The 543,943-nt window shown below is 36.3% G+C and overlaps 10 protein-coding genes and 1 pseudogene across 21 annotated transcripts; 5 read left to right on the forward strand and 6 right to left on the reverse strand.

Moving 5' to 3' along the window:
• The first annotated feature begins 6,123 nt into the window (after positions 1-6,123).
• Positions 6,124-28,414, forward strand: LOC121319802 (pendrin-like). Of its 4 annotated transcripts, none has more exons than XM_041257637.1 (22): positions 6,124-6,195; positions 6,379-6,518; positions 6,987-7,126; positions 7,637-7,747; positions 8,123-8,304; positions 9,475-9,639; positions 9,858-10,010; positions 10,344-10,426; positions 10,763-10,910; positions 11,252-11,365; positions 11,792-11,869; positions 11,981-12,076; positions 12,165-12,271; positions 12,507-12,576; positions 12,787-12,879; positions 12,969-13,064; positions 13,289-13,525; positions 14,164-14,218; positions 14,605-14,750; positions 15,087-15,158; positions 25,454-25,517; positions 28,329-28,414. In XM_041257637.1, the coding sequence occupies exons 2-21, from the start codon at positions 6,388-6,390 to the stop codon at positions 25,490-25,492; spliced, it is 2,316 nt and encodes a 771-aa protein (XP_041113571.1). In that variant the 5' UTR covers positions 6,124-6,195; positions 6,379-6,387; the 3' UTR covers positions 25,493-25,517; positions 28,329-28,414. The 4 variants fall into 4 exon arrangements, with proteins under 4 accessions (XP_041113571.1, XP_041113569.1, XP_041113572.1 ...); XM_041257635.1 differs by having other exon boundaries at positions 6,135-6,195; positions 6,352-6,518; XM_041257636.1 differs by having other exon boundaries at positions 6,153-6,195; positions 6,387-6,518.
• LOC121319122 (chloride anion exchanger-like) lies at positions 28,384-38,053 on the forward strand. Its single transcript, XM_041256307.1, has 20 exons — positions 28,384-28,514; positions 29,192-29,331; positions 29,864-29,974; positions 30,209-30,366; positions 30,495-30,659; positions 31,298-31,450; positions 31,879-31,961; positions 32,091-32,238; positions 32,697-32,810; positions 33,228-33,305; positions 33,713-33,808; positions 34,328-34,434; positions 34,595-34,664; positions 35,421-35,486; positions 35,945-36,040; positions 36,582-36,758; positions 37,019-37,073; positions 37,341-37,483; positions 37,881-37,940; positions 38,027-38,053. Exons 1-20 carry the CDS (start codon positions 28,384-28,386, stop codon positions 38,051-38,053), a joined length of 2,178 nt encoding a protein of 725 aa, XP_041112241.1.
• Positions 38,054-41,411: 3,358 nt separating this feature from the next.
• On the reverse strand, positions 41,412-47,896 carry LOC121319805 (E3 ubiquitin-protein ligase Hakai-like). 3 transcript variants are annotated; one of them, XM_041257643.1, is made up of 6 exons: positions 47,838-47,896; positions 46,652-46,819; positions 45,064-45,164; positions 44,841-44,924; positions 43,780-43,853; positions 41,412-43,322 (listed from the first exon to the last, which is right to left on the reverse strand). In XM_041257643.1, exons 1-6 carry the CDS (start codon positions 47,887-47,889, stop codon positions 42,248-42,250), a joined length of 1,554 nt encoding a protein of 517 aa, XP_041113577.1. In that variant the 5' UTR covers positions 47,890-47,896; the 3' UTR covers positions 41,412-42,247. The 3 variants fall into 3 exon arrangements, with proteins under 3 accessions (XP_041113577.1, XP_041113576.1, XP_041113578.1); XM_041257642.1 differs by having other exon boundaries at positions 41,412-43,337; XM_041257644.1 differs by lacking the exon at positions 45,064-45,164 and having other exon boundaries at positions 41,413-43,337.
• Positions 47,897-52,345: 4,449 nt separating this feature from the next.
• Positions 52,346-76,062, forward strand: LOC121319123 (annotated as a pseudogene).
• Positions 76,063-78,039: 1,977 nt separating this feature from the next.
• LOC121319806 (protein FAM3C-like) lies at positions 78,040-94,808 on the forward strand. The gene is made up of 10 exons (XM_041257645.1): positions 78,040-78,191; positions 83,862-83,921; positions 84,805-84,909; positions 85,833-85,859; positions 86,211-86,334; positions 89,388-89,446; positions 90,022-90,072; positions 90,187-90,271; positions 90,716-90,842; positions 93,851-94,808. Exons 2-10 carry the CDS (start codon positions 83,909-83,911, stop codon positions 93,938-93,940), a joined length of 681 nt encoding a protein of 226 aa, XP_041113579.1. The 5' UTR covers positions 78,040-78,191; positions 83,862-83,908; the 3' UTR covers positions 93,941-94,808.
• A 3,194-nt stretch (positions 94,809-98,002) lies between these two features.
• On the reverse strand, positions 98,003-106,975 carry LOC121319809 (protein Wnt-16-like). The gene is made up of 4 exons (XM_041257647.1): positions 106,682-106,975; positions 106,207-106,433; positions 103,099-103,385; positions 98,003-101,643 (listed from the first exon to the last, which is right to left on the reverse strand). Exons 1-4 carry the CDS (start codon positions 106,771-106,773, stop codon positions 101,179-101,181), a joined length of 1,071 nt encoding a protein of 356 aa, XP_041113581.1. The 5' UTR covers positions 106,774-106,975; the 3' UTR covers positions 98,003-101,178.
• A 4,289-nt stretch (positions 106,976-111,264) lies between these two features.
• On the reverse strand, positions 111,265-194,380 carry LOC121319807 (cadherin-like and PC-esterase domain-containing protein 1). Its single transcript, XM_041257646.1, has 21 exons — positions 193,814-194,380; positions 177,776-177,962; positions 173,364-173,461; positions 171,205-171,280; positions 169,088-169,172; positions 167,694-167,853; positions 166,480-166,622; positions 165,983-166,055; positions 164,041-164,208; positions 162,732-162,836; positions 160,839-161,005; positions 160,241-160,308; positions 158,313-158,499; positions 156,735-156,903; positions 123,748-123,865; positions 122,264-122,400; positions 117,930-118,150; positions 117,488-117,589; positions 116,984-117,071; positions 115,518-115,664; positions 111,265-112,710 (listed from the first exon to the last, which is right to left on the reverse strand). The coding sequence occupies exons 1-21, from the start codon at positions 194,087-194,089 to the stop codon at positions 112,489-112,491; spliced, it is 2,997 nt and encodes a 998-aa protein (XP_041113580.1). The 5' UTR covers positions 194,090-194,380; the 3' UTR covers positions 111,265-112,488.
• Positions 194,381-197,891: 3,511 nt separating this feature from the next.
• On the reverse strand, positions 197,892-206,883 carry LOC121319810 (inhibitor of growth protein 3-like). The gene is made up of 12 exons (XM_041257648.1): positions 206,761-206,883; positions 206,559-206,630; positions 205,631-205,731; positions 204,869-204,934; positions 204,478-204,574; positions 201,945-202,016; positions 201,739-201,855; positions 200,884-201,047; positions 199,912-200,099; positions 199,262-199,454; positions 198,907-198,945; positions 197,892-198,629 (listed from the first exon to the last, which is right to left on the reverse strand). The coding sequence occupies exons 1-12, from the start codon at positions 206,786-206,788 to the stop codon at positions 198,513-198,515; spliced, it is 1,254 nt and encodes a 417-aa protein (XP_041113582.1). The 5' UTR covers positions 206,789-206,883; the 3' UTR covers positions 197,892-198,512.
• Positions 206,884-210,589: 3,706 nt separating this feature from the next.
• Positions 210,590-221,397, forward strand: LOC121319811 (tetraspanin-12-like). The gene is made up of 8 exons (XM_041257649.1): positions 210,590-210,817; positions 211,095-211,238; positions 212,651-212,733; positions 213,341-213,476; positions 216,650-216,721; positions 217,447-217,554; positions 217,796-217,939; positions 220,629-221,397. The coding sequence occupies exons 2-8, from the start codon at positions 211,173-211,175 to the stop codon at positions 220,932-220,934; spliced, it is 915 nt and encodes a 304-aa protein (XP_041113583.1). The 5' UTR covers positions 210,590-210,817; positions 211,095-211,172; the 3' UTR covers positions 220,935-221,397.
• Positions 221,398-238,141: 16,744 nt separating this feature from the next.
• Positions 238,142-334,733, reverse strand: kcnd2 (potassium voltage-gated channel, Shal-related subfamily, member 2). Of its 3 annotated transcripts, XR_005950752.1 has the most exons (7): positions 333,547-334,733; positions 248,714-248,876; positions 246,174-246,272; positions 245,755-245,850; positions 242,855-243,096; positions 242,274-242,370; positions 238,922-238,996 (listed from the first exon to the last, which is right to left on the reverse strand). XR_005950752.1 is itself a non-coding variant. In XM_041257651.1 (6 exons), exons 1-6 carry the CDS (start codon positions 334,656-334,658, stop codon positions 238,819-238,821), a joined length of 1,890 nt encoding a protein of 629 aa, XP_041113585.1. In that variant the 5' UTR covers positions 334,659-334,733; the 3' UTR covers positions 238,142-238,818. The 3 variants fall into 3 exon arrangements, 2 of the variants coding, with proteins under 2 accessions (XP_041113585.1, XP_041113586.1); XM_041257651.1 differs by lacking the exon at positions 242,274-242,370 and having other exon boundaries at positions 238,142-238,996; XM_041257652.1 differs by lacking the exons at positions 242,274-242,370; positions 246,174-246,272 and having other exon boundaries at positions 238,142-238,996.
• Positions 334,734-481,713: 146,980 nt separating this feature from the next.
• On the reverse strand, positions 481,714-532,659 carry LOC121319813 (filamin-C). 5 transcript variants are annotated; one of them, XM_041257653.1, is made up of 49 exons: positions 531,797-532,657; positions 516,202-516,450; positions 512,262-512,359; positions 510,730-510,880; positions 510,269-510,387; positions 510,021-510,098; positions 509,624-509,786; positions 509,272-509,472; positions 508,466-508,591; positions 507,005-507,142; positions 506,571-506,697; positions 505,906-506,042; positions 504,488-504,681; positions 504,249-504,362; positions 504,015-504,158; positions 503,513-503,636; positions 503,241-503,401; positions 502,985-503,075; positions 502,357-502,526; positions 501,988-502,105; positions 501,590-501,852; positions 500,256-500,853; positions 498,359-498,532; positions 497,606-497,768; positions 496,938-497,098; positions 496,562-496,729; positions 496,345-496,468; positions 495,611-495,767; positions 493,898-494,087; positions 493,640-493,663; positions 493,245-493,492; positions 492,626-492,718; positions 491,387-491,486; positions 490,791-490,931; positions 490,378-490,506; positions 490,023-490,196; positions 489,536-489,697; positions 488,967-489,170; positions 488,716-488,868; positions 488,470-488,592; positions 487,658-487,897; positions 486,674-486,943; positions 486,262-486,399; positions 485,831-485,946; positions 485,053-485,185; positions 484,013-484,189; positions 483,636-483,854; positions 483,206-483,409; positions 481,714-482,831 (listed from the first exon to the last, which is right to left on the reverse strand). In XM_041257653.1, exons 1-49 carry the CDS (start codon positions 532,167-532,169, stop codon positions 482,644-482,646), a joined length of 8,310 nt encoding a protein of 2,769 aa, XP_041113587.1. In that variant the 5' UTR covers positions 532,170-532,657; the 3' UTR covers positions 481,714-482,643. The 5 variants fall into 5 exon arrangements, with proteins under 5 accessions (XP_041113587.1, XP_041113591.1, XP_041113589.1 ...); XM_041257657.1 differs by lacking the exon at positions 487,658-487,897 and having other exon boundaries at positions 531,797-532,659; XM_041257655.1 differs by lacking the exon at positions 508,466-508,591 and having other exon boundaries at positions 531,797-532,658.
• Between the last annotated feature and the right edge of the window lie 11,284 nt (positions 532,660-543,943).

Here is a 543,943-nt window from a genome sequence, read left to right on the forward strand (position 1 = left end):
TGGGGAAGATCCATCCCTAGTCCTACGTCAGAGGTATCAGTCTGCTAGATAAAATGAATGAATCATGGTCAATTTAAGTATTCATTTATTTCAGTTTTAGAGCCAATTTAAAAACCTGTCCAGTCTCAAATGTGCACAGTATTCCTCTTTACATTTTAGAAACTTTCCTTTTGAATTAGGGGTTGGAATTTTACTTTTAATAAAGGCAGGTAAAGGTAAATGTGTGCAATGCAAGAGGCTGAAGACAATTCAAACGTGGGTGTCTGCAACCAGCAAGAAGGGATTAAGTCTATAGCATTTGTTCTCTCTCTTTATAACTAAACAAAAGTTTAAAGCAAAAAATAAGTAAAGGACAGTGAGAAAAGTTATTCCCATTTTTGTTAAACTAGATTGTTTTGTTCTCTTGAATGCAGTGTTACTACTGGTCCGTAGAAGTAATCTTTGAACACGTTTGGAAAACTAAACATTGTTTTTGTTTTGCTATAAATATAATTATGGTGCTATTGTATATATAATAGCTGCTGGAATTTCTGGTGAACTAATAAAATCACTGACTCATTAACTCCAGTGAATGTCATATTAGACATTTGCAAATGCTTTTGTACTTTACCACCTGGGACTGAATCTGTTTTTTATGCCTGTGATCCATTGCATCATTTTCTGTTGTATGTTCCTATAGATGTTTGAATATAAATTAAAATTATCATTAATAACAGTGAGTTCTTATTGTCACTCGCATGTGATTTCTGTTGTATGGTACAAGGCAATAAAGATATACACAGTTTAACAAGCCTCATACCTTGAGAATACTGGCTGTTGTGGAAGAGCGTGTAGGTGGCCCCCAAAATATGGCTTGGTATAGGTCCCCAACTCAGGGCCAGATTAACCAATATGCCAATAACACCATTCACCATAATATGCATAGGGCCCCCACAATGTGGGTATACTTTATTGTTCTTGATGCTTTCCCTGTCTTATTTTAGGAGCCTTGTGTATGTATAAAAAAAAATGTATCAGCCAAATAAATAATTATTATTATTATAATTAGGCGAGAGCACCATAGTGACATCTACAATTTGTCTGCTAATTAAAAAAAAAAAAAAACGACCAGTACTTTTGCTTCTAATTAATTATTAAATAGGGCATGACACTTGGGAAATACCAAACGCAGCCATCTCAATTTTGATCCCGCAATTCTGGCCAAATTACCGCTGCATAGTAAATTAGGTCCTAAAATGGTTAAAAGTATTATTATTAAAGTAAAAGTATATAAAACATATGAACTATTTTTCAAATAAAAACAAGGGCTGCGTTGTTTTTTAAAGATGTGAGTTGTGTGACTAATGGATATTAAAATGTGTCCAGTCATGCTCTTCTTTGAGTGAAGAAAGGTACTTCTGTCTGAGTTTTCATTTTCAAAAAAACAAAGACAAGAGTTACCCTGTTCAGGAGGCAGGTAGTTGAGACAAGGTTCTGCTGATAGTAAACATAAGAATATTTAGAAACAAGAGGAGGACATTTGGCCCATCTAAGCTCATCCAGTTCCTAGTAGCTGATTGATCTCAGAACTTTGTTAAGTTCAGTCTTAAAGGATACAAGTGATTCTACCTCAATAACATGACTGTAGCCCATTCCACACCCACATTCTGGAACCTAAACTATATGGATACTGTGACAGAGAACAAATGAATCCTCATCTACAATCTCCCTCCAGACCGGTGAGGACACTGTAAAACCGGAACAGATTGTCCCGGAATGGATGGTTTGGCAGTTCATTCCAGGGTCATTCGGATGCCAGACATTCAGGAAGGGGACAGGGTCACAATATCAGAAATCAGTGCCTTAATGCAGTAGGCGATGTGTCAGTCACGGATTGGAGGAGACGTGATTGGTGGCGCCACCGAAAGAGGGCATGACGGAGGGTATTTAGGGGAAGTGGCCCCAGCGATCTGTTCCCTGGTTTATGGTTAAACTACAAGGACCAGCGAGACAGAATTAAAAGTACCATGAGTTTTTCGTGTTTTGTGTGTTTGTCAGCTAATTGTCATTGTTTGTTTCACCAGACGGCTAATATGAACCGGGAGCTATCGCTACACGCCAGCACCAAATCCTGGACTACACTGCACCGTTGTTACATCTACCTTTGTTTTTTCACTGAGCACCTGAACTAGAGCACCCACTGTCAGGAGACGCGTCTGTGTTTGTGTTGTGTGTAATTGAAGTGTTTTATTATTTCAGGACTGTAACCCTCCTTGTGCACGGCACAATACACGTATAGAGTCCGTGCTTATTCTTTAAAGTGTTGTTGATACACAACCCAGCAGGAAATTAAGAGCTGTTAATTGTGAACTGTCTTGTACTTGTCTGTTCCGGAGCACTGCACCATCACTACACCTGTGCACTATAAGCCACTCGTTTGCAGATACCCAGGTATTTGCAGGTATGATTGTGTGCCATTCTAAGAAATGGCATGCGAGTCCAAGGTAAGCTGATTCATGATGTGTGGGGAAAGATTATAGCTCTGTGTTGCACAACGGTTTGTAGAAATGAATAAGGAATTAAAACAACAACACATTCATTAATGTTCTTTTTTCCTCTGTGCATCCGTGGTATAAAATGATTATGATTCCGAACTCAACAAAGATATTTTACTATATACAGTACCGCATCTGGGTATTCTACTTTCCTTAAGCACAAGTCATAATAGAATCAAAGATCGATAACATGCTTGTAATAATATAGCCTCCAATATGACATTACCTCTTTCCTCTTAACCATAAAAGACAATTACACACTGATGCAAGTTTTGCAAGCCTCCTATCAACCAATAATATCATTTACCACATGGGTCCCACTTTTCTAAGTTAACACATCTTCAATGGATCAGCTATTTTGAATTACCATTAAATGACACTTAATCAATCACTACAGCAACTATGACAGATGAAGGCAGTAATACACACGTGAATAAAGTATTAAAAACATATCCACATTTTTTTTTGTTGTTTTAAACTTTTTTGATACCAAAGCTTTTTTGTTTTGGTATCTTACCATGTACTGTATGTAATATGTAAATGACTAGGGTATGGTAATCAATATTAACCTTTTTAAATGACTAAGGCTCTTTATCCTATATTTACAGTAGTTGTTATCAAAGTTTAATACAAGAATGTAAAATGAACAGTTTTAATTTCATGCTTTAACAGTGCTGTGTTACATTTATGCTGATATGTACTGTACAGTAGCTCATAAACAAGAACATTAGTTTCAGAGACTAATCTTAAGATTGTGTTATTAAATGCATTTAGCAAGAAAGATTTCTGTTTCCAAGATAATAGGAGACCATGGTATAACTCTAAACTGCTTTTCCTTATTTGTGAAATAGGCAAGTGCTTTGCCTAATTTGTAAAATAGGTAGCTTATACTGCTCATTTAGGCAGACCAATTGCCTATTTTACATAACAGCAAACACAGTCAATCCACGTATTGTACAAAATATCTATCTGGATCTGAATGTTTAACACGATAAACCCACAACCTAGGCTCAAAAACATGCTCAGCAAAACCCAGGATTATTTTGTAACTCAAAGGACACCACTATTCTCTTTTCACTCAAACGGTCAACAGAAAACAGTATTAGGGATCAGTATTAGGTCCTCTGCTATTCCTAATCTACATTAATGATTTAGATTCTGGTATAGTAAGCAAACTTGTTAAATTTGCAGACGACACAAAAGTAGAAGGAGTGGCAAACATTGTTGTAGCAGCAAAGGTCATTCAAAATGATCTAGACAAGATTCAGAACTGGGCAGACACATGGCAAATGACATTTAATAGAGAAAAGTGTAAGGTACTGCACGCAGGAAATAAAAATGTACATTATAAATATCATATGGGAGATACTGAAATTGGAGAAGGAATCTATGAAAAAGACCTAAGAGTTTTTGTTGACTCAGAAATGTCTTCATCTAGACAATGTGGGGAAGCTGTAAAAAAGGCTAACAAGATGCTTGGATACATTGTGAAAAGTGTCAAATTTAAATCAAGGGAAGTAATGTTAAAACTGTACAATGCACTAGTAAGACCTCATCTTGAATATTGTGTGCAGTTCTGGTCACCTCGCTATAAAAAAGATATTACTGCTCTAGAAAGAGTGCAAAGAAGAGCGACCAGAATTATTCCGGGCTTAAAAGGCATGTCATGCGCAGACAGGCTAAAATAATTGAATCTGTTCAGTCTTGAACAAAGAAGACTACGTGGCGACCTAATTCAAGCATTCAAAATTCTAAAAGGTATTGACAGTGTCGACCCAAGGGACTTTTTCAGCCTGAAAAAAGAAACAAGGACCAGGGGTCACAAATGGAGATTAGACAAAGGGGCATTCAGAACAGAAAACAGGAGGCACTTTTTTACACAGAGAATTGTGAGGGTCTGGAATCAACTCCCCAGTAATGTTGTTGAAGCTGACACCCTGGGATCCTTCAAGAAGCTGCTTGATGAGATTCTGGGATCAATAAGCTACTAACAACCAAACGAGCAAGATGGGCCGAATGGCCTCCTCTCGTTTGTAAACTTTCTTATGTTCTTAAAACAGGACTGGGTGAAGGACGAATGGGTTTTTCACCATTTAATTATGTCATTGCAGAATTTCAGCAGGTATAAAATAGGAATTGAGGACCAGTTTTGTAACAAATTGTGAACGGGAGAAAAGGAACTGCAAATCTACCTCCTGACCAGGAAGGGCGCTAAGTAAGGTTGGTGGTACGCCTTCCCAGGGATGGGCCAACTTGACGGTAGGATCGAACAGGAAGTCAGCCATCTTTGAAAAAAAGCTGAAGCTGTAAGATTGCTGAACAACTCTATTGTGATCAGCTGTGTTGCGTGCAGTGATTGGATAGAGCCGACGCCCCACTGATCACTGATGAGTTTGGTTGTACAAAGCTGACACAGCTACGTGATTACGGCCCTGTGACAGGAAATGGCGTTGCGGTGATGTCAGGCCAGAATGAGGAAGAACAACATACAGGCGTTGTGCGCCATTTATTTTCAAACACAAGTAAAATAAATAAAATATTTGAACAAAAACCAAACACTGCTCACAGAGCGAAAATAAAAGTTTTAAATACAACAAATCACAAACACAAAATAATAACTAACACTAAGGTCAGGCTGGGCAACTACCTTCAATGATCCTTAGTATTATTTTAAATTTCTCACTCGCTCCTTGCTGTCGTTCCGCCTCTCGTACACTCCACCCAGAGGGAAGAGAGCTGCAGGCTTTTATACAGGTGACCATCTCCCGATTAGCAACAAATTAATCACTTGATTCGGGAGATGGCCATCTTCTGCACCAGCTTTCAAATTAGCAACTAGAGGGCCTGCCGATCTCGTCTCTGCCAGAACAAATAAAACAAAACAGTAACAAAACAAACACACAGCAACGCCGTCATAAATACAATAACTAAAACACATGCTTTCGTTGAGATTTATACAACTACATAATAAACAAAAATAATTTGTAATTCAAAACACAAAATAAACTGCACAGGGGAGGAGGGGAAAACCCTGTTCTAAAAATAATCACAACATGTCCCCTCACTGGAGCACCTACCCCTGCACATCATCACAACACATCCCTGCACTGGAGAACCTACCCCTGCACATCATCACAACACGTTCCTGCACTGGCCATTTTATTTATTTATTATTTGTTTTGTAATTCCCGTTGTTGGTAGCGGGGATCATTTAAATGAAAAATAAAATGGGATGAAGAGAGCATTGTTTGGACATTTGATTCTTCTCCACAGCACCCATATCCTGACACAAAGCTTTATTTTCCTTTCAACAAAGTGGTGCACACTTGACATCTTTCCCTTCTACTCTTCTCTGGGAGTGAAAAAGAACAGAGGGTTATGGGGGGGGGGGGGGGGGGGGCTGAGGAGCAAAAGGGACTTTAAGAAAAAAATAATTAATCAAAAATATGCCCTGCTCCTAAAAGTGGAACCAAAATGCAATGCTAAATCAGCATTGGTCAGTTATGGGGGAGGGTTGGCATTTGAAACAATTCTCCCTCAAACTAGTGCCAGATGACTTTTGTTTTCACAAAACCAGCCGTCGCATAGAAACCTATATAAATCCCTGAAAAGGTTTTAACTGCAGGGGACAGCTTCAATTTTATCCTCCCTGCAAGTCAAGGTACCAGAATTTTATTTAATATACGTAAGGATTCAAACAACAGAAAAGCATTAGTGTTCGTGTTAAAACTATTTACTGTATCATTTAAAACAATGTATGTTCCAAAAAGAGGATAGAATTTAATATATTGTTTTGTCTAATTTGTCTATTTTGTAGAATAACTTATTTTTCTTGCAATTTGAGTGAATCAGGATGGATTTGCCTCCTGATCAGAATTACTGTGTTGCTCGACCAGTTTATTCCAAACCTTCGTTTGAAGAGGACAATGAAACAAAGGCGAGGGTTCCTAAAACCATTCGGGAACGATTTACAAAATCATGCAGGTAAGCAACCTTGTATTTTCATGACTACAAAGTGTTTTTGTATTTCATGCCATACACCCAACCTAAATTGGATGAAGAAAAAAGGCAAGTCTACCATGGCATTTGCAAGTTAAGCAGGGGTGTATAGTGAAGGGGTATTCCACAGCAAGTTTAAAAGTATAATCAACATTTTAATTCCTATAGCACCTGGTGAGCGGTTCATTGGTTGGCTCAGTTTAATAATTAAGAACTGCATAAAAAGTCCAGTCTTTAATCAGTGAATTGTCTAGTGTGGAATATCCTTCATACATCAGAGTTGTAAACCCTTGTCTTCACTAAACAGTTCACTGTTCTGTTTCTGTTTCTGTTTCTGCGCAGATTTAATTTTCACACATAAATGTTCATATCAAAATTGAAATATGAGAATCCCAGTAAACTAACTGCCAGAGTCCTGATTTACTAATACATTGCATGTCTGTTTATCTTAAGCTGTTCAGCCAAAAGGGCCAAGGACATAACAAAGGGTTTGCTGCCCATTTTAGACTGGCTACCAAAATACAAAATAAAGGAATGGCTGCCGAAAGACATCGTCTCAGGAATCAGTACTGGACTTGTAGCTACTTTACAGGGTAAATAGCATATCTTTTGTTTATACAGTTGCATTTTAATAATATTGTCTTTTTTTTTTTTTTACAACAGAATATGCAATTTGTAAAGCACCTTGTATTCCAAGCCATGCACAGATAATTATTTTAAACAAGCACATTTAGCCTAGCTTTTTAAAAGTTCAAGAACCATTCTGGAAGCTTACTGTATTTCAAATGTCTTTTTCCCTCTGACCTTGGTAACCTCCCTTTATACCACTGTATAGTTTACCTTGCTTTTACGATGCCTATATCATATATTGATTATGCTTTCACTACGGTACGCAGCAGTAAACCTTTATAAAGGTTACATTGGTAAAATCAGACAGCCCAGTGAAGAATAATTGCAATTAAATAGGGGATTAAGCTTTGCGTTAATCTTATTTTCCTCTTTCACGACTGTTGAACGTTAATTGATTTCATTGATAAGTATCATTATGGAGATGTTGTTTGAATGACAGCAGTTGGTGTATTAACCTGTGTTGTGTTGCACAGGTTTGGCCTATGCATTGCTGGTTTCAATCCCACCTATATATGGTCTTTACGCATCCTTCTTCCAGTTTCTGACATATTTTTTCATGGGAACATCGAGACATCTTTCTATTGGTAAGTAGTTTACAGTCTATACAAGGTAGAATGCACATTGTAGGCAGAGAGCAAAGACAGGCAGGCAGCTTAATACAGAGCACCACTATAGAATGGCATTCAGGAGCCATGGTTTAAACTGTGCACTGTACGTGTTTATGAGAATGCAAGTGAAATGGCAAATACACAAACACTTCATGGGAATTCGATAGGGAAATAATTTGCATTATAAATGCTGTTTCAATTCTTGCTAGTGATACCATTATTGCATAAATTAACATGATATACTATTTCAATATATACTGTAATAAATGCAATGGTGAGAAACTACAGTATATCACCCAGGTAAGTGTTTTTGTTTTTTCACAATGCAAACCATTTCTTTAATTTTTACAGGTCCCTTTCCTGTAACCAGTCTGATGGTTGGATCAATAGTCCTGGCCATGGCTCCAGAAGAGAATTTCAAGATTAAGGGGAACAGCACAGGGCTCAATGGAACAACACTGGATGTTGCAGCCATGAATGAATATAGAGTTCTTGTGTCCAACACCGCGACAGTTCTCATGGGAATTCTTCTGGTAATGTACCATGTATCTATTATACTGTATGTGTAGGAGCAATTGAGTAGCATCCAATCTGAAATATTATTTAAATTCAGAGAGATCGAGGACTTACTATGAACATCCACACTAGGCTCAAGGACTTTTCAATTAATAGCAGCGGTTTACTGACTACAGAAGAGCAGAAATCTTAAAGTCTTAAACATGAACTATGTATCAAAAGTTAATCAACAACATCAAACCTTTAATCTAATTTATCTAAATATACTTGTCTACCAATAGCAAGATTACTTAAAAGTTCTTCAAATAATTAAATTAGGTAATATTCCTTTCAGTTAATTATCTAGGTTCAATAAAAGCTACTTTTCGCATATTTTGTTATTTTAGTTAATTACTCTAATTAGGTTTCATTTGGGGAATGTAACATTATACTCCACAGTCCCAGGCAACACTGACTCATTTGTCATCTGGTTGTGGAACTTGGCTTGTTGAATTGCACTGTGAAGTCCTCTCAGTGCTGATTCTTCAATTCCCAACAGGATCAACACAGTCCTTATGCGTTGTCTTCTTCTTTAATTCTTCAACCACAAACATGGTCCAACACAGTCTTTTGGATCTTTTGTTATCCAGTAGACTAAGGTTCGTCCAAACAGTCCTTTTTAATACACAGTGTGTATATTTCTCACCTTGTCGCAGTCTCACAGCTTCTCTCCCCACAGTCCTCAGTCTCTCAGGGTGGGCTAATATAGTATTTTACAAATAGCGATCTGTGGTGCCCTCTCCATAAAAGGCAATAAGTCAAGCTATAGTGATTTTAGCCTTTGTGAGTTTAACAGCCAAGTTCCATAAATGTCCTTAACGGATTTTCAGAAATAAGAAGCCTTTTCATCATATTTTTTGTGGTTAGAAACTTTACCTTCACTTCTTCAAGAAGGTTCAGGACCATTGCTGTCCTTTCTGTGACCTCTTCTACTTGCAGCAAACAAACTCCTAACTGGTGTAACACTGGCACAATGGTTGCATTATAGAGCCACTTTGCCCATACATATTCCTATTTAATGAATTATTCAAGCTGCCAATAATCAGTTTACTGTGACATACCTCCTAAGTGTATATGTTATTATCAGGATCTTCTTTTGAGCAGTGTATTGTGGTTCAGTTTATTATTATTAATTTTTCTTTTTTCAGCTTATCATGGGAATACTTCAGATTGGTTTTTTGGTGCGGTACCTTTCAGATCCATTGGTAGGAGGATTCACCACCGCAGCTGCTTTCCACGTGGTTGTCTCTCAGGTGAAATTGGTATTGTCTGTACCAACAAAGAACTACAATGGAGTTCTATCTGTTATATATGTGAGTACTGTTTTTAATTATATATACTTGTCCCAGTTTGGAAAGTTTCCTCACATATTTTACCTGAATGGATAAAAGAAAAATTGCAAAACTAACATGAAACAACTTGAAAATTCTTACATGAATTTCCTTACAGGTATAAGGTGTTCAGTTATTGTTATTGTTTTTAGTTTAAGGTTAAAATGTTAAATGCAAAATTGTATCCCTTTTCTCCACAGACAATCATAGACATATTTAGAAACATTGGTAAAACCAACATTGCAGATCTGATTGCGGGATTGCTGACTCTAATCATCGTGATGTCAGTAAAAGAAGTCAATGATCGATTCAAACATAAGATTCCAGTTCCTATTCCCATTGAACTGTTTGTGGTAAGATCTGAGAAAACTGCATGTTGCACAGGTAGCGTTTGCAGTCAAGCAACATAGACACAATGTCCAGTGTAGTAAAAAAGAACAAACACTCTTCACTGATTTATACACTGCATGTAATTTCCCTGTGTTTAAAATGCGTATTTTGCTTCTATATCGTAAGATTTTAAATATTATTAAACTAAAACCCCAAACTTAGCATATGTATTTAAACTGAGATTTGAATGAAGAACCATATTACCCTGGTATAAAAGTTCAGAATGAATGTATGTAAGAATATTTGTACTTGCTTGTAGTGACAGCTCCAGTATCATACTATGTTTTCTATTACAGACTATTGTAGCTACAGGGATCTCATATGCTGTGGATCTTGAGACAAAATACCATGCTGCCATTGTCAAGGACATCCCAAAAGGGTATGTAATGTTTTGATTGTTTCTTTTTTGTTTTGTTTAATTGTGTTTAACTAAAGGATGTACTACTTATTTGCTGATCTGCAAAATGTTGATGTTTAAAAACAAGAATGAAACAACGTAAGCTCATGTTGGATTTGTTTATAGTGGGGGAAAGCAATGCTAGACAAAGAGAAGCCTACATTTACCACTGTGCATACATTGCATTTGTAGCTCTTGAAGAAAAAAAAAAACACAACAAAACAGCGTACTGTAATGACCAGGTACTGAAGCTATAACTACTGTAGCTAGTTTGTAAATTTGACAATTATATTACTAATGTGTCTTTTCCTTTACTAGGTTTTTACCCCCTCAACCTCCTGATGTATCAATGTTTGCTGACATAATAGGCTCGTGTTTCTCTACAGCTGTGGTGGGGTATGCTGTGGCTGTTTCAGTGGCAAAGGTGTATTCTATAAAACATGACTATCAAATTGATGGCAATCAGGTGAGTCTAGAGTCTATGAATACAATAGAGGCATTAAATGGTCTTAATGGACTTGGAATTTCATGAAATTTAAGAAGTAGGATAAGATTTTAACTTTCTTTTTAAAACAGATTAAAAAGAACAGTATACTTTTTACCCCAAAAAATCTCATTAGGTGATCATGCTTTTTAATGTGCTATTGTAATTTAGCATTCTTAGAAATTATGCAAAGTTCAGTATAACTGTAGCTATTTGAGTTACATTTTTAGCTAAAACATTAGCAAACCTAATGCATGATTCGTTCAGTGAGTAGAGGAAATTTCCAGTATGCAAAGGAGCAAATTTACTGTTTCATTTTACAGGAGCTTGTTGCCTTTGGTGTCAGCAACATATTTGGAGGAGCTTTCTCTGGCTTTTTTGGCTGCACAGCATTGTCGCGAACTGCTGTCCAAGAGAGCACTGGTGGACAGACTCAAGTAATATCTGCATCATTACGTTGTCTGAAGCTCTGTTAAACTGGATTAGTTTTTCCCTTTAATTCTGCACTAATATGCATAGGATGTTTGGATTTGTTTTGTGTTGTAGTCGCTCATTACCTGTGCTATTGGGAGAATTCAACAAACTACACTTCCAGCCAACAAATAAGAAACACCATCAAATGACTGTTTTGTTATTTTTTTCTTTAACATTACAGCATATATTTTGTATTCAGTAAATAGCACACATGTAGCAGTCAAGGTTAACATCAATATTTACACTCCAAACTCTCTTAGGATTTACTATTTGTATATAAACATAATATGTAATCCCAACCTTTTTAAGTAAATAATTAAAAAGAGTAAATCATAAACTTCCTAAAATCTATACATATTTAAAAAATAACACATGCTTTTCTTCTGCAGATTGCTGGATTTCTCTCTGCCTTGATAGTATTTATTGTAATTGTCGCTCTGGGGAACCTGTTGGAGCCTCTGCAGAAGGTACCCTTCAATTATTTCAGATTGCTTGCTATTAAAATCATATCATTGAATTACAGTACCAAACCCAACACCTTGCTGTGCATCTGACATTCATGCTAACTTGTTTTGCAGTCTGTACTGGCAGCCATCGTCATTGCCAACCTTAAAGGAATGTTCATGCAGGTCCTTGACGTCCCGCGCCTCTGGAGGCAGAACAAGACTGACTCTGTGAGTTATACAGAAATCTCACTTGCATTCTTTTACACTAGTATATTCTACCATTCACAAGATAATTTGCATTTTGTTTCTTTTCTAGATTATTTGGGTCGTGACGTGTGCTGCATCCATAATTCTGGGTCTTGATCTCGGGCTGTTGGCAGGTCTTGTCTTTGAGCTCGCCACAGTTGTGATCAGAACACAGTTGTAAGTCACTTTTATGCTGTTATGTGATCAAATCTGTTAATGATTTTCCATATGATCTAAAACTGAGACGTGACATATCAAGGGCCTAATTCAATGAACATTTAACTGAAAAAAAACATACTTTTGTTTTTAAACAAACCCCACTCCAGAGGTGCATTGTGTTTGATATTTCACGGATGACCTTTAACCCAGGAATTTGAGTTTTTTTTGTTGTTGTTTTTTTTCACTACCCCAGCCCCACATGTGCTGCTCTTGGGAATGTTCCAGGCACTGACATTTACAAGAATATAAAGGACTACAAGAATGTAAGGAAAGTGTATTGCTGAAGCAATATGTCCTGTTTCTTCTGTTGAAATAAATACATGTACACACTAGCATCTTTGAAGCAGACATTTGATCACAACATTGTAGATGGTGGGGATTGTTTTAAGTAATTGTAGTACTACAATACACATGATGTTACAGTGTATATAGTATACTATTAAGTGCTCAGCAACTCATTCTTATTTTCACAGATTGAAGAACTATCTGGAATTAAGATCTTCAGATGCAATGCACCAATCTACTTTGCCAACATGGATTTTTTTAAAGATCGTCTGAAAGCAATTGTAAGTTTTTAAGCCACTTAAAAATGTCAACACCTTAAAATGTATAAATCTAGTTGAAATTGATTTGTAAAATTGCTTAAACCTTTCAGGTGGGATTTGATGCAGTCAGAGTGTTTAGAAAGAGAAATAAAGCACTGAAGATGATTCAGAAGCTTATCAAAAAGGGAAAGTTAAGATCCACAAAGGTGCAGTACAATTTCGTAAACATGATTCTTCATTTACTGTATGTAATTATGCATTTATTACAAATTGTGTGTTTTCCTTTTTCTGTGCTATTTAAAACATGTTTTAGGGGTATGTAGTACTGAACTGTACCTTTAGCATAAATTGTTTGTGACCTTTACTAGATGATGTGTTTAGTGGTTAAAGTAGCCAAGCCCTAGAAATGGATTATTTTTCTCAATGGTAGAATGGCGTGCTGACAGATCTGGGTGTGGATAACAAAGCTTTTGAAAGTGATCCAGAGCAGGATCCAGAGGAGGCAGAAGATGTTGAAGTGCCCACGAAGGAGGTGGAAATCCAAGTGGACTGGAACTCTGACCTTCCACTGAAAGTGATCGTGCCCAAAGTTACCATTCACAGCCTCATCATCGATTTTGGTGCAGTCTCCTTCCTTGATGTGGTATCAGTCAAGGGCTTGAAATTGGTATGTAAATCATTCATGGTTTGATACACTTGAGTTTGCGCAACTAAGATTCACTGCTACCAAAATCTTATAGCCAGCTGATTATGGGTTTTAAGCAACCAATGTACAGTTTGATAAATGAATGTATGCAGAATACAGATGTCAGAAATAATAAAAAAAACATATCAATATACCAGAGGGAAAGGGCTTCAAGACCTGATGCATCCTACATATCTAAATTATCACAATAATTGGCTGTAGAGTTCGCTTGTCACAATACCTAAAACATGCTGATCTGGCCAATCATTACGTAATTATAGTAAAATTATTCAACACAGATTTCACTGAAGACATTGAGAAAGACTTCCAGTTGAAATGTTTGTCATAGAATTGTAAAGTAAAAGTTTATTTTACAATTAGTACATATACCACCATTGAGTAAGTTATAGTTGTGGATGAAATACCTGAACAAGTACTGTATTATGAAGTATGCAAAACATCCCATGATGACACCCAAGATTAAACACTGTGAAATAAGGGGCTGTTTGGAAAGGAATATGAGTGTATAGTTGTTCCTGTCTCACAGGAGGCAGACAGCTCTTCCTATTGAGCAAATATAAAAGACTAAATCATGTTTTGTTTTTCTTCCAATATTGCAGATTGTGAAAGAATTCATGCGGATAGATGTAAATGTGTACATAGCAGGATATGATGGTATGTACCAAAAGATACCACCAGGTGAACTTTTTACAAAAGGTTATACCAAAAAAGATAAACTATAAACAAAACAGCTAACAAAAAACAGATAAGCATGTTCAGCTTTTTGTCATGTTTACTGGTCCTTGTTTTTTATATATTGTGTATTTTTTTTGCTCATCCTCTGACCCTGACCCAGGACTCTGTATGACCCTGTGATCTACCAACAGAGTAAACAATAATACAAGTGCATTACCAGCGCTAATCATTTATACTGTTCTTTTATGATCATTGCAAATCTGATTTTTTAATTATTATTATTCAGTTGATCGGCACTGGCTATGTACTGAAAAAAAGGAAAACATATATTCCATGTTGATGACAGTACATCTTCTCTTTTATAGATGAAATTATCCAGAAAATGGAAGCATGTGGCTTTTTTGATGACACCGTAAAGAAAGACATTCTGTTCCTGACTATTCATGATGCTGTCCTCTTCATTCAGATGAAAGCTTCGTATGGCAACGTTCAAGATCCAATATTTGAGAAGGTAGGGTTCTTACCAGTCTTGATCACTCAGTTGGCAGAATAATTGCCTGTGATTCAGAAGATTACTGGTGGGAATTTCCTCATATTATTTTTATTTGCCCAGTCTATGCTTAAAAATAATTAAGCTAGTAGTTCCTGTTTGTATGCTCTACACAGTGAGTGAGAAGCTTGGGCAAGTATTTGCTTACTTTAAAATGGGTAAACTTCCCTAAGCATGGGACCATATTAGAAAAATACCAAATTTACCAAACACATCAAATGTAGAGTTTTGTTGTAACACAAAGATAAGCACACACTGTTTTACATGTATACTTATACGACCAATTATTCCTTGCAGATTTCTCTGATGAAGGAGTCCAAAGAACCTTTTTCATTTCCTGAAAATGATGAATTAGAGGATCATCAAGGGGTAATTCAGATATTTATTTTTTCAATACTGTCAGTTAATATGTTGTGTGTAAGGTGTTTCTTGTTTTATACTTTAAGAGAAGTCATCTTGTGCAGTTTGGTTTCCAACTCTACCCAATATAAATTATAATAGAAGACACTGAAAAAACTTATTATTAATCACTAAACATATATAATACTCAGGCAATACTAATAAACGCACCACTAATTCAAATACTTTATTCAAGAATTGAACAATAGAAAACAAGAGGAAGTGCACACAACATAGATTCACTGATTCTAATTTCCTGTAACTAGGCAATAGTTTGGTCAATTGCAGGGTTATTATAGAGAACTTCAAGTTAATACGTTTAGTTAAACTGTTTGCTGATATAAGTCATTAAAGTAACTTTAGCTCATTTACCAACACTTTTTTTTCTCTGTTTTTATTTAAGGCTATCTATAAACTGGCTTCCTAAACTGATGAAGTTGTTTTATTTGCAAAATATATGGGACTAATAACCTTCAAAAGAGAAGAATCATTCTTATATTTTGAAAAACCCAGATCACACTAAGAAGCCCCTAAAATGAATCCTTCCTGAAAGTTATTTTAGAATGAAACTGTGTTTTAGATTTGCATACAATTTACCAGAAACTGACTGGGATATATTAAGATGGCCAAGATAATCAAGCAGTCTTCAAAGGATTGTTCAATATTTTCCTATGCATACATAATGTCCTGATGAAGAATTAATACAGAACAAATGGTATGATCACTAAGAGTCTGCATTTAGACTTATATAGACTAGTTTAGTAGATTTTTAATAGAAGTTTATGCTCAACATAAAACCTACAATTATATATTCAGATTTACTCACTTAAAATAGGTTTTAAATAAAAAAATAATAACACTTTATAGCTGAAGTTATAGCTTTGTGGACCAATTTTAATAAATGTCTCAAATGTATTGTGTTTATATATATATATATATATATATATATATATATATATATATATATATATATATATATATATATATATATATATATATATATATATATATATATATATATATATATATATATATATATATATATATATATATATATATATATATAATATAATGTCAGAAGGTAAATCCATTCAAGCTGTTTGTTGTGTGCTGTGAGTTAACCACTGTTGATAGAGTTGGTTATGAATCAAGGCCTGTACAGTGTCACACTAAGCTTTAAACAGCAAATGCTACATATCAAAATACTGTATTTATAAGAAGAGCTGGTAACAGGAATCCATCCTACTGTGTGTTTCCTTTAGCCGTTCATCTTAAATGATTTATTAGAAGCTTTGTCAGATCAAGAAGCTTCATTCCAGGGCACAAACACATAACAGATGACTGAGGAATAGTCATAGAATATCTAGCTATAATAAAAGGAAAAGGGTAAATAAACAGGTAAACAAATATACAATTTAAAGATAAAGTTTAAAATAACAATAAAGGAACCTATTTACAATTGTTTAATCCCAATAAAGCACTGAGTACACTGTGTAACAAAAAAATAATAATTTTTGTTCCTGGGTAGTAAGTGTTATTTCCTAATTGCTTATGCCTCAAAAGTATAGAACATGGCTATTATTCCCCACAAACTTTGCTTTTGTGACCAGGACAGTGATATTTCAAAATATCACTATTTCCAATGGGAAAATGGGCAAATGTGTGTCTTTTCGTTCACATAAAGTCAGAAAAAAACAACATATGAATCCAAATTAACATGTATTTATACTAAAGTAATACAAAGATGACTACAAAAGATTTAGAAGTGAGTAGTTTTTCGAGATTTACAATTATACTGTATTTACAAATACAAAAATTGTGTTACATAGTGGTATCAATGAACTATAAAACTATAAACTATAAATTATAAAATGCACTTTAATCAGGTTTGTGTTATCTAAATTTGAACCAATCCATATTTATTGCAGACTCTAGTCATTTACTATCAGGACCGTTCATTTATACTCTAATTTCAGATTGGTAACCAAATTTCTATGTTGTTGTGAATTTTATCATTTTATTTAAATGTTTTAATTCATCAATGTTATTTTGGAAATATAGCAATAGGTTTTAAATGAAAAATGAGCACATTATACCTCAAGTTATAGGTTTGTGGAACAATTTTAATAAATGGCTCAAATGTATCATGTTAATTGTACATCTGAATCATGCTGATTGCTGTGAAATCTTATGAGCTGCATTTGCAGTTACAAATAAACTAGAAATTGGGACATATTTGAGTATGTTATTTGTCTGTGTTATTACACTTATAAATTGTATTAAAATTAACAGGGAGTGTTTGATTGAGGACACATGATTTGTGTTAAATGTAACTGTGGCAGGCTGGTGAGTGGATAGAGGCCCAGAGACAGTCTGTAGTTCAAAAAAATAATTATTTTAATATAAATACACAAAAATAAAAGTGCACAAGGGCAAAATTAAGGGATTTAAACAAAAATAAAGCAAGACAAAAAGCAAAAATAACACAAATAACAATTTCCAGCCTGGGCAATGCCTTCACTGGATGTAGAATTCACAAATCACAAAAACCATAAACACCAACCTGCTTCCTCAGCTCCCTCCTCCCAAATGAGAAGCAGAGGTGTCCTTTTATGTCAGGTGGCTGGGCGCTGATTGATCGTTAATTAAGTTAATCATTTAATCAACTAATCAACCCCAGCCACCTGAACATAATAAACCCAGGCAGGTAGGGGAAATTAACTCCATCCCTGCTAATTTAAAAAGGGCAGAGCTTGGCTCTGCCACAGTAACGTTGAATATAAAAAACCCCAGTCTGAAACAAGATGTTCATCCCATTGAATTCCTGGTTAAATAAATAAATAAATAATAAGAAAGCATGAGGTTGCACTTTCACAAGAACTCCTCCCCTTCATAACCAAATGATCACTCTGGCCTCTCCTAGGTGTTGAAGTGGTGAAAAGAGAGCTTTGCATAAATTCCAAACCACGTTCACATTCAAGTGTGTAGTTCAGAATATAGAATTGGTGCAGTTTGGGAATAAAATAATCTCAATCAAGAGGGACACACAAAGCAGCTTGGAGCTTAAACACAAGGTAATAAAATGTTATTACCTTGTTATCTCTCTAGATACCTGCCTATCTGTATTATTATTATTATAATGTGCTACTAATAAGTGTGTGTTGCATTATATTAGTATAGTGTACTATCATACGTATCTGATTTGGTCCTCTAATTCACCTTTTAAGGTGTGTGTGTGTATGTGCGTGTGCGTATGCTTGTATGTGTGTTGCGGATATGTCTTGCTTCGTGAACGGCACTAGTAGTGAGCTGCCCTGTCTATGCTGTGATTTAATTGAAACCGCCTGGTCTCCAAACACGGTACTGTTAACACACCTTGAGACACTTAGTAAAGGTACTGCGCATAAGTGAATATTTTTAGTATAACAAACACCTCTCCTATGGTCTAAGGGGAAGCAATTTAAATACATTTCCATAGATTAACATTATTTATTGTATTTTGACACCCACGTGGTACCTTTTTCCATGCGATTCATTGTGAGCCTGCCACTCCCTAGTGAATACAGCAGGTGTACAAAGCACACAGAAAAGGAGCTTAATGTTTGTTTAGTGCATGAGGCCCTATGTCGGTAGAACCTGGTGAATGTATGTGGAGTAACCCAGCACCGAGGTGCCAAGGATCTGGAGCACCGAAGATGCCGAAGCACAGATGTACTGAGGCTCCGAGACAGCTATGCACTGAGGGCACCGATGCTGGGAGTGTATAAGCACCAAGGCTTTGGAGCACTGAGGGCAATGAAGCCTAAAGGCATCAAGCTCTAAGGCACCGAACACGCCGAGTGCACCAAAAGCACAAAGGTGGCGAGTGTCAAGCACCGACAAACTCAGGCACCAAGGCCCGATGGTACAAAGGGCACTGAAGGCACCAAGCACCAGGGGCGAAAGCAGGGCTGGTGTCTAGTCTGGACTGCTTCTCTTAGATCATCATCCCTGGGTGATAGCAGTAAACCTGGAAGAGACATATTAAACAAAGAGTGATACCAAAATTCCTGCCAATCGACATCAATCCTGGCACCTGCCTGCCATCCCTCACCCTCACTGGTTCAACCTGCCCTTCGGCTGAACCCTAAAATGTACAGGGACTAAGGAGGTTCATATTCAAAACCCTCTCGACACCCCCACCCCCCTTTGGTCTCACTATGTACACTGGGATGTCAGGATTAGGTTATTTCACAACAATATAAGGTGAACTTTCCCAATGATCATGAACCTTTCTGTACACCCTAACATGCTTATTGTGTACTGTGGCCCTCTGTTCTGGCAATAAGTGTTCATCCTTAAACCTTACAATCAAACCCCTGCTTCTGTAATTGGGTTGCATGTTCTACCTGATGTTTTGCCTTACCATAAGCATAGACAAATATTCGGGCCCAGAGTGAGATCAATAGGTAATTGGGCATGGTGCCCAAATATAAGATAAAAGGGGGTCAGTAGAGTAGAAGCATGGGGGATATTGCTGTAAGCATGAACCACTTTAGCTAGGTAATCTGTCCAACAACTCTTCTGTTCTTGCGACAAAGTTCCCAACGTGTCCAATAAAGTCCTGTTCAGGCACTCACATTGGCCATTCCAGGACAGAGGATAAGGAGTAGTATGAGTCTTGCTTACCTCATACCGCTGACATAACTCCCCTATTACTCAAAATTTGCACCTTGATCTGCATGCAATTGGGCAGGGCAACCGAAATGCAGCATAAAATGCTGCCATAAGGCCTGAGCAGTAGTAACAGCAGTCTGGTCTAATGTTGGCATGACCACAGCATAACGCGTAAAGTGGTCTGTAAGAACCATCAGGTTCCAGTGACTCTCCTTGCTGATTCAAATGTCAAATAGTCGATAGATACTCTTTGTAAAGTCATGGAGGCTTGAATTGGCACTAATGAGGCATGCAATCTTTAACCTGGAGTCTTCTGCAGTGCTTACAGTTCACATTGTCGGCACCAGAGATCAACCTCCTTTGCCATGCCAGTCCAAAAGAATCTGTAGTGGACAGGTCCGAGAGTCTTTTCCACCCAGAGATGCCCAGCTCGGTTGTGCAGCTGCTCCAAAATGACCTTCATATAACCATTGGGCACCACTGTCTGTTGGATCGGCTCTAGAGTCTTGGGGTCTTGAAACTCGCAGATCAGTAACCCTTGTACAACCCGCAGGCTCGCCCACAGTCAGAGCAATGGCAACAGCCTCTGGTGTTGCCTACCTCTTGGGGGATGAACCTAACCACCACTGGCAGCAACAAGACGCATTACCTGGCCAACCAGTGGATCTTCTGTTTGAGCGTGATGCCACTCTTATCGGGTACAGAGGTTCAGGGGCTGGGCACTAGGGTCCTCCCTTGATGGCTCCACTCTCTGCTCTTTCACAAACACCTGGATGGATGCCAACAATACTTCCCGTGGGACTGCAGCCATGGTGGGGACTTCAGGGACATCATTTTCCATTGCTTCCGAACCCCATCTCTCCAAAGGCCACCTGGAAAGGGCATTCACATTACCATTGGCTCTTTCCAAGCGGTACTTTACCTGAAACTGGAAACTGGAGAGTTGAGCAGTCCAGCACTGTTCCAATGCACCTAGCTTGGCTGTATTTAGATGAGAAAGGGGGTTATTATCAGTGTAGACAACAAAGGGAACGGAGGTGAGGTATTCTTTAAATTTTTCAACAACAGCCCACTTCAATGTTAAAAACTCTAACTTGAATGAGCTGTAATTGTCTTCATTCCACTCAGTAGGGCGCAGACTACTACTAGCAAAAGTTACAACTCGTTCTTGTCCCTCTTACACCTGGGACAAAACTGCACCAAGCCCCACTGTGCTAGCATTAGTATGTAAAATAAATGGTTGAAGAGTAATCCGCATATGCCAAGATTGGAGCTTAGGTAAGTGTAGCTTTTAATATCCTAAAAGATTTTTTTTGCAGCTCAGTCCAGTGGCACTTATCTTTCCTTCTCCTTGATCAGACTGAGATTTAAAGGTCCCCTAAAGCAATTTATGCAATGGAGCAGCGATCTTTGCAAAGTCCTTTATAAAATAAGCAATAATAGCCCACAAGCCCCAAAAAGGATCTAACCTTCCGCACATTGACAGGTGACTTCTACTGTTCCACAGCCTGCACTTTCTCTGGGTTGGGAGAGATGCCCCCTTCAAAAAAGAAACACGACACATGAAACAAAGCACTTCTAACAAAACATAAACAAACACCTAGTTGTCTAGGAACCAATACATAATCAGAGTAGCCCTGTTACATTAAAAACAGCACCAGCTTCAGACCAACAATCCAGTCTGCAAATGTGTCCATGTATGACTATAAGAAGTAAACTATAAGAAGTAAACTATAAGAACTAAATAAGACCTAAAGAAATGTAAGTACACAACTAGATTATCTAATAATGTACTTTTATCTATTGTTTCTGTTTGTTTTTTAAATGATGTCAGTAAAAAAGGCCACTGTAAATCTGTATGTCAGTTGGCAACCCTGATTTGAGCAGGTGTGTTGGTTTATTTAATGTATATTTTTGTGGACTATGGGGACCTACAGTTAGTGGACAAAAATGTTTGCACCTTCCTATTTCTTTTTTTTTTAAATTGGATAGCAATCAACATGTTACTCTTGTCCATCTTTGAACTGTTGTATTTTTATTCAGTAAATCATGAAAGGTGATCAAGCTCTGCTATAGGACTTTGCATAGGCTTCAGGTTTTTCCGAATTTATTTTGAAATGTATTTAGCCTTCAATTGAACTGTTTCTGGCAGGTTCAGTCAGTCATTCAGTTCAGAGCAGTGCTTGAAATTTTCATCATACTTAAGTAGTAGAATTCGGCATAATTGACCGTTTCTGACCAAAACCATGTATAATAACTTAAAAACAAAAATGACACATTTTGCAAATTGGTGGAGCATAAGCTAATATATACAGTATATTTTTGTTATTCATATAAGAAGATAAGGGCCCAGAAGTTTATGTTTGCCTAGGGCCCTGTGATGGGTTAATCCGGCCCTGTCTGTGGCAGGCATATCCCAAAAGTAGTGATTGGTGGTCATCTTCAAATTGAAAGGGAACTTATTACAATACAATGAGACCTGATGACTAAAGGGAAGGTTGGACCACCAGTAGCATTAAAAAGCATCTGTACAGCACTGTGCAAACTTGGAGAATAACCGAGAATCAGAGAATTACAGGTGATTTGATCCGCTGACTGTTGCTAACGAACTGGTGGCTATCCTCGTCTGAATCCTCACTCTCGCTGCCTGAAGAGGTTAGACTACGGTAGTCTAACATTAATGGTTCATAAGGTTCCACTGTATTGTGTTGGCATTATTCTCTTCATCCATTAAATTTGTATATATTTGCATGCAAACTATTTTGCTTCATGGGTGGCAATTGTGGAAATCAAAGCTGTCATGCCACATCACTGTACAATGTTTACATACAGTACAATGCAGTGCACAGAAGCTTGTGGTGGTTTGAACATTTTGTGCAACAAAACAGCCCACCACAACAATAGGAGGGGCTGTAAAAAAGTGACAAAAGTATTTGGAAACATATTTTCTATTGAATTCAATCTAGATTCACTTTCAGCACAGGGACCCTGTAAGAAATGTATTGTAATGTTGTGTGGAAAGGATGGCAGACTCACACAGGTTTTTCAGGTTCTCAGATACAGCAGTTTATTAATTCTGGACTACACTTAACAGGTAAAGAGTGCTGCTTTACCAGACAGTTGTATAACTACAACTGAGCAGCGTAGTGCTACTCAGACTGTGACAAATAATAGGAGAAAAAAAAAGAAAGGCCAAAGCACACTGTTTTGGCTGTGTGCTACAGCCAACTGTGAAGTCTCTGGTTTCTTTTTTTGGTTCGCTTAGTCCCGCTTCTCTCTGGCTCTCTTGCTGTTTCTTCTCCAATTCTCTCTCTGTTCTTCAATTCTCTTTCATCTTACACCACCTCGTTCATCTCAGCAGCCCGCTACTTTTCCCCTCATCCAGGCCACCCCGATGCACCAACCAAGAATCTCAAGCATGCGTGTCGCCCTGCTCTCGATCCCTTGATTGTTGAAACATCTTATCCCGACTTGTGACAACAATGTTGCAACCGGGTCCCAGCTCACACGATGGCAAGTCTCCCATCTTTGAGCACCTGCTGCACTTGAACCTTTGACTCTGGGTCACAGAACCTTCCTGAACAAGATTACAGCAGACCTAGGGTCGTTACAGTATGTTAGCGAATAATACAAAATAATGTCTTAACTCGTTCGTTTCACATTTCCGAAGGTCATGTTATACTTTTTTTTTTTATTTCTTTAACTATACATTATGTTGTTTTTAGCAATAGTTAAATACAATAGTTTCAGGTCTCCATGTTCCAATTTAATTTTGTTAAAAATGTAGTTACATTGATAGTCGAGTACTGTATATTGTACAACAGTATTTTAAAACAATACAAAAAGAATCACATCCTCATTTAATTTTACATTTCTTCTTTAAAAATATCTAAGTAAGCTGCTTTAGAGGCAAGATACATCTTTTTAATTTGGTGACTCCTTAGTTTTATTTATGTGTTAAATGTATTATAGAAGTAGTATCTTATCTTGCAAAGTTTAAATAAAAAATAGAGACAACTGAGTACTCAAATTTAAGATAAATGGTATCTGTAACACAACTGTGATAGTATTTCACTTTATCACAGCTATTAGATTAATAGAAGAAAAACAGATAAAAGTATGTTTTTCCTTCAGCAAAAGAGACAAAGGCCAAGGGTCAAATTATGAATCAATTTTTATTTTATATAGTGCCTTCCATAGTGGACCACCATCACATAGTGCTTTGCTGGGGGGGGTCGATCCCTTTAAGTTTCTCCAAATAGTTTAATTTCCAAATGCCCTTTTTAACATGTTTTAAGTCCGTTGGTATCACTTAAAACAGAAAGGAACCTGTTACAAACATGTCATGCCTGGCCTACGCAGTAAATCATGCAGTTTGTCAGTACCAATCAATCAGTGATAATGAGAACGCATCTCCTGTCAATATGAAATTATCCGTGCATTTTACATATTAATTAACATATTATATTAAGGAAGATTAAATAGTATTCCTTTTGTAAGTAAAGAAGTGACAACATTTCATTTGATCAGAAGAGGAATACAATTTAAATCTAATTAGAGCTTGATCCATGTCTCAGCCTATACTGTTGGCTAAAAAAAAAAAAAAAAACAAGACTAAAGAAATTAGTCTTTGTAAAATGCTTAGTTATTTAATTCCGATTGTCAGATGCTTTCTCACGATCATTGATTAGTAATGAAAAACTGCGTAGATTGAAAAGATAGGCAGGACTTTTCATCATGCAATGAACATGTTTTTAAATAGGCTCCTTTTCATTTAAACTGATACCTTACAGCATGCTAAAGGGGGAATTTAGAAATACAACTATTCAGAGAAACGTAGGGTTTGCCTACCTGGATTACTATTTGGCAGACTTAACTACTTCAGAAGGAAATTCCTGTCTCAATAATCAGGACCGCTTCTAAACAAGACTCAGAAAAGCTGACTGTCTGTGAAAAGATGAGGAAGCTTATGGGGTGATGCATTGGGATTAATTTATTGAAGAGTCAAAAGATAGGATATTTAACACGTTTCATCACCTTTAGGCTTTCCACCACATAATCTAAAACCTAAGAGTCTTGTTTAATGGTAGAAAGTGGATGAATTTTTTTCCTCCCCTAGTATCTATTAATCCAAGCAGACACGGAAATAGGGAAAAATATATAAACACAACAAATACCATGGCACATTAAATGGTAAATTACATGTTTTGAAAAGATAGGTTCTATGAAGTAACCATTTAATAAATAGAAATATTGAGAAACAAAACACTGCTCAGCCAAAAAAAAAAAAAACAAACAAAAAAATCTAATGGGGTTTCCAGCTCCCTTTTCATAGCATGATGCTGTTCCCAATTATTTAATTTGGGAACAGCCACATTCTGGCATGTATTTGGCAGGATAGAAATTAACCCCTTCGCTGCCAACCACCATGGCACAAACACACTATTTACAAGCACCACCGCCAATAAATACTGTGTTGTGAGGAAAATTGTGTGCATCACGTGCTTTAATGCATAAAACTGGTAGGGTGCTGATCAAGTGACAATAAACCAAACACTGCTAACTGTGTACAAACATTAACCCTGCCGCTCTCCACTCTCTCTCTACAGGTTTTGGGATTCGATGACACCAGCCCCGACCCCCACTAATGAACATCCAAGGACCACAATACAGGTAAGTAAGCTTCAATTTGTATTGCAATGTATGGCCACAATAATCTTTATCCAAATCACAATAAAATACCATCCCAACTAAAGCTATAAATATCTATCTAAAATGGCAATTCTTACTAAAACAATTGGAATTTGGTTAACACTATCTAAAAACAAATTCAATTGTACAAATAGGCAGGGAGGGTCCCGGTGCTTCTCAACCACAAGAAGGGAGGCTGTAGCACAGAAAGATACAACCTTGTATCCCTTGGGTCCTGGTTTGTAGTATCAGTCGAGGCCAAAAATGGCCCTTGTCCTCTTCGCTATAAATTAGGCCCACAAGCAGGCCCTGTGAAAACCCAAGGCTGGCTTCTCCCCGTCACAAATGCTATCCCACTGGTCACTCTCCAACAGGAAGACAGCCCAAAACCCTGGGCCCAGGTACCTGTTTTAACAAGCAAAAAGAACAAGCAACAAACAAAAGCCACCACCAGTGCAGTTGCATTGCTACATATTGTATCACAATTTTAAGTTTCTAACGATGCTCCAGCAGGTTGTTTTATATACAGACCACCACAATAATTATGTACCATCAGTATAATGCTATTTGACACACTTCATAGTTTTCTTCAGCTGAACACTAGCAAATCTGAACTCCTTCTAGTAGGATCTAAAACTCAACTTAAGAATCTAAGTATAGCTGCCTTGAACCTCGGAAACTGTCTGCTGGTGTTCTTCTTGACAGCAACCTCTCCTTTGATGCCCACATCTCCTACATAGTCAAACCTTCCTTCTACCATCTTTGAAACATCATTTGAAACATTGTATATTTCCAATGAAATGCAGCAATACCGGTTTGGAGCCTGGGGTCATTTTGCTAGAGATCGGCATTACCTTTTACCTTTTATGAATTTCATTATTTGTATGTCAAAATAAATTCTATAATTGGACCATTCTGGCATGGCTTGCTTGTGTTCTGTGTCAGTTCTCAGAGATGAAGGTTATGCCTTGGTCCCCACTATAAATGTTGCTTGTACAGGCAGTAATTTTGAATTCTTATAGGGACAACTCTATACCAACCATTTAGAGTGAAGTATGTCTAAGGGGGGGCGTTCCATGGTCAGTTTCTGGCTCACTTCCCCTTCTTTTTGCTTGGACAACTGCACCCCCAGTGTAATTCCCTGTTTCCACTTGCCACTAAAATTCAGTTGATAGCGATTTTAAAGTGGCCGTTCTTTAACATGATTTACAGGTGTCAGTCTGATACAAATTTGGATTGCGTGTTGAGATATACAATACCAATTTGATATTGGAAAGAGATTGAGTTTTACAGCATGCTACGTATGGAAACATGGCATAAAGTCTGGCTTTAATTGGGACATTTTTTATATTACTGTATATGTATTCAGTACAGGTATATAGGGCTGTAATTTGAATAAGTAACTTTTTCAGTCCTTTGTATTGACATGACTCACTGTGGGTGCCTTGATACAGTGTAACAGGCACAGGCATGATGCCTAATGTACCTGCTAACTGCACAGTGGGTGGAACTTTTTCCCACTGTATCCCCTGGTCTTTAATGTTTAATGAAAATTTCATCTGCAAGATGTTATACCTAACCAAAACCTTATCTATAAGATCAATGGTCAAAGATAAAGATTCTTGTAAAGAAACAATTGCTGTTAATAATTAAAGATGAGATAGGGCACACAAAAACATTTATAGATGGGTGCAATCATAAGGGAATCAGATTTCTATTGGGTTTTATTTAGAGTATACCTGAAAGGAAAATCACTTCAGGACTCTGGAAGTTGTTTTGCTTGTTACAGCCACAGGTGAGGATTGTTTCACGGATCTATACATGCTTGCATGCAACTTGAATTGTTATATAGATGCAACAATTATTTTTCTAAACAATTTTTTTTTTCTACCACAGACAGTGACCATGTTCTGGTATTTAATTTTACTAAAATATTTTGACATTATGAAAAGATTTTAAAGAAGACAGTCTTGGTGATAGATGTAAAGTACACATAGATTTTAAATTATTGCTTGATCAAAAAAAAAATAATAATAACACAGGATAAAGGATGTATTGAAATATATTCAAGTACTGAAGCACATGACAGATTGCTTGGAACTGAATTGTTACAGAATTGTTAAGTCTTTGAAATGTGATTATATAAATTGTGGGTCCAATAGCATTGCCAATTATATTATAATATACATGTGTTTTGGTAGACCAAAATCTTTGAATGATCTGTTCATGTTGACATACTGTAATAGTATTGATTCAGGACTTTATCAGTGTATACAGTAGTTTTATGCAATGTGCAGTTTTGATAACATAAATAAAACAGGAACTATTACAAAACTAAGTTGAGTTAGTTTTCAAGGTCATTTTTCCCAATTAGATTTTTCACATTTTACTGCCACAACTCTTTAGGTTTGTAAATGATGTAAATGACTCTTGTGTTGGTTTGATAGAAATAGCCTATTTGATCTATTACTCAAGCTCATTGATCTGTTCATCACCCATGTATTGTTAACCTTGGAGCCTGCATGAAGCTTTTTACCAAGGTCATAAGTGATGATTCTTTCACACAATACATAGGATAATAATATGTAGGACCAGAATTGATCCAAAATAATTTAAACCCTTAAAATAAAGTATATTGCTGACAACAATATTCTGAAATCAGTGAAAAAAAACTATTTTAAATGTAGTTCTGAATTTAAGGGGTTTTCTATACCTGTCATACTTACTAAAGAGGTTTTTCTTATGTCTTCTTGTAGTACAGTATCTTTAACAGACTATTTTTTTCCATTGCAGAGCGCTCTCTACAGAGGTATTTCAGTAGAAAAAATCACCAACTTAACACTCTACAATGAGGGGGCATGAAGTGAATCAATATGTAGTGACCAGGCCACTCTACTCAGAAGACTCTTTCAAGAAAGACAATGTGAAAGTGCATCGATACCACAAGTCTATGTTGGACCATGTGAAGCTTTACTTCAGGCAAGATTTGTTTTAAATAAAACAAGTGTCAAATTATCTGAGTTTTCAAAACCCGACAAAGGCTGTTCCATAATATTTATAAACCGACAATCTTTTCACCAGAAGCTTATTGGAATATCATTGCACAGCAAACCCATAAGTAATTTGGACATTTTGTTTGTGTAAGCACAGGGCAGGCAACCTTAGCCCTGTCCAGGTTTTTGTTCCAACTGTCTTTAATTGTAGTCCACTGTCTGAAATCTGGTCCACAACCAGAGTACCCATCCTTGTTTTAAAGCCTTCGTTTCGCCTTGAGGTGTGAAAATGAAGTCTGAAACTTGTCAAAAAAGAAATGTTGGACAGATTAGTAGATGAATTAAGCATAACCTGTACAGTACAGTAAGGTTAGGTTAGGCCAGTCATGTTTCTAATTTCCTAACTAGGGATACTTGAAATACCGTATTACAGTAGTGTCATTTACTATTAACTGATTCATTTTCTTTTAGTGGCTTTTCATCATCACAGATTTTAACTACCTTACTCAAAAAAACAACAATTTTACTTCATTTAATCACTAAGATGTCATTTGGACCACATAAAAAAAAAATCAAGAATTATTAGTTTTGTTGTGACAAATTACCTGTAATTAAAAATCGAAGACAAAATATAAATCTGTTTATTATATTTTTATATTTCAGTTGTTCCAAACAAAAAGTAAAAAATGCAGCATTGACGCTATTTCCGATAGCATCTTGGATCCGGGCTTACCGAGTAAAGGAGTGTTTATTCGGTGACATTGTCTCTGGGGTCAGCACTGGACTTGTGGCTGTTCTACAAGGTAATGTGTAATGATTGTGAAAGCTACTGCACAATAAATTTGCTAAGCAAAATGTGATTTTCTGTACATAAACACAAAAGGTTAACATGTTCAGGGCAAAACAATGTGCTTAATAAGGTAATTATTACAAATGTAGTATTCCAGATAATACCAGATATTACAGTAGATGTATCCTTTATCCAGGGAAAAATTAAATTTACAATCAGTTACAATCACTTACAGCAGTAAGTTACTGTGTGCAATCTTCAGTAACCTAGGCTTGAATTACATCAAAGTTAAGGATCTAGCACTGCCATAATATTTTTTTTACATTCTTAAATGTCTGCTGTAAATTATTGCACATGTCCACAGAATAATACCCAAGAAAGTTACAAGTTCTCTCTCCCAGGCACTGACAACAGATTTATGTCTTTGTTTGCCTGACAGATCCCAGTCTTTGCCTTATCCTTTAAGTGTAGTGTATTAAGAGGTAGCTGTTAATTACCTCATGAACCTGTACAATTCCTAAAGCTAGCTTTCTGTGCCTGTCTAGGTCTTGCCTTTGCATTGCTGGCTTCAGTTCCCCCTGGTTATGGATTATATTCAGCGTTTTTCCCAATTTTAATCTACTTCTTTTTGGGCACTTCAAGGCATATATCAGTGGGTAAGTGTTAGTATATTAAAGCAGAACTGCATTCTGTAGCACAATTAGGTATTTGCAAACGAAAGTTACTAAACGCTGTTGATCCTGAAGATGGGTACGTGAGGTACACTTTTGAGGTCAAGTACAGAATCAAATCCTGAATATATTTAAATAAATAGGAACCAACATTATTTTACTGGAAGAACTTGTTTCTAAGATGGGCATCATTTTCATGGTGTGATGCTTGCTGTACAGGTCCGTTTCCAGTGCTGAGTTTGATGGTTGGCTCAGTAGTTACCAAGTTAGTCCCGGATGCTGCAGGACCAAGTGTAAATTCAACTGAGGAGATGTCTATAGAGGAAAAACGGGTCATCGTAGCTGCATCTATATCTTTTCTGGTTGGGCTTTTTCAGGTAAAACTAAATGCTAAATGTCTGTTCTCACACTTTGTTGAAAGTAGTAATAGCAATATGCTAAAATGGTAGGTTCATAATCTGCTTTTTGCTTATAGTTTTTAAAATAATGATGTTCTTCTTTTCAGCTTGGTTTAGGGTTACTGCAGGTAGGGTTTATAGTCATCTACCTGTCAGAGACACTGATTTCTGGCTTCACAACTGCAGCGGCCATTCATATCCTGGTCTCACAAATGAAATTCATACTTGGATTGCAAGTCCCTGGATTTGGCGGACCCTTTGCAATTATTTCTGTGAGTACAATTGCAGTGCAGGTTATGCCATTTCTCTCATCAGATTATATCTTTCTCTCTTACTCCAGTATCCAAGAGGAAAAAGCATATATTTGTGAAAATGAAAGTAAAATTAGAAACTTTGAAATCTACCCGGGACAAACTATATACACACACACACACACACACACACACACACACACACACACACACACACACATATATACTGTATATATATATATATATATATATATATATATATATATATATATATATATATATATATATATATATATATATATATTTTATTTTCAAAAATATTATGCAGTCATATAATGCTATACTTATTGAGCAAAACATTTATGGCATTGACCGAGATAGCTTATATTTTATTTCTCAGTATATCACGCCATCAGTGCCAAGCAGGAGAGGTTCCTTCTATGTCCGTATTTGAAAACGTTGTGGCAGTCTATACTACTGGAGTACTTGTGGAGTACCTTTTCACATGATACATCCATCTACTCCCTCTGTAGCGTTTCCTAAACTTTTAAGACGCTTTAGTTTTTATTGAAATGTTTACCTAATGCTAGGAGCATAAAATACTTGGAAAAAGGATCCATGGCATTAGTCTGATTGCTTTGCTTCCTAATTTTTTGCAGACACTGAAAAGTATTTTCACACAGATCACAGACTCGAACGTAGCAGATATTGTTACTTCAATTATTATCATAGTTACCGTGTTCCTTGTGAAGGAATTCAATGAGCGGTGTAAAGCACGCCTCCCGGTCCCCATACCCATCGAAGTGATCATGGTGAGTGCACTTTTTGTTTGTTTTTAGCTATTTGCTTTGACAGGAGTTTTTGATGGCCCCTAACAGTGGCATCAATAAGAATATCAAATATACATATTTGCTAAACTACTGTATGTATGTGTGCATGGACAAAATAGGGTATCTGCCAAATGTGTTGAACATTAAACAAATAAAAAATTTCAATGATAGAACAACTCCAACCAATGTCCATTTTCCCATTTTATTCCATATTAAACTTTCCTTAATAAACGTTTCACTATCCCTGTATTATTAGAATTTTATATACACACAGAAGATGAGCCATCTGTTCCATTCATTTATCAAGATATTTGCATGCAATATCATTGCTGATATAATAATGCACCTGCTCGAGCTTTGTTTTGGAGGAGGAAAAAATAATGTATGTTTCTAACACTTTTATATCACAGACCATCATAGCATGTGGAGTATCCTATGGGTTTGATTTCAAAACAAGGTATAAAGTAGATGTTGTTGGAGAAATAACAACGGGGTAAGCAGTTGCATTCAAAGATTTATTATACATATTTCAGATACAAATCATATACTGTACAAATAATTAGCCTGATGGGCCACCGAAAATTATTTAATTATATTTTATGGTGCATTTCCTTTTTTTCAGATATCAGATGCCAGTGGCACCCAGTTTAGAAGTTTTCCAGAGCAGTGTGATGGATGGCTTTTCCATGGCTATTGTTGGATTTGCTGTAGCCTTTTCTGTTGCCAAAGTATATTCTATTAAACATGACTATGTCATTGATGGCAATCAGGTAAGCTTTGAAATATGTGCTAAATATTATAGTGTGATTTACATTCAGTATACTTATTTGACTAATATGACTGTGTCTTTATTGCCTGTTTAAGCCATTAAACTATTATATTAGGCAATATACTTTGAAGTCTTGCAGTATGTATCAGGCCATTGGTATGCAGGGACTAAACTAATTATTTTAGTGGCTCAGAGTTAATCTTTTATACAACAAAACATGCTAGAGCCAAGTTTTCTGCATTTATATTTGATGTGCAAGTTGAAACAAATCTAAATAAAACAGTAAATAGACACCATGATTATTGTGGTTTCCCATCGTTACAAAGTATGAAATAATGATAAATCATGTGTTAAAAACTTTATTGTACATAGTTTGGAAATCATGTAAAGGGGCAGCTGTGTGCCTTTATACTATAATCTGACTGGCACATCAACCACATGTTTGTTTTTTTGATACAGGAGTTAATAGCTTTTGGTGTGAGCAATATATTTTGTTCATCTTTCAAAGGATTTGCAGTTAGTACTTCCCTTTCAAGGAGCGCTGTGCAGGAAAGCACAGGGGGGAAAACACAGGTAAACTAAATTGTTTTTTTGTTTTTGTTTTTACATATGTTTCACAAATATAAACATCAACTATTCATAAACAAAACCCTACTTTCAATAATTACATAGTTTCAGTACCCAATACTAAGTCTTAAAATAAATGTTTGATATGGGACATGAGCTCTACTGTATTGGGATTTTCTTTCATAGACTGTGGTAACAGTTATTTTTGTAATGTGTTGTCAGTTGAAAACCAATAGTGAAGTTGTTAATACAGTAACCATGACTATAATCTCACCAGTAGGATGTGTTTTAGTTAACTGTTTCTGTACAATAAGAAAAGATGCATGGTTTTGACTAAAATAACAGCCGAGATCACCTTCACATGCTATACACCAAATAATACAAATATATACACTATAGTGAACCGAAGTCATGTTTTTGCAGATTGCTGGTGCGATTTCAGCTTTCTTGGCAATGATAACCACAGTGGCAATTGGATTCCTTTTAGAACCACTTCAAAAGGTAAAGTTACAGTATTTTGATTTGTTTACTTCCTGGCTTTTTGGTCCAGGAAATGTGTTGTTATATTTTAAGAAAGTTGCAATGCTGAAATTGATCAGCTATCTCACCATTATACCCCTGATTAGCTTTGAATGGTTCAAGTAGAATAATGTGAGCATTAGCATGTTAAAGATGAAAGGTATAACACATGATGGAGTTGCTTCATGTTTCATCCTGCTTGTATACTACTCTATAGAATACTGCACACTTTGAACAGGAAGCAATTTGTAAAATTGTACACAATATATTCTGAAAATGACACTACTTCCTAAAAGACCAGTCATGTTGCTGGTTGTCAAGCATTCATTTTATTATTTAAATCCTCTGAATTTAGCTCTGTATAATGACTCTAAATGATCTCTTTGCAGTCTGTTCTTGGTGCTTTGGTGGTGGTAAATTTGAAGGGGATGTTGATGCAAATGAGGGAGATCCCATATCTCTGGAGAAAGGACAGACCTGATTGTGTAAGTAGGGTGCTAGTGGCAACATGAAACTAGTACCTTCTGCAACCCAGATGCAGTCATACATTTACAAATTGCTCTATTTAAGAACACGTTTTAAATAATATTTATATAGAGTAGATGGCTACACCACAGTTTAACAACCGACCCACTGTCCAAAGCTGGGGCCGTTGTCATTCAATAATTTAAAGAGTTTATACTGAATATATGCAGAGTAACTCAAAGACAAGTATAGCTGTGTCTCATTGTATGAAATACATATGTACACTTAAATGTAGGGAATACGATGTACTGTAATGCAATATGTGCCTACATGTTTTCTACGGCCTTTATTTTTTAGTAATCTGTATCTGACATTTATTACTTTTCTGGGAGTGTTACATACTTATATGAGTGTACTAAAATATATTTTTGACAAGATATTACTGTCATTGAGGAATTATGGGCTTTGTACCTGTGTTTTCTGAACTACAACACAAAATGGAAACACTCAAAAATCAAAAATGTGTTTCTTTCTCTCAGGTGGTCTGGGTGGGGACTTTCATTGCTGCAGTGTTTCTTGGACTTGACCTGGGATTGGCAGCTGGTTTAGGAATTGAACTTGTGACAGTTGTATTTAGAACTCAATTGTAAGTAAAAATTTAAACAGGGGATTAAGGATGTGTCTGTTTTGAGGTAATATAAGAAAACAGATGACAATTTTGTTGAGAAGTTAGGTTAACCCTATGTTTGTGGTAAGTGATAAAGAAAATAATCATGCAATAGAATCTGCTAATTGAATGTTTTCAGCCCACGCTGTTCTGTTCTGGCCAACATCAAGGGGACGGATGTTTACAGGGACAGAAAAGATTATGTCAGTGTAAGTAACTATCTATTTATCTATCTATCTATTACAACAACTGCTTTGTTTTTACTGGAACTCCCCTGCAACCCGAGCTGCTGTATAGTCAGGGTAACGTGTACAGTGTAGAAATAAACAAAGTACAAAATGACTATACAGTCTGCCACAAGACCAGTCCTGTGTGTTGTCCAAATCACTGGCATACTTTACCTTTAAAATAAGCCAGTTATTTGGTATGTACATGGTATTTATGTAGCTTAGAATCTCCAAGGAGACAGGGAAAATAAAGTAATAAACAGCACACTAAGCATGTCAAGGAACAATAGCTCAATGGACAATGAGCAAGCGCACTTGGTCTGTGAAGTATTTTTAAGCCACCCCTCTAATATATATGTATCAATTCTTCCTTAAAGTACTTATTCAGACTTGCATTCATATATTTTGTATATACAGATATTTCTAATTTATATAAGTCTGAATAAGTTTTATATCTATCTATCTATCTATCTATCTATCTATCTATCTATCTATATATATATATATATATATATATATATATATATATATATAGAGAGAGAGAGAGAGAGAGAGAGAGAGAGAGAGAGAGAGAGAGAGGGAGGAATATATATAAACTGTATGTGTGTATGTATATGTGTATATATATATATATTATTATATAATATACATATATATCTATATATATATATTCTTTATATATATAATAATTTATTCTAAGATAGAGGATCTAGATACTCGGGACTTCCTCATTTCTAGATCTTTACGGGTAGTGGTAATTTTTTTGCAAACATTGAATTCTTCAGAGAAAAGCTAATTGCTGCCGTAAGCTACTTTCCTTATTGGGGTGTTTTATTTATTCATGTTTTTACATTTCTCTTTTTTTAAAAGACAATGGCTACTAACCAGACCAGTTTTGCCATAATAAAGCCTCCATCTTGAAAACAGTCATGATTGCTTGTACAGTGTTACCTACAGTGACACTTGCTGGTAATGTTGGGTACTGCTTGGTTTACTTTATAAGGGCATCAAACACATATTATGAAAAAGTATCTTGCATGTAATTTCTTGTATGTGTTATTTATTGCTGGCTTGGAAGTAGTATGTTTGTGTACTCGCAAATCAAACACACTAAAGCTTAATTTATCAAGAACCAGAATAGAATCAGAGCATGGGATTTGATTAAGTGTGAAACAATGTTCATACTCACTGGCCTGGTAAAGCAATGTACTGCACCATAGCATTTTCCAAAAGACAAAGGATTTGCTTTTATATCGATTCAGGTGGGATTTAATCCAATGAGAGTCTTACGAAAGCGTAACAAGGCCTTGAGGAAAATCAAGAAGCTTTTAAAGAAAGGAGAGCTGCAGATAACATCAGTAAGTCCTACATAGCACTTTTTATGAACTTTGAACTCTGTTAAAGTGACTGTAAAATGTATTTAAAATAGAAGTTCTTATCCATGCCATTTGGTTTTGAGGAAATTAAATTATAAAACAGCTAGAAGGGAGATAATTTAGATTTTATTCTCAAAAACCATAAAAGCATATAAACTAAAGTGGCAATGACAGTATGTTAAACCTTGACTAAGCAAATGGTTAGTAATTTAAATTTCCCCGATGTTGAATTTTCTAAACTTTGAAAGCTATATAATTTTTTTATAGTAGTAGATCACGATGGATAACATTGTTTCCCTTGTTGACCTTGATACTTCAATTTTTTAACTACATGGCGTACGTTAATAATTCATTGAATAAATTGTGTCACATAGAGAGTAGTGGTAAATGCATTGACAGTATTGTACAATGATGCTTTCTTAACTTAAGTGAAGATAATCTGTTTTCTTGAATTGTGTTTCCTCCTGAACAGAAAGGTTTCTTCTGCGTAGGTCCTGGAGCTGGTGATGTTTCTGAGGATGAGGGGAACATCGAGGAACTGGACCAGCCCACTAACTTTGAGGATTTCCCTGTTCAGATCAATTGGAATGCTGAACTCCCAGCCTTCATTCAGGTCCCCAAGATTGATTTGCATAGCATCATCCTTGACTTTGGAGCTGTATCGTTCATGGACATTTCAGCCTTGAAGGGGCTTAAAGCGGTAATATACATTTCCATATTTCTCATTTCCAATTAATGATTGGTTTAGAATAACCGCTTTGTAATTTAGGAAACTAATGAATGTTTTGTTTAATTTTTTGAGGTTTAGGGGAAACCATACTGCCTGTATATTATGGTAACTGCCCATATTAACACTTGTCTACACTGCTTGTCAAAGTACAGTATCATTCAAAAACTTTGTTTTTACAACTATAAAATGGTTTCTATATCATATTGGCTACAAAATTGTGTATTTTACAGTTATTGAAAGAATTAATCAGGATCGATGTGGAGGTCTACATTGTTGGCTGTGACTGTAAGTACCATTACTTTGAGTTATACAGCAATCCATAAAAGAAGCTAAGAGTCTTATTCAGAACACTTACATTGATATATCATTTAGACGTGTTATTGTGTTATATATTACCACAACTCCAAGTTATTTACCGTCTGATAAGGCATTGTTAGCATACATTCAGATGTTCAAGTTTATTTTTTATGGGGGGGAGGGTGTAGGTGATCTATGTAATAGAAGTGAACTGGTGAAATGTATAAGCATTTAAAAGACCCTTATTTATTGCAGGTAATGTTCTTGAAAAACTTGAACAATGTTCATTCTTTGATGATGAAATAAAGACCTCCATCTTTTACCTGACCCATCATGATGCCATGCTGCACATTTTACAGAAACACCCTGACTACCACGGGGAGTTAAAGCAAGCAAAGGTGTATATCTTCACCAATCTTGTTACAGCACACTGCATTTAGATACAACACAAAATTGAATCTGAAAATGATAATATGGGAAAGTTTGACTCTTTGTTGTCTAACATAAGCAATGGATAGTGGGGACCGAAGTAGAGATAACACAAAGGTGTTACAAAGAGGTCAACATTATATTATGGATACCTCTAGTTGAATCATCGCAATGTGAATTTGCTTAGGTGTATCTGCACCATATTAACAAAGCATTCATGTCTGTGCTATTTATTAGTTTGCTTTAGTCATTTAATATTAATAATTGTATTGCCTTTGTAATTACATAGGTGTCAGATAATTTATGAAATCCTGTCATACAGTAACTTTTGTAGACACTGAATAAACAGCAAATGTTTCATTGCAGGCTGATGACCGCACGATTCAACATGCTAGCTATGGAAGACTGAGAAACAGGGAGAATGCGGTAAGTTATTCAAGTGGCCCAGTACAGTTTTGAGACGTGATTATTTTTTGCTTCAGTTATTGATGATGTTTTGATTGCATTTACAGGTTCCAAATTCTGAGACCAAATTTTAAACGTCTGAAGAAAATCTGGGGTGTTCCTCAACCTGAAAATGTTGAAAACCTGAAAATGTATCTGAAACAAAACAAAAACAAAAAACAAATAATGGTAACAGGGTTAGCTATGTTGTGTAAATATTTTGATTCCTAGCTCAAGCATGTTTTTATTTGTTGATTCAATTAGATGTCCATTGGTTGAGACATAAGAGGGGCTCCTATTTTAAGTGACTCAGCAGCAGCAGTTATTGATGCATAGTTTGGATAAAAGCATCTGGTAAATGACTAAATAATAATAATAATGCATTCCTATGCAAAACCTTTTTTGTTTTATCCATTTCAGTAATTAAGTACCAGTTTGATCAAATCTTGATAAATGTTCCAATAAATGTGTGTGTGTGTGTGTGTGTGTGGTGTATATATATATATATATATATATATATATATATATATATATATATATATATATATATGATACCATAATATATATACTTACTTAAGAACGAAGTTTGTTGCTTCTTGTTGCACTCTATAACTGTATAGTATAGACTTCCTCACACTAACAGGTCTGTTTAAATAAGAAACATTGACAACAGTAGTGCAGTTACCCTATGTGGATTTTATTTATTTTTTGAAATCAAAATCAAATAAACAAACAAAACCTAACCCTTTCTTGGGTCCTAAACTAAACACTTATTTTTCCCTCCAAACTAAACAGGGGCAGGCTAATTCTGCTTACCCTGAAACAAACTTTCCATTCAGCTTTAAAATCCTCTGTTACCTCAACGTTTGGTCTCTTCTCTTCTCCCCCCATCTCAACTTTACCAGCTTTAACTGCTAGATAATTAACTAATTAAACAATTAAGACCAACTGATGATCACTCCTCACATAAGTATGCTCCCCAGGGTCTTAAAGCCTTCATATATCCTTTCTAACATAATACCTTATTTTCAACAAAACATAACATAAATCCAAGTCTGTGATTTAACCCAATACATACATCTGTGGGAACCAATTTACATTAATTTATTAACTATAATTTTACTTTTAAACACATTAAATTATTTGTTTGTTTACTACCCAGTTGGTTTATGTTGTCTTCACATTTTATTATTTTAGTTTTTTTGGAAACCATCACCGCAACCTTTACCCAGATGGAGTGTGTATTCTTTACAGCCATGGCCTCAGTTTTGCTCCGGAATGTACACTCCATCACAATTATATATATATATATATATAATATATATATATATATATATATATATATATATATATATATATATATATATCAATCAATCAATCATTGGGCCTGTCCTATGTATCCATACATTTTGTCTTTTCGTTTATACATCCAAACAGTCTATTAAACTTATTGGGACGACTTAGAGTTATATTTAAAAGGAGTACACTATATTTTACTTTGTCGGAAATTATATAAAAAAACACACATATATATATATATATATATATATATATATATATATATCTATATATATATATATATAGAAGTCCATGACGGAATTAAAAGATTTTGTAGATGAAATTGTACTGTTATACATACGTAGAGTCAGTTGCGACAAACATGTTGCAACCTAAAGGTTTACACTACTACCGTTTTCTAATGGGTGCCATCATTATGATTCTCATATTGTAATAAATCAAATATTATTTTGTATCGACAAGTTCATTGATCAGAAGTTCAGGAATTGTCTGTAATGTAAACCAGATCACTACAGCTATATGGTGCTGACCCTTACTTTTAGAAATACACATATATCTATGGCAAGTGACTAGAAAGGAACTGAACTAACAGAGTATCTGATTAATTGCCATAAATGGATGTGGGTCACAACGATGCATTTGTAATGATCATCTCTTACTTTGTACTTGCAGCATCACATGGGAGATTTCTTTATCTTGTTTTCAAAGTTAATGGATATTTAACATTTGACAGTGTCACTGGTTTTAATGTTACAACTGAAAAATAACTGCTATAGAAAAAACAGATAAACAACATTCGACCACAAATAGTTTCAGATGTTAATATTAAACTTAACTAATCTTAAGATCATACGTGGCATGTCCTTGAATCTGACTGCTGACATTCTAATCAGTAACTTTAAATTCCTTCCTCGATCAATGACTTGAAACCAACACATTGTCCTAAATATTTTATTTTATTGGGGAAAATAAAAAACAAAGGCAAAACAACGGATACTCATTTTTACAGTATATAAAAAGGGTGATCATGCTTAAAAGCTGAATTCACAAATGTAAGTGCAACCCTCCATCCATCTGGACCTACACACACCCTATTCACATGAAAACATATTGACACTACTGCCTGCCTCTCTATACTCCCATATTGTGATGATGTAGTCATATCCAAATCATACCATGCGATCTGGTCATAGAAGGTAACTAAACAAAGGTCAAGGAAAAATATAGTTGTTACATTTTGCGGGAGGAGTTTCCACAACAATAGTAAATCATGAAGTCAGCATTTGAAATGGTTAGGAGATAATAGCAGTAGAAAGTGCGGTACATTGCCAAGCACATACAAGATCCCCTCATGTGGATGTATATTGATTTTACATGTGTTTCATAAGCGTATAAATACAAATAGTTTTGTTAAATCCTGGCATTATCCTTCAACAATTTCAAAATCACCTCAACGTCAGTGAAAAGGTCCCAATATGCTTTTTTTCTTTTCTTTGGTGTTTAAACATATTGCTTTTGGCAGGAGCTGTCAGGCAGGTTTATAGGGATTAGAGAATGCTTTTAAAGGAAAATTGCATTTTCTATTAATTGAGATGCAATTTAAAAAATGTCAAATATTCCACACACGCATCCATTTCATTGAAACAATGATTTGCTTTCACAGACCAAATTACACTTTCTCCTATTCATTTTCCTCTGAAATGTAAAATTAATGGTCTTAAGTTTTGTTCTTACATTGTGACAATAAATTAGAACTATCATATCACCAAGACAGCACACACATTCAAGTGCAAATAGCTGAAACAAAACCACACAATCCTGCTGCAGTTAGCGCAAACAAAAAATACTCAAAAAGAAATTCTGAAGGTATCGTCTGCATTATAAATCGCATCCACTCATTGCTGCTGAATTAATACTAAAAAAGCTAAATGTTTCAACTAGAAGCATTTCAATGTCTTTACTACAAATAGCAACAAAAAAAAAGGTCTTGATTCAATAATTTAAATACTCTTCTGTATGTGAAACCTGACACACATTAATAAACCAGAAAAACACAATCTTGTAACCAGACAGATCCATATTAGTTACTAAACAATGTAGTCATGCTTCAAATCCAGTATATTAGGAAGTCCATAAATGTTGCTTTTATTCAGTATCTTAATAAAAATAAGAAGGCCAGAAATTAGACATACCTCGAGGATGAAGAGAATACAAGCTTTGCATATTACCTAGTCATTCCAGATTTTTATTAGCCATGTTAGCTGCATTGTACAATTAAACTCTAGACAGTGGTAATAATGGTATGGTACAAAGTGTGACAATGAAAACCTTGGTAACTTTCAACAGCAACATTCAACACGAATGCCTAACCCTCAATAAAATAAATATTTCCTTCTTAAATATTTACATTGTTTGGTTAACTTTGAAATCCACCTTTAAGTACTTGAGTGAAAGTATTCATAAAAGGTCAATACACGCACGCAAACACATACATAAAGGGCGATTAGAATGTAAGTTTACCACATAAACATAACATTGAAGTGGTACTTTTTAATCACGCTGTATAGAGAAGAAAAAAAAACAAAAAAACAAAAAACAGCATCAGCACCATATGTTAACATTTTCAAATTTATTATTACAGGATAACAAAACAATCTTCCGATGAAACTTAATCTTGAACACCACATGTAAGAAAATTCAGTACAGTATGTGTTATATTCTAGGAGGTAATATTCACAATGCGACGTCTGGGATACAATCTGCCTGCTGAAAAGGGTATTTATCAAAATGAGACCAAATGTTTTAGGCATTACGCATGCAGTCAGACACAGCAATTTCAAGAGTTATGGTAGTCGTAACAGCTAATTAACCTTTGTTTAGACTTACAATATAAAAAAAAAAAAAATTAAAAGCTGTTCTTAACAATGTTCAACCAATTATGACTGAACGGCTCACACATAGCCACCTATATTCTTCTACTTATTCCTCTATTACTGGTAGTATGGCCGGTATCTTGACTGATCTGGGTGATGTGGTCCAGGTATTTGACCCTGAGGAGGCGGGCCCTGCATTCTAGAAGGGGGAGGTCCCCGGGGAGCAGGCCATATGCCTGGACTCAGTCCTCCCGGTTGGGTGAAAGGAGGGCTAAGAGTTCCTTGGTCATCAGAGAACTGCTGCATGGAGCTGGGGTTGTAATGGTGTGGGGGAGGCGCGTTGACAGGTGGGCCGCCATGTTGGGGAGGTGGTGGGCCGGGCGGGGGGTGGTTCATGTATGGAGGCATCTGGTTGATTATGTGTCCTGGGGGTGGGGTAATGGGTGGCGGTGCAGATGACATGGGTGGTGGTGGAGCTTGGCTGTAGACCATGTGAGGAGTCCCCGAGGCCTGGGGTGGGTGCTGCATGGGGTGGTTAATGGGTGGAGGAGGAGGTGGGGGTGGGCCATAGTGCTGCTGCGGGGCTATCATGTGATGAGGGTGTGACACAACCGGCTGACCCTGATACTCGTTGGGGTGGTGATGCTGAGCTGGGCCTGGGACGGGAGGTGGGGGCTCGCGGCCACCAGAACCGGCAGAGTCATCCTGAATGGGGACGGTGATGAGGTTGCTGTGTTTACGAGTGGTGACGGTGGAGATGCGGAAGGTCTCCTGGCCCACGGAGCGCGGGGGCCCCAGGGCAGCCATGTCTGAGGAAGAGGGAGGAGGTTGCACCCCTCGCAGGTCCTCGTGAGGCTGGCTGTAGTGCTCATGACTCACATGCTGCATCAGGGGTGGTGGGATCAGGACATGCGGCTTGGGGCCCCCCAGGTGGGGGAGGTGATGCTTGTCTGGTGGCAGCAGGAATCGCTCATTCATCTCTGAGGGCGGAGGCCCTGCTAAGGCTGGGAGGTGCATGGGGTCCCCCTGGGGGCGTCCTGCCACTGGCTTCCCTCCTCTCATATGCCGGTGGTTGATGTGTGCCTGCAGGTCCCTCTGAGACAGGTAGGTTCGTTTGCAGCCCTGCACGATGCTGCACATGAAGAGAGATCCTCGCAGGCACTGCTCAATACGCTGGACTGGGTCATTGCAGCTGTAAAGAGATAAACTGTCCTTAGGATTTAGTGAGGGATATTAACAACATCCAAATTATTACATTGTCTTTAACTTTCTGGTTAAGCTACACACCTGGTTTAAGAGATATTGATCTTTGTCTGTTGCTGCAAACACCAATTTCATCTATGTTATAGATGGTTATCAGTTTGAATTGACAAAATTTGGCAAAACACCAAAAACATTTGTTTTCATAAATGCTTATTAAAAACAGATCAATTAACCAATTAATAAATTTCATCTGGAGTAAATAAACACACATCTGATGTTGTACCAGGTTTCTTTTACTACTAAAATACTTTACTGTAAATGTTACCGTATGGTATAAATTCTCATTTGTTTTACAGCTCATTCAACAAAAACACGTTTGTCCCAGGAATAATCCTAATGATCAATTATTGATATAAAACATAAATTTGAATACTCCAGTCACTCACCCAGGGCACATTTTGTCACACTTCTTCTCGTAGATAACAGCACATTCATAACAGAAAACGTGTTTACATGGAATCTGTGAATACAAACATGCAAAAAGAACTTTCTAGTAGATTTCTACTTAAACCTTCGTCCACGACCAGCGATTTTAAAATTAACATCTCATGACTCTTTGAAGATCATAGAATTTCCTTATATGCGAGTAAACTTTAATCCCTTACTTTTATTTGGATACCAAGAACATCCCTTCTCCTCTGGAAACAGGAGAAATCCTTCTTTAAAGTGCATGTGGTATTTTTTTGGGGTGCATTTGAGCCCCTTTCCACCTTTAGAGGGTGGCGAAAAGTATGTCTTTCATATTCTCAGTAACACAGTATCAACGCAAGCTAGTGCTGGCAGACAAAACCAATATTATAATTTAACAATGATAAAAGCATCAAACTGTGTCTAGGTTTGTACATAAGTTTCAAGGACTGTGTGAGATAGGAGAGAGAGAGACTAAGGGCGGAGGCAAGATAGGAGGGCTATCTTTATTTTAGCTTTTTAGGACAGGGGGACGAGAGGCAACTGCTAGTCTGCTAGGGACCAGGTAAGAGGGGTAGACAGTTTATCGTTCACTGCAAAACAGCTTTTATTAAAAAAAGACAGTATATTTTATACTGAGCCGGCTAAGGCGCCTTCATATTCAGGCACGCACTACTGTTGTTGACAAGTTGTTTCGTTATTTATTTCTCATTTTTGTAGGGTTTTTTTTTTGTATACAATAGCGAGCAAGTGGCACTTACTGCAGAATAGAAAGTGTTTAACAACAAAATGTAAATTTAAAAATAATTCCTGCAGTTCAAAATTGTGTTTGGTAAATATTTTTATTTAATTTTTTTTATAAAAGCTAGATTTTTTTTCTTTAAATTTAAGATAACCACATGTGTGTGTGTGGGGTGCATTTGTGCCGCATTCTGTCTTCCATGTGAGCTCAATGTTTGCCGCTGACAAAGGCTTAAGTCCTTATAATATACAGTACGTTCCATTCATCAGAGGAGTTTGGGTGTAATAATTGACTTACCATGCGTCCATATATCTTTATAGGAAGACCGCATTTGTCACAGAAATGAACAGGTGTGTCATCTTTTTCTCCAATCAAATTTATCTACAAAGAACAAAATGAATTCAGTTTAATTAAAGCGCACAACATACTGCATTCCTACTAATAGCATTGCAGGACTTGAACAGTTTTGTGTTCAAGCTTTGTAAGAAATTAATTACTATGGGCAGTTAATAAACTGTACCTTACAATCCCAGAATATCTGAATAGGAAATCTTCTTTTTCCTCCAAACACTTCTCCACCTTTGCACTCATACCGCTCTTCCTCATTGTAACCAAAACCTTCTGTAAGAATAAGAAACGGGATGCCTGCTTCAGTGGTTGCTATAGAACTCCTCCCGTTGCTATATGACGTGCGCAGGAGAAGGGAAGTGGAACAGAAACTACATGGCTACACAGGGAGCTAGCAAGCGTTTGCAAAAAAAACCTATTGTTAAACTATACTTATTTAACAGTGATATGTTTGAGAAGTTTATTGAACATTCATTCATCGTAGCGAGTACTAGTAATGATTGCAAATACATCCTATACGATAGATTTCAATAATACATACATTGCATCCATATCAAGTAACAAATTATTGGGGACCCTTACCTCAGCTATGTTAAGCTCTCAGTTTTCCACAATAAAAAAAAAATTCTCAGATGACAAAAAAAAAAAAAATAACCTGTGTTATTCCTCAATTAAAATACCAACTACACAAATGTATCACTATTTACTGATCTCGGGATTTGCTTAATTCAAAGAATTCTGAACCGATAAGACACCCAACAACCTGAGAATGGGTCCTGAATGTTGAGTAAGCAACACTAATCTGTACAGCCAGGCAACACTATGGAGCACCATTTGTGCCAAAACTATCTAGCCGTTAGTTTGTCAATTTGTTTGTCAATTCATGAATTGGTCAATTTGTCCAGCAATTCATCCATAAATTTGTCAATTCATACAGTAATTCATAAACGTATTTGTTAATTTATCTAATAATTCATTAATTAATTTGTCAAATCATTAATACAAAAGGCTGTATGGCCCTGCTGTATGGACCTATGAAAGCCAGCAACATTTCGTATGCCTGCGTTGACTCCCCACAGAATTTTTGTCTAACTCTCTATATACCACAATGCTTTGTGCGCAGTTAGACAGAAGTCTCCAATGAAAATCAGCAGTCAAGTATCTTGTTAAATTGAATATCTTTTGAAAAACCCTTCTAAATATTATTGGTTGAAGCAGTTTTAAGCAAGGCTGGATTTTCATTGATTAAAATACTGGTGTGTGCTCCCACTGGCTAGAAAGGTTGCAGTGTTTTCGGCACAGTGCGAGATTGACAGTTGGAAGTTTGTCTGGTAGATTGGAAATTTGCAGGTCCGTACAGCCTTTCGTGTTAACGAATTGACAAATCAATGAATTAACAAATATGTTTATGAATTACTATATGAATTGACAAATTTATGGACTAACTGCAGGACAAATTGACCAATTCACAAATTGGCAAACAAATTGAGAAACTAATGGCTGGACAGTTTTGGCACAAATGGCTTTCCATGCAACATATTAATAATGTTAAAACTAACTATCTAGCAAAGCGGATACAGTGATATTAGCTAAAAATTCATCAACAAAAATGCCTCTTCAGCATTAAAATTCTGTCCCGGTGACTTCCATTACTATTATAAACACTACCTCATGACAGTTTGAAGAACATGTTATTTTACTGTTTAAATGTTTTCTGATCAGTGGTATCTGAAAGGAGCACCCAAGAACAGTTCTCTTACCTTCATCCACATTCTGTGGTTTGGGCGGTATTCGGTTCATATTTCTTGGAGGCCGGGAGGTGGGTTTGTTTCTGATGACTTGCTTGGAGATCAGCTTTAAAGGAATTCGCCTGCGCACGTCAGGGCCACCCAAAGATCCAGACCCATCTGTACCTTGCAAATCATTGTCTGCAAAAAAAAAAAAATAAATAAAAAAAACCTTGTCAGGACTAGTCTCATGAAATAAATTAATTTTATAAAAGGCAAAAGCATCATCAATATCAAGTAACAGTACAAAGACCAAACCATGGGTTGTCAATAAAATGTAGAGTTAGAAAACAAACCCACAGTAATATGGCTTATTTTAAAAATCAAAAGCTGCATTTACAGCTTTCAGTAACTGACATGTATTATATCACGTTCAAAAAATACAAGACATTGTAAAATCCAGAAAACTAAGTGTCATTGTTCTCATTTGAGGTCAGGCTGTTTTGTAATTTTCTTTTAATTCTCCATCTATATTGTTATGAAAATTCACTCCAATTGTATTAACTAAAATAATGCATCAAATTACATAAAATACAGCGTGTGCTTTTAAAGCCTGTCATTTGGTACTTAATGGGTTAAAGATAGAAACAGAACAATAACAGATACATTCCTAGCCTGTGTAAACTGCATTCGAATCATAAAAGTCAGAATGAGTCAATTATTCTCTTATCACATAAAAGCAAATCCACATGATCATGGAAAAAATGTTGTGACAATATACCAAATGAAACCAGATAAGTGACTTAAACTTTGCCACCCATAACAATAATGTTGTTAACGGCTGTAAAACACAATAATGACTGCAGCATTCTCTACAAATCAACAACTACTACAGCCGTCTGCGCATAGTTGAAAAATAATATCGCCATGACTTGTATATGGTCTTACTAGAGAAAGAAAAACACAACATAATACATGCACTTAACAAGCAAATCTGCCCTTCCTCCTTTTCTAATTCAGTATGAGGATGTGTTGCGGGAGACTACACACAAGGCCGCAACAGTTCAAGGTAATATTTATGCAGCGTTGCGCCTAGATTCGATGTTGTTTGCTGTATCTGGGCTCTACGCAAAAATTATATGTATTAGTTTGTTTTGCTAATATGTATTATTTTAGCAATAAACACATGTTTAAAAAACGGAAAGGGCTCCCTCCTTACCATTCTGGTCCATGACTTGGAGCACTGCACTTTGGGAGCGGAAATGAAGCATTTAGGTGTGGCTATCACAGGAAGTGTACAATGACATGGGTTAAAATATACTTCAACGGGTGTCTGTGTAGAATAGAGCAGGGATCTCTCTCTCTCTCTCTCAAAATTAAGGCTAAGACAAGCAATCCCACGATTCAGTGCGTGTACTCACGGTGCCATTGTTGGAACCGAAGAAGAAACGGACTTTTCTCTAATGTCTAATTTTGTAAGATAATTTAAGAGCCAATCTATGATTATGTAATTCTGTCATGTTATTTATATGTGTTTCCTGAATTTGTTTAACGTTTTACATCTTAATGTTTAATAAACAGACCTCTAAGTTCTGTTTGATCGTACTATAATCAGTACTGATTCCATAGGTTATTTAGGTACTTATGACATTATGGGTCTGATTTTCAGAAGGGGCGTTTTAATAGAGTAAATAGAGGTGGTCAATGCATTTTAAACCTGCAAGTTGATTTCTACTCGTAAAGACCCGATCCCTGCTTATGACTGATTTAATTGAAACGACAATTATTTATTTTTATAAATGGGATGTATTTTAAAGGTACTATCAGTTAGGATCAGTTATACAGGCTCAGATAATGACAGATGGATTAATATTATAGATGTTCTATATTGTAGCAACAGAACTCAGAACCACTCAGCAACTGACTGAAGGATTTAGAGCAGGGCTTCTTAAACTCTGTGGCTGCTGGTTTTCATTCCAACCAAGCTCTCAATTACTTAACTAGACCCTTAATTGAAGCAAAGTAGCAGTTCAATTGAGAGCTTGGTTGGAATGAAAACCAGCAGCCACAGGGGGTCCCCAGGACCGAGTTTGAGAAGCCCTGATCTGGAGGAATGAAACTCAATGTGTATCCTCTGTTCAAGAGTTCAAGCCAATTACCTCTTAGGGTGACTTTTAGAGTAGTAAAATGATAATGATCAACTAACCAACTGAAGACACAAATAAATGCCTTCCTGGGTGAGATTTGGACTACTTATGATGCAGATACCTCTTAACACCATGCTGGGTTTTACCAAAGTTATGAAAGATTGCCTTTATATTGCTACCTTTACCTCTTACTGAATATCTTGGGATCATTGAATAGATAATCATTAAAATATTTGAATGAGAAGGGGACTTGCAACTGCAGCCATTCCCATTTGTGAGATGGTCTTCTCATGAAAATCTTTAGTGGTATTGTAAATAGGAGACAATTAGTATTTAGAAGATATTATTTATTCAATATCTTGGTATCCCTGAATAGGTAATTGTCCTATCTTCAAAACTAATGAGACCCTGAATGTTATCAATTTACTATGCAGAATAACTGGCTTGATGATGTGTCACAGTATGTTTAAGCAGGCTGTCAGCTCAGTTAATGATAGCTTTTGACTGTTCAGTTCATTTCGTCTATAGTTTTAAAGTTAAAGGAACAAATGTCAAATTTGTTTTCTCATTGTGCAATTTAATGTGATTCACAGTAGTTACACACTTGGGAATTCTTTTTTTATAAGATAACATTACTTAACAATGCAGTTAATTTTCAAGGAAATGTATTCTTTTATTGTCATTGACCTATGGATGACTACAGCTGGTTAACGTTAATAATCCTACATATGTCAAAAGTATTATATAAACTTTTATATGCAGGAAATACCTGAACAACAGCAAAAATAAAAGGCTACTTTTGAGCCAATCTATCCATGCTGCAACACTCCAATCACTGCAGCAAAACCTCTGACTTCCAAACAAATAGAATCAGGGGGGTCTTAAATGAATTTGTTTGGAAAATCAAATTTTTGCCATAAAATTATTAACGTGAAGCAATCAATAAACCTCTAGAAATATTTTCAGAATTTCTGTTTCTCTCCTGTTTATTAAAAAGTTCTTATATATATATAATAACTTTTTAATAAATGAGATGAGACCAAGATAGAGCTTTTTGGCCAAAACTCAAAGCGCTATGTGTGGCGCAAACCTAACACTGCCCATGCCTCAAGACACACCATCCTTACAGTGAAGTATGGTGGTGGCAGCATCATGCTGTGGGGATGCTTCTCATCAGCAGGGTCTGGGCATCTTGTTACAATTGAAGGAAGAATGGATGGAGCAAAATACAGGAAAATACTGCAAGAGAATCTGCTTCAGTTTGCTAAAAAACTGAAGGAAATTCACCTTTCAGCAGGACAATGATCACAAGCACAAGGCCAAAGCAACATTGGAGTAGCTCAAGAACAAAAAGGTGAATGTCCTACAGTGGCCCAGTCAAAGTCCTGATCTAAATCCCATTGAGAATCTGTGGCACTATTTGAAAATTGCGGTCCACAAGCATCGTCCAACCAACCTGAACAACCTGGAGCAAATCTGTCAAGAAGAATGGGCCAAAATCACTCCAACACTGTGTGCAAAGCTGGTACATACTTACCCCAAAAGACTTAAAGCTGTTATTGCAGCGAAAGGTGGCTCTACCAAATATTAATGTGTGGGGGTTGAATACTTATGCAAGCAAGATATTTCAGTTTTTTTATTTTTCTTAAAAATATTTCCCAACATAAAACCAATGTCACTTTACAATTATTGATTTTGAGTTTAAGTGTTTTAAAATAAAATATCAAACAGAACGAAATTCAATGTACAATTTGTAATTCAGTAATATGAGAGAATTGGTCAGGAGTCTGAATACTTTTGCAAGCCACTGTGTGTGTGTGTGTGTGTGTGTGTATATATATATATATATATATATATATATATATATATATATATATATATGTGTGTGTGTGTGTGTGTGTGTGTGTGTGTGTGTGTGTGTGTGTGTGTACACAGCAAATTGGTCTGCACAATAGTAAACCCTCAACTGTTATGGTGTTCCATGACCATGTGAAGTTTGGAATCCTAAATCTACACAATAGCTGTTAGTACAAAGTCTTTCAAAACCCTTTTACCAGAATAAAGAAATGCTTTTAATAATTTAGCTACATTTTTATTGACATAGGGTATAAGATATTAAGTAATCACATAGCAGTGCTTTGCCAATGTATGTATAATCACGCAAGGATATTTGATGTTAAAGCAATATGATGACTTGGAATGTTTCCAGTCTTGACCACTTTCAGTTGCCTTCAATGTCCATTATTGCAGAGAACAATCACATCATCACCATAAATTCATAGAGAAAGTTATTGTGGGGGCTATTCATTTCCAATATAACAGACACACCTGGTTCAATAGTACTGTACAAAGTTGAGGATAGCCAGTGAATAATGTATTCACTACCCAAGGATGCCATCTAGTGGACAAACTTAATAGTACATAACAGTATTTCTGGTTTAATTGGATATGTTTTGTTCATGCCATTTATGGATACAACAAAACTTAATACTGTGAGGAATATTCCTTCCGTTATACATATTTATATATATATATATATATATATATATATATATATATATATATATATATATATAGTATAATATGTGTTGATATTTGTCATAAAAGTGTAACCCTTCTCCACCCTTTATATCCCTTTATGATTTAGCAGCTCTATATACCTGCTCTTTTTCATGTTCTTTATTATTTCGTTTTTTTACATGACTGTTCATGACTGTGGAGAACCAGGCCAGTTGTATTTAAAACCACCAGTGTTTAGATTATTGAAATTCAGCGCAATATCTGTACTGTATTTCCTGATATGCAGTGTTGTTGAACACTTAAATCAACATTAGTTTCACTTTTTTGGAATATGTGCTTTTATTTTGAAAAATGAGGCAATCCGACCTGTACGATAGGAGGTTTCAGTCTGAAAGGCTGTTTCTCCTTATAGTATAGTGACTAAATTAATCAGCAGAACTACCAATAATAATATGTTTTTTTAAAAATTATACATTTGAACATAGACCTTAGAACCTATAACACCGAAACCAACAGTGCTTTAAAACAGAAATTATTCTTTTTCTAAATGATTATGAATATGTCATTCCAACAGTATTATAAATTATAAATACTGTGGCATTTTTAGTAGAAAATATCTTTCTCTACCCTAAACTCTCTAAACTAGCCCGTTTGCAACTATCTAGGATTGGAAAATAATAATCAGATGTAAATCATGAGAATATTAATTAGCTTGTTACAAAACTGTAAAATGTTATTAATAACAATTACTAAATAAATAAATAAATAAATAAATAAACTATAGTCTGTAAATAACATAAGAGTAAACACATTTCCTAAAGTTGCAGTAAACATGATACCGTATCAAAAAAGTCGCTTATTTACTTTCCCCAAATGTAAGGCTGCAGGAAACAAGCATGATTCCTCCCACATTTACTTTTTTTTTTCCCACACTTCCTCGACACACTAGCTGCTGTAGTGCAGTGGGTGGGTGGTGGTTTCACTGCAGCCAATGCTGCTTCGGAACACGGTCTCGTCACATCTCAGAAACTATGAAGGATTGGGCATAGTTAGTACGTGAATGGGCAGCCTCCATGGAAAATCAAGTGTTACAGACAGTGATCCTGATGGGTATATAGGGGCATCTAGATTAAAGAATGCCAGGGCATAGTTCTAGAGGGTGTACAGGGTGTGCTGTCCTGAAAGATTTAGGAGGAGACATTTAACAGAGATCGCGTCTCTGTGGACATTGTAATATTTTAAAAAAGAGCAGGAGTGTTCACCCACAGATACTGTAAATCCAAACGATTTTGTCAAAGCTCAAAATTAGGGATTGTAGCGATTGGCTAATCTATGAATTAATTTTATTTTTGTATTCATATTTTTTAATTGATTCTATGAATTGTTATTTCGAATGTGGAGTTGCCACAAAAAATAAATAAAATACTAATCCCTTTCTGCAGATCACATTTATAAATTGCCTGTGAGATGCTTTGCGTTGGTAGTACTGTATACGAACTGTATACAAATGGTTAACAAACTCTGACACTGAAATGAACTGGTTTAAAAAAAAAAAAAAAAAAAAAAGCAGACTACAATCAGATAGTTAATTCGCCTCTGCCCTCCTCCCAAGCGGAAAGTGCGACGCTCGCTGGTTAATGGCAACCACTACCGCGTAGGTTTAGAAAGCAGTTTTTACTTGCTCCTCAGAACAGGTGCAAATTAATTTTAACTTGTTGATTCTAACTTTTTGCTTAAGGATTACTGCGTGTCTTGCTATAGAATCCACAGGCTCCGTAACAGACAGAAGCAGAACATTTATCAGGAAGGAGGTAAAACAACAATTTAACCCCAGAGTGAAAAGATAAGTCAGCTCTACTAGTTCGTCAGCCGAGATTTCCCATTGCGTCTCACCTGTTTCAATACAAGACTTCAATAAACTGAAACAAAACACCCACCAGGTAAACATCTTCTATTCATTGTTTTAAGAATATATTCTGATGTTTCACAGTGCATATTCACACTGCTAGACGAGACCTATTTGATTCGTTTTTACATAAAATCCCCAATACATTAATTGGGAAGTTAATAATATGCAAAGCAATCGCTATAGTTTACATTTTACAAATTTCTATGCGGTATGGAATTGATGAGGACTAGAACATTCCAGCTTTAGAGTTTTTATTAGCATTATTATTTTTATTTTTAAGATAAATAAAAACATAAATAAGTGCCATTTTCACTACATCCTCAAAATAATGACCTATTTTTTAAACGTATTACTGTATTATAAATACCTACCTGTGGTAAAAATGTCAGCGCCACAGGTGTTTACTGTAAGTATACAGTTATGATCATGACAACAACACCATTTGAAAATACAGTAGGAGATCCCCTAGTTCTGTTGTTTACAACGTGTGCTCATACTGTTTACATTCAGTATAGTGACTGATGGACAAAGACAAGGTTAAAGCCGTGTGCACAGAAACTATTGCAAACAGTGAACTGGGGGAAAAGAGAACAAGGCAAACCCTAAAATAATTACGGCAGCTGTATTTGGTCTAAAACAGAGTGAGCTGGATTTGCCTTTCACTTACAATGGGTGGTAAGGTTGTCCCAAATTATTATTTTAAAACTTGACCAGCAAACACAGTACAGTACATAGGGAAGATAAGTAAATACTGTTTTTTTTTTTTAATTAAGAATTGGACTTCATTAATAGAACATAATATCTAAATCTATTGTGTATGTGTTTACATCTTAGTAGATCTGATTACTTTTTATTGTACAAATCCCTGATGTAGGTGGTTTCTGTGTGCAAGTATACTAATCGAGATTTTATAATCTGCATTTCTTCTTTAATTTTCAGCATGCTTTTATTGATGATGAAGGGTCCAGCGTTGTGCTGTCCTGGGTTGGTGAAGGATCAGGAGTAAGTTATCTTTGTAATAGTCCTAAGGGTAAATGAAGCCTAATATAAGCCCTATAGATTTTGTGACTGTTTTTTATTCTTTGATCAGGGGTACACATATATTTCAGGTACACAGATAAGAAGTGACTGTCATTTCCTGCACTGTAAACAATAGAATAGGTACCTGGAAGAAAGTCTTCAAATTATGTAGTTGTATTGGAAAAGTCTATAAATATTTTCATCGCTGTGAAATGGGGATCATTTATAAGGTTGAATACACTGATTAAAAAAAGAACAGCGAGATCCAGCTGTTTATATATTTTAATAATATTATTTTTCTTGTCACCACACAGAAGTGTGAAATCATATTTCTTTCATTGGAATCAGCACATTTTTTTTATCATACTTGACATATTTGTTGCATATTTTATTGTACAGAAATGACAACCTCTTTATTGGCTTTTCAAGATGCAGGCTTGAAGATTAACCTCAGCAAATGTGTGAACTGTGGTTGCTGCTGATCCTCAATTTCTCCTTTTATTTTGTTTCTCAGCATTCTTTGGTTTGACACTTTTGTTTGGAAGCTGGCAGCAGTTCTGCCTTTTTGATACCTTTATATTTTCGAGTGACAGCAAGGCTGTTAGATTACAACATGAAACCTTGTAAGATAGTACATATAGAAATAAATTAAAGACTGTAGGGCTTGTTAACGGTATCAGTTATGATATTGGATGAACAAATTCTAGATAAAACAAGAAGCTATATAACCACTCAGATCTGTGGTACCCCAATTCAGTAGAAAACATTTACATTTCAAAGCAAACATGCAGTAAGTTATGGAATGCAGTTTGACTAGATTTTCATTCTGTGGTATCGACAGCTCATATTAAAAAAAAAAAAAAAAAAAAAATGTAACAGTGCATTAAACTTACACTGTCTGCTTGTTTTCAGATCATTCTGGTCTTGACTATCTTCAATGTACCAGTTACTTGGTTTTTTGACCAGGGTTCTTCACGTCTATATAGAAGGTGAGAAAGTCAGCACTGTTTTTTTTGTTTTTTAATTTTTTTTTATACAAAATCAGGCGACTGAAATATGCCCTAACATAATTACTACAATAGTCATCATATTTTGGTAGCGAACAAAAATACTACACATTTCTTTAAAGAGCGTACTGAGGGTTAGGCAACCTTGGCTCATCTAGCACATATGAAGGACAAGCCATGCCCCATGTTATATGGGTATAAAATAATTATTTAATTTTTACGCTCAACACCACTCTCTTTGTTATGGGTGTTTAACAGCTCTTAGGGATGATACAAAATGTCATTGCTGACAAGTACCGGTAGTTCATTGTCAATTTTCCACTGCAGCGAGGACTCTGGGAAAACCTTTGAAGATATCTCCAATGTCATCAAGAACACCTACATAAGGAAAGAATTTGGAATCAATGTGGGGCCAAGTAATTCACAAAGGGTAAATAAGTTATTTTCTTCTTCTTCTTCTTCTTCTTCTTCTTCTTCTTCTTCTTCTTCTTCTTCTTCTTCTTCTTCTTCTTCTAATATCTATGTGCATCACTGGATGTCACACTTACATTTCTACATACAGTATATCTAGAGAAGTGCATATTGAGTACTGATGAAACTTGGTCTGCACATACTTTAGCACAAGCTCAGTTAATGTGATCCTGGATAGAAATGGATTAGTCACCACTGTGCTGCGTGCACCTCCAATTGATCGAATACATACATGGAAGTATGCAGTGCCAACAACAGAGGCAGCATACGTTAGACAGCAGCGGTTGGTGCAGGATAGGTAATTGAAAAAAAATAAAAGGTCTTCCTATACTGCTTTCGCTGTTATATTTATTATCTACATATGTATTGGCTGTGGAGGCACAACTCTCTCATAGCCTGATGACAGACACAGTTATGCAGAGGATACATGAGAAATCATCAGGGACACTGGTTAGCCAATCACAAAGGTAAAGCTCGTTTTTATAGTTCACTGAAATGCTTGTGGCAGCACTGTAGAGAATTGATCACAGACACACACCTATACATGTCACAATTCTCTTTACAACCACACACACACACACACACACACACACACACACACACACACACACACACACACACACACACACACACACACACAAAACACTTTAGGAGGCTGTCTGAGAGTGTGTAGTGTGGATGTAGTGGTGGTGCTGGGGGGTGGAGGGCTTTATTTAAATTTTTTATATTTAATTTTATTTTTTGGAAATTTTTCAGTGTTCATCTAAAATAAATGAAACCTCCAAATTTTTTCATTATTTTTTAAGAGAGGAACAGGTTTTGTTTTCTGACCGGGAGCCTGTGCAGTAGCATTGTAGCCAAACCGTTCTGTTCTGTAAAAACTTAAAAACTGAGACTAAAGGGCTTTGTACATATTGTAATGAGCCAAGCAATGGCCAGTATTTAGCAACATGCACAAATGCAAAAGAAACATTTTCTGAAAGGTATAAAATGAGTTGCAGCTAAAATAGTTTTATTGTTTTCAAACAATATGCCAATAAGTTTTGTGTGATTTAAGTCAAACAACTAACAATTTTCTAAGCTTTCATATCTTTAACAATATGGTAACCCTTAACCACTACGAATTCACCCTGACCAGCATAAGTCCAATTGAAATCTTTGACTCACCTGTTGTATTGTGGGTGTTTACACACCCTTGGTGCTGTTCTGTAATCCTGCAAGTAATTCTCACCGCTGATGTAGCATTGACTCGTGAGCAAGGAGGCCAAATATTTACATCGCTTGATTCTGGGAAATCATTTGATTTTGTAGATCTTCCATTCCATCCTGGCCAACCAATTGTCTACCACTCTTCAAACCCAGACTACCTGCTTGTCTCCAGCATAGACGTGAGTGGGAAAATACAGTGAAACGTTAGTTTATGCATTTAGAGCAAGTTATCTTAACTAATATATACTTCCCATTGTATAGATTCACTTTGTGCATATATTTTTTTCTGTCATTACATCCTGGTGACTTGTCAGAACATAGTTTAAAACACCCCAGTGGCCTCAATATTTCTTACTGAAGTATTCTGTACTTGCATCTATAGAGTCAGAGTGTTGCAGGGGGTGGATGTGGTAATGGTGTAACTCTTTCATGCATGACAAATGGGCACATAATAACAATTTATTTATTTATTTTTTGTTTTAAATGTTTTTCCTTTATATGGGGGGAAAAATGACATCCTCATTTGAGGTCATGCATTTGTGTCTTCCATGCACCCCCATATAAAAACTAAGAGAGAATTTGTAACCGTTGACAAGCATTAAAAGGTTAATATGATGTACAAGATTGAAAACAACAAGATTGTAGTAGTTAAGTTAACCCTGATATGTCATACCCATGTGTGGCAAGCTGGCCTGAGCGGTGACGTCAGACCCGGAAGAAACACACGAGGCACTGCGAGCGAAATGGTGAATGCGCTTGCTGGTGCCGGTTTATTGTATAATAAAAAGTTTAAATAAAACAAACGCTCAAAGTAAACGGCGCAGTGGTCAAACAAACAGACAGGCACAACAGTGGACGAGCAGCCAAGTAAGTACCGTGCTGGTCCTCCAGTACGAAGTAGCATTTGCTATTATTCACTTACTTTTTATTTCTCCTCTCCACACCGTTCTTCACTCACTGAACACACAACCCTGAGTGAGTGTTTCATGCCTCAATATATACAGTTGTGCCAGGATTCAATTACTAATGAATTATTCCCTTGAATCCCAGCACGTGAACTAATTTGTGCAATCCCTGTGCTCACATACTACAATACGTGAAGTGATTGTGCAATCCCTGTGCCTAAATACAACTATATATTTTAAAACACTCGTGCTACACAGACCAGGTCCCATGCACCAATACCTATACACCAATATTAACACACCACACGCCTCATATAACACAAAAATATGCACAGGGGTGGGACGGCGATGTGGCACACTTCAGCAGTGGAAAGGCTGCCAACGGCTAGATGCTCGTGCTCCCACTTGCGGGCGCTGGACATTTGTCCTCCCTCCTTCCGTGCTCTGGACACTCGTTCTCCCCCCTTCTGGGTGCTGGAGACCTCTTGCACTGGAGACCCTGCCTCTGGGCTGTAGTTCTCTTTATTGCTGCCTCCAGGTATCAGAGGACCAATTCCACACCTTCCTCCAAGGTGTTCCCTCTCATAGGCCTGCCATCACTCCCTGTCCATCAGCCACAGGGCTCGAATGGCTATGGGCATGGACTGGGCCTCCAGCCCAGCATTGTCCATAATTCAGTCCCGCAGTTTGATGGTGTCTTCTGCCATGTCATTTTTTTTCCTCCAAAAATTCAGACACAACAAAAACAAAAACAAAAAAGTTCTTCAAATATATTCACCTGCAGTACTTTTCCTGGCCTGCGCCTGTGGAAGCGCTGTTATCCCATGTTCTAAATTTTAAGTCACTCGTGCTGCACAGGCTTATTTATATCTTGTGCACCAATACCTATACACCAACGTTAACACACAACACAAAAATACGCACAGGGGCTGGGCAGTTTGCCACACCTTTTTAGTTTGCTGTGTGACGTATATGTTGGCACGGATTCATCATGGACAGATTACAATTGTATATACCATACTTGATGGCTCATCACAATTTTGTGTTTTGTAGAATGTGCACTTTTTTTTTTACCTTAACTACTGAATGTCAGAAATTTGAGGAAGGTGACAATGTTGGCACATTTAGTAGAGATTGCTACCTCCGTTACTGGAATGTCTTGTTCACTTTGAACTGGGTGGTCCATTTATCCTGTCACAAAACTGTAGTTTCACTCCCTGTGCAGTTGACATCAGTCCGATGTGCAGCAAAAGGAGTTTAGTGTTTCAGGGGAGTTTCCAAATACCTGTTGCACATGGCTTGTACCTACAGTGTCTTAACAGATGGAATGGACTTCACCAGAGTGAAAATAAGGACGTTGAGAAACTAAGCGATCTGCAGGAGAATGATAAGGGACTTGCAGGAGGGGTTTGTGACAGGCTGGTGAGTGGATAGAGGCCCAGACAGACTGCAGTTCAAAAATAATACTTTTATTAACAAATAAACACAAAATAAAAGGGCACAAGGGCGAAAACAAAGGTATTTAAACACAAATAACAAAACACAAAGCAAAACTTAAAAAATAAAGGTTTCACTGGACCAGAAAATACAACATAAATAAATAAATAAATAAACACAAACAAACAAACAAACAAATAAATAAATAAATAAAAGCAAACCAAAAAACAGCAAGCGCAAACATCAGCTTGCTTCCCCAGCTCCCTTCTCTCCCTAAGAAGAAGATGAGGCCTTTTATGTCAGATGGCTGGGTGCTGATTGATCATTAATTACTCCAATCAATCCCCAGCCACCTGAACACAATAAACCCTGGCAGGTAGGGGAATTTAACCCCATCCCTGCCAATCTATACAGGGCAGAGCTATGCTCTGCCACACGTCTCCCCCCACATACAAAGTACGCAGGCCACAATCGGCCAACTCTCCCCTCCTTTAAACCCAAGCCTGGCAGTGGTGGCTGTGGCCATTCTAGCGGCCTTTGAGGCAGGGCTGGTATGTCTTGCCCTTGGGTGGGCTGTTTCGGTGGGCAGTGGTTGGTGGGGTTGATGTCGGAGCCCCCATACCTTCTTTGGTTGAGGGGGGCCCAGACCTCCAAAGAAGTAAGGCAATGCTGTCATGGGACCTGGAGCTTCCAGCAGATGCAGCGCTGGCCATGGCTGCAATCTCATAAATGAACGCTGGGTGGTGCTGTTTCTCCCAATTGTCCCACCTCCACCCATCTCTATAGCACAAGGTGTCGATTGCTGTGGGGAGGTCCATGTGGAGGTCCCCTTCTGGGTGCACCAGCCAGTCCCAGATCGCCCGGGATGGAGGTGAACCCCGTGGCAGTGGTGGTAGAAGGGCGGCTGCCAGTGTCTGCGGTCGCTCCTCTTCCTGGGCCTGGGCATAGGGGCATCCTGCCCAGTTGTGGCCATCCAGCTCACAACATTCACACCAGTCAGCTGGTGGACCCTCTGGGCAGGATCTCCAGCGGTGGTCCTCCTTCCCGCACCAGGAACACCAGGGGAAGACTCTGTCACAAGGTTTTATACTGTTGCTGCTGAGAAGTAAGAACGTGTTTTAAAAAAAAACTGTTGTCCATTTGAGTGCAGCCAGATGTTCCTAACTCATTTCATGGCTCAATCATTAGGCAAATTGCTTTACAATGTACTACTTTTCCACTACAAAATATGTATTCCAACTATCTAAATATCTTTTTTCAATTTTAGAACGTTTTGTGGCTATCAGTGAATTTTGGAAAAAACTGGACTAAAATACATGAAAATATGCAGGTTTTTTCTTGGTAAGAAAATATGTTAACAATATTGTTATACGTCAGCTTAGCTGAAAATAATACAATAGTACCCTTTTCAATAAGCCACTGCAAATGCACTGTTTTTACTGAACTAACAAATTTGTAAAAGAAAATTCAGTGAGATTATATTTTTTTAATTGCAGAAATTATATTGGTTCATTTTAATGGGTGCATGTGGGTTTTGCTGCACATTGTAGCTAAGTAGTTGAGGCCATAGTGTTCAAGCACCACCAAAGGCTCTCTGAATGACTGAAGGTTTCAAGAATCACCACAGACATTTAGGTGTTGTCTGATAACAGTAACATGTAACTGAAAGAGTCCTATTGTAATGCACTAATGCATAAGATGATGCAGTGTTTGCTCACGTTCAGATCATTACAATAAGGTCAACAGTTTCTTTTTCTGTTTTATCAATGTTGAGACCTGTTTTTTTACTGCTTCATATTGTTTATTCTTGTTACTCACAATTAATTTTTCCTTATAGTTGCTTATACTATAAGTGTTGTATTATCTGAGTCAAAACCTTAAAATTTTATTTTTGCAGGGGGCAGGGGATCACATTTTCCACATGCTTCTTTCATTAAGGGACATACCTTAATAAAGGATCCATGACATGGTTCATATGCATTTACTCTTTCCTCTGCAGTGGATACTGACCAAAGGGGAAGTTGCTGTTGAAAAGAACAGAAGACTTGGGAAAACATTTAGTACTGTGTCCAGCAACTTGTTCTCATTTGGATATATTGGGCGGTTTCTCTTTACGTCTATTGTGAAAAAACAGGTAGGCAACTCTAATTAAAGCAGCATAAGTATTATATTATAAAACACATAACAGAAAATGTTATACATGTTACAAATTGAGTAACATTGTCAGCTGAATCTGGAATTTATTAAACAAATCAAGAGATTACAACAATGTGTAAAAAGTCTGACATGTATAAAAATACACTGTTTTAGTAATATATACCTTATATTTTTTTTTTACCTATGGTTTATCCTTTCAACAGTCTATTTTCAGCTGTTATAGGTGTTTACATGTTTTATAAGTTGGTCTATTTAATACAGTGACACCTGCATCTTTGCTTCAGCTTCATAGAAACATTGTCACATTCCATTAATGGACAAGCCTTTACAGGCCTAATTCCTGCCGGAGCTACTGAGTAAAAATGACACAGACACAGTACATTTGAAGAGTGAACCAAGGTGTCCAGAAGAGCAACTTATAAAACATATAAACACTGTTTTATCTGTGTGATGCCATGTATTTAAAGTTTTTTTTTTTTTAAGGGTGAACCCAGAGCTTTATATGTTTCTTCAGACCAGAGAGACACCTTCAATCAAGCACAGTTACCCTTGGCAACAAAAGAACAGGTATTATTTTGTACACTCCTCAAAATGGTTTCTTAGTGTAATCTTAAGTTCCTGCTTCCATTTAAAAAAAAAAAAAAAAACCTTTTCCTTTGTATTTCCCTTTCTCCTTCAACAAAAACTGAACTTAGCAGCGTAGTGTTGTCGGTTTTATGCATTGATCAAAACACAGAAACAGTCTTCTTTCTCAGGATGATAGTTACTTTACACTAGATTGCAATTGTTGGGTGTTAGCACATTTAAAAAAATGATACACTTTGGGATAAAGATTTGTCTTGAAATACTTAAATAATATTTCTATTTTCTGTATGTTATTTTGTTCAAGCAAACCTTTTCTATTGATACCCCCATGAGCGAGTAACTATGGATGGAAAACACTACACACTTTTATATGCCATTAGTTTCTGCGGTTTATTTGAGACAATTTTTAAATGTGTGTAGGATCTTTATCTATACTTATAGCTCAGCTGTGACCAAACGTTATTCAATTCGAATGTTGGTAACCATGGTTTTGTTGCATGTTGAATATGATAAAGGGGTTTCGCTAAATGAGACGTTTCTCAATGGTATAAAAAAGTCTGTTTTTTAAATCATAACGGTCACTCACCCATTCTCTGCTTGAATAGAAAATAAAGATAAAAGAATGGTAAATTCTTAAATCAAAGTTAATCAAACAAAACAAGTGTGATATTACATGTATGGAATGAAAGTGTATCTTGCGATAAAGCTGTTATCAGAATATGCAATGGTAATGTAAGCCTATAGAAAATGTACAATTTTATATGAGTTTTTGTTTCAATATGGTCCGTATTCATAAAGCATTTCAAACAAAATCAAAAATAAACATTTGAACTGATTGTAGGGACTGTTAAATCAGCACATGAAAGATTTATTTGACACTACAGCTTCTTTGTGTTGTTTTCTAATAAGGAAAAAAGGTAAATGCTTCATAAATATGGCTTTACAGTATGTTTTCCTCAAGATAGTTTAATCTAAAAAATTAAATGTAGCTTTTGTAAATTGTTAAATAAAAATCAAGCTGAAATAAACAGCCTGCTTTTTACTAGCATACAGAAACTATTTTGTATTAGTGTGTGGAGGGCTGTACAGCAAGACTTGGCTAGTAAATAGTAATCTCTGATCAATGCATGTTTGTGGTTGGCTATCCTAAGGAGTGTACTGTGAAGAGGTGTCGAGCCTGGCATTACCCAAGTTATTTTTACCTTGACAGATTTCAAGGTCATCACCACTCTGTTAACTGAAATAATAAATAAATAATAACTATCATTATATTTAGTTAACTGTAATAATAACTATAACTAAAATTAAACTAATAACTATAACTAACTGTAACTGAAATAAAAAAATAATAACTATACACTGGTTTCTGCTGAACTAATTTGTTTACAACAATTGGAAGGTCTCTGCTGGTGGTTATTTCCCACATGCAGTGGTGCTCAAATGTGTCAACTCAAATCATCAGCTGTTTAAATGCATACATTACTTTCAATGACGTAAGTTTCATTTGAATTCCTATTTTACTACTATTATTAGTCCAAATAATACAATTTGATAAGACCTTGCCTGGATTGATCACAGCTTCTGGGCACCTTTTTTTATAGCAGGTATGGTACAGGCTTGATTGTCTTCTTTTTACCAGTCTCTGCAGCTTCATCCAGTAATACTCAGTTTGATTTAGAAATGGGATGTAGATCAAGAGGCTTGATGTATCCACCCTAGTTTTAAAACATGTAATAAAAATCATTGTATTCTAGGGGTATAATAATGGGATATAATAGCTGGTGAGCATTTTTTTCAATGGGCTGATCCTGTAATCCACAGCTGGTTAATGCAGAAACACAGGCTCATTAAAACCAGCAACAGAGCGTGACCGGCTGTCAATCTGAAAGGAATTCCAACCATACCTCACATAGCTGCTGTTGCTTCTCAACTGGGGACAAAAATTGCTCACCAGAGATTGTAAAAAATACTGCATGGGGTAGTGTGTGATAAATGAGAATGGAATGCCCAAACCAACCTCAGGGTGGGATGTATACAGAGTGTTTTATTTAAAGGTTACCCAATACTAAATTTGACAAATTAAATTAGAAACTTAAGTATAATTCAGAAATTAAGAAAAATACACCTTTTAAAAAATGTAAACGCATCTACAGTCAGTGTTGAAAGTGTACACCATTGGCATTTAAACACTGCTGACATTAATTTAAATAATTATCTGTACATTTTGTTTCAGTACATGTTTCAAACAAAAAAACACATTGCTTGATGTTTAACACCATATCTATTCACTTAACAGTAAAAAAAAAAATCAGACAAAAAACATACTCACTCTTTTGCAGCTCACATTCAACTGATGTGATTCACCTTATCACAGCTCCCAATATGGCAGTCAAGGTCAGAGTGTCACAGGACTATTGTTAGATTCCCCTCTATCCATATACAATAGAAACATATTTTTTTTCCCTGAAGTTAACTGAAAGCACCAATCTAAGTGACCTTTAGAAAAAGTTGCCCTTTAAAAATATTATTATATTTTAGAGCATAGCATTAATAATGCATTGGAAAACATGGTTGGGAAAACAAGGTAAAACATTCCGTTTAACTGCTAAATTACCACAGTAAACTTGTATATCGATTGCTATCACCAACAGTAAAATGTGTCTGAAATAATTAAAGCATAAATTGATGGTTTTCCTTTTTTTCTAGTTTTATTCAGTGCTTGAAACAGATGAGGATATGATTTTTATGCATGTGGCTGAACCAGGGGGTAGGTATTGCTTGCACTGATTCAAGTTTAAGGATTTTATTTTCTAAATGCAACCAATATGGTGTTAAATGGCGCTATTGCTTCAGAGATTTGTTATTTTGAATACCAAAATGTAGATGCAAGATGTGCATTAGTGTGAAGAAAGTAGATTTTGAGACTGGTGAATGGTGAATGATTTACTGATGCATGCCCGTAATTTACATACGGATTGTTCAAAAAGTAAATATACTATAGCATCCCATAGTGCCCCATGAAGCTGACAGCTTTTTCTAAATTATTAATTTGCAATCAAAAAGCTGTTCTTCTCATAAACTGTCTTTATTTGTTTTTTCACTGTTGAAGACACTGATTTTGGCATGGTTTACACATCGGATGACCGTGGTGTCCTTTACTCAAAGTCACTTGTTTGCAGCCAGCGGAAAAAGTGACTTTACCAACGTAACCTCACTTCGTGGCGTTTATCTTACCAACGTCCTCGATGAAGGTATGGAACTCTGAGCTTTTCACAACATTCGGCATGTAATTCATATGATTTATTGATTTAAATATGCAATATCAGTTGTTTTCATTTGTATACTGTGTGTCACATAATATATGCAGATTATTTGTGAAATTGTACATTTTATATGATCACATTAGACCAAAAATATTCATTGTTGAGTATCTTTCTTTTCTACCTCTTGATAACTACAGTTAATAGTATGTGGCTTAAATACTATCATTTTCTATCTATGTCTTGTGTGTAGTTTTGAAAGAAGCACATGTCACAGCAAACATGTATTTTACCATAGAGTTAAAACAAACCTTCTTGTGCATGCTTTGCTTTCAAGTAGTCTTATACTGTACATGTTTGCTTCTTTCAAAACTGCCCGTACTCTCTTAGATCTACATAGCAAAAAGATTTGTACATTAATTACTGTTTTATCTATAAGCAATTGATGATATAAGATTTTCTGTTTGTTGTCACTTTAGGAGCTCCATGGTCTGCATGCCTGTGTATTAATGTATAAACTGCTAACAAGCAGCAGCTCTCACATGCAGGGCAGGACTACCTGTTGTTCTAGTTTTGCATAGTTTAAAATAAACACAGCTAGCTAGTTTCTCTGTGCTTTAAGTCAGGTTGTAATTTGAACACAATGCAACACAGAAAGCCTCCAGTAGTTTGTTGATTTAAAATGAATATTACTTACCCTTCCATGACAGACATGTATGACTTTAGACGGATCATTTTACAGGCCATTAAACTAAAAAGAAAATTACAATAACTTACAATAATCTATTTTTAAATATCTTAGCAACCACCCTAAGGGTGTAAAGTTATTTTATTTAGAAGATATTTCTATTTTCCAGCTGCCAAGATTTTTCAACACAATAATGACCCCCAAAAAATAGCTACCTTTTATGAACAACAATGAGTCATTTTTGTTTTTATATTTGTATGTGTACTGAATTAAGTAGTACTTTTAGGTTTTACTTGTTTAGCACAGTATAAAGTTTTTGTTGTCAAGAAGTACAAAGGCAAATCACAAGCTAAGTGACCTGACTTTGTTTGTCCTATTGTTCCAGATGGTAGCATTCGGTCTGTTATAACCTACGACGGGAGGAGAGTGGAATCCCTTAAACAAGCCAGCTGATGTTAAATGTGCATCAGATAACAAGAGCGTTAGTAGTATATTGGGATACTATGCAATAACCTTCAGTTCGTATAAAGTGCTCTGTGGCCACATCTAATCATGCTCAAAGTGGTTTCTCACACTACCCTTGTGGTTGTTGGCCTATGAGCAAAGCCATCACTTTGAAGACTGTTTTGATGACTGAATTGTTTATTTTTCTGCCTTACATGCCTTATACAGAATAGCACAACATGACCAAACACTGACAATCAAAACAATAATAAATTAATAGTAGTTTTTTAGAATACTGCAACAGATGTGGGGCAGTGTCCAAATAAATGTCAAAGGGTGGTGTGTAAGCTTTACTGTAACTTTGTACTCAGTTAAATAAAATATAGGACTGTGCACCTTTAAGATTATCACTGTATCTAGGGGATTTCTCAAAGATACAATAATGTTTTTGTCATTTAAAGTTTACAAAATGAATAGATAAGAAATTAATTAAATAACAGTTATAAATGCGTGAAGTAGTAGGATGTAAAACACTGAGAACATTTTTTAAAAATCTAGATTCGGTCCTATTAAATGATGTCCACCTAGTAGAAGCGAATGGTGTGCTAACAAGAGAAGAGTCTTGATGGGCTACATGACCTCTTCTCATTCCCAAACCTTTCATATGTTCTAATACTGTAAATGGAAAAAATCTTTACTGAGATAAAAACAATTACTTACAACTGCAACTGATAAATATGAATATTATTCATTTTTCACTTTAGTGCAGCCTTCACATACATGGGGAGTATAGCATATCAAAGCAGTTGGCTCCCATGCGTCCACTTTCTGATCCAAGCGCTGTTGGTTTGCACATGGTGAGTTATAGTGACAGTTAATAATTATTTTAAACAAGTTTAGAAGGACTTCTTCAAAGCGCTTACATTTGTAAGGTGTTTTGCTTGTGTAGGTAGTGTTGGAGACTCCATCACAGCAGTAAAACCCGATGTTTACATCTCTGATGATGGTGGGTATAGCTGGATGAAGACTCTGGAGGGCCCTCACCACTACACCCTTCTAGACTCTGGAGGTCTCATTGTAGCAGTGGAATATATAAGTACCTATCAAAACAGTCAAGTAAGATGTTTTAGATTTGTTTTATTGCCTTTAAAATTCTCTAAATATACCTTACCAGGGTTTGCAACTAGGATAGTATGCAACTTTTGCTTACAATGCTAGAAACAACTGTTGGAGTCTATTTAAATTATATGAACAGTGGTGGATGTTACTAATGTTACCCTAAAATGTTTAAACCTGTTCTTTGATGGAACTCATTCCTTTGTATTTGTGTTGCATTTAGAATAAAATAAACCAACCGACTATTTTTCAAAACTTTTTTTTTTTTTTTTTTTTGAAAAGTCGTTTTAAAATGTTTGAATTCATATAGAAGTAAAGCTCCATTACTGGTAGACTTCAGACACTGGATGCAACTTTATTTCGTCTTCTCATTGGTATATATTCAGGTTTTCAACTGACAAAGGACAGTGTTGGCAGTATAATTTCACAGATAAACCAATTATCATTGCTGGTCTGGCATCAGAACCAGGGACCAAGACAATGAACATCAGCATCTGGGGTTACATGCCAGAGGCTGGTTACAAAGCCACAAGGGTTTCAGTCACCATCGACTTTGAGGAGCTCGTGACAAGAGAATGTAAGTCCGTGCTCAAGAACAAAGAAATACCAGTAGGGTAAAACTTCTAAAATATACTTGCCTGTTCTGTACAGACCCCATTTTGCAGGTTAGCTCTCACATGACCGTTGCTGCACTCATTAAAACAATGGGATGGCTGGTGAGGGCTGCTGTTATATGGCAATGTAAGAGATGGGTTGGTTCTTAGCTACTCAGCACCTTTTGTATTACCCTTTATGTGCTACACCACAAACCGCATTGTATTATGCATGAGGAAACTTGTCTGCCTTGTCATCCACAAGCCTAAAAATAAACACCATAGAGAGTATATTGAAGGCAACATCCTGCAGGATTCGAAGGATGTTCTCCTGGCAAAAGCTGTGATACAAACCCCCAGTGATTCCATGCCCAGGTGTCGTCTTCCCTTACGATACTAAACAGATCATGTGTTTTCCTGCACTGGCTATATAATCCACAGATGTCAGGCTTAAACTTGTGGCAAACTATTGTGACAGGGGTCTTTATGTATAGTGTTGGTATACTATGAGATTGTAAAAAGAAAGGTCAATATGTATGATTATTCCTAGTTGTTATTTCATGCATTTATACTATGTTACTTTGCCCAGGTGAAGATGATGACTATGTAAATTGGTTAGCCCACTCCACAGATGAAGGGGATGTAGCGAATGATGGGTGTGTTCTTGGGTACAAAGAAACTTTCAGGAGGCTTAAGAAAAAATCTGTCTGCATAAATGGAAGGGATTACATTGTAGAGAAAGATGAGAACTCCTGTCTGTGCACCAGACTAGACTACATGTGGTAAGTGCCAAACAAAGATATCCTAATAATGCATAATAACCATATTTCTCTCATACTCACTATCATTGGCCTACAGCTTTAAAGAAACAATTTATCAGCTCATAAACTAAACATGGATCTCTGGTTTTTAGGACTGATAGGTTTATAGTTTACTGTGGAGACATGGAATAAGCAAACATGGTATCCATCTATTATAACTGGCTTGTTTGTGAAAAAGTAAATAGAATTACTACAGTAGTCCCACATTTCTGTAATTGTGAAACCAATGTACTTATTCTGCTTGTGTGTAATGATACGGTATCATAGTTGCTTTTGTTAGAGGCAGTTTGTTATGTGTACATCAGTATGGCACACTTTTGCCAGTATATCTGGGGGAATGTTTCTTATGCAGCATTGGCTTATCAAATAGTAAACCCTTATTTTTTGTAAATGTAAAAAACATGTTGTTTTTTTTCCCCCAGTGATTATGGGTACTCTCGTCAAGAGAACAGTTCAGAGTGTGTTGAACAACCAGATTTAAAAGATCGTCAACTTGAATTCTGTTTACTGGGAACCGAAGTCCTGCTCATGACAACAGGGTAATGTAATCAGGTGGGGAAACTAAAAGTGAACAAACAACTGCGGTAGCAATGCCTTTATTATAACATGCTTTCAAACTGCTTCACACAAGAGCAATGCAAATCTGAAAACATTGTAATGTTTTACCTGTCACATAACCCCCAAACTGCTATAGACATTGCCACTAAAGAAAATGAAGAAAGCCGAGAATCTTTATGAGGACATTACACAGTGGTGCAAAGATAAAAGTTTACTGGATATCCAGGGTGCAACAGATGTATTCTTAAAGACCCACCTTTACTGTGGGGACAGTAGGCTAAATATCACCATACAAATTTAAAAAAAGAACAAACCTGGCATTTTACATATATTTAAGACAAAATACAATAAAGAGATTCAGACACACACATTATAATGATTTAATCAGTGGCAGTATTTAGTTCAATTAAATAGACTCCAGTATCTAGATACTCAGTACTTAATTTCCTTAACAAAATACTATACAGATTCTATAATTTACTCTAGTTTTTAATTAATGTTAATGTTAGCTGTGAAATAAACAACCAAGACTGTCAGTTTGTTTCTAGCTTTGTAAAATTAACAGCTTTTTTTAAATGGTTAAATATATATATATATATATATATATATATATATATATATATATATATATATATATATATATATAATATATATATATATATATATATATATATATATATATTATTGCTTATTCTTAACTTCATTGGTTTCTCCTAACTGTACATACCGTATGCTTGTGCATGACACTTGACTGGATCATGTCTTGACAGTATGTAACAGGCAGCGCTGATTCTCTTCAAACAACCAGTATAATTCATAATTACAACAAACACATCTGCAGCCTCTACCCTTGTGTTATTTGGGATTGTGCAATCATTCATGCAAAGCCTGCTAATTTTTTGGTTTAGTTTTTTTAAAGACTTCCTGCTCTCAGTTTGTGGTTATGAATTGAATGCAACCTTTATTGTAAAAAAACAAAACGAAAAAACAAAACAAAAAAAAAATACAACAACAAAACCACTGTTTGTAGAATTGTACAATTACAATAAATTTTGATAGGGAATGTGAATACAGTCCTTTTTTTTGTAATACATCTAAATGTACCATGTTGCTTATGAAATATTTTAGATTGAAGTTCATTGCTTTTGAAGGCACTGCATTGCATATTGAACGCTATGAACACAGAGGCACCTCCCTGAGAGGCATGAGACCCAGTTTAGCACCACCCTGTACTGTTTGCAAATACCTCTCCTTTTAGGCTACTTTAAACTGCATGATATGTTGCCAATAGAAACCTGGTGACGACATTTTTTTTTCATACAGCAAGCAGCAGATCCAAATCCAGTATAATGGTTTAAGCTTACAATAGCAGTACTTCAGACCGCAGTTTAACTGTACAAAGTCTTTTCTTTGAGATGCACTATCCAGCAGACGGAACATACAGGAACTGCTGAATTTATCCTGAAATCATGTGAATCACTACAACTTAACACAAGTGGAGGCCACTTAACATGGTGTGCGATTTTGAAGGCGATTGGTTACACCGGAGCTAAATAATAATAATAATAATAATAATAATAATAATAATAATAATAATAATAATAATAATAATAATATCTCTGTCTTAAATATAGTTATTAACGTTAAATGTGCTTCATGCTGCGGGATTCTGCTGTTGTTGTTAACATGGCTGTTATGTTCAGATTTAAAACTAATGCAGAAGTACAGCGCTGCTATTATGTTATGGGCTGTCACAATAGCTACCGTAAATTGAGCCAGCTGGGTTTTGACGGCAGTCACAAAAGAGTGAGTGGGACATGTGCTTTTCTTTGGTTGTAATAATAAAGTGTAATTTCTGATCACTAAATTATGTCTTATGAATCCCTAACAATCATGGGGTTTCCATGCATGTCAATTTACATGTGAAATGCCGATGCACCTGACGTTTGGGAGAATTACTCGGGTAAATCAGGGTCAATAGGGTCAATCTCATTTACTTGTGTAAATAATGAAACACACAGGAAAATCCACACCCGGTTTCACATGGAAACCCTCATTTCATGTCTAAATGTTAATGAGCGTGCTTATTCTTAACTATAAATATTGCAAGGGAGCAGGTCAGTTGTTACTGTGGATTCCAAGATGGCAAAAAGTAGTGGCTGATGGGCGGTTTTATGGTTAGCAGTGGTGTAGTTCACCTTAATGATAATGCAGGTGGCTTTTTTATTGTTTTTTGCTGTGTCTGGTCTGTCATGTTGTATATCTCATGTGGGTTTACAGTTCTGTATAAAACCACTTACCATGAACTGCAGCTGTTTGAGAACACCCCTGCAGGATACAGCAGGTAATGGCAATTTTGGGAGTGAACTAATGCTGCACTTCAGTCCGTTTCAGCAGTATCCGCCACCTCCCTTTCAAGTGCCCACTACCCTTATTTGCCCAAGCGTGGTGTTGAATGCTTCCTCAACAGCGGTCAGTCGTCCGGACGGTAGGGTTTCTAAATCAAAGCCAGGGTAGTACACACAGCATCACCTGATCCCCTGCTGAATTGGCTGAATTAAAGGGAAGGATAATAAATATTATATATATATATATATATATATATATATATATATATATATATATATATATATATATATATATATATATATATATATATATATATATATATACAGCTCTGGAAAGAATTAAGAGACCACTGCAAAATTATCAGTTTCTCTGGTTTTACTATTTATAGGTATGTGTTTGGGTAAAATGAACATTTTTGTTTTATTCTATAAACTACTGACAACATTTCTCCCAAATTCCAAATAAAAATATTGTCATTTAGAGCATTTATCTGCAGAAAATGACAACTGGTCAAAAAAGATGCAGTGTTGTCAGACCTCGAATAATGCAAAGAAAATAAGTTCATATTCATTTTTAAACAACACAATACTAATGTTTTAACTTAGGAAGAGTTCAGAAATCAATATTTGGTGGAATAACCCTGATTTTCAAGCACAGCTTTCATGCGTCTTGGCATGCTCTCCACCAGTCTTTCTCATTGATGTTGGGTGACTTTATGCCACTCCTGGTGCAAAAATTCAAAAAGCTCGGCTTTGTTTGATGGCTTATGACCATCCATCTTCCTCTTGATCACATTCCAGAGGTATTCAATGGGGTTCAGGTCTGGAGATTGGGCTGGCCATGACAGGGTCTTGATCTGGTGGTCCTCCATCCACACTTTAATTGACCTGGCTGTGTGGCATGGAGCATTGTCCTGCTGGAAAAAGCAATCCTCAGAGTTGGGGAACATTGTCAGAGCAGAAGGAAGCAAGTTTTCTTCCAGGACAACCTTGTACTTGGCTTGATTCATGCCAAAGCTGCCCGATTCCAGCCTTGCTGAAGCACCCTAGATCATCACCGATCCTCCACCACATTTCACAGTGGGTGTGAGACACTGGGGCTTGTAAATCTCTCCAGGTCTGCGTCTAACCATTAGACGACCAGGTGGTGGGCAAAGCTGAAATTGGACTCATCTGGGGGTGCTTCAGCAAAGTTGGAATCGGGCAAATTTGTCTTTGTGAAGGGCGCATGAATATCCTGCCAGTTAAGAAAAGGCTTAATGCAAAGCTTGTTTTAATGTTGTCTGTATTACGCCAGCCAGAGACCTGTGCTTACAACTGCATTGCCATATTTTCTACATTTTCTTTAAATTCTCAAATTAATAAATCGATACCCGGGTATTGTTGGATAATTTAAAACCCGAAGGGTACCCGGGTTTTCGGGTACCTGTGCCGACCCCATATTTTAGGGTTTTACCTGATTATAGACAAATATAATCCTCAAAATACATTTTTAAATACGTTTTCACCCTCCTAAAAAATGCAGAAAAACTATTAACTTAACAAATTCCTTCAATATTATTTCTGAGCTATACTAATCAATAACATGTTACTTTAATCTATGATATTATGCAGAAAACGTTTTTTGATTGATTTATTCAGCAGTGCACATGTTTCTGCGGTGCAGAACAGTAAAACACATGTTTTATTTTTTAACCGGAGAGAAAAACTGAAGTTACCACCATAAAGTCTGATAACATACCACCACCAGTTTGTGCCCTGCATACTTTTGTATGTGAGGTCTGTGACACGGGATAAAAAAAATCTAAAGCTTGTCATTTGGAATCATCTATTATCTGTTAGTTTTGGAATTATATGGGTATACTTGTATTATTGGTTTTGTAAACAAGACAAGGATGTGTCTACTAATAGATTCTAATGTATTGTTAATACTGAAATGCTTTTTTTTTTAATGCTGCAGGTATCGAAAGATTCCTGGTGATAAGTGTGCTGGTGGGTTTACACCTAAGAGGACCGAGGAGCAGATGAATAAAAGACGTGGAACAGCAGAACAAATTCAAGCTTCAAAATCTGTGAGTAAACTCATGCAGTGATCAATCACGTGACTTATTTTTTTCTACTGTACTGGAAATGTAATAAAGTGACTCTTGTTCATCTTTTCAGAAAGAGACAACCATTGTGCTTGCTGTCAGTGCTGTGATTATGATGACAGCATTAGTCACAGGGGTGTTTCTAATTGTCAGAAAGTATGCATGTGGAAGAAGGCAAGTAAATGATCTGAAATATCAAGTGCAAAATACTTTAGATTTTTTCTTTTTTTTTTACATGCTGATCTTAATTCACGTTGGCCATATCACAATAATTGTATTTTTTGCCTGGTTAATTCTTACATTCCACAGTATTCCACAGTGCACTTTTCTGCTTGTATTCTTCCCTCCATGGCGTTATATAATATTGCCCGCTCTCACTCGTGCATCTCTCAATCTTGTGTTAAGATTGTGTTAAGCACATATAGATTCTCATGTTGCATTTTAATTTGCGTTTGTTTTATACACAACATGGGTGGTGTAATAAAACATGTACAAGTACTACAAGACTTTTTTAAATAACAAAAACAAAACACACTAGTGTTACATTTTGTACATTAGTGTGAATTACACAAAAATTATTCTAAAATTAGTTCTCATCCTTTTTTGTAGGATTTTAGCATATCGCTATTCTTCTCTACAAGAAGACAATGATCGCTGTATTGTTGGTGAACTGGTGGCTAATGAAACCAATCCTGGAAGAGGGTTTCATGATGACTCGGATGAAGTGAGAGCTTTGATCTATTTTATTATTCATTTCCTTAATTTATTAGGAGAGAATTTTTTTAACACATTGTTATTATAAAAACTCTCTTTTGTCTGTATAAGAGTGAAGTAGGCCTAGCAGTCAGACATTTGGGTTTCTTCAACCATGTTAGCTCGTCGTTCTTGAAGTAAGTAACTTGATCATTTAAAGAAACTAAGCCTCTAGGCTTTTGTACTTCCTGTTAGGATCCACATTTCTAGTTAACCCTATATATTATTCTGAAACATACCACATTGAGTACCAGACTTAATATGTCTGTAACAAATCTTCTGTTTCTGTTTGTTTGTATGTAGGATCTCATTGAATGACTGTCTAAAACCATGGAGTAAAGGGTCTGAAGAAGTTCTCCAGAGACTTTAAGCTGAAGCAAAACTTAAAGATTTTCTTCTAAGTCAGTGTGCCTTAAAGTTTTCTGTCTCAGGTTGTACTTTGTAATGTGACTTATTTTATATGCGATTGTTGCTTTTATTTACAGTGTATTTGTTGTTGTTGTTTTTTTTCATGCTTAATATAATATAAAAACAGGTAAAGGGGTGAAGTTATGTTTTAAAACTTTTTCGCTGAAAAATAACCTTCAACAGTACATATATATGCATAGCATAAACTAGTCAGAACAGTAATTCAAGTTCTCCTTCCTGAGTTGTTATACAGTTTTTTTCCACCAAAAAGTTGACATTGCCTATGATTTAAAATCGGTTTTGCTGTGCCTTTTATGAAGTACATATTACTTACAAAGATGCTAAAGTGCATTACTTATTTTTTTTTTATTATGTATAATTTTAACTGTAAATGTGCTTAATGCAAAACAGCAACTGAATTCTATAAACCAAAACTGTTTTAAAGTCATCACTGGTATCACAGTGAAGCTGGTATATTGCAGTGCTTTTAGAAGCATTTTCTGTTTATTTCAATATGTACTTAAATGTAAAATGTATAAAATGTTGTGAATAATGTGCTTAAGCATAGTATAAGTTAGGCACAGAATTGGAACTATGCATCATACATGGCAATTTGCCTCTACTTTATTAAGCATTAAGACTTATTGCACACAGCTTTACTTTTCACAATATTTGCACTTTTTTTTGTATTGCCGGACAATGTTGATAAAACCATTGTTTGCAAATGAATCTTAAAATATCTGCAAAATACAGAGCAAAGCTTCTTTTTTTAGTGTGAAATAAGTTGCATTTTGGATGTACTTTGAATTTGTTGTAAAGATGTATCACGTAACAGTTTTAAGATACATGTTCCTTAATTCACAGGAAATTATGTTAATTGATTCACAAATAAAACATCAACACATCATTAATATACAGGAATATTTTAACACAGACCCAATCAGTCACAATTTAGATTAGAAAATGGATCAGAGATTTCCTTTAATCTGATTGGTCAATACGAGGGCCTTAATCTCTGGTAAAGGACTTTGAATGTTATCTTTCAAATTATGTTTAATCACTGTTCCAAATCAATTTGCCAGAAAATACGTAAATACAGTATCTGTATTGTTTTTTTTTTTCTGCTTGATGAAAGAAAATATTGGTTCTTGCACATGGCATCTGAATGTTGACTGTCAATGTAAACTATAAGGGCCGGACCAAATCAAAGTTTGAACTTAGCGAAAGCATTCACAGTAACAAAACACAAGAAAAAATCCAAACAAAAACTCACAGGACCAAAACAAGCCCCCTTCGCTCTTCAAAAAGCAGCTATCGCTTGTTAACTACAAGTGGGTTGAGAAGGGGGAGTGGTTTGCTATCGCCCGATCAAATCTACTCAATTCCAGCTATAAATCACATCACAAGACTTTCGCAGGACCGGATTTTATAGTCAACCTTGAACTTGTCGAAAGCTATCGTGTATTAAGCAAATAGCAAAAAAAAAAAAAAAACACTAAACATCCTGATATTTGCGGGAAAAAAAAAAAAAAAAAAACAGTACATGCCTCAGAACACTTGCACACAACACTGAATAATTTGAAATTAATAATTAACATCATCATTTATGTTGTTTGTTGCACCCTTAAATGAAACACGCACAATCTATTTAAATTTAGTATAGCAAAGTAAAAAACAAACAAACAAAAAAAACAGCACAATATAGCCACTAGTCTCAGGTTTGAAAGACAAGCTGTAGAAATCAAACAACTGGATGCAGTCTGATTACTTTCAGCAACTTTTCACTGTGCTTGTGTCAATGATGACACAAGCACAGTGCTCTCTTCTCTGACAAAGCTAGGAAGAGGCTTTGAATAAACTTTGTGAACACACTGTGGACTAGTTACTGAACAAACAGCACAAACAGAATTAACACATATACTAGACAGACTTACTTTTGCGTACAAAGCTCTTTATGTAATTTTGATCCTACAATGTCCTTTTCCAGTGTCCTGGGTTGAAGCGGGTTCTTTCCTCCTGTTCTATGTAGCAGCTTTGGAATTCCTTGCAGGAATGCCAGTGCTGGACACATTTTATTTCTCCACTAGTATCGAAAAGCCTTTTCTTTGCTGCATAATTCCTGGTCTGATTGCAATTTAAACTGTCATGCAGACTATCGTTAGTACTGTCCTCTGTACTAACCACAGGATCATCTCAAGTTAGTATGCTACTTCTAGGTCATTGAAATTGACTAATTGTATTTGCCTACGTAGTGACTCACCTGGTTCTGTCTCACCCCTTGAGGGAGCTTATAGTATATGCACTTGTCAATATTTCAGTATCTCCATAACCATTTGAGATGCTGCATTTATATTTTCAGTGTCACAGAAAACCCTAAGATGGCTGTTATACTGTGGTCATATGACTTTTTGGTTTTTTGAGGTAATGACTTCATATTGCTGGGTTATCTACACAATGGATGTTAATTGTATTGCTGATCATGACATAGACCTCAGATCTTATATGACAGCCATATTGAGGTGAGGTGGCTTTTAAGTTTAGTCTTAAAACGGGTAAGGAGATAGAATACTTTGTTTAATATTTGGTACACAGCTGTGTTATGTTTTTATTAATTAATGTAAATTCCATTACTGGCACTGTCCAGCAAGAATGGTTTCACTGCCACATTTTTTTAGCCTCTGACCCATAGCAGTGATAAAACCTTTTCATATATACATAATTAATGTTCACAAACCATTAGATCAGATATGCCATTTCACGCTTTTTTAGGGCCCTGAGATGCTTTGCTTTTGTTCACAAAAACTTCCATTTATAATGCAAACAATAAGTTAACTGTACAGTTAAGGGACGTGAAATGTATGTGTTTAGTACTACTGGGATTTCCAAAATCACGACTGGTATGGTGTGTTTTCAGACAATGCACTGAGTCCTCCAAGACAGGGGGCAGTAGTGTTGGGAAAAACGTCATCGTAAATTTTGCAGTTGTTACTAATCTGCTCTTGGGTTGGACTAAGGAGCCTCTATTTTTAAAATAATATCTTAGATTAACGATTAATGCATTTCCTGGTTTTCTGGTATCCAGATTAATCATAGGTAACGTAGTACCTGTCTCTGTGGCACTGACCAGGTAAGAGCAGCTGGACTTTACAGAATCATTTTTTGGAACAATAAGTGCTGTCATATTTGATGTTTTAAAACAACAACAAATAACCGCATTGTTTTGAATGTGCTTGCAAAATGACTGTACTCTCAGCAGTAGCCTAGCCTATGTCATGTGATAACATTGCATTATTTATAATTTAAATGAAATTAAATCACTTGTGAATTTATTTGTACATACATTCGATATTGAATTTTGTATTTACTAAAAAAAAAAAAAAAAAAAAAAAAAAAAGACAATATTATGATTTAAAAAATGACGATTTAAAAAAAAAAAAAAGATTCTGTATAACCCAGACCAGAGTGTGATGGACTGGTGATTTTCTCGATAAGATACGGTAGTTTAGTAACTTGTGTTTCTAATTATGGAACACCGAACAACGCCTGAGCTGTATGAGTAAGTTGTAGCACCTGGTCATTCCTATTCTATACTGCTTCTCTCCTGCCAGGCTGTATTTAGTGGTGGTGTACCTTGTGTTCAGAACGCGATGTATTTATTTATAATGGTCTGTGCCCTGCTACCCCTGCTGCTTGTTCTAAAGGAGAACGTATGTTACAGTTAACACTACGAAATGTTCAGACACAAGGAGGGGTTATACGAAAGATTCAGCAGTGTATAACAGGTATATCATGCACACTGTTTACTTTCTTAGGCATATTCGTTTTCATTGTAACTAAGTCTTCGGCACCAAGTGGTCAGGCAAAAAAAAATTAAGTAGCTGTTCAAATAGTAATTTTCTTTAACACTTTTATTTAACAAAACAACTGATATCATCCCACTGGCGCTGCTTCCTCCGCCCGGCCCTAGTCCTTTAGGGTCAATTGCAACGATCTGTAAAGCAGTGTACTGATCCCGTGGTTAGTACGGAGCTATGTGCTGAACTAATACGCAAGTTAATACCAATTGCAACGAATATGGCAGATTAAGATAGAACCCGGCTGCGTACTAAAAATTGCAACGAACCCCAAATAACTGCTGCTGCCCTCTAGAGGCTAAGTACGATACTAAGTTAGTCTTGCCCTTTCTATAGACTGACGATGTGAAAAAACTCAACATGTATTGACAACTTTTGTAACTGAACAATTCATAATCACAAATCCATACCGTGTACCTATATTATACATATTTATTTATTTTTATTTATTTATATAATTTCTAAAGCGCATCAGACCACAGAGTGATTTCAGAGCGCTGCACAATGTCCTAAACCCAGTCTTGCGTATCAGTCGGTCTAGAATCTTTGCAACACATATAAAAGTAAATATTAAATAAAATAAGCACAGACCCTACGCACAACAAACATAAAGATATTGAAATAGAACTTAATAGACTTCCAGATTTAGCACAATTTACTAAACAAAAATGTTTTTATTTATTTATTTATTTTTTTGAATGGAATAATCTCTGAGGTGAGGCGAGTTCAGCTGGAAGAGCATTCCAGATCCTTGGACCAATGACTGAGAATGCTCGAGCACCAAACAGTTTTAATTTAAAACGTGGTTGGCACAAGATCATAGTATTTGAAGACCTCCGATTCCTATTTGGGTTGTAAATCAGCAGTTTTTCAGCCAGATATTTTGGCCCTTGTTGGTAGAGAGCTTTGTAATTAGACAGAGTAAATTAAACTGGGCTCATTGTTTGATTGGGAGCCAATGTAAATTAAGCAATATGTGGGAAGTATGGCCTTGATGATACAGACCACTTAAGAGTCTGGCTGAGGCATTCTGGATGCTGTGGAGCAGCCTAGTCCTGCACCCCGGTAAGCCTACATACAGAGCACTGCCATAGTCAAGATGAGCTGTCGCCAGAGCATTCAGGACAGTAGCACAGTCTCTGACAGACAAAAATGGTTTGATGTTTTTTATTATCCGCAGATGAAAAAAGCAGGTTTAAATTTCCTGGCTTAAAGTACAGTTGTTTTTCCTTCTCAAGAAATGCTTCTGATGGAAACAGATATGGTTTGAAATTGGTCCAGGTGACCGATGAAATTGGCAAGAAACCAGTCTATAAACTTCAATCTCATTATTTTCTAATATAAAACGGGAACAGCACTTCTTTTTCAGCAAACCGATGTTACACAAAGGTACAATTGACACTTATAAATTAGGTCACCTCATCCTGATGAAGTGATGTTTGGATTGCCAAAGTTTAGCAAACATTGAACTTGTGCCTAGTACATAACTAAATATATGTGATAAGCTCATTACTTAATCCAAGTAAACAAGACTCCCAAAACTAAAGACCGTATCTACCAGAATATTCTGGTTACCCTAGGCTGCAGCCAAAAATGCACTTCCATATAAGTGAGCATTCTGACAGGAAATGATATTCAGAACCGTGCCAAGGGAATGCATGTCGCCACAATATAGCTGTTCAAGTTACATCACAATACTCACACTTTGATGGTTTTTGTATTATTTCCCCTTATAAAAAAACAACCATTTAAAAAAATCAAGCAATTTGAAATGGGTAAAAATGTAATTAAGTGTACAGTAACTGAAGACATACCATGTGCATTATTTAATTTTCAGTAAGGTAGAGCTTTAAAAAAATCTGATTATCTCTATGAGGATGGTGGGATAGCATTCTTAAAGTTTTTCTGTAATTTGTGTGATCATGTACGAGTCAATGCCATTAAATATCATAATGCTAGTCATAAACATGTAGAGAACAAGGAAGCAAATAAGATAGCAACAATGACAAAACACTGCATTCTTCTATGCTGAAAAAGTAAGACCTGAGGTACTTCGATCAAGGCGGCGCTTTCCCGAAGTAAGTAAGCTAAACTAATTGCTTATTTCATTATTGTTTAGTAAATTTTTTTCCACGCTACCTACCTTTTAATAAAGCTATAATTAGCAATTTTAAACAATGGGTGTTTCTTAATTGAATTATATTTTCTGATGATGAAGAAATGCGCTCAAAACTATTTTTATAGCCATACAATCCTTAAAGGAAATGTGTCGCTTTACTGTGTGAAGGGTGTAGTTACTACACTACACACTTGGTTTCATAAAGACATTCTGTCTGGAGACACGCCTCTTGTTAAATCTCGCAAATAACACTGCAATTAGGAAAGAAACAATTGAGAGGATTAATTATGCGCTTACATTAAAAGGGATGCTATTTAAATTACAGTCTGGTAATAGCAGTGAACCTGTTTTAGAGCAACTAGTCAGTACACGCCTTTATCGGTGTTTCATATTTTATCCTGGTTATTATTATTATTATTATAATACCAGTAAAATGCTAAACTTAATTTGGAGTACTGTTTTACATAGGATTACTCTCACATAACATTGCTGGTCTGTTACCAAACTGTTTCATATTTTTAATTGTTTTTGTAAATGCCAGCAATAATCTAAACCAGGTATTTTTATACTGTTATAATTCTTAGGTTTTCCTGCTTATTTTAATGCCAGCAAAGAGTCAAGTGATGTCTATAAACATTGACGGGTTTGAAGTGTCTTCAGGTGCTTTACTTACTATTACAGCAACAAGAGTGTTTGAAAAAAAAATTAATTGTGGTAATATTTATTAATTTACTTGTATTAAATAGCAACCTTATTTATATTCAAATGCCATATTTAATTAATACGTTGATAAAAAGTGGGAACACATGGAATTGGACATTTTTGAAAAACGGAATGTGGTAGTCCCAAGAATGAAACAATTAGTAGCCCTAAAGACGGTTATAATTGAAGGCAGTGCAGATCCCAGTGTTTTATGCAGTAGTATAAGCAATTTTATACAGGCCACCAGTTAAGCATGCAGTCTATATCTATGATAACAACCGACAGGGCTGCATAGGATCAGAGGATGATTAAAAATCAGAGGCAGAGCCACAATAAATGTCTTGTTTAAATTTAAAGTAAATTGTGACGTTGTTGAGATACTTGTGTTCGAATATTGTTTCAAAATTGTATAATGCAACAAAAATATATTAAAAGGGTTAATGCGAGGCCAGAGGCTTCTCACAGATAAGTTACACTCTCAGTCAAAGTGGCAAGTTTCTCAGTATCTAAAAAGCTTAGAGGGAACCCTGTGCATGACAGTAACTTTCATATATTGTATCACCGTTGCCAATAACCAAATGTTCCATTTCAAGCCTATTGCACAAATTCCTGTTCAGATATTGGCAGTAGTGAATGTGGCGACTCCCACGTCGATGGATTTTTGAGATCCAAAGGTTAAGTGAACTCAACACTCCCCTACAACATAACCTGAGCGGTACTGTCATGAAAGGTTGTTATTTTTACTTTTTGCTGCTGAATGGCTTTGCTTTTCATTCATACTCTATTACTGTAGCTTTGTAAGATATGCCTTAAAAGATTAATGATCAAACTCTTGTTTGTGTATGGGGTTGAGGTTGACATACTGTATCTGAACTGTAGAAATACAGTAATAAAACGTTTTTTAAATGTACAATGTGGGGGTGTGACTGGGTACCCCCTGCCCCTGGGTGTATTTTGTTTATTTTGTATTGTCCATTGGTGTTTTATGTATGTATTGGTTCCCGGGGTATAGCTTGGGTTGTGTAGCACGGGTGATTTAAAATGTATATTTGTATTTGGGCATGGAGATTTCACAACCACTTCACGTACAGATTAAAGTGGGTATTTCTATGGGGGCACAGAGATTCCACAAATGAGTTCACGTGCAGACTGTGCTGGGATTCAAGTGAACGATTGAATAAGCAAGCGAGTCCTGGCACAGCTGCATAAAGTCAGTTTTGAGGAACACAGAGTTAGCGTGTTCAGAGGTGGAGAACGGGAGAGGAGAAAAAGCTTAAAATAAATAACAATTGCTACTTGTGCTGGAAGGATCAGCACGGTACTTGTTTTGGGTTGTCCACTGTTTTGTTTGTCTATTTATTCTCGGCCATTGTGCCATTTTGTTTTTTCTGTGTTTTTTATTTTGTTAAATCTTTTGATTTATAATTAAACTTGAGCACCAGTGCATTCAACACCAGTACTGTTGTCTGTGTAACTTCCTGGTCTGACATCACCACTTGGCATCCTGGTCACAGGGGGTAGTGGACGGTTTTTGATCAAAAAATTTAATTCTTATGTAGCTTGAAATACTCACATACCTATAGTCCCCAGAGATGTAATTTCTGTCAAAGTTCGTAATATTTTACTTTTGTTGAGAGAAGTATGGTTTGTGGTTTGTCATTGAATTTACAAAGTTTCACTTAGTATTTCTAAATTAACCATTTGTAAGTGTTTTATAGGTTTGTATGCAAATGAAACGGAACAAAATTGTATAATAATATTAAAGAAGGGTATACGTAGTTTTAATGAACAATTCTAAATGTATTGTACATCTACTGTAAGTATGATAATGGTGTAACCTATAAAAAAAGTAAATGGCAAGACATGTAGGTTGTTATTTTCACAAAGATGTAGCATGTTCTGTAGAACTGTGTATCTATATGAGCTCCTTGCATTCTTGCTGAGTTGAATTAAATACATTCCCATGTGACAACCTGATCTATTGAAATTGTCTATTTTTGAATGTCCAGTTTCTTGATTATGATCTAATATTATTGAACACAAATCAATACTTCATTAACTGTGTACAGTATAGATATTAGATTTAAGTGCTTTTTCATAAATTTCTCTTTGTCATACAAAGGTATCCAGAATCCCTCCACTGGAGCAGCAAAGAAACAATCTGAAAGAATGAGAGTAGCCGGTAAGCAAGACGTTATGAAAGTATTGTGCAACAGCATTGTTCTTGGATTCACCAAATGCAGTTACGTGTGTCTTGGTTATTAATCCAGCATTACTGAAAGGGAGATTTTTTAATTCGCTTTTGTTTGTTTTTGTGAAGTTTTTATTGTCGGTATTATTATCTCCATACATAATTGCACATACAAAAAAATCGATAAACATTAGCAGGTTTTAACATTACAGTAGAGTCAATTATTCAACCATAATGTCTAATCAACCGGATGCACATGTAATCACATGATGAATTACGTGTGGTGTATAGCAATTATTCAGACCACCAAAACCTTGAGCATTGTGTGCTTTTAAATTGTTGCAGTTAAGCAAATTAAAACCGTCACCTCGTTCTTGATTTTTCTTCTTTTTCGTAAGTAAGGGCTTGTGGCAGGATGGCTTTGTGGTGACATACCCAGACCACGAGGTTGATACAGACGCATGATCTGGGTTGATGCGCTGCTGCGCATATTTATTAAACAAAAAATAAATAAAAATGCAGACAAAAGACACAGCTCACATAGCCCCAAATAAACAGTTGTAACAAACGAAATCTCTAACACAAAATTAGAGAATCTATTCTAATTTGATAGAATAGGTTATTAACTATGTATCATCAGTAAGTACTTGTGTATGTTAACTTTATTCTATACATTATTAATGGTACAGTAATTGTTAATACCTGTTCGATTATCCATACAAATCGATTATACGAACTAGTATCAGTCCCAATTAGTTTGAATAATTGACTCTTCTGTACTTGTATTTACAGTATTCCGTGAGGACACTTACTTCCTAATTATTGGTTGCAATTGATTTTGTTCTGTAGAAATTGATCCTTGTTTCTTTTACAGGGTTTGTAAAGTTTTCTGTGGTGGTTGTAGGATTTGTATTGGCCTTGTATGTTGCTTCTCAAGTTTTTGAATTCAAAATGGATACCAATTTAGGAAATATCTTTGGTAAGTTTTTCATTGTCTTTTTTTTTATTTGACAGGGTAAGTCAGTTGAGAACAGATTCAAATTTTTTTATTGACAACCTAGTAAAGAGGCTCCCAAAACTACAGCAAAGTTTCAAGCATTGTAAGTGTGTGTGTTATTTCATCATAAAATAGGTTTTACTGAAACTTCAGCTACTGAAAATGCTAATTAAGAGCAATTGATTTCTGTGAAAATATTATATACAGTGTATTTATATCTTAATGTAGACCAACAAAAGGCAGACTCATATAATATGCAGCAGAGTGCTTAACTTGAGAGTTTCTTTCAGCCCCATACCAGTTGTAATCGAAGGTATGCTCATTCACTATTGAAGTCTGATTAGCTTGCAGTGTTAGCCATGCATAGTTTGTGGATTTAATAAAACCACAAATGGAGCACTATGCCTTCTTGACCTGGAGTCTTGGGAGAACCTTGACATGTACAACAAATTACTTTGCCCAAAGCGCATGTATTTTAAAGATACAGTACATATACAAATAACATGTTAAGCCAGGTGGTAAAGAAATTGGGGGATGCATCATTCTTATCGAGAATAAAAGACCTTTTCAGCTTCATCGACAAATCTAAAATATTTGCATAGAGCAAGTTTTCTCATCTGTTTCTCAGGTTTTCCCTGCTTTTCTTTTTCCTAATCTTGCTTTGTGTTCACACTTGTACTGGGATAACTAGGTCTTAAACAACCAAGTCATTTATTAGGGACTTCAAATAAAGTTACAGAAAGAAAAGGCAGGGACACTTTGCATTAACAGAACTAAGTGCTGTGTCCTAGCACTCTACGAAAAGCGAACCTATATTTCTGAAGAGAGGTTCAGACCATTTAAAAGCATTGCTTAACTTTTCTGATAATGTTTGTGTTTTTTTTGTTTGTTTATTTTTTTAACAGCAAGGTCAGCTGTGTCTCATTCACATTGTAAGTTATTTAATTTATTTTGCTTAGCACTGTGTTATAGTAAAGTCTTTATCACATTTGAGATATAAATTTCATACATTGCTCATTGTAATATATTTGTTATATTGAAGAGTATTGTCTTTCAAAACACTTCTAGCTGCTGACATGTCAAATTGACCAATCATACATGATCCAGTATGCTGAATGTTACTGAAAAATTGCACCATTTTTCTAAGCGTCTACTTTAATCAGATATAAAACAAACATTTTAATGACTTCACTTGCATTTCCCTTTAAGCTGAAATAAGTCTTCGCTGTGGATAACATTTTCTAGTTGAATGACATTTGAATTCATCTGCCTTTTTCATTCAGCTACAAAACCTCCGAGGTATAAATGTGGACTTTCAAAACCCTGTCCGGAGAAGCATTTTGCATTCAAAATGGCAAGTGGGGCAGCAAGTGTTGTTGGGCCAAAGATGTGCTTGGAAGATAATGTGTAAGTATATATTTTCTGTTTTTCCAGTTTTACAGAAATACAGGAGTAACCATAGAATGGTTACTGTTGCCTTGTGTATATGTTAAATTGTTAATGTAGACTGGGTCTTTTTCATCTAGTTGACATCAAGAAAACTGTCTCGCACTCCATCAGTTCATTAGATGTTCTTGCTCAACATGACATGAAATTGAATCAAAGGGGATATAATGAAGAGACCCTTAGATTTTTGGCAATATTTTGATGTCTGTTATCCAAATGCCTTCATTTATTATATGGGACTGGCAGGGTTTAGCTTGTCGGTGGTATCCAGCTCTATGTTATCAAGGGGAATAGGGATGGTTGGTATACCGGTTTTGCAGTATACAGCGGTTTAGATACAATTACGGTATTTATACTGTTCCTTTTATTCTACACCGCAATTATAGTAATTCCTTTATACAACGGTTAAGCGTTTTTGAACTGCAAACACGCTTTGGTACAATCAAGCGATGGTACTTGCAGCCTTAGCAAAGTGTCTGAGGAAGATTTTTTTGTGAACTGATACTGTATTTTGATAATGGTTTTGAAGGAAATGGTCAACGACACAGAATACACATTTCCATGCTGTGTTCTCTTACCCAGAGTTTGCTGCGCCAGCTGCTCTTGGCTGCTGTCTTTCTGACGTCACACGTAGCTTTTAGAGAAACGCCTTGTCCAAACCTTGCAGCACAGAACACATTTTCAACGTGCTATATTTACGTTTGTCTGGATTATCAGTAGTCAGTTTAATGTAATTGATTAACATTAACTTTAGTAAAATTATACATCACTTGTCACGGATTTAGTGCAGTATGTTTGTTTAAATAATTGATTTATTTATTTAATATAGTGTTGACAAGGCTGTTAATGATAAAATGTCATTGGTCTCTGCTAACAAGGTGGCGGCAGTAGTTTTAGTGGTTATTTACGATTAGCAGGTAACTCGTGATCTTTGCATCGTGCCTTTGGTTCACAGAGGTAGCCATCCTCCGATAGTAACATTTCAAAGCTGCGCTGGGATGTGCAAAATCTGCACATATTTCTCTGGGTGTTGAGTGATGTCTACAGCGATTCTGTGCAGCACTGTGGAAATCTGCGCTATAAGAACACGACCAATTTCTCGATTAAAACTAGCACAGACCCGCGACTGCAGCAGAATAGCCTACTTATTACCAACATAGTTTAGCCTACTTTGGAGATTTGCAATTTAGTTTTTCAGCTTAAAAATTGAGCACTACATGGCAATGCCTAGAAGTTGGAATAATGGCAAGATGCACCATTTCTCCACTGGCTTTTACTATGGCAATGGAAGTCATTATTAGGGTATCTAAATGGGTAGTGGGAGGAGAGTGCTTGGCTTCTGGAATGTGACTACAACCAATTCGCCCATACATGGATGACATGACAACCATGACTACAACAGTAGCCTGCACTAATTGGTTATTGGGCAAATTAACCAGTAAAGTGAATGGAATGAAATTCAAGTCTGCTAAATCAAGGAGAGTCTCTATACTTAAAGGCAAAGTAGTGGATAAAAGGTTCTGCATTAATCGTGAGGCAATATCAGCGGTGTCTGAGAAGCCAATGAAAAGTCTTGGGAGATGGTATGAAGAGGACCAAATGGACACAGCTTGTGTGGGAAGTGAGACAACAAGCAGTAGAAGGGTTGCAGAGCATATAAAGCAGCGCTTTACCGGGCAAACTGAAACTCTGGTGCTTTCAGTTTGGTCTACTGCCAAGGCTGCTGTGGCCACTGGTGCTAGAACGAAGTGTCTCCATCGAGCCCTGTGATGGCCGGCTTACCAACCAGACCCGCTTGTGTTCTTTTCCCTTCTCAAATCACGGACAACACACAAGATTGAAAGAAAAATACCACTGATGCGCACCTTTTAATTACAACAAAAACAAAACAAACACCTAGCTCCTTCGGAGCACTGACTAAACATTCGTTGCAGATTCCTGACTAGCTCGCAGGACGGATACGCCGTTTACCTGCCACAAACCCACACAAAACTCAAACTCACACAAGTTTCACACGATACCTTCCTCAGAAAACGACTGCTCACACACACACACAGTCGGGCTCCTCACTCAGCAGCAGCCCGAGCAGACTGGCTGCCTCTCTTAAATACCCTGCACCTGGCTCTAATTTACAATTACCACCAGGTGCAGGGGATAACAAAACAATAAAACAATTACCCAATTAAACAATTAAACCTTTAGTCCATTCACCCAAACGTGCATTCTCACATTTTTTTTTAGCAGGGAGGATTTTAACCCCCTCCCTGCTATCTCACAAGCCCTCTTGAGGTGTTGTGGGCTAGTCGACGAAACACCCAAGAATGGAAGCTGCCCACTTGAAGACCCCAGAGATGTACCCTACTCAGCTCAATCCAGACGGCTGGGATGCTGAGGCGCTGGGGAGGCCGTACTGTGGTTGATCCCCGGAGCCAACATCGCAGCCGTTGTGTGTGCTGATGCTCCAGGGAGGCAAAATAAGGTGATCCCTGGAGCCAGCATTACACTTTAGCCATCAACACCAGGCAGAAGGATATCTAGATCATCAGATGGATGAAAATGCAAATGGATGGAAATGCAGATAGATCACATTAGTTTACTGTAAAGCTGTGTGTTAGTTGGTGCTTATCTTGGCGAGAGCCGAGACTAAAATCAGCATGAAGTTTTAACATCTACTCGTAATGGAAATCATGATAAACAAAAATATTACAATTCAGCCAACACATGCAACAAACCACATTTCTATCCACAATTGTAAGCTGGTTTAGTGATTTCTAAAGTAAAATAACAATTGGATATAACATGTAATAAGTGATTTTTGTTGTAGACTAGTTGAAGTGTAGCGTGGGTTTCAAATGATCCCATATTTATAAAGATACAATGTTGACAGTGTGATAATTACTAGTGTTGCTGAAAATACTAAAGGTTCAAATAACTGCAAAATCATTTGTAATTATATTATGAAATGTAATGGCCTGTTGTAAATCGCAGTGTGTAACTGTTCTTTTCTTTTACAGGTTGATGAGTGGTGTTAAGAACAATGTTGGAAGAGGATTGAATATAGCTTTAGTAAATGGTAAATTAGTTTCAGTGATTGGGGTCCTCATTTTAACATAGCTGCACACTTTCGTGGATCTCATTTCTGTCCTTAACATTTTGATGTTTGCAACCATTCTTTACTCAAATATTGGGTTTGGTATCCCAAATGTAGCAGAGACTGGATCATACAAAGTGTATGTGCAGTAGAATTATAGGAATCAGCACCATCTAGTGAACAACTATTGTAAAATTGTTTTTGTGTTTTTAACTGGCAATACACTGTGAACTCAAGTCAAAGCGCCATAACAAAATGGTTTGAGTTATTGTATAAAGTATCATTGCAAACTTCATACAAGTGTAAAGTTCTCATTCTGGGAAAATTAATATGTCTGTACATATATGAAAAATGTAATTTATCCATTAGTGGAAAAAAAAGTGATTGCCCAATTGCTCTCTTGTGGGCATAGGTGATAATGCAAGAGTAGTTTTAGTTCAACAAAGACAGAATGCTATACTGATCCAATTTAAAATAGTTACAAATTACAGTGGAAAGATAGATTTCTTTTGGACAACAGTTTTTCATTAATTAAGCACTGTTTTGTTTATATACAGGTAGAACTGGAGAATTAATGGATACAAAGTTTTTTGACATGTGGGATGGAGGTAAGTTCTTGACTGGTTGCTTTTAACGTTTTTTTGTTTTTTTTCCCCCCAAAATAAAGCTTGCCCTTTTATTTTAAGTGTGTCCTACTTAATGTTGACTTCTTTGCTTTCCAGATGTGAAGCCTTTAATCGAGTTTCTCAAGACCATCCAGGATGGGACAGTTGTGTTAATTGCCACCTTTGATGATGGTGCAACTAAGTAAGTTTATATTGTGTGTTCCTTCCTTTTGTGACAGACCATATTTACTGTGTTATGGAAACTCTAACGGCACCCTTAAGTTAGACCTGTTACCGAAGATGGCTTTTTTTTCAGATTAGAAAAACACTGAGATATTGACTTTGTACTTGGTAGACTGCTCTGTTCTGAGTAGTCCAGTAGAATTGTTTTAACCTCTGGAAATATGACAGATTTTTCACAAATCCTTTTTACTTTTATATAAACCATTGCATCTGGAATGACATTTGCTTATTAAATCAGTAATGCTCTCTTTTCTAGTTTTGCCGTTATAAATATAACGCTTTTCTATGCTCATGTTGATAAGGAGTATGATTGTGTGTTACCTTGTTTTAATCTTTTTGACCAGTGAAATTGCATGAAGTGATATGCAGTACTTTTTAATATTTTGGGGTTTTTGTTTGGCAGACTTAATGATGAAGCACGGAATCTTCTCGGTGAATTAGGAAGTACAAATATTGCCACCCTTGGCTTTCGGGATAACTGGATATTTGTTGGAGGAAAAGGAATTAAAACAAAGAGCCCATTTGAACAGGTACAATATGTTTAAATGCCTTGCTTGATTGCCTTGCATTTACAGTATTGACTTGCCTTGGCCCACAAAAGAACATGTAATCAATATTGTGCTGCTTAAGTTTTAGTTGAAAGCAGAATCTCATATGGCTATAAACTCTGGAAATACATCTGACGTGACATGCCTTTAAATTTATTTTCAGCTGATTTCAGTTTCCTAATTAAACTCGGAAAAAGCTGTTAATTGCGAAACAGTGTCACTTGTCAATCATTGTCAGTCTTGTAGGGAAACGCCACACACTAATTTATTTAATTAATTGGTGTTTAGATACCAAACAGTATTTGCATGCTGCATTAAGCATTATTGGCCCTTTGTTCAGTATTATTTTGAGAGATGCACATTCATTGTATTTTGTCCGCTATTATTATCTTTGGAACTCTCTCCCAGCTTTGGTACGTGATGCTCCCACCGTCGCTCGCTTTAAATCAATTCACCAAAACCCACCTGTTCTCTTTTGCTTTCCATGCTCTTTAAGCCTGATATCTACTATTAGCTGTTGTGTTGTTGCTACCATTTCATGTGTTATGCATTTCTCTTTATTGTCTTGTTGTTACTGCATCTTATAAAGGGCTTTGTGATGGTGGTCCACTATGAAAGGTGCTATATAAAATAAAGATTGATTTTAGGGCAGTATTAGGAAATTCACAGGTTTGTTCACTAGCCAGGAATTTGAAAATTGTTTTAAACTTTTGAAGGTTTGTCAGACACCATTCACGCACTGTGTTTTTTTTTGGTTTTTTTTGGTTTTATTTTTTTTCTGTTAACAGAAGTCGTTTGACAATGTCTGAATATTATAAATCACACATTAAAATGTCATGCAAAATTCGATCTTTTGATTTGTATAATGCATATTAAACAAAAGTTTTATTATAATCCACTACCAAATCGTTAATCGTTATGTGTGAAGCAGGGTATATTATTATGCCAAAACATTGGGGGGGGTACCTGTAGCAGTTGTAGTGTTTTGAGTAAAATATGTACTGAATACCCAGTGTACAAGACAGTGTAAGAGATGTTTGAGTTTGTTTCATTGATCTACACAACATCTACACTTTCAACGTGAAAGAACAATTATAGAAATATTCAAAAAGTAATTCAAAATAATTTTTTTTTTAAAAAGTCCTGATTGCATAAGTCTTCACACCCTTTGTCATAGCAAACCCAAATTAGCTCAGGTACAAGAAATTGGCTTAACAAGGCACATAATTTAAATAGAGCCCACCTGTGTCCAATCACAGTAGTTCAACTAATTTGAATACTCCTGGATGAAGAATCAAGCTGTTTCTGTTGTATGAAGTGAATTTGAAGTAAATGGCAAAACATGCCATACATGGAGCTGCCAAAAGAACTCCGGGATAAAGTTACTGAAAGGTACAGATTGGGGGAAGGCTATAAGAAACTTTCAATATCTTTGAATATCCCTTGGGGCACTGTCAGGTCCATCATTGGAAAGTGGAAAGAGTTTGGCACCACCAAGACACTGCCTCGATCAGAATGTCCCTCCAAAGTCAGTAGCTGTGGCTTAAGGAAACTGCTGAGGGAGGTCACTGTGAGGCGTAAGATTACTTTAAAAGAACTACAGAGGTCTATCGCTGAGATTGGAGAAAATGTTGACTGTTCCCCCAATCTCAAGAGTACTCCACAAACATGGCCTGTATGGGAGGGTGGCAAGAAGGAAGCCACTGCTGAAAAAAAGCCATATGATGTGCCGCATAGCTTTTGCAAAGAAACACTTAGGGGACACTGCACGCATGTGGGAGAAGGTTTTGTGATCTGATGAGACCAAAGTGGAACTTTTTGGTCTCAATGCTAAGCGATATGTGTGGCGTAAGCCAAACACGGCACATCACCCTGCTAACACCATCCCTACTGTAAAGCATGGTGGTGGCAGCATTATGTTTTGGGGATGATTTGCGGCAGCAGGGACAGGGAGGCTTGTGAAGATCGAGGGAAAGATAGATGGTGCAGAGTACAAGCAGATCCTGGAGGAAAACCTGTTTCAGTCTGCCAGAAACCTGGGACTGGGGAGAATATTCTCCTAAGCACAAAGCAAAAGCAACAATGGAGTGGCTCAGCAAAAAGAAAGTGAATGTCTTTGAGTGGCCTAGTCAAAGCCCAGACCTGAATCCTATAGAAAATCTGTGGCAAGACTTGAAGACTGCAGTCTACAGATGATCCCCAGCCAATTTGAAATAGCTTGAGCTATTCTGCCAAGAAGAATGGGTAAAAACTGCACCATCTGTGTGCTGTGTAAGGTGGTAGACACTTATCCAAAACGACTCAAGTGAAGACTTATGCAATTTAATTTTTTTTTACTTTTTGAATATTTCAATAATTGTTCTTTCATGTTGAAAGTGTAGATTATATTGTGTAGATCAGTGAAACTAACTCTTTAATGCATTTTGCATTTTGAATTGTATTTTTAGGCAGTAGAATGTGAAAAATGTTCAAGGGTGTGAAGACTTTTTCAAGGCAGTGTGTGTGTGTATAATATATATAGTGTGTGTGTGTGTGTGTGTGTGTGTGTGTGTGTGTGTATATATATGTATATATATATATATATATATATATATATATATATATATATATATATATATATATATATGTGTGTGTGTGTGTGTCTGTGTATATATTGTATACACACACTGTATATATGTATTTGATCTTGCAATTGTTATATTTTTCTGTTTTGAAAGACTTCGATATCATCTATTGAAATGCGTGCACAATCAGTACAGTTTTCATATAATTGCCCACCACTGCTACATACTGAACAGATACCATTGTATACCAAAGTTATTCAAAGTGTGATATTTCAACATTTTTTGTATGATCTATAGGTAGATATAATTAGATAGATAATGTGCTTACTGTTGAAGCATTGTTGTTATTCAGTTGTCATTAGCTATACGAAATGTATAGGAGGCTCTGGTTTTTCCTGCTAATGGTATGATTCTTGTCATTTGCAGCACATCAAGAATAACAAGGATACCAATAAATATGAAGGCTGGCCTGAGGTCTTGGAAATGGAAGGATGCATCCCCGAGAAATCTGATTAAATTAAGAATATAAGATAATATCTTTTTGTTGTACATTTGTATATTTATATAGACTGGGTATGGGTTTAGATATTATTAGTGCTAGCAGCAGTCTTTACTGCAAGGGTTTTAACCAAATGCATGAACGTTGCTGTGACAATTCTGAGCGTCTTTCTGTGTAGGACCCGAAATAATGAAGACCTTAATCCAATCCAGCTGCATGCCTTTGTATCTAACTTTTTAATTGTGTTTTTATTTTAATTCTCTTTACAGCTCCCCTTTTAATTGCCATAAAATGCTAAACTTTGTGAAAATGTGCAGCAATCTTGCTTTAGCCAAATTTTTGTTTTAAGTTAAATATGTAACTTTAAAGCAATGCATAAGTATATCATAACTATAGAGTTAGGGTAAACATTTCACAATATTTATCAGTTATGTTAAAGATGGAGCAAAACTAACACCCTTAATATGTTCCATCTTATGCTTTTTTAATACTGTGTGTTTTGTATTGTTTATTTAACAGTTTAGGACAATCATGGTAGCCCAGTCTGTAGAATATGTTTGATTTGTTTGTTGTATTTCGCTCAGTCATCCACTGATGCTCCACTGGGAAAGGAGTAAGTCTCTTCTTGCATGTTACATTAGCCACCTACAAACTGATTGTTTGATTAGGCTTGCATTGTGGAAAACCTGTAGGGATTAAACTGCATTTTTTGAGGTGCTGGAAGAGAAGGAAGACCCCTAAAAGCACATTATTTTGACTTGTTTTGTCCGTACTATTCATGAAATATTTTCCAAATATTTAAACCTTATCGTAATTCTATTGTTTATTAAAACAGACAGGGTGTGAATTGGAGTTTACTGGAATAAAACCATGTTAATAATGCCATTTTTAATTTATTTTCACTTGATTTGTTTTCATGCTTTATGAATGTGGAAAAATGCAATCACTTAGTTTGCTGAATGTAGTCCTTTTTTATTTAACGTTACAGATGAAGTTCCACCAAAATATTAATGTTATGTTCATGTATTATAGTATTACCTGGTTTCAGGTCAGCCTGGAGGTAGGGGGCTGCTGCTTCGATTCCCGTCCGTCAACTCAGCAGCGACGATGGGGCAAAGGAGGGAGGCGTCACCATTGTAAATTACATATGTGGCTAACTTTTCAGTTCCTTTCATGCATCAATTACCATGAAACCCCATGAATTCCCCAAAAATGCATCCATTCCTTGGTAACTGATACCAGAAGCTCAAATCAGTATTGCTGTATAACAGTGGTCCTCAAAATTGTGCCCACGAAGCCAGGCCATCATGCCCGCGGCAGCTTCTTAAATTATGGATGGTGAACACTTTCTGGTGGGTCGTAGCGTGGGAAAATAAAGAAAACTTTAAACAAGTTTTCCAACAAAAGCACCACAGCAGTCTGACAGCGCTGCTCGCTTATGCTGTGCTTGTATGTACTTGACATTTTTTTTGTTTTGTTTGTTTTTTTTTTTAATGGCTTTTGCCATATTATTAACCAAATGAATATCTGCATTGTCTCTGCAGTAGCCCAATCATAAGTTAACTGGTTGGGACATAAACTGTGTTTCAGGTGCATGTACCGACTGTAAGTTTAACCAATAGGATTATCAAATATCTGCCAAGTTTTAGCCAGCTGGCCAATCCTAGGCAAGTAGAGGCTGTTCACAGTATTCTGCATGAAAATGGAAGGCATTCGTGAGCAGAGGCAGGTGTTTGCGAGTAAGCGCTGAATTTCTCCGACTGTTATTGAGAAAAATAATACATTTCATTATTTAGAATTTAATGTTTTTATCTGTATTTTTTATTTTTTTATTTCACCAGACAAGGGAAACACCGTAGTATATTTAGTTACGAATCCACTTTCTCGGAATAATTGTACTAGATGAGCGATCTTTAAAACAGAGTAGTGTTGACAAGTTTGTCAAATTGAAACAAAGCGAGACCCCATCTACACTCTGGTTCACGGTTATCTGTGTAAACATGCTATTTACAAGTATTTGCATTGAGTATTTTTTATAAATTATTTTAAAAATAAGCGCAGCACGCACCATTACTTCCTGAGACTTGGCCTTATCAGAGTGAGCCAGTGTTGTATATGTCGCGAGAAGGCAGTGTGTAAGAGAAGAACCTATGCAATAGTTAGCGTGCGCGCAAACAGCCAAGTAAGATCAATTTATGCCCCTGCCCAAATTACTTTGAGGACCACTGCTCTATAATATAACTAGGCATTTCCCCTACAGTATTTGCATTTCTACAAAAAGAATGAATGATTCCCATTGCCATGTTTGTTATATTTATTTGTGGTACATTGTGTTGCTTAAATAAAGAACATGACCAAATATAGGCTACATGGCCCTATTCACCAAATCTGGTTTTATGAATAAAATGCAGTGATATTCTGTTTGATAAATGTTCCAGACTACTTTTAGATTAAACTGCAGCTTAGAGCAGTTTTGTCAATATTAAACCGATACTAATAAATCAGGTTTTGAGAATAGGAGAACATGGTATACTATTAAAGATATTTTATTGTGTGTATGTGTTTAATTAAAATGTTACATATATATATATATATATATATATATATATATATATATATATATATATATATATATATATATTATAATTAGTCACTAAATGCAACAGAATGCATTGTTCTGCCCTGCTGTATTTCGCTGCCTTATATATAAATAAAATGTGTGTTTGTGTTTTATGCACTTGGTACACAGAACAACCATTGACATTATTATTGATATATATGTTTAATGCCTGGCACCCCCTTTACCCAGTAATTAACGCTCAGCTGTAACCATTGCTTTGAATGTGAATTATTTGAGTTTATTTGCGGGTTGTTGGGATCAATTTATAGTGGTGCATAGTAGAATGCTAATTAAGTTTCCGTTGAAGTATATACAGTAAAATACCAAACTATGACAGTGTAATACAGTATGTTACTGCCTAGTTCTGGGAATATGGTCTCTGGTCTTAGTCTCTAGGCGAGTGTTTTATATGGTATAGTGCTTCCTGTGGATTTTCTGTTTTATACTGCATTATGCTTTTTATTATGAACTTATTTATTATCTACTGATTATATCAGAAATTGTGTCAAACTTGTAATTGACATTCAAGCATTACTATATCCGTCTTTAGCATTCAGTGGAATATTTTAATAATTCATACTCGCGCCTTATTAAATATGCCACGACTGAAGATACATTTTCTGTATATACCAAGAAATGCTTAGTCCGACTATAGTATATGGTATGCTGGAATTTATATAAGAATGTGAATTGTGTTTTCTCCCCCTTCACGTTGTCAACAGTGTTGCCAGATTTCCCAGGCTTTTTAAAGTTTATGGTTTGGAACTGTTGCTAATATTTACTGCCAGCACACAATGTGATTCCAATAAAATGCCATTCCATTTCCTTTACAACTCCTATGGGTAATATTTTCCTGAACGTAGACCAGTATTGATAATTCACATTCTAAATATATTAAGTCAAAATGTATTTATGTTTGTTTAAATGCAAGAGTGTGCTGCTTGACTGTATACAATTTAGCAAGCTACAAAGACAAGTACCATATTGCTTTCCAGAGTAGGGAAATTATACATTAGTCACTAAATGCAGCAGAATGCATTGTTCTGCCCTGGTGTGTTTCGCTGCCTTTCCAGATAATGTAACAAACATCAGCCTTGTGGAAGAGAGTAACTCTAAACCACATCCACTGCTGCTCATACCTGATTTAAGACCACAAGACCACCGGTTGACTAGAGACCCAAAAGCAATTTTATTGAAAAGAAAAGCAACTTTAACCCTTACAGACTGAGCCCATCTCATCTTTGAATCTAGAGGCAGTTGAATGATGGAAAAATTACATTGTAAGCATCAGTTTATCGGCAATAGTACTTTTTGTAAATAGTATGATATTACATTTTTATGTATTTATTTGAGCTGTCCCATGTTTCTTGTGTATGGAGATACATAAATCAATTATATATATATATATATATATATATATATATATATATATATATATATATATATATTTTTTTTTTTTTTTTAGATATCGCCCCATATACATAATAAAATGTCTCGAGGTACTTCACAAAATCTACTTAAAAACAAGAAAATGTCTAATTATAAGCCTGGTTGAACAAAAAAAGCCTTCATTCTAATTTTAAACAAAGATTGTGGGAACCCTCCTGCTGTTTCTGGGAAGAGAGTTCCAAAGTAGGAGCGAGACATCGAAAGGAGCATAAATTTGCACAGTAATGCTTTTCCCATACTTCCTGCAGTGAAGAGTACCTAATTATGAAAATGTTTTTGATTTTCATAATTGAATTTAATAAGTAACTTTGCAAAAGGATAATCCATACTATTCAGTGTCTAAAGTGGAAAAAAAATATATATACGTGGGGCATTTAATATTCACAGACATGAGCATGTTCCAAGCACTGCAGGCATTGCAACAGGTAAGGAGTTAGATGAATTGGGATTTCATCTGTGTTTTACAGATGGATTCTCATTGCCTCACCATTGATAGAATGGATTCCCTTTAAAACAAATGTTGTAAATAGTGGGATTCCTTTCTAAGTTATGTCCTTTTATATTACTAAATTACTGAAAGCTAAAGTACTTTACAGTAAGAATGTTACAGTTAATTTAACATATAATACAAACAATAGCACACGTGAAGGTTTGCAGTTAAGGCAAACACAAACCTTTTCCTTTTCCATCTCGCATCCAAGAAAGTTTAATACTGACTGGTTCTGATTTTAACAAAATTAATCACTACTTGAAGAAGCTTGTTTCAGCAATTTAATACTAGAACATTGTAATTAGATGAGAATCTACTTCTGAATCCTATATGATTCCTTTGATTCTGCAAAAAAAAAAAAAAAAAAAAAAAAAAAAAAACTTTCTTGCTGTGTTATTTCTTGGTGTGCCCATTCCCCAGCATTTTTGCTTTTTATAAATTACTTTTTCAATTAGTACATAAGGTTGTAATATTTTAGATGCTTCATTAATAAAATAATTGTTTCTAATATGTAGAATATGTATGTATTAATACATTTTTAACACATTTAATTACTTACAAACTATAAAACTAAAGCATTACTGCTTTTCGCTTGCTTTAATGGGGAAAAAACAGTAATGCTATGCATAATAATTGCCACTATATTTTAAATTCACTATTAAAAGTAACACAAAACAAACAAGTCTTTACTACTAAATATGTTGCATTCCATTAGCAGCTATTATCTAATAAAGATTTGCAGCAAAGAAATAACTATTTTTATGCCCCCTTTTTTTCATTTGACTGCAAACTAAACAAAAACAGTCTGCAGTTGAATTTTCATTGCATGATTTAGAACTCTTGGGCATTATAAAAAAAATAATAATAATGTTTTCTAACCTTTTTTACAGGTCTTTCTTAGAAAGGAGACTTTGTTCAAATTTTTGTAACCAAACTTTTTATCATTCTGTTAAATGATATTGTTGTTTTTTTTTTTCTTCATGTTTGTCTACTCTTAAACCTAATAAATCCTTTCCTGCTTTAAAGCCCCGGTGTCTTTGAAACTTAGGGTCAAAGTTAACCTTAAACCCTCTTTTAAAGACTGGACTTGTAGTATTTTTCACAGGTTTGTCACATTTCTCACATCACTGCTCCACACTCACAGAGAAGATACAGATTTGTGCAACGTGACTGAGGAAGTGCTTTTGTTTTCATTATTTTTTTTTTTTTTTTATAAAACAAACATACTTTTAACGGTTAGTTATACAATAAAATATTCTTTTTTTTTGTCCCCTAAAAAAAGGTTGGAGAACGTTATATGGCATAAGACTGCTTGAATGTTTTTCTCACTTCTGAAAAAAATAAGGTCTGTACAATCACGAAAAAAAAAATCACATAATTAGAAACAAATCAAATAAAAGAAACAATGATCACATACATACACTGTGTAAAGTAAGACAGCTCCACTGTCATTCAATATTTAAATAAAGAACAGAGCTATGTAATAGGAAAGATATAGAAACAGTGATTCCTGTGATTTAAAGCGTGCTCAATGCTCGTAACGACTGGAAACCTTTTTAAAAATGTTGCACAATTTAAACATTTACAAAATTTAAACAATGTGTTTACTCAGAAAATACTACTTCCATTTTTACACACAGAACCATTCTTTCATATTTATTTTTTTGAAGAAATAAAGTCAAATCCTGATGAACCTTCTTTCTGAATAGTTCCTGACAGAAGTTCAAACATTTATTATTTAAACAAAACCTGTCTCATTATGTAAAAATGTAACCATTTACAGTTTTAAAAAAATACATTTTCCCTGTTCCATATGCATGTTGTATCAAGGCGTGACAATGAAATTTATTTTATTATTATTTTTTTTTAAATCCCTATCTTAATTTGTGTTTGTTTTGGCTAGTTAATTCTATTATCATGCAGTTTGAAATGTAATTTTCTGCAAGTCTTGAATAAATTGGCATTCGTCTTCTTTTAATAATGAAAATCTAACTACATTTCTTATGGCAATGCATTCTTTTTATATATTTTTTAAAATATATACTCTGAGTTACAATTAAAACAAATACTTTTTTAAATATAATAATTAAGATATTTTCTATAATATAGTGAAGTATTGTAGTATGGACTTTTATACTCTTTAAAAACACTTGTCTTCTTTCTATTTGGATATTCTTGCTTTTGCCCAATGGTTGGTTTTGTTTTACAAAACCTTTTTTTTTTTTTAAATCTCTTTGCTCTACTGTGGGTCCACATTCCCTTTGCACCCCTGTCTGTGTAACTTCAGTGAATAATAATACTTAATGCATGTTGAAATTACATTTTTATATTTGTGTAATTCTTTTGTGCTTATTCTCTTTTGGAGGCTGGGGTGATGTTTGCAGGAGGCATATGTAGTCAGCCATTTTCTTTTCAACAAACTGTCAGTCTTGATTCCTTGCGGGTTGTTTTATGTAAACGTTCTTTGCGTTGGATACCTCTTGTGGCTGCGGTGGTCCGTTAACTCTGCAGACCATAGTGCTGTTTTATTTAGGAGTGTTTCCTTGTCTTAGGCCTCTCTGCATCTTTTGCAAACGGTTGCTAATTTTCCTGAGTTTACATCAGAAAGCCTCATGACCTTCTTTTTTTATCCTTTTTATTGTTCCGTCCCCATGTTTGGTTCTAATAGTTAATAATTGTGCCTGGGTGTCAGGCCACTATTTGCAGGTGTGCACATCAGTTATGCTTTCGCATCGTCTGCAGCGCACGTAGCAACACCACACAAATTTGCACTCGCACCTCTCCACGTGTCTGACCACGTGAGTATTGTAACCCTGGCCACAGCACAGCAGATTACACCCACCTGGCCCTGTGGAGGTCCGGTTACACTCTCTGCCACGAGTCCCAGCAATTCCTAGCTTCTTGTCTTCAAGACAGTAGTTCGGGGACTTGTTCACATAGATCAGCTCTTCCTTGCTGATGGGTACTCTGCGGTGGTCCTTCTCTTTCCTCCGCACCTTCTTTTTCGACCTGTCGAGGACCTGAATGCTGTTTTCATATCTGTCCTTCAGGAAACGACCAACCCTCTCAAAAGGAGACATGGTTTTCCAACAGGTCTTCACTGCACAAGACCCAGACACTCCATGGCAGCGACAGTCAGTAGACATCATCTTCCCAATGGCCTGAGGAAGGAGAGAAGTCTTTTAATAGGGGGGGGATTTCTATGTAACAGGATAAATGCTTGTGCTTATCAAATCCACAACAAAAGCCAATCCCAATAATGATTAACTTATTATTATTATTATTATTATTATTATTATTATTATTATTTATTATTATTATTATTATGTAATCAGTGCCTGCAAATGCAGAAATGTTTTTAGGACTGTCAGAATCTATATGTATAATATGTATATCTATATTTTGATGTTTGTGTTGTATTTTGTTTTCTGTCACATCTACAGCTTTAAAGGAGGTTATTGCTTATTCCACTGACTCCAAAAAATAGCATGTACCCCACTAAGCAAGAAAGCTCCCATAGAATGCATGCTGTGTGAATCCAGTGTGGAAAACTAGTATGCCTGTGCAATAGTGCATGAACACTGATAGACACTAAAGCTGACTTATTTTTTCTTGTCCCGCCGCTGCTGTTATCTTGTTAGGTTTTAACTGTATTGTAAACTAAACCTAGCGTTCACTCTCCCCTGACTCAGACGTGAGATTTGCTTTAGGAAGACCTATTGGAGTTTCTGTCACATTAGTGTCACTTTGTGTCAAGATGCCGTGTGTATTTTCCACAGAAGTTATTAGACAGACTGTGAGGCTCTTTTCACAAAACTTACCTTAAAATTAGAGGGTTATTTTAAGACTGCATGATAATAGTGCAACAGGGTGAATCAGCTGGCTAAACCATTATACTACAAACTTTTAAGAAATATTTGACCTAAACCTTGACTGCAGAACTTATTTCAAATCAGACAGATACTAATAGAATACTGACTGCTCACTGAGCTCTACTTCATATAATAGCTGTGCCTATAATATCCCAGGTCATGAGCATCTTTGAGAGCTACAAAAACATCTGTTTTAACAGAATATTTTAAAACAAACAGGAAGGTCAAATGGGCCTGTAGCATACTAATAAGTTACATGGAGTGTTATAAGAAGATAGCCTTAGTGAAACTACTCTGTCGACCAGTGTGATATGGGAACTGTTTATATACTTTGAGAAACTGTGAAATATAAGAAAAGAAAAATTAAACATTTACAATGAGTTAAGGTGCTCCTGTCTAGTGTCTTCTTTTTCAATATTCCAATAATTTGAATCTACACCTTAGGCAAATATAAAATAGACTATACAATTCACAGAATATTCTGTAGTCTATTTGTGGTTTTTCAGTGACACATACAAACCAGTTACATAGTTCCTGGATTAAGATCTATGTAAAAAGGTATTACATTTACATTTAAACAAATTAGCATGGATTTCAATTAAATCCTTGGAATTTCTTATCTGTGTGTTTTTTGTTCTTTCTTTTTATTATTATTGCTGTGTATAACATATACTGGTTGCTATAGTTCACTACTTACAACATTTCTCATTACTATTACAGGATGTATTAAAAAACATAACTTACCTGCCGGCCAGCCTCGCTGTTGTGTAGATTCATGGTTAAAAGGGCACCTCCCCCTTTGACAGAGATGTTCTTCACCGCGTTGTCAATAAACTTCCTGCTAAACCCCATTCCATACTGGATGTGATCGGAGCAGCCCCCCCAGTGCCAGCCCTCACTGGGCGAGCCCCCTCCTTGCAGGCTGGTATCACACGAGCACTCGGTCATATTTCCTGCACTGCATGAGCGGGTCACAGCATGCACCAAGCCTGCTGCAGTCACTGCATATATAAATGCAGACTCCTTTGTTCCTGGAAATTATTCAAAGAGAATAGTTTTGAATAATCGCACGCACTGGCGACTGTATCTCTCTCCACTGACAGTAAGTCAGTGATAGATGCCCTTTGTCTGCTTTCAGACAGTTCAGTTTTTTATTTCACCAGTGTAAGCAATCCAACTTTCACAGCCATTATTTTATTGAGACTGGTTGAAACAAATCAGTAATGGGAAACGCTATAAAAAGTGCATTACTTTTGTTTAACAACATTTCTAAATTAGTTATGCTCATAAAAGTTCTATCAACGTTTACCCTTAAAACAAAGTCAACTGTAAATATATATATATATATATATATATATATATATATATATATATATATATATATATATATATTATAACTACAGCACAGTGGAAAATAGAGCCCCTGGTTTCATGCCAAAACTGTGAAATGTATACAGTATGTATAATCTCAAATGGCATTTCTTCCTTTTAATCATTATAGCTATCATTTTGTTTTAATGACTGATTGTGCACCAGCGTAATTGTCTTATGTTTTTTAACTATTAGCTTAAAATATGCTGGCAACAATTAATCATGGATTACACTTACGTCCATATAGATCACAAACAATATATAATTGTCATCCGGTTTCTGAATTAAGTTTTGTTTTGAAGTGTTGAATTGAGTAGTTCCAAACTGCAGTCTGAATACACCCCAAGTGGTGCCAGAAAAAAAAAAAAAAAAACTACTTAATCTGTAAACCCTGTAATATCTAAAGCAACAGACATTGGTACTGTTGTTAGGAGGATGAATACACCTGCTTCATTGCCATGCTGGTGTAATAGGGCAAGTCCATAAACATCTACTGTAGGTGGTCCACAACCTGTAAAAAGCTTGGGATCCATTGCTATAGCAAAACAGTAAAATTAAACCATCTTTGAAATTACAGTATACAGGAAAATAAACTATTCTCTGTGAATTTTGGCACAATTCTTATCTTTCGGATCTATCCCAAAATTGTCTTCCCTCTCAGCCGTTTATTGTTTTATTATTTTTTTCACATTTTTATTGATACCTATTATTACTCTAGCATTGTATGCATTAAATTGTATAATGTAGCTAGTGTTCAAATAAACTAAAATAGTAAATCAAATTAGTAAATGGGGTAAACAAAAAAAAAAAATCTTTACATCTAATTAAAAAAAAAATTATTAAGGACATGCAAGGTACTGTTATTTATACATATACAGTAGGTATATTTGATATATCATGCTATAATACAAACTGCAATGTTCCCGAAATTATTTGTTATTTGAACATTTGAACATCTACTATTTATCTGTTTTTTTTTTATTTTTTTTTATTTCCAGAAGATAACTCATATAGTTAATTACAATATATAAAACGCAATTTACTTGTGGTACAAATGAATTTACTTACATATATATATATATATATATATATAGAATATATATAGTATATATATATATATATATATATATATATATATATATATATATATATATATATATATAGTAACGATAATTCATTGTGCGTTTGACGTGGTCAAACCCATTGATTCAGCCAAAATTCAGACTTTGAAAGAAATAAAGTTTGAGGCTTGCACCACTGATAAAACATGACAACAGTCACGTCAATGTATGCTACCAATCAAATGTTCCTACCTTGCTATTGCGCATGCCCAGACTATTTTCACCGGGCATTGTGCATGGGGAGATTTTATATTTTCCTTAAGACTGAGGCCGGTCTTCAAAAACTGCTACCTATTTTTTTTTGGATGAAAAAGTACGTGTTTTGCAAAGTTACATTTGACTCCACGTGTAATAATTAATTTAATATTAAATATAGACAGCTGATGGTACTATAGATACATAACTACACGCAAATAACTACACGCTAACTGCAAATGTTGTGAATTGGAGCGTAGTGTTTACTTGACACTGTAAATAACCCTTAAGTACACCTTTGTAAAATTGTTTATTATTATTATTATTATTATTATTATTATTATTATTATTATTATTATTATTATTATTATTAAGATATTTCCTGGTGTGAATTCCGATCATGTTGTTGATATTAGTTTAAAAATAAGTTATGTTAATTATATTACATTATTTTAGTTTTGCTATATCATTTTGAGTCTTTTCAAACTATAGTTTTAACTTTAACTAAAAATAAAATAAAATAAAATAACCTTTAAAACTACAGATTACATTTTTGTACAGGTAGATTTTGACAAAGTAGCAAAAATTGAAGTTACACCGGTAAATAGTGTAACAAACACCGACTGCAGACACCCGCGTCTATCAGGTTATTTATGCCTTAGATCACAATGTAAAAATGTTGAATTTAGCAATACAAAGAAATTATAAAATCTTAACACTATAGGGGCTATACATGCACATCGTAAACGACTATAATTGTAAATTTAAAATATGATCGCGGAACCCTTCTTCAAAGCAGATACTTGATCACAGCAAGCTGGTTTGCATGCAGTGATAGTAAAATCAAAGCAGATGTGAACATTCTCAATAGACAACACAACGAGGATTCCACAGCTGTCCTCTAAATTAAAAATCAGTATAACTCCTAAAGAGAAAATGTAGTTCAATTACTGAAGTTACAGAATAAATCGGACAAGTAAGTAGAAAACTCCCTGGGCTACAGTAGCCTAATAATTTACTAGGCTACTACTAAAATCTGAAGTGTTTTCAAAACACTATTTGCTGCATACATGTATAGGCTACTGCATCCAAATGCTGTTTACATTCAATGATGGTTATTTCCCACACTATCTTAATTTATACGTTGAAATGTAGAATGACTTACCGCTGGTAAGCTCGTATCCGAATACCGACCGATCTGATGTCGTGGAGCAGTTCCACCTCTCGTTTTTGAACTGATTCTGGCACTCGTGTATCGCCAGCCGAGCTCCCTCTTTGATGCTGGGCAAAAGATACGGTTTTCTTTTGCAAAGATCTTTTTGTTTATTTGTCAGAGGTAGATTTGCACATCCCATCTTTTCAGGGATTCCTAAGGATGTAATTCCCAGCCACCTGTAGTATATGTGCACATACAAATTGACGTTTAAACACATGTTTGAGATATAAAAGAAAATGTTTATTATTATTATTATTATTATTATTATTATTATTATTATTATTTTATTTATTTTTTATTTATTTATTTATTTAAAAAAAAGAGAAAACAATAGCACTTTAGGAAAGATCTATATTTTCTATTATGTTAAAAGTTTAAATATTATGTTAAAACTTCTGGTACGAATGAATCACGCTGTACTTACGCCCAGCTTCCTTTGGAATAGGGAAAAGCAGATAAAATCAAAATCAAGAGAACGCAAAGTCGATGTAATCCAAAAGCAGTTTTTTTCTCCATGGCCAAAACATTTATGATTCAACATCAAAGTTTAGAGTGTACGAGTCTAAAACCTGTTACAGAATACAACTAGCAGCCTGAGGCTGCTTTAGTCCAGAAATGTGACAGGCATCTTGTGAATACCCCTTGAAACGCAAATAAAATCAGTGAACCCTAACAGATTTCAAAACTGCATGAGAGGAGATGAGCAGTACGATTCAGTTTTATTTTACTTTATTGATATCCTTTAGATTAGAAACATTCAGTTTAATCTTCACCTTCCCGTGTCTGACAGAGCTTTCCTACAATCTATACCACACCCAGATTCTGATTGGCCAGGCTAGATATTATACAACTGAAATTAATTGGCTAGGAGCTCAGGACTTTGTTTTAAAGGTGGCACAGCAGTGGACGGGTGGAATATCCCTGTCAATATTACTGAAACAATTGCCTATTTTTAACCGGTACAAGAAGTTTAGCAGATTAAATCGTGCGTTGTTATTATTCACCAACATTTTACAGAAAATGTGTAATCTCAGAGCATCAGTACCGTACTAAAATTAAACAGCAAGTTTACAAAGAGTTCTGACTGGCAGAATTATGTATTTCTATTTTACAATATGGAAATACCACTTTGTATGTACTCTAGTGCCTTTTCCGAGCACATTTACTATAGTCTTTAGCGCCAATTATAACCACCTGGTTATCTGTTAGATTTGTATTTGGTCAATTCTAATATATCATTCTAATATATTATATATAATATTATATATATTATATATATATATAATAATATATAATACCTGGTATATATATATGGACCATAAAAGAACTGTATTACTATGTATAGGTTTATACTTTAGACCCGCTTAATGAAAGAAATAAAAGTAAGTTCCCTGTTAAGTGGGACTAACTATCATGAAAAAAACGAAATATTTACCACCAAGCGTTATATGCAATTTCGTAGATAATTATAAATGACACAACAAAAATGTAAGTTCCCTTTACACAGTCTAACTATATGTAAACATTTTAAACACACAAGCAATCACGTTTCGAAAACACCTTTTCTAATTAGCCTTGTTGCGTATGCACAATTTCAGTACTGTTTGGATTTCTAAATGTACAGCAGGTCTGGTCTTTTTTGTAAAGTTTTCTGAATAAAGTCGTTCTGCTTTTATAACTGATGAATATGCATATTCACACTTTAATATAATATATTTAGGAATGCTGTTATTAAATTACTGACTCTTGTAATGTGAACACAGAAAAGTGTAGTTTTCAAAAAACGAACATAACGATTTTTTTGTTTTGTTTTGTTGTTTTCTTCAGAAAAACGACACTTTTTTTTTTTTCTAAACATGATTATAAAATAAAAATCGTCCGCATTCACTCAGAAAACAACAAACATTTTTGGACACAGTGATTTTATATGATGAGTCTGGGTTCATTTTGGTGAAAGTTTTTAGATGTCACGAGGAGTCCTTGAAAGCACTGATCTAGCCTTGTGGCGTGCGTTGAGAGCTTTCTTAACCCTACGCCCGCCTCTCTAAAGGAAATTCAGGTAAGACCTCTACAGTAGACAGTAGAACACGTCTGATAATTGGTGGAGATGAAGCACAGAAGACAATTTCCCACTTTGAAATGCTGTTGATCTTGAGACCAGTCATTGGAGTTGGGGAGCATGTTCTATTAATCCATGGGATGACACAAATGTGTGACTGAGATAAAGTTGGGATGCTTATGACATCATTGCTCTGATATACTGTTAACAGAAATACAATAATAGTATTTTTTAAAAAAAAAAAAAAACACATGAAAGACACATTTAATACTGTCTGTTTTTCGGACTGCACATCAATCCTTTAAATTAAAACTCCACTTTAAATTGTGAATATAACTAGTGTTTCTTTTTATAAATATGTTATCAAACTGAGCATCTGCAATAATTAGGTAGTTTGCAGATATTAAGGATAGCATTACATCAACTCTCCCAGATGCGTCCTACATCTCAACAAGCACCAGTATTTATTTATCAGCAATTTGCCAAACTACCAATAATTAATGTTACAGGTGTTTCAGGAAAGGTTGGTTTGAGTCTTACACATCCGATCTGATTGAGATTAGTTAATTAAATGAGACGTTAACAAGCAAAAATCAGCCCATAGGAACGGGCCAGTAGGTACCTAGTAGCCTACTAACCCCTAAATATACCCCTAACCCTAAACCTAATGTCTTCAACTAACCTAATCTCGACTACACCTAAATCTAATTAATTAAAAATTAAAGTCATTTTTACTATTATTTCAACACCGCTTTTTAGCGCCCTCTAGCGTCTACTACATCCGATATCCATTAAAGCGCTTGATCCGGACTGGTCACAATCAGATTGACTGGGAGGTGAATGCATCCTATACATTTTTTTTTTTTTTTCAGAAATCTTTTAATAAGCCCTATTTGTTATGCTTCTGATATTAAAGTAGTGTTCAATTTTGAATGAATTCTAGAAAACGTTCCCTTCCGCTTAACATCACAGCAATACGTGAATGTATGCATACCTGTAATACATATTGGCCAACACAAGTCTGTTGGGAACTGATCATACTCTTTGTTGAGCAGTTAAACCATCAAATGAACAGCAAATGTGCACTTAGCACCCTTTTACTATGTATTCACAATACTGTATATATTGATATGTATTTTCAGGGCTGTTCCAAGTCCTGTGAGTGCCTTTCTTTGTTCAGCTTCTTTGTTGATGACAAGCTCAGGTTTGGTTATGTTTTGAGAATATGCCTCCAAGAGAACATTATAAAATTGTATCTGCATCAAACTGGGAGGTGGCTCTCCTGAGCAAAAGAGTAGCAAGCTCTAGATATTCTTTTCTGAACTATTGCAACACAGAATACCACCCAATATGCAATCCTGCCACAAAAAACCCTACCCAGTGTAGATCAGGCAATTCTGAGTTACTGTCTCTTTAGATAGTGGAACCTTTAATGTATGAAAACAAATTGGACAAGCCAGTCATTTTATTTTTTTTTATTATTATTTTAGAATTCATAGAAATGCAATCTTACCAGGAAGCAGACACTATAACTAATTCAGTTTTGTTGTGTGTTTCAATTTGATAAACTACTTATTTCGAGCCAGTCCAAGTCGATTCTAATAATTTTAATAGACGTGCGACTCTTATTCAGGTCAGCAAAGGATCACAACACGTGTGCCTTTGGATAAAGCCAAATACATTGATTTATTTTTCAAACATGAGGTATTTGATGTATTATGTCATTACAATAATAACATGCAGCGGGATTAGTTCAAAGTTAGCAATCTGCCAAAGTAAAAAATAACATAAAGGGTCTTATAAATCGACCATAGCTTGCTCCAAAATATTTAAAACATTTTGCTCGGATTATACTGTGTGTGATTGAAAATCTTATCCTGATTCACATGATAGCTGAATTGTCTTATACGCATTTACTTTGAGTTAAAGGTTTAACACAGTGTAGTTCATGTGCCTGTATTTTGAAGTATAACCCTAATGTCTATAGCGTGATATTATTATCCCCTAAATGAATTGATGACTGTGTATTGTGTTTTATTGCTACTGTTGATGACAATATTTTTTGAAAATGTCATTATATGTCATATATATATATATATATATATATATATATGTGTGTGTGTGTGTGTGTGTGTGTGTGTGTGTGTGTGTGTAGTGGACAAAAAAATGGAAACACCTGGGTAAATGAGGGACACATGCTTAGGGTTATGTATTAAAATGCTGAACAGCCCTGGCTGCCTATAATTATGGCTAGCATGGCTGCAAGAGGAGACCTCAGTGACTTTGAAAGAGTGGTGATTGTTGGGGGGCGTTTGGCAGGAGCTTCATTGACCAAGACAGCTCAACTTGTTGATGTTTCACAAGCAGCGTTGTCTAAGGTGATGTTGGCATGGAACTCCGAGGGAAAGACATCATGACAAAGTGAAAAAAAGGACATTACAGTATGTCCCCTTTCCTTTTTGTAACAATAGACATGTTTTCTTATCTTGTATGTCTCTTGATGTGGCTTCTCTCACAGATAGAAGAGATCTCAGCTACTATGAATAGTTTTCTTTAGGAGGTTAAGCTTGTTTGACTGTAGTCCATATAAATCTGATCATCATATTTCACAAACTAAGAGAACATATTTAAGATATTTAAGGCTACTACATGTACTTTTACTTTAATAGATTCTGGGATAGAGTGCTTGCCATGGTGCAAGCTTTAAAATTGGAGACAACAACAAATGGCGTAGTTCTTAAACACATTTATATAATTCAAAAGCATTCAGAAATCTGTGAGGAAGAACAGCACAATTTATGTTACACATTTTTAAACCACAAACTGTGTTATCCTTAAACAGATTCAGAGGAGTATATTCAATTGAACTAAGCAACAGGAAAATAAACATCTATTGAACAGACCACATTGTTTTGACTGAGTGTATTTAAAAGAAAAAACTTTGACTATTTATAAAGTACTTTATTTCAAAACAATTTTGAGTGCAGATCCTAAAGAATATACTAAAATGTATTTTATATAGCACATTTATTTTCTCAAAAAAAAGGTGTAGCAATATAAAAATACAATATTGAACAAGTGCTATGGGTGACAAACTTCAAATTTAGAAATTAAGGCTTTTCAAGTGTTTCAATGCAAGAATGTGATACATATTATTGCTTCAGATATAAATCTTCTAGTTACAATGTATCAGAAATATTTGAAATGTAAAACATAGAATGATGATTTAAATTATAAATGAAACAACAATTTCCCTCTCAATATAATGTAACAAAAATATAAAAACAGGGCAAATACTTGAAGATTACAAAATGGTCTAGCTTATCAGCAACTTTTCAGTTGGTCTCTAGTTTCTTATCTAACTATCAAGAAGTGTAGAAATCTTGGAAAACCTTGGCATTAAATGCATTTATTATATTACCAAAAATTAATTTTAACAACATACAAAATATATACTTCAATGGCCCAAAAATACGAGCTTTGAAATATCTCATCTCAAGAAAAAATCTGTATAAAAAAAATATAACACTTCTGTTGCACACTTACCAAATAAGATGGGTGGATTAAAAAAAACATTATGCTTTTGGCATAATAATTTGTCTTGAAATTAGAAAGTAAATGTATACACTCAGTGAGGTACAGTATAGAAACATTAGCAGAAATGTTACCTCTTTTGCTGCACCTTTTAAACCATCAACAGATTAGCTTATCAGAATGTCATTGCCCTGATTACTGAAAGCTGTAACAGTCCTTAAACGTCACGTACTTTACAAGGCATATCAAGTCATTCATGGGGCTCTTAAATAGAAAATACACCTCCTTTTATAACCACCTAAAAAGGTTCTCATAGCAGCTTTATATGGGTCATCAAATCTATCACTGTCTACATCACTTTATGTGAAATATTTTGCTTTGTCTACAGCTGTTTTATTCAGTTTTGGCAAGACATCAAGTCGCGTTGGTTTTCTGTCTCTCTCCATCTGCCATTCTAAAACCACAGATCTACAGGGGCACATCTTGATCTCATAAAGCCAAGGAATGTGTCACATATCTTTGGTTGTGCTGCTTGAGGCCAATCACAGTTGAATGGATCAGAGTCAATGTGGTTCTTGGACTGATCTCGAGGGAAACAGGGAGTCTTAGTCTTTGCAGTAGACTTTATCTTACTGGGGTTATGTGCTGGTACGCCTCCTTTTATTCAAGCAGATCCTGCTAAGAAGGATTTCAGAATAAACTTGATTTATTGGACCTTTGACATGATAAGGCGAGTTAGAAATGGACAAAAAGTCTTGCAGTCCTGGTAGCTTGCTGTTACTACTGAAACCTTCCCCAGAGTGTCTGGAGAGCTTCATTTTTCTGTGAATAGTCGCTTTAGGAAATGTAAGCTTCCCTACCTGCAAAAAAAAAAAAAAAAAAAAAAAAAAAAAATACAAAAAAATAACAGTGATATGAAATGTGCTTTGGTCAATGAACATTAATAGATTTGGACTTAAAAAAAAAAAAAAAAATGCATCATAGACTTGGACAAGGTTAGGTTTTACAGATTATGTGTAAAATACTGCATATGCATACCAAAAACTCAAAATAAGAATAACAAAGCAGTTACCAAGTTTTCACAATTCTTTAGCTATGTCTTTATGATTTTACCATGCATACTGTATTATTTATCTTTATAAAATGGCTTGGATAAATTAAGTGCTGTGATTGGCTTAACAAAATCACATGACCGTGTGGTAAGAATTATCTTACCGCACGGCTATGACATCATAGACCAACTTACTTACCTGATCTATTAATATTACTGCACCTTAATAGTAGCAATTACCTAAACAGTGTTTCTGTAGGTAAACATGTCAATATACAATTGAAGTAGCACTTAAAATCACCTAATCAGATTTTTTAATTCTCTGTCACTAAGAATTACAGAAAAAATGGCAAATATGCTGTGGTATTTAGTCAGAGAACAGAACAAAGAAAACTCTGAGCAGGTAAGCAGTTGCAGCAACACCATTCAAAAGCAAAGTGAGAAATCACCACACAAGTCAGAATTTAATATATTGTATATGGGTTACCCTGTTATATATATATATATTAGTCCCTGAATACATACATTTTGTACTTTTTTATTTGCCATAAACATTACATTGAACATTCCCATTTATAGTAAAATTTTCAAGATAAAATGACATTTGGGAATTGAAAGCAGACTGACTTCCCACATCTCAGGGAGGATTCACGGAGAAACCAAACACTGCACTGCACTGGCACTCGAGGGAGGGTTTCCGAGTGTTTTTTTTTTTTGTGTGTGTGTGTGTAGGAAATGATCCTACTCAAGTTTTGCGGTCTTCAAGAGAAGTTGACCAATAATTTCAGAGGCTGTTTTCACACCAATGGCCGGTTATGGGTATAATTTCCCTAGACTGTAAACCAGCATTAGATGATATGTGGACTAAAGGATTTCCATGTCAGTCTGCTCAGTCCTTCCCGTCCGCAGCGGACACAATAGAATTCTATGCCAAATCAGACCCTGTTTGAAAGTCCAACGTGTCAGAAGAGAGCAGGAGAGATTTTAATTTTGTTTTAAATATCTTTCTGAAATCAGAGGGTAGTGATGACATGTATCCAATATTTATATATATATATATATATATATATATATATATATATATATATATATATATATATATATATATATATATATATATAGAGAGAGAGAGAGAGAGAGAGAGAGAGAGAGAGAGAGAGAGAGAGAGAGAGAGAGAGAGAGACATGCAGCAGCGGCATCTACTTATTAAACTAAATATCGCCTTATAAAACTGACTCACAAGAATTGTCTTACCGCACACCTTGTCGTGAGTTATTTCTTACATAACTTTTAAGCACTCAATTGTGATGAATTTAGATATACTAAAAGAAACATATTAAATGACAAATGTTTCGACTAGAAGTCTTTATCATTATTATATTATTATTGTTATAGTTATTAGTAGCAGCAGTAGCAGTAGGCAACAGCTTGCACTTAACCTGCTATACAACAAATTGAAATGTGATGGATACAGTTCCTATATTGAAATTACTATCCAAGTATACCAAAATCAATATATGTATTTAAAAAAAAAAAATTATTATTATTATTATTATTTATTATTATTATTATTATTATTATTATTATTATTATTATTATTATTAACAATGTTGAATTATGCAGTGCAACAGAACAGATATACAGTTGTTTCACTTTTAATCTGCTTACTGTCTTTGTACAAAAATGTTAATAATTCTGATTGTGATTATTTTTCAAAGTTCTGTCGGATTTACCTCTGATTTCACTATAATCCGAGTTGACTTTTGTCCAGTTTGACTTCTAAATAATTTAAGTCCGATCCTTTACCCTGCACTTTGGTATGCTTTTACCATGGAATATTGTAGCAATCATTATAAGGCGGTACAGTCAGGCTAATGCCTTTCACCTCTAGAGGCCTGAGGTCACAAGTAAAAAAAACAATTCCTTTCACACTTGATCCTGGACACCTTGCTTTCTTGCAATTGTACACTTTTCTTAAGCATGAAAGAAATATAAATAAATTACAAAACAGAATGTTTAAAATACAAGCCAAAACAGACAACAGCTTCTATTTCAAATCTCCTCATTAGAAACAAGCAGAAGCACTTTAACAGCTTTCAAATATTTTAACAGTTTCCAGTGTTCTGAATCAGATGGGAGCAAAGAAACAAGCGGGCTACTTCTTTCCAGATCAATTAGCCACAGTTAAGCTACGATGAATGTTTTTGCTTGCCAGTGGTATCTAACCAGTTATTATAGTTTAATGTTTCTGAGATCAAATCACTATAGGCATAGAACGTTCAGAGAAAACATCTGCTACCAACATGCAGTTACCTCATAATGTTCAGCGTACAAATCTTTGCTAATTACTGATTAAGTAAGACTTTTGTTGTATAATTAGTGTTTTATAATTATGAAAGAGCATTTGAAGCCCAGAGCTGGTAGAAATATACAAATTAGACAAAGGATCCTCCTGGTTTTGTCAGTGCAGCTGAATATCAGCAAGATATTCCAGCTGCAGTCAGAATGAGATTAATACTTGTTATCTTATATAGTACCTCACTTTCAAAGCTACTGATTAAACCTGTCTCTTTAATCTATTGATTAAACCTGTTGCATGAAGAAAGTGTTGCTTACCTCGTGAAAATGGCAGGCACACCTCCCCTGAAGGAACTCCTTGTAGCGGCCCATTGTAATACTGAAGGTATCAATGACTTCATAGCCATACTTCTTTGCAGCAGTGAGGATTTGGGTATTTTCAGTATAAAGATCCTTAACACCATTCTGAAATCAAAACCGGTCACATTGTCAGTGCTACTTGTTTATATAAAGTAGTGCTTGACAAAAAGATATTTTCAGAAAAAATGTTCAAAAGATAAGCAGGAATATCTAAACTGTTGTTATTCATATAATTGTATTAATACTTTATTAAGATATTATAATCAATTTTAAATTATTATAGTATAAAAAGAGAGCTGCAAGAAGGTTTATTTTCTTAATGTATGCACACTGCATAGGGCTTTTCATAATAGAAACAGCTAAAAAAGCATTATATTTACAGTCCAGGGAAAAACATACAGCATAGAGTATAATATGGCAAGACAGGTATTGACCCAAGACACTAGTGCAACCATAGACATAAAAGGTGCAACATAACAAATGCCACTAATGAAATGTATCAAATGCATACACAGCTGTGTATATAATATTAAAGCCTTTATGTATTATATGTTATTAAACCTAAAACACATCTGCAAGCTTTATATTAAATTAAATATATAATATCATAAACTTATGTGCACACAGAAAAACCATTCGCTCCACCACAGATACAGTTCAGAATGTATTACCTGTCGTATGTTTTTTGTTTAATATCTTTTCTTTCTTATTTTGTTATACACGGGTTTAGCTTTACATTGTCCATTTGTAAATTCTATAATGCTAAAGGTCAAACATGATTGGGATTGCAGCTTTTTATTTACGTGCATTAAAAGAAATATTTTTTTGCATCATTGTTCTCTAAAGCTTAATGCATTTAACACATTCATGCGGACAAACTGTCTAATCATTATCATATATCATATTAGTTTCTTCTTTCATTTTTTTCTTTTGATATTCAGCACTAACGCCTTCAGACACTAGTTTTTCAGAGTCCAAGAACACTGGGAAATTATACATTTGTACAGTAAATGGAGTAAATGTGGAGAATTATTGTTATTATTATTATTATGATTCGATAAACATGACATCAAAGATGAGTTCATTCAGTACAAATTAATAATGAACCACAATTTACTATGTTTTTTTTTACAGAAATTGCAGCTGCTTTTTATATATATATTTTTTTGTTACAGTAGTTGCAGGTAAATCTTCATGCCATTTCCTGCCAAGTAGTTATTCATTTTCTAACAAATGTCTCAGCTGAATGTTATAACAAAGAATTGCTATATAGCTCATTATTATTTTCAACTCTAATAATGTTTATAACCTGCTTTATCACACTCAATCACCAGGTGCATTACGGATTGTTCTTAAAGGATCCGTAAGCTAAATTGTTTCCAATAAATGGGAAAAAAAGCCCTGAGTAAACAAAGTGTACACACCAGAGAAAGAGATCGGATCCCATCTGCTGGGAGATGAAATCCCATTCCTAATGACTTCATCACAACAAGGATGCTTGAAAGATTCTCTCTGAGGATGAAACACCAATACAATTAGAAATCATCTTAAAACATATTTATTTTATAAAGGCATAGGCAGATGTAGACAAAATATAGATAAAACATCCACTGCAGGCAAATAACTAAAATAATAATTTATACACGCCTGAAATACAAAGGGCAAGATCTTTAACACAACGCTACAGTACTTAAAAAAAAAAGCTTTATACATACTACACCTACCAAATCTGGTGGCTGTTTTATATATATATATATATATATATATATATATATATATATAGAGAGAGAGAGAGAGAGAGAGAGAGAGAGAGAGAGAGAGAGAGAGAGAGAGAGACACACACTGTATAGGTCTTACAGTGTTTTTATATTTCCCATATGTAATAACTCAGTGTTAGGGCAGGTATTATTCTCCTTTTCCTCAGTTACCTTTTCAAGACCTTCTGTATAATTTGCAGGTGATTGGTATTAAGCCACTGAACACCTCCTACAACGAGCACGGTTTGGTCTGTGTTTTCTAGAGGTTGGGATCTAAGAGACAGCAGGAGGAACACATGTAATTCTGGGGGAGAACAGATGGCAAACATTTCTATTAGCTGTACATTTAATCCCAGTCCATCACTTCTGGCACAATGTTCAGAGAAACTGTTTTCCATTTTCTACTCTTGTCTTGCCACATGTATCCGTCTTTGTGGCTTCAGATACTGTTTATTGTAATTAGAAACATGAACTTGTTAAATAAATCTTTAAGACATTGCATAAAACCATTTTAACCACAAGAGCAAAAAATAATATGTGTCTTTCAAGAGCAAATGGACATCCATTTAAGTGTGCTATTACAGGAAAAAAAAAGTGTTACTAGAAAAGTTACCTTTGTATAAGCTGCTCTAAAGCCTTTTCAAATGTTGGTCTTTGGTCTTTGCTGAGCCAGAACTGAGGGTAATAAGAATAGCTGAGTGGAGTGTTTTCACTGTTGACATTGTGATAAAGTTTAGTGTCATGAGCCTTGTCCCATTCCTCGAGAGTCTCGTTCACACGCTCCATGAGGTAGTACATCATACCTCTGTTTGTTGAATCACCGATAAAGATAACCTTATCAATGAAAAGAAAAAAAAAATACATTGTACATAAGCAACATATAGTATCATTTCTTCCTATTATTATTCTAACACTGCTGCTAAAAACTGTAATAATCATTACAGTACCTTGTAGATGGCTCCCAGTTAATTATGACAAAAAACACTATCTTTAAAAATCTTACATTTTTTAGGACTGATTTAAAGAGATACAGTAAAACACAGACACGCGTGCGCACACACACACACACACACACACACACACACACACACACACACACACACACACACACACACACACAGGTACCTTTGTAGCACTTTGTCATGTAAATACACTTTGATGAAACTGCTGTACAATACCTTGAATAAACCTTCTGTTTCTAACTATTAAAAAGCTGCTCAGCAGACAGACCTAAAAAAGCACAAAAAAGCCAATCCAATCCAAAAGGGTCACCATTGCCTCAGGTGTTGGAGAGGAACACTGGGTTGGAGTTCAAGTGCACTACATTAAAGTAATAAAGACACCTTTTTTACATTATTGCCTCAGTGGGACACCCAAACATGTAAGGAAACAAAGTCTTTTTTCCAGCACTGCCTTTAGGTTCTCCCATGAGTTGATTGATTAAGTGGATCAGCAGTAAACAGTGGATGATAGCCCTTTACGCTACTTGGCACACAGATGTTAGAAGAATTGGAATGTTTTTCAAAATGTAAATTTACCCTTGCATAACTTCTGTACCTTAACTTTTGTATCACAATGTCAGCGGCTCACCCTCTGCCTCTTGCGCTCTTTCTACAGGCATCCCCCAAGGCTCAGTTCTGGGACTCCTCCTTACTCCCTGCCTCCACTCATCCCCTCCCATGGCTTCTCGTACCATTTCTATGCTGATAATGCCCAGATCTTCCTATCCTTCCCACCTCTGACTCCCACATCTTCTGTATCTCTACCTGTCTCTCGGCCATCTCCTCCTCAACCTCTCCAAATCAGACTTAATTTTCTTACACCCCTCTTCCTCCCCCACTGATAAACTCTATCTCTATTCTCTTGAATCGACAACCATTTGCTCTTAAAGGTAACTGTACTCATGTTTTTTTGTAATTGCTCTTATTTAAAATCGTTCTTATCCATTTATTGTACATACTACCAGCTTTTAATGGAATTCACTCTTATAAGCAAATACCTTTACTACAAGTTTAACTGCTCTAAGTTAAATTCGCTCTGAAACGTAATTTAGTGTACGCTTTGTTTTGCTCTTATTTGAATTTGCTCTCATTTTCTACTGACTATCGTATTGTATAACTGCGGTAATGTGCTATTTTGCATTACGAAATTTTGTAACAACCTTAAGTCGCTCTGGATAAGGGCATCTGCTAGAAATAAATAATAATAATTAACTTGCTTAACTAATAATTGTTCAGCATTTTAGTTTTTTTTCAGTATTTTCTCAATAATTGCACTCTGTCTATTTTGTTCATGGCTTCTCTGTCTGCCTTATAAATCTGGGAAAGTAATTTTCACGAGGCAGGAGCCAGGCCTGCGTAAAGGGAACACTAGAATATAGAGGCTAAGTGCTTATGACTTTAGCAACAGAATAGGGGTTTCCCCTTCACTACTCGGAGAACTGCCTGCACCCACCTCCAAGGCCGGGAATCAAGGTAACTTCCCCCAAGGGGAAACTAAGAAGGGATAAAGGATGAACTAAGGTCTCCCTGGCTTACTGAGACGTCTAATTGAGAGAGATCAGACACTATGAGACTGCATGGAGAGCCTCACAATCTTTTCAGGGAGAACAAAAGTTCTGGAAAAGAGAATAAAGAAATAAACACAAAGAGGGCCAGGGGTTGGGAGCAAGCTTTGCTCTCCGGAGGGTGAGACTGGCACAGGTGCAAATGAATAGATTTAAGTGAGAAAAGTAAGGGGGACTGTTGGTGACACAGCAAAGTGTAGGAGAATAGGAGGATTGAGGAAACTGAAAAGCAAGACGAGAATTAGGGAGTTGGCTAGAGTTTAACTAGGGTGACTGACAGGTCATTTTAGCGGGATGACACAAAGGGAGAAGCTCTAGCTCTAGCTTCCCGAACTACAAGGGCTACAAGTTACTGGATCAAACATTATGTTAAAATGCTGTGCCTAGTCAATAGCCACCTTACTGAATCTGCCACCCTTAAGACAATTCTCCTGATCCACAGAATAAATAAAACCCTAAACATGCTAATCAAGTTTTCTACACCGCAATTACTGTTTTACAATTGTTTTCAATTAGTTTTTTAATTTTTTTTTTTTTTTTAAAGAAAACCTATTCATATACATTTTTAACTTTAATCAGAGCTATGATATTTTATTGCATTTTAGGCCAACCAAAACCACAATTCTCAGTGACAGACAGTCACACTTTATTGAGTTTATGTTTAACTCCTAAGTACTACAAACAGGATGCTTGTCTACCTTTACTTTATGTCTTGTAAGGCAATTACAAGTTTCTGGCTTATTGGCTCCCAGTCCTAATACACTGCATGAAACCCTTAGGGTATCAGGAACAAAATCTACCAAAACAGTACTTAGAAATTTGAGTTTAGAAGCTGTATCTTTGTATTAGATTACCCTTTTCTGTAGTTAAATTATACACTTCAAAATTTCATCCACTAACCTAACATTTCTCACATGGTAGCGGAATGCTGGAACATTCAGTCGCAATCTTTTCCTTTAGTTAAAATAACTGATAATACACCTGAGTGTGTTTTTTAAGTAGTTACCATCTGTAATCACTGACATCAATATTGTTTTTTCACCCAACTGCAGATACAGTAGGAAGTTTAGAAAAAAGCAGGCATCAAGACTTTGTTTGGGAAGAGCTCTGCACTCACTTTATATGCTTTAATACGAACTGCAGTAAAACTAAAAGAAACATATCCTTTTCTATGACAAATATTTTGACTAAAAGTATTTCTCAATGTCTTTTTTTTTTTTGAAAGTCATAGTTTACATAATCGCAGTAAAACGGGCATTACTTTGGAAGCAGACCCTGTTTGGTAACTGAACTGAACACTGTCAAATACCAGACGGTAATACATTCTAATCAGAGTTCTATTGCTTTATTAAATTTCCACATTAAAGACATGACACTGAATGTAATCCAATGCTTTGAAATGCCAATACTCATAACTGAAGTGGGATGCATATTTATCTTTATTATGCTGAGCATTTGAAACCCTGGATAATTTAACTATTTTCATATAAATTATAAAATTCCTACAGTATATTGCTTTGACTTGAGGCCAATTTCTTTTTTCATTGTTGTTTTGCTGATAATACTGAAACAGAAAAAGGAGCAGTGTACACAGATGACAATGTCCAATTCTGTAAATGATTTGAGACCAAATTTGAACATTTCAGTTGTTTCAAAGCCTATACATACATTAAGCTTACATTAGGAATAAGGGACCAGATATAAACAATACAAACTTACTCCACCTTCTTAATATAACAGATGTTATTTTTTTCGGTTAATATGGGACCGAAGAATAAGCTATTCCTTAGCCATTCAAATAAAATGAATGTTTTCCTCCTTAACCCTTAACTCGAGGTATAGAGAACTGCACTTTCGCAAAACCTAGGAATAAAAAGGAAGCTTTAGTTCGATTCACAACCTCCTGTCTTGCCATTTATGAACTCATTAGTCGATTCACGTCAAGCCAACTCTCATTTAAATGCTACCTGGCCTGGATTTGAAATACCTTATTCTACAAAGGCACAGAGATCTTGATAATGCCTAAAACTAAATGATCTCCAATTCACACTTTATTGATATTACAGTCAGATGCACAGAATACATTTCTGTGATTGCAAAGAAACAGGTTAATGGTTACACTGGGTGTACTGGTTAGAGTCACAGTAAACAGAACAGGCGTTAATGGCTTTTGCGTTTAGTTAGCTGTTAGCTAATTATTAGCTGATTGGTTTGACACAGAATAAAAGACAGGTGCAGTTGAATGAGTGGTTTCAGTTCCTGGTATATATACCTTAGCTGGCTTTAAAAATATCACATTTACAGAAAATGATCACATTTTTCAGTGAGGCATGTGCAATAGAAATTACTTAATTCATTGTGCAATGTTACACAATGGTTACCTTTTTTCCTGCCATGCATGTTTGGAGCTGAGACCTGTTTAACACCGGATGGTAACAGTTTTCTGGTTGCCAAGATACCTCTCTCCAGTCACAGGTTCTGTTATCAGCGCAGCTCAGACATGGAACAATCCAACGGCCTTTGGAAAACACATAAAAATGAAAAATAAGGGTAAAGGTATATAAAATATGCATTGGGAAAGGTTGGTAAATTACTATGCATTTACCATAAGTGAAAAGAGAACATGTTATTGTTTTTATGTAAAGAAAATATAATGTAGGCATTATTAGGTCTTTGGAGACAGTTGAAGTGAAACAGGAAATAACTTGATTTCACCCTTTTGAGCAGAGAGTATATATCAACAGATGAAACAATACACCTCAATATACCCCCGGTCTGCACCTCATAGCAACTACAGTACAAGGCTCCATACAAACCTTTCTCTACTGACTCCATGGCTTGATAAATAAGTCTCAGATACAGTACAATACATCTGTATCCTGTACAGATGGGGGAAAAAAAAACAAACAAAAAAAAACAAAACAGCAAGAGTCTTCTCTTTACTACAGTTTGTCAGCATGTTGCCCAGCAACAGCCTACACCCTAAGATGAAAGATATTGAAATTAAGACTGAATCTGCTGTCAATTATTGTACTGTTTGTTATTTGGACTGTAAATTGGAACCATAACAGCCTAGAGATGTGGGACATTTTCTCAATTTTAGGGTGCTACATTTTTTTCATTGTAAATATAGATTATGATTGGTGAGGCAGTATTATCAACAGTCTGACATCCTTGTATTAACAGTGTATATTATCACTGAAATGAATCAATTATATTCCAAACTTCTCTTGTGCATGACATTCCAGTTTGATAACCTAAGACAATGAAAATGTCACTATGGGGCTGCTTTACTACATGAAAGCCCATGAATAGTTATGGATTATACTAGGACAGAAAATGCCTATTAGTATAGGCATTTTATCAGGGAACATAAGAGTATAGATTACTGATTTTAAGCAATCATTTCTGTGAGCTGACTTGTTTTCAGTTTCAATTGTAACTGTGCGTTTTACACTAGAAGAATGAAGCTGAGATTGCACTGTACCAGCAATCCACTAATGCTTTCCATTTGTCATTCAACATTTATACTGTCTGTAAGATGCTATAATTGCTCCTTCCTTCCTCAGGATATGAACAATGTTGAGTAGATTTCTTTGTATTATGTATACCCCTGCTAGGAAAAAATTCTGTGCACCCAGTAGCAATATTAAAATACTGTCAAACTGTGACAAAATCGCCAGAACTGGACATATCTGTCTTCTTATACTGGAAGTGATCTTAGTTAACCTGACAGTTATTGCATTACCATCATACATCAAGGCCTTTCCTATGGGATGCCAACTCTTTCAGAGACAGCACACAGAGGAACATTAGGAAACACTTGACTGCACCGTAGCTGTAAGTGTGGGTGTAAAGGACTAACCTTTGGCATCTCCAGAGTTGCAGGCCTGTACCTGACCCTGGGAACCCAGAGAGAGGTGGCTGCTGGGGAGAGACTCCAAGCCACAGGGCTCCTCAGGCTGAATTATCAAACCGCAGTCCTGCACGAACACACACACACAAAAAAATGAAAATGAAATGAAAGTTCAACGCAGGATGATAGATGATATGTCAAAACACTATACAAAACCGAGCCCAAGATTTTTTTTTTAATCCTAAAACTGAATGCAATATAGAGGTTGTTGTTTTTATTTTAAATAGATACAGAACACAGTGCTTGTGTGCCAACATTATAGGATTCAGAAAAGTGTAAGTTATAGTATTATTAATTTCATCTGAAGTAGAGCAACTCTGTGGTTCTCTTTAGCTGTCAGCACTTATTTATGGAAGCTGCTCTGTAATGTGGGTGTTTCGTGGTTTGATGTCACCTCTTCAGGTTATAAATTCCTTTATGCTTAAATTATGCTTACATCTACCAACAGGACTGGTACAGGATAAAAATAAAATCACAGTCAGCTTTAATGTGATGTCCTAACTCAGACTGACATCTGAAAAGTTAAAACTGTTTCATACTTCAGATCATTTAATTTAGTCCTACTTTTTTACACTTGAGGTTTTGCTGTACGCGTGTAGGAATATTCAAAATGAACATGTGGAATTCTAAATGGAAGCATAATGGACCTGCAGGCAAAAAAAAAAAAAAAAAAGATAGAAAGCTTTAACCTTAAAAAAAAAGAAGTGTGTACAAAATTAAAACCAGCCTTTAAAATGTGGAACAGAGACTGGGGCTGTTTAAAAAGCAAAACAGCAAAAAAAAAAAAAAAAAAAAACCCTACCCATTTAACAGTGTCTTGTTATGTATTCAAAACTTTCACTGTGGAGTGTTTTTTACATTGTAAACCAGAACAACAGCTTTTGAAAACCTATTCCTGTCAATGTGGTTCCGAAGCACTACACAACAGGTGTTTCCTAGAGCTTTCAAACTCTCCTGCAGTACTTTTTAACAGGAGTTGAGGGTATTGAGGAATGCTTTACCTTAGTCATTACAAAATTGCCAACAATGTACATTCACAAAGAGAATTGTCACATTCCTTTTCCAGGGTTCTTCAGAAACTGAATCAGAAAACCTTTGAACTGCAAACTCTCTCGACTGTTTCTCCAAGACTTCCACTGATTCATATGTGTTTAACAGGTATCAAAGTGTCTCCCTGGCACCAGGCCCTCTCGGCATAGCCTTAGTTGTACAGGTCAGACAAATATAACAAGATGAATGACACTGAGAATCTCTAGTGTCAAACTGCAATGTCCACTTGGAGCCTTAGGGTCTGGACATACTGTGGAACTATTTGGCGGCATTACTGAAACTAACACCAAAATCAGAAAGCCCCTGCCTTACAGCACAACAATTTGCACAGGGCTTCACGCAGCAGCACCAAATTCCTGAATGATACGCGACTGCTGTCAACAAAGTGCAACAAGACAACTTAACAGGGATTTTCTTGTTCATACTTGTGCACAGAGTATGTGGATAAACACAGCATCCCTTTTGATTTTGAGAATAGAAATAAATGAGCTCTAACCAAACAGAAATGCTTTGGCTGATACTATATATATATATATATATATATATATATATATATATATATATATATATATATATATATATATATATATATAAACCTGGCTTCAAAATGCGATTTTAAGAACACATCAGCTTAAGTATAATCACCTTATAGTAATTTTTTTTTTTTTTTTGTCGCTGATGAAATGGTAATGGTATGAAATGAAAATATCTTTTAATCCATGGGAAAAAAATAGATTTCTTAACTACTGGTTGCAGAGATTAAACCATTTATTCATAAAATAATTCTGAAGGTAACCAAGACCTAATGTGAAGCCAGATTCTCTGGGTTAAAACAAAATTTGAATGGTTTCAAGAATATACTTTTACAGCAATGTATTTGTTTTATTCCAATAAAATAAAAAAAATAAAAAAACTGTAGGAAACTTATGAGTTTCTACACAACCATTGGTGTCTAGATGTGCTGCTTCCATATTTATCCATCTTATATTAACACAGTTATAATCTTTTTTGATCAAAGAGAACACTAACTTATCATGTTAAAAGCCTAACTGAAAAAGCTATCAAGAAAGGTCAGGGAGCCTCATTTACAGTTCCACAGACACAGTGGGGTTTCTTAGCTGCTGGTAGTCCTGTAAAGGATCTAAGTTGCCTGGCCTTAGCTTTCCTAAATACTGTATGTTTACAAATTATCAGTGACTTTGGACATTAAAGGCCAAGTTAAGTAAATTGATGTAATCATTTTCCTCCTCAATGACACATATTATACATTTATACTGTATATAATAAAAACTGTAGTCTGCTAAGCTAGCACACAAGCGCATATAAAAAAGTACTGATGTCACAACTGCAAGATGGAATACCTGCCAACTCTATAGCTTGAGGTCAGACTATGACATTACCACTTTCTTTCCATTGGGCTTCTTTCCCAAGTAAGTGTCTCTGATTTAGGGAATCTACTCTATCTCATTATTTATTGGTTTCATTTTAGTTCTATATGTTTTTTTTTTTCTTTTTAAACTGTATTCTGGACTACTGTATAGAGCATTACATTATATTTCTATTACAGCATGTTTTGAAGAGCCATTTTGTTTCACTGTATAAATTATTGAAGATGTTCATCATGGTAAGTTATTATTAGTTTCAAATACTGAGATGTTTATTATTAGTTTCACATACTGAGATGTTTCTTGATTGTCATCAAAATTCACGGCATTTTATTTCCAAAATGTTGGCAGTCGTGAGATGTTGATCACATGGGTATATTACTTTAGTATAACCATAATATTTCATGTATGGTTACACTAAATGTTATATTATAATATATATATATATATATATATATATATAGAGATATATATATATATATATATATATATATATATATATTAGGTTTTGGTTTACATTTTCTGAAATGTAATTGCATGGCTTAATTAACTGTATGTCAATGGGAGGAAACATGGAATGTGGACTAGACTGGGTGAACCTGGCGGGTAGCACAATACATACTCAAAACTCAAAGCAGGAGTATATAGTGTAAATACAGAGGATGCCTTTCGGAATGATGAAATGCTTAGTGTAATGAAACCTACACATACCAGACTAACTGACCAGAACAACCTCTTACCTTAACAGCTCAGCACTTAACTTCAAATCAGTTTTATTGCATCATATAGCATTTGTTCACAAAGCCAGAAAGTAGTAATGGAACAACTTTATCCATAAAGTAACTAAAACTGAAAGACAAACTTTACAACAAATGCCTTGTGTCTTCTCTTCTTTTCCTAATATTGCCCCAGTCCTTTTATTTTAAAACACCAATTTACTGTACACCTGATTTAACCGTTTCTCACATGCACCAAACAGAGTCTTTAGCCTGTTTTATTGTGCTGTGAATTTATGATACTGTACTGTTAAGAATGCTCCATGACGTACCCTTTCCTCAACTTGCTATGCTATCGTGAATAGTTCAATTAAGGTCTTGCTACTTTATAGATTTACTTTGGCAACACTCCATGTGGCAATGAAAAGTACGAAGGACTGAAACTCATAATCCTTTTACTCATTAGCCTGTTAAATTAGTAGGTCTAAAGTTCACAGACCAAAAGGAATGCTATCAGCACCAAAAATGTATGCGTGAATATAAATATACTTCCCAACAGACTACAAAAAGCACAGTACGGTACATCGGAGTATTTTGCAATGCCTCTTGGAAATGGTGGTTTTGTACAATATACACATTCATTTAATTGAATAATATATGTATTTTTGTAACCATGTGTTGCAGAAATCAAATTGAAATCTGGCAGGAAAATGAAAATGATTGTGAAAGTAGGAATTACAGTACAGCACTGTTTTAAATCTGTTCGACCAAGGGAAAAGGGTGCAGCAATCTACAAGTTGATGAATAATAAGCAAACGCTCAAGCTGTGTTGTCTAACTCATTCCTACAGTAAGTGTTTTACTTAGTATTGATTTCAATGTAAAACATGATTATAGTAATGTAGGCATTTTATATGTATCCTTTTAGCAGAACAGTGCGCTACCTTTCCATTGTGCACTGTGTGTCACTCCAAGAAGGGGGGTTAAAGGCTGTTTTAGCTTCATAAAAAGTGTACTGTACCATTGCCACAAAGATGGCTGGAGTGGGGGACGTCAGACCAGAAACAGGAACCAGGAAATAAACAAAGAGGTGGAGTTTTGGGGAAGCTGAGCACTTCCTTGCGCTCAGCGTTTAATAAATTAACAGACAGTCAGAAAATAAATGTTTGCAAGACAAACAAAAACACACAGGACACGGCACTTTCGCCAAAACAAAAAGACAAACAAAACAGACTATACTAAACAAACACGGTGAGCTGATATTTTTTAACTATTATTATTATTATTATTATTATCTCCGTCTCCAATCCCGTTCTCCACTCACCGAACACACAACCTAGAGTGGGTGAAAACATACAACTTTTACGCAGCTGTACCAAGACTCGATTGCTAATCAATCATTCAATTTGAGTTGCGGTACAACTGCACGTGAATTAATAAAGTGCAATTCCCCCTGCTCATACTTATTACTTTTTACTTGCACGTGAAGTGCTGTGCAATCCTCGTGCCTAAATACAAATATACATTTTAAACACTCGTGTTACACAGACCCGTTTATATCCTGTGCACCAATGACTATACGCCAACATTAACACACAACATACAACACAAAATACACACAGGGGCGGGCACTTTGCCACAACCATTCACTTTGTCATATGGTAGGTACAACTTGAAAATGTAATTAATATTTAGTTTATTTAAAGAATCACTGCTCCTTGGCGTAACAGTACCATGATTTCATTAAACTGAGCTTGCAAACAATTTAAGGTAATTATGTTCTGATGTCTTTATTCTTCTCCATGATGTGAAAATGCTTAAAATGTATCAGTAAGATGTTGCCAGAGAGTTTTATGAACAGGATCTCAACCAGTGTCTTGAAATGTAATCTCCCAGACGTAAAGCCCTAATTTAGTACAATATAACAGAATGTACCCGCAAATGAAAGTTAACCCTTTTTCAGTTGGCACACTGTTTTTTGTAGATCTGCCACCAGGGATAAACAAGGCCTAAAACGTAGTATTCAGAGAGTGATAGCAACCACATTATCCCCAGTCCACTGCTGGAGATTATATACAAGTAAGTACTGTAACAAGTAGGGTGGCAAGTGCCCCATATTCCTGGATTATTGATAGCACTATAGCCTTTGTCACAAAAGTCAAAAGCACACGTCTGGTAAATAAAGTACAACAGCGCTTGAGCAAAACATAATTTCTGTTGCCATGGTTATGTCAAAAGATATTAGAAGAACACCCTGTGTTTTCTATTCAGCATTTTCTAAAGCAACCACAGCAATCAGAATTACAGTATACAGATGATTGCTACGGTAGGAGTATTAGTATTTTGAGGACCCTACTTGGTCAAAGATAGCCATGCAATGCAATGGTATCAATTACAATTTGTAATGTTCAATTTATTTTGCCTACATTAAACAGTACACCAATCATTACTACCATTATTCCTTTAGATACATAAGAACAGTCGTTCCTGCTCAGTGCATGGTAGTCTTGCATGAAACTTTTTATAGCCAAACTAATTTACTCAATTTGATTATAGCAGGACCTTGAGGTTTTGAATGTGGAACTTGAAACTGGGCTTAATTTTAGTTTCTCGTGTGCATAAAAATAGCACAGGGAAGATAACCGTGACAACAGCACACAGGAAACAAGATAAAACTACTGGAAACCCTGAGACAACTGGAAGTCATTCCTTTGTAAATAAATACATAAATAAGTGGATAAAATCCTTATAGCTTTGTTTTCCACACATGTATATAAATGTAAACACATTTGTCGCACATTTGAAAGGCTACTGGGGGGGGGGCGGACATCACCTGAAAATGATTAATCGTGATTCCTTTCAAAAGGTACTGATTAAAGGTTTGCCTAAGAGCCCAGAGCAGACTAAAAGCGGCCCTTTTCCAGCTTGATGGCAGACTGCAGGCTGCCTCAACACTTGGACAGAAACAGCAGTTTGCAAGTAGACCGTGCCAACAGAACAGACTAAAGCTAGAAGACACAAGCCCCCCAAAACCCTGTCAGACAGCACACAGACCATGATCCCTTAGCATTTTCAGTTCTCACACAAAGTACTTGAGCTGCAAATAGCTGCACCATTCCAACATCACAAAGGAGACAAATCTTTCTTAAAAGCTGACTAATGCGATTGTTGAAAGAAACTATTATACCAGGGACCGTACCATTCGATCTTATTTCAGTGTGCTTATAGAAAGTGCTTATGACCTGATACCCTAAATATCACCACTACATTGAGTTGAAATAAACATGTGCGTAAACCATTGGGCTTAGAGAGTCTTTCTCTTACAAAGCAATAAGAAAACACCACTAAACTAAATTACTTGTATCCACACTTTAAAAGAACAGAAAAACTGAAAATCAACAACATCTTGCCAACACATTCAAGGAACATTTTCTGTTAGAGGATTTCCAGATGGCATTATTAAAATATTTATTACTCCAAAATGAATAGGTCTCACTTAAATATATCTCACTACTCTGTGCTTGGCTGCCTATGTTCACAGCAACAGAAACAAGGTAAGGGTGAACAACTACATATACAGTGATGTATCTGATCTGTCATGCAAGAGCAAGAATCTACAAGTATAGCACAAAACCATTCATTAATTTGTTTCCATAATAGCCGTTTATATCAGGGCATATTTTCAGCTCAATCAACCTGTTTACATAAAGCATCTCAGTACAGCAGCACATAATGGGAATGTGACCTGTCATTAACATTTTGTTCTTCCAGGATTTACTTCTTAATTTAAATCAGTTGTCTTGGTAGCAAGAAAACTTGGATGCAAGATCAACCCAATTGATACAGTAAAATAGTATTTTTAATGTTTAAAACAGCAAGTGGCACATTAACAGTGGTCTTTGGGTGAGATACTCCTTTTCTTTTAATTTTCAAGTTTAAAAATGAGGACATGAAGAAGTTTATTTTTTTTAATTCCATTTCCTGTGCTGGGGTGCTCAGGAGTTTGAATGCTTAGCATTTTTTGTACATGTGAATGAAGGTTCTTAGCAAGGTCCTTGACAGCAAAATGAGTTAATTCTCTGAGCTGTCGATTTCAGTAACACAAAGCAGGTTGGAAAAGACCCCCTTCTAAACCACAGAGCAATAAGGATCACAGGGAGGTTTGTTTGTAATTGACAGATGATAGTTTCTGATCTGCTTTGTACTATATCTGTGCCAAAGCAGGGGATCTAAGCAATTCATTCCATGCCATGTAAAAAATAAAGGTAACCATTTTTGTTCTGTTGGCTGTCGATTTACACAAGTGAGCAAAAAGTAAATCAACAGATTTGAGATATTGGATTTAAATAGAACAGAAAGGCAGTGATTCCTGGCCGAAACCAGCCAGGGAGGGGTTATTCCAAAGTAACTGGATTGGAGAAAACATGTATTTCTGTAGTGCAGCAGCCGTTAACAATGTATAGAGCTGTAGTGCCAACCGAGGAATGGGACCATTGCAATGATTTTCAATCTGCCACATGAAAGAAAGATTAAAAGGAAACCAGTTAAATGGCTGATTCTTCAGCACTTAACACTCAAAATTAGTAAATTAAAAAAAAAATACTGCATTCTTAGCTGGTGGACCTTTTGCAACAGAATTTACTTTTTATTTCTTCTTTGGTAAATATGCTTAAATCCTTGCATGCCCTCTATCATTCCTTGAACATTAAGAAGCCATGTTTCCCTTTTGTATTTATGTCAGGGTTGTTGTAAACACAGTGGGTACATTAAGAGACTATCAGATGACCAAAGTAGCATCTTTTGCTCAAGCAATGAGGTTTTAGTTTTTGATGCAGGAGGTATCAGGGAACATCTTTGTTTGCCAACAGAGGAAAATGAGATGCTTCTTCTCAACCTCCCTCCACTCCATTTCAAAGAGGGGGAGATTATCTCATTTATTTATTTATTTATTTTTAAATTTGGAATCGCCAATTGTTTTTTACCCCATTTTCTCCCCAATTTGAAATGCCCAAATCACTGCTGCAACCCCCGTGCTGACTTGGGAGTGACGAAGACAAACACATGCGTCCTCTGGAACATGTCGTCAGCCGCCCGCTTCTTTTCACTCTAAAGGCCCGCCATGCAGCTTCCTCAGAGCTACAGCATCGGAGGACTACGCACCTCTGTGCCACTTGCAGGTAGGCCTGCAGGCACCCAGCCAGTCTACAGAGGTCGTTGGTGTGTGGTGAGTGGAGAACACCCTGAACAACCTAAGCCCTCTCCACCCCAGGCAGCACTCTGCCAAATGTGTGCCGCCCCCTGGGAACTCCCATCCACGGCGGCAGTGGAATAGCCTGGACCCGAACCGGCGACCTCCAGGCTATAGGGTGCATCTTGCACTCCACGCGGAGTGCCTTTACTGGATGCGCCACTTGGCAGAATCTTATTGATCTTAACTGCATTACGCACAGTCACACTGAGAGCAGTAGGTGTCCAGTGCCACTGCTGGTAAGTGCTGCAGCGCTATTGTGCAAAGATGTTCTCTAAAAAATAAATGGGCCTGTTTCTTATCTCTTATGATTCTGCACTACTGTCATCTGTCTTTATCATTTACCTCAAGGTCAGTTTTATTATTAAATTTCTTTCATGTTTTTTTTATAAAGTTTATAATTTTTTTTTTTTTCCTACTTAATTTTTTATTGGTTATTACATTTTGGGTTACCTAAACCACAGTTTTTTTCTAGAGTGCAACTTATTTGCTTATGCCCTCTTAGCTGACCAGTTATTTAAAATGTCTGAAGCTTTCAATAAGGTAGAAAGGGGCAAAAAGGCCGTAAACTGACAATGAAAATAATGAATTGATTTATTCAATACCTGCTGATAAATACTTCTTAAAGATAATCATGAAGACGAGTAAAGTATCAGCACACCTCTATTTTGAACCATGTTCTTTAAAAAACAATTTGGTTACTTGAGAAAAGTCACTTACGAATCATTCAAATGCTCTACCTCACTTTCACAGAAATAAAAGGGTTACATCCACAACTACAAATTGGTATTTACCCCCTGATCAAAAGCTGAGAGAAGATTATTTATTTACTTATTTATTTATTTGATTATCTGCAGTACCTGGAAATCCACCAGAGCCTTGTAACCAACTTAACTGTTATTATAAAAACATATAATTATGGGAACTTTGCAATCTTACAGATTTACAAAAAGAAACATGAGGTATATAAATTGGCCAAAAAGATAAATGCACGTACATAGCAACAATTACATGAAACTCCTAAGTTACTTATTACCAGTAGAGATGACAATTTAGATTATGTGATTGTATTGTTCAGTTACCTCCGGTTTGAGTGGTTGTGGTGGGTTTGATCTGTGGCCAAGGTTTCTGAATTCAGCCAAGACATTAAGTCTGACATCTGAGCTCACAATGCCAATCTGCTCACCTATTAGTGCATCATAATACTGACATGGACAGGGTGCTCACCACACTGAGAAGTAAAGTAAAATGGTACTGAAAATGTAACACAGGTACTTTCTTGTCTCCATCCTACAACTTTTTCTAGCCAGTTTTTAATCAACTATTTTTAGGGTATAGTTTTACACCCAAGATTTCCCTGTGTTAAGAGGTAAAGAAACAACATCAAAATAGCCTTGAGCAACATTTTGATAATTGCTTAAAAATGCAAAACTCAGCTAGTTAGTTTAGCTTTTCACCTAAGCCTGTCAAATAATGAATAAAAAATAAATAAAAAATTAAATATCCTAGATGTGGGGAAGATGACCTGGAAACTAAAACACTGCACTTCAGTGAGTCTATCAAAATCACATATTTATTTAAAAAAAAGAATAAAGAAATTTGACTTGCATGTCTAATTAAACCCACAAAAAGGGACTGATGCTGATTGATTTTGAATGTTGTGGCATGTGTTGTTTACTGTTAAAAGATAAGCCCGTTTTTAATAAAACAATAGTTATCACCTTGGCATCATTCTTGATTTCTGATGTATCAGTTTCAAGCCTCTACAGACATGAAATGTCTGCTTTTTGTGGCAGGAAATGTAGGATCATTAAAACTGGAGGAGCCTAGGCTCTTTTCTTTATGTGTTTGGCTTAGCCCACTTTTAACCCTGGAGTGAATGTTCAATGGCAAAGTGACTTTGTGGTTTTTTTTCTTTTTCTCATTTCTGTTTAAGGCAACAGAAATGGTTCACAAACTGTGAAAATATGTTTCATGCATGTTATGTTGCTGTTTCCTTTGAAGGCAAAAAAGTAAACAAGTGTGACGCAGCTGATGGTTAACGAAGAAAATACTTAATATACTTTCCCATTTTTGTTTTAAACAGATGTTTTGCCCTTTCTCTCTCTGGATCCCAGCCACTTCCTATAACATTATGTAGCAGGAAATGGGCTCACAGCTGTGGCTGAACTTATTGCAGAAAAAGAAAGGTATGGTACCACACAAATTATGGTAACTTTCTGCACGGATTACTAGGGAGGAAAATCTAATTTCAGATTGTTTAATGCCTAGTCCTTAAAACACAAGTTTGAAGAGATCAATCGCTATCTAGCAGTTCATCTTGACATTGGAACATGAGAGTACCATTTTATTTCCTTATTTGACAGATACTGTGACACATGGGCTTTCTGAAGATGCAGACTGTACTGCAATGATTCTGTCTCAGTCCCTGCTGGATCCAATCAGCTAAGATGCCTGCAAAATCTTTACTCTATAGTCTTTGCCAGTAGAGTATACCACTATCTTGCACTCCCAACACACACTCTCACACACTGACACAAAACAAAAACACATCCTATTATCCATAAGAAAATATTTTCTAACTGTATTTGGTCACATGAAGTCTTATAATCAGGCTGTAACCAAGGACATACTGAATACAATAAGTAGTTTATTTTGAAAAATGACCAAGCTTAATTACTTTGCTTTATTAGAAATCCTGTATAGCTTAGTGTGCTCTATGAAAATCAACTTCCAGGAATCAGACAATAACTGAATTACTAGCTTTACTTGCAAAGAATTGAATCCAGTCTTCATTTTTAAAGGAGAAAGTTATTATTAAGTTTGTTGTCTGTTACAGCTTGAAAAAATTCTCCCAGACGCACAGGGGGAAAAGTTAGAATTCTGTCAGATTTGCCATACTAGTAAATATAATCCCTACAGATTCTTCTCTTGACTACTTCTAAGCATCATTATAGTGATTGAGGTGCCATTTTGAAACATACCAGACCTCCCTTCCTAATACCACCTGTGTAACTTTCTATTATGGTATGTCAGTAAATCATTGCTCATTTTATTTTAAGTGTTTAAAGTATTGACTCTATGCACATATCAAAGGCTAATGACTTGTACAAGGCCTTATCTCAACATCATGCTATGTAGAATTTTCTGTTTCATCTCTTACTTCTCTAAACCACATGCTGGGTATCAAACCTATAGCCCATAAAGACACAACACCTGTTTTGTTTCAAACACATACTGGAATACTTTTACAGCAAGAGGACAAAGCATCCAGCAATGGAATTAAACATTAATAATACAAAAAAACTATTGAAAAGAAAATCTGCTGCAGTAATTAGGTTTGCATGGAGATAGCAGTAAGTAATGGTTTTCTTTACACTGTCTTGAGGCTTGCAGGGTGGCAAGCGTGTGTTTTCATTTTAAACAGCAGTTTTGTAGCAGGGAGACAGATCAGGATTCATAAACATTGACACGCAACAGCTGTTTCAGCTGCAATTCAATATGATGTTCACTCATGAGCTCAACAACAACAATTAGGCAGGAATTTATTTGTACAGCTATGGTAAAAAAGTTTTTCATCAACCTATAGAATTAACTCATTTTGCTTTATAAAGTATTAAACCTGGTGAATAATGTTATGTTAACATATTGAATTACATACTGCTTTGTAGTTTTCCATATACTTAACAAAGAACTGACAAAAACGTGACATTTAGAAATCTAACATGCGATACTGTACTACTATTATGGCTTCCCATAGACTTTTCCCATATCATTTTGTAATTTCTTTAATTACATGATGTTAAATAAAATATCTAAATTATGTTCATTTTTTATTATTATTATGTCTCAATCCTAAAATTCAAAGCCATAGCTGTAGTATAAAAAAAAAAATTAAAAAACAAAGATTTTGCTGTTGTCACTAAATATTTTTTTTTTATTCATTCAAATCCTTTTTTGTAATGAAATGTTGGAAGAAACTGTCTCAATGTTGGAGACAAACAAGCATCAAATCTGTATCTATATGAGGGATGCAATCAGCTATCAATTGACATTATTATTTTATATATAAAGGTCCTAAACAGACCTTATGGGCATGTTGCATTTTATAATAAATTGTTAATTAAAATAACCTATCTAGGAAAAAAAAACAAAAAAAAAAAACAAAGAAACATATGACTCCTTGTTTGATGTGAGTTAGGGATTCGATTTGTCCAGTGTCCAGCATTAAAGTCTCTTTTCACCAAACAAATATACGTAACCTACTGCAGACTTTTGTTTGAATGGATTGAACATTAGCCAAGATCATGGTTTGTAAGAGAATTATACAATCATTATGGAATTCAGCTGTGCAACAGCGTTGTCAGGGTGCATCATGCAGACACATCTTGACCATCTTCATGGGCTGCTTTTCCACAGAACATAAGCATCAGAAGCCCTCAGATTGTTGAGATAGATTTAAAATATGTGCAACTGAAGGGTAAAACTATACAGTTGGATGAGTGGTTCTCAAGATATATCTAAGAGTGACGAATACACAGATACCTCGACTATAACCCTGTTGGGAGATAACAAAGGATTACAATATACACACAAGTAGCATTTTAAACAAGGCCAAGATAACCATCATATTATTGGTCAAGAAGGTAAAAAGCACAAGAACAGCATCTTACCCAATTAGTCAGGCATGGTCTGATAAAGTCAACCTAACAGAACAATAATTACTGACAGTAATCCCAGTATATACAGTCTTTCAGTCCATATGCAATGCAGAATCTATCAAGTTTGAAATAAACGTCTATGCTGTGTGGCCTGTCAATGTGTTTCTACGTGCTCACAGAGAAGGGGGCCAAGCTGCAGACAGAAGACATCGAACCCAACTTACAAATCTATGCTGGTGCCAACTTTAAATACACTGTGGTGCCAGGCACCTGGAGCCAATGTTGGCACCATAGTGTATAACTGTACTGTACGAGCTCTTGAAATGAGATATCTAGTGAGCCTTAGCTTGGATCCTGTACACAGTGTGTAAACCAAGGCTTAAAAAGTCAAATCCAGGACACAAACAGGTTATCACTGAAATGACTTCTTTATATATGATATTCACAGACAGAATACATGACTGTTTATGTCCCTTTCAAATCTGACATGAAGATTTATTTATTTATTTATTTTATTTTTTACTTGAAAATATTCCCATAAATACAGGATGAAAACATCCGCAAAAATATGAAGAGTACTCGGACAGATGAAGCTGACTCTTCATTACAGTTGGGGGTGGAAACCATACCTTCATGGTGCCGAAGCCAAGATTTCCCACATTTAAGCCAACACAAAACCTGGTTCTTAATCCAGTGGAGGTACTATGATATTAACATGACTGATGTCTCTCTGGGAAAGAAACTATGATATTTTGACAGGATAGCATAGTACCAAAGAGCAGAAAATAATTTTTCTATCATAAATATTATCAAAGACATGATACCTGCTACCACACGTTTTTGGAATACAAAAATTGAAAGTTATGATTCTTTGCTAGAGTTCTACCCTTCAAGAATGGTAAACATGCTGAGAGTCAGGCAAAGCTTCTGAAAGAAAAAATAAAAAGGAGGAAGCCCTACCTAATACCAGTATATCATTGATCACAAATGCATTTGTTGAAATGGTGAAGTCTCAACTGTAAACTTGCATGCTCAGCACAACTTCTGAATAGTATTTCCCAACAAATGAAAGTCAAACTGGTCATGCAGAGATCAGATTCTGACAAGAAAAGACCTACGACTAATTGACTGTAGGTAAGTTATGCAAAGGTATGTCAATGGCTCCATAAGTTAGACTACAAGGTCTGATTAGCCTTCTTCTGAAACCCAGGCCCGACCCCCTGCCAGTGCTTAAACATCTATTCATGCATTCCAATCACCGCTTTTCATAATGAATCCCATCCTTGCACTGCAGATCGAGTTTGAACTGGTAAACAGTTCCATTACAAGGTTAATACAAACCAATTATGAAAATAAAGTGTGTGTGTGGGGTGGGGGGGTGGGGGGGGGGGGGGGGTGATTAATATGGCTACACCGAGCTTCGAAGGGGACCCTTCTAGTGTCACAGGTCTGAGAAAATTTTTCAAAACAAATGGGAATCATACCCTTAGTACTGTGTCTTAGATTAATGCGAGAATGCAGTCATACTGTCACTATGACCATGAAGTTTTCAATTTGTCACAGTGTAGTCACACAGGTTGTGGTATAGGGACCAAAAAGGATACACTTACCCCCCCCCCAAGATAACAGTTAAAAAAAACAAAATTTGTAGTAGAACGGAGTAGATCCCCATGCCACTGTATTTGTATTATATTAATGAATACTTACTGGGGCTTGCTTATAGACTGTGTATCAAGGGAGTGTTGGGGATTTGTGGCACACTCTGTAACCCGGTTTCTCAGAGACGTTGGGTTCAGTGGTCAAGATATGCATTGCACAGTGAAGAAATTATCTGAAGCAGCAGAAAGAAGCAACAACCGGCTGTGGGTGAGATGGAAATATTCAGGCTGGGGATCTCAAGCACAATAGAAAGAAAGCAACGCTGATGTACGGGCAAGTAAGCTGATCTGAGTTGTTGGGGATGGAGGGGGGTGATGCTGGGACGCCAGAATCACTGTCGAGCCCTCTTGAGGTGTTGTGGGCTAGTCGACAAAACACAGAAGACGGAAGGTGCCCCCTTGAAGACCCCAGAGATGTATCCTACTTAGCTACAGTGCCAAGAAAAAGTTTGTGAAACTCAATGATAATTATGGAAATTCCATAGTTTTACCATGATAGCCTTCTTGAATCAAAACTGTCTTTTCTTAAATATCAAATAGGATTTATATTAACCAACTCCATGTCTTTGGAAACAAAATGATGTATGAGTTAGACAAACAATGAGTAATTAAGATTCAGGGTATGTGCAAAAGTAAGTGAACCTCTGGTTTTATCAGCTCAATTAAGGGGATAATTAGAATCAGGTGTTTCAATAATTAGGTAGATCTTCAGGGGTGAGTTTGGGAGCCCCCAACCTACATAAAGATCACAAACTTTGTAAATTTGGTCTTCACCATACAAGTGTGTGGAAACACGTCATGCCACGATCAAAAGAAATCTCTGAGGACCGCAGAAAAATATTATTGATGCTTTTCAGTCTAGAAAGGGTTACAAAACCATTTCTAAGGATTTGGGGCTCCACCAATCCACTGTCAGACAGATAGTGTAAATGGAGAAAGTTCAAGACCACAATCACTCTACCCAGGAGCGGTCGTCCTACCAAAATCTCTCCAAGAACGAACCAGAAAATCATCAAGGAAGTCAAAAAGAACCCCAGAGTAACATCCAAGGATCTGCAGGACACTGGCCTAATGTGTGTTTATGACTCAACTACCAGAAAAAGGCTGAACAAGAATGGTGTTCATGGAAGGATAGCCAGGAGGAAACCACTGCTCTCTAAAAAGAATATTGTTCCCCATCTGAAGTTCGCCAAAGAGTACACAGATGATCCCCAAGACTTCTGGAATAATGTTCTCTGGACAGACAAGTCAATGGTAGAACTTTTTGACCTCAATGAGAAATGTTACGTTTGACGAAAACCAAACACAGATTTCGAACAGAAGAACCTCATCCCAACCGTCAAGCATGGTGGTGGGAGTGGGATGAACCGAAAGTGGGTCATGCAGTAAGACAATGATCCTAAACATACAAGCAGATCTACAAAAGAATGGCTGCAGAAGAAAAAAAAATCTGCATCTTAGAATGGCCTCGTCAAAGTTCGGACCTAAACCCCATTGAAATGTTGTGGCAGGACCTAAAGCGAGCTGTTCATGCAAGGAAGCCCTTTAATGTACAGAAAAATGGGCCAAAATTCCTCAAAACCGATGTGAGAGACTGACCAATTGAATGCTGAATCATTTGTGTATAAATAAATGTTGAAAAAGTATCATGTTTTTGTGTCATTTGTTTAATCAGGTTATCTTTATCTATTATTAGGACTTAGATTAAGATCTAATGACATTTTAGGTTTGAAATATGTGAAAATCCTAAGTGGTTTACAAACTTTTTCTCAGCACTGTAAATCCAGGCAGTTGTCATGCTGATGCGCTGGGGAGACCGCACTGTGGTTGTTCCCTGGAGCCAGCATTGCAGCCTTTGTGTATGCTGATGCGCTGGGGAGGCAAAATAAGATGATCCCTGGAGCCAGCATTACACTTCAGCAATCAACACCAGGCAGAAGGATATCTACATCATCAGATGGAAAGAAACGCAAATGGATGGAGATGCAGATGGATCACATTAGTTTACTGTAAAGCTACATCTTAGTTGGTGTTTATCTTGGCGAGAGCCGAGTGCAAATCAGCCTGAAGTTTTAACATCTACTCTCATGTAATGGAAATCATGAGAAAATTAGAAAAAAACAAATGGGATCATACATTCACACTGTGTCTTGGATTAATGACAGAATGCAGTCATACTGGTACATGAAAAGTTAAAATGTGTCATTGGTAAGTGTAGTCAACACCAGTATAGGCCTGGTTTTCCTATGTGAATTGGGTGGGGGTGGGGGTGGGGGTGTCAGTAAGGGTACTATTGCAATGGTTTAAACAGCAATGGAGTAAATCGTCATGCCATTGGCACTTGTATTATATTAAGGAATACTTTATTTTCTGTGTGCTTAATCATCATGTTTTACTGTTTCAAGCTATTCGCCATGTTTAATAAAGTTACCAGACATTTAACCTTTGGAACTGTCTCTGAGGAAAGCTGAGCAAGGTCTCATTTCTGTAAAGAGGCCAGTATAGACTATATAGAAAATGTTTTCAATTCCAAATCTTTCACCTTACTGGGGCTTGCTATAGACTGTCCAAAGAAAAATAGATAAAAACAAATAAATTATATATTACTGAGGAAACTGTGATAAAGGATGATAGTTAATATTGAAGGATAATAAAGAAGTATTATAGTAAATTATTCCTTTAATAAAGGTAACTCAGTCCTGTATTTTTTTGATGAACCATTCTTAACTTAGTCTAGCGGCTAAATCCACCCATCTTTCTTACCGAAGGACCTTTAAAAAAGCAATATATTAAGCATACATGAAGACTGAAAGGTCACATTCCAAGTACTGGATCATGCATGTTCATGACCAACAACTTTATAATAAAGTCTTGAAGTTATAACTGAAGCCCTAAAGGGGCCACACTACACCAAAAGGAACTAACATTCTATAAAGAGCCACCTTACATCAAAAGGAACTAAGAGTATATAAAGGGCCACACTACACCAAAAGGAACTAACATTCTTTTCTTCTTTAATATAAAATTATTCATTTTTTATCACCTTTAAAACAGATTAATATTGAAATTTGTTTTGCATATATAATGGCAGTACAGGAAATGAAGTTTTCTTTCTTTGTAACACATTTTTACAGGATAATGTCAGAAGCAGCAGAACAATTTGAATGCAATTATAGCGAGATACCATCAATACTTTACATTATCAGTGCATATTATTGTATGATGTTAGAAGAATGAGCATATTGAAACTGGTGCCCTGTTGCTTCATGTAACTCGCAAATAAACTGCTAATCATGCCTTAGCATGCTGGCCTTACTGTCTACCCCCCCCCCCCCCCCCCCCCCCCCCCCCCCCCCCCCCCACACACACACACACACCCACCCCCACCCCCCCCCCACACCCACCCACACACCCACACACACACACACACACACACACACACACACACACACACACACACACACACACACACACACACACACACACACACACACACACACACACACACACACACACACCACACACACACCATATAATTGTGTTATTATCTGGCTATTGGATCCAGCTGTTGTCCATACCCAACTGGATGAGCAGCAACATTTGTGTCTCTACTTTTATTTCTGCTTCTCTTTATCCCCCCCACCCCACTGTAACTGTATCCATCAACACAGTCTCCCTATCATGACTTTGAGCTGATCAAAACACAAGCAGAGAGAAAACGGTCCCAATGCTATTTTGTCATCTCTCACTCTTCTCTGATTTCATGACCTCAAAGTTAATCCTTCTATTCTTCCTATTAGCAAGTCTAAGCAGGCAGACTTCAAACAGTTTTTGCTGGGTCACAAGGTTTAACAGTCAGGGAGATAATCATCTAAATTACATTTTTAGGTCTGATGTCCCAGACAGGCCAACAAGAGTTATTTTACCATCATTTGTTGCTAATCAGAGGGGTCTGTGTGCTGCGGTATCGGCTGTTGCCCCCCCCCCCCCAGACCCCCTCCCCTGAGACCAGTCCTACACTGACGGAAAAGGGAGAGCAGCTGTACAGCTTTCTAGCTTCCACAACGTGTGCTGTAGAGGACTGGGAGACATGAAAGGCAATCGTGGATCAATCTCCCAGCAGCAACATTTTTTCATCTTCAGCACCCATTGAGGGTGGAAGTCAACATAAATGTTGCTGCCAATTTCTGCAAGCTGTGAATGGATAGTTTGAGGGAGGGGGCTACTGTAAGTAAATGACCTTTTTATGCACTGTTATTAAAGTCCATCCTCTTGAGAAAACGTTAATTGAACACTCTGCTTCTACATACTATTAGGCCAATAAATGACAATCATAACTTTAACAATAAAAAAAAAATAGAAAGAAAATGTTTTTATGACTAGATGAGAGAACTGGAACTAACAAATAACAATATTTACCAAAAAAAAAAAAAAATATCCTAGGTGAGATAATTATTATTTTGGTAATTATTGGCAATTGCCTTACATCTATTTTTACAACCCTGTTTGAGTGTAACACCTTTGATTTTTGTTCACTGCCTGGACTCGCTAAAAGCCATTTGTTCATTGGACCAAGGCTATACATGAAAACACAGCTAAGAGTAAGAACAGATATATACAGTAGTGCTTAAGAAAAAGCCAACGTGGTGCCAAACGCTTGTTTAGTAGCAGTGGTGGCTCCTCCCATGAGGCACTGCTTCACAAAGAATTTTCAATAGGTCAAATCAATGTTAAAAATCAGGAATTTGCCAAACTTGTACAAAATCTATATTAACAGTATATTTTCTTACAGTAACTTTCTTACAGTACAGCAGCATTACAGCCTTCTATCAAGTAAGTTCAAAGTAACAGGTATTGACTCTGAGGCAAGGTATTGTAGGATTCGCCTCAGAGAGCTCACTTTTGCACTGTGCACTAAGAATGACAAGAACTTCCAGCTTGCCAGTTAGCAAACAGACCAAGTTTGGCAGACCTATTGAATGTATGAAAAACAATGTATTAGCAATATGTTCTATAATAAACTACTGTACAGTTAAAGGGCTCATATTGTAGATACATATACATATATAATTATTTTTCATGATTCTTACTGGAGTTTGGGGGCATGCCCTACATTAAATAAATACAACTTTTTGCAGAACTTAGAGTAGTTGTAAGACTGCACTCTTCAGTCACAGGCCCATTAAAGTTACTAAACACAAAAACAATACCAAGCAAATTTAAGAGCATTTAGGTGTTTTTAAGTTGTTTCTTACCAACAGGTGTTTTCAGAACAAAATGGTGAAAATGAATGGACCAGTAAACCAAAGCTTTCTGTCATAGTATGCTGGCATTCTCTAATATTTTTTCTGCGAGTTTGACTCCCAGCAGGGGCCTTCAACTCGTGATAAGAATACTGTGAATTTTCCAAATCCTGATCACGCTTCAGCAATGCCCCATGCTGGCTAAGAAAGCATGCGCTGAACCAGAAACCCGGACAGTGACAGGCACCAGGTGTTGGGAAACCCCTGTCTACTATTGTTCAGGCTTACCTTGCATATGCCATCACTATAGCCTCTCTAAGGATGCTGCACTAAGGATCACCTGCAATTTACCAGTGTTTACCAAAACATTCCGTTATACTACTAGTCAGTGGTCAGGTCTGGCAATAATTTGTTTGGGGTTTTTAAATACCTTAGTTAATTAATATGTTTTGATATTTTAATATATGTTATGCAGACAGCTCAAATAGAAATAGAAGGTCTATAGTGTATCTAACATTTATTAAAGAGATGGACAAAGAACAAAATGTTCAAGTAAGATTCTTATTATATTTGCATGGGTGTGGAAATTTTGAACAAAAGTAGCATATTGTTTACATGCAAAACCTGCTGTGAGCCGACTGCTGTTATGAAAACTGACCTGGGAAAGGTTTATGTGGCTCTTTTAAAAACAAGCACAGCAGTGTCTTTTACACTGTTATTACAGACTATTATCCCATAAACTTTTATCTGCACATGTTTTCAGTAGTGTTTGTAATTGAAGGTGGTCAAGAAAGATATAATATTATTCTTTTTTATATATTGTTGTATTTTTTTTGTATGAGTGCAGTATATGGAAGGTGTTTGATTTAATTTTATTTACAGACCTGCTGCATTATGTCTGTTTAACGTGAGGTGCCCTTTGCTTTATACATATTATGGCTTTTTGGTCTTGAAACCCTTTGAGTCATTATACTGTACATTTCTATAACATTGTAACAGTTTAAATATTTTTTAGATCAACCTTAAGTTTTGATTCAGGGAAATTTATATAGAAGCATTCATCCATCGCTCAAAATTATTTGGTTCCTAAAATGTATTAAGTACTCAGTTAACTGTGGCTATTCCAGAACTAAGGAAATTGGCTGCGTCCACAGCCCAATTTGAAAAGTTAGCAGTGGTTGAAGTCAATGCTACGTAACTACGCTTCATTCCTTGCAGCATATTTAATAATGTTTAATAAAGTCCACCATGGCTCTCACTGGCTCTGGAAGCTCTTAGTCACTTAACCACCACCCATCCCTTCTCATCAACATAAATTAAAAGCTAGTGTTTCTTTATTGCACTACTTGGAGTAATGTGGGTAAAAAAAAACAAAAAAACATGCAATGTCAGGAAAGATAAAAATAACTTTATCCTCCGTGTAAGTGTGCTACACTTTAAATTTTATATGTCTGAAGAACCACTTATACAGTTGCCATGGTTATTATGTACATACTGTTGATATATGTCAGGTTAATTATATTTATTATCATACCGTGGTGTGGCGGGAGATGTATGCTACTGACATACTTGTTTTCATTGCAACAGCCTTCACAGAGTCAAGTGCACAAGAGCCCCCAGACAGCTCCCCAGCCCAGGGTTAATACTCTTGCACGCTTTCATTAATCTGATGTCTGATTTGTGAATGGTCAGCCAGCTTCAGAAACATCCAGTTGTACTGCTACAGTTAACACAATCAGATGATTTCTCTGCAGGATGTTTGTGCTTTCCACTGAATAAGTCTCAGTATGCTGCAAAACTACAGTATGCTGCCAGATATTAAAACTGTTTTTATAAGGTACATTATCAGTTAAATACCAGATCATACCAGGTAATATGACAGTGTTTTGAAGCCTGTTTTGATTAATTGAGTTTGGTATTCAAAAATCTTGATTATACTTCAAAACACCTTCAAAGCAAATGTTAAAATCACTTACATTTATTGACCATTGTACTGTTACTTTAGTAGAGAAAAGGCTTTACATTCTTACTATTATGAGGGTGTGTTTGGGGCCCTGGCGCCCAAACTCCTACAGAAGCCCTGGGCAGGCTCTTTTTATTAAGTGTACAGTGTTAGGTTGTCAGATATCAGATTATCTTCCCATTTACTTCGTCATCATCACAATCTTTACCTGATAAGTAAGGTCTAGAATGTTAATAACTAGCTTGAACCTTTTATAACGTTCCAATGTGAAAATGAATCGAAACAAATATATTTCCACAAAACAAAACTATAAAATACAAACAAAACAAAAAAATAATAGTTGGCTTTGCTCTATTATGTGTACTGGATTGTGTGGTTTTACAAAAATTGCTGTGTTTATGGCGTATTGTGAAACTCGTACAACTGATTTTTGGAGAAAATAATATTGGACTGAATCCTTTTAGTTTTTTTTTCTTATTCTAAAAGATTTTAATTTAGTTGTTCATACGTGGCTTTGTATGAGTGCATGCGTTTTTGTCTTAAATTAATCAAGTTTGTGTTAAATAATAAAAAATACTGTAGTGCACTGAGGGACTATAGAGGACGCTGCGCCCTGAAGGGACTATTCTATGTTGCATGTATTGTCCAGGATGGAACCATGCTGGTCGGGGGGGTTAGAATAGGGGGTGAGAAGAAGTAGCTAGGTGAGGATTAGTAAAGGGGGAAGGGAGTGTGTGTGTGTGTGTGTGTGTGTGTGTGTGTGTGTGTGTGTGTCTCTGTGGGGAAAGTTTGTGAGTTTATAGCAGTCCAGTCGGATCACCCCCCAGTGAGGAATGGTGCAGCTCACGTGGTTGCCAGGCAGCCGGGGAGAGTGATGTGCTGCAGTGATTGGTGAGAGAGTGGGTCGGTGGTGGCCTTAGGCTGGAGGGTATAAGGCAGGGGAATACGTTAAAGCAGGAGAGTGATAGATGAGAACGATTAAGAGCAGACAGAAAAGTACAATTGCAGTAAAGAAGCCTATGAGAGTTAGCCAGAACGAGATCTGGGTAGCGGCTGTGTGAACGACTGGAGTAGGAACGAGAACAGAGGGAGTAGGTACTGTCAGTCTATAGAGATAAATTATATAAGAAAGGAGTTTACTGTTTTGGCGTGTTATCGAGTGTTAAAGAGAATAAAAAGCAGATATTCAATTTGCACCTGCAATCCCTAAGTCTGTCCATTTATTCTATTCAAAAGAAACCAAGTGACCCCATGTCACCACAATACATATAACTGCAAATTAATTAATAGTTTTTTCATGTTCAAATTATATTTAAAAATGTAAATAAATATTCAAATATACTTTCATTTTCATTTACTCTACAGGCTAATTAGTGCTATATTACAATAAATAAATCTCTCAGGAGTAAATAGACCAAATACCTTCTGATACATACGTTTCATTACAGGAATGAACATGAACATTTTTGCCTATGTGTACATTTCAGCAGAGTTTTAATTGTGGGGAAGTAGAATTAGTTTGGAAAGTATAAATACAAATACTAAAAGTTATGCTGTGTTCAAAAATGGACTTACAGCCTTCATTTATAAATTGCATTAATCCAAAATACATGCAAAAGAAGTAGTTTCTAAGTTCTAAAGGTACCTGCATCCAATCCTATTTACAATGGCTACCTTATTTACGACAGACTGCCACAGTGATTGATTTTACTGTAAAATTATCAGTGTGGTCTTTGAACTTTGAGAAGGAAAAATAGCCCATCTATGGATTCAGATAATTGGCCTGTCTTTGTACCTCTTTTTACAAAATAATAATAAAAAAAAAACAAACACAAACAGATGTTAAAGTAGCACCTTTTCACAACGTAAGAGGAAGTGTTCTTGTCAGGGCCATAGAATAATCAAATGTGCTAGTTAAACATAATGCATTGTTTCATTTCTAAGCACATTGTACAACTGCAATGGTCTGAATACACAATCCTAAGTCATCCTTTATTACCCCTCCAAAAAAGTTAGTCAATTCTTTCAGTGATTTCCTCCTGTCATTCACACTAAAAGTTAAATGTTTGAGGCTTTTCACAAATCCCTGTCAGTAATAAAGACAATAAAAAGGAAACCACATCCTTCAGATATGCAAAAAACCTATTCCCGATCGAATGCCTTCAGCTACCTGCATACTGTTATCATACCTTAATGAGACCCAAATAATGAATCGGATATGATGGACTTTGCTGTTAAGTATTTGCTTTTAAAAAAAGTAAGCACTGGAACTGTTTGAATGGAAATAATTATTTCCTATGATGACATTCCCACACAACCAGCTCCGAAGGGTGTAGTTACTACATTAAAAACAAGAACATCACAATTTCACTGCTCCCCTTATCACTTTAATTGAGAAACACTGACTGGCAAATAGGGCTGTGGTGATAAGTTAGTGGGACCTTAAATGAATTCATTATTAAACACGGTCTTTGCGTATATTTCTTATTTTTACATGATGGTGATGCAGTCTCAGATAGGTTACTAGAGACTAACAACTTATTAGGTTTGCGACTTTAAAACATACAGAGCAGCACCCTCTCTTCAGAAGCAAACACACACTGTAGAGGCAAACAACGCAGGGTCTGAACATTCACAATTTTCTTGCAAAAATACACAATAATTGTATACTAGCGGGATGGTTACAAAATCCAAAATGACACTTTTGAGTCCACAAATTAATCTTCTCATGTTACTAATTTTGGAGAAAAAAAAATCCCCCTCAAAAAAACATATGGAAAGAATTTTTTGCATGTTAAGGACCATAGTCTCTATAGTACAGTTTACAGTAATCGACAGAGACTTTTGAAGAAAATGTATTAGTATGAGCAAGCCAATCACCACCACTACTCCCACCCCTAAACCACTGCAATATATTTGCCAGCATGAACTGCTCAACTTTCTGTTTAGTTCTGTTCTCATTATTAAAACATAAAAGCATTAAAACCCCCTTACCCTAATGTACTTCTGAAAGGGGTGGGGGCTAAAGTCTTCTAATGCCTCCTTTAGGTAATCGGTGAGTCACTGCTGAGTTTACAGTCTGCTTTGAGATAATGTACATGTTTAAATGTGATAGCTGAGATTATGAAAGTTTAAAAGTAAGTCAAACACCAACTTCAGAACAGAAATAAAGTAAAAAAAGATTTTAGATCTCCCACACTACCACTAATGACAGCAGAAAGAGTCTGTGGAGGAGCAGGTTAGAGTCAAATCAAAGTATTTTTTTTAGAACAGGCAATGCAAGATGGAGGAGTAGACTGAGTACACTACCTGAACCTTACAATTTACTACAAAATGTTAAAATGTTCCACCGTTTTCTTCTGAGCATCTTTTGTTTTGAATAAATAACATTTTCAATAGGGTTGAGGTTAATTGATTCTGGCCTCCAATTTGAAATAAAAACATAGCAGCCACTTCCTAAAACAAAGATGCATGGTCCTGAATTTGTGCTCAGTGTCCACTTCTTCAAATTAATAGTATTCTTTATTTTCCATTGTTTGCCAAAGTGGTTTATTACTTAGAAAAGAAATGTAACAGGCCACAGTCTAAGTGCTCTGCACGTTATATGGTTAAAGCACATATATAGTTACTGGTTCCATGATTCCCTTCCTTCCCCTACTTTAGAAGAAGAAAAATGTACATTATAATAGCCCTCACATAATATCTTAGTCCTGCAGTATGTCAATGGCAGGTTTCAATATTATGTTCCCCCCAGGGGTGATTATAGTGCTACAAGACTTTGGAAAGACATCTGCTTTAGAGCATTAATAGCATGTCAGTATTGAGATACAACACTGTTTAGATTAATAAAATAGTCACCACATGCAATTATTATTTTAGGTTTTACCGGATACAGTGTACTGATCAAGGCACTATTTGGAATACATCAGATAAAACACTAATGAAGGCTTCAAGTGAAACATTTGTCTTAGTTGACTTAATACATTTTTACCTTATGATTGTTTTTTTTTAAGAATGATGAATTAATTCCTTAATACATTATGTCCTAAAAACACAGTAATAATACCAAGGTGAATACTTATTTAGTGTTAACTGTCTCTTGCTGTGTTTTAGTTTATTCTTTGTACCTGAGCTGTTCTCAGCAGCAAAACTCAGTCCAGTCCATCAGTTATCAGTCCATAAACCAAACCTCAATATCTCCATCGTAGACAATCAGCAAATATGTATACATTTAATATAAGGGATAATAATATTCAAAACGCTGGATCAAGGTACAATAATTTGACAGTTCCAGCTTCAAAGAAGAAAAATAGGTCTTACACACTGCAAATGAACACCACTTATTTTCCTTACATTCTTGCTTTGCCTTTTGAGGCCTGTTTATGAGGGACTATAACTTTAAATGAATGACTCACTCAATACATTCTCCCGAGCCCATCTATAAGTTTGCCCCATACGCTCCAAGGGCACATACTCTTGTGATTAAGAGATGTGCATGACCCATTCTTTAATGAATATGTATTTTGAAAAGACTTCCTGGGGTTATATAAACTTTTTCTTACTAATCAAATGAGATGTGTATGTGTCTTTCAAAACATATTTCTTTGAAGACCCAAACTGACGGTTTCCTTATTCAACAATATGACAAGCATTCATAACACAGGCTTAGATGAAGGAAGCAAGGATTGTTTTTGTTCCCAAATACATTAGTTGTTCCAAATTTAGAGGCCAATCAAATTGCATAGTTATAAACAAGCAATGTAAAATAATTCAACAACTAACAGTTAAACATGTTTGACTTGTACAGTTAATATCTCAAAATGTACAATATGAAGTATTTTAGACACTTAAGCTATCTTTGGTTTTAAAGTCTAGTAGTGGGGAAGGCTGTAAAGACTTGCTGTATGTTGTTGTGGAGGTGCAAAAGTAGATCTGGAATCACACAGGCAAGCACTTTACCAACTGTGCTAAACAGCTAGGCTCCTTCTGGGGCATTACCAGCCCAACGTTCACAAACACCATTACTTAATAAGAACATGCTCAGTATTTATTTAATGGAGTTATTTCAAATTTAAGCCCTTGGTACAGAACTAGCATTACATTTTCTTCCGACTCCCCTTTGCATCTTATTGCCTGTTACTAGAGCACCCAGGTGTGCCAATTACAGGTCTCCATAAACTCAAATGCGTTACTCAACACCTGTCCTGATTTAAAGTTTGAGACACACATTTTTTTCCTATTGTTCAAGATCGTTGATACTAAGTCTATGGTATTTCCATCTGATCTTCCCACAACAATGACAATACTTAAAGGATCCTTTTGCAGCACATACTTTCCAGACTACAACAGAAATATGGGAAATATAACATGTTCTGTGTGTATAACACCCACCCTGACTATAACATGCATGACTGTGCTGCCTTGGGTAACATTCCTCATACAATGATCGCTTGTATACAACATTATCAAAAATAATATACTGTACTCTATAGAATACTAGTACTCATGTATACCTGTGGCAAGCTGGCCTGTGCGGTGACATCAGACCCAGAAGAAACACAGCACTGCAAGGTGATATGGTGAGTGAAAGGAAGGGAAATCATCATCAGATTGGTAATGAATACGCTGTGGAGCTTTTATTAGATAAACAGCTGGTGAACAAAATAAAAGGTTTGAACAAACGAAAAACACTGTAGACAAAACAAAACGGCACTTTGGCCAAAACAGACAGACACTAACAAACAGGAAACAAGCACTAAACAGGTATCATGTTGGCCCTCCAGCAAGATAGCAATTGTTATTTTACTTTTTTAGTTTCTCCTCTCTCTCCCATTCTATCTCCCTGAGCACCCAAACCAAAGTGAGTGAAACATTCACCCTCTTATGCAGCTGTACCGAGATTGGATTGCTAATCAATCATTCAATTGGAATCTCGGTACATCTGCACGTGAACTACTTTGTGCACTTCCTGTGGTTCCTTTTACTCTGCACGTGAAGTGATTGTGCCATCCTCACATCTAAATACAAATATACATTTTATAACACTCGTGCTACATAACCCCACATTATATCCCATGCACCAATACATATACACCAACAATAACACACCACAAGCAACTGACAGAGAGAGGAAGAATTTGAACTGTAAATCTCCCTCCCGACCAGAAAGTGCGCTGTGTAAGGTTGGTGGTATGCCTCCTAGATGGGCAGCCTTGACAGTAGGTGGAAACTGGAAGGTGACCATATTAGGGGAGCACATAGTTGCAGGTACCCGGAAGGACTCCATTGCAATCAGCTGCAGGGTGGCCCTCTATTGGAGAAACCATGGCAACGGGTTGATTGCAGGGAGGAGTTTTTGGGTACAAAGGGGAAGCAGCTATGTCAGTATTGGCCCTTGCACTGAAAGCTTAATACAGCCGGAGCTTGTATTTTGTTATTGTTTTTGTTGTATTTTGTAGAGGAGGAGTAAAAGTTGGGAGCTGCAGCCATGGAGCCAGCACCAGACTCGGAGCACGTCCCTCACAGCACAGGACATCACCAGCACCAGCACGCACTAAGATCCGGGGAAAAGAAGCACATTTTCGTGCATGGAGGATTGTGGTTTAGGAGTGTGTTATTTTTGTTTAGAACAGGACTGTAACCTGCTGTGTTCTCCCTGATACCACTGCTGGTAAAGGGGTGGATTATTTTATTATTATTATCCATCCATCCATCCATTATCATTAACTAATTAATCCTTTACAGGGTTGCGGTGAGCCGGAGCCTAACCCGGCAGACACAGGGCGCAAGGCGGGACTACATCCTTGATGGGACGCCAGTCTATTGCAGGGCACCACACACTCACTCACTCACACACAGGGCAATTTAGAGTGAACAGTTAACCTGAACAGCATGTCTTTGGGCTATGGGAGAAAACCGGAGCACCCGGAGAAAACCCACGCAGACACGGGGAGAACATGCAAACTCCTAGGCTAGAATCGAACCTAAGACTCTGGTGCTGTGAGGCAGCAGTGCTAACCACCACGCCACCCTGCCGCCCATTATTATTATTATTATTATTATTATTATTATTATTATTATTATTATTATTATTATTATTATTATTATTATTATTATTATTATTATTATTATTATTATTATTATTATTAGCCCCATTTAAAATAAACAGACGTTTTGGGGGAGTATTTTTGCCTGGACATTCCATTGTTTACTGCACCACTCACATCTTGATCACAGCAACATATAAACTGCACTCAGGGGCAGGGCACACTGCCACAATACTGCACACCTATTTGATAAGAAAAAGTTTCTTAAAAAATGTCCTTCACTGACTACATACCTCCTCCTCCCCACATCCCACTTCTTCCTCTTCCATGGTATCAGTTTTCAATGAAACCTGAATATCCAAATGGTATTAAACATGAAAGTTGGAAAAAAGTTCCCTGGATTAGAATCTAGAGCGAGCCCACTGTGAGGGAAGGCCACATCACTGTCGACAACCTTGTCTTCTCATGGAAGTCAACAGTTGTGCATAGTCAAGTGTCCAGAGAAGCATGTTTCCTTTCATCCTGTGTTTATGTTGCTGTTACTGAAACAGGTGACCGCTTTGAGCCAGAACAGGCATGAAAGTTGCGAATCACTTCCCATTCTCTGCACCCTCCTTCTGCTGCGTTCCTTCAGACAGGAGAATGAAAACTGATATATTTTTAAAGCGGAGGGTACAGTTGATCAGAACCAGAATCCTGCATGTTGCAGCAGGAACGTTGGTCGTGGATCTCATTTGTGTGCAACAAACATGTCATTTTTTGGTTTCAGAACATCAGTACTAACAATAAAACTTATTTAGACATGTGCAACTGTAAAAAACGTGTTTCATAAACACTTCTAAAGACTTCAATAGAACATACAGCTTTCTAGTACCCTTTGTGTAATCCCCAAAAACACATTACATTTTTCATAACAACCAGATTTTCTGTTTCATATTTGGGATTCTGTTTCAAACTATGAGTGTGTTCTTTCTGTTGTAATTCCGGGATTTTGGAAGATTAACCTCTATTTATGCTTTGCTTGGAAGAAATTATAAAATGTATAAAATAATACAGATTTCTGTTTGAAATTCTCATCTCTTACTAATTTATATATATATATATATTAATATATATATATATTATATATATATATATATAATATATATATATCAGCTCTAAAAATTTAAGAGACCACTGCAAAGTTTTGCTTAAATCAGCATCTCTACATGTATGGCAGCCATTCCATTCCAGTGTCTGTTGAATTCCAACACAGGCACACCTCATTCTACTGAATGAGGTACTGATTAGGGGATCACCTGAACCAAATCTTATTTAACGAGGAAAAGTATAAAAACCACTCCTGTGGTCATCACTATCCTCTTGCAACAGGACCAGCTGGATGGTAAAACAGTGGTAGTAGTACCTCAAAAGTAATTGGAATCAAAAAATAACTATTGACCATGCCCAAAGAGTTGAAAAGGAAAGTTTTGAGTGAGGAAAAGAAGGGTTCAATTCTGGCTTTACTGGCAGAGGGATACAGTTAGCGTCGGGTTGCTTCCATCCTTAAAATTTCAAAGACGGCGGTTCATAAGAACAAGGTCAAGCAGTACACATTGGGGACAACAAAGCTACAGACCGGCAGAGGGTGAAAACTACTCTCCACTGACCTGGATGACTGCCAATTCATTCGAGTTTCACTCAGCAGCCGTAGGATGACATCAAGTGACCTACAAAAAGAATGGCAAATGGCAGCTGGGGTGAAGTGCACGGCGAGGACGGTTCGAAACAGGCTCCTAGGGGCAGGGCTGAAGGTCATCTTCTCTGATGAGTCCAATTTTCAGCTTTGCCCAACACCTGGTCGTCTAATGGTTAGACGGAGACCTGTAGAGGCCTACAAGCCACAGTGTCTCGCACCCACTGTGAAATGTGGTGGAGGATCGGTGATGATCTGGGGGGTGCTTTAGCAAGGCTGGAATCGGGCAGCTTTGGCATGAATCATGCCAAGTACAAGGTTGTCCGGGAAGAAAACTTGCTTCCTTCTGCTCTGACAATGTTCCCCAACTCTGAGGATTGGTTTTTCCAGCAGAACAATGCTCCATGCCACACAGCCAGGTCAATCAAGGTGTGGATGGAGGACCACCAGATCAAGACCCTGTCATGGCCAGCCCAATCTCCAGAACTGAACCCCACTGAAAACCTCTGGAATGTGATCAAGAGGAAGATGAATGGTCATAAGCCATCAAACAAAGCCAAGCTGCTTGAATTTTTGCGCCAGGAGTGGCATAAAGTCATCCAACATCTCAACATAACCCATCTCATTAAAGTATTAAAATATCAGATATATAACAGTGGGTATGCAGCGTTAGTAGCTTGGTATATTGTGGCAGATCGTTAACAAAGTATGTAAGTGATAAACATGATATAAAGAGTCGTACATTACAAGAGTTAGTATTGATAAAATAGATCACCATTAACTAGATCCACTTCATGCAGAATCACCCATATGACCATCCAGTTTGATCCAAAACTTTTTAAAGTTATAGCTTGGCACTACACAGTACATAGATTTTGCTGCCCTCACACTCAGAAAGCAGAGAAACAAGGCACACTACATGCTAAGTAGAATTCTTCAGATGTAGGCGGTATTCAAAGTTTTATCCAACCATATTTTTTTCAGGAGTATTGGACAATATTAGCCATAAAATAACTTAAAAATAAAAAAAAATATCAAGCACATTCATTTTAACACCCCGTAGTAAAAATGTAATGGTGCAGTAAAAGGTGCAAAAGGAACAGATGCAATTAATAAAACAATTATATATATATATATATATATATATAATATATATATATATATATATATATATATATATATATATATATATAGCAATACAGTGACATATACAGTATGCAACATATGACATTAGCTCTAGCTAGTTAAGTGCACATCATCATAAAGTATTAATAATAGTGTTTAATATAGTACCATGTACTTTGGGACTATAATAAAATACCAAAAGTGCCCCATCTCCAAAGCCCATACTGGCTCTTCCAGAAACCAATGGCAACCAACCATCTTGCAACCAATTTTTAATGTCATACAAGAGAGGTAAACAAAGTTCACATGCCTTGGACATCACTGACTACCCGCACACTCAGAGCTCTTTCCAGCAGTACACAGCCTGGCTTTCCCTGTGTGATTTAACACTGAGATCCTAATTCCTGACCCCCTCCAACTAAGATTTTCCTATGTGGTGAAATGCATTATATTTGAGTTCAGGCAGGAAAGATTTGGCTGCATGGATACTCTGTCCACTGCAAAATCCTCACATTGATGCTAGAGTTTAAATATAGATATTACAGAAATGTCAAAAAGAAATATACAGACCCTTTTCAAACATTTGCGTTTCTGTATACTGTTAGGGATCAAGAAATTAGACTCTGGCTTGTCAAAAACACTGCATAAAAAAAAAAAAACCTAAATTACTACTGGCAGTATAAAAAAGCTGCTAAATGAAAATCAAAGAGATCAAGAAAGCATTTTTGTTTAACTACTAACATTTGTGAGATTGTAAAACACAGACTTACACCAGTCTTGTAAACCTACAGTAAATAACTGAAACAGGATGAGATCTAGTGTTACAAGATCAGGTTCGGAAACTGATTTTTTTTAAGCCAACGTAGCATTGGATATAAAAAACAGGACATTTATCTGACAAAAATCCCTATAGAAAATACACCAAAACACTGCAAATATTTTTTTGTAATTCTTTCACTGATTTTTTTCAGAAATTTGAGATCAAACACCATATTTTTTAAGCCATGAAACAATTGTAAAATATACAGTAAAAAAAAAAAAAAGTAGTAAAGAAACAAACAAACAAACAAACAAAAATGTTTATGTACTGAGGAAACAAAAAAACAAAACTGTTCATATAAAAACTTCCACATTTGTCGTAAATTGGAAAAATAAAATTGAAAATACCTGTAGAAATCCGCACATCATATATTCATCAAATATGGGCAGGCTGGGCCTGTTTTCTCTGTAAATGTTGATGGCATATATTGTCACGACAACAGGCTCTGGCTGAGATTCGTCCACCACCAAGATATTGATTCTGCTGTTGCCAAGGCCGACTGGGTAATTAGCCGTTCTGTGGAATGCATAACCCCAATTATTTTTTTAATTTAAATTTATTTGATTACTGAAAACAGGTTCCATAGATAACTAACTACCTACAAGTTTTTTTTTTTTTGTTTTTTTTTTTTACTAGACTAGAGACGACAATATGATTACAGATTCAAGGTTTCAAACATGATAGGTATATTACCAGTTTATGTTTTATTTAATATAAAATGAATACATTTGTATGAAATAACATGTTGGTTCATATAGTGAAAACTTACTTTAACAGAAGATAAAAAAAGCACTAGCCTTAATACATCTAAAACATGTATCATAATATGTAGTAAATTGTAATTATTTCTTAGTTTTTAAATACTACTGTAGTTGATTCCCAGCTGAAAATTTCTTAGCTAAACCTTGCATGAAGTGTTGCAGTCTTGGAACTTGGATGACTGGATTCTGAAGCCGAATTACTACAATAGCTTTTAGGCAGCATTTTCTATTAATCACACATTTTCTTTGGTTTACGCTTCAATAGCTAAATAAGTAGTAAGTTTAAATGTGTCGTACATCATTTCATGTAAATATTATCTTTTTCTCCAGCTGGGCAACTGAAAAGGGTTTTGGCAGGATGAACAGAACTGAAGAATTGTTTTACAGTAACCAACAATTGTTCACATTTTCTATGTGTGTTTTGACAGAAACAAAAACCGTGTCCCCATCATCTGTTGACAGGGCTGACTTAAGGAACCCATTCCCACTAATATTGAGCAGTTTCAAACTTTACTGGGGTGAACAAAACAACACAACCAGGAATTGAAGAGCCATCAATATGAAAGACTTTGCAAAAACATTTAGAAATAGCCTTTTGTGTTTGTTTTAAATTGCAGCATAAAAAATAAAGTATTATGCAGTTTGCCAGCAACAGCTTAATTGATTAAGGTGGTGTGTCCTTTTGTACTACAATATGACTTTTACAGCATATGGGCATATTTAAATGGAGCTTGAATGTATGTTGTGTCTGTTTTCAGTGAATTTATAACCCTCTGACACACCTGTGAAAGACATGGCACTTAGATAGTGATTTAATTGAATGAATTACATAGGCAGTAGCTGTATTATAGAGGAGGCTATATGCTTTATTTACTTTAGAGAAATATTCTTAGCATTAATACTACTAGTAGTAATACTGTAGTAAGAATTGACACATAGGACAGTAGGATTAAGTCGTAAATTGGGAAGTCTATATGTGAGGTGTTTATGGAAGCAGGGTGTAGTAGCAGGGAAATTACTGTTGAACACCTTAGCTATCCCTTCACACTTTGCATTTACAGAGTTTTAAAAAGTAATTTTAAACCATCTGGCTGGTGAATTCTGTAGCTTGGGTAGGTGTTGTGTGTTGAGTATTAGGGCTCATGTGAAGAAGGTTTGGTCTACCTGGGTCCCTTCCTATCATCCAGGTGCACCTGGCAGTGACAGTCAACAGGCTCTGCTCTTATCTTCACTGTCACCACATCGAAAGGCACTTCGCAGTAGTAATCTTTAATCTTGGGACTAAACGGGGGCGTTAGCTCCAGTGGGGGGTCGGTGTAGATCTGTCTGATGTGGGGGAGCGCACACTTCTCTGTGGACCACAGCAGAACAAAAAAGTGAATAACCTCCCAAAGAAACACATGCAATGCATATTGGGACATTGCCCCACCTGCTGATTGCTCAGTGTAAAAAGAGAAATCCTCATTAGGGTTCAGAAATAAGGACCTATACATCTGTGTCTCCTCCCAGCCAAGTAGAACTCGCACATATTCATTCATGTGGTGATTTTGCGCTGGGAGGTTTGCTCTTTTTGTTTTCTGAGTGTGATAATCCATTTAAAAGGAAGCCTCCATAGCCTCCATAGCCTCCATAGGAAATCAATGCAGTGGCAAAGACTAGCTACATCTGGAATGTACAGACGTTCATGGCATTTCCCTTTCTTTAGTTAACAGTTTCTATATAACGCTGTTAAAAACCAATTCATCTCACATCTGGCTGCTCATCACATTTGCTACTAATAATGCACTTTATTTAATTTATCACAGTACATAATAAACATCAAAACATACAAACCTATTGTTCTCATTAGTATTATCCTTTTGTGTGGGTTTAATGAAAGCAAACAAAGATTCCTGCTTAAAAGAGACTTGATGATAAGTAATAATGGGTTACAGAGGGGTTTCCTGGAAGAACTGGATATCCCACAATGTTTCAGATTACTACTTTTGCTTAATACAGTATTACTGTCAAAAACAATTTTCTGCAAAATGAAAAAAAGATGTGGTAAAAAAAACTCCTCAACCAATATGTATTTCAGTTTTCATTATATTAAGAAATATAAACTGTGGGTTATCAAGTTTTTCCAAGACATCCCCCTTTTGTTATTCAAGGAAAGTTTAGGAATTCATCTTACCATACAGGCAATCTGTGTGTTGGAATTCACATGTAAAACAAAGAGTAAATGCTGCTTGTGTTTTTTTAAAAAAAATACTGTTATTTTGGAATGCATTCTAGAAGGATTAGCAACCAAGGGTATGACAACAGGTGGCAGACTTGGCACTCTCATTTAAAATCAACACACTGTCGTTCTGGTGTAAAACAAGTATTAAATGTGCATCTAGCTAGTGGGATTGCAGGCCAGCTAACCCGGGACTGGTAGGAGCCCTTTGGGTATGTTATAAAGATAGCCACTGCACCATCAAATTAACACCAGACCCACACTCGTCCAGGGAGTAGTGGGCACAAGTGCGCACATGTTTTGGGAGAGCCCAGCTTTGACAGTTTTTTGGGCTTGTCTTTAGTTTGTCAGCTGTTTCTAACTATGCTATTACTGGCTGGCCTTACAGCAGCCAAAAGTGCATATTACCGTCTTGGTTATCTGCTGCCCCCCCCCCCCCCCCCCCCGCTGTACGCCTCTGGTGGAATCTTGATTATTGAAATTGAGGTGGCCCCAGCAAGGGTCATTAAAACACGTCCCAACACACTGCAAGGCAGCTGGATGAACTCACTTTAATCCCTTAAGACCCAAGAGAGCTCATTTCGTTGCTATTGTTTTTATCAATGTGTTCTTATTTTTTAAAAGATACCTCCACATTCACTGTGAATAAATGTTTGTTTTTGTTCATTTGTATATTGTTCTTGTATTTTTTTTTTTTTTAAAGACTCACTGAAGATATATTCACCAGAAGAAAAGACAGCCGCTGGTCAATCAACCTAACCATTACCGTACACATAACCACAACTGCATTACCGGTATAAGGTGGGAGACAAAAAGCACTGTATTTGAACTATGACACCCCACTGAAAATATAAAGCAATGGCCTGTTTCTTACCAAGTTGTTGTTTGGTCTTTTCAAAAACACCAAATGGCACTCTTCTGAGATTATCAGGGTCTGTGGTCCTTTGAAAAATTGAAAGACTAAGATCAGCAATAATCCCATTAGGCAGCTATTGTAATTGTTAATTATTTTTAAAAAATGAAGCCATATGATATAATAAATAGAACAATTTAGAGACAGCATAATAAACCATAGTTCTTTCAATTTTAAAGCTACGTACACTGTAAGTGTTGGCCACTGAACTACACAAAACCAACGAGGCAGTTAGGGAACAATAATAAACTCTTAATCAGCTCCCACAAAATGTCTGTGATATTCAAAAGCTAAACTATTTTGGGTAAGAGTTTAACTCAGGGTACTGACTGCCTCTATCGATCAAAAAGATAGAGTATGCAGGAAGAAAAATACAAACAGACAGACAGACGAGGGATTAGGAGGCTCCAAAACTAAAGCTCCAATCAGCAAACCAACATCAGCAATTTCCACAGCACTGAATACCTTATATGCACTACAAACGTAATCGTAAGCTGTTTGGGCTAAAGTTAACTGAATCCACATTCTTGGTACCTTAAAGCAATTAATGATGTCTTACCATGAAGAGTTTATAATGCTGCTTTGCAAGTTGACTGTGTAGAGTGTTTGTAGTAACTCTGTGAGGAAGACATTTGTTTGAATGACAGAAGTTTCTACTTTTTGGTGAAATCTCTTGACGATATCCTTCAACAGTCTTTGGAGTTTGGGAGAAGCCGACGGATAAAGCTGTAAACCGGACACCCATAATTAGTTCTACTGTTTTTTTTTTCTTTATCCCTTTCAGTTTCTCTTAATCCATCTCCAGATACTTTATACCTTTTTCACTTACTGCAAGCTAGAACCTTGTTTTGTCAGTAAACACTTCAAGGGGGTTAGATATCCCATAGCACTGAGACTAATGCAATATTCACAAAATAGTATGAAAACTGTCTAGCACTGAATGCATGGGAACTCCAATTAAAATATCAGTATAGGTATTTCAGTGTTATGCATTCTGCCCTGTTTTTTTCTTCCCAATTTAAAATGCCCAATTTGAATACTGCATCATCGATGCAATCCCCTTAAAGATCAATACTGTCGAGCCCCTCTGTAAAACCAATCTCTTATCACCTGCCAAACCTAATCATCGGATGGTACCAAGATACTGAGCCTGGGAAGTGGTGGCTGACCAGTACCAAGTTAAGGCAAGCCAGCCCAGTAGTGTGAACAGGTTCCTAGTCTCATCTGATGTTCCCACCTAACCCTGAAGGAGTGTAAAAGCTAAAGCAGAGCTCCATGTTGGTTTCCAGCCAGAACTGTCACTTGCCACCAGCAGGGAATCACGCTTATATGGCTTGCCCTGTCCTACAAACAGCACTCCTTTTACTAGGTGATTATGAGGTCAGCTGGCCCACTTTACAGCACTGCTGTGGAAACATTTATACCGATTGGAAAGCTACCATGCATGAAAAGGTGTTGTGTGTTCCAGTGAAAATTATGCATTGTCTTGCTCACAGAACCCCTCTTTAAGAAAAATGGTGACATATTAGGCAATGAATCCAATAGGCAGTAGTTCTGACAATACACTTGTGATAATACTGTGGTAACCTACCAAGTTTCATTTTTCACAGCAGCATTACAAAGTGGATACTTTATAATCAACTTCTATTATCTCCAGATTCTACATTTGATATGCACACATTCTAAACTGTTACATAAAATCAAAATTAAAATATAGTGCAACATTCCTTTCATAAAAACTTGTAGTGAATTTCAGTACAGTGGGGCTAAGGAAGGAATTATATATAAGGAATGGTTAAAACACAGATAAATAAAATTCAATGTTAAAATTCAATATGAAATATTGTACTAAACAAAATGTATAATAAACAGCATTGTTATCCTACATCCTGGAATTGCCAACTGTAATTGACACACATTTAACATAAAGAAGAGCACAGAGAGACTCCTGACAACCTTAAAGGATGGTCCCTTTTGAAAATAATTTACTTATTAGTAATACATCAATACAAGCAGTGCTAAAATGTAACCAGTTAATGTAAGTGTAACTATAATTGCTGTGATTTTTTTCCTTCTTTCTGATATAACAAACATATATATGTTTTCTATGTTCATATGTCTAAACTATTGTATATGTAGTTAGAACATTTGTTAGTATGACTATCTTAAACTGTTTTGCAATGTATTATGTATTATTGTTTAAACATTATATTACAGGAGTTTTGTATTTTGTTTAAAGGGTTCACAATTTGAATTTACCTGAATGACCACACATATAACTAATATACACAAAATGGCTCTTATTTAACTTACAGTTGTGTGGTATTATTACTAGTACGTTATTCACACCTGTGTGATAAAAGTTGGTATCACATTCTGAACCATGGGGTACATTACTATGAATGTGCATTAATTATAAAGAAAAATGAAAAACAAACAGAAAAACACATACCAATTCAAAAGCTCCTGGGCTTTTCAGTTTCCTTAGAAACTGAATAATTAATGCAAAGTCCTCAGAAGTAAGACACAGGCCTTGAATTTGGATGCATCCTTCATCCTTTAAAAAAAAAAAAAAGAATTAAAGGCATATTAAAAATCCAACGTGAATTTAGTTTTAAAAGAAACATTTGCTTTTTGATACCATGCACAACAGCTCTCCAAGCTCTCATTGTATTTCATGGAGCTGTTTCCTCATAAAAAAAGCAATGGCTAGTGCTGAGTGACTTTGGAAAAGCTTGCATGTTGTACATTTCAACAAGGTGATTGAAGAACCTAGACTTCTGCTAGAGTTACAGCATTGTCAGTGATGCTTCACAGCACAATATAGAACACTTCAAAGTGCTTGGGTGTGTGTGCCCACATTCTTCATATGCCAGCATTAGAATGGATATCACATGTCTCTAAACTGGATAAATTAAATTCAGGTCATTTACAGAACTTTTAAGGCAATTATTAAAAAATAGTCTTCTCTACATGATCCCCTTAAGGAGCAGCTAAACTGCAAGTATTTGATTGATGCATATTATTTTTTGTTTTAATCATCACATCTTGGAGACTTAATAAAACTTAAAGAACCCTAGTACATATCTTCTCTCTAAGTACAACTGGTATACCAGAGTGTAACCATTAACCTGCCCCCCTGCAACACTGCCCCAACTGGAAGAAAAAAATTACCATTAAACTGTACATATAATTAACATACTATGTACAACCAATTAGAAAAGATTACCATGGTAAAATTACAGGGTTATTTAGCAGTTTTCCATTTTATAAGATGTAGGGGTTTGCTATGTTTTTATTTATTTATATTCTGTACCATACACCCCTATGCTTTATTACGGTTGTCTTTGCTTTTTACTATTGCCAGCTTTTAAAAGGGAACACATTTGGTATTTCTTGCATCCAGTGGAAGCAGAGAGTTGCAGGGAGGCAGACTTAGGGTTATACTCAAGTGTACTGACAGGGTGTGGATGACTGAAACAGAAAATGATACACAAAGTGATTCTAATAGACACAAAGAACACATTGGCTGGGGCTATTTCACAACCATGCCAAGTTGATCCATAGGCATTTTCAGTAAAATCGAATCACTGTAACAAAAACACCATTTAAGAAAGGGCAGTTTTCTTCATTGGTTCATTGGAAAGATATTTTTGATAAAAGTGAACATGAATAGACACTGCAGCATCCTGTACATATTAAACCAGGGAGGTGGTGTAAGCAGATAGATGTCATAACATTTGTAATCAAAAAGCATTTACCTTTGCACCTAATTCCGTGCTCCTGTTTTGGAAGGCTTCCTGTAGTCTGTCGATTTCACTGTAGCTGGGTAATACAAAGTTTAATGTATCTTCAAGGATAATTTCTTTTGTGATTTGACCATCAAAACCCGGATCTTCTAGATCTTCCAAGTCCAATTCATCCTGTACCTGAAAAGATAAAACCTTTAAGTAAAAATACCAGCTGATATTGAATACACTGTATGTAATACCCTTTCTAAATCTGTCATTCCACACTACATCTTCCCATCAATTTATACTGGAGGGTAGGTGATGATATGGTGCCCTCTAGTGGTAATGAAACTAATGATATTTTGGAAAATAAATCTTTTTTTGTTTTTGTTCTATAATGCTTTAACAAATACAGCTAAAACAGTAATGCAAATGACTATTTTTTTTAGATATTTTATATAAATCAATATTTTTTTACTGTCCAGAGGAGAATGGGAAACACCTTTACGAGTGCAATAGAAATAATGAGTCAGCGGGGAAAAAAAAATAAAAAAATGTAAATGTCATGTCATTTCAAAACAATAATATGATTACTAATTTAATGCATATTCCGCTCTCTTTAGTGTCTGGTGATACAGATCAAAACTACTAGTTTTCTTAGCATCATATTTATATTGGCTTATGCAATTGCCTTTGACCACACAGTAAAAAAAAAAGAAAAAAAAGAATTACCAATGTAATCTATTTTGTCAAATCTTTTATATCTATCAGCTGATACTACTAAGAAAAAAAGTCATGAAAGTTCTAAGCCCAGACCAGTTTAATACTGGCATTCTGAATGGTCGATTACAAAGAACTGCACTGTGGGCCATCACCGACACACACATCAGTAAAATATCTGGGCACTATCAATCTTCTATAGGGAATATACCATATTCACAGTTATTATAGACATTAGTAAAGGGCTTTCTCACATTCTTTTAAATAGCCTGTAATACATTCTTAATACAGCATGCAGATGTCAGTTGTTTCAAAGTATGAAGTTAGGTTTACTGAGATGTTTCTGCAGTGCAAAGTCTGCAAATCCTTTTTTTTTCTGATAGAAAAATAAGATAATATGAGCCCTACATTAATAATCTGGGTTTAATCAGACCTGTGTACATTTTAAAACACTGAAGAAAGATAGGGTACAAAAACATAATTGTGCTCCATGTCCATGATATCCAGTTTAAAATAAACCTGTCAAAAAAAGCATAAAAAGAGCAAACTTGTAAAAAAAAGAACAAAGCAATGACCATCACTGTAACCAATCAGAAATATATCAGGAATGTTAAGGGAGGGATCTGGTCAAAATGTCTTACAAATGCTTACATTATAATCCATCTGCTTGATAGTAGATTTGGTAAGGGTTCTGTGTTGTACAGTAATTTATTGTTTAGAAGTGTGGATGATTGTTTAAAATGATAGCTAATGTTCACCTTGTTAATAAGGATGACCCTCTAAATGACCCTGGATCCCAAGAAGAGAGAGGTAGGGGTTACCATGGATATTTTATTTAGACAAGCAATGTATGATATACTGTACTGTCTTTCTTATCCACATATGGAGAGAACATCTTTCCACCACTGACAGGGGACAGGACAGAGTCTGTAATGGCAGTGTATCACACAACACTGCCTGTTACAATATCATTAATATGGCTCAGTTTCCCTCGCAATTAAAAGTTTCTTTAATTTTAACGGGAAGCCCACAATGCATTTTGTTGTAAAATAACGACTGCTTTGCCTCTACTCTGGACTAGAGTTTGTTTAGGGCTCTAAAATAGAATTCCTGCCACCTAGTGGGCATATTTTGTAACATTAACTGGAAGAAAGAGAAGTCTGAATAAGAAGTCAAATCGAACATTCAGTATTTGAGCAATTACATAATCATAGAGGCAGGGTTAAACATGTCCAGAATTATAAAGACTTACCTTAAGAAATGTGGGGACTAAGGAAGAATTAAACCCAAGGGTGAAGGTCAGCAGCTGAAAACATAATCTACATCTAGAAAAAAAAAATTACAAGCAACACATTATTACAAAACATAATTATCTCCAAAATCCTCATAAGTGTGTTAACCCAAGTGTAACTGCTAAATCGATTACCATGCAGTACAACTCAGGAATGTGTTGTTTCATTTTGATACGTCTTGGAACTTTTCCAGTGTACACTAATAATCAGCTAGGAGCATTTCCTTGACAGTTCACAACAATAGATTACAGCAGCAGTTCTAAGACATACAGCTTTGAAAGACAGCACCTCTGTCAGCTGTAGGCAATCAATGTCAGTAGATGAAATATGCTTACAAAGGCAGGATCTTAACCTTTGACCTGCTGACCCATAGGCAGTCGTGCTGCCTAGTTAGTTTCCAATAACCTGACTTTGCCTATGTAAATAAGACTGATGCTAACAAAGTCCCAACACTGACCTCTTCAATGTCTTTGGTCCCGTGGTTGACATTTCACTCAATATATCTGCTGCCATTAAAAGCTTGCCTAAGGTCTCCTTCACGTTTTCCAAAGCCTGCAGTGAGGCATCTGTTCCAAGGTATTTCTCAAAAAACGTATGCAGCTGTTAAAGATTTTACACCTTGTTAGTTTCAGAAATAACATTATTTCACTTGAAACCTATCAGTTAGTCTCAGAGATTAACACACAAGTGCTGACCAAAATAAAGACTGTACTTAATATGAAGGAAATTATGTTAGCTCTCATCACATTACTGGTTGACAACATTACATAAAAAAGGTGCTGTACTGCACTATTCAAGAAAGCCACAAGGGGGCTTTGTGATCACTTGGACTCGAAAGCAATTCTCCAGTTTACAGTTTTGAAATGACACTCAAACTACTGGCATGGGAATTTTATTTGACTGCTGCCATGGAAGTAAACAAGTACACTACACTGGTCATTTTGTTTTGCATTGCATTTTAGTTAATCAATGCATTTTGTTTTGCTTTTCACCTCCATAATGAATTAACAAAAAAAAAAAAAAAATTCTGACATAATCTCGAGTTTTTTTTCATGAATGCGGACATCCAAAATGCTACCAGTTTATTGAATCCTGTGAGGTCGACGCACCTGATTTGTAGAGCTTGAGAACAGGTTTACACTCTAAATTAAGCGCAAGGCTCTACTGCATATGGAAATAATCAATGCATTAGCAATGATAATAAACTTGGCACATGTTTAATGAGCTTTTGCTCTGTTGATAATGTTGCGACACAGAACCACTTTAGCAGGGCATAATACACACTCCATTGTACGTGTCACAGCAATATATTTTTCAACATAACCCTGATTGTATTTTTTTTTTTTTCAATCATAACAAACTGTTTATAAAATGCATAAACACTGAAGTGTTCATGAACCCTTCAGGCATCTGAAAAGTGTTCTGTTGGGGCAGTAACCTGAAGTAAAGCTTGTATAAGATAAAACACAGTAACAGTGGAATGATATATTAACAAACATATCTATCTATCTATCTATCTATCTATCTATCTATCTATCTATCTATCTATCTATCCATCTATCTATAACTAGGATTCTGTGAGTACAGTAAACACGCTGTAAGTATTAAAATATGTTAAATATTACTCGCCATCTGCTTTTTGTTCACACTTGGCTAATGAGGCTAATGTACCTTTGTTGCATAGCTGTTTTTAACAAGGCCACTCTTAGCCAGTCCAGTTGAATGAAGGAACGCTGTCAGAGGTGTTACAGATGTAACGAGCACATACACTTTGACGATGGCAGAAACACTGTGTCCCATTATAGGCCTCAGAGGAGCATTTGTCTGGAACCTGGAATGGTGAGATACAAAACAAATGATGAATGGCTGCAGTGACAAATACAAAACATATGAAATGGTGAAGAGCGCCAGGAGGGAGCAAAACTGAGTTCTTAATTAAATACAGAACCATAAAAGCACTGCCATTAAATACCTTATAAGAGGATAACAGACGTAACCTTCTGTGCACGCTTTGCAACAGCGGTACCCTAATTAATGACAAAACCACTAGGAGGAACAGAAGCTGACATTCTACCCAGTAACAAAGAAATTAAAAAAATTCCAGCTTACTTACAAATTATCTGGGTTTTGTCTGTGAAATATAGTGGAATGAGTTATATGAAAGAGCAAGTTAGAATACAGTATCTCAGTACAGTGGTATTAAAATATATAAGGGGGCTGAGAGGTAAAGTGGGGACAGCTTAACTTTCCAAAATTCCTAATTAACCACTGCTAGTCCGAAATAACTTTATTGGTGGAATGGAAAATATGTTATGTTTCATTGGACCATAAAATATGATTTCTGAATCAAGCTGCTTTCATGAATCATGTGCAACACATGAGTACATGAGCATTGCAGTTACAGCAATATATCAAAACAACAAAGATATGATACTTGGTAGGGAGATTTAATATATTCCTGGGCATGGGGTAATGCCTGGTGTGTGACAGAGAGGTTTTAGGAGCTCCTAGGGGCCTCACTCTATTCAAACAGTCTCCTTCATGAGGTTGAAAGGTTATACGGTTAGGACAAAACAGAAATGTGTTGGCAATATACAGATATAGTGTGTTTTGTTATATGATATGACATGCAGGTAAAAAGTGCTGTATGATAATAAGATTTTTGCCTCTAAACACACATTACAATTTGTGTGACACACTCATACATCTAATATGCAGTTTTAAGAGTAAACCATTAAAGGAAGTAGAATTAAAATATGCACTGTAATTGTCTTCAACTCAGTGTTCATTACAAACAGTCTTGTGATATTTCCAAATATGGAAACATTTTGACAACTTTCCCAGCAGGGAGTTGTACAGGAATGAACACATTAAGTTTTTACAGGTAGTCTAAGGCTCATACAGGTTTTTGATGGTGGTTTGTTTACATTTCATAAACAAGCGAACCCACTAAGGTGGTAGTAAACAGATATAACAGGATTTCTTTTTCTCTTAGCAGAGCATGCCTGAGGCGATTGCATTGTTGATGCTTAAAATAAAGGCTGCTTTCATTAGTAAACGCTGACCTCCCAGCCTTGGCAGTCCTGCTGGTATCTGCTGGCTGAACACTGTGATCCCCGCAAACAGAGGAAGCAACTGGAATCTGCAGCTCTGAAACACAATGTACGGCAAGCTCAATAGATACATAGTTGTCATCCAAAATATGGGTTAGGGTTAGGGTTAGGGTTAGGTCCCCCCATTTTCCTGGATGCCTCCCACATCACACGTGAGGTGACTTTTGTTCCTCATTGCCAGCACACCAAATAAGATAAAGCATCATACACTAGATTTACTTCGAAGCAATACAGGACCAAAGTACACTGCTTTTGCACACTGACTGGCATTGCAGTTTATTAAGCATTCAGAATCCCTTAGTAATAATAAATGACATTCACAGCGCTTTCAATTTGCATTACAGACTCTTGTATACTGAAACGATCTTTTATCATTGAGCAGGCTTTGGCATCTCCTTCTAGGCCTTCACAGCATATAAAATGTCATGTAAACCATGCCAGTCTTTTTTTATTTTTTATTCTTGAACCCACAAGAACAGTATAATTAAAATTGTCTCTTGACCATGGTTAGATTGAAAACAATTACCTATCAAAACATATACATGCTATTCTAAAAAAAGTGCTCCAACAATTATAAACACATAATGTTGTTAAGCTTTCTACTGCTCTCTGTAAAACATAAGTGTAAACCAGATTATAAAGAAGCATGCATCAAACACACAAAGAAACACCATAAATGTAAACAATATTCTGCAGTATATGAATTATCAAACACAGGTGAACTCTAAATCATGAATATTTAAATTAATTAAAAACATTTTGGGCCATCAGCAAACTTGTGTATTTCTACAGACAGCTATAGGGATGATGTTAGTTTGGCATGTCTGGTTGTTTACATTTCAGAATTTGTCAGTCAGTTAGCTACTGTAAAGCACTTCCCGGTGGGGAAAGCAATCTGAATCTTGATGCCCGGTGCACTGCCTGTATGGCATGGGCCCATTGTAGTGTGCAGCGCTGTGAGCATGACGGGGAGGTGCCTGGGGATGTGATTGCAGAGCTGTATAGAACAAGTGACTTCCATTTCTGTTAAAATTGACATGATATTGCATAGGTACATATAATGTAGAAAAATCATTAAGTTACAGGGGCTTTAAATTAATATCTACGTTAAAATAATAAGTAACACAAAAATCTAATTTTGAAACATTTTTTTTTTTCTTCTAAGAATAAAATTGGATCCAACTTTGCACTTGAACTCAGAAACAATAGAGGTTTAGCATGGGTGGAGCAGGATGTAATACTGGACATTCAGCCAAGGGTTCAGGATTGAAAGTGAAAATAAACACTTTTTGGGATAAGATTCAAAATGAACAGTACAAGGGTGAAATCCAAGAGAATTAAGTGAGGATCTAGCCCCGTTTTATCTCCAAAATCTAATCAGCACACATTTATAAGAAGGGTGATCACTCAATAAAATCTGAACAAAATGTATTCAACTCTTTTTGTGCATATTGCTTAGATGTTTTCCAAACAGCTATACTGCATATGTCAAAGTCAAGATCATGCTACAAATCTCCTTTTGGGAGTTGTTATACCTTCTACATAGTTTCAATCTCATCTCAAGTTTGGCTTTTCTTTTTTTAAAACCTTTCTTGTGCTGGATGCTGCTTTCCTGTTGCTGTCTCTCCTACTAGGTTTTTGAAAAGAAACTTATCAAATGAATGCGTGACAGCATAATGTAACCTTTTGAACTTTAAACTAGAATGAAACACACTGGGCATATGAAACAGGGTAGAGGCTGGGCATGACCTGGCATCCCTGTGCATTAACCCCAATGCAAAGGGGTTAATGCACAGGAGCTCATCTGTATTCACGGTTTAGAGCTTTTCACCTCCTCTCATCTCACCCGCAGGGGACAGAATGCGAAACGGCAGGGCGTCACACAACACTGCTCATTACACATAGAAACTGAGATCAAATAAAATATGAAATACATCACACATTTAATATACAGTACATTTGTATAAAGTTGTTAAGCAGGTTTGCCTTTCATTGCCAAATTTAAAAAAAAGAAAGATAATTTATGAACCATCTATTTACAGTACAATATTTGAAGTGTTCATGATTACCTGCCAATCTGTCAAGCAGGTGACATACTCCATCATTACCAAAGAATGCGTGTTTAATCCAAGGAATGGTGTTTACCTAGAGAAAACATGCAGCACAAATGGGATCAACAAGTAAAAAAAACATATCACTCCCCTGCTATGAAGAGCATATCCTTTTAGTCAACATCATACTGTGCGCCGCTCATTATTCCAGAGGTTTTACTTAATAAGGCAACATGGTACGAAATGTTCCTATTTTCATTTCTAAAAAAATTTTAAATACCAAAATGTATTGTCTAAATGTACTGAATAAATAACTTTATACTGCACAGATCTAGTGGTAAATCCTGTATATCTTATGATTCGTGACATTTTGTTCTCAGGTACGGTAGCGTAGCTTTAATACATTAGAAACGTAGCACAACACTGCTATATTCAGCAATTTTATTTCAAAACAGAAAGAAAAAACGCCCTGCCTACAGCTGGTCCCTGTCATGAACTGCTCTTAGTTTTGACATATTCCACCCAGCAGTTTATCCCAGTCTGTTGTGCTGATGCTTCAACCATCTAGCATGTGTGTCTTTGATGTTTTTATAGGGACTGAACACCAGGGGGCCGAGGCTGTTTTACAGTGTAATTTACTCTGAGGCCATCTGTTGTCCAGATTTTAAAAAGTGCTCCTCTTTAGTCTGCCATGGCTCTCGTGTCATACATGTTTAAGATAACAGAATGCACATCTGCGTATTTCTTGTGTGTATCTAGTGCCTATAAAGTATTTTGGGTGTTTAAATGGTGCTAGAGAAAAAAAAAAAAAAAAAAAAAAAAAAAAAAAAGCAAATCAGATATAAAACGAAATGTCCATGGCCATGTTTGGAAGTCAGTTAGCAATCACCTCATGGAACAACCTTGAGATCAAATCTCTGTATTCAATACAAATAATAAAAAACAGACTTTTTTTTTTTTTTTTAAATCAGTCAATACTGCATATTCTTATTGAAACCATGTTGTACAAAGTACTGATATTTTAGGACAACATCTATTGCTGGTTAAAAAAAAGTAATGATTTGTGACTGGAGGTCAGAAAAAGTGTCAGAGGACGTCACTGTCAGAGACATAGAACTTCTTGCTGTGCTATCCAATGCTACAGGCACAATTCTATTTAAGGGTTCTCTTGAGAATTAGCATTTTGTTCTGTCCTTCACAGACATGCACATTTTGTTTGTGTCAAACTTTATTGTTTTATGTAAGGCTGTGAATCTATGTTTAACAGATTGAACGTCTAAAACATCTGGGTCAATGTAGCTTTCAATTAGCAATGCAAAGACAAAATACACAGTAACAATCATTTTCATTTCTCATTGAAACACTTGAGCCTTTACAGTCTTGCTTTTATGAAAAAAAGCATTTTGATTTTCAAATGTATGAAACAGGAACAGTGGGGACTGTGCTATACTTTTAATAAATAACTGATGAATAATACATTCTAGTGAATAAATGACAGAATGCACATTTGGCACATTCAGACAAATTTAAACCATATGGATTACATAACAGTACATAAAGAGCTTTCAACCTTAATATAAAAGAAATTTGTCATTAATGAAATGCGGAAAGCTATCATAATGGTCACTAACAATGAATGTGTCTCAGTATTCAAGTAACTAAGAATAATGAGGCATGGAGCTTAAATCCAACCACTGTTCAACTGCTCAGATATCTCATTATTCCTGTCACTGAAAGGGTTTGTTATGTTCTGTGAGGCAGTGTAACAAAAACAGCTGTTTGGATTCAGAGGGACTGGGAGGTGTCAAGGTGAATTATTCCAGGACTTTCATGACTACAAATTCAATTATACTTTTAAAAATATAGATTTTTGTACCTCATGGTAAGCTAAAATAAGAGATTTGTGTGTGTGTGTGCAATATATATACACACACACACACACACACACACACACACACACACACACATACACACACACACACACGCGCGCACGCTTAACATGAATATATATTAACAGCCAGCAGGTTAATCTTTGTTGGCCAAAGATACAAAACTCTGAGGCATATTATATTGCCGTTTTATACATTAAAAAAAAAAAAAAAAATCACATTTTAAATTCTGGCTTTATGTTTGTGGGAGACTAGTGTATGCCAATGCTGTAGAATGCTTTTTCTTACCTTCTGATGAGGTTTTAGTTTGTCAAAGTATTTGCTTTTAGGACAGTTTGTTTCAGAACTTTGTAAACAAATTAAGATATCCCGGGTAATAACGCCATCTATGGGAGGAATGAAATGAAAATGAGTCAACATACATTTAAAACATACAACGTGACACACTTTTTATTCAAACAAACGCTTCTTATGAGTCTTAATAAAGTTATATAAAGCATCTAATAAACTATTTATAACATGAGGTCATATTGCCAGTTCCTCTCTGCGAAGATCATATTTAAGGATATGTTACTTCATCTATCAGTTGAAGAGAGGTGGTGAGAAATATTTTACCAGCCCACATTCCTACCTTTCAGCAAGCAGCAAGAATAGCTAAAAATGTAACAAACCAAATTAAACATAATTATTGCTTTCTAGCTTCAGAATCGTGGAAATATATTCTGTAAACTTAAAATTCTGAATATTGTGGAGAAAGATATACAATAGCAGAGATTTATTATAATAATACATATATTAAATGCTGATCTTGCAACCCCTGAAAAATGTTTAATAACACTATGTAACAAAATTTTTGTTCCTGGGTAGTAAGTGTTATTTCCTAATTGCTTATGCCTCAAAAGTATAGAAAATGGCTATTATTCCCCACAAACTTTGCTTTTGTGACCAGGACAGTGATATTTTGAAATTTACCTATTTCCAATGAGAAAACGATCTTTTCGTTCACATAAAGTCAGAAAAAAACAACATATGAATCCAAATTAACATGTATTTATACTAAAGTAATACAAAAATGACTACAAAAGATTTAGAAGTGAGTAGTTTTTCAGGATTTACGATTATACTGTAAATCACTTTCACGAATCAGCCCCCAAATGTAGTCTCCCATCATGTTCTCGTTATACTGTCCTTGATAGCGGCGTTCAAAGTCCAATACATCCTGTTGGAAGCGCTCGCCTTGCTCCTCCGAGGACGCTCCCATGTTCTCCTTGAATTTATCAAGATGAGCATCAAGGATATGGACTTTGAGGGACATCCTACAGCCCATTGTGCCATAGTTCTTCACCAGAGTGTCAACCAGCTCCACATAGTTTTCGGCCATGTGATTGCCCAGGAAACCCCGAACCACTGCGACAAAGCTGTTCTAAGCCACTTTCTCCTTACTAGTGAGCTTCTTGGGGAATTCATTGCACTCCAGGATCTTCTTTATCTGTAGTCCGATGAAGACACCGGCTTTGACCTTTGCCTCAGACAGCTTAGGGAAGAAGTCTTGAAGGTACTTGAAGGCTGCCGACTCTTTATCTAGAGCTCTGACAAATTGTTTCATAAGGCCCAATTTGATGTGCAGTGGTGGCATCAGCACCTTCCGGGGGAACACCAGTGGCTCCCACTTGACGTTGTTCCTCCCCACAGAGAACTCAGTCCGCTGTGGCCAGTCCCGCCTGTGGTAGTGCACCTTGGTGTCCTTGCTGTCCCAAAGGCAAAGATAGCAGGGAAACGTGGTAAAACTGCCTTGGAGACCCATCAGGAATGCCACCATTGCAGCCTCTTTATCAGAAAAATGCAGATATGTATCCATTTAGGCAGCTGGAACTAAATTGAACTGGTGGGCTTAAGGCCCCTGTATTTATACTACTATTTATATTACTGGAAAGTTCTAGAAAGTTCTAGAAGTTACTCCAAGTTTACTCAGCACTGAATCTATCTGGAATGTTCTGGAAAATAGGTAAATTTCAAAATAGCACTGTCCTGGTCACAAAAGCAAAGTCTGTGGGGAATAATAGCCATTTTCTATACTTTTGAGGCATAAGCAATTAGGAAATAACACTTACTACCCTGGAACCAAAAAATAAATTAAAAAATTTGTTACACGGTGTAATAATAATAATAATAATAATAATAATAATAATAATAATAATAATAATAATAATAATAATAATAATAATAATATCTTTATTTTTATATAGCACCTTTTATAGTGGACCACCAAATGTATTTTATTTTATTTTAAAAACTGGTCCTGGAAAAAGATTGATTGCATTCATCCCATAAGTCTTACAAACACTCAAGGGCAGTGAGCCAATTGTATGAAACATCTGGTTGCTATTCTGCTACAGCCACCAAAGGAAACAGTTTAGTTTCTTTGGAACAGAAACCAGACATTGGGTTTCTTGTGCAGTTGTGTAATGAATGCAATGAAATGAATGTAAGGTTGACCAGTGAGTGTTATTTGCTTATTAGGTATATTAGAAAAGCAGGGTAAAGTGAACTGAGATCCATCTCATTGCTAGCAATTGAAACATTTCCACTGCTCTGTAAATGTGTCCAATGGTGCCAATTAATATAAGCTGTGTTACTCAAGCATAAAACACACATAAATCAGATGCTCTAGGAAATGCAAAATAATGCTATTATCCATGCATTGGAGGGTTTCTGCAGTTTGTAAATAATGTAAAATCCTCAGAAATACTATATGTTCTGTGATTAACCACTTTTGTGTAAAGTTTTAGCACTGCCAAGATATAAAACAAAAGCTCAGTATGGAGTCACCTGACATAATGTTGGAATACACAAAAACAACAGGCCATTCTGGTAAATGACTGTGGCTATAGCTGCAACAATAAATTATGTTATTCACATTCAACTTAAAGTGCGGGGCTTTGTTTATACTGGGAATGGAATACCTTTGAAGCAAGAACACGTGTTGCCCACTTTGAAATGTTTCTTTTCCCTCAGGGAGGGTATGTGATGATATACTTTTCAAAGGCAAATTGAAAGGGGGAGTTTGAAAGGGGCACACAAAGACATGCTGCTGGCACTGTAAAACAAAATGCATAGCCAGACATTTTTTATGCAAGTCAGTGATAAACTCCAGTTAAGGGCCTCAGATATATGTTTACAAAACTAAATGGACAGTCTTTGACAGATAAGTATCCATTCCATGTAACAGATGCAACTTTTATATGACTGCCACTATTAAGTCTGGCAACATCTTGTTAACCAGGCCATCCTTTTAACATGTAGCTTTTCAGGAAAAGAACTGCTGTACACAATATCAAGTAGCTTTTTCTATTCCTAATCATTCTATTTAGTCAAGAAAATAAACACGTAGAACTAAGTTTTTGTTAAGATTGCTACAATTTATGAAGGATAATGTTATGTATTTTTTCTAGATCTGCAACTTCACTTATTGGTTAATTTACGTGGACCATAAAAGAAATGGCCAATTCTCTCTATAGTGCTTTAAACACGACTTGCAAGAACTATACTGCTAATTGAGACAAACAAGGAGCCGAAATAATAAACCATAGTCAAAGGTAATACATCTGGAGAATAGTGGGTAAAGCTGAGAACAAATCATTTCAGAAGATGCTGGAATTTTTTCTAAATACAGTCTGGTAAGCAGCAATAGTAATATTGTATACTGTAACTGATTAAAGCACAGCTGGAGAACCATTTTAACCTAATATACTACAGTTACTATTCATGGAGGAGTTTAGTACATGATGAGAAAAACGAAACGTTCATAACCTAACCAGGGCACTCAATGCAGCCTCTTGATCTAAAATCGCAGATTGGTATAAAATAAATAAATAGATCTGTGCGTTGTTAGATGGCAAAGTTGATCACAATAGGTACTGCCAGATATTAGAAGATGGCTACTTTATGAAAAACTGAAGGGCAGGGCCTATGACATTCACAGCTGTACCACCACTTTTAAGACAAGAAATTCTAAAAACTCATGTTTGAATATAAACTAAATAAAAAAAAAAAAAACTTGTGTGAACATAACACAGTGCTAATTATCTATGTATAGACACATGCTACACAGCAGCACATGTCATTCTGGAATCTGAAAAGTTACATTGCAAATGCTTTTATTACATTTTTAGATTGTGACTTGTGGCAAAGAGGTTACACTTCTCCAATAGAAATACTTGTTCAGTGAACTCGGATGTTTCATGTTACTGGCATAACATATATTTATAGATATATTTATATTTAAGCAGAGGTAAGGTCCAGTTAACACCAATAGTTACAACTCATATTAAGCTACTGTTAGGAGCATCAAATACCCAATAACAACAGTATTGTTCTATTAGTACCGTGTGGTGGTGGTGGTGGTATTAGTACTAGTACTGGTAGTACTAATGTAGTCATACATCATTTCTGCCACAGAAAATCAGTTTCAGTCAGTGTACATTATATTATAGGAATCCATTCAGAAAAATAAGCCATTTCTAAGATTCTTTAAATGATTTTCTTATTAACACAAAGAGGCTTATAAACAGTCTCCTTTTCATTTTAATGAAAATATGTTGACTGCTTGCATGTTTGTTTGTTTTTTCATATTAAGTTGCAATACAAAGATCTACCATTCTACTTATAATCCACACCCAGCAAAAGCTTTATTTTCTTACTTTGCTCATTGGTTTCTTGTTTGAAGATGTGGCTCTTCTCAGCAAATCTCGATACACTGACCAAATACCCATGCTGTGAAAAGACACGTCGATAGAGCTGGATCTCTGTTTCGCTCGTTGAGTGCTGCCCAGGTAACAGAACTGCTTTCCTCAGGACTCCAGCCTGCATACTATGAAAATATTCAACCTGGTCAGAGGAGAGAGAAACCAATGTTGTTAGGAGAGTGTTCTAAGTGGATGCAGTCTAGGAAATCGGATGTTTTTATAGTCCACATCTTATCTGTCTGTCCTTGTCAAAGGTCCTGGATTGTATTAAAAGAAGCAATCTGTTATGTTCTGCTTCCACTCGGACTTCAATCAAATCGGCTTGGCAACAGGCTGCTGTTGCTATGCTGTCAATAGACTGACCCACTGTGAAGTTTGTTCAAAACTATATGTTACCGCAGCATAACAGAAGTTGAAATCTCAATGAAAGTCAATGGCCAGAGATATATGAATGGATAAATAGGTCATACTACTTGGTCTGCTTGAAACACCACCCCACTGGCTGTTTTAAGGGGCAGGTGATTTGCCCTTTCCTTTACTGTGTTCACGTCACAATCTTAGGATGCACATTGACCCGGGTTTGTCATGTTTTTATATTCATTCTTGTCGAGCTGTCAAACAATGTGTGTTTTTCTCCAAAAAACGATGCTTGCTAATGAAATTTCCCAACACTCTCTGACCCCCTCCAAAATACAAAAAAAAAGCCTGACAAAGTATCTAATTTCTCAAAGGAAAAACAACCATAACTGAATTACTTCATACAGATCAATAAAGAGATTGCATGCAAGGGTGATCTTGAAGGTTCAGATGAATCACTTGTGACTTAATATCTTGTTCCCCCATAGAATAATTTCCTTTCATGTTCCCTGTACAAGTGTTACAGGGTCATGATGTCTGTTGCTATCCATACTGGCAAGAGCACAGAAAAAGCAAACTGCAGTTGGAAACATTTATTGCTGCTGTCTCTCTGGCTCCATTTCTGAAGGGAAATTAGACACTACAGCACAACCCCTTCTGGTGGGAGGTTGTGTGGAAGAGGGAGGGCTGATAACAAAGTACATCTATTGCAAACTTTGTGTGAGTGAACCATTCAAGTTCTGCAGTGTATTGTTTTAACGGCTGATAATTCAGAAACTAATGTAACATTCTTCTCTGTGTACGAATGTAACATAACCAATATGCTGAAACATAATACTCCAAATGTATTCAATAAGTAAATTCTGAATTTCATTTAATGTTTTTTGACACTTCCTAGATGTAATTTATGTAAAGAAAGGCAAGCAACCAGATAACACTTAAAGCATAGTAAGTATGTCAGAACAGTAATGGAATCACAAACCTCTACGTAATCATACTCCGTTAGAATAGCGGAGTCTACTATGATCCTGAACTATGCTTGCCCTGTGTGATCACTCCTGTCTACTTGTGACATGTGAAGGCAGCTAATTTGTTTACACTGCATGTTATTTACATAATTCAATGCCTCAAATTTATAGAACAGCAATTTAGACAATGCATTAGCTAAGACAGTTCCATATCCTCGACTGCTATGGTGACATTCCTAAATCCGGATGCTTACAAAACATGTCATGACCCCTCCCAGCCTGGCAGTTCAGTGAGCATACTGACACAGTTCAGAGAATCTTCTGCTGACAGAAAACAGCTGCAACAGTACCATGATTATCACATTGTAGTTCACCTCTCCAATGGCAGGATTGACAATAGCTTTGGTGAGCAAAATATGCTTAGCTTGTAGAAAATACCCTACAAAACTAATGCTGTTCGATCTGTATTTTATACGTGGTAACCAACACAATATGGAATAATTTCATGCAGACAACATTTCAATTATTATTCCAATGAGGAGGTCAGTTTTTAAATAAAAATCTGAAAATAAATTCAACATTAGGTTTAATTTCTATTTCTTCTCACACAAACTTTGCACAAGTCTTTCTGTTAATTCCTTAGAAGTATGAAACAAAGTTTGATCTTAAGCCAAATGTTTTCTATTCCCATTTAATATTATTTAAAGCCAATACAAAAGCGAAAACATAATCATAATCCATAAAAAACATACTACTGTACTTTATAGTCTACATTCTTGCTAATGTATCAGTATTTTAAATCCTTCCTGAAAGGAAGTACTTTCGTAACAAATTAATCATTCAAGAAATGCAATAAACAAGTGCAGCTGACAAGACATTTTCTGCTTTAAAATTGTGTTTACTTTTTGCTTGTTTTAATAACATTCCCTGCTACTGTTGCATTATCTTTATTAAAACTAAAACACATGTTTGTGCATGACTTCAGTACTTGGTATGACTTGGTACAATTTTCTAAGTATAAATAAATGTTGCCATGTGTGTAACACACCACATCAAACAAAACAGCATCAAATCCCAAAACAACAATTCCTTCTGGCTCCAGCTCTCAGACATGTCATTTTTCATACCTAGTCATTTGATTTGACTGTTAAGAACTTGAAAAAAAAAGCACTGTATCAAAAATAAACACCAGCCATGGCTATATAATGTTACCTTACAATAATAATGATATGTAAATACAAAAAAAAAAAAAAAAAAAAAAAAACACATTCCAGGATATCTCTATAAAAAATAAGTGGACTGCAATCTAGTCCCACTGGTAGTTCTACAAAACAAAACCAGTATTGCATGAAAATAGATTATGTGATTAGCAAGCATATTTACTGTAACTATATATTTTGGTGTTTTACATCAGGTATTATGCATTGATTGCTTTATAAACATAACTTAAAACAATAAAAACCCAATGAAAAGAGATGTGAGATCGAACTGGTTTTAGAGTGACAGGATGAAGATCTTCCAGTTTTTTTAAAATCAATATAGAGGCTGCTGTATGTTTTTGGGCCCCATTTCCATAAATTGTTTTTAGAAAGGAATTAAAAGTTATAAAAGTTGAACAACTAATAAGAAAACAACTTTGGTGCAAGTACTGTAGGTGCAATTAAACTGCAAAAGGAATAGGGGAATTTTCACTAGACCAAACAAAATGCAAATTTGGCTCATTTTCAATATAAATACTGGGATAACTGAGAGGGTGTATTGATTGAAGTTGTACATGCAAGTGTTTCATTTTCTTTCTGCCCATGTAGTGGCATATTAATAAAGCAAACTATTTAAGCTTTTTTTTTTTTTTTTTTTTTTTTTTTTTTTAAATCACTGCAACATGTTCTCTAGTGTAAAAAACAAAACAAAAACAAGAACACATTTATTGTTACACAGGGATTTGGCTGCCTGTGCTGATTTTGTTGTGATAATGGTAAAATGTATTGAGTTTACACGGAACCATTCCAACCATCAAACTTGACTGAGATAATCATATGATACAGCCAAGTATAAAATGTTAAGCCATCTTCAAAAATTCTAAACAGACACATGACCAATATGACAGCCATTTTAGGTTGAAGGTCATGGCCAAGATAATCGGGAAATGTCACCCAAGGCGTTTGTTTAAATGGTATAACCCTGAAAAATATGAAGTATCCATCTGTGATCTGTTGTCTCATACAGTAAGTGTGGTGGATTTATTTAAATATGTTTAAATATAAAAAAAATTGCACCTGATAATTTGCAGCTGATTTGGTATTTAATAGAAAGAAGAAAAAAAAAACATTGTGTCTAAGGAAATCACACTTGAGCTTAGGCTATGTATTTCTATAATAAGATTGTCCAGTCAGTTGACAGTAAGCATTATGTACAGATTCGTTAATTTACAGTAGTTTACTGTGTGTTGATATTTGTTTATTGCACTCCCTTTGGGCCTGTGCATTGTATTTACTGTATTCATTTCACTTGTAGGTCAGAAATAAGGGTTGCAAATACCGTATGTTAATAAGAAAAATGATTCCAGAAACAAGCAGCCTTCAGTACAGTGTGGCGCTTGGACTAATTAGTGCTGTGTGAGTGTTTCATAGTATCGTGCAGTAACAGTATTTATTTATTTGTTTATTTGTTTGTTTATTTGTGGTCATAGTGAAGTGTAATAGTGGTGAATGCAAGCTATTTGACTACACACATATTTTAAGAAATATAAAGTTTATTAAATATTTGTCCCTTTGTGCTATTAGTCTATTGCAATTACGCACAGTTAGTCTCTTAACATGATTTGGGCAATTACATGTTATTAAATCCTGAAGATTCTCAGCCATTTGCTATAAATAAACCTCCAATCTCAAAGATATCTCTTCTCTCTGTCTCTCCTTGCACTATACATCCTGCCACTGGCAGTCTATTTAAGCAAGCTCTTAGCCTGTACATAATTTTAAACAAAGGAAACAGGTTTTATTATGCATAACTTTTTTTTTTTTACTGCTCACCTTCCTGTTCTTCTTTACCTTGTCAAAAAAGCTAAACTTTTTTTTTTTTTTCTTAAGTGGAGCACGCACTTTGTCTCAGTCATGTATCCCTTAATATGCACTGTTTATTTCTGGACTACATCCATGGCATGGGTGTGGGGTAATCTGTTTTGAGTTTCATTCTTGCATTTGCCAGCTAATTTTAACTAAATATATGCTAACGGATTCAGATCTGATGAGTGAGGGTACAAGTCCCTTCATAGTTGTGTAATTATTATGCTTTCTAAAAATAACACGCTGCACATTTTTCTTAATGTTGTTGTAGAAAGACAGAGACAAATCAAACTCAGCAGTATGTAGAGCAGTTTCCTCCTCTGGCACAGGATGTGGCTTTCTGTTACAGCAGTATCCAAGAATAAAATGACTTGCTTGTACAAGATTGTGGCAAACTGCCCACCCCTGTGTGTATTTTGTGTTGTGTGTTAATGTTGGTGTATAGTCATTGGTACACAGGATATAAACGGGTCTGTGTAACATGAGTGTTTAAAATGTATATTTGTATTTAGGCACAAGGATTGCACAGCACTTCACATGTAAATAAAATGTAATAATATGTGAGCACGCGAAATTGCACTTTATTAATTCACATGTAGTTGTACCGCGACTCCAATTGAATGACTGATTGATAATCGAGTCTCGGTACAGCTGCATAAAAGCTGCATGTTTTCACCCACTCTGGGTTGTGTGTTTGGTGAGTGGAGAACAGGTTGGAGACGGAGGTAAAGATAATAATAATAATAAGAAGAATCGCTAAAAAGATGCTCATCATGTTTTGTCTGTATAGTCTGTTTTGTTTGTCTGTTTATTTTGGCTACCAGTGCCATGTCCTGTGTTTTTGTTTGTCTTACAACTGTTTATTTTCTGGCTGTCTGTTCATGTTTGTCTGTTTATTAAATGCTGAGCGAAACCACTCACTCAGCTCCACCAAACTCCACCTCTCTTGTTGTTTATTTCCTGTTTCTGGTCTGACGTCACCCACTCTGGCCGTCTTTGTGACACGTGGTGTTAGAGTGGGATTACCAGTGCCCCCTAGACACAGACCAGAGCAGGAACCGCAATTTCTTGTTTAAAGAAAAACAAAAAAAAAAACAAAAAAAAAAAAAAAACGGGGGGACCATGGGGATCTAAAGCCCGAAAGGGAGCTGTTCCCATCTCCACCAGCAGAGGGTGAGTGCCTGCTGGTATCACTCCCCTTACCATCACCACCTACAGGACAGGAGCAAGTGCTTCCTCTGCCTCCATCACCTTCCCCTGCAAGTGAGGGAGAGCCGCACCAGTCCCCTGCAATTGAGGGAGCACCACACCATTCCCCTGTAATAAGGGTAGACTACACGCCGCTCCCACTTCCGCTGCCAGGAGACTACACACCTCCGCTACCTCCATCAGCAGGAGCAGAGCAGCAGGAACTGCCTCTGCCTCCGCCACCTCCACCTCCACCGCCAGGAGCAGAGCAGCAGGAGCTGCCTCTGCCTCTGCCACCTCCACCAGCAGACGATGAATGCCTGCTGGGTCCCTGTCCACCAGCTGAGGGTGAATGCCTGCTGGGTCCCTATCCACCAGCAGAGGGTGAATGCCTGCTGGGTTCCCGTCCACCACCAGATGATGAATACCTGCTGGTATCACTTCCCCCACCAGCAGAGGATGAATGCCTGCTGGTATCACTTCCCCCACCAACAGAGGATGAATGCCTGCTGGTATCACTTCCCCCACCAACAGAGGATGAATGCCTTTTGGTATCACTTCCCTCACCATCACGAGGAGAGGAGCTGGAGCTGCCTCTGCCTCTATCACCATCAGGGGGAGAGGAGCAGGAGCTGCCTCTTGCTTCACCAGGACCAGGACTAAATGCTGGTGGTCCTCAGCAGCCTGTACATAGGCTGCTGAGGGAAGCACAGGGAAGAACCGCCCAGCCGCAGTGGCCAAGAAGAGGGCCAACACCCGCACCCCAGCTTGTCCTGACTCCCTGCCTCGCCATACCCAAGGATGCCTGCCTCGCTTCGCCCAAGGATGCCTGCCTTGCTTTGCCTGGGGTTGCCAGCCGTTCCGCATCGCCTGGGGTTGCCTGTTGCTCCGCATCGCCTAGGGTTGCCTTTTGCTCCGCATCACCTGGGGTTGCCTGTTGCTCCGCATTGCCTGAGGTTGCCAGCCACCCCGCATCGCCTGGGGTTGCCTGTTGCTCCGCATTGCCTGGGGTTGCCAGCCGCTCTGCATCGCCTGGGGTTGCCAGCCACTCTGCATCGCCTGGGGTCGCTGGAACTGCTTTGTCAGGGGTTGCAGTCAGCTCTGCTTGGCCGCAGGGGTCAGTGTGGCCGGAGCCCCATAGGAGGGAGCTGCCGGCTATGAAAAAGGAGGAAGAGGTCAGGAGACCACCCTTTCCCACAGAAATTTCACTGCAGGAGTTCTGGGGGCTGGAGTCCCCCCAGAGGGAGCTGCCGGCTATAAAGGGGGAAGAGGTCAGGAGACCACCTTCCCCCGCAGCAGTTTCGCTGCCGAAGATCTTGCGGGAGGTCTGGAGACCACCAACCCCAGCAGCTTTTCCTCTGCTGGAATTGCACTTTATTAATTCACATGCAGTTGTACCGCGACTCCAATTGAATGATTGATTGATAATTGAGTCTCGGTACAGCTGCATAAAAGCGGCATGTTTTCACCCACTCTGGCTTGTGTGTTCTGTGAGTGGAGAACGGGATTGGAGATGGAGGTAAAGATAATAATAAGAAGAAGAAGAATCGCTAAAAAGAAGCTCACTGTGTTTTGTCTGTATAGTCCGTTTTGTTTGTCTGTTTATTTTGGCTACCATTGCTGTGTCCTGTGTTAAAGTGTTAAAATTAACAAACTTTGCAAGCCTAGGCTATCAAAAAAACTTAAAAATGTATTTCCTATATGCTTCTTGTGGTCTTATCTGAGTTAGATCCTGGGATATGTTCAACTGGATCACAGCACAGGAATAAATCCCAATCCAATCTTAACAAGAGGGATTATGTTACATAACCTTACAGTACCCCCTTCCTGTCCTCCTAATATTTCTAACACTTGCATAGCTGTTTACAGTTGTGTTTTATTTACACTTAATTTAATGGACTGGGAGTCAAACTTTGACAAAAACTGTGCTGGATATCCCTATTATAGTCTACAACGAATATGTGTTCAGAATTTCCCTGTGAGCGACAATCTTATTTTCACATAGAGTACTCTTACATGTCACTACCATTTAATGCTACAACAGGAACACTTGCAACACATTTTCCCATGGCAATACTATGCATTTACCATACATAGTTGATAATATGTTGCCATGTTTTTTTTTTACATATATATATATATATATATATATATATAATATATATATATATATATATATATATATATATATATATATTCTTTACGATACCTCTCTGGCAGGAGTGCAACTTGTTTTGAAAATTAGCGCTAAACTCTTTTGAAAGTTTAGCACCAGAGAGCCTACTGATCCTAAATTATCAAAACCTGTCCTAAGCAAGCTCCTCTCACAACTTCCCACATGACACAAACCTCTCCTGTGTTCGTGGATGTGTGGGTGGGTCGTGTGAATAGTCCAGACACAGTGAAAAGCTCTCATTATCTATGGTTGCTAAGGAATAAAAAAAAATGAAATAAAAAATACACAATTTAAAATAATGAAACATGTCTACTACTGGCAATCAAATCTGCACCCCTGCTCTGGGCTTTCAATTTGCTTTATGTTATGTTGCCATGCTTTTACTACGGGAACCTTTTATAAGGGTGTTCACTTGTTTTGGTATTTTTCTTTTCAGACAGCTATTCACAAACACATACAATGCTTGCTATAGTTTGTATTCACCTGTGGCAAAGTGCCCTGTCCCTGGGCTATTTATTTGTGTTGTATGTTACGTGTAGTGTGTTAAAGTTGGTGTACAGTCATAGGTACACAGGATATGAATGGGTCTGTGTAACACAAGTGGTTTAAAATGTACATATGTATTTAGGCACAAGGATTGCACAGCACTTCACGTGTAGGTCAAATGTAATAATATGAGAGCACAGGGAATTGCACTTTATTAATTCACATGCAGTTGTACCAACATTCCAATTGAATGATTGATTAGCAGTCGAGTCTCGGTACAACTGCATAAAATCAGCATGTTTTCACTCACTCGGGGTTGCGTGAGTAGTGGAGAGGGGAACGTAAAATAGTTAAAATAAATAACTGATTGGTCAGTCTGGAGAGGCCAAGCTCTTTCTCACAGTGCAGTCCTGCTCTAGGGGGACGGGCTGTGTCTCAGCTGCTTCACTTTCATTTACCTTTTTCCACATTTTTTGGGGGTAGGTGAGTGTTAATTCCTATCTGCGGCACTAGGGTGCATGATATTGTTCGTGTTTTCCTAGCTGGCCTCGCACATGTACTGTAGCTGTTGAGCACCCATGGACAAGGTCTCCGGACAAATTTCATCATTAAATTGTCTGTTGAATTGCAAATTAATAAATCATCACAATCCGGATTCTCTGTTATGAATAACAGATGTAGGGGCCCTACGCTAACCTATATTTTGGGGGCCTTATGTATTATTGTGGGGAATGGTGTTATTGGCATATTGGCTAATCTGGTCCTGCATTGGGGAAAGAAAGTGTGAGCGAGCCAATACAGAGTGGGGGAGGGGAGCAGGGCACGGAGCAGACATTTCCAGCCCGCTCCTTCACAGCACTGAGAAGAAATGAGCACAATTGTATTTTTCTTAAATACATGTTTGCCCATGGAGTTTGCACAAAAAATTAAAAAAAGGTGACAAATACAGATATAGTATTTTCCATCATGCCTGTGCATGCACCATTAATTTTCCAGTTTCAAAACAAAATTAGGCACTTTTATGTTTTGCAGTACTGCATTTAAAAAAAAAACAATAAAAAAAAAGATAAAGCTTTTATATTCAATGTGACTGGAGTTGCACTTTATAATTCTTTAGGGAAGGAAAAATATACATTCTCCTGATTGTGGATCTGCCATATAAAAATGTGAGAAACGTCATCAGTGTGTCTCCCTGTCTGCAGTTATTACATGCCTATATTGTTCTTATACAGATCTACGGTTATGTCCCAATACAGTGTTGTGAACACGGTTTATATTTTCTTCACTCCTAAGGATAGTTCATACATTACAGGGTGGTCCGTCAGCCTCGTTGAGACTCGCTCATGTGTCTTCATGGGTTGCTTTGAGCTCCCTATGAGATATTTGGATACAAACAAGCCCAGCAAAAAGATAATTTGATACAAATGATATGCAAAATTTGAAACAGGTGAGTACACCGTACACGACATCATAGGAACCTGTTAACTGCAGATGATATTTCCTAACCGTACACATTTTTTCAGTACCAATCAATAACAATGAGGAAGCATCTTCAAATTGAATTATTTGAACACTTTATGTAGGCTTTTATCTTTGCAGATCATAGCTGGACATGAGGTTTGTTAAACTGTGTATGTCTTTATTGCCTTGTACCATACGACAGAAATCACATGTGAGTGTAATAATTAAATCTCACTGTTGTTAATGATCATTTTAATTAAAATTCAAACATCTCTGGGAACATAGAACACAAACTGATGCAGTATGGATCACAGACCAAAAAAACCTTCAGTCCCAGGCAGTAAAGTACAAAAGCATTAGCAAGTGCATAATATAACATCCACTGAGGTTAATGGGTCCATGGTTCCCTTTCAATTCGAAAACAAACAACAATACTTTTGGGATATGCCAGGTATTTACTGAGCATTTTATGTCAGAGGTGCCGATAGGCCCCTCCGGGAAGTGATGTCCTCGGTCCCGCCTGCGGGATTAGGTAGTCACTCCGCGGAGATCACGTTCTCTTTTGCATCAAACCCGCGAATGCGAGTGATTCGACCTCGCAAGAAGATGGCCAACAACAATACTTTTGGGAAAGTATATCAAAGCTGTCTCGAGGGAGCGTGAGTGGATAGCAGATGAGGGACGTCTCGCTACCACCAAACTAATCTTTGTGGTGTGAGCATGCAACCTCAAGGACCCTTGTGCCTAATTTTAGGATCTAACACATCGAGTCGGTAGAACCTGGTCAATGTATGTGGAGTAGCCCAGCTTGCCGCAGTACAGATATCAATGAGACAGAGCTGGTCAAACTGATGCAGCGCTCTCATAAAGGCAAACTGGAGATATTTCCTGTGCGTGGGAAGAATAGGGATGTGAAAATATGAGTCCTTTAAGTCCACAGTGGGAAACCACCTGGACAGACTGGATGATGTGGCGATGTATGACTATCTTGAACCTCCTCTCACTCAAGAACCCATTGAGGTGTCTCAGGTCTAGGATGGGATGAAGGCCCCTGTTTTTTTTTACCTAGAGTAGAACCCCTCTTCTTGATAGGTGCATTCTATGAGGCGGATGGCTTGCTTGAGAAGTAATGCTTTTACTTATTGTTCGAGGGCAAAGACCTGGAGATGGTCGCTCATGGATTTAACCATCGAAGGCAGGTGGAGGAGGGGGGGAGGATGGGGCTCCCAACTCTGTGAGCCTCCTGCACAAGGTCCAAGGCTGAGATACGTGCTGCATCCGCAAGCACCTGACACACAGGAAGTGTTTGTCCTGTGGGGGAAGCATCCCTCCACAGGATGTGCAAGGGTGAAACTTCGACATTGCGATGCACAGATCGTCTGGGCACTAGGGGTGCCTAAGAACCGATGCACCAAGGTCCAGGTGCACTGAGGGCCCTGAAGCACCGAGCCACCAAGGCTCTGAGGCACCGAGGTACTGAGGGTACTGAGGGTATTGATGCAGGGAGCATCTGAGCACCGAAATACGCGAAGCACCGAGGTACTGAGGGCACTGAGGGTATCGATGCAGGGAGCGTCTGAGCACTGAAATACGCGAAGCACCGAGGTACTGAGGGCACTGAGGGTATCGATGCAGGGAGCGTCTGAGCACCGAAATACGCGAAGCACCGAGGTACTGAGGGCACTGAGGGTATCGATGCAGGGAGCGTCTGAGCACTGAAATACGCGAAGCACCGAGGTACTGAGGGCACTGAGGGTATCGATGCAGGGAGCGTCTGAGCACCGAAATACGCGAAGCACCGAGGTACTGAGGGCACTGAGGGTATCGATGCAGGGAGCGTCTGAACACTGAAATACGCGAAGCACCGAGGTACTGAGGGTACTGAGGGCACTGAGGGTATCGATGCAGGGAGCGTCTGAGCACCGAAATACGCGAAGCACCGAGGTACTGAGGGCACTGAGGGTATCGATGCAGAGAGCGTCTGAGCACCGAAATACGCGAAGCACCGAGGTACTGAGGGCACTGAGGGTATCGATGCAGGGAGCGTCTGAGCACCTAAATACGCGAAGCACCGAGGTACTAAGGGTACTGAGGGCACTGAGGGTATCGATGCAGGGAGCGTCTGAGCACCGAAATACGCGAAGCACCGAGGTACTGAGGGCACTGAGGGTATCGATGCAGGGAGCGTCTGAGCACCGAAATACGCGAAGCACCGAGGTACTGAGGGCACAGAGGGTATCGATGCAGGGAGCGTCTGAGCACCGAAATACGCGAAGCACCGAGGAGTTGAGGCTCTGGAGCACCAAGGGTGTAGAAGCAACAATGTGCCGAGGCTCCGTGGTACTCATGCACAGAGGGCACCAATGCAGGGAGAGTCCAAACAGCAAGGCACCGAGGCTCTGGAGCACCGAGGGGGCCGAGTGCACTGAAAGCACCGATGGAGGGAGCATCTAAGCACAGAAGCCGCTGTGGAAATGCTTTTTTAATGAAAACAGTGTCGAACTTGTGACTGAGGCAACATAATTTCCTCTTCTATCATGTAACTGTTTATGGGATAATAACCATGAAAGTCAAAAGACAGATAAGCTGACAAAGAGTGGATTGTACTGTAGTTGTAGAAAATGTAACAAAATATTAACTTCATGTTATTATATGATACTGACGAAGAAAGGTATACCACACTAGATGAAGCCAAACTAGTTTTCTTATTTAATAATACTTAAATGTTTAAATTAATGTCATTGATACATATTTTACAGAAACTATACTGTACATAAAAATGGCCTAGGGGGCTGTCCAATTTTCAGTAGTTTACATTAAAGTTAATGTTGATAGGTATGAAAGTTTACTTTTGTTGTGCTTATCTTTGTTTTTCACCTTTTCTTGCATGTAATGTTTATTCTTTTACTTGCCGTTTCTACATTAAAATCATTATATATCTCCCTTGCATACAGACAAGCTAGTTTTATTTACCATTCATAACAAACTTTGCAGTATACTGCAGTTTTTCTTCTGATGTAATTTCCTGCTCCACAATAAAAAGGTCCCTTGAAAAACTGTTCTTCTCAGAGTAAAGCGTGTTTCATCCAGACCAGAGTGACATGCAGAGCTCTGCAAGAACACATCCTGTTTGATTACAAATACAAGCACTAATATAATTGTTTTTATTTTTGACTGCATTTTGATGTAATATGTTTTATTTGCTATATTGTGTCATTTTAAGGTCATTATTATGGAGAGTATTAGCTAGGCATGCAAGTAGATTTGATTTTTATTATATTAGGTTGTAGAGTTTTTTGTTCCTCAAACACAAACTAAACAAGTGTTTCAATTTATTTGTAAAATACACTGTGGTCTATGACCTACGTAGCCTACACCTTATTTATCCTGTTTCTTCAAGTGGTTTATTGTATGAATATTTTCATTTAAAATAAATTCCTATTTGCAGTATAGATATCATACAGATAAAGTATCATACAGTATCATACAGATAAATCATATAGACAAGAGAGACACTTTGTTTTAGTGCCCCATCTGGTCAGTTTTGACTTGGTTGGGAAGCATTTCAATGTATTAAAGAATATAAAAACTCATATAACGATACTTATTTTTAATATGTAGACTATAGAGACAGAGTAAACATTGCCAGTACAGGTATGTTTCAATCACAATGTTACAGTTACCCCTAGCAGTTCAAATTGCCCTTCCTGTTGGACATATCTGGTTTTTAGGCATCATTGTTCTCATTATAACATAGGCGAATATATAAAAATTGCTGATGTTGAAATGATTTTACAACTAGTTTTATGTTGGTGTGGGTAATATGTCATTTGTATTGGCCCTGCCCAGTCTTCCAAGTTCTGAAATATGTTTCCTTTGCATGAGCAGGGTAATGTATTAATGTTTTAATGTTCAAACTGTTTCCAAAAAGCAGTGCAATGCAGTTCAGAGCAGGAACTGACAAAGAGTAATGGAGTGGCAGGTTGTCGAAGCCTCTGGGGTGAAAATGTTTTATTGTATTGTAGTGAGCCGGGGGAATCACTTCACATTCATGATATAAGAAATGCTCAGTTCATACACTCATACAAATAATCTGGATAGTGTTATACTGTGTGGTAGGAAAAAAAAAGGCCATTGAAATGAGACATATTCGGGAACATGGTTACAATCTAATCATTTGTAATTATTTTTATTGATTATTTCACTTTATACTAGGTTATCCCTTTAAGAGCTAGTAATGTTAGCACTGTCTTGTTTTAAACCTTACAGAATTAAATAGCCACCCAGTGGTGCACTCTGGGTACAGTAGATAAGATATGATAACATTAAATGGTCAAATCAAGTCTCAAATTATAAAATAAAATCTATATGCATAAAAGAAAGTCTAGAGAATATAATGTTTGCACTATGACTATGAGAATAAATGTGATCATGCCCCACAATACACAGCTGGTTGCTGCTCAAAACATTGTTATCACTAATTAATCTTGGAAAAAACAGAGCAGATATGTATTCCTGTCTGAAGTGCAATTTCTGATTACTGCGTGGCCCTTAAACATGCTTCTTTTTAGGGAAACCTCTTGAATTTAATTGTCAGTGACAGCTGCAGTAAACCACCTGTCATTCTCCTTGGGGTTAACCTTATTAACAGATGGATTAAAAGAAGAGCAAACCTTTTAAAGTGATGGACTGCATAAATGTCTTTTAAAAGGATTCACTGTACAAGCAGTGCTATGAAAAATGAATTGAGGATTTTTCCATCGCTGCGGACCATACTGTGAACAGCTAGCACCATGGACCCAAACAGAAACAACGGATTGTAAAATAGCTGTTGTGATCTTACCCTGTACCCATCACCATGATCCTTAAAACCTGACATGAATGTTTTATTACGTATCAAAGAAGAGTTTATGTTTTCCTTTGTGTATTTAACCGTTCACATTTCATAAACCAACTTCACATTTTCAGTGTTATGGAAAGTGACAAAATGTAGCAGTACCTCCGTCTTTGACCTGTAACCTTACAGAGGGACCATATTGTGGTTGTGTGCCTTTTTGGTTTCCGGATCTAGTGCAGTCAAGTGCGGTTATGGGTATTTTGTCCAATTAAAATTGACTTGTTTATGGCAGTATTTTTACAAAGCTCTAGCCCCAGCACTGGGAAACCTCACAGGCACTGTGGTACTGTTTTCATATGCTTGCATAGTTATAAATAAACACTGCAAGATGTATGTATCAGTAACTTTGTCATTAACCTGTCACTACGACTGCCACATTGAAGTAAAATGACCTTTTAGGTTTCCTTGTGATAGATACAGCATACTTGTGGATACTGCTGGATATATTGGCTATGTTACATGAAATAAATGTCTTCACCTCGACCTTGACCTTGATGAGTATGAATTTTGATCTCAAAGCGCAACTGTCCCAACGTTTCTTAATTCTCAAAGTAACGAATTCCACATTAATTGACATTCTATTGCACCCACTTGCACACTGCATTCAAGTTTGTTACAAAAGAATTGTATCCTGCAGCCAGTTACATTGACATTGTGTGAAATGACAACACCTTGACAACAGTGTGACAATACTTTTTTTTGTGGCCATTATCACCTGTGAGACACCATTTTAAAGAATAGTTGATGTTACAATAAGTAATTTTGTGCACAAGGTTTCTTGAACCCAGGGACTAGCAATTATATTGTGCACAATTGTGGTATTGCTTTGCCCACGGTTAACTTCTTTCTCAATAAACGACACTTAACTGGACACTGATACTCGTTTCCTGAACACTTTTAATTAATTAATAAAAATTTTTACCCTGCCTGACCATTTCTGTGACTCCTTGTTTCAAAACATAGCTGGTAACATCAAAGCAATAAGTGTTTTATAAACCTATTTTAAAGTGTATTAGTGCAGGAATATTCCTAGAGCTGTAATCTAAAAGTATACACCCATTTAACAAACATCAAGTAATGACCTGTGTGATTTGGCTCAAGTTCATATTAATCAGCAAAATCAGGATCTTGCTAATTAATGTTTGACAGCATTTGTGGAATAACAACTGTGTTCTAATTAATTTCTCTCCTGCCCTCACCTCACCACACTCCAAAATAACTATGTGACCAAATATTGTGGGCTTTTAACTAGTGGTTGTAAATGAAATAAAATACAAACAGTTATACTTTGGTATTCATTAAAATGCTCAACTTATGTCGTGGTCAAGTTAACCTGTAGTCATTAGAATAAGTTCCAGTATATACTACATAAATAGGCATGCATGTCATACTCACGTCTGTTAAGTTCTTTAAAGTATCCAGCAAAGCAAATAGACTCTGTTGATTCCTTGGGAGTATTTCGTTGAATTGACCCTCTGGTGTCCCGTTACTGTTAGTAGTAGTGGATTTAAACCGTTCCTTTGCTATCATTAAGGTTTGATAAAGACAGATTGCTACCCCTAAAAGTAGCACAGGACGTGAACAGCGACGGCGACACACCAGGAGCCGAGGAAAAAACATTTCCACTGCTTTCAAAACTCCAGAAGCAGGGAATAAGACACACACACACATTCATCCATTTCTGTATCCAAAATGTACAGTATACACCCAATATTCAAAAGTGAGTCATCATTGTTTTCTGTGAAATGGCACTTGGAAAATGAACTTTGAAGAGACGAAATACCTTTAAGTTTCCAAAACACCAGTTGTACTTTTGTAGATGTCTTAAACAGACGGACATACTGTAATACTTTTATTCTGAATAAACGCCTTGTAGTACAAGCATGTATGGTCGTGGTTTATTGTGTGTGTGTGTGTGTATATATATATATATATATATATATATATATATATATATATATATATATATATATATATATATAAATCTTCAATTCAGAAAAGTGACCAATAGGAGACTGGAAGGATCCTCCTTGTGTTTTTTTTTTTTTTTTAACTGTCGCACTCTGTTCAACTTGATAAAATAAATCCACTGGCGAAATCAGTTGTATCTGCGACACAGTTTATTATATTAGTAGCTACATTTATCCATACCAGTCACGTAGGCGACACAGTTTATTATATTAGTAGCAGGAAAAAAAGTTTTTTTTTTTTTTATTTTTTTCCACTGCAGAGAAACGAGTCTCTGATGGGTTGCTGATTAAATCCACCCAGAGCAGCTCTGCCTCATGACTCCGGCTAATCACTCGCCTTCCCTGCGTGGATTTGACAGGACCAGTTTGCGTGGATCCGTTACTTTTAACTCCTCAACAAAGTAGAAAAAAAACGTTTCTTTTATCAGAATAATATGTTTATATTTAGTTTTTTATCCATACATAGATATGAATGTGTCCCTCTGTCTTGTGAAGTCCAAATGCGTAGACTCGAAATGTGCAAAACCCACTGATCCACCTGGTTTGAATTAGTCCCTATAATGTAAACAGTTACTTCCTCTCAGTGCTGTGACAGTCAGTCTGACGAGGAGGAAAACGCTGCTGTTGTACTCCAAGAAAGTGATTCTACTGTATATGTTGCTAAACTGGCAGTGCATGCACTTAAGAAGTTTGCTGAGTCTGAGCACAGAGATTCGAAATTCTAAAAAAAAAAAAAAAAAAAAAACGAGATCACTGCTATTATAAAGTGTAGTGTTATTTTGGAGAACAGCACGGCATCGTGGTACACCCGCTGGTATTTTTTTTTTTTTTTTTTTTTTTTTTTAACTATGCAAAACACAATTAAGAAAACTATTTATAGCTGGTATTTAAAAATAAAAGAAAAATTGCACATTGTTCATGAATTACTGTTGTAGTTAAATAAATAAATAAAAATCCGTAAATTGTCGTTTTACTTTTGACTCGTGGATCTAATATGTGCAGCTCTAGAAAGGCAACGTTATTTTCAGTATTGGATTGATTGTTAAAGATACCAGCAGCTCTGTAAGTGTTCTCTATAAAATGTACTTAGTATACAAAAACGCATGCTTAAGAAAAATGTTTCTTGCTGCCTGTGCGAGAACAGGGCTTGATTTATTTATTTATTTTTTTTGGTTCCTGGATAGTGTTATTTTCTAATTGCTTATGCCTCAAAGGTATAGAAAATGGCAATTATTCCCCACAAACTTTGCTTTTGTGACCAGGACAGTGATATTTTGAAATTTACCTATTTTCCAGAACATTCCAGATAGATTCAGTGCTGAGTAAACTTGGAGTAACTTCTAGAACTTTCCATTAATATAAATAGTAGTATAAATACAGGGGCCTTAAGCTCACCAATTCAGTTTAGTTCCAGCTGCCTAAGTGGATATATATCTGCATTTTTCTGGGAGGTCATAGGAGACTTCAAAATGGTGGCATTCCTGATGGGTCTCCAAGGCGGTTTTACCAAGTTTCCCTGCTATCTTTGCCTTTCACAGCAGGGACACCAAGGCGCACTACCACAGGCGGGACTGGCCACAGCGAACTGAGTTCTCTGTGGGGAGGAACAACGTCAAGTGGGAGCCACTGGTGGACCCCCGGAAAGTGCTGATGCCACCACTGCACATCAAATTGGGCCTTATGAAACAATTTGTCAGAGCTCTAGATAAAGAGTCGGCAGCTTTCAAGTACATTCAAGACTTCTTCCCTAAGCTGTCTGAGGCAAAGGTCAAAGCCGGTGTCTTCATCGGACTACAGATAAAGAAGATCCTGGAGTGCAATGAATTCCCCAAGAAGCTCACTAGTAAGGAGAAAGCGGCTTGGAACAGCTTTGTCGCAGTGGTTCGGGGCTTCCTGGGCAATCACATGGCCGAAAACTATGTGGAGCTGGTTGAGACTCTGGTGAAGAACTACAGCACAATGGGCTGTAGGATGTCCCTCAAAGTCCATATCCTTGATGCTCATCTTGATAAATTCAAGGAGAACATGGGAGCGTTCTCGGAGGAGCAAGGCGAGCGCTTCCACCAGGATATACTGGACTTTGAACGCCGCTACCAAGGACAGTATAACGAGAACATGATGGGAGACTACATTTGGGGGCTGATTCGTGAAAGTGATTTACAGCATAATTGTAAATCTCGAAAAACTACTCATTTCTAAATCTTTTGTAGTCACTTTTGTATTACTTTAGTATAAATACATGTTAATTTGGATTCATATGTTGTTTTCTCATTGGAAATAGGTAAATTTCAAAATATCACTGTCCTGGTCACAAAAGCAAAGTTTGTGGGGAATAATAACCATTTTCTATACTTCTGAGGCATAAGCAATTAGGAAATAACACTTACTACCCAGGAACAAAAATTATGTTACATAGTGTAATGCCAACATAGCCTATTGCATCAGGAACATATTCATTTGTATATCATCGTGACATGTAGGGGCAGGCAGGATGAAACTATTTTTTGAGAATTAACAAGTGTGTACAACAGAAGGTGTGTACACACACACAAAGGGTTATATTTGAGTGTAAACTACAATCTAATGGCGAAAAACTGTAGCAATTATTACTGGTCTTAATTATATGCATTTTGTGTATGTCATGTATGTCTTTTTTCATAAATACTGTCAATATTTACTTACACATACAAGCCTAAATGATCCTGTATATTAATATTAATAATAATAATAATAATAATAATAATAACAACAACAACAACATTATTTTATACTCGCTTGTGCAATGTTATTGTTATACTGGCAAAAAAAGAAAAAAAAAACAAAAAACTTTTGGTTTTCATTTTTTAATTTAACATTACAACTTCCCAGAGTGTGGTGCACTGAAATGAATCAAACATAAATTGGAAATGTGACAGCAGAAAAATAATGGGACAAATAAGACATACTGATAGGGTTAAGGTCAGTGTGAGAGTGAGGGCTTGCATACTAATGAGCCGATTCACACTGAATAAATCACTGCGCACCACTAAATTCTAAATGCCATGACAAACTGCCATTTTATTTGTTGTTAGTTACAAAACCACTGCCAGAAATGCATGACATCCCACCTATTTCCTTTAATATATTTGGGGATGAAACTCCAGATAACTGGTACAACACCAACTTTCCGATTGAAGACAGCAGTCCACCTGATTTTTTTTTTTTTTTTTGAGTGCACCAGCAAGTATCAAGAATAGACACATCACAGTAGATGATGAACTGCTAAATGACATAGAAAAAAACAAAAATTGAAACAAAAAACAAAAGAACTACAGCACGGGCTGTTAATGTACTTAAAAGATTCCGGTTCCGATGATAGATACCTTGGCTTATGCCTCGGGCCTTATCACGGTCCGTCGTGGTTTATACCTTACACAACCAATGCATTTTGTAATGTAATGCTATCATAGAATTATGTTGCTCATATGAAAATGTTAGCATATATAATAAACTTGACAGTATCAAAAGATTGATAATTGTATTGTTTGTTTTTTTTTACATTTCTCAAACATCATGCACCATATTTGGTGCAAAACAACACAAACAGATGTACATACTACAGAACTGTGAACTTTATTCATATACTGTACAGTGGTAGCCTTTGGAGAAAGCTTTTTTTGCTTCAGCCTGCTGACGTGTTCACTTGCTCTTTGCAAGAAAGGCATCCTCTGAATATTTTGGAAGTTTTTCAGCATTCCCCATAAATATTCTTCCAAAATTACAAAAAAAAACACAACCAGCAAATTACTGCATTGGATTTTACTTTCTGCGAGACATTTCTGAATCACTTTAGAATTAATTTTTAACTTTGCAAAATAACCATAACAAGCATCCCATGCTGCCAAGTGTTTGTCTTATTGATATAACTACGCTGAACAAAACGGAATGTGTTGTATGTCATTTGAGGACTATAAACATCTGCAGCAGTGAAAATATTTACTTTAGAACGTTACTTATTACATCTACGGGATCCTTAACACAAGGGCATTTTAAAGAAATGTTGCATGTATAAAAAAGTGAGAAATTACATTTGTTAAGTAATTTTTTCAAAGATTCTTCTTCCTCAGTCACCTGACCAACATGATCTACTTATGACGGCTTCCTCTCCTTTTCATAGCAGCAGTGCACTGGGGGCAGTACCACTTTCCTTTTGGAGCTTCTGTTAATCCAACACACCCATAATGGAACCACTCTATGGGACACTGCAAAAAATATATTTCATATAAAACACACGTGTAGTGTTGTTACTAATTAATCTGTATGCTAAATAAGAATAATACAACAAGTAGATGCCTTCAGAGTCACAATGCTATAAATTACACTGGTCGTAGGAATTACTTGGAGAGGCATCCTTACATTTTTTTTTTTATCATCTAGCAAAACAAAGTTTGATATCCAATCTACAATAACAAAATGTGTTTAATTTCATGGTACCCTCCCCCCCCCCCACATTGAGTAAATGCAATATAATATACTTACATCTTGATTATCACAACCAACCATTTCTCCGTAAGACACCTGGATACATAAAAATACAATTTAAATCAAACAGTATTTAATAAATAATGATCACCACATCCATCGGTGTACAGCCTGTTAAATATTGATACATTTATTGCAAAATAATAACTTTTCTTATGCATTACTTTTTAATCCAACCCTTCAACCATAACTATCTAACATAATTTATTTAGTTTATTCAATGTATTCAATGGGATCCATGCATGGCGTGTAAAACAGATTGATTAAACAGAAGGTAATATTCTAATTTACACAAGAGAATAAAATGAAGAATTCCAGTAGATGTTTCAGCCACACAAACCACAAAACCTACCTGATTGCAAATACAATAGCGTGGCTCATTCGGATCATATGCCCAGTCAACCTGATTGTTTGAGTCCGATTCTGGAAGTACAGAGGCTTGCTGAGAAAGTTCCTGTGCCAGAGCTGATGACGATGAACAGGAAGACAGGGATGACGATGAAGAGGAGGATGAAGACTGATGGTTTGAAGACTTGGTATTGCTTCTGGAAAACAATGTAAAACCACTTGTTTACATGGGTGTGTAAACTATCAAAATTACCATCAAGGATGCATAACTCGTCAAAATTAAAAATTTACTGTTTTGGTAAAATGGAAAAATCAAAACTAAAAACTGTGACGTGCCCTTTGCGTTATACCCTTTATTCACAGTACTATATTATGTTTCATACTACAAAAATATTGTTATTACATGTTTGGGCAATATGAAATCTTAACCCCAGCCCTCCTTCATCTTTGCATGGAAAACAAACACATGCGTTAATGACATAGTCAAGAACAAGTAGTACACGGACACAGCAGGGACTAACAATCACTTTTAATTATTCAAATCACAAATGTTTTGTTTTGCTTTAAATTTATCCCCAAACAAAAAAGCCACAATATTACTTTTTACCAAAAAAGTTATAAAAATAAATATATAAACTAAGAAATGTAACTTGCTTGGTTTTACGACCAGTCCGCGAGTCAGAGGATGAAGTCAGTGCTTGAGTCAGGGTAGATGCCAAAGCCGACGACGAAGACCCGGTGGACTCTCTTGATAAAGAAAACTCCCTTGTAAGTTGGAAGTCATTATTTTTAATAGCTTCATAGCTAGCCTTTAAACTAGATGTTCTTCTGCCTTCTTTCATCTGAAAAACACATGGATGTTATATTTTAACAAATTTATTTTTATTCCAGTATTTCAAGCATTTTTTACTCCTGCATGTGTCAGTGGTTTATATTAAAACGTTACTTTTTGAAAATGATTACCCAGTAGATAAGAGTCCCTATAGGCAAATAAACACTAATCTTATATAAAATGCTGAAGCTTGCTAAAGTAATCTACTAAAGGAATACACCCTTAATCTGTAAAACAAGGTATGTGTTTCCATCTCAAGGTTTGAGGACACTGAGCTATGCTCTCACCTCTAATGGTCTATCCTTTGATGGAAACATTCTGTTATTGTTCATGGTTAGCCATTCACTATTCTATATATTGTTGAAGTATACATAGTTAAGTGGGATTTTGAAATATTTGCATATTAACAAGTACACAGCCATTTACAGCTGGTTTCACAGATCTTTGACTACTAAAGGTGCTTAAGTAAGAGTCCAAGACTAGTGCTAATCATGGTGCAATAGGCAACCTAATTACCTTGGCTAACTTATGTTTGAACATGACTAATAAACAAAAAATGCAAGTTTACAATTTACATTGACTGAATCAATGGACAGTGTTGTAGAAAGGTACACCATCTTAAAAAAAAAAATTATATATACACACACACACACACACACATTTTGCATTAGATTTACATTTCACTCAGCAACACCACGCACCCCTCCTAGAATACCATGTTGTCTTTCAACAGCAGTAATAAAACCAGTTATGTAAGCCTCACCACAGCAGCACAGTAAACATTGCATTGTTACCTGTGCTGTTGCTTGTACTGCCTGGGCAGCTGCCATGGTGATGGCACCAGCACCAGCTCCAGCTCCTGAAGGTAATGAGCTCAGATTGTAAGCCGTAAGGGGCTGAGATGAGTTAACACTATAAACGTTGTTTGAAGAGGATGATAAACCACTGATGCGACAACCTATAAAGAAAATAAGAAAAACTGTTAAAACAAGAAAGTGTACTCTATGGCCCATTAATAACACCACAAGTGATTAATGTAAAACAGATAAAAGCACGATATGACAACACATTCATTATTTATTTAGTGTGGCCAATTACTTTACCGCCAAATTTTTTCCCCCAATTTGGAATGTCTAATTATTTTTTCTCCTCACTGCAATTCCTCCAAACAGATCAGGAGATCTGACAGATCAGTAGGCATCCCATGACCAAGCCAGCATCCTCTTTTACACCCAGGAACTCGAGAGCGGATGTCAGCAAGCTACCGGCCTCTGGAGGACAAAGGCCAGCCCCACAGGTGTCCACTCTGAGCTCAATGGGCACCTGGCCAGCAGGGTTCACTATAGTGCAACAAGGAGAAACAGTCCCTGCCAGTTTTGCCTACCAAACCCATAGGATGGGCAGAGCCAACGTGACGTTCTGGGAATTCATGAGGGAAGACAGACGACTCCACACAGCCAGGACGCAAACCTGAGCTATATGACTCTCCCATCACACCATGTTGCTGTGCTTTACCAGGTGTGCAGCTCGGGACTCATTACATTTAAGATAATCAAAGTTGCATAAAATACACTTCTATTGTGTAAGGAAAAAATCTGAGTACATAAATGTTCTGTGGTGTTATCACGAGAAAAAGAAAGCTCTATTACCTGGCGTATTTTCTTTTGAAGCATCTGAAGTGAGTGTAGATAAAAGAGCTTCCGATTTAAATTTCTTTTCAGGAATATGCTCTGTGGTATGATGAGTAGGAGTAGTATATTTTCTTTCTGCCAACAAAAAAGTTGCATTTAGATTACCACTGAAACAAACATACTAAAACTTCAAAAAACAGTAGTGAGCTGAAATAACTGCTTACTTTCTACAGAAGTGTGCAAGTGGGCATGGTGGTTGTTTACTGGCTGTGATGGACTATCCAGTTCTAGGGAGCCTGTGAGACATCAAAGATATACACATAAGCTGGAATGTTGCTATTATATTTCTTGTGAAAAACATGTATTAGGGAAGAAAAACATGCTGTAATTATGTAGCAGTCTATGATCAGAACAGTGGCAGATCTAAATACCACCGTGTATTCCTCCAAGGTGTAACTGACTGGCTCATTTATTAACATTAGTGAAGACAAATATAGCAGAATGGACTCGTTTATAATGGATTTTATACATTTTAAAGATTAAGTACAGTATTAAGATCTACCAAGGTTTAGCTCATTCAGGTTAAGACCCCATGGCGTCATAGAATGCCATTAAGAAGTCATGCAAGAACAGCTGAAGAAGCATACTGTGATGACGATTACCAAGTTCTCCACATTTCACTAACAGCTCCCTTTGCTACAGGGGTTGACGTAAATCATTACCATAATGAACGGTCCAAAAATGCTAATCATTCATTTCTTTAATCAAGCCAATAACTTGTGTAACAGACTTTGTGTCAGTTAAAAAAAAAAAGAGTTTGGTTTCAAAGAAAAGAATCACACTTTTACAATAAAACTTAAATACTGCTGTACATGAACTTGATTTAAGTTTAAAAAAACGTGACTGGTTGGCACCAGAGTACCTTCAGTTGAAATATAACTGGCATTAAATACTGTAAACAATGTCTGATATTTAGTTCATAAAGTGTAACAGTTTTTTAAACACCTCAGGCATATCAAACCTACACAGTAACAACACACAGAACATGAAAAACATCACAAGCAAAAAAATAAATAAAAAATAAAGAGAGGCTTGGAGGGATATCTGATAATTAGTTTTTCCAAGCTGATTAAAATAATATTACCAGTAAAGCATACAGTACAATGCTCTTTTGAAAAACACATACAAGTCAACTCATATTTGTGTTACTGTTGGTACTCCTGACTCAGGGAAAGCACACAATATGGTACCATACTACTACTTGTGTGTACGAAACTTCACTTTGGAAACAATAGTAGCGCAAAACCCCGGCCACGACAGATATCACATCATTCTATGGTCCACCAAAATGTGCAAAGCTTCGCAATGAGTATGCTTTTGTATTGGCGATTAAAATTGTCCAATTCTGCGATCCAAGTCTTACAACACATGCAGTTAAAATGTTTCCTGTCTTAAGTATCTGCAGATTATGTGTGCGGATATTCGTTCTCCAAGACAAACGTTATTAATATTAATATCAGTGTTCTACTCCGACTAACTCATATTGTTGCGTGTCTCTGTATTGCTCTTACTGAGCTCACCTGTAACTCAAGACCCTTGAGGACCTGCTACTTTTCCCACTTACTGTGAGTATTTGGCAATTATAAATGTACTGAATGTAAAATTACTGTATTTATTATTTTTAAGTTGTTTTTATTGTTAATTCACTTGAAAGAGAAAGCACATTAATTTTTCAGTCCATTTTCTTTCTTCTTTTCAGTTTTGTTTGCTAGTTTGCTTTCTTGCAGTAACAAGTCAGTAAAGGAGGCAGACTAGTAAAAATTGGAGTTTTGATTCCCCCAAAAACTCCTTTAAGCCTGCTGAAGAACTCTCAGACCAACATACGTCAAAACTACATCTGTGTATCTCTGTGTTTGTTTGAAAATGTGCTGTAACTGCAAATTTTGGACCTTCACTAAAATAATCGATTACTCCTGCCCTACTGTATACAATTGTAATGTCTTTGGTCTGTGGTACCACATTTGAGAAGAAGGGTGAAAGAGAGATTTTTGAGACGTTATAGTAATAAAATAATGACTTGGATCGAATTATTGAGGAGTTTGGTGATAAAACAAGTGATCAGGAGAGGATTTATCAGTATGCATGTCTATAAAGAGGTATGTGAAAAATACAGCGAACAAGGGGTGGGGCTTGGCTGGAGATACAGCACTTAGTGTCCTTTTGCAATTCAATGCCTTTTAAAACTGTTTTACTCGGAAAAAAAATGTTTTAAACAGCGTGTGTAAAATAAACAGCGCGTGTGAAAATAAATTGGACCTAATGCGCCTGACAAAGGCCGAATAGACTGCAAAGGGTTAAGGAGGCTGTGTGGTCCAGTGGTTAAAGGAATGGGCTTATAACCAGGAGGTCCCTGGTTCAAATCTCACTCACTGTTTGAGCCTGAGCAAGTCACTTAATCTCCTTGGCTCTGTCTTTTGGGTGAGACGTTCTTGTAAGTGACTCTGCAGCTGATGCATAGTTCACACATTCACACACCCTAGTCTCACACCGTGTAAATCGCTTTGTGATGGTGGTCCACTATGAAAGGCATTATATAAAACTAAATTATTAAAAAATAGATATATTTTATATATTAGATATAGATACAATATAATTATTACTAATTAATTGTTTCAGGTTGGTTTGTATTCCAGCATGCAAACTGTAATTACTTACAATTTTAGGTTACTGTTTATATGAAGAATGATAAAAACTCACGTCTTTCTAATATTTCTGTAATTCCAGCATTATCTGCTTCCAGTTCCATTTTGAACTTTGCAAGTTCTTGGTCCAGCTTTCTCAGATGTCGGTCAACCTGTTTTGATAACATAACAGAATCACCTGATAACACACCAAAAAATGATCCCAGTGTGCATGAAACCTATTTATACACAGTGAGTTTAATAGTATTCTCCAGATCTGAAATGCACACATTAGTTTTTTTTTTTTTTTTAAACTTTATTCTGACAACTTGGGATCATTTTGGTAGATGAAAACAAAGCTTTAGATTGACATCTAATGGTACTAACTGTACACTGCAGTTTTTCAATCTACTATATGTTTTAGTAAAATAAATCTGGATTTAAAGATTATTTAAGTAAATACTTACCAAGTCATATATCTGATTTGCTAACTGAACTTTTTCATCTGCATCTTCCAAAGCTTTATAATAATCCTTCAAAACAAACAATTAAATTAATTTGGTCATATTTAAAAAAAAAAATATATGGTACCTGTCACATGAAAAAAAAAAAAAAAAAAAAAAAAAAAAAAAATATATATATATATATCATGCCTGTGTGTGTATATATATTATATATAGGCAAATTTTGATTGAATAACTACTCATTTCAGCTTTATCAGTTACATATATGTCCATCTTTATTTAATTTTGAATACAGTAAAATGAGAACATTTCACGAGCAAGAAATGTTTGCTAATTTCGCATTTATTAAAAATCTGCAAAATTAATGTTGTGAAATGTTAATACACGTGCCATACATTAAAAGGAAAAAGAAGCGCAAACATTTATTCAGCAAAAAAGGACCTTGAAGGCCATTAGCGAAATTAAGTTGCTGCAAAAAAATCCTGTTTTACAGTAATTACAATAGAAGTCAAGGGGATGCCATGTCTGCATAGCCAGGTCTTCAAATTTAAAAGTGGACGTTGCAGGTGGACAGCTCATCTCAGAAAAATCTAGTTTATCTTTAAAACTTAGCAGTACAGATGTATAGGTGGGCATATTTTCTTGTTCACTACGAGGCACCAAGAATACTGATGTTTACCTTTCTGTACAGATAATAATGTTAAAAATGTTAAAACAGGTAGGCCTAATCCTACCAAATAACTGTTTTGGGAAGAAAAATTGTACCTTTTTGATTGTTTCCATTTGCTCCTCTTTCCATTCAGGCTTGTTGTTCTTCGCATTAATAAAAAATTCATTCACTCTGTGTTCTAGTTGATCCATGGCATCTGCAGCACAAGAAACATTATCTTACCACATCACACACAAGTTGTTTACCATGCCAAACCTTTTTAATCAGCATTCCAAATATGATATTTCTGTATGTACATATTTCAGAGGGTGACATAATGACAAGTAACTTTAAGATAGATGTAACCTTAAATCTATACTGTAAATAATGTACTTGTGAAAAACCTGAAAGTCAACAACAACTGTTTCTAATGGAATGGAGTGTACAGAAGTCTAAATAATGAAATAACAAGACATTCATCATATTGTAGTGTTTACATTTGTACTAGACATTGTGGGTTCTAGTTTTACCCTTCTTTGATGCCTTTTTTTTTTTTTAGAAAATTGAAAACAGTATAATTCTGTTACAGCACTTTGTGTTATATCTAGTCAAGAATAGTGGGCCTGAGGTTATGTATTTTCTTAAATATTTAAAATGCCTTAAAATGCTACAATAGGAACACATTCACATACCCATCTACTAACATGCTTTTTTTTAATGCCATCCCTTTCTTTGCTATTTTCTCTAAATGTTGTACACACTCAAGAACAACGATTCTAATAAACCAATGGCATTATTTGGGTAATGTATTTAGTGTTTTAGCCAACTCGATCTGTAACATTTTCATACATTTTTGTAACACTATTAAACTTCCTCCCAGAAGTCTGCCTCGCTTGTTTAAGGCTTGTTTTCAAACATTGGCTTTTTCAAGTTTGTAATTTTAAAGCACGGGTAGTTTAAAAAAAACAAAAGCAACATATTATGATTATTATTATTATAGACCACGGCTATGTTTTTAAAGTGTCACGTTGCAGCAATGCGTACTCTGAACTTGCAGGTCCATTTCTCTCATTTCCGTAAACCTGTCGCGCAGATCCATGGGAAGCTGTTCGATCACTGCCAAAACAGAGGGAAAAAAAATCAAAGAGAATAGTCACTCCGACAACAACAAGCACAGATAAACGGCGAATATTCCCTGACTAACCCACACTTTGCCACTATTAAATGTCTAAAACGTAATACTCACTCTCCAAGTAGTCTTCTAGGTACAGCATGTTGGTCAAATTGACGTTTTTACAGTTTTATTAAAATAATGTATATCTTCCAATATGGCGCCGTCTTCTGCTACAGCTTCAGAAAAAAAAGTGTTGGTCTCCAGTTGAGGTCAACCTGGCCGACGCGCGTTATCGTGCGCATTAGGATTGGTAGGATTCAGCAGTGACGCCTTCGCACCGGTTCCTGCGCAAGGGTTTATAGTAGTTGAAGTTTTAAACCTTGCAATTATGCACCAGAGTGATATGAAAATAAACTAAAAGGTCCAGAATCCTTTGTAAATACGTGTTGTTGACTGTCGGTATAATAGGAAAAAGATAGAGGGCGGCGATCTACACAACATTCAGCTAATAAACCGATATCAATCATAACAGTTTATACCTTGATAAAATACACGGTTTGTAGTTTTATCTAAATTATTAAACGAGTTATTTCGCCTCTCAGAAGTCTAGATTACAGAAGAATTTAGTCTTAAACAGTCATCCAAGAATCGTAAAAGTTGAAAATAATTGAATAATTGTGGGGCACATAATTTTAATGTCTTCTTAATTTCATTGGCCTACCAGTTTGTCAAATAACAATGAAACCATGAACACGTTTTTACAAATGTACCCCATTTCACTGCTAACATCGAGAGCACCAAAAGAAAAAAAATTGAAGTGTTCTGAAAATGGGCCACACGTTTCTCGTACATGCATTGCATCTTTAAAGCAGAAGCCTGGAATTGTGTTTGTGCATGTATGAAATCCTTTCTTTTCTAAGAACATGTGTTGTACCTGCTGTAAACTTTATGGTCCTGCATATCTTATATGAACAAAGCATGATCCTTTTTTTTTTTTGTATGAGCTTGGATAGAGGAGAAGAACGTTCAGAATCAACTGATAATTGAATTTCTTAATGGGAAAGGAGCAGCAACATGAGACAAACACTGTATACAAATATAGTTCGAGATAAGGCAGCATTAGCTATATATAAAGTAACCACAAGTGGGAGCTCTACTCATCCAGCAGAGAAGAGTACTGCTGAGTGACAGAAATAGTGGTTTACAATCGGCTTTACTGTACTTAGTCAGCCCTGCTGTTCCATTAGTCTTGTAGTAAATGCGACTATATGACACAAACTGGACATGTATGACAATCATAACAGCATGCAGTGATTTAATACCAGGTGCTGTGGTACCATGCATATGATATCCTTCAGTTTGCTAGTCCTGTGAAGTGAGAAATAATGCTACACAGGTAGAAATTAATGTCTAGTTAATAAAATAGTTTTTAAAGTAATTTTGACATGCTGTTTTGATAAATAAAATTATTTATTTTGGAGCTTATTTAGTGTGTGGGCATTTAAGTTCTTTATTCTTGTTTAATTAAATGGAAATGTTAACTTTTGAACATGAAGGCAGTTCAAGTTTGAAAACAAAACCATTTTTGTACATGTGTTTGTTGATCTTCATGAGATGTTTTGAAATGCTCTATTTTATATTAAGAAGAACCACAGAGAGAGATTCAAGGAAAAGTGTATTATCATTATCTTGCTATTGTTAGTTTTGGTGATGCATTACATTCTATATAAATTACAAAACCAAGAAAGTTAATGTAGTGTTTCCAACTTTAATGCATTTGTATTTTTATTTCAAACAAGCACATTAAAAAATACATCTTTATTTTGTCATTGGTATATTTTTTGCAGAAAACTTTAAAACAGTACTTTCCTTCAGACTTTAAGAATATACATAAAACTGGCTCTGCTAGCATGTTACAAACCTGTTTTGTAGGAAACTCACCACAAATTTTCCATATAATTAATTAATTAAATCATGTCCACTTTCTTTTGAAAATGATGCTGCAATCATAATTCCTCAGTGTTGCATACTATCCACTAAAACACTGAACTCTATGTAACAAATTAACTGCTGTTAATAAATCCATACATAAATGCATATGACTGCATACATATGTCAATGTGTTTAGTGTAAATAGAAATACAGCAATAATAATTACAATTAAGGTTTCTTAGGTTCTGTGTTACAGGCAGTCTTCCAATAATTAACACTGATCTTGGACTACTATACCTCAATTAAAATTAGTGCTAATCAGGGGTCTGTGAAACCAGACAATTAAGTTTTTTTTAATTTTTTTTTATTGTTTGTTTTTAACATACAAAGCGTATTGTATTGTAACATTTCAGTTCCCTCTCCTGGGGAAAGATTGCAATACCTTTTCCGAGCACAGTATTGAGTGATACTGGTTTAGCCAGAAGGAGGGGGGGATGGATCACGCTGATGTATGACATACTGCATAAGGCACCATTGAATGGTGGCAGCCCATTGGTTTGTAATGACTTTGGGAAATGGGTGCCTTTGTACCGAGGCATGAAGGCTGCCTCCCACTCCTCTGCATGTCGACATTATGGGCAACATTGATTGTTAGATGATCTGCAAAAAAAAGTAGATCAAATTGGGTTTCAAGTTTTGACGGGAAGTGGCAGTTTTTGATTTAGAAAAGTCAACATGGCACCTTAGGAGATACCAAGAAGGCTATTATATCTTGTAAGATGGAGTGAAATCGGTTTTCTACTTTGCATGTAATTGCTTGTTGGCCCTCGTGGGTCCAGTGAAGATGTTTTCTCTTAAACTGTAAATGTGTCTTACTGTTAATGTATTTAGTTATTAATAATCCTAATGTCTGAACCTCAGTATCAAAAATTAAAGGATATTAGCCATACTTTTGATAAACTTTTAATCAAATGACAAGATTAATTAAAATCTTACACAGGAAAAAAATGAAAAATTGTAATGGAGATATTTTGTTATTTTGGCACTGCCTTAGAAGTAACGAGTCTTGCAGAAATTATTGGGCAGATTATTGATTAATTGTGCTACAGTTCAACAATGGTTGCCAAGAATGCACACACACGCACACACGCACGCGCACACACGCACACGCACACACATATATATAATGCACATCTATATATAACTATTAAACATTCAATACTGCTGAGTTTAGAATTACTAAAATAATTTTAAATTCAATGGCAAACATCTAAACTAGCAGGTATTCTAGTAAAATAAATAAATAAACAATAAATTTCCGTCAGGGTTTGCAAACCTCAGCCCTTAGGAATTCCTAATATCCTCTGTTTCACAATTGTATTTTTTGTACTCTCTGAATATGGGGGTTCCTGATTTCTAGTGGCCTCTCAAACATAACCTCTTTGTTGAGTTGTACTACCTTTAAGAGGCTGTGTGCTGCGATAATGTTATGCCCGTGAACATGTACATTGTGTATAATGCGTGCACAGCCCCACTATATTGGTGATGTTATACCTCTAGCTCTAGGACCCAGAGGAACGCTGGATACTGTCATGTAGCAGGAGCGTGCGCATTTGTGCTGAGAAAATGCAGTGAGTGAAGTCTTAAGTATTGACAGCAGAAGACAGTTTGAAGAGCTGGGAGTTTTGAACTCATTAATGGCAGTGGCAAACAAGGAGGGGAACAGATTGCCTTGAAAATAATTCACATGCCTTGTATTTCAGATTGACTGTATTTAAGAATTTATATTTTTTTACTTTAATAGTTTACAAATGTTCCTGTTTTCTTATTTTGAACATAACGTATAGATTAACATCATCGGGCATCGTTTATAATAACCCTAATATGATTATAAAGACAAGTCCCCGTATAATATTATATAATTACTATATATATATCATATATATATCATATATATATATATATATATATATATATATATATATATATATATATATATATATATATTGTATTGATGTTTTTTTAAAGAGTCATTGGTTTTCTGTAAAGTGCAGTGCAATACACAATATAAATCCATCATTCTAGCTAAAAAGAAAAAGAAAGAAAGAAAACAAATGTTCAGATGACTGCAAATCTTCCCACTAAGGAATAACTTTAAACTAGTGTCAACTCGCTGGATTTTACTAAACTTTATCGAACAATAACATAGGCTATTCAAGAAGGTCGTTAAACCACATTTGCTGATGAAGTTAAGACGGTATGTGTATTATTATTATTATTATTTATTATTTATTATTATTATTATTATTATTATTATTATTATTATGATGCTTTCATTTGTCTAAAAAACACCTTCAATATATCGTATGCACTGTTGATAATGGATTATGCAAATAAATTACAACTCACTTGTATTATTATTTTGCTTTAATTTGTCTTGAAAAACTCATTCAGTATGCAGGGACAGGTGGTAATGGATTATACAAGATTATGCATTATATGAAGTTTTGTTCATTATGTGCTTGCTTTTTCAGCTGTTTGTGTAGATAAGGTTTGGTTTGGAGGAGTATTAAAATGATGAGACCTGCCCAGCAGTACCAGCAACGTTCAGAATGTCCAGGGAAGACTCAGTGAAGTGCCTGCGCTGCCTGCTCTACGCTCTCAATTTACTCTTCTGGGTAAGAGAAGTCAAGCACCAAGCAGGTGGCAATGTCTCTGCTCACATTACAAACTAACAAGACACGCTTTACTTTGAACGGATTCGCGTAACTACTCTGAAAAGGGTTTACAGGTTACTGTTTCTGTGGATTAAATATCCTGAATTACTTTATTTATTTATTTATTTATTTATTTTCCTGTGTATCTGGAAGGTACATTTAAAGTGAACTTGGTCAGCATAAAAACCTGTACAGATTTAGTATAGGCTACAACATTGAAAGTTCACATTGTTCTTGTGCATAGCAGTGGCGTAGCTAAGGGGTAGTTTTTGGGATTTGAAATTAATTATTCAACTACATGGGACAATAAAAAATATCAGCCATGTCGGTTTTAGAGCAAAAATCTCCCCCCCCCCCCCCCCCCCCCCCCCGGGAAATTCCCCCCCCCCCCCCCCCCCCCCCCACCCCCCCCCAACCCCCCCCCCCCCCCCCCCCCCCCACCCCCCCCACCCTGGAAACACCCCCTCACCCCCCTCCCGGTGTATCGTGTCTGTATATTGTAACGTTTCTTTGTTAAAGCAGGCAGGCACATCACACAGGGCGAGAGCAATCCACACACAGATGGAGGGCGAACACGAACCCGGGACCTCTCACACTGAAGCATAGCATCGATACCGCTGTACAAAAGAGCCGGCTCCTTTGCAAGGAGCGTATATCGAGCTTATGTCTTTGTATGTGATGTTACCTACCAGCCTTGCTGCTGCCTTGTCCCATGCATGCTACACTCTCCCCAGCCAGGCTCAAGTCCGCCCTGGACTTGCTCACCAGGCTACAGTCCAACAAGTGTGTGCTGGAGTACCTGCATCCACTGCTGACACCAATGTAACGTTCTAAGTTAACGCAGGCAGACACAGCACACAGGGCAAGGCAATCCATATGCAGGCCAAGCGCGAACCCGGGACCTCTTGCACTAAACCATAGCTCTGATACCTCTGTACAAAAGAGCCGGCTCCTTTGCAAGGAGTGTATATCGGGCTTATCAGTTCTAGTAGTGTTTTTCTTTCAATCCTGTAATGTATATTGTGTGTAGCAATGATACTCATTCAACCATAAAATATGAGTAATCTCTGGATAGCTATGTAAGTCCACATAGGAGATGTAGCTTTCCTGATTACAAAATTCTCTTTAGAAGAGAAGTGGAAATTGAAGACAATAAACTGAAAATTGATTTTTTTTTTCTCAGTGTGAGAGGAATTTTATTTCCCTTCAATATCCACTTCTTACTGTGCATTTTCTTGCTGATCCTATTAATAAATCACAAAAAAACCCTTTCTTCACATATTTCTGACCACATCAATAAGTAATTAAAGATAACTTATTTCCTTTTCAAATTCCGATTCATTAATGTAGTATGTTTCTGCATTCCCTGCCAGTTGATGTCAGTCTGTGTTTTGGGTGTGTCTGCCTGGATGAGGGATTACCTGAACAATGTGTTTATTTTAACCGCTGACACCAGGTAGGTTAATCTAATGTTTTAAAACTCAACCTTTACGGATCTCTATCTTTTTTAAACAGCTATATGACAGTGGCATGACGTTTATAATGTAGATTGTATTTTAAAATCACTGCAACTGAAAATGTACAAACTGTAAATATGCTTATGCTACTGTAATACAAAACCTCCTAAAATGTGATACAGTGAGTTTTATTTTGTAATCAGTTTGAAACCTTTTTAGTGCTTTATTTTAAATTTTAAAAAGGCATAACATTGTACACTATAGTGGAACATTTACAGATATTTTAATTGACACTCCTTTCCACATACTCAGTATTATTCAGGGCTTGTAAACTACAATCATTATTACAAAATGTTGAGTTGCACTGTAAATGTCAGTATTACAGTTCATGTTCATAACCTGGCCTTTGTGAGCATTTAAAATTTGTGGGTAAAATCTTGGAAGGACACAGTTACATTTTAGTACTCCAACTTTTTATAATCAAGATTTACTTTTTCCAAAACTGTTAATAACTAACTACTGCTGTGAGTAAGGAGAAATCTTCTGGGTAAAAAAAAAAAAAAAAAAACCCAAAAGTTTCCAAACAGAGTTATTGTTTGTTTACAGGCTGGAGGAAGCAGTGCTTCGGACCTATTCCCCAGTGGTGCATCCAGTGATGATTGCTGTGTGCTGTTTTCTAATCATAGTGGGGATGCTTGGTTATTGTGGAACAGTGAAGGGCAATCCACTGCTACTTTCCTGGGTATGTGTGTGTATTTCAAAGCAATTGAGTTGCTGTGGGATTTTGTGATCTGATGTACAGAGCAGTAATAGCCTTGTGTCTATTTTTATTTTCCTCCAGGTGGTAGGGAATGTTTAATCACACCAGCACCTGTTTTGATATTTATGAGATTTGCAGTTAATAATGGATAACTTGATTGAATTAAGAGAATACAGAGGGCCAGAAAAAAATATAGCAGTAGGGCCAGTAAAAAATAAAATCCTGTCGTAAACAATATGGCTTTTATGGGAATATACTGTAATTATGTTAAAATATAAACCATAGTAACACCTCAAGACAAAACAGTTGTCTGGACTGTCCCTCATGTAATTGATTCATTTGTTATTAAAAATGCATTCCTTGCTTGTATTCTGAAACAATGAAAAACTGCCTGTCTCTGTCACTATGGGCAAAACAGTAGCTCTGGCACACTTTGATAGAGGGCTGATAGAATCTCAGCTGGCAGGAGCTTCAGTATCTAAGATTGCACAAAGTACCAATGTTTCACAAGGAGCAGTCTCAAATGTGATGACTGTGTGAGACATTATGGAGAACTGACTTTATTGCAAATTTCCATCCCCAACATTTTTGTCCAACCATAGTATTTATTGAGTGTTAAACTTAAATGTTCAATAATGCTTGCAATAAAAATAAATAAATAAATAAAACTGTTTCCGTCCAGCCCTCGAGTGTGTAAATATATTATTTATATTATGGTCAGCCAATGAAATTGCATTACATCACACAAATAAGTGAATATCTATGCATTTCACTGTCTGCAGCTGTAAAAAAGTAATCAAGCACTGTGCTGATGAGAAGCTGTAAAAGGAATCATTCCAAACCTGCCATGCTATGTGAATAATTTCAGTGTAAATGATTTATGGCTGCACTACTTTGAATTACAAACCTGAGTCAACACATTTGTCAAACTTCTGAGGGTGACGAGCATTAATCAGTGGTAAGGTGTGGTTAGCCTGTTCAATCATTTACAGTACACAGCAGACTTTACAGTGACTGGAGTAATCTTTCTTTACATGAAATATGTCTTAAAGATAAAGAAAACCAACTCCTTAGTTTTGCTGGAAAACAATGGACGTTTTTGTTTTTTACAGGGAGTTGTACATGGGTTTGCAAAGTATTATTCCCGCCAAAACCCTGCTGATTCCCAAGCTTTTCCCAGGCAGGGACCAAACCTGGGGTTTAGGGATTTTACCAGAAAAACATAACCTGCAAGGGACCAAAAGCATACATATTTACACTAAAATATGAAGTGTTGTATCTGCAGCTTTGCCTCATGGCATTGGGTTGTGAGAGGATTCATCCAGTGTATAGGACACCTGGCATTATTGTTGTTGAGACTAGTACACTCATATATCATTTTAAAACTACAAAAAACTTTTCTATTGAGCAAAAATGTACTTCAAGAAGGATTTTGTGAGACGCTTTGTTATGTGTAGCACAACAGTGGTTTTGATGTGGAGATACAGTTGCAGACAAGATTATTGGCACCCTGCGCTTATTATACCATAACTCAAGGTAACAGATTAAAGACAAGCATTTTATAATCTTTAACCACTTTTGCAATAAAACATAAAGCAAAATACCTAATGTCTATCTAGTAATTTAACAAATAATCTTGATCAAAAAAAACTAAAAACCGATTTTATTTAAAGTATTCGTTTATGTCAAAAATATAGGCACCCCTACTTTAGTAATTTGTGTGTCCTCCTCTTGCTTTTATTACAGCTTTCAGAAGTTTATGATAATTCTTAACCAGTATGTTACATCTTGGTGGTGAAATCTGGGCCCATTCTATCTTGCATATTTCCTTTAGCACAGACAGATTGGATACAAAATGCTTGGCTACAGGTTTTTTCAGATCAGTCCAAAGCATTTCTATTGCATTGAAGGCAAAGGCCATTGCAGAACTTTATCTTTATTTTCTCAAGAACTGCAGAGTTGATTTAGCTGTGTGTTTTGGATCGTTGTCGTGATGGAAGGTAAACTGTCTGCCAATCAGCCTATGAGCAGATGGTATCATTATACTCTGCAGAATGTTTTGATACATGGCTGCATTCATTTGATCATCAATCACATGAATGTCTCCAGTCCCTGAACTGCTAAAACACCCCAATATCAAACCATCTCTGGTACAAGGTTTTCTTCTGAATGCTTTCCCTTTTTTTCTCTTAACAAGCTATGGTCCATTTTTGGGGAAAAGTTCTATTTTAGTCTCATTGGACCAGAGGCTTGTTGAAGAATGCTTCAGATTTCTGTTCATATTTCTTGGCAAATTGTAGACTGTTTTACGAATTTTCTTTAAGTGTTTTTCAGCGAGGTCTGGTCTGTGTCCAGGTTCTTTTGTGCAGTTCTTCTGTGCACTATTATGCCTGATGCTTTTAACTTTGTTTAAGTCCTTGGCTGTTAATCTTGAATGTGTTTTACCTCGTTGTACGATGATCCTACCTGCTACGCCCATAAATGGACGTCCAATTCTTTCAAGCATTTCAGTTGAATTTGTTGCTGTCTGTTTACGTGCTAACTAGGCAACAAGGAGGTCAAGAGGCTAAAAGACAGTAGCTTCTCCACCCTAGCACAATAGTTTTAAGGTTAGTTCTGCTATTATTTGGGACAGTGCTCTAAATTGATTGTGGTATCAACAGAGTAATAGCTGCTTCATTTGTCTTGCACAAATATTTGGAGTTTTCAGATAAACATTCCAAGTCTTTGCCATTTTGGTACAGTTAAAAGCTAACCTAATGGAAAACTTGACTAAACATTTATCTTAATAGGTAGATGGCTGTGGCTTCAGTTTAGTTTATCATGTAAGAAGGGTGCTGTTTACAGCTGTTTTACATAGATTACAGTAACAACAATGCACAGTTCTTGCATGTGTTATAAGACATGGGTTCATTTTAAAACTAGTTCAGAAGCAAAACAACCAAATAGTTGACCAGTCAGGTAGTTTTATAGAAAATACAAAAGTTATTTAAGTTAAAATAACAAAACCCCTAACTGTTTAAAACTCAGAATTGCAGGTTGCGTACCAATCTGAAAATCTTCTAGACATGAAAAAATTAGAAATCCGCTACAAATACAGCATTTTCAGGGATTTAGCAGAGAATTCTTCTAATCTAATGATCTTCCTTTGGCAGTACTTTGGAAGTTTATTGGTGATATTTTGTGTGGAGTTGGCCAGTGGTGTGTGGACCTACGAAGAAAAAATGGTAAGTTAAAATTAATTAGACTACACCCCCCACAGTGGGGGGGTGGGGGTGGTCCCACCCCCAAGATCAGTTAATGTATTTGGCCAATAAGAAAAATACAGTTAAATCTGCATTAACAGTCATCTTTGTGGCCAATAAACTGATATTACCTTAAAATTAGCAGAACAAAAGTCCTGTGAAATCTGTTTTGAGTGCTGACACTGTTAATTGTCTAACATCTTTACAGCAGTAACTTATATTGCTGATAACAAGAGAGTTGCAGCTTCACCTGAAGCTTTGATCCATTCTATTGACAGGTGTAGGAGTATGGCTACAGGGTTATGCACTCAGCAAAACTATGAGGTTACTAGCAGATGAATGTAAATTCTGTTCTTAGAACTAATCCCATTAGAAAATGGGATTAGTTCTAAGAACAGAATTTACACACTGTTGTACTGGTATAATAGAAGGTATCATATTTTTCAAAGCATTTCCTCCATTCTTTATTTGCCTTCTGTTATGAGACTGAATATTTTGTTGTTCTGTTTTAACAGGTGTTGTATAATTATAATTTTTTCCAGAAAAAAAGTTAATAAATGTAGTGAAAACTTCTGGGTTTTTATATTCTAATTTTGTACATTGTACAGTACTTTTTTTTTTCTTTCAAAATAACCTGTGAATCTCTGAATTTGCTATATCCTGTCAAAGTTGAAAATTTAATGTACTTACTCTATTTTCTATTCCAGATCCCTGTTCAAAGCTCTGATATGATCAGTTTGAAATCTAGAATGCCCAATTATGGGTTGTCAAGGTTCCAGTGGCTAACCCATGCCTGGAACTTCTTTCAGAAAGAGGTCAGTGTTTTATATTTGAATGCTTGGTGGAACAAAGAACTATGTTAGACTTGGGTATAAACATCTACCTACCCTGATGGTGGTAGACAGATATCACTACATAAATACTTGGTAGGCAGCTCAGCATTGAAAGAGACAATAGAATAGGTACTGTGGGAAGGTGTCTGTACTTTTAACATTGTTAAAATAAAGGCTGTGAATTTTAGATTATTCCATAGAAGCTCATATCAGGTCTTTTTAGTTCAAGTGCTGTGGTGTGATGTACTTCACTGACTGGCTGGAAATGACAGAGATGGAGTGGCCCCCTGACTCATGCTGTGTTCAAGAGTTCCCTGGATGTGCCAGGCAGGCGCACTATGAAGATCTGAGCGACCTCTACCAAGAGGTAGGACTTCTTGGTTATCCACTGGGAATCATACCCAAGCTGTTGTATTTGGAAACCTGTCTGTAATTGTTAAAAAGTCAGGCTGTGTTTTTATCATAATGAAGAAGCAGTTTAGTATTGAGTAAAACATCGAGAAATTACAACCATTTTCTCCACTAGATAGCATATAGTATTTTATGAAGCAGAAAAATAACTGTTTAATATACTTGCAAGAATGTAGAAAAATAGATGTTTGCATTTTTACAGTACTGTATTTAGATTTAATTTAACACAGTGTTCTATAAGTTATTTACACCAACTCAGCACTAATTACCATTAGGAAAAAGAGAAGGAGATGTGATACCTTTTATTGGGCTAAGTAAACAATAATTGTTTAGTTAAGCCCCTTTCACACTAGCGTGAACTTCCCTGGTCAGAACCTACCCAGGCAGGACCCGGTGTCTTGTGGGTCGGGTACTCTATTTCACACTGCTTTTGATAGATCAGGATGGACCTGGATGACAGACGCAAGTAAACAATATGTGTATCAATGCCCCGGAAGCAGCTTGTTACTGACGCTTCTATCCAAGCTTCTCTGGATTGAACCATCGCCCCAAATGCTGATTAGAGCAAATGTTTCTTCAATACTGCTGCAATATGGCTCATGGTGTGTCTCTAACAACAAAAATGTGGCTAAACAGAATAAACAGAAATGTTCCTTGCGGAAGTGAAACTTTCATGCAGGCGTGGCTGTTTGTTATTTCATCGGCTCAGAACAGCCGTCAAGCATTTTGTCTTGCTCAGCCCGGGTCAAAGCTTGTCAACCCACATCCTGAGGTGGGTCACTGGGACCCGGGCTAACCCAGCCTATCTGAAAACAGTTCTTACTTATAGGGTAATGTCTTACAGTTTGTGTTTCACATATGCATTCTGTAGTCTCATATCATGAGATTCAGGAAGCTGTAGCTTGGGGCACTTTTGCTTTTCTATTTATTCCTGTATGCTGACCTAAATTCTTAAAAATTACATACCAGTGTTGTATCAAATCAATGTATTGAAAATGCTGCATGTACTTTACACAATGAGCTGCTATACAGCTGTGTTAATAATTTCAGTGGAGTCTGTGTTTCTGTTAAAGGTGTTTACAGATATTCCTGTTAATTTACTGTGACAGTTTTTTTTATAATTTATTTCTGGATCATTTCTGTAACCCTTACTAATATAATATATGTTGCATGGTGTTTGGAAAAAAAATGTCAAACAAGCATTATACATACTGCCCAAGATTTCCAAATAATTTTCTTTCAGGGATGTTAAATTAGTTTGTAGTTTTAAATTAATTCAACTCTTCTTAAAGTTTAATAACATTTAGGTGTTAATTAAATTGCATTGAAAACTACAAACACAAAAAACAACATCACTATTTTGTATCCATGTGTCTGAAAATTGATACATTTTCACATTCTTACAAACTGTATTCCCACAGTTATTTTAATCAAAGCATGTGCTATGACTACTATGAGTACTTCTACTACTATGACTGTGACCATCACTACTGTTACTAGTAGCAAATCACTACCATACAGCAAAATGCTGTTACCTGTCAGTAACCCGCTGATAGGATTAGTTTTTAATGACAGATGCTCTTTGAATAAGCAGCCACACATGGTCAGTTATTGGTGAGGTATAGTTTCTAAGAACATTATAAATTCCAATTTTTTTTTTTTTTTTGTGTAAATTCCATTCCGTAAAGCCATGCAGACTATTATCTGTGAATCACGTCCTGTCAAGAAGTCCCTGACCTTAGCCTCAGAGGAAACCATTAGCATGAACGTGAGATTCACTGGAGCTGGAGTTGTCTTTTTGACAAAAGGAAGAGCATACTTATACATGTGTATTGAATGTAGTGCTTTGTGGATAACAACAGTCCCAAGAAGTTCCCCACACTGCCTCACCAAAGTGCTGTATCCAAGCTGTGCTTAGGAATATTTTGGCCTGTGTACTTGAAACGGGGGGAAAAAAAATATTTTGCCAAATTTGTTTCTAAGCATGTGATTTGTTATATTACAGTAGTTCAGATAAATCATACTGTTTCCTAAAGAATACCAGTGTGCTTATCACAAAATTAATGATGTTACAATGTGCTGCGAAACTGTAAAAATGGACAAATTCTGCCATTCCAGCCAGTGCTGGCTAAAGTCAGTAGCATTTTGTCCAAGGCTTTTCTCGCTGATTGGGACTATAATTTATAATGTTTCTATAACCACAAATATAAGCAGAAATTCCATTTTGTTATTCAGCAAGAAGAAGCAATTAAGAAGATGCCTGCAGAGAGTCAAATAATTATTTCTTTTAAGAGGGGGCAGCTGTGGATGCCAATAGAGGATTCATAGGCATGTCACACTCAACAGTGAAGAGCTGTCTGCCAGGAAATAATGAATTGCCCTTTTACATTTCCATTTCTGTTCAAAACAGTTCCCTAGTTAGGTCACATCGTACATATTCTTGCATTCACGTACCAAATGTTGAAAATTCCAACCGCAGGATTTTAAGACACATTTTATATGGGTTTAAGCCTCTGGTATATTTAATGTCTTTAAGTGGGGTGGTAAATACAGGTATATTTTTCAGGCTGGGGGTCAAATCTTATTTAATTTTATACATGTTTAAATTTGTATAATAAAAATGATTTATTTGATTTATTTTGCAGGGTTGTGGTCCAAAAATGTATAGTTTCATAAGAGGCACAAAACAGCTCCAAGTCCTGAGGTTCCTGGGTGTTTCTATAGGAGTTTCTCAGATCCTCGCCATGATTCTTACAGTTACTTTGCTGTGGGCCCTCTACTATGACAGAAGAGCTCCGAGGCCTGATCAGATGATGACCTTGAATAATGACACCTCCCAGCACCTGCCATGTCATTCAGGGGAAGTGCTGAAATCCAGCTCAACCAGGACCTTTGAACATAGGACTACAGCTAACAATGTCAACACAGAGTTTGAGATGGAACAGTTTTAACTGTCCAACAACTGAAAATGATATTATTGCTGCAAAAGTCTTATATATCTTATATATATATATATATATATATATATATATATATATATATATATATATATATATATATATATATATATAGACAAAGGAATAAGTAACTTTAATTGAGTCTTAACCTGACTCCCACTTGTGGCAAGATGGCTGGCAGGGGATGTCAGACCCGAGAGGAGACACAGTACTGGGGTATGGAAGCGCTGATGCTCAAGTTTTAATAATAAATAAAATATTTAAACAAAAACAAAACACTTAACAAGCAAAACAGCATGGTAGCCAAAACAAAACAGGCTAAACAGACACGGAACAAGCAAGCATCGTGCTGGTGTTGAACCAGCACGGGTAGCAATTCTTATTTGGATTTTAGCTTTTCTTTTTATCTCACGACTCACGTCTTGTTCCGCCTCTGAACACACTAACCAAGTTCAGCCAAAGCTGCTTGTTTTTATATCGTGGCCGGGGATTAACTGGCTATTAATTACCTAGTTTATCCCTGTGCCACATTCGCCACTGGCTTTCTCATATGCATTGTCAATAATCAGTTGCTGTTGACCACGCATTCTCACGATTTTATCTGGATGGGGCATTTTAACGCCATCCAGGCTGTAAACAATAATAACAGAGCATTCAGTTTTTTAACAGTAAAACAATAGTAATACAAATAAATACAAAATACTCACAGGGGCATGGTGCACCCCATCACACCATGAAAAGAAGAATATTGCACAGGATAGTTAGGCTACCATCATGCTGCTGAAATCAAATCCAGCTGTATTATCCCAATTAACATGCACAGAAAAAGGTATTGGGATACACATAAATAGCATCTTGTCTTCTGACTAGTGGAATAGACACATTGTACTGTAACGTACTGCAAGAGTTGATGGGCATAACTCATGGGTTAAAGAAAGACTGTTTTCTTTTTAACAGCAGTCAGATTTTCATTTCTTCATAAAAACAGACTTTGAAAAAAATATGTTTAAAGAACTTAAAATGTTTTGTATGGGGCCGAGTGTTTATAGATTGCAATGAAAATGCTTTTATTTAATGGAAGTGCAAAACCTTTTTGTTAATGTTACTTTTCACAGATACTGACATTTTCTTCAATATGATCTTAATCTTTTTTTTTTTTTTGTACATTGGTGCGTGTTTAAATGAGGGTTCTTTTATGAAAAATTGATTTGCAACAGTAATTGACCCTACTCAACTATTGAAAGTATTAGCAATATATTTACATGGTTGCATTTTTGAAATACTGCATATTTATGTATTCTTCCATTGATGTCTGTGTATTTGAGTTCATTTGCCAGTTTCAGCTGTTGAGTCTTGGTACATTTTAAAGTTGTATAACAGTGTTAGGGAAAATACACACAGCCCCATTTGAATTTGACATAAGTTGAATGATATTTAGTCTCGCTTCATTACTGCTCTTTGAATATCTAGTGTGGTCGTCATAACAAGTTAGCAGTGTTTAGTTGGTTAGACTGCAATCTTTACTAGATGGTTAATATGCTTTTTATAAATACTACTTAGTGGAAAATTAGATGGAAGCTGGGCAGCTTCCCAGTGTACCTGACAGATTGCATTGCATATCCAACACGCTGGATCCAATTTCAGATGAAAACCTTCAATAACATCTGAAGGTCATATGCAACATGGAAGACTTGCAGAGAATTACACCAAGTGAAACTCCATACACACATAGGAGACAACTGCATCTCAATTTAATACAAATAAAATAATTACATTACTTGGTAACAGATTTTAACAATAATATATTTTTAAGAATTAAATTTAGGTTAAGTATATAAAGCGTATCCCTGTAGATTATGTTTAATATCCAACAAGTCTGGAATGAGTGTCTGTTTACTGTATATCCATACAAAGTTGATTCTGCTTGTAAAATCGAACTTATATGGTTCTATTTTTGCATTAGTTCTTCATTCTGCTTTTTCAACCCTGACCTGGTGCTTTTCAGATATCAGTAATGCTTGCAGTAATGTTAGTAAGCCACTGTTAGGAGGCTGCTAGGGAAGGGGAAAAACTAACCATTCATTCTAAATCTCTGTCTGATCCGAACATTAAGTAGTGTAGTCCTTTGGGAATGTTACTGCCTGATAGCTTCTGCATTTGAAGTCAAGCCGGAATTCTTTGATCTTGTCAGAACTGAAGATTCTAGCAGGTTCTTTACTGTCAATTGTATTGGTTTTCAAGGGGAAAAGACACATAAACATTTCAGAAAGGGGCAGATTAATATAGAGATATTTTGCAGGTAAGCATTTTGGTTTAAATTCAAAGAACAACAAACAAAGCCTTAATATGTATGTGATGCTGGATTATGGACCAGAAAAGTAAAAAATAAAACAAAAAAAAACATCTATATATGTAAAGCCATAGATATTAATATTAAGCTAAATAGTCTTACATTATTAACTATTTTAACTGATTGGTTGAACATGTTTTACCTAATGTAAGCATGATGTATAAACCACATCCATTTAACATGGGATTAACTGCCATATGCAGAAGAGGGAAAGTCTGAAATAAAATCTTGAAAATAATTACACTGAGCTGATGTGTTTTTGAAAGGTATTGAATTGGCACGAAATACATTATCAATTTTAACATGGATCCTGGCACGAATCTGAAGTAACTGTACCATATTATATTAAAATTGATTGATATTCCAGTTGGAGAATAGAGTGAATTTGAAAATTAATGATAAATTGCAGCCAAATCGGTGATTTGAGGCACGTCCTGATTCTAATAAATCATATATAAATGTATGTGTTCACTGTGACAAAAGCTTTTGTAAAGCACAGGTTATTATTAACTTCCACTGGAGAAAACAAATACTGTATATATTTTAAAAGCATACAAACATGAGAAATATATATTTTTTAAAATTAACTTAATAATATCCCACAAATGTTTTAATTTAAGTGTGAGATACTTACTAGTTTTATGCACAAGATCATGTAACATTATTGAAGTGCGTGACATACAATGTAACATAATAGGTTGATGTTTATTGCCGAGTGAAGTGAAAATGCTAGGGGTCGAGACACCCCAGTTTAAGGTTTGTACTGCTTATAAGAGGATTCAGAGGTACTGCTTTATAACATCCCTTTAATACAAAGCAATGACGAGTTTAAAGGTAACATAGTAAATAGGTCAATTAAGTCAATAACATTTTAAAATAATAACTTTTTTAAAAAAAATTCTACTTTAATATAGACAAATTATAGAACAAAATCATAGTTTTCTTTATACAAATACAACTGATCAAAATGCTTAACATTTTTCACCTGTTAAACAAGGTAGTCTAAAATACCATTTTCAGATTGCAGTCTCGTTTGAAGGTGTGAATTGCATCCCAAGTTGTTCTTTTAAACATTTAAAACATACAAGTTAATTATTAAAACAACTGCAACAAAGTACCAGGCTGTGTGTGTTAGAGAACTGTACACTTTTCAGTCAGTTCAAATTGTAGCATTAAAGGAGAGACTATATACCTTTGGTGTCAAGATCTTCTTTATGCTCCCTCTCCTTGCAAACTCCTTTTTCCATGTAACAACTAAGCTCTGACATAACTCAATGGCTGAAACTGAGTTAATGGTGGACCATTACGATTCAGGAAGAGAAGATGACTGATTCTTGGGATACTAAGATTGTTCCTAATTGGTGTGAGAATGTTATTCATTGAGCTGAAGCCTCTCTCACACTCATCTGTGGAAACTGCTACAGACTCTAGTGTTTTGATGAGCCCTACCATGTCTGCTGGGACTTTCCTTCCTCCACTGTCCTTGTATTCTCCGAATCCTCCAACAATCTGTTTTTCTGGCAGATGAAATCTCCTGCATAGTGAGATCACCTCACTTTCACTGCACAGAATGTCAAGGTCATCTGGCCAGTATCAGGGGTATACAGTCGTGCAAGCTGCAAGCAGCTCCTCATATTCAGAAACATTTTCAAGTGATGTTGAATAAACATGAGATGGTGATGTTGTCATTAGTCTGCTCTTCGGTAAGATTGCCAATTTTAAAAAGCATTTTTTGCTGCTGATTTCCACATCTACGTTTCTGTGAAGAGCAACGCCCTGAAATTCCTTTTTTTTTTTTACTGCTTCAGTAGCAAGTCTTGTGAATTCTGCTTCTCTTCCACTGTCCAGTGCTTCAAAAACTTTGATATTGCAACACACCAATGTATGAGTATGACAGAGCGTGATGAAGACATCCTGGAATTTCAGTGACTGTTTAGCCAACTCACTAAAGACATCTCTCATCAATTCTAAGCTTTGCATTGAGTTGCTCGATAAGACCTCTGTATTTGCTATTGTCTTTGCTGCCTCTGCTTTAGTCTGTTGCTACTGCATTGAAGTGGGCATGCAAGGCAGGATAAAGCAGCCAAACAGCTTTGACAGTGCGATCACTGGATGCAACCTACCGGATGCCAAGAACTCCACCAATTGTCAAGAAGATGATTGCCAAGTCTTCTACCCAGAAATGCAATTCACGTTGTTTTTTTTGGTGAAGTGTAATAAAGAGCATACCACTTGTCCATTAAGCTTTGAAAATGATTTATTCCAAACATCTCTTTTATAGTGTCGCCCACAGCAAGCTCCACTCTATGATTACAGCAGTGCCACACCACAAGATCAGGGTACAATTCTGCTCCTCTTAGTGGTGTTGCAACTCCAGAGACACGGCCTGTCATTGTGGATGCTCCGTCGGTAGTAAAATATATCCAGTTCCTTTTTAAAAACTCATCAGGAAAGTAGTGAAGGAGACATTTTGACTGCATTGGAAGTAGTGTTTTCTAATTCTACCAAATCAAAAAATACCGTAGTTGGTTTTTCATTAAATGCACATCTAACACGTACAATTAACACTGACTGACGACTAACTGTTGTACATTCATCAACAAGCACACTAAATCTTTCTCTATTATATGTTTTGCTAATTTTGTCCAATAAAATCACAGCTCTCTGCACATGACTTCATTAACTGGAGCACTCTTCCCAAGTCAATTCCTTAGCTATTCTGGAGCCATACTTACATTGATGAAAACCCAGCCTCCTTACACTACTGTGTCCAAGTTCCACCCTTGCACTTCCTTTAGAGGGATGCTTCCCCACAGGACATGCACCTCTTATGTGTCAAGCGTTTGTGGATGCAGCACGCCTCCTCTGCCTTAGGAGACGAGACATTCTGCTCGATCTGTGCAGCATCCCAGCCTCGGACCTTGCGTAGGAGGCTTGCGGAGTTCACAAGAGCAGCTTCCTCAGCCAGCACAGCTGAGCCCTCTGCAGCATTGGGAGCCCCATCCTCCCCCCTCCTCCACCTTCCTTCCAGCCCATACGCTGTGCACAGGCTTCAGCCCACCAAGCCCTCTGCTGCTCAGTCTCCCTCAAGGAGCAGTAAGCGAGCAAGGCACAGTAGGCAGGCAAAGAACATCTTGGACCTGAAGAGCCACATGGCCCAGGTCCTCGAGAACCTTGTCAAGAAGCAGGCTCTGCCCCCTGAGCCTGACCCAGCTCCGCCTCCTGCAACTGCCCTGGTACTGATCCCACCCTTTCAGGCTTCCAGGGGCAAGCCCTAGGTAGAAGCCTGGCGGGACCTGTAGTGGTGCGCAGTCAGCTTTGGCTGTCACAGGCCAGGGTCCCGGATGCGAACAAGTTGGCCCTGTCGGACGTGCCTATCTCATCCTGGTCATACCTTTGGACCACCAGTAGAGGAGATACTTCAACGCTACCATAGGGAGTGGGAGGCATATCGACACTTGGCTGCGATGCTCCCTTCCCATGCTGCAGTACGGGACAGGATGAATCGCTGGAGTCCGGCAGTGACTACGGTAACCCATATAGTCCCAATCCCCTCTGCACCGCATGGTGACCTGAGGCAAAATATACAAAGGTAAATACATTTGAATTTATGTTGTACTTTCTTACCTTTACCAAAGTTATTTTTTGTCAATTGCATTTAAATCATCTAAGTTTAAATTTGCTTGAAGTTTCTTACAATGTGAATGCCCAAGTGTGAATATCTTTTTCTAGCTTTGTTTTATGTGTGATGGTGCAGACCACTTAAGTTGAAAATGTTTTTACAACCGTTTCTTTTTTTTTTCTGTTCATAGTTATATTCTCTGGAGGCTCTGTGGTCCAATGGTTAAAGAGAAGATTTGGAACCAGGAGGTTCCTGACTTTAAATCCACGCACAGCCACTAACACACTGTGTAACCTTGAGCAAGTCACTTCACCTCCTTGTGCTCTGTCTTTAGGCTGAGGTGTGAAACTAAGGTCCTATTCTAATGACCCTGCAACAGTGATTGTTGTTACATAGTTCACAGCTTAACCTCTGTAAGTTGTCTTGGATAAAGGTGCCTGCTAAATAAATAAATTATAATATTATTATATACTGCTAATACAGTTATTCATGCTTAAATTTAAACTGAGTTTAATTAAATAGCTTGCAGCTGGCCATTTACAAGATTGTAATACTGTAACTCTAGTTAAGTGTGTTAGTGCGTCTGCTCTGGTGCCACACAAACCTGTGCATGACGACTATCATAGTGTCATGCAGTTTAAGTTTGTGTTGTTTGTTTGTTTTAAATAGTTCAGTTAGGTTGGAGCAGTGTGTTTAATATGCACTTCATTACTGCAATATGTCAGCAGGGGGCATGTTTTGTATTGTAGTTTACACTTACTGCTCTGCTTGGTTGTGGTTGTTTTTCTTTGCAACTGATTTTTATAATTGTTGCAAGCATTGCTGATAAAGCACACTGTATGACTGCTTTTTTCAACTTTTATTTCTACACTTTCCTGTGTGGTTAAAATAATTCTGTAGATGTGGAGACTAAAGTGTGTTCTTAAATTCCCCTTACTGTGCAGCACAGTCTGTGCTCTTGAATTAAATAAATGCAACCTGAAAATGACAAGGAGCTCTGCTGCCATCCGGACCTGTGCCAGTTTAAGTCTGAGTTGTAAACGTAAATGAGGCTTAGAAGTGTAATAATTATTATGTGATACAAAAGCACGTTACCCTGACTAGTTTTAAACACCTTGCACGCCCCTAGAATTTATTCTGCGGACATAAATACCCTGTTTCAACAGGGATCCACAGTACAACTGGTGTTGTGTCAGAAATTACTGGGTCTGGTGGCCGTAGCTTCATCAGCCTTCCAAATGGGGTTACTACACATGCGCCCGGTCCAAGCGTTGCTCAGTGCCTTCCGGCTGCACCCCAAACCCGACAGACACTGTCAGCTGACAATGCCAACCGCTTCGCATGGATCTCCTCAGTCAGAGGAGAGGCACCCTCTGAAACCCAGAACTGGGCAGACTCCAACTGTGGGTCTGGCCCCTGAACAGAACCGCTTGTCTGCCTTAGGGCTCTCAGTCATGGTCGTCAGTATAAGGCACAGCTAGGGCCTCCTCCACAAGGGCACTGTATCCCAGCAAATGGAGGTAATTCAAAAGTGGTGTACGACTAGAGGTCACAATCCCATCTATTGCCCTATAGCAACTATTTTACAGTTTCTGCAAGGTCTGCTGGAGGCGGGCAGGTTCTCCTCTATGCTGAAAGTGTACCTAGCAGCTATATCTGCATGCCAAGTCCCCATTGACTCAGTTTCCCTCGGTGCTCATATTCTGGTAACCCGTCAGACCAGGCAGGGCGGTCAGCGGCTACATCCTACTAGAAAGGACTTCTTCCCCGAGTGGATACTAGACGTGGTATTGGAGGCTCTCACCAAGGCCAGGTTTGAGCCTATACATTTCATAGAGCTGAAATATCGCTCTATGAAGACAGCCTTTTAGCCATCACCTCCGCTAAGCAGGTTAGTGAGCTACAGGCTCTGTCAATGCACAGTTCCTGTATGTGTGTTTGGGATGATGGAAACACGGTGTCGTTGCACATGAACCCCGCTTTCCTTCCTCAGGTGGTTACGGCTTTCCACTTGAATCAATCAGTGGAAACAGAGGATTTCCATCCCCCAGCTTTTTCTTCGGGAGAGGGTTAGGGTTAGGGTCAGGGTTAGAGTTAGAGTTAGCGTCTGTCATGATGAAAGAACCCTTGGTCAAGCCATCTCAAAGCAACGACTGTCCCACTAATGCCGGCCTACCCCCACCTGGGAGGGTGGCAGCACACTTTACCAAAGGAGTGGCTATGTCATGGGCCCTCTTTAGAGTTGCCTCTTTGACTGATATCTGTACTGCGGCTAGCTGGGCTACTCTGCATACATTCACCAGGTTCTATTGACTCAATGTGGTAGATCCCTCCATGCCTTCATTAGGCACAAGAGTGCTTGTGGTTGCACGCTCACACCACAAAGATTAATTCAGTAGTAGCGAGATGTTCCTCATCTGCTGTCTGCTCACACTCCCTCGTGACGGCTTTGATATACTTTCCTAAAAGTATTGGTTGTTGGTCATCTTTGAATTAAAAGGGAACGATAGGTTACGGATGTAACCCCAGTTCCCTGAAAGAGAAGACAACCAAAAAACCTTGCCTGGTCACATCACTCGCATTCGCGGGTTTGATGCAAAAGAGAACGTGGTCTCTGTGAAAAAACTGCAAACTAAGACATGGTTTTATGAAAGCCTGATTCCCATTGTGCTTATCTTAGAAAGGTTTTTTTTTTAAGAAAATATTTTAGAATGAGGGGCATCTGTCCAGCTTATTGAGCAGTGTTGAAGATTTGTTCTGCAATTATTGATTTCTTATGTTAATGATTATTTTATGATAACAAATTTCCTGTATAAATATTATTAACTAAAGAAAATGGACCAACATCATTATTATAGATGTATTCTTCTAGAGAGATTGATATATTAGATCTCTATAATATATATATAATATAAATATATATATATATATATATATATATATATATATATATATATATATATATATATATTTTTTTTTTTTTTTTTTTTTTTGTATGCCTTTCTGAATAGGGTAGTGGATTCAGTATTTTGATTTGTTCATTTGTTCATCATCTTTGCTGGGATCTAAAGCAATTGTATGTTTCAGCATAGATAGGAGATAGGTATCTCGATAGTAAGCCATGCGCACAAGATCTCTTTTTTTTTCTTCTTTTATGTCTCCTCCCGGGCTCTGTAACTGTCAGCATATCAACAAAATATAAAGGCAAGGCTCAATAATTAAATGCAAAAATGAACTTGCCTAAATTATCCAGGGGGAGTTGTTGCTGAGTGTCCTGAAACAGTTGCTGGCTGTCTATCAGGAATCCCACTATTAACTTTCTTGCCTCGAGTCTCAGATACCAATTTCCGACTAGTATCAGACACACTTTTGTTTATCCAGTTTCTAATATCCATCATTGTAGCTTTTATGATATATATTTAAAATACCGGTATGTATACTTCTTTCAACCACTCAATTCGCACTGTACAAGCCATGCCCCTGTTTATTGAATGTACAGCGGTTATCTTTGTGGAAAGGGGGAATAATCAGGAGTGGACATCCTGGGCATTGCAAAGGGAAAATACATGCATAAATATTTGAAGCAGACGCACACATCATAGCAGAAATACAAAGTTGACCAAAACATACTAAAAAGCTATGCAATTTGTACTGTAAATTCATGATTTATTAAGGGTGCTGGTAAGAATAGACTGGATGGGCACAAGGTTGAAACTGGCCAGGCAATGCTCCCTAGTGCCCACCTGTGGCGCAGGCCCGACACAGTTTCCACAGTTACAGTGAGTTAGCTAGCATGGTAAATAAGCTCATGTTCACATTGGGTTTGTTACAAACAGTTTCAGTTCAGTTACTTTAATTTAAAACAATACACTAATTTGCTTGCTGTTGACACTTACTTGGATGCTCTGAGTTGGGGTGTGTAATGGAGTTTCTTTTTAGGTTAATTCTGTTTTTCTTTTTAAGATTAGTGAACCAGATGTTTGTCTGTAATGCATGTTGGTAACTTTTTAAGTAAATAACATGGCAGCGATTATTTACTTTTTTTTTTTTTGTATCACTATTGAAGCTAGTAGAGCACTGGAGGAGAAGTACAGGAGAGCATTCTCTTTGTCAAGTTCTGCCTGAATTCTGGTGTCCAACCACATTTATTTATTTATTTTTAAAGATTGTAGATACAGAGTAATAGTTTTTGAATTACATCAACTGTAAATAATATACAATAAACTATTGAAAGTTTCAAATTACATTTTTTAAAGAAGGATGAATCAGAGTGCTGGTGTAAATATTTGCATGATACTTGGAAATCTATAGTTTCCACAGCAACAATTACATTCCACATTCTACTCATACAGTTTCTGCACTGTACCCAACATACATCCTGTGGAAATAATGAATACAAGCCACAGAAAAAGTACATTCTGAGTGGGTCTTATTGCAATATATATATATATATATATATATATATATATATATATATATATATATATATAGATAGAGAGAGAGAGAGAGAGAGAGAGAGAGAGAGAGAGAGAGAGAGAGAGAGAGAGAGAGAGAGAGAGTGTGTTAAAATGCTTTGCCTATGCTTTCCAGAGCTACTCTTCAGTTCTAATGGGCTAGATCAGCTAGTAAGTCTCTCTATTTGTAAGTGCCAGCCCCATCTAGTGCACAGCAGTGAAATAACAGGAAACTTGATCCAAAGTGGCAGATCGTTAAATACCGCTGGATCTTGCTGATTTTAAGATACTTTGGCTGATCTTGTTGCAAAAATCTATGGAAGGTCACTAACTGAAAATCTCTCCAACTCAGGCAAAAGCCCCTTACCACAGGCGTATCAAAACAAACAAAACACAATAAACAGTATTTGAGTAATTGCATTTATGAAACATTCAGAATGATCGCATCATAATAAGGTAAGAGGACAGTCAAACTGCAGTCATCATTATTGCATACTTTAGTAAATAGGCCTTGCATTCTGCATTGCATTCTGTAAGAAATATAGATTTATTTTTTCTCAAGTAATTTGTCATTGCATCTGTTGACAAAAAAAAAAAAAAAAAAAAAAAAAAAAAAAAAAATCTATCTTTTGTTAAGGTTCACAAAATTTGGAAGAAACAGGAAGATTTGATTCCTACTGTAGGTCTGTAAATCCTGCATGCAGTGCTTGATGAATACAGTTTCAATATGTTTTAAAAAAGAATGTACATTTTGTGTGTTTTTTTTTTTTCAAACTATTTCCGTTCCTATAACAAACAGATTTTATTTGCATAAAAAAAGGATTAAGCCTTTATACACAGATCATTTTTTTATTTTTTTTTTATTTATGGAGACTTCAATTTCAGCAAACAAACTTCAACAATTTAATATTTTTGCATTCCGTTAGACATTGTATCCCATGTAAGAATTTTAATTGCTTCTCATTATAGTAAAACACAATATGGAGGGATGAACACTCAAGCCTTAAAAAGACAGTGAATGCAAATCATTGAAAACTGTTAGTGCATATAACGTACAAAAACTACAGTCACAATAGATTCAGGATAGCATCAAAGCTGCAGTACTTAAAAATTTCATATTTAAAGCATCATATTTTTAGATGTACTGTAAGTTGAACAATGAATGTCCTTGTTGTAATGTGCAGCAGTGTAATCTTCTGAATATTGTTTGCTTTATTGTCAGTGTTATTTATATCTATCTATCTATCTATCTATCTATCTATCTATATATATATATATATATATATATATATATATATATATATATATATATATATATATATATACACACACACACACACACACACACACACACACACTCACACACAGTGGTTTGCAGAAGCATTCACCCCCCCCCCCCCCCCCCAAAATTTTCTTGTTTAGAAACCGTAGAATCACATGAGGTGTTGCGACGCCTCTCAAATTAGACTTTACATGTAGAATCTACACAAACTACTCCACATTGATAAAGTTAAAAAAAATGCATATAGAATATAAATAAGTTTTACAGAGAAAAACAGCTTAATCTCAGTTGCATAAGTATTCAACCCCTTTGCTACTGTAGCCCTAAATCAGCTCAGGTGCAAATTATTTGTTTGAAAGGTCACATAATTAGTGAAATGGTTTCAGCCTGTTTGTACGAAAAGTGATTAAACTTGTAGATAATTTCCCTCGTGTATATAAAGAACATAAGAACATAAGAAAGTTTACAAACGAGAGGAGGCCATTCGGCCCATCTTGCTCGTTTGGTTGTTAGTAGCTTATTAATCCCAGTATCTCATCAAGCAGCTTCTTGAAGGATTCCAGGGTGTCAGCTTCAACAACATTACTGGGGAGTTGGTTCCAAACCCCCACGATTCTCTGTGTAAAAAAGTGCTTCCTATTTTCTGTTCTGAATGCCCCTTTGTCTAATCTCCATTTGTGACCCCTGGTCTTTGTTTCTTTTTTCAAGTCAAAAAGTCCCTTGGGTCAACATGGTCAATACCTTTTAGAATTTTGAATGTTTGAATTAGGTCGCCACGTAGTCTTCTTTGTTCAAGACTGAATAGATTCAGATCTTTTAGCCTGTCTGCATATGACATGCCTTTTAAACCCGGAATAATTCTGGTTGCTCTGATTTGCACTCTTTCTAGAGCATCAACATCCTTTTTGTAGTGACGTGACAAGAACTGAACACAATATTCAAGATGAGGTCTTACTAATGCATTGTACAGTTTTAACATTACTTCCCCTGATTTAAATTCAACACTTTTCACAATGTATCCGAGCATCTTGTTGGCCTTTTTTATAGCTTCCCCACATTGTCTAGATGAAGACATTTCTGAGTCAACAAAAACTCCTAGGTCTTTTTCATAGATTCCTTTTTCAATTTCAGTATCTCCCATATGATATTTATAATGCACATTTTTATTTCCTGCATGCAGTACCTTACACTTTTCCCTATTAAATGTCATTTGCCATGTGTCTGCCCAGTTCTGAATCTTGTCTAGATCATTTTGAATGACCTTTGCTGCTGCAACAGTGTTTGCCACTTTGTGTTTGTGTTTGCTATTTTTGTGTCGTCTGCAAATTTAACAAGTTTGCTTACTATACCAGAATCTAAATCATTAATGTAGATTAGAAATTGCAGAGGACCTAATACTGGTCCCTGTGGTACACCACTGGTTACCTTGTTCCATTTTGAGGTTTCTCCTCTAATCAGTACATGTTAACCACTCCCAAATCCATGTGCATGCATTTCCTTGAATCCCTACTGCATTCAGTTTTAGAATTCATCTTTTATGCGGGACTTTGTAAAAGCTTTCTGAAAATCTAAATAAACCATGTCATACGCTTTGCAATTATCCATTATCGATGTTGCATCCTCAAAAAAAATCAAGCAGATTAGTTAGACACGATCTCCCTTTCCTAAAACCATGTTGACTGTCTCCCAGGATACTGTTACCATATAGATCATTTTCCATTTTGGATCTTATTATAGTTTCCATAAGTTTGCATATAATAGAAGTCAGGCTTATTGGTCTGTAGTTACCTGGTTCAGTTTTGTTTCCCTTTTTGTGGATTGGTATTACGTTTGCAATTTTCCAGTCTCTCTGAAATTTGTCTATTTTAAGAGCTCCCAGTCCCTTTAACACCTCTGCCTCAGTTATGCTAAAGTGATTTAAAACTGGATAGGAACAGGCTGAGATGTGGGGCATGTTGTCTGTATCCTCCTTTGTAAAAACTTGAAATGAAAAGTATTCATTTAATATATTTGCTATTTTTTTTTTCTTTGTCTATGATTTTGCCATTTGTAACTCTTAGACATTTAACCTCCTCTTTGAATGTTCTCTTGCTGTTGTAATATTGGAAAAACATTTTGGAATTGGTTTTAGCTCCTTTAGCAATGTTTATTTCTATTTCTCTTTAACTTCCTTTTTGACTTGAGTTTGCAGTTCCGTGTACTCTTTCTGTGTACTTTGTTTTTGATCCCTTTTAATAGCTCTGTAAAGTGTCTTTTTTTGCTGAATATTTTTTTTTTATTTGATCTATTAAACCATTTTGGCAATTTAGTTTTACATTTAGATTTGTCTACTTTAGGGATATAATTGTTTTGCACCTCCAATACTACATTTTTGAAGATCTACTTCTGTTAATCTCTGTTTCATACCTTCATAGTTTGCTTCTCTAAAATTGTAAACCTTAGCTTTAGTCATTACTTTGGGGTTTTTAAAAAGCATTTCAAATAAGACCATGTTGTGGTCTGAGCTTGTCAGTGGTTCTCTGACCTCTGTTTTAATTATTCTGTCTTCGTTATTTGAAAAGACTGTTTCCAGTTGGTGCCTTGACAAATTGCGTTAGGAAGCAGTCATTTGTCATTTCCACCATTTCAATTTCATCCGTCGTGTTCCCCACTGGTTTTTCCCATTTTATATGGGGGAAGTTGAAATCCCTCATTAGTATGGCTTCTCCTTTGATACATGCATTTCTAATGTCATTGTATAACGGATTATTTTGCTCGCCATCTGAATCTGGTGGTCTATAGCATGCTCCTATTATTATGCCCTTTGAATTTTTGTCCGTTATTTCTTTGTCCAGGTTTAACACCTGGGCTTCAAGACTGTTTCTTATGTATAGCGCTACCCCTCCACCTCTTATGTCCTGCCTGTCTTTCCTATATAGTGTATACTCACTAATATTATATTCATCCTCATCACTCTCAGACCAGTTTCTGTAGCGCCTATCACATCATAGTTACTTGTTAGTGCAGTAGCTTCAAGTTCTAAAATTTTTCAAGCTGCAACTCACACAGTGATCCAACAAAGCAACCATGAAGACCAAGGTGCTTTTGAAACAAGTCAGGGATAAAGTGGTAGAGAGGCACAGATCAGGAGAAGGGTACAATCAAATTTCAAAGGTGCTGATTATCCCTCTCAGCTTAGTGAAGTCCATCATTAAGAAATGGAAGATGCATCATGCCACCCAGACACTACCCAGATCACGTCGCCTCCCAAACTGAACAGCAGTGCAATCAGGAAATGTTCAGGATGTCAATCTGACCTTGAGAGATCTGCAAACTTCTGTGTCTGAGATGGAAGTCAGTGTTCACACATCAACAATAAGCTGGTCCCTACACAAAGCTGGTCTGGACGGGTGGCAAGAAAGAAACCATTACTCAAAAAGCCTCACCTTAAAGCATGTATGGAGTTTGAAAAAAAAACATGTAGATGATACTGCAGATATGTGGAAAAAGGTATTATGGTCAGACAAGACAAAATTTGAACTTTTTGATCCAAATTCCAAGCGTTGCGTCTTGTGCAAGCCCAATACTGCACATCACCCATTCAACACCATCCCAACTGTCAAGTATGCTGGTGACAGCATCCTGTTATGGGGATGCTTCTTTTCAGCAGGGACTATGAAGCTTGTCAGAATAGAGAGAGGAAATTTGCATTTCAGCAGGACAATGATCCAAAGCACAAAACCAAAGCCACACTGGAGTGATTAAACAAGAAGAGAATTAATGTTCTTGAGTGGCCCAGTCAAAGTCCTGACTTGATTCCAATCAAAAATGTATGGCGAGATTGAAGATTGCAGTCCATTGACAATCCCCAACAAACTTATCAGAACTGCAGCACTTTTTCCATGAAGAATAGGCAAAGATATTACCATCGTACTGTGCAAAGCTAGTAGAGACCTATACAAAAATACTCATAACAGTAATTGCTGCAAAATGTGCTTCTACCAAGTACTGACTTAAGGGGCTGAATACTTATGCAACCAGTAAATTAAATTTTGTACATTTTCTTTGCAAGTTTTGCTCCTCATATAACAGTGTTCAGTTTAACCACTACAGCTTTGAATAAAAACATTTGTTTGAAAAACTGTGCATATATTATTTGTAATTCAACAAAATGTGACATTATCAGTAGGGGGTGAATACTTCTGCAATATATATATATATATATATATATATATATATATATATATATATATATATATATATATATATATATATATATATATATATATGCAGATTATTTTGTTTTAGTTCAATCAATTTTTGGCTATATTTTCATCTTGTCATTGTTGGAGGGAAGAGCAACTTTTTACATTTTTTTTATTTTTTTTATGTTTTTTTTCTACATGAAACAATATAGGAAAATATAGGTTCAGCTACACAAACATAGAGTAACCTGCTGTATAATAGAATTAACTAAGAAAGGAAAGAAACATTACAACCTGCATCAAATTTTTCACCCTCCCCAAATAATAATAAAAAAAGATCTACAGGCATTTGTTTTCCATCATATTTTAAGCTATTGAGCCAACCTACCATTATTCTACATTGTTAAAGCAGTCTCCCTACATTTCAGGAATTGTTAGATTTGAAGCCGCGTACAGCTACACATACAGAGAAACAACCTGAAAAGCTGTTCAATTCAGCAGCTTCTCAGAATGCACAAGCCGCCTTAGTTTTAGATTGAATCTTCTCCCTAGTCCCAAATAATTAACTCTTTTTATTTTGGAGCAGTAAGTATAGTTTACAAGAAATTATCAAATAAATGACATTGCAGAAGAGCCTTTAATTTAAATGCTGAACTGCATTCTAGTGTATCTGAAGGAAAGATTTTTTTTTTATCTTAAAACACATTTGACCACACAGCACAATTCATTTAGGTTCAGAACATTTTTTATGTATATTTAAAAAATGTGTCTCTTCACAAAATAGCACAACTCATGTTATTTGTGGTGATTTTAGGAGAAGCGTGATGTTTTAAATTTCATTACATATTTAAAATGTACACTTTAGACTTATATACTTCAACACTTTCATTTCATGAAACATTTCATACCACAATATACAGTCCCTACTAAAAAATCTGTTCGTCTTAAATGAAGAAGTTTATATTTTACAAGGGACAAAGTCACCACTATGCTCTAGATGTATTAAAATGCACAGAAAGGCCCATGAAATCCCATTTAAAAGTGGAGAGTTCATGTTTATCTATGGGCTCCGACACACAACAAATGAGAAAATATACAAAGACTAGTTTGAGTCCGTTGTGATCTATGAATGACATCACCTTTGCATTTCCATATCAAAGTTCTCAGTCATATTACTCTTATAAATATTTATATATATATATATATATATATATATATATATATATATATATATATATATATATATATATATATATATATATATATATATATAAAACCAATATCACAGAAATTTCTTTTGCCACTGATTTGCTAAACAGTGTTTTAGTGTAAAATACTGAATATATGGAAAACAGTATGTACAGTAAAGTATTCAGCAACCATTGCAGTAACCATCTTGAGAGCCACATATATTGGCACAGATTGGCTTCTGGACAAACCACAAGTGTTCATGCCTATTAAGAAAAGTTTACTGTTGAGTTACAGCTGCAGATACTCTGTATAGCACATGCGCTAGGACTGTGGTGTTGCACCATGTTCAATGTATTCAGTAGGGATCCTCCCACCTCCATATCATTTTAAACAAATTGAAAGTTTTACTTGATGAGCCCAGAGTTGCTGTTGATATTTTCTTTCAAGTCATAGACCAGGTATTAAAACACACACACACAATTTCTAATGAAAGAAGCATCAACACCTAAAGTCTCATTGTGCTCATCTGATTTCACTCTCAGAATATTTGTCACCATCTCAGTTTCACCTAGGAAGGTCCAACCTCTTTGATATACACAAAATACAAAGTGTAAAGGGTTAATCATTTGATTCCCTCAAAAACTGTACACACTGCCTCAACTATCACTCAGGAAAATAAAAGCCCTGAATTTCTTTCTTTCTTTCTTCCTAGCCAGACCTATCACAAAAAAACTGGACAGAACCAGAACATGTGCTTTTGAGGCCTTTTTTAGTGTCCAGAAAAAAAAAAAAAGTTTATAATGCTGAAACTTTCACTATGTTGCGCTGAGAGTAGTCCGGAGAGTCTGACGTGTTGTTCCCTTCAGGTGATGTGACAGGTGGAGTCCGGATGCTTATTATTGCTGCAGTGACATACGGATGCTCAGAGTTCCGTTGGACTGTGTCTTCCATCTTGGCATTTAAACTGGAACGACTGCAAGAAAAAAAAAAAAAAGAATATATAGTTACTGTTGGTAATTACTGCAGAAATGATCCAGCCAGCTCATTTAGGGTCACCTGCTGCTGTCTCACGACTCTCCTAGCAAGAGCCTATAGAGCAAAGGATTCTGCAGACACTTTACCATCTGGAATTTAGGAGGTGGAGACAATGGCTTCACAGTACAGACTTCACTACCAGGAATTATGTGACAAAGCATTTATCAGAAGAGAAAAAAAAAATCTTATGATATTGTTTTTCTAGTAATCTTTCCAGCATTCTAGTTGACATATTCTTTTTAAAAACAGGTAAAATTGGAACCTCATGCCTTCTTGTGTTGCTACAGAGACATAAACACGTATAACTGGTTATAGGTGAACACTTGCTACTGCCGAACCTGAAAGCTTATTGCATTGCGGTTATATAGACTTACAAGATGCATTTTAATTCTTTAAAGAGATACATAGTAAAAACCTGCCTAATCCTACCCTCTACATACTGGGCTTTTGTATCTGCATAATTTTGGGGTCCCAACCAGATCCCTATTAAATATAATGGTGTGATTCAATCTACAATCATAAGTTGTGGGATGTATTGAATGTGCTGTTAGCAGATGGGGGATATGTTTTTGAGAAGTAAAATGCAGTGTCACTCAGACGCACCCCTAGTTAGATAGCTGCAATTGAGTTACATGTGCTTTTATTTTGTGCTCCAGTTATTAGAATAGACAAGTTAAACAATGCTCATTTTCCTACATGATAATTACAAAAATTAACAGACAAGAACATAAAAAGTTGTAAGTCCTTTCTGTCTAACACCAAATTTAAATTGATTGTGCAGTCTGACGTGCACACATATCCTGTGAGTATGGTACATCTGCAATAAGACGCTTGTCTACATAAAGGAGAAAGTAACATTTCAATTAATACAACCCTTGGGTATTACAAAGCTTACCATTCCCTCCCAGTTTTTTTCCCCTACATTTTTTAAACTAAACTCCCATCACATTTTCTTCTCAGAACATACATCCACCTCAGCTTTAGATTGAATCTACCCCCAAGTGGGACTGTTAAATAACACCTATTTTTATTAATATCCTATCTTTGGCTAGAGGTTGGTAAAAATGACTCTTAGACATAGGTGCCTAACCCCATGGGGCAGAAGGGGCATGTGCCCCCCACACACACACTTTGAATATTTTGGCCATCCACGTTTTTCATTCATTATTTATGTATTATACCTTGCTGTGTTTGGCATTGGAGTGCTTTAAAATCTTTAAAATAAAATGGAAAAGTATTCAGAGGATGGGCCACATTTATAAACAATCACAATAAATTCTCCCTATACGAACTTATTGGTTTGACCCAAGGTCTGCACCGTGGCTAACGTTAGCAAACAGTAAGAAAAAACTTTGTTAAGTGATTGTGAACTCGGCAGGCGGTCAGGAGAGACGACTGTATGAAATATTAATAATTAAATATAAGCATATATTTTGTATTTATTATTCGCAAAGATATCTGAACAAAGAGAAGAGTATAAGACTATTATTAAAAGAAAAAAAGGTAAGGAAGAGAGAATATCAGACCATTATTAAAAATTTAATAATGCTGGGTTTTAGAATAAAAAATTAGGTTAATGTTACCGCAGGGCCATGAACAAATTCAAGTTCAATTCCCACCAGCATCTTTTATTTTTAACTTAGATTAAGCAATAGTAAATATTTTTTAAAAAGTGACACTTCAAAATCACACAAGCCTGCTTTTACTTTAGTGAAAACGTTGGCTACGATTGTTTTTTCATATAAAAACGTGTAACTTAGTTGTTCTTTGTGGATATTAATGTTCAGCTTTCATATCCAAACTTACTAATAGATACTCTTAGATTTCAGTATATCATTGACTCCATTGGTCTGGGGCAGGTAAGTTTCACATACTTGGTGCATCAGGTTTTATGTATTTATTTATTTTGGTGCCTAAGGATGGGGGAAGTGGGAGTGCTTTCGGTGTGGCCCAACACAGCTGTACTCTTGTTAACATATGAGCAGCACTGCCTGTAAGTTTGTCATGAATCGGCTGTGTGAGGACTGGCATTTAATGTTTCAACCAATTAGCACTAAGCATTGCAAAGTGAGGGCTTATTATTTTAGTCCATCAGCACCAAGCACTGCCCTGTTATAGAGTGTTTACTTTCTGAAAGTCTCGTAGCATCTGGTTTCGCTGTGATAACTGAGCTCAGCAATGTCTGATGACAAAACGTGAAAAACACTCTCTAGCTTCCTGCACTACATTTTAAAACAAAGCCAAACAAGGAATATTTGAACTGTTAACATATATATCTCAACAAACATGTTGTACATGTTATTATTTGTGTTTGTGTAGCATGTCCCTTTAATAAGCAGCATGTTGGAGTTATAGGTACTGTACAGCATTGTGCAGATATGCCACTGGAACCGGTTCTGCCATTTAGTGCTACTTGTGTTTGTACTTAATAGTTAGTAAATAGTCTATATTTTATGCTGAAACACCTGTCCAATTTTATGGGTTTACTATTACAAAAATAGGAACTTGAAAAAGATTCAACAATAAAAATTTGGTTTACCACAGCTTCTTAGAAACAAATTCGCCTCGTTATGCTCGGCAGTTCTTCTTTACCTTTGCCACCCCACTATTAAACAAAGTTAGGCGCTCCTGCTCTGATATATCAATCACATTTTTGGACAGGGCAAATGGTGAATACTGCAGGTACAATGGAATGGAAAAATACAGTTGTGAAATAAACTGTAACTGATTTATAGCAGTGCTAGATCATTTGACTAATTGTCAACAACTAAAGACATGTGTGTGTGTGTGTGTATATGTGTGTATATATATATATATTTTATTTTGCTACCTGAAATTGGTATGATGAAATTAAGGCTGTAAGCGGAGATCAAGAGAACTGGTAACTTTCACAATTCATAATGACTTTCTGGCATGAAAAAATTATACTTGTAGCAATAAAGTACAAATTTACATTGTGGGATTGTCGTAACATTAGCTTAACGATATGGGGTACATATTTCTTTAGTGCAACCAGATTCAGTAATCGTACTTGTAATTAAATGTTTTAATATCTTCTGAATAATCAAATAGAGACAGGAACTAATTAAATGGATTTAAAGTAATGTGGTAATAGTCATTATCCTCACATCCAGACTGCATGAGGTCAGTTAGCACTATTATAATATAACCAATAGAGGTGATCACACAGAATGGATGTTCAGGCTGGGGCTGACCCTGTTTCTGCTGCCTCTGAATCTGCTGCTGTTCCTGTTGTTGAGGCTGCTGTTGATGATCCTGGATCATTAGGGGGTGATGGTCAGACAACTCCTGCTGAGACAACGAACAGGAAGCCTAACTTCAACCACAAGGAAACAGAAACTGTTTGGAGCGTTGGAGAACCTCAGGCCACCTTGCCATTAAAGTCTGCTTTGATGATTTTTCAAAATATATAGTTTACTGGGAATTTGGCAAGCAAGTTGACACTGTACTATACAGGATATTACATCTGAATCTGAATGATTTTTTTTTTAAATCTACTTTGTTGTCTATAGTGATTTAGTATTTAGGCTTCTGTAAAACGATTTCTTTTTTTTTTTTTTTTTTTTAATTATCAGGTTAAGAAGATGAAAATGTTTTGAGAGCTTCAGCAGGTGTATATTAGTAATTACTGGTCATGATTGGATGGACACTTGCTGGTAGACCTGACTGGTAAAGGACACCACCTGGTATCAACTATATTTCTTAAAAATGAATGCGTCACTCTGAATGTTGTTGTAATAAACCAAGGACCTCTTTTGCTATGTTCAGGAAGTACCTGTTAGATATCACTGGTCTCTCCTGGATTTGTATCGTGCTGAGCTCCTGCAAACTCCCTGCATGGCTGCCTGACATGTTGGAGTTGGGGAGGCGGAAGGTCTTCTTGTTCCGTTTAGAGCAGCAAGTGGAGGTGAGCCCATGCTGAGAGGAGATGGATGAACAGCGAGAGCCTGGAGGGTTAACCGATGAGACTTCCATGCAGTTCTTCTCATAGGTCTCTTCATCCACAAACTCGTGATTCTAATTACAAAAAAAAAAGGAAAGGAGAGGAGAATAAGAGCTAGGGTTCCTGTAGACTTAGGTCTGTATTTTACTTGTTCTGTTTATAGACTAATCTTCCAAATAATTATTAAACATTAAACTCCATTGTATACCAGTGATACAAATAATAACCTTGCCTAAAGTGTCCCCCTCCTTAAATCTCAAGGTAGAGTTAAATCTCAAGGTAGACTTAAATTCTTCAACTCATTGCTAAACTGTCATTACTACAACTTGTGTAACTTAGTGGCATAATATTTGGGTATAATATAAGAGGCACTGCTGGTCAACTAAAAAAACAAAGATATAGGGTCAAGAGTGAAAAGAAAAACACGACAATCAGAAGCAGCTTTTTCACTCATTGACTTGCTAATAAAAACATTTTTTTTTCAATTCCAATGAGTATTTACAGAGGTGAATCTAAATCTACATACTACATAATCTCTTTAGTGATTATATTTATAAACACATGGAACAGCAAGAGGGTCCTACTACACTGTAAAGAACTGAACAGCAGTAGTATTTTTGATCAACCTGCCTTTAGAGCTATTGAACAGACACAATGCGTACTGTATTTGCCCCAGACACTATAGCATTAGTGAGTGATTCACCAACTGTCTCTACCAATAAATGACCTACATTTCCAGAATGTAGCTGCTATAACTGTAGCGTTAAGGGATACTTAATAGAATGTGTAAACTGAACAATCGATCGTATTCATATGTACGGCGCCCAGGAATTAAAGTCCTTTACATTATAAAAAGTTGCTGAGTGAGCACCTCATACTGTAGGCTAGGCTCAGTTTATGCAGTATCCATATGATTTAGTTGTGTTTGTTTATATATTTATTAAAAAAAAAAGAATATGGAACAAATCAGGCAACAAGGTGGAGAAGTGGAGTGCTGCTTTAGGGTGTAGCCGGGAGGAGGCAGATTTAAGGGCAAAATACACGAGGAAAGGGGCTGATGTATGGGTGATGCATCTACGATGAGGTGAGTCACTGTTCTCTTGAACTAACCAATCAGGCGCTATTTTAAAAGCAGTCATGCCAGCATATGCCAATGTAAGTGCACAGCTGTTATGCAGAAGTCCATGTGGCTTTAATAATGTGGAATAAGTTATTGCCATTTAACATGGCCAAAGCTTTCTGTATGATCAGATATAACCATTCAATTCAAAGAAACAACACAACATAAAAAAAAAAAAAATGAAATGCATCTAAATCATACTCACTGATAAACATACACACACACACACACACACACACACACACACACACACACACACACACACACACACACACACACACACACAACCACAGAGCAGACAAACAACCAGTAACTGTCACAGTGGCCACTATTATAATACACAACTTAAAAAGGAAACAATACTGCTTCAGCTACATTGAATGAAAACACTTGAATAGTACCTTTATGAGCGATGAAGAAGAAATTGATAAGAGGGGATAATCCACATGATAGGATAATCCCTACATGATAACACGACAACAGGGGAATAAAAAAACCTCAATGACAACTCCAGATCATGTGATAAGCAATTACTGCATAAGCATGAGAGATGAAAGAGTATGATGCATTTTGAGGTAACATATATGCACTATTGTATCTGTACCTAATAAAGTCCCTAGTGCACTGTGCTTTTCTTGTTAACTACATTTGCAGACACAAGTCTGTATTATAGCTCTCACTTAGTTACTTTTCTAAATACCCTATTACAACCCTGTGCACATTATACCGTACATTGTTTTACATTGTTTATTACTGTTTCCTAAGATGTAAGAGTAGGTTACTTTGGGTTTCTAGTATCAATAGACATCTTTTCGGTTGCTGGAGGATATAAATACACCTTTTGTAAATTGGGAAACATGTTCAAACTTGTCACGATACATGTTTAATTACTCATCAGCTGTGACTCATTTCAGTGCTTGTTGTATAAACACAATTTAAAAAGGGCATGCTAAATCAAACTATGTAGAAGAATGCAATATCTCACTGTCAACCTGTATTGTGTCTTTTTTTTATAGCACCCATGCCTTTATAGTACAGTAAGCTACACATTACGTGTTGATGGGTGGCATTTCTCGATAGTTACAAAACAATCAGGTAGTGCTTAACTCTCTTAAATCTAGGAATGTGTAGTATATGAGAAATGATGAATATAACTATTGAGAAAAGAATGTTTCATTCCTATTCTACATTTTTATCAGTGTTGGGCTTGAACTAGTCATCTTATACAGACTTTTGCAAATCTGCACCCTGCAAGTCCAAACTGACCTGTAATGTGAAACATGCTACCGGTGTGCTACCGTGTTATATATATATATATATATATATATATATATATATATATATATATATATATATATATATATATATATATATATATATATATATATATATATATTGTAAGGCTAACTGAATATTTTTCCTGTATTATATTCAGTAACACTACAAACAAACATGTTACAATTTGATGTCCAAAATATCATTTGGATGTGCATTTTAGCACAAAAAATAAAAAGTCAATCAAGAAATGTAATGCATTTTTAAAATCTCTACTTACTTTCCCATAACATTTGAATCGGATAGGTATATATTTTTGAATAGCTGGATTTCTTACCGTGGTTTTCTCTAGGCAGTGCAGTAAGTGATGATGCTCTTTTTCAAACGATAAGTTGGTTTTATTAAGGAAGGCCTGTCCTGCTTCTTTTGAGGCCTTAAAACATATAAAGAAATATTACATACAAGAATATTTGCACATCATTTTCTTGATATCTGAATGAAAGGAAATAAAGTCACATCATTGTAAATAAGTTTCCCATAAACCCTGACATGGGCATTGCTTTCTTTATGATCAGATATAACCTTAAGTTCAGTCTCCATTATAATTTGCAAACATACGATCTTACTGAAATTGTTACCAGCTATGCTAAGAAAGGTATTATTGTGTTGACCTAATTGATCATGGTTCAACTAAAATGAACTTATAATGGATTTATCCCATACCTTAGGCACTACTCTATCAGTTATGACCATTACCTGCTCAGGTGTATCGGTCAGCAAGCCATTGTGTTTGCTCTGCATATAAGCATTAGCGCTCCCGCTCTTCGCCATTCGAATTCTAGCAAGTCTCGCTTTCTGTTTGGAAAACACACGCCATTTAGCTTTCTATACCGACTGTCTATTTATCAGTCTTTATCGTTTACCTTATAAAAGTTCTAATTAAAGTGAAGAACAAAAACACATGGTGAGAATGAAGCTCTCTCTCAAAGTTGCACAGGAGAAAGGAAGACACTGGCATTAGCCGTTTCCATCTCATTTGCCTCAACAGTTTTAATATTTCTAAATTTGATTGAACAGCCGAGTGCACTATTAAAAGCTGAAACATGGTTTCAAAACAAACAAAAGAAAAAAAAAAAAGGCATTTGTACTTTTCAGTCAAGTAAACCATATGATGAATTCAGTAATTTCCTTATGTTTAATCTTTTGAATCATGGCTAGAAAAAGCCTTTATGTCATTTTAAGACAGGGGAAACAGGGAAATAATTCATTCTGAGAAAAGATGTGCCTTCATGAATCTTCTTTAGTTATATTTAGTTAAGATATTTTAATGAACACTTACGAACACTAATGATATTTACTATATTTGTCTTTATCTTATAAAAGCACCCTCATAATATATATATATATATATATATATATATATATATATATATATATATATATATATATATTTTTTTTTTTTTTTTTTTTTTTCCATGTAAATCTCCTATACAGATTATCATTTTACATGGTAAACTTTCACTGAGTTCATTAGAATAATGAGGAGGTTTATTTATGTACTGTATCAACAACTTTGCATAGGGTTATGACACAATTATCAGTCATATAGATATCAAAAAACTGAGAATGTTTAGCCTTACTCCTAAAATCAAGATTGCTAAAAAAAAATTAAAAAAGAGGACAATTTTACATTAATGGTCAGGGTTTTGGTTTTTGGCCCTTATGTTAAATTCTGAAGTGGCCTAATTCCTTTGGAGACTTGGTTAACTTGAAAAGCAGACTGTTGTTTTTGGGAATGCTTTTCCACTGGTTTTGCATTTCTGTCCTTGGATACTGGCAGGAATAAACTTATTTTTCTCAAGGGCCTCTTGTGTAAAGTATTGACTAACTGTTCTAAATTAAGAGCAGAGAGCAAACAGTGAGCTATCATGTGATATTGTATGGTTCAAAAATACATTCTTGGAGGTCTCTGAGGAATGGATGGGAAAAATAAGTACTTACTAAAATGAATCATTGTTGTACAGTATAGTCAACTAAATATTTATCGTGCACACAGGTTAAATTAAAATAAACTGCAGCTAGACATAAATATATCCCTTAACCTAATTTGAGACATGCAATATAGCTAAAAGATTAATTGTACAAAAAAAGATGAACTACATTGAATAGTTTACAATAGACTTTTCTATCAACCAGTTATCATTTCATATGTGATACAAATTAGACTTTATTGAACAAAGTATAAACTGTATTTATATGACCAAATGGAGTCCAAACTTTGATCAGAAGAACTGGGATTTTGTTGTAATGAGAGGTATTTATATTTTGAAGGGCAGTTCATTAAAATATGTGTCAATGGCTGCAGTGGCAAAGTTGGTATGCCTGCATTTTCATTAGCCACATACTGCATCTTAATATTTTTGGGTCAGTTATACTTCATAATAAGCAGGTGCCACACAAAGAGCCAGTCTAAAAAACACAAAGGCAAAAATTGTTTGCCATTTCATTACTGTACAGTATCTTTCAGTGTCTTCTTTTTTTTTGTTTTAATTAGGAAAATTAATCTTAAGAGGCAGGTACTTTGAATGAAGAGTCCATGCTTGTAAACTGGTAACTGTTCTACCACCGGCCCTTTTTTGATGTTCAATGATTCAAATTAGCTTTGAAAGTTGACATTTGTTTTTGTCAACGTGCCCACCGCAATGCATTTGAAAACTGTATATAAATGTCCAATATTACAGATTTTTTTAAACAAAAGTGGCTATGAAAAATTCTAAATAAGTGAATTATGCTTGGTGTGCATATCCATATCTGCACGATAATAGTGGTATGATTTTCTGCAAAGCTTAAAAAAGGCTCAATACAGTGTTTATTACTCCTGAGTCTGTAGCAGTCAGGGCTTGTTTTATCCTTTTTTTAAAGCATGCTTTTTAAAAAGTAAAATAAAACTGGCAATGGTACATTGAATGTGAGAGTACTTAATATAATAGAATAAACACATGACAGGGCTCTATATGAATAGTGTTAAGAACTGCTTAAGAGGGGTTAAACAATGCTTTGAAAACCCATAAACTAATAAACCCTCTCTTCAGCATTAAAATGGTTTAACTGGACCCCAAACATTATGTATTTAACTACTGACTTTAAAAAACAATCCTTCTGAAAGTCCTTAAAGTTTTGGGCATAGCAGTCTAGATGTCTATTGCAGTACATGAGAAAATATCTTGAAACTTTAACATGACAGCGCAAGTAATAACTGTACCAGCTCTATACCTTTATTAAATGAAACAACGTACCTTCTGAGCTCTGCGCTTGTCAGCTCTCTGATTCTGGTGATATATTCTGCTGAAGTTGGAGACAATCACAGGAACAGGCAGAGCAATAACTAGCACTCCACTCAGGGAGCACACTGAGCCAACAATCTTCCCTACAATCGTCTTGGGAACCATGTCGCCATATCTGAAGTGAAAGAAGTAAAATGGGTTAGTGTTGCTTGTACACCCTCTTAGCATCTTAACCTTATCACATGTAGAGTGTTCTTTATTCGTGATTTATTACTGTGCAAACTGACCTCTCAGTATCATTCTTCAAGTCACATCACACTTCTGTCAATTGATTCAATTGATGTATAAGGGGCTATAATCAATGGTGTTTGTATAACTTGTATACATTAAATACAAGTTATATATATATATATATATATATATATATATATATATATATATATATATATATATATATATATATATAGAATATATACATTGGATAAGCTAGACCTATTCGACATTTTTTTTAATATTATTGTATTTTTAGTGATGTACAGATACGTAAATGATCACAAGGTTACGAAATGTACACTGGGATTTACAGTTATAAAATTTTTTGTCCACAACAGATGAGACATTTATCAGGGATTCCTCTTTTTAATTTTAATTTTTTTTTTTTTAAAGTGCCCATTAGAGGGTACAAGGCTGCTACTACAAATACATTAGATAAGAAAATGAAAAAAAAAAACACTATTTCCCTCTTTGTTTTATTGACTACGTTGCTATGGTATTTTAGTGTCTCTACCTCACTGGTTGGTGGCAAAGCTAAAAAGGAATAATCATAGCATATTAAGAGCTAATATTAAATAATTTGTTTATTATTATACATGCTTGCTGTGAGTCACACCCAGAGTCCAACAAATGCATCTCCTGGAAAGCTTGGACTGGTAACATGAATACACACAAAACATCTTTATCACCTTTTTTTATAGTACTAATTAATTTGGCATTTATTAAATGTATGGCTGTACTGATACATGTAATGTATGTTCATAAGTAGCATATCTTAGTTTTCAGGTTGAGAGTGTATTGCTTGCGCACTCTTTGCTTTGTCAGGCATACAAAGAGTGCAAGAGAAAGTACACTCTCAACCTGATTAGAGGTAACCATCAAACACTTCTAAACATATTGTAAGTCATTAAATAAAAAATGGATAACAATCTGATGTTAACGCACTTAAACAATTAGAAGTGTAGTTGCTGCTAATAGATGTGTGGCAAAGCAAGAGCTATGCCTGTAAACAGTGTGGGTGTTTTGGTGTGTTTTTGTGGTGGTTGGCAGGGATGGGGTTAGTTCCTGTCCTTGCCAAAAATATGTGAGAATGTAGCTGCTCCCAAATAGAATCATTGGTGATAATTTGGAGCAGCCACATCCTATAAAAGCAGAGCCCAGAGCTCCATTAGGGAGACGACCAGGGAGCAGGGAACAAGAGAGGTTTGCTGCCACAGGAAGAGACATAAATGTTCTTGTATTTTTATTTAAAAACTCACTGCGATAGTGCATTGGGTGAGGGATTTTTGGTTTCATGTTGTATTTATGACTTATTTATGTTTAACATTTTTATTATGTCTCACATTCTGTATCGGCAGTTCATCACACAACACTGCCCTACACGTCTCCCTTTGATATTGGTTATCTACAGAAATCTAGCATAGTCACTGAGCTCTCTGCATTCATGGTAATAGCACTTAAACAATGAAATGGTTCAAAGTTACCATCACATCAGTTAAAATGGTTGTCTTTTAGTAATTTTTAGCGTATATCAAAAGCACTGTAGATACCATGAAAATGTGTTTAAAAGTTACTATATAGGAAAAGCTGTTCTCTTGGTCACTATTCAAGATTAGACTCTCTGGATATGTTCAATGAAAGGGAGTCTATTTATACATACAACAGCTGCCCATAGTGCTTCAGCTACTTCCCTTCATGAATGGAAATTCAACGATTATAATAGTCTATATCTTAATTAAACTGACTTTTCTACTATTCTACATCCCTCAGGTCAATTGTAATACACTTCAGCTTTATACAGTGTCAAATATGGTAGCATTAATTGAACGGTCAGTGGTGCTTTGACAAGGAAAGCCCACATTTTATACAGTTAAACCCTGTCAGGATTACTATGTTTACCTTTAATAACCTTGCGAGTATGTATGCTGTGTTGTTTACAGAGGGGGGTGTTATAATTTTAACTGTATGTGTGTGTGTTTATGGGCATACAGTTATTTCTTATAGGACTTTTTCAGTTGGAGACTCTAGAGTGTACAAATCCTAAATATAGTTTATTTTTTTTATTTTTTTTTTTTTTTAGTAGAATGCCCCAGTGATTTTTTACCAAGCTAAGAAGCAGCTGGATCTGTGGAGTGTATTCTCTTCAGCCACAACATTGATTGATAACTAATGCACAGTTGTACATGACGTGACAGGGGGGGGATATGGGGGGTGTATATGGGGGGGGGGGGGGGGGGGGGGGGGGGGGGGGGGGGGGGGGGGGTGTATATGGTGTGTGTGTGTGTGTGTGTGTGTGTGGGGGGGGGGGGGGGGGGGGGGGGGTGGGGGGGTTAATGGTGATTTAGAATAACTGTCATTACTCATGGAATTACATTCCCTCATTTTCATTCATTTAAATTTTTTTATCTTTGAATTTACCTTTTTCATCCCTGATTATTGTATCTGTCATTTCTTTGTTTTTAAGCATAAGCAGGTATAAGCAGGTTTTGCAGCTGTTCCTTTATGCATTCGGACCTCGCAGGAGCCAGTGCAACCAAACTTTGCATGGCCTCCTCTTTCATCCAAAAATGATAAAAACCAAAAAAATTAATAAAGTTAGGAAAATGGGTTTGAGTGTATTGTACGACACCCAAGATTGGTGACTTATAGGAAACAGTCAGGCTACCATTCTCCAATTTGCCATGCTTGAAATATTAAAATATAGAATTTCCATGGGCAACGCCAGGTACTTCAGTTAGTAATCTATAAACCTCCAAACCTCAGAAGTGCAGTGCTACTTGTTACTCTGATATGTATTTGTCTTTTGATTGTTGGCTGTTTTTTTAAAATACATTTTGTTGTATTTCCTTTAGAATGGTACTGCAGACAATGTCACAATCTATAACAGGACATGTAGATGTTGGTGTATAACCAAGATGGGCTTGATCTTATTGATGTACAGTCCAGTACATATGGGGTAGCCATTTCAGATAGATACAAAATAATAAGATGTTGCTTCATTTGTTTTAGATCTGTGTTTTTTAGATTTAGTAGGATGATGACCAAACTGAAAATCTACAAACAGCTAACCATCATTCTGGCTATATGCTGCAGCCACAATAGAATTTTAGAATTGATCAGCTCGTATAAAAACCTAACAATGACTCCCAATAAATTAACTTGGAATGGACATGTATACACTGTAGCTGGAACACCCACACAATCCACTGCAAGGATCAATACTGCTAGCTTCCATTTTACCGGATGCTGGTTTGTTTTAAAATTGGCTGTAATGGGGGTGGCAGCAAATATGCATAACTGCTACAAACTTTTATAAGATTTTAAAGCAGATTAATACTACCACAATATATGAAATGACATTTAAAATGAACAGTGTTCCCCCAGTATATAAAATTCATCCACTTTGGCAGAAAACAACATTTAAAACAACAATTTAAAACTCAACAAATCATGATGTGTCCTAAACCTAATACATGGTCAGCAAAGGACAGAACCATTATGTCAATATACCAGATGAAGAGAATGATGGAAACCATGTCTACACAAATAAAATACAAAGATATATGTATACTTCTATTTCTCATTTGTTCCAACAAAAATAGCCAAATATTAAAATTATTATGGTGCTGCTCGATCTCTCTACTGTTTAGTGGGGTCCCATGCAGCTTGCCTCTCACGGAATGTGCAATAAACCACTTTGAAGCAGCTGAGTGCACTAATGAACCTAAAATATATACTTCAGGTCAATTATAATTTTGCTTTTGCTGTTCATTCAATACAGTATGGACTGTCATCAAGGTTGTGTATATCCTGAAATGCCTTAACTGCTCAGGAAACTGCTGAAATACAAAATGAGTTTAGGCAGTTTGTGTTACATTAAATTATGTACCTTGAAGAGTGTACTTGTTTTATAACCATTGAAATACTGGAACAAGCAGTAAAGTTAAATGTGGGGTTTCCAGATAAAACATAAAACGTATGTTTTGGCTAGTGACAAAATTGAATCTTACAATATTTTAATGTATTTATGTAGAGATGTTTATCAGTAAATAAATAAAACATTTTAAGGGTATATTTATCATAATAACCTAAAGTATCAATTTTAGCTTTCACTTTCGACATCCTTCTCTAATTGTATTTGACAAAGCATGAATAAATCAATTTAAAACAGAATGGACTCTTACTCATTTATCAGCATCCTTTTAAATATCCTTTTTACTTATACTTCTTGTTTAATCATTTTGTGGGGATGTTTATAATCATGCTTCATTGCTTTAATTCACAGGTTTGCTGATATCATATTGCTCTTTGAACCCATTTCCCATTGTCAGACAGTGCAAGTTGATTTTTCCTTGATAACATTTTGAGATACACAGAAATTACTTTTAAATGGGATTTGTGCATTGCGTCATTAGTAGAGTTTTCTGCACGATAAATAGTACAATCATTTAAAAAATATGTATCTAGACAATCTAGATCAATTATGATTATCAATACTCTAACTTAAGAATACATTAATAGACCATGTGCCACTTGCTCATATCAAGGGACTGCTCTAAAAAATATTGTTCCATTCCAGCTTTTCAACAGCAGACATTTTTTTTTTTTTAATTAGCTACTAGAACATTAAGCAATCATTGACTTGCATGCTCCAAATCCACAATGTTCAAACTCTCTCTCCCCCTACCCTCCCCAAATGTATGCTTAATAAATAGACCAGATAGAATTTGCATATCTTTATGGAATCATTTGCAAACAAGCTTCTAAAATATAATGCACTAGAAAAGACATTAGGGAAATACAGAATTATAATGCATCAATGATCTGTACCACCAAATTTTCAATTGCATGGTCCATATAATCTCTGTTTAAAATGTATACAACTATCTTGTGAAAGACTGAAGAAAGGAACATAGATAACATTCTACAATGAAGACTGACATACTGGGTGTTTAATCTATAGGTTTCTGTTACTGAAACCACAGTAACGGCATTTTATTTAAGGTTTTCACAATTATTGAAGCAACTTAACCCTTTGAAGCGTTTAGTGTGATTCAAGCATGAATTCAGTATCCTTAGTAGATTTACTAAAACCCCATAATTCTAGTGATATTTTTCTAACTGATTTAGTTTACATCAAAGGCATGTAGCGTTGGAGTCCTGTTCCAGACAGCTTAACATTCTAATTCATGTTTCTTTTTTCCCCCTTGTGGTATTTTAAAAAAGACCTTATTCATATTACACATTTAAACACCTTCAAGCCCTTGTCACATCTGGAACAATAACAATAACAATAACCATTTTAAAAAATCGTTCCAGTTCAAATGAATGGAGGTGGTCACACCACAACGTTAACGATCATTGTAAATGATAACGATAGCTTTCAGAGTGATTTTTCCTGCTACAATGATAATGATAAATGTTCCTGGTCAATCAGGACTCTATTAAATGTGAAATCATCACATACCTGGTGTTATTATATATATTATTTTAAACACAATAAACAGTAAATACAGGCATTGCAATGATTTACTACAAAGAAGACTGCCATCCACTGTTCGACCTAAGAACAGCACGATGGAAAACTGGTTCTAGTATACATCAAGGAATCTTTTTTTTCTCTTTTCTTCTCTCTGTCCTATGCCTTCTGTTGGTCTAATACAATAAGAGTATTTCTTAATGTTCCTCATCACTGTCCCTCACCTTGCTGGAAATAAAAGTGGGCATGTACTAAAAGTTGATTGGCATTTGCTATACAATAAGTCATAGCCCTTTTTCGCTCTGTTGTGACTGCTCCATAAATGATTTATGGTTATCGTTATCATTATCGTTATTGTTATCATTCCAGGCGTGACCGGGGCTTTAGGTTGCATTGGAAGTGTTTCAAGCTATCATGTTGGGCGCCATCAATTTTCAATTTCAATTTTCAATATTGCCTGAAGTCCTTTACATTCAACACAAGAGACTCAAAGGCATCCAAAAAGTTGTGTTTTGTAATTGTCAACATCCTTCAGGGGCTGCTGAGTTTTTTTTTATTTTTTAAATGAGCTGGCAATGTGTCACAACATCATTTACGTGGTTATTTTTAATGGGTTTCATGATAAACTGAAGAGTGGTTTGACAATACTTGTTGTATTAAATATGCTTAAGGTGGTAATTATGAATATTTAAACAAATGTGACCAACACAACCATAGTAAACTTTCTGTAAATGTTACTTGCACATACAGTAGTCATGACCTGGTACAGAACAGTATACCTATGGGTACTTTGCACACAGTAAACACAGTGTACTCCATAACACTCCAAAGGCCCAGCTAGGCCAAATTACTGTCCTTTTTTTGCTTTTGGAGCTTAGCAGGCCTGTCTACAGGGAGCCTGTTAATATAATTCACTTGATGTCTTTACCACATTTAAACGTGGGTGAGAATGCTACAAAAAACAGCAATATAATTGAAATTTAAAACAACATGCATAAAAGTCAAGATGCAGACAGACTGGCGTAACAATTAAGACTAGTCTACACTGCAATAGCAGTTACAGTCAAAGGTGGAATATCTCCAAATGCAATGTGTGGGCTTCAAACAGCAACATGTGCAGCAAGACAGTCTCGCAGTGGTCTCTGGAATGGCACTGTTTGCAGAAAAACACCACCAGAATGCATTACTCATGGATCAAGTTGGTCATAATGGATTCAGCCCACAGATGTTGTTGTTGTATAGTATTAGGACAGGCAGCAGTGGCCTGTATCAAAGGAACCTCTAATACTGGAGACACACTCAATGCGCTGGAAGTTACGTTGTCCTACTCATTATCAAGACTACTGTCTAAGCCATTTAGAACAACACAACCAATCTAATACTGTTAATCATTTGAACCAATGGAATGTGGGTGACTTGTCTTGCTTTTACATTTTATTAGAGATCAATAAGAACACATCACTGAAAAGAAACAATATCAGAAATAACATGAACTGTATTTATTAGAAAAAAAATCATACGATTGATTCTTTAAAGTTAGGGATGAAAAAACAATAGTCTACAATTTAACCAAATCTATCTGTTCTACCATGCTAGATTCCTCAAACTGTAAAATTAAAACCCAGTGATAGACTGTTAAAAGAAGAGAAAAAAACAAGAAGTAAACTATATTTCTAGCAACAGGCTTCATACTAGGCCACATGTGGTTGGAGATGACGATGAATTTAAATTTTCTCCCATCTGCAAAGATGGCAAACACTAACTCTATTACCTTGTATTAAAAGTATTTTAAAAGTGAACTCCTCTGGCAGCAGCACTTTAGTTCAGTTTGTCTGTTTTATGTCTCCCTCTCTAAAGATATTTGCATCTTGTTTCTTATTGAAAAATAAACTAACCATAAAACTGTAGAATACCGAGGTAAAATGTAAAGGTTTGTTTCAGGTGATGGCAAAGTATGCAAGGATACTACAGCAAATCCAATATCTGTAAACTGAAATTCAGTTTATGTTTGCTGAAATGAGAAGCTACTTGGGAATATAACAGTGACAACTGAAATTTAGGAGGAGAGTTTAATACTGCACTATAACATCCTTAATAAATTGAGTTAACCCTTTGAGGTCTTATGTCTAACCAGGTCCGACATTACAATTTTCCCTTTCCAGTCCGATGTCGAACCCTGTCCAACATCATCAAAAAGATGTCAAGCAGAGGTCTCTAGTCATTTTTTCTCCAGAAAAAGCATAGAAAACCTTTCAATGGGCGAGTGAGACCGAATGAAGCCGTAAAAAAAGGGGGGCGTATCTGAACAATACACAATCCGCATCCAGCGCTCAAAGAATATCACAGCCATTTGCAGAGCTTTTTGAGATGTTATAGTAATAAAATAATGACTTGGATCGCATTATTGAGGAGTTTGGTGTTAAAACGAGTGATCAGGAGAGGATTTATCAGTATGCATGACTATGAAGAGGTATATGAAAAATACAGCGAGCAAGGGGTGGGACTTGGCTGGAGATGCAATACTGATGTCCTTTTGTCCTTTTAAACATGTTTTACTCTGAAAAAATATATTTTAAACAGTGTGTGTGAAAATAAATTGGACCTGATAAATAAATGGACCACTAAGGGTTAATGGTCTTTCTTTCTTTCTGTGGTTTATTCTATCAGCGTTATTATAACTGTGTTTTTTGCTTTTTCACTAACACTGCAATTTTACCTCACAGCCTTGTATAAAAGAAAAGGTGATTGTGTGACTACCTGTACTATTAATAACATAATTTCTAAATGAGCTATCACTTAGACAATAGGTTTCTGAAAAATAAAGTGTTATACGTCCCCATGTGTTGCTACAACTGTTTAAATAACGTACCTGTAATTTTTCTTTTCATTGTTAACATTCTGACAACTTTTTACATTTATAGCTTTAAAGTCTGTTTCAAAGCTATTTTGAAAATGGTTGCACTAGTGCACTGGGGTTTGAGATCTGTCCTCTCTCTTATGGAAAAAACATATATTTTTAATATATGGTAGAAAAGTATGATCCTTATATTTTTCATATATATCAATCGGCCCATTTTATATATATATTTAAAATATATTAATTTATTTTATATAGATTACAGACTAATAAAAATATATGGTGCACCATATATTTTCAACATATAAAATAAATATATGGATTACAGACTAAAATATTTTTTAAATATATTCCATATATTTTAAATATATATAAAAAGGGGCCAATTTCTATATATGAAAAATATAAGGGTCATATTTTTCTACCATATATTAAAAATATATGTTTTTTCCATAAAGGCTAAATCATGGCAGGAAGAGTGACTAAAAAAAAAAAAGCTCTAGTGCGGCCATTTTGAAAAGAGCTTTGAAACAGACTTTAAGGTGTAAAAAGTTGTCAGGATGTTAACAATGAAAAGAAAAAAATACAGGGACGTTATTTAGTTGTAGCAACACGTGGGGACTTGTAACGCTATATTTTTCAGGAGATGTCTCCAACAGCGGCTAATGCAATGTTGCCACTTTATACTCTACCTCCTCTTTACCCTAGCACTATCAAGAATGACATATAGAATTATATAGAAAGAGAAAAAGATGTAGAAAAACTCTCAAAGCATTCAGCAATGTGACCAACAGGGAAAATAGTGAAGATTAGAACAACAAAGGTCAGTAATTTGAGTTACTATTAAAGGAAATTAGCAGAGTCCTTTTTTTCCCAGTATGAATAAAAGTTGCCTCATTCATTTGCAACTGTCGTAGCCAGCCAGTGTACCTTTTTATTACTGTGGCGTGTTCCGCACCTTTGTATTTATTTGTTTATTATTATTTGTATTATGATTTTTGTAAATATATGATGGCGAAAAGCCAATGTATTATTTGTATATTATTATTATGTGGCAGGACGAGACAGGTGTTGTCCGCCATGTTATTGTTATTGTTTTGTATCGTTTTAGGATACCTCGTGAAGCTGCGTGACTGATCAGCTACTGAGTATTTAATTAGCTGACAGTCACACATCATTATTAAACTCGTGCAGACTATGGCCGAGGGGTAATAAGATAATTACTAGCTAGTTAACCCCTTGGCCATAACATTAAAGACCTGCAGTTTGGCTGCACAGGTGTGTGGGAGCGTGTTCAGAGTGGAGAATGGAGATAGAGAGAGAGAGAGAGAGAGAGAGAGAGAGAGAGAGAGAGAGAGAGAGAGAGGAGGAAGAGGTAATTAAAACATGGAACGTAAACAATTGCTATTCGCGCTGGTTTGCACCAGTGTGCTACTTGTTTGTTATACTAGTTATTATGTGTTTATTCTTTTGGCCAACATGCCCTTTTGTTTTGAAAGTGTTTTGTTTAAATATGTATTTTTATTTGTTTAAGAAAACAGTGAGCGCTGTAGCGTCTCTGTTTGCTCCCCATTCCTTGTTTTGGTTTCATTTTCCTGGGCTGAGGTCACCCCTGCAGCCAGTCTGTTCACAATTATATATATCAATTTTTTAAAATGTTTTTAATTTTTTTGATAAGTATGTGTCAAGGTGCTTTCCCTTGTTTTAGGTGGTCTACAGTTCTAGGTGCCTGCTGTTGAGATATAATGATGTACTTGCAATAAGAACCACTACGAATGATTGCATACATCAGGCAACAAAACGTTTCTTGCTCTTAAATATTATAATTACAAACACTTTAATAATCACTTGGCAAAAATGTTCTGTAAAGATACAAAGTTAAACAACACCTAGAAAGGGCCAACAGATTGAAGATGCACTCAGCTAAAACATTCCAAAAAAGGTGGGCTATACCGCATTGGGATTTTGAACATATCTTTATATGGCTGACCCTTTTTGAAACTTGTATCTTTTTGTTGATTTCACATGTTTCTAGAAAATATCCTTTATTCTGTGTGAGCTGAGCTCCATTTTTTATGCTAAGGTACACATCCGCAGACCTCTTTGTAAAATCAACCCCTTTGTAGAGGTCTATTACTCATTCTTTTTCTTCAGGTATTCACAAACAAAAGAGACAAAAAAGGCTGCAGGGGAACATAAGGAAAGGCCTGGTTTCCATGGCCACTGCATGCACCAGCATTCTCAAAAGGGGGTTAATTTATTGTTCATAATAGGGCTATTTCCATGCATTAATACAAAGCAATATGAGGTCTAATGTAACAGGGAAAGAGTAGCTTTAGAATACATAAATATCAATATAATTTATGAGTAAATTGTGCTTTAAATAAAGAATGACAATTCTCAGTGGAAGGGGATTTAAACAAATATATTGCCATGAAACTGCTCAAAGCAGCTATCGAGCATTTTATACTTACCGTCCCCTGCAAGAAAAGCAAACCCTGGCAACATGGGTATAATGCAGGTGGATGTACACACACCACACTTCAGAGATCTGCACGTACTGTATCCAATTGTGATGAAACGTGCTGAACTTAAGCACAAGTTATATCAGAATCTAGGATTATAGTAAGGCATCTGTCCGTCTGTCTCTATGTGTATTCACATTTCTGAATGTCCATGCAGTGGATGTAGGTCATGCTGGTCAACCTTTTCTGATGTTTCCCCTACATCCCTTTCTTTGGTATCCTTAGTAATGCGGGTGAAAGCTAAGACAACATACATAGATAATGGTTGAAATCAGCAGGGGTTCGAGGTAAGGCGCTCTGTCACCTGTCAGGATACAATGTGAGAAAAAAAAATACCACATTGATGTTCCATGCATTATAGGTGACCTTCAATGTGCTTAGAACTGACCTTTGAGCAAATTGTTCCATTCCCAAGCACTATAAATAATTACTATTACAACTCTAAATAAAGTCCTGGAACTCATAACCACATATTCCTCTTATGAATGGCAGGGCTGCATGTTACTCAAGGTTCTTTGTATTAACAAAAGAGTAAAACAGCTTCAGTCTCCAGTGACAGCTCTTTCCCTACCGAGTAAAATTATTTTAACCACCTTAATTTTAAACCCCACTGTGGAAGTCAGGAGTCAAATTACAGTCTTTTTGGAATTTAAGCATGCCATGACATGTACATCAGTCCAGTAATTACTGTTTCACTAAAGTAATTAGAAATGTAATGGTGATGTATTGTATTGTTCCTGCAGCAAATATAAACAGGACAATAAATACTACAAATGTATATGTTTTATCTTGTCATTTTGCTTTCCATTGAGACACATTATTGTTTTTTTGACTAAGCAACAATCCAGTAATCCTATATATAGCCACAAAGCATTCAGGAATCATCCCCATTAATGGGTAGAATCCTTTGATGCAGCATTTCATACATTGAATACGACACAATCAAATTAGCCTTTGGCACTGTAGCCGCCTGATAAGAATAGGGCACAGGCAATGTCCCTAAGTGTCACCTGTTACTGCCAGTGGACAAATAAAAACACTTGATTAGAGTGGGAATGTCTATGTAATCCTTACCTTGGGTTACTGTAACTAGACTATAATGCTGAATTTGTTTACTGATTGGATTTAAAATGAGACTTGCCTGGATCGTCACGAGGCTGAGGATGCTCATCACTATAGCGACCTATCAGACTCAATGGCTGGATATGATGGCTGGCACACATTCCTATTGGTTTACTGCCTTCACTGATGCCATTAACTGGATCGGTTTCTTTATCAGCATTTATGGAACATGTTAATTTACATTTCTTATTGTACCTAGCACACCACATCTACAGTTGTCATTATCAAAATCATTTTGTTAAAAAAAAAAAAAAAAAAAGACAGGGATGGAATGGATCCTGTTCATAGGATGTTGTTTGACTTTAAGGACAAAAATAAAGTTAATGTCTCACACACACTGCTAGAGATGTTGATTAAAAAGTATTTAAACGATTTCAGTATTTAGAGATGCCATCATTTGAATATAGCATATTTCTTTTATAACCATCATCCCAAGGATTCCTCTTGTCCACTAACCACACAAAGGCCTTAACCCCTGATGTCTTCTGTAATAACAAAGCCAACAAAATGAAACTCAACTAGTAAGTGTTCCCCCATCAGTCTCAGATCAATCAAATCAAATCATCCTTTCTACTGTATCTATAACATTTTGTAAAAAGACTAGAGACATTTAAACACCCACAAGAGGGCACTCTTTCACAAGAGAGTTATGACAGACATGACTGAAAACTGACGCTTTTAAAACTCAAAAAAAAAAAATAAATAAATAAAAATCCTTATAGGCCCATAAAACAGAATTCCTAATACAAGATTATTTTTTCATACATCATGTTTCCATTTGGCCAAATATCAGATTCTGTTTTACACTGTGGAAGACACAGCTGCTTCTTATGATACAGAGACAGAATGCCAATACAAATGACATGCTGGTGTTGTCATTATATTGTGATCTCATTTTTGTGTTTTTTTTTATATAATCTAAAGTTTATAAAGTTTGGCAAGCCTTATGTTTTTATTCTGATTTAAAGAGTATATAGACTTTTTTGCTTTTATTTTGTTACATGTTCCCATGTGTTGCTACAACTGTTTAAGTAAGGTGTGTATATTGTTTTAATTATCATTATTTTTACATCTTGACCACTTTTTTCACTTTTAAATTATAGTGCTCTCTGGCTGTTTCTATTATAGCTCCAAGATGGTCTTGCATGTATTTCTCAGAACTACATTTCCCATCATCCTCCTGCTCACTGGTAAATCCATCTCAGTTACATATGTGAGCAGGAGGATGATGGGAAATGTAGTTTGAGTGGTCTATGCAGGTCCATGTGAAGCCATCTTGGAGGCAGTGAAATGCAATTTAAAAGTTTAAAAAGTTAGTCAAAAAGTCAAAAATAAAAAAATAAATAAAATACACACACCTTACTTAAACAGTTGTAGCAACACATGTTATTTATGTTCGCAAAGTCACAACACTTGTGGTGAAAACAAGCTGTAAGACTTACTATTCATGATTTGTAATGCTGTTTGATCCCCATGTGTAGCAGAACCAACATTGTCTTTCTCGAATATTTGTGTTACATTACTTTTAGGGTAAAATTCTCACATTTAAAACACTCAAATATAAGATATTGTCTACAACACTATTAAAAGGAAACATTTAATAAGTCTTTGCAAATGCCATTGAAAAAGTCTAGCCGTCAAAAGGTGTGTCTGTGAGTTAATTACTGAAAATCTTTCACCCTAACAATGTACAAGGGATGGGACAGCTGGGATGATATACCGCTTAGGGAACCTGGTCCAAAGAGTTGTACCCAATATCCCAAAAACAGCTCTGCTGCTGGACTATACTCCTGCCTTGGCTGCCTTATTTAACATTGCACTCTCCGCTGACTCTGCAGCCTCCTTAGATCTGTGGTGTCTTTGTTGCTTGATGTGTGCTTTGTATTTGGTTTTTAGCTCTCCATCAACTTAGAATCCTTGCTTCCACCCAGGAGTTCACTGTGCTCCTTTCTGTGCTTGCCCTAAGGGGTTCTTTGCCTGCTTTTTATATGTTTCTACCTCTTCTGTCTTTCAGGACTAAGCTGCCAATGATCTTGTCAGTCCGGAGGCTAAAACACTTCTTAAGCTTCCCCTGGCAACATGGAAGATGCAGCCGCTCTAACAATCCAGATTTACTATAGTAATAGTTCATCTATGACTTTTCACACTCTGCATTTCATTACTTCTCTGCACTCCCTGATCAGTCACTGAATTGCAGCATGCGAGTGGGTTCATTGTTTGTTAAATATAGCTTGAGCCAAGAGAGCCACCGAACCTTTGGCCAGACTTATTGAAAAGAGGCTTGCATGATTTATAAAAAGGAGAAATATTATACACCATCTGACTTGAAAACAATGCCATGTATTTGTTATTCCAACCTTCGGTTATGGCATATAACATATGTAAATTGCTTTAATCTGTTTAAAACATTTTAACACTTCAGAGCTCAGGCTCTTTTATTTAGAGAAAAACTTCTATAACCAAATATAGAATCTACAGAAGTCAAGCTTTCACCAGTTAGGGTGAATTTAAATACACAATTATTCAGTTTGACAACACAGAATAATTAACTGAATTGCTTTTAGTTGAGCTATTCAAGAAAAATATATCTCCTTGTTGTGCACAAATACACAGTACATGCAAATAGTAAGGTGAAGGTTTAAACTCAATGATTGAAATTACAATATTGAAATTTAAAATGACAAAATCAATCAGATTAATGTGAGATATTTATTAACAGTCCTCAAATGATGCAATTCAGGTGTCCTAGCTCTGAGAAGGAGTGATAATGACAGCCTTCGAAATGGAGATATTGAGCTAGACCAGTACTGGGAGGCGTAAGGGAATTGGTGCTGCTAGAACTGAAGTAATGCAAATGTATTCCACGCTGTCATGCATTAATCAGAGCTTAAAATAGCTGAGAAACGTTTTACTTTCTACAGTGTGCCTGATACTGTACATACACAATGTATGTGATTATATATGACTTTCAATACTCACTTACCATTTCAAGTAATTACATGGTTTTATTGTACAACTTGAACAGGTTTATATGCAGCAATGATTGTGAAATGCAGAACCCATTCTCTTGCACTTGATGTGATTTCATTTATCTGAAATTAACATTTGAGTTGGTCACATTCACAATAAAATGTAATCAAGTGTTGTGTTGAGCACTTAAGGAGAAAAACAAACTAATTAAAGCAGTGCAAGCTTTTAGGATTCCAAATCACATTTCAATTTCTTTTATGTATTTTTATTATTATTATTATTATTATTATTATTATTATTATTATTATTATTATTATTATTATTATTATTAATAATGTCTTCTGCATTCGGGCTAAATCTGAATAGGCACATACTGTATATGAATAAATGCAGTTGTCTGTGATTCAAATGCAACAGAGTAGAACTACCGCCTATGATGGTAAGCTGATTTACCTATTAGCTACAAAATAACTACAAAATAAAACTTGATTGGAACGTAGAAATGGCTCCATATACAGTCTGTGTGTGTGTGTGTGTGTGTGTGTGTGTGTGTGTGTGTGTGTGTGAGAGAGAGAGAGAGAGAGAGAGAGAGAGAGAGAGAGAGAGAGAGAGAGAGAGAGAGAGAGAGAGAGAGAGAGAGAGAGAGAGAGAGAGAGAAGGGAGATGGATAGAAGTCATCAAAAGTTTGCATACCCAAATGTGTGGAAATACAGATAAGTTGGGGATGTAAACTGCTGATGACAACTTTGTTGTCAACACTGTGCTTAAGCATTTGTTTCTGTCTTTCTAAATAAAACCAGACTTCTACCTGAATATTTATTCTTTCTTGATTATATATAAAAAAAATCCACCCGATTTATAATAATAATCTTTATATAGCGCCTTTCACAGTGGACCACCATCACAAAGGGTGTATGAACTATGCATCAGTTGCAGTCACTTACAACAACGTCTCACCTGAAAGACTTAGCACAAGCAGGTTAAGTGACTTGCTCAGGGTCACACAGTGAGTCAATGGTTGTGCTGGCATTTGAATCAGGGACCCTCCTGGTTACAAACCCATTTCTTTAACCATTGGACCACACAACCTCCTAACCTCTGATTTCACCTGATTTTTTCATTAAATAGTTCTACCCAATTTTTAAAGAAGCATTCACCTGAATTTGGAATAAAATTTCACCTGAAAATCAGACATAAATATAAACTATATGTAACAAATTTGAAACAAAGTGATTTAATAAAGCTGTATATTTTGCTTTAAAAACAATGAGACAAAGGCCTTAGATTGTTTACAATGCAATGCAACATGATACATTTTGTGTTTTGTCAAACATAAACCCTAACTAGCATAAGTAAGTTCCATCAATTACAAAAAATGCATAGATGTGATTATTAATTCAAATGATTTTAGCATTTGTTTTCTTCTTGCCTTACTTAACCATTGCTTAATATTTTTATAACTTCAAAACATTCAATTCAAAATATAAGGTTAAACTTAACCAAATTAAGTTGACAAACATTTAGGTGGGACTGTTTATTTATCAATGATTTTGACTCACTCACTTCAGAGATTTCCAAGTTGTTTTATTCTACGATAGCATCTCAGTACTAAATGTTTCTGTAGAGATCAGCCTCTAACTCTTCTGATGTATGTAATCCTAACCCAATCACCACCCCTCTAAAAATCCCCATAATATGCCTAAAGTGACAATCAAAACAACCCAATAAAACAATACTAATTTTGAACAGGAATGCTTCCAATAATCAATGTGACTGTGTTCTCCCAGGCTGATTGATGTATTCCTACTCCAATCAATCCAGACAACCCAGTAGCCAGACAAATGAAGTAAAAGCAGTAACAGAATTCTTAGAAGGTAAGACAAACAAACATGTGTTTTCTTCAAAAACTATACATTGTAGGCAATGTTAAGTTATTTTGTAAGCTCTAGTGGCTTAAAATACAATATTAAGTTTTCACTGATTATCAATTAAATTCTATTTATGTCACGCAACATGAAGCATTGAGAACGCAATACTTAATGTTCAACCCTTGAAAAAAAGAATAGACATTTGACATAAGAATGTTGTACAGCATTTGTAATTGCTTTGTTTGGCATTCAGCTTGAATACGATTGATAGCTAAGAACTACCTGAAAGGTATATGGGATTTAACTCCATGGTCCTATCTCTGTAGTGACTTGTTGACAGTTGCTACGATTTTTCTAACTGTCAAGTAAAATCTCTTCAGGTGTATTTAGAGAATTTCCTTCCTGGAAATTCACATGGTTTATATTTACAATGCCCAGAGAGTCATTCAAACTCTTTCTGGACAAAACATGTTTAGATATCATACAAACTTGAAGCACAAATTGGTACCTGTAACCTGTAAGACATTGATATTTAATTAAACTGAATAAACACTAATAATAAATTATTATTATTTATTTCTTAGCAGACTGTTTTAAAAAAAAAAGCAAGAAATAACTGAAATGTAATACATTACAAAGAAGCCATTTGATGATACTGTACTGCATACATGAAATGAACAGCTACATGCAATTCTACTTGTATTCACACTCTCGTCTCATTAACTTACTCCAACAGTTTATCATTCATTTTGATTGTCCTTTCACTATAACAAACTTCTCAATATAATGAACAAAAGGCTTGGACTCTAACAGGTCCGTTATAGGAAGGGTGTAATGTATTCCAGTGTGAGATCAGGAAAAAAAAAAAATTCAGAATGAAATTCATAAAGTAGCTTTTACAGCTATGGGCCACATAATTCTCTAATAAGAAAATATATGCAAATAAGCCCCTTATTATTCCAGTCCTGATTTAAACAGCTTCACATAGCTGCAAGACAAAAAATTGTTCTTGCAAACCCTGGATCTGGGATTCAAGTTCTGCGTTAATTATGTTGTACTTTTTAATTGAAATAAATGAACTTGTAAACACAACGTTTCCCTCTATTTTCCTTAGAGAGAGAAAATCTGTTCAAAAATACTAGTTTCTAATCTTCAATTTCTTTGGTACTGATAAATTGAGAAAGTTCCTGTAGTACTATTGCTTTTACAACAACTGCATACTATAGGGGACTGAATTAAAGCAAAGTTTATATTTCATAATGGCTATGAAGCTGCCATAATTTTAATGAGTTGTGGCTTGAATCACGCCAATGGGTTTACATGAAGCAAAGCTAAAACACGATCAAAAACTTACATGATCGATAATAAGCAACAAACAACCTACTGTCCAATTTTATTATAGCCAGCATCTGTTTAGTTAGTTAATTAAAATACTAATTACATGGTCCACCGGTTAATGAATGCAGAACAAAATAGTTATTCATGTTTATGATTATCCAGTCAAAAACAATTAGCAGTAATTTTATACATTATTGTGGTCTATCTAGTTTAGTGTCCTTTACATTTCTTCAGCAAATAACAAGCCCAGGATTGGGGTCTTTTCACCATTTTTGTTTTATCACTTTTTATTGAACATATTTTATTTGAACTGGCTATATTTGAATACATTTTACAATAACAGCATGCAACAAGGGTGGTCTGTTACTATGTGAGTATCTGCTGAGAAACGAGAGAGACAGAGGGTTTGACGTTGAAACGCAGCACAGGGGTCTAGCTTTTATTAAATCACAGGCAATCAGGTGCAGTGGTTGGTTGATGGTTGCCAAACAAAAGAACAAACAAAGAAGAAAAAAGGACTGGCTTTCCAGACCCCTTTTAAAGGCAGGTGACAAGGGTTCATTTATTGTCAATTCTTCAACTGACACCTGGCCTGCTGCACACTCCTTTCAATTAGACAGGGATGGGAGTCTAATCTCCCAGCCCTGCCATATCTAATCAAACAAAAAGACATTCCTATGTGCAAACCAAACAAAAACATATTCTTTACATGGGCAGGCCTTACCCCTGCCATACCCCGTGAGATATGTCTCTGCTGCAAAAGAACACATGGTTATTAAATTGAGACTATACGGGAATACGGTTTATGTTTTAAAAACCTTGTGAGGACGCGTGACTGATCAGCTACTGATTGTGTGTGATTGAGAGGTGAAAAGTGTGATCGAGAGGTGAAAAGTAAACCTTGAAGAGAAGTAAACAATTGCTACGTGTGTAGGTTTCACAACCAGCATACTACTTGATACTGTTTGTTTGTTTGGTTCTTGTGCCCTTTTTGTTTGGTTTTTTGTTTAAATATTTTGTTATTTATTGTGAGGGTCTGGAACCAACTCCCCAGTAATGTTGTTGAAGCTGACACCCTGGGATCCTTCAAGAAGCTGCTTGATGAGATTCTGGGATCAATAAGCTACTAACGACCAAATGAGCAAGATGGGCCGAATGGCCTCCTCTTGTTTGTAAGTGTTCTTATGTTCTTATGTTCTTATTTAGTAAAGGCTGAGCACCGTCTCAGTTTCCCTCGCCAGTACTGTCTGTGTGTGTTCCTTTCTGGTATGACGTCACCCCTGCAAAGCCATCCTGTCAAGGATGCTTTTCACAAATCTGCAGCAAAATCAAATAACCTAGGCAAAACTCAGGAGAGAGAATGCACAATTAGATTACATATTTCACCATTCTATACTTTCAAATAACTAATGCAAAGTTACAGTTAATTCAAAGAGACAGTGATTCTAGTTCCTGAGGGGTAGGCCAGTATTTTTACTCATTAAAAAAAAAAAAAAAAAAAACCAACAAAAAACATATTGCTATACACTTTGACTTTGAAACATTACTTCAAACCACATTGTTGATTCTTAGTTGAGGAAAAGAAAATAAACTATTTAGCAAATATGTGTGTAGCCGCGTTTGCTCAGGCAAAAATGACAGTGTTAGTGAAACACCGCAATAGCACACGAAAACATGATTTAGAAGTCAGGTCTCATGCATTGGCTAAGTCACATCAAATAGAGAATCATGCAACCATCCAGATAAAGCACAATGGGGGGCAGTAAATTACAACCAATAAGGATTCAACTGTTCCTTTAAGTGCATCTGCGATAGCGAACGGGTGCGATTTTGAAACAAAAAAAGTAATGTAGCATCTGCATCCTCCACCACTGGGGCTTCAGGTTGAACATCTACTTCCCTCAAACCCTGTAATCATTCCTCCTCAAGTTCAACATCACATTCATTACAGAGAGTTATGTTATAAAAAACACAACAAGCCAGGATGATATTGCTAACCTTCTGAGAAGTGCACTGTAGTGTTCCCCAGAGACATCCAAACATCGGAAATCACATTTTGATGATTCCAAATGTTTGCTCATTACAGTACGAGCACATGTAAAGGTATGGTTATACCTCTGTTGGACAGGGGTTGTGGGGTTGAGCAGCGGTGTCAGTAGTCATTGCTTCAGTGGATACCTGTTAGCTCTTATCAACCAGCCTCTCATCCCACTGAAACACAGCTGCCACCTGTGAATTAGCGAGGATAAACAAGTCATGAGTGGAGCCAGGATATTTTGCATACACATTTGTGATGTAGTTGGCATCACACACTACTTCCACATTGACAGAATAAGTCCCCTTACAATATAACCCACAGTGGAACGAGCCAGTGGCATAAAATGTTAGTGCAGTGAATACCCTTAGTGCTACAGGCAAACAGTGTGCTCTCTGCATGTCTCCTTTCAGGCCAGCCTGAAGCAGTTGGCGGATGTCAGTGATAGTTTGTCTGTTGAGGCAAAATTGCTGCATACATTGTGTGTCAGACAGGCTCAGAAGAAAGATGACTTCTGACTATCTGGGGATGTCTCGTCCTCCTCCTCCTCCTCTCTCTTTGTCTGGCCATGTAGATTTTGGTGTGCTAACTGTCTGCAAAAGTGTTTTGCGATTGCCTTAGGGGTTTGCGAACGTTACTAAATAAGGCCCAAAGACTTTTAAAATGTGTATGAAATCAATATTTTATCAAGGACCTACTAATCTGCAGATCCTTAGTATGAGAACATTGAGGAGTTTTGAAAATTTCTGCTGCAGTAAAGTAATTAGGCCTAACGCCTTCTGTGTAAATCCTGTTTTTTCCCCCTTTCTATAGCCTTCCCCCCATCTGCAGAAGGGAAAGACCATCAGCTTAATGGCAGGTTGTTTACTATTTAAAAATTCAAACAGATAAATAAAGTCATTTCAATTATAAATATTTTACCATGCAAAAGTTATCCATATGCCTTTAAACCAAAGCTATTCCTGGAAAATAAAAATGTGATACAATAATTTTTCTATTAAAGCGAACAGAGCATTTTTGATTTCCATCCATGGAATTGGAAATTTGGATGCAAAAAAAAAAAAAAAAAAACATGACTCTTGGTTGAAGTGTGAAGATTAGTCTAAAGTATGAGAACACAGGTTTCAGTGTGGCAGTTTGATAGCAGCCTTGGCCCACGTAAAGTGATAACAAGTTAATATTTACTGAGTACTAGCTCCTGAAGTTTGTGGCCAAGTAAGCACCTATTTATGTTTTCTATCAGTTAAGGGGTTTATCACCCCAGTAAAATCTAGAAAGGTTGTCAGCAGATATGAAGAATAGGTTGCCAGTTTAGGTGTCTGCAATTTAAGAGGATTAAAAGTAATGTTCTTTAATGCACACTTTATTAAATGAATCTCTAAAACTCATCTTGTTACAATATGAAACTGGGGCTGAAGCCAGTTCTTTCTGCAGCCTGCAATTTGCAACCGGACAGAACATGAAGTTCAGGCTGTATAATTCCCCTTGACATAGATTTTACTGTTGGTGTTTTACATTGACAGACACATGTGTAGACTAATTAGCGACAGACACAGGAGCTGTTACTTTTGTAAGTGGGGGAAAAAAAAAAACGATGGCTCATGTGTATCAAATGGTCTCTTACAATTAGCTTTCACACTGGTATGCCTTTGTAGTAGAGCAGAAGTGTGCTAGAAATTTATTATTTTGTGTATGTTTAAAGGTGTCAGTGAGTACAGTTTCCTACACCATCAAAAGGCACTTGGAAACTGGAGGAAACTCTGACAGGAAGAGGTCTGGCAGACCCAAAGCCACAACAGAATCAGAAGACAAGTTTCTGAGAGTCAACAGCTTGCGTGATAGGCGGCTCACAGGACAACAGCTTCAAGCACAGCTTAACACTGGTAGAAGTCTCAGTTTCAACTGTGAAGAGAAGACTTCGAGCTGCAGGTTTGACAGGTCGAGTGGCAGTAAGAAAGCCATTGCTAAGATGGCAAAATAAGAAAAAGAGGCTTGCCTGGGCCATAAAGCACTGCCAGTGGACTACTGAAGACTGGAAGAAGGTCTTATGGACCGATGAATCAAAATTTGAACTCTTAGGTTCATCACGAAGGGTTTTTGTATGCCATTGAGTAGGCAAAAGGATGGTTCCTCAGTGTGTGACACCAACTGTCAAACATGGAGGAGGAAGCGTGATGGTCTGGGGCTCTTTTGCTGGATCCAGAGTCGGCGACTTGCACAGAGTGAGTGGCACCCTGAACCAAAACGGCTGTAATACCCTCTGGTATACGTCTAGTTGGTCAGGGGTTCATCCTACAGCAAGATAATGACCCAAAACATACCTCCAGGCTATGTCAGAACTACCTTAGAAGAAACGAATAAGACGGTAGGCTTCAAATCATGGAATGGCCAGCACAGTCTCCAGACTTAAACCCCATCAAGCTGGTTTGGGATGAACTGGACAGAAGGTTGAAAGCAAAACAATCTACAAGTGCAACATGTTTGTGGGAACTTCTGCAACAGTGTTGGGAAGAACTTTCCGAACAATATTTGATTTCCACTGTAGAAAGAATGCCACGAGTGTGTTCGGCTGTTATATCTGCAAAAGGTGGCTACTTTGATGAGTCAAAAATTTTGATTAAATTTTGTTAAACAAAACGATTCCATGATTTATTTTTTATCTCCAATTGTTTATTTGTTCTATGCTTTAATTTCAGAGTACATTGAGACATTAAACTATGTAAATGTCAATAAAAACTGGAAAAATTGAGGTGTTCTAAAACTTTTGACCAGTAGTGTAAATAAAAAGTGTTTTTTCTACATATTATTGTGTCCATTTTATAAGCAGGATAGCACACTCCAGGGCTTGTGGTTGTATTGCAACATACGACTTTGTTGCATGCTTCCAACCCAACCAAATGTTAATGCAGCACAACCCCATGCCCTGTCGTGAGTTATCCCTTACATAACAAATGTCTCTGCAAAGCATTCTATAACCAAGCAGAGGCCAGAATCCACGCAATCATGTATGTGACAAAAACTGTAGGCCTCCACTGCATCTTGACATCAGGATTATTCATCACATGTGATGGATAATACTGAAATAGCATTAAGATCAATGGAAAAAAAGATATATTTTTAAACTAAAACTCTTCCTGGCAGCTATTCCCATTCCATCTAGTGGCATTTTTGCACTAATTTAATACATGTCTAAATTTAGATATGAACACCCTTATCTGGGAGACTAATATGAATATCGTTTGATATGTAGAACCTAAAGTGTTTTACCAAAGTCTGCAGGGTGGTACTCAGTGTCTGAAATTGTAAATCCTGGATGTATCTAAGTATAATTTTAATTATCCTTTAAGTGTAGGAACAGATTTTTGGCACCTGCTTTTGTGTGGACCGATTTAACTAAATGTTTAAAGCATGGCTACAGTACGTCAGCTCCAGCCACCTGCAGATAATATGCAGTTTCATAAGAACACCTGTCATCTTCTCTAATTTATATTAACCATGGCAGGATCTCACACTGGCTGAAAGAATGCCAGTTCGATGATCGTTAATCATGGGCTATAGCACCCCATGGTGCTTATTTAAATGGAGTACTTTTGGTGGCTTCTGAAAGCTGGATTTGGGCCAGTCGAAATTTGCTGCAAGAAGGGTAATCATTAGCTTCAGAGTGAAATGTATTGTTCATTTAACAAACTTTACTACTGATAAGTCTTTCTGAACTTTGGGAGGTTTATCTTGCCTTAACTCAGAGATCGTTTTGTGGCAAGGAGACAGAAAGTGTTGATGGCAATAGTCATGCAATTTAAGTTTAAACACCTTCACCTTCCACCTCCTACTCACCAAATTAAATGAATAATGCTAAACTATGCACAGCTGTATGATATGGTCCATTATCATTTTAAAATCTCTGACACATACTGAATATTGTTTTTTCCGCATTGGTTGTTTGCTTGCATATCCTGATTAACCGTTACATTTGCTGTATTCTTTTACATACAAACACAAGTGTATTTAAGTCAGCTTAGAATTGCAACTAGGCAGCTCCTATGTGAAAGTGCATGAGTGTGGAAACTGCAGGAGTCTTGGTTCAATATGAGTGATATCTGTTGTGATTGTATTACAACACCTTAAATGGGACCCCTTTTATATAATGCTCTTTGACCTAAAATAAGTAACACCCAGTAATTCTACATTGGTTATATACTCTGGGATGCCAAGCTATTTAGCAAGGGAACTATAATGGCCCAATTGTTGGGAATGTCATAAACAAATTCGCTTCTATGAAACAATGAAAAAAGGCCCTTTAGTTGTTAACATACAGACTTGTATTTTCTTTTTTAATATTTTTCTCTAGGGATCATTTATTTGTGGACAATAAACTGAACTCATTTTGCATGCCTACAACATGTAAGAGAGGGGAGTTGAGAACTGAAGAGCTGGAAAACGTCATCCAAAAGGCGTGGTGAGTTATATATTCATTTTACTGTTACTCTCATCTTTGTTGTAAAAGAAATACCATGACAACGTGTGACACTTTGGGTTTTAGTTTGCTACCATAATGGCACAATATTTATTATGCACATCGGTATTCAACTATACATAAATTCAGTTAGTGTGGATTTCCCTCTGTGTAAACCAGCAAATTAAACAACTCTTATCAGTGGGGCCCCCCAGAGTAAGATTTTTCCATCCAACCCCCATGGCATGAAAAGCTAGCTCGGCCACTGCTCAGTACCCTCAAAAGTCGAGAGGGAGATTTACAACCAAGGTTCATTGTATTTCTGTCACAGCATCCCTAGCATGATTAATAAAGAAATAAGACTATAATTAATTGTATCTATTAAAATAACGTTGTACAGCCTGTAACATATCAGTCTGGAAAGGGTAAATATCCCACCCCGGTGAACAGCCTATCACCAGGGGTGGCCAAAGTTGCCCCCTCCATTCTGGTCTAAATAATTTAATTCAACCAATTAAAACTTCATCCAGACCCTGAAGTAATGCATTCTAGCATTTTATCTGTTAAACCTGAACTGGAATGGCCTTCCAGGACTAAGACTGGACACTCCTGCCCTATCACCATCATAGAGAATGACAAAAGAGGGGTGTTCATTTTGGAGAGTACCATTTCCATCCTCTCTGGTTTGACAATGGCTAAAATGGATGACAATGGCTTTCATAAATGACTCACTAACCCTGCAATTTTTTATGCAAATCCTTTATCCTCAAGTTATCCTAAAGTTATCATACAGGACAACAGAAAAAAGAAAAAAAAACATAAGTAGTAAGTACCAGCTATCGACATTCATTTTCTGACAGCAAAGCACTCAGCAGTTATTTTCCTCCTAGATTTTATACCATAATCTCAGCTGTGGCTAATCCCCTTGTTAAATGATTACTATACAAACCTAAACAGACACATTGGATTTAACAAATTACTGTCAGCTACAAAATACCTACAATACATAGACTTTTTCCTAAAGAGTTGACAGGGAACTCTTTACCCTGTCACAATATATCCTACAGCAGATTATACAAATGGGACACAGTATTTGTCAAATAATTCACTCAGATCTTTTACAGTAGTTGAATCCTGATCTCCACATTGCAATTCTTAAAGTTAAACGGCATGTCTGGTAGCTCAGACAAGCCTCACACGCAGGTTTCACATTTTATCTCAATACCATCAAATACTGTGAAGGTTAATTTTAAACAAACTACAACAAGCTATGGATATAGATATATAATATAGATTTAAAATATGGTAAGAGGCTTACAATAACATGAATACACTGACAGAATGAGCTTAGGGTGTAACCTGTCTGCTGTTCAGTCTATTTTTTTCCTCAAATAATGTCAGTACATTTGAGTGAAAATTATCTTAGGGACAACAGAGTTAAAAATAAATAAATAAATAAAGGTATTGATTTAAATTATGATGAAGTGAATGATGCAAAATCTTAATTATGTATATACAGGCTTACATTTAATTTTTTTCTTTTGTTCAATTTGCTTCTGGTGTGCATTGGTCCTTAAGTGTTTATTACTTGCACCATTCTCTTGATCTGGATGTTAATTGTTGTGCATTTGAATGAATGATTAACCAAACTCAATCATAATATGTGTTCCAAAAATACAAAAATCAAAAGGTATAACTTGCTTGATGAACAAATTCCAGAGTAGATTTTATTCATTTACAATATCTTATATCGCACACAGTGCTTGTCTTTTCTCTTCTTATAGAACGCATATACCTAAGCATTCAGAAGAAAATTCAGTACTATTAAGCATAAATCAGTTTTCCACAGGTATTCTAGATATGATTTAACCCCCTTTTTTCCTTATGGTTCCCTGAAAGAGAAAACAACCACCAAAACATTACTTATGGGATATGCCTCCTATTGGTAGGTATTCACTGAGCTCTATATATCATAGCTGCCGATAGGCCCCTTCCTGGGGTGACATCCTCGTTCTATGAAGACATAAAGAGATACTTCAACTCTATGGAGTGTATGGGCTCAAACGGGGCCTTTCTGAGAGCCTCTAGTACAATATTAAGGCTCCATTTGGGGAGAACAACCCTCCTTGGAGGGCGTAATCGCTGAGCACTCTTGAGAAACCGGGTTGCCAAGAAATGCACACCCGGAGATACAGTATCAACAGGGCCATGGCAGGCAGAAATGGCCGCCACGTACACCTTCAGTGTAGAAGGTGACCTACCAGCACTGTGCAGTTCTTGCAGAAACTGCAAAATAACTGGCATAGGGCAAGAGACTGGGTCATGACCCTTAGTCAGACAACAGTTCTGAAAATATCTCCATTTGTAGTCGTATAACATCCTAGTGGAGCCTGCCCTAGTGTTCTGCAACATACCCACGACCGTGTCAGTAACCCTAGGGATGACCAGTGGTCCCATTCAGGGGCCAGACCCATAATTGGAACCTGGCCAGTTCCGGATGCCAGAGAGTGCCTCTCGTCTGACTGAGGAGATCCAGGATCTCCCAAGGTTGGCCTTGTAAGAGCTGGCACAGGGTCAAAAAACAGATTCTCCTGGGCCACCGGGGGGTCACCTGGATAATTGTTGCCTTCTCTAAGCGGACCTTCTCTAGGATGGCCAGGAGCAACGGCATTGGCAGGAATGTGTAAAGGAGCATCCTGGGCCACTCATGGGCTAGGGCATCGATACCAAGTGGACTACCGAAGTAGTGGAGGGAGTACCACAGGGGGCAATGTGTAGTCTCCACCGAGGCGAAGAGATCAACCTGCACCTTCCTGAACCGTTCCCAAATGCACTCCACCACCTGAGGGTGGAGCCGCCACTTCGACGGACGCGCACCCACCCTTTGGGTCAGCATTTGCAACCTCCTCTCCTTCAAAAACCCATTGAGTCGTCTTAGGTCTAGGATGGTGCAAAAGCTGGCATCCTTCTTGGTTACCAGAACGTATCTTGAGTAGAACTCCTCTCCGCAGGAGGTGGGATCTACAAGACGAATGGCTTGCTTGCACAGCGAGCCATGTGCAAGTGATACTCCACTTTCTTCTGGAGTAACGAGACCTGAAGAGGATCTGTCCCAGCTTCTCCACGCCTTCCAGGGAAGCAAAATGTGAGACTTGCTTCAGCAAGCTTGGCGCTGAGTCCAGACGATCCCAAGAGGAGCGCATCTCCGCCATTAAGTCTGGGAAAGCTGGGAAAGGCTGCGGGAGGGGAGCCACGGCCTGTATCAGGAACATAGACTTACTCAGCCGCTGTCATCCAGGGGACCTGCAAAAAGGCTGCGGCACGTCCCATCAGTGCCGATATAGAGCTTGAAAGCAGGGGCACACTAGCTTCTGAGGCAACCTCAGAACTAGGCTCCACTTCAATAGAGAGTGAAGGCTCCTCTCCTTCCTCCACCTCAGCGGGGAAGGAGCCCTCACTCCAAGGCAGCTATAGATATCGCGTCCTCCTCTACAATCAGAGATGGCACTTCCCGCTCACCCTGAGTTGCCCTGGGGGAGACAGGGTCTGGTAATGGGGGCGGAGATGGCAGAGCTGTGGCTGCGGCTGGAGCCGCAGGTGCCTGCTGCCTCGGTAAATGCTCTAGGACTTGGGCGATCTGTGCCTTGAGGTGCATTATTTCCCTTGCCTGTTTCAAGTGCTTAACCCATCTCACTTGTGGAGATAGGGAGTGGCTACAAGGGGTCGACACCTGAGCCTGCACGTAGTGATATACTGCGAGGGGCTCTGGGACAAGGTCTGACAGTTCGGTTGCAGATGTCGCAAAAAGTCTTGTCCCCGAAGGCCAAAGTGACATGCTGGATATTCAGGTACTGCGCACATAGGGTATGCCCATTCTCCTGGGGCATGTTTGTGCTATAAGATGTGCAAGCATGGAACCAGGACATCCTTCCCATAACTCCATTAATACCGCCTGGTATATGAGCCTCAGGCACTGAGCAACACGCCTGCACAAAGTGTAAGGCACGGGAGTGCTTAAGCACCTCGTGCACCAAGGTAGCGAAGCACAGAGGGCACCGAGTGCACCAGGCTATGCGTGCACCGAGGTATAAGTACCATGGGGTGCACCAGTGCACCATGCACACCGAGCACCGTGTGCACTGAGTGTATGGATTGCCATGTGCACCGAGTGCACCAAGCACCAAGGGCGTTATGCGCACCAAGGTATCAAACACTGTGCGCACCGGGGACCGTGAACACCACGTGCACCGAGTACCATTGACACCGAGCACAAAGGTACTATGTGCACTGAGCACCGTGCACACCGAGGCACCGAAATACCAAGGGCTGAGCGTGCACTGAGGTACCGAAGCATCGGGGGCCAGCTAAAGCAACAGTTGCTGCTCTGACTCTCACACACCTGGTCAGTGCGTAACATATACCATGGAGACACACAGGCTAAAGGGTGAATTGAAAAACAACAGGGGGAGAAACACACTTTTTTTTTGAAGGCCCAACACAGTTTTTTTAGTTAAAAACGCAGCCCCGGTGGAGGAAATACACGACTGGCTGGCTGTTGTTGCTTTTAACACTGCACTGCAGCTAAATCCAAAGCATAATGCAGACAAGATGGGTTGTGCGACACAACAACAACAGTACAATTTTATTAATTTATATTTTGCACAACTGCTCACGGCAGCTGGCGGAATCACTAAACGGCATGGGTACAGCAAGGCCCAGCCCCGGTGAAAGAACTGCACTCTCCCCAAGAGTGTAGGACTGAAAATACACACACACTTCCACACATGCTGGGAGAGGAGCCCCAAACCCACCTGCCTTCTACTTGGGATTTCTAGGCTCCTACTTTAAATGAAAATGAAAAGACTGCGCAATTATCAAATAAACTTGTTTTATAATGATATTTTTATAAATAACAAATAGGTAGGAAATTTATTCTCAATTTTATTCCAAGAAATAAAGACTGGTACTAATTTGTGGATTAATAAGAGTATTAGTAAACTAATAAGAGCGATTACTGCAGTATAAAGCAGTGTGTTTGTTATTTAAATGTTCTTATTTAAATCTGAGTTTGCCAGAAATATACGTTGTGCTTAACATGGTATAAACGATGCCTTTGTTATTGAAAATGTGAACGGCAAACGGCAAACGCTATGTGTCCGATATGAACGGCTGCCCGAAATAACCCTGTATGCTGTAAGTGGTAGAGACTGTACCACATTTAACATCTTGTAGTTCAGGATGGTGAATTTTAAGGGCTGTTTATCTATTTGCATTTTCTTATTAATTCTTACTTGTTGTCTACCCTGTCATAATGTTTTGGTTTACCTTTATTACATAGGTGTTTAATGAGTGTTATGAAACGTGCATTTACATTTTAGACTGTAAATAAACGATTATAGTAGTGCTGGTCCTGAAGGCTGCAGGAGCAAATGAATAAATAAACAATCCTGCACACTGTAGGGGAAGCGAACAACATAAATAGGCCATAATAAAGTACTGGCGATGCCATGTTGTTGATTTGTGTAGAACCAGGTTCGTGGTCGTTGACCGTTGCTAAGGAAGTGACACATTCCCCTTTCTAGTGCAGAGGCACGTGAAATCTTCAGACCATGTAATTTGGGGGGCTGAAAGCTGACAATTGAAAACAAGTAAGAACCACAAAACAAAATTTTTACTCGAATGGCAATGCATTTCAATCATTTCAGCTGTCCTGCCTAGTTGCAGCTCTGGTCACATTACACAAGAGTTATTACTATTCTGATGCCCTGGTAAATTAACTTTTCCCTTTTCACAGCACACAAGCACTGGAACAGGTCATCAAATGACAATGACAACAATGTGCTCATGAGATTATCTGTCATTAGGAACCAATAAAGTTGGTAAATCATTTAAGACTTAATGTGCTTTTGAAATGTTCTAGAGGATCAAGCCATCAAAGACTGGAATGTATCCAGGTAGATGAACATCTATAATTAGATTAGAATTAAATTAAATCCACTGATGTCAGTGTAGTTAATTTATCACACCCCAGTGTAATTCGATATTTTGTATAGAGGTCAGCATAAAAGACCACTCAGGAATATGTGTTCATACTGAGCTGTTCTGAAGGACATCACAATCTGAATCAATATTATTTATCTGCTCTCTTGTGTTATCACCAACTGCTAGACCCATTGACCTCTGTACTGCCTACATTTTATGAAAGTTTTATGAAAGTTTAATGGATATGGAGACAAGTAATGCATAGACCAACTAGGCACCTGCCTAGGGCACAAAGTCATGTGGGGGCCCAAAATGTAAAAAAAAAAAAAAAATAGATAGGGAATTGCACGCATGCTGGAAGAACTTCACTCACTGGCATTTCAACCAAGGCACTTGTGTTCACATAAAATCAAACTGCTTGACCTGGAACTTAAAATGTTGCTTACTTTTGTACGGCGACACAAGTAAAATCCAGCTCAGTGAGTTTGATTTTGCTTGAATACAGCAAACGATGTCTCTTTCATGGGCAGCAAAGCATAAACACAAGAAACGTGAAGAAGAAGAATGCAAGCGGCAAAGAGGGGCGTTAGAAATATTACAAATCTGCTGAAAGCCCCGAACCGCCGAAAACATTATCCCGACCCTGGAGAAAGAGCGTTTTCTTTAACAAAGCGAGTCAAAAAAACACCTCTGATCAACAATAAAGCAAGAAAAGCTCACTGCCGTCGCTGTGTTGGAGATTGAGAAAGAAGTAAACCATGTTAAACTGCATGTGACGTAAGGTTGCCAACTGTCCATTAAGACCAGTCAGTAAAAAAAAGTCACATTTTAGCACTAAAGATTAAATAAATAAATAAAGTCTGTTATTTTGAATCAAAATAAATATGCTATATTTTGTATTGCTTGTGGCTTTCCCAATCAGCTCGAATTACATATACCTACAACTTGTGATGGCAGGGAAAAGTATCAAAAGAAGAATAGCAATTAACAATGCTGTGCTGAAATTAGTACACGCATTCTTCAACCAAGTAAACAAAGCATAGTGAGCTCAGGAGACATCGTCCAACTTGCAATGCTTTTGTGTTATTGGAAATATGCTGGATAGCCTAGACTGAATTTCTGCAATAACGAGTGACTGACTGAATTGACGGATCTTAGACGTGATCTGGCAGCTGATGAAAACTGGCACACAACTGCACTCTTGTATATACCTAGTGGGGAGACATGTTTCCTACACTTGCCAAGGTTGCCATTAATATGTTGACTTTGCCACACAGTACTGCAGAATTAGAACAATGTTTTTTTTTTTTTTTCTCAGATGAATCTTATAAAAACAGACGTAAGAAATCAATTGTCTACATCTCCCAGCTTTGGTGTATGATGCTCCCACCATCGCTCGCTTTAAATCAACTCTCATGATCCACCTGCTCTCTTTTGTTTCCCATGCTTTTTAAGCCTGACATCTGCTATTAGCGGCTGTGTTGCTGCTACTATTTCATGTATTATGTTACAATCATGTATTATGCATTTCTCTGTCTTTAAAGTACTATGGATTTTCTTGTTGTTACTGCATCTTGTAAAGCGCTTTGTGATGGTGGTCCACTATGACAGGTGATATATAAAATAAAGATTGATTGATTGATGAAGTCTGCTGATAAAAACAGCACCAGCTTTAGACCAACTATCCACTCTGTAAATGTGTCCATGTATGACCATAAGACGTAAATAAGACCTAAAGAAATGAATGTATTTTTATTTATTGTTTCTAAAATGCCACTGTAAATCTGTATGTCAGTAAAAACAAAATGATAAGGTTGGCAACCTTGCTTTGACTACACGACAAAGTGCAGGTGTGTTTGTATATTTAATATATATATTTCTGGACTATGGGGGACCTACAGTTTAGCGGACAAAAATTAGAGCACCCTCTTTTATAGAAGTATCCTTTTTTTTAATTGGGTAACAGTCAACATGGTACTCTTGTCCATATTTGAACTGTTTTCAGTTGAAGTTTTTATTCAGTAAATCATGAAAGGTGATCAAGCTCTGCTATGGGATTTGACGTAGGCTTCAGGTTTGTCCGAATTTATTTTGAAATGTATTTAGCACACTGATGTACAGGTAAGTAAGCTGGGCTGAGCTGAGTGGGGGATGGAGGGGGGTGATGCTGGGATGCCAGAATCACTGTTGAGCCCTCTTGAGTTGTCGTGGGCTAGTCAACGAAACACCAAGGATGGAAGGTGCCCACTTGAAGACCCCAGAGATGTACCCTACTTAGCTCAATCCAGGCGTTTGTCATGCTGATGCGCTGGGGAGACCACACTGGGTTGATCCCCGAAGGCAGCATCGCAGCCATTGTGTGTGCTGATGCGCTGGGGAGGCAAAATGAGCTGATCCCTGGAGCCAGCATTACACTTCAGTCATAAACACCAGACAGAAGGATATCTACATCATCAGATGGAAAACAACGCAAATATATGGAGATGCAGATGGATCACACTAGTTTACTGCAAAGCTACGTCTTAGTTGATGCTTATCTTGGCGAGAGCCAAGTTCAAATCAGCACGATGTTCAACATATACTCTCATATAATGGAAATCATTAATCATATATATATATATATATATATATATATATATATATATATATATATATATATATATATATATATATATATTTAAATGGACGAGTCAAAAATTTGTTTTAATGAAAAAAATAATATATATACGTATATTGCATATGCAGTATATCATGAAACCATCTCGTAGTACCCCTTGTCCTCAATGCTGTCAGGATTCATGTGTGGGTTGAAGGTATTGATGGACATTGCTCCCTGTGCAATCGTACACATGTGGAGTAGAGGCTTGGAGCATCTCAGAGGAATGCTTGCAGCCTCATGCCAATGATATCCTTGAGTTCTTCTAGATTGGTAGTGGCTGACTGGAAGAGTTCAGCTCAGATTAGGGATCCCTTGTTTACCAAATACTGTTGCAACCCATGCAGCATGTGAAGGATGCCATTTTGCTGCAAGATGACCTACAGCACAGGCATAACAACCTGGTTCAGGAGTGTTTGGTATTGTTTGGATATCTACTTAGTTCACATTGGTGCAACCATTTGTAATCAAACCCTTTAGCCTGCATAATGTCTGCAATTGTTTTGTTCTGGGACTTTCCATTTGGAAATTGCACCCCAATGATTCAACACTTTTCTTATAATGACTGTGTATTTCCTAATAATAGTAGACAAATATATCAGTTTAATAATGACCACAATATATGGCAAAAAATCTTAAGAATTATTTGTAAATTGTTATTGGTTTAGAAATAGTAATGCCTTCCGTTATATTTTAAACAGCAAGTCCTTCCTGGAAGGTGTGTACAAGTAAGATTATTATAGTTTAATTGTCACACAAGTTGCTCTCATCATTACAGTCAACCATCACTATACGATTTGGGGTATTATCATAGTTTAATTGTAACTTAGATTTAGGGTTTTATGCTATCATACTCAAGGCTAAAGCCACTCATGATCCTAGCCTTTCATAAGTCTTTTTTTTTTTTTACGTCACTGTAGCTTTTTACATTATAGACAACATTTTCTTACATGATCTATCTGTTGCTTTAATGAGCTGCTAAATATTTTGCATTAATGCAACTTTAAAAATTATGTAATACAGAAGCCTAAAGCAGGGTAACAAAATCTCTAGACAATTAGTTTTCTGTTTGTATCAATTACATTGCTGGTCTATCTTTCAAGAGCTGTTCAGATTACATTTCCAGGGACATATAAAGGACTGACTGGAAAAGCTATGCATGGAAAAAATAATGACTTTAAAAAGCAAAGAAAGAAATAAGTGCTTACAAAATTAAAGCTTATAATATTCACCATGACCTGGAAGGCAGAGGGTCACCACAACGGCCCAGGACTGTTATGCTGACTGTTGCATTGTTCAAGCCAACCAGTGGGGTGGTGGAAGTGTGATTATGTTGGGAGGAGTCTCCTTTAACACAAGAATGCCTTTGGTGCAGATTGAGGGCAACATTACTGCTTAGCAATACATTGACGAAGTTCTTGAGGCAAGAGTTGTTCTGTTCCTTCAAGCCAGTCCGGAGGTGTCGATTTTCCAGCAGGACAGTGCAAGACCACACAATGCTAAGATTACAGTTGCACGACTTTAAGAAAACAATGTCAAGGTCTTTCCATAGCTTTTTCTCCTAACCTGAGTCCAACAGAACATCTGTGGGGCCAAATAGCCAGTGCCATCCACAGGAGACAACCACGACCAGCCAACCTTCTGCAGCTGGCAGGAAGAGTGGCAGAACATCCCACAGCAGTCTATCCAGAGGCTGATCAGGTCTATCCAGGATTGTGCTAATGCTCAGAGACATCATACATGATACTAACTTTGTAATGTTTTCATTTTGACAGTGTGTCATGTTTCATACTGAAAACTTATCATGATCTGTATTTTTATTTTTTTTTACATTTTCCGTGATTTTGTTTGATATCTGTTTAAAATATTTGATTAAATCTACTGGACCTGAGTGTTGCATTTCTTTTATGCATCAGTATACATTGTTGCTAGGATCAACTGTGTTCCGAAAGTAATTCTTTGGTTTTACTCTTTGTTATACTTGCCCCTTATTTGGCTCCTTATTTGCTGATTGTGCCAGTCTGTCAGCCTGTCTGTCTGTTACAGATCTTCACCAAACTTTTATCATCCACTCCTAGCCTCCTATAGACATTTTATATTGCAATTGGCTGTAATCTAATAAACTTGATTTTATACAAATATGTGAAACCTTTTGTATACTGTGCGATTGTTTCGCGGTTATGAGGACGCACTGTATGTGCATGCACTGGTCTAAAAATATTCTGTATGTGTACATTTCCAATTACAGCTGCTAGCCCTACAAAATGTCAGAGGGCTCATCACAGCTAAAAAAAAGCATCCCAGCAATACTGCTCCCGAGTCAGACCCTCTCTGCCCAGATTGCTGAAAATCTTTACTTAACACAAGGTAATTCAGTAGCCATTATTGCAAGCATTTATTGCATAGTGTAAATATAGTGCTCCTGCTTTATTTTGCTATCTGATTTACACATTTAAAAAAAAAAGAACACATAAATAGTAAAGATAATAAATAGGTTAAGGGCCATTGTACAATTTATTGTCAACATGGCCTAACTGTGAATTAATCGAGTTCGTTAATTATTGAATTGAGGATTAACGAGGGACACCGTACAATATATGGTCAGAGCTAAAAATGAAACCTGACATTGCATGTTATCTACACTAAACATATTTCCAGGGAATTGATAGTGTGGGAATCACCAGTACTTATGTTAGAGCACATTTAATCCAAAACTAGGAATACATTAACTTAACCTTTCCTTGTATCCCGTAAATGCATTGATAATCATCTCTCTTATTCATAATGAAAGAAACTAAATCTGCCTCAGTAAATATTAATGTCTAGTTACAGCCCTGGAATTCATAATGCATTTCTTTGCTTGTAGGTCCTCCAGTACCATCTTGGCAATTGTTTAAACACTGGTATTGGTAAGGTATCATAAGGGTTAAAACCATCTAATGTGCACACAATGGTAGACATAATATAGCACTGTAAAGTCAATTCTGTTTTAAAGACACCCCCACCCTGCATAGAAAGATCACTGTATATAGTCTGATGTTTCCACAGTGCAGAGCCTACACTCTGATATCTGTCACCCACTGTTATATGTTTGAGTGCTGGTTAAATGAGTGTGACAAAGCGCTGTGCAGTAATACAGCTAGAAAACTACAACATAAAGACACATTATTTTGGAAGTGTTTACTCGTGTGGATAGGAATGTAGACGTAATTACAGGTTCTTACTGGTATCAGGTATTAAAGTATCATTGTAAGTGTTGCCTTGTAACCTAAGAAATCATCTGCAGCTCTTCTCACAATGTGTTAGACACACTTTTTTTAAAGAGCTAGTGAGAACACTAACTTGGTAAAAAATGTAAACCAAAATAATTTGTTTGTTCTTTTGGACACCACTGGCATATACATGTCCGAAGATATTGGGACGGGCAATTTTCAGCAGCAGTTTATTTATTTATTTATTTATTTATTTATAAATTAACTTGTTGACTGTAGACTATAGAATCTATTCTTAACCCTTTAGGGTCCAACCTATTTCCACCTGGGTTTTTTTTTTTTGTTTGTTTGTTTTTTTTGTTTTTTTTTTCTGTTGTTAAGATTTTTTTTACTTCTAGTGTAGAAGTACTGATTACAACCAATTTCACTTTTGTCATTTATTTGATCCTAATGGAATTTGACATTATACTCCGGGCTATGGTGTCATACAAAAATGCCTTTCAATACTCTGTGTCCTTTGAACTTAAACTGGGGCTTTAGGGTTGACAGCACACAGAATAACATGAACAAAGGCAAACTAAACTATTGATGTATTCCAAAGCTCCATTTAAGATGATGCATACATTTACATTTCTTCAGGTACAATGTACTTTAACTTGCTGGAGTGTTTACAACCATCCAGTGTATCGGTTGTCAGGCTCTATTGGGAATCTTGTGCCCTGTCTCCACTGCCTGGCACTCCCAGCTACGGCTGCCCACGGCAACAAAACAGGGTGTTTCCACTGTTTGCCCAGCTGGCTGAGCGTGGCTGTCTGGTCAGGTTTGTATCTCACACTCGATGTAGCCAAACTGCCTACCAAGGAAGTGCGTCATCACATAGCCAGGAGATGTGGGTAGAGAAGAAGCCGACAGGGAAATTGCTAACATTGTGACTGATTTTCTTTCCTATAGGTAAAGCATGCATATGACTTTTTCTTTATTGTTTTTCTTTAAGCTTTATTGTGTTCACCAAAAGAAGAGAACCTTGTTTAATTGAACAATGTTCATCCTGCTTTGGCACATGCGACAAGTCTGAAATCGCGTTGGCGAGATAATCAAGCTGCAGTTGACCAGAGACTTTGATGTGAGTGAACAGTGCACAGAGGACTATTATAATATGCAGTTTCTACCACTCGGGGTTGTTTAGAAGTTATTTCACTCAGAGGAAATCCATGGCACACTTCAGAAAGGATGGATTTATCAAACAATTTCATCTTTTGGCAGAAGAGGCATATTTTTTACCAATAAGGAAAAGCATACAAAATAAATAAACAAGGAACACATTTTTGTCTGATTAATTTCCAGGAAGAATAACAGCAGTATTTGTCACAAAGCAACTACATTTAAATTATTAACACATTCAGCATTATATATATAAGATATTCTTAGGTACTCATCAAAATACCAGAGAAAAAATATAAACTTAAGATTTTTATAATTATAAAAAGTTAACTTTTAACCTCTTTTTACATGAATGCAAGTAATTCTCAACATTTAACTGCAAATATAGTTTGTCCTCTGTCATAACTCTACAGGCTGAATTAATTACTTGACTGCATCACTTTGACCTCGGCCCACTTTAATAGAACACGGTTTTGTTCTGGTTCATTGTTGATGATCTGTTTATAATGAATGTTACCATGGAAATGGAATGCTATATTAAAGTGCATCTGAACAGGCTCTATGATTTTAAACAACACACTGCTTTCCCCAGCTTTCTGCTTTGTTATGCCTATTCCTGCAATATTTTTTTCAACATAATCACAGTTGTCTTGATATTTTTATTAACATATCCCTAAATCAGTTTCACCTACTTGTTTTTGTTTCATATTAGTTATGCAATTGGGTCTTCTCGTCAAAATATCTTCTAAAATCACAACATCGGTGGCTTCATGGCTTCTCTATTCTTATATCATATATTTAAAACATGTAACAAATTAAATGATACAACAAAACAGGATACAGTATGGGACTTTTTTAGTTTTAAACATCATACAAACTTGTAATGTTTAATACCTGCAGACTAAGTTTAAATTATTAATGATTTTTTTTTTTTTTTCACACTCCATAGTGAAGATTACTTGACAGCAACACTAGAACATCATACAGCATACCGCAGTTGTGTTCTTTTTTGTATGTTATAATTTTAAATGTTACTCTCATAGGACCCAGATTTATTGGCCTTGCTTTGGTGTCCTTCAGTTTACCTGGCTTATGATATACTTCTACCTACTAATTTTAGGGCAGAGACATTATTCACACATGGATAAATACTGCTCTTTCTCTACTATTTTCAGTAGAATGGTTGATTGCAGATGGCATAATACATTTAAAAAAGCTATCTCATTAGTATACATAAGAAGTACAATTAAGGCTTTGTTGATGCCAGACAATTCTGTATGATCTTGCAGGTGATCCATCAAATGATTATAGCAATACGCTGTATTTATAACAAGGGTCACTTAAAGAACAACTTGATACATGTATGAAATGTCACAATGATCTTAATTAACATGTTTTCTTCTTTTGATTCAATTATCTTTTTTTTTTTATTTTAGTCATCACATCCTAGTACAAACGACAGCAAGATTTATATTCAGAAGTGAAATTAAGATCACAAACAACTCAGATATGTACTGTTTGTTACTAGTTTTTGTAACATTAACACCTGGATAAAAAAAGGTGCACATTGTACACTGAAGACCTTAAAAAATAAGGCCCACAGTGCTAACCTGCAACTATATGAAATAAAAATCACATTTGCAAGCACCTTCAGTAATTGCAAGCTTTACCTATCCGCCACAAAATAAAACTTTCCATGTATACACACCCACATAACATACGTATGGTCTTACATTCATTGCAACCTTTCCCTTTCAAAAATGAAGAGTACATTGGAAAATGGAGATACATCCTTTTTATTTTATTTTTTACAGTGTAATTGCATTTTTGTAGTATTACGTGAGAATGCAGCAGTGAAAAGCAGTGAAGTTAAGGCATTGCAATAGTGATACTACCGTAAATGGATAATCAACAAGTACAGTTGTTTGTCATAACTGCCTTGCATACAGTATTTAGTGCTGTTAATCTTGTCCCTTGAAAGGATCGCTTCCTCATAATACAATTTCTTACACTGATGCACTTTATTTTTCCCATTGTCTTAGTAGTTTACATTACACTCATTGAAACAAAGCTTATCACTGAGGGACTATACTTCATAAACAGTTCCTAGTGCCTGGCAGGAAGCTTTGCATGGAAGTTCTAAAGGTTCCAGTACTGCTGCACTTACTGGTACCACTTGGTTCCACATTTTCTGCAGTGTCTGCCATGTGGGTGGGTTGGCAGGCAGTATGTGAACAACTCGTATTCAGTCATTGGAAACTACACAACTATAGTTTAAATCAAAAGTTAAAAGAATAAATGCCGAGGTTCTTAGCGTGATATAATATAATGTTAACCTTAACAGCTGACAGACTGCATTTGGTACAGCGCCACTGAACTAAAGTAAAACAAACCGTCTCACTTGTAAAGTTTGTTGTAACAATATTGGAAGCCATCTTAGGCAAGTAATGCAGATTATCTAAATGTATTTTTAATCTAAAACTTAAGTGCAAAATATATTTGCATATAATTGAAAAAACAAAACTGCAAATAACGATAATGGCTCGCAAAATAGAAAAACACACATTGTCATGTACTGTATCTAGAGATTGATTATCTTACTACTATCTTACTACAGAATTGGCACAGAACTGGTGGTTACTGAATCTTCCATTGTGTTACATTAGTCAGTAACCCTAAAGGACTTTTGTAATCAGAAAGTCAACACTTGAATAGGTTAACTAATGGTCCTGATTGTACTTTATAATAAAAGGTCCTTGGCATTATATCATATTGCATGCCAACTAATATTCTACATGCTCTTTTAGCAAAACCATACTGAGAACTAATCAACACTGTTTATTTCAAATCTGTATTTTATGGTCAGCATAGACATCAATTTGAACTCACAGCCATAGAAATAAAACTCTGCTTGTATTTTATTGCAGAGTTAAATAATACTCTGCTTGGATTTTATAGCATAGTTCATTTCAATATATTTCTCTTAATGCAGACTAAAATGAATGTATTTTTAAATATTCTAGACTATTGCTGTTCATAATCTGGGTAATAATGGGTAAGAATTAAAGATGACCAATTTCTGATGAAAGCAAATTTAGCAGCAGTACAAACATCTTTTTTTGGTGATTATGTTAATTGGAGATTTATATTCATAACAGTTTAGTTGCCAACATTATTATTTCCCCTAACATTAGCTATGATTATGCAGGCACAAGAGATAACTGTTCTAGCCAAAATTAGCATGCATGGTTATTACAAAAAAACTGAATGTATTGCAGGGAATTAAACTAATGTACTTAATGTACATAACAATGTAACTGCATGTGTTAATGACTCTGTGAAGCAATTCACAACATAAGAGATGAGTTCCACTATTTCACCAGGGTTTAATAAGACTAGCTGCAAAGGTATGAGACACATGCCCCCTTTTTTATCTATCAACTGCTTTCAATCAAATAGCCTGAAAGCCTTTTCAGGATTTTCTACTTTTAAAGCCCAGAATTATTTTGTCAAACATGCTGTAATGCAATGCACTACATATATTACTTGAGAGCCTTGGTGGATATCCTGAAGAGCTGTACATAACGCAGATAGTCATTGAAAACATTATCTCTACTTCGGATGGCACTTTCATCTTCTAACTTACTAACATGCTCTTCCTGTTCAAGAGCAACAGAGATGTGAACAGTGGGTCTTTAATGGGCATATGTATTGTGAGAAACACAGTGAATTCAGTGAATTCTTCATCCTTATATATAATATTTATGTTTGCCTTTAGCTTAGTGATGAACTCAAACATATTGGTTTAACAATAAGCAAGGCACAATAAAAGATTTTGAGTAAAGAAACAAAACGTATAAAGGGTTTAACAAATATATATATATATATTATATATATATATATATATATATATATATATATATATATATATATATATATATATATATATATATATAAACAGTTCAACTTTAATGGGAAAAGCAATTTCGATTCTGTCTGTTTCCCTGCATCTGTTAGGTTTGAATGATGGCTCGATTTAGAAACACAATTAGTGCAGCTGTGTGTGTTCAGGCACTGATCAGACACATCTTTTCAATTAAGCCAGTATATAAAAGAAGAATAACTAGTGAAATTGAGGTATTGTGCTAGTGGATGTAATACTGGTCATTATGATACCCCACATCAAGCAATATAAGGTCTTGCTTTTATTTGGCAGCCAGTTGGACTTTTGAAAGGAATTAAAGAGTACTGCATCTTGAACTAAAACAAAAAAAACCTACAAGCTACACATTATCAGATTACAAGAACATTGTTCAATTTGCCAGTGGGGACATTTTTGCATAAATCAATCTGTTTTATCCAGATGACTCATTAAGAAACAACTGCTGCATCATGACAATAAAAAAATGACATGAGTCCAGCAGCGAAAAGAAGACACTAGACTTTTGTGAAACTTCTGGGTTTCAAGACACAGATTCCCCACATGTGGTAATTGAAGCAGTTTTTTTTTTCTATGTGCTTCGAGGCTTTCAGGAAACGAAAAACATATTCACGGTATGAATGTGCAAGTCACTTTTGATTTGAAATGTCACATCACACTCATCTCTCTCAGACTCAGGACATGACACCCGCATAAAACCTTTGCTTTCTGAAATACTGGATTGAATAAGAGAGTTTTGCATTGTTATCCCTTTTCATTTTATCAAAGCATTTTGGATTGATTGTTTCTTTGGAAATCCCCTCATAAAACCTATGCTCAAGCATTCTGGTACAATCAAACATACCCTTGTTTCTAGGGCAGACATGGGAGTGAGGTAATCCTACTTATGGTGATATGAATCGGCAGAGCATTCATTTTCTTCTTACCCTCTTAAAATCATGCCTTGTTATAACTCAAAAGTCAAAAAGATCTCTCAAGGACAAATGTCAACATCAACCAGGCCTGCCACACAGCAGCCGCCCTAGCAGACTGACTGCTTTCCTTTCATATCCTGCATCTGGCTCTAATTTTTAATAATTGCCAGGTGCAGGTGATAATTAAACAAAATAATTACCTTGGCAGGGAGGCTTTAACTCTGTCCCTGCCATAAACAAACCATTTTTCGGTTTGCAGGCCTCCTGTCTTGCTACATCCTATATATATATATATATATATATATACACACACACACACACACACACACACACACACACACACACACACACACACACACACACACACACACACACACACACACACACACACACATATATACAGTACTGTGCAAAAGTTTTAGGCAGGTGTGAAAAAATGCTGTAAAGTAAGAATGCTTTCAAAAATAGATATGTTAATAGATTATATTTATCAATTAACGAAATGCAAAGTGAGTGAACAGAAGAAAAATCTAAATCAAATCCATATTTGGTGTGACCACCCTTTGCCTTCAAAACAGCATAAATTCTTCTAGGTACACTTGCACAAAGACAGGGATTTTGTCTTCCTTTTTTCAGAAATTCCTTTATAGACTTTCCAGAATGCTTAGAGTCATTATTATGTTAGAATACAAACTTCCATGCAATAAATCACCTACATTGGCTAACAAATAAGAGTGCAACATTCCTTGATATTTTGCAGCGTTCATTGATCCTGCTACAATACAAAGGTCGCCAGTGTGTTAGAAAGAAAAACAAGCCTATACCATCACACAACCTCAACCATGGGCATTTAAATGTTCTATAAATTCTTCTCCTCTCTTCCGCCAAACATATTGTTGCTTTCTTGCAGGAAAAAGTTATATTTTGGATTAATCTGACCATAAAATTTGGTTGAAGAAATCTTCAGGCTTCTTCAAGTATTCAATGGAAAACTGCAATCGCTTTCTTTTGTGTATTGTTTTTAACAAAGGTTTGCATCTTTGTTTTCGCCCATGGACATTCATCTTGTTGTATCATTGATTTGTTCGAGCATGAATTTTTTGACCTTATTCTTGCATATTTTTGTGTCAAATCTTTTGCAGTGATCCAATGACTTGCCACGCTGCTCGAACGATTCTTCTTCCAGATTTTGCAGAAATCTTTCTTGGTCTTCCACACCTGGAGCTAGTTTCAGTAGTTCCTGTTCTCCTGTTTGTAAATAATAGCCCACAGAGTGATTTTCGGTCTTTTTGGTGGGACAGAGTCTTCCTGCTATTTTTCTGGTAGTTTCTCCTTTTTCGTTTAGTTGTATCACTGCCATTTTGAGATCGTTGCTGTACTCTTTAGTTTTAACCATTTTTGTTGCTTTTTTTAATCACAAATTTCCAATTTATTTTTCAGAACTTGATGATTATGTGTTTATTTATTCTATAATTATCATCAGGTGTTTGATTTCAATCATGATAATTGTCAATAATTAGCAACGAATGGGTTTCATATGAAATATGTTGATTGCCCAAATACTTGTCAAAGTATGAAATTAGTTTTTGCAGGTTATTTTTCATGTTATGCATATTATGTAATACTTTGTTGTTTTACAATAAAGCTGAATCTCTACTTTAATTGATATCTTTTGATAGAACATTTTAAAATGATAGAAACCACTTCCTTTGTGTTTTTTCAAAAAATGTTTAACTGCCCAAATACTTTGTCGGAGACTGTACATACATATATACACACATTATATATACAGTGGCTTGCAAAAGTATTCAGACCCCTGACCAATTCTCTCATATTGATGAATTACAAATGGTACATTGAAATTTCGTTCTGTTTGATATTTTATTTTAAAACACTTAAACTCAAACTCAATTATTGTAAGGTGACATTGGTTTTATGTTGGGAAATATTTTCAAGAAAAATAAAAAACTGAAATATCTTGCTTGCATAAGTATTCAACCCCTGTGCTGTGGAAGCTCCCAGTTTGCACGGATGAAAGAAATTGCCCTAACGAGGACACAATTACCTTACCATTGGCCTCCACCTGTGAACCATTAAAGTTGCTGTCACATTTTCTGGATAAAACCCCACTGTTGAAGGATCATTGGTAAGGCTGTGAATCTGAAAGAAAATGAAGACCAAAGAGCATTCTACTGAAGTTAGAGATAAAGTAATACAAATGCATAGATTAGGGCAAAGGTACAAAATAATATCCAAGTGTCTGGATATCCCAGTGAGCACAGTTGGATCAATAATCAGGAAGTGGAAGCTGCATCACACCACCCAAGCACTGCCAAGAAAAGGCCGTCCCTCAAAACTCAGCGCTCAGACAAGAAGGAGACTTGTGGGAGAAGCCACAGAGAGGCCAACAATCACTTTGAAGGAGCTACAGAGTTCAGTGGCTGGGAGTGGAGTAATGGTGCACCAGTCAACCATATCAAGTGCTCTGCATAACACTGGCCTGTATGGGAGGGTGGCAAGAAGCCGTTACTCAAAAAGTACCATCTGAAAGCACATCTGGAGTTTGCAAGAAAGCATGAGAGTGACCCAGCTGCGATGTGGGAAAAGGTTTTGTGGTCAGATGAGACCAAGATAGAGCTAAAAATTAAAGCTCTATGTGTGGCGCAAACCTAACACTGCCCATGCCTCAAGACATACCATCCCTACAGTGAACTATGGTGGTGGCAGCATCATGCTGTGGGGATGCTTCACATCAGCAGGGACCGGGCAACTTATTACAATTAAAGGAAGAATGGATGGAGCAAAATACAGGAAAATACTGCAAGAGAATCTGCTTCAGTCCGCTAAAAAACTGAAGCTTGGGAGGAAATTTACCTTTCAGCAGGACAATGATCCCAAGCACAAGGCCAAAGCAACATTGGAGTGGCTCAAGAACAAAAAGGTGAATGTCCTACATTGGCCCAGTCAAAGTCCTGATCTCAATCCCACTGAGAATCTGTGGCACTATTTGAACATTGCAGTCCACAAGTGTCGTCCAACCAACCTAAATAACCTGGAGCAAATCTGCCAAGAAGAATGGGCCAAAATCATTCCGACACTGTGTGCAAAGCTGGTACATACTTACCCCAAAAGACTTAAAGCTGTTATTGCAGTGAAAGGTGGCTCTACCAAATATTAATGTGTGGGGGTTGAACACTTATGCAAGCAAGATATTTCAGTTTTTTATTTTTCTTAAAAATACTTCCCAACATAAAACCAATGTCACCTTACAATAATTGATTCTGAGTTTCAGTGAAGAGAATTGGTCAGGGGTCTGAATACTTTTGCAAGGCACTGTATGTATATATATATATATATATATATATATATATATATATATATATATATATATATATATATATATATATATATATATATTACATTACCCTACAGTATCTAGAACTGTTTAATGATTAACTGTTACATTACCCTAGCTTGTCTCGTTCACTTTGTTTTGGCTGCATTGTCGTCTGTGTAACTGCACAATATAAGACAGACTGATTAGGCATTAGAGAGATTTTTTTTTTTTTTTGAACGCAGGCTGTGACAGATATTCAGATAAATTGTAACATTGAAGAGATGGGCTTCGTATCAGAAACCTGGTGACGGAATCGGAAATCGCATTTGATGGGTAAGTGCATTAATTTGTTACATATGGAGATTGATTTGATTCTTAATACAAGGGTAGTAAAACGCAACTGACGTGTATCTGGGTAATGGATAACCGAGTGCTGACTCTGTGTGTGTGTGTGTTGTGTGTGTGTGTGTGTTTGTGTGAGTATGTATGTATGTATGTATGTATCTATCTATCTATCTATCTATCTATCTATCTATATATATATATATATATATATATATATATATATATATATATATATATATATATCAGTATTTATCATAATAGTCTCAGGATTTGATAGTCGTTGTACCAAGGAAGTTTAATTATAATTGTACCCTGCCAATTGGTAGATTCCTAATGCTTTTTTTTAATATGCTGCAAACCCTAAATTTATGAAGACTATCTTTGCCAGCTGTCTTTCAGCTGTATCTGTTGAAGCTGTCGATTTGCCCTCTGACAATAAGTATTGTAACGTGGTGTGGTATATCCATGTAATAAACACCAGCAGGATATTTCAATTGCAGTACAACACCACTCGTGGTGTTCTTTATTCACTTCACAGCCGTCGTATAACACAAAATAAACAAAACAAACAGCCTGCCTTCTTTAAAAGTGATTATCTATACTGGATCACTTGGTCCTAACTAAACACAGGCTGGCTAAGCCATGTACCTGTAACAAAACCTCAAATCATCGAAGTTCACTCAGAACATAAACAGTTCCCCAGACTATCTGTAACTTCTTTAAGATTGTGTTTTTACACACACACACACACACTCTCTCTCTCTCTCTCTCTCTCTCTCTCTCTCTCTCTCTCTCTCTCTCTCTGTCTCCATGTACTCTCCTTCTGTACCCCTTCCAGCTGGGTTCACCCTGTCCTCTGCATTTTCAGGCTTACATAGTAGCCCTGACTGACTTTATTACAGTATGTTATTGGGGGGTGGCATTTGTTGCTTTAGGAAAAAAACTTTTAGAAACAAATATTTAGCTGTTACTCTTTTACTTAATCTTTAACTAATTCAACATAAATGTTAAATACAATACAGTATGAACAAGACGTCTGATGAGGTGATGATGTGGGTTCAAGACAGTTAAATATGTATGTCATTCACAGCAGCTGTACATAAAAAGAACCACCCTAAAATGTGAAAAATGTAGTTGAATCACAAGATCAAAACACTGCTTATGTAACTGCATAATAAAATCACAAGGCTGTCTGTTTGAGTATTCAATAATTATGTGTCTTTACTTTGTTTAAACATGTTTTTAAAAAACACAAATACTGTATATAAGGCCTTATAAGGTCTTGCCAAACACATTTTGGCGCGCAAAGGTTTAAGCACATTAATATTGTAAATTAAATTAACTCTTTTTTCCTCACAGCCTGTCTTAGTTAATAGGCATTTTAAACTGAGCTTTATTGATATAATTAAAGGACATTTCCTGTCTTCAAGGCATCTAAGACAGTCCTGGAGAGTGAGAAAACATCAAACATGGCTATGGATAATTCAATTGTTTGTTGCGATAAGATACAATTATGAGGAATTTGAAGAAACCAGTTTTAAAATGAAAGCTATCTCCCAAAAAATCATCTTAAAATGTAGTTTTAAATGTAAATTCCTTACTTTATTTTTTTACAGGCCTCTTGTTGTTTTTACAAAGGTTACAATTGTTATGAGTGGTTCTTATTGTAATTATTCCAATCGTGTGTGTGTGTGTGTGTGTGTGTGTGTGTGTGTGTGTGTGTGTGTGTGTGTTTCTGTTGTTGCTGATAAGTCAGTGTTATGGTGCTTTCAGGAGCTGATCTGCCACTTCCCTTTTGCAGACAGCTCAAGTTTATGAGATTGATTTCAGGGAGACCCAACAATACCAAGCCTAAGATTCTTTTTTCTTCCTGTGATGATGAAACACATCTGCATATGTTCTCTGTATTTGCTGAATTACAGACAGGCATCTCTACAAAGCTGACAATGACTTGATCTTTCTTTTCATCGAAGTACCTTGCAAGGAGAGCACACTCTTTTTCACACATGCAGCATGATTTTCAAAAGGGGCAAAATAAGAACAAGGTCTTCAAGGATTTTTAAAAGCTGATTTGGGTTGCCAAGTATATGGCTTTCAAATGGTTTAAATGAAATGTTGACCCTTTAAAAATATACATTAAGTGATGTGGTTACATTAAATTAGGCTTTAAAAATCATTTTGCGACCTAGTACCTATTTTACTCCTTCTGAAATTCATGTTGACAATTTCAATACTCTCATCTATCATTAGACTATATGGCCTTTTCTCTGACAGAATATGCTGAAACAGGTTCGAGGAACACTGGTTCAAGTGCATTATTTACAATGGACAATGTTTTTGTGTAACAACATGCATAATGCTTTGATGTGCTCAACTAAAAATCCTGTAAACTGCACCTCACCATTGATATCCTTATCCTGAAGAGTTACATTTTGCACCTGGTATACAAAAGATGACGATGAATGTCCCAAGAAAATGAAAAAGTAATTTAGAGAAATGAGCTCTTCACAGTATAATAGTGTAAAATGAGTCTTTCAAACTGGTAGCATAATCCTGTTACTCCTACTTATAGTAAAGTAAGATACATGTACTTCTAAATTACGAATGAGGTCAGGAATTTCCATTAAATAGACAAATGACTTTTTGCTATCCTTGTGAATACTTTATGTTTGATGGACAGGTTACTGACCAATCAACTTGAACTACCTTGTACCTACGCATCAACCAACATGCTCCTTGTTTAGAAAAGCTAGCAGTTTGGCTTTCGCGCCTGATATATTTGATATAAAACTTAGCAAAGGGACAGTGCGTTTAGCCATACTTGCGGGAGGTTTTCAATTATTTTCGGGGGGGGGGGTGGTTGGGGGGGGGGGGGGGGGGGGGTTATGCAGATGCTTTTGTTTCATTGCCAGTACACTGCTGTGCACTAGATGATGCTGGCAATAATATTATAATCTTTAGTGGGCAGTTAAGGTCCTTTTCATCCCATTGTATAATATCTAGTCTGTACTCTAGTCAGCATTTACGGAGTAACTTCGAAACTGTGGCCAACAGAGACGGTCCAACAACGCCCTCTGCTGAGCCCCACCAGCACCCGAGGCAGTGCTTCAGTGTTGCAAGTTCTGACCTGGCCCAGACTTGCTGAACTGAGAGCTTTGCTGAGATCATTCTCCAAATTGGTAGGTCATTAAAAATGTACAATCTATAAAGCCATTATCTAAATAAACAGAACGATTAAGGCTTTTTATAGACTGAAATCTATAAAAGCTAAACTAGTAATACAACATCAAAATGCGTCAGAATTTGTTTACCGCCTGTTTAGTGAGAGTCTTACAGTTTCTGCATCCTACAATTAGTAGCGCAATGAGTAGTTTAGCGAAAAAAAATCAACCCTTTTGTGTTCAATCATAATAGCTACTTAATGCTACTTAAATCTCCATATTTGAAGCAGACATTAGGCTTGTTTCCTGCCATTTGGGATTGTTTCTAATGTGAAATGATAAGGCTCTGGTAGTGCATGCTCTTTTTTTTTTTTTTTTGGCTTATTAACCCTGTTTTTATAATCATTTCCTGGAATGGATGACTTTAATTGGAGCAAAACCTCCAAAGTGCAATCCAAAATAAGGTTTATCCTTCTGTTCTAGAAGGGGAACTTCTCACAACTATGTTAGATGTTACCCAACTAGAACCATCGAAAAACTTTAAGAGGTCATGAAGATCTACTGCAAACAAATGTTCAAAAACACCAAATGGGTATGCACAGTATAATCATATTGTAGAAGCTAGCCAAATATATACAGTAAACAAAATTATTGAAAGCCATGTTTTTCAGGAGGTACCAGTTATTAACATTTCTGGAGTTAAGTATTAAATAAGTTCAGAGGGTTTTTTTGTTTTTTGTTTTTTTTTTTTTTTCAATTGTAGTTGTAACTGGAAACAATGAATACCTTTATCGTGAACCCAGTCTTTCCTATTTGGTAAATGGTTCTTGTTTTGTTTTGTTTTTTTTTCTGTTCTGCTCCATTGCCTTTCGTCACAAAAGACATCACTGGGGCTTGACTTTTTTTTTATTTAAAACATCTCACAGTCCATCTGCTACATGACCATAATTTTCCAATGCTTGCACTGAAAGTGTTGGCTGGAGGTGTTTACATAACTACACAGCAGTGTAAAAAGGAATTGCATAAATATTCATGATTCACATTGCTTTCAGCCAGCTAGGAAACATTCATCAAAGTCAAATCCCAATAATGAAAGCCAGATTACTTTTTAAGTATCTTTTTAAAATGGTCCCATGCGTTTGTTCCACTTTTTGAGTTAGTGCTCAATAAGGGGGGACTTGTTGCTTATTCCTTTATTTGAATGACAATTGAATCATCGTGTCCCTTTGCATGGCATGATGCCTGGAAATTGTTTCAGTAAATTACATGGCAAGCCAATCTACTGCTTGAACTGTCTCCAGAACAAACTCTGTGATGTATAATTAAAATCAACCCACAATTAACTCCCAGCAAATGTAACATGGAATGACTTTCTCCGTGGGTACAAGCTATTCACATGAAGAAAGAGAGAAAGCAAACAAGAAAGACAATACTACCAGCCCAAACCTAGGCATCAGTGATGTGCTTCCACCTAAATACTTTTATTACAGGTGAATAAAACAATAAGCCCTTCCTTTGCATACAGAGAGATGTGAATAAAGAAATAAATAAACATTTGACTTGTTTTAAAATATCCACCAGCAGCAATTAGGCAGAGGCACTGTACGGCAGCCTTCCGCTGGTTTCAGAAGGTAAATTTATAACCATGTAGTAATTAATTATGCGTGCATGCGTGTGTGCGTGCATGTGTGCGTCAGTGTGTGCGTGCGTGCGTGTTACGGCCAATGTCCGAAGTCGGCCAGTGATGTCAATGGCCAGGCTTTGTTTTCAGTGCCCAAGAGCAGTGGTCAATGATAGCATTGACCGAGCCCTGATGTCATTGCCCAATTTTGTCAGTCAACGTTGTTATTAAGACCTAAATAACAACATTGACCAGGTAATGACGACATTGCCCAGTACTAGGTGGTCAATGTTGAAACAAGGTAAAAAAAAAAGAAACTACTGACTATTAATTTATAACAAACAGCTCTATAAATCAAATACATTCTCAACTATTATTTCTGAATAAGAGAAGAACAGAGATACAATATACACATCACTGAAGACAGAAAAACAACTTAATAGCAAATATGAAAAGGGAAAATGCATCAAACTCAAAAGATTTATGTACACAATATTTGCAATGCTCAGAATAAAAAGAATGAGAAAAGTAACAAAACCAGTAAAACGGTAATAACAAACAGATTACTATCAGATGAGTCAATTGGGGAAAATAAATAAATATATAATAATAATAATAATAATAATAATAATAATAATAATAATAATAATAATCCCAAAAATCTAAATGCTGTATAAACTGTATAAACCTTTGTTGAAACATCCCAAAATATCCAGTCCCCCCAAAAAATATTTTTAATCCCAAAAATAACTGGGGGGAAAAAAACCCAATGCAAAATGAAGAATCTCTGTCTCACCAGTAATCCAAATCGAGAAGGAAGATTCTTCAGAGATAATATTCTTGCTGATCATGGCTTAGGAATGCAGATCCAGAGCAGGGCAGCCGTACACAGTAATAGCACAGCTGCATTGTAGTTGTATGGTTGTTATTTGTAGCTTTCCATAAGCTATTCTGACTGAACTACAATGGATTACAAACTTTACAAGCAACTCCATTTCAAAAAGTCTGAGCAAGACCCAGGACATCTTTTTTAAAGGGATCCTAATAGAAAACCAAACAATGGATTCATTTTGTTTTCTTTCTGCGTACCTTTTTCTTATAAAAATAGTGTTGCCTGGCCAGGCTTACTGCTGCTAAATATAAGAGACAGTAGGTGGAATGCTTATCGTCCCACATTATGATGTATTTGCTACAGATTCGCATATTACACATATTGCTCGAGACTCACTGGGCATTGTAGACAATGGCCGCCAAATGACCGAAGTACTCTACATTTCTGTTATGAAAATAACATCACCCAAAATTAGCGGCCAATGACGTCAATGGCCGGGCTTTATTGTCAGTGGAGAAGAGCAGCGGCCAGTGACAGAATTTACTGAGCATTGATGTCATCGGCCGAGTTTCGAACATTGGCCGTAACATATATATATATAAATGTAAGAAAAACAATGCTTAGAAATGCACTGTTAGCTTTTGTTTTGTGACATAAATACAGGTTGGTTTGATTAATACAGTTGTTACAAGAAAATTGTAACAGCAATCTTTTAATCTTTTCTGAAGTGACATTTATGTTGTTGGAAAAACAAGTAAACAGCTGGCAAAACACAGTCCTATAAATTAAGGGATGGATCCTTCTGCCAGCTTTCAAGATGTCTGTCTTGCTACGCCAATTTCAAAACTCATAAAGACGCATCAAATATGGTACACAGAATGAAAGATCCCTTGTCATTAGTGCTATGCAGTTTGTGCTTGTTAATTATAGGATATATTGGGCCATCATTATTTTTTTTGCCTTATTTGTATTGCTGGCATAAATTTCAGGGAAACGCAACTATTTTTAATTTTCTTCTAACTCTCTTACCATGAACAAAAACGTTCAATCAAATTGTTGTTAAACTTGACTGTTGGCACTCAACACATTGTTTCTAACTTATCTCTGAGTCATCAGAAACACCAGGGAGAAAAGATGGTGTGTTTTAACAATAGCAATATGGCTGCATCCATATACAACTTGCAGGGGGTTTGCAGTAGTGGCTATTAGTGATCATATTTATATAATACAGTATATTTAATGACAAGTCTTCTTTAGAAATTGCATAATTGCATTCAGTTACCCAGTGAGCTACAAACCATAAAGGAGTCTTTGACAAAACCAACATATATAACAGTGTGCTTGAGTCTCTTAAGTATTTTTGTCTTTGAAAGTAAGTAAAATATAATATAAATTAGAATTGGAGGTTTAATTCTAATTTAATATCAACAGTAGAGATAGTTAGATCCGCCACTTTTTAGCATAACTGAATATAACCCATAAAATATTTTGGTACCATGAAGCAGAAGCAACTTTAAAAAACGATTAATCTACACTATATTTTCATTTTCTATTTTGGTCCAATTAAAGTTATTATTAACTTCAACAACAGCTTGGTTTACATGCAGTTTAAAAACTCCAAATTCTCTCTCCATTTTTGTCAAAATTTGACGTAGCACCCACATTCCTCAAGCAACAGCAAGTACGCAGCCAAAACATGGTATGGATAGAAAGAGTGAGCAGATCGTCTTCTTCAGCAGTAACCTCACGCAACTTTGTACTATAACTAAAGGCTGCACTAAGCAACTCTTTTTTTAAACAACTGAGATCTGCAGAAAATAGCCCTGGCAAGCTTCTTTTACCAAAGAGAAAAAAAGCAAAAAAAAAAAACATACAGTATGAGGGGTTTAGAGATCTCTTCATTCAGTATGTTTTTTTTTAATATGTGACACTATTTATTCAACTTTTTAAATGATAGCCATTTGCTAGTGACTCCGAAAATGATAGTGCTTTTTATTTTAGCTGTTCTATAAGCACAGTTATAAAAAAATATTAAAGCAACTACAAAGAAAAAAAAACTGAGCCCTTTGCAAAATAAATAAATCAATCAATTATGAAGCCCTTTGCAAATCATGGAAAGATTTTTTTTTTTTTTATCCTTTACACTTCTGTTACTTTCATGTTTGGTGAACGGAGAACAGAAAGATAAGATAGATTTCGTGTTACACTAGCCTTAGGTAACATTTATCATGGGTACCTCCCAAGAACAAAACAGTGACTTTTGTATCCCAAAAGGTATTAAATTAGCTTGGAATAGCTGATAATTTGTGTCAGTAGTCTCCTACTGTACAATACTGTTGTGACCTACCCACGTCAGCACGAGACTTGAGCGACTGTATAGAGCTGAAGTAAAATCTTTTGAACCTAACTAATAGGGCAAGATTTGTTTCACCAGAACAAAAATATAAAAAAAGAAAAACAAACAACAAAAATGTTAGTTCCTGTGACAGGGAGACCCTGTCTCTGGTTCTTAGGTGCATGTGTGCTTTTATGGAAGCAGCTGGAACGCGCAACCGGAGACGCGTTGCTAAGGAACTCATTGAGCAGGTAGGATTGCCTGGCGCTGAGTTGATCGGGACGTCCTGATTGGCTGCAGGGCATGCCTGGGGAAACTGTGCAGCACTCAAAAAGCATCTGTGCTACAGCTCAAGGCTACTGCATGGCCATAGCCATGCAGACCGGAGCTGAGAGAAAGATTGCTGTGTTTACATCGAGGAGGACAGCGTCCGCTCTGCACGAACTACTACACAAAACTCTTCCACTCCGAGACGGTGCTCTTGAAGGCATTGCCCAGCCGAGGCCTTGTGTAAAGGCCATTTGAAGAGGCTGGAATCAGCATGAGAATGTCATAACTCCGGGATCCTAGAAGTAGGTCAGTTTAAGGGATGTTGATCACAAGCAGTGTATAGAGAGGGTTTGTGTAGAGCAGTAGGTTCCTGTAGCAGGACATTCCTTTTAGAGGGACAAGCGCTCGCCTTGTGTGATAAACCTTTATTTTTTTGCTTTGTTTTCTTTATTAAATGTGGCACTTGGGCTACCAATGCTGGTGCCATAGTGTCAGAATTTGTGTTTATTAGATCTGTGCGCCTGTACAGCGTGTCAGCAGCCAATGCTCTGTGTCTACCTCAGCATTATTCAGTGACCACCCAAACACATAACAAACCCCCTTTAATAGTTCCACAGATGTACCCTGCTGTATTATGTTTCTTATCACTGAAACTATCTTTTGTTCATGGAGACACAATAACAGTCTGTATTGGTTTTAATAAAAAATATATTGCAAAAGAGATTTGCATTGTTCTGAAGATACTTTGGTACATTCTATTATATATGAACGCTGCATCAGAGAAGGAGCTGTGACTCTGTACTGCAGTAGAAATACAACCTTAAACAAAGAAATGTAAGCCCTGTATTGCACTTTAAAGCTGTATTATATACATTGCTGATTAAATTTGTTTTCCTCTGGATTTCAACATTATATAAGCAGAGAGACTTTGCAAAGTACTTTAGTTTTAATCAAAAGCCTTTACTTGGTTATGGGTTGGATTAACTAGTGTCACTGCAGATTGTAATCTTTGTAAGGGGTGAACGTTCAAAGTTAATTTGAATTGCTGCCAGATTTCCTGTAACAGTGAAGAAAGGTGTATTAAATATTTAACGTGAACAGGTACATTTGGTTGCAGGAGACAGTTCCACAAAAATCAAACATCCAGGGAGACCAAAATTGAAAGGCTTTAAAAGATTACAAGCCCATGGAGTATTTTTTACATAAATTGACAGTGTATTTGTGTGTGTATGTATGTGAGGAAACTCCTTTTGATTAGATTCATATAGTAAATTTATCGGTGTAATTGTCACCAGGCCATTACAATCGTAGTATGTCGTACCAACTACACCAGCATGGTAGTTACCCATACAGACAACTAAATGCAGAAACCAAATAACACCTATGCTTTCTCTATAGGCATTCCTCACTTTAAAGCTTACACAAGTTTGCTAGTGTTTCATTTAAGGGAGCCACACCAACCAAGATCCATCAACAGCCAGGATTGAGAACACAAACCACAGATAACTATTTAACAGTTCTTTATTTCAATTTAGGTATACATACAATAAAAATTCAAAGTGTGCAGGGTTCACAATTAAAACAATGTAGTTGGAAATTTTCCGGGTTCACAATAATTGAAACAATGTACATTTGCCTCTAGTGCCACCGTCTGGGATGTACAGGCAACCATGCATGCAACCACTCGTTTCCCACAATTTACTAAAATTCCACAATAGCCAAACCCATTGAAATTGTAAAGCCAATTAACATCCTCACCCACGAATGCTGCTCACCCAGCCAAACCCTGTACTTCTCAACTCTGATTACCGCACTTGCAAGAGGCCTCAGGTCCACTCTCCTTCTGTTCCCACACAAGTCCAACAATAGTGCTCAAATTATCATAAAACAAACGTGATACAAAAAAAAGATAACAAACAAAACAAATCTTCAGTGCACAAAAATAAATAAAAGTGTTTGGCAGCAAGCACAACTGTGATATAATTTCACTGACACTCACACCTCACCGCTGCAAGCAGTGTGAGGAACAGGACCATATATGGCTCACACAATTACATAGCGACGCAGGGTTCAACAGAGGGTATTTTAGCCGCTACAGCTACAATTCAAATAAGTTTGAGGAAAGTCAGTAAACTATATCAAAGAAGTTATTTGTGTAAAGGGCAAAGAAGACTGAAAACAAGTAGTAAAGAGAAAGAATGATATGCTTAGTTATAGTTTTTGGACATTTCAGTATAACATTTATAAATCCTAGTGACAGAAAAAATTGCCAAACAGAACCAAGTGATGATCCAAAACCTGCTTAATATGTAATCTATATAGAGTCATGTTAATTAGCACCAATAAAATATTGAAATATTTGCTTGATTTAATAAAAGAAGGTTACTTCCCATTGCATATTTTGTGGTGACCCCATTTTGACCCCATGCTGCATCAGACTTTGAATGACGTGATAAACCTTTTATTACCAAACACTGCTGTACTGGGTCTACCTCCCTTCCAGGGACAAAATTTTAATATTGAAGCATGTTTGGCAGAAAGTAGTCATGGTTTTGTTTGTCCTTCAATGTCATAGAGTGGAATGGAATCAAGATGGTATCTTTATGAATAAACTCCACTGCATGTTTACCGTTAAATGCTTAACAGCAAGGTAATCATGTTCTTGAGTAATACATAATGGCATATGAATCACATAATTTATGTATTTTTATTTTAAAATGTGGAAAAAAAATATCAAAGAAAAATCATTTATGCACATTGTACAATGTTTAAATTACTCTTTGTTGCTACAAGGAAGATCATCCTGTTACGATAATGAGGTGTACTTATTCCAGGTACCACTGTTTCAATCTCATATGGCTGCCTTTTTTCCAGTTAATGTATCACATTGTATTAAAGAAAAGGTAGTATGGGAAACTAAAAAAGGTTACCACCATTAAGAAGTCAGAAAATGGTACGATGGCAGGGCCACTTTTGGCATCTAGAGGACAACTCAACCTAGATAATTATACAGATCGACATACAAGACATGTCTGCAAGTTTATTTTTTTTCCATTCTTAAGTTGCACACTTATATAACAGTTACAAACTAAGTACATTTGACCTTTTTGTTCAATGAATAAATAATGGCACACTTTGCTCAACTGCTGAATATGAACCAGATACAAAAACACTGAAGGTAAGAAAAGTGTGGTGTTTTTATACAAGTGCTAAAAGATGTATTGCTGAATAGCATTCACTGCAGAGTAAATTTTTCTTTTTTTTTTTTTACCTTATCTCAATTAAACTGTAGAATGATGGGGTCATTTGCACTGTTCAAAATTACGCCCTGTTGCTATGCAGATGTGGTACTTAATTTAACAGGTCTCATAGAAATACAATATAAAATAAAATTACATTAAAAAACAAAGGTATCAAATAAGGTCACCAAACAAGATGTTGAGAGCACAGTGGATCACTGGTTTAAATAGACATTATTTTCCATACATTGTACTGGTTATATAAACAGAAAACATTTGTGCCATTCATGGAGCTATCAGTTATTTGAAGAAAAACCACTCCATAAACATCCATGAAGTACTGTATCCTTAATTTCTTTGAGTTATATAAAAGATAAAATATTATCACATACATTGCTGAGCTGTACTGAGAAAGGATTAATAGAAAATATTTTTCACACCACAGTTTTAGAGGACATTCTGCAGCTAATGAGGGTACAAGCTCATCAATCAAAATGTCCTAGAAATTATAATAATGCAGTGCACATCAGAATTAAACCAATACATCTCACCATTTGAGAAGGGTACAGATTAGGGGCTTTTCTGTTGGTTATGGTACGCTTGTAGCATTTTAGCCAATACAATCAAACATCACAAACTCTATTTTTTCTACAGCTGGTATGGAAAATAATCTTAATAAAGCAGGGCCAGTTATATAATATTTGTTTGCACTGTATGTCTCAGGATACATTAAACTACATTGAATGCAGAAGCCATCTGCCATTAAAACAGCTGTTTTTTTTTTAAGCATGTGAATGCTGGGCTTGGCTTTTCAAATAGTCAAACTTGAGCACCAGTCAACAACAGTGGTAGAGTGTTTCCATGGGGACAGAGAATATGCCTGGAAATACAAAGTACCTGTAAATAGAAATGTTTATGCTTTCTACAGTCGTTAAACATGTACCAACCAGTTACACCCTTCCTGGCAATTTTACTTTAAAATGCTTTTGATTTATGTTAAATAATTACTGGCCATTAATGTCTAATGTTCAGCGTTTGATCTAGAATTCATTCGCCACATATTGATATAAGTCAATCACCATGTATTTGTATGTCCACTAACATCAAACAGTGGTATCTTGCTGTAAATCTTGCCTGGATGAAATAAATGATGTCCCCTAACTGAAATGACAGATGGCTGACAGAAGATAACAAACTGAGGTCCCTTGCTAATCTGTGAATGAAGCTAATTAAGGAGCAGAAGATAATTCATCACTTACACCGATAAAGTACTGGTAGTGGGTTCATATGGCCATTGGATGTTCTTCACAGAATAATCAGCAACATGAACGATTGAACACTGGCTGGCTCTTATCAAGAAGCTTTGTTTTAAACAGGGTGATAAATGAATATGCTGAAGCCTGTTTCACCTGAGAACTTAACTATGACAGAGGCAGAAAACAGTCGGACATCAGTCAAATGAAAATAAATAATTAGTTACAATTTAATTACATTTTGTGTAGTGGCAGCTTTCTTATATGCATTAATTATAACTGTGCTCTAATTTTAAAATGTTAACTGAGAATTGATTGCATTTTCTTCTCTTAATAACCAGTGTTACACAGCATGTAACTGCTGTCATCTCAGACATCCACTGAAATACCTCCTTACATGAAGAATATCTCTGTATAACATTTTATAGAAATGACAAAATGGAGTTCAAATAACATAAGCTCCCAGTTTTTTTCTCTTTGTGGATGTATCATTTTCATTACCTGCTGTATGCACTGTACATGGTTTTTATTAAAGAACATCTGTTACAATTTTACAGATAGGTTATTATATAAGAAAGAAAACACTGTGACATCTGAACATTCATATGACTTTAAGGACTGTTTTCTTTGGTTAAACTGCTTTGAAATATGTGAATAAACTAATAAATATTCTAAAACAGTTGAAAAACATTTCATGAAAAGCAAACTTTACATAATAAATAATAATATATAATAAATCTGAAAATGTTTTATGATAAAGCCTTAAACAGTCCTTTCTTTTACCACTACAGCTGTTAGTTAGCTATTGTTTTTCCCCTGTACTGAGTGAACTCTCAAAATAAATGTGTTCCACATAAAATGGTACATCAGTATTACTGTGTTTGATTTAAATTGGTTGCTGACAGGGTCCATCAATTTTCACCAGTTCAGAAACCCCAAATATGAGAGATGCAATGTCTTAATGTGCTTTGTTTGACATACTGTAAACCTGTCAAGTCCAAATAATGTCCAACATTGACTCTTTAGGGAACAGTACTGTTATTGGTCTGATTCAGTTCTTTTTTTTTTTTTTTACAGGGTTGCTAGTCATTCGTTAATATTTAACCGATTGGAATCATTTAAAGGACAATGTTCTTGGTCAGACAGCAATCTAAAACCATCATGCATATCAATATATCTCAAGGAAGAAAAACTTGCATCACTTTTTAAACCCTTTCTGTTTTCAACACCGTCAGTCTTGCAGAACCAGCTGACACCTAAAGCTGGACAGCAATCCTGCACCTTCTCGTGCAAGAAATCTCATAAACAAACAGCTATCAATACCACATGTGCTGTTTAGAATATGTCCGTGTTTGTTGAGCAATGGTAGCTATTAATAGATAATGCACATTACTCATAAAGGTTTCTGCAATTACCAATATCATTGATACCAAAACAAGTAATAATATATTCTTGTAATACTGAAAATATACTATTTAGTTAAAATCAGGAAACATAATATGAACACAGGCAAATACTGCATAAATGGAATGCGAATTACATATAAAACTATGTAAAGGCTGCAGTGTAATTTGATTAATGCATAAAGTGATTTAAGTGACAAGTGCTTTGGTAAGTATTATTATCCGCAGGCAAGCGTACAGCAGGTGCAAACTACCAGATTTAAAGCAGTATGAGATGGTATTAATATATGAACATTGTCCCTCTTCTTCAATGATAAAGAGTGAAAGCAGAGGACACGTTCTAAGGAGTTGTGGGCCATATAAATATGCGATAGAACATCAATCACCTGCCACAGCTATAATTTCTGAAAAATCTGCTGTCATAATTTCAATAAAAAAATGAACTGGCCTTTTTAATAGAGCTAAGTGACCATATTTGTTCATGCCAGTCATGAACAACACCAGTCCAGAATTTGTATTTGCAGATTTAAAAATGCACTGCCTTTTTGTCTGTTTCTTGTGACAGTAACTAGCCAGATTGCTCAGGTATGTCATGTCTGTTCATTTAGGCTTTTTGTATGTATTCATTGTTAAAATAATGACATTAAAATATTGTTTGTATTCCCACTGATAATTGCAATTTTATAACTAGCCCACTTAAGCGGATCAGTTGAACTGGTTGGGCAGCTGGATAAAAAGATGGTAATGCTGTTTCATGACAAAATATAAAATAAACAGTCGATTCATGGTTGAAATGTATTGTTAACTTTTGAAACAACCAGCAACCCCCCCCCCCCCCCCCCCAAAAAAAAACAAAAAACAAAACAAAACAAACAAACTAAACGTTATTTTAAAATAGTGTTTAAAACACTTCTGAAACTTAAAAGTTACGTTACAACACATGTTTACAGCTACTGTACATGACAGTTTAAGAGACATTATCTTCATGGCTTCACATAGTTGTCAGAAGTGATGAGTTCAGGTTGTTAAAAATCCTCTCCACATGTCAACTGTCAAGGCCCATGAATGAAGGGATGTGTTTTGAATGCCAGAAATAAGCTCTGTCTGGTATTTTCTTTAAGTATCTAAAGATGGTGACATTTTATTTTTCAGCATTAAGCGTTCTGGGACATTAGCTGGGGCAGCCTTGCAGAAAGGGTATAATTTGCTTTGGGATTTAGGGGACTTCACAAGGACTGTGTAAATTATGAACTCTCAGTTTATATAAAAAAAAATACATTTGACATAGCCAATACAGGATTCCACAGTGGGAGATATATCCCAAACATATTATATATAAAACAACAAATGAACCCAGGAAAGCTTCAACAGCAATATGAGACCAAAGCTGTAAATTAAAAATTAGAACTATCAGTACAGTAGTCTCTGCATATAGGAACACCTCCTAAGAACACTTCTCCTTAGAGAACACCCTTGTGGTGAAACCAATTTTTCCCATTGTAAATGCTTTGCCTAAAGTAACAGGAACTTTGCTTAAAAGAACACCTTTTTGGCACCAATAGCGATTCATTCACAACTGATACAGTACTGTTTTATAACTGATAACTCATCATCATCAAACTTAAATTCAAATAATTTATTTGATCTTTTCATATGTGACTTGTCTTTCCAGATATGCTGTCATATCATTGTCTCTTTTTGTGTTCTGACTTCCACGAGTGCATCTCATTGCTACAAAATGGAATGTAAGCAAACAGTGAAATACACCGCTGTTTCACTTGTTACAAAAAGTTGGAAATTGTTCTTGCACCTGAAAAAAACCTCTGTCCTGGTCACAAAAGCAAAGTTTGTGGGGAATAATAACCATTTTCTATACTTTTGAGGCATAAGCAATTAGGAAATAACACTTACTACCCAGGAACCAAAAAAAAAAAAAAAAAAAATTGTTACACAGTGTAATTTGTGTTGGCCCCACGAGTCTTCCAAGGTTCCGAGGCTGAAAATGCTTTGCAAGAGCAAGGTGATTTATTATCTTTTTAATGTTCACTGCACCCAAAAAGCAGTGCAATACATTGGCATATTGGAAAACTTGCACACAATGATATTTAAAAAAAAAAATGTAAACTGTTAGATCTATAAATATTTCCTTTAACTCAGGCTCTTTAACTCCAACTTCTTACAGAACAAAGGAGAGGAATGAGAAATAAAAACATTGTCTTTGAATATGTATTCCTTGAAGACAAATAGAAAAAGGAGGTGCTTTTGCGTTTGCATTTTCCAGTATGCAAACGCATGTTACAAACAGGTAAAAATTCCCCAAATGTATCACATATGTGTACTGTATAAGTGCCATTTATAAACGTATTCACTTAATGTCAATATTTTCCTGATATTAAAATTAATCGATAGTCCTCTGTTTGGTCTCTTTAGTTTTTTTTCCTCTCTCCGTATTTTGTGTTTTAACTCCTGCTTGCTTTCTTTATCAATGATTTTTTTCTAGAGTGAACTGGAGAGACCCATTTCTGTCATCCAGTCAATAAAAGAGTTAGTTCCATTATACTGTATCAATTCAGTTGTAAACATAGTTATTAAGGGTGCCTGGAAATAATTTGGAGTAGTTATAACTTGCAATACAATAGTGCAATATACGGAGGGAATGTTGACCAATAGATATATATTTTTAAAATAACACATTACTGAATACAAATCAGTAGTACAATAGCAAGGCTGTTATCTGCAGCCAAAAATAAAACATACACAAATTACTCTTACTGGGCCATTGATAGATCATTAACATTTTATCAATTTATCAATATATCACTGTCCCAAAGACGGCCGGAGTGGGGGACGGCAGACCAGAAACAGGAACCAGGAAATAAACAGAGAGAGAGAGGTGGAGTTTGATGGAGCTGAGCGAATGGTTTTGCTCAGCATTTAATAAATGAACAGACAGCCAGAAAATAAACAGTTGTAAAAAGCACAAAAACACAGGACACGGCACATTCGCCAAAACAAAAGAGACAAACAAAACGAACTAACACTACACAAAACATGGTGAGCAGATATTTTAACTTTATGTTATTATTTTATTATTTATTACCTCCGTCTCCAATCCCGTTCTCCACTCACCGAACACACAACCCACAGTGAGTGAAAACATGCAGCTGTACCAAGACTCGACTACTAATCAATCATTCAATTGGAGTCTCGGTACAACTGCATGTGAATTAATAAAGTGCAATTCCTCATGCTCACATATTATTACTTTTTACTTGCACATGAAGTGCTGTGCAATCCTCGTGCCTAAATACAAATATACATTTTAAACACTTGTGTTACACAGACCCGTTTATATCCCGTGTACCAATGACTATACACCAACATTAACACGCAACATATAACAGAAAATACACACAAGGGCGGGCACTTTGTCAGAATCACCCAGTGATATAATTATGTGAATCCAAACTCATTTTAAGATTCAGTATATTGAGAAAGACTTCTTACCAAAACATTTGTGATTGAATTAATTTTCAGTTGCTGTTTGTCTTTCATTTTGCCTGACTGAGTTGTTTAAAATACACAGACTGCTGTATAGTCACTGCTATATAAGACCTTATTTGTTTTAGTAATAAAGATAGTAAATAGTAATTAATCTTTTACTTATCTTACATCAATAATTTTGTTTTCATTAGAAAAAAATAATACCAAACAAGTATCCAGGTGTCACATCATGTTGTTTGACCTACTTTAATTCTGCCATGAATTGGAGTTATCTTAGCTCTTGCTTTTTTCTGTCTGGTTATAAAGAGGTGGCCTATACATCCCTGGAACAGAACCTTGCTCCCATTGTGTATCTGTGGAACATTGGCTACTCTCCAAGCTGTAAAGTACTGTACCTTTGATGAATGGAAGATAAATAGGTCAGCAGTCAGTGATGAAATCACCTTGCTTACTGTTTTGATGAGACCAAAATTTAAACCATCTGGTTGCTAAGTTAAGACTTACTGGGATATACTGCTTCAAAATGAAAGAAGATTTTAGATTAAATTAGGTACTGGACTGGAATCAGCTTACCACAGTGACAAGGTATATATGTAATTCAGTTGTATTGCTGCTCACCTTTCCGAAAGTTCTTCAAATGGTCACCCTGCGTCCTTGGCTTTCATTGAAGATATTCAAAATATGGCACTCGATGATGTCATCATTACTAAACAACATCACCTCCTCTTAGGCTTACAAAGTACGCATGCTCACACTTCTGTCCTGAGAGAACTACCCCCTGCTGTTTTATGCACATGTAAGCGCGCTGTTTCGGAATATTTTCTACCGGAATCGTATCGGAAGGGTTCCGGAATGACAGTGTAAACACACCTAATATTAACAATGTAGAAGGCTGTGTGGTACAGTGGCTTGTAACCAGCAGGTCCCCAGTTCACATCCTGGCTCATTAACTGACTCACTGTGTGACTCTGAGCAAGTCACTTAACCTCCTTGTGCACTGTCTTTCAGGTGAGAGTTGATGTAAGTGAGCAGCTGATGCATAGTTCACACACCCTAATCTCTGTAAGTTGCCTTGGATAAAGGTGTATGCTAAATAAACAATAATAATGTGTTCATATGGCATAGATGTCATAACCTACACACTTGGACATCTAAAGTCCATATTCACTTAGTATATTACATCCATTCATATAAAAAACAACTATTTAATCAGTTTACACAGGACAACCAGTGGAACAAACATATCACTGCTTATTCTGATAAGTGTCATTTCTCTGCCATTCACTTTCATTATAATTCAAAATCCTGTTGTCTTAACAGGACACTGTACAGTTTCAATAAACAAACAACAATGTCTATAATTCGCAGCACAGCAAAACCTACCATTGAGTGAACAATTCTGACCCAGAGCAGAAGCATCACGTTAAACTGAATTTTGTTTTTATTTTTAATTTACAACCTTAAAAGTAGAAAATAAATACAAAAATAGAGGATGCATCAAGGAGGAAACAATCATCTTGAATTGTATCCATTTGGAAAATGAGCCCTTTAGTTATTGCTCAAATACTCAGGATTCTCAAATGGGTTTTTTGTTTGTATTGTATGTTAATTTATTTATTTATTTTTTTTCTGTTACAAACCCCGACATTCAAGCCAGATCCCATCATGGCAGCAAAAGCAAATGTTTCAGTGAATATTAATTTGCTTAACATATGCTTAACATTAATGCCCGGGTTTCCTCCTCGCTCCAGTGATTTTGAGAGGAGGGCAGACACTCGTTGACTTTGGACATACTGTACCTGGGATCAAAAGCAAGGGAATTCAGTTACAGACATTTAGTAAGCCGCTCACTTGCTCTTCGTGTTTATCTTTAGCATAGTTTTTACAGCAAGGGTATTCTCAAACAGCTGCTATAATACTACAACAAGAGCATAACACAGTTCATGGTAAGTGGTTTTATACAGAACTGTAAACCCACAAGAGATATATAACATGCCAAGACAGACACAGCAAAAAACAATAATAAAAAAGCTGCCTATATTAGATGCTCCACAAAGTGTCAAGCTATTTATAGGTTGCAATAAAAACTACTGCCACCGTGCACTGGAATGAAGCGCTGCAATCATTTTATATTCAAGGCTTCTCAGACAAGGTAATTCACAAAGGATTACAAAAATATATTTAGGATGATTACTTTGGTGTTAATTCAAAACAGACGTAAAACCATCTTGACGTTTACATTATAAAACCTATACACACTTTCAATGTAATGTATTACACAAAAAATGATTATATTGTCTTTGGTTCTCTGAGAACTAACTTGAAATATTAAAAAACACCATCTGTAAACTGCTTGTGTGTCAATCACAATGACAATGTTCACAGCTTGTGTGTTTGTGATTTTTGCATCTCGCTTGTGATGGTTGCACAGCCTGACACATTGATTCTCTAAGGGCTGGTATTTGTGTCATGTTGATCTTATCACTCATTGTTAAGATCTTTTTTTTTCCTGTTGACAGGCAAGCTGCCACGAGAGTTCTGATAAACTGTCAGGACAAGGGAGGCAAAAGTACCATGTAACAATTTTCAGAATCAGAGTTTTCATTACGCTTAATTCAGGTAATTACAGCTCGGTGCCTCATATTGCTAATTAGAAACACACTTGAGATAGACGCTAAAATCTTTTAGAGAGCACACCATAATGAATATATAAATATGCATACTGAAAAAAAAAAAAAAACTATGAAATTAGCGAATATAACTCTGTAGAGCTGTAGGCAGAGAAACTATGTACCAGGATATCTCTATGAAGCCAAACATTTGTTGCTTTAAAAGAAAAGGAACTTACTGAATTTATGGAAAGCTGTTGAGTTTTTTTTAAATGACAGAAATGCATTTCACAAATAACAAAATATAATATATCAAGGAGGAAAACCCTGATGGCCTGAAAACGTGAAATTATGTAATGCATGTGATGAATGTAAGGCTAGTTTATTGAATTTTGGCGACTCAAAGTTCTGTGAATGACATGAAATGTCTATTTTCATATTTCATACTTTCTTACACTAAATTTATCTTAATATTGACATGCTAATAATGATGGTCCTTTAATAATACCGAAATATACACTAGAATTAATCTACACATACAATTTTATTAAGTCAATACTAAGGTAAATTTACAGTAACAAGATAGTATTTTTTTACAGTGTATTTCACCCATCTTCTTTCATCTAAAAAATTCCGTATGGCAACTGGAGTACAATTGGAAGCAAGTTTCTTTACAAAATGTCCGTGTCCTAATTGGCTTTTATAACACAAGTTAATTGCCTTTGATTAGTACTTTGAGGGAAGGACAGCTCGTTTTGTTTTGAAATCAACATGTTAATTAATCTATTTACTGAATACCTCCTGAAAAAGCCATTTAGTGTATGAATAATGAGTTACAGCACAACCGTAATTACAAGTATATGTGAATTTTTGGGGGGTCTTTATCAACTATTCGAAGGGTTATTCAAATTTATTTATTTATTTTTTTTGGACAATTCCTGCTGCCATTAGTGGTGGTGATGTAAACAAAATAACTTTTAAATACTCAGAATGCTTTAGGTTGTTAACATTATGAATTTGTAATGTAATCAGAGTTGTGCAAATATGAAAATTAGACACACTGCTAAATCCAGAATATTAAATTTAACAGCATAATTTGTGCCAAGCATTGTTATTTTAAATTACCGCCTACTTAATGTTATAATTGAAGTACATGGTTAGCTGCTTTGACAATAAGATGTCAGTTTAAACACAGCTGTATTACAATGTTTCTCACTAAAAACATATACAGGAGGAAATTCTACTAGGATTCTAAATTGCTAATCATTTATGAAAGTTACAGTAGGCACATCAGAGCTTTCATTTGTATTGTATTCCTTCCCTGATGTTGTATTGCCAATATGTTTAATAAAAAATAGTTTTTGAAATGTGCTTTTTATATGCACAGCTCCTGGGTATGGAAAATAGATCTGGGCATTTAGCAGATATTACCATGGTAACAGCTGATCTTCTACATGATCTACAGTGGTGTAAATTTTCCCAGATGCTCTTGTCATGCTATTGCTATGAGTTTAGTGTTTTCATTTTTTTTTTTTAGCAGAAACATTAAATAATGACCCCTGGGTCTCACCACTTCAGCAATCATAATATTTTCCCGAACACCATTTATACGTGACAATCAGATTCTAAATTTACTATCAGTGGGTCGCTAATCTGATAACCCATAAATAAATGATTTAAAAAAAAAAAATACATCAAAGTTAAAGACAGTTCATCTCAGCAAGATACATTTGGGAAATAAAAAGTAATTTTTTTTTTTTTTTCCAGCTGGTCATTTACATTTCAACTGCTGCAAGTTTGTAATCTGCTGTTAAAAAGCACAGCTATCAATTATTTGTAGTTAGTTTTAAAACAATGGGGCAAAAAGCCACTGGAAACAAACACATCGTACTGATGAGATCATATGTATTGTTGAGGTTTTGGTTTTATGATACCCTTAAAGAGACTATGCTTCCCTTGTGTGTAGTTACTGTTCACTGGCACTTTATTTGAAATATCAATAGCAAATTGATTGTGAGTCTGATGATCTGCTCAGCTAAAGTGTATTTCTTTTCTTCTGTAAGGAGATTATTGGCTCTTCTGTCCATCGAGATAACAACTACATTACAACCAATGATTCAGTACAAGAACACAGAGTTTCCCATTTTCATTACTAAGAAAAGCTGATGATTAATTGCATGCTTGGAAGACTACACTTTCCCATTTGGAGAAACATATACTTTAATTTCCTTTGAGAACAATGTACATTATTTCCTTAATTAGATATAAAGCCTTACTTTACAGCATTTCTAGATTTTAGATAGAATGTAAATTGGATTTTATGAAACCATTAATACACAATCTTGCAACAGAATCTTGCAATACATTAGGAGGCAGCATGGTCCAGTGGTTAAAGTCCAGGGCTTGTAACCAGAAGGCCAAATCTCAACTCTGCCACTGACTTACTCACTACGTGACCTTGCGCAAGTCACTTACCCTCCTTATGCTCCACCCTGCCGATGAGATGAGATACTAACTCACGTTCAGCTCTTACACATTTTCACTGTCAAGCACTGAGCCATAATGAAACAATCAGGGGCAGCAATGGCAATGTACTGTAGTTTACTGAATGTCTTGAGATGATTCCACCATCAACCTTTGTCAAAAATAGTAAGATTTTTTTTCAAGACCTGGTTCTAGGGTTTAAATCCAAACCAGAATCTGATTATCAAACTACAGGACGTGGCTTTCTGGCACTAGCTGGTAAAGTGCTCCAGTAGAAAGATGACCAGAAGCAATACAGGTGTGTTTGGAAAGTAAGCTTGCATTAGCCAGTATCAGCCTCAAATGCACACGTGTTTGTGCTTTTAAACAAGTGTATTCAAATTACACATCCCCTCACCCCCCAGACCCAGGACTGTGAGCAAAATACATTAACATATCACATAAGAGCCAGAAAGAGGCTTTTTGTCTACTTTGGTGAATAAGAGTGTATCATAACAATGATTGCTAAAAATAAAGTGACAGATGTTTCAGAGTGCAATTTGAATGGAATGGGTTCTGTTGATTTATGAGAAGGGCCATGTATGATGGCATTAACATTAGATTACTCTTAACAATAAAAAAACAAAAAAAGATAACAAACCTTCATTAATACCATATTGTATTTAAATAATAGGTTCTACAGTAAACTGACATGGCTAACTGAAAGGGAAACCTAATTAAAACATCTAGACTGAAATATAATTAAATACACTAAGTTTAATTAGCTTAAAACCAATTCCTATGTGGATAAATTAAATATTTTTTGAACACATGACTTACTTTACCATAACTGTGGCTTAGAACATTAGAATTCTGATTTATGTTTTGGAAACCATATACTACACAAAAAATAAATAAATAAATAAAGTCTATAATATTCTTCAGCTAACCAGCAAAAGTAATGCAACAGCTTTGGGGTATTAGGGGTAAAGGTAGAGGCTAAAAGACATGAAAGACACCAACATTAAGCTTATTTGATCTGAACATCAGATACACAAAGTTCAGTTTTTACATTAGAGTCTGCAGTTGTAAAAAGGGACTATCCCAGCCTGCAGAAAAATGTCCATCCACATTTTAAAATGCAGAATTTACAACAGGCATGTCTGTATTTTTACCTGATTTAAAGATGTAAATGCAGATGACTACAGCTGTGGTGCACAGAGCATTAAATAACACTCCACATTTGTTTTCCAACTGATTGGTTGGTTCCATGAGGCACACTCATTATTGACTGTTTGTCACTGTTCGGTATTTTTCTTAAGTTTTATCCTCTAAAGTGCAAGCTTAACTGTTGAAACAGGGCAACATTTGCAGCATTGAGGTGAAAGTTATATAGTTTTGTTTAAAACATACCAACTACTTACCTACTGCCCTTTACTTTGATTGTAAACAGTATGGTATCCTGCTTTTGAAGGCAATCTTCTCTAATATGAAACTCTCTATTCTTATATCATACATTTTAAACATGTAACAAATGAAATACAAAAACATAACACAAGTGTAAATTAAATATGATTTTCTTTACACTTCATAGTGATAATGTCTTCAGTAGCCCTATAGCCAGTGATATGAGCCCTTAGTAATAAACGTATTTATACAAAGGTATATATCAAAAATTATGTTAAATGTACAATGTAGACTATAACAGTTGCCCTGTTTTTATAAATGTTTTTATTTTTAAATTAGATTTGCTTTCTTTCAGGTTTGTGAAACGTATATACCCTCTGGGTTCAATTATCTTCTAAGAAAGACAATATTGCATACTGACATCTGTGCTGTCTGAAAAAGGTACAAGCTGGTTTTGATGTGTGAAATATGTTAAACAGTTTTCTTTTTCAAAGTGACAATAACATTTGCAATTTTTCATCAGCCTCTGAGGATATTATTTTTTTCTTTGTTTCATACTGTAGGTTTGTAGACTGTTTCTTGGGAGCAGAAATAAAATTGGTCATGTAAATCCAAATGCTGTTATCTTGCAGAAACAATATCTTTATTGGTGACTGGTAAAATATTCAATGTGATTGTTGACTTTGCACTCACCAGTGCAGAAGAACAAATAACCCACTTCTGAATTGGTAGTAAATGGATAACATATGGAATGCCCCAAAACTTGTGGCAACTCTGGCTTATCAGAATGAGTTAAAACAGACAACAAATGCCCTGAACCCAAGGACAAAACATGAAGATTGGCTACTATTCTTCTAAAACCATCCTATATATTTGTTATCCATATCTCATGCAAATGCAAGTGACACGGAAGCCTGTGATCTGACCATCACCAACATCTTCTTCAAGAAGCGAGAATCACACCTCATCTCCTACTACAGCGGCGGTAGAACATCTCAGATTGACTATTGGACGGTGAGACGACGAGATCTCAAAATGGTCACCGACACCAAAGTGATCCCATACGACAGCATCGCCCCAAAACATCGACTACTGGTGTTGGATGCCAAAGTATGCGTATTCCAAACTCCGCCGCGACCAGCCACCAGGATTGAATGCATCAAGTGGTGGAAATTACCAGAACATCAAGCTGTCGTGAAGGCAACACTAGGACCATTGGTGCCCAATCCAAGATCAACAGTCAGCGAAGATTGGAAAGACCTGGCTGAACGCGTCAAGACATGCGCCGCAACCACTCTGGGAACCACAAAACCAAACCTGCACTTTATCGACAAACAGACCTGGTGGTGGAACGACGATATGCAGCATACAACCAAGGCAAAAAAGGACGCCTACAGGACCTGGCAGAAGACAAAATTCCCAGACGATCTTGTACGATACCAAGCACTGAAATCCACCGCTAAGCAAACCATGGCAACCGCAAAGGCGGCGCACTACCAGGACCTCTATGACCAACTGGATACACCTGGTGGGGCAAACGAGATCTACAAAATCACCCGCGCACTCGACCGTGCCACACAAGACCTAGGACACATCATCAACATCAAAGATGAAAATGGGCAGCACTGGAAGGACTACTTCAAGAAAATATGCAATGAGGAATTCCCGCATCCTCCACTACCAGCAGGCGATACCATCTCCGGCCCATTAGTCACCATCACAATTGCGGAAGTAACCACCGCCATCAACAACATGAAAAGTGGCAAAGCAACTGGCCCAGACGACATCCCAGCCAAAGTATGGAAGCTCCTTGGAGCACAAGGAGCAGCATGGCTCACGGACCTCTTCAACAAGATCATCGAGGAAAAGGCACCCCCAGAAACGTGGCAAACCAGCATCACAGTGCCAGTTTGGAAAGGCAAAGGCGAAGTTAATGACTGCTCCAATTACAGGCCGATCCGGCTGCTGTGCCATACAATGAAGATTTTCGAGCCTATACTGGATGCACAACTAAGAACCATCATCAATATCATGCCAAACCAATGCGGCTTTGTGAAAAACTATGGAACAACAGACGCCATACACGCAGCCCACCTACTGAAGGAAAGGCACCACGAGAAGCGTAAAACGATCCACATGGCATTTCTCGACCTGGAAAAGACATTCGACAGGGTACCACACGATCTCATCTGGCTGGCGCTGCGACAGCACCACGTCTCCGAAGACTATGTCAGCTGGACAAAGCTCCGGTACCAAAAGGCCACTAGCTCAGTACATTGCGCAGCTGGAACCTCAGACACCTTCCTGATCAATGTTGGCATCCACCAAGGCTCAGCCTTGTCTCCTCTGCTCTTCATACTTTGCATGGATACGGTGACCAAAGATATCCAAATGAGACATCCATGGACGTTTTTGTATGCCGACAATGTTATGATAGCAAGCGAAACGTGACTCGGCCTCGAACAGCAAGTACTGGAGTGGAAGACGCGCCTTGAACGATTCGGGATGGAACTGAACATCAAGAAGACGGAGTACCTAGAATGTGGTGATCAAACTGATGGCACAATCGCAGCTGGTGGGGTCCAACTAAACAAAGTGACCCAGTTCAAGTACCTAGGCTCATGTGTCAACTCCGACTGCACTACCCTCCAAGATGCCAAGACGTGAGTCAGCGCCGCTTGGATGAAAAGGCGGCAGGTCACTGGAGTACTGTGCGACAAGAAGATCCCTTTGCGCCTAAAATCCAAAGTCTACCGCTCAGTGGTCAGACCAGTGGCCCTATATGGAACTGAATGCTGGCCAACGACAAAAAAACATGAACAGGCACTCCATACAATGGAAATGAAGATGCTACGATGGACCCTCGGCTTGACAAGACTAGACCATGTCGAGAATGAAGAGGTGCGAAAAACACTCAAAGTCGCCCCAATCACTGAGAAAATGAGGGAATCGCGCCTACGATGGTATGGACAGGTGCTCCGCAGCAATGACACAACAATGGCAAAGACCGCCCTCGAATTGAATGTGGAAGGCCGCTGGCCCTGTAGATGACCATTTACGCGCTGGCTGGATCGGCTGAAAGGCGACATGCACCTCGCAAAAGTTACCAGCCGAGACACCGCAGATCTTATGAAGTGGAGAAATCTGTGAAAACAAGCAGACCCCATATAAGTGGGAAAGAATGCGAAGAAGATAGATATATATACACACACACACACACACACACACACACACACACACACACACACACACACACACTGAGTGTACAAAACATTAGGAACACCTGCTCTTCCCATGAAATAGACTGACTATGTGAATCCAGGTGAAAGCTATGATCCCTTATTGATGTAACCTGTTAAATCCACTTCAATCAGTGTAGATGAAGGGGAAACAGGTTAAAGAAGGATTTTTAAGCCTTGACAAAATTGAGACATGGATTGTGAATGTGTACCATTGAGAGGGTAAATGGGCAAGACAAAATATTTAAGTGCCTTTGAACGGGGTATGATAGTAGTGCCAGTTTGAGTGTTTCAAGAACTGCAACGCTGCTGGGTTTTTCACACTCAACAGTTTCCCATTTGTATCAAGGATGGTCCACCACCCAAAGGACATCCTGCCAATGGCAGGCCAGTGGTCGAAAACAGCTCATTGTCGAAAGAGGCCAAAGGAGGCTGACATGAATTGTGCAGAGCACAACAGACGGGCTACAGTTAGTCAACTGACAGTCCAGTACAACATTGGTACAGAAAGATCCATAAAAGAATGCACAACTCGTTGTACCTTCACACGAATGGGGTATGGCAGTTGATGACCTAACAGAGTTCCACTTCTTTCAGCAAAACACAAGAAACTGCCCTTGCAGTGGGCTAAGGAACAAAAACACTGGACACTGGAGGATTTGAGGCTGTTCAGAAGGCAAAAGGGGGTGCAACTCAATATTAGGAAGGTGTTCCTAATGTTTTGTACACTAAGTGTGTGTGTGTGTGTGTGTGCATGTGTATATATATATATATATATATATATATATATATATATATATATATATATATATATATATTATATATAATGCATGAGATACTTATTTCCCCATATCCTTGCCCTTTCCCCCAGTAAACCCCCTATTTGCTTTGATGTGGCTATGCCTCCAGATTTGGTAAAAGGTAAGAACCCTGCAAAGGTATATGACATTTAAACATACAACAGGAAACAACAAGAATAATCAAATATTATATGAATTAACAAGCTTTGCAGTATGTGTTACTGGAACACTCTTATAGTAGCAGGTCTTTTTACAGGTTTACCAAGAATGTATTACTGCAGTGCAGCAATCATTCATTGCAATTGCTCTATTAAAACAACAGAATAAGTTCTATCAATCTCTTAAAATGTAACTGTAGTGTTCACAGTTTTTTGTGTTTTATGTTTTGTAGTGCACTGGTCAAGAGTTTTTTCAAGAATACATTATGTGCGCTCAGAAAAAAAAAAAAAAAAAGGTTTTAATTGCAACCATTAAATGTCAAACAAGGTCGCCTTTATATCCATTAATGTGAATCTGAATGCAGATTCAGCTGCCCACTTGAAACTCACGTAAAGTCAGAAAATAACAGGAGTCCGATGTGAACCAGCTATGAAGGAATGAGGGAAAGATGGCTTGAGCAAGCTAGTGTAGTAAACATTATTGCCACATGCAGGGAACCACAATAAAAAAATGTTTATGAATCACTGTAACTGCATCTGGTCACTTTACCATGGAAGAGTAGGTTAATTGCCCCTTTACTTTTGTGACAGAATAACTATTTCCCTTATGGGTTTTAAGGCTGCAGGCCTTTTTCAACAACAAAAACAAATTATATAATCTAATATACTTTATTTAAAGATAAGACCCTTGGAATATCCTGTTTTGATTTTATTTTATATTGTAATGCAGTATATAGTATGTTATTTGATTTTAATTATGTAACACTAGCAAACAAAATGACTGTACCGCACAATTGCTTGGTATAAAAGCAAAAATTAGATCTTCCAATGCTGAGCCTGGTGTGGGATATCACAACTAAATGTGTTACAAGTGACTGCTTATCAAATGTTTTTCATTTAATATATTTAACATTTAATTTAACATATTTTTTTATATGACATTTCTTGTTTTTCCTTCTTTATTTGGGTACATTAATGAAGGTGTTTATTACTGAATAAGTCTTTCTTATCATTTAAGTACATTAAAGTTTGTCAGTAAGGAATTCAACCTCTTTGTTTGTACGTGTGCCATGGAATTCATCAAAAGATAATAATAGGCCATCAAAAACATAGCTAAAATACGAAAACAGAAGCATCGACTGCCATCATTAAAACCACGGGCTTATTAATTAATACAACAAATAAAGATGCCTGTTAAAGAACAATGCTTTTGTCAGGCATTTGATTAACTGCAATGGGAGACTAATTAATACAGGACTACCTGAGCAGTAGACACCAAAGTTAATAAACGGAAAATAAACACCTGTTTTTAGGCACCTGTGCACAGTATATCTCATTTGAGGCCCAATGATTGTTACAGTAAAGCTTTTGGGTGCTGTGCTTAGCAGCCCATATATAAAGCAGGCAGATTTTAATTGTCTAAAATGCACAATTTGCTACAGTTTAAAGTAATGCTTTATTGAAGATCAAAACCCCACGGTTTGTCAAGCATGGTGGCCATTTCCTCTGCCTTAAGTCAAATGTTCTGATAAGTGTATTAACCTCTGAATTACCTGAATTGTTTGTCATCTGTACTGTTTATATAATACAGGAAACTGGAAAACAGCCCAGAAAAGCAGCTACAAATGTTCTGCACAATGAGCAAGCCGAATGTTAATTGCTTTTACATCCACAATCACATTTTGTAATTCAAATGTATTTAAAATGAGTAGAGTACTGTGCATCTACAAGAAATTAGATTTGCATCCTGAAATTCTGAAACAATAGCATTATCACTGAAAACCTAATCAGTAATCATACCCCATATCAGCAATTCTAGGGGGTATCTGAGTGGGAAAAATACTTAACTCACAAGAAGAATAAACAATAAGGACCTGTCGGTATGGATTTTTCTGACAAACTGGCTCTACAGAATGAGCATCGCTTATTTTATGTTCTTTTAGTAGGGTTGCCAAGGATTTGGTGATTGTGGCACTGTAAATAAAATACCTTTAACTATACAGAATGTTTTACATTTTACAATTTAAGATAATTTTAAAGACGACTTGAGTATGTTTTTGGGTAATCATTCGTTATTTACATTGCTTTGATAAATCTTGGTATAAGTAAGGAAATGGTAGGAAGTGTTTGTGCTTTTTTGTATAGTTTTATTATACATGGACAACTTCCATGGTGGTTGAATGTTGTTTGCTGTCTTCAAAGACATTTGTTATGTTTTACAAAGCTGCTTTGTGCAACCACCTATGAAAATAACATAGATGGGAACTACTTAATGTAAGCCACTGAGCAAGGATCCTTTCTATATCCCTAATACATTAAACATGAAATGCATTTACATCAGTTGCACATGCTTTTGTTATTGTTAAGCACTGTGGCACGTTGTCTCAATTGCATTAATTTTAACCAGAAACCCAGACAGAAGACAGCCAACACTCAGGGGAGTAGTACTGTAAATCTTTTTCCCTCATATGTTTATCTGGTAAAAAATGTTTTTTTTATTCCATTTTGCTCACATTTAAGTGATCAATCTATTGACTATATGAAAGGGCAAGTTATACCCAAAAATGTCTACCAACATCCATTAGCTTATGAGGTGAAACACAAAAGTAGATCTGCTTCAGTCATGAATCAATAATAATAATAACATATGCCTGAAGTGGGCTTCATGCTGTTCACCTTAAAGTTACATTTTCTAAGCAACTTGGCTTCCTACTGATTAGTACACGCTCGTTCTGTGTAATTTGATTTCTGTATTAAGCATTCATTTTACATTTCTTTTAAAATCTAAGGAAACCCATCACATTTTTAGACAACAATTATTAATACCTAATATAAAACAAGCTTACACAAAGCTCTTTGACTAAACAACCCTGTAAAGCATATTATGTTGTGTAAGATATTATTCAATTTCACTAATTCAATAAAGAATGATCTTTCTTTGAAATGTTTGTCAAATAATGTTTGCAATTTTGCCTTATTCAAATTGTCTTGCTGTTTATTTTGTTTCAAATATATTATAATGGCAAGAAAATCTTGTAGCTGGGAAAGGGGCCAAGCTAGTATTATGTATATACTGAAGTCTATTCTGGCTTGCATAGATGCGCCACCTTTGTTGGGGGCAAGATTGCATATGAACTGAGGAAATAAATCAAGATTATTTTTTATGCTACCTAAATCTTTCCTCACACACAGAGACAAATAAAAAGCACATTGTATAAAATAAATCACCCAACAGTCCTGTTATTTAGAAAACACATGAATACATGAATACTAGATATGGTACAAATATTATAAAAATAAGTTATATGTTGGTGACAGATATCCAAAAAACCTATTTATTGGATATCAGGAGATAAAACTTTGTGGTCTTTGTTTTTTGTTTATATTTCTTAAGCTATTTGTGAAAAAACATCAGCTGATATAAACAATATATTTAAGTTTTCAACATTATCTAGACATACAGAAACCAAACACCCTGCAAAAGCCAGTAATCTAACCTAAAAGAGCAGGAAATATGGCACGCACATCCTGCTTTGGTGGCAATTTCAATTAATAAAACATTTATACATAATTTAATACTGAAATAAATGTGTATATTTAATCCTGGATTAATGAGAAAAACAACAAATGTCTTTCAGTTGTATTATAGCTTTGGGATTTCCCAAATCCTTGTTTTAAGAGTGTGGCATGTGTAAGTGAACAAGACGTCTATGTGAGCTAAGCAGTACATCTTGAAATGAAAAGAAACACGGTACACAAGTTTAGACTGGTTAAGGACAAAATAGTTTCTAATATTAGCAAAAGACACATTGAACAAAGTGTTCAGGATTGCCATTGTTGCCTTGTAGAGTCAGTCAGAGGTCTATGGACTATTCCGTCAGTTCCACTGCCACTTGCAAAAATACAGCTGTGAAATGGGATTCTATAGCTGACGCAAATTTAGAGAAGTGCTTTGAATAAAAGGTAGGGTGTGGGGTCAGGTTGCATCACATGGTCTACCCTGTGGACTCCTAATCAGTAGGTGCTATTATAATAATATTGGTATTTACTGTCCATTTATTAGGTGAAGATGACTGTTACATGAACTGGTAACTAACCCTACAGCTTCCAGGCACCTGTTGTAGTCAACAGTCCATAAAGGGAGCTCTGTATAAGTGGTACAGTGTTTCCCCTTTATAACGGTATAGCTGGGATCCATAGTTACGAGACTGTGCTATTTGTGATCCGCATTATAACGAGAATGAAAGTTCTAGTGCAATGGGAGCCACGGTCAAGCTGAATTATAGCTCACTCTGCAGTATAAAGGGGTTCCTTAAGTTATAAAGGGGGAGAACTGCAACTCCCATATGGCACTTACAGACACTAGAGATCAGCAAATACAAACTGCACTTTGCCTGTATTGTTCAGTAGTTATATTTTAATTCACAGTGAAATAATACAACAAAGGAGCAATAGTGAACTCTTCCAGGAGACGTAAACATAGCCCGCTGCTTCTTTGTCTCAGATTCCTAATGGCTTATCCATTCTCACATTTTGTAGTAACTTGTTTACATTTAAATAGCTCTGAAATTAACAAAGACTCATGTATTCATATCCGACTGAGCTCTTTAACATGCAATTACAGTACTATCAGTGAGTACAGAGACATTTACAAACACATTTAACACTGCCAAGAAACTATATTCACACCCACTCAACCTTTACTTCCCTTTTAAACACTCCATTGTTTCCCAGGTGACTTTTGATAACATATGTATTTAATAAAAGTATTCTACAATTTGCATACATAATATTAACTTGGCACTGAGTCACTACTGTATTATGTAGTTAATGCCTTTTAGCTTTGATTTAGTATGTTTTTTACTCTCTCACAGGCTTGGGGTGGGGGGTTGGGGGTTTATCATTGAATATTAAGAAAATCTGAGGTTTCTGACACTTAGGGATAAAATATGTGATGCAGAGTGGTAAATAAGATCAAATTAGAAAACCTACTGTAAAAGCTGTACATAGAAGAAAGTGCAAATGATCACAATGAAATGATTTTTTTTAAAGGTTTTGTGTTATGAACTGATAATAAAACAACAATGTGTTGATTAACATACAGAAAAGTGATTTTTTTTCTTATTAGAATGCTTAGGGCTACTGTATGAAAGAGAAAAAATAGTTTTTGTCAAAACATTTCATTTCGAATTGAAGATTTAAATGGGCCCAGTCACTTGCACCTAATTAAAATTTCAAATGTGCATCATCACTCACTCTTATTATTTTATAGAATAAATATTCTATTTCACTATCTTTAATTCATAGGATTCATGGTGCCATTATGTCCCAGGAGAGATTTCATTCAGTACTGTACATGTAGTACTGTCAAATTGGAATTCTTCTATTCTTTGCAAGATACCACAGGTTTTAATAATTAAAGAAAACATGTTTAACAACTTTTTTTTTAAACGGACTACTATAATTAAAATGGTCTCTACCCATTGGTTTTGATTAAAGGATTGTTCACCGTGACATTATCCCCTTTTCTTTCCACATTGTTGACTTACAGGATAGATAATATGGTTTTGGTGCTTTAGCTAACTTTATCAATTTACATTTGTTTGATTATTCTGCACCAAAAGTTTCTGTTGTAAAATTCCAGCTAACTTAATACATAACAACTTTTAAAATAAAATCATATTTTTGCACATATTACAGGTCTTCAGAGACAGCAACTTTGTAAATGTTGTGTGAACTAAATGTGTAACCTCAGTAAAGCCCATTACTTCAAGGTTCACAAGACGAGTCCAGTATGCTTGCCAATGACAGTCCTTGTTGCATCTCCATGTGTCACAATATGAATGCCAATAAGCCAATTAAAACACTGATGATTAAATTGGCCAGGGCACTTCAATGGCAGAAAATGAGCCAACTAAGTAAGTCTGGGGGTGATGGTAGGGTTAACCATGCATACAGCACTGATTCTAGTTCAGATATCACAACCTCTATTCATTTAATTGGTCTATTTCGGTGTGCCAGCTGGCTATTTTATAAAAATAGCCCCCCCCCCCCAAACAAAAATAAATATCAGGTAAGTCTTTTTAGGTTTAATATTAAAAGGTAGCATTGTACTGTGTTAACCCAAATATATATATATTAAAAAAAAAAAGATAACTCTGCAATCGGACCTGGCATAAAAGCAATGAGACATAATAAATAACATGGACATTTAAAAAAATGACGATATTCAATTTATTAGAGTGCTTTCTTGGAGATCACAGCAAATGTGTCACAGTTATCTCTCTATAACTGTTCTACTGGACAGAAACAACAATTGTGTCTGGCTCTGCATAGTTCATAAGGGTAAAACTGTATAAATAGGAGTGAGAATAGATTTCTGTATGAGATAAGTTACAGTGCACAATATCTATTGCTAAAGGGAGCTCCAATAGCCATATTAACTCATTTAATTCTCAGGTTTTTTTCATATTAGTTAGTTTCATATTGCATATCATTTAGCACATCCTTAGCGTGCTGGATTAGTTGATGGAAACTCTCCTTGCATGGCTTCCAACCCTGTTGTCCACACTTGCTTTCTACTTCTGCTTAAGATGCCAAGTTGTTAGCAATACCATATTTTTCAGTAATAATAATAATAATAATAATAATAATAATAAGAAGAAGAAGAAGAAGAAGAAGAAGAAGAAGAAGAAGAAGAAGAAGAAGAAGAAGAAGAAGAATATAAGAATACAAGGTTATAGGTTCATATTGTATAGAATTAAAGAAAACAATACACATTAATTACGAAATGGGAAACTTAAAGAATGGTTATGCTATGAGGCCTTGAGAATTATATTACTTAGGTGTTTGATTCTAGTTCTGTAAAATGAACAGGTGTTTTCACCTTTTTAAAAAGTGTTAAAGACCCATGTATGTGCCCAATTATTTCCTTGTGTACAATATTCTGTCACTTAATTATATAGTCTAAATTATTTTAGCAGAACTGCAAAAGATTTTTTTCAAAATTTAATTAAATAGCAAACCTTGTCAGTGGATGCTAATATTTAGGACTTTCAAAGTATTAAAATGAAAAAAAAAACACACACACACAGAAATCCTTTGTAAATTCGGCCTTTTGGGATTAATTAAACTTGTCATCAGCATAGGAAGAATTGGCTAACTCAAACACCTGGGTTTATACAACTTAAGGCAAATGATGCAATTCAGTTTTTCTCGAGTATTCTTGATTTCTATTAGGAATGTTCAAAAATATTTATCAATATGACCAAACATTTGTTCTACTGTATCAAGTGAAGAATAGCATAATTTATTCATACAATTTTGAATTTTGTCCCTCCCAGGGAATGGCCCTGGCAGCATACAGTAGGTGCACAACACAGTATTTATACTAATTTGCTTGCTTCCTTAATATGACAGCAATAGCCTTTTTTTTTTCTTGAAGGATTGAGCAATCGAATGGGCCCAGTATGTAATAATTACCCACAGTCTATTGAATGTACAGGTGTCTCTATGGCATTTACACACAGTTGTAAACAACCATAGGCAAGGTTCATATATTGAGCCATGAAGGGGCTGTCAAACAGGCACATTTGAAAACAGACTTTAACTGTACAAAACTAGCAAGAGATTACTTACAACAATATACTACTAGTGTAAGATTATATTGCTAGTGTTAGAACGTCCAGTATTGCCAGTATTACTAGTGTCAACATGCTATAACATTTGTTGCTGGTTTAATGTAAATACCATAGTAAAGGTGTTATACAAATCAACAATAGCCCCTTCAATTATAAAAATGCACACATTTTGTTATATTTGGTAATGTTTTTTTTTCCTTATTACTGATAATAATGGAATGAATAACTATTATTTTATTTATAAATATTTATTTTTATAAAATAATTGAGAGTAGTGTCCATTATTGCTTATAAAGACCCTGAGAATAAATGTGTATTATGTCATTGCAATCACTCAGGTGAAACAATGTCTTGTAATTTGCAAAACAAAACTTTGTTTCAAAGTCCTTAAACATTCTCATATGCAGACGTACTTATGTATTTTTAAAGATTTTAAAAAAAAAAAATAAAAAAAAAAAAAAATATATATATATATATATATATATATATATATATATATATATATATATATATATATATATATATATATATATATATAGACACTTTGTAAAAAGTGAAACATTTATATGGTTTCTGAAGTACTTTATAATGTTTCCCACAGTGTTTTGAAAAAAAGGACAACATTTCCAAGATGCAACTGTAAAAAATAGATTTTTAGTGAATGTTTATAGGACGAGAGGCAACTACAGCCAAAAAACATCTGGTCCTGGGGGAGCATCCCTCTGAAAAATGCTTGGTCTTGAAAGTCACATTTCAGTACACTTAATTGTCCTTTATGAGTTATTTTGTATTATCTCTTCAATGAATAAGCAAAGTGGTGCATGCTGTAAACCAACAACTCATTAATGAAATGCCGTACAGAATTGTTAAGGTACCTATCCTCAGAACCTTGCACAGCTTCTATCTATTTGTTCTCTTTTGAGTGTCACAGAATAATTGCAATTTCATATTGATATTCTCTAGCCTGACAGCCTAGGCACATTTGTAGGCATATAGCAGTATTTGTTTGTGGTCCAGAATAGATAAAATATAATTATACTTTTAAGTAATACTTGTTGCATTTTTTTAAAAATCCATTTTGTTATTCAGAGCATGGCTGAAAGAACATGCCATGGATAACCCAGCAAAATACTATTGTGAAACTGACTAAAACAGAGTCTGTATTGGAACATTTAATCTATCTATCAGTTTTGATCAACTAGTGTTCACTGTCTGACTTTTAAATGCAACAATATAAACATATTTTAGCTTTAAATCTGCACGTAGACACATTAACTTCTGGTTGGAAAAACACATAAGTGGCAGGGTCAAAGTTCAACCACTTCAGTTATGTTCAAACACCGGATATCTTGTGTTTTCAATTTCAGAACCTTGGACAGCTCAACCAGTTTATCGGACCATTGTAAGATTAGAACGAAGCAGAGTGAGATTTCTGAAAACCGGGATGTTAAATTATGAATTCCCCTGTCTTTGAATCATAACAAACTATGGAATTGCTATGATAAACTTTCATTAAAATAAAGATAAATACAATACACTGTGTTCATACCTGCTTGTATCATAAATCACTTTCATTTAAAAACAATCTTCAATTCCAGCTTTTACTTAGACAACTTGTCACTACCAGTAGGATTGTTAAAGGCATGAAGGAATCTCATTGTGCTGCTGCTAGTAGCTGCACAAAACAAAAGACCAATTTCCCTTTTTTTAAAATTAAGGCCATCAAAAACATAAATATGTATCTTTCTTCATCCCTCTTGATAAACCACTCGTTAAAAAAGTCAATATCAGCAACTATAAACATGTAATTCAACAGTTTGTTACCTATTTCATTTTGCTTTCATGCATTTGCACCTGTGACCCAACCCTTGAATATCCTAGTCAGTGATGCAATAAAAATACTCTAAAAGTATTTTAGAAAAATATTTCTCTTTTGGGGGTTTCAGCTCCCAGTGGATACTATCACTGAAATGGGGCACAATTTTAAGTCATTTTAAACTAATGAGTTCATTAAATTACCTACTTAATTTACATAGGGATTCCCAATATTTAGGCATTTGACATAGTTAATGGTGAAATGGTTGTCCCTGCTCTTCCAACCCAATGGTTTCATTTTAAATAGCCTACTAATTTAGCTGTTACAATGGTAGATACCATGTGTAAGTAACTATTATAAAATCTAACATTTAAGTGTACATTTATATATATATATATATATATATATATATATATATATATATATATATATATATATATATATATATATATATATATATATATATATATATATATATATATGCATGTTTAATGTTTTAAACGTTTCTTCTTTTTTGCCAGTGTGTGTGTGGGGGGGGGGGGGGGGGGGGGGGGGGTCGTTTAATTGGAAAAAAAAACATGGAAAAAAATTAAATAAAAGGACAAGCAAAGAAAAAAACTACACCTACCCAAGTGTAGTCATGGTAACGATAGTATACCAGAAAGCTGCAGGAATACTTGTGAACTTGCTGGCTGTGGAGCCTTTCTCTGCGTAGAACATCACTGTGGCAAAGATGATAATGGCCATGGTCAGCGAGAAAAGCAAGAATCCTAGCTCAGATGCACAACTCTTCAACGTGTAACCCAAGATACGCAGTCCCTGTGAATGGCGTGAAAATTTAAAAATGCGAAAGACCCTGAAAACCCTTAGGGTTACAAAGGCCCCACTCACGTCCTCATTGTTGGCCATGACCAACCCAATATAATAGGGCATGATGGCGACCACATCAATGATGCTCATCACACTTCGGACAAATCTGTAACGACTGGGTGCTGCAATTAAGCGAAGTAGATATTCAACTGTAAATATCATAACACATGCAGTATCGAGACAAAAAAATGCCAAGGCATAGCGCTCCCCACAGGGTAAATCCTTAATCATGCCTGGTGAAGCCCTACATGGTACAGTTTCCACCACGTTGGCTATGACTGAAACAGCGATGAAAAAGCCAGTGACATAATAAAATACAAGAGCTAAAGTGCTGGTGTGTGGGTTTTCAAATGCCCGCCACATTGACTGGCGTAGGGTCATATCTGGCAAAACTCCCTCTTTGTTATTCTCATCGTCAGCGTCGTCTTGTATTCGCTCTGCATTCTCTCGCCTGCGATCCTTATATTCTTCATAACAACAGTCACCAATAATCTCAGGGATTATGCCAAAAAAGGCTAGCTCCTCGTCGTATGCAGAAATACATTCATGCCGTGGGTAGTGCAATTTACCAGTGCGGTAAAAATTAAGTATGTGCCTGAAAATGTCCGGGTCTCGGTCAAAGAAATACTCATTAATGTCCTCATTAAAAAAGAAGTCCTTCTCAGTGCTTCCGAGTAAGGTGTCCGGGTACCTCTCCAAAGTACTCCTCCATGTTTGAAACTTGGTCCCACTTACGTTAAGGATAATAAAGCCATCATGTGTTCTTCTTTTTTCTTTGGGTGCTAATGGCATAGGGGCACTGGCTACTGGCATCCATCCTATTGCCGCTGCTCGGGCAAAGGGAAGCCACGCTGCTACTCCCGCTGCCATTTCAACCTGTTTGCTAAACTCCAATGAAGGCAAACAACTGATTCTCACTGGGGAATTACAGAAGCACAGAGTCGATGAAAGGACATCTAAAAAAAGTGGATAAAACTAGATATTAAAAAAGTCAAATTAGCAACTATAAAATATACAAAAAATAGACAACTTATCAGTGTAATTCAACAGTTTTTCTTTATTGAATATTTATTTTGCTACGCATTTCATACTGCTTTATGCATTTGCACCTGTGACCCAACCCTTGAATATCCTAGTCAGTAACTCAATAAAGCTACTCTAAAAGTATTTTAGAAAAATAGTATAATCGAGTACTTTGCAGTTATATAGAATGCCATTCCTAGCGATGTGGTTAGAAACAGGCGTACTAGGCGTACTTACTTCAGGTGCATTTTAACACTTATCTAATACAAGTACGTTTTATTTCAAATGTATTTTCCTATTTTAATTGCTGCATAAATTAATAAAATACTCACCTCTACAGAAAGTCTATTAATTTGAAGAAAAAAAAAATGAAGAGTTTTGAAATTATAGTTCTTCTATATGTTTCTTATCGTTGTTTTCCTTATGTCGGTTAGGAGAGCTGCATTGTATCCCAAGCACCAGGCACTGGATAATCCCTTCTTCACAAAGGTTTCAACAGAGCAGCAACAAGTTCAAGGGACACGTAATCACGCTTGATGGTTTACCACTCATTACGTATTGTCAACAACGATCCAACCTAACCATTTTGATTATTAGTGACATCACAAAGTAACACGGCAGATCGTTATCGTATGTCTAATATTCCACTTGAAGGAAAGCGCTGTAGAGCTGCATTCGTTGAATCAGGACCACCTCTCCTGCGTCTGTGCTGTGCGAAATGGAGAGAAAAAAAAGCCTTCTGGGATGTCACTGAAGTCAATATCTGGAAGCAAGACAAATCGATGCAAAATCCAGGGAATCAAGAAAACAAATGATCAAAGTATTTCAGGCAAGTTCAAGTGATCGCTTGTTCTTCTATACTTTATCTAACCAGGGCGAGCAAGAATACTGTGCTTCAGTTGTGCTGTGCTCTGGATACGGGGGCGTGTCATTTGCTGCCTGCAAGCATCAATTAACTGTCGTTGCTACATGGTTATAATTTCGATTCCAAATACTCCATTTTCAAGTGATCCCTACAAACATCCAGTACCAAGGACAGCAGAGCATAAATACAGAATCATGATACTTATTGTGTATTCTTAAAACCCGCAAAACTGCACATAAAAAACAGGTTGGTGTTGTTGGTCTTGTTGTTTTAAGATGTGTTTTTTATTTATTTATTTATTTTAACAATCAATTACGACATATATAACCAATATATCACCTACATACTTATGTGTAGTTTTATATTAATCTTTTTTTTTTTAAATACCACTAGGAGGAGACACGTTTTAATTAAGACAAGGTTTCCTGTAAACATTCAAAGCAGGTACTCAAACATTAAGAGTAAAGAATAGTGTTGATGACCCAAATAATATGACAAAAGGTATTAACATTTTAATCACAGGATACTAATGACAGTTCCTACAACTAAACAACAACAACACCAACAAAAACAACAACAACAATAATAATAATAATAATAATAATAATAATAATAATAATAATAATAATAATAATAATAATAATAATAATAGGAAACAAGTGTTAATTCATATGTATCACTAATACATATTGATCACTCAAAACAAACGAAATCAATACAAAAAAAATTGATTTCTCCCAAGAGTGTTAAGTCCTTCAGTTAAATTCCTGAAAACTGGTATTTTTCCCTCCTGTTTTAAATGGAGTATAAAGACAAAAAGGAATTGACGAAAAATTGAAATCATGCATAAACAATACGATTTGTTGCTCCCTTCATCCTCCACTTCACAACTGTCATCTGTGTTTCCCCCAGGGGGCATTGAACCCCCTCCCCCCCACACACACACACATAGAAATAGATCTGCTTTGGGACAGAGGGGACCCGCAGATCCAAACACTACTGCACTCCATGTGCCACAAGCAGCCACTGCTCCAGCCTAGCCAAGGACAGGTTCTGTCTTGCAAGCTTCAGCTCAGTGGTAAATATCAAAATCAGTGTGGAATTACACCGAATGCAACAAGATCAATGAAAGGTATGGACATGTTTTAATCACAGGGCACTAATTACCAGCTGTTCTATAATAATAATAATAATAATAATAATAATAATAATAATAATAATAATAATAATAATAATAATAATAATGCAGTGTTTGCAGGGAAATTAAGTAGGCTCAAACAGGATTTGCGGGTTCTCGAATTCACGGTTTATTAAGCCGGGCATGCTGCTTTGCCAGCTAGTGGTACAACCTCAGCTGAGCAGCATAGTGCTACTCAGACTGTGACAAATAATAAAAGAAAAGAAAAGCATGTCCAAAAAACACACTGTTTGCAGTCTCTGGTTCCTTGTTTCTGTAGTCCTGCTTCTCTTCTGCTCTCCTTGGCTATTTCTGTTGCACTCTTGCTCACTCCAGCTCGTCTCTCTATCTCAGCAGCAGCTCAGCAGCAGCAGCAGCCCGCTACATATCCCCATGTCCCAGACAGGCTCCTGATACACCAGCCACGGCTTCTCGCTCTCGATCCCATCATGGTCGCAACATCTCAGCCCTTGGTTTGTGCCAACAATGTTGCAACTGGGTACCACTCGCATGGCAAGCCAAGCCTCTGATTGGTGGCAATTCTCCTGTTTCTTACATCCCTGAACACATGGTTGTTCAAATAAATAAATAAATAAATAAAAGATAATAATAATAATAATAATAATAATAATAATAATAATAATAATAATAATAATAATAATAATAATAATAATAATAATAATATATTTATTGGGTGAAAATTCTCCAGTGAATCTAGTTACCATAACATTCTATTACAGAGAAGAAGAAAAAAGTACAGAGTGTTAAATATTATGTACTCCAACTTTTCTTTTTTGAAAGGACAGTTTTTATTTATTTATTTATTTATTTATTTATTGGTAAGTGTTTTTCGTCTATAAAAATATGAACTAATTAAAGACTGGAGTAAACAACATTATCCCTTCCTTTCCTTTCAAAAATCATTTAACAGTATTGTTCAATACAGAATATAGTCCTACAATTGGTTAAATATTTTTACAGTATGCTCATACTTCACTGACACATGCGCACACAAGTGAAGACTCAGGTTCTCCATGGTTACTACATTAAACCATCTTGCATAAGGTATGTGGTGTTGTTTAGAATCAATCAAAAACACGTAGGCTATAATTATACAGTGTTTAAATATAGACAGTATAATACAAGTTCTGCAAATCAACTGGTTGAAAAAATCTTTTTTTTTTTAAACAGTCTGTTGTAAAAGTAATGTTTTTTGCATACAATTTAGAATATATAGTATATCTAAACAGGTATCATACTGGATAAAGAATATTTGCAGGGTTTAGGTGTGAATCGTATTCACTTCAACACGTACAGCTGTCTTAAACAGGGCAGCACTGGTCGAAAATTAAATTCATTGGTATGCTTCAGTAGGACAAAATACATGTTTTTGAATGTTACATCTTATAAAATAGGTGTTTTTAACTACTACAGTTTAGAAATGTAGTTCAAGGTCTATGAACTCAAGTTGTATATTTCTCTTTTATGTGAAGACTAAAGTTTTGAAAATATGACCCTAATGCCTTTTCTCGCTAGGTTACCGTTAACCAAGGTTTTAAAATACATTAACTTTATTACCATTAGTACTGTCTCCTTTTATTGTAATGACAATCTTTTAATTCAGGATATCCACATGTTGCAAATACATTGCTATACCTAAACTGATGAATCCTGGTAGCTTTGCTGTAGGTCACGTGGTTTGATTGAACTATGTGTCCTTACCTTCCATTCTCCTAACTACTGAATAATAAAACATTTTGAGGTTTGCCAGTACAGTTTTAAAAACAATACCATTAATTGTGAAGAAGCTTTACAATATCTCTTGCATGATCACCCATTTGGATGAATAATTAATTCAAACCAATCTATTACTTATGTTATATGCTTTCTCCAGCAGGCCATGAATTGCCACTGGTCTCAGTAAGATGTACTGCAGGTTTGATATTGTAAGTTCAACCCCCGGTCCATGGAGATTTGCAATACACTGCCAAGTAAGCCGGTTTCTGTGTCTGTTTTCTTTCATTTTTGTTAAATTAAAGTACAAACTTTACATGCTTTACTCTAGTGGTCTAGAATAGAGACAAGTTCAAGACTATTCATAAACATTGCATTTTTAATCACATTTTCATTCATTTTTTGTATGTTGCCTAATCAAATAATAAACCAATATTGATTCAGAGAACCCTTGTTAATATCCCTTGCTGATGAAATAGTCTGCCGTCTCTTTCAGGTATATATCTCAAAGAGATCTATCTGTGTCTGGTGAGTACTTAAAATAGTGAGGCTTCTGCATATGTTAATAATATTTTAGTTTTATTATGTGCCAAATTGACTAAAATATAACTTTTGGAGCCGAAGCTTCCGTGTGTTCCATAAGAAGGGTCGACGTGTTTGACCAGAACTCTCATTGTTGATTTCACCTTATGAACTAGTGTTCTTCAGCCTTGTGAAAATCATACAGCTATAACCTTCACAGTTTTAGGCAGTGTGCCCAGGTGCATATGCCCCAAGCGGGCTGTGACATATTTTCTATTACACAAGGGCACACACAACCTTGCTATTTAAAATATGTGTTGGATTGTTCTCCTTCTTCTTGACCCATTACTGTCTGGGCTTTAGTCAGCTTTAAAAAGTCACAACATATTATAGTAGTTTGGGAAAAAAGAAAATAAAATTGCAATCAAAAATGTCTTTGAAAGACGCTTTCTTGGTACAGTACACTACAGCTGCATGTTATACTGGCTTACATACATTTTAATATACACAAGCTGAAAACACATTCATAATGTACAGCCTGTCCATCATGCTTGTTTTTCTGTCAATCAATTTTCTGTCTGATACTGTCTGATTATTTTTTCAACAATGTCCTATTGTTCATGAGAAGATGTCACAAAACAAAACTACGCTGTTCTTGACTGCAAATACCACTGTTGTAACAATATCTCCAAATCCAAAAGATTGACTGTGTCAGGGGCGGCTACAGAAATAATTCCTAGGAGGGGCTTAGCCAGTGGGGAGTGGAGCCAAGGAGAACATATTGGGGTCAATAAGCTCTGATATCCAACAGCAACCTCATGTTTGCCTCTGTAGCAGTTGTTATCTCTGAAGTCATTAACATGACTGATCGATAATATAAATACTCACATTGCTAATGTACATTTCACTTTTGCCCAGGGTCTTTTGAAGAAAACAACAACATTGACAGATTATGACAGTATGTTGTGTGGTTACTGTATTCTTGAAAAAATGTTTATTTTGCAAATTAATAAAGAAAATAACCAAATATATGAGCATAATATCTTTGAGATAGCTTCAAAAGTTTACTCAGCTTCACCTTTCTGAATGGTATGCTGATAGGAGAATATGGTGTACAGTATGTGTTGTCTGTGCTGTTACTCTGTATTTCTGAGCATGCCTCACAATTGGATTGTGCTCAGAAAATAGCATATTAATTATCATAATTATCAGCATTAACTATCATAATGTGTTAATGCTGCCATTTTCCTCAAGAGACCTTGGGCAAAAGTGAAATGTACTTCAAAAGTTTGATGCATTTTATTTTTAACATTTCAAAAATTATAGCATTGAAACATGTCCCTTCGCGCAGGATAACCTGATTCCTTATGCACTGAAATATATCCCTTTGTGTAGCATAACATGACCCCTCCCTCATCAAAATATGACCCATTGCACCGTAAGTTTATTCTTTGGGCATTGAAACATGACCCTTCACTCGTTATATTTTACATACACTTGTCTGAAATGGCTCCTCATGCAGATTAGGCAAAAATGAGTTGATGATATGATTTTCATCTGGATTGTGCCAGCTACCTACACAATCTGCATGATGGGCTTTGTAAGGCTTATGGCAGAACCACCTCTGTTTACAGTAATTGAATAAAAAGGAGATCCTTAACCATTATTTGTTAGTTAATATTATCTGAGGGACAAAAATATGACTCCTCTAGTCAAAATACAGTAACAAAATGAAATTAGGTGTGTGTGTGTGTGTGTGTGTGTGTGTGTGTGTGTGTGTGTGTGTGTATATATATATATATATATATATATATATATATATATATATATAAAATAATAATAATAATAATAATAATAATAATAATAATAATAATAATAATAATAATAATAAAATGCTGTGCTGTTGGGAAGTAGCTTGAATGAGAGTTATCTACAATGGCAAGACTGACAATGTGTCACACAGTTATGTTTATTCAGTAAGGTGAAATGTTAGACACATCAACCATGTATATACTGTAAATTATGAAGGGTAAAACACATTACTTAAAATTACACACCAGGTAGAAGGTTATCTAACAAGCCTTTTCTGTATCTTGCATATCTCACAGTCATGTAGAGACCTATTTTAGAGCAATATTTTAATATTAAATTCCAATTAGAATTTAAAATGCAACATATTTGACCATGTATGTTGATAAATATATTACAGTATGTGTTCACAGAAAATAACAACAGAAATTAAATGTATGGTGATGCCAAGACAAAGTATATGTTTATATGAATTGCCTACATATTTATATTTAAATACTTTTACATTCAAACTAATAATGCAAAACCTAAATGGCATGTTACGAATTCAAAAACAAATGTATCCTTAAAAACAAACAAAAACAGATACTACATTGTATATGAATCAGCAATTTTAGTAGAGATCATGTTCAGCCATGACTCCAAGAGAAATCATTAAACCTACTGAAATGTCAATATTCAAATAATGAAACCTAATTGTGAAAATACTGGCATTTGTCTGAATGCCCCACATATTTATAATGTGAGTATTACGAATTAAATATCATTAACATTTGGTACAAAATATCATTTTAAAGTTGTAAAAAATAAAGAAACAATAAAAAAAAAAAAAAAAAAAAAAAAAAAAATACCTTAATTGTACTGGAGAATGAAAAAGTGGAAAGTGATTGCAAAAGCAGTAGAGAAATCTGCCTGGGAGTTCAAAAGAAGCTTTATATATGCAAAACAGTTCTTCAATACATCCCTCTGGCTTTATTTTCAGGGGAATGGTTTTTATCACAATAAAGGCAAAGGAAATGTTACTGAAAAGGACAGGATGTGGCTTCTGATAAACCACAGCTGGTCTATTTCCAATATTTAGCTATTTTTGGATTGTCTTGCTTAAGATCTGTGATCACAGCTAAGCCTATGAACTGAACTATGTAAAAGTTAAATGCATGCAGTTGGTGTACATTCTCGAGCAGCAGAAGTTAATATAGTGGTCCAGGCAATCCCTATGGTATTTGTATCTGTGTCGGCTCACTTAAACTTACATATAGTCTACTTTAAATAAATAGATACATACAAAAAAAAAATCATTGTGATGGGGGAGGGAGTAAATTTGAAATTCTAGTGTGGTTGCTATATACGGCGAGAATGATAGTCAGCTGCTATAGATTGTATTTTTTTTTTACATAATGCTACCAAATAGGAAAAACATAGATGCGCTAAAGAGCTAAACCAATTACGCACTACCTACTGTAACTACACCCACCCGTCGTTAAACCGCCCCTCGCTATACTGCAGATTTGGATATATTGCGGTCCCTGGAGTTGGCTCCCCATTTTCACTGTCGCTGCGTATGCCTTAGCTGCAATATACATAGGCACTTACAATTACTGTTCGTTTTATTTCTTACTGCACATCACAAACAAAAACATACAAAAACTTAAAAACAAAGCATTAATATCTTACTGTTATCATATACACACGTATTGCACAATAACACAAAGCAAATTAAATATCTACTTGCTGAAGCGGTTTTTATTCTAGCCAACGAGGTGTTCACGTGTGGCAGCAATGCACTAACTTAGTGTGCGTACCTAAGACACAAGACAGTGATGTACCTAGCAACAAGCCTCATATGTTGTTGTTGGGAAAGGATTATTTCAGTGCTGCGGGTTTGTGCATTTGAAAAAGGAGAATAAGACTCATGAAATTAATTGGAGTCTGAAGTTGATGAGAAGCAATTACCCCCCGCCGTACGAATTAACATGGTGTGCTGCTTTTTATACGAAAAATGAGAAAAAGCAGGTTGCGTAGAGGATACTGGACCCTGACGCCCCCGATAAAACGAGGCAGCGGTTGTACAGTGTTTGTTATGAGCCTATTTGTTTTTTTTTGTTTTTTCTATGGTTCTCTCGCTATATTGCATATATGCCTATATTATTTAATTCAAAAAGATCGCCAAGAGAGATTGCATCTCGTCCAGAGCTATATATATATATAAGATAATATATATAATATATATATATATATATATATATATAGCTAAATAAAATTTGGGGCTGTGACACGTGCAATATCATCGACTAAATAGTAGGTGGTCCACCAATTGTTACTTGAACCCAAACCAAATTTTAAAAAAAAAAAAAACCCTAAAAGCATGAAATGCTTGCCAGAAACACTTTACAGCAAGTGGCTCTAGCTACACATCATTTGCACATGCAGTTACATTGCAAACACAAAATCACATTTTTTTTTTTTTTTTTTAATGTACTTACAAAAGATTCTAACAACTGCAACATAGTATGTGACTAATGTCACTTCATTGCATACATATTGATAACTAAGGTTTTTCTTCTTAACTGGGGGGGGGGGGGGGGGGGGGGGGGGGGGGGGGGGGGATGAAAGTATAAAGTGAAAATACAAAAAGATCTCATTATGGTACTGCAATCACATTTATAAAATGAGCTGCATTATTTGTTCAAAGACTGAGAAAGACAAAAGGCAGGCAATTATAAGAATTACATTTTTTTGGAACGCTCCTTTTTTTGTGCTACATAATAATCCACATTAACCAATGTGTGTCATTATGACGCTTGATTTATTGAGGATAAATGTGTTTTTATACCACGTCAAATACCACCCCCATACGAGGCTCCGCACAAAAGAAAATGCAAAATACCCTTTATGCTAAATTTTCATTGTTTTTTTTTTAAAATCCACATGTATTCAGCCACTTGGATTTGACAAGTCCACTTGGCTACACCACAGTCTCAGCAGTAAATCTGAAATAATCAAAATGATCATGCAAGACTGACATACACCACCTGCTTTCCTCAAATTGTTATATTGAGGCCCGCTGCTAAACCAAAGTGAATCAGCACAATCCTTTAGGGATAAATTATTTTAAATCTGTACGTGTATAAATGTGCTATATAGGCATATAGGCATAAAAACATGACAAGATGACAGGCAAGCTATAAAAAATCAAGTTGCTTAAAACATGACCACATTAAGCATTGTACTTTGCAACACCCATGTAAGCCATTTGCTGCAAAATCAACATCTGAGCCAACTACATCCAAATGCTTAGAGCACATGTGCAGCATCTTTTTATTTTTTTGCCAAAAGAGAGATATTTAAATCTTAGTACTTAGTAGATAGAGTGTGGCTATTCCTGTCAACAGCTAGGAAAATAGCGGGATTTGTTTTTGAGAACTGACATGAGACAGGTAATCATCAAGGATGCAAGATGATAGAAGAAATAATACATTTTGACAAATTGTGTTTCATTCCTCCTATATATGATACAGGCATTGAATATGTACATTCAGAATCTAATAACTTCAGATCCTCACAACTCAATTGGTGTTTTTATAAATCAACAAAGAGAGTTTGGATCTCCTGAGGATTTCAGGTGATACGTACAAATGTAATGCAAGGTAATGTTCCACTCATAGACAAATTCAGCAGTGAAGCTGGAAAAGTGCACAGGGAATAAGCAAAAATACTTGATTGCCTTCTTGTACATGTTAATAAGATGTAGCACCTAAAAACATACCATAACATGTAGCTAACCTTAATATTATTTGTAGATGCCAAGTAACAGTATTGTCATTGTTAATTGAAAAATAAGTTTAATTTTGTTGTATGGTGCTTAGTTTTGAGATGGCAGTCTTCTCCTTGTTTCAAGTACTAATTACACAATGAACGCACTGATGTAATCATATCAATCGTCATCACCCCATTGGCTAATGAAGCTGTGCAGTGTTTGTAGAATGACAACACGATGTGTATGAGAGGGAGAGGTTAGAAAGCTTTGAGTGCTTTTGTTTATTCATTCTTTGGATTCAATGAAATGCAAAAGATCAAGGGCAGTCTTGGTTCAAGGAAGTGTTTGTTTATACTCATCTTTTGCTCTTCAGTGCCCAGTACCAGAGACAGCAGTTGGGATCACAAGTTAGTACCTGGAATTACTAACATGTTCCAGGATGTTTTTTTTTTTTGAAAGCTGATGTTATTGCCACATTTAAAATGAGTTTCAAGGAAAATAGGCCACACTCCAGACAAACAGCATTCCATAGTAAACTTATATATCTGCCTGTGGTATTGCTAGGCTTTCCGTACTGCCGGATCACATACCCTAAATCCCTACTTCCACCCCCACAAGTTTCAGATTATAAATACTGTAATTTATGAACACTGATACTTTACATATGCTTAATAGATGTAAACTTATTAATATGGCAACTAAGAAATACATGATATAACTGTATATATTTTAAGGTATATACCTTAAAAAGAGAAATGTTCCTTGTGAAGGTATTAGCCAAAGGGGGCACTGGGCAGTATGTTAAAACACTTTATATAACTCAACAGAATATGAATATATACTAGGGTTTACATTTCCAGAATATTCTAAATTACTTTCCATCCTAGCCGTGTTTTGATGATACTTTTTGTATTTTTTCCATTAATACAATCATTAAGTTAAAAAATATCCGAAATTCATAAAAATATGTATGTGCAAGAGATTACTTAAGACTATGGAATCTTAAATACAGACTAATGTATTATCGACAAAAAAAAACAAATGCGCGAAAAACAGGCGCCAGTGTGGGCAAACAAACTTTGCCCACCTACCGGTATGTAATTTAGCAACCGTTTTTTAGTGCCCACCCGGCAAGTCAGAGTTAGCGCTGGACATAGGATGAACTTTAGGGGACCGTCCTCATTTACTTACAAATGTAGCGATTTAGCAAAGCATCAACAGTGCTAGCATTTGCATTTCAAATGACATGAAAACCAGATCTAATCTGTGGGCAGATACTGGTGAAACTACCAGGGAAACAGGTAAAGAAAAGAGGGAGAGAGAAAAAAGAGAAATAAAAGAAATATGGAGTGCACACTGGATTTCTACGTGGCCAGACAAAGAGAGGAGGAGTCTTTTCTGAGCCTGTCTGATACACAATGTATGCAGCAATTTTGCCTCAAAACACAAACAATCGCTGACATCTACCAACTGCTTCATGCAGAGAGCACAGTTTGCCTGTAGCATTAACATTTTATGCCACTGGCTCATTCCAACGTACTGTGGGTTACAGTATACTGCAGACGTGAACCAGTCGTCTGTGCAGTGCAAGGTGTACCTGCAGCTTTAGTAAAGTGGGGAGGAGAATTCATCCATTTCCCTGTCTCTCACGAGCTGCAACAAAATACAAAGCAGGGTTTTCTTGAGAGGTATTGGTATGGGTCCTGGGAGCCATCGATTGTAAACATGTGCAGCTAGGTGCACCGACACAGAATAGGCACCTCTATATAAATCGTAAGGGGGCCTATTCTGCCAAAACGGAAAAAGTGTGTGATCTACATCACAGATGTGTATGCAAACCATCCTGGCTCCGCTCATGACTCGTTTAATCTCACTAATTCACAGGTGGATGCTGCGTTTCAGCGGGATGACAGTCTGAGATTGGGGACAACGGGTATCCACTGTGATGGCTACTGACACCGTTGCTCAACCCCACAACTCCTGCCGAACAGAGGTTTAACCAAATGTGCTTGTACTGTAATTGAGCGAACATTTGGAATCCTCAAAATGCGACTCCAATGTTTGGATGTCTCTGGGGGAACACTACAGTACCCTCCTGAGAAGGTTAGCAATATCATCCTGGTTGGTTGTGTTTTACATAACATAGCTCTGTAATGGATGTGAGAAAATATTACAGGGTTTGAAGGAAGTAGATGCTGAACCTGAAGCCCCAGTGGTGGAGGTTGCAGATGCTGCAAGTGCCAGGCAGGTCAGACAAAGCCTTATACATTACTTTTTTCTAATTATTTCGTAAGTATTCACTCTCCACCTACAGGCTGCTTAAAAAAAAAAAAAAATTGTAGCATTGCTTTAGGGGCTTGGTCATCCTCCTCACTTGGGCTGCTTGATATTTGAATTTTTTTTTTTTACGCTTTTGTTTCCTTTCTTCTTTTTTGGGGTTTCAAAATGCCACCCATTCACTATCGCAGATGCACAGGTGCACTTAAAGGGAATGTTGAATCCTTATTGGTTGTGCTTTATCGCGGCGGTTTACCAACGCTGTAATTTTTGCCCCAACGAAAGCGACTGCGTACATATTTGCTAAATAGGGCCCATGTTGTTTAATTTATGTTATTTATAGGAAGACAAGCAAGTCTAATTCTTTATTTAATCCTCTTGGCAAAGTTTGGAAAGTCTGAATCCAATACGCTTTTCTCTTTTTTACACATTAATCAACATTACCTCTGCTAGAGAGCATGTTTGTAACCTGCAATATCCGGGTTGCCTGTAACTATTAATTATGCAGAGTAGGGTAATTTGGTAAATAATTACATTTCCCTGGATCTTGGATTTGTAATTACAACATTTCCCTGAATATCAAGCTGCCTTTCATTCCTAAAAGCAGACTTTGAAGAAACCATTTAAAATAATACAAGAGTTGAAAGTTTTTGAAGAGCTCCCATTAACCCTGAAGAGTTGCCTCTTTTTACAGAGGCGTTGTAAAGCACTTGTATGATTAGACATAGTAAGTACAACTAACAAGGAATACAAATACTAAACAGATTCCTGTCAGTATAGCAGTTTGAACTCATCTGTTAGAGAAAACTGCATTTAAGTGTAGGGTTAGGAAAAAGATGCTGCTGGTGCCACATTCCACTAATAAAGGAAACAGACAGGACATGGCAGCATACTAAGTGGTTGCCCTTTTGTAAATACAGAATTAGTTTAATTATAGAATGCATTTGTCACTGCCTGTGCTGCCTGATGCCCTTTTGTTTCAGGTTGTTTGGCACCTGCCAGTGAAAAATGATTGCATTTGCAAACCAGCCTGGCTCATTTAAACACTGGAATTATATGGAGTTGGTTTTTGTCTCTTTACTTTTCAGTGCTTTTTATGCATTGGGTCCTTATGTACTGTCATAAAATCAAAATAAAATGTAATTCACCTCTACAATTCTGAAAGATGAGCATGCTGTGCTGTCCATTTCTCAGTTCTGCACAATAAGGCCCAGCATGAGATTTCCCACTGGAGGGTTTTGTCTGGAAATGATAGCATCCCAATACTATTGCTCCTTTATTTCTATAAATTGCCATACTTATAAATCATAGCTAGCTGAACGGGAGCTGCAGCTCTATATCTAGGTTTATAAGGCAGCAGCATTTTAAACCTAGAGGGATTTTTGGATGTCCATTTGGATTTTGAACACATTCAGAGAAAAGACACCTGCAGGTTTATGTGCTGCCTTTCCCTGTTGAGGGAATTGCATGAAGCAGGGAAGGCAGACGTGCAGCTCTTTGAGGCTATGGTTAACATGGGTCATGCATTACCATCATGTACACCAACAGCTTAAGCAGGTTCTTTCTTAACACATTAAAGACCAAAGTTCTCACATTGTAATGAGTTGTATAGTAGACAAATGGCTTATGATTATGAATGAACTCAACTGAAGGTTTATGGGATTTTTATTTTTATGCACCATCGAGACAACTCTGTTGCGGTATACTGCTGTGAAAAGCTTGTGGTTCTACAACACTTTTTATACAAAGATCTCCCTTTAAATCTCAAGTAGATATAATTTACTATCAGTTATCCACAACATCTCAAATCACATTTTTCGTGACCTAGATTTGGACCGCATCATGGCCGCAAAGGATTCAGACCCGACTCGGACTCGACCTTGTGTGACTCGGATTCAGACTGGAACATTCGGGCTCTGTGTAACTCGAAGAGATTAACGACGAGCCCTTTTTTATTTTCTATTATACAAGTAATAGTACAGTTATTAGGAAACTGCACAACAAAAAGCCACCCAACCAAACATTATCCAACCACTGGTTAGCCCTGTTGTCTTTGAAGTCAGTCATAGTAAGAATAAGAAGCAAGTTAGGTTGAAGCAAACCCCCGCCCCGTACACACACACACACACACACACACATATAAATCCAACTGCAACCATTGCAGACTAAGTTTTTTTTTCCCTCTTTTGCATTAAGTTTTATAAGGAATAAATAATGTCAGCATGGTAAACAATTATTTGGCTTTTAACAAGCCTCTCTCTTTATTACTTTAAACCGTGTTTTTTTATGCACTTGTGCAAAGTGGTGAGTAGATACAGGTGAGTGCAGTGCAGGTACAAATCACACAGACAATTACGAACAGGTGCAAGGGTGTTTATTGAAATGGTTTATAATGTTGAATACCTGTAAATAATAAATGATGGAAGCGATACAGCGGCGTGTGTCACTTCAGTTTGTATAATCCCACAGGTTTGACTCGCGACCAAAAGTCCAGTTTTTATCACCCACACAAAACACAAAGACACAGACACAGTTCCTACAGTGCGTGAATTAAGTGCTTGTGGTGAAAAGACAGTTCCTAGTGGAAAGTGAAGAGCTGGTGTCCGGGTTTAATGCTGGCCTGCGGCTGCAGTTCCATCGTGCTAGTAATCTTGAAAACAGATGAAACAAACTGACAATGTTTACAAGACAGACTAACAGAACACTCACAGTTTCTTTTAAATGCAGGGACTCTTTTTAGATTTTTTTTCTAACCATTTTCAAAGGAGCAGATTACTTTGCTATGCCCCTATTTTATACCCTCGCTCATGACCCCTTGGTTAATAAGCACATCCGCTTCTCCAATCTGTGGATACCACGCCGTTTCCTGTTCAGGTCATTGAGTTAGGGTACCATAGCTCAGTCCCTTTTCTAGCCGTCCGAATTCCACCTACCAACGGAATAAAGTGTCATGCCTTTTAGTCCAGAATATTCTGCTCCCTTTATCTAGTACCCTCTCAGGTCAGGAGGGAGGTCGAACTCCAAGCCTCATTCGATCTCTGTCACAGCACTGTAGAAATACAATTCTAAAATTGCATTCTTGAAAAATATGTAATTTGATTTTGCTGAGCTCCCTGACTCTCTGGAGTATAATTTTTCAGCACAGAGAATCTGCTTAAATGAATGGCAATGAATGAATGATGATGATAGCGATTGCAATTGCGGATGATTTATGACTGTGAAAGGCGCTCAGAACCCGAGTGAAATATAAATTTGGCCAGAGGTCTCGTCCGCGGGTTCACAACAGCTACCTGCGCGAGGCCGGCTGGAAATACATGAACAGTTACATGCATACCAATACCGCAGATAGGATGTGGCTATGAGCCACCTCCCTCCAAAAGACGAGACTGCTAAACCATGAATGGAGAATAATAAATAACACTGTGTATTAAATTAGTTTGCTGACGATCACAGCGGGTTCCTTTGTGAATAGTCTGCCTACATAACACTATGTAACACAATTTTTGTTCCTGGGTAGTAAGTGTTATTTCCTAATTGCTTATGTCTCAAAAGTATAGAAAATGGCTATTATTCCCCACAAACTTTGCTTTTGTGACCAGGACAGTGATATTTTGAAATTTACCCATTTTCCAGAACATTCCAGATAGATTCAGTGCTGAGTAAACTTGGAGTAACTTCTAGAACTTTCTAGAACTTTCCAATAATATAAATAGTAGTATAAATACAGGGGCCTTAAGCCCACCAGTTCAGTTTAGTGAACTCTACCACAGGCGGGACTGGCCACAGCGGACCGAGTTCTCTGTGGGGAGGAACAACGTCAAGTGGGAGCCACTGGTGGACTCCCGGAAGGTGCTGATGCCACCACTGCACATCAAATTGGGCCTTATGAAACAATTTGTCAGAGCTCTAGATAAGGAGTCGGCAGCCTTCAAGTACCTTCAAGACTTCTTCCCTAAGCTGTCTGATGCAAAGGTCAAAGCCGGTGTCTTCGTCGGACCACAGATAAAGAAGATCCTGGAGTGCAATGAATTCCCCAAGAAGCTCACTAATAAGGAGAAAGCGGCTTGGAACAGCTTTGTCGCAGTGGTTCGGGGCTTCCTGGGCAATCGCAAGGCCGAAAACTATGTGGAGCTGGTTGAGACTCTGGTGAAGAACTATGGCACAATGGGCTGTAGGATGTCCCTCAAAGTCCATATCCTTGATGCTCATCTTGATAAATTCAAGGAGAACATGGGAGCGTACTCGGAGGAGCAAGGCGAGCGCTTCCACCAGGATATACTGGACTTTGAACGTCGCTACCAAGGACAGTATAACGAGAACATGATGGGAGACTACATTTCGGGGCTGATTCGTGCAAGTGATTTACAGTATAGTCGTAAATCTCGAAAAACTACTCACTTCTAAATCTTTTGTAGTTATTTTTGTATTACTTTAGTATAAATACATGTTAATTTGGATTCATATGTTGTTTTTTTCTGACTTTATGTGAACGAAAAAACACAAATTCGCCCGTTTTCTCATTGAAAATAGGTAAATTTCAAAATATCACTATCCTGGTCACAAAAGCAAAGTTTGTGGGGAATAATAGCCATTTTCTATACTTTTGAGGCATAAGCAATTAGGAAATAACACTTACTACCCAGGAACAAAAATTGTGTTACATAGTTCAAAACGCCAGCCTTTTATCTATTAAGAGTTGCTTTTTGCCCCCAATACAACAAGAGATATGATTGTAATGAAATGTCCTTGTAGTCCCTGTAAATAATATAAAAGTACCATTTAGACATATGTATGCACATTGGAACAGATTATTCAACTGGGAAACACTGTACTATATTTTTTACTATAGTATTTTATACTATAGTTTTTCCTGCCTTCTTGGAAAGGTCAAATGGTTTAGAGGATATGATTTTGTCATACTATTTGTCATATTTGAAGTCCCTCAGTATACTGTAACTGTATTTTGTGTTATATAATGTGTGTTAATGTTGGTGTATAGTCATTAGTACACAGGATATAAACGGGTCTGTGTAACACGAGTGTTTAAAATGTATATTTGTATTTAGTCAAGAGGATTGCACAGAACTTCACATGCAAGTAAAATGTAATAATATGTGAGCATGGGGAATTGCACTTTATTAATTCACGTGCAGTTGTACCGCAACTCCAATTGAATGAGTGATAGAACTGTTCCACCCAGTGAAACATTGACTAGTATGTCGTTAAAAATGCAATTAATGCAAAGGTAATCTCACCTTCTTTAGAAACAAAACTCTATTTAAAGTAACAAGGACATTTTCAGACAACTTATTTCTATATTCTGATAATTTTCCTCTTTCTGATTTGTAATGTGCAGGTGTTATCAGTGTGGTGAACAAGCGTGTATTTGCTTTAATATTCATAACAGACATTAAAGAAAGGGTAAACATTAATCTTGCTTTTAAAGAAGTGACTGTATACAAAATTAAACCATCAGTACAGATTAATGGCAGAGCACTCGCCAGCTGGTGAATGTCAGTCCTCTTCAACAGGTATTCAATCATCAAGACAGGCAATTAGCCAATATTAACATACTGTTGTGTGGAATGTGCAGTGCATGAGTGACGCTGAGTCTGTCTTTTGTGACTGTGCTGCTTGTGAGAGGAAACCTTGAATGTTTTTGAGGTTTTAAGACGCTACAACCAAAAATAGACCCAAAGAGCATTCTTGGTTTGTCAGGTTTGTTTGTTTGTTTGTTTTTTGTTTTGTTTTTTGGGTCTTTTGTTTTGTTTGGTTATTGTATGCAGTTGTCATGGATCATCATAAACACTGCTTTACTGGCAGTTTCAGTGTGACTCTAATGTGATGTATTTGCTAGGAAACTGAAGAGTAATATTTGATTGACAAGTAATATCTTACTGTTGAAAAAAATCAACCTATGTTGATATACCATTTGTTATCTACTTGTATATATATATTTTACTGTATAATCATTTAAATAAAATGTATTTTCTGCTTCTACTTTCTTACATTATAAAATCTCTTTCTCTTGATCTGATTTATTTTTTTTTTAAAGACCATCCAAGACCAAATAGGGTGCACAAGGCAGTTAGCATTACACATACATTTGTCTTTCCCTATTCACAGATTCATACAGGGGTATTAAGTAGGTAGTTACACCTGAATGTATAGTTGGAATTCCCTCCTCAGAATAACACTGGATCAATATATCTGTGTTTATGTGTGCATGTATGTGTGTGTATGTGTGTGGCTGTGTATATTTCTGTTCTTACATTCAATTTCCTATACTACATAAAATGTATTTAAACTGCCCAGTTGGGTGTTTCCTACTGACATTTTAATTAACATTTAATGGTTCAGAAGACTCTTTCTGTCTTATACTTGTGAGCTGTACTTACATTACCTTCCAATTCATTCAGTGCAAGGGGAACCAAGGATTGTAATGTTAGTGTCAGAAATATCACAGGAATATAAAGGGAAAGAGTCATTTTTTTACTAAATATAAATTAGTTCTGTCAGGTTTACAATCAGGTGTTTAGACCCTGTCAGACATGTGCAATAACACATAGTCTGATCAGAATGCTCTATATGAACTAACTGCCCCTGAAGTTCAAGTTAACTTTGATTGCCATCAGGTTTAGTCACAGTATCTCATTGTAAAGCCAAAAAGCTACAAAATGGCAGTCATGCATAGACAAAAAAATGTCTATGCTCTGTTACAGTATGAAGAGGTTACAGAGTGCAAAAGAAAAGCTTCATATTAACTTCATCTATCAAGTGTCTAGACAGCCCCAAGATCATGAGAACAAAGAAAATATTAATAATGCATAATCTGCAGAACATTGTCCTATTTGTGGATTATATAACAGGAAATGAGGGATCTGTAAGAAAAGGGACCTAAGATTAAAGATGAGGTGACTGAATGTCCAAAGTGATTTACCTTGCTCAGGATTGTACTGCCCTGTCATGGTGTGATTTTGAAAGGAGTCTGAGCTGAGTGTCATTAGGAAAAGTGGTAGGCAAAAGTTGCTAGCCAATCAGGAGCAACTTACATTCTCTTTAAGAAAACTATAGCCATAGCGATTGCCTTTGCTGTAATCTTGATGAATAAGTTGCTCTTTAGCACCAGTTGTTAATACATCTTTACATTTATTGGACAGTTTTTGCATATGGGATTACAGTGTTTCACTATATTTATATATATATATATATATATATATATATATATATATATATATATATATATATATATATATATATATATATATATATATATATATATATATATATATATAGAAGATATAATTAATTGGCTTGTCATTCAGTAAGGTATGCCTATTGAGTTTATCAAATGGTAAATATGTGTATTTTTATAAACTACAAAGTAGGAATTCAGGTGGTGTTACTTCCTTCATTATGACAACCAAATTGAAAGAAAATGTAGACTTTTGATCATCACCATGGATTTTTGTTCGATTAAATTTCACTGTTTTAATTACACAACTAATATTATGTTATTATAAATAAATTATTCCTATAATAAAAACAAACTAAAAAGCTAGTTTAATCATAAAGATGGAAATGCAATTAATCTAAAACAAACAAAAAAAAACTAGTCCCTGGGATCGCTGCAAATGCTTCATTTTCCATCTTCCAACCCTGTACCCCTGACAGAACTCACAATTCAAAAAACACCCTGTAGCCATAAGCTGCTAGTCGTGTAGGAAAAATATGGAGATGTTTTTTCTAGAAAATGAATTAAACATGTGTTTAACAAAGTGGAACAAAAGTGACTTTCATTTTGTTGGCTGCTTCAAGGTAATATTTTATTGAAATATGAAACTTTGTTGACAAGTAAACAACTGTTAAGGTCATTAAATCAATCAACAGAACAATGCTGTATATGATAGAATCTACAGTGCCTATAGAAAGTCTACACAACTCCTTTGAAAATGTTCCCTTTTTGTTGCCTTATAGCCTGGAATTAAAATGCATTACAATAGTTTTTTTTTTTTTTCATTTATCTACACATCCCACCACACTTCCAAGTGAAAAAAATATTCTAGAAATTTGTAGAAAATTAATTAAAAATAAAAACAGAAATAGCTTGGTTGGATAAGTGTTCACCCCCCTTGTAATAGCAATCCTAAATTAGCTCAGGTGTAACCAATCACCTTCAAAATCACACACCAAGTTAAGAGGCCCCAACCTGTGTTAAATTGTAGTGATTCACATGATTTCAGGATAAATTCAGCAGTTACTGTAGGTTCCTCCAAATCCTCATTTAAATGCATGAAACTCTGAGGCACTGACACAACAAAATGTGAACAAAATTCAAGGAGGGTGTAGACTTTCTATAGGCGCTGTATATGAACTCATTTATTATATGTAAGAACATAAGAAATGTTGCAAAAAGAAGCTCATGGTACACAGAGTAATCCTTTTAGTCAAGATCCCGTCTCATCTTAGCATCATATGTTAACACATGCTGTCAGAAATCATGTTGGAACCTTATGAGACTCCTAGGTCCCATTCTCAGGTAGTGTGTAAATGTATGTAAAGAATATTGTTTGTCCTGTTCCCATGTATACTCAATATTTACTTTGAACATTGCTGACAAATACAATCTTTTTTATTATTATCCACAAATAATCACACTTTTCAATATGCCCACACCTGTCATGTAATGTTGAGCCAGCTGCTGTGCATCACATATAATTCTATTTTGATCTGTCCATGTGCTGTTGAGCTCTAAAACCTGATATCTGATTTCTGAACAGTGTCTTTCATATAAAGGTGTAATATCAATCAGTCAACCTAATATCAACCTTAAAATAAAAAGTGCTTTACAGCTAGTAATTTTGTCTTTACTAAGGCACAAAGAGCATGACATTTCTTTTCTTTGGCAAATGGCATTGTTTCATGAACAGGTTGGTGGAATTGAAATGTTTTTGGTATGAGGCACAATACTTGCCAATTAAATATAAGTGAAATTATTAACTTTTATATACTGGACACACATGGTTAGATTTACCTTATCTAAAAAGCCTGTATTCAAAAGTGATTCTCTATCCAATAAAAATTCTTCCCACAGTACCTTGTGGTCTTGGTTCTCTTCCTCTTTGACATGTTTCGTTGTTGTTCTTTACAAATTGGAAGACTAACAAATAAATCTTCTGGACATTAGCAAATTAGTTATATGGTATGATAACATGTTGTGGACACACAAATAACATACCATATTTTTTCAACCATACGACCTCAACGATGTAGAATAAACTTTGATATAATATAATAATAATAATAATAATAATAATAATAATAATAATAATAATAATAATAATAATAATAATCATCATAATTTTCAGATGTGACATGTAACATTGGTGGGAGTTTCCGTGTGTGGATATTTACACGTGAAGTGGTGATGCACGTGCACGTTTGAGAGAACAGCTTGAGAGGAGGATCAGGTTTATGGCCGAAAATAAACCTGAAATGTATAGGGGCATTTTTAATTTGGCTCGAGCACAATGTCTTGAGTAAAATTAGAACACACATGGAAACTCCCCCATTCTTATTGCAGGCTCCACACTTGATATTCTTTTTTTTTTTTTTTTGGTATACCTTTAAACATGCCATAATCCATCAATAATGCTATTTCTATTTAACTACCATACAAATGCAACTTGTCTCCCTTGAGTGTCTCAGCCCACCTTCTGATTTCACACATTATCACGTTTAGATCAGATATGTTGCCCTGAGCCTATGTCTGTCTCTATGATGGATAACTCCTGCTTTAAAGACCCTGGTCCTGAATCAAAGCTGACAGTTGTGCTGGAGCTACAGCTCTCCCTTGTAGACATCAGGGAGATAAATTTTTGTCAGGTACAGACTACAGTAACTCTTTCATTCAAGGAGTCATATGGTCTCTGGCTCATTTTCAATAGTCTGTCATGAAATCATGCCCATTTTGCTTTCTGTAGTTCTCAGAAATATACTGTTTAGAATATCTGTTTTAAATGAATATGATTTAGCTTATAAAACAAAATATCAATGAAGAAATATATGGCAACTGATATGTTACATTATACTGTCTAACTCCATAATATGACAAATACAAACAATGTTGATAATGGAAAAAAGTGAAAGCAAAAGACATAAATTACTTTTGCAAGTAGAAATCTTCACAAAATATTACAAATTTATAGACTGCTTTATTATTTTTTTTTTTTTTTCTAAATAAGCATTCTCTTAGATGAAACTTTGAAAAATGAGAATGACATAATAACTCTAAAAAAAACAATTTAAAAAAGAGGTTTGATGAACTTGAAACATTAGTTTAATTAATAAAAATGGACTTTAAAAGCATTCCTTAAAATAGTCCAGGCCCAATATTTCATATTGCATTACATTGATATACATATCAAATAATACAAACCACCAAATTCCAAACCAGAGCAAGTAATATACAGTAAAGCCTAAATGAGTATCTGGGTGAGCAGATATAAAAATTAGTTTCTAATTTACTTTAAGGAGTTTATATAGGATAGCTGCTTTAGGCATGCATTTTCATTTACAAAGAGGCTGATGCCAGGGTGGATTCGCGAAGCTTATTTTGGGAATTAGGTCAGTGTTCTTGGATCAACATCACTGTTCTTCAACTAAAAGAACAGCCATGACCTTGGTATTTCATCTCATCCACAGGAAGGTGCCCCAATAACACAGCACACAAGCGTTTATAGTTTTTTCTTTCAATTATTTAGCTGCTTAGAGAAAAACACCACTGTACACTGTTACCTTGTAATAGGTACTGCAGCAAGACACAGCACTTGCATTTGAAAACAAAAAGGAAAGAACACAACCTTATGCACCTGAGATGATTGGTAAAAAAATTACACATGCATAGAAACCATTTTGAAATTGTTATTTCACTCATTAAAATGTATTTTGTTATACTGCCACCTTTAAAACTAAGAACCATCTTTAGGAATAAGGGCACCATAGGTCTCCCTATAACACTCTAACAATAAGCCTGAAGTCTCATTTGGAGGGTGAAATTAAGGTTATCAGCATTTGTGCTAAAGAAAGACTGTCACTTACTATAAGTTCTTTCTGAATAATTACACCGTGTAACAATTATTATTATTATTTTTTTGTTCCTGGGTAGTAAGTGTTATTTCCTAATTGCTTATGCCTCAAAAGTATAGAAAAATGGCTATTATTCCCCACAAACTTTGCTTTTGTGACCAGGACAGTGATATTTTGAAATTTACCTATTTTCCAGAACATTCCAGATAGATTCAGTGCTGAGTAAACTTGGAGTAACTTCTAGAACTTTCCAGTAATATAAATAGTAGTATAAATACAGGGGCCTTAAGCCCACCAGTTCAGTTTAGTTCCAGCTGCCTAAGTGGATACATATCTGCATTTTTCACATTTTGATGTGTCAGTGCCTCAGAGTTTCATCAAGAAGCTGCAATGGTGGCATTCCTGATGGGTCTCCAAGGCGGTTTTACCAAGTTTCCCTGCTATCTTTGCCTTTGGGACAGCAGGGACACCAAGGTGCACTACCACAGGCGGGACTGGCCACAGCGGACCGAGTTCTCTGTGGGGAGGAACAACGTCAATTGGGAGCCACTGGTGGACCCCCGGAAGGTGCTGATGCCACCACTGCACATCAAATTGGGCCTTATGAAACAATTTGTCAGAGCTCTAGATAAGGAGTCAGCAGCCTTCAAGTACCTTCAAGACTTCTTCCCTAAGCTGTCTGAGGCAAAGGTCAAAGCCGGTGTCTTCTTCGGACCACAGATAAAGAAGATCCTGGAGTGCAATGAATTCCCCAAGAAGCTCACTAGTAAGGAGAAAGCGGCTTGGAACAGCTTTGTCGCAGTGGTTTGGGGCTTCCTGGGCAATCACAAGGCAGAGAACTATGTGGAGCTGATTGAGACTGGTGAAGAACTACGGCACAGTGGGCTGTAGGATGTCCCTCAAAGTCCATATCCTTGATGCTCATCTTGATAAATTCAAGGAGAACATGGGAGCGTACTTGGAGGAGCAAGGCGAGCGCTTCCACCAGGATATACTGGACTTATACTGAACCCGCTATGATCGTCAGCAAACTAATTTTCACTTTTGACCAAAAGCAGATTCAAACTCAAAGCTTTGAAGGAGAAAGTCATTAAAAAGCTTATAACCAGATTGATTTCAAGATTTAAAGACATTATGTATTTTGCATATCGTACAGTAACTCTCGATTTGAAGATCTTGCTTCTCACTTATAAAGCTGGACATATTGTGATCCCTGCATATATAAATGAGCCGATCCATGCACATCCTCTCGGTCACTGTCGTCTGGTTTAATTTCCACCTACAGAATTCAAGGTGGCAGGACTGTCATCTTCTCTGCTCATGGACTTCCTGGCTCTGTCTGGACTGGCTTAGTTACCGTATGGTGTTGTTAACATCAGACTCTTATTCAATGCTCTATCATTCCATTTCAATGCTAAATAAAAGCAAAATAAGTTCCTGAGTTTGGGTCAAACATCAGACTTTCATCACTGGCTACTAATTTAAGTGCAGAAAAAACATACCTAACTTTACCGGGTTTTTTATGTTTGCCCAAAGCCCAAATAATCTAAATCTGGTCTGGTCCTGTGTTTTTTCTATATTAGATGCAAATTAGATTGATCATAAGTTGTGACATGTGACCCCCTACAGTACTATATGTAGAGACAGAACAATTGATACCAGAAATGTGGATAAAGATTTTACAGCATTCAAAAGGCATGATCCAGACATCAGTCTTCAGAGTGCATCAGCACTGTAAAAATGAAAAGTCATTAAAGCACATACATTGGCAATGACATGACTTAATATATCATTCTTATAATTACCTACAACACCCTGTTTATCTTGCATCATTGATCTTTTCAAATCCAGTTTCTGGACACCCTTTCTAATGGGGAATTTATAAGCACAACCCAGCTTCAAAAACACATTTCAAAACAATGTCATCCTTCTTCTTCATTCAAATTGCATGAAGCCAGTTCTCCAAACAACGGTAACAAAATCTTCTTTGGAAATAATTCAGAATATAGGATAGATATTAATGAGACATACTGTAGCCAAATGCATGTTGTGCATTTTTATGTTATTAACCTAATTCAATTAACACAACAGCTAGAAGTCTGTTGGTAATTTCAGTTTCACTACTACTGTATTGCAAAGACAATATAGCCAAATTGTTTGTTATTGAATGCATACATGCAGCAATCATTGCAATTTTAAACTTTGTTTCTGAGTGACTATGTTTTTGATAGCTTTTCCAGTTTTACCTTTCGGTGTCTGTCTCTATAATAGTTTAAAGGTTTCCTTTACTAGGATCGTCTGGGCCGTGACATCTTGGTGAAGGTGGAAAGCTTGAGTGTGCTGGTCTCCACAGCTCTAGACAGCCATTATTGTAAATTTTATCTTTTCAGGGATTGGTGTTCGGCTGACTACAGGGCCTGAGCTCTGGGTACAAAAGGGATCATGCTGTCTCACAGCTCTCGATTCTTGGAGCTGCAAAACAGCAAGAGACTACGGCAGAGAGGGGTGTAATGGTAGGTGTGCTATTATTTACTGTGCTTTGACCCTGCAGACTGGAAAACAGGATCGTTTCTGAACGGGCAAAAGGGAATACAGCCGAGCCATATGCGATCGACAAAGCTGGAGATGGGCTTTCAGATAACCATGGGACTGTTCGCGAACCCAGAGGCTGACTTTGTTCATTATTTTTTTTCTCTTTTATTATAAATAATTCTGTTTGGAATAAACAAACTTTTTTTTTTCTTAAATCCCATATTGTACTTTGTTTATTTCCCTACACCATCTACATTGTGCCCTGGACCACAAACGCAGAGGTAAATAAATCCTTTGGTACGCGCTATTGACTAACCATCACAAATCTATTGGTAAATGACTTGTTTCTAGGGAAATATTGTTTAGTAGAAAATGATTGTGTGTGAACAGCAAATCGGCTTCCAGATCTAGCGGGCTTCTATTTTGCATAGATGCCCACTGGAATGTTGAAGTTCTTAACTGTGAATTACATTTTAAAATCAATCTGTGCATAAATACTGACTTTTCCCCTTAACATTCTAATCTACAACTAATCTTATAACATAAAAAGACTACATACACATTGATACTTTCTGACACTGGTCTAGAGACAAGCAAAATCATGTCTTTGACAGCACACCGTAATGAAAGCTCAATTCGCAGCTACTGGACAACAAATCAACAAGGAAGACACAATTGGTCCACAATTCTGTCATCGGCTGGATCCAAACAACGCACTGCCTCAAAACCAGCCAGTCAAACTGCCAATCCTGTTTCTGTTCTTTCCGCACCAGCCAATCCACTCTCTTCCAGCTTGAATGACGCCCCGCCTCCAACAACAAGATTCAAGTTTTTCTCTGTACTACACAGACTATTCACCAATCCTACAGTTAATTTATCTGGCAATGCCATAATTATAGTAAAAACTGTTTTCTCTATATGTATGTCGTTTTTCTATTCTAATTATGTTAGTGACCAGGCGAAATATCAGAAGTTCAAGGTAAAAATAGTTTTTTTTTTTAAAAAAAAGAGAAAATAAAGAAATCATTTTCTAGTAGCAATAGAGCCCTCTCGATACAGTCTCTACCGTGTGGTAGATAACATTGACTTCCGTTAGTGCCCTCACCTACGGCTCGGGACGCATAACTCCAGTCGCGGTCATCTACCACACAGTAGAGCCCGCATCAAGAAGCTTAAATGGTCCACATTTAAATATCCTGAGAACTTGTAGATGTATATAAGAAAAAAAAGGTGTCAAATTCCCAGTAATGATGTCAGATACGCAGTAATGCTACCTATGCCCTCTTAATCCACAGAGCCACACTTTAGCTAATGGTTATACCTGCAGCCTCAAAAAGCTCCTGGAATCAGGTCTGCAAACTGTTTCTCTCATGCCTGGAATCAGGTTTGCAAACTGTTTCTCTCATGCCTGGAATCTGGTTTGTAAACTGTTTCTCTCATGCCTGGAATCAGGTTTGCAAACTGTTTCTCTCATGCCTGGAATCAGGTTTGCAAACTGTTTCTCTCATGCCTGGAATCAGGTTTGCAAACTGTTTCTCTCATGCCTGGAATCTGGTTTGCAAACTGTTTCTCTCATGCCTGGAATCTGGTTTGTAAACTGTTTCTCTCATGCCTGGAATCATGTTTGCAAACTGTTTCTCTCATGCCTGGAATCAACTGTTTCTCTCATGCCTGGAATCTGGTTTGTAAACTGTTTCTCTCATGCCTGGAATATGGTTTGTAAACTGTTTCTCTCATGCCTGGAATCAGGTTTGTAAACTGTTTCTCTCATGCCTGGAATCTGGTTTGTAAACTGTTTCTCTCATGCCTGGAATCTGGTTTGTAAACTGTTTCTCTCATGCCTGGAATCATGTTTGCAAACTGTTTCTCTCATGCCTGGAATCAACTGTTTCTCTCATGCCTGGAATCTGGTTTGTAAACTGTTTCTCTCATGCCTGGAATATGGTTTGTAAACTGTTTCTCTCATGCCTGGAATCAGGTTTGTAAACTGTTTCTCTCATGCCTGGAATCTGGTTTGTAAACTGTTTCTCTCATGCCTGGAATCTGGTTTGTAAACTGTTTCTCTCATGCCTGGAATCAGGTTTGCAAACTGTTTCTCTCATGCCTGGAATCAGGTTTGCAAACTGTTTCTCTCATGCCTGGAAGGAAAGCAGAATACATTCTTTGGAAAATCTTCTTCTGCACAGAAATACTGCTGATAAAAGTTAACAAGGGACAGTGAAATTACCCCTTCTTCATTCCACCAATGCTCTCTCTGAAAGCTTATCTTGCTTAAAACTGGTTAAATAAAATACAATTAAGCATTAACTTTGCCCTAGAGGAAAATGAATCCAGGAATTCTTGTACAGTAGTGGCGCAACCAGCATTAACTGAAAAATAAATAAATAAATACATAAACTACAGACGTGCATGCTATACAAAGTTAATAATAATAATAATAATAAATAATAATAATAATAATAATAATAATAATAATAATAATAATAATAAGTCTTCTTTTGCGGTCTTCTTTTGCATTGAATTTTAAAAAAAAAAAAAAAAACGTCTTAAATGGTGCAAGCAAATTCCTACTTGGTTTGATTGAATTAGCACAAAAAGCTTAACATGAAATCTGAAAATACATTTTTAATAAAGAACGACACGTTTTTAATAATAAAACCACTCTAGCATACTTCACTAAAGTGAAACCATGATTTTGTTACAGTATTTTGAAGCACTACTGCTTCAGATTATTACTAGTGTTTAATAACGGTAACAACGTTTCATATAGATTTGGTGCTGAGTTTAAATCCGTTCATGGCCCCACAGCAACACAAACCTTTTTCCTTATTATAAAAAAAATGCACATCCACACAAAAAAAGTCTGTCTCTCTCGTATTTTTTAAATGAATATAACTGAATTCATACATAATAAAAACAAACTAAACTAACAACTACCTAGCCTATATAATACATATTTGTTTTATAGTCTTCAAACCAAAACTGCCCAACATCCTGTTGCAGACAAGCTCCTGCTAACGTCAGCTGTAAACAGTGCAGCGCCGACTTGGGTCAAACCAGTGTTCGGATAGGGTGAGTTTTATTATGTTTTTCTTTTCTTTTTTTCTTTCTTTTTCTTCTTTATCAATATTAGACTTCTGGCGTCTTCTGAATGACTTTCAAGTTATTTTTTTTTTTTTAAATTACATTTTAAGCGTTTTAAAGGAAAAATCATAACAATAAAGTAGCAGCGAAAAAGTAAAGGGGCTAAATATATATATATATATATATATATATATATAGTCATATATACCGGTATTGCCTCCCCTGTGCTCTATGGGTTAGACGCCTAGGTCTCAATCAAGTTACAGTCACAAAAATCAAGTGCCTGCAAAAACATTTTTACAGTTTTCCACGATATATATATATATTTGTTGCTTTTCTGGCAATGGTTAAGCAATAGCGTATGTACCTTCGTTGCCAATGTCGTTACTTAGTAACCACAGAAAATACAAATAAAATCTGCAGAAACAGCCAAAGAAACAGAAAAGAGACCAAACAAAACGATGGTCGTAAACAATATATAGTGCAAACCTTTTCTAAGCAATTTTTTTTTTTTTTTTTTTTTTTTTTTTTCTGTGACTTTTACAATACTTTTTTCCAGGCCTGGAAATCACTGTTTCAAAATTCCATGTCTTTTCCATGAAATCCATTACCGTACGAACCCGACATTATTATTAACCCCTCCCCCCTACAGTTCTGTCATTTTGCCTGCAAGTCCAGTAACAGTAACAGAACATAAACCACCAATCACAAAACACGCAGTCTGGTGGCCACACCCCCTGCTCGCTCTGCAGTTTTGACTGAGAGCTCTCAGCTGTCAGTCTGGTGTGCAGCAAAACAGCACAGACGCTATATAACCTGCTGAAAGAAACGTTATAGCAAGGCTGAGCTCTTTTTTGGTTCATTTGGGGGTATAGCCTGCACAGCCAAGCCCACCCCCTAAAAAAAATTTAGCAAAGTGATAAATACATGAATTTGAATATGCTATAATTGTCATGGTGGATTGAAGTGGATTGCCAGGAAGGAAGCTCTATTTGGATTGCCCTTGAAGATACAAAGCAGTTATTATTTGAAAGTGACAGTAGTCTTAAACTTATCACAAGGTTGCATGTCATCATATAAAGTGATATCTAAAAATACAAAACTCAAAGACAAAATAATCATTAACTTTCCTAGACACAATGGGAGAGAATATGATGCTTTTATATTATATGGATGAATTATGGCCTTAAAATTTGATGCTGTCTGAATAAAGAAAGCTTGTTGTTAAAGGAAGTAGTCTGAGAATGTTATCGTTTAATTACATTTTTATGTACTGATTAAATCCAATCTCTGATGTAATTATTGTGCAATTAATCAGGTCATTAGGTAAAAATAATCTGCCAGACTGAAATTTACGGCTTCTTGTGCCAGAAGAAATATATATATATATATATATATATATATATCATATATATAATATAGAGATACTATATATATATATATATATATATATCCGTTATGACATCTCAGTTTTTGAATAACAAACTCATAATCCAGTATCTGTTGTAGAAACAGTTTGTGTTCTAAGGACTCCTGAGGAGACTTCAGAGCAATGTCTACGCTTTTTTTTTATTAGGATTACAACCGTTATCATAAAAGGAAGGCAACTAGATGTTGCCAATTTAAGATGAGCAACCTAAAATTATAATTTTGTAACTGCACATACAGCTGTGTAATTATTGTGTTATTACAGTGTAACTATATGTACTGAAGAGACTTCACGAGACACTTGTAATGTACCCTGCTACTTAATGCTAACATGTACAAAATATTTTGCCTAGGCTCATTTTAATAACGTCACATACTTTCTTAAGTCTATTTGGTCCAGATTCTCGCGCTCCCCCCTCTAATATTTTGTAGGCTATTTTAATGAATTGTCAAATACTTTTTAAGTTATATTGGTCCAGAGTCTATGTGTGCCAATTTCATCTAGCCAAGTCACTGGGTTGGCAGTGATGGTTTTGTAATAAGTTTGCAGTTGTGCCCAACCTCTGGAGGTTAAACACTTTAATACAGAGGTGAGCTTGGCTTTTAGCTTTACCACCATGCTAATTCCCTACTATCCAATACAAAATGGAAATAATTCACAATCAATTTGCCAATTCCTGCCTGTCAGATCAAGCTTTTAAATTAAATAAGCTTAAATCTTAAAGCTTCCTGAGTTAATGGGTTTAAGGAATGTTTCCGATGTAAAAAATTCAAATCTCATTTTGAATATCCTTAGGATACAAATTAATAACAGTCAGTTATAAAAATTAAATGATTATGCAAAAAATGTATGATGTTATAAAAGTTTAAATATTTGTGACATTTTTCAATGAATGTCCGCATTTATACTTACCAGGTGCATAACACACACACACACACACACACACACACACACACACACACACACACACACACACACACACACAAACAAAAACATGACTTGTAATGAACATTACATCTAATCACTGATTAAGATAAATTTGTATTCTGTGATGTGATTTCTGTATTACATATCCCCATGTCTTAAGTTATATCAGGAATTCAATGTAGGCAACAATTGTGGTTGAAGATGGAACTGGTTACAGCCCCAACAAAATGAGTTTCAGTTAATAATAATAATAATAATAATAATAAAAACAAATAGATTTTATACACAAATACCCTAAAAAGCAATCATTATGACAAAGCTAGTACGCATACTCTTGCAGATTGTGTTGGGTTTGCTTTGATCAAACTGCCTTCTTGCTGTTATCTGTTTTTAATTTTGCATTTTATAATAAAATCTGTCAGTTGTCTTCTTTGTGTTTGTTGTGAAGCACTTAGCTCCTCTGATGCGCTACAGAACAAAGCTATAATACCACGATACTGCCATGAGAATAGAGGCTCCTCTCTCACGGATTGTTTCTATTACAAAGACATTTTTTGATTCTCGTTGGCTCTTGCATTTTCTTATGTTATGAATGGGTCTTTAGCAAACTGAAAACAAATGATTTGGACACTGCATATAATTGCATATGAGGTAATGAGTCAGTTAATGAAAACTCTATATCTGTTGTTTGACTTCTTGAGAGCTTGCTTCAGCATTTTCTGCTTTCATGAATGTTTGCTTTTATGGTTAGCATGTACAGTATTTTAAACCATGTCATGCATGTGCCAATGTGTGTGACTCCAGAGGAACCATTGAAAATATAACCCTGCCTAATTGAATGCAATATTTTATTTTTGAGTAATACATTTTTTAAACCAAAGCATTGAAAACTCTAAGGGAATAAAAATACTTATTTTTTAATCCACACAGCTGCTTTCTATGAGTGTGAAGGAAGCACCACATAAATAACAAACACATAAAAAAAAAACTCTTATACCTTCATAGATGCAATCTATAAGAAATATGTCAGTCCTGTGGGAAAGATGCCACTGCATTTTGTTAAGAATGCACAGTTAATTGATTTTACACTCCTACAATACGTAAAACATTTTCTAATAAATTAACTGTCATCTTTTTCATACTAAAGCTGGTATTAAATCAGCATATATCCTGTCACACTTGGAAGCCATTTGCAAGTTTCATTTCCGCTGGGGTGCTTAGAAATTTATGAATCTGCCAGTAAACATAAATTAATGTTAAATGATTGCTGCTTGTATTATTATTATTATTATTATTATTATTATTATTATTATTATTATTATTATTGTTTATTTAGTTTTTTTTTCTTCTTTTTTTCGCATACCTCACATTTGGAGACAGAGGAATGTTGTTCTCTATATGCCAGCTATTGTTGATATTGTCAGCGAGCTGTTGATGTTTAAGTGCTAATGCCAAGCATCACAGTACCTGGTCACCTACTCAGAGACACCAAGGTGCAACCTGCCATGATTCCGACTGCGAAGTAGTGGTAAACTCTGGAGTTGAAAATCAGAACTGCAAGTCCCATAAATAGGTTTTCACAAATTCTGTTGTAGTACTGGGTACACTAAATAAATTAAATACAGCCCAAAGGAGGTTATGTGGCACTGAATCATACGCATTAGCATTGGATTCATTGTCCACAAGAGAATCAAGAATAACGTAGTAGAGTTTGACAGCATGTCAGAGAGGTCTGCAAGACTGATAGTGAAAGTTTCAAGGAAGTATGAAGTTCAGGTCATCCAAGTATGAAGAAACCCATCAATAAATTGACATGGAGAGCACTGGAGAGAGCAAAACTTGTGATGACGAAATCCTACACAATCAATGCATAAATGCTCCAGAAGCAAAGCCTGGCATTTCAACTGGAACTGAACAATAGATTCTGCACTCTTCAAGATCTGCAAAAAGATGAAGCAATCGAGGTAAACAAAATCTATGAGGAAGGGCTCAAGTAATTGCAGAAACAGCAAAAAACATCGCTGGAACACAGGGTACAAAATGTGACCAGAGGATCACGCAAAAGACAAAAGACTGCATGATGAAAAACTAACTGTCGGCAAAAAAATGATTTTAGCAGTCAAACAAGAGGATGGGACTGTTATCCAGAACCACAAATTGATTTTGAAGAGAGTCAAAGACTTTTACAGAAAAGTATATCAAGATGAAAAGAACAAAGTAGCAGAGAACAATGTCGGAAAAAATGCAACCCAAGGAACAAGTTACAGACGTTCTACAGCAAGAAGTGAAACCTGCTATCCAACATATGAAGACAGGAAAGGCACCCGGAGAAGACGGCATAATGACTGACATTGTGAAAGAAGTGGAGAACTGACAAAATACTATGGATCATTTTCAAATTGAAGTGATTCAAACCAGCAACGAGTACGGACTATCACTTTGCTTGGGATTCATTGACTATGAAAGACCTTTGACTATGTTTACACAAGATCTGTATTAAGCTCTCTGAAAAAAGAAAGAATTGAGAGAATGTACAAAGACTTGATCTGCACCATATACAAGAATGCAACATCCACAGTAAAGATTGAAACAGATTTACAACGTGCCCAGAATTACAGACAAGAATACAAGAATTATTCAAGGCTAGCATCAAAGGGGATTTGAAAATGAATCTGAAGACAACTCAAGTCATGTTCAATAAATATACCTCTTCACAGACAACTGAAGTCAATAGGGTCAAGCTTTAAGAAGTCAATAACTACGTATACTTAAGACAATTCGTTTCGGCAACAGAGAACCAAATGTGTGAAATCAACAGAAGAGCAAAAATGGACTGGAGTGCCTTTGGAAGATTAAGCATGGTTCTGAAAGGGAAACGACCCTTATGCCTCAAGAGAAAGCATTATTAAAAAATTACAATGGAGTATGGAAAGATGCCAGCTGGGAATAACAAGAAGAGAGGAAAAGTAAGGAATGGATAACAGCGCAAACAAAAGTAAGCAATGTTATTATAAGAGCAAAAAAACAGAAATGGCAATGGACAAGAAGAACAGACCATCATTGGACCAAGGAGATACTAGACTGGATCCCATGATATAAAGCGACCAAGAAGACCCCCAGGAAGATGGCAAGATGATGGAACCATAAAAATTTACAACATACTTAAATGCACAATAATGCAAAATGCATTAATCTACCTGTAATTTTAGGCTGCTTGAAAACTGAACAGAAATTCTTATGCACGTACCGAGTAAAATGTCTTTCGTTCACCTTGTAGTGTCGATTATACTTTTTTTTGCAATTTACACATATTTTCCAATGTTGTACTTTGCTTTGTTTAATTTAAAGTAATGATTTTTCTTGGGACTTTTGGATCCTTGTAATCCCTTAATGTTACCAACAACCTTACATTATTTTAATAAGAATTACTCACCAGTAGACCTGTGGCAATGTTTCTGTTGGAGGTTAATCACAGTCATTGATAATTGGAACTTGTTTTTTTTAAATAGCAGATGGGAGGTTAGGCATGCTGTTTATTTTGATGTTGTAATATTGATTACTAGTTTCTTGTCCTCCTATGCGATATTCACTGGGCACTTATAGGGTACTATGTATTCACTCTTTTGGTTCTGTCCTGCACATGGGAATTTAATTTACACTCACTTGAAACTGGTCTATCTATCTATCTATCTATCTGTATCTGTATCTGTATCTATATCTATCTATCTATCTATCTATCTGTCTATATATATATATATATATATATATATATATATATATATATATATATATATATATATATATATCTGTCTTCCTTGTTAGGAGGTAGTAAGTAGAACTGTATTCTGTCTATCACATAACAGCTGGTGAAGCACTTTATTCATTATCTCTACTAATAATTAAATATAACAATAATACTGACGGTTACATAGCTAGTAAATAAATGTTTCTACAGTTAATATGAAATTAGATTGAATGCTAAAAAAGATAATGGGTCCGATATGGTGTATGTGCAATAAGTCTGCTCTTTGTTTGATCAGTTGGGTAGCACTGGTGTGTTTGTTTTTTTTTCTCTTTTGAAACCCACATCTTTATTTTATTCATCATTTTATTCTGTCTTCACATTTATTGTAATTTCCTTAACCCAAGAGAGGGGGAAGGATATTTATATACATATAATATATAAAGGTTTAATAATTTTATTTATTTATTTTTTTAAAACTGGTCTGTCTTTGTAGATACAGCAAGTTGTTTGGTTCCATATCTTGGTTATTACAGAGCTATGGGGTGATTGAAGCATTATGGATTGAAAAGTAAATATTGAGGGCAACAGCTATCTGTATTGAATGTGCAGAAAGGAGAAATGATGGAAGTGTGTTTTCAATGCATATCTAATCTGTGTTCTAGCTGCACCAGGGAACACTGGATTTTGATTATTTGTAGCCTGACTGTAGATATTGCTTTAATCCAATGCTTCCCTTTATCTGCAACTGCAGTATACAACATATCCCAACAGAAGTGTGGGAGGTCAGTTTAAGCAATTATAATATGGAGATTAATAAAGTGGACTACTGTAAAAGATTATCCACACGTTATCGGTGTTTCTGCTACTAAGGCTTGCCTTAGTCTATAGGGAAAACGTATAACATTCTCTTTTGAGTTCAAAGATAAATAAATGTATCCTCACCTTTAGATGAAGTTATCTGATAAAGGCCAGGAAGGCCAAACATTTAAACTTCATCCTTCTCTCTGACACAAGCTGCTGCTGTGATCCACGTTCTTTCTAAAGGTCTTCCTTATAGATTGCCAGAATATTATCATTAAGAAAATAACAAATTATGTAAAACCTCTATTATCAGTACTTTCCCAATCAAGACATATCTTAAAAATAATATATAATATATAATTAAAGGTCTGCACGGGTACCCTAAAACGATAGATTACGGATGTAACCACGGTTCCCTGAAAGAGAAGACCACCAAAACATGAGGGATGTCTCACTACCACTATCTAGTATTGGTGGTGTGAGCGTGCAACCTCAAGAACCCTTTTGCTTAATGAAGGCATAGAGAGATCTACCACATTAAGTCAGTAGAATCTGGTGAATGTCTGCGGAGTAGCCATTCGGGTAAGGACCCTCCCTCTAGAGGAGGTCTGCTGCTCAGTTCACCACTCCCAGGAGATGGAGCAGTCCGGAGGGACAGGAAGTGCCTCTGTGCCCAGATCAACAGCTATGTGCTATACGGTGTAACCCTGGGGACCAAAGCTCTCAGTGGTGGATCACGTACATAACTACTGACATGTTGTACGTGTGGACCAAGGACATGTTTTTCCTGGAGCACAGGGAGGAATTGTTGCAGCGCGAGGTGAACCACTTTCAGCTCTAGTGCATTTATGTGCAGGGATGTCCAACGACCCAACCAGGGAACCAGGAATCCACTGAAGTTGGATGTGTCTGTCATCACCACTTGATGGCTGTGTATCGCTCCCGTCATTACGCCGACACTCAGGTGAGAGGCTTGCCTCCACCAGCATAGTGCTTCTCAGCATAGGCAAGACATGGTCAGCCGACAACGTCTGTCATGCCTGGGGTGTAGCCGAAAGGCACTAAAACCTCTTGGAGTGGGCGCATGTGAAGTAACCCCACTTGGATGGCCAATGATGCCGTTGCCATCAGATCCAGTAGTTTTTGGCACAACACCAATGGTTGAAGCAGGGCCAGACAGTTGCAAATGGCAGCTACTCTATCATCTGACAGGTAGGCTTGCATCGTAAGGGAATCCAACCGGAGACCCAAGTAGGCATTGAAGCTCTGGAGCGTTGATGGAGCCAAAGCAACGAGATGTTGAGGCTATAAAGCACATAGACACCAAAAACCTTGAGGTAATTGAGTGCACTGATGCAAAAAGTGATTTAGCGCCGAGGCCCTGGGGCACTGAGGGTGTCAAAACACCGAAGCTGTGGGCAGGGGGGTCGAGGGTACTGAAAAGCAACGAGGACACCACTGCAGGGAGCTCTGAAACTCTGCGGGTGTCAAAGCACCAAGGCGTCGGTCGAGTCCTTGAGGCACCGAGGGTGTCGAAGCACTGAGGCTATGAGGTGTTGGAGCACTGAGGGCACCTAGGGATGTTTTTTTTTTTTTTTTTTTTTTTTTTAATAACAGGAGCTATAAATACAGCAGAGTATAGCTGGAGATATAGTTCCGAATTGAATCAGTACCACAATGATGCACAATTTGTGGAATGAGCGTAGATCAGGGGTGGCTAACCAGCATCTCTCCAGCTACATACATCTCTTCTATTGTGATTTTTTAAACAAGTCTTGAAAGACCAGAAAAATGCATTACATGTAGCAGCGGTAAATATTGCGCATCAGATGGAGTTGTGAATCTGCTTCCTGCTCTGCCTCAGCAAACACATACAATTTACCACAGCTCTCAAGTCCAATATGCTGAGAGGAAAGGAGTGAAATCGCTGTAAAAACCATCTACAGCTCGCACCCTGCAACATATACATATGGTTACCACAATGTAACTTTTTAAGAACATGTCTGTATCCTACGAATGCAACAGCAATGGTAGAGAGCTACCTGCCACATTAAGGATTTTGTTTTAAACCAGATATCTTGTTGCTTTCAGTGTCTAAAAAATCTAAACTGAGAAGAAATTAAAATAATTTATTGACTTGTTGTGGAGAAGGCAAATCAAATTTGCAAACAAATGCAAATATGTTCTATTTATATCAATCTAAAAACTAGTCAGCCGATGTATTCAATATGACCCCAAAAGTGCAGAATTTTTTTTTTTTATTTAGAAAGCTTCGCTAGCAAAGCAACCAGAAATCACACTCACCACTACTAGTATAGTGATAATGAACGATCCTTATTGATGCCCCTCCTGCTTTTGAAAGGCTGGTTCAACAGCGAGCCGGTGTACGCCATACTTTTTAAATGCACTTTTGGGGTCATTAATTGCACGAGCTGACTGAAATGCATTTGTAATTATACAGTCATTGTTTTCTAACTGATGATTTATCAAATGTCTGTTTTATCGTAAATATGTTTTTTTTTGTAATTCTTTCAATTAAAACTTCAGTAAAATAATCAGAGTAGGCTAACAGTATTTACGACCCCCCCCCCCCCACCAAATTTTAGCCGAAAGTAACATTTTCACCATTCCTTTCCAGTTTGTAATAAACATGCTCAAATAATGTCTGATGGCAAATATAGCAGCTCACATAAATAGAAAAAATGGTCTAGAAATATTTGCTCTGATTAATGATTTAGGCAATTGCTTGCATCATCAATGACGAAGGTTAGTGACAAAGGAAAACAGTGAGCATACTGCAGCAGCTTTAAAGTATTTCACCAGTCAATAAATATGTCAACTGCACTTCTTAATTCTTTAGCGTGACTGTGTGTTGTACTTTACCTTTGAATTTTAAGCATGCCTAATTGAAAACATAATCTGCCTATCTAAAGTTAACAATGCCTGTAATTTTGCCCCTGCCTGAGTCAACACTGTTGCCTTAATGACAACTTTACACCCCCTGGGCATTGACTCTGCAGAATCCAGTATTTTTAATTCATAGCCAAGCTAGTACAACTAAACCCGCAGCACGCACCCCCTCTTTTTGCCGTTATTGGGCAAGACTGTAACTTTAATTTCACTTATTCCTGCTGCTTTTTTGAAAAGGTATTGTTGTCCGAGTGCTGTGTGTTGGTGACAGTCTGTTACGGTCTGTGCTTAAATCCACAATGGCCCTTTCAAAGAAATGGAAAATTGATTCAGATTGATGAGCTTTTAACGAAAAGTGGAATGACGAGTATTTTTGTATTCAGAATAAAGACAAAATACTTTATTAGATTTGTAAACACAAAGACAAATACTGTGAATACCCAAATTTCACCCAGTGTGCTCACACTTATTTATCATCCAAGTTGTGTTCAAGAATGAGAGATGATCTCCTCCATGGAGTGCATAGGACAGGAGATTGTAATCTCTAACCAGACATTGGAAAATTGGCCAATGAGATGCAAGCGCAGAGGTCACACTAACATCAACCTGCTCTACTGGTCCCCAAATGGGAATTAGTTTTTTAATATGGCTCTCCCTTTCAAAAACGTTGAGGACTCCTGCTATAGACCATGGCAATATCTAACAAAATTAAGTGCATTTTTGTTTGAAATGTAATGCTTGTAAACTATGTCTGGGAACGCTGTTGTGTTCCAACTTTATTTATTGTGAAATACTGTAAATGCACCGGTCAGTCTACAAAGTTTGTTTTTTTGTGAATGATTTACTGTAAATCATTTCTACTTATACATGCATATAAAATTGCCATTAAAAAATAATGCTAGTTATTTCACTTCTCTGCAATTTGAGATCTGTATTTTTATTAAATAAGAACATTAAATGCTGTTTGTATGGCCTTTAACCTTCATAATTAAGACACTATGATTTTTCATGCTTTGTTCGCAATTGAGCTGCTTTTTTTTAAAGATATTGCTACGATTTACGTAGGGCCTTAATTATTTTCAATATTAATTCACGAATTATGTTTTGGTGGGGACACTAAAAATAGCACTTCAATGCGTAAGAAGCTTTCGCCACCACTGTTAATAACTAATAAATTTTGATAATTCCCACAACTGATTTACTACATGCCTTACATACTATACAGTGTGCATGATCTAATCTCTCTATTTGTAATTATAAATTATAACTGTACATTTATAAACAGGGACAATTTCGTAGTTAGGTTCTATTTTGTGAAAAACCTCAGGAGCTCCTCCTTTGTGCAAAAAGAGAAATCTTTCTTGCAGCTGACCCCAAGCACTGTAGTACTGTCTATAAAATCAGCTGCATATAAAATGATAATCTGCTCAGAGCCATTCACTCAAATATCTGATCCGGAACAGAGTAAACAGGAGTGATTAGTCAGGCCGCTGACATCATCACTCAGATGTTAAAGTAATAATTATATTCCAGTTTAATAACTTGTACTGCTGTCTTAATGTGGCAGCTTATCTAGTGCCACGGTTTGATGGAAGAGTCTGATTGAGCTCATATTGAAACTGAAACCTAGACTATGAAGTCTCAATATTGTACTGCCCAAAATGGATTTCATCATAATAAATAATCTCCATACATAACTCTTGTGTGCTAGCTAAAAGATTGAGCTTCCATTATTTTTTTCTTTTGCTCCTACTTATACTGAATGTGTTAGTAAGCGGTTGTGGTAACAGCTTTTTTATAGGAGGCTTTTTGTCAGCATTTACTCAGATCAGCATAGCATTTGTCCCACTAATGATGCAGTTACACTTACATTTAAGGATCCGTTTATAATACTTCTATAAGTGTGTTATATAGGTTTTGACAACTATTAACAATTTAGCGGTTTATTATTATAACATTTAACACATTAACAGACTAAAGTTCTATTTAATTATATAAAGTTTCTTGTACAAGACTGCTAGAACCTGTCATTATTTATAGCATCCTTTATAACATATTTATAGATGCATTATTGATTGTATGCAACCAATCCATTAACTGAAGAGTTGCCAGTGCACACTATTTGTTGGAGAGTAGCGTGTTAGATAACTGCCTTTCCATTTACATCTCAATCAAATGAATCCTATTGTAATGAAACTGGTCATATTGAAATGGGTTTAAAGACCAGTTCTAATCCTTTACTAATTGTTTTTTGTACCTTTAAGTAAGTAAGTTGGTTCTTTAGCATCATCTGCTTAAGCAATTGAAGAAATGGGTTAAACTCTGTTGAATATCTCAGTTGAAAAGCGGGCAGGGAGCTGTGTATATGTTCCTTAGATGTATCCATAATAGAAGTATCTGACTGATATGTATGTTATTGAACAGAACTATGGAACTAGGTTACATATGGTTAGAAGCACTTGACTATTAAAATAAATGTGCTCTGTGCTTGTACCCACAATCCATATCTGTACCCTCTATGCTGCCTTCTGGCCTGGATTAGCATCAAGCCAGTCTGCTCATGGTACAGTATGCTCTGGATAAAGTGGTTGATTTGATCTCTCTCATATTTCAACCAGTGTCACTCTGGAAGTAAAAATTCCTCTCGGACATACATTCTCTGGGAAATATGTGTTGTATGTTTACAGGACATTCTTGATATACTAAAAATATAATATATCATATTTGATGTGTCTGACATGGATTATGTGCTTCATGCTTCAAGTATAATTGTTTTCTTCTTCACCTGCTCTGTGTTTCTGCAGTACTTAAATTCATAGTCCATACGTGAACAGCAGAATAAATCTCCTGCTTGGATCAATAAGAGCATTCACAAGCCCCTGATTTGCTAACTATACATGTGAATCAATATATGAGTGTGTTGACTATATAGCTGCAATAAAAAATGAAAAACATTTTTGGACTTATAACTGATTATTTAACTGGGTCAGGTTTTATTAATCACTTAGATTTTAATCAAATAGTCAGATATCTTATATATATATATATAATATATATATTATCTATATATATATGTGTGTATATATATATATCTATATATATATATATATATATATATATATATATATATATATATATATAATATTATATATCATTATATGACTCTATATCTATTATTAGTATATAATTTGTTCTCCACATTAGCTAAGGTGGCATAAATGTTGATATTAGAACCAAAATTTACAATGCCCCCAATTGCTTGATTTTAGGGTGTGCAGGGGGGGTGTCATTTTAACTTGGTATAAACTCATATTCATTCACGCATTGTAGAATGTGCATTCGCTAACACAGGTCCTTTTTTCAAGACAACTTTGAAGTACACAGCATGCTTGAAGATTCACATGTAAAAAAAACAAAAAAACTATTACAAAACATATTAATATAAAATGGCCATGCTATCATACCAAAGTGCACCAAACACAACTAAAGACTATACAAGTGTAAATGACAAAAAAAAAAAAAAAAAAAAAAAAAAAAAAAAAAAACATTTGAAGAAAATAAATAGCTTTTTGTTCTTTTTATTGCTTTTTCAGAATTAAAGAGACAGTAACCAAATACACAGTAAAAACAGTTTAATCCTGCACCTGCCCCCTCAACATACTAGCATTCTGTAGAATTGTGGGGTCCTACATAATGGAGTGATACCATCTACCATTTTGTAGCCCTTTCTATTATAGAATATGACAAGTCCTGTCCATCTAAAACCAGTGTAAACCTGGCTGTGCAGTCTGGATTTTTATTCTTTAATCAACTGCAGTAAAAGACTTGTTTACATAATGGAGAGTAACAATCCTTGAATTACAGGGTGCTCCTGGAAAGTGCTCCTGCTGTTTGTGCACTAATATATTTTCAAAGTGTTAAAGATTTTTATTTTTTTTTCTGGGTAATGTGTTAGATTTTACAGTAGCTACTCTATAAACCAGCACACTGTATTATCTGGCATACTTTTCTGATCCCATTCAGTGCCAGGTTAGACAGATTTTACTAAACACTATTGGATGCTACAAATTCTGCTTTACAAATGCTCTGTTGCTGACAGACTATGGGTACCAGATTTTACAGTTCATACAAACTTATTTTGGTGAGGTATCGATTGTTAGTGTTTTTAATTGTCAATTGTGCTGCCTAGACCACTTAATAAAATGTTCAGATTAATGCAAATAACACCACATAGGCATATAATTGAGCTTCACATTGGTTGGTTAGTAGCTCAGCCATGGTGTGTATCTGAAACCAATGTGAAACAAGCTAGCTGCTTCTCGAGAGGGTGCGAAATATTCAGAAATGCAAAAAAAAAAAAAAAAAAAAAAGAAAGAATTGCCATGGTGACCAGAGTTAATCACTCTGTCCCATTTTCCGCTCTGGGAGAGAACGAGTGCCTGCAGTAATAAAAGAACATTGAAATTCATATTTCAATACAGCTCCCTTTTGACTTAACAAAAATATATTCCTTTGGTTTTTGAAAAACAACATACTAGCATAATTGCTACTTTTTCATGAGGTTAACTTTGATGTTTTCTATTGGTGAGACTGCATCACAGGGCATGAGATGTATTACGAGAGGAAGCAGGAATAGAATAAAACTAATCACTGGATATTTCTAGAATATACCCTTTAATTTTATTGTCATTTTATTGGGGGTTCATTGCGGCTTCTGTCAGATAAGAAGACATAGAAATACACATACCATGCAGTCATTCATTTAAAGAATGCATTCCAGTAAATGCAAATTTCAAAGTGTTCAGAGGAATATATAGCACAATATAACACGGGTGCTTATGAATGCATGAAAGTATTCAGTTTGATGTTGATAAAAACATATTCAATCCCAGCGGTAAGCATGGTACCTATAGAGTACCACATTTGTGTGCAAATGAGTGCTATTAAATTATAATTTTACCTTTGATGGTAGTTTTAGTTTCCAAAGCTGTCTAAAATTGTATGGTGTTTTGAGGTTGACAGAACAAACACTTGTAGGGGGTATTTTGCCTTCTGTGGACAAGACAGTGTCATAGTTAATAACACACATCACAACTGTAAACTCAAGGAATCCAATGTAGTGTGGCCTATTAAGTGGAGAACTTAAGCTAAAATAAGGAATGTGGAAGATGGACATTTTAAATTGTACAGTTGAAAAACGCAGATGCAGTGTGTGATCCCAAGAAAATGCTATTAAAGCAATTCAGGATAATAAGAGAACACAATACACTCTTCTCTGGCAGTCACTGACTGTGGGGTGCTCCCCATTACTACAAATGGAATTACAGCAATTATTTTAAAGCTTTGCATCATCAAATCTTGACAACTTAGTGATAACAAGCTCCCTGGATGACTCTCATATTTAACCTGCTCCTAACTATTGTAATACTTACAGGCTCCTGTGTGAATGCTGTGCATATTAAGACAAGTCAACACATTTAACCAGTCAAATTCTGTAAGGTTCATCCTTATTAAAACATACTGGGCAGTGAATAAGTCACATTGGTTGAAAAGCTATCTACATTTCAATCCTGGGTTTCACTGTGAGTTCAATCATGGGTTTCGTAGTTCATTATTAGAGTTGCTCAACTTGATCTGCTGTAATGATAGTAAATCATTACAGCATCCTTGATTGCCATTGATTAATCTTCCACTTTAACCAGCCACCATGGATCCATTAAAAAAGAAAAAAAAACACATGCAACAAATTCAGTGGCCTTGATCCATATTCTATGGCAGCTATTCATGCCACTGTCAAATACTGATGCTTGGAAAATGCAAGTATAACAAAGACAAATATGTCTTCCAACTATGAAAAAGGTATGTGATAGGTTATTTGGTCTGACCACCTCTTATGCCACATCTTCTGATTTAAAGAAGAGTAATCAGCATGGTGAGTTGTAACTTCTAAAGCCTTTGCTCTCAGACATTTCCAATTTCAAGTGGTGTGTTCAGCACCCACATGTGTGAAGAGTGCTCTAAAAATCACATGGTTTGGCTATATTGATTGCATCATCAGGTTTTATTATTATTATTATTATTATTATTATTATTATTATTATTATTATTATTATTATTATTATTTTATTATTTGGCTATAATATTTTTTAGTTAAAAGACTTTCCACTAATTTGCACAGTAAACCAATTATGCATGACAAGATTATTGTGATAAACTGAACAGATAAAATTCCAGGTTGAAACCAGGGTGTTATCTCACTAAAATAAAAAAAAAATTCATGAAAAAAACATTTTATTTTGCTACAACAATGGGTCAAAGGAAATTTTGCACTCCAGATATTATAGATTATATAGAATTCTGCACTCCAGATATTATAGATTATATAGAATTCTGCACTCCAGAATGATTTATCTTCAGACTGAGTAAGCACTCAGCTATTTTCTGCTAAGTTCATTAAATGTGAAATTGTCGTTTTAAACCCCTTATGGGGAGATTCAATTTAAATGACCAACGCCTGTGCATTATAAATTACAATGTATTATAGGAATACAGACCACTGGCTGACACTTTATCGTAGGATAATTGACCAAAAGCAGAATAGAGAGCCAAAAAGTAAATTATGTCTTGAATCAACAAGGGCAGAGGGCTTTTTTGCCAATTGTATATCTCTAATGGATTAAAGACTGAAACCTCTGTTAGTAATAACCTATAGGGATATTTTTCAGGGTTGGGTGTCATAGCAAGGTGGCAGTACAGTGTACACTGATAATTATATAACAAGTACAATCTCTATGCCATTCGCTTTCATTGTGATTCCAAATCCTGATACAGATTAATTTAATAAATTATTATTTAATCTATTATTAGAGGACATGTCGAGTGCTCTTGATAATGGACCTCAAATTATGTTGGATTTCTGGCCCAACTAATAGACACTAATAACACAATTGGGTCTAACTGGACCTTTTATTTAAATATGGCCTTGCTTACACTATGGTAGAGAACCAGGAATAAGTACTGTAGTCCATAGGCCAATACCAGAAATGTTGAAGTTGACTGCATCTCTGTCAGACAAAGGTTTGTTGGTCTTATTTTGTTCATTTATATGTCTAGATTCAATTTCTGCCTGTTGCCAAGCGGGTTAAGAGTCAATTTGGTGTGGCAACAGCACGTGAGATGGTGTATATATTTGAAATCAATGTGACATAAGCAGAGAAAACTATCCAAAATCTCATTTGTGAATCAAATTAATAACTTTGTGTTTTGCACTGTTCTACAGAAGCCCGCATGTATTCGTTAATTAATATAATCAATACCATGAATATAATACTATATATTACTCTATTAAAAAAAAAAGTATATCTATTTAGCCTATGCAATTAACAGCCTTGTAGAATCGTTATCATAGTTTTGTGTCTGTAGTTAAAGTCAGTTGTTCTCATACTGTATACATACAAAATAAATTATGTGTTTATGGCTTCCGTTATTGGCTGAATGAGTTTTGCTTGAGACTGCATTCTCATTGGTTTAAAGTGTAGTACCTGCTTCAATTTGTTAGAAATGCTTACACGTTTTTGGCACAGTGCGAGATTGACAGTTGGCAATTCATCTTTTAATTAGTAAATTCACCGGTCAGTCATGAACCAATCGATTTACCTAGAAGCTTGTCTAGCCTTTCGTGTGGATGAATTGACTAATTAATTTATGAACCGTTGCACGAATTGATGAATTAATTAATGAACTGACAAATTAATTTATGAATTTATGGATGAATTAACAAATTAGTTTATTAATTTTTACACAAATTGACAAATTAATTGACAAATTTACTAATGAATTGACCACTTGATTAATTAATTGATTAATTGTTTTGGCACAAATGACGCTCCATAAAATGGACCTTGAAATCGCCCGCACAGGGACATTTTGGGGATTTTGGGAAGGGTATTCATTTGCACTCTGCCTATCTGATGGCCTGTTGCTGGGTTAGCAAAGGGGAGTGTTAATGTTTCCGTGCAAATGAGGTTCCACTGTGATTATTATTTAAGAGTTAATGACAGATGTAAAGGTCTCTTACAGGCAGATCAGATCAGATCAGTATCTGCCATTTAGCAATCAATGTGGAGGTCATTAACCCAATTATAAGTTATATTATTGCAAAATTTTTAGAATGCTAGTCACCCTCATACCATTTTAAGCATTTTTTTTTACAAATATTATTCTGTGATTTAAAACAGAACATCTGAAACACTGTGATCAAGTCAGTTGATTGAAAAAGTGATTATTAATGTTTGGTTGTAATTGAACAACAACATTATATATATATATATATATATATATATATATATATATATATATATATATATATATATATATATGCTATATATAATAAAAATTATTAGTTTTAACAAAAAATTAAAAAATAAAATAAACAAAGATCCTGGTGGAACTGCACTTTTTTCTACCTATCTATCTGTCAACTGAATTTTTGGAAGGTAAATTTATATAATAAATACATTATTCTGTGTTTGGAGAGAATCAGAATGCTTTCAATAAGGAATACAATATTATCGTTTCTTTATTTTCATTAGTGTAATATCGGTACAGTTTTCAAAAAATATGTTTTTGGCCAATTTGTTTATTTTTACATTTTTAGGGAGCATGTCTGTCAACTTGGAAAGTTAGAGCAAAAGATACTGAAAAAGGAAGATTTACAGAAAACAACAATACAAATGGTAACAGCCTAGTACTAGTGGGAGGAGACTTGGTGAACACAATAGCTAAGTAAATCAAGAGGAGTATAATATTATTATGGCAGGACAAAATGGCTGCAAAAAAGACATGGTTGGATTTTTTCAGGTGGTAAATAAGAACAGGGAATTTTTTTATTGTAAGACCAAGTTTTTGTAAAGTAGTTCAAAGTAACATTACAGTTCAAATGAAAAATTAATTAATGCATACCACATAAGTTAGCATTAAAGTATGTACTGTATTTATTGAAAGTACTCATGACTTCAAGGTAATGTTGGTATTTTACTCACATTGTATTTAAATTAGGGAGTACATTAGTCAATGAGCCAAAACCTTATCTAGGCGCTGATTGCAGTTGCATGAATTGAATGATTTGTAAATCCCACTTGCATACTTATTTTGACCAAAGAGTATTTCCTCTCACTGGACTGTTTTCATTCTAGTTCAAATGTCAATCAAATAGGTGTGCTTGGATGCTTTATGGGTTTTAAGTAAAAACAGTCAGGGGCTTTAGGCAATGTACTTATGTATTTTCTATATCTTCGGTATCTCTTACATTGATTACATAGTGCATGAAGGCAGGGGCCGGACGCAAAACAGTCACTTCATTCACAATCACAATCACAATGTGAAGATTGCTCTTTATTTGTTGCTTTTTGATGAATAAAGATTGATTGACAAGCTCAGTTGTCTGCAAAAGGTTGTTTTAGTTAGCTTTAGTTGATACTTTGTTTAGATTCCTTGGTATAACACTTTATCCTTATCATCAGCCAATGTTTAATAGATCTTAATCTGTAAGCAAGAAAGTATAAAAAGGTAAAGACTGAGGCCTCTTGTTACTTAGATGTTGAGTTTGATGTACGTATAGTATTCTGGGCTTTTTGCGATACCCAACCAAAAAAAAATGAGTCAATCTCTTTTACACAGAGTGAAAAGGAGAGGGTATATAGCTGCGGCATGGCAGAGACTTTAATACTTTAGCTCTAGCCCAATGGTAAAAAAAGACAATATGTGGCAGAGCAAAGCTCTGCCCTTTAAATTGGCAGGGATGGGGTTAACTTCCCCTGCCTGCCTGGGTTTATTATGTTCAGGTGGCTGGGGTTGATTAGTTGATTAGGTTGATTAACGATCAATCAGCGCCCAGCCACCTGATATAAAAGGAGGCCTCATGCTTCTCATTAGGAGAAGGGAGCTGAGGAAGCAGGTTGGTGTTTGTTTTGTGGTTTTTTGAATTTTCTAAATCCAGTGAAGGCATTGCCCAGCCTGGAAACTTTATTTTTGTGAGTTTTGTTTTTGCTTTATTTGTGTTTGAGTATCTGTTATTTTGCCCTTGTGCACTTTATTTTTGTTTATTTATAATAAAATAGTTATTTTTTGAACTGCAGTCTGTCTCTGGGCCTCTATCCACTCGCCAGCCTGCCACACAATATATTTCACATTTCCATTTTAATTGTGTTTTTTGGATTCATGTGATTAGATGGATAGTAGCTAGGTGTCCAATTTCCCTACAAACTGTGGTTCCTAACTTTGTATTCTCTATTTAAGAATATAAATGGTAAACATTGAAAAGAGAAACACATGTGAAAGAAATACACATTTTCATTAGCATATAAAAAAAAAAACACTGGTACCTGGATGAATGGCTCTTCAAAAACATCACTTGTCCCTTTCCTAAATCAAATAATATCGCTGTATAAAAGACCAAATGACATTCTTATTAAATACATTTAACTTTAGCGTCCAGGAAGACATACGATTGCTTGTTATTTACTAATACAACAATTGTTATTTAGTAATCATAGCATTGTAAATATATTAGATATTGTAACGACCCTAATTCTGCTGTAATCATATTCTGGAAGGTTATTTGATCCAGAGTCAAAGGTTCAACCACAGCAGCTGTTCACAATTGCCGCCAATTAGGAGCTCAGCTTGCACTCGAGCGGGACCCGGTGCAACATTGTTTCCACAAATCAGGAGTGCAGTGTTACAACAATATTGCAAGGAGATTCAGGAGCAGGAAACCAAAAGTGGGAAGCCGTGCATGCTTGGGATTGGTGGCTGGTGCATCAGGGGCATGGCCTAGACAGGGGGATAAGTAGCAGAGTGAAGACAGTGGCAGGGGGCTGCCGAAGAGAGCAGAGTGTAGCACATGGCCAAGACAGTGTGTTGGACTGAGACTTCCCTTCTTTTATTATTTTTCAGTCTGAGTAGCATTAAGTTGTTCAGCCGCAGCTGTACCACTGGCTGGCAAATCAACACCTTTTGCTGACTTAATAAACCCCTGCATTCGAGAACCCAAGATGCCTTCATTTCCACACAAAGCTACAATATCATTCATTTAGGGAAAATATATTGAAAAAAACACAAATAATTAAGCAAAACTAGAGATTTGAGTGTACAGTGGATAAAGCCAATTAAGTGCTGTCTCCACTCAGGCTACATGGTATTCTTAGTAAGCTGCCAATGGACTGTACTGTCTTATTTTAAGCGCAAGATAATAGGATTTTCAATCTGAAAGTGAAGGGCAGAGACATTTCACTTGTCATATAATAAACAATAATACCCTGTGCTATGAGTAAAATGGTAGATAATTGACCACTGAAAGCCCAACTCCATGTGTGGTATAACCCTAGACCTATGGGCATATTTACTACATTTCTTGTTGTGGGTTATCTCAAGATAGTTCAGTCATTAAATTTGGTTATTTATGTTTACTTTTCGGTTTTATGAGAGCGTGGTACTTTTATACTTTTCTTGTGCTATGTAGAGTGGTCTTACAGACTGTTTTGTAGGTCGTCAGATATCTTCATTATGAATTATCACCTAGTGACATCATACTGTAAACCTATTAGGTGGAAAGGTTTAACCCTAAAATTATTAGTCACTATATTTATATGACAGCTGTATTCCAGGAGGTGATAAGCAAGTAAAAATAGGATATGTGGGTGAAGGAAATGAAGTGATTAAAATTGGAAGGGAAGTTGAAGGCAGACAGCCAAGTTTTCATTTATTTTCAATTTTTTAATTTTTTTTTTCAAAAGTCCATCTATTTAAGGCTTCTATATGATATTTCAAAGAATCACAACTTTAAAAGGAGGAAAGAATTCCTTGTGGACACACTGTAATAATATTTTCAGTTTAATGTATTTCATCCATTTGTCTATTTTCATGTTTACTGTTTATAGAGGACATCATGCAGTTTATCAGTACGGGGGGTGGGGTTTTTTATACAGTTTTGTTACAGTTATTCTTTTAAGTTATATGAGGAATGTTTTTTCTAGGACTAAAAATGTGAGGAAAAAAATCAAGACCACATCAGAGTTTGTGTTGAGTTTCCTGTAAAACAATATAATGGTATAAAACTAGCAAGAAACTATTCACAACAATAAAGTTATTTTTTGCATGTTTTATAATGTTACAATAGTTTTATTTATTTATTTTTTTTTAGAAAACTTGCCTTTGCCTTTGCAGTGGCTTCTGAGTTCAAAGCAGTTTGATTATTTTAGAACTGGCAGATGGAAAGGCTATGGTTTGCTTTTGAAATTACCCTTATCTAGTTATGAAGTAAACCATCATACTGTTTGTTATTCATGAATAGTTGGCATTTTTAAATAACAATGACAATTCTTCTTAAACAGATTAAACAGCAGTAAAAATGTCAGCTCCCCAGATGAGAGGAAATTATTATTCCAATCAGCTTTTAAACCACTCAGTGTGGAAGTTATTGACATTGATTGGTACCCCATTGTAAACATGAGGGGAGTATAGCTTCTCTTGTTTTGAAAACAACATTAATTAATATATTTATTGAATACTTGCGGATAAATACTTCAACTTAAAAGCAATCTGACTTCGAGAATGCGTTTCTGCACACCTCTAACTATCATACTACTCCCGTGTTAACCCTGTCATCAAGGAATATAGATTTAGACATTGCAACAATTTCAAGTTTATAAATTGATTCCTGATTCCCAGATTCACGTAAGTGTGAAAGATTTGCATGAAAGATATCTTTATTTTTATGGTAATAGTAGATCAGCAAATAATTACTGAAAAAAAAGTCTGCAAACAGTGTTTAATGTAAGCCTCTTGCTTACTATGCCAGGGAACCATTTATTAAAACTGTGAGTGCATTTGAAATAAATAGCACCCTCTCAAGCATTGCAAAACATTCTGAAAAGTCTGAGATTTTGGAATGAGACCTGTTTGTGTTTTTGTTGCAGTTACATGAAGATGTATTCCTGTTGTCTCTACCATATGATAAAGTGAATGGAACGGTTCACTGTTTAGCAAGCCAAAACAACCAGGAACCCCCCTTTGGGTCATACCACTTTTTATGAAGCACTTCATAAAAAATTAATTACCCAGCGAGATAAAATAGTGCTGAGCAGCTTCATTTCATGTGATTGTTTATTCAATACTTCTGAAATTGTGTTGGTAATGTCTGCTAAAAAAAAGAACTATAATAACCTGTGGCAAATGTAAATGAAATGAAATTAACAAACACTAACTTGTAACGGCACATAAAAAGCATTTACAACCAAAGAGAAAAATATCAATTACACTAAAAGTAAAATTTTAATATATATATATATATATATAATTATATCTAATATATTATACATATATATATATATATATATATAATGCAGGAATATGATATCCAGAAATAGATGCTATGCAGCCTTATGTTAACATTTTTCCTTCCATAAATGCAAAACGAAAATCTATTTCTGAGCTAGATTAATCATAATGTTGGTTCAGTTAGTTTTATTTGTTTGGCTAGAGGCAAGAGTGAGTAATGTAAACTATTTGACAAGGTTATCACTTGTCATGAATGACAAGATTCATCCATACTCAGTTTGTTCCACTTCCCTCCAGATATTTTCTTTTAAATGAAGACCACATTTTATCACACATTAAAGTAAAATAACATCTGTCTGTATGGATTTGCATCTTAAAATATAAGAGATGGCATTAACACGGTACCAGTATATGCTGTAGCACAACAGGAAAATCATATACAAATGATATATGTGAAACATGATAGGGCACTTTCAGTTATTATTATTATTATTACTATTATTATTATTGGGCTTTGTCACACTTAAGTACTCTTTTTACACAACACAGTCAATTATTATTTTTATAATATATTACCACCGTTTCTTTGACTTTCAATGTGTGATTAATTTACTTTTCCCAGAATATTAAAAAAAATTCATAAATCATGTGATTTAATTTTTAAATTGTATTTTGGTGAACCGATCCTCAAAATTATTCAGTGGTGGAACTTGAAATTTACTTGTTCAAAGTGAAAATAACTGTGCCAAGTAAATTTAAATACCAGTAGTTTAAAATCATTCTTTGTATTTTAATGATGATTAACTTTTCATTAATAAATGCACACATTTAAGCCACCCAAATAAAAAAAGAAGAGATTGGTTTAAAGAAGAGGGAATAAAATAAGAGGAATATATATATATATATATATATATATATATATATATATATATATATATATATATATATATAGTGTTCACCAGTGGTGGAAGCAAATATAGTGTTCTGTTACCAGTGGAATTCTTCAACTAAGTTTTCATTTTGACCTGTTAAATCTGTGTTTTTTTCTTCCTTTTTGGTTAATTAAAAAAGGTGTAAGAAAAAAATTGCCTTGAATGAATAATTAGTTTTGATTTAAAGGTATATCTGGACTAATCTGTTGGATTAATTTTTGAGCAACCAGCAACAGGAAAGAGTGCTGACCTTTTGATTGAAGCAATTTCCGAGCACACAGCGCAAAGGAGAGAGCATTGAGCCTCTACATTGTTCCACATAGATTGAAGCAATCCAACCAGGATTTATGGAGAAAAGGGAAGCTGGAGAAAGCAGAAAGATGGATAATTAGACGATGTATTCATCCCTGGCAGGATGAGGATATCCATTGTCCAACACACGGAAGATAGTTATAGGGTAATATAAACTGGTAACTTGCAATCAAAATTTTGAGCCTACGTGGCTCCATAAGAGTTAGCTTGAAGCTTTATACCTCAGGACTGCAAGAAGATTCTCTTCCTTGCAATAAACAAACGTCAAAGAAAGTTCTGTGTTTGGACTCCTGCTGACAGGAAAATGGTTCTGTCAAAAGAAGAACCATTTGAAACAAGCTTCTGTTTCCAGTCGTGAAACCACAGCATATTGAGATGCTGTGTCGGCCTTCGGGTGAAGCATTCAACTAAGAAGAAACACACAGGAAGTGTGCTAAACCCCAACTTGGGTTTGAAGATTTGTTGCAACAGAGTGAATAACTGAACGACAATGGAAGATTCGAGTACCACATTTGACAGAATACAGCCGTGCCATTTGATTCAGTATACCATAACCATACTTCGTTGCATTGTAAAATGCAACAGTCTCTGGGTTTCATTTAGCACCAGTCTCAATGGTCACTGATTTGTGCACAGAGTTTAGAATAAGCACATTTCTCATTATTTTTTACACCTGTACACACTCAGGGTGGCACAGTCATTCTGCCTGAGGAGTTGAGAGGAGTGCAGGGGGACTCACATGGCTTGAGCTGTTGGTGGTAACTCTATTCAGAGGATAGGCAAATGAGAAAACAAGTGCATAGCTATATCACACTGCATTGTGAGTCAATGTGTATATTTTGTGACAACTGCTAATAATAATAATAATAATAATAATAATAATAATAATAATAATAATAATAATAATAATAATAATAATAATAATAATGTGATGTGTAGAATGACTTTCAATATTGTTTCAGCTCTCAACAGGAGTATATAATACGTTATTTCACAATGTCTTTGATTTCATTACAAGGCCCAGACTGTAGTAGAGGGTCTCCCAATAGTTGACATGACCGAGCACGATTGAACTGTAATTACCAAAGTAATTTTTTAACCTAATCTGAAACAATTGCCACCCCATATTAGGATGCTTGGGTGCTTTGGAAAATGATTGTAAGGTTGGACGCTGTGTCCTTGATAGGTGTTTGATTCGTACATAATGAGCCTTGAACAATGGGCATGAAAACTGGTAGAGGGACTTGTGTCAGTACAGGTCACAGGTAAGATAACATATCTTGCCACCTACAGCCTTAAGAAATAATGCAATTTTACGCCCCCGCCCCCACTGAACAGTTTCCAAATATTGGCAAGTATGCATACTGAGCTGAAACAGCACTGTGTATGAATAGGACAACGTGAAAGTACAATGAGCATTTGGAAAGAATGATTGCTGATTATGAATGTTTCTTTGTCATCTTGTTGTGCATGTGGTCGTTCTCGCATCCGGCTATACATAACACATTGATGTACTCCTGATGGTACATTATATATGCATCACAGAGCTGCCTCTCTAAACTAAACTGAACAAATTCGGAAAAGTTACTTTTGTACAAACGAGATGTCACAGTACAGAACTCAATGTCATAAAGTTTAAGGAAGAAGTAACAATGTGACTACATTTACGTTCCTACCTTCGTGAATTTGAGCATGGAGTTTATTGGAACGAAGATGTGTGGCAAAAGAGTTACTGGACTGACAATAGCTGGTCTACCAGAACTGTAGATGAAGGAATGAAGTACAGTGGAAAATTACTGCACTTGAAATGGATGTCGTGCCCTGGTTCTACGATTGGAAAAATCGTATCCATGATGCATAGGGATGAGACACACAGACACAACCTGCTGGGATACGAAACCAGACAGAAAAAATGACAAGGAGGTGTACACATAAAGGCTATTTAAAGGTTTGATTACGTAAGTGATTAGTGGGTGGATTCTCCTTTCAGAAACACAACCTAGTTTCCAATGAAACACATAACACCCAGACAAAGAATAAGCCTGCAGTCAGCTATGCAGCTCACAATATTAATAACATGGCTCAAAGACCATGAAATCAGTACATGGATAAGTAAATGAAGAGCTAAACTAAAGAAACCGATGGCTATGAGGATCAAGCTGAAAAAATATATACTGGTAGCACATACTTAAAAGGAAGAAAAATAAATCCTTTTGGGTAGGGTTGTGAATGTATTACATAAGCTTTATATTACACTTTTTAGTAATACCTTAAAAGTATGCTGGTTGCTACTGTAACACAAATATTACCACTAATCAGTCCACTTAAATGTACTGAGATCAAACTGTTTTAAATATGACTATTACTGAGATGCAGATAAGTCAATGAATGCCTTATTTTGCTGGACAACTACAAACAGAGAATCATATTTACAAAATTCTGACAGCTTAATCAACAAAGCTCTCTTGTTAATTGTGAGTGAGTAGACTTGGCTACACACCTTGGCCATGTACTTCATCAAGTGGGGAGATACTGTGTATTTGCGGAAAAAAGGGGGTAAGCAGTGGGGGTGCGTAGAAAGTGTCATCCAGGTAAAATGATTCTATAAGCACACGCATAAGTTGAAATAGTGAAAATGTACGGTACAGAATTAAAAAGTTTGAGGTGTGTCAAGGCGGTGTCCCTGACAAAGCTGGGAGAAAGGATGAGATGCAAGAATGCAGAAAAGTGGAAGACTGGATGGCAAGAACTGTGGGCAATGGAACATAGAAGGATCAGGTTCATAGTCAGGTCTAGATATGACGTTCTTCCATTACACCTGAATGTGTGGGTAGGGGAGAGTCATTTGTGACCTTTGTGTTAGTCTCTAGCTACCCTGAAGCACATTCATACAGAATATAAAGTGGCTAAGAGCTAGGGTCACTTCCCTTGGTGTCATGACCAGGTAATGCAATGCTTGGCATTAAAGAATGTGGTGAGAATATCAGCAGTTAAGAAACAATATTCCTTCATCCAGGAGAACAACCAACAGGGAAGATTATTATGACTAAGATTCGCCTGGGACACTTGGAGGCTGCTAGAGATTAAAGAATACATACAGATGTTGCCCAGCACCTTATTTTCCCATCCAAGATTTCTACAACTATCTTTCAACCTGACATTGTCCTATGTCAGTCTCGGCATGCCTTATTCTCCTGGTGGGGCTAACAATGCTATGGGAGAATTCTGTGGATGAGGCGTACGAGAGGAAGAAACTCCAGTATGCTGAGGTGGGCTATCTGTAACCTCAAGAGATGTTCACTGTATAAGAAAAGTTTAGTCTGGATCTGGATTAAGTTTTGATAGTGTTTTCATTTCTTTCTTTTTTTAATTGATTTTTTTCACTATATCTTCAGAAGCTGGAGTTGGAATGAAAAGAGATCTTGTGCTTGAGCATTCAATTGAAAAACTGTCCCTAGTTCTGTACCCTGAACCTACGAACCTTCTTAGACTCGTGTATGTATGCAATAAAAGCTCTGTCAATCACACAGCAGCAAGTCTCTGAAGCTGCCTTACCTCCTGGGGGAGGGTTTAGGCTGCCAACTGCAAGCATTGGAAGAATTCCCGTCAAATCCTAGCAACAAGCAAAACTACAATATGGAAATATCTCTGCTATAAATAACCACCCATTACCCCTTTCCTGTTGTGATTCATTCACTTTATTCATAGAACAGTGGGTTAGTTTGTTAGTTAGTACCACCACGTGTTTAAAATAATGTATCTCTGTTCTGAATCTAAAAGCATTTCTAATTATTTTATTTAATGATTGCTAAATAATATGATGTTTTAAAATTCTACACTTGCCATATTTCCTATTGATACTGTATTCAATCCTTTTACACATTCTCTTATCAGGGCTCTGTTGTCACTTGATAGCACACGGTAAGCCAGAGTGCTGAAGGCACAACATTACAATGAAAACACAGTCTGAATACCAGGAGTGTACATTTACTGGGTATTAAAGAGATCAATATATATATGTACAGTGCCTATAGAAAGTCTATACCCTCTTTCAAAATATTCACCTTTTGTTGCCTTATAGCCTGGAATTAAAGTGTTTTTTTTTTTCTTCTTTTTATCTACATATCCTACCCCACAACTTCCAAGTGAAAAAAATATTATAAAAATTGTAGAAAGATATTTATTTTGCAGTGTTGACCGCTGCACTGCTACTAACTTACTTTAAAAATGCACCTTAAAATAAACGTCTGGGACTTTTGAACAGATCCGCGCCAACTGCCTCACAAGCTATCAATCAAACATGACTTCCACATGATTCGTTGTGTGAGAGGAAGATCCGACCCAAATATTGCATCACAATTACTACATTGATTTGATTGGCTAAAGCCTGTGCATTTAAAAAAAATAGCCTTTTTGACCTAAACTTAAACACCTGCCTTCGGGCAACCAAATGATCTTTATTATTATTATTTTTAATAAATGTACTAAACTTGGCATTCACATAGAGGCAGATTTAGGTGGGTCTGTGTGCAAACAGGGTGGGCAGTTGCTAGGCCACTGCCATGAGCACCAAAGCACTTTCAAAAGAACTGTGGGACAAAGTTGTTGAAAGGCACAGATCAGGGGATGGGTATAAAAAAATATCAAAGGCCTTGAATATCCCTTGGAGCATGGTCAAGATGATTATTAAGAAGTGGAAGGTGTATGGCACCACCAAGACCATGCCTAGATCAGGCCGTCCCTCCGAACTGGATGACCAAGCAAGAAGGTGACTGATCAAAGAGGCTACCAAGAGGCCAATGGTAACTTTGCAAGAGCTACAGGCTTTTATGGCCAAAACTAGTCAAAGTGTGCATGTGACAACAATATCACAAGCACTCCACAAATCTGGCCTGTATGGTATGGTGGCAAGAAGGAGGCCATTACTCAAGAAAGCCCACCTTGAATCCCGTTTGAAGTATGCAAAAAACCACTCGGTAGATTCTGTAGCCAAGTGGCAAAAAGTTTTGTGGTCTGAGGAAACTAAAATTGAACTTTTTGGCCTAAATGCAAAGCATTATGTTTGGTGCAAACCCAACACAGCACATCACCCAACGAACACCATCCCTACTGTGAAGCATGGTGGTGGCAGCATCATGTTATGGGGATGTTTTTCATCGGCAGGGACTGGGGCACTTGTCAGAATAGAAGGGAAAATGAATGGAGCAAAGTACAGAGAAGTCCTTGAGGAAAACCTGCTGCCCTCTGCAAGAAAGCTGAAACTGGCACAGAAGTTCACCTTTCAGCATGGCAATGACCCAAAGCACACAGCCAAAGCTACACTGGAGTGGCTAAGGAACAAAAAGGTAAATGTCCTTGAGTGGCCCAGTCAGAGTCCTGACCTAAATCCAATCTAAAATTTGTGGCATGACTTGAAGATTGCTGTCCAGCAACGCTCCTCAAGGAACTTGAAAGAGCTTGAACAGTTTTGTAAAGAAGAATGGTCAAATATTGCCAAATCTAGGTGTGCAAAGTTGGTAGAGACCTATCCCAACAGACACACAGCTATAAATACTGCCAAAGGTGCTTCCACCAAGTATTAACTCAGGTAGTTGGAGACTTATCCAATTATGTTCTTTAGGTTTTGTAGTTTTAATATATATATATATATATATATATATATATATATATATATATATATATATATATATATATATATATATATATATATATATATATATATATTTTTTTTCTCAATAAAACCTTTTTCCCCCTTAACAGTGTGGAGTATGGTGTGTAGATAAGTGGAAAAAATAAATCCTCATTTAAATGCATGAAACTCTGAGACACTGACACAACAAAATGTGAATAAAGTTCAATGGGGTGTAAATTTCGGGCTACATACAACTGCCGCACCCACAAAATGTGCAGCTCCATTTTGAAACGGCTTTGATATGAAAATGAAAAACAAACAATCGGTTACAACTTGATATTTTTATTGATGAACATCATACATAACATTTTCAGAGCAGAAACACATGAAAGCGCTTTTGGGGGAAACAGAGTTGAAAGGCGGTCTGTCTGTTCAGAGTTCTATTACAGCTTTCTAAGAACAATCTACTCAAAAAACATGCTTTTCAACTGTACCAATGCATTTGCCACAGACTGCCTTTTAACAATGAGCGCAGACATCAAAACTTCTCTTTTTATTGCATTTAGCAACCTGGCATTGTCTTTTATTCCATGTGCCAGTGAGTGCAGCCATGGCTGAAGGATGAGGGGCATTTGCCAGCCGGCTTTCGTATCTCATATAAAAATGTTTCTGCCGTAGCTCCAGGGCTAGCTGCAAAACAAACTACGGCCGAGTGATTGCGTTGCCGGTGCACTCCTTGTACAAAACAAAAGCCAGGTCCAAAACATTGTAAATAACAGCCACAGGCCATGTGCAAGTACCACATTTGACAGAATACAAACGTGCCATTTGATTCAGTTTATCATCACCGTACTTGGTTGCGTATTCACAACTGACATCAAAACCTATTCACAACTGACATCAAAGTTATGTTTTTATTGCATTTAGCAACCTGGCATTGTCTTTTATTCTGTGTGCCAGTGGGTGCAGCACTGGCTGAAGGTGATGGAGATTTGCCAGCCGGCTTTCGTGTCTCTTATCCAAATGTTTCCGCTGTAGCTCAAGGGCTAGTTGCAAAATGAAGTCCCTCCGAGTGATTGTATTGCACTCCTTGTACAAAACCAAAGCGTTGATGGCTGCCAGGTCCAAAACATTATAAAAAACAGCTACAGGCCACTTGCGAGTACCACCTTTGACAGAATACAGCCGCGACATTTGTATCCAGTGTATCCGTACTGTACTTCGTTGCGTTGTAAAATGCAACAGTCTCTGGCTTTCGTTTAACATCAGTCCCAAAGGTCACTGATCTGTGCGGAGCTTAGAATGCGCACATTTTTTTTTTTTCTTTTTTTTTGCACCGTCACACTCAGGATGGAGTTCTGCCTGAGAAATATAGTGTAAATAATAATATATGATGTGTAGAATGACTTTCTCTCAACAGGATTATAATACGTTCTTTCACAATGACTTAGATTATATTATAAATCCCAGACTAAATTGTCGGCTATATTGTATTGATTTCAATGAGCCGCATAAACTGCGAGTCTGGCAGTTGAAAAAGCAAGTGCTTATAACTTATTCATTTTTACGATCCTCCCACTTAAGTAATACTTAAAAACCAACATGCACGAGATAGTCACATACGCGGAGATACAGTGGCTTTCAAAAGCATTCACCCCCCTTGGACTTTTCCACATTTTATTGTGTTACAACATAGAATCAAAATGGATTTACTTAGAAGTTTTGCCACTGATCAACACAAAAAAAGTCCATAATGTCAAAGTGAAAAATAAACTCTACAAATTGTTCTAAATTAATTACAAATATAAAACAGAAAATAATTGATTGCATAAGTATTCACCCCCTTTGCTATGACACTCCTAAATAAGCTCTGGTGCAACCAATTGTCTTTAGAAGTCACAGTTGAATTAGTTGAAATACTTTTGAGAGCTACTCTATTTAAATTTTAATTTCAGACTTCCGAACAGCCTCCATTCCCAAGGGGTTCATAACTCTGAGTTTCTACTGTACAGTATAGTCTTGATTAAGTGTAAGCGTCAGGGGAGGGGCACAGGCAGAAATACTGGGCACGCAGGCCCTGTAAAAAGGAATCAACCTGAGAAAAAAATAACCAGAACGTTCCCTTTGGTTTCATTGGCAATCCTAGCATTGTTGCATGAACAAACAAAAAAAAAAGTACTTCATAATGTAGATGCCTGATTAAATGAACGTAAGACCTGATAAGCAAGAAATCTGCACAAGTGTGATGGTCATGTTTTGAATGCTTATTTTTTATTTTTTTATTTTTTTTAAATCTAAGGTTATTTTTTTTTTTTGTTAAATTGTCTAAATGTTCTTAGTTTAGCCCTAAGGTACCTAGGGAAAATTGCTTTCACCACAAAACAATCTAAAAAATGTTGGAAAAGAAACATTTAAAGTTTTAGGAAACAGTGCCCTTATGTATTTAGCAGTGGTACTGGATACTGAACACTGTGTTCTCTATGGCTTATATATAAGCCACGTGTTTAATATATATGTGTGTGTGTGTGTGTGTGTGTGTGTGTGTGTGTGTGTGTGTGTGTGTGTGTGTGTGTGTGTGTGGTGTGTGTGTGAATCTTCATCTCAAGACACATAGGAATACACTAATCCATTCATCGTGGGTGGACAGGATACCACAAGGTCACTTTTATTATTCTGCCAGTCCGATCTCTTATGAATAGAATCAATTTCTTTGTAGTGGAAATAGCATTATCCCTGCTAGAGGAATTCTTAATCAGAATGTTGTTTTTTTATCTGCAGTACTTGGATTTCAGAGATGAATGGTGCTATCGCTAGTGTGTTTTGTGTGTATACATATATATTCACACATAACATCATACAGTAAGTAAAACCTTCTAACAGAATTTCAGATTTGTCCCCAATGACATTACTGTGCCCAAGAGAAATGAACAAACCTTCAGAAATATGCAGCTGAGTGCTCTATGCATTTATTATAACTGCACCTCCTAGATATGGCAATATGGTGGAGGCTCAAAACCCTAGTTTGTATATACTGTTCTTATTCAATTGTAATGAAACGTTGCAAGACAATTATTTATTTGTATTCTGGGATTTAAGGAGGTGCCAGGCGATCTGTATTTACATGAGTACATATAGCATCCCACAGAAAGTGTTGGACCCACCCTGATATGGACCATCTAATGCTCTGAACCTGGTGATTTGAAATTACCAAGGGGAGCAGGTATGTAAGGTCAAGCCACATCTCATTTAACGAGAGGGAGGTAATTACTAGGCTCGTTACTATTTGGTTCTTTTTTTTTTTTTTTTTTTTTTGCCAAATCAACGATTAATATTGATGTTTTATTTTAGAAAGAAAGTACCTTTTTTCAATCTTTATTTGTCAATTCAAGCAGAGAATCGGTGAAATCTACTTTTATGCTTTTTTTCTTTTTTTTAAAAACACACTTTTTATGCCATTGAGATAAAGATAAAGATCCTACACAAATTTAAAAATTGTTTCAAATAAACCATAGAAAAAACAGCATATAAAAGTGTATTATACAGACTTGTATAGCATAAATTTATGAGTAAAAATAATATGCACAGACTAAAACATTAGCTAGTTGAACAGAACTAACTTGCACTTATTCTTCAGCACAGATGGAGTCACTCTAATGCAGATGGGCTTGCTTCATCCTGCCGAGGAGAGGATCAGTCAGTCAGAGGATTGCGCACAATACTCATTAACTGTTTTACTCTTGCTCCCCATTTTCAAATCAAACTAGTAACTGCCACCATATACCTAGCAAAAGCCTACCTACACCTTAACCTGCTAATTTCAAAAGTAGGTGCTTTGAAAGACAGTTGCTTGAACTGGCAAATGAAAGTGCACAATCGGTACGGGTCTTAATGATTGACAGTCATTTAAACAATGAGAGCATCCTGTACTGCTTCAGTCAACGAGATCTGTCAGAACTGGATGAAATGACAGTGACAGTGACACCATACTAACAGATCACTGAGATGACTGACAGTGACCCCTAGCCATTCAGAGTGGAATGGAGACAGGACAGATAGTAAGTTTAAAAACTAAACAAACTATAAATGATTTCTAAATTGTTATTTTTGGTCCAAAAATAAAAAATAGCGAGTGGTTTTACCGACATTTATCCTATATAAATTTATTTCAGTCGAAATCTCATTTTTTGGGAATTCGACATTTATCGAGCTTTACCAATTACTATTGAAAAGTACCAAGCCTAGTGACTACTAACTAACATTTGGCATTCACTCCACACGTAACACATTCCCTCGAAACCAGCAGGAATTAAATTATGTTCTCCTTGGCAGCTGACAAAACATGAACTAAGTTCCCTTTTTAATGACATTAGATTTATATATGATGGAACGTAATACAGTGCACTCCGTTTATAAGAATCACATCCGTGATTTGATTCTTATAAGCGGTTGATTCTTTAAAGCCGACCGATATAATTACTATGGTGCAGAATCAGTATGTTAGTATGAGAATGATAAGAGCTTGTTCCCTTCCGTGTAATGGGTTGCTCATTAGATGTCACGAATTCCTGCATGTATGCACGCCCACAAAAAATCTACAGCTGCTTTTCCTTAACAAATTAAGGATAATGGTCAATGGGTTAACTGTTAAAGTTAATGGCACAAGATAAAAAAGGCTTAGCTGACAGTTTTGTGATGGGGGTATAGAGGAGTAAGGCAGCAGAGTAAAAGACACCCAAACGTGAGTAACATCTAGTGTTTGTTCCACACAAAGTATTGTTTACTTAGTGCTCCAACGGAGAGCTAGGTTTATTTTGTTTGTTTTATTAGCGGTTGGTTTGCCACCGCAGTGTAAGATAAATAAAACTGAACACCAATGGGAAAGTTAGCGTTCACCTTTATAAGCCTTTCTACGCATGCGCGAATCTTAGGACCTTAAGAACATAAGAAAGTTCACAATTGAGAGGAGGCCATTCGGCTCATCTTGCTCGTTTGGTTGTTAGTAGCTTATTGATCCCAGAATCTCATCAAGCAGCTTCTTGAAGGATCCCAGGGTGTCAGCATCAACAACATTACTGGGTTGATTCCAGACCATCACAATTCTCTGTGTAAAAAAGTGCCTCCTATTTTCTGTTCTGAATGCCCCTTTGTCTAATCTCCATTTGTGACCCCTGGTCCTTGTTTCTTTTTTCAGGTCAAAAAAGTCCCTTGGGTCGACATTTTCAATACCTTTTAGAATTTTGAATGCGAATTAGGTCATCGCGTAGTCTTCTTTGTTCAAGACTGAACAGATTCAATTCTTTTAGTCTGTCTGCATATGACATGCCTTTTAAACCTGGAATAATTCTGGTCGCTCTTCTTTGCACTCTTTCTAGAGCAGCAATATCTTTTTTTATAGCGAGGTGACCAGAACTGAACACAATATTCATGGTGAGGTTCCCTGTGTTCGTCGTTACGTGTTTTTTTTTTTTTTTAGGTTTGTTTATTTGTTTGTTTGTTTGTTTTTTGGCAATGCTTTTACATCTTTTCCAAGGATGTGGCTAGGTGATGCACAAGAACATTATTTTTGTATATGTAATAGCTCATACAGATTTGTTAAATCTTTTTTCATTTTTCTAATTTTTCAATTTACCTAAATCATCATGAATCACCAGGATATCAGGTTTGGAAGAAAGGCAATTAAAAAATAAATTATAAACAAAACTTTAAAAAAAGCCACCTAAGCCCCCTCGGTCCGAACCAGCGGATAGAGGAGTCCAGCCCCAGCAGGTCTAGCCCGGGGCAATTTTTTCTTTGGTAATTTCCATGAAGTTCCTGTGTGTGTGTATATATGCGCACACACACACACACGTACGTTTTTGGTGAAACACATTTTAATAGTAAGCAGCAAAAATGTCTGTTCTCAATAATTTAAACAACATGGAATTGTCATTTAACTGTGTTACAATAAGCTATTAGTGAGATTTCTTTCACACTTATTAAATATTACATTTTTCATTCTTTTTGAAAATGTATGAACGTTTTATTCTAGTGCAGTTCTAAATCTCTCGGAGTGAAGAATTTCACTGCTTGAAACTGGGAAACTATACAAATTAAGCGTTTGATTGCGAGGTAAGTGTCTAATACTTGACCGGCATTTCAAAACTGGATGATAGCTCTCACTTTCTTATGACTGCAGTATATAATTGCACATAAAAATAAATCGCACGACAAATGATAAATTATTTATGCTTGTCATAACCCATACACAAAATAATGCACGTATTGTATTTCTTTCTTTTTCGCTAATACGTGCCAATATATTGCAAGTGCATGGATGAATAAAACCTATAATACAATTAAAGCAGCCAGCGATTAAATGTAAACTTTGTAAACTACGTAGCCTAAAGTTAACCTATTATTAAATAACATTATGAAAAACATTTTATTAATATTACAATGAGTGTTGCCAATGTTTACCACATATACTGTAGCATTTAATAAAGACACTGACAACATTAAGAGTGAAACAATTTACTAGACACACTGGAAACATCGCAATAACAATCTGTTCTGAATAAAAGTACACAGACAGAAAGTCGACGGCTTAACCTTGCCTTTAAGCTTTGATTCGCGCATGCGTAGAAAGGCTCAAAGGCAAACGCTAACTTATTTCACGGCTAACTTATTTCCTGTGACACCGGTTTAAAACTGTAAATCAAGAATCTAGCCTTCCAATTTACACTGTCCTCAGCCACTCTGTCTCATTACAATTAGCAAAAGCATGCCATCAGCAGTACTCTTAACAAGGTACTTAACAAGGTACTCTTAACAAATGATTCAGAATGCACTGCTTCACACAGGTGTGAAGTGTGGGCTTTATACTATGTAAGAAAGCATTTGTTTTTATAGCAATCTATCATTTTACAATGCAGCACTAAAATGTATAAAGCGGGTAAGGCTACCCTATACTACCTGTTACAGTGTTACCTACACTTAAAAGCTGTATTGGAGAATTGTGATTATACCTAGTCTTTAGTGATACTGTGATAAGTTGAAGAAGTTAATACATGACAATGTTTATAATTAACAACCCATGGTCAGAAAAATGATACAAACAGACACAAAGAAGCATTAAAAAGGTACACTGCCTGCACTACTGGCTATTCCCTAAGTCATGTGAGCAAAATCTGCACATTGAGAGTTACTCTGTTCAACTTTAATGATATTGTCATTAAAAATCAACATGAAGGCATTCAAAAAAAAAATCACAGAAATTAAAACTATAGTACGCAGGTAATAGCTCGACTCAAGCTGTGCAATACAGCATATGACAACATTTTCCTCCGCCTATACAAAAGCAGCCAGGCACTCAATTATAATTTAATCAAGGTAACTATTATTATAGAAGAGGCAGTGGGAAGAAAACAAATTAGCATGGGCAATCATCAACTCATCAACAGTGCTGCATCTTGCCAGCGGGTAGCTCAGAGGTTATGTGGTGACCCATTACATAGATCCTTCTTACGAAGCCTTTTATTCCTTTTTAATGGGGGTTAATTTGATCTATTTACTTGCAGTATTTTGCAAGGAAATAGTTTCAGATTTGAAGCATAAAGAGAGCATGCTTTTGTATCAACATATTAGGACATGAAAATGAAATGTTTAATATTACAAATTTAATCCCAAAACGTTCTTCAAAACTCAATAATTGGATGCACTCAAAGGTGGCAAATAACTTTCTAATTTTAATTTAGCTTATGGATTTTATTACGTATCCATGGAAACAAGGAACATGAATTGCATAACTAATCCCAGTATTATATTAACATCTTAAAATTAGTTGAATTATGGGAGCCAGGGTTGAGATTTTAGTTTCTAATGCTATTAACAGAATTATGGTTAAGTATCATTAAATAGTTGATAAACAAAATGATTCACATTTTGATTTAATAAATCAAGGGAGCAGTTTGTGAAAACTGTGTTTGCTTTTATCCAGGGTCAAAGACCTTACTTACTGATGGCTTACCAATTAAAAAAAGGAAACGGGCACACATAATTCAGAGTTACAGCTTTGAGGGCAACGTTTTAAATAACACCAATTCCCCACATAGTAACCATAAACTAATTTGATTAAAGTTTTATTTAAATATACTTTCACATGAAAAACAAAAACAGAAACAAAAATGTGTTTCATTTGAACCAGCTGAAAGCCCTAAAGACAAGGATATACATTTGGGTGCTTTATTGTGTTATCTGGCAATTTAGCATGAAAGTAATCACTTAAAACTAAGGCTCCGAAGTGATTTTATAACTAAAGATGGAAAAAAAAACAGAGTTATATATCAATTGTGCAGTAAATAACCAACCTTCATTTCTTCAAATCAAATTATATACCTGCAAGGAAAAACTTTTATTCATCTTCAGTGAACAAAATATGGATTCAAGAAACACATGTGCAGTATTATGTTTTAGTTTAGATCTTTAAATTAAAGATCAATTTAACCATATAACACTAAAAAACAGTTATTGACACACTGATTGTACTGTATCATAGAGGTGATATAGCAGAGCAATACCTGTGCATTAGAATCAGTGTATATGTACACATAACCATCAGTTTATAATGTATTTTATTTAAATGTACAGTAAATGGTAAATAATGCACAGAGATGTAGATTCACAAAATACTCCTTTTTACTTTCAATAATTAATTAATTCAAGAATTGTTACTTAAATGCTTTATGCATGTTCCTGACAAACCACATTCATTCTGAAAACTGTATTTAACAGAAATCATTTTCTAACAAATGCTATCATAGTCCTTTCACGGTCTCAATGAAAAGTGTTTCATCTTCTTTTTTTGCAACCATTTTAGTGCAGGAATGTATTGAAAACATTCACGTTTGTCAGTTCACAATGCACATCCTCAATTAACTGTATCGAAATCATCACCACTATACAGTAAAACCGGAATACATGCTTACCGAGTAAACGCATAAACGGGGTAAATGTAATGATACAGCATTGATAATGATTTTGGAATTTTGTAATTGAATACACTTAGACTGGATATACTGTACACTTAAACAATATGCAATAAGTTGGGTAGACAGTATTTTGAAGTAAGGTTTTAACCCACTGACAAGGCAGACTAAAATAAATGAGTTAATTATCATTTAGGTATGTTGAACAATTACACCAATTTGGAGTAGGTACACAGCAAATAAAAATAAGGGCACAGGTTTATATTTGGTAGAGCAGTTTAAAACCTACAGTGAAATGTACTTAGGGAATTACATTAGTGCCTATGGAAGGGGAGGTAGTCAGAAAACTTGAAATACTGTTTTTAAAGAAAGTTTTGTGTGTAATTTCTCCAATCATAGATCATCAACCAGACTGAGTGGTACCTTTGTTACTATGTAATATACAAGAGGAATTTGAATGTGATCTATCCTGTAAAATAGACCATGATATTTCATTCTTATTTTTTCCTGTACTTTTCTCCCATGTTCTTCTCACTTCAACTGCACTGGTCAAAGTAACAGATTCCTCCCCAAGGGGCATCCTGTTTGAAAACAGAGGGCTTTTGTGCTCTGCTCAAAAAAGCTTTAAATTATAAATGCTTTAAAAAAAAACAAAAAAAACAACCTAGGGCTAGATTAAATAAAAAAAAAAAAAAAAAAAAAAAAAGTGGCTTTCCAAGAATTGTGAAAATTTCCAGTGGGTTCTCTTAAGGGGGGGGGTTAATAATTCCCCCCCCAATTTAATTTGCACAAAAAAAACTTGACGTGTTTTTTTGACCTGTACGTTGACACTATTATTATTATTATTATAATATATTAATATTATTATTAATATTATTATTAATATTATTATATAGTACTATATACGGATAATATTTTCTCTTTAGGGGTTCTCCTGGACAATAAAGATGATAAAAATAAATAAATAAATAAAAATTGTGTCTAATTCACTGTCAACCAACAAGCTTACTCGTCAATACACCATGGCATTTTCTATCAGACTTTAAATTATGGCGGAAAACCAAGTGTTGAACATTTGAAATAAAACACTTTATGCATTTGTATGTTTGGTTGTGTTTTTTGTTTTTTTAAACTTATTACAAAAAAAAAAAAGGAAAATAAGAGTTACCGGCATCATCGTTCACTTCTCGTTCTCCCTGCTGCCGCCTTCCACACAAATCAACGCACGCTAGAATTCAGGCAGAGTGAGACCAACGGTTGGCATACACAGCGGAGGGAGACCCGCCTCCTGCCTCGTCTGCTGTGTTTATTTTTTTAACGTGTGGGACGTTGCAAGATGAAGGTAGGAGGAATATGATTGTCTAATCACACTGCAGAAGTAAGCCGAATCTCCCTTGTCCTGCGCTCCTCTCAGTCTGCTGATATTGCTCTCAACCGCGTGGAGCATCTTGCATGCAAAATAATTACTATTTATGCAAATAAAAGTAATTGTATGTGATCACTCAGTATGTGATTTTTTATTTATTTTTGCTTAAATTTTCGAGTGCTGTCTGTATAGATGTATACTACCCATTACTGTTGCTGTATAAAGGGCTAGATTGGTTTAAAATTCTAGAATGACAATGGGTTGACTCAAGAATTAAAAAAGAACACAAAAATTGATTGAAAAAATGGTACACTTCAATCAAACACTGGCTAAAAATATAGCCTATTTAGAACGTCCCAGTATTGGAACAAAATTAATAAATCCGAATTATTTTTCATAAAAAACCTACAAGCTGCAAAACTAAGTCACTCAATAGAAGTTCATAAAACTTTTTTTTTTTTTTTATTTCAGAATGTTTAGCAAGCAATATTGGCACATAGAATTTAGACATAAGCTGCTCCCCAGGTTGTAAATTAATTCCTTTAGAACAAAGAGAAAGAAAAAAAAAAAACTGTAAATGTGTCATCTGGCCCAACAGCACAGTACATTATATGGGGAAAGATATTTCTTGCATAACTTTAAAAACACACTGCTTTATCATGTATAAAGTCCATAATAGGGATACAGCTGCTGTTATAATGGTGCACACATCCCCTGCCAAGAATATAAATAACACATTACATGTGTCAGTATCATGATAAAGTAGGCCACATTTTGGCTTACATCTAGATATTATTGAATGGTATATCATTAGAAATAGCCTTGTCTTGTTAATAGTCAATACTATGAAAAAGTGGGTCACTGTGATCTACTTCATTTGTCGATAATAAGTTATGGACAAGTGGTCTTGTAAATATAGTGTTAATTTCCCCAACCAATCAAATATAGACAAACTAGTCATCATGACCTAGATTCCAAGCTAATAGATCATTTTGTCGCCCCAATTATCTGGTGGGAAAATCTTTCATTTAGTCTTATTAATGGGTGCTATAGACTTTTAGGGTTAAATAGCCTACATTCAATTTACCTTGCCTCAAGAAAGTAATTTATTTTTTCTGTTTTTAGTTACAAGGAAAATGAGAGAATGAAAATATTACCTTTTTTTTCTCACTTGCTTAAATGAACATTGGAAAACATTTACTACTTTACAGTCCAATCGTTGATATCTCACATTAATTTAGATATGTAAAACGCCCTGGGGCTCCTGCTAGACTGAGCTGATGTAGTACAGGATTGATCAGTGAACTGAAAACCTCAATACAGATAGGCTGAGATGAAATTGTATTCCATAGGCTATAAAAAAAGAATTATGAAGGAATAATGGAAATAGGCATAAGACCCATTGAAGAAATTACAGAGCAAGAATTGTTATATGGAACAGACATATAGTGCATGGCAAGTCCTTCCACTGCACTGTGATAGTTGATTAAATGCCATACAAATATGTAGAATCTGACATCTAAAATATGAGTTTACTGTAAAAAAATTAATCAAATAGTGGCCCTTAGAATGATTCCTTACCAGTCATGGGGTCGCCAGTTTAACCCCTACGTCAGAATCTTTATTCAGACTTTAAAGAGCAAGTTGGTATGCGTTTGTATAAATATCAGTTATCTTTGTAATCTTGCTGTTTGGATTCACTTTGTGTCATTTCCTGTTTCAGTCGTCACATCCTGGTTACTTTGAAGCACCCCGGTGGCCTTACAATAGCTCTGAGAATAAAGTGTAATCTGCTACACCGTTTGTGGCCTGTGTTTCAATGATGTCCTTATTTAATTGAGAAACAGAATTACGTAACACTGCCCTATGTGGTGAGGTGTTTATATATGGGATTTATGTACAGTATGAACAAGTTGATTTAGTTCTCTGTTTTTAAAATGCACACATTTGTACTCAATTTGTATCTCCATACTAGGGGACAGCAAAAAAACTGATATGGTGGCACAAACAACTGGGTTTCCAATTAGTTTGGGGTTTTGTCTGCTTAAGAAAACTGTTTTATTCCACTTGTTGAGCAGAGTTAAACCTGTATTTGAGCTGTGTACCAAATCAAACTAAACTAAGTACATGCTCTTCAACAGGTTCCATGTTGCAATAATATATGATATGGTTACCTTGTTTTCTAAATATCAGGACATGCAATATATTATTATTTCAGTAGATATGCAATCCTTTGGAACTGGAACCAATGTTAACAGATTATGCTGAATTTGATGAAAGATTGGTTAAACTCTTTGATATGTAAAAAAGTTGTAGAAGGAAAAGGTCATTTTTAGAGAGTCGGTTATTATGGAGTCAAGAATTTAGCAATGTAATTGCCATAAAATATTTTATGTAGACCCTAATACATTGCCATAGATCAAATAAAAACTAATTTAGTCAAGTATCATGAGAATCATTTCCCTTGAAATTATTTCAAACCATGGTTCTTTTTCTAGATAGTCAACTAGTGAATCCGAACATTTTATCTGAAAACTTTGCATAGGTTGCCTGAGGTCATGACATGTGGAATGAAAATTCAAGATGCTTAATCTTTGGTTCACTTATTGATTTCTAATTACTCTTATGTAAGGAGTTGAAAACTGAAGGGAGACCCATGAGACATGTTGTCAGAGCACCAGTAATGCAAAAACTATAAAATCTTGAGCTTTAATATGCCTTGCAAACACTTCACAGTAACATTATATAAGGAGCCATAAGATGTTTATGACAAATACAGTACATGCATATAGTTATTTGCAGGAGTTACTGACCCTGTATCTTCCAAACCACACTCTGAGATCACAGGATGCGGGGCTGCTGGTTATTCCTAGGATCAACAAAAGCAACACAGGAGGAGGGAGGGCTTTTTCTTTTAGAGCTCTTAATTATGGAATGCTGCCTTCATTTATCAGGCCAACACACTTTTATAAAATGGATTTCTTATCTTTGTGGGTTTTAATATAACTTTAAAATTGCTGCTGTTGTATTATGTGTATACTGTTATTTAAAAATGTTATTTAAATTATCTGATCATGGCAGTTGTATGTGCGACATGCTATGCAAATGTATTGTGGTTTGTTCTTTTTTTCTGCTATGTACTGTACAGTGCTTTGCAATACTTTTGTTTAAAAGCACTGTATGAATGCAATAAATAAATAAATATGAGTAGCTCTGAAGGCCAATTTAGCTGTGTACTATCTAAGTTGATGTTGAGCTTCATTTGTTCTCTGCTTTTACTTAAATTGTTAAAAATTAAACCAATTTATATAAAACCACTCACTAATATACTAGCACACCCTTGTATATAACTGTTTAAATAACGTACCTGTCATTTTTCTTTTCATTGTTAACAGCCTGACAACTTTTTAGACGTATAACTTTAAAGTCTGTTTCAAAGCTCTTTTCAAAATGGCCGCTCTAGTGCACTGATAGTGTAAGGATTATTGACCACATTGTCAAACAGGTAACAAAGCAATGATGTGGTACGGAACTGAAAAGCCAGAGCACCTGTTATGTTTTTCTTTTCTTTTTATCGCTCTTCCTGCAGTGATCTCAAACCCCAGTGCACTAAAGCGAAAAAAGCCTTAATCCTTACACTATCAGTGCACTAGAGCGGCCATTTTGAAAAGAGCATTGAAACAGACTTTAAAGTTATAAGTGTACAAAGTATCAGGATGTTAACAATAAAAAGAAAAAATCCAGGTACATTATTTAAACAGTTGTAGCAACACGTGGGGACGTGTGACGTTATATTTTTTGGAACCCCTCTACTTACTACTTAAATGGCTGATTTTCAGATTGAATGTTCACATCTCCATTCTCAGAAAAGTTTCAAAGTTGAAATAAAATAGAAGTTAAATAGATTTTGGAGATTAACACATGTTAATTATGTACTGTTGAATAATTTTACATTGTCATGTTGTAACTGTACATCATCGTAGATCAGGGGTGTCAAACTCCAGTCCTAGAGGGCCGAAGGGTCTTCTGGTTTTCATTCCAACTTAATCTCTTAATCAACTTAATTTATCTAATTATTTGTTCAATTGGACATATTTAATATTTTTTCAAGGTCTTTTACAGTTTATGGTTTAAAAAATGCACTTGGTTCAAGGCACACTACCTATAAAACATGTTAAGGTCTGGAGAGAAGTGTTAAATATGTCCATTTAATCACATAATTAGACCTCTTAAGTAATTGAGAGCTCACACGGAGCGAAAGCCAAAAGACACTTCGGCCCTCCAGGAACTGAGTTTGACACCACTGTTAGATAATGATGATGTGGAGGTGTGAATGACACATCATGTACCTTATTTTGAAGTGTACAGGGGAAAAAAATCTGATTGAAATAAAATAGCTATAAAAATTGGATTCATATTTTAATATAGGGTCAGTAATAATTAAAAATGGCCAACCACCAACCAACACAAAAGCAATTACCCTGATGGCTGTTAAGAAGTTCCATGTAGGAAACACAGCTAAAAAAAATAAAAAATAGCAACAGGCCGGTGCTTTTCCATTCGTTTGCAGTTTCAAGTAAATTTGCACTGCTAGAACGAAACATTACAGGCCAATAGATCATCCTCTATGTATGTGTGCATTAAAGGGACTGATTAAATTTCAGCAGGGTGCTTATGGTATGTTTCCAAAGGCATTTGTCACTGTATGATTTAAGAGGTTATTTATGTAATATTTTTTTTATAGATACTATGAAAGTTAACACCAGAGCAGGTATGTTGAGCTAAAACAATATTTAGATGTCTTTGATTTGAAATTTGCAACAAATCACTTTTGTGATGTTTTAATTTTCTCAGAGGGGTATTCTAGAGGGGAGTTAAATACAAAATTACTGATCTACAAATAGTGATTTGCAGGCTTGGTGTCATATATAAACAGTAACTGAAAAACCTCCCATTCAACTGTGATAGTCCACAAAAAAGTAAAATGCAAAGAGGATATCGTGTGGCTTGGAAGTTTCCATTGACGCTTGTTAGTATGTATAATGTTTCAGAAAATGCATGACATAAACAAATGAATGCACTACAGTTTACCTATTTAAAAAAAAAACAGAAAGTGATCCACAAAACGCTGATATTTTTATGAGATTGTCACATTTTTACTTTTTTTCATCCAACTGGCATTCATTAAAGCTTTTGCTGTTCAATTATTCAGAAATGCTAGTTTTGTGCACATCTAAGCACTTTTAAATACTACAAGTGTTTAAACTGCATGCGCTTAAACCAAAAAGAAATGTCATTGTAAACCATAACATAATAATAATCAGCACAATCCAAATGGAAATTGCACTGTGTTGTTTGGGAATATAATTTACACCAACACAAAAACACCAGCATTTCCAAAATATCTTTATTTTAAGAAGTACATATTAGGCATTTATTATATACTTGTTTGTGACTATTTAGCACATAATACATCATGTATATCCCCTAATAAGGCTTTGTTAGTTACTTATTATGCCTATTCTCAAACATGCCTTATTAACAAGTTACTGGATATTAATAAACGATTTGCATGCCTTATACTGATGTGAATACTGTTCTTGGCCATATTAGGTCATACTAGCTGATTGTTTATGATTAATACCTTGGTAATAAACCAGCAAAACAAAGTTGACCATGCATGGATAACTCTATCCCAGAGTTTGTTTCCAATAAAGGGCTTAATCGGAGGATAGAAAAAGCTACATCAAATCAATATTTGGTGTGACCACCCTTTGCCTTCAAAACAGCATCAATTCTTCTAGGTACACTTGCACACAGTTTTTGAAGGAACTTGGCAGGTAGGTTGGCCTAAATATCTTGGAGAACTAATCAGTTCTTCTGTGGATTTAGGCAGCCTGAGTTGCTTCTCTCTCTTCATGTAATCCCAGACAGACTTGTTGATGTTTAGATCAGGGCTCTGTGGGGGCCATACCATCACTTCCAGGACTCCTTGTTCTTCTTTACGTTGAAGATAGTTCTTAATGGCTTTCGCTGTATGTTTGGGGTCATTGTCATGCTGCAGAATAAATTTGGGGCCAATCAGATGCCTCCCTGATGGTAGTGCATGATGGATAAGTATCTGCCTGTACTTCTCAGTATTGAAGAGACTATTAATTCTGACCAAATCCCCAACTCCATTTGCAGAAATGCAGCCCCAAACTTGCAAGGAACCTCCACCATGCTTCACTGTTGCCTGCAGACATTCATTCGTGTACTGCTCTCCAGCCCTTCGGCAAACAAACTGCCTTCTGCTACAGCCAAACATTTCAAATTTTGACTCATCAGTCCAGAGCACCTGCTGCCATTTTTCTGCACCCCAGTTCCTGTGTTTGTGCATAGCTGAATCGCTTGGCCTTGTTCCACGTCGGAGGTATGGCTTTTTGGCCACAAGTCTTCCATGAAGGCCACTTCTGACCAGACTTCTCTGGACAGTAGATAGGTGTACCAGGGTCCCACTGTTTTCTGCCAATTCTGAGCTGATGGCACTGCTGGACATCTTCCGATTGCGAAGGGAAGTAAGCATGATGTGTCTTTCATCTGCTGCAGTAAGTTGCCTTGGCTGACCACTGCGTCTATGGTCCTCAACATTGCCCGTTTATTTGTGCTTTTTCAAAAGAGCTTGGACAGCACATCTGGAAACCCCTGTCTGCCTTGAAATTTCTGCCTGGGAGAAACCTTGCTGATGCAGTATAATTATCTTGTGTCTTGTTGCTGTGCTCAGTCTTGCCATGGTGTATGACTTTTGACAGTAAACTGTCTTCAGCAACCTCACCTTGTTAGCTGAGTTTGGCTGTTCCTCACCCAGTTTTATTCCTCCTACACAGCTGTTTCTGTTTCAGTTAATGATTGTGTTTCAACCTACATATTGAATTGATGATCATTAGCACCTGTTTGGTATAATTGTTTAATCATACACCTGACTATATGCCTACAAAATCCCTGACTTTGTGCAAGTGTACCTAGAAGAATTGATGCTGTTTTGAAGGCAAAGGGTGGTCACACCAAATATGGATTTGATTTAGATTTTTCTTCTGTTCACTCACTTTGCATTTTGTTAATTGATAAATATAATCTATTAACATGTCTATTTTTGAAAGCATTCTTACTTTACAGCATTTTTTCACACCTGCCTAAAACTTTTGCACAGTACTGTATATATATATATATATATATATATATATATATATATATATATATATATATATATATATATATATATATATATACATGTTGCACGCACTATCTATGTCACTGCCACCTGTAGGAGACTGGTGGGTCTGAGGTAGGTTAAGTAACCTTACTAGTTTTATATGTGTATTAAACTGTCTGGGTTGGGTAACGTGACCAGTGCTCTACAATCACTGGTAAAAAAAAAAGAAAAAATTGAGTAAACTGTTTCAAAAGTTAGGGCTACATCTTCCTGAAAGGCAGTAGTACTTTTTTTTTTTTTTTTGGAATCTAAACTTTATGATCAGCCAAAAGCTGTGCTCAGAGACAGCATCACAGATTCACACATTAAGAAGTCTGTAGACTGATGCAAAGATTAGTTCATAACAGGAAAAAATGGCTGTAGGAACAAGCTGGTGTGGGCTTGTCTATTGGTTGCTTTATGTTTTTCGGTTCGCTGAGAGCCACCCTTGAGAAGGTGAAACTGGCGCTGCCAGGCCTCCAAGGCTGGGAAGTGAGCTTTGTTTGCTCCCATTTGGAGATGTAGTTGCAGAAGTGGCAACTACAGGATGAAGGAACAAAATGGGCACAAACAGGGAGAAGTGTTTGAACTAGGGTTTAAATAGCATGCTGATTAATGACCCAAATGAGGAGGTGATCTATCTTTTCTGAATTTTACATTTTGTTACTATTTGGCATTTCAGTCTGTCTTGGCCCAAACCTACAGACTGTTGTGTTGTGTATTTTATAGATACAGTAGTGGTGAAAACAGCAGGGTGCTCTTGCATAGGAAAATGTATGTTTCACTGTGAAACACTTTACATGTGCTACCATATTAAATGAATACTTTATTTCAGAGAGCAACTAGCTATAACTGGCAGGTAGGCGAGCATTAAGTCTTAAGAACATGAAAGTGTACTGCTAGAATTAAATTCCAATATATTAGAAGAACTGTGACCTTTTTTCCTTAATCCTTACAAGGTTAATACAGCTGGTTTTAAAGAACAAACACAATTGCCTGTCTGAGACATCTCTTTAAACCATCAGTCAGTGAGTGTATTCCTTTACTTATTTCTGCAGATGTTAAAAAGTCATGTTTTTTCTGTTCAATTCCTTTCATAAATGTGTTTTCTTTGTGTACTAATTCTAGCTTTGATGTTAATTTCTGAATTATTATGCATCTTCATTGATTTTAAACCAATTTGCCCGATGGCACTAAAGACATAGCCAAATATTTTCAAAATAAATTTCAGTACTTATCTTAACTAGAACCATTTTCATTGTATTTACTGTAATTGGTCTTAAGAAATGGAGTTCTTGAGTATGAAGGCAGGATTCTGTTCTCACTTATATAAATGATAGATGATGATAATGATCTACAAAGAAACATATATTTTGACACCATTTGTACCTCTAAAAGTAGTGGAATAAAATCTCTGTTTTACCAATGGAAATATATGCTCCATTAATATGACCTATTACTATAGATAGTGTAGCCAAATTGTCAATAGACTATGTTTTGTCCCATGTGTTGTTATTTAATCTTTCTTTGTGCACAATTCCATTGTTTTCCGAAATTATTTTTTGCACGGTCTTGCTGGTATGATCATATGTTATTATAGTGGTTGTGACATGCAGGCAAGTGTGTATATGTGTTGTGTTTTTATACAATATTGAAAACCAACTGACATCAGTAAATAATGGCTCTCAGAAAAGCAATAACTTCTACAGGTATTATCATATTGAAAGAAATGCTAGTCTTCAAAACCTTGATATTCGCATGCTATTTGTATCCTCGCTGTCACCAGGCATCACTTGGTGAATTTGATTTGCCACACAGATGGGGAAATTTTTTCACTGAACGTGGGAATTCCATCTTAATTAATATATTTAGCTCTATGAAAGTGTAATTCATATTCGAAGGTTAACAGTGTTCGAGACACCATTGGCAGAGATTGCAAATCAAGGGAGGAAAAACGTTATTGCTGTATAAAGGTATGTCTCAAGTTTGAAAGTAAAAAGAAAGGTCACTTTGGAAACTATTAGTAGAACGTTTATATTAAAGAAGTCCTGGGGTACAATAGGTTAACAACAGTTGTGCAAGTAGAAGTAAGATTTAAATGTTCATTCTTAATGGACAGCCTATTAAAGTACCCACTTCCCTGCCATTGGAGTTAACAACATCCATACGACAACAACAGAATCTCTGCAGGCAACCAACTGGAGCTACATTTCACCAGACATTTGTGACACAAATGTTCTAATAAAGACAAATGTCAATATGTTTGACCTCAGTCATTCAGTCTCACTTATTTTTTATATGTTTTTACAGCTCATTAAGATCATGAAAAGTACTATTTCATTACATTGGATAATGACTCATCGTGACTATGCTCCAGCAAAACAAATACAATTTACTGTTATTTAAATGGTTTAAAGTATAAAATGTATTATTAGAAATATCATGCTCCCCCCAAAAAACAGATGAAGCAGCAATTTGAATGTATTTTGCAAATAATTTGTATGACCTTGTGATGGGGTATGCCCTGCCCGTGTGTATTTTGTATTATTATTTAAATGTATTGTTTAGTGTCTAAATACACAATGTTTTGTTGTTTTACAGCATGGATGGGGTTAAAATTCACCACCCGTGCTAAACTCATTGTGAACAGGGAGAGGGTCAGATTCCTCCCATTTTGTTTAATTTAATTGTATTGTAACTGTTTTATTGTTAATTATCCCCTGCACTTGGAGATAATTGTAAATTAGAACCAGGTGCAGGGTATTTAAAAGGTTCAGCCAGTCTGTTCAGGGCTGCTTCTGTAGATATGAGCCTGATTGTTACTGTGTGCATCCATAAAGGTAAAATCTACATTTGGTTTATAAGTGTTTGGTTAAAAATGTGTTCTGTTTTGTTTGGCAGGTAAACAGCTTAGCTGTCCTGTAGATTAGTCAGGGACCTGCCAGAGTTTAGTCAGTGCTTGAATAGAGTTAGGTTTTGTTTATTTTTGTTTTGTGTATTTAAAACAAAGTAGCATGACAGTGCTTCAAAACATCAAGTTTCTTGTGTCCTGGATTATTTTTAAAGGGGCAATGAAACTGAGAGTTGCAGCTCATTTGCATCATGTAGAATGTGACCAGCTCCAGATTGATGAATTTATTGCTAATCTGGAGACTGTCACACATATAAATAATAGCTTTGGCTGAACAAGGTTGGTTTGTTCAGATTGGAGAATGGGAGAGACATGTGAGTGAAACAGAAACTCGACATAAAATAATTGCTACTCGTACTGGATTTGGACCTGCATGATACTTGCTTGTTCAATGTTTTGCTTGTATTGTCTGTTTGTTTTAGCCATTTAGTTTTGTATCAGTGTTCCATTTGTTCAAACCTTTTATTTGTTTAATAAATCTGCGCACTAGCGATTTCAACCACAATACTGTGTCCTGCATTTCCTGGTCTGATGTCACCCACAAGCAATCCTTTCCACAGATCTTCATAACTCTGTGTGCCCAAACAGAAATTGTCAGGACTGAAGTGTAGTATAATTGTTAGATTGAATACTGATTGGGCAAAGCATGAGTTAAGATTACCATTGTGGAATATACATAACGATTTGTGTTATCTTGTGGAAACATGGAAGAGCGCTTGACCGCGTGAGCAATATGGAAATCGGAAAGTCATCTGTTACAAGGCTGTTATTTCAGCCTTTATTTCTCTTGCAATAAGTCTACCCTGAATGTAAACAGTAACCTGTAGTTTCCCAGGTATGGTATTTTCTGGTCTGGTGTTTCTGGGTTGGTTTTGAATTGTTTTTGAAAAATTCTAGCAGATCTAAAGTGTTTAAATAAAGTTACTAACTACTGTAAAATCTGTTGTGTTCAATATGAGCAATATAGGACAAGGCAAAATGTATTTGGACTTGAGCTAATTTATTTTCAGCATTGTTTCTGGTTAAGGGCCTAATTGTACAGCTCACTGCAAAACATTACAAACAACAAGGAAACTAATGACATGCAGCTTTTACAGCATTTGCAAGACATGATTCACAACCTCTTATTGCACAATTAACAAGTGTTAAAATCTGAAAGACAAAAACACCATACGTGGTTAGTGTGAATAGACTAGTCCTCTGCTCTGGTGTTATTGCACTATACAAATATAGACTGTTTGTGTGAAGCAAACAGTGCTTACTTTTACATGCATTTCAAGATAAGTGCCAGGCACCATTTTCAAAGCTTACAGCAAAAGTAATATTCCCAATGACAGATGATTATGAAAGAAATGCAGACATTCTTTTAATATGTACTACTTTGCAGTTCTCACGTAAAGGGAATAATATATGTGAAGTCAGAAAACATTTGACATTTTGTTCAAGAATGTAAAAGTGATTAGTCAATCTTCTACAAAGTAAAGTCCATAACCCTGTCATGTATTATGCAGCATTAATTTAGAAAAAAAGTAATTTCTAGATAATAAACATGTCAAATAACAAATTTTTATATATATATATAGAATCAAGTCTGGGATGAAGGCTGCATCATTTGTATATTATTTCTTAGCAGATTTCTTACATTTGTATACAAAATACATGGTAAGAATTACAGTACAATTAAGAGCAAGATAAATACAATGACTTCAGTCCTAATAAGAGCCAATAAAAAACACAGTATGATTTGATATCTGGACAGTTCAAGAGCAGATAAGTGTTGATAGTCACATCAGGGCTAAATACGAGTGCAAGTGAAATACAAAATAACCCAATCCTGTAGTAAGTGCAGGATTACATACAGTTAAATAGGGAGCAGATAAGTGCAAGTTAATGTGCATTAAAGGCAGAGTGCTGTATAGGCAAGAAGGGGAGAGTTGAGTTTTACAGGTGTTGTCCGAAGAGGTGTGTCTTGAGGAGACGTCGGAAGGTGGTCAATGACTGGGCAGTCGTGACGTCTGTATGAAAGTCGTTTCTCCACTGCAGGGAGAGGGTGGAGAGGAGCGGGCTCTGGGGGCAGGGGAGTGTAGAGGAGGTACAGCCAGTCTTCTAGTGCAGGTGAGTGGAGAGGTCAGGTGGGGGTGTAGGGAGAGATGAGGGTCTGGAGGTAGATGGGTGCAGTCTGGTCAAGACATCGGTAGGCGAGTACAAGTCTTGAACTGGATTTGAGCGGTGATCGGGAGCCAATGGAGTGAGTGGAGCAGTGGAGTAGCATGGGAGAAGTGAGGCAAAGAGAATGCCAGGCGAACCACGGAGTTCTGGATGAGCTGGTGCGGATGGGTGGTGGACACAGGGAGGCCAGTCAGGAGGGATTTGCAGTAGTCTAGGCGGGAGAGTACCAGGGTCTGGACAAGGATTTGTGTGGAGTAGTTGGTAAGGAAGGGTCAGATTCTTCGTATGTTGCTCAGGAAGAATCAGCAGGTGCGTGAAAGAGTGGAGATTTGCTAGGAGTAGGAGAGGCAGGGGTCCAGGGTTGGCTGAGGAGGAGGGAGAGAGTGTGGTGGATTCCAGAGGAATGGAAATAGAGAGATCAGAGGAGTGGGAAGAGGAGGAGGTCAGATTTCAAGAGGTTTGAGGTGATGTGAGTACATCCAGGAGGAGATAAGACAGACAGTTAGATACAGGAGGGGATAGTGTGGTCATATGGGGGGAAGGACAGGAAGATCTAAGCATCATCTGCATAGAAATGGTACGAGAAACCATAGGATTCGATGAGGGGGCCTGGGGAGTGGGTGTAGAGAGAGAACAGGAGATGACCCAAGACTGATCCTTGGAGGGCTCCTGTGGAGGGAGGGCAAGGTGTGGAGATTGAGCCGCGCCAGGTTACCTGGTAGGTATGGTCGGAGAGGTAGGAGGAGTACCAGGCCAGAGCACTGCCAGGGATTCCCAGGTCAGCGAGAGAGGATAGAAGAATAGAGTGATCGACAGTGTCAAAGGCAGCAGAGAGATAGAGGAGAATTAGAACAGAAGAGACAGGCAGCAAGGGCAGGGTTTGGCGAGTTAGTGACAGACAGGGGAGCAGTTTCAGTGGAGTGAGCAGAATGGAAACCAGATTGGAGGGGGTAGAGCGGAGAGCTGGTGGCGTACTGCCCACTTGAGGGTTTTAGAGAGGAAGGTCTCTGTCTGTTTTAACATTAACGGGGGATTGTTTAAACACTGAGTATTATAACTTGTGGATTATGACAATCTTGCTGGATTTCCAAATGCTTTTGTTACCAATTGCAAAAATGTCTATTATACAATGTAAGCAGTTGTTCCTCTTTTAGAAACTGAAATATAGTCTGAGAACCTCCATTGAGTAGTTTTACTTTAAGTTATCAAGTGTCATAGAGTATGACAGCTTTTCCATGTTCTGGGAAGCTGTCCATGATGTTAACTGTTTGCCTGAGGTTCTAGAAATAGTGGAAATGGAACAAACAACACAGTACATGAATCTGTCTCATATTGGATTCCTCACAGAGAACAACCAGTGTATTATATATGGATGTTGCTTTATTACACTGATGTAACAAACTGACTGACCAGCCTATGATCTTATATTGTAATTTTTTTTTTTTTTTTTTTTTTTAATTTGTAAGATAAAACCAATCTTTTCCAGTGTTGGAGACAATAAACTATTTTGAAAACTTGTAAAGTCTCTTATTTTGACACACATGCTTTTCTCCTTTCTACTTGTAGTTGATTTTTGACAGTGAAGTCAAGCATATATAGTTTTTTTTATATTACATATAGCCAGTGCTCCAGATAAGCTGCATACTAGGTGTTTTCAACATTGAAAAAATAACGCATGATATTTAAATGTAATGCCTAAAGAATTCTGTGGTGGTGTGCCCCGCCCCTGTGTGTATTTTTGTGTTGTATGTGGCATGTTAATGTTGGTGTATATACAGTATATTGGTGCATGGAATATAATGTGGGGCTATGTAACATGAGTGTTAAAATTTATATTTGTATTTAGGCCCTGGGATTGCACAAACACTCCACGTGCACATTAAAGAGGGTATTTGTATGGAAGCATGGGGAGCACAGTTAGTTCACGTACAGATGTATCGAGATTCCAATTGAATGATTGATTAGCAATCGAGTCTTGGTACAGCTGCATAAAAGATGCAGTGTTTCACTCACTTGTGCTTGTATGTTCGGTGAGTGGAGAACGTGAGACCAAGAGCAGAAATATAGCAATTGCTACGCGTGCTGGAGGACCAGCATGATACTTGTTGTTTAGGTTCATCCACTGTTTGTCTTTCTATTTGTTTTGGCCCCCACGCCGTTTTGTTAAACTTTTATTTTGTTCATTCATTTATAATAAACATGCAAGCAGCGCATTTCACTAACCTCACATCCTGTGTGTTGTGGATGTACTTCCTGACCTGACAAGCTCTCCGTGACAAATACACAAAGCAATTTTGCTGCACAGCTCGAGTTCAGATGTGATCAAGCTTCTTGTACTTCATTGGTTCCCGACGTCTCAAAGGTCAATTGTGAATATACTGCATGAGGTAGCTAGAGAACGGATCTGGGAACTGCCAGAAATACGTGACAAATGCATGTTTGTGGCTTGTGAGTAAGCAACTGAATTTTTGAAAGGTAAATTTGTATAACAAATACAATATTCTGTGTTTGGAGAGAGTCGGGATACTTTAAGCAATACAATATTAGTGTTTCTTTGTTTGCATTAGTGCAGTATTGTTTTTTTTTGTTTGTTTTTTAAAATATTAGAATTATATAGTTTATGTATGCAGGCTTTTGTAACGTATATTCCATCTGCAGTGTTGGCATTAAGAACAATAACATGTGTTTATTTGCTTCACAGCCATATTGATTGTGGTCAATAAAGCAAACAAAGATATTTGTTGTTTATTATTATTGCAAGACCAAGTTTTTGCACAGCAGTTCAAAGTAACATTACAGTTAAACTATATGGCTGTATTTTATTATTATTTATATAGCAGTCTGTGTGGTCCTGTGGTTAAAGAAAAGGGGCTTGTAACCAGGAAGTCTCAAGTTCAAGTCTTGGCTCAGCCATTGACTCACAGTGTGACCCTAACCCTAACCCTTAACCTCCTTGTGACTCTGCAGCAGATACGTAGTTCACGTATCCTAGTCTCTGTAAGTCGCTAAATAAACAAACAATAATTTATCAGCCTTTATACAAGGATATTAAATGTCCCAGTACACAAGCTGAGCCTTGCTTGTTATACCCAAGCAAAAGTGCACCACACTCGGAGAGAGCTCTTTTAGCTTCATGGCCCCGACTCTCTGGAACTCTCTCCCTGCTTCAGTGTGTGCAGCTCCCACAGTCGCTCGCTTCAAATCAACTCTCAGGATCCACTTGTTCTCTTTGAGCCTGATATCTGTTTGCTGTCTAAATTGCTATTTCAGGTTTTTCACTCCATCTTATTTGTATGATTCTGTATGACCCGCATCCACAATGTTTACAATTCATATCATGGCCTTTTATTTAATGTAGTATGCCTGTATTGAATGTATTTAATGTACTATATTCTGTATTTCACTACATTTAATGTATTATGCGTTGTTCCTCACGATCTTGTAAAGCACTTTGTGATGGTGGTCCATTATGAAAGGCGCTATATAAAATAAATGTTGGTATTGATTGATTGAAAGTACTCTTGACTTTAAGGTAATAATGCCTTTTCCCCTCATAAAAAAAAACAAAAGTTGATTTACAAAATAATTTGTAACCTTACTGAATGTTTTTTGTACTGCTAAATACCGTTATTTGTAATGTTACTACCAATAACTTATCAATGCAACTGAAGCCTATCTGAATTCTGCATATATGACAGCTGACCTCTCTCTCTCTCTCTCTCTCTCTGCTTAATATATATATATATATAAGCAATGGCAAAACATCCACCCAAAAGAGGGTAACTAGTGGGGTTTCATTAGTATTTTTTTATTTTTTTAATCCATGCCATCCTATTTTTATCCACATACCAGACAATTGTAAATCAACATTTTATATGCCAAGCATTCTAAATAAATGTACATTTTCTCATGCAGAATGTACAATTTTAAATGAAGTTTACAAATTATACCCACCATACATATTCCCATTATTTTTTATTTCCATTTGGCTGTTGCTTGCTGGTGGCAGAGACGCCTCCCTGTATGCTTTTTAACGAGAAATGTGTTCATTAACAACCTTATCGACTCAATTTCAAAGCATTAATGGATTGTTTTAATTAACACTTAGTTTGAAAATAACTTGCATTCAATAGCTCTTGTTACTGTACCACAAGTTTGATACAATAACACTGTTTTTTGTAAATCCTGTCCACAGGGTCTAATAAATCAATATTTCCACTGCGACATTTCAGAGTTAGGGAAACAATATGAAAAACATTGTCTTTTGAAACAAGTGATGGGCAATAGATTACTATTCTAATTAACAATTATTACATGTTAAAGTTAATACATGAAAAGTGTCCTTTAAAATAAAACCTGACTTTCTAATATAAAATACACTACATGCATTCCCACAGAATTGAAACCACCAGCTAGAGATCCTGGAGTACATCCATTAGATCCTCCTTCAACACAGTATCACATTCTGAAGCACAACGGCAGACAAAATATCAACAGTGAAAAGACGATGACAAATTGCTTGTATGTACTGTAGTGTCAGGTCCATAATACAAAAACTATATAGGTCAAAAAAGAAATTGCTCACACGTTTTAGGAAGTCAGATATCAAAACTAAATCAACTATGAGCCAAACTGATAAGCGTGCCAAAGTAAAAGGGTGTAATTCCAAATTCATAGTGATTTTGTATTCCGGTTGAAGTAGAAATAACAGCAAAATATTTTTAGTACTGTATTCATAAAATCCTTAAGTACATATCTGTGGCAAAGTGGTTTGTAGTGCACAGGTGTAGAGGTGATGCAGTGCTTAGTACCAACAATCCAACAACAGTTAAATGGTGCTGCTTTTGAATAATATGACTGACTATACACAATGATGTGTACAGCCAGTCAAAACTACAGGGTTCAGTCCTGAAACAATAATAACAAACACACACTTTAAAACACCTACACGATCACCAGTCCAACCGTCAGTGCTCCAGGTGCAAGTGGTGTTGAGAATACAACTGCGTAACAGTGGTGCAGTGCAGTCCAGGTTTGATGCTGGCTTATCAGCGACAGCTCCCAGATTTTTAGCCGTCCACAAATGACAAACACGAACAGTTAATAGACAGACAGTATAACACTAACCACTCACAGTTTCTTTTAACTCCTCACGGTTAGTCCGTACCATAACAGAGGAATAGATCGCTTGGCCACATCCCATGATATACCTTCAGTCCCGCCCCCTTCGTTTGCCAGTGCAATCAAGTCTCCTCCAATCCATCACTGACACATCGCCTACTGTATTAGGGCAATGACTTCTGGTATTGTGGCTCCACCCTCTTGCTTGATGGTCGCCTTTCAACTCACCCTGGAATGAACTGCCAAACCATCCAGTCGGGGGCACACTGTTCCTGTTATACAGTGCCCTCAAGGGTCGGAAGGGAAATTGTTGACTAGGATTAATTTGCTCTTTGTCACAATCTCCCCTGAATTTAATGAGATGCTAAAAATCACGTCACGTTTTGGAGTTAAATATTAAACAAGATTTGCAGAATATACAGAAAATATGCTAATTTGAAGATGGAAGATACCTGAAAATTGTGATTTTGATATTCAATGACTGTTAATGAATTGACAAATAGATAAGTCAACTCTGACTGAAAAGTTATTGATATGTATTACTGTTATAAATCTTGGTGATTTATTAGCATTGTTAAAATTATATTTGTATTGAGATTTCTTATGATAATTTCCTGTCCATCATCGAATGTTCTTAGATGGGGCACTTCATAAACGACAAGACCAGTGATCAGCATGGCACTAACTTCAAGTAATGAGCTAAACATATATATATATATATATATATATATATATATATATATATATATATATATATATATATATATTTTTTTTTTTTTTTTTTTTTTCTAAAACCAAATTTTAACACCCCATGCACACAATCATAGTCCTCCTCTTTTTTGTTTTCCTTTTTTTATTAGTATTTCTGTTGATTGATAAAACTAATCTTTACATAAAACAAGGCTGGACTGTTTAATAACGGACTGTCAGTGTGCAATTGAAACACAAAACAACAACAAAAAAAGAAAGAAAAGTAAATGATACAGACTTGTCAGATGCTTAATGTTAGTTTACAGTTAAATTATTATAAATTCAAATGTAATATTTACATGTTTAAACATTTACATTTTTAAACACTGCAACATTAAGACACATTTTGACAGAATGTAAGGTGAGGTAAGGTAAGCCAAGGACAGTTTACTTGGAGCCATGACCAGGTGTTGCAATGTTTGGCCTTAGCATTGGAAGACAAGCATAACCTGACCAATAAGTTGCCACCAGTTCCATCAACGCATTACACACAAAAGACAATATTCCTCCATCCAGGAGAGCATCCTCCAAGAAATGGTGTTAAAACCAAGCATTGCCCAGGACAACTAGAAGCTGCTAGAGACTGGAAGATGTTGGCAGATGTTAATCAACGGCTTATTTTTCCATCTGAGATTGCCATCACTAACCTTCGACCAGACGTTGTCTTGTTGTCTGGATCAGCATGTCTTGTTCATCTGGTAGAGTTAACAGTGCCATGGGAAGATGCTGTGGATGAGGCGTATGAGAGGAAGAAACTTCGGTATGCTCAACTAGCTGCTGAAGTGGAACAGCGAGGATGGAAAGTCCAAGTTTACCCAGTGGATGTGGGCTGTCGAGGATTTGTGACACACTCTACAACCCGGTTTCTCAGAGATGTCAGGTTCAGTGGCCAAGAGTTGTGTCGCACAGTGAAGAACTTATCTGAAGCAGCAGAAAGGAGCAGCAACTATCTGTGGTTGAGATGGAAAGATTCTGGCTGGGGATCTCAGCACAATAGAAAGAAAGCAATGCTGATGTACGGGTAAGTAAGCTAGGCTGAGTTGAGTGGGGGACGGAGGGGGTGATGTTGATGCCAGAATAACTGTTGAGCCCTCTTGAAGTGTTGTGGGCTAGTCGACGAAACACAGAGGATGGAAGGTGTCCACTTGAAGACCCCAGAGATGTACTGTACTTAGCTCAATCCAAACAGTTGTCATGCTGATGCGCTGGGGAGACTGCACCATGGTTGATCCCCGGAACCAGCATCGCAGCCGTTGTATGTGCTGATGCGCTGGAGAGGCAAAATAAGCTGATCCCTGGAGCCAGCGTTACACTTCAGCCATCAACACCAGGCAGAAGGATATCTACATCATCAGCAAATGGATGGAGATGCAGATGGATCACATTAGTTTACTGTAAAGCTACGTCTTAGTTGTTGCATATCTTGGCGAGAGCCGAGTTCAAATCAACATGAAGTTTTAACATCTACTCTCATGTAATGGAAATCAAGGTGGCCGTAGGCATTATCAACTACTGGAACAGTTTAAGAGGGTACTGTACTAATTTATTTATTTATATGCATGTTTTATGTCAGTTTTATTTCCAATTTATTTTCATAAAACCAGCTAAGTTAAATGACTTTTGATATCTAATCCACAACAAACCTCTTAAAGATTACTGTGGCAGCACAGGGATTCATATATTGCAGACCTAGGTGACTGAGGTAACTTTACCAATTAAGCTGAAGAAACTGCGATAGCAAGTAAGAATTTTTTTGCTTCACTGAGTGTATATTCAGTATCTCATTCTCTACAATATTACAATCAAACACCACTGTGTCCAACCTACACCTGCTGTGCAAAAGAAAACTGAGTTGCAGTGTTTCCAGTCTGTCAATCTTACTGCAGTTCAACAGCATGCCAAATCCAATATTCAAATTCCAGTTGTCTCTTAATGGGAATCAACAACTTCCAATCACTGAAGAAGACAGGTCCCAAGCAAACACAACAGGGGATGCAAAGCTTGATTTCTTTTCTCATCTGAAGTCATTCTCCAATGGAATTAATATTCTAGAACATTGTGCTTTCATGTCATGAGCAAGCTGGCTTTGTGAAAATGTTGCTTTATTAATGTCTGTGCTTTTTCGGCTTTAACTCTCAAGACCCACTTCTTCTCTTTTGCTTTCTATGCTCTTTAAGCCTGATATCTGCTATTAACTGCTGTGTTGTCATTACTATTTCATGTGTTATGCTGCTGTATCATGTATTATGCAATAATTAACTGTATTGTATTATGCATTGTGTTTTGCTGTATATAATGTGACATGCATTTCTCTGTATATAAAGTATTATGGATTATTATTTTTTTGTTATTGCAGCTTGTAAAGCACTTTGTGATGGTGGTCCACTATGAAAGGCGCTATGTAAAATAAAGATTGATTAATTGATTGTGTGTTAGGGTTACAATGTTAATGTACATCAACAGAGTCACCTTAATAATTACGTGTTTCATTTGGCTGCAGAAGAAAAAGTTTGAGTTTTTAAACTTTTAAAATTGTAATTTGCATACTATACCAGGTAAACACGAGAAGTGCCTTGATTTTGCATCAAATTTCACAAAACTTTGATCCTCCATTCCTAGTCTCCTACAGACACTTCGGATTGCTTTTGGCTATAATCCCATAAACCCCATTTTATAGGAATATTTTAAACCTGTGCATCCACTCATTCACTTTCTTGCCTTAATTTGTTCAAAGGCATCATCACACTACACAGTATCCCCCTTAAGCACATTGTTGTCATTGTGGCTGGAATGACACACAAGAAATTCAGGGCTGATTTTTTAAATAACACAAAATGAACAACAAAATGTACATTATCAGAATTCTGGCCCTTTCAAGCCCAATCAGAAGTTGTAAAACACACAAGCAGGTATCTGCTTACCAAGAGTTGAACTGGCTAGAAGGCTAAATTGACAATCCATTATCCAATTGTACCTGCCCAGGTTGTCAATTACATGCCTGTTGGTATGGAATGAAAATAAAAAATGCAGGGATTTAATCCCAATCAGTGCCCTAATGCAAAATATAGCTAATGTTTACAGATATTTACAATGTACAGGACCTTTGGCATTCACAGTCACTTTTTCAACATATGCTGATTGCGTTAATAGAGCATTGTACCCAGTGCCTATTTTCAGTATAACCTGTATTAAGTGACTGCATCAGTCCTACTGATCAAAATACTTTCCCTCATGCTATGAATCATGCTGTTCTGGTAATGTGATCTGTGCACATAAAGTAGAGATGCTTAAAAGAACATTAACATGGCATCGAAAAAAATTGTAAAACATTGGTGGAGTTTCCAGCATCCTCAGCTGAGTGCAGAGTTAGGGTTACTCAGCTGAGTACAGGGTAGTTGGCAACATGTTTGTGGTGCATAAAACCACTGTTTATTGTTGTATTTACAAGTTTGTCAACTCCCTTGTTCAGAGGCACTGCAACATGTACATAGTTATACCAGATGAAACTGAAGCAAAAAAGCATTGCACTGTGGGACCGTCTCTCTTCTCACAAATGGCACCTCCTTATTCGTTCCTGCAGGTAGAACTGTTTCAATTTTTTTAAATTGTACTGGTTCAACACACCCAAGTCCTTAACTATACTTATTAATGCTTCCTTGCTCCAGTGATTTTGAGAGGAGGGCAGACACTCGTTGACTTTGGACATACTGTAGCTGGGATCAAAAGCAAGGGAATTCAGTTACAGACATTTAGTAAGCCGCTCACTTGCTCTTCGTGTTTATCTTTAGCATAGTTTTTACAGCAAGGGTATTCTCAAACAGCTGCTATAATACTACAACAAGAGCATAACACAGTTCATGGTAAGTGGTTTTATACAGAACTGTAACCCCACAAGAGATATATAACATGCCAAGACAGACATAGCAAAAAACAATAATAAAAAAAGCCGCTGCTAACCATAAAATCACCCATCAGCCATTACTTTCTGCCATCTTGGAATCCACATTAACAACTGACCTGCTCCCTTGTAATATTTATAGTTAAGGATAAACACGCTCATTAACATTTACATGTGAAATCCAGGTTTCCTTACGAAACTGGTCATGGATTTTCCCGTGTGTTTTGTCGTTTACACAAATAAATCAAATTTACCCTATCCCTGTCTTTGGTCATTTTTTTCATGTGTAAATTGCCCCGCCCCATGATTGTCAGGTTCTTAATAATGAAAAGAAAAATCACAGGTACCTCATTTAGAAAACTGTAGCAACACGTAGGAATGTGCAATGCTATATTTTTAGGAACCCACTACTTACTCTTTTAGTAATTTTATATACAAAAATGACTGCACTTCCTTGGTGATTTGAAGCACTCAGCTTCAGTCTCCTCAGGCATGTAGTACCTTCAGCAATATTACAAGGGATGGATGGAGAGAGATGGCTTTGGAAGTGAGGTGCTGGAGGGGTCCAGTCTAGAAGGATGTTGAAGTGGCGCCCAGATACCAATTATTAGTTGGGCCAATGTTGAGCTTACATCGGCAATTTGGTTGGCCCTATGTTGGCAACTGATGGCTCATTCTGCTCAAGGAGCCATCTTTGGTACAGCATTGGCATTTAACCATTATCCTCAGGTGGGCAAATGTTGCGCCAACGTTACATTCAAGTACTATAGGTCGGGCCAATGTTGGTGCAACATTGTCTTTTGGTGGTTAGGAAACTGGGCCAACAATGGCATATATTTGTTTTTTAGTTGTTAAAATAAAATATTGTTCTGTAAATGCTTATTTTAGGGATATAGTTTCTGTTTAAAGTAGCTGAAGTTGTTTTCCAAATTAGATATTTAACACATTTTCAAGAGGCCAAAGGGATAAATAAACTAGAAGAAACAAACAGTTTTGCAAAAATTTAACATTGTTATTATTCTGAATAATAATAATAATAATAATAATAATAATAATAATAATAATAATAATAATAATAATAATAATAATAATAATAATAATATTTATTTTTTTTCTTGCTCTCAATGAGTTTTGCATTCTACTTTTTCATCTTTATTGGCAGGGGAAATTCTCAAACTACAAGTATTTAGATGGAAAAAAATAGTAATTTAACAATAGCAACAACAGTAATTTAATTGTAATTTAACAAACCAAAAAAAGTTAAGAGAAGAACATGAAAACATAGGGATCTATTCTGCACAAGAAAAAAGGACTTATGCACCCTGAGAACTGCTGCACGCATTCTCAGCATAGATTCAAAACTGTGCATAACAAGGAATGTTGGGGTTGCGCACTTCAGGGGAAAAGATGCTAAGTTAAGCCAAATGTGGGCATTCCTGCAAGCACGGACCCCTGTGCTAAAAGGTGGTAAAGGGGCACGTAAGAGCTTCACCTAGCTGGTCATCAATGGTAAACACACACATTGAGGCAGCGTTTTTGTTTTTTGGGGGTTTTTTTACGTACATGGGACATGCACACATATCTATCTATCTATCTATCTATCTATCTATCTATCTATCTATCTATCTATCTATCTATCTACCTATCTATCTATCTATCTATCTATGTGTGTGTGTGTGTGTGTGTGTGTATGTATATATATATATATATATATATATATATATATATATATATATATATATATATATATATATACATTTAACATTTAAGAAAACTGATTAACAACTGTACTATAAATATCTTATTCTATAAATATTGCATCAAATTATAGGATAATTATTCAGGGACAGCTGCTGTGGTTTATTATTAAAGTCATTTAACTCCTTGTGAGAATGTAGCCTGACAATCATTATCATGTTAATTGTAGCAATTTATAAATATTCATTGTTTCAAGTACTTTGTGCGGCTTTGACCTAAGCTATACAACATGTGTCCTTCGGTTTATACAATAAATTACCTTGCTATCTGGGAAAGATGTTGGAGACAGTGGCGGGGAGAAAGAGAGATTCAGGAGCGAATATACAGACCCAGGCTAAACATTGTGGGTTTGACAGATGAGCAGTGTATACAGAGGTTTTGATTATATGCAGAATCAATATTAGAATTGTGTGAATTGCTGTCTGACGACTTGAAGCCGCATTGCTCACCAACATGCACTGCCTGTCATTATCAAGGTTACCAGTGCTTTGTCCTTTCTGGCCACAGGATCATTTCAAAGAGTCCCTGGTGACGTGATTGGAATTTCACAGTCTTCGGCTTCCAGATGTATTTCAGATTTTCTGGATGCATTACTGAAACACGCTGGCGAATTTATACAGTATCCTGACTCCCCTCAAGACTGCCACAAGATTAAAGAGAATTTTTATGCCATTGCTGCCTTTCCTAGTGTCAAAGGGGTGATTGATTGCACTCATGTGGCCCTTATTACACCATCAGTAAATGAACATGTGTATCGGAACAGAAAGAGGTATCACAGAATGAATGTACAGTTTGTGTGTGATACTAACCTCTTCATTAGAATGTATTAGTGTCCAATACCATAATGAATTGTTGGTGGGTAAGTATAGGCTAATATAATTGTGTATATTATTCAAAGTGAATGTGCACAAAACACAGTATAATAACCTGTACTTTATTTTTCAGGCGATAAAGGCTACCCACTCCTGCCTTGGCTGATGACCCCTTTTGCATCGCCATCTACCCGGCAAGAAGAAAAATTTAAAACCACTCACCAAGCCACCAGATCTGTCATAGAGGGATGTTTTTGGCATTTTCAAAAGCAAGTTTAGGTGCCTGGACAGATCTGGTGGTGCACACTGTAGCTTGCCCCAGGAAAAGTGTGCCATGTGTTTGTTGTGTGCTGTATGCTACACAACATTGCAACAAAACACATCCTTCCAATTACTGATGGCCAGCCTGAGAATGAAGTGGAGGAGAAAAGGATTCTGTCAGATGAACAGGCGCCAGCCCGAGAAGTTGCAGGAATCAGGAGGTGCAGACAACAGCTAGCTGAGAAATATTTTGCATAGGTAATATGTTTATTTACCCTTCTCCCGACCAACTATAAACAATAAACTGAAAAAAGGCTAAGGTATGCTTATATATATTTTTTTTAATTTTTTGCTGGTTCTCCTTTAATAGCCACTGCCCCATGTAGGAGAGAATAGTGCTTTATTTTCTCGGCTGCTGATAAAGACTTCCTTGCAGCCATTATCCTTTCAAATCACAGGGTTTGAGTGGTTTTTCAGTTTTATACTTCTGCCTACATTTTAAGTGACAATTAAAAGTACTTAAAATAACCTGCTGGGTTTCAATATTAACACAAATCATCTGAGTTTGAAAATGAGCCAAAGCTGAAAAGTGTGTGGTGAACAATATTCCTTTAACATGTGCTAATCAACCTGCTTAATTGTGAGGTGGTTCTAAAAACAAAACTTTATTAAAGTTTCGTGTTGTTTCGTGGCAGAAGTAGTCATTATCACCACTACAAGGAAATTATAATTCAAAAGCAGTAGAAACACATTTCTACAGTAAATAAAATATACCAAATAAAAGATGTTGCAAATTAGTAATGACTTTATGTTATTTATATAAACAACACTACTTCTATAATATAGAAACATGCTTCTTACAGTTATTTTGTGTACTTGATATTTTGTTAAAATCATACTTATGCTATAAATTGGCCTTTAAACATTAATTATTATTATTTTGATCAACTTCTATGTTTATTGAAAAATTAATTACCTGGCAAAACATCAGTGTATGGGTGGCTGATACCTGGTGCTTTTCTCGATCTCTCTCTGTCTGCATCCACCGCAGCTCCATTATAAAACCCTCATTATACTCCCTGCCTGCCACCCCAGAAGACCCCATGCTCTCAATGGTCCTTCAGGACTGGAGCTACTCACCCCTGTTCTAGGGGTTTGTTGCTGGATCCACACATGGCTGAGCATTAATTACAGTAAATTGTGGTTTGTCTGTCTAACTTACTTATTGTTACATGTTTTGTTTTTTTGTTTTATTTTTGGGGTGATATATATATTTTTTTGCATTATTTTAGCCCAGCTACTTGTGTTGTTTTCTTTTTTCACTTTGTATATTTTATCTAAAGTATTTGTTTCTTCTGAGAGCTATGTATTGGTTGATCTGGGACTATGCATGAAACATTGAAGGCTAAAAATTCTACACATAGAACATCAACCACAGGCAGTGTTTACAAGATGATAGTATTGATTCATTTCCAACACTTCTGAAATTCCTCTGTATTCCCTGCTTTTGTGTTTTAGTTTTTAGTTTTAAAGTTGATTGTTGATGTTTGGGTTTGTTTAAGCATGTATTTTCCTGAAGCAATTACATTCAAGCAGTATTAAAGATAAGCATGAGTTAAGTGGTGGAAACAATGTCTCCTGTGTAATGTATATTAAACAGTAGCTTTTTTATTTCAATCAACTAACTCAGGAGTGGCCAACCCATGTTCCTGGAGAGCCTCAATCCTGCAGGTTTTGTAGGTAGCTCTAAATCATCAATAGCTAAATACCTGGAACAAACAGTAATTTTGACCAATTATGCCCAATCCTTTCGTCAATTACATCGTTAAGAGTCTGGGGTGAAACAAAAACCTGGACACCCTGAGGCTCTCCAGGACCAGGGTTGGCCACCCATAAACTAACTGATGGTGTTGGTGGAGTTGGTTAAAAGAAGCTGAGGCAAGCTCTAGGGCAATGATACTCAACTCTGGCACTCGAGGTGTAATCCAGACCAGGTTTTACTCCAAGCATGTTCTAATGTAGTTAATTGAAGCTGTCAAGAGACAATTAACTAATTAAGGACCTGCTTGGAATAAATGGATATTGAGGGCCAGAGCTGAGTACCTCTGTACTAGAAAAAGATGCCTTTTTTTTAACAATTGTTAAATGTCACATTAAGCTGTTCTGTAATTTTATAAACTACTGACCAACCTTTCAGTCCAATGCTCTTAACTACTGCCATTTAATTAAATCTAAAGCCTTTAGGGCACATCGTCTTGAAGCTCTCCATCTCCCCTTTGAAAGAAATTTGGACCTGTTACATTCATTTTTAGTTAACCATAATAATCTGATTGTGCCAGGTGTGAGGTAATTGAATAATTCTATGTAAAAATTAAATGTATAAAAAGTATTTAATGCCACAGTAAATTAATTTTATGAATATTAAAGCCTTGTGAGATAAGTTCTGCATGTTATATATTATATGATATGTGCAGTAGACTTGAATAACAATATTCTATATAGTATACACTATGTCTTTTTTTTTTTAATTATGCATTATCCATTAGAAGCATGTTATGCAAGAGATATATAGTGCTAGGCAAATTTCTGGATGTCATGCTGTAAAAGGGCAGGCCACTATATATAATTTCCTAAGGAAACTAACATAACTGATGTTGGCTGAGGCTTTTATAAACAACTCTATTCCATGATGAATGACCTCAGCCCTAAGGACTCTCAGCTCCTTTTTAGAAAACTTTTCTTTTCCGTGCACCAAGAGGACTTTGCTGCCCTTCGTCTGACATATTATTTTTTTGTTTGTATTTCCGTGCTCCACAAATGTCGTCTAGCTCCTGTTGCTTTCTGTACCCCTAACTCCATCACCTCTGGGCTGGAATTGTGGCCGATAAATAGACCGAAGTGCTCATTGAGACCCTCATTATTATAATTGTGGATCATTATTTGTGTGTGTTGAGTAATTTGCATTGCTCTTAAGCTTACATAGGGTGCAGAGCAAAATAATTACCTCACCGCAATGCACTTTGAATTTTGCATTCGCAAAATACATACATCTACCCCTTAATTTTTGTTTTGATGCCATATGGTAAATCAATATCATTATTTGCATTTTGAAATAAGTAGGTCAATGTCTAAAAAAGAGAAAGATTATCATGACTCTCACCCAAAAGAGAAAAGTGCCAGTGGCCAAAAAAAATGAAAAATAAGGACAATTTGCAAATGTGTTCCAGCTTCTTAATGTTATAGTATGTCTTGTTTAAAAGTAAGAAAAAGCAACAATATTACTTTTAAGTTCTATTTTTTGCTATAAGGCAATCAAATACAACAGTAAAGGTTACTAATACAGTATATGTCTTGCAAGGCATCCAGAATGTTTTATTCTTTTTGCAGTGCAACATTAAAGCACTCTCCTCCATGAGACACATTAGAGCTGTGGGTGGCAAGGTAATTAGACTCCATAGAAATGTGCAGTTTAAATAAAAGGTTTTTTTCAATTACAGTGGCATTTAAGAACCTGTTATCAACTTGTTATGAGAAATATAAAAATAGTTCACACAGAATTTTGACTTGTTCTCTATAGTTCAAATCGGTGTTGTTCTGACAGGGTTAAAAAGTGTTTTACTTTATTATTTAAGTTGAAAAGATCACTGGTGTGCTAACTGAGGAAGATAACTGATGCAGCAAATGAGAATTGTGCACATTGGATTTATTGATCACTGTAGGGCTTGCAATCTACCTTTTCAAAACTTCAGGAGCAAAACAATAAAGAGCATATTGACTCTTTATATTGATTAATTTAAGACACACTTTAAATGGAACAACTACATTTCAATGCAAGAAAGCAGATGGAAAACATTCACTCATTGATCAATGTTAAATGAACCCAGTGGCAAGATTTGTCATAGAAATAGCCCCAAGCTAAATTTACTTTATCCAATGAAAGAGGTCAATGGACACAGTCTATTTAGAAGATCCAAGCTATGGGTTGTAGTCTCTCAGAAGGAATAACGAAATACATTCTTAAATTAAGACAGTTCTTGAGAACCACAAGAGTTTTTGATGATTTTACTAAAATATAATTCTGGAACGAGCCTCAGCAATATTTCATTATTTTGGTCTGTTACCTAGAAGTGTGGCTGCCACAGAGCAAAGCACTGCATCATGCATCACATAATTATAAAGATCATAGCCAAGCAGATCAGTGTCGGGTTGGACTGAATTCAGAGTATTTTGGTTTCAGTCGCCACTTTTCCTATGAAATGCTGGATGCGGAAGTGCAGCTTTCTTAGGGTTCTTATTTGAATGCTGCCAGTTGCTTGAGAACAATCATAATAAATGCTGAAAATCTGTTAATTATAATACATTATAACCTATTGTGAAGTAGACTCACTAATTGCTTTACAGAGTAAATCTATATACTGTACAGAAACCAGTCATCTGTATTTACAATGTTCAAAGAACACCCCCATTGAATTAATATTATAGATGCAGCGAGCTGTTCTGAGTTTCAAACCCATGCAAACAGTGTCCTGCAGGTTGGCTCTGGAGATGTGAGTTTCTTGGCAACTTTCATGTGTATAAAGTCACACAAGCAACACTGAGAACTTGCCAAATTGAAAACCAGTTCCAAAAGTTGGTCATCATTCACTAGATTGTGCGACATTTACTATTTTGCAATGCATCCATTTTTCAGACACCACATGAGACATATTAATCTGTGGGTAGAAAATGTAAAGGTTTTTATATTATATATCCTATATATATATATATATATATATATTATATATATATATATATATATATATATATATATATATATAGATAGATAGATAGATAGATAGATATATAGATAGATAGATAGATAGATAGATAGATAGATAGATAGATAGATAATGCAATTTTACAGAATTGGTTCGCCTTGTGGGTTGTATGTACTTGGGGAAGGATATTGAGGTCTAAGGTAGTCGTGTTTATTATTATATAGTGTGGAAATATTTATTCTTGGCACAATTTTCTGAAACAAAAGCTGACAAATATGTGATATAAACGTAATCAGAAATCTTATCATGAGCACAGTATATCAACAGAGACATTTTTATATTCGACCCCGGTCGCTGACTGGGCCGATGGAACTATTTTTCCAGCAGAGGAATACTGTTTTTGCTGCTCTGGACTACCTTGTGCACACCACTTCCTTCTACCAATGTAATTAGATTTTGATGGTTTAACACCAGCTGATTGGCACAGTAGCAGATACACAACCTGCAGGTAGAAAGAGCAATGGAAATTGCCATGTCTAAACGCATGTGTGTGTTTGTGAATCCCAAACAGCTAGTCACCGAAGAAGCTTCAACATGCATCGATACAGAGTACAGCAGAAGCAGGAACAAAACAATTACAATAATTTATTAAGAATGTACCGTTCACAATCAATGCACTATATATAACAGCCTCACAAACACGAGGCATTCGGCTAACAAGTTTTAGCAGGAAATCACCCGACATGTCTTCCCAGCTCTTCTGCAGCAATTCCCAGAGATGTAGGGCACTTGTGGGTAGCTTTGCTTTGACTCTTCTGTCCAGTTCATCCCATACAAGTTCTGTGGAATTGAGGTCTCGAGACTAGGCAGGCCAGGTCATTAGATTGAATTGTCCTTCACTTTCCTTCTTCCCCAGATAGTTCTTGCACAATTTTGAGTTGTGTTTCAGGTCATTCTCTTGCTGAAGAATGAATGACTGCCCAACTATCCATAATCCTGATGGAATGGTATGCCTCTGAAGTATGTTATGATAGCCATGCTGGTTGAGCTTTCCAAGGACTTGGTAAAGATAACCATCTCTGTCACCAGCAAAGCAACCCCAGGCCATAACACTGCCTCCTCCATGCTTGACAGTGGGAACCACACATGCAGAACTCATGCGCTCACCCTCTCTGTGTCTTACAAATACTCTGCAGTTGGACCCAAATATTGCAAATTTTGACTCATCGATCCATAAGACCGACTTCCACTCCTCAAACGTCCAGTTTCTGTGTTTTTTGGCCCAGGCAAGTCTCTTCCTCTTGTTCTGCCCTCTTAACAATGGTTTCTTTGCAGCAATTCTTCCAGTTAGGCCAGCTTCATGAATTCCTCTTAACAGTTGATGTTGAAATATCTGTACTTCTAGTGGCATTTAACTGAGCTTGTATTTCAGGGGCAGTTAATCTCCGGTTTCGCAGACTTGTGACTTGAATGAACTTGTTCTCTGATTCTTAGGTCACCCTTGGCCTGCCTGACCTTGTTTGGTCCTCATGAGTGCCAGTTTCTTCAAATCGTTTGATGGTCTTGGCCACAGCAGTTACAGACACTTGCAAAGTTCTTGCGATTTGTCTTAAAGATTGACCTTCATTTCTTAAAGTAATTACAGACTGTCTTTTTTCTTTACTTAACTGAGCATATTTTGCCATTTTCTGCTCCCTTACATTCAGGAATGACAAACTTGTGCCTATGCTACCTATATTTATAGTAATCATGGACCCTCACCGGTTAACAATAATTTGTGACAAAAGGTTAATTAGGTAACATGCTAGTTAACTCAGAGAACATCTAACAAAGACACTTTTATACTTAGGCCAGTGTTTTAACACTGTGTTATACACATTTCAGACTTTTAACTGACTTGGGCTTCAGACTGAAATCCCCTTGCTTTGGGTGACCATTTCATTGAAATTGACAAGATTTACATTTTCATTTAAAAATTTAATTTTTGAATGCAATTCACTTATGATTATCAGCTTATATAAGTACACATATCATATAATGAAATATTAAGTATTTATAGACAAGTTTATACAGTTAAAAGCATAGATAATCATGAAAAACCTAGTTTCAAGGCGGTGTACTCAAACTTTTGACTGGTACTGTATGTGTGTATATATATATATACTAATCTACTAAATCACTAAAATTCAGCACACGATTAAAAGAGGGAATATAAACTCATACTATACAGAGTTTAAACTAACTGCGATCAATCTGTTGGAAAGCTTTCAGAAATACTGCTGGACTTAAGTGGTTCCAATCACAAAATGTGGACTGTGTCATTGTGCTGTAAATCGTGTGTGTGTGTATGGGAATGTGAGGTTGGAAAGGAGAGGGTTAAGCCTGTCCCTAACAGCAATCACAGGTGTGTCTATCTACCAATTAGGTAATTGATGCTAATTGGTGAGTGGTCACATGTATAAAAAGAAGGAGAAAGCCTTTGTCTGGTGGACCTGTGTTTGGACTAAAGGCAAATGCCCAGCCGGCACGGCACGGCACGGCACGGATTACCTTTTATTTTGGCCCTTGTGCCTGTTTTGTTTGTTAGTGAAATAAAGTGTGCAATAGCGCTTAAAGTGCAGTTTTGTCTCTCTGGGTTTAATTCCTGTTGGTAGCCAGCCTGGGCCGTGATGCTACCCTGTCACATGGACTACAATTAAAATTCTGAATTTAAAGTCTTTAATTGCTTTTTCCAGAGAACATTCTGCCTCTTGTCAACATAAAACAAAAGTAGTAGGCAGGCTATGTCTTTTACTTGCAGCCACTCTTACACTGTAAAATGTTCTAATGTAAATTAAAAAATGATATATTTGTGTAAAGTGTGTGCAGTATATGTAAGGGACTGTATAGTATCAAATGTGTCAATGCAGTACCATGATCTATTTGTTTATTAAGTAGGCTACGTTAAAAAAAAAAGAAGCATTGAAATGAACCAGAACACTGACCTTCAGCTAGTGTTAAAATGTCCAGTCAATGACAGAGAAACTTAGACACAAAATGTGCATATCCTTTAAAAACATTTGAGAAATAGACTTTATTGGTGTCACCTTTGTATTTTATCTTTTACTTCCCTTTTTCATTTTATGTATTTAAAGCTCAGCGACAGCAGGTTTCTCTGCTCCACTTAGTACAGTGACAGTAAAAGTAAAACCTGTGTTGTACCATAATGACAAAGATAGATCCTGTGTTGATTTTCAGGCACAGCTTGTATCAAAACCAAGAATAATACAAATAAAAATCCATTAATAAATCAAATACACACATTTACCATAACATGTGTGTTTTCCACATTGGAAAAAAAGACAGACCAAATGTTGGTAATACATTTTATATAATATTTACTGGAATTAGTTTGTTTGTGTTCATCAGTGTTCTGATTTGAATGTAGCCAGAAAAAAAACACATTTTGAATATCAACTAATGTGGTACGATTCAGGTTTTAGCTCTGTGCACACTTTAGCAGCAATTACAAAAACTAAACTTGACTCACCAAACACTTCACAGAGATAGGATGTCACTTTCCAATTTATAGAAAGCTCACATTTTTCAGATAGAAATAACCGATGACTAATATCTGAAAACAGTATACATCACCAAGTCAGAGACAAGGGTGTGCATTGCCCTTTCAACAAACAATCTTAACCAAGCCCTCGGGACTGTAAGATAAATTGACAGGGGATCTGAGAAAGATCAAATGTGTGGATAGCACTTGGAGGAAGAGAAACCTGTATAAATTCCTACAGGAATAAATCCTAGCAATTGTATTTACTGTATTGCCTAGAGCGGCTCTTCTGGCCTCTTGTTCCTACATTTCCTGGAGTATTTAATGAAAATTGTATTACAAAAGGTATTTTTAAATCCTTATTGCATGGTGGAGCATTCAATAAACCTCGATAATTATATATGAACAACAGGATGCCAAAAAACTGTGTCCATTTTTATAACATCCATACTAATACATTGTTGTAATAATATGTATTTGAATGGACTTTATAGCATGGAGCTAGTCACATACAGCGCCTCCAAAATACTACACAGTAATATATCACCAAGTTTAGTGCTTTTAACTTTTACCTGTGACCATCTTGAAGAAAATGTTACGTTAAATTGTACGAAAACACTTGGAACCTACTGTACAGTATAAAACATAATATCTACAGTTGATCTATCACTGTTATGTATGTTATACAGTGCAAATGTCCTGGCTGCATGAAACAGTATACAAGTAAAACCACAAATGACCTGCATACTATTTTTTTAAGTGATTCTATTAAATGTAATGCTAAACTGCAGTTACAGTGTGATGTTACTACATTGTGGTGTTAGACCGCAGTTACAATTATTATTACAGTCTCGTATTAATCTGTAGAAGCAATGGGATTCTATTACAGGCTACTGTTAAACTTCAGTTGCAGTGTGTTTTTTACTGGGGTTTTTTGAGTGTTGCAAAGTGATTTTATTAAAAGTAATCTTAAACTGCACTTAAAATGTGATTCTGCGTCTCTGTTGAAAATGTCACAACAAATGATGTCTATTAAAAGAGGGCAACTATTAAATTTTTTTTTTCTGTTATAAAAGGCACTCTCTTGACAAACCTATTTAACTAATGGGAAAAAAAAATTATATTTCTTAACACTTTTCTTAATACGAGACCATTTTCAAATGTAAAGGATTTAAATGATGAAAAGAATGAAAAAGCACAGGCTTACAAGTAAAGGTAGACAATCAGCCCAGTGTTTTAATCTGGAATTTTAATTCATGAAACATGAGACATTAATAAAGCTCCTAATTTTATTATCGATCATCATTGAACAGAAATGAAAGCTTCATGCAGATCGTTTTAAATTCACTCGGTGTACCAGAGCAGTAGCATTCAAGCAGGCTATAAATTCAGTTACAAACTGGGTAATATCATATCGAAGAAATGTTATCCACATAACATAATGAAATTGGAAAAACCAACCTGTGACAGAGATCGAATGATTCTTGGTGTTAGATCTCCCTCCCGACCTGTGAGGGCACTGTGTAAAAGGAACAGAGTATCCTGGACTGGATGGGCCGACAAATCATTCTCTGGTTTAGGCGGAAGTTGGCCACCTAGAAAAGGGGCAGAGCTACGGTACACTAAATCATCAACCCAGAAGGGAAACCATGTGGCAGCCGCGGATTGGAGGAGCTGTTAACTCGTTAACCATGGTAGATAAGGGGATGTAGCGATGTGATCGGTTCCTTATTATGGTTACGCTAAACCGAAAGGGGAAGAGTATTTGATAGAACAGTGAATGTTTTGTTTGTTTTGTCTATCTGTCTAAAACCCACTGTTTGTTTGTTTAATAGAGTAGACAGCTAACACGATCCGGAGCTGTCGTTTATGGCCAGCACTAAACCCAGACAACAAAGCACTATTGTTCACGAATAAATTGTACTTCACCACAATCACTGCAGCACTCACTTTGGACTTGTGACCGTGTTTGTGTTTTGTGTATATACTGGATTATTGTTTATTATTTACAGGACTGTAACTCATCGTTATTCTTTGCGCAATACGCATCGCTGTGTACTGCCAGCCCTCCTTTTGTTTATTGTTTGGTCATCAGACCCTTTTGCAATACAAAATAAAACAGAAACCATTTCACCCATACTTTGTTGTCTGTCTTTCATTATTGGATTACTGCACCTGAACTGCACCTGCTGTACACCTGCGCACCACTTTGCCACACGACCCCATATTATCAGTAAAACTAAAGCTTCTCGATGAGAAATACCAAGCGAAATAACGGCAATCCAGTGTTCCTTCAAAAATTATGTATCTGGTACATTAGGCAGCACTGAGTGAGCGTTTATGAGAATGTACCAGGTACGTCCAATGGCAAGGGGTTAAACGTTTCACTAAGTTATTTACTGCTACCCTCACATTAAATGGCGTTCCGCAGCCTCGGTGTACAGTATATATTTAAATGCTTGTTCACCTTGTATTGCTGACTGACACATTTTTTATTTTGGTTTTTACTGAATAATAAAATTGGATGCTCTGTTGCGCTTGGGTGAAAGTATTGTCACGTTGTTCTAACAAAACAACACTTATCAAGCCATTTGGTATGCATTTGGGGAGCTGTAGTTCAAATTGGAGATCGTGTCTAAGTGATTGCATTGTTGACTGGCTCCCCCAGAACTACAGATTCCACATTAGCATGACATCACTTACACACAGTTTTGCTGACCCAATCAGCTCATGTAAGAAGCACACTACTTCAGGGGCAGGATTCCTTGCTGAGAGGATTTCAAAAAGTCCCCGATGCTAGCATGTTATCTTTTTTATCATTATAACGCAGAAACCATTTAATATATGTTCAACAAACCTTCAAAAGACCCTACCTCAGCACACACCACGTTTACCTTACTCGGTTTGGTGCAGAAATTCAGTACCACGTAGCCTGTTATTAATGTGCAAAGTTAGGGGTTTAATATTGAGGACCCAACTCAACCCTAACTATAGTGCTGCTACCGCGCCACTATAACTATATAAAATAAAAAGAGAGAGAAAACCCACAAAGAAAGGAATTTCTATAATTTCTAATGACCCTAAGCATTCTGTGAAGTTTACAAAGGAATTACTGAAAAAAGGAAGATTACACTTATGGATTGGCCATTTTAGTCCCCAGACTTGAATCCCATCGAGATGCTGTGGATTGACTTGAAGGCTGTTGTTGCAAAAAGGAAACCAAAGTCGATTTCAGAACTCAAAGCTATATGTGTTGAAGAATGGGCAAAAATATCTCCGGAAACATGCCAGGAACTGGTTACAAATAACGACTGCAAAGGCTGGGCACACAAAATAGTAATATAAGGGTGCCCAAATACTTTTGTCAAAGTATGAAATTCGTTTTTGCATGTTATGTTTCATTTTATGCATGTTTATGTTATGTAATAATTTGTTATTTTATTATAAAGCTGAATCTTTACTTTAATGTAACTCTAATTTTAGAAATCACCTTTTGTGTTTTTTTTTTTCATTTTATTTAAACTGCCCAAATAAGTTTGCCTACAAGTGTGTGTGTGTGTGTGTGTGTGTGTGTGTGTGTGTGTGTGTGTGTGTGTGTGTGTGTGTGTGTGTGTGTGTGTTGTGTTATATATATATATATATATATATATATATATATATATATATATATATATATATATATATATATATATATATAATCACTTTTTTTCCTTACATCCCATTACATTTGAAATTTTCTGATTTGCTATCACAGTTGAATAGATTAGGACACAGTTAAGAAACTCATTTTATCTAAAGTAAATGGTGCTTAAAGTGCAAGTAATGGAAAACTGCATTTTAGGCTGAAATAGAAGGCAGTTATAATGATAGCCTGAAAATACAACCGTTCATTTAATCCAGTTTTCAGTGATTGGCCAACACATGTACTATATTGTAGCTCCCTCTGGGTGTGAGCAGGGTTATGAATATGCTTGATTTTTTGTAGAAATGTGAGACAACACTTGCGAACTGTAAATTGGAAAGTGATTATTATTTTGATCAAACTGGTAATTGATGGTATCATGAAACAATACACCCACTGGGCTTGTGATCGATATTCATAAACCTGTTCACATCCCTGGAGCAGCACAAAGCTTTGAGGTGCAAATCAAAGCACTAAACACACTTGCCATTAAGAAAAATGGGCAACCATGTTTCTTATTCAAATTCAAATTCAGATACAGTGATGTTTAATCAAACGGGATTTGGACATGTTTTTTGGAACATTTTTATTCCCATTATACTTACGTAGCCATATATAGCAAACTCATTGAACGTGCCTTGGTACTGTACCGCAAAATATATAGGTATATTTGTGTAACTGTACAGTTTGCCTGCCTAATTTATCAGCATTAGAATGTTATGATTCACGATTCATTTTTTTAATTACATTTTATTTAACCCAATATTATGAATGTATTATGAATTATGAACTGTTTATGTATTCATTTTAGTTACAATCCACTTCGATACGTGAATAAACACCTTTTTGCAAGTCTCTATTGTGGGCAACGCCATCCTGATGAAGGGCAACCATCTGTGTACACATGGCATGGCCACTCGGGTCAGAGGGGAATTATAAACACCTGTAAATTAGTGATTGGTGTTTCCATGACTCCAGGAGTGGGGCCACAGGTACAACAGGGATCAGGTTGTTATACACGGTGGTTGGTGCTTGGAATGTGAGAGGAGAGGAGAGAAGGAGGAGGAAGGGCAAGGGCAAGAGGAAGGGCAAGATCCAGAGTTCAGGTGAATAGCAAGATTGTGCTGGTTTGAAAATAACTTGCGTTTCTTTTCTTTTGTTTTGTTTTCTCAATCCTCGTGGAGGTACAGACTTTTAACAGCACAGAGAAACAAGTCCTGCATTTTCTGTTTTGTTTTGATTTCACCCTCACAGCTTCCCACCCTCGCAGTTTTGTTTTGTTATGTATACAAATAATAAACCTTCTGTTATTTATAGCTAAACTCAACTGTGTACTTTGTCTCCTTGTCGTGACCATCCTGTCACAGTCACCTTTCATACAAACCAGTGTGCCGTGTTTAATCAATCCGAACCTGCTGGTCGGTCTTCATTGGAATAACATTACTTCAAACAATGTCTTCTGTGATCGCTACAACTATTCATCAGGGGAGCAGTGGTAAAAGAAAATGAATGTTTCCTTGACTCTATCTTCAGACTACTTTAATCTGGTTATTTCTGTTATTTGCTACACCAAGCACATTTAAAATACAGTGACAATACATTCTGCATGATCTTTTCAATGGACTTTTAATGTAATGTGCCATGCTATTAAGCATACATCGAAAATGTTACAGATTCTGTCTCAACTGTCCTGTTTTGCTTCCACCAAATGCGTCAGCTTTGAGCAATACAGTAACATGTTGAAAGTTATCAGCTTTTTCTGGTGCTTAGATGTTTGAGAAGTTTGCTAATAAATGAAATAATTGAAGAAAAAAAGTGTTTCCAATCAAAAAAGTAAGTACCTTTAAATATCATGATAAGATGTTCTTCATTATTTTATGATAATTCTGAATGGTGTGGGTTCTGTTCCTTCAGTATTGAATGTTTTTCTGTTAAGTAAATACAGATCTTGATAACGTACTTCTCTTTATTCAGCTGTTACATTTTGGTTTAAACAAAATTTATTTTTCATTTCTAAACAGAACATTCCTCACGTAAATGGAGTGCAACTCACTCCTGTTGGAACCATGATTACCTTTCACAATCACACTTTGACATATTGTAGCATGATAAGTGGATAGGGTACTTGGTGCTCCATCTTAGTTTAAGTGAATGGCTTTTACTATGTATGACTTCTAACTGAAAACATGACGGCTGCAACACATTGTGACAGCAAGTCCAGAAGATGTGGATTTATTCTGCCATCCATCAGAGCAATAAATAAATCCATAATATAAGCAGTTAGATTAGTTGTCCTGACATGCTGTCCCAGCACAATGTTCTTTGATAGTGATGGAGATACATTATGTTATCTTTTTTATTGGATGTCAATATCTGGATCAGCTACTACTAATTGAAGCTTTTAGAGATACAGTAGCCTCTGCATATAGGAATACCTCCTAAGAGAACACTTCGCCTAAGGGAACACCGCTGTGAAGAAACTGATTTTTCCCATTGTAAATGCCCTGGCTAAAGGAACAGGAGCTTCCATAAAAAGAACACCTTGCCACCAACAGCAATTCATTCACAATGGTGTTTGGTGTTTCCCATTCTATTAAATAATGTGCATATTTTGTTTATTGCTGCTGCATTTTGTAACGTGTGTAGGAGTGCTGTGTTAATTTAGTTTGAGAGTTAGCTTATTAACATTAACTTAACCCTAAGTAACAGCCATTATTTTTGCATCTTCCATTGTGATAGACCGAAATACATCTCACAGCTAATTTCATAGTACACAGCGATTTAAGCTTTTTGATTGTGTTGTTTTACTTTAGTTTTATTAATGTTACTTTGTCTGTTACTTTATTATTATTATTATAGTTTATTAACTTACACTTGCCTATTATTTTGCTTTTACTTATTCAATTAATTTCATACATTTATTTGTTGGTTCATGTTGTGTCTGGTGGTTAACTCCGTCTTAGAGAACACTTTGGCTATTAGAACACCTTACTTGCTTCCTGAGGGGTGTTCTCTTAACTGTACTGTATTTCCAATGTTATATTATTTCCAATACAGCACGCTGATTGAGTAAAAACACACATTGCAATCTTGCACACAAATCTTAAAGAGCAACTTGGTATGGTCTTGTAATATCCAGGTTATCTTAACTAATGGATTCTTCTTATTATTTAGAATCTCTTTCTGCTTCAACCATCACATCCTGGTGTCTTTTTAAAACCTCTGAACCCATGTGGCCTCATCAGAGCTCTCCAACATGTCTTCTTTTTTAGTACAGCTGGTGCACCAGAGTGTAGCCATGAGCATGTCCTCCTGAAACTCCAGTGGATGTAAGAAATGCTGCATTCGCTCAATGTGGTATTTCAAACCCATGTATTTCTTTTTTCCACTTAAGGCAGAGTTCTTTTGAGTCTTCTCTTAGCGCCGTTGTCAAAATGAAATCTATCATCAAACCATACAGTCCCTTTGATTAATACATTCTAAGATAAAAGAACCATGGCCTTTGAAATCGGTCAATCCCTTTGTAGATTATTATCTTTGAAGTAGAGTGTAATAGAAAGTGGTCAGTCACACAAACATTTTTATTCCTGAATCAAATTGAACAGGATGGCTTTTGCATAATGATAAAGTGTTAGCTGTGTTTCCAAGACCCTTGGTATAAGCTACAGTTGAGCTTGGTCAGAAACCAATTTCTGCTTCAGACCTTACCAGCACCTGGTCAAAACTAACTGGAGGTAAGATTTTAAAAAATGGTGGTTCAGATCCATAATGGATAAAAGATTAATATTTGGTCATTTTAACTAAAGAAGCCAGATAAAACAAAGCATGTACACTGTATTACATAGTTACACAGAATGAATCAGTGATAAACCTTCGACAAACTTTCTAAATAAACGTTTCCATCAGACGGTTTCAAACAGTAGCCTACTTAATAAAACAAAGATATGATAAAGAAATCGGTAAATACTAGAATCTTGCATTACATTTAGCAAAAAAACTAAAATTAAATACTGACTCTCATTTTTGAATCTATCTTGCATTCATTTCAATGTAATATCAGAATGATTGGGTGAATGATATGACACTGTTTAATAATGTCAACTTAGTAAGCAGGTGTAGAACTCCAGCTAAGGAAATTCATTCTCTGTGTTCAGATGCTTAATTTACTTTTAAACATACTTTTTCTTCCATGCATAGTACTTGTTATATAAACAGAATACAGAATACTACATGAAAATTCATGGACTTACAAAGCCCCTATGGGGGCTTGTTGGGTCATGCAGTTCAGTTCATGGAGTATCTTCAGTTGTTCTCGTAATCACAACCACTGCAGCACTTTTTATATTAAATGGGTCCAATATCTCGATCTGTAGAAAGAAAAACCAAAACAAAAACATACCATTCCATTTTAATCCCTATGATTCAAAAGCAAGTTGTCAAATTATATAACCAGTTCTTAGAAACATCCTAAGGCAACACTAATTATTCAACTGGTGTTTTGGAATCTGTTGTATTTGAAATGCCAGAGCAGGTAAAAAGTATATTGATCATGCTGCACAGAATTCTGTTAAAATACCCTTTTCCATCTTCCAAAACCTGAGTAGCATATTGAAAAGAAGACAATGCTGATAAGTGCACACTCAGTAAGTACTTGAACTTGAGACTAATGCCCAAGGCATTTGCTCTACTTGTTAACTTTAAATTTCTCTGTGTAGCCTCAATATAACTCTTATAATCACATCTAACCTCCAAGTACAACTGGTACACCACAGTGTAGCCCTTTACCTAACCCTGCAACAAGCTGTCTCTAGTAGATGTAAGTAATACATCAGTAAGAAATAGCACATGAAACAAATGTATTCTAACAGGGCAAGAGAGTCTGATGGTTAAACTCTGGTGTACCAGATGTACTTAAGAACATACATACGATTTTTAGAGGTTCATATTTTTAGAGCTCTGTTTTTAACTTCAGTTTTGAGAAATAAAGTATACATAGTGGTTCTAAGCAACAAGAAGAATATATTAGTTATAAGAATATAAGAATATAAAACATTCCAATATTTAAATGCCCAATGTCGTTATTTGCTGGGTTGAGATCAGGTGAGCATGTAGGCAAGGTATTTGGAAAGTATATCTTGAAAACAATAAGTTGAAAACAGCTATGGAAACAAGAGCACAATTTAGTTCCATGTAGTAAATCATGGTGACTCCAGAGTTACAGATATACTTGTGTCTGAATACCGATGTCCTGGGGAATAAGTAGACCAGGGGGGAAAGCGGATTGCCATCTAAAATTTAAAGGGGAGGTTCCATTGTTTCTAAGGTTTATGTGTAATAGTACAACGTCTGGGGAATTAGTAGATCACGCCCAGGGAATAAGTTGATCGGATATATTAACTAAAAATAAATCATTTAAAATGAACTTTGTAAGTGTCACTTATGTCTGTTTGTTTAACAATGCTGCGGTTACTAACTTAGGCCACGATGCACAGCAATCACTGATGCACTTGTATTATTATTGTTTATTATTCTTTCACTTATTTTCCTGACAGTACTCGTTTTTATTTTACAACCTAGGTACCTTGGTTGTAAAATAAAAATCAGTACTGTCTGAAAAATAAACAAAAAAAAAAAATGTGTTTACTAATTTAGAATGACTCTGAATATCGTGAGGACAGCGTCATGAGTTGCCATGAACATTTAAAAAAAATTGTGAAAAGGGCACATTCCGAATTATCACACATTACTTGTCTGTGTCTCGTTACCTCTCGAACACGGCCACACATAAAAGTATATAAAATAAAACTTCTAAGTACAAGTTTTACTACTTAAATAGATATGCATAACATCTAAACATTTTATTTAAAGTAGTCTGTAAATATATGTGGAAAATGTGGGAACACAGGGAGTTACACTACAATACAATAAAAAAAAAAATTAAAAAGTATGATCCTTAGGCCTATATGAATATAAGATTGAGAACAGGGGGATATGTAAAAATACATACGAGATTCCAGAGCAGCTTCATGCACTGGCAGTTCTATAGGCAGAGTACCAGGCTGAGCATCCTATGTTCCTGTACACATCTGCCAGTCCCTCTACCCTACCTCTGCTCCGAGAAGCCAGTAACTGCTGGTCTGCAGCTGCGATAGTAGTGCTTAACTCTCACACACATTATAATGAAAAATAGATGTCTTGAAATATTATAAACATTCAAACAAATGTCTTTATTTAAAAAGATACGGTATATTTGTTGTTTAACGATATCCATTACTTATTGCACAATATGCCAATTGATGGTAACAATTAATTTGTTCTGTGTGGTGGAAGAAGAGGTGGAGCTCTGCTGTCCCTGGGATATCTTAAAAGAATTATAGAAAGAAAATACGACAATCAATCAATCAATCTATTTTATATAGCGCCTTTCATAGTGGACCACCATCACAAAGCGCTTTACAAGATGCAGTAATACCAAAATCCATAATGCCGAAGTGCATTATACATGATATACAGTAAAAAAATACAAAAAACAATGCCTAATACAATACAGTCAAAAATGCACAATACATGATATAGTTGCATAAAACATGATATAGTAGCAACAACACAGCAGCTACTAGCAGTTATCGGGCTTAAAGAGCATGGAAAGCAAGAGAGAACAGGTGGGTCTTGAGAGTTGATTTAAAGCAAGCGACAGTGGGAGCATCACACATCGAAACTGACAGAGAGTTCCAAAAAGTCGGAGCCATGAAGCTATGCAAGCGTTCTCCAAGTGTGATGCACTTTTGCTTGGGGATAACAAGCAGGCCAGAGTCAGAGGACCTCAGCTTGCGGGCAGGGACATAGAGGGTCAGCAGGTTGAAGAGGAACTCGAGACCTGTGTGACTCTAGTAAACCTATCATTTAAAAACACCATCTTTTGTAAAAGAAGGTACTTTTGAGGATTACCCATCACAATTGTATATACACAATACATTTTATTTGGCTTTTGTAACAGTGTATTTAGATACAGATGAATACAATATAATGCATTCCTTTAAGTAATAGTTTTTTTTTTTTTTTTTTTTTTTTATTGGGTGTGTTACCCATTCAGTTATTTCATTCTGAACCATTTCCTTATATTGTAAATGAGCAAGTTGCCTTCTGTTTTTATTTCTGCTACACAAAAGAGTCTGTCTGGAAAGCTTGGTATGTAATGCTTTCTTGTTGTACTCCATGCAAGAGAAGTCATTTCGGTTGTAAGATATGTCTTCTGGTTTGCTGCCCGTGACCTTGGTATTCATTGGAACCATTTTACTGAATTGGGTTGGTTCTCCAGAGAAATTTAATCACCAGGCATTGACAAAGCAGTTGGTTTGCCTGACAGAAGTTTGATGAGTTTCCTGCAACAGTTTAACTCACATATCCTGTAAATAATGATGACAAAGTGCTAGTCAGTTAGGGCTGACCGCAATGTAGTGCTGCACAAAGAAAGGATCTGCCAAGTTGTTCACTTAGATGAACATTTTATGGATTTGCAATACAGTGCGCAAAGTAAAAGTTAGTATGATAAAACGGTTAGTGAAAAGCTAATATCTGTGTTTATAGCTGGAATACATAATTCTGTTTTCAAGGGTGTTATGGCCTTTCTTTTAACTATCTCGTAATTTTCTCATACTGTGAGCTGGCATTACTTGTGGTAACTTGTGACGAACTTGTGCTATACTATTGACAGCTTCAGTAGCAAGTGATTTTCAAGGTCGCAGGTTGTTTACATCACTTCCTGTGTCAATGACAAAATACATGTTAACAACATCAAGAAAAATGAATGGAATGGAAGTGTGCTTTTATGGAAACTACTAGCGTAAGGGGAGATGGCTCTCCCACCAGCGAGCAGCAGCCAAATGGAAATAAAAAATAATGGGAATATCTATTTTGTGTATAATTTGTGAACTTAATTAAAAATGATACATTTTGTCATCAAGAATGTACATTTATTTAGAACACGTTGCATATAAAATGCTGATTTAAGATTATTTGGGTGTGGGTAAAAATCAGACGGCACGGATTAAAAAAATAAATACAACATTTAAAAAATTAAACTCCACTATTCATTTACCCTCTTAAAGTTTGACATAGCTTACTTTTAATGTGCTTTTTTTTTTGGTTTCTTACTTTGACATCTGCTTTTGTTTGTATTTTAGTAGGTACAATTGTATAAATAAATACCTTTGAAGTGGCATTTGTGTTTCTAGTTATTAGTTATTATACATGTATACTATGTGTGTAACACTTCAGCTTTTAAGCTTTTAAAATTACGATAGAACTCCCTAACCCAATACACAGTTTGTTTATAATTGTTCAGTGAATTCCTCTAATCATGTTGAATGCATTTTCTCTGGTAGGCTACTCTGCTAAATTCAACATGATTATAAGTAGCCACCAAGCACTTACAGTATAATAAGAACATTGTATAAGCATTCACACGTGTGAAGGTGAAAGTGTACATTGTACATAAAGTGTGAGGGAAGTCTGACAACGTTACAAATAGATGTAGGCAAATCCATGTCAATGATCTCTTGACTGTAAGGAAACTTTATTTTAATATCTAGTATGTCTTGGTATGTTTTCTATACCAAGATTTCATTATTTACTCTTAGTTTTTAATTTGCATAATTCAAATAAAATCTACAGTACTGGTCCGATGTCATATAATGTACGTCTTTAGAGTTGCATTGATAATGTCTGTAATATTACACTAAGTGCAAATAATGATATATCATTTTAGCAATACAACAACCGTTTTGTAAGGTTACACTTTATTCAAACAATGAATAAATGTCATTCATAACTACAAGTATAGAAAAGGCTTAAATATTTTCACAACTACAAATACTGAATTATCAAGGTAGTCTTTAAGAAATTAACCCTGGTCCTGTACACACACTCTCTGTATCGTCTGCATCACAGCCACGATCTGTTACATAGATGTTTCAAAGTGACTTATATACTCTTTCGTTAATTAAAACCCTCGTTTTCCAAGTGCAAATTAACTCCTGATAAGTTGTGATGATTAACACGGATTTGCTTTTAAATTCCCACGCAAACAAAATAAATAGTGGCAAGACGCCCTGCTCGTTACAATATTAACATTATGTCTGAAATCAACATAATTTCAGAAATCACATGAGCACGATTAATTAATAACGAAATTGGATTAACAGCCTCTTGGAAAGGCTTAAATCAATGGTACATAACGATTTGTTGATTAACACGGGAGTCATTTATAACCTTTCGAAGCACCACCACGGCCCTTCTGTCCCTGCCCCCCGTCCCCACCCGCCTCAGTCCGCGTTACTGTCTTGCTAAACATATTTTGGAGAATGCATTTGGTGGCGCAAAGCAATTAATTTGTATTGTAGCCAGCTTCAAATCACAGAACATTACATTACAGATGTTTCAATACAAATGTTTGGTCTGACTATCGTTTATTTGTTTAACAGCGCAGGAAAAGGGTTTCTGATTAGCTTGTCCTTGGACTGAAGACAATGAGGGCCAGAAATAAACTGTGAAGGTAGATTTAAAAAGGCCTATACACATGATCACAGCATGATGTATTCAAGAACAGAAATCTAAAATTATATAACCAAGTATCCAAGTATACCAATTATATATTATATATATATAATATATATATATATATTATATATATTATCATATTAACTATATACTATATATATATCCATATATATAAAAAAAATTGACTACTATGCCAGGATTTTTTCTGGGTCACTCTGTATTACATTCTTATCCTTACTTGTTGTAACTTTTTTTTTGTTTGTTTGTTTTTTTGTTTTTTTGGCATGAGCTGTCAGTCAAGCAGATGGTGTTGCAGGGATGTATGGTCTCCAAAGGACCTGGCTAGAATTAGAATGCTTTTTCTTATGCAATGAAGTGATGCTTGGGCCAGATGGACCTGCAGACGTTAATGCCAATTGCCTATTTTAACCATATGGGTAGCAAGATACTGTGACATAATTAGCATATTCGGTGCATATAAATGTAGCATTATATTCTCATTGTTTAATGTAACAATCACATACTATTCTTTTACAAAGGTATTCTCCATGTTGCTTATCATGCTCTTATGTAAATGTCACAGAAAACGTATTTCTTTATGTCCTCCTAGATTTAAGGTTGCAGTAGGATATATTATATTGACCACTATAGGGAGCAAGATAAATCCAGGATAGTGTTTAGCTGGGGCTTAACAAGAGAACAAAAGAAGAACTGAAGCTGCTGATTTTTAGTCCAGTTTTTATTCTACTCTTTTTAGGTCAGTAATGGAAAAACAGCATTAAAACTGTTGTAAACAATGTATTCAAATGGTGGCCATCTATCATATAGAATCCAGAACTAGGTTAAATCATGCATACGTGCTTTATAATCTTGCAATTAGATATGTTATTTTATTTTATTGGACACTAAACAGAAGGGCTTACTGGATGCTTTAATACACGTTGTTATTTGCCCTGCTAAACACAAAAACCACGGTAAGGTTAGCATTGACTTAATGATTTAGCTCAATGTGTTTATTGTTATTGCTGAACTTACGCAACAGTAAGGCTAATGCATAAAATACCAACAATGAGTTCATGTATTTTAATTAACTTTTCTGATTAATACTGATTGCTTTGACTAAATACTTTAGTTTTGTATACTGAATTTAACCAAAATAATGCATTTGTGTAAGTAAATGCTTTCTGATTGTGCTAATAAGAGTATTGCAATTCTCATGTCATAAATGATCATGCACAAGACATATGAATCTGCATCTGATAAAGAAAAAAGTATTGTACAAGTTGTTCTGAAAAGTAAAGAATGGAAGTCAGATTGTTTTGTCCTGTTTGTATTCTACTCTTTTCAGTCAATCTGTTACACAAGGTCTCTGCCTGGGACCCGTAACATTTACATAAAACAAAAATAGGGTGATGGGTTTTATTATTATTATTTTATTTGTTTTAGTATAGAAAACATATATTTGTATGCATACTGGAAAGACACATTTTGTAGTATAATAAAGTATGATGAAAGAATTGACAACAAAAGAAAATACCAGGAATGCAACTTCAAGTCAGTTACAGGCATCATTTAAAAAAAAAAAAAAAAAAATGTTTAGTACTTATTAAAAATCTTTATAAATCTAATAAACAACCAAGCTTTTTTTTAAATTAGTACCCACCGTTGTTAACTCTAATTATAAAATTGGGTCACACATTATTTTAAGAGCCACCTCTTAAGTATTAAGAACAGCTGATAAACATGTTAATATACATTATTTCATTTTGTGTTAATTGTTAGTTAATATATAACTGCAAACTTCAGAGCTCTATGGATTATCAATTCCCAGTTGATCATTCATCGATTCCCAGTCAATCATATATTTTGAAATCTGGTTGAACTTGCTACTGCTTATCAAATGAAATCAGATTTTTATTAGCGGCCATCTTAACCACAACACAGAAGAGCCTGGCTCGTCTATATTCATAATTGTAGACAATTTAACCTCATGGCAATGATAGGGAACAGAATTAGTCACACAACAATGCCCATTACATTAGTTTATAAAGATTGTAATGTATTAACTCAACATCTGTTAACAGTTAATAAACTAAAAAAAAAAAAGTGGCCCTTAAAATAAAACAACCAAAAATTGCTCCAGGATACTCAGGTTTTGTATATGACAGTGTTATTTTAATCAGTTCCAAGTCCATGAGTGATGGTTATTATATCAGTGGATTGGGAATAATACCTTTACCAAGTTTTTTTTTTAAGTTTATCCAAAATTCCATGTGTTCTTGAATGACCAGAAGAAGGATTACTAACTTTTGTGAATAAATCCATCTTGGGTTTTTTTGTTTTGTTTTGTTTTGTTTTGTTTTTAACCACTAACTGTATGAAAGTTACAGCATAGCCAACTCAGGGCTGGTTTTGCTTTTACAGTAGAGCTCCAACAGCTCTGTCCACTCGTGAGTTAGGCCAACTTTAAGTTATTTGAGAGTCCCCACAAGAACATAATAAACTCCCTGTAGTTAAGAAGAGGCAATGATGATTCAGACTATGTAAATTGTATATGTAAAGTATTATAAGTATAAAAAAAAAATGACATTTGAAGATAGTATACTAGTGTTTACTTATCCATACAGGGGGTATTATGTTCTGATGAAAATGTAAATGCCTGCAGAGGATGTAATATATAATATAACATTCTTCATTTTATTTCTCTGATTGATGTTGGATATTGTAGGAGAAAATAAAACATTTCTTTTCCATACTAAACAATAAATATACCCTGCAGCATGGTTTTAATCAAGGGGGTGGAAACAGCACTGGAGAACACTATAAATAATTGCTTTACTTCTAGGCTCAATTTTAATAACTTCAAAGCCAATTCCTTCTGCTTTCTTGTCAGTTCTCATCGACTGGAGTTATTTCCATTGCTTCCACTCCTAAATATTCTTTGATGGCTTAAGTATAGGCTTGTCTCAAACTTTAAGCCCATAAGGGAAGGCTAATTTGTTTGCTCACTGTATTAGTCTCCTTAATCCTATGTGTTTCTTGTGTGCATTATGAAGGATGAAGAGGAATAAATGATTATAATGTATATACTATGTACAAATCTGGTAACTTTACTGCCAGTACTAAAAACAAATTCACTACTTAAGATAATATTAACTGAAGTAACATTGCTTGTTTCAAGATGTATTTGAACTCAGCTGGCCTTACGAGCATGATGTCAAAGTATAAAACAGTTGGAATTGCACTAAAAAATATTTTTTAAAAAAATACAGACAATGAACAAACAGCAAGGTTTTTCATAGCAACATTACAGCCAGGATGAGATCGTTACGTAGAAAAATGATTGATCTCAGTATTGGGAGCAACAGAGACCTAAGGTAAGGAAGGCAAACTCCACAGAGATATGATAAATCACATTTAAAAAAAAAAAAAAGCATGGCAAACCATGGCTAACTACAGCAGTGCATAGTATAACCATGGGAAAAAATTTGGGAAAAGCTTGCAAAATTACTATGCAAATTACTTTTATAAGATAGTAATCAGGAGGGTGGTGGGATTGCAATGTACCATTTGGTTTTATGGATATTTAACCTCCAGCATATTTAACAACCAGTGCAGTCTTGGTATTTAATTTACTGTATACAATTACCAGCTATAATTGATAGGCCATTGAGTTCATTCCCCCCAGTTGACACTGCTGCACATAACGCCATCTCCTAGCCATGAGAATAGGTGCATCAACTGGCTTTTATCCTTATGAACCATGTTACTACCTGACCAGAAAAAAAATGAAGTAAAAACTGCAGCCAAAAATGTAACCACCAAGCTTCAGGATAGATCAGAGCTGCCCAAAGCAGTTCATAATGCATAAAAAGTACTGAAATTAGTTTCAAGTGATCTGGGAAGATAGGAAACAGCACATCTTATAGGTATTGCTATAACTTAAATGGATGTGATAGTGGCTCTTTAAGTAATATTAAATAATGCCTGGTTACCAGCCTGTTTTAATGAAAATGGTAGACCCTATAATTTTACTTTTGGTTTTGAAATTGTTTTAAATAGATATTTATTTTAATGCAATACGTAACAAGATGGATAAGAAGATCGCATCTTCATTAACACACTTGTATCAGTAGATGCATGTTGCATCATAACATTTAACCCTCCTGTTAGGTTGTGGGTCTATTTGACCCTACTCTAGATTCCAATTAGCTTAAATGATATTTTTCTTTTCATTTTCTGTACAGTATTTTATGTCTTTTCCTAAGTTGGGGTCATGAACTTATATACAAAAAACAGAACCTTTGAGATGTTTATTGTTTTTAGAACCGGTCATGTATGCAAATAAGATGTTTCAGGTCACCGTGACCCGTGGCATTTATCTATGTAGATTTGTGTGCAGGAATAAAACAAACCTATTTAATTTGTTATTTTATTGTTATTATATTTGTACTATTATTTCTGGAAATGGCTGCATATGTTTGGAGATATTTATAATATTTAAAAAAGAAAATACATATCTACAAGGCAGAGCCTAATTTTCCCTGTCAGTATTGCAATAGTATCTCACTGGTGGATCTCCTGGGTTGGCAGTCAAATAAGCACCTGGACTAAAAGAGCAGAAAAGAGTCAAATCTTTGCAGATAAAAACATTTAATCAATTTAAGACTGTTTAAATTTGTTTGAAATTGCATCGGGTCAATATGACCCAGAACATAACAGATCTGCGTAAATTCTGAACATAATAAATAGGAGGGTTAAAAGTCAATGTACTGCAATACCTGAATTGATTAAGTGCCACTAAATGAATAATTGTGACCTGGCCTCACTGCTACAACAGCTCAGGTTAATATTGGGTCACTTGTACAATGTCATTCATCTTCCAATGTAAAACACCAGATTATCGTTAAATTGCACAAAGTACAGCTATTGCATGCTTACTAGTCAACTGAAAATAGATGACATGTCTGGGTAATTCTCTCCTAGGACATTCGGAGCTCAAGAAGATTAACAAGAACAATTTATATTCTTGTGTTTGTCATGTAAACTGTCTAATGGTTGCCATGATTATGTTTGTTTCTAACTTCAGTAGCATGGTGCCTTCCAAAAACAACAGGAGTAATGGACATTTGGCAAACAGGCCCAGCCATAACCCTAATTTAAACTCACTGGGCAAAGGGCTTCTTTTTAGATTTATGTAAACTATGTATTCAGCACAAAATAGACTTGGATAGCATCTGGATTAGAAATTGGTTGATGACTGCGCTTTAGTTGATGACTGTGAACTGTAGTGTCAATTACAAATTGTGTAACTGCAGATCAAGCCAAGTATTCTCTCAAGAATTGTAAATGTTCAAGCTCGACAAGCACTCTTTGTAGCATCATATCACTCTCCCAGGGATTTCAGGATCTAGGCCCCTTCTCTTCAATATCTACATGCTTCCCTTGAAGGTCACTTCAGCAGCTAACACAGCCTCATGTTTCACTCCTATGCTGATGACACCCAGCTCTACTTAAAACTTGACAGTGGAAGCCCCTCTGCCATGGTCCGGCTCTCGGCTTGCATTCAAGACATCGAGGCCTGGATGTCTGCCAATTTTATTCAGCTGAACACTAGCACATCTGAACTCCTTCTAGTAGGATCTAAAACTCAACTTAAGAATCTCAATATAGCTGCCCTGAATTTCAGAAACTGTCTGCTGCTGCCTTCCCCCACAGTACAAAGCATTGGTGTACATTTTAGCAATCTCTCCTTTTATGCCCACATCTCCTCTGTAGTCGAATCTTCATTGTACCATCTTCGAAACATCTCCAAAGTCCATCCCTACCTTTCCCTCCCAGATGCGGAGATACTTTGTCATGCATTTGTCTCCTCTCAACTCGACTACTGCAACTCTCTTTATGGTGGTCTTCCACATAAACCGATTGCAGCTAGTTCAGAATGCCGCTGCCAGGATCCTTACCAGATGTAAAAAAATGTAAACACATCACCCCCCATCTTGCCCAGCTGCACTGGCTACCTATAAAGCTCAGGGTCACTTTCAAATCTTTCCTGCTCGCCTACAATGCCCTTCATCACACAGGTCCCTAGTTCCTCCTCAACCTACTGACCTACTATGTCCCTGCCCACAAGCTGAGGTCCTCCGACTCTGGCCTGCTTGTAATCCCCAAGCAAAAGTGCATCACACTTGGAGAACGCTTGTTTAGCTTCATGACTCCGACTCTTTGGAACTCTCTGTCAGTTTTGGTGTGTGACGCTCCCACTGTCGCTTGCTTTAAATCAACTCTCAAGACCCACCTGTTCTCTCTTGTTTTTCATGCTCTTTAAGCCTCATATCTGTTATTAGCTGCTGTGCTGTTGCTACTATATCATATATTGTGCATTTTTCACTGTATTGTATTAGGCATTGTTTTTTTACTGTATATCATGTATTATGCACTTTACTGTATTTAAAATATTATGGATTTTGGTATTACTGCATCTTGTAAAGCGCTTTGTGATGGTGGTCCACTATGAAAGATATTATATAAAATAAAGATTGATTGATTGATTAACAGACATCCTGCTTACAACTTTCTAGTCTAATACTATGGATGAATAGTTGCATTTTGCATGAACTTTAACACCACACAGTGCACTGCGTCACTGTGCCGGAATATAATTATGTCCCCTGCATGAGTTCATACAGAATGTGATATGTAACCTACTGAGATAACACATCTAAATGTATTCCATTACTGTGTGAGTCAGTGGTGGTAGTGGTTGTATACCAGAACACTGATTTAATCTCCAGGGTCATGTATGCAAATGAGGGGTTTGTAAAAGCTAAGACGCTCTTGGGTTTTGCGCTTATTTTTTGTGAAAGCATTAATAGATGCAGAGGTCACTGATGCACCAGTAAAAAAATTTCAGTTTCAAAAAGTAGTCTCTACTTCAATGTTTAATCAGCTGTACAAATGTCAGATCCCTTTGTCAAGGTTCATCTAAAAGAAATGATTGCTCTAAAAATCATTCCACAAGCTCAACTCCTGTCCTCAATGTATCTTAAGGTTATGCTTCAAGCATAAATCTCTCCACCTATCAGAAATCTATTCCTGCATAACCCTACACCTCTACCAGGGGCTACGATACTCTGTTATGGTTAATGTAACAACAAAGGATAGTCATTGCACAATACATGGGTCACAATAATAAAGCCATTTCAAATTGATGTGTAGTATTGTGCATTTATCGGTGTGTTTTATGAAAAATGTCCTCAGAAAAAGTGTGGTACTTTACTCCTTTTTCCTGATTTGTGAGCTGTGTATCTTACAGGCCTTAAACTGATTAAATACATACATTGTAGGTGTGTAACAGCTGGTATTTCTGCTAAATTGTCTAAAAGCACTTTACTGGAAATACACACTTATACCTGTTCTTGTTTACTGTTGTAATTGAAATGTGTGTCTTCATTTATATGCTCCAAGCTTATAATACTACAGTACATAATTGATATGCTGGACCATCAAAGATGGCATCTGTTTAAAATGTAAACAGCCTACAAGAACAGAAAACCCATGCACAGGTCATTAACAATACACAATAAGCACAAACAAGCAAAGAAAGAGATCCTTGAATTATAACTGACTGAGAGCTGTGTATGGAAACAGCAGATGTTAGGCTGTGTACAATTCATTATAACCTATTAGCCCTGTGTCCTTGGTGACTAGATAGCAAGACAGGTAAATGCCTTAAGCCCTCCTTTTGTTTGTAGAAACACCTGTGATGGACACTGTGGCAGGCTGGCAAGTGGATGAGGCCCAGAGACAGACTGGAGTTCAAACAAATATACATTTATTATAAATAAACACAAAATAAACATGCACAAGGGCAAAATAAAGGGATTTAAACACAAATAAAGCAATACAAAAACAAAACTTGCAAAATTAAGGTTTCCAGGCTGGGCAATGCCTTCACTGGATCCACAAATACAAAAAACCACAAACACCAACCTGCTTTCTCAGCTCCCTCCTCCCAAATGAAAACCAGAGGCCTCCTTTTATGTCAGGTGGCTGGGCGCTGATTGATCGTTAATTAAACTAATCATCTAATCAACCCCAGCCACCTGAACACAATGAACCAAGGCAGGTAGGGGAATGTGTTCTGCCACAGACACATTTTTAAATGTTAGCTCACGTAGTTCAGGGGGTGTGCAGCAGGGGGCTTCATATTTCCTGTCAATTAGTACCTATTTACTATATAAGCCCTGATTACTTGCACCTTCGCTGTCTAGCGTTTCGTTTTCCTCCTCCTCCCCTCCTCCACCTTCTCATACATGCCTTCTCATCGGTTGTCTCTGGGGGGGCAAGTGAATCTCACTTCCCCGACCTCAGGGCTAGGCATCAGCCTCCCTTTACCTTCAGGGGGGTTCTCACCATGTGAGTTGTTCTTTCACAGCTCCTGAGCTTATCTTGCCTCACTCAAGGCTCTGTTCCATACTCTGCCTCAATTCAGGACGTGGCTACTCCATGCTCAAGACCCATACTAACCTCTATGCCTTGTTCTTATCTTAGGTCCTAGGCAGCGTGAAGTCTCGGTCAATTGGGGGTCTAATGAGCGCCTCTTTACATAAGTCTCAGACGCTGGGTACCTCTCCCTCTCTATCTCCTTTCGTATCTTCCTCCTGAGGGGTGGCTCTCCGAGTCATAACCCTGTTTTCGGTTGCTGGGTCCTTCGCCCCTGGGTTGTGTCGGCATCGCCGCCCTCAGTCAGTGACCACCTTCTATCCTAGCTTCCATGTCCAGCTTCGCTGGTCTGCTACTAGAGTGGGCCTTGTCTGCTCTTCCATCCTAGGTCCGGTCCTTTCTAGCCTGCTCTCTGTCCCACTTACTGCTTCCTTCTGCTTCTTCTGCCCTATCCTTACACCCCCAGCTCACTCCCCGTGAACAAGAAGCTCAAGGCTAGGAGGTCCCACTTGTGGCTTATTACTGTTTCAGAGTCTTATTTTTTCTTCAGCAAAGCGTTAGCGCTGGTCACCCAGATTCAACAGGCAAAGAAAGAATAACTGGCATTGGCAGGTGTGGCAGAGGGAAATTATTTAACACAAAACCCTGCTTTTTATGAAACCGTGGTAAACAACAGTTTCAGAATAACCTGTTGGGCCAGAATAAAAATTCAGTTTTCTTTAAATGTCAAGGTACAAAGTTATTCTTATTTACAGTGGACTGAATAACAGATTATTTGGAAATATACGTTTAAATATTAGCAAGGTTTCAATGTAAAATAAGAATTTCTCATAATATTGTAATATTTATCATGCAGAATCTACTAGCATGACAGAACAGTACAAAACATAGAATAGAGTTTAGCATGACCTTTATGAGCATTTGAGATTTTAGCATGACAATGTAGAATGATAAAGTACAGATGCTTCAGTTTAAGTCATGAGGTCATTAAAATGTAATTAGACTAAATGACTATTTATTAGTCTTTTAACATCTGGATCACGCTTACAGTGCATGTTTAAAAGCTGCCTGTATTCAACACAGGGCTGCTGGCTTCACTGTGGGGATCTGAAGCACTGCTTTCCCTAGTCGACTCTGGTTTTACCCATTGGCTAGTCTTAAGTTTAGGTATGGAAAGAAACACTGCTGACACTAGGAAAGCTAGGACTGGGTTGTAGCTTGATGTCATATTCTGGAAGATAACTTTACAACAGGAATCCAGAAATGTGTGTTTAGAGGCATTTTTTCATTGACCCTCAATTTCGGGCCAGTCCTATCCAAAGTGGGACTGGTGGTCACCGTTGTAACAATTCTAATTACAGCAAATGGCTGCCTAGTTAACACAAATTAGGGTCTATTTTAACCATTTAAACAGCAGTGCATCTAAATATTGAATTTCAATCCAGCTTGGCTTTTCCATCTGGGGTAAGTTATTGTCCCATTTATTAACATTAATAACAATACAAATACAGTACAAAAAAACAGCGTTACCCAATACTAATGGTAAAGGCATCAAAAAAATGTTAGGGGAATCTTTATATTAAAGTTAGATGTGGTGTGTACAAAGGTTATTTCAACCATCAAGTAACTACTTCACAAGAGACTTTTCTAGACCTTGCCGATAAAATGTTAAATTGGGGTCAGAAATTACTCTGAACTCCAGTAACTAGGGCTTTTATTCATTACAAAGCCACTTTAGAATGGTTACAGTTTCTGCTTTCCCGCTTTCTTCGTGTTTATGCTACTTCAGCAGACAGACCAGAGCAATCAAACATTATATCCACATGTTCTAAAATGAAATTCACCTATTTTTACGAGAAATGTGAGTGCTGGGTGCACTTGATTAGCTGATGTATTGTTCAATTGCTACACTTAATAAAAGGCACCATTCATCATTAAACATTCACTCTATAGAAGCATCTGAAAAGTATGTGCTTATTTCCAAAAGCAGTAAATATGACATAGTGTCATAGTGTTTAGGTTTCAGCACATTTTCCCTGTGTAAATTATGCACTGGACTTACAATCGCCTCACTGCCTTTCAATTAAAAGGAACTGCACATAAATGGTTATAAGCAGCAGAGCTGACTTATCAGGAGTTGGATGTTGATACAGCAAATGTGGTTGTTTTGCTGTGGAACTCAAATTACATATTGTATTGATTACAAGAGTGTTCATTAATAAAACATCTTTTCAATATTTATTGTGCTGTTCTGTACATCTACAACGTATTTCAGTAATTGCAAACAGAAAAGCAGAAGCCTAAAGATATACATCACATTGTTCTCTAAGCTATATTGTGCTATTGTTCTATTGTATATTGCTCTATTTGTTTTATGTTACCCTTCTATTATTATGCTGCTATTTCCCAAAGTGATAATAAGTGGGGTGGAAAGTGATTGTATGACTATTATTAAACAGAGTGTGATAATAACCCCCTTATGGAAAAACATATATTTTTAATATATGGTAGAAAAGTGTGATCCTTATATTTTTCATATATAAAAATTGGCCCTTTTATCTATTTAAACTATATGGGATATATTTTAAATATATTTTAGTCTGTAATCCATATATTTATTTGATATGTTGAAAATATATGGTGCACTAAATAAATATGTGGAATACAGAATAAAATATATTTTAAATATATCCCATATTTTTTTAATATATTTAAAAAAAGCCCAATTTTTATATATGAAAAGTATAAGGAGGATACTTTTCTACCATATATTAAAAATATATGTTTGTTCAACCTTCATTCCAGGAAACTGTGTAATATGTTCACGGGTAACACAAAATGCAATAAATGTTTTTTTTGGGGCTAGGACCGCTAGTTGTTTATTACAAAATAATCCGTGAATTGGTAATATAATAAAGTATAACTGTTTTTCAAAGACAATACAAAACACAGTCACCAGTCCTGGGTGTGTGTTTTAGTGCTCATGGTGCAGGTACAAGGGAAACGTGACTTTATGATTGGGTGGTTAGTGCTGGTCCTTGGCGACAGCTCTGGAACATGTAGGCCGTCTACTAATAATAACAAGCAACAATTAGAGACAAACAAAAAAAAAACACTCACGATACGTTTTGTCCACACAAAAATCACAGGTCTTTCCAGGTTCTCTAACCAAAACGAAGGAACAGATTATGTCGCTTTGTTCACTATTTGTACCGTCACACATGACCACTTGGTAATAAGTGCTCCAGGCAATCCCCAGCTGCCACATCATAGGTCGATGAGTTAGTGCACCGAAGCTCTGCCCCCTTTCTAAATGAAAAACGAACTAGGTTACCACCAAGAATAATGATCTTTCTGTCACAGGAGGCTAGAAACAGTGCTGTGATTGATTCCTTAGACTGATCTCCGCATTGTAGCGTATTTAGTTTAGTCATAGAGATTGACTGCTGAACTAAATGTGTGAGTGAATCAGGGACCTACAGCCTGTTGTGTTGAGATCATTATGTGGAGGTTATGTGGACCGTATAGGTCTCCTCGCAGGGCTGTGAATGATTGCTGAATATATGTTTGTATGTTAATAATATGTTTGTATATGTATTCTGTGTGTAATGGTGATCAATGAATTGATAACACTATGTAACACAATTTTTGTTCCTGGGTAGTAAGTGTTATTTCCTAATTGCTTATGCCTCAAAAGTATAGAAAATGGCTATTATTCCCCACAAACTTTGCTTTTGTGACCAGGACAGTGATATTTCAAAATATCACTATTTCCAATGGGAAAATGGGCAAATGTGTGTCTTTTCATTCACATAAAGTCAGAAAAAAACAACATATGAATCCAAATTAACATGTATTTATACTAAAGTATAAAACTACAAAAGATTTAGAAGTGAGTAGTTTTTCGAGATTTACAATTATACTGTAAATACAGTATAATCGTAAATCTCGAAAAACTACTCACATTTTTGTATTACTTTAGTATAAATACATGTTAATTTGGATTCATATGTTGTTTTTTTCTGACTTTATGTGAACGAAAAGACACACATTTGCCCGTTTCCCCATTGGAATTAGTGATATTTTGAAATATCACTGTCCTGGTCATAAAAGCAAAGTTTGTGGGGAATAATAGCCATTTTCTATACTTTTGAGGCATAAGCAATTAGGAAATAACACTTACTACCCAGGAACAAAAAAATAATAATAATTGTTACACGGTGTAATATTGGTTGGCCTTGAGCATACCACCTGACTCAATTAAATATTGACTAATGAGACTCACTGATAAAGGGAACAGTGTCGTACCTAGGGATATTTTGAAGTTAGTTGCAATCTGTTTCGCTGTCACCATCAGGAAATAGGATAAACCTGTTATAATAACTGCCACCAAATAGTTGGTGGATGAATGTATTGGCATAAACCTTGGTTAAAGCCCTAAGTGCACTAAGCAACATGTACATTTGAAGTAATAAAACAGTGAAACTAAGTATATAGGACAGCATGGGATAAGTCGATAGTGTAACTATCCACACCAGGTGGAACTGATAAGGAGAAATTGAACCATAAACTCCAGTTAAAGCCAAGTGTAAATTTAATGTGCAAGGGAACAAAACCACTTATTAAAGTGCATGTCCAGAGAGGGAGTGGTTTTTGCTTTCTTAGAATAATATTGGAACAAAATATTGGTAGAAAAAAACTAAGTAGAGACAACAGAGTAGCAAAATGGTTGAAAATGGGATACACAAGTACATGATAGAGAAAACTCTACAATTAAAGGGAAAGATGGAGAAAGACAGTTGGTCAAGTAATCTGAGTCATGATCAACTCTAGGATGTCAAAAGACAAAAAAAGAGAATGACGAGAACGTGGAGCATAGATTATGTTGCAAAAAATGGTAAAACAGGAGCCTCTGTGCAGAACAGCAGTGAACCTGTTATCAAAATAAGACAGCAATGCATAGACAGAAAGGAGGAAAAACAACAGTTAAACAAGCTAATTATATGCGAGCGATGTGACAGACTGTCGAGGCGTTACAAACATGATATGATTTTACAAAGGAAAATTGTAAGTAATTGTCTTTTGGGAATAAAGGTTTGAGAGAGCAAGTCAAGCAGTTAGAAACAATTACAAGTAATACTTTGGTTGAAAGGCAATTGTCTGCCACACGGTAATTGGAAATGCATAAGTAAAATGCAACACAAAGACAACAATTAACAGATTGTCAGAAAAAGATAATTAATTTGGAATCAAGTTTGAAAAATGCACAGATAGCTTATTAAGAGCTATGGCCAGTGTTAGGCTGTGCAGGGTCTGTGTCTCGCTGTCTTGCAGGTTCAAAGTGTTCCTTTAGATAGGAATCTAGCGAGTAACAACTGCAATTGAATAAAATGACTTCTTAGGATATTTGAGTGTAAAACCAAGGGAATTTGAATAATATTTAAATTATGTTACAAGCAATGGCAAGATACAGGTGGAAATAGCTGTTTTCTGTTAAGAGTGCTTAGCTGAACAATTTGGTACTAGGAGAAAGGGGGTTGAGATCAGCACAGAGAGACAGAGAGAACATGAAGGTCGCTGTTACACAAACTGTGTTGGAATAAACTTTTAGAAAGAAAACAAATGGTTTTGGAGATCTGTGCATCTGAAACACTATGAAAACTAATAATGCGTACACTGTAAAAAAAATCTCTGTAAATTCAACGGTAAAATTATGGTAAACAGTGAAGGTAAATTGCCTTCTCTTATAAAATGACAATTTACCTTCAATTTAACAGCAAATTACCTTCATACTAAAAACAAGAAAAGATGTTTATTTTTATAGAACATTTCCTTAAAAAAAAAAAAAAAAAGGTTTTTACATTTAAAAACTAAAACCAGATATTTTCTGTTGTTTTAACAGACCACATTTCTTTTAAAAAACAAATGTGGGTAGCGTTGATGGTTAAATACCATAGATATTATATCTAATTACGTTAAAACTGGAATCCCAGAATCCATTGCAGGGCTGATTGCAAATAGTAGTGTTTTAACAGTGTTATTTGTGTTATTGTTTATTAAATGTGCTGTGCGATTGCACAATTATATGTAAATTTAAATATCCTTTGTGTTCCCTCACAAGTTTATATGTTTTTTTGCTAAACTTTTAATTAATCATTTGTTTTTATGGTATTTTACCATAAATGTATGGTTTTTAAATCTCTAAAAAAAAATTACCCCAATGTATATAAAAATATGAAGTATTATGATACTGTTTTTATATGGTATATTACTGGCAACCCAGCTGCCAGTTTTTTACCGTAAAAACAACTGTTTTTTTTACAGTATGATACCGTTTTTTATACGTTTTTATGTTTTTTATACATTTTTTACGTTCTTAGTTTTTAATGAGTGGATGCAAGCATTTTTAGAAAGAGGATATAGTTTCCAGTAATGGATTAGCGAGGCAGAGGGGAAAACAGATGAAGAAATACTAGTAGGACAAACAAAAAAAGTGTACACAGGTTGTAGATTTTTTGTTTTATAGCTGTGGAAAGTTTGAAATACATTTTTGCTAATCTAGTACTTAGAAGAAAAAAAAAAACACTGGATAACAAACATAAAACTGCAATGGAGCTGGTGTTATTTGTATGTTTCTACCTCTGCTAATGAAGCCTTCATTCCTCTCAAGCCATGCTTTTGGTGCTGCTTGTTATGAATTAAACAGATTTGCAGCCCTAATTGTAGTTATAATGTTAATGGTATGAGCTACATTGCAATATCATATTCAATACTGTAATAAAAAAATAATAAATCACCCGCAACAAAGTTGGAATTGCATTGCTTCTGTTAGTTGATGGAGATCGGTATGTAAAATGTTTGTTCGGGTTTCAATTGGCCATTTATTAAAATGGTATTGGCTGCTCAATTCAGTCTCACTAAAAACGTACAACGGGGTTCCCCTGTCTACAAAAACGTGCTTAGGGCAATTGTCATCTGGATGATCATCATATACTATCACCTGTCGAGCCATGAGAGAAAAAAAAAAAAAAAAAAAAACTGTTGTTTCAATGGCAGATCTGGACTTAAGCCTCCTTCAGGGTAGTCTTACAGTTAAGATCTTACTTAAGACCAAAGCTCCATTAAGACTCGTTTGTGAATAAGACTTAAGTCCAAATTGAGGACATGACCAGTCTTAGACTTGAGTCATCTTTGTGAATATAGCCCTTAATGTATAAGTTCCTCTTACTACTGTATGTGAATATTGAAGGTGTTAGAGGAGGAACACAAGTGCATATAAAACAAAACCAGTGCAGCTGAAAATGGGAGAACTATGTAATTCGATAGAATTGCTTTATGTCAAAACGCATGAACAAACTATTTTAGGATTGGATATCATGTCTAAATTAGGATTGATTTTTGACACAGGAGCACATAGTGTGGTTTTGGTAGGTCAGTTGAAAATTACCAGTGTGAAAGGCGCAGAAAACTAGCACCTCTGAAGTTGTTTCATGTAAGTGAGTTGAGTCTATAAGTACAACGGGTAGCTGAAAAATATCCGCATGTATGGACGTGCCACAGCAATGACTGTGGGAAGGGTAGGGAAATCACAGTGGAAGGAGAACCACACCCCCCCCAACACCAGTATCCAGTCAAAGCTGAAACAATAGAAGCTGTAGGAGGCATCATACAGGATCTGCTTCAGCAAGGGATAGTGAGAGAGTGTAACTCCCCTACCAGTGTTTATATACAAAAGGGAGACCGAGGACAATGACCCAGACTAAACTATATAAACAATAATGTAATTCTGTATGTATTGTCTCATTGTAGGAGGAGCAGCGAGGGACAGAGGTGTACTTAACAAATTATTTTTCTCCACCACCGTGAGCTCCAGCAATTGCCGGGTTGGCCCAGAAGTGGAACCTATCACACAATGGATTGGTATGACTAGGCAATATCCTTGGGATGCAAACTGCACACATGTCCCTCTCACCTAACAAATAGAAGAAGTTTAGCAGAAGTTGCTCTGGCTATACACAGCAATACTGAAGGTATAAATATGACCTTAGAATCTATTAGAGTGTTATTAATTGTGCTTATGAATAATAATGTTACTCAGCATGAAGAAAGATGTTATAGGGTGGGAACTGCTATGGGAAACCAGTTTGAAAGGGATATTACTAATTTACTGCCTGGACAATTACCAGTGAATCATAGAGCTCAATTTATGAGCAAACATTGAAGGTGGCTTAGGGTAGAATGGGCTGCTGAAGTATGGGATGCTGTACTCACCGTTTCATTCCGGGGCCCTTTTGACACCACAAACTTACAACCGATGGCAATGATAGCTGTCCGACATTTAACAATGCAACAAGGTAATCAAGTATATATGCTAGCTAGTAGGTTGGGTGGGTAATAATGAATGATATTATTGTATGTACTATAAAAAGCTGTACCTTGTAACTACATGTCAGAGAAGCAACATCAAATTGCCTGTGAGGTATTTTCCCTCCAGAATTCTGCTTAATAAAACTGTGCTGCTTCTTATCAACTCCCAGAGAATCTTTATTTAAGATGTGGTCCCTACATACCCAATAGAACTGAGCCAATATTCATTCCCTTGTCTTGTCATCTCTGAGGTGCCCCGCATGACCTCGGGGCGACAAGATGGGGGAACCAATAATTGTTATTAGCGCCATCAACATCCTTACCTTCAATAGACCAGACCTGTCCCCAAGCGTGCACTAGTGACGGGTCATTATATTGGCTTCACACTTGAGTGCCACATGTCCGGTATATTGAGAGGGCGGGAGTAGCATATGCCCTAGATGTTCCAGTAACCTCGCCCTCTCGGTCACATTGCATTCCAACCCCCTTTGATTATTGTTTGTTACTCTTGTCGCAGTCTCCCACCAAACATTAATGCTCCCTCCCATTTTCTTATTTGTCTCTATTTGTTTTTCTAGGGCGAAAAAGGGGGATAACATTTCAGTTTGAAAGGGAAAAACATCACCAATTATTTCCCTTTCTTTTCTGCCACAATTACATGTGCAGTTGAGACTGCCATTCATTTCTTTATAGTCTGGCGAGTCTCGGCCCAGAATAACTGGGTGTAGTAACCTTTCCACCACTCCCACTACTAGGTGACATTTTATTGGTCCTACTAATAAATATGCTTTTATGGTGGGGTTTGTCACTGTGTCTCCATAGATACAGGAGATAGCCATCTGTCCTTGTGGCTTCCACGACACACCACCTAGGAAAGCTGTCCTAATTAAGATCTACTGACACACTGTGTCCACTAATTCATGGGTGTTCACATTCCTTAAAACCACAATAACAATACAAGGCCCCTCCTGACCATTTTTCACTTGCTTACCTATTTCAGGTGCCCAATTACACACCACCATGTCACATTCCATTGCAGCAGGGCATGACCTGGCCAGGTGTCCCAGTTGGTTGCACCTAAAACAAGTTGGAGGGAATGAGGGCACACTGGTTAGATATCTGTCCCGTTACTGGTATGGCAACAGGGCAGGGGCAGCATGAAGGGGAGGCAAGGTGGTCTCAGAGGTCTGGACCTCGGTGCCAGTGCTGGTGCTGTTGGTGGTGGGAGAGAGATGAGGTGATGATTGACTTCTCCGGTGGGCGGGAGTGGTGAGTAACCCTGTCCGGGTGGAGATGAAAGAGTTTTCAAAGTCCTCGGCCAGTTTCACGGCATCTTCCAGGGTGCAAGGGTTGTGGCGCCATATCAAGGCTTGGGTTTTGGCGTCAACCACGTACCAAAACTGCTCCACTACAATCACCTCCCCCATTTGCAGATTGGTCTTCTTGTCAGGGGTTAGCCAGTGTACCATGTGATCACATAACCTTTGTGCAACCACCCTGGGGTGTGTATAAAATATATTTTATTTAAAAACCTTAGTGGATAGTTCTATTGGGATGTCAAACCTTACCATTCAGTTTTAGGCCAGATGTTCTCACTTTTAAAATGTTTACTTGATGTATTAATGTTCAACATTAAAAAGAAAAATCCAATACATGTTTACTATTGTGTGTGTCTTTTAATAAGGAACAGTTACTACATAGCTAAGATTTACTGCAATTATTATGTTAGCTCTATGTATTTTAATGAGGGAAAGTGGGAAACGCTGACAAGAAGGCTTGGTTGAAGTTTTTTTTTTTTTTAAAAAGCAATTAATAAGCACTATTTCCCATGGATTTGATACCTCTGTCACAACACTGACTAAAAATATTTTTATTTCCTCTGGTAACACAGCAAATTGATCTTTATACATAATACCACATCCCCACAAGACCTATCACATACAGTGTTTATGTAAAGTCAGATTCCCATGATACCAAACAGAAGGCCTCACTTCTTCTCATTAGAGATTGTGGACCTTAAGGAATTGGTTTATTTGCTCAATTTCCATTGAACCAAAAAGTAGGACAGGTAAAGGGATTCTTGTCTCAACGGGGCAGTTTAATTAGAAGGGTGGGAGGAGTGCCAGAGTTGGTCAGTCAGACAGAGGCTTACCAAGGATGAACATGTGTAGTGCTTTAGCTTCCAATTGCCAGCTCACCACAGCTTCACTGAAGACGTGTGTAAGACATGTCAACATTGTGGCTAATAGGTATGCACTACCTGCTGGCCCAAAGTTTTAAAACAACTTATTTAAATATACTGGATAAGACTTTTCCTATAACCACGATATCATTAAGAGGACTGTCTTTTATTTAAAATTAAACACTGATTTTCTTATACTCTCTGTACATTCTCTGATATACCGGTATATATGACCAGTACTAAATGTGTGGAATGCTTGAAGATAGATCTAATGTTGCTAGTGCTAAAATGTGAATGTGTTAAAAAAAACACCTTGAAAGTTATCAGTATTCAAATAAGACTGGTGTTTACACTTCAGCAAAAATAAAGACAGCTGAACCAAAAAGATGTGCCATGTATCTTATAGCAATATATAGCTTCCGAGTCTAACAGTCTAACAAGAATAAGTCTGTGAAGATTAATTGCATTACTACCTATGTGTCCACAACTGAATCACAACTGCATTAAGGACAGTGAGTATCGTGGAGTTTCTACATTATTTGCATAGTAGTGCCCCAATGCTGATAACAAACCAAAGCATAGTGGAATTAATTTGCTGTAGTAAGGGCCCATGAGTGAAAAACCATGAGTGACATGATTATATTTGTGGGCTCAGGGTCTGAAATTGATATATAAGGGTGTTTGCTAATAAATAAATAAACAAATAAATTATTATTATTATTATTATTATTATTATTATTATTATTATTATTATTATTATTATTATTAATTAATAATAATAATAATAATAATAATAATAATAATAATAATAATAATAATAATAATAATAATAATAATAATAATACAGATGTCCCCACAGTGAACAGTACAAATATTTTAAACATACCATAAACATGTTGTTAGATTCAGTGGTTTGTGAGATCTACAGCATGAAAGTCAGATCCAGCTGCAAGCTGCCAAAAGAAAGGGTTTCAAAACATCTGGCTACATCCTATGTCCCAGCTGCTATGTATAATTGGTACTGAGACCTTCAGCTGTTAGTTGTGAAAAACAAATAAAGTAGTGTCAACATTCAGAATTTCTCAGATGATGTTAAAAAGGAGGTTGAAATGTGTGTTTCACAAAACAGTCAAGTAGAGAGGCCCACTGCTCGTAGTATGCAGGGTAGCAGTCAACTAAATATAGGGAGGTATTCCACCTACTGCCACATTGCTACCACTACTGCAGTACATAAGTACATAAGAAAATAAGAACATTTACAAAATAGGGAAGGCCATTTGGCCGATTTTGCTCATTTGGTCGTTAGTAGCTTATTGATCCCAGAATCTCATCAAGCAGCTTCTTGAAGGATCCCAGGGTCTGAGCTTCAACATTACTAGGGGCTGGTTCCAGACTTGATTCTCTGTGTAAAAAAGTGCCTTCTCTTTTCTGTTTTGAATGTCCCTTTATCTAATCTCCGTCTATGACCCCTGGTCCTTGTTTCTTTTTTCAGGTCGAAAAAATCCCCTGGGTCGACATTGTCAATGAGGTCTTACTAATGTATTGTACAGTTTTAACATTACTTCCCTTGATTTAAATTCAACACTTTTCATTATAGATCCGAGCATTGTGTTGGCCTTTTTTATAGCTTCCCCACATTGTCTAGATGAAGACATTTCTGAGTCAACATAGACTGTTAGATCTTTTTCATATATTCCTTCTTCAATTTCAATATCTCCCATATGGTATTTATAATGAACATTTGTATTGCCTACGTGCAGTACCTTACACTTTTCTCTATTAAATGTAATTCGTGTCTGCCCAGTTCTGAATGCTGTAAAGATCATTTTGAATGACCTTTGCTGCTCCAGCGTTGTTTGCTAGTTTTCTCTTGCTTTCCCTTGTAGAAGTTTATCACTGTATTTTTGCATTTTTACCATGTTTTCCCCCATGGTTATACTACACATTTACTATAGTTTCCCCTGGTGTGCCATGCTTCTTAACATTCTTTATACATCTCTGGGCTTTAAAGTGTTTACCTTATTTTTAACATACTTTCATTATGCTTCATTACACTTTGCTATGCTTTTACTGTGGTCAACTTTTATAAGAACTGATATGCTGTGCTGCACTCTAAATATTGGTATACTAAATGTTTCATTAAGATGAACAGAAAGACAATAGTTTGTTTGCTTTTTAGGTAGGATATACTTTTCTTCTTCTTGTTTTGTTTTAATTGGCACTAGGATGTTTCCACAGGAGATTCATTTATCTAGGAGAAGTTTTTTTTTTGCTTGTTTTTTTCATAGAAATAAATAAAACAAAATATAGGTGTGGCATCATCAATCATTGAAAAAAAATGTATTTCAAAATCAAATTTGATATCAACATTTATATTAACCCATGTTTGGTTTGACATGAACAACAAATATCCCCCTAATCATATAGTAAAAGGATAATATTTGGGATACAACTGCACTTTTGAGACATGTTAGGAAAACTCTGTCAATTTTTTGTTTTTTTAACGTTCTATAGTAATACAGTATTTGGTGTTTATAACAAATTTTTAAAAAATAGTTTTGAAATAAATGAATAATAGATATTGATTATATTTGGATAAATGTGTTTTTATATAAAAGATACAAAATGAACTAATTATAGACTGAAAATATTTATACTGGTATTACAGTATATTAGAGATTTACTATTGCAATTTCTTGGAGTTTTTAAATGAAAAACATGTATTGATTATTTTTTTTCTTTACTATATTGTGATCTAGTGGAGCACATAAAATGTAATAGTGAATATATGAAAAGATAGAAGAAAAAAACAATGTTTAAGAAAAAGTATAAATTAGATATGTGTACACATTTGTTTTATATTTTAACTGGCACCTTAGCTGATCAAAGCTGCAGTGGGCATGGAGACTGAATGCTGTCCTCTAAGAAGGTAGCCTCCACAGGATTGTCTTTAGTCATGCTTACAGGTCAATGTGGGGAAGCTGTCTCTGCTTAGTGGATAGAGAAGAGAGGCAGAGCGGCATTTTCTCACAAATGTATTCTCTTTTAAAGTAATGAGCAATATACACAATGCATAGCACAAAGCATATTCTATGAAGGTCATGGAATGCATATGGCAAATTGTTCCTTAATGAGTCACACTCACAACAATTATTACCTCTGCTCTTCCTTAGAAAATCCACATGCTGCTGAGTCAAAAATAAATAATAAGGTTAATGCTGCATCTGTTGACTACATGCTTGCAATATGTATTGTCTTTGTCTAAATCTGTTGAATTCCAGATATGATGAGGATATAGTCGTTAATCATCTTTGAAGAGAAAATGCAAAACAATCAATTATATAAAATAAAATAAATAATAATGATATACTACACCTAATAGTTTATGTGTAGTTTCACCTATGCATTAGCAATAAACTCATATACAACTATAAAACATCGTGTTCCCTTCAGCCAATCCAAGTGCCTCAGCAAAATATTTGCTGAAATCTTCCTGCTTGTTTGAAAAGGCCCCTCTTCTCTAGTTGGGGATCCTCACTCTTTTACAATAAGTCATGTTGACCTGAGAAAAGGGACTGCAAAGAAATAAAGAAACAAGGTCTCTGAGTGGCTCGTCCAGAAACAGCATGGGCACGTGGTGTGCAGGGTGAGTCATCCAGTCAGACTTGGTTCATGTCCTGGCTTTTTAAAGTTGCTTTCACGGGGAGCATTGCATTGGTTGTGGTGCTCCCAGGGGTTAGGGATCACCATGCTACAGTAGACCCAACTTTGCAGGCACTCAGTAGGCTCAAAATGGACTCATGCAGGGTTGACCATTAGTTCTGCTGAGCTGCTGTGGGGATTGAATGGGTGAGGGAATATAATTGGACATTCTGCATTTGGAAGAAACAAAACAGGGGTAGATTCATTTAAAAAAAAAAAAAAATTAAATTAAAAAAACAAGAGGGCAGACAGAGCCCAGAGCATATCACAACAGTGAGCTCTCAACACAACACACCACAGGGCAAGGGGCTGCAGGTTTGAGAGAAATATCTTGAAAACACACCACATCCCCCTCTCCACAAGTCTCTCTAAATCATATTTCTACTACTGGAACCAAAACTCCAATCCCCTTATTATGCTGCGTGACTCACACATCCAGAAGATGTGATATCCAAAAAGTGAGGCACCTACTGATGAGCCTTTCCTTACATTATATATTCCCACGCTTTGTTACTTTGTTACTAAATTATTTAAATCCATGCAAGATCTAGTTACGTCAAGTAATGTCTGGTTACTTTCAAATCTCGATCATGTTAAATAAGAATGTCATTTTTTTTCTTTTGGAAGGATAACAGGAATCCAAGAGCCTGCAGTCACTGTCACTTTTGCGTGATTCACTGCAGAGGCATTAATGGCTTTTGAATGTGACATATCCACGATTAGAATCCAAAAAGTATAAATAGCCAATGTATTTTTAGTCTGCACTATATTTGTACAGTATTAATTAAAAATGATCAATTTGTCTAATAATACATTTAAATGTATTAGAAATGGTTCAGTGTGCAATTAACCCACTGAGGTTAATGTATGAAACTCTAGCCTCACACTTTGAGAGAATATATACTATCCAGCAGAAGCAAGGCATCAGATTGGCACACATTGGCGCTATATGGAGGAAAATCATGTTTGTTAAATTGTGACAATGGAGTCTATTATAATGGGCTAAACAGTGGTGGATCTTAATACTTCCACCCAAAAATAATAATAATTATTAAAAAAGAAAAAAAAAGGTTGGACAAATAAAATTAATATGATATGCCACTGTTCAAATATTTTTATGTTTTTCCACTGAGTTGGATCTACGGCAGTTCTCGACTTCAGTCTTTCCAGGCAGGTGATATTACGATGCACCACGATAAAAGTCAGCAGCTGCACCTATTATTCTCACTCAAGAGTACCCCCCCCAAGTAAAATTCTAGTACATCTTGTGTACAAACGTCATCCTGTGCATAGAAGAGAAACAGTTGTTTATGTTAATTAGTACTAAATGAGTACATTTTTTTGTGTGTGATTTATAATAAATAAACACGTAGTTGTAGGGAGTCTATTATCATAAGAGATGCACAGTTTAAGCTGACACAGCCTGCACAAGATGACAATGCAATACAATTCAATAAGACAGCCCACATTATATTGCATGAGAGCATTGGCCATAACTGATTTATGAATAAAAATCTGTATAGAAAACTGCAACCAAAGTCATTGTTTGTTCTCATGGTATCAATAGATGTGCTGCAGGAAATGGATATTGTTAATTGCCAGACACATGTGGAGAGATACAGTGAGGCAAAGGGAACAAAGCAAAATGAAATTATAGAATTGGTTGTTTCCTGATGATAATGGCGACACATGCTTAGTACAAACTCGCATTTGTAATTATGTGGCACATATTGCAGAATAACATTCCCTCATTTGGGAGTAGTGCAGGTATATGGGTTTATTATTGTGATAAGTGTTTCGAATACTCTATATCCCTCGAGGCTTCATTATGTCACTTGTATTGTAGTGTTACAGAACTCCATTAAATACTACTTTTCATTCTTTGCACCTATCTGGGACACTATGGACAATGGTATAGCAGAAATAGAATGTATTTTTTACTCTCTAAATATTTTAGATTTAATTTGAAATTCCTCATTCCAACTGATTTGAAAGCCAAGGTTGTGTCAGAATTATATAGCTATGTTGCCACCTGCTGGACCAGGGTGGTATTTTGGATAGTAGAAGCAAAGGTCCTTGGCTCTGCAAAAATAAATGAATACAAAAAATACTACTTCCAAAAACTACTAACATAAAAGTCTTGTACATGGAAGTGACGATATGATCTTATAAGTTTTGGATTTGTAAAAAAAAAAAAAAAAAAAGTAGAAGATACTCATGTGAAGACAGGGGTTCACTGACAGACTTTAGAAGTCATCTGTAGAGGTTATTCTTTTTTTGTTCTTTGTGATTTTACCTTTGTGATAACTGACCTTTCGGCTTGGGATGCATAACTTTCCCTGCAGTCAATTGATCAGGCTAGCATTATTGCCTAATACAAATGTCTTGCTATTCTGTATCCCAGGGCCCTTTAATGGGTTTACATAACTACTTTTAATGAGGTGTTTGGGGTAGCATATTCAATCTAATTTGCCATTACAGTAATGTCAAAAGGAAATTCATTTGTAAAATAAGCATTATTATTAACACTTGAATACATTTCATAGCCTCCACATATGTATGAATTTGGATTGCCTAGAGATCCACTGCTCATATCTTATGCTTCCAGATAACCTGCTCTGTCCTCTCGCGCTGGGGCTTTTTCACATTAAATTAATTCTGAACACATTTTCTGATGCACATCAGAATCAAATACTGTATATTTAAGTTCCCAATCTATGATGTGTATTTCAGGTTGGTTCCAGTATATTATACTTGGATGATCAATTTAGATATTTCAATAGTCTACTGTTACACTTATATCTTGACACAATGTCCAATAATTGTATAAAGAGATTTAGCTCAATTTTAATTTATTGGATAGTGATGTATGGTTAATGGGGTCTGCCATGAATACATTAATTATATTTTAACACTTTACACAAAACATGTATCACATGTACAGTAATTGAAAAAGACATTGAAATTACTTCTAGTTTAAATGTTTCTCATTGAATTGGTATTGCATTTTAGTTTAGTATTTATGTGTTGAATATAGTTATAGTTGAGGTTTATAATTTGTGGTTTGCTACCACATATAGAAAATGTGAGAATTCTGAATAAAATCTAAGGATTAAAAAAATGGTAACAATTTACATTGTGTCTCTAATTACTGTGAATGTACATAGTAGTTATTTAGTAAATGCATGTGTACTTGCACATAATTACAATGTTATTAAGCATAGTTACAATGTACAATATATGTAACAATATATGTAAGTACACATTTGTACCAAAAAGGGGTTAGAGTTATGATTAGAGATAGAGTTAGGGTTAGGGCTACATTAAGTACAGTGTAACTATGCATAATAACATTGTAATTAATTATAAGTATACATGCATTGACTAAATAACTAATATGTAAATACACAGTAATTAAAGAATTTTGGTAAAGTGTTTACATATATATATATATATATATATATATATATATATATATATATATATATATATATATATATATATATCTTTCTTCTATTTCAGAAACAGCATTGTCAAACTGCATAAACAAATTGTTGGAAAGATGATTTATTTAAATGTGTGTCAAACATGTACTGTATGATGGCATCTTATGTATTGCTCTTTAGATGGAGTTCTCTTCTGCATCTGTAATTCAACTCATTTGCCACTTCACAAGATTACTTCTCCACACCTCAAGGATAACTCTGAAGGACTAGATCTAAACGCCCAACTCAAGTTTATTCTACATTAGGCACTATTAACCCATTAAGTACACAGTGCATTTTTCTTTAGAAATCAGAACACAAGCTGCATTGTAATTTCGTAAATTACATTTAGATTTAACATTTGCTCTTAACAAAATTAAATTATGTTTTCATTACAATATAAATAACAGGTAGATGCCAGTTAAAAATTACAAAGTAGCCTGTCCTCAAATGAGACCAATGGCACTTAACAGGTTAACTATGACAAAAAAAAGCAACATTTCCAGTGTAGCCCTGTATGCTGGAGAGAAACAAAACAAAACAAAACAAAACAAAACAAAAAATAAAAACAATTAAGCAAATTAAGTATTGTATACAAGTCCACAAAAGGGTACCTGACATTAGTTTAAGTATTTGGGCATCTTAATGTTATTAAAATTATGGGTTTTGTTGTTGTTGTTGTTGTTGTTGTTGTTGTTGTTGTTGTTGTTGTTATTGTTGTAGTTTTTAGATTTATCTTTGCATAATTTCCATTTTTCTTTTGCAGGAGCAGCACAAATGCATGTGTTATGAATAGCACATAAAGATAAGTATTTGAGGCAGTTGTATAGAGCAATAGGCAGGTTTAATTTAAATGTCATGACTCATTTAGTAGCGCTAAATTAATCGAAATAATTTATTTTGCATAATCTGTTTAATGCAGTTGCATAAACTAGGATAGGTTTTGTAATGGCTTTTTAGAATATAACAATGAAAAAATTGATTTTGCCAAATCTAATCACACATCGGAGACACAGATTTATACAGCTGGGGCACTTAACCATCCCATTACAACTGGCATGTGTATTTCGTGTGGGAATATTATTTCATTACATTTTTGGCTCAATGAACCATTGCTTTCTGGTAATGTAATAACAATACTTCATTGATGTATGAATTATTACTTATAAAAAGTAAGCATACACCTTCGATGGGACACAATTCGTGTTCTTACTTTGTCTAGGTATAAATCAGAACCCATTCAATACAGATTACATAAAAATGAATATGACATCTACACACAGCAATTAGTGAACTGCCCTGTAAACAAAGATTAGGACACCTACTGAGACGTGAGCCATGATCTTATATATTTGAACACATGCTAATTCCTGATATGAAGGAACAGGAAAAAATAATCAGGAGCAGCTGTAAAAATTATGATCAGCAAATAGTGTGTGTAATTTCTTTTTTTTCTCCTCCTACTACACAGTAGCTCTCTGTAAAATCAACACTTTTAACATTGTAGTCTTAACTGATATTCCAGGAAAAATCTTTTCCTCTGGGGTCATTTAAATCAGCCAACCTTGCAGATTTGGAATATCTTGATACCAAGTTTTACCAAAGTGTTGTTTCTAAATGGGTTTCTTGTCAACAAGTCGAGGGCACAAGCACAGCATTTATTAAGCTGCTGCTCTTATAGAGAACACAACAGACTGCTCATGGCAATGGGTAGGTGTCTAATTAGCTTTTACTTTCAAACCATTATTACCAGTCATTGTTCTAAGTAATTTCTCCAGAGGATAAATACCTTGGTAGTGGCTATATCCACAGTAATAAACTAATCGAGACATGAGAACTGTTTGCTTTGGTGGATTATAAGCAAGGAAAAAGCACCCTAAGGCTAAAACTGACCTTTAAGCCAGCCCTTGGGATCACAGCGCACACAGAAAGAAAAATGATTGGAGAAGCCAGTAATCCTTTTTTTTTTATCTTTGCGCTGGACTTGCCTAAATTAATTGGGTTATTACTTGTGGTACATAGAGCTAACAGTAAATCTTTACTAATACAAAGTATATTGTAACGGTGCATAGAGCTAACAGTAAATCTTTACTAACAGGTATTGTCATCCTTTCATACAGCAAGTCTCACATTGTGCTTTATGAACACACACACACACACACACACACACGTTATGGTAAAAGGGGGGTTTGATTTTGTTATTGTATTTTTATTTTAAGCCATTAGTGAAGGAAAGGTATTGATCTCTCCTTGCAGATAGTTCAGTGCTACACTTCCTGTCAGTCTGAAGTGGTTGCAAGAAAAGAACTCAGTTGCCATGGAGACATGTGAGTTATTGGAAAAGCAGCAACTGGTGCTGAGAAGGCAAGCTAAAGCATAAAGATTTCAGGGGTTAATGTTCTTGTAAGGGAAATAAATGGCAGACATGTAGAATGTTATTTTATTTCATTTTTATGGGGAAATGTATTTAAAAAATGTATGGGGGAAAATAAGCTAAAAAAAGAGACTATGGAGTTTAAAGGGGGAGTACTGTACTGTGTATATATATATATATATATATATATATATATATATATATATATATATATATATATATATATATATATATATATATATGAAATGTGCTTATAAAATAAACTGAACTAATCCAGTGTCTGAACTGCTCCAGAGATTGTGTCTCTTGTTGTGCAGGACAGCTGCAACACGAAGGGGTTTTAATTCCTTGTAAGAACACTGATAATGCTGACACATCTCTGCAAGGGAGCTACCCATGAAAAATATGTTGCTATTCTGTTTAAAATGATAGCTCTCCTTTAAATGCTGAGCAAGTTGATAGTTGAGTAGTTCATCTGAGTACTAGTTGCCATATCTCCAGTATAATCACATTGACATGGAAGATTGACAGTAAAGAGTGGCTTGCTGACAATATGTATTTTCTAACTGGAAAATACTGAAAAAGTAACATTCAGCATAGTCTCCAAACATAACTGTCCAGTTTAATTTAAAAAACACCCCATTTACACAAATAAGTCTGAAATATTATTAAGTAAAAATAAAAACAATCTGGCCAGTATGAAGCTATTCTAAAGCTGCAGTGCCTCGTACAGTTTTATTATTATTTTTTTTAAATATATATTTAAGATGCCTTGTTATCTCGCAAGCCCATGTAGAAAGTTTACATTTTGTCATCATCAGACATTGTTGAGCTCAGTTATCACTGCGACAACAGCTGCATCAAGACTTTCGGAAAATAAACCTCTATCACAGGGAAATGTTGATAGGTTGAAACAATAAGCTCCCTCCCTCGCATTGCAATGCTTAGTGATAATTGGTTGAATCAATAAATGCACTCTCTCACACAGCAGATTTGTGACAATATTACAGGCAGTCCAGATCAGCCAATGCACTGCACATGCGTTAACAAGAGTACAGTTGTGTTGGGCCGCGCCGACAGCACTCCTACTACCCCCATCCTTAGGCACCAAAGTAAATATATAAACAAATAAATAACAACTGGTACTCCAAGTATGTGAAATGTACCTGCCCCAGACCAATGGAGTCAGTGATATACTGAAATCTGAGAGATTTCAGTATATCATGAGCTACATTGGTAAATATTGAGTCGCCCTTTTAAATATGTTAGCATATGTTAATGTTTAAATAAATATGTTAGCAATAATAATAATAATAATAATAATAATAATAATAATAATAATAATAATAATAATAATAATAATAATGTTTTTCTCTATGTGTATGTCGTTTATCTATTCTAATTATGTTAGGGACTATTTTCCTCGGTGGAATGTTACCTGGCGAAATATCAGAAGTTCAAGGTAAATATAGGTTTTATTTATTTATTTATTATTTTTAAAGAAAAAAAGTTTTCCAATAGCGATAGAGCCCTCTCGATGCGGGCTCTACCGTGTGGTAGATGACCTTGACTTTCGTTAGCACCCTCGCCCTCTGGACGCATAACTCCAGGTGCGGTCATCTACCATACGAGAGAGCCCACATCGATGGGCTGAATTGCTTAATCATATTTGTCCATATTTAAGTATTATAATATTTCGTGCAGTCGTCTCTTCTCACCGCCTGCCAAGTTCACATTCACTTAACGTTTTTTCTTACTGTTAGTGTTAGCTGATGCTAGCCACGGTGCAGACCCAAAGGAAACTACATAGCTGGATGTCGTGGCAGGGGAGTAGTCCAGTGGTGCAAGGAGTAAACACTATGAAGATAGCCAGACAGTGGTGAACTGTGGGATGGCCAGATGAGTCCACGTTTTCCCACTGTCCATTAACTCGAGTCAGAATTCTGGAAATTCTGTACTGGACTATGGCCAGGTATACAAAACATCTTCATTTTTAATATTTTTTCCTTTAAGTGTTTCTTGAGTTTTACAGAAACTCAACACCCTGAAGGTAATACCTTGGATATGGGAAAATGTATCCATAAGTGCAGAGGTGAAAGTAAGCCGGTATGGCCCAGCACTGCGTACCAGCAAAACATTTTCTCAAGATACTTTTATTTTTCGACTTATCAAAATGATTGTTTAGGCTACATATTTTTTTCTTTGTATTTTGTACAAAACATCATCGGTGTGTTCAGCAAGATAATAGCGGCATTGAAAAGTGATGTATTAGGTTCTATTAGCGCCATTGGGGGTCAAACTACCACTAATTTTAACTTTAACATTATACCTGTATATAGGTAAAACTGAAATGGTTGTATTAATTATCTTAGGGTTATATTTGTTGATAATTTCAGTAGTTACAAAATGTTAACATTGTTCTTCCATTAAGTCAAAAAGGTATAAACAGCTAGGATAAGGTGAAGTAAAATGCTATTTTAACAGGTTGAATTACAATGTCTAGCCAGTAGGTGTCAATGTAACATAATATAACAGAAATACAGCACAGTCCAAACATCTTGGTAAAACCCTTATGTAAAAAGATCTAGATTTGTCTCAATATATACATTCTAGCAAAGTGCTTAAAAATTAATTATACAGTATTCAGATAAAAAAGCCCCAATAGGTAATATTAAAGAAAGATACAGTAACACAGAACTAATGTTTTTGTGGCAAGCTAGCCGTTACACTTTATTTTTGTCTGCAAGATCTTACCAAACAATAGGTTATTATATCAAACAATTAGATTTTTCATTTTTAATACATACAAAAACACTATAAAATGGCACTCTGTAATACTGTTCTCAATGCAGCAACTGAATTCTCTCTGACCAATCACATTCTCTGTAAGTGGGTCAGGGCACAGTAAGAGGTCACTGTCAGCAGTTTTATGTGTTTAATATTTTTGTTATTTATGTATTTATTTATTTATAAATGTCATCATTTCCATACACCTTAATCACTGAATCCATAAATGTTTCTCTACATTGAATTTCTGTTCACAAAAACAATGAAAATAACTTTTCATTAAATAAATTAAACCCTACAAATATCCACATTACCCTGACAGTGACCTGTTTAGAGTGACATTTCCCTTCTCAAGCTTGTATTGGCCTGTATGTGCTTATTAACACATGTCTACTTAAAGACAAGGTATTAGTTATTTCTGCTAATTAAACTTGCAATGCATTCTGTTTACATTAGTGAAGCAAAAAACAAACGTATATCCTTGGAATTTAAAAGAATCCCCTTCAGTTTAAGAAAATGTTTAACAGTTGATCATGCTTGGCCAATATCAGCTGGAAAAAATTAACCAATCACTTTAAGCTACAGATTTATTTATTCTCCAAAATAAACATACAAATATGACAAAAAAAGAACAATTTAGTATAAGGGTTCAACTTATTTTTAAAAAAAAGGCAGAAAGAAAATGAGGGTGACCTATTTTTTAGTATGCACTTTCTTCCTGTGATGTCAATACTGCGTGCTTGTAAAAATAATCTGAATCGAAAGATCTGGCACATTGTTTAAAATGTATCTTCTCTTCTTTGCATTATTTAGTGCGTCGCGGGGTAGGTCCATTAGTTATTTAAGGTACGGTGACGTGGAAAGGGCTCCCTGGAACATTTTCATCGCCCCACTTGACAATAAGAATGTAGTCCCCCTTTTCTTTGACAGTGTATGTTACGTTGTACATTCTGTTGCCCATGTGTTTGACGTACACCTCTTCACATGGAGTCTTTGGACCGTGGACGCCGACCATAAGCATGTTTGTGCCTAAAACAAAACAAAACATTTAAGATTTTCAAAACACATTTATAGCACTCTCAGAGGAAAGTGTTGTTTTTATTTGTTTACTTGTAACTAGGAGAGCTTGAAATAAATATAAAACAAGATTTTACTATTAAAACAATATGAAAGAGATAACTCCTCCACTCTGTTTTGCTAGTTTTGTACAGAATTTACCAGGAAATTAAATACAAACATACAATGGTTTCAGGTTATGAATATTTCAGTAAAATGCATCCCAAGCGTGCACAGTAGCTGGTAGTACTGATGGTGGAAAGCATGTGACTTTCTTTGAGTAAGCTTGGTATAAAGCATATTTTATAACATCTGCCTTGCGTTTTGCAATAACAATGCTGACTTACCTGCTTTACTGCAGTCTACTGTGAACGTGTTTTTCTGTCCTACAAAAGCCTTGGACAGGCCCGCCCCCCGTGACACAACTTTAGTGGCGTCAGATGAGAACTTGGGCATGGCTCCATAGCCCCCCACTGTGGCTGATTTGGTGACTGTTTCCACCAGCACTGTTGACGTTTCATGCAAGCTGTGACCTCCAGATAGACGAGCACCTAAACATTAAAGAATGCGTCAGTCAGAAATCTTCTCCCTGCATTACACTTCAACAACAGTATTTTCATTCACAAAATATTTCAACAACATTATTTTCAACACAAATACCCTTTTCATTTCACACAGTAATACATCCTTATGTGTGTTAACATTTCTTTTTTTAATTGTGTATCTCTTTTGGCTTCACAAGACATCTTAAAGTATAACTACAATTATTTTTCTTACCTGTGACCTTTGCTTTAAAGGGGCTCCCCACGATGTGTTGAGGTCCACCATATTTGATAGATATCAGGTAATTACCAGGAGCCATTGGTGTGTATATAACCTTATACCCCTCTGGACACTCATTGCAGTCCATTTTAACCTTGGATGGGCCATCAATAGTGACTGACAGGGCCCCAGATCCAGCGTTACAGGTGTTAACTACAAATTCAGAAGGCACTCCTAAAGAAAAAACAAATGTGACAGTTAGTAACTTCAGTATACTAGTCCTGCAGAGACAGGTTTTAACTGTGTAGGAGCTGCTGGCTTTCCCTTGAAAGATGTTTCTTCCCAGTACAATGTGAGTGGCCAAGAAAGCTGTCAGTACTATATGAAGTTACCTGTTGTTCCTCCCTCAAGCCCTGGTCCATACGCCGAGACGAGCCCCGGGTCTCCTGCCTGGCCTGGCTCTCCCACTCGGATCTTGAAGGGACTTCCTGGGATGTGGCTCCCATTGAACTTCACATCAATGGAGTGGACGCCATTCTCGTGTGGAATGAAGCGGATTGCATACTTATCTGCAAAATAAAAAACAAAAATGTACTAAACCAGAACTATCCATACAAATGTAGGCTTTATTTATTTAATTTGAGTTAATGTTTTTTTTTTTTTTTTTTAATAAAAAATTAACAGGTTATGAGTGCACATTTTCAAATAATCTGTGCCAATTTTATTAAATAATGATGGAAAAGACTACTCTGTATTAACTTTTACACTGTTATCTTTTCTTTCTCTGTTCTCTCTTCTGAAATCCTCTATCACAGGGGTCTCCAACCCTGGTCCTGGAAAGCCCCTATCCAGCAGGTTTTATAGGTGTCTTTACATCATCAGTGGCTAAAGATGTGGAACACCTGTTAATCTTGACTAATTAAGCCAATAATTGGTTCAATTAAGTAACTGAAAGATTGGTTGAAATGAAAACCAGCAGCCACAGTAGCTCTCCAGGACCAGGGTTGGAGACCCCTGCTCTATCCAGGGTTGGAGACCCCTGCTCTATCCTTTAACTGTTCCCCCAGCTGATACTGTCCTGTACTGTAAGTATTAACTTCAGGTGATGGTTTACTTACGTATGTCAAGCCACTGGCAATTAGCATGAATATGATAAACTGTGTCAAGTGCTATTGATACAGTTCTACTAATATAAATATTTGCAGGCAATTGGTTGAGCAATGCCACTGCCTGACCTGGTACTTACCTTTTTAATTTACTTAAGTTAAATAAAACTGGTTGACCAGGTGACTGATGAGAAACCATCAATCCTATATCTACTATTTTTACCCCAAAGCAATTCAATACTTACAGCAAAACTCAATCATTTTATGTATTCTTAATCTCTGCAATTAACACTATTTTAGAGTGATCTGAAGTTCAAGTTACTCACCACTGTCCAGTTCTGAGACATAGCACTCTTCCACAGCACCAGAGGGCGTGTGGACCTTGGCATCAATCACTCCTCTGGCTCCGTTCAGCTGCACAGCAAAGGATGCTGGTTGGTTGACCTTTAATCCGGTCTCCTGAAGGGGATCAGAGAGCGGTGTCAGGTTTAAGTGGCTGCTTATTTCTGTCAGATTTGAAGATGAGCACATATCCCAAACACGCAGGGAGGCAATACTATTGTAAAGTTCCCCTGTAACCAGAGCTCATTAAGATGGCATACATTTCAAAGCTTAGCGTAGTCTGGTTGCAGATCAAATAGCCTATTTGCATTTGTGAAGGGACAGTTAAGCCCATGCAATGGTATTCTTTGACAAAGTTGCTTTAGGTTTAACTATGTCCAGACAGAAATAGCATAGGATTTTGGACTAATTGTGTGGATGTGTTACATTTTCCTCGAAGAGCATAGCACCTTGCTATGCAAACAAGTACATACTGTATTTGCTTCATGGATCCTTAGTACTTCTTTAAATGAATGCCATATATGAACAAGTATGGAGTAGAATGACACAACAACAGGCAGGACTGGCATTTACAGCAGCCAAGTACATCAGATGTTGCCAGTTTTACTAAATCAAAGAGACTACTCTTTATTAACTTCTACACTGGGGTTTTTTCTTCCTCTATTTCTTTTCTATGTTCAGCAGGGTGTTGCATGCTCTCAATAATTTCTGATAAACTGCCATATCAAATAAATAATGTAATATACTTGGAGATAAACTTACCTGAAGACTGGTTACAGTAAGTCTTCTGGAATCATCAGAAAGAGTGGCTACTGGTACAATAAACGGACTGTCTGGGATGTGTTCATCATTAAACTTGATTGAAACCTCATAATCACCTTGGAAAAACAATGGCATTGAAACATATTTGGTAAATGTTATTTCAAATTTCACTCAAAAACTAACAGAAGTCACTATTTAACAATGAGAATGGTACTATAGTTGCATATTGTTTCTTGTCAATCAAAACATCAGTTATGTACAAATGAATAATAAGGCAACCAGTAGATATGGTCAAGACAAAAACATTGATTTGAAATGAATGTGGCCTCTGACTTAAGGACTGTGTGGACTAGCAATGTTATTATTACTTTAATCTGTGTGGACACTTTGTTTCCACAGAGCACTACAGTGATGGACAAGTGAGAACTTACCAGGCTCCTGAACGACATAAGAAACGCCACATGAGCCGTCTTTTCTGTCTTCAAATGAAATCTCAGCTTTGCTTGGGCCTTCTACTGCTATAGAGAGACCACCTGCGCCTGCCTCTCGGGTCCAGATACTGAACTCAGCTGTGGGATGGGAAGACATGTCAACTATGTGGTACTTCATGAGTCTATAAAAGCTGTTAACATATTTTGCATGTATACTGTAATTAGGTCACTAGATATGTGATAAAGATAAAATTTCCCCTTCAGGTCCTGGGGCCACAGTAGTGGTCATGTCACTTCCTGGTTTTCTCTGAAGGGGATATTTCCAGGCCTGCTTGAAGCCCTTACTGCAGTAGGTGGTCTGCAAAGGTTGTCATTAAACAACTCACTACTTTGAAAATGAAGGCAAAGGTACCTGCAACTCCAGCCACCCCTCGGTCCAGGCCGGTGCCACCTGCCCTGACCTTGTGGGCGCCGCCCTCACCCAGGGGCCCCACAGTAAACTGGAAGGGGCTGCCAGGCACATGCTGCCCCCTGTACTTCACATTCACAGTATGGGGACCCATCTCCTGAGGCACAAAGCGCACGCTGTAGGTGCTGTCCTCTCCCTCAATGATCTCTGCATCATCAGTCTTCCCTGACGGGCTGGTGACCTGGGCTGTCATCTCCTGAGACCCAGCTTCTCCTGGGAGCGGAGATAAGAGTGAACAAGGAACTTGAGAATTCAACTGTCAGTGGACATCTTAATTTAACATGTGAAATGATTCGATCTACACAGTCACTAAATGCATTGATAGATCTTGTATGAAAATGTAATGGGTCTGATTTTCTAAAATATTACGTGCCATGTGGGGAATAATCACAGGCCACCAAAAAGCAGTAAAGAGTAAAACAGATTGCAGTGAGAAAAGACCTGGTGCCACAGCTAAATGCTTTAAAGATCAGAGTGAAGATAAAGACAGGATAAAGAATGATCCCTGGTCAGAGACATACAAATAGCACCTTGGTGCCAATTACTTTCCTACTGCTTTTCATACCCAGTTTTGACTTTATTTAGAGACTCCCTTTTCTATGTCAAATTGAGAACAACTTTGCGGTGTGCATTTGTTAAAAATGATTTCATGTTTGCATTTCTAATGAAATAACACCTCCTGAACGTAGCAACTATCTCTCAAGTGCATACAATACAGATTCCAATAAGTATCTTAATTACTTGGCTCTCCTGGCATGAATCAATACAATGAGTTAACCCCTATGTTATGCTGCCTTAAGAATGACGGCACACAATTACACCACTTTAACAACTAAGCTACCTCAGCTGTAACAAAACATCAAACCATATGGTAAACTCTAGGGATTAAAAAGCCAAATCATGTTCCTGAAAGTCCAGGACACACACCCTCTGGTCTGGGAATGCCAGTGAAGGTTCCCAGGCTCTCACGGCCAAGGAACTCTCCAAAGACATCGCGGAAGGGATCTCCTCCAACCTGCGTGGACTCCTCCACCCTGACCTCCCTCTTGGTCTCCCCGGCCCGAGTTTTGCTGATCTCGGTGCGCTCAGTGCGTGTGTAGGTGTGGCTACTGCGTGTGAAAGTGCGTGTCAGACGCTCCTGGGCTGACACCATCTGGAACCAGTTCCCTGAAAGCAGGAGGGAAGGGAAGAAGAATGGAAGAAAAGAAGGAATGAAGAAAGAGAGCCCAGCAGGTTTCTTTGACAAAAAGAGCAGCCCATACAATCGTTTAGAACTTGAGTTTTCTTATTCACCTCTACTTACAATTGTTAAAGTTTAATTTATTATTTTTACACATACTAGATTTTAAAATAAATTATTGTGTGTTAAAAAAGGCACACAATTAAGGAAATAGCAAATTATTACAATTTGGCATGCAGACCAGAGCTTTTAACATAATTTCCTATCGTCCAGATTTCAATCGAAAACCTAGTAAAATGTGCTACAAATCTAACTTTCTGCCAAAGCCGGTGTTCCCTGTAAGTATGGGCTTTACTTTTTCCAAGGACAAGCAAACAAAAATGGTAAAGAGAGAAAAATTAAAAATAAAGGATGGTGCACATTACAAACAAAAGTCATTAGAGAACTTGGGGAAAACTGAAGCAACATATAAAGTGGTGTCTAGCAGTAAAAGCAGAATGGGAGAAAGGGAATCATAGTCTTTTTTATGAAGTATTCTGGCTGTGCTTTCTGTGCTTACCTGGAATTTTGAGGTTGAGGTCGCAGGTGCTGCCAACTGTGGCAATGGAGGGAGCCTGTCTCTTCCTGGTAATGCTCTCCTTCATACGCCCCTCCCCAGTCACCTTCACCGTAAATGGACTGCCTGCAATTGAAGTTTGCATGCTCACTATATAGTAATATTTTACACTTTGTTGTAACACTCAAATTACGTTTCATCTGTATAATATCTTTTAATCTTTTAGTTAGGCATTTCTCTCCTACTTACCGGGTACATGCTTGTCAGCAAATTTGATGTTGATGATGTAGTTGCCAGGCTCCGTTGGACAGTACGTCACCTTACAAGTTCCATCCTCAACATCTTCACAGTTTATGTCAACTTTGCTTGGACCTTCGATTGACAAACCTAGACCCCCATAACCTTACAATAAAATGAAAAGAAAGAGTTTCAGTGTTTAGCTCTGGTCATCAATTGGAGTAAAAGTGGAGAGAAACTGAACTTCCACTGTGTTTTCTTACCTGCATTCCTAGTATCCACAATAAACTCAGACACCTCAAAGGTATGACCTTCCACCAACCCTTTTCCTGAAACCTTCACTTTGCTGGCATCTCCAATTTCTGACTGACCCACCATGATTTTGAAGGGGCTGTTAGTGACATGCTTGCTGTTCTTCTTTACACTAACCACATGCTCTCCAACTTCCTTGGGAGTGAACGAAATGCCTTTCAGGGAAAACAAGTACAAGTTTAATTTAACATTTCACAAAAGTATTTCTCGAGATCTTTTTTTTTTTTTTTTTTTTTTTAGTTTATGAAGGATTTGTCTTTAAATATCTCCATTCGAATACTTTAATTAAAAGCATTTAATTTCATTACAAGTATATAGGGATACAGCGCACACATTTATTTATAATTTAACTATGTTATTGCCAATATTTTGTCTCATTTGAATTTTAGTCTGCTATCTTTGTATTCTGTGGTGTACAGCAGTACAAGCACCACTGCATTTGCCATACACATTTATCCTATCAAGTTATCTATCGGTGAATGGTATCACCTACATTCACATAAATCAGTGTGGCACTCACCAATATGCCTGTTTGGCAATCTCTTCAGCAGACAAGGCTCCTCATTGCCAGACGGCGCTCTGATACTTGCTGTTAAGGAACTCAGATCTGTCTCTGTGATCTTCAAAGAGACATCCGTTGCAGTGCCAACATTGAGCTCGGATGTTCTCATGGAATCATCCCCTGTAAGAAAAGAGTATTTTACTTTATAACTGCCCATATGTTGCCTTACATTTAAAACAGTAATGCTTTATGCATCTATCTACATCATCAAATATATTTTGGAGATATTGTTGGAAATTTAACAAAGATCAGAATCTTGGTATGTTTATTGAATGGGCAGGCTAGGTTGTTCAGTGCTACACTGTTCTTGACAAACTAAACTTCTCACTGAAGCAGTAAGCTTTGTCCAACATAACCTGTGCTGGGGGATGAAGGGTTTCTGCTTAATACCGTATCTATTTTGTAATTATGTAACCGGTAATAGTTGTGAAAGCTGATTGCCTACCTGTGATCTTTGCAGTAAAGGGGCTTCCTGCGATATGTTTGTCGTCAAACTTGACAATAATGTTGTAATCGCCAGGTGACGTGGGGAGGTAGGAGACAGTGCAAGTGCCATCCTTGTTGTCCTTACAGGTGATCTCAGCTTTAGAGGGGCCTTCAACAGCAAGGGACAGACCACCTGGCCAAAAAAAAATCCAATAAAAGAGATGAGTTATTTTATTCTTAGTATAATGATCAAACTGAGGCTTTTTCTGGAGGTAATGTGGCCATAAAATTAAGTTTATAACATTATCTAGAAAAGTATTGATTTTGTTTTCCACCACCACTAAAATCTACATCCTCAATACACCTTGCCTTACCTTCTCCAGCATCCTTTGTAACAATAGTGAACGTGGCTGGTTTGTTCACCATTCCGTGGCTTAAGCCTGCCCCGTAAGCAGTCACGTGACCACTGTTGATGGCATCCACATAAAACTGCAGTGGACTTCCTGTAATGAAAAAAGTGGAATGGGTTCAAATTTGATGTTCTGTTATGCATTAAACTTCAGAAACTTGTATCAATAAATACTCCATCTCTAAATCTAATGGTTCTACAAAACATTACTTTTATGGCAACAGGGCAAATACTTTTTCTTGGACTAGACATGAGACATGAGAAATAGATTATACTAGAAATAGATCATACCAGAACTTTGCCTCTTATCCTACTGGACACTAAATCAGTCTGTAATTGGGCTATTTCCAAAGGGGGATTAATTTATTGGCTACCTACCAGGAATATGGTTTCCATCATACTTAATATCCATTTCATGCAGTCCCTTTTCCGTTGGGGCATATTTCACAGTGACAGTTCCATCTTTGTTGTCAGTTATATTCGGACGGGCTGTCTTGCCTGAAGGCATACGCACTTCACCTGCAGTAACCAAGAAACACAGATAAAGGGCTATGATGAGAATCTGACTTCAGATAAGGGTCTAGAGATCATCAGCAGCAGCAGTTTACAATCTCAGAATCTGGTTAGGTCTGGGAGGAGGTTCTGTTTTCACTATTCCTAATATCTTAGCTCAGTGCAGTGCTTGATTAACTATGCTTGTTCAGTCCCAAACTGCTATGAACACCTAATTAAGGACATTTAAGCAAACAAGGACTGTATACATCTGTGTAGTTCATTGAAAGTTAACCTTTTATAAAAACCAAAGGGTTTATATCATTACAGTATTGTTTTAGAAAATAATTATTTCAAGATTCTCATGAATGCCTTCAGGTTTTTTTTTTTTTATTCAATGTCAATGGAGTCATCTCTTTACAGTTTTTAGCTTTTTCACTAAGACTTATGATACTGTGTCACCTAATATGTAAAGAACATACCTGTAATCTCTCCTTTTTGGACAGTAAAAGGAATGACCAAATTGAAAGGCCTAAGCATGGACTCTATGACATCAACTGGGGCAATGGGTTCCTCTGTCGCCTGACGGAAGGAATCATTAACAGTCAGCCAAAATACATGAAAGACAAGCAGCAGGTAGTAAAGGAAACTGTTAATAGGAAATGACGTCAACGTTTAATGGAAGATCAGCTCTGGATGATGAGTGCACAGGGTGGTCCAGGCTGGTAAAGCAGATTCAAAAGTGGAAAAAGCTGCAAGAGAATGAATGAATGTGTTGTACATTTAACCATGCTAACATTTAAAATGGGTGCGTCACTGAAAAAATGATATACCTAGGAAACTGGTGGGGATGGGGGCTGCAGTTTCCCAGATATTTGTTAATATATCCGCAAAACGTAGTTTAAAATACTTTCTATTTTACACGTTTATATTCCTGCAATTATTGGTAAAAGTAATACTGGTAATATTAAACCCAGTTGCCATATTAAATAAAAGATGTAGGTCCACGTGCTCTACAAATTCAGGATTTATTATATAAGAATATAATTGGAATATGTATAGGCAATAGTCCTATATACTGTACCTTCATAGTTTATCATTTAGGTTCTCAGCTAAAAGTATTCATACATTTGTGGGAACCATTTCTTGCTAATACAAAAACAAGTTTTCATCTTTTAGTTTCAAGTTTAGTTTATTTCGATGCAGACATTAACAGATTTCTGGTTTTAACTGTGGGTTACTGGATTATTGTGAGGAAGGACAAGGCTGCACACTGAAATACCAAATGAGTGGATGAAAAGAAGGAGAAACTGTGTTAATGAACGTTGAGGCCCTGGCAGATATACCAACCGTTGCTTTAGTAATTACAACCAAGTTCATTGCAAATTAAATTGTAATTTCAGGCACTCAAAAGGAGTACAACAATATATATGATTTGGGAGCTTTCAAAATGTATTTGATGCTTTTGTTTGTTGAGAACAACACATAAGGTGAATGCCAAATGCAAATTTCAGACAAATTAAGCAAACATTGGTATTTTATTGCTACAGCAAACATAGTGGTGAACCTACCAGAGCAGGAGTACACTGACATTAAAAGATTTGTGTTGATTATTTATATCTATTTTACAGAATATATTCTGTTCAATTATTTGTGTATTTTTTGGTTGTATTTTTTAATTAGTGTGTTTAATTGTTGTTGGTCTATTGTTATCTCTATACCCAATGGGATGGATAGCCAGTGTAGGGTACGTAGGGCTGGTGTAACTGCAGCATGTCACATGGTTCTTCAATAATGGGAATGGTGTCACACGCCTAGCGGAAGGTAATTTGCATGTTAAGGGGGGAAAAAAACACAATATTATGTCATGCACGAACACAACCATACATTTTACAAGAATCAGAGTTGGAACTGAAAATAAATAACATTCAATATTCAAGTGCAGAATTAGCTGGTGTTTTTTAATGTTATTCAACACTAATTCATACAGCACTGAAAGAAAGCAATTACATTTTCTCCCATCAGCACTGAGCTCCAAAGTCATTAGAATATAAAATATCATGTTAAACATTAATTTACTGTAAGAGGGTGCATTTTGTTGCTCAAGAACTATAACATTTCTCTTTTTTAGATGCTATGGATATCCTTTTGTTTGTGTTTTGTCCAAAAAATTGTACATCTAACCTCAGTCTTTTTTTTTCTGAGCCTGTGCAGGACACACAGAGTTTATTCAGATTATCTCTAGGCTCTTATTTGACACCAGCAGTTAATTCTAGGGTCTTCCTTGTTTGTTGGCTTTAGGATTACTGTACCCCATAACAGAATGACAGAAGCACTTACCACCACATGGAAGGGGCTATTAGGAATATGCTCTCCCCCAAAGCGGATGGTGATGACGTATTTGCCTGGTTCTGGAGCAGTGTAGTAAATATCAAACGTCCCGTCTGAGTTTTCCACCACATCAACGTCCAACTCAGCCCCGTCAGGGGTCGACACCTTGCACGTAACCTTTCCCTTGCCAGCGGCCTTTGCATCAACCGTGATCACGGTCTCTTCACCAATCTGAATGGTGGGTCCCAGACCAGTTCCTGTTGGGAAATATGCCTATGTTTTTGTTTTTTCTTTAAACAATTACATTTTTCATAAATGCCAACATTAAGCAAGATGTTTTCGTTTTATTCCCAATCACTATATCCAGTCACCCTCACAATATAACCATTAAAAAAAAGACTTACCCAGACCATGTCCTCCAATTGATACTACAAAATAAAAATAAAACAGGTAGTCATTTTATAAAAAAATCATACATCCAAATGATTCACCTTTTTATACAGTACTGTTTGAATTACTTTCTGTAAACTAAACATGTAGTATTTGTGTTTGTATTTTGTTCATGTGCATTTTACAGATTTATAATTATACACTGTCTGTAATTCTAACCTTGAAAGAACAGCAGTGTAAAAATAAATACTAGCAAAAATAAGGTAGCTTACCTGTCACCAGGCACTTGCTGGCATCTCCAGTTGGCAATGCATGAATACGGTATGGGGAGTATGGAATCTCATCACCGCCATACTTGATGGTGATGGTATACCGTCCTGTCATATCAGGCACATATGATACTGTGTACGTTCCATCCCCATTGTCCCGAATGTTTGCTTTTTTGGGTTTTCCTTCAGGATCCTAGAAAAAAAAAAAAAGAAATGTGGAACTTTTTTTTTTTTTTTTAAACAAAATGTTCCATAGATGCTTATTATAGGAGGTTCAAGTGAGATAATTAGTTAATGTTGGGTTAGTATATCCATAAAGCCACAAGAACCTGGTATTGCTAATGTACAGTAATTCAATGATAATGCTATTTCTTAGATATAAATAAAAATGACAAGCTTTTCTTGAATCATATTCTGTAAATGGATTCCTCTCATTAGTTTGTCTGAACATTCAGTAATAGTTACTTGGTGGGAGTGACTGCATGTGCCTTGATAAACTTATTTAAAATTGTGGGCTGTGATTTCCAGCTTTGGTCCTCATCATGCTTTTTACTTTATCTGAATTTTTGAAGCTGGCACTTTTGTGGCTTCATATCTGATACCCATTATTACCCCTTTGTGATTACAGGTAAGAACCTGGCAAGCTAAAACAATTTGTTATAAATAAGCAGTTTCTTGCGTATCCAATCAGAATCAAGAATTTCATTATATCAGTAGATTGTATCTGTATAACTGCCAATAATACACTATATTAAAAGTGGGCAATAATAACCATTACAGTATTTCAGCATGTAATGTGAACATGACTTTCACTTGATGAACTGCCACAATGATATGCAAAATATAATAGAAGTGCAGATATTAAGCTACCCTGTGTTTCATGGGAGTTAGTCATGTTTTGCAAAGAGCATTCTTGAGATTAGTTTAACTCTATGAGTGTCAGTACACAAAAACTAGGTGAACAATATTAGAGACCATTAAAGGGCTTGAAAACATCCAATGAAATGAATGATAATTGATACTTATCTGTCTTACATTTGACATCCAAAACCCTATCTTTATTTATCAACCAAGTACTTGAATTTATTGAAATACAACATCTGGTTAACATTGATTTACATTTGTTTTCCTTTACACACAAGAAACCAATCCCCTGTTGTGCTATAGTTATAAATAAAACAGTTTCACTCCCATATTATATTAATATTTAGGCATCTTGATTCTTCCTCTACCAGTTTTTTGCAGTTTTTTCCTGCTTGCGGCCCTCAGGGTCCTACAGCGCTCCCTGTTCTGTACAGGAACCCTGGAGTGCTCTGTTAACCCTTTATTTGATGTGAGAGGTGTATGAATCAGAAGTTTGGCAGAACAGAAAACCAATAACGTTTGCACAAACTTACACATACTTACACTAAGGTAACATGAAAAAGCTAAATTAAAGTCTATGAACGACAACACGTTTCCTAATGTTTACTAAAAGTATACCTTCTGTTGTTTTTGTATTTTAACAGAAGTATACTATATCATGAACATATATTGAAATTAATTTTGAAAGATTATATAATCAAAATAAAGCAAATCAAGTTTTTGCTTTCCAATTCTTGAGCAAGTCCTCACCTGGATTTCATAAACATAAAGGGCTTGGGTTATTTCACCTCAGGGTAGCAACTCTGTTCTTGCACAGTGTAATGAGGACATTTCCAATACTAATATACTTACAAGGATCTGGACAGTGAGGAGACCCTCCCCTGCATCCCTGGCATCGATAGTGAACTCCACTGGCAAGCTGGCTGGAACCCCGGACGCATTGAGACCTGGTCCACTGGCACGGACCTTGCTGGCATCGTGAGTGGGCGAAACCTTAATCTTGAATGGGCTGGAAAAGTAAACCCAAATATTTTTTAAATAAAAAATACACATAGACCTACAGTTGAATAATGCTCCATGTTAATATATACAATATTTATCAAATACTGAGTTTGGGTTGTTTGATTCAGTGCAATGTGAAAGTACATCAGTTCAGTAAACAGTAGAAGCAAACAAGCAAAATGAACCGAGTATACTTCTAAGTGATAAAAGTATTTTGCACTGTGTGATGTGAATTTAAAAGAAGCTTTTTTTATGTTATGTTTTTTTTTTTCATTTTGGAAACAAACAATATGTGAAAAGGCTCAAAGCATTTGCTGACATTGTGTGGACTTCGGTTATTCACAATCCATATATTAAGAAAACATTTTTACTTTACCAAGACAAGTTATAACTAACTCAGTTGCTTTGAAAAAAGGAAACTGGCCATGTGATGGATGTGTGAGACCCCTACAATTTGGTTCTTACTAGTAATAACAATCAAATAGAACACAGCAACATCTCGAAACCACATATTATTAGAACAGTCATACTAAATGAGCTCTGTTAGTAAGGAATTGTGCTGAACAACAGCCTGCAGCTCCTACCTGCGTGGTACCTCCTGGTCAGCGTATTTCACTGTGACTGTGTAAGGGCCATCCATTGCTGGGGTGTACTTAACTGTGTGGGTGCCATCTCCATTATCTTTGATATCAACAGGCTCTGCCACTCCTGTATGACCACAAAAAAGCTATGATTAATACACATCTTGATAATCTCACTACATAAAATATGCATCATTATACTTGATAATCTTCTACTGACCTCCAGGCCCAAGCAAGAGCACCTCCAGTGGTGCAAGACCGGCCTTACTGCTGTCGACAGTGAAGGTCTGTGGGATGTGGGCTCGCACTCCGGTGCCCAGGCCAGGGCCAGAGCACTTCACTTTGCTGGGATCCACTACCTCCTTGACAGGCACTCGAAATGGACTTCCTGCAACAGGGAACAGATTAGGCTTGAGTCACGCTCCATCACAACTGGTGAAGATAAAATTTATCAAGTAAATAATATAAGACACCAAATTTAAGAACTGAAACTTCTAGAACTTAGTTTATTTCCAGTTTATTCAAAAACTATTTAAAAAAAATGTATTGAGATATTTGAATCTACACTATCATTAAAAGGGGTTACAGAATATTACCTGGAATAGGGCGTCCACCAAAGGTAATGTTGACGTCATAGTCTCCTGGAGTGAAGGGTATGTACTCCACACTACAGCTGCCATCTTTGTTATCTTTACAGGACATCTTGGCTTCTGATGGGCCCTCAATAGCCAAGCCGAGGCCACCTGTACCTGCCCCCCTAAGAACAAAAAAATAAAGTAAACTGTCAACTCATGATACAGTCATCTCATTCTAAAGAGCAACATCCTTAGCTTCCCCAAAATATCTAATTCAGTGCCAAAGAACACTGCTTTGCCATTATTGTAACTTGTGGGTCAAATTCTGTTCTTAATCTTTAAATCGATACATTTACAACAAAGGATTGTATAAAAGGCCACACTGTGTAGTGGCTTTTTGAAGAGCTTTCCAAACTCAACACAGCGAACACCACCTACCTCATTTCTAATGTGACTAAATCTCAGAAGAAAAGTTGGTACATTTTAGATCAATTGAGCTTAATGTACAGATGAAGCAGAGTGTCTGGATTGCTCAAATTGCTCTTTACAATACGGTTTTGGTAATTAATGTTTCAACAAACAACCTGGTAGGTCACAAAAACATTTTGCTGTCTAAAATCCATTTATCACAAATACATTTTACCAGGTGATCTGCAATGTAAACCTGCACATCTTTGCTCTGTGTGTACCTGGTTTCCACGGTGAAGCGATTGGGTTTGTTGACAAGGCCTCCCTCCAAACCGGGTCCAAAGGCTCTGACACGCGTAGGATCACAGCCCTCAGCAACGCCCACCCTGAAGGGGCTCTTGGGAACAGCCACATCATCATAAAGCACTTCTATCACATGAATACCTGAAACCAAATAGCACAGTCACTACTTAAAGAAAGAAAACCAACTGCTTCTGTTTTCTATTATAGAAAATAACGGAGGTTGATCATGCTCTCATTTGTAAAAAAAAAAAAAAAAACTTTTTTAATGTACTGTGTTGTTCTTGGAGTGCTAGGATGCTTACTGTTTTTATAAATGAGATCTTCATTTGGCCCCTGTTTTGTATAACGATCACTAAATACATTTCAGACAAATCCTGTTGCCAGCTCGAATGATTCGACAGTTATTAGTGAGCATGCTCTGTATCTGCAAAGGAATAGTGTGTGGGGGGTGGGGGGGTCAAGGACAGGTCACACCTCTCTTGTTATCAGAATGATCCCCTCTATTGTTCACTGTCAAAGCTAAATGACAGTTAGCAGGTGTGGGCCAATTGTCGACAGACCCAGAGCCAAAAATGGGTTCAGCTGGTTGTGCATTACTCACACAGTAGACTGATTACTGTTAGGCAGAGTTTTTGCTTTTAGATCCCTACAATTAAAGATGTTTTTAAAAGTATGCATTTTCATGATGTACGATTTTTAAAGTACCATACTTTAGCTTTGTTTGTTCTTACCATCTTCATAGGCTGTGTACTCCACCCTGTAAGTCCCGTCCCCTTTGTCACTGATGTAGGTGTCTGTTTTGCCACCTGAAGGGTTAACAATTCTTGCTTTCACGTGGTTTCCGCCAGTCTTGGTTTGTGCACGAGCATCCACAGTGAATTCAGTGGTAACTTCACGAAGAACACCTACACACAAGCAAAGGTTTCACATTAAAAGGTACAAATAAGCACAACATGAACTGTTAGGTATTTAAATCTATAGAGAAAGGTAACATGTTTACAATACTGCCTTGACTAGACATCAGCACTCTCTGCTGCCCACACCCCTCAACCTGCCCACAGTTAAAAGGCTCATTCAGGAGTCCACAGTTACTAAATTCTCAATTGAAATCACATAAATGGAGGCTTGTTAAAATGAAAGCATTTGCAGCTCTTTCACAATTTCTTTGTATGGGTAAGTAGTGATTTATTGCTTCACTGAAGGTTTTGAGAAGCCCTCTGTCTACCTTCAGTCAAAGTATTGGTATTTGCATCTCCAGTGTACCTTAACAATCACATTTTAACAAGCACTGCAGTGACATTCATCCCCTGGGTGTAAGTACAAAATTAGAGTAATCGGAAACATGAAAAAGTAGATCACTAATACCTGCATCCAAGATATAAACAGAAGGACGGAGGCCTTAATATACCATCAGATTCTGATCATCTCAATAACTTGTGTTAAAGAGACCAAGCTTCTTCACCATTTAGTTAGTGTTTCTCGAGACATATGTAAAAATGTGAGTGTGACACGAACAGAAAGGGAGCCTCTATAAACCCCACCAGATTATGACAAACTTGTGCTAAAGAATGTCCTTAGCAAGTTTCATCAAATTAGACAAACAGTTTTCTAGATAAATGTACAAATATAAGTGTGACATACAGATAGTAGGATGATGAGTCAGACAGTCTCAATTTAACCCAATAGCATAAATAAATGTATTTGGCAAGTTTCAACTCTAGATGCAGGTGTAAGCATGTAAGTGTATACCTGTATATTATGAAGCACTCAATAACTTGTGCTAAAGAAGGTCCTTAACAAGTTTAATCACAATTACATAAGCGTCTCTAGATATATGCAAAGCTGTAATCTAGATATAAGCGGAAGTGTGACAATGAGCTTCAATCCCCAGCAGCAACTTATTTTAAATACAAAAAATGTCTAAAAAAGTTTGTACTGTGGAAACAGTTGCACTTAACTAGACTGCATTTTATTTCAATGTCAAACTCACAGAGGAGCTAGAAGCAGGATGGAGGTGTAAAAGAAACCCATTGATTTCAAAGACCTATACAGTAATCATTTCATAGTATGTTTTGTCGCAGCAACTGTACAGGGATACTGTAGTAAAAAATACAGGTGGAAACTATAAGGCCTCTGAGCAAATACTTTAAACTCTGCTGAATTAGTGCCAAATTATAACAGTTTGTTTATTTTGTTAACTATTTTTTTTTCCGAATATGCTCATAACTGAGCAACAAACACACTGAGAAGCCTGTATGATATCACAGGTTATTTGTTCACTGACCAGTGATCAAGTGAACAAAAGAGTACAATATACTACAACACTTGCACTCATATCAATATACTATTCAATGCATGTTTACACCTATCAATAAACACTTTTCTTAACTTTTAACAATGCAGCTTTCCACGTCTATACTCCTGTGCCATTTGGTTGTATAGGATTACTGGTGGCACCTGTTACTGATTCTTGTAGCCAAGCGGGACAGGCCTACCCTCCAGACATGTGCTCATTTTGAAACAGCTGTTAGTGTAGCAAGCCATTATATTCTTGTTGACCTACTTTTGTGGCAACAGCTAATCAGTAAGACCAAATTACATGGTACAGAGAAAGGTGAAACTTCTTACCCCGTGGTTCAACTCCGGGTCCGTAAACCTTGATCCCACTAGTGTTGACGGCAGGGTCCACCTGGACACGAGCTGGGAACTTGGGCACGGAGTGTCCGCCATACTTGATGGTGATGGTGTACATGCCGTGGAAGGCGGGTATGTAGGTGATGGAGTAGGTGCCATCGCTGTTGTTCTGGATGTGCACCTCAGCCTTGACGCCAGATTCTGAGATGATCTCAATGGTCAGTTCTGCTTCCCCAGCCTTGGAGCAGTCCACGGTGAAGGATCCGGACTCATTGACCTTGCCTCGTTCCAGACCTGGGCCACTGGCTGTCACCTTGCTAGGGTCAAACCCAGGTTTGATGGCTGCTTTGAAAGGTGATCCGGGGATGTGAGCCTCGGCAAAGAGAATGTTGATGGCATACTCTCCAGCCTCGGTGGGCAGGTAAGAGACGGAGCAGGAGCCGTCACCGTTGTCCTGGCACTCGATCTTAGCCTCGCAAGGACCTTCCACTGTAAGACCAAGTCCACCAGTGCCAGCTCCTTTAGTATCAATGGCAAAGGGAGCTGGTTTGCCCACTATCCCTCCCTTCAGGCCAGGGCCATAGGCACGCACCTGGGGAACACAAACTGTTAAATGCATTCTAAAACTTTAGAAGGGAGATATTGCTACATTCAATATGTGGTAAACTCCCATGTAAATATACAGCCTACAACAGCCTCATTTATTGCAGTCTGTACATATATACAGTATATTTTGAAACAGATTCTTCAATTTGGCTCAATGAAAAAAAAACATCTGGTCAGACAATGACAACACCACAGCTTCAAGATCTGACAACAGTGACCTCAGCCAAAATGTAATCGTATCCGGTATAATTATTACAATCTATTAAGTCTTACAAAGCTGTGATGCCAACTCAAATATAGTCCAAACAGATGTGATATTAGTCAAGTTCAATAGAACAATTAATGAGCTGTTATTTATTAAGGTTCTTGTCTGAGGACCAGGCTCTTAATCAGTAGCACAGTACAGCTTCATTGAATAGATGAGGCAAATTGCCATAAATTTCATGCCACACTTTAATTAGACTAGGATGGTTTGATTTTCTTTCACCTTGAAATAACCTTTTTTTTTTTTTTTTTTGTAACTGATGGTACTTTTTCGTTTAACAATCCTAATTAATAATGGATGTAAAATTATTTGTTACACTTTTATATTTACAACTCATTGGAATGTATTATTATTCATACTGGGTGGAGGAGAGACATCAGTAGCATTAAACCCCTAGATCTAATTTATAGCATACTGGAATGTGACAAAATGGAAGCTGTACTTGATGTTCTCTTACCTTGGAAGGATCTGGGGGCATGACCCCCTCCACAGTGAAGGGGCTTCCAGGCACAGGGTTCCCATCATAGGTGACCTCCACTTTGTAGGGCCCCTCCTCAGGGGGCATATACTTCACAGAGTGCACATCATTGGTGGTGCCTGTCTCGACCTTGCAGGGGATGGGTCGACGAGATGGGGAGGTGATTTTCACATCCACCTTTCCCTGTCCTCCTGCCCCATGAGTGTTGATCGTGAACTCCTGGTCTTTACCAACATCCACTTCTAATAATGAGAAAACAAAATCAAAGTCACCTTTTCTATGGCTCATTAAGTGGTTTGAGAGAGCCATCATGAATAAATAGGAAAGATCTCCCACATGGCAGTAATCTAGCAATAACATTCAGGAAGCACACGTACTGTTGTTAAGTCCTTGCACTTTGACCTTGTTGAGATCAAGGGATGGAGCCACACTAACAGTGAATGGACTCTTGGGAATGGGATCTCCACCGTAGGTAACCGAGATAGTGATATTACCCTGTAAAGATGGAAAAAGAGCATAATTAAGTTTGATCATGTCATTCAGGAATTGATACAAGTGGTTTAGGCAAACAGCAAACAAGTATGTATGATACACATTTTTTTACCACAGTTTTCTGGAATGTAAAAAATGTCATTTTTCTTTTTCATAGAATGGGAATGGTCCATTTCATAAAGTTTTAAAGACATTAGCTGGTAAGACTGGAAATGTAGCATCAGTAAAATGTAATGATATGCTGGTAACCCTACCTGCTGTACTGCAGTGTATCTCACTGTGTAAGAGTAGTCATGGTTATCAATGATCTCAAAGTCTCGCACTGCTTCTCCTTTTATGGCACCAGTAAAATTAACATCCAGTTTGGCCTTGCCAGCGCCCTTAGTGAAGACTGTGAAATGGGTTGGTTTGCCCACCTCCACACCTGCAGTAGAAATGTAATACTGATTCATCAGAAAGAGTTGTGGGATATCGTCACACCTCAGTTGAGTTGGGGCTTCACCAACCCGAGAAGTGCCGATGTCTCACAAGGACACACACCCTGGAGTGCTATATTGCATTTATAAAATGGCTAAGGTCAATTGAAATTAAAAACAAGTAACAAAAATAGGTTTAAAGAGAACAAAGGCAATGTCCTTAGATATAGCCTTGACTATCAAATCACATAGCTCACTTGAAATGAGCAGGATGACTGTTCTTGTCATTGAATAAAATGTAATATTTCTGTATTCCTACAAATGAGGATGCAATATCATTTCTGGTCCACTAGTTAGACCTTTTTAAAACATGAATCTTGGATAAAGGCATATTAAGGGTACTAAATAAACTGATGGTTGTCTACTGTCACTGCTACCATCATGTCATGTGTGACTGAGTTCTTACCAGCTTTGCTGAGCCCTGGACCTTCTGCCTTCACCTTGCTGGCATCGTGGGATGGATCAACTTTAATCCGGAAGGGGCTCAAGGGAATTTCCTAAATTCACAAAGATATTATATTATCCATTATGCATAGTGTTTAACACTTCCACCAGAATTGTTAAGAGCACGCATTTTTTTGCTTCAGCAATATCTACAGATCCAGGCAGATTGCAGCACATGGAAAAGACACTAGAAACCTTTTCATCTTGATGTTTATTACCTGGTCAGCAAACAGCACCATGATAGTGTAGCGGCCGGCACCAGGTGGGGTGTATTTCACAGTGAAGGTGTCATTGTCGTTCTTAATGATGTCAAAGTCAATGTCAGCCTCTGCAGGCCCCACAACTCCCGGGGCGCACTTAATACCAATGCTCACATCACCTACAAATACAGACATTATGTGAATTTGTACTGTGTACCTGTAATTTGAACAGAGACCTAATTTCCACCTTAAAGACTATTTTCCAATTTATATGGGTAAAAAAGACTTACCCTGCCCTGCTTCACCGCAGTCAACTGTGAAGTATGTGGGTTCATTTGCCTTGAGTCCTGTCTTTTCTACTCCAGGGCCGTACACCTTGACATGTTCCGGGTGGCTGCCTTCTCCAATGTTAACCTGGGAGTAAGTAATTTAAAAATATGCTGAATGAAGATAGGCGTGGGTGGCACATTCAATCCACTCAATGCACTTCAGTCATAAGTAAAGTTAGTCCATTAATGTTTAAGATTCTCATGGAGAGGATTAGAACTAAAAGACCTACAAATATTTCCTTATCCACAATGAAAAAGTTTGAAGCTCAGTGGGAGGGATTAATATTAACCCAAATGACTGTGGGTTTGCAAACAATCATGAATTAGTAGACCTAGAATAACAACTGATCATGTGACCATTAATTATGTAGGTCCAAACACACTGTTTCTATGGCGAATAAAAGGTTACTTATTCTAGACATTGCCATTCGCCTGACCTTGACATTTCATTTGTTTCTCTTACCCTGAATGGACTGTGAGGGATGTTGACTTCGCCCCATGTAATGATGATGGTGTGCTTGATTGGTTTAGTGGGGATATAAACACAGATGAATGTGTTATCTCCGTTATCAGTAATCTTGATATCGATGGGGATACCTTCAGCATCCTAAAAAAATATAATAAAATAGAGATAAGACATTCTTATAACGTCTTTCACATTGCTAGCTGTATTTTTTTTACTGCAAATGTGTCTTACCTGTGCATAGATCTTGAGTTCTGCCTTGCCTGCTCCCCGGGCATCAATGGTAAATGTTGCTGGTTTGTTAACAATACAGCCTGTTTGCTCCAGTCCTGGGCCATAGGCTTTAACCTAGGATAAGCACATACAATGTATTTGGTATTTCAGTGTACCAACACCATGGGATATTTAATGTACCATCTATTGACCCATGAGATACAGCTTTTTACAACTGAATATACATTTTGCTGGCTTACCTTTTCTGGGAATACAGCATTGACAACGGGAAGGATGTGAGCCATGAAGGGGCTGTCTTTGATATCCTCGTCATCACAGATGACATGGACGGCATAGTCACCAGGCTCGGTCGGCCAATAGCGAACATCGCAGGAGCCGTCACCTTTGTCGTCACATTCAATTTTAGCTTGAGAAGGACCCTCAATGGAGAAACCTGATACAGGAACGAGGGAGATTCAGTATATTAAGGCTGGTAAGAAAGAGACCTGAAAAGAACTAAGAGACCTGCCTGCCAGTACCCATATTCCAGGTACCTTATTTATTAATCATTTTGCATAAAGAACATTGCCAATTAAATTGCCACCACTGTTACGTGAGAAACGTTACTCAACAGTCCATCTGAGAGATAACTTGGAAGCTTTACTACAGCACTCCACTGCTACAGTATAAGCCCCAGTACAAGACTTTATATTCATGAGATTCTAGTTCTTAGTCACACTGGCCTAAATGTTATCTCCCTCAGTGAAGAGGTAGAGTAAAGCCAAGCTTCAATTATGGCAACACAAAGTTAGGGATGAACTTACAGCTGTTCTACCTCCATCAGCAAGTATAGCAATAGTGACCTGGGAAGCGGGGAAGGCATTATATTGTGGAAAAACAGTCATTAAATACTAAATTAAATGCAATGTACTCTGTTTATTACATTACCCTCGAGCTTTGTAAATGTGGAAAAATTGGGAAAAGTACCAAGTTTTAATTAAAGTTGTTGGGTTTTTATTAAAAGTATTGGTGGAGGCTGCCAGAGTAAACTTAGTTGCAATATTCTTCATGTCAAATCAGGCAACAATTAAAGTGATACTCTATAAAATCTAGTTTCCTCATGAATATTTTGTTAACAGATGGCTTTCACACAAAAACTAAATTTACAAGATTTTCTTTTTATTTTAAATTTTCTTAGATTACTTTTCACTCTCACGCCTGTTTATCTCCTGTTGACTTGCAGCATTTGAACATAATGTTTAACATATTCTAAATACATGGAGTCGGAGGACTGGATGACCCCCAAGAGCCTTGACCTTCACTGGTTATGTTCACAGCAGTGGGTGGAGGGGCCTGGCCCTGCATCCACCCATGTGTTAACATGTGCTGTTTCTCTCAACTGCTAACAATTTATAACACTACAGCCAAGGCAGAAAGGAAGGCTGGAACAAAAGAATCTCAGTGGGAGGAACAGTAATTAGGTCAGATTAAAAGAAGAAAGGACAGAAGAATGTTTCTTTATTGAAGCAAACATGATCATATTGGGTTTTTTGTTCTAATACTTGCCAATAGTTGCTTAAAGCAGATTAGGCAGCAAGACAAAATGCAAAGAAGGAATACATTAAATCTACCTTTTTTTCCTGTTTGCAAGTATTCTTCAATGACTCTCATGACTTACCAAGGGTCCCCACTTCAGTTCCGATGGCCTCCACCACAAAGTCGGCCGACTTGCCCACCATGCCGGTCTCCAGACCAGGGCCCCAAGCTCGCACCTTCTGCGCCCCAGCTTCAGCACAGACCTGGACTTCGAAGGGGCTGTGAGCACACAGCAGGGGTTAGATGTGGCACAAACAAACCTGAATATCTGCACCAGAAAGATGATTGCCTCTGCCTGTTTCCTTTTTTGTTCTGTATAAACCTTAATGCTTGTTAGGCAGTCAACCCATCATAGCTTTTCATTAGCTGGCTTACTCACCAGCTAATCGCTGCACTGTTTTTCAGTTACTTATGCTAAGACAAGAAGAACTGTTCTTCAGTTTTAAATAAGGAAAATACATCTTAGAAAACACACCATAGGTTATACTGTATATGACTAGTAAATTGCGTGACACATTCTTGTCTCCACAGGAAACAACTTCAAGGAAGTTCTCTAAAAATGACTTTATTAAATTACTCAAAGCACGCTGCTATAAAGTAATCCCTTTCAAAACAAAATTACAGCACACTCAACAAAGGTTACTTAAAGAGCAATCTTAACAATTCTATAGTATTATATATATATATTTCAGAGACAGTCATGATTAGAGCCCACATTCCCATTTACTCAAACACACTCCTCCATACCTCCTTGGGATAGCGCATCCTCCCCAAGTGATAGTGATAGTGTATTTTCCCGAGATCACAGGGTAATATTCACATTCAAACACTCCTTCACCGACTTCTGTGACTTTCACTGGCTCCTCTGTACCTTCTACCAAAAAAAAAAAAAAAAACATTAGTCACACATAATTCAAGGATGAATATAAATTACAGTATATAATGTTGAGAAATACCAGACCAGCCCTGTCATATATAACTTTTGTTTTATGTTGCCATGATAAAGACAAACCAATTAATTTAGACAAATATTACATTACAAATCCTGCCTTTGAAAGTTCAGTAGCTGTGCAATCTACAGTATGCATTGTCAGTTGTATGATGTAGCAAACCATAAGCCATAATTAAAAATTAATCAAGGTATGGATAAAAATCATTATATTTATGGGTTGGCAACTTACTTGGCCCTTTTACAAGCACCTTAAGCTCTCCACTTCCGGCTCCTTTCGTGAACACCTTGAAGTCAGCCACCTCCTTCACCCGGACCCCTTTAGGTTGCAGGCCTCGGCCTGTAGCCCGGCAGGCATTGGGGTTGCAGGCTGTTAAAAAAAAGCATACACAGGTGTGAAAAAACTAGATCAAACTTGTGGCAAACAGACACACAAAATCCAATCTTCAGGTAACTGGAGGTATGTGTTAGTTCTAAAACAGACATTAACATTTGTCCACAAGCCAATAAAAAAAAAAAAGAATAGGCACAGGAAGACTGCATACTTGAAGCAAAACAAAACAAACCACATATACAGTAACTGCATTCAGAAAGCTGCCGTCTGCATCACAAAACTGCTGGTTTCATGCTGTACTCTTTTAAAAGAAAACTGAACAGCACCAGTGTTTACAAAATAAATAAATACACAGCCAGAAGGGTACTCAAGAAGATAGTGAAATTAAGACTGTTCCATGCAGCAGCTAAAACAGTGTTTAAACTAAAGCTGCAGGCTGCGAATCAAGCTACATTACACTGACTTAATCCACTGGTGCTTCTGCATGAGTAAATTAATTAGAAATGAGATGGCTTCTCAAATAAGTGAAACAAAAAGGTATACTAAACATATCATTGGAAAAAGGGGGGAAAAATGTGAAAGAAAAACCAAACTACAGTCCAAGTGATTATGGATCCCGGCTGCAGAGACGGGATGCTAGTTGTGGGGAGTGCAAGTCATGTGTTTTTTTCCACATGAACAGAAATTGAAACATTCTTTTCCAGCTGGCCAAGTTTGGCAGTACAAATCAGTGTTCAGAGAATTGAGATGTCATTAGCAGGAGCAGTACAGCTACAGCTGAATAACTACAGTACATATTATACATGTATAAAACTGTTCTGTGGTTATCAGTAAAGTTTGCCCAGTATCAAGGCTTATTATAGAAGGGAAAAGGAAATAAATCTGATGTATTTTTACACCCCATGTATAGTAAAGGCGTTCAAAATAGGGGAAAAAGAAATCGAGGAATCGTTCTGAAATTACTTTGTAACTTCCAAATGCATTTTCTGTTTATCAAGGAAATCATAACAACCAGGAGTGATACATTTAGCCAACATCAAAAGCCAGTGTTGTAAATGTACCTAAGCTGTGCCTTGAGCTTCAGAAGAAGACACAGATGTTAGGTAATATTGCTTTCATTAAAACAGTGAAAGGGATTTCTCTTGACCCAGCATCATGAGTCTTCGCAAAACTACAAAAAAATGTTCCTACTGAAAAAGCACCTTTGTGTAAGCCTAGGCAAGAAACAAAAAAAAAAGCTGCCTTTCTTGGTACTGCAGAAGGCAAAGCGTCAGCACATGCCAACAAGCTCTGAGGCAGTGAGTCCCGACAATGAGCCAGACTACACAGTCACAAGCCACACCAGCGGCTCGTACTAACTTGGTTGCCGTGGTTTAGGTGGAGTTGGGGGTGGGGCTTTCTTTGGCTTTTCAGTTGGTGGGGTGTGTATAGACTGAGGGATAATCTGAATAGCTCGAGCCCCAACTGGCTGGACAGACGGGGGAGCTAGAAAAACAGACAGGCAAAAGGAACAGGGTTTCACATAGGTCACAGCTGACAGAAGCGTCTGATTCCGATCTCTGGTTCTGGTTTAAAGAGATAAATATTTTTTCAGGACTACTATTGCGAACACACCAGAGGAAATGATAAATGCTGTTGACAGCCATAGTAACTACAAAGCAAAGGTTTTACATCTGACCTCGAACTTCACCTTTAATAGCACAGCATCCTAGTAGGTCATTCTGTGATACAGGTACAGTAGACAGGGATGCACCCTTTCACTTTATTCTCTCGCAATTAAATATCATAAGGATTTTTTTGTTTGTTAAGAAATTGCACACCAATGTTACATAATCTATATTAAGTGTCAACCATTCTTTTTTTAATTAATATTAAAACTACCAGAACACTTGTTACACACTGATACAGTAAAATCATATTACAATGTTCTGATACTTCCAGAACTGGAAACTCTGTTGCAAGTTTAGAAAGATAAAGGAAGTGAAAGATAAATGAAGTTAAAGAGGAAGGAAGTGAAAGAGGAAGGAAGTGCATACGTTGATTCTTAATTCGGACAGAAATATTTACATGAAAGGTTACAGCTAAAGGTTTTGTGTAAGAACTTTGTTTCTGGCATGGTCAACAAATCAAAGAGGTTAACAAAAATATAATCTTATGTAACCTACCTTCTGATATGTTGACAGTAAAAGGACTCTTGGGGATTTGGGTCCCTGCGAAGGTGACATAGATAGTGTGGGGCCCTTCCAGCACAGGGCGATAGGTACAGCGGTAAATGCTGTCCCCTTTGTCTTCCAGGATGACCTCCACTGTGTCACGACGGCCCTGGGGGTCCACAATGATGACGCCCACATCTCCTGCTCCAGCACCTTGTAGAAGAGGACAGAGAAGTCAAGGGTTTACATCAGAACTCAATTCATTGTCCATGATTTGTTTTTAGTATTCTGCACTTTACTCAATTCCCTGCAATTAAAACTGCAGACAACACTACTGTAAAGCAACCTATAACCATCATTGTACCGGCTGTGTAGATGTCAAAGTAGGTGGGCTTATTGGCAATGTTTCCTACAGGCTCCAACCCAGGTCCCCGAGCTGACACTTTGTTGGGATCACCCATTGCCATGGAAACATTGACCATGAAGGGGCTCTTGTCAATATTTTGACCTGCAAACAGCACTGTCACCTGGAAGAAGAGGCAGATGAAGGGTTTCAGAGCACCAGTGGTTTATCAGTAACCAACAATCATTTAAAAACAACATTTGTATCTTGGCCATGCTTGTCTACCCTTTACTATACAGTCACTATGACTTTACAGAGCATTACTATGCTTTATCAATGATAAACAGCAGTACACTTTTAAAACGATTATTTCAGACAAGTAAATGATCAACTTGCCCAAGCTTACTAACATCCTTACCTTGTGAAGTCCTGCAACTTTGGGGACATAAGTAACAGAGTAGGTTCTGTTTTTGTCATTGTTGGCAATAACTCTGGCCTTGAAATATAAAAAAGAAATGTATATTTTATTGAAAAATGCTCTCATTTCAGTGATTGAAAAACAGCACAGGAAACAGGAAAAACATAAAACCATACATTTGTAAATATATATTTAGGAATATGGAAATGTTATTCTTCAAAAATAAAAACAAAACAATATTTTCATACCTCTTCATTATGCCCTTCCGGATCCTCCACATAAACCAGCACCTCTCCCAGACCAGCATCAACCGTCTCCACAGTGAACTCTGCAGGCTTCAGCACAATATTACCGTGGGGCTCGATACCTTAAGCAGATACATGTGTTCAGGAATTATTTTTTAGAATGTACAAAATAAACCAATAGAAGATCTACACTTTCTCCGCAGCAGTCCAATCATAAGTGAGCGAGGGAGGGACAAAAACAGTTTAAGGTCTTTAGCAGGTTTATTTTCACTTTTAATTTCACTGGATTTAATATGCTTTGATATATTATATATTCAACAAGTCAAGGTTCAGATTTACATACAAGGTAGCTTTACAGCAGTAAAGATGCCTGTGATTAGGTGAATGCAGTCCTGTTTCTCTGTCTTCTTTCTTACTCACTGTCAGTGCTGCTATACTGTGATATTGGGTGAGCCCTCTCATACCTGGTCCATAGGCCCTGGCTTTCTTTGGGTTCAGCTGTTTGGATCGGAGTGGCGCCCCAGGCTTCAGCTTGGCTTTGGGAAACTGTGACAAGTAAGTCATCACAGAGTGCTCATCTACATTGGGGTCGACAATCTCCTCAGGAGCGATCACCTACAGCACAACAAGATTTTCATTACAAAAGCATGTAACAGTTTTAGCTACTTTACTTTAGTTTTAGCTAAAAACAACTGGTGTCATCTTTTTTATTTGACCAAATTAACAAATTAGTTTTGTGCCCTAGAAATTCCACCACACAATTTAATTAAAATAAAATAAAAAACTATTTTGCTGCTATTCGGTGTTCCGCATACAAGAACCCACAAAAACACTGAAAGAAAACCTAATTAGGAAATCTGATTACAAGTATATACATATAGGTATGAATAAACTTTTAAAAAGAAAAAAAACCTTAGAGTATAGAGGAATTTTAATTTGGTCTGCTTCTATCAGCACTGAATTTCATAGATTTAAAAAAAAAATAATCTGAGAGAATTAGGTCTCAACTAACACATACTCTTTTGTCAGTGCATTGGCTAAGAGGTGAAACTTCCTCACCCTGCAACATTTTACAAACATAACTAAGATAAAACACTTCCTTTGCTGGTTTACCTTTTATCTGAATAAAATGATTCAGGTCTAAAGATAAAACAATATTCAAATAAAATAACAAAATGCATAGTCTTAACTCGTCTGGTGACAACTTACAAGTTGTAGGAACTCAGTTTTGGAGGTATCTGGTGTGACTTTTTAAATTATTTTTTTACTAAGAATTTCAACCAAAGTAACTCTATAACAACCTTCAGATAAAAATACTATTCGCTGTACTCCTGAGGTGTAACCCAATCTCTGGTAAATCTGTTAGCACAATGGCAGATGCTCATTCCTGTGTTTGATAGCGAATGCAATTCTGCTCATCTCCTTGAAGAGAACACTATTTAAAATACCTTCAGAATGAGCCTCAGCTCTCCCACCTAGTTGACACCCAAGAAAATTAAACCTCATTTAGACAAGACATTCCACAGACTACATGACTCAGTCCTACTGCAATATCTACAATGCGCTAACCCCCTCCACTGAGATTCATCTGCACCACCTCATACCAGCTGTACTCCCCTTCAACACCAAGCCTAGAGAAAATTCAGACCGCTTGCGGAAAGCAACTTCAACTGTGAAACAGTGACTACTATTGGTATCGAATTCACTTTTGATGTCACTAGGTTGAGAGCATTGTTTAAAAGTAAACTTGTTCCAGGTTAAACATTCCTGTATTGTAGATTAGTAATTTTATACATCTCAAATATTGATTCACTCGGAAAACTAACATTGTAAACAAGTGTAGGTTTGTTTATCTAGAAAAAAATATATATTCATTTGTGACCAGGGAAAATCTGGGAACCCAAACTTGTGGAGACTAAAGATAAGACGATTAATACATCAACACCATCTGGACCTCTGAAATGACAGTGTGGCTAAGATCACTTCCATACAGTACCTGAGGCACACCCAGCCAGTCATCGGCCTGCTGCATGGCTTCCCTGGCATTCTCCACAGGCTGGTTAGGGTCCCAGGACTCCCAGTCAGGGCACAGGCCTGTACAGAAGAGAACAAGTCATGTATTATTACTAACCTTCACTCAAAGGAATGACATATAGATTTGTGTATCAATATCATAGTGGAGATTTTATGACATTGTAGTAGTGTAATAGGTCAGTTTCTTTTATAGATATGTGATACACACTGCTTATTGCTCAAGAGCTGGCCCCCAACATCACTGCCATGTACACAAGAGCATAAAAGGTCATTCCTAAAAAGAATTTACACTGTGTGACCTATTTGCCCAGAAAGGAGGCTTTAACCAATGGCAACTTATGGGTACCTTAGATGGTATTACAGAGGGGCTTAATTAAGGGAACCATTCTTCAAGTTAAAAAACCACAGCCCAGTATTGCTTGCTGGCAGCAAAAATTGGAAGATGAAAACAGCTGACAAAATAAATCAGGGTTTCCACTTCTGAAACAGGGCTTTAAATGTTTTAATAGGTCTTCAGCTGAGCCCAAGATATTCTTTATGAGGCCCTCAGTTTTTCCCCTCAGTTTGGACAGCATGGTAATTCATTCTTGGAATCCCAGTGCAGGGCCACTCTGGTCCAAGCTGGCAAACCTTCCAAATCTTCTTTGGTTTAAGAAAAAAGTTTATTTTGAGGAACAGTCACACACATTCAAATAAAGAGATTACCACCGTAAGCACATAGAAGTTAAATGCAGTCAACATCGATTACAGCTACCGTGTAATTAAAATATTTCAAAATCTGTAGCGTCAGTCGTACTAAACTGCATTTGCAGTGATTCAACAAGGAGTAAGGAAACAGAGAGCAAGATTCAAGAATGGTGCCGTTAAGAAAACTATATATAGTATATATTAACCATCCAGATTTCTAGAAGTAAAAAGTATTTACAAGCTTTTTCAGTTTCAGGATTCTGGAACTAATATACATACATTTTTGTTTTTTATTTCTAAAACACTGCAATTAGGAATTGCATTGTTGCCACTTTGAAATGCTTGTGCAGTTCATCTGGTTAAGTTTAACAGAAATCATATTCCACTTCGACCATGGAGCTCAGTGCCATTGTATTTATTCAGACAATAGCCTGAGGCCATCTCTGAGGCCCAAGCATACAGTTGCGGAAGACTAATGTTCTCCTGAAGTATTAGTGGAAATTATTTTAATGACACCTAATAGTGCATTTATTCATTTTAAATTACACTCCATTACACAGAAGGTCAGTTACCGACAAAGCTACAAACACACACACACTCAAACTTGCACTTTTATATACCGCAGAAGCTGATTAAAGCATTACAGACCCCTCTTTGTCAAAATCCCCCCTCCCGGGGTCTCTGTTATAGGTCTTCATCCTCCATGAAATGCTTTAAATTCTGTTTCTTCCTCCCCTATTATTTTGAATGCCAGTTTCCATGAGCAACATGCTAAGGTTAGTTATGAAAGGTCATAGACTAACTAACTTTCCATGCCAGTCTATAAATAACATAAAATAAGACTTCAAATTTCCAATAATAGCTAATGATTTGGGTAATTCTTTCTCAAGACTACAAGGTTTACTTCCAGGGTGAGTAGAATACAGTATCTATAGCTTTCTTACCTTTGTCAGCTGTACTGATAACTGATGACGTATTTATCCCAGATCCTTGATTTGGACAGCAATAAGAAATACCAGCCACAGAAACCTCTTACTTGTTTTCATGTTGGGATATTTAAAGAAAATGTGGTACTGTTTTTAAAGTTGTTTTTGTTGTTTTTTTGGTTTCATTTTAAAGATGTAAACTAAAATGTCATTGCATGTGTTTGTTAGAAGAAAATCCATGGAAGAAGAACTTTCTCAAATCCGGGCCGATAATCCTAATTTGTCATTTTAGTCCCTTGACTTTCTTATAGTTCGAAAGGAATTTAATTGGACATTGACACATTTTCTGTGTCTTTTCAGTGTAATTTCCCAAATTTGTAAATCACAGAAACTATATTTTCGGGTGGAGGTGGGGACACAATTTAACTATGACAACTACTATGACAAAATGTACGCTACAATGCAGTGGATTACAATAGCTGGTAGTGAAGATTTAGAATATTTATATAAAAACGATTTGAGGCTAGAATTGGTGCTGACTGCAAGAAAATGTTCATGTAAAATACCATTTGAAACAGTTTGCAGTTGAGCTCCTCTGCCGGTGCTTTCTTTAAATGCTTTATTAATAATAGCTCTGATGTAGCAAGTAGCAAGAATTTGGACATTTTCAATAAAAAAAAGTTATCTGGTACTAGTGATTTTATAATGGCTGTATCGCCTGAAAATTGAATAATTCTCTAGCCTCACGCACTCTAGGCCACAGATATATTACATACTGGCATACATTATGCATAAACATGTTCTTTAGAATAATTAAAAACAAATGCCCTTTATAGTTATACATATTGTAAGCACTAGTTGGCTATACTGTCTGCCCTTGCGCTGTTCAGTGTTACCCACTTACAAGCACAATCGGATACAGCACTGTGTTTTATTGCTATTTTGGTGCAGAGCAGGTAAATCTTATTGAAACACATTAATCTCCTGCATACAAGAATGGGCCTCTTGTGCATTAACAGCTTTGCTCCCTCCAACTTCTTGCTCACACAATTCAACACTTCCTATGTTAAAAAATATCTTGTTGCAGTAACAAAGTGTTTTGTGATCAATCATGGGAAAAGCTGTAAGGCAGTGTTAAGATTCGAATGCAAGGGACAAAAGTTTAAAGGGCCTGTTGAATGTCACAGCATACAGTACCATATTTAAGGAGTGGTTATTAAGAAATGTATGGTATATACAAATTTGGTTACAAAAATAGAAAGAAATGCACAATATCCATGTTCTCCATAGAGTACATGTTGGGGTGGGGCAAACAATAGTCTTTCTAGGCACTTTTTGTTTTTTATTCCTCAGAACAAATAACATTTACTGGATTGGGTGCCAAGTCTAATTTAAAAAATGAAAATCAGTTTGGAGTCCCGTTGTTACAATCCTACAATAATAACTTAGTAAAGTACTGTGTGAAAAGCTCAGTTACCGAAATACAGATCAATACAAACACTGATTCCTATTTAAAACTTTACTCACTGGAGACTCTCCCTGCTAGGCCAAAAGGAATTCAGGCCAAATTTGGAAGGCAGGTACCTAAAATGAAATAAGACCTGGGCCTAATTATTACCTAGTCCTGAGAGACCTTTACTTGATCCAGACCAGCTGTCAACAACAGCCCAAGTCTAGCCCACTGTGTTTCATAAACTGAAACCATTATCACTAAATTTCAGTACTTGACTATAACCCAGTTTGACAAGAGCAGTTATAATTAGAACTGCATTGCAGGAGACTAGGGGGGAGCCACTTTTTGGTCAATAGGTATCATATGCCCACGGTCATCCATTACATTATAGCTTTACCAAAATGTCAAAAGATTTATTTTAAATAAAGAAAGTGGATGCCACCCCTCTTGATCTACCCCTTCTACTACGCACTGGACTTGCCTGACCTGGGCACCACGTTAATGGATCCTCAGCTAATGCACTACCCTTGCACTATTGCACAACTAACATGCCACTGTAGATATGTAGATTGTTGTAATCCTCACTTGTTGCATCCTAGTTCTTATTGTATTTTATCACTATTATTTGCACTTGCTGTAAACTATACTGTATTTAAATATCAATCTTGCATTGTAACCCTGTACTGTATGTATTTGGCTTCTGCCAAATAAATAAATAATAATGTATGTATTATTTATTATATAATTTACAGTTGATGTCCTGTTTTGTATATTGACCAGTCTGCTGTCAGGCCAAGGAGCTGTGTGTGCTGTACTGGGGGAAAGTTAAGCCTTACCTGGCGCACAGTTGTCCACCAAGGCACCCAAAGCTTTGCCGTCCTTCCAGTCTCTGTGGAAATTGGTGATGGGCATCTGCGGGATCTTGTTCTGGATCCATCCCAGCAGCCTTTGCTTGGGCGTCTGTTTTTTGGCGTCCTCCTCGTCCTCATCCTCCCACATGGGCATGGAGATGGAGTAGTGCAGGATGAGGGTCCAGATCAGGCCCAGGATCAGCTTCAGGTTCCCATCTACAATAGCTTTGCTGTCTGTCAGGAAGAAACACAACAAGAACTATGTTACAAGAACCCATAGCGATAACTTTAACTTTACCCAGACTATTAATCAACCCACAATTAAAACATATCTGGCTCAACAAATCAAGCCAAAAATATGGCTCTTGGTGTTTTTTGGTTTTTTTTTTTGCTGTGAAACATTACCTGTTTAAATGTATGTAAGGGTTTCCTATTCAGATGTTTTTGTTAACACTACAGTATGCCAGTGAAACATGAAAATAAATGTATATGTGTAACAAATGTATACAAAGTAAGCAGAAAAATGACCTTCAACAAGACTTATACAAGACACAAACCTATTCAACCACCTAACAGGCTATTACATCTAAAATATATTTTGTCTCTAAAACACTATCCACACAATTCAAGACATATCCAACACTGTGGTCTGTTCTTGCCTCTCTGGGGTAAAACACTGCAGGTCTGTTTTCAATAAACACTGTAGCTGCAGCCCCCACCTCTTCAATTCCCTTGTTATTCTATCTGAAACGGGCATTTTTGTATATAAATCTCCTTAACAACACATTATTCTATTCATGATAACCTCGATGATAAATACATTTTAGGCATGCGTTTACAACGGATACTGAAAGTATGCAATGCACATTTGTTTGAGACTATTTTAATTGTAAAACTAAATTACCACAGGCTGTAACAAACTTCAAGTGACATGGAATTTAATAGAACATGTATAAATATAACCCTTAATAGGGTTAGATCCACTATACAAGTAAATCTATTAAACTTATTGTTTCAGAACATATGATCCTAGGTTTTAACCCATTAATTGTTTTTTAAATCAATAAAACATTTGAGTTCTTTATTTATTTTTTTTAGGTTTTATGTTTAGTACATTGAAGCGCCAACACAGTATAAGGAGATTAAAGGATATACAGATAATTAGTTAAATAAATAGTTTTTTAAAACTGGGACTTTATATGTTTTATTAGAATAACTGGGATTGTGAGAATCTGCATCAATATCAAAATATTTAAATCAGTATTGGTATGTCTGTCAAGTTAAGTTTTCTGACACTTTCAAATCTCAATGTCCATTCTAATATTTTCCTCAGACCCATAGCATTTGTCAACAGCCAAGAATAAAGTACAGTGGTTTTTTATCCCCTTAAAGAGCTTAGCAAAATCCCCAAATTACCCATTTTCTCTAGCACAAGCGTTACATATTGTTTCCAAGGACAATGTGATCATTGTGCCCATGGTGGGTATTTTGTGTTTTTAGTTTTGAAGTGAATTCCTGTAAGAAGGGGCTTAGATACTGTAGTGAGAAGTCAAGGTCATCCTTTGAGGAAGTTTGTTGTTATGTTCAGTTGCCAGGGAAAACAGTTTAAAAAGACAGAAAGAGAGAAAGAGAGAGAAAGAGAAAGAATGTTGCATGCTACTTCCTAAAGCTGCAGAGGCCCGCAGACTCTTTGGACATTTTAAAACAATAGCTTGCACAAAATGGATCAATTCCCCTGAATCTTTTTTCCTCCCAAAGTGCTATTGAATAAGTAAATACAGTAAAATGCACTAAATACAATGGAAGGGGCTGACATTTCCACCAAATGGGATATGCTCAATGATGACATATGTCATATTAGCAAATGCTATTTCTAATGTTTAACTGGTTCAGTCTCATGTCAAGAAAACCCATATGCAAGCTAGAAGAGGCAAGCTGTTCTTTTCTTCAAATCTTCAAATGCTTACGGAAGAAAATGCTTGCCAACTGTATTACATCTGAGCAGTAGCATCTCCTTTTTTTCTGTAATGAAACTGAATGCAGTGAAAAACGCCTAAATTAAGTCAAACTAGCAGCTTTATGTTTGAATTCCCAATTTATTCCAATATATAAACCAGAAATGTAGAGGCCTGGTTGACTTGGATAACCAATTCCTAGAAATCAGTACTTCATAATAGAGGGAAATATAACCTTTTGGGGATTGCAGATAAACATTCTCATCACTCACTCACTAAAATAGAACAAGGGTTTTTACTGTAGGACCCAAGGTAAAATGCACCAAAATAAAATGTATGTCTGTGCTAATATTTTCATATACACATTACAATATTAAACATAAAAATTATGTACGACAGCCAGGCAAAGAAAAATATCATAAATTCAAGGCACAGTTCATGAATTACTGAAACAAAGTTTTTAATTAAATTCTTTAATATAGAGGCATTCAACTGTGAAAACACTTGAAATTGCATCAGTATCAGCCATCAACCAGAAAAAGAGTAATCTTGGGCATCCCTTTCTTACTAGAAGTCTAGCTTTATCATTGCTGTTCCTTATCTGAATTGACACTTTCCTGAGGCAACATAAACACACATAGGGTGTCTGGTGGCAGCCATTTCCTGACTTCTTTTCCTGCCTTCTTATCAAGCTCCAGTTCGTGCACTGGATGATTTCCACCCTTTGCACCCTCCTGTCTTGTTCCACTGGCTGTCTCCACTCAACAAAGCCCTCAAAGCATACATAGGTGACTATAATTCCATTACTGTATTGTTCCAAAAAATAAACTTTGTTTCCAACAATAAAACAGCTGGCTGGCCATGCTCCACAGAAACTATCTTTTTCCACAGGATTATTAAAAACACAATGAAGCAGGTCCAGCAAGAAAACAGATGCTCTGAAGCCATTGTCTTACTTGTTCTGATTATTTACCCATTAGATAAGAAATTTTAAATGCAAGAAAAAAAGAGTGTTTATCTATTCTCTCTAAATACACCCCTTAAATGAGTGTTAGGTGTTTAAGGTATCATTATTTAAAAATGGGTTAAAATAAGATCTCTTTTCTTGTTTGTTACAATTGCTTTAAATGTACATTATCTTCTAATGCTCAAAGTGCAGGAATGGTAGGGCTGATACAGTATTATCAATATACTCTGGTAAGAAACTGTGCAGTTTTCCTACATCTCTGGCTCACCTTAAAGCAATTTTTTTTTTTTTTTTAATGAGACCACCAGCATCTGGGCCATTATTGTCAATTATCAATTAAACTTTGTAATTCACTAAGTGCTGTACAGTCAGTATAACATGCAGAGTCCTTAAATATCCAGTTATTTGCTCTTCAGAACAGGATTAAGAGTGTTCTCGTTCAGGCAGGTTGTTTTTCTTGTTAAAACATATATAAACAATAAAGAAGGTTTCAGCATAAAAAATAACCCAAGAAGATCTTGAAACATATAGTGATTGGTTGGGCATCCTTAAGCTACAAAATTCTACATTTATTTAAAAGCGGAATATTTGACCATGACCAGAACAGGACATGGGATAGTCACAGTTGTAACTTCCAAATAAGGACACAAAAAATGAAGGCATTACACAGAATCCTGGAGAGACCACCAAATGCTCTGTTTGATGGAGACAACTCTGACCTTTATTGACCTCGGCTAGACAGCCCTTCCTCCTCTCCAGCTGACATGACAATTACATTCCACAGATGCAGTCCCCAAGCATCAAAGGTCGCTAAGGCAGCAGGACAAATGTTGAAACTATAACTGAAACCGCTTGATGCACCCGACAGGACCCAAAAAGGCTATAAATACGCCATACGGAGCCTGTTGTTAAAATCATATTAAATTTAAAATTGACTAATCATAAACCTTGATATTATGCACCTCTACTCATGTTATCACATCTGAAAAAAAAACACTGACTACATAAATTGACCATAAAATAAAACTAAATGACTATGTTACTAACACAGCTACATTTATTGGTATAAAATATCTCCATATCATGTATGCACAGGGTCATTATATTAGACCCCATGGTTCTAAACCAACGCATCTGAGAATTAAATTGCCATTTCTAATTGAGTACCACCAGACTGACACATGTACTTCATAAAATGTAGACTAATAGATCAAATTTATTAACTCAGGCTGTATTGTTTATAATAAAAACTCAAATTCTCCTGCAAAAACTATTTAATGTCTAAGTGTTCAAGTCCAATCATTTAAATCCCAGTTGTTGAAAAATACAGAAGATATCTTCTGCAAATCCTACAAGATCTATTTCTAAAAAATTGCTAGAACATGTTTAGTATCATTCAAAGTATGTAATATGCCAAGGCCCTGGGATTTGACAGTCTACCCATAGTAAAGCTCATTCAAGGTCATGAAACAGTGTTAAGTAAAGGGATGACTAGCGATTATTCACCCCACCAAAGGAACAATCAATAGTGTGAATTGTTGAACCATGTGTTGCCCAATTAATTATTTTTCAGAAGCAGCTGCAACCAATATATAATTGCCCTTCAAAGGTACAGCTTTTACAAGTTGCACACTCTCTTATTTAATCAGGTAAAGATGATTTTGTAGTCATCAAATGTGTTTTATATATCGATGAATTATTATTAATATGTCAATTTGTAAATGCATCTAATACATTTTATAATCCTGTCAGAACTTTGTAAACAGTAACAAGCTATCTAATTGGTTATTGCACAGGTTTTCTACAACGAAATGGTACAGAACATAAGATTCAAAGTGTGAGCTCAAGAAACAAACATGGAACAGAGATACAACAGTATTCAATATATTTTCTGCTTGAGAAGGCAATAATGATCTTGCCCAAGGGGCTTTCCAGAGCAATTATTTACAAAACTCTCCCAATTCCCAATGAATGCACCGGGTCCTGTTTAAATTAACATCTGGGGCTTGCAATGAATTCCATGTTATAGTATAAAGAATGAGTCTCAAGGCTTGTATCAGTTTTCTTTTTTGTTTGTTCGCTTTTTGGTATCTTTGAACCACGGTTACAACTTGGCAAGAGAGTAATGTTTACTGAAATGGTTAAATCTATTTTATTGATCACAACTATTATGATGTATACTCAGAAGTACAGAGTTTGACATATTAAAACGAGCAAAGGCTTCATTAACTGACTCCTGCCAGCAGTTAGCATTGGATCTGCAATGGCTTTCCAAATCGTTTCTAAACACATTGGGTCAATTGTAGCGTACCAAATTTAAGCCACTTGATGTGTCTAACTAGTGGATTAAGCAGGTTTAATCCACTTGATTGGACTAAAGTTAATACAGCTTCAAATCCTGATTGCAGTATCAGAAGTTAATCATCACAGGTGGATCACCTGCTGAATCAGACTAAACATGATCCTGACTGCAGCGTACCAAATCAGATTTGTGATGATCCTGTTCAAGTGGATTACCTTAGTACTATGTAGAATAATACAAATTTAGTATGCTTGCTTACAATGTTTTGCAGAAACAGCTGACTTTTCCACCTGAAATGACTAGTACATCTGAAAATAAGAGAATAGAGTGAGAATAAAGTCAGCCCTACATTTAAAATACACTTTTTAACCATGTATATGGTTTTCAGTTTAGCACAATACATTTTCAGCTAATATACTTTAACTATAAACAACTAGTGGTCCATTATCACACAATTAAACTTTTCTGTGCCTATGCAGCAGTGTCGGCAGTTTACATGCAAGTATGACCTGCCATTTTGTAATGCGCACAAAAAGACATGAAATTAGATGTATTTTTAGCCTACTAACTATATGAATGTAACTTTTATTTAACATTGTGTAATCAAACAAACTACAAAATTCACAAAAGTCTACCGGAAGCCATAATAATAGTACAGTATTTTTATGTTAGATTTTTAAATGTCAAATTTTTCAATTTTGGTCAGTTTTTCCTTCAGCATATGGAAAACTACAAAACGATCTAATTTTATATATTAGCGCAACATTATGCAAAACTTTTGGTCATAGTTGTAGGCTAGTCCCCATTATCTGTTGCTTGTTCTGATCAGTTAAACCACATACCGGGATCATCTTTGTGGTATGCTGCAATCGGGGTTAAGTTAGTACAGATATGCAGGATTTTCTAGTCTGCTTTTTGGTCCACTTGATGTGGACTGAATCACTGGTGCACTGCAATTGACCCATTAATGTTCAAGTTATAGTTAACGATTAGATGTGGTCTAGCATTGATAATACTAGTCACATGAGTAATTTGGAATGAGTTAACCAATGCCAAAGGAGGCCTTTTTTATCACATATCAGCTGTTGTTCCCATTGTCTTCCCAACTATAAATCTTGTATCAAAAACCTTGTTGTTTTTTTTTGTTTTTTTTCTGTCAGTAGAGAGAATGGAAAGTTCACTCTTTATCTCACTCAGCTGTTGTCCAGTTGTTTAAAGAACTGATAAAGAGCTGATCCCACCCTGGCTGAAAACAGACAACAGCAGCTGTCACTGGGTCTCTCTCTCTTCCTCACACGTTCTTGCTGTCTATGACTGCATTCGAAGATTTCCCACACTCACTCTCTTTTTATTGTGGGCTGACAAAGAGAAAGCTATTTATTTATTTTTTACAGGGTTTTAAATCACTGCTAAAGGTTGACTGGTCCTGCAGAAAATAAAACTGTTCAAACAGCTGAATGAAGGAAATGGAAAATGTTTTAGGTCAAAATTACTCAGTGTTACTTTATAAATGTGTAAGACAATCTCTGATGTTCTCATCTTTGTCCTAAACCACTAGCTCAACCCAAACCAATGTAATTGTCATTGCAAGCAAAAGTTGACTAGATAGAAGGAAACATCATTTGACATGTCTCATGTTGCCTGAAACGCATGTCACACGGTTTCAATCGAAACATAAACAAATTAAGTGTGTAAAAATGAAATATTTTTTTTTAAAGCCTTTTCTTCAAACATTTTCATAAACAGGAATCACAAGTGCCTCAAAATATCAAAATGGAAGGGCCTTTTTCAGGGGGTGGCCAAAGTTGGCCCTTCCAGCCATGGTCTTTGTTCGAACCCTATTCTAAATTGTTTAATTGAACCAATTAAACCTCATCCAGACCATTAAGAAGTTCATTATTTCATTTTACCTGTTAAACCTGGAGAGGAAGGGCCCTCCAGGTCCGTGATTCGATTACCCTGACTTAGAGTTATCACTGCAGGCACTAAACACAGCACCTCCTAGAGATTCACAAGTGACTGACATGATGCTATGCCAAACATTGAGAATAGGAAACAGCCATGTTCATGGATTTTAGGCCAACAACATGACTGTCAGCAGTCAGAACACTCTGAAACTAATTCACTCTGAGTCTATAAACACTGGAGACTAACTCATTATTATCTGCCCCCAGGCTTTTAAAAATAGATTTTATAGGGAGCTATTTATTCTGGGGGAGCTACTCGGTATTCAGAAACTCTATCCTAGCTTTGTGATAGTACCTTAAAGCAAAATATCCATTTGTCCTCCAACAAGGCAGAAGAATGTGACACCCACCAGCACCTGTGTGTCCACATTTTTAGGAGACATGAGTCAGCACTATTAAAGGAGGGTGTGTTGTTATAAGTAGAATTAATGACAATTAATGACATAGAATTAATGACATTAAGTTACAGTATATATATATATATATATATATATATATATATATATATATATATATATATATATATATATATATATATATATATACATACAGTTTAATATGATGTATATTTTGTAAATACTTTAGTCTATTCATAACAACAAAACAAAAACGTGAATGAAGGTTTTACCAATAGACAATCAGACTGTCGAATCTAACATTAACCATGTATGAGTTATAGATTACTGGTTGTTTACTGGTTAAAACTATGTGCTAATGATAATTTGGAGTAAAAAAGCTTTTGTCTTTGGTTGTATATTGCATTTCACTGAACTCAATATAACCTGGAAGGACTCAATATAACCTGGAAGACACAACCCATGACTGAGAGGCAGGGTCTACTTGTGTTATTGTTATAGCCTAGACTGTACATTAAAGAGTAATTTCCAATTTTAGAAGTTATTGGAAGAATGTTTGTCTTTCAGACATTGGTAGTCCAGTTGCCACTTTAACAACAATAACAATCACTTTACACAGCAAAGGGACATACTGTGTAGCACTGCTTTAGAATTATTGTGCAAATGATCTGCCTTTTGATAAGTAAACAGAAAAAATCTTTGACTCCCTCCCAACAATTCCAGAAACACATCTGCCTCAACAGATGTGCTAAATGTTTTAAAATAAAAATGGAAATTCCTCGCCACTCAACCAAGCAGCAATTAAGGATACAGTTTGTCATTAATGCTGGTGTCAGTCAAATACTTAAAATCTCTTTTAAGCCTCTCAACCTTGGGAAAAATGCTGAATATGTTATCCATATTTTTCTCAGCAATTAAGTAACACAGCAATGTCTTAAAGACAACGGAATGAGGCTATCCCCATCCATCAGACCAGGTTCTGGAGACGTCGGTATGCAGGTGACATCATTGACCAAAACAGCACACAACATCCAGCTGCACTCAGCACAGGCCCCAAAATGGTATTGCCTCCTTGCACTTTCCTGTAAACACTCATCTTTTTTAACAAAGGCATGGCTATAAACCAGAGCACTTACATGGATTTAGATGCAGGCCTGCTTTTCATACAAGATGAAAACGTCCAAGACTTTCTGTGGAGGTGGTGGGGGTAATTATTATACACGGCTTCCTGTGAAGATTTACACGCAATGTATGCAATAATGGGCCCAATTGAAAGAATACTGTTAAGGGTTTTTTTGATGGATTAAATAACATTTTATACCATGCAACTTTTCAAACTGTTAAACAAACCCAATATCAAATGAATAAGCTGGAACTACACATGGGTAAATAGAACATTTTATACTCATGCAACTTTTCAAACTGTTAAACAAACCCAATATCAAATGAATAAGCTTGAACTACACATGGGTAAATAGAACATTTTTTTTCAAGCCGTAGCAATTTTAAGTTAAATTAAACCCTAATTGTAATTTGCAATTTTTATCATAAAATATTCAAATGTAAACTCCATCAAATGGAATTATTTTAAAACCAAGTGTTTTTTTAAAACCATATGTGCATGAAGACTTCCAAACTTCCCTGTGCGTTGGGAAAGACCTGGACAGTGGAACGTTGTCATGGTGCTCAGTAACTCTTTGACTGAGCAGAGAACTGCCACTTCACTGTGAGACACGAAACTGAGAGTTAAAGGCCACTCATCCATTAAAATCATCATAACTATTAAAACTTCCTTTGACACCTTCTGCCATGGTCTATGTGTTTAAAAGGGAAAACACCTTTTCTAAATCTAAAGTAATCCCTTGACAATTAAGTTCAATGCAATGCAGACTGTGTCACTCCAGAGAAAGCTGAGGAAGGTTGCTTTGCTTCAACTTGTAGCTCAGGATAAAGCTGTCATGAATTTTACACGCATCCCTATATTTGAACCAAAAGCTCATTACACTGCTGCCACCGCTTGAGTGTTCCAGTTTAAATGGCGGGCTAAAACAATATCAAAAACCTTGTTTGTTTTTTTTTGTTTTTTTTTTTTATGTATGTATACTGCACGAATTATTGCTGACTGCCAAGTGCAAAACATAGGAGTCAGTTAGAATAATTAATTTGTCAAAATTAAATCAATACTTTGATAAATAGTAATTGCTTGAAAAAAAAAAAAGAATATATTACTGTGCAGCAATTGATTCAATTATTTGAAAAAAACTGTGCTGGCTACAACCAGGAAACACAAGGTATTTCTCAGAGGTGGGCATAGTTCTTCACAAATCATGAAACATTTCTAAATCTAACATGAAATGCTATATTACTGGATTGTGCCGAGTCAGCGCCCGGGGGTGTAGAGTTGGCGTTAAGGCAAAAGTGGGGGAGGGGCTTTGACTCAAGACAGGGTCGAAATAACAAGCAATATTACTGTAATATTTTTAACATTAGCTAGACAGATTATGTTTAGATTTAGGCATGTTTAAAATTCAAAAGTCACAGTACACAATTACATTGTAAATGTTGAAAGAACAGCTTCACAGTTTGGAGCGTCCCTAAATATTGCACTACTTACCACAGCTTTTATGTTGATCTGGATTGAAAATCTAATTAGAAAAGGGTGGGAAATTTAGCTTGCAAATGTGCCTGAATTAAATTTTGTATAATTTAAACCCCACTTGCACACAATTCACGTCCTAAATGCTAGGACGATAATATTTGGCCTCCAATGTGCATTTTTCTGTGTTTACTGCCTCCGTGACACATGGTAACAATTAGGGGTCATGTTGTAGAGAACTTGTGCAGAATGTTCAGCAATTTCCCTCAGAAACCACCGCAAAGAAATCTAACCCATTCAGCACAGAGAGAACACTGCCAGAAATCTGCTATTGAAACACTAATATTTAAATAATGATGAAGCATCAAGTCTCTCTGTGGAGCTCAAGGAATGAGCTCACATCAAATATTAGCAGACAATCTAGTAACACTCAGTAGAAGGGGAATAATGTAAAGCATGAAGACTGAATCCTTGAGTAAATCCATATACAGATATAGCCCTGGTTCACAGGAGACTTAAACCACATCTGAGGGCACAGAGTTACACTTTAATATACACTGTTACTGTGAATTCAGATAGTTACAGTGCAGCTGGGCAAACCTTTGGTTCCCTTATACTGCGTTACTAACATAGCTGAAGATGGCAGGTCTCAACTTTGACCCAAAGGAACTTGAAATAAACCCTATTCACACCACCTTAATCATGGGAAAGCAGTGAAAATGTGATTGTCATCCATTTCATCTACAATGTTGGTTGTACGTTATTTGGGTAGAGCGATATACAGTAAGTTAAATGATACAGTATCTTTGTTTTTCACTGATGTTTAGCTGAACACCATGAATAAAGTTTTAGAATGTCACTTCTGCAATGTCTACTGCTATGTTCTGTAGTCTATGTTCAAGGCAGTTGGTCAGTCTAACTGGTACTTTGAATGAGAAAGGATTTTATTATCACAGGCCAAGAACTTATCAGGAGTACATAGTCCCTCTGGGAGTCTTGTCTCTATTTTCCTTATCTTGCCTTTCATTAAATGAATGACAAAAAACAGAAAGTCTCCTTGTGATTAACAGACAGTTCTTGTGATTAATGTGCAAAGATAATCTCAGAGAAAACGATGAAGCAAAAATTTTTAAAATAATGTTCCCCTTATCGTGACTTTCACTTGCATTTTCTTGTTGGCGTAAAAATAATTTAACTGACTTTATCAGGGGTTTCATGTCGACAGCAATAATTGCTCCGCACCAGATGGCCTAAAAGCCAGTGTTTTTTAGAAACACATGCCCCTCAAGCCCAACTGGCATCTCACTCTGTTGAGTCGTGAGCTATTTTAAGCACCTGTTACTGGAAAGAGACCAGAGTCCAGCTGTCTCCATATCAATCACTCATGCTTGAGCTAAAAGGAAGCAGCCTCAGACATTCAATATCCAACAGTAATTCACATGTTCCATATAGACCAATTGCTATTCCTTTTCCAATCTGAGCAGCCAGGCATAGCATGGTAGGTGTGGTATCTTGGATACTGAGTCTACCTACCTCTGAACATACATAATTTGCTTTCATAGTGTTTCTCGGTCACAAGCCAGTGCATTCCCCCCACACCCCAAACTATGAATTTAAGAGCACCCTCCTTTCCAAGCTCCAATGAAAAGTAAGGGTCCCGACTCTTGAATTGGAGTTTATTATGTTTTTTTGCACTTAAAATGGGACAGGCAAGTGATTGTGAAAACAAGCACAGACCATAACAAAAACTATAAGTTGTCCTCATTGTTTTCATAAAAGCTCCAGTTTAAATGCTTGCATTGTACGTTTTTTTTAGATGCTAAAAACACAAGAAATTGGTGGAATATGACATGAGGAGAGGTTGTCACTTCCCAAAAGTTATAGAGTGGGTCAAGACAGGTGTAGAATTGCTCAGCTCTAATCACTTAGTCATGTTTCCATTTATCTTACTCAACTGAAGTTTCCGACATTTCAAAGCAGGATTTTTCAAGGGACCAACAGCCATGAGATCTTATGAAATCGGACACTGCAGCCAAGGAGAAAAGAACTTTGTGAGGCATCCTTCTGGAAAGCTCTTACATATCTGCAGAGTCATCCTGTGCCACACCCTTGTTCCTGCATATGTGCTAACCCACTCTTTCAGTCACTCAAACTCACATGGAGAGGAGAGAACACCAGGCTGCAATGCTGAGCTCAGCTGCTAAAATAGGCAGCTGGGAGCCGTTGGCATGAATGTGATCTAGAAAGGTTAGAGACCCAAGACCTTGGAGTGTGTATGTGTATTTGTGCGTGTGCGTGTGCGTGTGCGTGTGCGTGCTCGTCTACCTATCTAAGTGGGGACTTAGGTGTGGTTACACATCCACCAAGTTGGGACTCGGCAGCCAAGTCCACACTTGGTAAAGCCTTTAAATCAACTTAAAATGACAGCAGTGTGTGAGCATCATTGTGTATTATGCAAGTATGTCGCTCAGTACTATCTAAGTGGGGACTATAATGTGGGCGTATGTATATAAAGGATTATGAACCTGGTGAAGTTTAGAAAATTGAAAGCAGTTAGCAGCCTAATTACTACAACTATTTTATACCAGTACCCTACAATGCACTGGCATAGTGTACTTATATTGGACAGACACAAGCAGGCGTGTGTGAGCTTCATTTCACACTATCCAAGTGGGGTGTCCAAACTATCTCAGTATTAATAATTATTAATCTACTTACCAATTAAGTGTATTTGTGTGTGTTTGTGTGTGTCTCCAGCTTTTCTGTCTTTCACCCTTGTTACATTTCTCTTATTAGAGGAGGCCTGCAGAATTTCAAACGATTTGCCACATTCAAATAATTATTGAATATTACAAATTGTTATTAAACCTATCCCTGACTCTGACATTCCAAAATGATCACAGCCCTCATTGTAAAACTTTCCACTGACTGCCCTTGTTCCCAGTGAGAAGAAGAAAAAAAAGGCTACTGGTACAGGAACAAAATATGTTAAAACTTAAATTGCCACAAAAACCATGTCTAAAGATGTACTGCACTGACGTTTGAGAAAAAAACATCAGTGAAAACACAATGCATCCGTTGCATAGGGTCACATTTAGAAGGTAGTATGCCTTTGTGATTAGCAGGGAACAAGTTAGTGACAAGAAAAAACAAAATGGTTCATCCAAAGTGTCTATTAAATTCATGCAATAGCAACATTTTAAAGAATGCAGTTGGATAATAGTAGTATATCGCTGTATGTGATTACCATACCAGTATAAACTTAATGGAGAATACCAGTAACATTTGTATGAAGAAAGGGTTCAATGTACAGTACTACTTTGACTAGTACAGTAAAGTCAGGAAGAGTGGAACACAATAATTACTGAGAACATACATACCTACTTTAGATACTTATATTATACCTGCATGTCACACATGTGTTATTACTTGCAGTCTATATAACTGTATTGTTTTAAATGTATTGTCTAATTTCCCAAATGGAATTTAGGAGTACTATGAGAGGAAAAGGAGAGGCCGATCTATTGTGAGAATGCAAATAAAATCTTTGCAAACAAGCCTGCTGCATGTAATGTTTTTAGTACTGCAGAAGGGCAATCTTGCAGCATTTTTATAATTTAATACAATTATTGTCTTCGCAATGGAGTAGTTTTTGGATTGGAAACAAATTATACCATTTTTCGATTTGTAAGTCTGAAAACATAACCCCCAAAGCATAAACCACTGTGCGAAGTTAACATCATTCTTTTTTTACAAATAGAAAACAAATTGCTGGTGTTAAAAAGCTTCACATAAATAACTCGGGGACTTAATTTAATAGTGCATTGCTGCTTGATTTTCGTTTTATAAAAAATTATGCAAACTTAGTACGGTAGTAAAAAAAAATCAAACCTGTCTAAGGGTTAATGGTTTCTCAGAATAAACTCAAATCAAGGCACAAGCAATGTTTTTAACCCTTATGTGTACCCTGACATATCCTTGATTGCTCACATCAAAACCTTAATAATTACTTGCATCTTCACTCAAGTCTTTCTAGCTCTGGCTGGTATTCATGCTGGAAATCAAAGAGCATATTAAAGTGCATTGCCCAGTATGGAACAACACTGGACTATTCCTAACAGCCACTATGAAGAAATATGTCTCCATGCCGGTAGACAATTACAGCAAGTGAAGTGTTTTCTAAAAATGCCCAAAGCCTGGATTTCATTAGCTGCCCCTCATTTAAAGGAGACCCACTCAAACTCAAACTGAGAACTCCCACCAAAGTTCACTAACTGCATCCTCATTGTCATGTAGTTTACTGGTTTCTATCACACACATTTCAAAATGACACTTCCTCTTGGAAAACAATGCAGCCAGCCACATGGGTCTGTAGCAGAGTTTGAAAGAACTGAAATGGTTTGAAACAAGAAGGATGCAGCAAAGCTTTCTTAGATCTGGACAAAATGTTAAGCTTTGATCCGGACCATTCATTGGCCTTGTGTTCACAAGTGTGATAAAGTCTAGAAAACAAACGGAATCACACTACAAAAACAAAATCAACAGCTATTGTGTACCAGTTGTATTCAAACCTTAAATGTAGCAAAAAATCCCTAAATCTAGCAGTGTTTTTATGTACAGTATAATGTTTTGTACACATCATTATTGTGGGTTAAACAAGCCTGTAGAGACAATATTCTATCTGCCTACTCGAATAGCAGAATTAATTACATTAGAGTTATATGCTAAATTTAAACATTTTGATACTGCATTGCTACAGCCATCATGTTTCGAAACGTGTATAAACCTGGCCAGCATCACCCCACCTGGGTAACAAACTAAACAAATCGCTCGTTGATAAACAAAACAAAATGTGCATTTGTCCTGATGGTAATGTCACAGAAGTTAATGACTGAACTCTTTCAAAATAGATTACTCTAATTGCATTATATCCACACCACTGCCACCCCCTGTCTGATATATAACGTAGGCCATTATAACTTGTGTGTACTCTGTATTCCAAATAATATAGTGATTTCACTGTATTTAAACCAGTATTCAGTTTATACACAATCTTTGAAATATTCATGTAAATACACATTACTGCTAACCGTTCTATTCAATGACTTTTAAAGCAAATACTATTGTGTGATAGTCAGACACAGTACATTAAAAGACTACTTAAATAATAATAATAATAATAATAAAAATATTACTGTTTATTTATTTATTTATTTAGTACTGGGTGTGTTTGTGCGCTACATTACACGACCACCACAGCTAAGCCTTTTTGAATTTGCAAACAGAACTTTGCTGTCTCAAGTACGCCCTCTATCCACCCAACTTTTCCCCGCTATGTGAAATAATGAACAAAAATGTCGACTTCCTAGCGTCCAGACAGTACACCCAAAACAATAAAGAACAACACTTCGGAAGGAAATAAGCACACATATCTTACCTATAGATACCAGTTTGATATGTTCTCTATCCAGAAACTCCAGTGCCACCGAAACGTTTTCGAATTTCATCTGTCTAAAGTTAGGTCTGGGGTGGTATTTTCTGTACATTTTCTTCTGACTCAGGACCTCCAACAAACCGATCAGCTTCAGCCCATCGCTCAGATCTTTATGCAGATCGTTGATCTTTTTATTGACGCATTTCAGGTGCTCGTTGCACCATCGGGTGAAGGTGTTCTGTTGGATTTTCTTCCACGGGGCATCTTCAGCCAGGTCCTTCTCTGTGGCAGGCATCTCTTCCTGGTCTTCCCCGTTATTGGTGTCTTGGTAGTACGGAGGCTGCTGCTGGTCGTAGTATGTGTTATTGCTCATCATGGTTTCGGTCTCTTTGCCCCTTTTTATACCGCAATCAACGAGGCCACTGTGAAATCCACTGCACGTAGGGGAGAAACAATAAAATAGTTTTGCAGGGCAGTGCCAGGCGCGCGCGCACTGTGAAAACTTTTTTAAAACTTAAAAAAAAAAAAAAAAAAAAAACACAGCTTCTTGCTAAAATGATCGTGCTTGTCAAACCAAGCAAACCTGACAGCAAAATTATAAATTAAGGAATCCAAGTTTCGTTTTGAAAACAGCGAGTCCTCTTTTTAATTGACAAACTTGTGAGAAATATGTTATCTGGTTCTTAATAGACAGCTCAGAGCAGAGCAGGAAATTTAAAAAAGAGACGGCAGATCGTGAAGCAGAAAAATAAAGACAGGTCGGTACAGCTGAGTTAGAAGAGACTTGTTCACTTGTCACTAAATGAAGAGAAGGGCAAGCCGGGGGGTTTAAAAAGATTTGAGAACCCCTTACGACGTCAGAGCGAAGGATTCTCTGGAATGCCTCTGCCATGACCATATACAACTAAATGATGGGTATTTTTCTAATCCTACTGAGATAATGCTATGGATCTGGATTGGGTGCTAAGGATAGCAGAGCCAGTGATTGGCTCGACCACAATGTGTTGTAACAGTTGTGACAACTTGCTTTATTTTTAGACACTCCTAATCGGTTGGGGTGGGGGGGTTTCAGTTGTTGCCATTAACACAGAAGGCAAGGGTTACAATTGCACTCAAGTTAAGTAAAACTTAAACTAGCATCACAAAAATGAGTTTGTTTCGTTGGATTCTGTTGTTGTTTGACTTTGATACGCTGTGATTTCATTTTAAATATTTGCATTATAAGGTCGGATTAACATAGTATCCCGTGTAGTAAAGAACATAAATTAAGCCAGTGGATGTCCAGTTGAAATGATATCATCTGCTATTCTAGACCCAAGAAAGGATAACACAGAAGAGAGTTTCAATAATCCATGATTCCAGCTCTCCCCCTCAGAACAGAGCATTTTTAGTTATGAGGTCATAGCATTTGGACTCGGGTAGCTCCATTTATTAACTATGACATTAGAGCAATTGCTTAGCTCCAAAGCTATGTAACACCCTACACTGAAAAATATTTTTTAATAAGCAAAATACAGCTCTGGTAAACAATGTTTCCGATGAATACTGTACTTCATGACTCAGCAATTTTTGAAGGGAAAGGTCCCAAGCGTTTGTGGGAAGGTGTGTATTTTGTAAAGCACTTTTTAATAGCTTTTTGACCCTTTTTAGTTTTCATTATTATTTGTCAGAAACAACTTGCGTTATTTATTTCTAACCTTGTAATATTGTCATGATGCTTTTCAAAATGGTTTAAATTGAACTAGCGCTGTAGTACTTTTCACAATAGTTACAATTTAGTATATGTATTACAACTATCCTTACATACCATAAATCTGCTTTAATAAAGCACTCCAGAGGAGACAGGGTGTGGAAAGCTGCTGATGTGAATTATGTTATTATTCAGATTACAAGTTCAGATGATTAACTATAAATGGGGAAGCTATATTGTCTTAACAGAAAGACAGGCGGAGGGGGTTCTAAAATGGAAAGTTTATGAATCTGATTGAAAGGTTATTTTATAGGTAATTCAACACCCAAGTCTTAAAAGTTTTTAATATGCTAGAAGTCTTTTTATGTATTGTGTTTGAGTAACAAAAACTACGTTAACTGCTTGTCCAATTAAGAATTCAACAGATATTCAGAATATATATATATATATATATATATATATATATATATATATATATATATATATATATATATATATACAGTGACTTGCAAAAGTATTCAGACCCTTGACCAGTTCTCTCGTATTACCGAATTACAAATGGTACATTGAAATTTCGTTCTGTTTGATATTTTATTTTAAAACACTGAAACTCAGACTCAATTATTGTAAGGTGACATTGATTTTATGTTGGGAAATATTTTTAAGAAAAATAAAAAACTGAAATATCTTACTTGCATAAGTATTCAACCCCCGTGCTGTGGAAGCTCCCAGTTTGCACCGATGAAAGAAATTGCCCTAACGAGGACACAGTTACCTTACCATTGGCCTCCACCTGTGAACCATTAAAGTTGCTGTCATATTTTCTGGTTAAAAACCCCACTGTTGAAGGATCTTTGGTAAGGCTGTGAATCTGAAGGAAAATGAAGACCAAAGAGCATTCTACAGAAGTTAGAGATGAAGTAATACAAAAGCATAGATTAGTGAAAGGGTACAAAATAATATCCAAGTGTTTGGATATCCCAGTGAACACAGTTGGATCAATAATCAGGAAGTGGAAGCTGCATCACACCACCCAGGCACTACCAAGAAATGGCCATCCCTCAAAACTCAGCGCTCAAACAAGGAGACTTGTGAGAGAAACCACAGAGAGGCCAACAATCACTTTGAAGGAGCTACAGAGTTCAATGGCTAGGAGTGGAGTAATGGTGCACCAGTCAACCATATCAAAAGCTCTGCACTGGGCAACTTTTTACAATTGAAGGAAGATTGGATGGAGCAAAATACAGGAAAATACTGCAAGTGAATCTGCTTCAGTCCGCTAAAAAACTGAAGCTTGGGGGGAAATTTACCTTTCAGCAGGACAATTATCCCAAGCACAAGGCCAAAGCAACATTGGAGTGGCTCAAGAACAAAAACGTGAATGTCCTACATTGGCCCAGTCAAAGTCCTGAATGGGCCAAAATCACTCCGACACTGTGTGCAAAGCTGGTACATACTTACCCCAAAAGACTTAAAGCTGTTATTGCAGCGAAAGGTGGCTCTACCAAATATTAATGTGTGGGGGTTGAATACTTTTGCAAGCAAGATATTTCAGTTTTTTATTTTTTTTAAAAATATTTCCCAACATAAAACCAATGTCACCTTACAATAATTGATTTTGAGTTTAAGTGTTTTAAAATAAAATATCGAACAGAACGAAATTTCAGTGTACCATTTGTAATTCAGTAATATGATAGAATTGGTCAGAGGTCTGAATACTTTTGCAAGGCACTGTATATATATATATATATATATATATATATATATATATATATATAGATATATATAGACACACACTGAGATTGAAAAGCAATCCTGATATAGCTTATTGACATTTCTTGGGGCCGTAGCCGATGTACTAATACATTGTGGTTAATGCTTTTGGTATTCTGTGGTTGGTAGTCATGAAGGTAATGTACTTTCTATTTTAAAAGCATCTCTTAACTGTCTATTTCAGAATGTTCTTTTCATTAATGTTACACAGCATTACCCCTGGGTGACTTTGCAGTGTATAAATAGTGTAATACTCTCATTACCTCTACTCTTGGCAGTTGACTGTTAATACTAAATTCACTAAACTGAATGACAACTTGGTATTTGCAGCTATAGTTTTCTTCTTTGTATTTTAGTTTTGTATTCAAGATATAGTACATGCAGTGATAAACCATGAAGACACTGAAATCTGTTCAATTGATTTAAACAGTGGCCGATCTAAATACAACCCCTGGGCTCTCTTGAGAGGGTCACATGTTTAAGATTTGAACAGCAGTAGTTCTTGATAAAGTATCAAACAGATACACACAGCTTTTGCTTTTTGTTTCTTGTTTATAAATGTTGTAATTTCTGAAATATGCTTGATGATTGGAGGCACATGGAACTGAAGCACATGGAACTGAAGTGTTTATTCACTGAGCAGGAACAGTCAGACAGCTGCAAGCCTGCCCCACTCCACACACACAACAAACAATGTGACTCAACACAGGGGCGGGGGGGGGGGGGATAATAGTGCTTTTTGGTATTGTGAAAAACTCTACCATTGAGTATTGTATTTTATAATTATTTATGCTGTCGTGATATACAGTAAACTCTGGCATATAGAAGCAGGTTTAAGATAAAATGAAAGTTAGGTACTCATTTGCCAATCAAACTGGCAATTACAAAAAAGGAATGTTTTATTCATTCATTATATATATATATATATATATATATATATATATATATATATATATATATATATATATATATATATATATATATATATATATATATATGAGTGTACAAAACATTAGGAACACCTGCTGTTTTCATGAAATAGACTGACATGGACTGAGGTGAATCCAGGTGAAACAACAGTTTCCCGTGTGTATCAAGGATGGTCCACCACCCAAAGGAAATCCAGCCAACGGCAGGCCAGTGGTCGAAAACGGCTCATTGATGAAAGAGGCCAAAGGAGGCTGATACTAATTGTCAGAGCAACAGACGGGCTACAGTTAGTCAACTTACAGTCGAGTACAACATTGGTGCCGAAAGACCCATAAAAGAATGCACAACTCGTCATACCTTGACACGAATGGGGTATGGCAGCCAACGACCTAACAGAGTTCCACTTCTTTCAGCAAAAAACAAGAAACTACAGTTGCAGTGGGCTAAGGAATGAAAACACTGGACACTGGAGAATTGGAAAAACATTTCCTGGTCTGATGAATCCCGGTTCCCGCTGTTTAACGCTGATGAGAGGACTAGGGTATGGAGAAAACCACATGGGTACATGCATCCATCATGTTGCGTGTCAACACTGCAGGCTGGTGGTGGTGGTGTGATCGTGTGGGGTGTGTTTTCATGGCACACATTGTGCCCGTTGATAAAAGTGGAGCAACGTTTGAATGCCACAGGATATCTGAACATCATTGCCAATCAGGTGGCAGCAGAGTATTCATCTGCTAATGGATTTTTTCAGCAGGATAGTGCACCATGCCACAAGGCTAGGATTATCAAGGAATGATTCATGACAGTGAATTCAGCTTACTGCAGTGGCCTGCCCAATCACCAGATCTCAATTCAATTGAGCATCTGTGGGATGAGATGGAACGAGCTATTCGGAGTAGAGATCCACTACCAGCCAACTTGACACAACTGTGGGAAGCATTGGAGTCAACATGGGCCAGCATCCCTGTGGAATGCTTTCGACACCTTATAGAGTCCATGCCCCGACGAATTGAGGCTGTTCTGAGGGCAAAAGGGGGTGCAACTCAATATTATGAAGGGGTTCCTTATGTTCTGTACACTCAGTTTGTGTCTGTGTGTGTGTGTGTGTGTGTGTGTGTGTGTGTGTGTGTATATATATATATATATATATATATATATATATATATATATACACACACACAGTGCCTACAGAAAGTCTACACCCCCTTTCAAATTTTTCACCTTTTGCTGCCTTATAGCCTGGAATTAAAATGCATTAAAATATCCATTTTTTCATTTATCTACACATCCTACCCCACGTCCAAGTGGAAAAAAAATATTCTATAAATTTGTAGAAAATTAATTAAAAATAAAAACTGAAATAGCTTGGTTGGATTACCCCCCCCCCCCTTGTAATATCAATCCTAAATTAGCTCAGGTGTAACAAATCGCCTTCAAAATCACACACCAAGTTAAGTGGCCTCCATCTGTGTTAAATTGTAGTGATTCACATGATTTCAGGATAAATTCTGCAATTCCTGTAGGTTTAACAGAACTCCAGGACAAAGTTGTTGAAAGGCATAGATCTGGGGATGGGTATAAAAAAAATATCAAAGGCCTTGAATATCCCTTGGAGAACGGTCAAGGTGTTTATTAAGATGTGGAAGGTGTATTGCACCACCAAGACCCTGCCTAGATCAGGCTGTGCCTCCAAACCAGATGACCGAGCAAGAAGAAGACTGATCAGAGAGTCTACCAAGAGGCCAATGGCAACTTTACAAGAGCTGCAGGCTTTTATGACCAAGACTGGTCAAAGTGTGCATGTGACAACAGTATCCCTAGCAATCCACAAATCTGGCCTGTATGTTAGGGTGGCAAGAAGGAAGCCATTACTCAAGAAAGCCCACCTTGAATCCAGTTTTGAAGTATGAAAAAAAAAACACTCAGGAGATTCTGTAGCCATGTGGAAAAAAGTTTTTGGTCCGACAAAACTAAAATGGAACTTTTTCGTCTAAATGCAAAGTGTTATGTTTGGCCCAAACCCAACACAGCGCATCACCCAAAGAACACCATCCCTACTGTGAATCATGGTGGTGACAGTATCATGTTATGGAGACGTTTCTCATCGACAGAGACTGGGGCACTTGTCAGGATAGAAGGGAAAATTAATGGAGTAAAGTACAGAGAAGTCCTTGAGGAAAACCTGCTGCCCTCTACAAAAAAGTTGAAACTGGGACGGAAGTTTACCTTTTAGCATGACAATGACCCAAAGCACACAGCCAAAGCTACACTGGAGTGGCTAAGGAATAAAAAGATAAATGTCCTTGAGTGGCCCAGTCAGAGCCCCGTCCTAAATCCAATCGAAAATTTGTGGCATGACTTGAAGATTGCTGTCCATCAATGCTCCCCAAGGAACTTGACAGAGCTTGTGCAAAGTTGGTGGAAACCTATCCCAACAGACCCACAGCTGTAATTGCTGCCACATGTGCTTCCACCAGGTATTATCTCATGGGGATGGAGACTTATATAATTATGATCTTTAAGTTTTGTATTTTTAATATATAATTTTTTTCTCATTAAAAACTTTTTTCCCCTTAACAGTGTGGAGTATGGTGTGTAGATAAGTGGAAAGAAATCCTCATTTAAATGCATGAAACTCAGAGACACTGACACAACAAAATGTGAAAAAATTCTCTGAGAGCAAATTCTATGATTTTTTCCTTTTTTCTATGAATCCTGGGACCTCCAGAGCTCTCTCTCTCTCTCTCTCTCTCTCTCTCTCTCTCTCTCTCTCTCTCTCTCTCTCTCTCTCTATTATCTATATATATATATATATATATATATATATATATATATATAAAGAAATGAAATAACAAACAAATCCTTTCAATGTGTAGCCTGTAAAATATGCACAGTAATAACCAATGACTGTGTATTTGTAGTGATGAGGTCACACTTGTTGAAGTCTATGGTCTGTGGAACACCAGCAGTCCTTGGTATCACATAACATCCCAAACCCAGAATAGGTCCTGAGTCTTACTTGTTGACCCCCGCGTGCTGGTGATCTCATCCAGCTATAGTCAATTTGTGCTGGAACCTACTGGATCCTTTCAGTAACTTGAATAAACAACATATATACTTTTCCTTAAAGAAATGTCCTGCCCAATTATAATAGCTTAGAGGGACTCAAGCAGACCAACCTCAAACAATACACACAGGAGAAGATCTAGAAAATAACACTATGTAACACAATTTTTGTTCCTGGGTAGTAAGTGTTATTTCCTAATTGCTTATGCCTCAAAAGCAAAGAACATGGCTATTATTCCCCACAAACTTTGCTTTTGTGACCAGGACAGGTACATTTCAAAATATCACTATTTCCAATGAGAAAACGGACGCTTTTGTGCCTTTTTGTTCACATTAATTCACAAAGTCAGAAAAAAACAACATATGAATCCAAATTAACATGTATTTATACTAAAGTAATACAAAAATGACTACAAAAGATTTACTCACTTCTACATCTTTTGTAGTCATTTTTGTATTACTTTAGTATAAATACATGTTAATTTGGATTCATATGTTGTTTTTTTCTGACTTTATATGAACGAAAAGACACAAAAGCGCCCGTTTTCTCATTGGAAATAGTGATATTTTGAAATTTACCTGTCCTGGTCACAAAAGCAAAGTTTGTGGGTATTAATAGCCATGTTCTATACTTTTGAGGCATAAGCAATTAGGAAATAACACTTACTACCCAGGAACAAAAAAAAAAAAAAAATTTGTTACATGGTGTAATCATTTCAAGTTGACACAAAAAATAAAGATGAAACGATCACCCAAGACATAAGAACCAAGCACAAAACATATAGAGTCAGATCTATTGTAAAGTTATAATAGTAAAACATGAGTAAGCATGGTTAGAATATCAGGCTTCAGACCTATCAGAATGGATGGTTATTTATCATGACAGCTGCTCATGAGTTGCTGGGATTTTTTAAGCATACTGTTTGTATGTACAGTATGCTATCCTCTTGGCAATATGTTCTTGGAATGGTAAGTTTAAATGCATACTGACTGGTTGAATTGGGAATGTTATTTTAGGCTGACTGCGTATCAACTGCAGGTCAGAGACTGAATCCATCACCTCAAAATCTCCCTTCGATAACCCTGGTGCCACATCTTGAAAAGTTGCAGAATTCATGTGGTGCTATTAGGACAATCATATGTACAGTAAGTATATGGTCAGGAATTCTGAAAAGCATAAATTCAATTTTACCTTACTTAACAGTACCATTGGTGAAACAAATACACTCTTTAAGGATATTTTTTGTATTTATTTGTTTCAGATCTTTACAAAATATACAGCTTACCAAAATACTTACAATTTGTCAAAACAACATAGCCATCTATAAAGCAAAACATAGCAGGATGTTTACAAACTTCTTAGAAAACACATTACATTCCAGCTGCACAGCTATTTTACATACAGTCACCATAGCTTCATACACTGTACATCAACACCACATATAAAATAATTAGTTTAATACATACCGGTACTAAAATTACATATTGTATATTTTAAAGTTAGCTTTTAAATAAATGTTCACATGTCCTAAATATGTTGTGTTAGTTGAAGAATTGTTCTTACAAAGAAAAAACATAGAAAATAAACATTCAGTAAGCTTTAGTGGTGGTTCTTGAGTTCATCTGGAGAAAAGTTCTGGACAGGTTTTGAAATGAACATTTAGCACACTTCAGATAGTAGGTTTGTTCTAAAACCTGGGCTGAACCTTTAAGCTGGACTCCAGATGCACCAACAGTAGGGCAGTTTATATGATATTGTATACATAAAACACACATTCTTTTGAGTAGTACAACAAACGTTCAGTCGTAGTATACGGTGACAAATCCTGCCTTTATCAATATAGCATACACAATTTTAATATAACAGGATTATTGTTCAACAATATAGCGTCAATGCTACAACAATGGACTCCCTTGTTTCAAAATAAAATAATAATAATATATCATGTTGATGTTTCTCATAGTTTCCAAATATGTATTTTACATGTCTTATGTGAAAAATTGAATATAGAGGTGGATGGTTATGTTTCTGTAAATTAGATTTGTTTTTCACTGCCCCCTTGCTTTGGGGCTGCACACTGATAAATCCTCCAAATAAGCTTAATGAAATCTTAAGAAACATTTTATTAAAAAAATAAGCAGGGGTGTAATGATGCATGTAGGTCACTATACTATGTGTATCACACTTCTAGGGATATCATTAAATTATAATTATAATTGTAATTATGCATCACCTGCTTGGGACCTAAACTTTTAAGAATCTCTGTGAAGCTGTTTTAGACTGCTGTTACCATCTGAAATACAAATGCATACTAAACACATTTAATCCATCTATTAAATAACTTGCGTGTTAAGTTTTGTGGATGTGACAAAAAAAAAATTACATTATTGAGAAGCACTTTTATAACAATAGATTGATAATTAGTAAATCCTTTTTGCAATAATACTTAATCATGTCTTAAAGCATAAAAAAACTGACCAGATTACATACTTTTGATTAAGATTTCCACAAAATCCAACACTATAGGCTAGATTGTTTGTGCAGTTTATTGAATTAATTTATATATCTTTTCCCAAATGCTTTAAAAAAAAAAATATATATATAATATCACACACACACACACACACACACACACACACACACACTCACATATTAAAATATATGAAGGCTATATTTGCATCCTGGGCCATTTCAAAAGAAAAGGCAGCATACCACAGTAGTGATGTAAAAAATGATAATTCCTCTAGAGGAAAATGTACTTGAACTTTGACCCATTCAACTCCTCGAGACCATCACTTTCAATTTAAACACAAAATGTCTCGTTTTCAATCACCGACAACACCCACAGTACAGAAATGTTCATTAACGATCAACAAAATGAGAATACATAAAAAAAATAAAAAAAATGTAAAGCTGGTACATTCCTATCTGAGAGAAACCAGAGAGGAAAAGGAAATTAAAACAAGGTAAAGGCAATCATACAAATAAAGCTGAAGCACTAACGGATAACGACATAGAACATATGTACAGCACTGAAACACTACGTTTTAAAAAACAACAACATTACTGTTGAACCTCGTCTTCTTTAATATTAGCATCACAAGGATTTCCATGTATTTAAAAAAAATAATAGATGGGCCTCTTCAGTGAGTTACAGGACACAATTCCATCTTGGGTTTCTGTGACAGTTTATTTAAATTACTTCACCTTTGTTATGGAAACCCTAGATGGAATTATTTTCCTGTAACTTACTGAAGCCCATATATATATATATATATAATATATATATATACACACAATGCCTTGCAAAAGTATTCAGACCCCTGACCAATTCTCTCATATTAGTGAATTACAAATGGTATTGCCCTAATGAGGACACAATTACCTTACCATTGGCCTCCACCTGTGAACCATTAAAGTTGCTGTCACATTTTCTGGATAAAAACCCCACTATTGAAGGATCATTGATAAGCCTGTGAATCTGAAAGAAAATGAAGACCAAAAAGCATTCTACATAAGTTAGAGATAAAGTAATACAAATGCACAGATTAGGGAAAGGGTACACAATAATATCCAAGTGTTTGGATATCCCGGTGAGCACAGTTGGATCAATAATCAGGAAGTGGAAGCTGCATCACACCACCCAGGTACTACCAAGAAAAGGCCGTCCCTCAAAACTCAGCGCTCAAACAAGGAGACTTGTGAGAGAAACCACAGAGAGGCCAACAATCACTTTGAAGGAGCTACAGAGTTCAGTGGCTAGGAGTGGAGTAATGGTGCACCGGTCAACCATATCAAGAGCTCTGCATAACATTGGCCTGTATGGGAGGGTGGCAAGAAAGAAGCCATTACTCAAAAAGTACCATCTGAAAGCACGTCTGGAGTTTGCCAGAAAGCATGAGAGTGACCCAGCTGCAATGTGGGAAAAGGTTTTGTGGTCAGATGAGACCAAGATAGAGCTTTTTGGCCAAAACTCAAAGCGCTATGTGTGGTGCAAACCTAACACTGCCCATGCTTCAAGACGCACCATCCCTACAGTGAAGTATGGTGGTGGCAGCATCATGCTGTAGGGATGCTTCTCATCAGCAGGGACTGGGCATCTTTTTTTAAAGGAAGAATGGATGGAGCAAAATGCAGGAAAATACTGCAAGAGAATCTGCTTCAGTCCGCTAAAAATCTGAAGCTTGGGAGGAAATTTACCTTTCAGCAGGACAATGATCCCAAGCACAAGGCCAAAGCAACATTGGAGTGGCTCAAGAACAAAAAGGTGAATGTCCTACAGTTGCCCAGTCAAAGTCCTGGTCTCAGTTGTTGAAGCTGACAACCTGGGATCCTTCAAGAAGCTGCTTGATGAGATTCTGGGATCAATAAGCTACTAACAACCAAATGAGCAAGATGGGCCGAATGGCCTCCTCTCTTATGTTCTTATGTTCTTATGAGAATCTGTGGCACTATTTGAAAATTGTAGTCCACAAGCGTCGTCCAACCAACCTGAACAACCTTGAGCAAATCTTCCAAGAAGAATGGGCCAAAATCACTCCGACACTGTGTGCAAAGCTGGTACATACTTACCCCAAAAGACTTAAAGCTGTCGTTGCAGCGAAAGGTGTCTCTACCAAATATTAATGTGTGGGGGTTGAATACTTATGCAAGCAAGATATTTCAGTTTTTTATTTTTCTTAAAAAC

This window comes from Polyodon spathula, chromosome 8, assembly GCF_017654505.1.
Source record: "Polyodon spathula isolate WHYD16114869_AA chromosome 8, ASM1765450v1, whole genome shotgun sequence".
Taxonomy (NCBI): Eukaryota; Metazoa; Chordata; class Actinopteri; order Acipenseriformes; family Polyodontidae; genus Polyodon; species Polyodon spathula.

What these genes read in the sequence shown, in the direction of transcription:
- LOC121319813 (XM_041257653.1), bottom strand. Translation starts at nt 532,169, where the DNA reads ATGATGAGCAATAACACATACTACGACCAGCAGCAGCCTCCGTACTAC. An exon ending in CTTTGACATCTACACAGCCG is followed by an intron (nt 509,473 to 509,623) that starts GTACAATGATGG and finishes CTCTTCTACAAG; the next exon opens with GTGCTGGAGCAGGAGATGTG. An exon ending in GCTCTTGCTTGGGCCTGGAG is followed by an intron (nt 496,469 to 496,561) that starts GTCAGTAGAAGA and finishes GTGGTCATACAG; the next exon opens with GAGTGGCAGAGCCTGTTGAT.
- LOC121319802 (XM_041257637.1), top strand. Translation starts at nt 6,388, where the DNA reads ATGGATTTGCCTCCTGATCAGAATTACTGTGTTGCTCGACCAGTTTAT. An exon ending in AAGATCGTCTGAAAGCAATT is followed by an intron (nt 12,880 to 12,968) that starts GTAAGTTTTTAA and finishes TAAACCTTTCAG; the next exon opens with GTGGGATTTGATGCAGTCAG. An exon ending in AAGATCCAATATTTGAGAAG is followed by an intron (nt 14,751 to 15,086) that starts GTAGGGTTCTTA and finishes TATTCCTTGCAG; the next exon opens with ATTTCTCTGATGAAGGAGTC.
- LOC121319805 (XM_041257642.1), bottom strand. Translation starts at nt 47,889, where the DNA reads ATGCTTCATTTCCGCTCCCAAAGTGCAGTGCTCCAAGTCATGGACCAG. An exon ending in TAAAGATATATGGACGCATG is followed by an intron (nt 43,854 to 44,840) that starts GTAAGTCAATTA and finishes TTGTATTCACAG; the next exon opens with ATTCCATGTAAACACGTTTT. An exon ending in TGTGACAAAATGTGCCCTGG is followed by an intron (nt 43,338 to 43,779) that starts GTGAGTGACTGG and finishes TCCTAAGGACAG; the next exon opens with TTTATCTCTTTACAGCTGCA.
- LOC121319810 (XM_041257648.1), bottom strand. Translation starts at nt 206,788, where the DNA reads ATGCTGTACCTAGAAGACTACTTGGAGA. An exon ending in CCTAGAAGACTACTTGGAGA is followed by an intron (nt 206,631 to 206,760) that starts GTGAGTATTACG and finishes CTGTTTTGGCAG; the next exon opens with TGATCGAACAGCTTCCCATG. An exon ending in GCTATTGTATTTGCAATCAG is followed by an intron (nt 198,946 to 199,261) that starts GTAGGTTTTGTG and finishes TTATGTATCCAG; the next exon opens with GTGTCTTACGGAGAAATGGT.
- LOC121319122 (XM_041256307.1), top strand. Translation starts at nt 28,384, where the DNA reads ATGAGGGGGCATGAAGTGAATCAATATGTAGTGACCAGGCCACTCTAC. An exon ending in TACCCATCGAAGTGATCATG is followed by an intron (nt 31,451 to 31,878) that starts GTGAGTGCACTT and finishes TTTATATCACAG; the next exon opens with ACCATCATAGCATGTGGAGT. An exon ending in CCTTGAAGGGGCTTAAAGCG is followed by an intron (nt 36,759 to 37,018) that starts GTAATATACATT and finishes TGTATTTTACAG; the next exon opens with TTATTGAAAGAATTAATCAG.
- kcnd2 (XM_041257651.1), bottom strand. Translation starts at nt 334,658, where the DNA reads ATGGCAGCGGGAGTAGCAGCGTGGCTTCCCTTTGCCCGAGCAGCGGCA. An exon ending in TGACCGATACACCTGAGCAG is followed by an intron (nt 245,851 to 246,173) that starts GTAATGGTCATA and finishes ATATGTTTTAAG; the next exon opens with GCCTCAAAAGAAGCAGGACA. An exon ending in ACTGCCTAGAGAAAACCACG is followed by an intron (nt 243,097 to 245,754) that starts GTAAGAAATCCA and finishes TTTTGTAATTAG; the next exon opens with AATCACGAGTTTGTGGATGA.
- LOC121319807 (XM_041257646.1), bottom strand. Translation starts at nt 194,089, where the DNA reads ATGTGTGTGTGTGTCTTATTCCCTGCTTCTGGAGTTTTGAAAGCAGTG. An exon ending in AACTAAAACCTCATCAGAAG is followed by an intron (nt 171,281 to 173,363) that starts GTAAGAAAAAGC and finishes TGTTTTCTCTAG; the next exon opens with GTAAACACCATTCCTTGGAT. An exon ending in TTAGAGCAGCTTATACAAAG is followed by an intron (nt 117,590 to 117,929) that starts GTAACTTTTCTA and finishes GCTGTCTCTTAG; the next exon opens with ATCCCAACCTCTAGAAAACA.
- LOC121319806 (XM_041257645.1), top strand. An exon ending in AGCTGTGTCTCATTCACATT is followed by an intron (nt 85,860 to 86,210) that starts GTAAGTTATTTA and finishes TTTTTCATTCAG; the next exon opens with CTACAAAACCTCCGAGGTAT. An exon ending in CAAAGAGCCCATTTGAACAG is followed by an intron (nt 90,843 to 93,850) that starts GTACAATATGTT and finishes TGTCATTTGCAG; the next exon opens with CACATCAAGAATAACAAGGA.
- LOC121319809 (XM_041257647.1), bottom strand. Translation starts at nt 106,773, where the DNA reads ATGGAGAAAAAAACTGCTTTTGGATTACATCGACTTTGCGTTCTCTTG. An exon ending in TATTCCAAAGGAAGCTGGGC is followed by an intron (nt 106,434 to 106,681) that starts GTAAGTACAGCG and finishes CATATACTACAG; the next exon opens with GTGGCTGGGAATTACATCCT. An exon ending in CGGATACGAGCTTACCAGCG is followed by an intron (nt 103,386 to 106,206) that starts GTAAGTCATTCT and finishes AATAATTTCCAG; the next exon opens with GAACAAAGGAGTCTGCATTT.
- LOC121319811 (XM_041257649.1), top strand. Translation starts at nt 211,173, where the DNA reads ATGTCCAGGGAAGACTCAGTGAAGTGCCTGCGCTGCCTGCTCTACGCT. An exon ending in ATTTTAACCGCTGACACCAG is followed by an intron (nt 212,734 to 213,340) that starts GTAGGTTAATCT and finishes GTTTGTTTACAG; the next exon opens with GCTGGAGGAAGCAGTGCTTC. An exon ending in ATCCACTGCTACTTTCCTGG is followed by an intron (nt 213,477 to 216,649) that starts GTATGTGTGTGT and finishes TTCCTTTGGCAG; the next exon opens with TACTTTGGAAGTTTATTGGT.